The sequence below is a fragment of the Mobula hypostoma genome, chromosome 23 (assembly GCF_963921235.1).
Source record: "Mobula hypostoma chromosome 23, sMobHyp1.1, whole genome shotgun sequence".
NCBI classification, from domain to species: Eukaryota; Metazoa; Chordata; class Chondrichthyes; order Myliobatiformes; family Myliobatidae; genus Mobula; species Mobula hypostoma.
The window spans coordinates 46461848-47038563 of NC_086119.1; the positions used below are offsets into that span (position 1 = coordinate 46461848).

The 576716-nt window shown below is 43.5% G+C and overlaps 6 protein-coding genes across 8 annotated transcripts; 3 read left to right on the plus strand and 3 right to left on the minus strand.

Moving 5' to 3' along the window:
* The first annotated feature begins 67092 nt into the window (after window positions 1–67092).
* orai2 (ORAI calcium release-activated calcium modulator 2) lies at window positions 67093–118654 on the plus strand. The gene is made up of 2 exons (XM_063031425.1): window positions 67093–67418; window positions 114938–118654. The coding sequence occupies exons 1-2, from the start codon at window positions 67194–67196 to the stop codon at window positions 115487–115489; spliced, it is 777 nt and encodes a 258-aa protein (XP_062887495.1). The 5' UTR covers window positions 67093–67193; the 3' UTR covers window positions 115490–118654.
* Window positions 118655–142061: 23407 nt separating this feature from the next.
* Window positions 142062–185235, plus strand: tmem120aa (transmembrane protein 120Aa). 2 transcript variants are annotated; one of them, XM_063031426.1, is made up of 12 exons: window positions 142063–142244; window positions 150314–150432; window positions 151305–151421; window positions 153799–153858; window positions 153943–154038; window positions 155928–156017; window positions 167682–167747; window positions 173171–173232; window positions 174265–174357; window positions 175243–175307; window positions 176325–176393; window positions 184449–185233. In XM_063031426.1, the coding sequence occupies exons 1-12, from the start codon at window positions 142182–142184 to the stop codon at window positions 184563–184565; spliced, it is 1017 nt and encodes a 338-aa protein (XP_062887496.1). In that variant the 5' UTR covers window positions 142063–142181; the 3' UTR covers window positions 184566–185233. The 2 variants fall into 2 exon arrangements, with proteins under 2 accessions (XP_062887497.1, XP_062887496.1); XM_063031427.1 differs by lacking the exon at window positions 176325–176393 and having other exon boundaries at window positions 142062–142244; window positions 184449–185235.
* Window positions 185236–185689: 454 nt separating this feature from the next.
* LOC134336850 (NADPH--cytochrome P450 reductase-like) lies at window positions 185690–287836 on the minus strand. Its single transcript, XM_063031428.1, has 16 exons — window positions 287327–287836; window positions 256845–257049; window positions 240543–240591; window positions 237147–237275; window positions 222443–222592; window positions 221599–221723; window positions 220622–220711; window positions 214606–214704; window positions 206590–206706; window positions 205242–205360; window positions 204334–204515; window positions 203677–203826; window positions 202238–202505; window positions 197670–197815; window positions 192889–192974; window positions 185690–192633 (listed from the first exon to the last, which is right to left on the minus strand). Exons 2-16 carry the CDS (start codon window positions 257036–257038, stop codon window positions 192489–192491), a joined length of 2049 nt encoding a protein of 682 aa, XP_062887498.1. The 5' UTR covers window positions 257039–257049; window positions 287327–287836; the 3' UTR covers window positions 185690–192488.
* A 155-nt stretch (window positions 287837–287991) lies between these two features.
* Window positions 287992–352246, plus strand: LOC134336851 (transmembrane protease serine 6-like). Its single transcript, XM_063031429.1, has 12 exons — window positions 287992–288017; window positions 312995–313054; window positions 319526–319643; window positions 320936–321210; window positions 322823–322890; window positions 325618–325766; window positions 328560–328676; window positions 333337–333480; window positions 334978–335110; window positions 344640–344863; window positions 346125–346201; window positions 350075–352246. The coding sequence occupies exons 2-12, from the start codon at window positions 312995–312997 to the stop codon at window positions 350243–350245; spliced, it is 1536 nt and encodes a 511-aa protein (XP_062887499.1). The 5' UTR covers window positions 287992–288017; the 3' UTR covers window positions 350246–352246.
* Window positions 352247–358977: 6731 nt separating this feature from the next.
* On the minus strand, window positions 358978–398908 carry LOC134336857 (cytochrome P450 2D17-like). The gene is given in 10 exon segments (XM_063031443.1): window positions 358978–359289; window positions 361607–361748; window positions 364649–364747; window positions 364750–364841; window positions 366296–366431; window positions 377278–377451; window positions 379967–380127; window positions 382850–383002; window positions 384793–384961; window positions 397998–398908. Coding segments are annotated over 10 exon segments (1680 nt in total). The 5' UTR covers window positions 398370–398908; the 3' UTR covers window positions 358978–359107.
* A 14090-nt stretch (window positions 398909–412998) lies between these two features.
* Window positions 412999–465660, minus strand: LOC134336858 (cytochrome P450 2D3-like). 2 transcript variants are annotated; one of them, XM_063031444.1, is made up of 9 exons: window positions 465319–465660; window positions 455772–455940; window positions 449181–449333; window positions 446313–446473; window positions 438656–438829; window positions 434192–434333; window positions 433608–433795; window positions 417125–417266; window positions 412999–416716 (listed from the first exon to the last, which is right to left on the minus strand). In XM_063031444.1, exons 1-9 carry the CDS (start codon window positions 465643–465645, stop codon window positions 416535–416537), a joined length of 1638 nt encoding a protein of 545 aa, XP_062887514.1. In that variant the 5' UTR covers window positions 465646–465660; the 3' UTR covers window positions 412999–416534. The 2 variants fall into 2 exon arrangements, with proteins under 2 accessions (XP_062887514.1, XP_062887515.1); XM_063031445.1 differs by lacking the exon at window positions 438656–438829.
* Window positions 465661–576716: the final 111056 nt, after the last annotated feature.

Sequence of the window (576716 nt, forward strand, 5' to 3'; positions counted from 1 at the left end):
TCCACATGTAGGATATGGACTTACCCAAAAAACAGCAGTTTCCAGTGAACTCTCCCCAGTTCCTGCCTAATGCTCTCATAATTTGCCCTGCTCTAATTTAATACTCTCCTGCAAGGCCAATACTTAAACTTCTCTAATAGCTACCTTAAAACTTAAGGAGACATAGTCACTGTTCTTTAACTGTTCACCCACTGAAAGAATAGCCATTAAAAATGTAAACAAAATAGTGCCCAGTACAAAGAGTTAATGTTTGCGAGCTTATTCACTCTGGAAGCATTTCAGCTTAGTGAATTACAACTAATTTATTCTTTCAATTTATTTTTCTTTGAAACTAAAATCTTGGTACCAAAAATCAAACAGAACATCAAAAGCCTTCGTTCTTATCATTGTTCATCTGAAGGCAGAAAATGTCCTCTGTAAGGCAGCCAATATTTATGATCATAGGCCAGTTGCTCCTGAACTATTTTGCAAAAGGTCACTGATTCCCTTAATGCCAATTTATTAATACAGGGGCATCTCGTCCAGATTTATTAATGCAGAGAGTCAGAATCAGGTGGATATCACTGACACATATATTGTGAGATATGTTGCTTGAGGCTACAGTACAGTCACATAACTTACAACATTAGCTTGAAGATTGTGGCTGTAGTCCTTGTTATTTCTGATATTAATGTAAATTGGAAGTGAATAAAACAAAGTAGCCTGAGACTACAGGAAACAGAAAAGGAATAAAAAGAATATGCTCAGGACAAAATAAAATGCACACATTAATTATTATGTTTAATTTCCCTCTTTAGAAACCTTTGCAGATAACATTAAAGCTTAAAAACAGTTTATTTCCACGGTGAATTAAAATTTAAACACTCGTGCCAAAGAACAAAACAACAGAGATAAAGTAGTTGGAGCCTCACGCAGGTCTCACACTCACACAGCTTCTTAAAGGAGCACTGCATCTTAAAATATAAGGCCTTGTGCCTTTATTTTGTATTATGTAACACAGAATCTTTCAATTTGGCACAGCCTATTCCCCAGAACATCGGATTAATCCAAGCATCGTCTCAACATGGCCTTTTCCTTTTCTTCCAATCCTGCTCTCCCTCTCTCCCTTCCCCTTCTTCTGCCTCTCCTGCTCTTACCTCTCCCTCTCTTCTTCTCCCACACTATCCCCTTCCTTTTCTCTTTTGGTGCTCCGTCTCGCTCTCTCCCTTCCTTTCTTTCCCCTGAATCTCCTGAAGCTCTCTCTCACTCACAGGTGAGAAACATTCGAGGAAAGTGGAGGCAAGTGGCAGAGGCAGAGGTGCAGGGAAGGTCTGGCTGAGGGAAGCAAAGGAGGAGGCAGGATTGAAGCAGAGCCAAGGCAGAGTCGTGGCGTCTCCGAGAGAGAGGAAAGTCCTGATGTCTGATCGATTTTAGTGTTGGGTCGAACTGGAAAGTCCAGTACAGGCCAAATAGCAATAGTAGGGCTCAGGCCCCAAAACAGTCCAAGAGCAAGGAACAGCCTGATGTTTCAATGATTTAAGTGACGGGCCAGACTGAAAAGGTCGGAGTGTCAGGACTGAACACAAGGCGAGGGCTGCTTCTGTTCATTGCTCGGTGACGTTTACACAGCTCCGCGCTGAACTGAAGCTGGGCCAGCTCCCGCTGCAGTGATACCTGGCTCTGCGTCTGTGGTCTCGCAAAGTTTACTCAGCTTTGTGACGAACTGAGGCTGTGGTCTGCTACAGCTGCAGTGATACCCGGCTTTGTGTCTTTGTAAAACTTCAGTTTTGGAGCTATTAGATTATTAGATTATGAGGACGCGCAGTCCCCTTTTATTGTCATTTAGTAATGCCTGCATTAAGAAATGATACAATATTCCTCCGGTGTGATATCACAGAAACACAGGGCAATTACTTACTTACTATTTATTACTAAGTTATTTACTTACTTTTATTGTTTACATGGTTTTTTTCTCTCTCTGTGTATTGGGTGTTTGATGGTCCTTTTTAATAGTTTCTTTTGAGGTTTCTTTGTTTTGTAGCTGCCTATAAGGAGAGGTTGTATAATCTATACATACTTTGTTAATAAATATACTTTGAACTTTGAACATTGTGTGAGTAAAAAAAATCTTACAACTTGTGACATTTTATAGCTCAGCAGTACACTAAATCAGCTCAGGAAGTATAGTGAACTGGACAAGATGGGTCAGGAGATATAGTGAACTGGACATGACAACTGAAAACACAATCATGGATTAGTCAATGTGAACACGAGGAAATCTGCAGATGCTGGAATTTCAAGCAACATGCATAAAAGTTGCTGGTGAACGCAGCAAGCCAGGCAGCATCTATAGGGAGAGGTACAGTTGACGTTTCGGGCCGAGACCCTTTGTCAGGACTAACTGAAGCTAGTTAGTCCTGACAAAGGGTCTCGGCCTGAAACGTCGACTGTACCTCTCCCTATAGATGCTGCCTGGCCTGCTGCGTTCACCAGCAACTTTTATGTGTGTTGCATGGATTATTCAAGGAGACTTTGAACTTTACAGCTTTAGAGCAGAAGAATGCTGAACATTATTGATCACATAAACATTAAATATCACCACAGAATCCTGAAAAATACACTCAAATGTTAATTCAGACACTCCTTTAACAGTCTCTGTATTTGCACATTCACATCCTACTGATTTACAACTTTAAAATCACACAGTTAGCATCTTGGTGTACTTTAATGAGATACTATTGATGAGAATAATTAACTCTCCACTGATAATTAAGTGATGATATTCATGTCTGTTGTCTTATTTATGTAGTAATATCTGTTTTCAGTTGTCAGTCAAGTTGGATCAGGGTTAATATATCATATTTTCATATGATAATATGAATTCATAATTTTGTTTTCCTTTCAAGAGCTAATTTAAATTAACTCAGGAGACTTGTTTAGGACCGCTACAAGCCACGATAGAAAAGGAAAGTTAGTTACAAGCACCATGAACTTCTTGAGTAAGTTGCATCCAGTCCCAAGAAGCAATCCTTAAAAACGGCCTGCTGCTCAAAGCCTTGGAGACTCCCTTCTGAGTCAGGGTCCCCAACCTTTATCGCACCACGGACCGGTTTAATATTGACAATATTCTTGTGGACCAGCCAACCGGTGGGGGGGGGGTGTGTTCAAGTAGGGTTGCCAACTTTCTCACTCCCAAATAAGGGACAAAAGTAGCAGTCAAATATGGGACACTTGCGTTTACCCCAAGAAAGACTACCATGACCATGAAGCCTTGCGCGGGCACCCGTGTGCGCATGTGTGACGTGCGCATACGTGACGTGTGCATGTGTGTACGTGACGATTTTTTTCCTACAAATCGGTTTTGGCTTAATCTTTCTGATTCTGTTAAGTGAAACTACACTGTACATACATTATTTCTGCTTTATATAGGCTGTGTATTTATCATATCATTCCTACTTTTACTATATGTTAGTGTTATTTTAGGTTTCATGTGTTATTTGGTATGATTTGGTAGGTTATTTCAAGTTCAACAGTGCGTGACAGGGAATGAGGAAAGGTGCAGCTGACTCATATCGTTTCATATCACTAAATCATATCGTTTTCTCACGGCCTGGTAGCACATGCTTTGCGGCCCGGTGATTGGGGACCACTATTCTGAGTGACAGTGGTATGCATGTCTTTTCCCTCCGCTAACACAGATTCTCTTCCTCATGATCGGGTCTCATGCACTCTCCCCGGTCCCACACTCACCACGTGGTTTCTCTTTGATCTTGTTTTACAACGAGAGGAGTTATGGTGGTGCAGCTGGTAGTGTCCATAGCAGCCCAGGTTTATCCTGACTGCAGGTGCTGTCTGTGTAGAATTTACACCTTCAACCTGTGACTGCACAGGCTGCATCTGGTTTCTATGGTTCCTCCCACACTCACCTTGATCATTTTGTACTTGATTGCTTAATTTCTCAACCTTATTGCATCTTGATATATACTGTTTTTGTTTTATTGCAGTTTTCTTAATTTAACAACCTTTACAATACTGCTCTGTTCTTGCAACATCAAGCCAATAAGACACATCAGGAACATTTTAAAATAGATTTATTTATTATTCTTACAAGGTTGCAGTGTTAGCTGCGAGGTGGACACAGAGAAACCTTTGGAGAAATGGATTGGACATGGCAGACAGAAAGTAATGTGGAATACGTTGAGGTCATCCACGTTGGTTCAAAGGTTCAATTTAATGTCAGAGAAATGTATACAATATACATCCTGAAATGCTTTCTCTTCACAAACATCCACAAAAACAGAGAAGTACCCCAAAGAGTGAGCGACAGTTAAACGTGAGAACCCCAAAGTCCCCTCCCCAGCTCCCCCCTCCCATGCGCAGGCGGCAGCAAGCAACGATCCCCCCTCCCCCACCGGCAAAAATAACCGCATCGGTACTGTCACCGAGTCCAAGCGTGTGCTAAGCAATAGCAAAGACAAAGACCAAAGTTACCCCACATTGGTAGAAAAATAGAGAGACAGATTATTTTTAATGGTGGGAGATTGAAATGTATTGATGATTTGAGCCTGAGGGCCTCTGTCAGTCAGGGTTGACTGTGGATATCGTGTCCTAGCTGTCTAGATACACAAGCCTGGGCAGTACGATATGGAGAACAAGCTGTTGCCCATGTAGCAGCCTCCCACTCTCCACGCAACTGATGAACCCAAAGGAAAGGCAGAGACTGAAACAGTTTGGCACCAGCAGCATCGCGGGAGTTGCCAGTCAGCTTTGAACTCAGTGTAGGACTGCCTCAGGGACTCCAGCTCAGGGTTTTTCGTCAGGGTTTACTCCCAAAACCTTCCCCATGAGTGGGTATAGCCGCAAGGCAGTAGAGGGTTGAGATCAGAGTTTACCTTTTCCTCGATAAGCTGCCAACCACAGCTGATGAGCCCCATCTGCCCAAAGCGACTGGTTTTAAGGCACCGTTAACCCGCCTTTGCCCCTTCTCCTGTCAGTAGAAATGGTTCCGCCGGGCTTAGTAGCTAAACCACACATGAAGACCAGGAGCTGGACTTGGTTGTCAGAGGCAATTGGAAACGCACACTATTGGGAGCATTTAATAGGTAGTAGGGTTTGTCCCCATTACCACCTTGGCTATAACAACCCTAAGGAAAGTGATGATTAGAGATAATATACAAATTATTGAAAGTTATCATTGTAACAACAGTAAGCTATGAGGAAAGCAACTGGTGCAAACTTTTTTGCAAGGCGATTTGAGTGCAAGTGTGGAGATAGCTTACTTTTTAAATAGAGCCTGTGTGAGACCATATCTGGAATAAAATGTACAGATGTGGCCACAAATCCAAGCAAGAATGTATTTGCAGTAGAGGGTGTGCAGTGAAGGTTTGTCATATGGATTGGTAATTGATTTATTTTTGTCAGATGTACTGAGATACATTGAAAAACTTGTTTGCCTGCCATCCACACGTTCATTCCATACGCAAGTGCATTACGTCGAGGTAATGCCAAGGGAAGATGGAATGCAGAATATGGTGTTGCAGATACAGAGAGAGTGTGGTGCAGGGAGACGATACGGTGTAATTGTCATGGTGAAGTAGACTGAGAGATGAAGAGTTCATCTCACGGGCAGAGATCAAGTAGACTAGATCTGTGCCCTCTGCAATTTAGAACAATAAGAGGGTGATCTCATTGAAACAGAGAGAACTCCAGCAGGGCTTCTCATTGTGAAACATCCAGAAGCAGTAATCATGCTCTCAAAATAAGGGATTCGCCATTCAGGACAGAAAGGAGGGGAGATTTCTAACCGAAGGGGAAGAAAACCTTCAGAATCCTCTACACAAGAGGAGTGTAGAGGCTCACTCACTGACTACGTTCAAGCACTGACCTGTAGATTTTTATTTACAAAGAAAATCAAAGGATTTGAATTTACTGTAAGATAATGGTACAGACGTAAATATCAGCCACAATCTCACTGAATATCAGAATAAGCACAGTGAGCCAAGCGGTCCATTACTAACTCTATGTGTGTTTTGAATTTATAAATCCTGGTAAATGTCTATCGATTATCTAGAATCTTGACTTGTATTTCATTACTGCTTTTTGTGACTTAGCAGCTTTCAATTCGATGATTCACCAGTAATTTCGAGATACACAAGAACACCCTGACAGCTTAAAGGCACTTTATAAACAAAGATGGTTCCTTGCTATGTAGAGTGGAAAAATTATTTTAACAATAACAACCTGCATTCATGTGGCATCCTAGAGACTTTCATCAAATGAAGTGTGACTTTGAGTCACAAGGAGGGGCACAGTAGTGTAGTGGTTAGCCCAATGCCTTACAGTACAGGCGACCTGGGTTCAATTCCCGTCACGATCTCTAAGGAGGTTGTGCGTTTTCCCTGTGACCATGTGGGTTTCCTGTGGGTTCCTCCTGCAGTCCAGTTTGTAGGTTAATTGGTCATTGTAAATTGACCTGTGATTAGGCGAGAGTTAAATCGGGATTGCTGGGTGGCGAAGCTCAAAGGGCCTATTCTGCGCTGTATCTCAATAAAAATCTTAAAAAACATAGAGGTACGAGATAAGATGATAAAAAGATTTATCAACATTGTGAAGAACGTAATAAAACCAGAAGTATAGGGAACATTGTGTTTGAGAAAGAGAATTCCAGAGCTCAGAGTTAAGACTGCTGAAAATGTTGGGATAAAGAAAACTGAGGATGTGCAAGGGAGGCCCAAATCCTCAGGGTTGTAAGCCTGGCTGAGATTGCATGGAATTGACAGGAGGAGAATGTGGCTTGGCAAAACTTTCTGATACTGTATCTGGAATATTATATACGGATTGAGCCTCCATACACAAACAAGATAGACCTGCGATTCTTCTCCGTGGATTGTCACCTTGTCATGGTCGAGAAGGTTGCGTGGTCCTCTGATCCTGAGAGCAATGCTGTCTGGAGCTATGCTCCTGGTAGGGTCACCCATGGCAGTAAGGTCGAGGGTGAGGTCCCTGACTAAGAACGATCCAACCAAGACCTCAACGGTGGAACAGGTGGACGAAGTTACTTCCAACTCAACGGCTGTGAAGGCGGATGAAGGCTGCAACAAATCCATCAGCTCCAATCGTCATGGTTTCCATGCCAATGGAATCAGTTGGTTGATTTGTGAAGTATTGTGTGCTTCTTGGAGTGCAACATCAAGTACACATTAAACAAATACACACACAGGTGTCTTCACTCTGTACAGAACAAAGACCATTATCTTCGACCTCGAGGGATAGCCACGACGATGACAAGATCTGCGATAGAGGACATAGTGTGAAGGATCAACATATTGATTTTTAAGATGGTGGATTTGAGTTATGGGGAGAGATTATGTAGGCTGGGTCTGTATTCTCTAAAGTTTAGCAGAATTGGTGGGGGGGGGGTGTGATTGGATTGAAACAGAGAGAACTCCTAAAGAGTGACAGGTTAGATGCAGAATCGAAGCAGAGATTTGGAAGACTTCATATTTCCAGAAGATAGAAGGCTGGTATCATTTTGACACATTGCTGGAGATAGCAAAGGCACAGACAGGGGTCTCAGCGACAGATGTGAGGACCAATAGCATGATGGAGGTGGGAGTAGAGAGTCAAAGGGGAAGCAAAAACTGTCCAGCTGGGATGGTGCTTCAGAACTTGCTCAGCAAAGGGTGGAGTTGTTGATGAGGTAGTGTGACGGGAAACGGGGGGAGTGCAAGGCACTGTGGTTATTAGCATTGGAAAAGGGTTAAAGCAATCAGCAGAGTTCACACTCGGAAGGCAGTTTCATCTGTTTGCAAAAAACAGCAACAAACGACTTCAGGTAATATTTAAAACCCGGTTTAAATTTGGCTACAATTGCACAAAGATCATACTTTGTATTGAAAGGACAGGCAGGAAGGCATAAACAGTGCTGTGTTGGTAAGACAAGGAATTACATCTTTAGAAAGAGGTGACATAGGGTCAGAGAATGTTGAATCTTTGTGGGCGGAGTGAAGAAACGGCAAGAGTAAAAATAAATATTACGGGAATCATATATAGGCCTCCAAATATTAGCCAAGATGTGGAGCTGAGATTGCAAAGGGAGCTGGAAAAGACACGCAGTAAGGGTACTGTCACATTTGTAATGCGGGACATCAATATGCAAGGAGATTGGGGAAATCAGGCTGGTGTGGGATCACAGGAGAGGGTGTTTGTTGAGTGCTTATGAGATGGCTTTTTAGAGCAGCCTGTGTTTCAGCCTACTCGGGAAAAGACTGTCATAGATTGGGTGTTGTGTAATAACGTGGATCTTATCAGGGAGCTCAATGTAAAGGGACCCTTAGGAAGCAGTGATCATAATATGATTGAGTTCGTACTGCAATTTGAGAGGGAGAAGCATAATTCACATGCATCAGTATCACAATGGAATAAAGGGAATTGCAGAGGCATGAGAGAGGAGCTTGCCGAGGTGTATTGGAGGAGGATACTGGCGGGGATGACAGCAGAGCAGAGATGGCTGAAGTTTCTGGGAATAGTTCACAAGGCGCAGGATAGATATGTCCCACAGGAGAAGTAGTTCTCAAATAGTAGGGGTAGGCATTAGGGTACAAGGGAAGATAAGGATTGCATAAGTAGCAAAAGTGAGTGGGAAGCTGGATGATTGGGAAGGTTTTAAAATCCAACAAAAGGCAACGAAAAAAGTTAAAAGAAGGGAAAAGATAAACTATGAGGGCAAACTAGCCAGTAATATAAAACAGGATACTAAAAGTGTTTGCAGTTATATAAAGAGTAAAAGGGACATGAGAGTCAATATTGGACCACTGGAAGATGATACTGGTGAGGTAGTAATGGGAGACAAAGAAATGGCAGATGAATTTACTTTGCATCAGCCTTCACTGTGGAAGACACTGTCGGTGTGCTAGAGGTCCGTGAGTATCAGGGAACAGGAGTGAGTGCCATTGCTATTACAAAGGAAAAAGTGCTAGGCAAACTCAAAGGTCTTAAAATGGATAAGTCACCTGAACCAGATGGATGACATCCCAGAGTCCTGAGAGGGGTTGCTGAAGTGATCACGGATGCATTGGTCATGAACTTTCAAGAATCACTTGTTTCTGGCATGGTCCTGGAGGAATAGAAGATTGCAAGTGTCTCTCCACTCTTTAAGAAGGGAGGAAGGCAAAAGAAAGGAAATTATAGGCCTGTTAGCCTAACCTCAGTGGTTGGGAAAGTGTTGGAGTCTATTATTAAGAATGAGGTTTCAGGATACTTGGAGACTAATGACAAAATAAGTCAAAGTCAGCATGTTTTCTGTACAGGGAAATCTTGCTGGACAAATCTGATAAAGTTCTTCAAAGAAGTAACAAGCAGGGTAGACAATGGAGAGGCAGTGGATGTCATTTACTTGGATTTTCAGAAGGAATTTGATAAGGTGCCACACATGAGGCTTCTTAACAAGCTAAGGTCCTATGGCATTACAGGAAAGATACTGACATGGATAGAGGGAAGGCTGACAGGCAGGAGGCAGTGAATGGGAATGAAGGGGGCCTTTTCTGTTTGGCTGCCGGTGACTCGTGGTGTTCCTCAGGGGTCAGTATTGGGACCACTACTTTTCACATTGTTTGTCAATGATTTGAATAATGGAATTGATGGCTTTGTGGCAAAGTTTGCAGATGATACGAAGATAGGAGGGGTTATTAGTGCCGAAGAAGCAATGTAGCAGGATTTAGACAAATTGGAAGGATGGGCAAAAAAGTGGCAGATGGATACAGTATTGGGAAATGTACAATAATGCATTTTTTGTAAAAGGAACAATAGTACGGACTATCATCTAAATGGGGAGAAGGTTCAAACATCAGCGGTGCGGAGGGACTTAAGAGTCCTTGTGCAATACACCCAGAAGGTTAATTTACAGGTTGAGTCTCTGGTAAAGAAGGCAAATGCAATGTTGGTATTTATTTCAAGGGGAATAGACTATAAAATCAAGGAGATAATGCTGAGCCTTTATAAGACACTAGTCAGGCCACACTTGGAATATTGTCAACAGTTTTGGGCCTCATATCTCAGAAAGGATGTTTTGTCATTGGAGAGAGCCCAGAGGATGTTCACAAGGATGATTCCGGAATGAAGGGGGGATCATTTGGCAGCTTTGAGCCTGTACTCAATGGAATTTAGAAGAATGCAGTGGATCTCATTGAAATCTACCGAATGTTGAAAGGACTAGGTAAAGTGGATGTCGAAAGGATGTTTCCTATGGTGGGGGTATCCAGAACTAGAGGGCACAGCCTCAAAGTTGAGGGGCAACTTTTTAAGAAGAGAGGTAAGGAGAAATTTTTTTTTAGCCAGAGAGTAGTAAATCTGTGGACTGTTCCGCCACAGACTGCAGTGGAGGCCAAGTCTGGGAGTATATTTAAGACATAAGTTGATAGTTTCCTGATCGGTCAGGGCAAGAAGGCAGGATCTGGGATCAGCCGTGATGGAATGGCAAGCAGATTCAAAGGGCTGAATGACCTAATTCTGCTCCTATGTCTTATGGTGTTTACTAGGAGCCAGTCAAACAAACGTAGCAATAAATACTCAAGCTGAATAGTTGCTTTCTTATACACTGCCTGGAAACCTTTCTTTGCATTTTGTGGTGAGAAGTGAGTGGAGGCTGCAGAGGGGTGAGCAGTGGGGAGGGGCAGGTAGCATCAAAGAGGGGAGTTGGAGGTAGGTTCTCCTTTCCCCTGTCCTCAAAGTTTGACCTGAACCCTTTCTAGTGGAGAACTTGTCATGAGCAGCACAACCTAGAATTCTACTCAAGCTGTTTATTTAAATCCAAATAAATAGGACAAATGAGATAAGATAAATAGCACTACAATACATAATATGGCGTTAAGTGTTACATGAAATTACTGAAGATGGTCCAGCATCATGCTCTGCACCATCTGAACTGTAACTCCTCTTTACAGGTAGGTAAATTCCATTTGCAGTTCTGCTTCTTCTTCTTCTTTTTTGTTTTATGGCGGTTGGCACCCAGTTTTCAGTGTATTACCACCACCTGCTAGACTTCTTGTGTTCCAACCAAATGTGTCCTGGAGTTCTCTACTTTAGATAATCTAGTTCAGCCTGCAGTTCTCTATTAGCATCACTCTGTAGTTGCAATTCCTCGTGAATGCTTAATGCGCTCATTAGATAATGCCGCAAATGCTATTCTTCCTTAATTTGGTCACATGTTTTCGTGTAGTTGCATTACCTCAATTACACTGATTTCATCTACATCACTTGTAAGACTAAAATCATCTTGTTAAAGAATAGTAATTATCACACGTTATACTTCTAAAATTGCTGTTTTTCCAAGTCTATCTGTTTTTTCAAGTTTTCCTTTTCTTGGATCGTAGCCTGCAGTTGTTTACTGAGACCTCAGAGTTCTTCTTCATTTGCTTCCATGTTTTCATTTTATAATCTGAATGTAGATAATTCACTTTGCAACAAATTCCTTTTCCTTTTGTATCCTTGTTAATAATTTCCTCCATTTTCCAATCTCTTTCCAACTCACAGTTGTTCTTGTCGGGGACTTCTATTTGTTGTTGGAGTTCTGCACATTTACCCTGGGCTTCAACCATAAAATCTGAGGATTTTCCTTAAGTTCTGAAACATTTCTTAAATTCTTGACCATTTGCGATAAATATACTGCCATTAAGATTCTATCTCCACTGCCTGTGAACTGTTGGATCCTCCATTCAGCGTTTCTTTGACTTCTTCCCACCTAATCCCTTTAATACCAAGATACTTTTCTGCAGACTTAACGATAATTTTAGTTTTCTCAGTTCTTTTGCTTGTTTGCGCTGAACAATTAATTGCATCCACCATAAAACGCACAAAATCCTTTCTACTCTTTGAGTATCCTTATTTTTCATATTACAGCTCCCACAATTCACCAGTTTATTATTCCCTGTATTTGTTTGCTTGACAGCCTTTTTTTCATCAGATTCTTTCACTGACTCTACATAACTGATTCTTTGAGTTACTTTTACATAATGTATCTCAGCCGCCTTCTTGCTATAAATGCACCCTCGATAAGCTGCACTGTGTTCCTCGCCACAACTGCGGCATTTCAGCCCAGCTCCCGCTTCACATTTCCCATATTCATGTTCTCCAGCGCATCTCCCACATCTTTGTTTTCCTCTGCAGAATGCCGCAATGTGCCCGAATTTCTGACATTTATAGCATCTTAAAGGGGTGGTATATATATTCTAACCGCATAACACATATATCCTAAGTAAACGTTAGTCGGCAATCTCTCTTCATCAAAGTTAATCATTACCAATAAACTATCACGCTTTTTCCTGTTTCTTGTAACTTTCAAACATTTGGCCTCAATAATTTTTGCTCCTTTTATGTTCTGTTTAATCTCATCCATAGTAACTTTTGTTGGTATCCCCGAAATAACTCCTCTAGTCCACTTTCTATTGTTGGGTACTGAGCATTGTACTTCTTTGCCGTCTATTTTACATAATCTTATCACTTTGCCTTGCTGAGTACTATCCCGACAAATCACTAATAGTGATCTATTTCGTAAAAGCTTTGCTCCTGTAATCTCGCCTATAATTCTGTTGAGCATCGGGTTCCAATCACCAAATGATACCCCGTCTTCACTTAGTTTTATAATTGCTTTAATCTCATCTTCTTTCCATTGTTTTGCTGTCCTGTTTTGATCATTCGCCGACTCCTCAGAGTTTGATAACCCATACCTCTGCTTTCTTTTCTTCCTTTTTCCATTCCGTTCCTCTTTCCCACCGACCTCCATCTCCAGTTCACTTCCACTCTCGCCAAAAACTTCCTTCAACAGCTTGGCTCTTTCCTTGATATTCTCTCTCTCTGCAGTTTCCAGTCAGCCGTCTCAACCCACTGCTTCCAACACACACTCAATCTCCTTCGACTCCTAACTCCCCTTAGGCAGTGAGCAGCACCTCTAGATGCCCAGTTTGCAGTTCCCTAACAAACTATCCTTTTAACGCTAAGCAACGCTTAGTCTTTAACTCTAATTAATTTTAGATTGAACTCATCCGTGTGCTCATTCACGTTGTTCTATCTACCAGTTTCTGCAAATTGACCTCTTTCTCTCTGATCCCTCTTCTTGCATAACCCATGACAATTTGGGTAATGGAACCTACCTCTCCAATTGCATAATTTTTATCCAATTTGCCTAATACAAGAGCATTTAGTCTCCAACCGTTCATGCAACAGTGGTGCTTTAGTGGAGACGTGTGAGTGTACTAGCAGTCCAAAACAGAACAAATATTTCCCCAGATTATTTACAGTTCTGGCTGCCTGTTGAGAACAGAGTCTTCTTGTCTATATACGTGATGACTTGTTATTTAGTTATGTTACAGTGCAGGGTCGAGCAAGAACAGCTTAACTTTGCATAAACAAATACTTTGGGATTTCCTCTCCAGTTTTCAGCCAATTTGAGAAGTTCAGCACTGAGGCTGGTTCCCCAATAAGCCATGGGAAAGGAAATGCAGTCAATTTCTTGGTCCGTCTTTGTTTCACCATGAGTTATTCATTCTTTCTTGAAGACATTTGGCACCAGGAGTCCATTCCTCAGTGACTACTGTTGTGACCCAGCTGGCTTTCCCTGTTCTTTCTGAGTCAGGACATGACAATTCCTATGCCTGTCTTTTCTCCTTCACTGCTCAAAGTAAATTGGTAAATTGGCTTCGTGTTGTCACATGCAGAAGGTACAGTGGAAAATCCTGTTTTGTATGCAATCCACACAGATCATTTCATCACCTCAGTACATTGAGAAAGCAGAATAAAGTGTTCCTGTTATAAAATGCAGTGCAGGCAGATAATAAGTTGCAAGGCCATGATGAGCTAGATTATGAGTTCAAGATCAAATCTTTTCATACAAGAAGCCTGTTCAATAGTCTTATAATAGCAAGATAGAAGCTGTCCTTGAGATTGGCGCTACATGCTTTCAGGCTTTTGTATCTTCTGCCCAATGGGAAGAGAAAGAACAGGAAATATCCTGAGTGGAAGGAGTCTTTGATTATGTAGGCTGCTTTACCGAGGCAGCGAGAAGTATAGAAAGAGTCCACGGATGTACTGAGCTGTGTCCGCAACTCTCTGTGGTTTCTTGTGGTTTTTGGCAGAGCAGTTGCCATGCAAAATCATAATGAATAATAATTTTAATGCATGATAGGGTGCTTTCTGAAGTGCTAAATGAAACATTGTACCCTACAGATAACAATGATTACAACAAATATATGGTTTCTGATTAATAACACTGGAGAACAATTTTTTTTTCCGAAATCGTTGCTTCCTCAGATGTTTTTTGTTTTATGATAGACTGCTTGAAACTGAACACAAACATAATTTCAGACAATTTGTATCACGTAGGAATTTGGAGAAACAATAAATTAACTATTATTGAATATAATGCATTTAATTGCATAACAGTGCAGACGACTTGCAATAGTTCCATTAAGCTAAAATGTTTTACTGATGACTTTCATTTGTACTCAGTGTCTAAGGCTTCTCACTCAAGTATTCAACAGTAATCAGCTAGAACTGATGGATTCCAGTTGCCCTGGTACCATTTCTCCATAGCTGCGAATCCTGATGAAAATATTCACCATGCTCGTCACTGATAGCGCCAAGATTTGCAGGGAAGAAGTCTAAATGAGAATGCAGAAAATGGATCTTCAGTGACATGTTGCACTTCATGGTTATGTGTGCTTGTCACCCAGTTGTACATAGATTGGTGCTCTGTAGTTGCCAAGAAAAATTTCAACAACATCCATGAATGCCTTCCATGCGATTTTCTCCAGTCCCACTAGAAGTTCTGTATTGATGACCTGTTTGATTTGTGGACCAACGAAAATACCTTCCTTAATCCTGGCATCAGTTATTCTGACTTGAAGTATGAATTTAAATAATAAATATAGGTAATTTCAAAAAAACAGTGCATCATAGGGAATTTTCAAGGTGACTTTCATGATCAGCAGCCCAAAGTCCATAAGCTACACCCAAAAAAAACAAAATCTTTGTTGTCCGGTGTAACTGATAAGTTATCTCAATATTTGCTTCCATCCCACCCCCATGTCAGCAATCCATACTGGATGCCACCCAAAGTGATTCTAATGGTTCATCCATCTCATAGCACTTCAGTTTGCCTTTGTATCAATTCCCACAATACACAACTTCAAGATCATTTAGGAGTTTGGTTATTTTAGTCCGGGCTTCAGGTTCAAGCAAGTCAATATCATATTTAAATATATTAAACATATTCCTCCAGGTTTAAATGGAGGGTTATGTGGGAGGGAAGGGTTAGATTGATCTTGGAGTAGGTTAACAGGCCCTCTATTCCATCATCTGAATCATTTATATACAGCATAAAAAGAAGCAGTCCCAGCACCAACCAATGTGGAACATCACTAATCACTGGCAGCCAACCAGAAAAGGATCCTTTTATTCCCACTCACTGCCTCCTACCAATCAGCCAATGCTCTAACCATTTTGTAACTTTCCTGTAACACCATGGGCTCTTAACTTGGTAAGCAGCCTTATGTGTGGCACTTTGTCAAAGGCCTTCTGAAAGTCCAGATATACAACATTTACTACATCCTCTATCTATCCTACTTGTAATCTCCTCAAAGAATTCCAATGTGTTCAACAGGCAGGATTTTCCCTGAAGGAAACTATGCTGACTTTGTACTATCTCATCCTGTGTCACCAAGTACTCCATCACCTCATCCTTAACAATTGACTCTAACATCTTCCCAACCACAGAGATCAGGCTAACTGGTGTATAATTTCCTTCCTGCTGCCTTCCTCCTTTCTTAAAGAGTGGAGTAACGTTTTCAATTTTCCAGTCCTCTGGCACTATGCCAGAGTCCAATGATTTTTGAAAGATCATTTCTAATGCCACCACAGTTTCTAACACTACCTCTTTCAAAACCCTTGGGTGCAGTTCATCTGGTCTGGGTGACTTATGTACCTTTAGGTCTTTCAGCTTTTTGAGCACCTTCTCTCTTGTAACAGTAACTGCACCCACTTCTCTTCCTTCGCACACTACAACATCAGGCATACTGCTAGTGTCTTCCACAGTGAAGACTGATGCAAAATACTTATTCAGTTCATCAGCCATATCTTTCTACCCCATCATTATTTCTCCTGCCTCATTTTCTAGCGGTCCTATATCCATTCTCATTTCTCTTTTATTTTTAACATACTTGAAAAAGCTTTTACTATCCACCTTAAAATTATTTGCTAGCTTGCTTTCATAGTTCATCTTTTCCTTTCTAATGATTTTTTAGTTGCTGTCTGTAGGTTTTTAAAAACTTCCCAATGCTCTATCTTCCCACTAATTTTTGCTTTGTTGTATGCCCTTTCTTTTGCTTTTACAATAGCTTTGACTTCCATTGTCAGCCACAGTTGTAATATTTTACCATTTCAGTATTTTTTTCTTTTTTGGAATACACATGTCCTGCACCTTCCTCATTTTTCCCGGAAACACACGCCATTGCTGCTCTGCTGACATCCCTGCCAGCAGCTCCTTCCAATTTACTTTGGCCAGCTCCTCTCTCATACCACTGTAATTTAACCTTTCTCCACTGAAATGCTGCTATATCAGGTTTTACTTTCTCCCTGTCAAATTTCAAGTTGAACACAATCACATTATGATCACTGGTTCCTAAGGGTTCTTTTACCTTAAGCTCCCTAATCGCCTCCGGTTCCTAACATAACACCTGGAGTACCCGGAAAGGCTCTGAAAACCTGTGCCAACCAACTAGCGGGAGTATTCAAAGACATTTTCAACCTCTCACTGCTACTGGCGGAAGTTCCCACTTCCTTCAAAAAGGCAACAATTATACCAGTGCCCAAGAAGAATAATGTGGGCTGCCTTAATGACTATCGCCCGGTCGCACTCACATCTACAGTAATGAAATGCTTTGAGAGGTTGGTCATGACTGGACCGAACTCCTGCCTCAGCAAGGACCAGGACCCATTGCAATTTGCCTATCACCACAATAAGTCAACAGCAGATGCGATCTCAATGGCTCTCCACACGGCTTTAGACCACCTGTACAACACAAACACCTATGCCAGGATGCTGTTCATCGACTATAGCATTTAATACCATCATTCCCACAATCCTGATTGAGAATTTGCAGAACCTGGGCTTCTGTACCTCCCTCTGCAATTGGATCCTCAACTTCCTAACCAGAAGACCACAATCTGTGTGGATTGGTGATAACATCTCCTCATTGACGATCAACACTAGTGCATCTCAGAGGTGTGTGCTTAGCTCACTGCTCTACTCTCTATATACACATGACTGTGTTGCTAGGCACAGCTCAAATACCATCTAAACATTTGCTGACTATACAACCATTGTTGGTAGAATCTCAGGTGGCTAGATATGCCAAATAGTGGAATGGTGCCGCAGCAACAACCTGGCACTCAACGTCAGTAAGATGAAAGAGCTGATTGAAGACGAAGGAACACATACCAATCCTCATAGAGGGATCAGAAGTGGAGAGAGTGAGCAGTTTCAAGTTCCTGGGCGTCAAGATCTCTGAGGATCTAACCTGGTCGCAACATATCGATGTAGTTATAATGTAGGTAAGACAGAGGCTATACTTTATTAGGAGTTTGAAGAGATTTGGCATATCAACAAATATACTCAAAAATTTCTATTGATGTACCATGGAGAGCATTCTGACAGGCTGCATCACTGTCTGGTATGGAGGGGCTACCGCACAGGACGGAAAGAAGCTGCAGAAGGTTGTAAATCTAGTCAGCTCCATTTGGGCTCTAGACTACAAAGTACCCGGGATTTCTTCAGGGAGCAGTGTCTCAGAAAGGCAATGTCCATTATTAAGGACCTCCAGCACCCAGGGCATGCCCTTTTCTCACTGTTATCATCAGGTAGGAGGTACAGAAGCCTGAAGGCACACACTCAGCGATTCAGGAACAGCTTCTTCCCCCGCCATCCAATTCCTAAATGCACGTTGAATCTTTGGACTCTACCACACTTTTTTAAAAAATATACAGTATTTCTGTTTTTGCACATTTTTAAAAATTTATTCTGTATATAAATACTGTAATTGATTTACTTGTTTACTTATTACTATATTTTTTCTCTCTGAAGATTATGTATTGCATTGAACTGCTGCTAAGTTAACAAATCTCACATCACATGCCAGTGATAATAAACTTGATTCTGATTTACTATTTAGATCTCAGTCTGATGCCCATTTCTAGGCATCACACTGTAGAAGGGAATATGAGGCCAAGGAATACGGACGAGGGAATTTGGTCACGTGAAGACATCAGAATAGATGGAACCATATTTTCAAAGTAGAAAAGCTTAAGGGGAGATTTGAAAGACTTGGCCAAAATGACAAGGGGGAGACAGGAAACATCGTTTCCACCAACATGAAACCAAAGCTAGAAGGGAGGAGAAGAGAGTTTTTATAAAATAAACTTCCCTGAAAGCATAGTAAAACATTTCAAATAATAACTTGCAAGAATGCAAAGGAAATGCTTGTCAGAAATGACAGTGGGAGTGCGATTCGTCCTCCTCCCCCCCAGCATGGCTACTCCTCTCACTTAATTCAAAAGGATGATTCTGATCTGTAACCTCAGTGCTACATTCCTGAACTAATCCCTGTTATATGCAAAACCTTCCAAGGGAAATATCATCCCTGCATCAACATATAAAGGTAAGAATTTTTTTAGAGCTTGGTGAGATCATCTTTCATTTTTCTCAACCGATACGAAGTTAACTTCTCCTCACAGACTCCACCTAACCTCTCAGGAACCAGTCTGATGAATTTCCTTGCATTTGCTCTATTGTTACATATTCTTCCAAGGTGGGGGAGGATAAATGTGGAGAATTCCAGGTGGAAACTCACCAGGGCTTTACACAATCAAAGACCACCCCCCTCCCAACCCCAGAAATCCTCTCCACTTCTCTCTCCCATCAGGCAGACGATACCAGAGCCCAAAGGCACACTCTCCCATGCTCAAGGACAGCTTCTACCCTGCTGTTATAAGACTACTGAACGGTTCCCAAGTACAATGAAATGGACACTTGATCTCACAATCTACTACCTCGTTATGACCTTGTACCTTATTGTCTATCTGCACTGCACTTTCTCTGTAACTGTAACACTCCATTCTGCATCCTGCTATTGATTTACCTTGTACTACCTCAATGAACTGTTTTAATGATTTGATTTGTATGGATGGTATACAAAACAAGATTTTCACTGTACTTTGGTACATGTGATATTAGTAAAGTAATTTCCCATTTACTATAATTGCAAAACCTCTTGCAATAAAGCCTCACCTGCTGCTTGGCTTCCTAATTGGTTGTCATACCTGTACGTTAACTTTCAATGATTCAAGCCCTTCTGAACACCAACACTTTCTAATCTTGAAGAAGTAAATAATTACATTGCTGTGGTAAAACAGCAGGGAAATGGCTTTCACTGGCAGTACCAGCTGTCACAGGGATGAAGATCTGAATGTTTTTCTTCTCTGCTGTGTAGCTGTATCATTCTGTGCAACTGTGTTAGCTCTTTGATCGTGTATTTTAGAGCAGCACAGTGGTACGGCCAGTAGATCCAATGCCTCACGGCGCCAGAGACACTCACGTTCAATCTTGACCCCCCCCCCCCCGTGCTGTCTGGGGGGAGTTTGCATCTCCTCTCTGTGGGAGGAGACGGGAGGTCCTCCGAGAGTTCCTGACTCCTCCCACACCCCAGAGGCGTGCAGGTTGATAGGTGAACGGGCCACTGCAAACTGTACGTGGTGTGTAGGTGAGGTTAGAATTGGGGGGGGGATTTGATGGGAATTCAGGTAGAAATGAGAAAGCGATAAGGGTAGGATAGGATCAGGAAATGGGTGATTAATAGTCAGTACAATCTCGATGGGCTGAAGGATCTATTTCTAAGCTCTCATTCTTTCTGCCTCAATGCTATATCTTCACAATCACACAGGCAGAAGTTCCCACATGCTACAAAAAGGCAATAATGTGGGCTGCCTTAATGACTATCGCCCGGTAGCACTCACATCGACAGTGATGAAATGCTTTGAGAGGCTGGTCATGGCTAGACTGAACTCCTGCCTCAGCAAGGACCTGGACCCATTGAAATTTGCCTATCGCCACAATAGGTCAATGGCAGACGTAATCTCAATGGCTCTCCACACGGCTTTAGACCACCTGGACAACACAAACACCCACAACAGGATGCTGTTCATCGACTATAGCTCTCAGTATTAAACACCATTATTCCCACAATCCTGATTGAGAAGTTGCAGAACCTGGCCCTCTGCGCCTCTCTCGGCAATTGGATCCTCGCCTTCCTAACCAGAAGACCACAATCTGTGCGGATTGGTGATAACATATCCTCCTCGCTAACGATCAACACTGGTGCACCTCAGGGTGTGTGCTTTGCCCACTGCTCTACCCTCTGTATACACATGACTGTGTGGCTAGGCATAGCTCAAATACCATCTACAAATTTGCTGATGATACAACCATTGTTGGTAGAATCTCAGGTGGTGATGAGAGGGCGTACAGGAGTGAGATATGCCAACTAGTGGAGTGGTGCTGCAGCAACAACCTGGCACTCAACGTCAGTAAGACGAAAGAGCTGATTGTGGACTTCAGGAAGGGTAAGACGAAGGAACACATACCAATCCTCATAGACGGATCAGAAGTGGAGAGAGTGAGCAGTTTCAACTTCCTGGGTGTCAAGATCTCTGAGGATCTAACCTGGTCCCAACATATTGATATATCATAAAGAAGGCAAGACAGTGGCTATACCTTATTAGGAGTTTGAAGAGATTTGGCATTTCAACAAATACACACAAAAATTTCTATAGATATACCATGGAGAGCATTCTGACAGGCTGCGTCACTGTCTGGTATGGAGGAGCTACTGCACAGGACCGAAAGAAGCTGCAGAAGGTTGTAAATCTAGTCAGCTCCATCTTGGGCAGTATTTCTGTTTTTGCACATTTTAAAAAATCTATTCAATATACGTGATTGATTTACTTTTCTATTTATTATTATGTTTTATTTAATTTATTATTGTTATTGTTTTTCTCTCTCCACTAGATTATGTATTGCATTGAAGTGCTGCTGCTAAGTTAACAAATTTCACGTCATATGCCGATGATAACAAACCTGATTCTGAATCTGATTCAATCCGGTATAGCTGATCCCCTAGTAGGCTCAATGACAAACTGCTCTAAAAAGCTATCTCTTCAGTATTCAACAAACTCACTCTCCTGAGATCAATTACCAACCTGATTTTGCCAATCAACCTGCATGTTAATACCTCCCATGACTACCATAACATATCCCTTTTGACTCGCCTTTTCTATTTCCTGTTGTAACCCGTGGTCCACCTCCCAGCCACTGTTGGGAGGCCTGTATATAACTGCCATCAACGTCCTTTTACCCTTGCAATTTCTTAACTTAACCCACAAGGATTCAACATCTTCCGATCCTATGTCACATCCTTCTACTGATTTGATACCATTTTTTACCACTCCCTCTGCCGACCTTCCTATCCCCCCGATATAATGTGTAACCTTGGATATTCAGCTCCCAACTACAACCATCCTTCAGCCACGATTCAGTGATGGCCACAACCTCATATCTGGGAACCTGTAATATTGCAACAAGATCATCCACCTTATTTTTTATACTACACGCATTTAGATACAACACCTTGCGTACCGTACTTGCTATCCTTTCTGATTTTGCATCCCTAAAGACTTGATACTCAGCCTGTTGGCTATAACTAAGTCCCATCACCTGCCTGTCCTTCCTGACAGTCTGACTGCATGCTATCTTTACTCTTTTACCATCCATCCTACCCTGAGTCCCTTCACTCTGGTTCCTACCTCCCTGAAAAGTTAGTTTAAACCCTCCCCAACAGCTCTAACAAACCCACCCGCGAAAATATTGGTCCCCCTCGGGTTCAGGTGCAACCCATTACTTTTGAACAGGTCATACTTTCCCCAATTATCCAAGAACCTGAAGCCCTGCCCCCTGCACCAGCTTCTCAACCATGCATTTATCTGCCAAATCATCCTGTCTCTACCCTCACTGGTGCGTGGCACAGGCAGCAATCCAGAACTTACTACCCGGTAGGTCCTGCTTCTTGGCCTCCTACCTAGCTCTCTAAATTCTCTTTTCAGGACCTCATTGCTTTTCCTTCCTATGTCATTGGTACCAATATGAACCAAGACCTCTGGCTGCTTCCCCCCCCCTCCAAAATGTTGTGGACGTGATCTGACACATCCCTGACCCTGGCACCTGGGAGGCAACATACCATCCGGATGTCTGGTTCACTTCCACAGAATCTCCTGTCAGTTCCTCTCACTATTGAGTCCCCTGTCACTACTGCTCCCTTCTTCTCCCTCTTTCCCTTCTGCACCACGGACCCAAGGTCAGTACCTGTAATCCGGTCACTGTGGCATTCCCCCGGGAGGTCACCCTCCACAACAGTATTGAAAGCGGTATATTTGTTTTTGAGGGGAATGGCCACTTCTGCACTGGTCCCAGGACAGATTCTCTGAAATGATAATGTCAAGGAATTTAAAGTTACTGACCTTCTCCACCTCCGATCCCCTGATGAACCTCCAGCTTCCGCCTCCTGTAGACAATAATTAGCTCTTCGGTCTTGCGGACTTTCAGTGAGAGGTTCCTGTTGTGGTGCCATTTAGCCAAATTTTCAATCTCTCTCCTATATGCCTATTTGTCATCACCTTTGATTTGGCCAACAATATTGGTGTCATCAGCAAACTTGAGCATGACATTGGAGCTGTACTTAATCTCATAGTCATGGGTATAAAGCGAGTAGTGCAGGGGGCTAAACACAGGGTCTGTGGTGCACCTCTGCTGATGGTGATTGTTGAGGAGATGTTGTTCCTAATCCGAACCTACTGGGGTCTGCAAGTGGGAAAGTCAAAGAATCATTTGCACAAGGTGGTCTTGATGTTTATTGATTAGATTCAGGAATGAGAGTGTGGAATGCAGAACTGTAGTCAATTGAGAGCATGCTGATGTATGCATCTTCACTGTCCAGATGTTCCAGGGCTGAATCTCATAGAGGAACATTAGTACAAAAATTTCTGATGAGATGACAGGACAATCTAAGGGTGCTTGTTTACAAAGGTATACTTCCTAACTAAGTGGCTTTTATTCCCTATATTCCAAGGAAGTTGTTCCAGCATCAAAGTCCAGACACATGATGAGAATCCATGAGGTACCTTCATCTGAAATGTATAGAACAAGTGGCTTTGCTATCACTTTTTCCAGTTGTGATGTAGGCACTGAGGTTACATAACACCCACTATTCATGTTTCAGATATGTTGTCACATACCCCGTGACGGGTTAAAGAACCAGCAGAAATGGAAAACAGTTTGGAGTCTGGTATTACTATTAACTAATATTATTTATTAGTAACTATGCAATACAGTAATATAAATTCAGATATATCAAACAGGTTAGCAATGGTTGTATATATATAAGTGTGGAAATATAAAATCCAAGCTTCTTCAAGCCTAGGGGTAAATGGATACAGTCTTACGGTGATGAGTAAAGTTCAGTTCAGTTTGTGGTATTCAGTTGAGTAGTGATGGAGAGAGAGAGGTGTTTAGTTCTTCAGGTGAGCTGATGCTGTCGATCTTCCCGTTGTCCTCCGAAACTTCCAAGTTAGCCAAACTTGACCAACTTAAGAGCACCGTCTTCAAGTGATAGTCTACCAACACAGGTGAGGGGTAGACACACTAGTAGACTCCACAAGGTCACTCTTCCATGCACTAATAATCACAGATCGATACCTCATAATCGATCCTCAGTCCCACACTCGTGGGCACCTGGACAGGATAGTGGTAACTTCACCACACCCTTGTGTGTCTGCGTGTCCCCTTGAAACAAGCAATTACGCTGGTTTAAATACTGTTGTGCTGAACACCAGCTGTCCATCAAGTAGCTCCTCCCATCTCTCTCTGTAGGAAGTTAGAAGCTGCCAGCGTCCTTGCAAAAGTGTAAACACGCTGCAGAGAAACCGTAAGACCATCTCAAAGCAGTCTTCGCCTCTCTCTCTCTTAATAACAAGGTGCCTGTGTTGAACAACTCCCTCTCTCTCTCTCTCTCTCTCTCTCTCTCTCTTTTTAAAAGCACAGTTCATAGGGATAATTCAGGATCCCGTCACAATGTAAGTACCTATAAGCACCAATTATGGATGGGATATGATGTGAGAGAATAGGACCAATCAAGTGTGACATTGGAAAACTGTGTATGGAACTGGAGGAGATAGTATAGATACTTAATGAATACTTTGCTTCAGTGTTCACTACGGAAAAGGATCTTGGAGATTGTAGGAATGACTTACAGGGGACTGAATGGCTTGAGCATATGGACATTAAGAAAGAGGATGTGCTGGAGCTTTTGGAAAGCAACAAATTGGATAAGTCTCCGGGACCGGATGAGATGTACCCCAGGCTACTGTGGGAGGGAGATAGAGGCTGAGCCTCTGGTGATGATCTTTGCAGCATCAATGAGGATGGGAGAGGTTCTGGAGGATTGGAGGGTTGACGATGTTGTTCCCTTATTCAAGAAAGGGAGTAGAGATAGCCCAGAAATTATAGAGTCTTACTTCAGTGGTTGGTAAGTTGATGGAAAAGATCCTGAGAGGCAGGGTTTATGAACATTTGGAGAGGCAAAATATGATTAGGAATAGTCAGCATGGCTTTGTCAAAGGCAGATCGTGCCTTCCGAGCCTGATAAAATTTTTTGAGGATGTGACTAAACACATTGATGAAGGTAGAGCAGTAGATGTAGTGTATATGGATTTCAGCAAGGCATTTGATAAGGTACCCCATGCAAGGCTTGTTGAGAAAGTAAGGGGGCATGGGATCCAAGGGGACCTTGCTTTGTGGATCCAGAATTGGCTTGCCCACAGAAGGCAGAGAGTGGTTATAGATGAGTCATATTCTGTATGGAGGTCGGTGACCAGTGATGTGCTTCACGGATCTGTTCTGGGACCCCTGCTCTTCGTGATTTTTATAAGTGACCTGGATGAGGAAGTGGAGGGATGGGTTAGTAAGTTTGCTGATGACACAAAGGTTGGGGGTGTTGTAGATAGTGTGGAGGGCTGTCAGAGGTTACAATGGGACATTGATAGGATGCAAAACTGGGCTGAGGAGTGGCAGATGGAGTTCAACCCAGATAAGTGTGAGGTGGTTCATTTTGGTAGGTCAAATATGATGACAGAATATAGTATTAATGGTAAGACTCTTGGCAGTGTGGAGGATCAGAGGGATCTTGGGGTCCGAGTCCATAGGATGCTCAAAGCAGCTGTGCAGGTTGACGCTGTGGTTAAGATGGCATATGGTGTATTGGCCTTCATCAATCATGGAATTGAATTTAGGAGCCAAGAGGAAATGTTGCAGCTATATAGGAACCTGGTCAGACCCCACTGTGCTCAGTTCTGGTTACCTCACTACAGGAAGGATGTGGAAACTATAGAAAGGGTGCAGAGGAGAGTTACTAGGATAATGCTTGGATTGGGGAGCATGACTTACGAGAATAGGTTGAGTGAACTTGGCCTTTTCTCCTTGGAGCGACGGAGGATGAGAGGTGACCTGATAGAGGTGTATAAGATGATGAGAGGCATTGATTGGGTGGATAGTCAGAGGCTTTTTCTCAGGGCTGAAATGCCTAACACGAGAAGGCACAGTTTTAAGGTGCTTGGAAGTAGATACAGAGATGTCAGGGGTAAGTTTTTTATGCAGAGAGTGGTGAGTGCATGGAATGGGCTGCCGGCGGTGGTGGTGGAGGCGGATACAATAGCGTCTTTTAAGAGACTCCTGGGTAGGTACATGGAGCTTAGAAAACTAGAGGGCTATGGGTAACCCTAGGCAATTTCTAAAGTAAGTACATGTTTGGCACAGCATTGTGGGCCGAAGGGCTTGTATTGTTCTGTAGGTTTTCTACATTTCTATGTTTCTATGGATTCAAGTTTTGTAATTGCAGCATGCAACTAAACTCTGAGCCCCAGAAACTCTTGTAATTCTCTCGTCCTCACTTCGGACTAAAGTGCTGATTATTCTCAATTTACAAACAAAAAACTCAACTAAAACTGCTCTTGTGGTAAATTTTCCAGTTTGGACAAATGAGAACTTATTTGCATTTTATAAAACAAATGTTGTTCTGTCACATTTCACATTTGTGCTTGAGGAACAAGACAGATCGTAATCCTGGCTGCTTATTTGCATCTTACAAGTGAAGTGAAACAAATTTTTCAAAAGGATTCCAAAATTTCAGAATTAGGATGTCTCACAAAAGTCCTGATCAATATCAACTCTGAGCTTTTGAGTAAAAAAAATACTCTTATTAAGAAATTAATATCTGAGATTTCCTCAGCTGGCCCAAGCTATCTTATCAATGCCTGTGCTTTGCTGCTTTTGGCAGACAGTTACAGAGATGTACAATGTAGAAACAGGGCCTTAACCATGCCAACTGTTTTACCCCATGTCTCTAGTTACATTTGTCACCACCAGTCTTCTTTCTGTGCCTTGCCCATTGTGTATTCACATTTGAGTAATATTTGAGTAACCTTGTATATTTTGGTTGATTGAGCACTCTTGTTCATTAAATAATTCATTGCATTATTAATACGCAAATTGCATATGTCATGATACTACCTCGTGATACATGCGCACCCCACATAAAGTAAACATGAAGTTCGACTCCTGGTTCGGACTCCTGTGTCTTCCTGTAAATTAGTTTAATATTTTGAAGTTACAAAACATAACATTGCCAGTTTAAGTGTCTCCCTAAATGCCTCTTAAATGTAATGGTGTTTCTGATTCCGCAAGCTCCTCTGGCACCTCTTTCCAGATCTCAACCATGCTATGGAAAGAAAATTACCCCTCACTTCCCCTCAAATCTCCTATCGCTCATCTTAAAATTTTGTTCTCTTTGTTTTGACACCCCAGCCACGGGAAATGTATTCTGACTATTTACGCCATCTATGGGTATGCAGTGAGTCTGCGGAGAAATATTGATAGGTTAAGTGAATGGGCAAGGGTCTAGCAGATGGAACACAAAACTGCAAATGCAAGGTCATCCACCTTGGAAGGAAAGATGGAAGATCAGGTTATTATTTAAATGGTGAAAGATCGCTGTGTGCCATTGTGCAGAGGGACTTGGGAGAGCTTGTGCGTGATTTGCAAGAGCTTGGTTTTCAGGTGCAACAGGTGACGAAGAAGGCAAATGAAATGTTCGCCTTCATAGCTAGACGGATTGACTTTAAGAGCAGGGAAGTTATGCTGCAACTGTACAGGTTACCACTGAGGGCACGCGTGAAGTACTGTATGCAATTCTGGTCTCCTTACTTGAGGAAAGATAGACTGGATTTGGAGGCAGATGAGAGGAAGTGTAGCAGATTGACTCTGGAGATAAAGGCGTTAGCCTGCAAGGAGTGATTGAGTCACCTGGGACTATACTCACTAGAATTCAGAACAATGAAAGGGGATCTCATAGAAACATAAAGTTATGAAAAGGGTAGATAACCTTGAGGCAGGATGGTTGTTTCCAATGTAAGTGAAACTAAACCAAGTGAATTTGGGGGAATAGATTTAGGTCAGAGCTGAGGAGAAACTGCTTTTCCCAGAGAGGAGTAAATCTGTGGAATTTTCTGCCCAGGGAAGTGGTAGAGGCTATCTCATTAAATACATACAGTGGCCACTTTATTAGGTGCACTTGCATACCTGCAAATATTTAATGACCAATCATGTGGCAACAGCTCAATGAATAAAAGCATGCAGGCATGATCAAGAGGTTCAGTTATTGTTCAAAACAAACATCAGAGTGGGGAACAAATGTGATCTAAGTGACTTTGACCACAGAATGATTGTTGGTGGTTTGAGTATCTCAGAAACTGCTAATCTCCTGGATTTTCACACACAACAGCCTCTAGGGTTTACAGAAGACGATGCAAAAAAAAAATCCAGTGAGTGGCAGTTCTGCGGACGAAAGCACCCTGTTAATGAGAGAGGACAATGGCCTGGTTGGTTCAAGCTGACAGGAAGGTGACAGTAACTCAAATAAGCATGCATTAAAGCAGTGGTTTGTAGATGAGCATCTCTGAATGCACAACCTGTTGAACCTTGGGCTACAGCAGCAGAAGACCTCGAACATACACTCAGTTGCCACTTTATTAGGTACAGGAGGTACTTAATAAAATGGCCGTTCAGTGTATATTTTCTGGAGATCCACTTCTTGGGGAAAGAGAAATTAGGCAAAGCAGTGAATGAAAACTATCCATTCTTGCTACCTAACTTGAAAAGCATTGTGAAGTTCAGTGAGTGTGAGAGCAAACATGTTACAAAATGGGATCAAGTCAACAAAGTCCTGTATACTTACAGAAGAGAATAGTGTGTAGATGACATCTCTGAAAGCACAATTCACTGAACCTTGAAATATTTTGGCAACAACAGCAGAAGAGCATGAACATACACTCAGTGGCCACTTTATTAGATAACTCCTGTAAGTAATAAAGTGGCCACTGTGCAGATATTTAAGAGACAGCTAGACATATTTTTGCTTTGCAGGGGAATTAAGGGTTATGGGGAAAGGGCAGGCAGGTAGATCTGAGACCAAAGGCAGATCATCCATGATCTTATTGAACGGTGGAACAGGCTCAATGAGCTAAATGGCCGACTTCTGCTCCAATTTCTTATAATCCCATAATCTGCTATACCTTTAGCTTGTCATTCCTTCTCCTCCATTGCTCCAAAGAAAGCAAGCCTAATATATTCAACCTCTTCTCATAACTAAAGTCCTTCAATCCAGGCAATGTTCTGGTGAACCTTCTCTGCACTCTCTCCAGCAATCAGAACTTTACACGCTACTCCGATGTAGCCTAACCACTACTGAGAAAGAAACAGAGCAAACGTTTCAGAGCAATGATCTTCCAAGGTTCCATGCTTTGTTTTATTCCACATTCACATACCATTTCAGTATCATAATAATTGCATTAAAATGCAGTAAGCACCCTTGCTGTTGTGTGGTTATAGAGCACAGAAACAGCCGCCTTTGCCTACCAACTCTGAACAAACTACCGAACACCCATTTACACCAATGCTTCTCTACCATTCCCAGTTTATTCTCCCCACATTACCAGTTACTTCCCCCCAGATTCTGCCATTCATCAATATTCTGGGGAAAACTTACAACAGCCAATTAACCTCAATCTGTATGATGTGGGAGGGAACCAGAACATTCTAGATGTCTTTGCTGACAGCTGTATCATCAATAACATCAGGATCATGGGCTGAATGGCCGAATTCTGCTCCTATGTCTTATAGTTTTATGGACCATTGTCTTCCTAACATTTGGACTGAACTTCTGCCTCTCCTGACAAAGCTGTCTCAAGCACGTTCTGCATGATAACAAATGAGGTGCCATGTGTACAGTTTGTCCTGCTGCTGCCTCACATCTCTAGTGATCCTGGTTCAGTCCTGACCTTGTGTGCTGTCTGTGTGGAGTTTGCACGTTCTCCCTGCGACTGCACGGGTTACCTCTGGGTGCTCCGGTTTCCTGGCATGTTCCAACGACGGGTGTGTTTGTGTGCATGGTTTATATTATTCAGAGTGCGGTAACTGGTAGAATTCGTGGGAGAAGGAGGGGCAGGAGGCGGTGGTGGTGGAGGGGCAATTCATAGGAGGATGAGCAGTAGGAAATGAAATTAGTGTATGATTGGTGTAAATCTGAATCAGAACCAGATTTATTATCACTGGCATGTGAGATGAAATTTGTTAACTTAGCAGCAGCAGTTCAATGCAATACATAATCTAGCACAGAGAGGAAGAAAAAAATAATAAATAACAAGTAAATCAATTATGGACATTTAATAGATTAAAAATGTGCAGAAATACTGAAATACTTAAATACTGAAATGCTATTCTTATACAGAAATGCTGTCATGCTATTCTTATACAGAAATACTGTATATTTAAAAAAAAGTGAGATAGTGTCCAAAGATTCAATGTCCATTTAGGAATCGGGTGGCAGAGAGGAAGAAGCTGTTCCTGAATCACTGAGTGTGTGCCTTCAGGCTTCTGTACCTCCTACCTGCTGGTAAGAGTGAGAACAGGGCATGCCCTGGGTGCTGGAGGTCCTTAATAATGGACACTGCCTTTCTGAGACATCGCTCCCAAAAGATGTCCTGGGTAGGCTAGTGCCCAAGATGGAGTTGACTAGATTTACAACCTTCTGCAGCTTCTTTCAGTCCTGTGCAATAGCCCCTCCATTCCAGACAGTGATGATTAGTTAGTACAGATTTAACAGGCTCAAGGGTCTGCTTCTGTGCTCTGTGGCTCTAGTGACAGATCAAAAGGAGATGTTGGCAAAGTGGACCTGGATGGAATATCATACACAGAGCGTGAATTTTCAGATAATCATCGAGAAGGTAAATGAGAAAAGATAGGGCAAGGGATGGTTCCTTGCAGGACTTAAGGTAACGGTTCAGGTGTAGAGTTCATTAACTGCATGAGATGCGCTGGTTGTGACGGGATAGAAAGGAAATATCCAACAGAGGGAGAAACACCAGCAGACTTTATGTGGTCAGCTCTGTTAATGGCTGCAGGCAATCTGAATCGGGTGAGGAGGAATAGTTCTCCATGGTTCTAATCCTACACAATGCTGTGGCTCTGACAACAGAAAGAGCTTGTAAGGGATTTGAACCTGAACTTGTGGGAATGGTGGGCAGAGCGCAGATCCCAAGAGATAAATGCCAGACAGTCATGTAAGATATCCACGTTATTTATACTTGCAGAGGATTTAGTTTCACATCATCTGATTACAGTTTCAATTAAACTGTGCTCATTTCTCAGATACCTCGGGGTTTGATTTGCCGGTGTATAACTCACCCAGTGTTGTGGTTTGGGTGTTGCTGAAGTTACGGGATGCACGATTTGATGATCTTCAGACCTGCACTTGGCAACAGATGGGACAGACAGTTTTGAGGTAAGAGAGGCAATGAGAATTGAGTGGAAGCAATTAGCATCTGCTGTGTTAAAGGAGATATTTCATTTCAAGTATCACATTGTGAGCAGTACATCATGACACAATTGATTATTAGAGATAGCACTAATGGGGACCAGGTTAGAAATATCTTCCCCAAGACCATGCTGACCACCACAACCGGCTTATATTCGAAGCTAAATTGCCACTAACATCACCTCCCCCTGATTCCACCACTCGTCCACACGTTACCCACCAGCTGCACACCTTGGCGATGTGGGAGGAGTCAGAAGCCGCTGGAGGAAGGCCACACAGTCACAGGGGGAATGTGCAAACACCACACAGACAGCACTGGAGGTCTGAGACACATGCTCCACCGGCTGTGAGGCTGTGCTGCCAAAACAAATTTTATTGCTTTTTATTTGGAGATACAGCAGGGTAACAAGCCCTTGCAGCCAACCAGCCTGCACTGCTCAATTACACCCACGTGATCAATTAACCCACTGGCCTGTACATCTTTGAAATGTGGGAGGAAATCAGAGGGAGAATGTACAATATCCTCACAGACAGTTGCAGAATTGGCACTGCAACAGTATTGTGCTAACCATTACATTAACGTGCCACCCTAAAGGAGTAAAGAACAGTGGAGAGATGGAGAACTTTCAGAGACCCAGCTTGGATTTCATTTCTTTAATTTCCCTCGAAGTTAAATAAGAGAGTGTTGGGCCAGAAGTGGGAATATGAAAGTTGCCTGTCTACCAGCGAAAAACCACTGGATAATTGTTTGGGGCTATTGGTGTATATTTTCTGCTTTAAAAAAAGTCCAAGGATATATTTGTCTCTCTTTGGTTGTGATAAACATGTTCAAAGGTATCACATCACCAATGAGAAAATCTGCAGATGCTGAAAATCAGAGCAACCCACACAAAATGCTGGAGGAACTTGGCAGGCCAGGCAGCATCTTTGGAAAAGAGTACAGACAAAGTTTCAGTCCTGCCGAAGATAAAGATTTGGCACAATCCTCACAGTCTATGAAGCAGCGTTGATCTTTCCTTTCCAAGATGTTTCTGAGACCTAGAATACCTGTAACTGACATTTCAAGGCACTGGAGAAGTGCTATGAATTATTTCTGTGAGAGTCTGCCAAAGTCTTTGAAAGAAAAACAAACCAATTGCATCTCCTCCCAGGCTAATTTTCCCAGTCCTCTGCCCCCTGTTACTTTCAGATTACAAGTTATATTGTTCATACTCCTGACACCAAGCACACTGTTCCAAGCTCTGTCATGAAAAGAGATTACCAGGTGGACAGAGATATAAATTCAGAGATGTGCTCAAACCTTTCTTGAAGAAATGGAACATCAGTACCAGCTCCAGTTCCGTGACCACTCAAAGTGGGGGAATTCAGGATGGTGCTGAGAACTTGAGGCCATGAATCGCATGCATGTAGGTTTTTGCAAATAAAATGACATAAGACATTTTATGTTTAAGAAAAAAAGTACAACTCATATATTGAACTCCAAAAAACTTTTCACACAGTGCAGTAAAAACCCTTTACGACATCACATCCAACCAGCCTCTGAAGTGAAACCCCAACTCCATGTTGGTGGTTGCAAATTATGTTCTGTACCTTTTCACCAACTACACGGCCCTACAAGCACCCAGAAGCTCTGTGTAGGTGGTGTTAAGGAGTGGATGACCTCTCATCCGGCCCAGCTGTGGAATAGATTGTGATTCCAACATTGGTTTCATTAACTACTTCAGACCCTACAAAACAAGCCCCTATCCAGTCCCTGAAAAAAGACAAAAATGGATGGTTCCTTCAGCCTCCTCTCCCAACCAACCCAACTCACCCCTGCCAAAGTCTTCATTATTAATTGCTTTAGTAATAAGGCATTTCAGAATATGGGAATAAAGAGCATTCTTTGTTCAAATGCAAACGCAGATCATAAGTATACCGTGACAAGGCATGAAGCCCAGTGTTTTAAGGCAGAACAAGCTCAGCAAAGCAGTCCAATGTGGGGACCATAAACACAAGATGCTTGAAATCTTGAAGGACGCACACAAAGTACTAGAGGAACCCAGCAAGTCGGGAAGCATCTGTGGAGGGGAATTAACAGTCAACGTTTCAAACCTGGACCCTTCATCAGGACTGGGAACAAAGGGGGCTGAAGCCAGAATAAGAAGGTGGAAGGAGTACAAGTTGGGGCGGGGTGTGAGAGATGAAGAAAGAAGCTGGGAAGGAATAGGTGGAAGAGATAAAGGCCTGAAGAAAATGCTGCCTGACTCGTTGACTACCTCCAGCATTTTGTGTGCAGTGCGTTGCCAAAGTGAGAATTGGTGGTTAAACTGCCTGAAGGGTTTGAGGCCACCTGTCTGAGTAATGACGAATAAACTCAAAATTGAGCCTGTAACCATCTAAACCACACTACGGCTTTGACTTGTTTTACAGAACTCTGACTAAATCAAATCCAGAAACCTCATTTTAACAAAGGTAAACACTGAGGTTGTAATTTGTTCACAGGTGCTTTAGGTTTTGCAAGTTTCTCTATTACTGTTGCCTTTAGCTTTAGTTGTAACTTTTGAGAATGATAACATACTGTTTACTTGACTAGAGACCTGGAGTGGTGAGCTTGTGATACAAATTAAAGTTCTATCACACAAGTGGTAAAGTTACACAAGTGTCATACAACATGGAGGCAAGACCTTCAGCCCACTAAGTCTGCACAATCATTGGACAAGCAAATACACGAATCCCATTTCTCTTATATTCTCCACGCTTCCATCAACTTTCCCCAGTTTCTAAACGTCGTAGGGCCAATCTACAACAGCCAGTAACCTCCCTGCCTGCACATCTTTGGGATGTAGGAGGAAACCCAGGTGACAGAGAGAACGTTCCATTGCCACACTGACAGTAGCAGAGGTCAGAATGGAACCCCGAGACAGCAACACCACCACCCGTGTCATTGTGCCTTTCCTTAAACCTAATACTTCAAGTCATCAAAAATAAGAAAAGTTAGTATCAGCAAAACCATGCTTGTTTCGGCAATGTTCTTAGAGGAAGGAAGTCCTTCACTAACATTGGTCTGACCAACATGTGACTCTCGACCCACAGCACTGTAGCTGATGTTTCACCACCCTCAGTAACAGTCCAGAAAGCCACTCCACTGCACTAAAGTGTGACAGTAGTGGGTAGCAGCACTACACTACAAGTCAAAAAGGAAATAGGAATGGACAATTAATGCATCTCTGGTCAGTCGCATCTTCACCCCTCAAATAAAGACAAATCCTCAAACGTTATCTTTCCCTTCTCAAGTATCTTTTAATGGACATTGCTTCAAATGTAAATTGGCAGAACTCAGACACAGAAATACAATTTCATAGAGACAATAGACATTCAGATATGAATATGAATAGAAACCATAGAAAAACTACAGCACAGAAACAGGCCTTTTGGCCCTTCTTGGCTGTGCCGAACCATTTTCTGCCTAGTCCCACTGACCTGCACACGGACCATATCCCTCCATACACCTCCCATCCATGTATCTGTCCAATTTATTCTTAAATGTTAAAAAAGAACCCGCATTTACCACCTTGTCTGGCAGCTCATTCCACACTCAATGTGAGGAAGATGGAGGGATAAAGACATTATGTAGGTAGGAGGGATTAGTTTTTGGGGGAGTTGATTTACTTTTTAGTTGGTCTGGCCCAATACTGTGGGCCAAAATGCCTGTTCCTATACTGCTCTATGGTCTGTGCTCTAATATCTAGAGTGGAGCTACACAGGGGGAAGAGTGCCAACTTGTTTGAGTGCCATACATAGGGGATGATAAGATTATACCCTGTCGTTTCTTTATGAGCTTTAGATACAATAAACAGTGAAAGTACCACTACCCTTTGATAATGAGCAAGTTTCAAACTGCGGAAAGACACCAAGAGTATGAATGATAGATGTTAATGGGCACCATTTCAAGTAGATCATGTATAATAAGCACTTGTAAATATATAAACAACAGTAAGCATTACATTTCTCTGGGTAAGTCAGTTCAGACATGTGTGTATTGGAGGCCAGTTTAATATTTCATTTCCATCTTGAGTGCAGAAAGTGGGAGCAGTTATTCAATTTTCATCGGGCTGTTTTAACCCACAGAGATATCTGCTCCTGAGATGAGATAGAAACTGCTGACTCCGTTGGGAGTGAAAATGAATGGATCCTGAGCATTGGCATTGTGATTGTGAGGCACTGGTAACACGCACCTTTGAATCAAACCCAGAAACAGCACCAACTTCTTGCTGCTGTTCATTGCCATGGTTCTTGCCTGCGGCCAACATTAACCACAGAGTCATACAGTCATACAGCAGGGAAACAGGCCCTCCGGGTCAACTGACCAAGATTCCCATCTAAGCCAGTCACATCTGCTTGCATTTGGCCCTTATCCCTTAAATCTTTCCTATCCTCATACTTGACCAAGTACCTTCTAAATGTTGTGTAACACCCTCACCGGGCTCACTATGCAAACTTGGCTTGAGATCTAACTCTGCTAACAGCCACATGACTTAGCAGTGAGAAGGCCACCTTTCATAAGCAATATATGTCTACGGTCAGTATGATTTGGGGTTCAACCAAACAGAAACGTCGTGATGTTCCGAATAAGGAAACCTCGATTTGAGCAAATGCTGTGTAAGTACTGCCCATACATAGTATCAGTCGGCAAGAAATAGGAGATTGTACGCCGCATAGAATTATAAAGAAAGTATACTTACTAATTTCAGCTCTATCAAACAGTTAGTAAGAGAAAGATAATAAAGAAAAAATAAGAGGGCCCCTTACAGTTAAACCTGTCCGAATATGCACATGACCATTGGAGCTCGTCTATTCCAAACGATGAGTATAGCCGTCACTCAGGGCGCTGAACCCATGGTTTGCGTGAAAGCATCAGCCACGTTCCAAACTTATATATATACAGCATTCTGCAGCATCTTACCTCCTGTCCCGCTCCGCGGCTCCACCCAGAAGACCCCAAATTAGACTACAATTTATCACAAATCTCTCTCTGCCCCCCGCTCTCTAGAACTTAATCCAGATCCCACCATTCTGACTGGCTGACACAATATTCCTAATTTGAACAGAGGGCTTCTCACCTTAGCCAAAACCAAAACGTTCTACCAGCAGGACATACTATTTCTGCAAAAAAAAAACTTCTAAAAATGCAATACTGACAGCATACAGCATAAATCTTAACCAGGGCATTACAGTTCCAGTACTTGCCTCAACCATTTCCTTCATTCCACATAAACATCACCCTTTATGCAAAAAATGTTGCCCTCAATCTCCTCTTCAATTTTTCCCCTCTCACCTTAAACCCACATCCTCTAGATCTCAATTTCCCCAGCGCTGGAAAAATACTGTGTGCGCATTCACCCTGTCTATGCCCTTCCTAATTTTATACACCTCTTCTATGCTCCTGCTAAAGCTCTTTCCATGACTCAGTCCCTCAAGTCCTGACAACATCCTTGTAAATCTCCAAAGCACCTTTTCCACATTGAAGGAACTTTTCTTATAGTAGGGTGACTCAGAACTGAACACAATATTCCAAATGACTAACGCCTGTACAGCTGCCAACAGCGGGGAACGGTTCCTGGTTGCATCTTTGGACCAAGCATAGGCTACACAGAACTCAGTTTCATTTGCTTCTCGTGCTACGTAGAACACAAAATACTGGGAATTCTCAGCAGATCAGACAGCATCTGTGAAGAAATATTGTATTCAACAGCATCCTGTTCGTGCTCTGCATCCCTCACATGCTCTTTGCATGTATTCTCTATTAGAGGTAATGAACCATAGAAAGTTTTATCATCCTCTCAGTGTTTACGGACCAATTGTTGTTACTTATTTCACCAGAAATGATTAAGACAGAGAAAGATAGACGTAAGCCCAGTTCCATAGCCTCCCTTCAGTCACAGGCAGTTCTGCTCCAGCTCTGAAGTCAAGGCTAGATGTCAGATTTCAGTGACAATCCCCTGTCAAGCGTTGGTCATCACTGGCTTCCAAGTACAATCTGAAGGTTATAGTTTCAGTCTGAGTTTGACCACAGCTCCCACCTCCTTTCCTCGTCCCCACTAGCCTATTCTGCCTCCTCAGCCTCAACTGACCTACTGGTCCGTTCCTGCTGGGAATGACTGCTCTTGGCCCAAGCCTTCAGGTGAGAAGAAAAAAAGGCTGTCATGACATTTCTCGTTGTCAACTGAAACTTGAACCAAGTGCAAGTTACAACAAAAGCCTGACAAAATAAGTAGCAACTAAACTACAAATCTTTGGTGATCCTTTTATGCAGCATTCGGTTAAGTGGAGGATGAACTCATTTGGCTTGTGATGATTCTTGTTGCTGTTTCGTGGTATGGTTAGGACATTACTGGAGTGTCACACCAATACTGCAGTTTGTTCATTATGTGCCATTTTGCACGACGTGGGTGATCATGGTCTTTCCATGACCCTGATAATTGTTGGCAGCTTTTTCTCCAGAAGTGATTTTTCATTGCCTTCTTCTGGGCAGTGTCTTTTCAAGACAGGTGACCCCAGCAATTATCAATACTCTTCAGAGATTGTCCGCCTGGCATCAGTGGTGGCATAACCAGGACTTGGGATGTGCACCAGCTGCTCATAGGACCATCAACCACCCCCCCCCCACTCCAAAGGCTTCACCTGACCCTGATTGAGGGGTTAAGGACCTTGCCCAGGGGTGGTCTGCAGGCTAGAGGAGGGAAGGAGCACCTTAAACTTTCTATGGTGGAGATGCATCTCCACCCTGCCAGCCGGAATACTGGAGTACAGCGTGCAATTCTGGTTGCCCCATTACAGGGAGGGTGTGGAGTCTTTGGACAGCGTGCAGAAGAGGTTTACTAGGATGCTTCATCGATTAGAGGATATTAGCTACAAGGAAAGATTGTACAAACTTGGGTTGCCTTCTCTGGAGTATCAGAGGCCAAGGGGAGACTTGACAGAAGTTTATAAAATTATGAAAGGCATGGAAATGTAGACAATCAGAATCTCCTCCCCAGGGTAGGAACAACTAATTCTAAAGGACATAGAGGTAAATGGAGAGGGGAAATATTTAAAGTTTTATATGCAGGGAAGGACTTTTTTTAAACACACAGAGTGTGGTAGGTGTCTGGAAGGGCCTGATAGGGTTAGTGGAGGAAGCAGATATGATAGTGACATCAAAGATGTTTCTAGATAGGTAAACAAATATGCAGGAAAATGAGAGATTTGGATCACGTGCAGGAGGAAAAGGTTTAATTTAATTTGGTATCATGTTCAGCGCACACATTGTGGGCTTAAGGGCCTTTTATGTGCGGTACTGTGCTAAGCTCTACGCCTACGTTCTTAATTCAAGGTCCCATGCTCTGGGATGTGGAAGTACCAGTATGAATGACTGACTAGTGCATTAATTTACAAGGCACAAGCCTTCAGCTCAGCAGAAGAAAAAACTACCATGCCATTCCTGTTATCAACTGAAACTTGTACTGACTATAGACAATCTGGTACTATTATACCCGAGAGCAGGCATTCCTAGTCACATCACAATCACATGAGGGTGGTTAAGGGTCATAGAGGTAATGAGATGGTCATTAGTTGTATCTCATTACCTCTATGACTCTTAATGACCCTCATGTAATTGCTATACTTTAAACAACTCAGAGTTTATAAGCCAGAAAACTACCCACCATGGCTCAGAACTGAAGATGCTTCTCGGATGAGTGGTGAAATGGCTTGTAGACAACACAGCAAGTCCAGTTGCCTTGATTTACTACTGCTTGATAGACAATGACCTAGATGACTGAGAACCTTCATAGAAATATTCCTATTTTATTTTACTCCACACTTCCAGATTCTACCACTCACTTACCTACACACAAGGGGCAGCTTCCAGGATCTGATTAACCTGACAACCAGTATGTCTTTGAGACGTGGGAGGAAACCCGAGTACCTGGAGGAAACCCATATGGCCACAGGGAGAATGTGCAAACTCCACACAGACAGAGCCGGAGGTCTGGTTTGAACCTGGGTCTTTGGAGATGCTAGGCAGCAGCACCGACAACGGTATCACTTTCCCGGGTAGTGTAATCCAGCCAAGATGGAGAGACTAGCACAACTTAGTTTTCACACTACAACTAATATCTTGTGGTCCTCTTGGGGGATACAACCTTGTCATGATTTGGAAGGCCTCAATAACCTGGAGAGTTATGGTTGCTGGAGTCAGGACTTCATGCTTTCATTCTTGGTAGGATCACCCATACCAATCAGGTCAAAGGGTAGAGGTCAGGTTAAGAGTGGTTCACTGGTCCTCCAGGTTCGGGGTTCAGCTCAGGGCTAGCAACCCTGAGTGGTAAAACACAATCGTTGCAGAAACAGCAATGAAGAATTCACCTACATCTGAGCGTGGAGGTGTTCCTGAGGCTCCAGCTGGGACTTGCATGATTGACAGGAGTGAAAACTGAGAGGAAGCTGCTGACACAATGAATGATGCTCTGAACACCACTCAAGATGGGGAGCCTTTATTGCTGCCCTATACACCAGTGGCCTAACAGGCAGTAAGTAAGTAATATGTTGTATATTACTGTAAATAATAAAGTTTTATAGGAACTATAAGAGAATTATACACCATATGATAGGCAATATGACAAATTATAATGTGCGCCATGCACAGTTGCGTCCTTTGCAAGCAATTCAGAAGTTCTCACTAATTAGACTTGATGTCCTCAATAGCTGTTGGTAGCTCTTCCCATGTAACATCGCCCCTCTTCAGAGAAGTGACAAATAACTCCATTTATAGAATAAAAATATTTCATATAGAAACCATCAGCAGGTGGAGCCCCACTTGTAGAGGGAGAAACTGCATGAATGTTTCAGATCAGTACCATTTCATCAGAGCAGATGTTTGGTTCCAATGTAAGATAATCGATCTGAAATAGTAACTCTAATACTGAAACAGAAACAGAAAGTGCTGGAAACATTCAGTAGGCCAGGCAACATCAGCAGAAACAGAGCTAATATTTCAGGATAAAGATCCTTTAGATGTTCATGAAAGGCTCAGCTCTATTTTCTACCCCCGGCCTGTCGAGTAATTAAAGCATTTTCTGTTTGTATTTCAAATTTGCAGCTTCTGCAGTAATTTTTGTTTTGAAAGTTCCAGTTGCAGTATTTCCTATGAAACTTCACTATCTCCATTGCAGCACGTAGCTTACACATTGTTCATATGGTGTCAGCCTGCACCCAGTGGAAAAGGAGGAAATCAGATATACGGTGGTGGAGGATAAGAAGCTTTTCCTAACACGTTGAGTGTGGGTCTTCAGGCTCCTGTATCTCCTCCTTGATGGTAGTAATGAGACGAGGACATGACTCAGAAGGCGAGGGTCCTTAATAATAGATTCACCTTCTTTAGGTACTGTTTCCTGAATGTGTCCTTAATGGTGGGGATGCAGCCAGTCAGAGTCTGCAAAGCTCTTCGACGACATGACAAATAATCTCAAACTTCTAATGAAGGAGATTATTAATTGTGGAGATTATGTAACTGGGCCCATTGAAACCTTCATGATGAGACCAGGGAAGTAATTAATTGGCCATATCCTGTGTTAAATTATTTCTGAAGGCATATCCCTGCTACTGATTTGATAATTAATTGTCTGGCTGTTTACCTATTCAGGGAAATATCCCTCAGCACTGTAACACAAGTGGGTGTCTAAAGTTTTACTCAGAAACTCTTCCATATTTGAATATCCAAAAGAGGTTTGCATTTGGATATGTGCCTGTGGTAAATATGCAATTCTGCAAAATGTACTTGTCAAAACTTCAAAAGGTTAAAGTAGTTAACGAAAGCATGGTTAACCATTTATTGTTGCCTTCATATTTAAAATGTATCTCTGTACTTTTCAGTGTGAGAAGAGGAGAAATAGATTCTCTAGAAGACCTGTTTGTGGTAAATGAAGATCTTTTATATTTACCTGTTACATTACTCATTTGAGGATTGACAGCAGAAGCGAATAGATGCTGGTGGTGTCAGTTCAAGCTCCCTGTGGAAAATGTACCCAGAAATGGCATTGTCAGCTGGTGAAGCAGCTGCTTCATAATTCTCTGCTCACCAGTGCTGTTCAAGCAAAGACTAGAGGTCTGTGGCTGTGTTGAGGTAACCTGACAGAGCCCAATTTTAAATATTGCTCTGAGCAAATTCTTACAGCTTAGAACAAAGGTCAGAGGCCAAGAAAGCTCCATCCAGAGCCCAGAAATTCAAGAGTAGATACCTGGGGCCTTGGGAGGCAGCAAGATATTGGGAAGGCAGAAGGTACTGGAAACACTAGCATATCAGGCAGCATTTGTGGAAAGAGGAACAGGGAACAGCAAGTGAGACAAGGTGACATTTCTAGAACGTCATCCCTGCTCCTTGTTCCACAGATGCTGCCCGACCAACTGAGTGTTTCCAGCAGTTTTTGCTTTATTTCACATTCACAGCATCTGTGGATTTTAAAAAAAAATCCTGATAGTAAGAGAGCTTACTGGATTGGAGTGCAAGCAGGAGGTTGGTCAGTCAGGGGACTGGAGGAAGGTCAGCAAATGGGTTAAGGGATCAGGAGAGTCAATGCCTTTGAGGGAGTGGGGGCCAAAAAAATAGATGGTACAGTAAATATGGCACTGCAGATTTACCTTGTAAGCTTAAATGATGCTATGTGCTGCCACAAGTAAGTTTTTCATTGTACCTGTGCATATATCTACTTATGCACATGACAGTAAACTTGACTTTGACTCCCCGTAGTCTTGCTGGAATGACTCAGTGGGTTGAGCATCTGCTGTGAGGGGACAAGAAATGTCAACATTTCAGGTTGACACCTTAATATGGTGTTTTGATCTGAAACGCTGACAGTTCCTTTCCTCCCACTGTCAAATGCTCGGTTATGGTTTAGGTGCAGAGAGACGGAGAAACTGAAGCGAGTTGACAGTTCACTGGTTTTAATGAGAACTGTTGCAGAATTTAAAGGAAAAGAAAAACAATAAACGTAAGACCAACGCAGCTGTTAACTAAAACTCTCAAACTGAAAGTTAAATGTCAACACTGCAGCTAGAAGCAATAACTAAATTCCAAATGAGTTCCGCTGCTTTATAGCATCAATCGAAATGGTAGTCTTCTTTCCCAGACAAGGACAAGGGTAAGGAGGTGGTGTAAACATTGCTGTGTTTTTGGTCCACTCTTGTCAAGACTAGAACAACAAGAAGGGAGTTAAACACCAGCATACTGAAAGAGCAATTAGCTGGAACTTGCATGCTCTACGAGCTCAATTGCCAAATCTGTTCCGCAGCCCACCTGAATAAAGACTCAGTTGTCCTCGGAGTTGCCAACTTTGGTTGTTCCAGCACATCGTGGTGCCATTTTTCCTACAATATTTCAAATGCCAGTGTGGCATGGGGAATAATGTATTTTGATGCGCATCTAAGATGGCAATCAAAACAATCTAATTTCCAATCATAATATTAGTAATATATTGTAGAAGTTTACTGTCTGGGTCTAGTTAATTTCACTAACATTCTGAATGATGGAAGTGTGAAATATTTGCACTGGAAGTTGACAGTGTCTACAGTGCAGGGCAAATTTTATCCAAAGGTGTTTGATTTTATGCTTCATGCACTGAATATGTCCCAATGAAGGGTCTCGGCCCAAAATGTCGACTCTTTATTCATTCCATAGATGCTGCCTGACCTGATGAGTTTTGTGCGTGTTGCTATGACATTTAGAGTCTGTGCAAATGGAGGGAAGAGTGCACCACCTCCCCATCTAACCACTCATCTGTCAGCACCTCCAACCCCATCTCCCATCGAACTCATCAGCCACCTCAGAAGCAAGTCAACTCCCGCTCCAAGGGACTGCCTGAGAAGAAAGGAAAACAATGCGATGTGAAATTTGATCCAAACCAATTGTACTTTGACCTTAATAAGAATTGGTGAGATAAATTATCTCAGACAAACATGGTGTGTTAAGTGCAAAAGCTCAGTGGCTGATGGCATCTATGGAGGGAAATGGAGAGTTGATGGTTTAGATCACTGCCCTTCCAGTTATGGAGGGGAGATCTCCAGAGGGGATGTGACCACGAAGTCAGAGTCAAGTTTATTGTCACATGCACCAGTATGTTTATGGGTAGATACAATGAAAAGATTATCCACAGTAGCGTCACAGGCACATAGCATCATATAGCAGTATTAACAAGAAAAAAAACATAAATTAAGCATAAGTTTTACCCACTTTTTACAATAAAGAACACAGAACAAAAAAAAACAACGTCCATTTTAGTGCAAGTTATGAAAATAGTCATAGTGTTTCCATGATAAAAGTTGCTGGTGAACGCAGCAGACCAGGCAGCATTTCTAGGAAGAGGTGCAGTCGACGTTTCAGGCCGAGACCCTTCGTCAGGACCCCTCGTCTAGTCCTGACGAAGGGTCTCGGCCTGAAACGTCGACTGTACCTCTTCCTAGAGATGCTGCCTGTCCTGCTGCGTTCACCAGCAACTTTTATGTGTGTTGCTTGAATTTCCAGCATCTGCAGAATTCCTGTTGTTATAGTGTTTCCATACTGAGGTGATGATTTGAGTTATATAGTTTGGTTCAGGAACCGAATGGTTAAAGAGAAATAACTGTTCTTGAACCTGGTGTTGTGGGACTACTGTGCGGAGTAGTGCGGAGAAAGCATGGCCTGGATTTTGAGGATCTTTGACGACGGATGCTTTCATTTTGTTATGATTTCTGAGACCATAAGGGCCACAAGACATAGAAGCAGGATTAGTCCATTTGGCCCATTGAGTCTACTCCACCATTTCACCATGGCTGATTTATTATCCCTCTCAACCCCATTCCCCCACCTTCTTCTCTTACTAATCAAGAACCTATTGCCCTCTACTTGAAATAAACCCAATGACTTGGTCTCCACAGCTGTCTGTGACAATGAATTCCACAGATTCACCACTGTATGGCTAAAGAAATTCCTCCTTATCCCTGTTCTAAAGGCACATCCCTCTACTCTGAAGCTGTGCCCTCAGGTCCTAGAATCCCCAACTAACGGAAAGATCCTCTTTACAACCACTCTATCTAGCCCTTTCAATATTTGATAGATTTCAATGTGCCCTCCATTCTTCTAAACTCCAGCAAGTAAAAGCCCAGATCCATCAAATGCTTCTTGCATGTTAACCCTTGTTAACACCCCCACCCTCTCCAACACCAGCACATCTTTTCTTAGGTAAGAGACCCAAAACTGCTCAAAGTACCCCAAGTGTGGTTCTGACCAATGCCTTATGAAACTTCAGCAATACATCTTTGTTTTTATATTCCAGTCCTTTTGAAATGAATGCTAACATTGCATTTACCTTCCTCACCACTGACTCAACCTGCCAAGTTAACCTTTAGGGAATCCTGCACATGGACCCTCAAGTCCCTTTGCACCTCTGATTTCCAAATTTTCCACCCATTTAGAGTCATTCCTGCCTGTGGCCATCAAACTTTACAACTCCTCCCTTGGAGGGTCAGACACCCTGTGCCGATAGGCTGGTCCTGGATTTATTTTATAATTTACTGGCATAATTTACATATTACTATTTAACTACTTATGGTTCTATTACTATTTATTATTTATGGTGCAACTGTAATGAAAACCAATTTCCCCCAGGATCAATAAAGTATGACTATGACTATGACTATGACTACATCTTAACTCCTTCTACCAGAGTGCATGACCATACACTTCTCTACACGATAATCTATCTGCCACTTTTTCACCCATTCTTCTAATCTGTCATAGTCCTTCTGCAGATTCCCCGCTTCCAAAGCACTTCCTCCACCTACCTTTGTATTATCCACAAACTTGGCCAAAACTTCATCAACAGAGACTGTGGCCTGCTGATCTGTGGTGTGGTCATGGAATACACCAAAAGTCCATAACCAAAGATCCTCAAAATCCAGGCCATGCTGCCTCCTCACAACTACCATCAGGCAAGATGTACAGAAGCCTGTCGTCCCAGGTTCAAGAACAGCGACTTGCCTTTAACCATTTGTGTGGTAGGTAAGAGGAAGTTTCCAAGAGCTGCCTCCTGGCCTCTGAAAGGCAGAGGCCAGTCCGCCGGACTACAGCAGCACCACCTCCTGGGAGTTTGATGGGGAGATTGGGATTGGTACAGAGTGCACGATGAAGAGTGTGTTTTTATAAGGGGCGAGGATGAAGTGGCTGAGGGAAGTGGGGAAGTTAAGATGGTTGATGTCCGCTCAGCGATTGGAAATAAAAAGGATGTCAGTGGTGATGTTGAAATCAAGGCAGAGGTCTGAGCTGGGGCCAGGTGTTGGGGGGGAGGGGAGCTGTAGTTATCAAAGAATAGTTCTAGAGTAGTCCAGCATCTAGAGTATCCTGTGTCACCCTAGTGTGTTTAGTACTGGGTGTAAAACTGGGAACACTGCTTTAGGGTTGTAATATAGAACAGTGCTTCATATAGTCAACAACTGCCAATGTTGTAACGCTTGCTTGTGAATACCTGCCAAACCAGTTTGGACAGACTATTAAAATAAACAGGCCTGTTTTAATAAGCTGCATGTTCAGTACTTCAACCACCAAGTCACGCAAAGAACAGATACAATGGCAAAAAAAAAAATTTCTGGAAGGGGTAGCCAGTACGTGACAACTAACGTGGCATTAAATTTCAGTATTATTCCAGTATGATTGACTGGGATTTACAGAAAACAGTTGGGTTAAAGCCCAATAATCAGAAAATGTGGGAAAAATTGAGTGGCAGCAACTGTGTAAAGAGAAAGCAGAGTTTGAGGAGATTTGGTATGTCACCAAAGACTAACAAGTTTCTACACTTGCTCTGTCTGGTTGCGTCACAAAAAGTGAGAAGGCGTACAGTATTTTTGAACACCTAATAGTGAGTTGCATTGGTGATTCTGGTTGAAGCAGAAATATTGGGAGCATGTTTGGAATATCACCTTATGGACCTTTTTTGTAAATGTATTTTTTTCTTGGATATGGACATCACTGACAAGTCCAGTTTTTATTGCCCTTAATCTTTAATTACCTTTGAGAAGGTGGGGGTGAGGTGCCTTTTTGAACCACTGCAGAACCTCTGGCAAAGGTGCTCCCACAGTGCTGCTGGGGAGGAAGTTCCAGGAATTTACACTCAGTCATACTGAAGGATTGGTGATGCGTTTCTAAGTCAGATTGGTATGCTGCTTGAAGAAGAAATGCTGGTGGTGGCTTCCCTATATTTCAAACCCATGTCCTACCTGTGGTGGAGAGTGTGGCTTTGGGAGGGTTTGCTGAAGTAGCGTAAGCAAATAACTACAGTGCATTTTCTAGATAATCCACACAGCAGCTGCTGTGTACTGCTGGAAGTTATGTTTCGGCTGGTAACTCAAGTACAATTCAAACGGACTGCATTGTCCTGGATGATGTGGAGTTTCTTGATGTTGCTGGAGCTACACTTATTCAGGTAAACTAGAATAATCCAACACATACCTGACATCTGTCTTCTAAATGGTGCAAAGGCTTTGTAATTCACAGAGCAGCCAGCTCTGACCCATTCTTATAGTCAAACTAATGGTATGACTGGACCATTTAAGTCTCTGGTCAGTGGTGACTTCTGCAAGATGATGGTGAGGAATGGCAAAGCACAGGAACACAAGAGGCTGCAGAGAGTCATGGACAAAGTCCAGTCCATCGCAGGCACTGCCCTCCCCATCATTGACAGTATCTACAGGAGAAACTACCACCTCAAGAAGGCAAACAACAGGAATTCTGCAGATGCTGGAAATTCAAGCAACACACATCAAAGTTTCTGGTGAACGCAGCAGGCCAGGCAGCATCTCTAGGAAGAGGTACAGTCGACGTTTCAGGCCGAGACCCTTCGTCAGGACTAACTGAAGGAAGAGTGAGTAAGGGATTTGAAAGTTGGAGGGGGAAGGGGAGATCCAAAATGATAGGAGAAGACAGGAGGGGGAGGGATAGAGCCAAGAGCTGGACAGGTGATTGACAAAAGGGATATGAGAGGATCATGGGACAGGAGGTCCGGGAAGAAAGACGGGGGGGGGCGGACCCAGAGGATGGGCAAGGGGTATATTCAGAGGGACAGAGGGAGAAAAAGGAGAGAGAGAGAAAGAATGTGTGTATAAAAATAAATAACTGATGGGGTATGAGGGGGAGGTGGGGCATTAGCGGAAGTTAGAGAAGTTGATGTTCATGCCATCAGGTTGGAGGCTACCCAGACGGAATATAAGGTGTTGTTCCTCCAACCTGAGTGTGGCTTCATCTTTACAGTAAAGGAGGCCGTGCATAGACATGTCAGAATGGGAATGGGATGTGGAATTAAAATGTGTGGCCGCTGGGAGATCCTGCTTTCTCTGGCGGACAGAGCGTAGGTGTTCAGCAAAACGATCTCCCAGTCTGTGTCGGGTCTCGCCAATATATAAAAGGCCACATTGGGAGCACCGGACGCAGTATATCACCCCAGCTGACTCACAGGTGAAGTGTTGCCTCACCTGGAGGGACTGTCTGGGGCCCTGAATGGTGGTAAGGGAGGAAGTGTAAGGGCATGTGTAGCACTTGTTCCGCTTACACGAATAAGTGCCAGGAGGGAGATCAGTGGGGAGGGATGGGGGGGACGAATGGACAAGGGAGTCGGTAGGGAGCGATCCCTATGGAAAGCAGACGGGGGGGGAGGGAAAGATGTGTTTAGTGGTGGGATCCCGTTGGAGGTGGCGGAAGTTACGGAGAATAAGATGTTGGACCCGGAGGCTGGTGGGGTGGTAGGTGAGGACCAGGGGAACCCTATTCCTAATGGGGTGGCGGGAGGATGGAGTGAGAGCAGATGTACGTGAAATGGGGGAGATGCGTTTAAGAGCAGAGTTGATAGTGGAGGAAGGGAAGCCCCTTTCTTTAAAAAAGGAGGACATCTCCCTCGTCCTAGAATGAAAAGCCTTATCCTGAGAGCAGATGCTGCAGAGACGGAGGAATTACGAGAAGGGGATGGCGTTTTTGCAAGAGACAGGGTAAGAAGAGGAATAGTCCAGATAGCTGTGAGAGTCAGTAGGCTTATAGTAGACATCAGTGGATAAGCTATCTCCAGAGACAGAGACAGAAAGATCTAGAAAGGGGAGGGAAGTGTCGGAAATAGACCAGGTAAACTTGAGGGCAGGGTGAAAGTTGGAGGCAAAGTAAATAAAGTCAACGAGCTCTGCATGCGTGCAGGAAGCAGCGCCAATGCAGTCGTCGATGTAGCGAAGGAAAAGTAGGGGACAGATACGAGAATAGGCACGGAACATAGATTGTTCCACAAAGCCAACAAAAAGGCAGGCATAGCTGGGACCCATACGGGTGCCCATAGCTACACCTTTAGTTTGGAGGAAGTGGGAGGAGCCAAAGGAGAAATTATTAAGAGTAAGGACTAATTCCGCTAGACGGAGCAGAGTGGTGGTAGAGGGGAACTGATTAGGTCTGGAATCCAAAAAGAAGCGTAAAGCTTTGAGACCTTCCTGATGGGGGATCGAAGTATATAGGGACTGGACATCCATGGTGAAAATAAAGCAGTGGGGGCCAGGGAACTTAAAATCATCGAAAAGTTTAAGAGCATGAGAAGTGTCACGAACATAGGTAGGAAGGGATTGATCAAGGGGGATAAAATCGTGTCGAGGTATGCAGAAACGAATTTGTTGGGGCAGGAGCGAGCTGAGACAATAGGTCGGCCGGGACAGGCAGGTTTGTGGATCTTGGGTAGGAGGTAGAAACGGGAAGTGCGAGGTGTGGGAACTATAAGGTTGGTAGCAGTGGATGGGAGATCCCCTGAGCGGATAAAGTCGGTGATGGTGTGGGAGACAATGGCCTGGTGCTCCTTAGTGGGGTCACGATCGAGGGGTAAATAAGAGGAGGTATCCGCGAGCTGTCGCTGTGCCTCGGCAAGGCAGAGGTCAGTACGCCAGACTACAACAGCACCCCCCTTATCAGCGGGTTTAATAATAAGGTTAGGATTAGTGCGGAGGGAGTGGAGAGCAGAGCGTTCAGAAGGAGTGAGGTTGGAATGGGGACAAGGTGCGGTGAAGTCTAGACGGTTGATGTCCCGTCGGCAGTTAGCGATAAAGAGATCCAGAGCAGGCAGAAGACCAGAGCGGGGTGTCCATGAAGAAGAGGAGGGTTGAAGACAGGAGAAGGGGTCATCGGTGGGGGTGGAAGAGTCCTTGCTGAAGAAGTAGGCTCGGAGACGGAGACGGCGGAAGAAGAGTTCCGCATCATGGCGAATGAGGAACTCGCTGAGGTGTGGGCGAAGGGGGACAAAGGTGAGGCCCTTAATGAGGACAGAGCGTTCTGCCTCAAGAAGGCAGCATTTCTCATCGATGATCCCTATCATCTGGGTCATGCTCTCTTCTTGTTGCTACGTCAGGCATGAGTTGCAGAAGCCTGAATTTCCACAGCACCAGGTTCAGGAACAGCTACCTCCTACAACCATCAGGTTCTTGAACTGACCTGCACAGCCCTAATCCTATCTCAGCAATGGAACACTATGGACCTCCCCTTCTATTGCCATGGACTTATCTCTGACTGTGCCTTTTTTCAAGTAATGTCTTGTTTACACACAAGACATTTTTGCTTTTCACTGTCGTGTATAATTTATATTCCATGTGAGGTCTGAATGTATGCACCTCTGACACTGCTTCAAGGAGGATTTCCATTATACCTGTACCTCACCGGACCTGTGTACATGACAATAAATTCAACTTGACTTGAATGGAATTGAACGTGTGTAATCATCATTGAATGTTCCCACATCTGGCCATATTATGGAATAAAAGATACCCGTTGAAGTGGCTGAAGACAGTTGCTTCAGAGACACAGAAAAAATAGGAGCCACTCAGCCCTTTCAGTCTGCTTATTATTCATTACAATTATGACCAATCATCGATCTCGATAACGTATTCCCACACTCTCACTATACCTATTGATGCCCTTTTGTGTCTAGAAAGCTATTTACCTCTTCCTTAAATACATCCAGCAATTTGGCCTCTCACCACTTCCTGAGGGAAGCCATTTCTCCTCATCTCGGTACAAAATGTCTTACACTGTATCCAGAGCTTGTGACCTCCCAGTCAGGACTTCCCAAACAGGGGAAACGTCCTCACTACAACCAATCTGTCTAGCCCCGTCAGAACCTTGTATATCTTGTTGTTCTAAGCCTGAGTAAATAAAGGCCCTAATCTCTAAATAAGCAGCAGTGCTGCCATTTCACGAATCAGCCTGTAGAAATTTTGCTGAACTCCCTCTACGACAAGTATACCTTTTCTCAGATACAGAGACCAAACCTGCACAAAAGCCAGGAAACTACAGGCTGGTGAGCCCAATGTCAGTAGTACGAAAGTCACCAAAAGAGATTGTGAGGGACAGGATCTACCAGCATTTGGAAAGGCAGGGACTGATAAAGAATAGTCAGTATGTCTTTAGGTGTGGAAAATGATACCTCACAAATTTGCTTGAGCTTTTTGAAGAAGTAACGAAGAACATTGACGAGAGTGGTAGGCATAGTCAACATCGACCTTAGGAAGGCCTTCAACAAGATCTCACATGGTAGGCTGGTCTGGAGATGAGATCACACAGGATCCAAGGTGAGCTAGCCAGTTGGGTACAAAATTGCACACACAAAATGTTGGAGGAACTCAGCAGGCCAGGCAGCTTCTATGGAAAAGAGTACAGGCGACGTTTCGGGCCAAGACCCTTCATGAGCCCTGAAGAAGGGTCTTGGCCTGAAATGTCGACAGTTTACTCTTTTCCTTACAGCAGATGCTGCCTGGGCAGCTGAGTTCCTCCAGCTTTTTGTGTGTGTTACTTGGATTTCCAGCACCTGCAGATTTTTCTCTTGTTTGTGACTGGATACAAAATTGGCTTGCTGGAAGGAGACAGAGGGTGGCAGTGGAGAGTTGTTATTCAGATGAGAGGCCTGTGACCAGTGGTGTTCCATTGGGATTGGTGCTGGTTCCACTGTAGTTCTGTCATCTGCATCCACAGTTTTAATGGCAATGGTTAGTAAATTGGAGGGTGACATCACATTTGGTGGTGTAGTGAAGAGGGGAGAAGGTTATCTAGAATTACAACAGGACCCTGATGAACCAGGGAAGTGGGGCAAGGAAGGACAGATGGAATTTGGTTCAGACAAAGGCAAAGTGCTGCATCTTGTTTGGTGAAACCAGGGCAAAACTTACACAGTAGAGGTAAGGCCCTGGAGTACGCTGTTGAATAGAGAATCTCAGGTACCTAAGGTTACAGGGACACACCGTAGTTCCCTGAAAGTGTGGACACAGGTAGACAGAGTGGTGATTAAGGTGCTTGCTACACTTACCTTCATCGGTCAGGGCACGTGTCATTGGTGAAATCGCACGTGAGTAGTGTGCATAGATCTGGTTGCCCAGCTTAAGAAAGGATGTCATTTAGCTTGAAAGGAAGCAGAAAAGATTCACAAAGTTGTTACTGGAACTGGAGGTCTTAAGTTATAAAGAAAGGCTGGATAGGCCAGGATATTTTCCCTGGGGTGTGGGGGGAGACACTAATATAGGGACATAGATAAAGTGGATGGTCACAGCTTTTGGCCCTGGGTAGGAGTTCTAAGACTAAAAGATGTGGAGGTAAGGTGAGATAAGTTGTGCACTATCTGAAATTCTGCTAACAGTAGGTGTGTCATCAGCAAATTTATAGATAGCATTTGAGCTGTCCCTAGCCACACAGTCGTCAGTGTAGAGGGAGTAGAGCAGTGGGCTAAACACGCATACTTGAGGTGCGCCAGTGTTGATTGTCAGCGATGTCAGCAATGCAGAAGTCAAGGATCCATTTGCGGAGGGAGGTACAGAGGCCCAGGTTGCTTACTGAAATACCCATGGCTGCGACTGTGGATTTCAACCGTAGAGGTATCTTGTTGTACGCAGTAGTCCTGAATCATATGATGATTCCATCAGAACTGCACAGAAAGTATTGCCCCTTATCAGCACCATCTTGATGACGAACAGTACATCCAGTGTTTCCAATGGTTTCTTCTTTTAGTACTCTGGGATCTAATGCCATGGGGATGTATCAGATTTCAATGCTATTAATTTGTCCAGAAATGTTTTTGCACCAGTTCTATTTTATTTTCTCATTATAGTTTTGATTCCCTTGCATTTCTGGGAAGTTATTTGAGTTCGCCTGCAGGGTCAGAACTAAAGTACTTTTTTTTTACTCTGCCATTTCTTGTTCCTCATTTGTAAGGTCATCCACTTTGACTGCAAGGGACCTACATTTGGCTTTAGAAATCTTTGTCCTTTCATTCAAGATGCCTCTCATGCTCTAATTTCTCTTTTCCAACTCAAGCTCTTGCTTCTGCCTCATTGATTTTAGAAGTGCTCCCAGTCCTCAAGTATGCTCCATATTTTGTCAATTTTATATGCCATTTCTTTGGATTTAATATCATTAAATTCTTTTGATATCCACAGTCGGATCACTTCACTATTTGAGGTTTTGTTCCCGAAACAAATGTAAAACTGTTGCAGTTCCTGCATTTGGTCCTAATGCTGTTCCACTGCTGCGCCTTTTAATGAAGCTCCCAGGTCATTTCACTTTTTTGTTGCTTCCTTTATTTAAACTTAAGATCTTAATTTTGGATTGAAGAAATTCAGCGACATAGAGATGCTGGTCACCTGCCACTACTTGTAACATCCTAATGTTCTTACATAATGACCCCTCCTCCCCCCTTCCTCCATTCACCCAGACCAGCAGCTTTCAGTTCTCACCCTTTATTGCTGTGGAACATCTGTGGGTTTTGCCTGTATGGAGCTCTTTTGCTTTGTCTTTTTTCTATGGTCTCTTGTATTACCACCAGTTATAGAAACAATGCCATCAAATCGTCCTCTGTGGTTACACTATTCTTCATATAGATTAGTTAATGTTCCAATTATAAATGTGACAGTCGATATTTTCTTTCAGTTAGAGTGGCAGTTTGTTAGTTCATACTGGAGAATTGTTGACACTCTGCTTGTTCAATCTTGTTCTCTTCAAGATAAAAGAGAGACTCATTTATCAGGTCAATAACCTAAAATATCTGCTCTGTTTCTCCCTCCCGAGATGCTGCTTGATGTGACCAGTTCCAGAATGTGTATATTTCGTTTTCGCTCCAGCTTCTGTATGACCCAAAGGGTTTGACAGCAATTAAAGTTCTTTAGAGTGTAACTGATCTTGAACTGTATGAAAAGCAACCATCTGCATACAACAAGATACTGTGCACCATCTAAGGATTACATATTACCAAGGACACGAAAAGGGTGGAAAAAAATAGCAGACTTGGGAAATCTGAAGTAAAAACAGAAAGTGCTGGGAACTCTCAGCAGGTCGGGCAGCATCTGTGGAACAAGGAACTGACTTAATATTTCATGTAGAAGACTCTTCATTAGAATCAGTGGGCATAAGTACACTATTCAATATATTGCATGAGGTTATTTACATGGTTCTGAAAAGTGACACCTTCCTCTCGCCCCTACAAAATACAATGCTCTTCCAGCAGAGATTTGGGTTTGGTGAAGTCTCAGGAGTAGCACTTGAACCTACATTCTTCTCAGACAGTGAGGTGATCACTGATCTTTAATCTACAGTGGACATGTGGTGGAATGGATGGGACTTCAACCTCTGGCCAAAATCCACCCCATGTCTATATCATAAAACCACAACCATAGGAGCAGAAATAGGCCATTTGGCCCATCGAGTCTGTTCCACCACTTCATCAAGGTTGACTATTATCCCTCTCAATTCCATTCTCTTGGCATCTCCCTGTAACCTTTGATGCCCATACTAATCAAGAACCTATCAACTTCCACTTTAAATATACCCAATGATGTGGTCTTTACAGCTGTCGGTGGCAATGAATTCCACAGATTCACCACTCTCTGGCTAAAGAAATTCTTCCTCATCTCTGTTTTATAGGAATGTTTTTCTATTCGGAGGCTGTGCCCTCTGGTCTTAGACTCCCCCGCTTTAAAAAACATCCTCTCCACATCCACTGTCTCTAGGCCTTTCAATATTTCATAGGTTTCAATGAGATCCCCCCCCTCATTCTTCTAAACTCCAGCAAGTACAGGCCAAAAGCCATCAAATGTTCCTCACGTGTTAACCCTTTCATTCCTGGCATCATCCTCGTGAACATCTTCTGGACCCTCTCCTATGCCAACACATCCTTTCTTAGATATCTTCTGATGTCAGCTTGGTATCTCTTGCAGGCCCTGGCCAATCCCTTGTCTGTCTGTCTGTCTGTCTGTCTCTCTGTCTAGCTCTCTGTCTCTCTCTCTGTCTCTGTCTGTCTCTCTCTCTCTCCCTCTCTCTCCCTCTCTCCTTCTCTCTCTCCCTCTCTCCTCTCTCTCTCTCTCTCTCCCTCCCTTGTGCTCACTGCTCACCTCCAGCCACAGGGGAACAAGAGACCTTTGAATTCCTGTATAATATGTATAATATCTTATAAGTCCTGTATGAGACCAGGCTGGTAGTTGGGAAGATGCATGACATTCTGTTGGACTGTGATCGTAGAGGATGAATAAATAGGGAGATGACACAATGCACAGGGAGTAAACAATGGGAGATTTTCATATGATTGGTAATTGTTTTCTATTGTCATATATACTGAGATAAATGAGCAGCTTCATTTGCATGTCATCCAGAAGTACATCAAGATAGCAAAAAAAGAAAAAAACAATTAACAAAGTGCAGAATAGAGTGTTAACAGTTATAGAGAAAGTGCACTGCAGCTAAGGAAGTCAAATGTAGGGGCCATGACAAGATAGACTGAGAGATCACAAGTTCTTTATCCTACAAGATTGCTTCAAGATGGCGCCAGTGAACAACGCGATTAACTGTGATGTCCTGCAGACACAGCATGAAACTACTTCTCTTACTACCTTCTTCTTTCAAATATGATTCCCACTACTAAGCTGTGTGCCATTGGATCCTGACGTTTACTCTTTGGTCGTGCGTTTTGGGACAGATCGAGTGATCTGGGACTTTGCAGTATCCAGGAAAGTTCGATGAGGTTTGGTGTGGGGAGTGTGCACCCTGGAGGCCTGGAGCCTGGAGATGGGACGCAAGCCCATGATTGACTCCATTGCTTCTCTCCAGTTGAGGTACCGATCAAAGTTGAATTTGGCAAAGACAAGAGCGATGGACCGGCGGGTGTGGGGCGCTGACTGCCTGTGTCTGATCAGTCTTCCTCTCTGTTGGAGAAAAGTGCAGGAGTCTTGGAATCCACGTTACCATGATTGACCGGCGAGGCTGTGGATTCATTTTGAGGGACTTTGAGGTTCATGTTGCATGTGTTCCTGGATTCTGGTTACTTCTTCTTTTTGTTTGAGCAGCTTGATCAAGGTGGTTGATGTGGGCTGGGTGCAGGAATGGCTCTGTGGCATTGGCTAGCAGCACGGCGCTGAACTGAACTGAAGTAAAGTGAATACAACTGGTTTGATGTTTGATGTTCTAAGTGTTGCTCACTCGCTTTTTGCCATTGGCACAATTTGTTCTTTTTTTTCTTGAACAGGTTCCATGGTGTTTCTTTGTTTCATAGCTGCCTGCGGGAGGGCGAATCCCAGAGTTGTATTCAGTATACATACTTCGATAATAAATGCACTTTGAGGTTCTGATAACAGGACAGAGGCAGTTCATGAGTCTGATGGTAAATCGTCTCAAGCTTCTGTGTCTTCTGCCCAATGGAAGGGGTGGGAGGGGTCTTTGATTACGTTGGCTGCTTTCTCAAGGCCTTAGGAAGAGTAGAGAGACTCAGTGCAAGAGGCTAGATTTCATGGTAGACTGTGCTGTGTTTACAAGTTACTGCAACATGTTGTGGTCTTGGGCAGGACGTTTGCCACACCAAACTGGTTGCATTTGGATATGTTGCTTTCTACGGTGCATCTGCCAAAATAGTTGTCAATCAAAGAGGACACGTCAAATTTCCTTAGTCTTCTGAGGAAGTAAAGGTACTGGTGTGTTTTCTTGGCCATTGTATCTACATGGCTGGATCAGGACAAGCTATTGATGATGTTACTCATTTTTATGCACACATTCTTTCTCTCACTCTCCTTTTTCTCCCTCTGTCCCTCTGAATATACCTCTTGCCCATCCTCTGGGTCACCCCCCCCCGTCTTTCTCCCTAGGCCTCCTGTCCCATGATCCTCTCGTATCCCCTTTTGCCTATCACCTGTCCAGCTCTCGGCTCTATCCCTCCCCCTCCTGTCTTCTCCTATCATTTTGCATCTCCCCCTCCCCCTCCAGCTTTCAAATCCCTTATTCACTCTTCCTTCAGTTAGTCCTGACGAAGGGTCTCGGCCTGAAACGTCGACTGCACCTCTTCCTATAGATGCTGCCTGGCCTGCTGCGTTCACCAGCAACTTTGATGTATGTTGCTTGAATTTCCAGCATCTGCAGAATTCCTGTTGTTTGATGATATTTAAAGCTCATTTAGGAACTTGAATCTCCATCTCATCGTCGCTGATACATATAGAGACATGAACTAGCCTGCTTCCTGACCCAGGTGGAGGCAGAGTTCATCTGCAAAAACAGCTTAATTTCTACCTTTGATATCTCTCTTTTTCCTTCTAAGGGCGGCTGGGGTTCTGTTGAAGACCCTGACCTGGAGTTACACTCTGACTTCGGCTCTTTGCGGTGGTGGGACCCGCTCCTGTGGGTTCATGACCAGCTGCATTTCGAAATCTCAAGGACTGGACTATATTCAGGAATTCATCTTTGTGCCTACGAGTGTGTGCCTATGAGAACATACTATACATACCCAACTCGTAGTCTGCTGAGGGCTAGAGGTTAGAGGTGGAATCTGGTGCATGTCGACTCTGGCAGGGTTTCTAGGTCATTACTTCCTACAAAACAAAACCTAACTTCATGAGTGATGTTTCACTCCCTGATGAGCTCATCATTTATTATACTCACTTTGAAAGCGAGAATAAATTTACAGCTATCAGGATCCCTGCAGCATCCAGTGGCCTCTGCGTCAGATGCTGACATCAGAATGTCTTTCGAGAGGGTGAACCCTCGCAAGGCGATAGGCCCCAAACTGTGTACCTGGCAGGGCTCTGAAAACCTGTGCCAAGCAGCTGGCGGGCTTGTTGAAAGATATTTTCAATCTCTCATTGCTGCAGTTAGAAGTTCCCACCTGCTTTAAAAGTGCATCAATCATACCAGTGCCCAAGAAGAGCAGAGTGAACAGCCTGAACCACTATTGTGCAGTGGTACTGATATCTGCTGTGCTATAGTGCTTTGAGAGGTTGGATATGGCTACAATCAACTCTTGCCTAAGCAAGGACCTGGACCCACTGCAATTTGCCTATTGCCACAATAGGTCTATGGCAGATGCAAACTCATTGACTCTTTACGTGGCCTTGGATCATCTGGACAATACTAATACCTATGTTGGGATGCTGTTTATTGACTACAGCTCAGCGTTTAACATAAACATTCCTGCAGTTCTGATTCAAAACCTCCAAACCTGGAACTCTGTACCTCACTTTGCAACTGGATCCTCGACTTCCTCAATGGAAGACCACAATCGGTGCAGATTGGAAATAACATCTACACCTCACTGACAATCAACACCGCTGCACCTCAAGGACGCGTGCTTAGTCCACTTCTCAACGCTCTATACCCATGACTGTGCGGCTAAGTTCAGTTCAAATGTCATCTATAAAGTTGCTGATGACACAACTATTATTGGCAGAATTTCAGATGGTGATGAGGAGGTGCACTCAATGTCAGTAAGATCAAAGAATTGATTGTGGGTGGACTTCAGGTAGGGGAAGTCGAGGGAACACACACCCATCCTCATTGAGGGATCAGAAATGGAAAAGGTGAACAATTTCAAGTTCTTGGGTGTCAACCTTTCTGAGGTCTATTCTATGCCCAACATATCGATGTAGCTACGAAGAAATCACGACAGTGGCTATGTTTCATTAGGAGTTTGAGGTGATTTTGTCTGTCAGCAAAGACTCTTGCAAATTTCTACAGATGTGCAATGGAGAGCACTCTAACTGGCTGCATCATTGTCTAGTATGGCGGGGGGGGGGGTGGCAAGGCACAGGATCAAGATAAACTGCAGAGAGTTGTGAACTCAGACAGCTCCATCAGGGGCACTAGCCTCCCCAATACCCAGCACCTTTAAAAAAAGTGATGCCCCAAAAACCTGGCAACCATCAGCGAAGATTCCCATCACCCAGGACATGCTCTCTTCTCATTACTACCATCAGGGAGGAGGTACAGGAGCCTGAAGGTACACACTCAATGATTCAAAACAGCTTCTTCCCCTCCGCCATCTGATTTCTGAATGGACGTCGAACCCGTGAATACCACCTCACTACATTTTTTTCTTCGTTTGCAGTACTTATTTAATTTAACTTTTTAATTATATATGTATATTTACTGTAATTTACAGCTTTTATTATTATGTATTGCACTGTACTGCTGCTACATAGCAACAAATTTCATGACTTATGCTGGTGATATTAAACCAGATTCTAATTCTGATTCAATGATCGACTGTAGGACATATATAACAGGATGTGGGTGTACTTGTATCTATATTCATCTTTCTTAACCTAGTCAGAGCCTTCAGCTAAACCACTGTTGCCTTCAGCAGTATATCTGACCATAATATAAATGACATGTCCTACTTTCCTCTGCAGGGAGGGAATGCCAAGACTGGGTTTGCTCCTTGTAAAACGAAAAGGTCTATGTCCATAGGCAGTTCCTCTTTGGGGCACAAGTCAATGTCATGAAAGGATAAAGCAATAACTTAGTTTCTTTCTCATTAGTCCTTTAGCATTTCCCCTATATTAAAGTGTCAACCTTCTTTCCTTTTCAACAGTTCTTTTCTGTCAGTCTGTTTCCATCATTTCACACAGAGGAAATTCCATAGCATGTGAATACTCTGCTCAGGAATGGGTATCTTCACCTTCTCCCTTCTTCCTGCACAAGTGCATCTTAAGGTTCCGTGCTTTGCCCCTGCTCTACTCCCTACAACACACAGCGGTGCAGCTAAGCACGGCTCCGATACCATATACAAATTCACTGATGATACCGGAGTTGTTGGACGAATCACACTAACGAGATAGGATGCCTGATTGAGTGGTGCCACATCAACAGCCTCACGTTCAATATCAGCAAAACTAAAGAGCTGGTTGTTGGCGTCAGGAAGGGGGAAGAAAGTAAAATATACACCATGTTATGTTTTATAACTTCAAAACATAAAATGAATCGAAAGAAAAACATGGAGACAGGAATAACATGTCTCAGGTTCATTTCACTTCAAGCAAGACACACACTTATGATGTGATGGCACAATAACATATGCCATTCATGTACTTTTACATATAACCTAATGAAATATTTAAATGAATGTAGAATGCTTATTCAAACAATATATTTACAATATTACTGAAATATTATATACACTGCTTACCTATAAATTCCAACTTAATATGGAATGCATTTCAACCTATATTTATTCATTCATTCATCCTCTCCCCTCTCCCCAATCCCTACTCCCCATTTCCCTCACCCCTCACCCCTCTCTCTGACCCTTCTCTCTCCCCACTGTCTCCCAATCCCTCTCCCCATCTCCCCCTCCCTCTTTACACCCCCTCCCTCTCTACACCCCTCCTCACTACCCCCTTCCTCTCTACCCCCTCCCTTTCTACCCCCTCTCTCTCCTCTCTCCCCCTCCCTCTCTATCCCCTCGCTCTTTCCCTCTCCCTCCTTCCCCTTCTCTCTCCCCCACCCCACCCTCTCTCCCCACCCCCTTATCTTCCCCTCCCCTCCCACCTTCTCGTCCCCTCCCCTCCCCTCCTCCTTCCCCTTCCCCTCCCCTTCTCCTCCCTCTCCCCCTCCCTCCTCCACCTCTCCGCCACCCCCTCCACCGCCCCCCTCCACCTCTCCCTCTCCCTCTCTGCACCTCTCCCTCTCCCTCTTCCATCTCTCCCTCTCTCCACCTCTCCCTCTCCTCCTCCACCTCTCCCCTCCCCCTCTCCAGCTCTCCCTCTCCACCTTTCCCTCTCCCCCCTCCACCTCTCTCTTCCTCCAGTATATATACAGTATGTTGTTGTGGAGTTCCATCAAGTCATTGTAGAGTCATGGCAACCTATGGATAGTGTAGTTGTCTATAGGGTTTTTGTGGCAAGATACAGAAGATTCTTGACCTTTTATCTTTAACTCTTCCCTGTGCAGTCCATTAATTTTGTCTGCCCCACTTCTCCTACTTTGTTGCATTTTTTTGCAAGTCTCTCCTTTAAAACTGCTTTTCTCTGGTGTATGTGAACCTGTGCCACAATGGTAACAAATTTGTTTGGCTAAGAAGGTTACTGTTCAGACCAGGGGTTTGCAGCCTTTTTAATGCCATGACCCCTACCATTAACTGAGGGATCCATGGAACCCAGATTGGGAACCCCTGGTTTAGATCTTGCAATTCTGTTCACGTTCACTTTCATTCCTGACTGCAACTCAATTGCCTGTCTAGCTGCTGTTTCCATTGATACACTGATTTCAACTGCTCTTTTAAATATGAGGTAAGCTTCGGTTAAGAGCCATTTTTGAATCCTTTCTTGTAAGATTCCACAAACTAAATGATCTCTCAGTGCATCATTAAGCCTATGACTGAACTAACAGCTCTCAAACAATTTTTTTTCAAGCAATGTAAGCTGAAATGAACTCCCCTTCCTGCAATCATCAATGGTTTTGGTTCTAAATGTTCCTGCATTATGTTCATGATATCATCACAGCTTATTTTGGCTGGAGAAGTTGAACTTCTAAGCAAACTACATACTTCTCCACCCATTGCACTCAGCAACATTGGCACTTGTCTTTTATTGGCTATTTCATTTACTTCAAAATACTGTTCAATTTTTTCAGTGTACATCTTCCAATTATCTATTGTGCAATCGAATGTGTCTATCTTTCTGATGTTGCCAGCTATTTCTGATTTTTAAAAAAATATCATTATTATCACACACTACTCACTGTTTGGGTGGTGGGGTGGAGATATGTCTCTACAAAAGGAGGTATAAGACACTTCTCTCTGCTAGCCTGCAGGTCACCCTTGGGCAGGGTGTAGCACTTGTTTAGCCCTCCGATCAGGTCACGTGAAGGCATGAGAGAGATGTTAGATGGTCATATAAGTGGCTAGTGCACATCACAAGTCCTGGTTTTGTGACCACTGACACCAGGCAGACAATCTCTGGAGAGTATTGATAATGGCTGGGGTCACCCGTCTTGTAAAGACCCAGCCCAGAAGAAGGCAATGGCAAACCCCTTCAGTAGAAAAATATGTCAAGAACCATCATGATAATGGAAAGACCTTGACCGCCTATCTCATACGACACAACACATAGCAAACAAACAAATTCACTGATTATGAACCATGGTCATTCTCGTTGCTTATTAATTTTTCCCATTTTCTACCTTTTTTTAACTCGAATGCCTCTCTGTCCTTCGGAAGAAAAATGTGCTGTGCTTCAAGGTTTGTTTTAAAGCTTCTTCATAGCCTCTGTTATGTTCTGTAACTCACCAACTAATTGAAAGGAAAACACAAAAGTCAGGATAATTGCCTACTTAGTGTTTCTTCCTTTTTTTTTGGTGAGGCCACTCACATATGATGTGGTGATATAATAATGTATGCCATTCACATGCTTCTAACATATAATGCATAATCAAAATGTAAACAAAGAAAGGATACTTAATCAAACAATATATTTACAGTATTACTCAAGTGTTATTGAGATATTGAATACAGTATACAGTCAATCACAGTTAATACAAGAAACACAATAGAATCAATGAAAGACTACACCCAACAGGTTGGACAAACAGTCAATGTGCAAAAGACAACAAACTGTGCAAATACAAAAAGAAAGAAAAAAAATCTTAATCGTAAGAAATATATGAGCAGAAAATATTGAGAACATGAGATGAAGAGTCCTTGAAAGTGGGTCCATAGATTGGGAGAATAAATCAGTGATGGGGCAAGTGAAGTTATCCCCTCTAGTTCAATGGTCTGACGGTTGACGGGCAATAATAGTTCCTGAGCCTGGAGAAGTGAGTCCTGTTAGCAGCAGTGAGAAGTGAGCATGGCCTGGATAGTGGGGGTTCTTGATGATGGACACTGCTTTTCGTATAGTGTTTTGACAGTGTTTCGTATAGATATGCTCAGTGGTGGGGAAGGCTATATCAGACGTGTGGTGATACTTGTGGGCTTCTCCCAGCACAGTCCTCAGACTATGCTGGCCATCGAGGCAAACAATGAATTTCACTTTATGCTTTGCTGTTTCAATGCATATGTAAGAAATAAAAGTCTGTGTGCCTGTAATGCTGCTGTAAGTTTTACATTTTACCTGTGCATTTGACAATAACCAAGACACTGACTTCGACTTCTTTTATCACATCTGTCAAATTTCAGTTTAACCTTCCCTGCTAGTTTCTTATCATTAAAGGACAACACCTGTGTGTGCAGTAACTGGACTATGCTGCCAATCCATTTGTTTCTGAAGGAGATAACATAACAAACATAGTACAATATATAGGAAGTTTTGTATTGTATTGTATTTGAGATATAGCATGGAGTCAGCCCTTCGATCTGCACTGCCCAGCAACACTCAATTTAACCCTAGCCTAATTACAATGACCAATTAACCTGCCATCCAGGGGGTCAGTGTGGACATGGTGGAGGATTACAAATACCTGGGGATACGAATTGACAATAAACTGGACTGGTCAAAGAACACTTAGGCTGTCTACAAGAAGGATCAGAGCCGTCTCTATTTCCTGAGGAGACTGAGGTCCTTTAACATCTGTCGGACGATGCTGAGGATGTTCCACGAGTCTGTGGTGGCCAGTGCGATCATGTTTGCTGTTGTGCGCTGGGGCAGCAGTCTGAGGGTAGCAGACACCAACAGAATCAACAAACTCATTCGTAAGGCCAGTGATGTTGTGAGGATGGAACTGGACTCTCTGACGGTGGTGTCTGAAAAGAGGATGCTGTCTAATTTGCATGCCATCTTGGTCAATGTCTCCCATCCACTACATAATGTACTGGGTGGGCACAGGAGTACATTCAGCCAGAGACTCATTCCACCGAGATGCAACACTGAGCGTCATAGGAATTCATTCCTGCCTGTGGCCGTCAAACTTTACAACTCCTCCCTTGGAGGGTCAGACACCCTGAGCCAATAGGCTGGTCCTGGACTTATTTCCTGGCATAATTTACATATTACTATTTAATTATTTATGGTTTTATATTGCTATATTTATACTCTATTCTTGGTTGGTGCAACTGTAATGAAAACCAATTTCCCTCGGGATCAATAAAGTATGACTATGACCATGACTATGACAATCGGTATACCTTTGAACTGTGGGAGGAAACTGGAGCACCCGGAGGAAACCCAAATAGTTATGGGGGGAATGCACAAACTCCTTGCAGACAGTGGCAGGAATTCTCTAATTGTCTTATACTTCAGGTTGAAATTCGGTTGGAATAATTCCTCTTTTAATTCAATAAAACTCACTGAACATTCCATAGTTTGGCTGACTTCTACATAAAAATTGCAAGCATACTCAGAAGCTGAGTCTATTGAAGTAGCTGATAATTAGAATCTTCTGAATATGATCTTTAACTAGTTAAGTGGCAGTTTATTGAACAAGGCATCATTATATAATAAACAATGGACACAACACATCAAAAAAGCCTTCATTTTGGTACTGAGGAGGCATAGTATTTGAAATGAAACCTTAAGCAAAGGTCAGGTCTTCCCGTAAAACAACTTTAGTTTGTATTTCTCAGAAAAGTCCTAGTGCAAGGAACGACCCAAGGTTTGGATGATTTAAATGACAGGCCAGGCGGATTGAGAAGGCCGGGTGTCAGGACAAGAGGCAAGGGTCAGGACAGTTCTGCTGGCTCCTCTGTGACTTTTACTCGGTTCTGCGCTGAACTGAGGTTCAGGCTGTGGCCTGCTCCAGCTGCTCCAGATCAGTGATATTTACTCGGCTCTGCACTGAACTGAGGTTCAGGCTGCAGCCTGCTCCAGGCTTTGTGTCTGAAGGCTCCATGATGTTTTCTCAGCTCTGCGTTAAACTGTGGCTGAGGTTGTAGCTTATTCCGGCTGCACCAGGCTTCATATCTACGGAACACACATAAAAGTTGCTGGTGAACGCAGCATTTCTAGGAAGAGGTACAGTCAACGTTTCGAGCCGAGACCCTTTGTCAGGACTAACTTTTGTTCTGAATGCTATTTGCTTACTTTTATTGTTTGCACAACTTGTCTTTTTTTTCTCTCTGCACATTGGGTGTTTGTCAATATTTTTAAGGGTTCTTATTTTTTGTTTTATAACTGCCTATAAGGAGACAAATCTCAGGGTTGTACAACGTATATATACTTTGATAATGAATATACTTTGAACTTTAAACTTTAAAAGAACTTGAAAAATAAAATTGTAACATTGAGCAACAATTCATCAATACCACTGAAGCAAGTATTCATATTTTGTTACATCATAGAATAAGGCTATTCAGCCCATATATCCATGCTGACTCACAAGACAATCCCCATTCCCTACAAATTTCCCCAGTAACCTAATTGCCCTGTTTTCTCAGCACTCCTTGGATTCTATTGCTCATCTACACAAAAGGCTGATTAACCTAACCATCTTTGGGTTACGGGAGCAAACCTCTTGGGAAAAGGCCACATGTTCACAGGGAGAACATGCAAACTCCACACGGACAGCTCCTAGGACCAGGACTGAACCCAGGTCACCAGAACTTCGAAGAGCTGTTGCCCAAAGGTTGGCCCAGAAAATCAATAAACTGGAGGCTGTTTTATTTCAGAGTTACATGCAGAAGTATCAATGTTTCCAGTACACAATGTGTCAGTGATAAATTCTGGCAAATCAATTCGTTCATAAATACTCTAGAGAACAAATTGTCCTAACTAAAGTGTGGCTATGTAGATCATCTACTCTTTGCAAAGGAAATTTTATTGGTGTTGTTTCCGTGTAAGAGTGTTGCTGGCAGAAATGAGAAATTTTAGTTCCTAGCATGTCTGTCATTGGGCAATCATGGTCCAATCAGGTTTAATAGGGCTGCTCATTTGGTTTAAACAGGGCCTTTCTAAATAAGAATCCAGCTCATTAGAAGCACTGTAAGTTACTGAACTGCCTCCTCTATATTTGACCTTCATACTAACTACCAATGAAAAATCTTAATATGTTGACATTAGAATTGGTTTATTGTTGTCACATGTACAGAGATACAGTGAAAACCTTCATTTTGCAGGTCATCCTCTGAAAACATAAGTACACTTCATTGAAGGTTCATTAGATTAACGGCTCAAATGGCCAGATTGTCTCAGATGTGGAGGTTGGGCATATATCCACTGCAATAAGTGGGCCTTGATTGAAATTTTAAGATCCTGAGGGATTATGATAAAGTGAATTGAGAAAGATATTTCCTTGTGAGAAAAACTAAAACTGAGGGTTACTGTTGAGCGTACTCACCAACTGCATCTCAGTGTGGTATGACAATTGTCCTGTATCGGATTGCAAAGCACTCCAGCATGTGGTGAAAACTGCCCAGCGGATTATCGGCACCCAATTGCCCACCATTGAGAACATCTACCATAAATGTTGCCTGGGCAGGGCGAAAAGCATTATCAGGGATGCATCTCACCCTAACCATGGACTTCTTACTCTCCTCCCATCCGGTAGGCGCTACAGGAGCCTCCGCTCCCGCACCAGCAGGCACAGGAAGAGCTTCTTCCCTGAGGCTGAACCTCTCATCACAGCGTTAAGCAGTATTGCATCCGTATTGTACGAATGCGAATAACTATGCGAATAAAAAAATAACTTTTTTTATTCGCAGCTATTTTGTAAATAACACAATTCTTTGCATTTCTGGTCAGATGCTAAATGCATTTCATTGGCTTTGTATCTGTACTTGGCACAATGACAATAAAATTGAATCTAATCTAATCTAATCTAAAAGGGGATCGTTAATTTACAGGTGAGGCAAAACACTTCCTCTCAGAGACATGTGAAGCTGCCTTCCACAAGGAGAGGAGGGCACAGAACATCTGTATATTTAATAAGGTGGGAGTAGTGATACTTAATAACCAAGGGATGAAAGGTTGAGAAAAATAGGCATGTGCAAGTTAAGGGAACAATCCTATTAAATGGCAAAGCAGGCTTGAGAGGTCTAGATTGTACCTTCTTGTCTTCTACTGTCACCATTGTGAGATACTTGCGAAACTAGTTCCTAGGTCCTGATGATGTAATAATCCCAACCCTTCCCAACAGACTAGACACTTGTTGATCATCATATTGATCCCTGCCACCAATCAATGGTCTCTAACTTGTTACTTAACCCTCACTCCAACCCAAACCACAATGCAACCCAACATCCCAGCCCCAGATGGTGACAGTGATTGACTGGGTACTCTCCCTAGTGAAGTCGTGATTGGCCAAGTGGCAACCACATCCTCCCTGCTGTGAAACATTGATTGGTTGCCTCTCCACCTTAATGAAGCACAATTAGCTGACTACCTAGTGAAGCATCGTATGGTTGAATGCCCTGCAACTCCCTTATAAAGCAGTGATTGGCTGAATGCCATGCCCGGTTTCCCTTTCAAGCAGTGATTAGCAGAATATTCTGCTCCCAATGAAGAATGAGAGCCCCTACCCCCACCTCCAATGAAACAGTGATTGGTTTAATGCCTTCTGGTGAAGTGGCTGAAATCCTGCTCTTCCGATGATTAGTAGAACACTACCCTCCTGGTGATTGGTTGAAACCCTCACTCCCGGCGATTCTTTCCTCTCTATTATTGGTTGAATCCAGGCTCTCGCTCCCAGCAATTGGTCTCCCAGTGATGGGCGGAATCCCTTCTCTCGCAGTGATTGGGTGAACTGCTGCCCTCTCTCCCGGGGATTGGTTGAATCCCCAGCCCGTGCAGCGGCTGAGCAGCCTCCCCAGGTGGAGCCCGGGGACGGAGGAGCAGCTCCCTCTGGCGGCCGCGGGTCACACATAAACGGTCCGCGGGCTCGGTGGCGGTCAGTGTGAGGCGAGCTCTCGCTCCGGTGTGGCGATGAGCTCCGAGCGGTCAGCGCCGGCTGGCTCCCCTGCTCCTCCTTGCTCGGAGCCCGAAGGAGGGGCGGCTGACTACCGCGACTGGGTGCGGCGGAGCTACCTGGAGCTGGTGTCCTCCAACCATCACTCGGTGCAGGCGCTATCCTGGAGGAAGCTCTACCTCAGCCGGGCCAAGCTTAAGGCGTCGAGCCGGACCTCAGCGCTGCTGTCCGGCTTCGCCATGGTGAGTGAGTGAGTGATCGATCGTGGACCAGCTCCATCCAGCCAGACCGTCTCCCTGCCCGGATCATCCACGGATGCCACCGGAACTTGCTCAGACTGGACCAGGGCTCCGGCTCGGGGAGGAAACTGAGGAGGGGCAGGCTACAGTTGGAGGGGGGAGATGATGATGGGAAGGGGTTGAGGGGGGCAGACGATTGTGGGGAGGGGTTGAGGGTGGCAGACGATAGCCGAGAACATTTGAGACTGAAGTGAAATCTTTACTGGACATTCTGGGGTGAAAGGAAGATGGGGTTGGGAAGATACTTCGAAGATTAGACAGTTATGACTTGTAGGGAGACGGGATCACCCCGTGCAGGGATGAAGAGCAATTGCGGATATTTGTAGAGCATGAGGGTGTGATGTGGGAGCAGTCATATTGTGATGAGGGAAGGTGTGTTACCAGAGGGATGAGTAAGTATTGGAAGGCAGAACGTGTGGTATATGTTTACATTGTTTGTGACGGGCTTTGTTTACCATGTGAATGTTGTTTACTGGCAGTTGGATGATGTGTTAAAATGCTCTTTCTCGGCAGTGAGCCCTCTAGAAATTCTGCCTTAAAATATGAGTGGAAATACTTTATTTAGAAGAGCATAAATGTGCATTAAAAGTGTCGGTATCAATAATCTAGCCAGAGATAACTTTTTCCTCGTCTAGTCAGATAAACCCTGTGTAAAGAATGATTTTATCTGATGTGTTGTAGCACAATTATAGGTCAATAATTTTTAGCCTTATTCCATTTGCAATAGTATCTCTCATGTTGGCTGATGACAATAACATTTCAAACTTTATTAAAAACCAAACTGTTAATCTGTTTTTTCTTTTAAATGAGTTAAAGTCTGCAGCCTCTCAAGTGGTTCTGTCTTAATGGTAATGAGATTTATTCTTGCCTTTTGACAACTGGGACCTGAGAGAAATGTAGTGTGTTCCGAGCTGTGGTTAATTCACATATACAGAAGGAATTTATCCATGTTGATCCTCCACTTTGATGAAAGTGATGAAACTGATGAAAGTTGCTTTGATCTTGATGTTCTTGATCAATCTCATGACTCTAGCCTTGTAAGGGAACTATGATACATTTTCACTTTGGTCAGTCTGAAGAAGCAGGAAACTTGCTCCAAGTTCAAAGTAAATTTATTACCGAAGTACATATATGTCACCATATACAACCCTGAGATTCATTTTCATGTGGGAATACTCAATAAATCCAGTAACTAGAATAGAATCAATGAAAGACTGCACCAATTGGCCATGCAACCAATGTGCAAAAGACAATAATCTGTGCAAATACGAAAAGAGATAGTAATAATAAATTAACAGTATCACCAAGACAGTCAAATAAGCCGTTGAAAGTGAGCCCATAGGTTGTGGACAACAGGAAATCTGCAGATGCTGGAAATTCAAGCAACACACATCAAAGTTGCTGGTGAACACAGCAGGCCAGGCAGCATCTCTAGGAAGAGGTGCAGTCGACGTTTCAGGCCGAGTCCTGACGAAGGGTCTCGGCCTGAAATGTCGACTGCACCTCTTCCTAGAGATGCTGCCTGGCCTGCTGCGTTCACCAGCAACTTCCATAGGTTGTGGGGTCATTTGAGGATAGCGCAACTGAAGTTATCCCCTTCGGCTCAGAAGCCTGATGGTTGAGGGTAATAATCGTTACTGAACCTGGTGGTGTGAGTCCTGAGGCTCCTGTACCACCCTCCTCATAGCAGCAGTGAGAAGAGAGCATGACCTGTGTGGTGGGGGTCCCTGATGATGGATGTGGCTTTCTTGTTAAACAATCCGTATAGATATGCTCAGTGTTGGGAAGGGCTTTGCTTATGATGGACTAGGCCGTACCCACTACTTTTTGTAGGATTTTTTCCCTGTTCAAGGGCATTGGTGTTTCCATACCAGGCTGAGATGCAGCCAATCAATATCCTCTCCACTACGTATCTATAGAAGTTTGTCAAATTTTTAGCTCTTATGCTGAATCTTTGTAAACTCCTAAAGAAGTAGAGGCACTGCTGTGCTTTCTTCATAATTGCACTTGTGTGCTGGGCCCAGGGCAGGTCCTCTGAAATAATAACACCAAGGTATTTAAAGTTGCTGACCCTCTCTGTCTCTGATTCACCAATGAGGACTGGCTCATGGACCTCTGGTTTCCTCCTCCTGAAGTCAATAGTCAGCACCATTTCAGCACTGACAGGAAGACTAGCATGCTTTCTCCCAACTTCCCCTTCTTGAAGTCCACAATCGATTCCTTGCTTTTGCTGACATTGACAGCGAGGTTGTTGTTATGACACCCACTCAGCCAGCTGACCTACCTCACTTCTGTACGCCTTGTTGCCATCTGAGATTCTGTCAAGAACAGTGACGTCATCAATGAATTTATAGATGGTGTTTGAGCTGTGCCTACCCACACGGTCCTGAGTATAGAGAGAGTAGAGCAGCGCTCTAAGCAAGCATTTTTGAGTTGTGCTTGTGTTGATTGTTAGCAAGAAGATATTATCACCGACTCGCATTGACTGTGATCTCCTGATAAGGAAATTGAGAATCCTGTCACACAGGGGAGGGAGCAAGGCCCAGGTTTTGAAGCTTGATGAGTAGGATTGAGGGGATAATGGTGTGGAACACCAAGCTGTAATAGATGAACAACAGCCTGACATGTGTTTTGCTGTTATCTGAGTGCTCCAAAGCTGAATGGAGAGCCAGTGAGACCTGCTGTAGACTTGTCAACGTGGTAACCAAATTGCAGATAGTCTAAGACTTGCTCAGGTGTAGAAGGTTATGAAAAATTACAGGGGGTCGTGATCAACTTGGTATGTGGGCTGAGGATTGGAAAGTGGATTTCAATACAGATAAATGTGAGGTATTGCATCAATGGTAAAACCAGGGTCGGACTTGAGCAGTGAATGGTAAGCCCTGGGGAGCCAGAGACCGAGGAGTGTAAGTGCATATTTTGCTGAAAGTGGTGTCACATGTAGATAGGATGGTGAAGAAATCAGTTGGCAAGCTAGACTTTGTCAGTCAGGGCATTAAGTATAGGAGTGGCATGTTATGTTGCAGTTCTATAAGATGTTGGTGAGGCTGCACTTCAAATTTCAAAGTAAAATTTATTATCAGAGTACATGCATGTCACCACGTACAACCCTGAGATTCTTTCTCTGCGGGCATACTTAGCAAATCTATAGAGCAGTAACTGTAAACAGGATCAATGGACAACAAGCTTGCAAATATAAATAGTAATAAATAATGAGCATGAAATAACGAGGTAAGAGTCCTTAAATGTGTATAGTTATCCTCTTTTGTTCAAGAGCCTGATGGTTGAAGGGTAGTAACTGTTCTTGAACCTGGTGGTGCGAGTCCTCAGGCTCTTGTACATTCTACCTAAGGGCAGTAGTGAGAAAAGAGCATGGCCTGGGTGGTGAGGATCTTTGATGGACACATGAGATCTATATATTGGCGAGACCCGATGCAGACTGGGACACCGCTTTGCTGAACACCTACGCTCTGTCTGCCAGAGAAAGCAGGATCTCCCAGTGGCCACACATTTTAATTCCACATCCCATTCCCATTCTGACATGTCTATCCATGGCCTCCTCTACTGTAAAGATGAATCCACACTCAGGTTGGAGGAACAACATCTTATATTCCGTCTGGGTAGCCTCCAAGCTGATGGCATGACCATCAACTTCTCTAACTTCCGCTAATGCCCCACCTCCCCCTCGTACCCCATCTGTTATTTATTTTTATACACACATTCTTTCTCTCACTCTCCTTTTTCTCCCTCTGCCCCTCTGAATATACCCCTTGCCCATCCTCTGGGTCCCCCGCCCCTTGTCTTTCTTCCCGGACCTTCTGTCCCATGATCCTCTCATATCCCCTTTGCCAATCACCTGTCCAGCTCTTGGCTCCATCTCTCCCCCTCCTGTCTTCTCCTATCATTTTGGATCTCCCCCTCCCCCTCTCACTTTCAAATCTCTTACTAACTCTTCCTTCAGTTAGTCCTGACGAAGGGTCTCGGCCTGAAATGTCGACTGTACCTCTTCCTAGAGATGCTGCCTGGCCTGCTGCGTTCGCCAGCAACTTTGATGTGAGGTGAAAGCATATTGTCTTTTTCAGGGAGGGGAGCTAAAAGCAAGAAGGCATGGGTTTAAGATCAGAGGTGAGACTTTTAATAGAGACACCAGGGGCGATGGCTTCACACAAAGAATGGTGTGTATTTGGAATGAGCTATCAGAAATGATGCCGCATTAGCAGTATTTACAAGTTATTTGGATGATTATGTGGTTAGGAGGGTTTCGAGGGCAATGGGACTAGCTGTCTGAGCAACACAGTTACTCTTGACCTGTTGAACGGAAGGGCCTATGTGGGTACTGAATGCACAAATACGCCTGCAGGTATTTGGTGCAGTGAAAGGCTTACTTGCAGCAACACTGCAGGCACATAGCATCATTAGAATTAGTATTCCCAAGGAAAAAAACATAAATTATACCGTTTTAATGAGAGAACAAAATATGCTAATCCCATTTTTCTTGATTACTGTTGATATCTAAAAATCAATCAGTTCCTGCTTTGAACATAGCAACAGCCTTCCAGGCCTGAAGTGAAAAAATTCAGTGATGAAATGCCTTCTGGGGGTGGGGGTGTGTGTGTGTGTGTGTGTGTGTGTGTATGTGTATGTATCCTTAATGGTTGACCTCTAATTTTGTTATTGTGACCAACCGAACCGGGAAAATATCATCCCTGTATTTCTCCTGCCAAGCCCTGTTGTAAGAATGCTGTTGTTTCATGAGATCACTTCTCATGTTGCTTGCTTTCGTAGCATATGGGCCCAGCCTGCTACATTTCTCCACATAACAAACCTGCCATCCCAACTAACAGCTTGCTAAACCTTTGTATGCCCTTTATTGTAAGTATATCTTCAGTTACAGCACCTCCTGTTGGATCCTCAATCCCTGTGTCCTCATCTTGTGATGAAAACCAACACACTTAAATTCCAGCTGCTGCCTGTAAGGAGTTTGTACGTTCTCCGTCTGACCGTGTGGGTTTCCTCCGGGTGCTCTGGTTTCCTCCGATTGGTAGGTTAATCGGTCATTGTAAGTTGTCCTGTGATTATGTGAGGGTTAAATCGGGATTGCTGGGTGGCATGGCTCAAAGGACCGGAAGGGCCTATTCTGTGCTGTAGCTCAATAAACAAATAGTTAATTTCATTGATTTCTGTACAAAGACACCCAGATCACCAGAACCATTCAGTATTCATCATTTAACAAAAAAATACAATGCACCACTACAATTTGTCATATTCTATAAACCATGACCCATCCATTCACTTAACCCGTCTAAATCATTATCGATGCAGCTTTAATCCCTCCGTGTGACCACATAAGGTGTGACCTTGGACTAGTAATGTTAACTCCCATTGGCCCCTCACTGAGTAGGCTTAATCAGTCAGAAGCCAATGAAACTATCCGGTTGCATCCAGCATGCCACATCATCGTCTTTGTTGCCAGAAATTCTGTATTGTTTTTCATGCAGTTAGTCTGGCTGCAACTCAACCCACAGCCCACCTCACTTCTGTCATTTATAATCTGAGAGTAATGTGTGAAATTAAGCTTTCATCTGTTTTAATCTAGTGTGTGCTTCAGATACAAGGGAATTTGGCAAGTGAACCATTAATTTGTGGAATTTTCAGTAACCACTACATTAAAAAATCCAGCTTGTACAGCTTGAATATCGAACAATTTCTGTCCTTTTATTAGCCTGGCAAAGTTTAACACAGGTAGAAAAAATATTGATTTTGTTGTACAAGTTCTTGCAATTAGTGTCTGTTGAGCAAAAAAGGTTTGCTCAAATTCTGAGGTAACCTAAAATGCTTTACAACCTGTTCATCACTTTTAAAATGTACTTATTTCTATAATGAGTTAATTAATGCACAATGTGGTTTTTACAAATGATAATGAAGAATAAATCTTTTCCAGGGTGCTGGGTGAACTCTGTTCACATACTTCTTGCATCCAAGAGTGGTCTTTTTTTTTTGACATTTCATCCAAAATCTACTTGGCAGTAGTAATTTAATCTGAAAAGGTCAATCCATCTCCTAGCAGCCAATGATTTCTAGATATTGATATCAGGTGATTAATCATGATTCCTTTTGAGAGAGAGAGAGAGAGAGAGAGAGAGATGCAAAGAATTGCTAAGAAGTTTAGCTCTCCCTAAAGATGTGGTGGAGTAGTGTTAATCATCAACTTGTGGCGCATTAGCTAAGAGAGATCGTAGTGGAGCAGTGTCTCGAAGGTCATTGCCTAACTACATTAAAAATCTTCTGCTACAGAAACCTTGGTTGCCACCAACAGTGTCACTTGTGAAAATGTGGCCTCTAGACCTGTTTGGAAATGTTATGTCTTTATGATTTTCTTGAACCATAAACAGTGAAGACTTTATCAATGGAATTGTACCATGTGGAGGAGAATTTAAAGCAATTTATTTTTTTGTGGAAAATACTTACAAATAATAATATTTAAATATGATCAATGATGAATTTGCACACTGTCCATTGTACTTGGTTCTCAATGTCCAAATTGAGTTTATTGTCATGCACAAGTACATGAAAACTTTTCTGCAGCGGCATTACATGCAGATAACATCGACTGAGCAGCATTCACAAAAAAAAATCATAAATTAAACAAAATATACACGGAAAAAAAGGGTCAGAGAGGGCTCTTGAGAGTTGTAAGAGAGCTAGGAAGGAGTTTAAGAAGGGACTTAGGAGAGCTGGAAGGGGACTTGAGATGTATGTGAAGAACAGGAGGATGAGTAGGGTGATGGTAAGAGCAATCAGGGATAAAGGAAGAAACACATGCCTGGAGTCAGAGGAGGCAGGGAGATCTTTAGTGAGTACTTTGCTTTAGTATTCACAAGTAAGAGTGACCTTGATGAATGCGAGGACAGTGTAGAACAGGCCAATATGCTGGGACATGTTATGTTCAGCAAGAGGATGTGCTGCAGCTTCTGAAAAATAATAGGGTAGTTAGGTCCCTGGGGCTAGCTGGGGTATGATACAGGAAGAGACTGCTATGCCTTCCCTGGCATTGATCTTTGTGTGCTCACTGGTCACAGGAGTAGTACCAGATGATTGGAGAGTGGCAAATGTTGTTCCTTTGTTAAAGAAAAGTTAATTAAAATAATCTGGGAATTACAGTCTGGTGAGTCTCATGTCAGTGGTGGGCAAACTATTGGAGACAATTCTTAGAGACAGGATTTATAAGCATTTGAAGATATATAATCAAATTAAGTATTATCAATATTGTGTTGTGAGGGGCAGCTCATGCCCCAAGAGCCTGATTGAATTCTTTGTGGAAGTGACAAAACAAATTGATGAAAGTAGAGCAGTAGATGTGGTCTTCAGTAATGTGTCAACAAAATTCCTCGTGGTAGGTCCATTCAGAAAGTCGGGAGGCATGGGATCCAGGAAAATTTGACTGTGTGGATTTAGAATTAGCTTGCCCACAGAAGGCAAAGGGTGGTAGTATATGTAGTGGTTTCTGCCTGGGGGTCAAAGACCACTGGTAGTCTATAGGGATCTGTTCTGGGACTCCTGGTCTTTGTGATTTTTATAAATGACTTGGATGAGGAAGTGGAAGGGTGGGTTACTGAGTATACAGATAACATGAAGATTGATTATGTAAATTGTGTAGAAGGTTGCCGTAAGTTACAAGAGACATTGATGGGATACAGAGCTGGGCTGAGAAGTGGGCAGCTGGAGTTCAATCCAGATAAGTATGATATGAATCGTTTTATTTAACTTATTTAGAGATACAGCATGGAACAGGTCCTTCTGGTGCAATGAGCCGCACCCCTAGCACCCCCCCATTTAACACCCCTAGCACCCGTCCTATTTAACACCCCTAGCACCTCTCCTATTTAACACCCCCCCATTTAACACCCCTAGCACCCCCCCTATTTAACACCCCTAGCACCCCCCCTATTTAACACCCCTAGCACCCCCCATTTAACACCCCCCCTATTTAACACCCCTAGCACCCCCCCCTATTTAACACCCCTAGCACCCCCCCTATTTAACACCCCTAGCACCCCCCCCATTTAACACCCCTAGCACCCGTCCTATTTAACACCCCTAGCACCTCTCCTATTTAACACCCCCTCCCCCCCCAGCAGCATCACAGGACAATTTACAAAGACCAATTAACTTACTAGCTGGTATGTGTTTGGACTGCGGGAGGAAGCTGGAGCACTCATTGGGAATGACAATCCAACTTTGACAGACGGTATCGAAATGGAACTCCAGTGCCCTGGGCTATTATTGTGCTAACTGGTTTGCTACAGTGGCCTCCTTTTGGAAGCTGAAACTTGAAGGCAGTTTATAGGGTTATCGGCAGGATTTTTAGCAGTGTAGAGGAACAGAAGGGTCTTGGGGTCCTTGTCCATAGATTCCTGAAACTTGAGGTGCAAGTTAATGGGGTGTTTAATAAAGTATATGGTATGTTGCCATTTATTAGTCAGAGGATTAAGTCCAAGAGCCACAAAGTACTGTTGTAGCTCAATAAAAGCCTGGTTGGACCACAATATTGTCTTCAGTTCTGGTTGCCTCATAACAGGTGGATGTGGATGTTTTAGAGAGGATGCAGAGGAGATTGGATTAGAGCACATTTTATGAGAAAAGGCTGAGCGAGCTAGGGCTCTTTTTGGAGTGAAGGAGGGTGAGAGATGATTTGGTAGATGATGTCTTTCTCAGGTGGAAATGACTAATAAGAGAGGACATAATTTTAGAATGATTGAAAGAAAGTATGGGGGGAAAGTCAGAGGTAGGTTTTTGAACACTGCTGGGCATGTGGAATGCACTGCTGACGCTGGTAGTCAAGGCAGATGCATTAGGGTCACTTCAGAGAGTAAGCACATGGCTTAATGATAAACAGAGGGCTTTGTGGGAGTGAAGGGTTAGATCTTGGAGTTGGTTAAAAGGTCAGCATGTCATTGGCCAAAGGCCCTGTACTGTGCTGTGCTGTTCTGTGTTTACAAGAAAGAACACAATTAGAACAAAAACAAACTCTGTTGTGGTGTAAAGTCAAAGTGGTCATAGTGTTGCTATTACTGTGATAGTGATTAAGGTTGTGCCACTAGAATGGTTGAAGGGAAGTAGCTGATTTTGAAACTGGGACTTCAGACTTCTGTCTCTGCTGCCTAATGGTAGCTGTGAGAATGTGGCATGGCCCAGATGGTGGGGTCTTTGATAGATCTTTGGTCAAACACAAAGCAGCCATTTGTTCTTGCAAACTGCCACTTAAAGGAGGTTCAGTTGAGCTACCTTTGTAATCTCAAACTTAAAGCAAAAGTCAGGTATTTGAATAAAAGGGATTGTAAAAAGAAGATCCAAAGAGTACAAGTGATGTAAGAAATCGAGTTTGCACTATTACTACCTCCAGAAGGGAAAAGAGCAGTGAGGAAGGTCATTTTCAGAAGGTGAGAGAGAGAGAGAGATGGGAATTTTGGTTATGTAATTTCAGCTTCCTCTTAACATAAGCTTGTACCCGTACACAAATTGAATTAGGCAAGCTGTGGAAGCTGGCCCAGTGTTGTGTAATGGCTGCCAAAGGCCTTGCCATTTGCAAAGGAATGGCTAGCACATCTCCCATCTCTTCACCTTTAACAGAAGTGCACCAAGATCGTTTTCCTTACATTTCTCCAAACTGACATCTAAACAGATATTCTGCTTATTAAGCTTATTAACAGAAATTCTGCTTATTATCTGGCAATTTAGTCTGGTGCCCCAGCTTTCTCCCCCTAATCCTGCAATCTACTTCAGGTCTTCTCTAGAGTAATGTACAGCCCGTACGTAGGAACAAGCATTTGAAAGACCACTGGATGGATTTGCCAGCTGCCGTGGGTTGCAAGTATCTTTTCTTGCATGGGAACTTGATTTGAAGTGTATTTCTGACCTGCGAGCTGTACAGGTTACTGACACCTCACAGGAACGGAACTCTGCTATAACCTATTAAGTATTGCTAAGTATCCTGGAAATGCATGTGGACAGTTGTTCTAATTTAAACCTACTGCATAAAATGGCTTGTTAGAAGTTGATTGGGCTTTTACAAGCCAATTTGTTGGTATATGCAACTTGTCAGTGATTTGGCTGGTACCTTACTCCTTTCTTTCCAGTGCTGATGAAGGTTTTCAGCCCAAAATGTAGACTGTTTATTTATTTCTAGATGCTCCTGACCTGCAGAGCTCTTCCAGTGTTTTGTGTGTTGTTCTGGAAGCAGGAGTCATTTCTTTCAGTTTGAAAGAAAGTATGTGGCACAAAGTAGTTAGCAAAATATGATCAAATGCAATATGGCTCAGTCAGTAATTGAAGGTGAGGGGGAAAAAAGAAATGTTTTTGATTCCAGAAGATTTAGTAAGCTGTGAGAATGTTTGAATGGCATATTTGCCTCTTTCTTCCCACCCCACCTTTTCTAAGTATTCATTACACTGCTGTGTATGTGGTTATTCCCAGCAGATTTGGTCTTGTAGCTGATGGAACCAATATTATTTCACCACTTTTCCCGTTTCCTGAAAATGTTGACTCGTGCTTCCAGCACTTAACTGGGAGTGCACCTGTTGCAACTTGTCTTTAGTTCCTCTAGGGAGGAACATGTAGGAGATTCCCCTTTGTTTCTTTCCCCCATGTCCACCCCCCAGGTTTTCCCTTTATCACATTAGTCCCTTTGCTATTTCATTTTCTTCTACCTGTCCATCACTCACTCCTTCCTCCCCCCGGTTTCCCACCTCCTTGTCTTTATTCCTTGGTCTACTATCTTCTCCTATTAGATTCCATCTTTTTCAGCCCTTTGCCTCTTCCACCTATCACCCCTCAGCTTCTCACATAATTCTCACTCCCCCCACCCCCCCAAAAAAAATCTGGATTCACCTGTCGCCCACTAGCTTGTGCTTCTCCCCTTCACTCACCCCTTTATTCCAGCTTCTGCCCCTTTGTTTCCAGTCCTTACGAGAGATCTCAACCCTATGCATTGACTGTTCCTTTCCCTCCTGTGTGTGTGTGTCTAAGGTGAAAGAGGTGCTGTTGTGCTTTATTTTCCACCAGACAGCCAGCATGCACAGACCGTGAGATCCTTGGTGATGTATATACCAAGAAACTTGAAGCTGTTCACCCTCTCACCCCACATTCAGTGATGTCTATAGGGGTGAGCCTGTCTCTGTTCCTTCTGTAGTCCACAACCAGCTCCTTTGTTTTTGCAACATTGAAGGAAAGGTTGTTTCCTTGACACCACTGTGTCAGGGTGATGACTTCTTCTCTGTAGGCTGCCTTGTTATTTTTTGAGATGAGGCCAATCAATGTAGTATCACCTGCAAATTTTATTAGCAGATTGGAGCTGTGGGTGGTGACAGTCATGGGTGCACAGAGAGTAAAGGAGGGGGCTTAGGACACAGCACTGGGGGCCTCCTGTGTTGAGGGGCAGAGGTGAGGGAGCCCATTCTTACCTCCTGCTGGCAATCTGACAAGAAGTCCAGGATCCAGCTGCACAAGGCAGGGTGAAGGCCGAGGTCTCTGAGCTTCACAGCATTCTCACATAAGCATCCCTCTTCGGGTGTGTAAGGATGGTGTGTAGAGCTGTGGCTATTACGTCATCTGTCATCATGAATGACTCCATATGAATAGATCATGAAATGGTGGATCAAACGCGATGGCCTAATTCTGCTCCTATATTGTATAGTCTTGTGGTCTGGTGATTAAAGTCTACTGTGCCCGACAACATTGCAATAATGCTCCTTTGCTTAATTTGTGAACTAGGCTGTTAAACATGTATTTGTCATGATTGGTCACTGAAGACCCTTTGGATGTGAAATGTTGTGAAGGTTAGGATCCCTGAAAATGAAGTGCTCAACTAACATGGTTTTCATTATGTAACCATGTTTGCCTTGTTTTTTTTTAAATCTCAAAATGCTCTCCAGACACCACCCAAGTTTAGTAAAGGGTAAGGTCTATGTTCGTTTTAAGGAAGGTTTCATTGTTTGTGGATATTGCATGTAAACCCGTTAGATTCCTTAAGATTTCTTGATAGAAACTAGACAGATTGTGGAGCCTATCCAGAATACAGTGAATAAGTGAGATGTAAACACTACATATTTCTGAAGCAGACAGCCAATATAATTGAGAAGCATCAAATATAGTTGTTGCTAAGAGATGTGCAGAAATGAGGTCAGTTGTGAGCTGTTGTGGTGGTAATTTGCACTAAGTAGCCAGGTCAGTCTTCAGCATTGAGGGCTTCCTGTGATGGGCATTAGGAGTCTTAAACTTCCCCTCTACAAGAATCTGACAGCAGATCTTAGACACGTTGACATTCAAGAGCATCCAGAAACCAATTTAGAATTAAAATAATACAATGTGCGATCTACTCAACAGGTTGGGCAGGTTTGCTGACTTGGGTGTGGCTATCACAGACTTTAGTAGGAAACCTACAGTCAATCATGCACATTGTAGGCTAAAGATACTTGTGCTTATTTAGTTAACAAGTTTAAGTTAATCATAATGGAATTGAGCATAATTGTACAATATGCTTTTTCTATGAATTTTTCAAATATGTACAATGAATCAACCCGATGTGTTCCCAAGAATTTCAAAACCACTACGGTTAAAAATTCTTTCCTATTTAGATGCCAGATAACATTATCCTAGAACAAAGAGCTTGAACTTTAAATTGGACAAAGAGTTGATCTTACAGCTTGATGACCTTTCATTAAAAAATGTTAACTCTTTTTGTTTCAGTCTCTAGAAATGCTACCATACCTACTGAGTATTTGCACCCCTTTCAATTTTGTTTTAAGATTTTCAGGTTCAGTATTTTGCTTTGGTGGCAAATCTGTAACTTTGTGGTCCAGTTCTGACTGCAAATGTCTAATTCTGGAGTCAGTTTGTAAAAAAAGTCACAAGTGGCTAACAGTAACTTTACAATTTCCTCATTTGAAGCTGGCAGTCTTCACAAAGTTTGAGACGAGGTGATTTTTATTAGAATTCAGTTTTTAGTGTAATTGTAAAGATGCAATTAGCATACTGCTGTGTAATGAAATTCTACTTTTTTGGTTTAGCTGTAGTTTAAGTCACTCTTAACAAAAATGTTATTTTTAGTGCGAGATAATTCAGAGGTACAAGCCAACAGTCAAAATACAGGACAAACCCTATTTGCTTAAATTTGTAGCTTTAGTTCATAAGCGTACTTTATTCATGATACCAGGGCAGGTCTTTCAGTACATTCATTTAACCATCAGATCATTGTATTCTCTTGCAAAGCATTGATGCCACTCATACTTCCTCCTCAAGCAATACATTCTTGAAACATTCGAGAGGCTGCTAGGCAGGGCCCAGCCCCTCAGTGTCTAGTGGCAGCCGGGTCTTCGACTGTGGTACATCCCCACTAAGCCTTTGTGGTGTCTACACCAAGCTTCTGTGCATCTCTCAGCATGTGCAACATGTGCCAGCTTGCTGCATTCATCTGTGGACATCTTCCACAGCAAAACTTACAAGGTTGGGCAGACCAAAGTTAATCTTTTATCAAGTTGATGGTCTTCCTGCAGCAGTTGATGTTTGTGTGAATGTGCATCAGTCCTGGAGCAGCAATTAGATTAGAGTCCTCTGTAACACAACTGCTTCGGGTGAACCTTGTCAAGGGCCACTGCATCTTTTTTTGTTTCAGGCTTTGACAAACACATAGTCCTGGATGACTGGCCCTGTCATCGCCACAGATACCTTGTAGGCAGCATGTGGTGAGCGAGAGATTCTGACTACACAGGAAGAATTTGACAAGGAGGGCTCCGTCTCACTGCCAGCCAAGAGAGGTCTTTGTGCTTATCTGAGAGTTCTGGCAACAAGGCATCCTGCTTGGGAAAGCATCTCATAGAATTGATTGTGTCCATCTCCTGCAGAGCATTTTAAGCTAACTACTGCCTGATGGATTTGTGGTTAAAGGTTTTTTTTTGTTGAAAGTTTTTCTGAGGGACAGGCGATGTAGCAAGGTTCACCTGAATGGAATATGGTGTAGTAAGGCGAGGCCCAATTTTCAAATCCAGGGATAGGTAGAACATTAGTGCCATTGGATGTTTGAGTACCTTGGTTCTTCACATAGCTCGATGCAGCCATGTAAAAAGGAAGTGAGCCCAGCTGGGTATGTTTTCCCCCACCCTTTCTTTGAAGGGTTGTTCATTATAACCCAACAGATGTATTGCACTCTGGATTTCCAGATGAGATTAAAGATGGCTTGGCACAGAAGCAGGTGTAGGCCAGACCCACACCTTGCACCTGGTGACCAGGTTCTTGCCTCCTATTGAAAGAATAGTAATCCCTTGTTCCCACTTTATTTAATCTTGTCTATCCATTTCTAGCCATGTGTCCTGATTCCTCTAAGCCCAATTTATTTATTTTTCTTCTTCTCCACCCACCCCCCCCTCACATGTTCAGGTAGTTGGACCTCGCGCTGAAAGTCACAGAGGATCAATTGGGCCACAACGTAGCCTCACTCATAGTGCAAGTGACTCTGGCCCCTTGGGTCAGTTCATGTGGACTGCAGATGCTGATCAATCTCCAGACTGATCGTGGGTCTGAGCAGAACACTCTGGTGTGAGTGTCACTGCTGTCTTGAACTGTTAATGCCCCTCACACCCAGGTTCGTCCTGATCGGTTTGGCAAAGTGTTCAGTGCAACAGGTAAACAAGGAGAGTGGGCAGCATTGCCTATTTCCAGACTTGAGAATCAGAGTCCAGTTTATTATCACTGATGTATTGTGAAATTTGTTTTGTGACAGCAGTACAGCAAGAAAAATAACTAAGTTGTATTTAAAAATAGCGCAGAAGAGAAATAGCTATATAGTGTTTATGGCCTCATGGACTGTTCAGAAATCTGATGGCTGAGAGGAAGAAGTGCTTTCTTAAATTGAGCGCGTGTCTTCAGGCTCCTGTACCACCTCCCTGATGGTAGTAATGAGAAGAATGCATGTCCTGGATGTCAAACCTTGCCCCAGACCCAAGCCTCCAGCACCTTCCCCCAGCAGCAGCAAGGGAGAGGGAGACTAGTCAACACAGGCAGACAGCACTGAACACTTGCTTTTTTTAGATTATGAGAACACTCAGTCCTCTTTTATTGTCATTTAGAAATGCATACATGCATTAAGAAATGATACAATGTTTCTCCGGAGTGATATCACAGAAAACAAGACAGACCAAAGACTAACACTGACAAAACCACACAATTATAACATATAGTTACAGCAGTGCAAGCAATACCATAATTTGATGAAGAACAGTCCATAGGCACAGTAAAATATTGTCATTTAGAAATGCATACATGCATTAAGAAATGATACAATGTTTCTCCGGAGTGATATCACAGAAAACAAGACAGACCAAAGACTAACACTGACAAAACCACACAATTATAACATATAGTTACAGCAGTGCAAGCAATACCATAATTTGATGAAGAACAGTCCATAGGCACAGTAAAAAAAAAGTCTCGAAGTCCCCAAGTCAATCAACTCCTGAGTCCCCGATAGCGGCGGCAAAAGGGAGAAACTCCCTGCCATAAACCTCCAGGCACCGTCAACTTGCCGATACCTTGGAAGCAGCCGACCACAGCCGACCCTGAGTCCATTCGTCCAAAAACTCCGAGCTTCCGAGCAGCCTCTCCGATACAGCCTCCTGAGCGCCTTCGACCTCTCCCCGGCCGCTGAAACACACAAAGCCGAGGATTTCGAGGCCTACAGCTCCAGAGATTCCCGTTACCACACAGTAGCAGTGGTAGCAAAGCAGTCATTTCAGAAGTTTTCCAGATGTTCTGCTATGCACTCACGTCTGTCTCCATCAAATCAGAATTGTGCACGGTCCCCTACTTGACCAATAACAGATATTCATCACCAGAGAGGCCGCGCACGCTGCCGTCGCGCCACCATCTTCTCGCTTGCCTACTGCTCTCATCCTTGTTGATTTGTCTCGCTCAACACTGTAATCGGCAAGATCGTCGAGAGATGGAGTCGATCATGGGCTCCAACCCTCTTGGCTTCCAGGCCATGCACCCTGCTCCAAACCTCAACAAACTCCCTCAGAGACAGCAAAGCACCAGATAGCTCAATCGGTCCAAAAACACACCATCAAAATGTAAATCACAGGTTCCAGTCGCACACAGCTCAGTAATAGAATCATATTTGAAAGAAGTAGTTTTGTGAACTGTCTGAAGGACATCTCCATTGATTGCATTGTTCACTGGCGCTGTCTTGACAGTTAATACTTTGTGATATCATCAAGTTCGCTGATGACAGAACCGTGGTGGGTCTCATCAGCAAGAACGATGAGTCATAAGTGCAGCGGCTAACGGACTGGTGCAGAGCCAACAACCTGTCTCTGAGTGTGAACAAAACAGAAGAGATGGTTGTTGACTTCAAGAGGACACGGAACGACCACTCTCCGTTGAACATTGACTCCTCCGTGGAGATCGTTAAGAGCACCAAATTTCTTGGTGTTCACCTGGCAGAGAATCTCACCTAGTCCCTCAACACCAGCTCCATAGCAAAGAAAGCCCAGCAGCGTCTCTACTTTCTGTGAAGACTGAGTAAAGTCCATCTCCACCCCCCCCCCCCCATTCTCACCACATTCTGCAGAGGCTGTATCGAGAGCATCCTGAGCAGCTGCATCACTGTCTGGTTCGGGAATTGCACCATCTTGGATCGCAGGACCCTGCAGTGGATAGTGAGGTCAGCTGAGAAGATCATCAGGGTCTCTCTTCCTGCCATTACAGACATTTACACCACACGCTGCATCCGTAAAGCAAACAGCGTTGTGAAGGACCCCACACACCCCTCATACAAACTCTTCTCCCTCCTGCCATCTGGCAAAAGGCACCAAAGTATTCGGGCTCTCACGACCAGACTATGTAACAGTTTCTTCCCCCAAGCCATCAGACTCCTCAATACCCAGCGCCTGGACTGCCACCAACCTACTGCCCTCTACTGTGCCTGTTGACTTGTTTATTATTTATTGTAATGCCTGCACTGTTTTGTGCACTTTATGCAGTCCTGGGTAGGTCTGTAGTCCAGTATAGTTTTGTGTTGTTTTACGTAGTTCAGTTCAGTATTTGTATTGTTCATGTAGCATCAGGGTCCTGAAAAACATTGTCTCGTTTTTACTGTGTACTGTACCAGCAGTTATGGTTGAAATGACAATAAAAAGTGACGACTTAAAAAGTCACTAGTGTTTCCTCTAAGTACTTCACCCATAATGCTTTTGAGAGGATGTTACACGGGACCTAGTCACTTGGTGTCCAGTGTATATACATTTGTGTCATCCAATTAACCCATTCTAGGTACAAAGCACCAGTGCCACTCATGAGGCCTCTTTGGACAATGTGTACTTCAAATGTTTACGGTACCATTACACAGAGGACCTGTGTAGTGGTGTTGGGACCCTGGATTGCAATCCCTCCCTATTCCAATCAAAGTGCTTCTTTCATCCGGTTGATATCCCAGCAACGTTTGATATGTGTCACAGTGAGCAGACCAGAGTCCTCTGTTACCCAGCTGCTCAGGGTGACCCCTGATAAGAATTCTTGCATTTTACACTTGCAAACAGCCACTTGGCAGCAACATGGGTGACAAGCTGAGATGGTATCACTGTTATAATAGTAAATGACAGCAGCAGACTTTTTAAAAAAAAACACGAATTTAAAATAATTTAGTTGATGCAATTGTTCTCGCTTGTGGCTCCAATTGTGGATTTAATTATGCCTTTTCAAAAAAAAATTGGACATCTGCACCTCTGAGACAGATGACTGACAGCAAAGGGCATTGGGTGGTTTAAGTATTATTTCAGATACTATTCCTGACTCAACACCTTAAAGCCATCTGTCTAGTTATTACCACACAGATGGGTCCAAATTGGCTATGTTTTCTATATTAAAACAGTGATTTTCATTACTTAAATGTCTATAAATCATTTTGAGGGGGTGGGGGCAGGGAAGGAGGGATTTGGAAAGGGTACCAAAATGCAGATTTGATCTTTATTTTAATAATGTGTTTTCCTTCAAGATTTTAAAACAGTTGGGAAACCTATGAGGCTTGAAATCTTGCAGCTGCAATATTTCCTGTCAGTTGCCTTCCTTTTTTCAGTCAATAATTGTCAGAAACTAATTTTTCTTCTGATGCAAGTTGCGTTTATTAACATTTCAATCCAGCTGCTTCCTTGAGAAAGATTGTCTATTCAGAAATGTTGCCTTACTTCATCCTGAGTGAGTGTAGCTACTTCATGCTCATCCTTTACAGTACTTCAAACAATAAACCACTGAAATATAAGTTATTAATGGAAATAACTTTGTGATAAGTATTTTAATATTTCATTGCACTTCACTGCTGCAATTTTAATTTCAGTTGGATTTATGTTTGAGCCTTGTCATTCACCTTAATTATGTTTATTGTAGCAACCTAGAATTGCTGATTTTATTTTATTTATTAATACAGCTCCGTACGGGTCCTTCCAGCCCAAAAGGCTGCACCTCCAACTGCCCACCTATCCAGTACTAGCCTAATATCAGCACAATTTACAATAACTGTTTAACCTACAAACCAGTACACCTTTGGATTGTGGGAGGAAACCAGAGCACCCAGAGGAAACCCATGTGGTCACGGGGAGAATGTGCAAATTCCTACAGATGTCACCGGAATTAAATTCCTGTACATCCCAAGCAGTAATAGCATCACACGAACCGATATCTAAGAAAGGATGTTCTGGCATTGAGAGAATCCTGAGGAGATTTATGAGAATGATCCCACTAATGAAAGGGTTAACATATGAAGAGTATTTGGCTCTGGGCCCGTACTTGCTGGAGTTCTGAAGAATTTTGGGGGGGTAGGGGGATCTCGTTGAAACCTAATGAATATTGAAAGCCCTAGACAGAGCGGATGTGGAAAAGATGTTTCCAATAGTGGGAGAGTCAAAGACCAGAGGGCCTTCTCGGGATAGAAGGGCATCCTTTTAGAACAGAGATGAGGAATTTCTTTAGCCAGAGGATGGTGAATCTGTGGAATTCATTGCTACAGAAGGACGTAGAGGCTAAGTCATTGGGTATATTTAAAGCAGAGATTGATGGGTTCATAATTTGTAAAGACATAAAAGGTTATGGGGAGGCAAGAGAATGGGGTTAAGAGGAAAAATAAGTCAGCCAAGATGGAATAGCTGAGCAGACTCAATGGGCCAAATGGCTTAATTCTCCTATGCCTTATGGTCAAATGCAGAAGCCCAGGAGATCTGAGCGAGAGTGGTAAATTGAATGCAAACTGGATTCTGTAGCAAGAAGTAGAGTAATAAATGACAGAAAATGAGATGGTGCTTTGGGAAAGTATAAAAAGACATGGAATGATAAACAAATGGGAAAATGCTGACAAATATGGAGGAACAGAAAGACCTTAAGTATTCATTCAGAAATATTTAGTAGATACAGTATGTACAGAAAGAGGTTGAAGAAGCATACAGAGAAACTGCCCTAGCAAGGTAAGGCGTAGAAATCAAGAGCAAGAAGTTTATTTTGGAAATAGAGCATTAGAATGTTTTTGACAAGAACAGGCTATTTGGCCCGACAAAGCTTGCCAAATTCCTATTCACATAGTGTGTTGAAACAACTATCGAGTTTAGATTTGAAAGTCTCTAAGGTTCTACTCTCAACTACACAACTATGTAGTTTGTTCCATATGTCCACAACTCACTGTGTAAAGAAATCTTCCTGATGTTAGTCTGAAATCTCCCCTTAACCAGTCTCCAGCTATGGCCCCATGTTCATAATGATAGCTTAATTTTGAAGTAGCAGCTTAAAAGTAAACAACTATTTATAATATTCCTACCTTGTATTTCTTCCGTTTGCTTGAGTACAGGTCAAGACATTACATGAAAGATGATAGCAGTGGAGTAAAAATTTTGATCAATGAAGTGTTACCACCTTTGGGGAAAAACGTTAGCTCTGAAGTAAGACTGGGATTATATTATTGGGAACTGAGGAGGTTGATGCAATATTATATCATACTGTTGACCAAGAGAAAGCAGAATTTCTCTAAACAGAGGAATCAAGAGTCAACACCAAACCTTGACTCTTACTGCCTGAAGGTGGTAAGAGAGACATAACTAAGAAGTGCTCGATCGTATACTAGCAGAACCCTGAAGTGCAGATCAAGCAATGGAGGGTTGAATTAGGGCAGGTAGCTCATTTTCGACCAGTACAGATGAGATGAGCTGAGTGACCACCTGAGGGGTGGCATAGTACCGTAGCACTATTACAGTGCCAAGGACCTGGATTCAGTCCCTGCTGCTCTCTGTAAGGAGTTTGTACGTTCTCCCTGTTAGCTGGTGGGTTTTCTCTGGGTGCTCCAGTTCCTCCAACAGTCCAAAGATGTACTGGTTAATTGGTCATTGTAAATGATCCTGTGATTAGGCGAGGGTTAAATTGGTGGGTGGTGCGGCTCACTGGGCCAGAAGGTCCCGTTCCATGCTATATTTCTAAATAAAACTGCTCATTATATTCCAGATTTGACCTCTGTACTTCCCTCTGCAATTAGATCCTTGACTTCCTAACCGGAAGACCACAATCTGTGCGGATTTGAAATAAAATCTCCACATTGTTGACAATCAACACTGATACACCAGGGGGATGTGTGTTTAGCCCACTGCTCTATTCTCTCTATACCCATGACTGTGGGGCTAATATAGCTCAAATGCCATCTATAAATTTGCTGATAATATAACATTGTTGGCAGAACCTTGAATGGAGATGAGAGGGCGTACAGGAGTGAGATATACCAGCAAGTTGAGTGGTGTCACAGCAACAACCTTGTACTCAACATCAGTAAGACCAAAGAGCTGTTTGTGGACTTCAGGAAGGATAGAATGAAGGAACACGAACCAATCTTTGTAGAGAAATCAGAAGTGGAGAGAGTGGGCAATTTCAAGTTCCTGGGTGTCAAGATCTCTGAGGATCTAATCTGGTCCTGATTTATCGATGCAGTTATAAAGAAGGCAAGACAGCAGCTATATTTCATTAGGAGTTTGAGGAGGTTTGGTTTGGCACCTGAAACACTCAAGCTTTACAGATGTACTGTGGAGAACATTCTGACAGGCTGCATCACTGTCTGGTATTGGAGGCTACTGGGATAGATCCTATCTGGGCCTGGGGATTTATTCATCCTAATGTGTGTTGATTTCCCTAGTTAGTCTCTTGCTCTTAATGTATAATTGCAAGAAAAGATTTGTGAACCTTTGCAATTACCTGGTTTTCGGCATTAATTATTCATAAAATGTGGTCTGATCTTCAGCTAAGTCACAATAATATATACACAACTTTCAGAGGACCTTGGAAGAATTGTAGAGAAGCATGAAGTTGGAAATGGCTACAAAAGCTTTTCTAAGACCTGAGTGTTCAGCATACACAGCAAGAGAAATTTTCTACAAATTCAGTACGACCATAAGATATAGGAGCAGAAGTTTTTAAAAGCTTCCCAGTCCTGTCTTTTCACTAGCTTTGGCTTCCTTTTACTTTGCTTTTACTTTGGCTCTGACTTCACTTGTCAGCCATGGTAGTGTCCTACTTCCATTCAAAAATTTCTTCTTATTTAGAATATATCTGTCTTGCACTTCCCTCACTTTTTGCAGTAAATTCAGTACTGTTGCTACTCTCCATAAAAGTTGGTATTCTTGCAAAGATCACACCAAGAGCACAACGTGGATTGCTGAAGGTAGTGAAAAAGAACCCAAGGGTAACAGCAAAAGACCTGCAGAAATCTCTAAAACTTGGTAAAGTCTCTGTTCACGTGTCCACCAGAAGAAAAACACTGACCAAGAATGGTGTTCATGGAAGGACACCACAGAAACCACTGCTCTCCAAAAAAAACATTGCTGCATATCTCAAGTTTGCAAAAAGCCACAATGCTTCTGAGACCGTGTTCTGTGGACAGATGAAATAAATTTGAATTTTTTGGCAGAAATGCACGCCACTATGTTTGGACGACAAAGGGCAATACATACCAACACCAAAACCTCATCCCAACTGTGAAGAATGGTGGAAGGAGCATCATGGTTTGGGGCTGCTTTGCTGCCCCAGGGCCTGGACAGTTTACAATCATTGAGGGAACAATAAATTCAAAATTCGATCAAAACATTTTACAGCAGAATGTCAGCATAGCAGACCATCAGCTGAAGCTTAATAGAAGATGGATGATGCAATAAGACAGTGATCTGAAACACAAGAGTAAATCACCAACAGAACAGTTTAAAAAGAAGAAAATTCATGTTTTGGAATGGCCAAGTCAGAGTCCAGACCTTACCCCAATTGAGATGCTTTGGCATGACTGAAGAGGGCTGTTCATGCAAGGTATCCCAGAAATATTGATGAACTGGAATAGTTTTGTATGGAGGAATGGTCTAAAATTTCTCCTCACGGTTGTGTAAGTCTAGTAGCTACAGGAAATGTTTGGTGGAACTTATTACTGGTAAAGGAGGCCCTACCAGTTATTAAATATAAGGGTTCACTTACTTTTTCCAGCCTGACTGTGATTTAAACAATGTGTTCAATAAAGACAAGAAAAGTACAATTGTTTGTGTGTTATTAGTTTAGGTATATTGTGTTTGTCTATTATTGTGATTTAGATGAAGATCAGACCACATTTTATGAGTAATGCAGAAAACCAGGTAATTGCAAAGGGTTCACAAACTTTGGCTTATAACTATTCTTAGGGAATAAAAGTTTTTGGATTCTCCTTAATCTTGCTTGCCAATGAGATTTGCAGGAACACGTTTCCTGCTTGGCATTGCTGCCTGCCGCACCTCCGACATTGTCCTTGGGTCAACTGCGGGGTCATCAGCTGGGGACCACTGCTCATTGATGTTTTGCTCCCTTAACCCTGATATATCTGGTGGCAAAGCAGTGGCAGGGACATCTCCCTGCCACCTCCTGCAGCTTTCATTGGAGTTAGTCATTCCCTCAATTCCTGTCCTTCCTCCTCAGCCACAACAAAAGGCTGCCCTTTCTGCCTCTTCAGCCAACTCTCTGGTGGGCCCGAGACTGACTTCAGTCACTGCCATATCATGGAGTAACCTTGTCTTCGATGCTCCAACAATGCCCTGGCATCCTCCCTCCACAGGGTAGGTGATGATCCTCCAGCCAGCTTCCTTGCACTCAGCTGCCAGGTTTGAGTACTTCACCCTTTTCTGCTCATGGGCAACCTTCACTCCTTCCTCCTGCGAGATTGTTAACTCAATAATGAGGACTGTCTTGGCGGCAGTGAACCCGGTACTATGTCTGAGTGGAGATGGTTGCTGGTGATTTCCATGGGGAAATATAGCTTCTGCTGAGATTTGCCCTTGTGTTCCACTCCTTACCTATGGAGAGGTGCCCTGAAGAAGCTCTTGGGTGGGTACAATAAGCTCCTTTATGATCTGGTTGTGTTGCCATCTGTAACACCCTTGGGACAGCGCAGTCATGCATCCTGCCTGGATGTATTGGAGGTTGGCATTGGTATCACATCGAGGGCTGAACAACTGGTGAAGATTTTGGGGGCATGGTAAGGGGTCATAGGTTGCCCTGATGAGGAAACGGAGTCTGGCTCGTGGGAGCTTCCACAGGTCAGATCAGCTGAATGACCTCTTGATGGTGCCCTCCTATGTTGTCCAGCTTCCCTGGCAGCCCTGTGCCACTGCCTTCACCCTGTAACGTGCCTGCTCTGTCCTTGTCTCCTCCTCTACCACCGTGGCTTTTCTTTTTCCCTGCACGTCCAGCCCAGACTCTGCTGACAACCTCTTGGTGCTGCAGCCTGCTGATAGCCTGGTCTACTTCAGCTTGAGCTGTCCATTTGCAGCTGGTATGGATCGGGGCATTGGCACTCCTCACCAGTGGGTCGGTGAACTCACTCAGCTCAGTGATCATTCGGCTTTTCTCCTGCCTGTACTCCAGGCTGATATATCTCAGTGGCAGCTGCAACATGTTCCTGAAGAGGCCAGTGTCTGAGAAACACTGAGGCAGCCCCAGCCATTTCCAGATGCACAATGTGGCTATCCCATCCAACCTACTAGCTGTTGATGAGGGAATTTTACACTTTTTCAGGAGCCACATTGCCGTTTGGTACAGTGTGAACTGGTAGCACCACACTTTATACTTTCAAGGTAGTTGGTTCTGGTCAGGCCATCTGTGAGCTCTTTCTGTGCTACTTTTCCCATCTGCCTCTCAGAGAGCTCTGTGATCTACTGCCTCCCAAGGCTTTGGATGGGCTACCTGACCAACAATGGGATTTCCTCTCACCCTACAACAAAAATGATGTCACTTCCGACCCCTTTTCAGAGGGATTGGCTTTATGCCTTGGAGGGCTTGATCTTCATCGTTGCCGGTATCACTACCTCATCTAGCCTCTTCAGCAGCCATCTTGTGCATGTAGCTACCTGAAGAATGCTTGTGACATCATCCATGTAGCTTCTTAGTGGAGGAATCCTCTATTCTGACTGTAGGCTTATCCCTCCAACACCTGCCTTGCTCCAGTAAGGGTTATCTCGAAGGCTGCCACAAACAGGATGAGAGAAAGCAACGCTGACTTTGAGCTGCTGCCACCCTGCTGTAAAGTCTCAAAGAGAAGCCCACCTGGAGGTCGCTGAAGTAATTGGAAAACAGGCCTCTAATGCAGTCAGGAATGTAAAAGAACTCCATCACAAAGTTGATGAACTGGTGAGGCATAGATCCATTGGCATTCACAAGATCCAGCCACATGACATTGTAGGTCCCTTTTCTCAAGCTTGGCTCGTTGGATCTGGTCCCATATCAATGATGCATGCTTCACAGATCCTGGGAAGCCTGTAATTCCTGTTTTCTGGCAGCTGGTGTCAATGTATCCATTGCACGTCAGGTAGTTTGTCATTCTCTTAGCCACAACAGAGAAGATTTTCCCCTTTGACATTCAGCAATGTTACGCTCCTGAAGCGGTTGATGGAACTGGAGTTCTGCTCTTTGGGGATGAATACTGCCATAGTTCTTTGCCACTCTGGGATGCACTCATTTTTCCACGCAGTTCTCAGCTTCCACAGGATCTTTAACACGAGGGCAGTTTTTGTAGAACTTGTAAGGAATTCCGTTCAGACCTGACATTGCTTTTTTGATGACTTCTCTGACTTAGCTTTGGGGTAAAGGGAGGTGTCAAACTAGACATCCACTGATTCTCCTTTGTCTATCCTGTTCGTTATTTCTTCAAAGAATTCCAACATATGTGCCAGGCAAGGTTTTCCCTTGAGGAAACTATACTGACTTTAGTCTATTTTGTCATGTGGCTCCAAGTACCCCAAAACTACTACTTTAACAACTGACTCCAACATCATCTCACCCATTGAGGTCAGGCTAACTGGCCTATAATTTCCTTTCATATGCCTCCATCCCTTCTTGGAGTAACATTTGCAATTTTCCAGTCGTCTGGAACCATGCCAGAGTCTATTGATTCTTGAAAGATCATTACGAATACCTGCACAGTCATTTCAGCTACCTCCTTTAGAACACTGGGAACACCATCCCTCAGTAATGGCAACTGCACTCCTTTAAGAAAGGATGTGGTTGGTATTGGAGTGGGTTCAGAGGAGGTTCACAAGAATGATTCTGGGAATGAAAGGGTTATCATTTGAGGAGTGTTTGAAGGCATACAGCCTGTGCTCACTGGATTTTGAAGAATAGGGGGAGGGGTTCTCTTTGAAACATAACATGTTGAAAGCCCTGAACACAGTGGAAGTAAAGAGGCTATTTCCTTTGGTAGGGGAGTCTAAGAGCAGAGGGCCCAGCCTCAAAATGTCCACTTAAAACAGTTGAGGAATTTCTTTAGACAAGGGGTGGTGAAAATATGAAATTTGTTACCACAGGCGGTTGTGGAGGCCAAGTCACTGGGTGCATTTAAGGCAGGTTGATAAATTCTTGATTGCTCAGGGTGTGAAAGGTTATGGGGAGAAAGCAGGAGAATGGGGTTGAGAGGGAAATGCATAAGCTGTGAGATGGCAGAGCAGGCTCAGTGGGCTGAATGGCCTAATTCTATTGCTATCTTTTATGATCTTATCATTGTAGAATGCTTTAGGTTTCATAAGTAGAATCAAAAGGAAGGGGAGGCCTTTACAGCTTATGTGGCTGAATCGAAGAAAATGTCTTAGCATTGCCATTTCAGTGGTGGGCTCAAGGTTGCACTGAGATCGTTAAGTTTGTGGAATCTTACAAGAAAGCATCAAAGATGACTCCAAACTAAAGGACAATTCTCATTTAAAAGAACAGTTGAAATCACTGTATCAATGGAAACGGAAGACCGACGTAACTGAGAGTTGCAATCAAGAACGAAAGAAAGAGTGAACAAAATTGCAGCATCTAAACAGAAACCAGCCTGGTGAACAAACTGTGTTATTGTTGTGGAAGGGGCTTACACGCACCAGACCAATTCAGGTTTAAAGACAAAACTTGCAGAAAATGCAACAAAGTAGGTCATATACAAAGAGCATGTCTGGCAGACAAAAATAGATGGACTGCACAGGGAACAGAAAAAGATATATATTAAAAAAAAAGTCAAGTTGAGCACTAAGAGAGCACTAATCTGCATGCTGTAGATGAAAAATTGACATTCAGAGTGACACAGGACTGAGTAGCCTTGAGATTTACAAGATGAAAAATAACAATAGACGTGCAATATGGCTAACACCAGAAGTAAACTGTAAATTAGTTAAAAAGGAATTGGACAATGTCTCAGCTATTTCAGTCCTTCCACAAAATGAGTTTGAATGGTGTTTCAAATATTTTGAAGTGAAGCCTGCAGATATTAAACTAAGAACTTGTACTGAAGAAAAGATGACTCCAATAGGTATGACATTCGCAACAGTGAAATACAACAACCAACGGGCCACATTGGGTATGTATGTGGTAAGAACAGGAAGGGCGGCATTGTGGGGCCTTGAGTGGCTGAGATAATTACAACTTGAGTGGAGATCCATCCACAACTTGCATGCCACATCCCCTGCAGTTGAAAGTGATTTGAGGAAGGTACTGGATGATACCACAGCAGTGCTCAAAGGTGGCATTGGAAATTTCTACACCCAAAATTGAAATGCTGCGCCGAAGTTTTGCAAAGCCCATCTGACTTGTTGTACCGATAAAGTAGCCAATGAGCTAGTTTGCATGGAGTCTGAAGGAATTCTTTCTAAGGTTGGTTGGAGCCCATGGACAATGCCAGTGGTCTCGGTAGCCAAGAAGGATAGGGTCTGTCAGGATCTGCGATGAATGTTAAGGTCACCATCAACCCGGTACTGAAAATAGATCAATATCCTCTATCCTGGATAGAGGGTAATTTAGCAAACATTTCTGGAGGAAAACTCCAGCACAGGGGACTTAGCTGCGGCTACCTATGGATGGGGATGGAAGATGAGTCCAAAGTACTTCTCACCAGAAACACTTACAAGTGGCTTTATCACTATAATATTTATTTTTGGAGTAGCATCTAGACCTGCACTCTGACAGAAAGCTATGGACTAGATGCTGCAATACTGTCCAGGTACTCAGTGTTGCCTGGAAGACCTCATTGTTACTAGCGAGGATGACAAGGAACATCTCCAAAATCTCAAAGCAGTGTTAAAACGATTAAAAGGTTATGGGCTCAGCATGACGCAACAAGTGTGAATTCTTTAAGCATCACTTCTGTGGTCATGCCATTGACGCACAAAGGTTACACAAGTGTTCTGTTGAAGTTGCGCTGGACAGAGGTTGTGTTATGTGGGGATTGAGAGTTGTTGTACCATCCAAGCTGAGATCGAAAGTGTTGGAGCTACTGTACCTCCAGGTATCTAGGTGTGGTCAAAAGCTGTCTGGTGGCCTGTGATAGATAGCAGATTAAGCAGCTTGCTATGCATTGTTTGGAATGCCTACACTTCCAGAAGATGCCAAGAGCAGCGTCTCTCCATCCTTGGAATGGCCTGCATTGCCCTGGTAGGGTATTAATGTGGATGTTGCAGAACCATTCATCGGGGACATATTTCTTGGTCATAGTGGATGGAGCTGCAAAGTGACTAGAAGTGTTTCCGATGGCCTCCACTACACCTTGCACACTGGTGTTAAGAAGCCTCTTCTCAAGGACCGGTGTTCCAGAATACTTAGCCAGTGACAATGGATCACAGTTTGTTGTGGAATAGTTTGTCATTCCTGAAAATGAATGGAATAAGACATATTACATCTGCACCATACCATCCAGTTACAAATAGCTTGACAGAAATGTTTGTCCCAAGGTAGAGGAAAGTATAAAAGAGTCAGTGAAGTGCAGGGGTGACTGTTTATTTGGTGATGGACTGGGCTGTGTTCACATGTCTCTGCAAGTTTTTGCAGTCTTGTGCAGAACAGTTGCCATGTGAAACTGATGCATCCAGATAAAATACTGTCTATAGTGTATCTGTAAAACTCTTGGAGCTGTTAGGGAACTGCTGAATTTCCTTAGCCTTCTGGGAAAGTCGAAGTGCTAGTGTGCTTTCTTTTCATAACACCAGAGCAAGCTGTTGGTGCTATTTGCACTGAGGAACTTGCAACTCTCAGCCATAACCAATGGTAAATCCGCATAGTCCTGATGCTTAGTGGCATGTCAGAATATAGTGGGACATGGTTAGAGAATCCTTTGACACAGGGTTGGCTCATATGTATGTTGAGGACTGTAGCTCGGGTAAATTAGATGTAATATGACTGCTTCTTAGTTATAAGATGTGCCTTTGTTCATTAAGGTACAAAGACCAACATTGTTCACTGAAAATCCTACAAGTTTTTCTCCACCCAGTGTTGCTCAGTATTTTCTCACCTCTTTTTTTCCATTTCCTAGTCTTCCTTAAGGAAGATGTGTAATACAACCTTCAGGTACCTGTGAAGAGTTTGCAATCTGTCACGAAAACTGGAAATGACAAATGAATCCCTAGTTAATACTTCACCTAAGCTTTTGATCCTCAGCACATCATTTAACATTGTTTAAATCGTGGAAATGCTGATTTATGTTCTGCCCTGCCATCTCTGCATGCTTTCTGGTTGCTATTATGTTGCATGTAATAACGTCCTTCCTGGTAGTCTCATTGGCTTTCACTATAATTACATGCTTGTTCTGGTCAGAAACTATTGGAAGCAAAACGATATCCATTGTGCAAAACAACCTGTAGTGCAGCTGAATCTTGCAGGCATTGTTTTTACTGAATTTTTAGGCCTTCCAGCCATTAATATTTACATTTTTGTCTGGCACAGATTGAATCAAATCAAGCAAATTGCAAAGTAGTGTAATAGTACACTAGAAATTGGAGATAAAAGCAATGTTCTGGAAAAACAACCTGTCATGCAGTTGAAAGATTAATCTTTTGTCCCTCTTCAAGTGAGTCTTCCCAGAATTTTCTGTTTATATTTCAGGTCAAACAGACTATTGTTCAGATGTAAGAGAATTTCCTTCTTTGTATACAAGATATATAAATAACGGTAAATAAGGTCTGTATCCACATGATTGTATGGTTAGCATATTCTATGGAAATGTATTCATTTTTTCTGAAAAGGGAAATTCCACTGAGATATGGTGATCACAGGCTTGGGGATCCTCTGTTTCCAACTCCACAAATAAAGTAACTCTGAATTTCCAATATTTTCCTTTCTTCCCCCATCTTAGCCTTTTTGTGACTATTTTGTTGGTATTATCAGCACCCATTATTTTCACACTTTGCGATGTGGAAATACACTGGCATTCCATAGGTCATTTAAAAAAAAAATAGACTTTCGGCCTTTCAAGATCTTGATCTTTGGCTTCATTGTGCCTTTACCCCGTGTTTTTCATTGGCCTGAAGGACTTCACCATCTTTGAAACTAAAGCTCAAATCTATGCCATTCACTCTCCTCATTCGCTAGCAGCTTTTGAGCCTTAAGTTTTGCATCATCTATCATAATTATTTTTTAAATGTTTTGACTGGACTTGTTGCTTCATTTAATCCATTGTAATTTGTGTTGGTATAACTTCCAGTTGAAAGAACTTGAAATCCTTTGGAGCTAAAACAATTTGGGATATATTTTTTTTAATATCTGGTAGGATGGTTAATGACAATCCTCGTCAGTTGTTTCTTTCAGTTTTCAGCATCTGTTATTACCATTTGAACGAATGACTGGAATTTGAATATTTTTGAGCTAGTTTGTCATAAAACTAGAGATACTTCTACAATAAAGTCCACTGTAAACATGACGATTTGTGGATTTGATGCAAGCCATAAACACTGTAGTTCAACTTTTCTGTGGGTTATAATTTTCAAGTGTGTTGTGGTCAGGAGGATGTAATGTCTTTTTATGAGCAGTAGAGCCTTACTTTACAGACACTTTTGACAAAATGTGGGATAGTTTTTTGAAATGGTATACAATTTGGTAAAAAAGAATCCTTAGTTTAGCAATATAGATTTATGGAAGTTATATCTGCAGCTGAGTATCAAAACTAAAAAAATCATAATTTGAACTGACTTTATTGAATTGAAGCCTACCTCAACTGATCATAAAAGAGGACATTTCTACCTTTCAGTTTTCTCTCCTTGTTTAATACATGGTTTCCCACACTCCCGTCAATCTTAATAGGTAGGTTTCAATAGGTACATTTAATGTCAGAGAAATGTTTATGATATACATCCTGAAATTCTTTTTCTTTGCAAACACCCACGAAAACAGAAGAGTGCCCCACAGAATGAATGTCAGTTAAATGAATGACCCCCAAAGCCCCCCACACACACAAGCAGCAGCAAGGCAACAACAAGGTAACTCATTCACAAGTCCACCTTTTTTCCCCAAGTATGGTTAAACAAGTGGATATGTGCCAGTTGTGTATTAAATATTGCAGTAATATTTGAGTAATCTTGGCAATGTTGCTGAATAAGCATTCTTTGTTTAAATAATTCATTACCAGTTATATGTTTTAAAGAAAAATGAATTGCATATATTATGATGCTACCATATTGTGTGCCTTGCTTAAAGGAAACATGAACTAAAACTTGCATCTCTTAGCACTCTAGTTTTCCTTTTTAAATTAGTTTAATGTTTTGAAGTTACAAAACATAAGTGGCAAGAAGGTAATTTTAAAACAAACCTGCGATGGCTTCCGACCTGTTGAAGTGTATTGAGATGTTAGTTTTCTTAAAAAAAAAGCACAGTGAGGAATGGCTGAGTTTAAAAAAAAAAGTGTAGCATATGCAGAGACAGTCATATTTTTTGAGGGGGTGGTGAGCTGCCAGCGCAAGTGATGAATGCAGGTTCAATATTATCACTTTAGTGAAATTTGGATGGTTACATGGATGGGAGGGCTATGGTCTGGGTACAGTTCGATGGGACTAGGCAGATCAATGGTTCAGCATGGACTAGATGGGCTGAAGGGCCTGTTGCTGTGCTGTAGTGTTTTATGACTCTGGCTCTCGTCAGGGATGAGCAACAAGTTTAGTCATGTTAAGTTTATTGTCATATGGACAGGAACAAGTGAGGTAAAAGTACAATGAAAAACCTGTCTGCATGTTAGCATGTATGGTAGATTCACGTATCACACAGAATATAAATTAAACCATACAGCGGAAAAAGAAATGTGCAAGGCAATACCTTTGTGCAAAAAGAAAACACCGAGACAAGTTTATGGTAATTCAAGAAATGGTTGTTGGAATACTGTGTTCAGTTCTGATCGTCTGATTACAGGAAAAATGAGGAAGCTTTAGAGAGGGTCAGAGGAGACTTACCAGGATACTGCCTGAATTAGAGAGCCTGTCTTACGAAGATAGTTTGAGTGAGCTGTTTACCACCCCCCCCCCGAGTGAGTGAGGATGAGGAGTGACGTGATAGAGCTGTACAAGATGATGAGAGGCATAGATAGTGGACTGCCAGAGATTTTTTTTTCCCCAGAATGGAAGTAGTTGAGATGAGAGTGCATAATTTTAATATGATTGGAAGAAAGTATAGAGGGGATGTAAGAGCTAAGTTTTATACCCAGAGAGTGGTAAGTGTGTGGAACTTACAGGGGTTGTGGTAGAGGCAGATTCATTAGGGGCATTTAAGAGACTCTTACATTGGCACATGGATGTTGGAAAATTGAAGGTTAGATTGATTTTAGAGTAGGTTAAAAGGTCAGTACAACATCATGGGCCGAAGGGCCTGTACTGTGCTGTAATGTTCTGTGCTCTAGTGCAGGAATACTTGGAACCAAAACCATTACTGATTGCTGATTGCATTAGTTTCGTAAGTGGAACCAAAAGGAAGCAGAGTCCATTTCAGTATACATGGCTGAGCTGAAGAACTGTTCAGTTCAATGATGGGCTAACTGATGCACAACTCACATTGAAAGGCAGTTGAAATCGCTGTATTAATGGAAACAGTAGCCAGAGACTCAATTGAGTTGCAGTCAGGAATGAAGGTGAGCGTGAGCAAAATATCAACATCTAAGCAGAAACCAGCCTGGCTGAACAAATTGTGCCACTGTTGTGGCAGGAGCTCACAAACACTAGCCTGATGTAGGTTTAATGATGAAACTGGCAGAAAATGCAACAAAGTGGGACGCATACACAGATCATGTCTAGAGGGCAATAAATCGACTGCACAGAAGAAAAAATGATAAAGTGAAGTTGCAATTTCAAAAGGAGCACTAATCTGCATGCTGTTGATGAAAAATTTGATGATGACATAGGTCGCAGTAGCCTTGAGATTTACAATGTCAAAGCTATCAACAGGCAATCAATGAGTTTCACCACAAGTGAATGGCAAATTAATTAAAATAGAATCTTGACTGGTATTTCAAAGATGCTGAACTGAAGCCTGCAGATATCCAACCTATTACTGAAGAAAAGATAACTCCTGTGGGAATAGCATTGGCAACAGTGAAATACAACAACCAACAAGCCACATTAGACTCGCAAGTGGTAAAAATAGAAGGGCTAGCATTGTGGGCTTGTGAGTGGCTTCAGTGGAGATCTACCTGCAATTTGCATGCTACATCTTCTGTAATAGTCAGTTTGGAAGCAAATTAAGAAAGGTACTGGATGGTGCCTCAGCAGTGTTCAAGGATTGTATTGGGAAACTCAAGGGATCATTGTGCTAAATAAAAATGCCACACCCAGGTTTTATAAAGTCTTTGGTTCCTTATACCATTCATGATAAATAGCCAGTGAGCTAGATTTCATGGAGGCTGAAGGACTTCTTTTGAAGGTTGAGTGGAGACAATGGGCAACACCAGTGGTCCCAGTAGTCAGGGAGGATGGGCCTGTACCCTCTGCACAGGATAAAGGATATCTTTGCAAACCTTTCTGGAGGGAAACACTGCAGCAAAGTGGACTTGGCTGAGGCCTACCTACAAATGGAGATGGAAGAAGACTCCAAAGTGTTTCCCGTGATAAACACTTACAAAGGGCTTTAAATACTATAGTAAGTTATATTTGGAGTAGCATCTCCAAAATATCAAAAGTATTAAAAAAGATTAGAAGATTACAGACTCAGAACACAGCACAACAGTGTGAATTAAACCAAGCATCACTTACTGTAGTCACCCCATTGACACACAAGAATTACACAAGTATGCTGCGAAAATCCTAGCGGTTGGATGCCCCAAGGCCAAAGGACGTGTCAGAGTAACGGTCCTTTTTAGTATTTGTCAATTACAGATTCCTGCCTAACCTGGGTACTGTGCTCCACCCCTTGAACGCATTACTACAGATTAGGAAGAAATAGCAATGGACAAAGCTGTGTGATGTGACCTTCCAGAAGGCAATGGAAATCGTGATGTCGGACACTGTACTCACACATTATGATCCACATCATCCAGTGAAGCTTGCCTGTGAAGCCTCACTTTATGTTATAGCTAGTCATGTCACATGTAATGAGTGATGGAAGTGAACTCTCCAAGCCTTGCATTACTGTCCCTTATCGCTGCAGAGAAAAGTTACGCACAGATTGACGAAGGGGCCTGGAGTCTGGTGTGCTGTGTAAAACGTTTCACCCAGTACTTGTCTGGGAGAGAGTCTATCCTCATTACTGATCGTGAGCCACTAGTGTGCGTTTCAAACCACAGAGTGGTATTTCACTGACAGCTGAATGCAGAGGTGGGCTGTGTTCCTTGAAGGACACAATTAGAAGATTGAATTTAAGAGGACAACTAATCATAGACATCCTGATGAATTCTCCCATTTAACCTTGGAAAAGGAAATTTACAAAGCAGGACACTCCTCTTGACATCTTCCTAATGCAAATCAAAAATCTCTGAAACAGCAGAGATGGTGTTAAAGGGAAACCGGAAAAGACCCCACACTGTCTAAGGTCTGCACGGCCATCAAAAATGGCTGGAATGTGCAACAGAAATTCCAGTTCCAATTTTTATCAGTAATGGATGAACTTGCTCTTGATGGTGGTTGTTGAATGTGGGGATTGAGAACTGTTGGCAGATAATGGGTGAATGCATGTAATGGCAGGAAATGGGTAGATAGTAGGGGGGAAGGTTGGAAGTGGGAATGATGTGAGAAGCTGTAAGGTGATGGATAGAAGAAGCAAAGGGATGAACAAGATGGAATCTGACAGACAACTTTCCTGTTTACTCATGCTTCTCCCCTCCTCCTACCTTCCGCTTCCTTCTTTCCAGCCCTGATGAGTCTGATAAATGTTTATTTCTCTCCATAAATGCTGCCTGACCTGGGTTCCTCCAGCATTTTTGTCTGTTGTTCCAGATTTATAGCATCTGCAGTCTCTTCTATATTATTAAAACCTTTTACATCTGCAGCATTTAAAAAAAAAATTTGATGTAAGGTTCAATTCTGTTTCTGTCTCCACATTTCCCACATGACCTGATGCTTCAGAAATGTTATGTTAATATTTAAAATTTCCAGTAATACCAATGTTTCCCCTTTACATACAAGGTATCAGTATTTTTTCATGGTTCAAAGTTCTGTAAAGGTTAAAATCAGCTATAAAATGTTAAACTCTTCTTCTTCTGATCAATTTTAATTTTTATTGAGCATTTCATTTTTGTGATCACTTCTTCCAAAACCAATTAAATTTGGGTCCATGATGTCTGTTTGGATGCTACAGGTACCAGTTTGGATTGAATTTGCTTAATTATGGATTATGACACAGAAGGGAGACATTTGATTCATTGCTGGATCCTGGCAGATTAATCCCACCTCACATCAACTCCACTGTGATTCTTTTGCCACGTGTCTACACTCTTACAAAATTTATAAGAACAGTACATAACTGCTGGGTGATGCATGTCCATGTGACTTTGTAGCACATTCTTTTGTTGTCTGTCATATTGTGAAGGATGGCAGCATGGCAGGTATATTGCAGTATCAGCCGCTGTAAGACAGCACAGGCCATGCCAGAGTAGCAAATGGGTTCTGTTTTAACATTGGGCCATATGTTGATTGTGTAAGTCGAAAAAGTCACTCCGTGGAAACCATACCTCCACAGTACTATAATGAATGGCACAGAAATCAAAAGACTGATAAACAATTAGTAAAAATGGAGAGAGAGGAAAAAACAGTTCTGTCATATGTACGAACAAATATATGTATGTTTGTCAGACTTTTGAATTTAATATCATAGAAGCTCTTGGATACTTGTATCCCGGGGTGGCCTGTATTGTTGTAGCACTGGTAATTTGAACTTCAAAGATGCTTTTAAATCCTGGATCACCAGTTATTAAATATGCACTATGGATCCAATATTCAGCAACAAGAAGGTTCTAAACCTGTTCAATTTAAAGAAGCCATTAGGCTAGTGGAGTAATTTGTTTAGTTTTTGGTTTTGAATGATGCCCTAATATAAGACATAGGAGCAGAATTAGGCCATCCGGCCCATTGAGTCTGCTCTGCCATTCAATCATGGCTGATCCTTCTTTTCTATTTCCTCAATCCCAGTTCCCAGCCTTCTCCCTGTAACCTTTGATGCCATGTCCAATCAAGAACCTATCAATCTCTGCCTTAAATGCACTCAACGACCTGGCCTCCACGACTACATGTGGCAACAAATTCCACAAATTCATCACCCCTTGGCTAAAGAACTTTTTCTGCATCTGTGTTTTGGAAGGGCACCCCTCTATCCTGAGGCTGTGCCTGCTTGTCCGAGACTCTCCCACCATGGGCATCATCCTTTCCACATCTACTTTGTCTAGGCTTTTCATCATTCAAAAGGTTTCAATCAGTTCCCCCACCCCCCCCCACCTTCCTTCTGAATTCCAGTGAGTACAGACCCAGCGCCATCAAACATTCCTCATATCATAACCCTTTCATTCCTGGAATCATCCTTGTGAACCTCCTCTGGACCTTCTCCAATGCCAACACATCTTTTCCAAGATGAGGGGCCCAAAACTGTTCACAATACTCAAGGTGAGGCCTCACCTGTGCCTTATGGTTTGGAAAATGTTGGAAAGTGTATGGTCATGCACTTTGGTGGAAGAAATCAATGGGCAGACTATTATTTAGATGGGGGAAAATTCAAAATGCAGAGATGTAAAGGGACTTGGGAATTCTTGTGCAAGATACCCTAAAGGTTAACTTGCAGGTTGAGTCGGTTGTGAAGAAGGCGAATGCAATGTTGGCATTCATTTCTAGAGGTATAGAATATAAGAGCAGGGATGTGATGTTGAGGCTCTATAAGGCACTCGTGAGACCACATTTGGAGTACTGTGTGCAGGTCTGGGCTCCTTATTTTGGAAAGGATATATTGACATTGGAGAGGGTTCGGAGAAGATTCACAAGGATGATTCCAGGAAAGAAAGGGTTACAGTATGAGGAACATCTGGCAGCTCTTGGTCTGTATTCTCTGGAGTTCAGGAGAATGAGGGGGTTCTCATAGAAACACTCTGAATGTTAAAAGGCCTGAACAGATTAGATCTGGCAAAGTTATTTCCCATGGTAGGGGATTCTAGGATAAGAGGGCATGACTTCAGGATTGAAGGATGTCCTTTTAGAACTGAGGTGTGGAGAAATTACTTTAGTCAGAGGGTGGTAAATCTGTGGAATTTGTTGCCACGTGTAACTTTGGAGGCCAAGTCATTGAGTGTCTTTGAGGCAGAGATAGGTTATTGGTTAGCCAGGGCATCAAAGGGTGTGGGGTGAAGGCAGGGGAATGGGAATGACTGGAAGATTTGGATCAGCCCATGATTGAATGGCGGAGCAGACTCGATGGGCCGAATGGCCTACTTCTGCTCCTATATCTTGTGGTCTTAGGGTCTTTTAAAGCCTCAGCATCACATCCTTGTCTTGCTCACAAAAATCATCCAAGTCTTGTTGCTCACAAAAATTGGAGCTTTGGTGACCAAAGAATGCTGAATGTCAGGAAGAATGCAAAGAAAGTACACTGGCTGCAAACTCTATCTCACACATACACATAGGATAAAGAATTCCAGTGATAGACTCCTCTGGATGGAAAAACCAAAATTTCTCGTCTAAATCCTAAATGGCTAACCCCTCTTTGAGACTGTGACTTCTGGTACCAGCCACTCCTGTCAACAAAGGAAACAGTATCCTTGTTGTCCTGTCAAGCCCTGACTGAGTGAGTATTGTGTTTCAATCAGCTCACCCTCTTTGGAATTCTACTAGAGTATAGGTCCAGTCTGCTTAATCTTTCCTCTTATGACAAGCCCAGCTCAATCTGTCGAAACTTCACTGCACTCCCTCTTTTACAAGTATATCCTTCTCTAAGTAGGGAAACCAGACTTAAACAGTATTCCAAGTGAAATCTTAGTTTGGCTCTAAGTTCTAAGATATTTCTCCCACTCAGATATTTCTCCCAACGTTCCTGTCCTAATTGGTTGCGGTACCGCCACGTTAAGCTTGTGATTTCTGTAAGGGACCTCCATCTCCCTGTGAACACACAATTTTAAATTTTTCAGTATTTAAAAAAACTTCTCTGCTTTTCCCCCCCCCCAAAATGGGTTGCCTCATTTTTTGATGATGTTCCATCTGTGGTATTTAGCCAAATCATTTATTGTTTAGCCTGTCTGCATTCCTTGTGTGTTGAATGTTTGCTGCAAGAAGGTGAGGAGGTGATAAGGCATTTGATTGTTGGGTCCACATCCTAACTGATGGAGATGGTTAGGGGGTGAGTAATATAGGTATGCTTCATTGAACAGTGTTTAATGTATCAATAAAGGAGATGTGATCTGTAAATGTATTTGTTGAGACACAACTGCAAAAGCTGGAATTTTGAGCAACAAGCAATCTGCTGGAAGAATTCAACAGGTCGAGCAGCATCTGTGGTAGAGAAGGAATTGTCAGCGTTAGACTGTTCCTCACTTGCAGACCCCATTCGGTTCAAATGGGCAGCAACATCTGTTCCAAACTCACCTCCAGCACAGGTTCACCACAAATCTACATACTACATACTTAGCCCCGTGCTCCACACTCTTTATACTTATGACTATGTAAGTACAGCTCCAATACCATATTTAAGCTTGCTGATGACACCACTGCTGTGGGCCGAAACAAGGGTGGTGATGGATCAGCATGTAGAAGGGAGATCAAAAATCTGGCTGAATGGTGCCAACAACAGCAGCCCCTCACTCAATATCAGGCAAACCAAAGAGCTGATTATTGACGACAAGAGGAGGAAACCAGAGTTCCATGAACTTGTCCTCACCAGAGGGTCAGTAACTTTAAATTCCTCAGCGATGTCATTTCAGAGGATCTGTCCTGGGTCAGCACTTAAGTGCTATTACAAAAGGGCATGGCAAAAAGCCTCTACTTTCTTAGAAGTTTGCAAAGATTCGGCATGTCATCTAAAACTTTGACAAAATGTTATAGGTGGAGAGTATATCGACTGGGTGTTGTAAGGACTAGGCCTCAAGCTGGCATGTTGCCTGTTTGCTCCATCAAGAAGAGAGATGTTAGAGTCACTGCTGGAGGCAGTGTGGCGTGGCATTCATGCTGGCAGCTTTGGTGCTGCCCTCCAGTGTTTGCTTAGTAGAAAACGAGGTGTATTGTGTTTGACCGCAGACTGCTCCAATATTCACGGACTTAGACTTGAATTTTTTTGTGTTATGGCTATCTTATGTGCTATGTGCTGTGTATGACTGTTGGTACTGTGTTTTGCATCTTCACCCTGGAGTAACATGGTTTCGTTTGGCTATACTCATGGGCATTCATGTATGGTTGAATGATAGTTAAACTTGACTTGAACTTGTTTACGTCATGGACTGGTATGGAAACTCTATTGTCCATGAATGGAACAGTCAATAAAAGGAGTGGACAGAGCTCAGTCCATCACAGGTGAAGCCCTCCTCTCTACTGAGCACACCTACAAGGAGCACTGCCACAAGAAAGCAGCATCCACCGTTCAGGACATGCTCTCTCCTCACGGCTGCCATCAGGAAGGAAGTACAGGAACTTCACCATTGTTCAGGGACAGTTATAACCTCTCAACCATCAAACTTCTGAACCAGACCAGATAATTTTACTCACCCCAACATTGAACTCTTTCCACAACCTTTCAACGACTCTACCGATTATGTTCTCAATATTATTTATTATCGTTTTGGTTTTATTTTTGAATTTGCACAATTTGTTGTCTTTTGCACTTTGGTTATTTGTCCGTCTTTGTGAGTAGTTTTATGTTGATTCTATTGTGATTCTTTGTTTCTACTGTGAATGCCTGCAAGGAAACGAATCACAGGGTAGTAGATAGTGACATATATGTACTTTGATAATAGATTTGCTTTGAACTTTGTTTATTTGTTGACCTTGACCATATATGTAAGGACTTTGACTATCTTCTTCCACGGCCACATTAGCATCACCCTGGAGGACTTCCTGTACATGTGGAGCTGGAGGAACCCTCTCCTTCTCTCTACTTCATCTGTCCAGCTGTCCACTGAAGCATCTGATAGACTAGCTGATGGCTGTAGCCATACTTGGCCATAGTTTCAACAAGTTTCAAGATCTCCACAATGACTTCCAACTCTAGTTTTCAACAAAGCACTTCCTTTTTCCTTTACTCAGCTTGTTAGCTTGAACTGGTGCCAGCCACTCTCAAAGCTGAGCCCCATGGACTAAGGCATTAAACATGATTAAACTAGATTGTCATTTAAATAATGACAAATGGTTGGTTTGCTGTACAGTTCAGTGAGTGAGGATTAATTGCCGTCCATGACCCTGTTGCTATTTTCAGCCGTTAGTCATTTAGTCAGTTTGTTTACATCACTTAAGCTACTAATGCGAGGGAAAATTTCCTCTGAGCTGTGTGGTTAGTGAAAATGTAAGCAATTCCTCTGTATGCTTTTCTTTTATTTGTGTATGGCAGCCTTGTGTGTAAATTTCGACAGTGTCAGCCCAAGCTGTTTATCATGTGACTAGAGTTGAACCTGATAATGTTCACGCCATAATATCCCCACACATAATTTAGAGCTGGAAGCAGTGGTAAGAGGAATCCAAATAAGGTTCCATTTCCTGAGGTAGATGATTGTTGTCCCTGAGTTATCTAGCCACTGGGTCAGTTACTGTATTCATTCAACATCAGTTAACCCAGCACAGTCTGAGAATTAAACAGGGGTATTAATTCTGTGGTAGATTCCCTGACCTGTGCTTAATGACGTTCAAAGATCTAACGGGACTAAACAGACTATGTTTGATGGGGTTAGAATACAGGGACTTTGTTTAAGGAATGATTCCTCTACTTAATGGTGAACCTCCAGAATCCTTGCCCATACAGGACAATAGAGACAAGTCACTGAATATTTTTTATAAGGACATAAGTGGAAATGGGGAGAGAATGAAAAAAAATGACCAGCAACATGAAGGGCTGAATGGTTTACTCCTTAATTTCTATACTAGTCAGTACAATTACTGACTTTCGCAGATGCTCTCTCCACCATGCATGCGCACACCTCCTCTTGCACACGTGCACCTTCTCGTCCACTCCATGCATGCACATGCAGATACATTTCTTTATCATGCTTTGCTCAAAGGTGCATGCCACACTGATTACCCATAGAAGCGTTCTCATTAATGAATGGATCCATGTTATAGCAAAGCATTTTATGGAGTACTATCTTCAAAAGGACCCTTTGATAAAGTGGTGACTCACATTGTAATCCAATGTCAGCTGATATTTTGCATTGGTTATTGTATGTGGCAATATTGCCTGATATATATTGTAATACCTCCCCAGAATGAGATATCTGTAGCCATTTTCTTGTTGACACATCAGTGGTTATGAGCTGCGCTGGAACTTGAATTTACTGTAATCTAAACTGCAGACATTAACATTAATTACAATTTTTGATGGAGCAGTGCAGATTTATTTTTGATGTGACACTTGAATGTGTGAAGAGCAATGTGAACGGTAGAATGTGAATTTAATTTTGTTTTGCTTTAGATGGTGTTTAATTATTTCACAGCATCTACCTTCACAAACTCCAAGTCTCCTATAATTTTACCTTTCAAGCCAGAACTGTTTATTCTGGCAAGGTTACAGATATATAAAGTGCTGACATTATTAAAATTGACCTATGTATTTTGTACACGAGAATGGTACATAGGTTAGCATGGAATAGCAGATCCTCAGTTCAAAGAAAAAATTTATTAACCGAGTACATATTTGTCACGACATACAACCCTGAGATTTTATTCCTGCAGGCACACTTGCAAATTTACAGAACAGTAACTTTAAACACCAGGAACTGTTAGCTGTAAACAAATTGTGCAAATGCAGATATAAATAGCAATATATACAGTGCCTGTAAAAAGTATTCACCCTGCCCCCCTTGGAAGTTTTCATGTTTTATTGTTTTACAACATTTAATCACGGTGGATTTAATTTGGCTTTTTTGACATTGATCAACAGAAAAGACTCTTTATGGTGAAAGTAAAAACAAATTTCTACAAATTGTCCCAAATTTATTACAATAATTGAACACAAAATAATTGATTGCGTAGTTACTCACCCTCTTCAAGCCAGTATTTAGTAGATGTTCCTTTGGTAGCAATTATCATAGTGAAGCAGTGTGTTGGGACCTCTGGTGCAACAGGTTGTGTGCTGGTGATAATTGGACACGGTTTTCTTCAAATGGTTAAAGTGGTCGACTAATTAAAGTGGTTAAAGTGGTCGACTAATTTGAAATGCACTGGGATGGGCTGTTTCTTGTTTACAGATAGCATTGTGCAATTTCACAAGTGCTTGCTTATAAACGGCTGCTGCCGGTAGATAAACTGCGATCAGATGAGAACTCTCAAGGCTAATAGAATAGTTTACATTTAATCGTTAGTTGCTTTAATCGGGAACAAGAAGTCAACATAACCCCAATGTCCATTGGTATCATTCCCTGTAGTTGAATCCTATATCAGTTTGTACAGTTGAACATTTTTGGTGACACTTTTAAATAGATATTAATGTGGATTAAGTCACCAACAAGAAGGAAGATGTGCCCTTGAAAGAGTGCAGCAGAAAGATGTGTCACCATCCAAAGGGCATTCAGAGATGAGCAAAAACACTGGCCTTGTGCACGAAACACATAGCCCAGCAGTGAACCAAAAAGGGATAAGCAATATTTTCTGGAAACTATTAAATGAAGACACTGTGCAATTAAAGATTTACAAGATGCGTGGAACCAGGAAACGTAGGGAAGTGCCATTGTCCTGTAAATATCAGGATGTTTGGTTTGCCTTGCCAGCTGGGTAAATTTCCAGCTATGCTCCGGCAGTCATTCCTTGGATTTATCGAGTGGCAGAGCACAAAGGACTGGTGCAATTACGCTGCACTTGTACCAAGTCCGACCTGACACAGGCTTATTAGGAATGCAACTTGTGAAAAGGACATGTCTGCAAAGGGATGTTGGATAGCTCGAGCAGATTGATTATAATGTGAAATATGATTATAATTTTTAGTGTACATAAAATGTTTTAATTGGGACATGATGTGACTATTCTCATACATGAAGCAAAGTGCAATAGGGAAGCAAATGAAAAGTTGACCTTTAGTGTAAAAGGAATAGTGTAGAAAAGTAGTGAAGTCCCATTACAGTTCAGTATATCCATGAGATCATATTTGGCATACCTGGTATAGTATTGGTTGTACTATATTAGGTGAGATTTGCTTATATTGTAGGCAGTTCTGAGCAGGCTCATTGAAAGGGTTAGCACAACACCTCACAGGCTGCCTGTAAGGAGTTTGTACAATCTCCCCATGATCGTATGGATTTCCTGTGGGTGTTCCAGTTTCCTTCCACAGTCCAAAGACTTGCCAGTTGGTAGGTTAGTTGGTCATTGTGAATTGTCCCCTGATTAGGCTGGGATTAAGTCGGGGGCTGCTGGCGGCGTGGATCGAAGGGCCTATTACGTACTGCATCTCAATAAATAAATAATTAATGTTGAGCAGGTTGGAACTATGCACATTAGAAGTTAGGAAAAATTAAAGCTATCTTGTTAAAGCTCAAGATTCTGAAGGGATCTGAGAGGGCAATCTTTGTGCAGAAATTTAAAATAAGGAGGTATTTTTTTCAGAAGAAGCAATCTTCTTAAGATGAAAGAGATTGAGTAGTTCTACAGAACTGTGAACTCCGTATTGATGAGAGGACCCGAAGCCGAATAGACTTTGGGCCTTTAGAGAAGCTGAGAGTTGTGGAGACCAGACACAAGTACTAGGGCTAATGACCATCCCCAGCGGATCAACATCAGACTAGCAACCAGCAGAGCAGGTTTGATGGGTCAAATGGCCTACAACTGTTTCCCATGTTCATGTTCTCTTGAATAGAGAGGAACAGCAGTCAAGGAGGAAAATAGGTAGAAGTGGTTTACATTTTTGAGTTATGTTTATATTTTGTAAGTATTTTAAAGTGATTTTATTTTTTTAAATTATGTCTAATACTAATTGAGTTCATTCATTTGAATTTTCTCAATGTCAAAGTCCAAAGTGAATTTATTATCAACGTACATATTTAGATTATGAGGTCACGCAGTCCTCTTTTATTGTCATTTAGTAATGCATGCATTAAGAAATGATACAATTTGTTCCTCCAGAATGATATCACAGAAACACAAGCCAAACCAAGACTAAAAAAAAAACTGACAAAGACCACATAATTATAACATATAGTTACAACAGTGCAAAGCAATACCGTAATTTGATGAAGAACAGACCATGGGCACGGTAAAAAAAAAGTCTCAAAGTCTCTCGAAAGTCCCATCATCTCACGCAGGCGGTTGAAGGGAGAAACTCTCCCTGCCATGAGCTTCCAGCTCCGCAAACTTGCCGATGAAGCACCCGACCACACCCGACTCTGAGTCCGTCCAAAAACTTCGAGCCTTCGACCAGCCCTCCGGCACCGAGCACCATTTCTGCCAAGCGCTTCGACCCTGGACCCGGCAATAGGCAAAGCCGAGGATTTGGGGCCTACCCCTCCGGAGACTCTCGATCGCACAGTAGCAGCAGCAGCGAAGCGGGCATTTCAGAAGTTTCTCCAGATGTTCCTCCGTGCTTCTCACGTCCGTCTCCATCAAATCAGGATTGTGCAAGGCCCCTATTTAACAAATACGATATGAATTCGGAGTGGCCGCGCGTGCTGTGTTGCGCCACCATCTTCTCCTCCCCTCCATATGTCACAATATACAACCCTGAGATACCTATTCTTGCAGAAAATCACAGTAACTACAAGAAACACAATAGAGTCAATGAAAGACCACACCCAGCAGGACAGGCAATGACCAACAGTGCAAATCCAAAAGAAAGGGGGGAAAGTAATAAATATCAAGAACATAAGATGGGAGTCCTTCAAAGTGAGTCCTGTTCAGTGATGGGGTAAGTGAAGTTATCCCCACTGGTTAGATGGTAATAATCATTCTTGAACCTGGAGATGCAGGTCCTGAGGCTCCTGTACCACCTTTCTGATGGCAGTAGTGAGAAATGAGCAAGGCCTGGATGGTGGCGTTCCTTGATAATGGATGCTGCTTTCCTGTGACAGTGCTCTAGGTAGATATGCTGAATGGCTTTGCCTGTGATGGACTGAGCCATACCCACTACTTTTTGTAGGCTTATCCATACAAGGGTATTGGTGTTTCATGTCAGGGCTTTGCAGAAGTAACCATATCAGGAGGTTTGACTTGGCTACTGTGTTTAGTTCACATGTCGTGTTCTTCCTTCTGCCCTGTGCCCTACCCCCCCCTCCCATCCCCACGAACACCAGTCTGCCCTATCCCAAAAAATAACAGCAGGAGCCTACCACTTGGAATCATGACAATACTAAGACATCAATGTAAGATCCAGAAAATGTCAACAATGACTGCCAATAGCATACCATTTGTACCAATTTTTGGCCATTATGTTTGAAATTATCTTTGTAATAAGAACAGAATTTCACTGTGGGTCATTTCTTGATCCAAGTGCCTTTGGAGTGGGTGAAAATAGAATTGTCCTAAAATAGGATTAACCAGTGGTAATTTACATGAAGAGCCTACAGAAAATAAACTCTCATTACTAATTAAACTTTGCTTTTAAAAGGTGTAAATAAGGTTGCATTATCTTCTGAAATAGAGGGCTATGGGTAACCCTAGGTAATTTCTCAGGTAAGGACATGTTCGGCACAGCTTTGTGGGCCGAAGGGCCTGTATTGTGCTGTAGGTTTTCTATGTTTCTATGAAATAGTAAATTAGTCTTTAAACCAGGAACAATAAATCCATTTTTGCCCCTGGTCCTTCCAGCACTCAAGTTTTGTATATTCATCTACATTGGAGTCTCAGTTTGTTGTGTCAGTATATGCTTGATTTTTGTTAGATTTATCTAAATTTTTGTCCCTGGAAGGAATTGTTTCGAGTTTCTCTAATATATCAACTCATCAATATTAGGGCAATTTTCCATGGATTGAGTAAGGCCACTAATTTAGGGTGAACCACACTAGACATGTTTCTCCTGTCTAATCATATTGGCCTCTTTCAGTACTAAGTATTTTCTTTCTGTGTTTTTCACCCATTCTTTTTTGTTGATTGGTGGGCTGGGGGTTTGGGGTTTGATGTTCTTTTTGTCGTTTCTCCGTGTGGATGATATATTAGTTTTTTGTGTGAGGGAGGCAGTTGGGGGTTTGTGGCCTGATGTTGCTGTTTTCTGTGTGGGCAAACTGTTAGCTTTTGTGCGAGGGAGGGTTGGAGGTTTGGGGTTTGCGAGTTTTTGTTTTTGTTGGGGGGGTGATGTCTTTCAATGACTTCAGTGGGTTTTCTGTATCTCATGGCTATCTGGAGAAGACGAATCTCAGGGTTGTATTCTGCATACATACATTGATATTAAAATGAACCTTTGATAATAGGCAATCTGTCTAATTCTTCTAGAGATACAAACCTGAACAATTGCTTTAAAAAACTGGTGTAAATCTCTCACTAATCAAACTGATTAGCTTTATCACACAGACATTATATATCGCCATTTGAGCATCGATTCTGCACCTAGCTGTAAATTCCTTCACCTTTTTATTATAGTTTTTAAACTTGGTTCTTTTGGCCTGATCCTGCCATAGAGTTGCCAGGGAATAATTCCATGAAAAATACTATTGTGTATTTCTCCCTTTAGTTTTGTTTTTTAAAGGAGAATATTGAACTCTCTAGTGGACCATGCCAAAAAATGAGCACGTCAGTAATTTATTCTCATAAAAATATTGGAGTTAATCCGCATCTAGATAGCATAGGTCTTATTCAGAGTTTTATTAGCATCTTTAATTTTAGCTCTAGAATTTTGCTGACAAAAATGAGCCAAAATAAACCAGACCCTGTAATATTATCTCAATAAGAATACTGTACAGTGAAGGGACCAGCTTGGCAAAGTTAAAATTATAGCAGTAGATCCTGTTACGTTACTCTGAAATCACAATTTCGTGAAAGGTTTAACATCTTAGCCTTTTGCAAAGCTATTTTCGGTTGCTGAGCAGCAGTGTAAATAGCTGTGCAACACACACAAAATGCTGGAGGAGCTCAGCAGGCCAGGCAGCACCTATGGAAAAGAGTATAGTCGACATTTTGGGCCGAAACCCTTTGGCAATCCTGAAACATCAACTGCACTCTTTTCCATAGATGCTGCCTGGCCTGCTGATTTCCTCCAGCGTTCTATGTGTATTGCTTTGGATCTCCAGCATCTGTACATTTTCTCTTGTTTGTGAGTAAATAACTGTAGCACGTTGGCCTGTTGCTGGTTTTAATTATGTCGGTAGCACACCTAATGTTCAGTCATATTTGAGACAGCAATCTGTTCTTTAGGAACCCTGCTCCTTCTGTCCATAAGCTTTGTTAATAAGGGAGCATTCATTGATCTTCCTGTTTTCAGTAAGCAGAAGTCTTCATTTTGCTGTGAATACAGTAGGCTCCATTCGTATCCAAAAACATCCTGTCACACTGCCCCAGCACAAACAATCACTCCGACACACTAACATGATATTATCCATAGTAATCATGTGATTTTCATGTGAGAATTTAATTAAAGTTATTTAACTTTATTTCTTACAGGTGGCCATGGTTGAAGTTCAGCTGGAGATGGACTATACCTATCCCAAGTTCCTGCTCATTGCCTTCAGTGCCTGCACAACAGTGTTGGTTGCTGTCCACCTCTTCGCTCTCTTGATCAGCACTTGTATTCTCCCTAATGTTGAAGCAGTCAGCAACATACACAATCTCAACTCTGTCAATGAGTCACCCCACGAGCGTATGCATTACTATATCGAGCTGGCCTGGGGCTTCTCAACAGCTCTAGGCATCATCCTCTTCCTCATGGAGGTGGTGCTGCTTTGTTGGATTAAGTTCCTCCCGGTTGACAGTAATCGGAGGAAGAACGAGAAGAATTCTGACGCCAATTCTGAAGAAAGACACACCGGACGAGATGCAGCTTTGACATCCACTATTATCATGGCACCAGTGGGCCTTATTTTTGTGATATTTACCATCCATTTTTACCGATCACTGGTAGGGCACAAAACGGAGCGTCACAATCAGGAAATTGAGGAACTGCACAAATTGAAAGTGCAGTTAGACGGGCATGACCGGGCCCTGCAAGTGGTTTGAAAAATTAAGAAGGAAGAAAAGAAGTTAATTGGTCAGAATCATTCTGAAATTCCAAGCTTCTGCAGCTTATTACAAATATCAAAATGGGCTTTCCTGTCATTTCCAGGAATTCAAGTTTACAAATATGGCTTTTACGTGGCTTTGTGATTTTACAGTACTTTCTTGCATTGTCTTAAAAGAAAACAGTCATTCTGTTTGATACAGAATCCAGGTGTAGGCTGGAAATCGTGTGGATATTGTAAACTGGTTCAGGTTGCACTGATGCCATACCAGCGAGCAGCAAATGGTCACTAACGACAGTTTATCGCAGGGTTAAACTCTTTAGAGGCACCTGTCCAGATTAAACTGGACAACCAGAGCATAAATGAATTCCAATTTTTGTCCAGTTACTTTGTTGTACAGTGCAGATATAACCGTTTGCTTAACCTGCTGGTACAAAGAGTGAAAGGCTGATCAGACCAATATTGAAAAGCTATAATGGATCAGAAGATAGAAATTGTTGAATTTAAGCAGGATTGGTGTTTGGTATAGTTCTGGGTGGTCACAGTTTACTTTAGATCCCTCCATTCGTTATTGTTGCTGACCAACAGCTTATTGTCCTACCAGATCCAAATTGGAGTTATCCCTGCGCCCATTTATTATGAAAGTATAATAGTCTTCAAAACGTGAAGTGTTGCTGTTCTGGGATGATCCCACGTGTGGCATTTCATTCTGTATTGTCACATTGACACTCCAGTACAAGTACTGTCATACTAATAATAAGAGATTGGAATCCTGATCTGTGTAACCCCATTTAATGTAATGCAATGAGTATTGTACAATTTATTTTGACCTCAGCTGATGTTGCTTTAAACAGGTTTGATGTACTCTGCAGTCAGTTTTTCAGACTTGTAAAGGGGAACTTGTGCAAAGAGGAAGAGAAATTTTTATAAATTTCAAACCATGCCTTTGTTCTCGACAGCATGATTTATCATATCCTCAATTCAGTTTTTAACCACAGACGTGTCCTGCTCTGGAATTGGCCGCCTTCTGTTACAGTTTCAGTATTTTAATTTACCAAATCTTAATAGTGGAACAATCATTTGTCAGAATGTCAATAAGATGCTAAATTTCAGCTAGCTCTTCAAATGTCAGATATATATATATATAAATAAAAAAATAAAAAACCTTTTTGCATGGGATCTGGAGCAAACAAGCGATCTTAACTGAGCCAATTCTGATAATGAAATACAAAACATGGCATTTTGGACCCTGTTTTATTACCAGACTCTGGAAAGGAACGGCGGAGAGTGGTGTTTTAATACCTAATTATGTTCAGCTTTGTGTTTTGGAGAACCCTGAGTTTAAAATGTGTAATTCCTGATGAAGTTCTTTTAGGTTTGAGAATGGTATTCCTCCTGCGTTGCCTTCAGATATTTATTTGTGTAGAGGAGACTCTGCTATATTGCAACCATAAATAGCGAGGGGACTAAGAAAGTGAACAGACTGGTTTCAGAATTTATAAAATACAGATTTCGAGGGCTGCCAATTTAGTCAAGTTTACATCTGCTACACAGTGACAGTAACAGCAAGACCTGATCCTAACAAGTCCAGCACAGATGGAAGCTCAGTGTCAGGCTGGACTCGAGCACGGTTGTGTCATTGCACCAACACTCTTAATCTTCCTCATGACAATAGAGCATCTCTCCTTTAACAAGCTTTACACTGGAGTGGAATGAATGAATGCCTTCAGAACCTGTAGCATCCCAACTGCAGTCATCTGTTTACACTATACAGGCAGCATTGCATACATGCACACTCAGAAACTGCTATCCAAGGCTTGGCTGACTGATGAAGTCCCTGTATATATGAAAGAATGGGTCTTATACTGACCGACTAGAAGACAAAGGTCGTCTAGCAACCTGCACTATTTTGCTCCCAACATTCAGACTCCACTGTAGGATCTGGAAAACATGGATCATGCTTGTCTTATCCTGGAGATGGAGCTTCTGCTCAATCAAATCCCTCTCTTTGTTTTGGAGACATGAAAAACTGCAAAGCATAGGAAAATTTCCATCTGTACCACAGTATTTCGGTGTCGGGCATGAGAGAGCACACTGACATTGTTAACTTACCTTGTCAATGGATTTTGCAGCCAGAGCAAATCATTGTCAGCACCCTCTCCCAAACAACCCAGTTACGAAACTTTGATCATGTGCCCCATTTCTTCTGCATTCCATAGTATCTGCTTGCCTGATACCAGACTCCTGAAAGAAGCACCCGACTCCACAATCTGTCACAAGACATTTTCAGGAGTTCAGAGAAACTCTTCAGAGGCACTCTTGAAGCCTCTTGGGAGGAGTGTAACATTGTCAGTGAGTCATTGTAATCCCTAGCCCAATACTGCTCAGATCGGGGGAGGAGAATTGGGAAAGCTGTCTGTGTGACAAGGGCATGTGAGCACCATGCACTTATAGCAGAATAAGCGTCCTTAATACCCATCCATCTTCCCCGCCATCATGCCTGTTCCACATGGCAGAGCTTGCAGATACCCCATCAGACTCTTCAGCCACATCAGAACTTGAGAAGGACTGAGTCATCCTTGAGGGACTGCTTAAGAAGTTTGCACACACCAAATTACCAGTGCAGATGTCGCATGTTTTGACTTGTGTGATTGTGGCCTTGCTACTGAAACCAATGACCTACAATAGTTTCAGTGTACAATTACAGGTGTCTCCTTTACATTATTGTCCGATTGTACTTGAATCAGGCAAAGTGTAGTCTTAAGCTTTCTCGTGTATGGTATATGCCAGCCTATTATGTTTTCTATTTAAACACTTAATTGTCTTAATCTTTGAATTTGTACACTTCTGTGGCTTGATACCAAGATGTGGTATTTATTCTCTGTGCAGCATTACAAACCTACTGCTACAGTAACTTGAAAAAGAGACAACAATTGCTATATTATCTTCAGCTTTGTAAATCAAAGCTCTGGGTTATTAAGCTGTGGCTGTTTTTTGAAATGTAAAATCTTTACTGGTACTTTGATCAGTATTTTCTGCTTGTGACTCCTGTAAGTACAGCAAACTGTGTATAGCACCGTTTAATATTTTATTAATTGTGTAACTGTTGAAGTGTAGGTTGCATTTGAAATAAAGTATTGTCAAACATATTTTGTAATATCAGAAGCTTGTTAACTATGCTTCCTGAATGCTGAGCTTTTGCACTGCAATATTTCATAAGGTGATCCTATGTCTGAATTATTCTGTGCCATTAATGCAGCTTTGCTAAGACAATGTTTTTAAGGTTTTGCCCAGCCTGTTACCAGACACCAAATTAGCTCCCACTTCCCACAGAACACAAAGGCCTACTTTCCAACCCAATGTCTGATGCTGAATTCTTCACTTCACTTGTGTGGGGGACACTGGTGCCCCAAGCCAGAAACACCTTGATAATATTAGGATAAAAGTTGTTTTTGTTTTGCATTGTGAATTCAGTTTGCTGCTTCACAACCAAATGGTCCAGACAGCTGGATGCTAATAATGTCACCTTACTTGGAAACAAAGTTCATGTGAGAAATGGGAATTAGAATATTTTCAGATTAGTATAATGGCAAATGCTGCACTTTGGCCATGGGTTGGTCGATGAAGGAATGAGAATCTGCCAATTTTAAGAATGTTATGCAGATCATGAAACAATCAAAGATCTATCACGAGAATCTGAAAATTGAAGGTAATTGTGAATATTCGGCAGGCTGGTTACAGAATTTTAAGAAAAGGTACTGCATTAAGTTTTTAAAGCCTCTGCTGATGATGAAAATCTAGCACCAGAACAAGACTACAAAGTTGATAGTTTTTGTGCCTTACATAAAAGCTTTAAAAAAGGGAAATTACAAATACAGTATGCTGTGACTTTTCAATCAAAACATGGCATCGTAGGTGGAGACTTGAGAGCCTGCCGTTGTTTGTTATTCTCCTGATGCTGCTATTGCTACCCTGCACATATTATATTTTCTTTATATTAATGGTATGTAATAATTCTTACTGTTTGTGATGAACAAGTGAAAGACAAAGACTGCTTACTGGTAGCACAAATTCAGTCAGAAACGATGGAGAGCCCAAGCATTTCGGATGAGGGATACTCAACCTGTATGGGGCAAGGTGGCCGATACATGATTGTAAATATCTGAGCAACTATTGAGGACCCTTTAGTCATGAATACCAAAAGTCAGACCTAGTTAAATTGCATCTAAGAAGGTTGATTTTAATAGAAAAAGGAGACAAGCGTCATTCAATCATTCAATTTAAATGAAAATTGTCATTCCTGGAAAAAAAACAAAGGGACAGTTTGTTCCATTGTTCACTCTGATTTGTATTTCCAGTGAAGCCTTTTTAGAAGAAAATAATGGTGTTTCCCACCACACCTCTCCCCGCTTCCCCCTCACTTTAAACTCAAAACCAGATAAAATTCAGTTTTAATTTGAAATATTGTGTGTGCTAATCCCTAAACCACCTGTACTTAAAGGGGATGTAATTCTTGATCAGATAACAGAAAAGAGCAAATGTATTACTAAATGCCAAGTTTAGTATTTAAATGGACAATGAGTTGAACAACTGATTTCAGAACAAAATGGTGAAAAGCAAAAAAGTACAGTATTATTTGAAAGACAATTGAACAGCCATTGCCACAAAGCAGTTATTGAGAAATTCTTAGAATTGCCTAGATGCTCAGCTTTTTCCTGTTTCCTTTGTTGATGTCTGTGGCCAAATGCATTTATTCTGCTTAAGTTCTAGAATGGTCAGCAGAGAAAGCGGATTAATTACTAGCATACTGTAAATGCATTATTTGTAACTTGTTATACTTCATTATTACAAGGATTGAGACCTAATTTGCCAGCTCAAGTGATGCTGTCACCAAAGATTAAAGTAAATGTTATCCTCGGCTGCTAGTCTCCTGTACCGAACCGCATAAGATGCAGAATGCAGTTGCCACTGCCCTGGCAGCCTTGTAATCAGGTATTGTCCTTCGGTTGCAACAGGGTTTCAGTTCCAACTTTGGAATAAGATTTCAAGTTAATACCAAAGTGAGGGTATTTTAACTAGGAGCTGATTTGAATTTTACTAAGATTGGTTGAACAGAAGTTTAAGTGCTGACATCTTTCCTTGTGATGGCCTTTCCAATTTTTAAAATTCTTTAACTTGTTGGATCCAGAATATTATCTGATTTTTTTTTTAACTTTCCCATTCGCTTAGTATGCCTGACAGGGAAAAGACTGAAATCTATATTTAAGAGCAATTAGAGAGCAGAGTGATAACTGGCTGAGGCAACACGATCTATGTTCAACAAATCTAACAAAGGTACTGAGGTTGGAGTTAGCAGAAGAGCTAAAAGGGAACCAGTTAATGTACTGTACTTCCCGGTGAATCAAGATCAGATATATTAACACTGTCTTGTATATACCACATGAAGTTTGTTGTACAACAGCAGTACAATACAAAAGACAAAAAAAATATAAATTCCAAGGTAAATTATTCCTTTGTCTTTGCACAATGAGGTGGTGTCTATGGACCAAATCAGAAATCTGATGGTGGAGGAGAAGCTATTTCTGTTTCATGTAGTCACAGTGCTACAGAAACGATTAAACAAAATTAATCTGCACAGTATTGGATTGAGAATGGGTTAACAAATAGAAAGCAGAATAAGAATACGTGGATAATTTTCACATTGGGAATGTGTAGCCACAGGTTTCGGTGCCAGGGCCCCTGCTGTTCACTCTGTAGTTACACAAGTTTGCTGATGCCACAAAGCTACTAAGTGGCAGTCCTGATTGTAAGTAACATAATGCAAGCTATACTCAGCTTAGGTGAATGGCAACGACATGGTAGACAGAATATAATCATGGAAAGGATCTGAAGTGATCTACTTTGCTGATTAAAAATAGAAAAGCCTAATATTTTTATATTTTAAGAAATTGAATGGTGTTGATGTTCATTACCATTACTGGGTGTCCTTATAAATGGAGCACTGAGAATTAACATGCAGGCATAGCAAGTAACTGGAAGACAAATATTAACCTTTATTTCAAGAGATTTTTGAATTGAAAAGTGACATCTTACTAAAATTATTTAGGCCCTTGGTGAGATTGTACTTGGAATGTACTGCATAGTCAAGTCTGCATACCCAAGGAAGATACACTTGTGGCAGAGGGGTCTGGCAAAGATTCATCTGATACCTGGGATGGTAGGTTTTTTTTTGCACAATGAGAAATGAGGTAGATTCACCTACACTGTCATGATGCATGGCCTCAATGAAATATTAAAAATTGTGTATCCAGGAGAGTTTAATTACTGTGTATTCAAAACAGCAGTAGATCTTTCTGAGAGGTTTTCCATGAAGACCAGCACAAAATCTTTATTTACCTGCCATTGACCTGTCCCTCCCTGCAGTTTCCTCCATCTTAGCCCATTGAGAACTCATGTTAACTCATACTGCAAACGTGAGGCAATCTGCAGATGCTGGAATTTCAAGTAACACACATTAAAAAATGCTGGTGAACGCATTTGGCCCAAAACGTCAACTGTACCTCTTCCTATAGATGTTGCCTGGCCTGCTGCGTTCACCAGCATTTTTTATTTGTGTTAACTCATACTGATTTGTTTTTACATTTCTGAACTTTTGTAGTCCAAATAAAATAGATAAACAAGCAAACAGAAAAATGGTGCATATACATGCAATACCTACATCTACTTACCTAAAAAAGGTACCCTCCGCCCCCCCCCCCAAGACATTTGATTTCTCTAAACCAGGGACTTTGACAGATGCTTTGGGAGATTTAGGGTTTCCAGGTAATCTCAGGTAGGTGTCAAAAGAACACCTAGTAAGCATACTGCATGGGTGACAAAGCAGATGACCTCATGGGTGGATTATGGTGATCAAAAAGAGGAGTACAAAACAGTGATGACAGATTCAAAGAATATTTCATAGGAAGGTGAAATGTGATACATGAGAGGGTGAAATTCAGAAAGCAGGAACCAGATGAAGTGTAAATGACTTGCCAACTATGCATATGGAAATCTGAAAGATGAGCTCATTCGGGACAGAATTGTTGTCGTGATTCTGGACACCAAATTATCAGTGTGACTTCAGTTGCTGGCAAATCTCACACTAGAGAAAGCTATTACTATGATCAGACAGAGTGAGAATATTCGTCAGCAACAGACGTCAGGTGTGAAAATTATGCTGAGTTAAAGCTAGAAGCTGCACAAAATGAAGGGTTAAGATCAAGGTGCAGTCAGAAAGACTTTAGAAAGATGACTGTAGAGCTCAGTTCATAACAAAATAGACAGGTGAAACAGAGCAGGTAAAATGTCCGACTGCAGGAGCTGCAGAAAGTCTCCATTCCACGTCAAAGAGTTCGATCCAGCAAAAGAAGTGAAATATCGCCAATGCAATAGTGATGCCATTGTACAAGTCTGTGTCACTCAAAAACAGTTCTTCAGTTGGTCAAAGAAGACCATGATTCAGATGAAGAGGAAGCTTTCCTTGGGGTTCTAGTTTCAAATAGATAAGGCTGGTGTACTATGCTTCGGTTGCAAAATGAAGCAGTGCTGTTCATCTGACACTGGGACAGAAGTCACAGCCATTCCCAAATGTCGTTCACAAAAGTGGCAAAGGAAATAGGCATTACGCTAAACCCAACAAAGGAAGTGCTCATGGGGGCCAGGGAAACATAAACTCACAGTGAAAGGAATGTTTACTAGTTCCATCTATAAAAATGAGAAGCAGTTAAAAGAGGATGTATAAGTTGTTCAAAATCTCTTCTACCACTATTGGGATGGCGTGCCTTTGAACCTCATTTCAAGGTTGAGTTCACTAAACAGTGTTCAGTGGCAGGAGAAGTATCTGGAGTTGTTCACAGGCCTGGGGGTACTGAAAGAATATTACCAAATGAGGCCAGGAGTGATATCTTACCCTCTAACCACATGGAGTCGTATACCAATTCCATTGATGAACAAAATCAAAGCTGAACTTCAGAGAATGGAGGCACTTGACATCATAGCCAAAGCGAATGGGTCTACTGACTGGTGTGTGGGCATTGCTCCTGTTCCAAAGCTAGATGGCACAGTGAGGATCTGTGTTGATCTAACAAAATTGAATAATGCAGTGAGGCAGAAGTTTATTCTGCCCACTACTGAGCATACATTGGGTATGCTGGTGGAGCAAAGTTCTTCCCCAGACTAGATGCTAATTCAGGGTTCTGGCACGTCTGTTTAGCTCCTGAGTCACAGAAATTCACAACCTTTATCACATCATATGGACACTATGCCTTCAAGAGACTCCCTTTTGGCATCTCATCAGTCCCTGAACTCTTTCAGGTGAGGATGAACCTAATTTTGGGTGGAATATAAGGAGTAGTCTGCCACATGGATGATGTGCTGATTTTTGGAGGCTCAAGTGAGGAACATGATGAAAGAGTGGAAGTTGCCTTGGAGAAACTGAAACTGGCTGGAATCACCCTGAGCAGAAAGAAGTGCAAATTTGCAAAGTTGGAGGTGAAGTTATTGGGCCACCAACTGTACTGAGAGGGGGTGTACAAACCAACTTCAGACAAATAGGCAGGCGTTTAGAACATGGAACAACCTATGAATGTATCAGAGATCTGCAATTTCCTTGGCATGGTAAACCAGCTGGGAAAGGTCATTTCCGATTTGGCGGAGAAAACAAAGCCACCATGACACCACCTCGCTCAGAGAAACACATGAACTTGAGATGCACCAGAGGATTATCATCACTTAAAGTAGAGCTTACCTCTCTGCCAACATTGGCATTCTTTGATCCAAACAAAGCAACCAAGGTTCTGCAGACATCTCTGCCTTTGGCCTAGGGGGAGTGCTCATGCAAAATTGCAGTGGCGTATGGAAACCTGTGGCATATGCACCAAGATAACTGACTCCTACTGATCAGCATTACGCTCAAATCAAAACAGAGACGCTGGCTCACGTGTGAGCTTGTGAACATTTCAGCTGCTACTTGATAGCACTAAGTTCCTACTTGAAACAGACCACAAGCCACTTGTCACCTCCACATCTGCAACGATTCAGAATGAGACTTATGTGATACTGTTATGCCATTGAACATTTCCCCGGCAGATCTTTCACAACACCCGATACTCTGTTGAGAAAACCATGCAAAAGGGAATGGATGGAAGCTGACTCCATCCTCATGGAAGACACCAACATCTATTTAGCTCATAAACATGAGGAATTCTGCAGATGCAGAAAATTCAAGCAATACACATCAAAGTTGCTGGTGAACACAGCAGGCCAGGCAGCATCTTCAGGAAGAGGTACAGTCGACATTTTGGGCCGAGACCCTTCATCAGGACTAACCTGACGAAGGGTCTCGGCCCGAAACGTCAACTGTACCGCTTCCTGGAGATGCTGCCTGGCCTGCTGTGTTCACCAGCAGCTTTGATGTGTGTTGCATCTATTTAGCTCAGGTATGTGAGAGCTTTCCTGCATCACAGAGTGAACTGGATTGAATTCACACTGAGTTGAAAAAGGACCAAATCTGCAGCAAGGATGGCCAGCTGTTCCAAAAGGAGCTCAAGAACTCAGACCCTACTGACCTGAAAGAGACACACTCTCCATTCTTCATTGTTTGCTGCTAAAGGGCTCCACACTGAATCGCTCAATTTCAGTGACTGTAATTTGAATGCAGTACAGGAAGTACATACCTCGTCTTTCTTTTCCAAGAAATGGAGATGTGGTAGTTAAGGGTTAATCCTATGCCATGGTTAGCCGCTCCCATGTGGGAGGAGTTTACATACTGTACGAGCAGCATTATCAATAAAGTTCAGTTGAACGTCCTCCATGCTGGGGGCCTTGTGTGCTTTCTATACTCTCCCTCAATATTGAGCACAACAGTTTCAGATTGAAGTAAATCTCTTCTGATATTAATATAATCTGCTATCATACTATAATTACCTTACTTAAAGGTCTCTCAACTACAAAGTTATTAACTAGCTCTTTTTTTGCATAATGCTATATGTAAAAAAAAAGCCTATTTGCTCCTCAACACACAAATTGAGATTCATCCTTCATATATGTAGTTTAAAGTTCCACAAAAATTCTTACCCTTGCTACACAAATTTCTACAAACATTTACTCATTCATCATACTGTCTTACGCTACCATTAAGTGTTTTTGTAAACACCCATCAATATTTTCTGCATTTCTGTCTTGGTTCCAACCAAGCTCATGATGCATTTCACTATTGCATCGTCCTTTCTTCAATGGAACTGCCCCTCACTCTATTTAATTTTAAACCTTATTTATATTGCTAGCTACTCTATGTGATAGGATACTACTTCCCCTGCTTCATTTAACTGAGTCTGTCTAAATTGAACAGCTCCCTCTTTCCCCAAGAAGTACTTCATGAATGGAAACTTACCTTTCCTCACAGCTGTCTTTGAGCCACATATTCAACCTTCTCATACCATTGACTGCATACTAATTTGTACGTGCCTCAGGCATTTGTTGTCTTTTCATTCTACTTTTTAAATTAACCCTGAGCTGCCCAACAATTTCTTTCCTGTCCCATTCCCAAGTTCCTAACCTTGGCAATGAACAGCCAACCTGGCCTTTCAGGACTCTTGATTGCAGCTGCAGAATATCTCGTTTCCCTAACTATATATTCATCTACTGCTCCTTTCCTCGTGCCCCAGTGTGGTGTTAACTTTACTCACCTTGCACTCTTTGCCCTGTGCTAGGACTCTTAGACAGAGTATCCATCAGGAATTATTTGAATAGCAGCCATTAATACAAACAAAAACCAGTCCACAAAAAATAAAAGCCAATGGGGCTATGTTAATTGGCTTACATCAAACAGGCATCAGACACCTTCAGCTAAGATATTTTACACCATTATGGTAAGATTAATTGTCTTGTCATTTAGCACATCTAACTTAGGGGTGAACACAGAGAGTTGCAGAGTGCCACAGAACAGAAATAAGCCATTTGATCATCTAGTCCATGCCAAAATGTTATCCTACCTAGTCCCATCGACTTGCACCTGGATCTTTCTGTTGTTAATCAATTACTGGCCTATACCCAGAGAGTCAGCCCTTGCAACACTAAAATGAGTGTTTGGGTTTTCTGTCCTCAGAAGTTTTTAGACCATTCATGTGAATTACTTTGTTGTAGCAGAACTGTTTGAATATTCAAAGATGTCTTGAGTGTCGAGATGTGTTCCCATTATAAAAATATAATTCAATGGAACCATCTATCTACACCTAAAATATTGAAACTATGATATTATATCTATTGAAATTATATTCAAATGCCTGCTTATTTTTTGTTCTTGATGTACTTTGAATGCTATCAAAAGCCTTTTCAAAGACCATGAAATTCACATATAGTTGTCTCTGCCAGCCTGTGCACTGTTCTATGATGTTGCACAGTGTGAAGATCTGGATAACACAGCCTCTGTTCTTCTGAAGCCAGCTTGCTCCTTCCTCAAGCCCACATTGACAGCATTTGTAATCTGTAGGACAATGACTTTGGCACATGGCATTGAGTTACCCAGCACCAGCAGATTCACCGACCTGGACAGCATCATTAGGCAGGATGGTGGGACCAAGGAAGACTCAGCAAAGATAGAACTGTCTTCGGATCAATGAGCAACATATAAGGATCAACCGGGTAGAGCATCCACACCAAGGTGAAGCTGTACCGGAGCTGTGTTCTGTCCATACACTCGTACGGTTCAGAATGCTGGTACGTGACAGAGGATAACCTGGCCAGGCTGTCGTCATTACACACCATGAGCCTCCGAAAGTTCCTCCATGCTTCCTGGCCGGAAAAGATCTCCAAGCACATCCTTCTCCTTCAGTGTCATCAAGAGGACACGGCCACAATCATAATGAGGAAATGTTGGAGATGGATTGGGCATGTGATGAGAAGCGAGGCCAACTCCATCATCAAGACAGCACTTCATTGGCCCACTGGAGGACGGTGGAAACATGGGAGACCAAAGGCAACTCGGCGCCGTACAATAGAGGCAGAATGAGAACCCTGATCCACACCTGGGACACAATAGAGAAGGTGGCCAAGAACTGACAGAGATGGAGGACCTTCATTGCTGCCCTTAGTGTCAGTGCTGTAACAGACAGTTAGTACTCCGTGTGCTTTGGAGTTCAGTGAAGTCTGCTTAGTGTGCTAACCTGTACTCCAGTCTCCATGTGGTTCGTTCAAAGTCACAACAGCTCCAAAAATGTTGTACAGTTGAAAGGACTGAAACCTTGCTGAGTTGAGAGCTGGCCCATAGACCAGTCTGCAACAGCCAAACAGGAGTGGCAGGGTTGTATTGCAGTTAGCCCAATCACTCTACAGCAGCAGCAATTACTGATCAGGGTGCAATTCCCACCGCTGTCTCTAACGAGTTTGTCTGTTCTCCCTGTGACCACTTGGGTTCCTTCCAGATGCTCCTGTTTCCTCGAAAGTGGCATGGTTAAGGTTATTAATGCTATGTTGGTGCTGAAAGTACGGTGACACTCAGTCTAGCTGTCCCCAGCACAATCATCGTTGGATTGATTGAGTGCAAATGACGCATTTTATGTAATTTTCAGTGCTTCAACATTACATGTGACAAATAAAACTACTATAGTATAATCTTTATATTAAATGCAGATCTGCTCAGAACTGTACCTACAAATAATATGCCAACCTCATCCATTGTAGTTCCTGGGTATCTCCCATTCCACAAGCCAATCAGACTTGATGAACAGGCAGGAGGTAGTAGAATTGAGAGTTTTAAATATAAGCTCAGGACTTCACAAGATTTCATACTATGAGTCCTATAAATTCCATGTAAGAACATGGAAACTTTATTACCACTTTCTATCAACCTTTAGCTGAAGAATTAATGCTCTTTCAATAACACTTGGAGAAGCACCTAAAGTACTGAGGGCAGGGAATGTATTCTGGAAAAGTTCATCACCTAGAGTAATCTGGTAATACCACTGTGAGAAATTGCCCAGGAATGTCCTGTCCACAGACAGCAGAACAAAGCCAGTTTGGCTAATTATTGCCCAAACTCATGCATCAACGAAGTGATAAAAGGTATCCTCTTGTGCCAAGCAGCATTTGCCAATGCCCAGTTTGCGCCCTGCGAGGACTACTTGGCTCCAGACCTCATCATAGCTTGATTCCATGCATGGTCCAAAGAGGAGAGTTCCAGAAGTGCTGTGTGAGTGACCACCTTTGATACCCAGGCAGAATTTGATTCATCACGACATGAATTTGTGATTAAAGCTTATCAATGAGCATCAAGGAGAAAACTCTACTTTGACTGGAGGAAGACCTTCAAGCAAGGAATGTGGTTGTGGTTGTTGGTTGTCAATTATTCTGGGCCCAGGAGAGAATGCTGGCCACTGGAATTCCTTATGGCAGCATCCTACGGTTGCTTAATGAATATGCTTCTATCATAAGCTTGGAAGTGGAGATGGAGATGTTCTGAAATAATTGTATGATGTTCATGTCCATTCACTGCTGCTCAGTAAATGAACCTGTGCATCCATAGTCATAGGAAGACCTTGAGAACAATTAACAACGGACTAACAATAACAAGTAATGTTCGTGTTGAAGGAGTACTGAACCATGACTATCTCCCACAAGGAATATCTAACCACTTAGTCCTGACATTCATTGCTCAAGACCCCAGCACCACAAACCAGGAATTAAAAACTGCAGCTAGAACATAAGAAATAGGAGCAGGAGTAGGCCATCTGGCCCATCAATCCTGCTCTGCCATTCAATAAGATCATGGCTGATCTAACCATGGACTCATCTCCACCTACCTGCTGTTTCTCCATAACCTGTAATTCTCCTACGATGCAAAAATCTATCCAACCTTGTCTTAAATATATTTAATGAGGTAGCCTCCACTGCTTCATTGGACAGAGAAATCCACAGATTCACCACTCTTTAAGAAAAGCAGTTCCACCTCATCTCCGTCCTAAAAATTTACTCCCCCCAAAGAGTAAGCTCACTTTCCTACGGTGACTCTCTCACTTTCTGATGTCCTAAAACATCTCCACCATCTTCAGGTCCATAGGTCAATGTGTGGTAGATTGTTTTCTACTTGCCTGGATGAGTTCAGTTTCACTCAAGGATCAAAAACAGAGTTGTGGTGAATGGCTCATTTTTACTCTTAACTGCTGCATTTTTGACATATCTTAATGAGTACTCCAAGAGGATCACAACCCTGTCACAGGGTTTGGAGGCTTGTGTGCCTGAAAGACCCAGAAAGCTATGTTGACTGGAGTCAGGGCCTCACCATTCGCCATGATGCGGATCTCTTCTTCCGCCGTCTCCGTCTCCGAGCCTACTTCTTTGGCAAGGACTCTTCCACCCCCACCGATGACCCCTTCTCCCGTCTTCAACCCTCCTCTTCATGGACACCCCACTCTGGTCTTCTGTCTGCTCTGGATCTCTTTATCGCTAACTGCCGACGGGACATCAATCGTCTCGACTTCACCGCACCTTGTCCCCATTCCAACCTCACTCCTTTGGAACGCTCTGCTCTTCACTCCCTCCACACTAATCTTAACCTTATTATTAAACCCGCCGATAAGGGGTGTGCTGTTGTAGTCTGGCGTACTGACCTCTACCTTGCCGAGGCACAGCGACAACTCGCGGATACCTCCTCTTATTTACCCCTCGATCGTGACCCCACTAAGGAGCACCAGGCCATTGTCTCCCACACCATCACCGACTTTATCCGCTCAGGGGATCTCCCATCCACTGCTACCAACCTTATAGTTCCCACACCTCGCACTTCCCATTTCTACCTCCTACCCAAGATCCACAAACCTGCCTGTCCTGGCTGACCTATTGTCTCAGCTTGCTCCTGCCCCACTGAACTCGTTTCTGCATACCTCGACACGGTTTTATCCCCCTTTGTTCAATCCCTTCCTACCTATGTTTGTGACACTTCTCACGCTCTTAAACTTTTCGATGATTTTAAGTTCCCTGGCCCCCACTGCTTTATTTTCACCATGGATGTCCAGTCCCTATATACTTCCATCCCCCATCAGGAAGGTCTCAAAGCTTTACGCTTCTTTTTGGATTCCAGACCTAATCAGTTCCCCTCTACCACCACTCTGCTCCATCTAGCGGAATTAGTCCTTACTCTTGATAATTTCTCCTTTGGCTCCTCCCACTTCCTCCAAACTAAAGGTGTAGCTATGGGCACCCGTATGGGTCCTAGCTATGCCTGCCTTTTTGTTGGCTTTGTGGAACAATCTATGTTCCGTGCCTATTCTGGTATCTGCCCCCACTTTTCCTTCACTACATCGACGACTGTATTGGCGCTGCTTCCTGCACGCATGCAGAGCTCGTTGACTTTATTAACTTTGCCTCCAACTTTCACCCTGCCCTCAAGTTTATCTGGTCCATTTCCGACACCTCCCTCCCCTTTCTAGATCTTTCTGTCTCTGTCTCTGGAGACAGCTTATCCACTGATGTCTACTATAAGCCTACTGACTCTCACAGCTATCTGGACTATTCCTCTTCTCACCCTGTCTCTTGCAAAAACGCCATCCCCTTCTCGCAATTCCTCCGTCTCCGCTGCATCTGCTGTCAGGATGAGGCTTTTCATTCTAGGATGAGGGAGATGTCCTCCTTTTTTAAAGAAAGGAGCTTCCCTTCCTCCACTATCAACTCTGCTCTTAAACGCATCTCCCCCATTTCACGTACATCTGCTCTCACTCCATCCTCCCGCCACACCACTAGGAATAGGGTTCCCCTGGTCCTCACCTACCACCCCACCAGCCTCCGGGTCCAACATATTATTCTCCGTAACTTCCGCCACCTCCAACGGGATCCCACCACTAAGCACATCTTTCCCTCCACCCCTCTCTCTGCTTTCCACAGGGATCGCTCCCTACGCGACTCCCTTGTCCATTCGTCGCCCCCATCCCTCCCCACTGATCTCCCTCCTGGCACTTAGCCGTGTAAGTGGAACAAGTGCTACACATGCCCTTACACTTCCTCGCTTACCACCATTCAGGGCTCCAGACAGTCCTTCCAGGTGAGGCAACACTTCACCTGTGAGTCGGCTGGGGTGATATATTGCGTCCGGTGCTCCCGATGTGGCCTTTTATATATTGGTGAGACCCGACGCAGACTGGGAGACCGCTTTGCTGAACACCTACGCTCTGTCCGCCAGAGAAAGCAGGATCTCCCAGTGGCCACACATTTTAATTCCACATCCCATTCCCATTCTGACATGTCTATCCACGGCCTCCTCTACTGTAAAGATGAAGCCACACTCAGGTTGGAGGAACAACACCTTATATTCCGTCTGGGTAGCCTCCAACCTGATGGCATGAACATCGACTTCTCTAACTTCCGCTAATGCCCCACCCCCCCCGTACCCCATCTGTTATTTATTTTTATACACACATTTTTTCTCCCCCCCCCCGGGTCTTTCTTCCTGGACCTCCTGTCCCATGATCCTCTCGTATCCCTTTTGCCAATCACCTGTCCAGCTCTTGGCTCCATCCAACCCCCTCCTGTCTTCTCCTATCATTTTGGATCTCCCCCTCCCCCTCCAACTTTCAAATCTCTTACTCACTCTTCCTTCAGTTAGTCCTGACGAAGGGTCTCGGCCTGAAACGTCGACTGTATCTCTTCCCAGAGATGCTGCCTGGCCTGCTGCGTTCACCAGCAACTTTGATGTGTGTTGCTTGAATTTCCAGCATCTGCAAAATTCCTGTTGTTTGTGTTCCCATGCTTTGGCCCTTGGTAGGGTCACCCATGCCAAACAGGTCAAAGGGTAGAGGCCAGACTCGGAGTGGTCCATCTGTCCTCCAGGTTCAGAGGTTCAGCACTGGGTTTACAACCCGGGCCGGTCAAAAAGTAGTTACAGACACAGCAATGAAGAATGCTTCGAAACGACAGAGATGAGGACCTTCATTGCTGCCCCAAACCCAGTGGCGTAACAGGCAGTAAGTAAGTAATGAGATTTGACGTTTGCAGATGACATGGGAGACTTAGTCTTCATGGATGTGACATACAATGTCAAATCAGATGCATTTGTTTTTTTTCTGACTATTTTGCCTTCTCAGAATTAAATGCTCTTAAGTTTCAGTACACATGTACTGAAGTCCTGAACTGCCGTGCCTGGCCAGTGATTATCCTAGTATGCATCAGTACTCCCTAGCAATGGAGCAGGAACTTGAATCCCTGACACATTATCAGATTGACTGGACAGTATTGACTGCACTGGACTGGCCTTATCTCAAACAATAACCAGGTGGCCTACAGGGAAGAAGTCATCTCTCTGACAGTGGTGTCAAGAAAACAACCTCTCCCTCAATGTTGCAGAAACAAAGGAGCTGGTTGTGAATTACTGGAGGAATGGAGACGAGCTAACCCCTATTGACATCAGTGGGTCTGGGGTTGAGAGGGTAAACAGCTTCAAGTTCCTCGGAATCCACATCACCGAGGGCCTCATGTGGTCTGTACCAGCAGTGTACAAAAAGGCACAACCTCTTTCACCTCAGACAGTCGAGGAAGTTTGGTATGAGCCCCCAAATCCTAAGAACTTTCAACAGGGGCACAACTGAGAGCATCCTGACTGGCTGCATCACTGCCTGGTATGGGAACTGTATCTCCCTTAATCACAGGACTCTGCAGAGAGTGGTGTGGACAGCCCAGTGCATCTGTAGTTGTTAACTTCCCATGATTCAGGACATTTACAACGGCAGGTGTGTAAGAAGGGCCCGAAGGATCACTGGGGACTCAAGCCATCCCAACCACAATCTATTCCAGCTGTTACCATCCAGGAAATGGTACCGTATGGACCAAGTATGTCCAGAGGGGCAGATTGTCAGATGGCGTATACATCTTTTGCAAACCCTTCAGTAGTTGCATAGACACCTGAAGAGCAGACTATCTGTTGGATGGAAGTGACCAACAACTCTGATGGAGCCAGATGTCAAGTTTTTAAGCTCACCAGTGCTGGCCCACCACTGATGAGTCTTGATCATAAGCAGACTGAAACTCCTGAAGACAGGTGGCAGATCAACTGATGATCCCACTGGTGATAGCACAGGACAGTTAACATCTTCCTCCGCTCCTTCCGCCAACACAGGATCTCCCAGTAGCCACCCACTTCAACTCTGCTTCCCACTCCCATTCAGATATGTCCATACATGGCCTCCGCTACTACCATGATGAGGCTAAACTCAGGTTGGAGGAGCAACACCTCATATACCGTCTATGTAGTCTCCAGCCCGTTGGTATGAACATTGAATTCTCCAACTTCTGGTAATTCCCTCCCCCTATCCGTATGTCACTCTGCCCCCTCCCCCAGCTGCCTACCACCTCCCTCTTGGTTCTGCCTCCTTCAGTAGTAGTGAGGTCGGAGATGGTATTAAACAGGAAATTAGAAATGTGTGCAATAAAGGAACAGCAGTTATAATGGGTGACTTCAATCTACATGTAGATTGGGTGAACCAAATTGGTAAAGGTGCTGAGGAAGAGGATTTCTTGGAATGTATGTGGGATGGTTTTTTGAACCAACATGTCGAGGAACTAACTAGAGAGCAGGCTATTCTGGACTGGGTTTTGAGCAATGAGGAAGGGTTAATTAGCGATCTTGTCGTGTGAGGCCCCTTGGGTAAGAGTGACCATAATATGGTGGAATTCTTCATTAAGATGGAGAGTGACATAGTTAATTCAGAAACAAAGGTTCTGAACTTAAAAAGGGGTAACTTTGAAGGTATGAGACGTGAATTAGCTAAGGTAGACTGGCAAATGACACTTAAAGGATTGACGGTGGATATGCAATGGCAAGCATTTAAAGGTTGCATGGATGAACTACAACAATTGTTCATCGCAGTTTGGCAAAAGAATAAATCAAGGAAGGTAGTGCACCCGTGGCTGACAAGAGAAAATAGGGATAGTATCAGTTCCAAAGAAGAAGCATACAAATTAGCCAGAAAAAGTGGCTCACCTGAGGACTGGGAGAAATTCAGAGTTCAGCAGAGGAGGACAAAGGGCTTAATTAGGAAGGGGAAAAAAGATTATGAGAGAAAACTGGCAGGGAACATAAAAATGGACTGTAAAAGCTTTTATAGATATGTAAAAAGGAAAAGACTGGTAAAGACAAATGTAGGTCCCCTGCAGACAGAAACAGGTGAATTGATTATGGGGAGCAAGGACATGGCAGACCAATTGAATAATTACTTTGGTTCTGTCTTCACTAAGGAGGACATAAATAATCTTCCAGAAATAGTAGGGGACAGAGGGTCCAGTGAGATGGAGGAACTGAGCGAAATACATGTTAGTAGGGAAGTGGTGTTAGGTAAATTGAAGGGATTGAAGGCAGATAAATCCCCAGGGCCAGATGGTCTGCATCCTAGAGTGCTTAAAGAAGTAGCCCAAGAAATAGTGGATGCATTAGTGATAACTTTTCAAAACTTGTTAGATTCTGGACTAGTTCCTGAGGATTGGAGGGTGGCTAATGTAACTCCACTTTTTAAAAAAGGAGGGAGAGAGAAACCGGGGAATTATAGACCGGTTAGCCTAACGTCGGTGGTGGGGAAACTGCTGGAGTCAGTTATCAAGGATGTGATAACAGCACATTTGGAAAGCGGTGAAATGTTCGGACAAAGTCAGCATGGATTTGTGAAAGGAAAATCATGTCTGACGAATCTCATAGAATTTTTTGAGGATGTAACTAGTAGAGTGGATAGAGGAGAACCAGTGGATGTGGTATATTTGGATTTTCAAAAGGCTTTTGACAAGGTCCCACACAGGAGATTAGTGTGCAAACTTAAAGCACACGATATTGGGGGTAAGGTATTGGTGTGGGTGGAGAATTGGTTAGCAGACAGGAAGCAAAGAGTGGGAATAAACGGGACCTTTTCAGAATGGCAGGCGGTGACTAGTGGGGTACCGCAAGGCTCAGTGCTGGGACCCCAGTTGTTTACAATATATATTAATGACTTGGATGAGGAAATTAAATGCAGCGTCTCCAAGTTTGCGGATGACACGAAGCTGGGTGGCAGTGTTAGCTGTGAGGAGGATGCTAAGAGGATGCAGGGTGACTTGGATAGGTTGGGTGAGTGGGCAAATTCATGGCAGATGCAATTTAATGTGGATAAATGTGAAGTTATCCACTTTGGTGGCAAAAATAGGAAAACAGATTATTATCTGAATGGTGGCCGATTAGGAAAAGGGGAGGTGCAACGAGACCTGGGTGTCATTATACACCAGTTATTGAAAGTGGGCATGCAGGTACAGCAGGCGGTGAAAAAGGCGAATGGTATGCTGGCATTTATAGCAAGAGGATTCGAGTACAGGAGCAGGGAGGTACTACTGCAGTTGTACAAGGCCTTGGTGAGACCACACCTGGAGTATTGTGTGCAGTTTTGGTCCCCTAATCTGAGGAAAGACATCCTTGCCATAGAGGGAGTACAAAGAAGGTTCACCAGATTGATTCCTGGGATGGCAGGACTTTCATATGAAGAAAGACTGGATGAACTGGGCTTGTACTCGTTGGAATTTAGAAGATTGAGGGGGGATCTGATTGAAACGTATAAGATCCTAAAGGGATTGGACAGGCTAGATGCAGGAAGATTGTTCCCGATGTTGGGGAAGTCCAGAATGAGGGGCCACAGTTTGAGGATAGAGGGGAAGCCTTTTAGGACCGAGATTAGAAAAAACTTCTTCACACAGAGAGTGGTGAATCTGTGGAATTCTCTGCCACAGGAAACAGTTGAGGCCAGTTCATTGGCTATATTTAAGAGGGAGTTAGATATGGCCCTTGTGGCTACAGGGGTCAGGGGGTATGGAGGGAAGGCTGGGGCGGGGTTCTGAGTTGGAGGATCAGCCATGATCATAATAAATGGCGGTGCAGGCTCGAAGGGCCGAATGGCCTACTCCTGCACTATTTTCTATGTTTCTATGTTTCTACTACCCATTGTGTTTTCCCCTATTCCTTCTTCACCTTTCCTGCCTATCACCTCCCCTCCCCCACCCCTTTATCTTTCCCCTTACTGGTTTTTCACCTGGAACCTACCAGCCTTCTCCTTCCCACCCTCCCCCCACCTTCTTTATAGGGCCTCTGCCCCCTCCCCTCTACAGTCCTGACAAAGGGTTCCGGCCCGAAACGTCGACCGATCTTTTCCACGGATGCTGCCCGGCCTGCTGAGTTCCTCCAGTGTGTTGTGAGTGTTGCTTGGGACAGCTTCTTCCACTGGGCCATCAGACTGATGAACTCACACTGATTTGAGTGTACTCTATGTTACATTGACTGTTCCATTTATTATAAATTACTATGATTGCACATTGCACATTTAGATGGAGATGTAATGTAAAGATGTTTACTTCTCATGCATGTGAAGGATGAAAGAACTAAATTCTGTTCTATTCTCATGAGTCCCAGCACAGCAACCACAGTTCCCACGCATTTGGCTGGAGAATATAAGATGACAAGGAAGAAAGATAAATTTAAAAAGTTATATTTTTATCAGCTTATTTTGGTTTAATGTTCTAATTATTTTAATAAAAAGATTATTTAATTTCTTTGAGTTATAGCGACATAAACACAATGGACCCACTTGCTTCCAACCATTGAGTCCACGCCAACCATCAAACACCCAATTACTCTAGCTCTACGGTTCTATTAACCACATCCCACCAACTTACACCATTAAAGTAGTTAACTAACCTACCAATCTGCACATCTTTAGTCTGTGGGAGGAAATCGGAGCATCCAAAGAAACCCATGTGGTCACAGGAATATTGTGCAAACTCCACACAGAGAATACAGTCCGGGATTGAAACTGAGTCAGTGGCGCTGTGAGACAGCAGCTCTGCTAGCTGTGCTATTATGTCACCAGTTAATATGAACGTACAAATTAGGACCAGGATTAGGCCTCTCTGCCCTTTGATCCTGCTCCATCGTTTAACTGGATCATGCCTAATCTCAACTTCACATTCTCAGCTACCCACAGTAGCCTTTCACCCCTTTGTTAATCAAGCATCTGTCCACTTCTGCCTTAAAGACCATCCAAAGATTCTGCTCCCACTGGAGGAAGTTCATGAACTCAAACCCATCCGTGAAAAAAACAAAATACTCCTCATCTCTTCCATAAATGGGTGACCCGTTATTTTTAAACAGTGACTGTCATTTCTAGATTTTCCCACGATAGGAAACATCCTCTCTGCATCTGCCTTGTCAAGACCCCTTGGGATCTTAAGTGTTTCACATAAGTCACCTTACATTTTTTAAATTCCATTGGATTCAACCCTAGTTGCTCCAACATTCCTCATAAAATGAATCACCAATTGCAAAAATCAGTCCAGTTAACATTCTCAAAGCTGTTTCCAACGAATTAAAACCCTTCCTTAAGAAGACCATCACTATACGGAGTACTAAAATTTGTCTTGTTAAATCCCTTTACAACTGATGCATAACAACCACACTTTTGATTTAAACCAGCCTTTCAATAAATGATAATATTTTGTTTGCTTAGTATGAATCATGCACTAGGATACCAGATTTCTCTCTATTTCAAAGCTCTCAGTCTCTCACCTTTTTTAATAGTAGCCTTTTCACTTTTCCAACCAAGATGGATATTTCATATTTCCCACATTATATCTCAGTTTCGGATCTTGGCCCATTCCCCTAACCTACCTATATCTGTCTGTTGCATCCTTACCTTAATGAAGCACATGGAATCCTGGGTTTTATAAATGGAGACAAAGACCTCCCAAGTCAAGATGTTCTACTAAACCTATACAGGACACGAAGATGGCTCTGGTGGAATATTGTGGCCAGTTGTATGTGCCCCATCCAGAGAACTACAGAAAGACTAGAGAAGTATAGAGTTTGAACAGGATACAGAAGAAATTTACTGAAATTATTCCAACCAAAAGAGATTAGATATGTGGATAGGCTGGAAAAGCTGGAACATTTTTCCTTAGCATGAAGAACTTTCACGGAGTTATCAAAATGTTACAGGGTTTAGAGATAGAATCTCCTTCTAATGATTGGAGAAGGCATAGTTTTGTAGTGATTCACAAAAGAATTTGAACTAAAATAAGGAAAATAATTTGCATACAAGTGGTTTGAATTCAAATTGATCAGCAGTCCTTGGAAAGAAATTGGATCAAAACTTGGAGGGAAAATTGAAACTGAACTCCAATATGTGGGATAGTTTGGATTGTCTGATGCAGATGTAATGGACTGAATAGCCTCTTCTTGTGTTGTACTGATCTGTGATTGAGTCCTTTTGCATGGTGAATAATTAATCTCTACCCTTTCACTCATTAACTATCTTAAAGCCATGCCCTTTGACAAGATGAATCACTCTCTGACTTTGCACAAATGGTGTCTGTACTAGCTGGAGGCTTGTAAAGTAATATAAAAATTAATATTCAAGAATTTATGAGTGGTGTGATTAGGTCACTTCCTAATAATGCCTGTTGCTGTAATCTTTCAGTTTTGGGGTTCACAGGATACTAATTGCTTTAGAAAAGGCTCAGTGAAGTTCAGTAGGATGCTACTGATACAAAAAAAAGTAATTCAATTATTGAAAACATCTTTTCAGTTCAGTACAGTACACCCAATTGGATAGATATAATACATGTTTTTAACAGATTAAAGGATGATTGGCTATAGAAGGATCAAATTATTTCCAGGAGTTGATAGACAAGATGCCAATCCAAATGTCAAGTGAGCTAGAATGCAGGGTTGGAGGACCTCATTTATGCAGAAAGTTATGAGGCTGCACATTAATTTCTAGTTTGTTCATAAGGCAAACTAGGAAAATGACAAGAAGTGCATTGAAATTAATGGTTAAAACAAATTAGAGCCATTTACTCACTACTTAATAACAGGATCTAAAGCATGCATTTCTATGCATTTATATAAAAGAACACCAGTAATAGACATCTTCTTTCACAGCTTCATGGCTTTCTTTTTATTGCAAATATATACTTGCTGGAGTGTAATCACTTTTGAATGCAGGGAACACAGCAGCCACATAATAGAGTGCAAAGTGCTTAAACATCTGTCTTACATGTGTTGGCATAGGGACAAACCACAGAGACTGGTCCAAATCCCCTCCTTTGAGCAATGCCTCAGGATCTTTTATGCTTCTTGATTCATTTGCACACACAGAAAATAGCCCCAGACAGCCCAGCCAGAATATGTTTACAAATCTCGTGTGAGATAGGCTACTTGGATGTAACCCTGGTTCCATAGCTAGTGGAAATGTTGCACAAACATGAGTAAACGCCCAAAGCAACGCAAGGGATTCAGCAGGTCAGGCAGCAGTTACGGGAAAGAGTAAACACCCGACATTCTCCAGCCAAGACCCTTCATTAGGAGGGGGAGGATGCCAGAATAAGAAGGTGGGGTGAGAGGAAAGAGGCTGGCTGATAGATCATAGGTGTAACGGGGTGGGTGGGAAAGGTCAAGAGCAAGGTGAGATGGAGGAATCTGATATGAGAGGAGAGTGGACAATAGGAGAAGAGGAAGGAGGAGGGGACCCGGGGGGTAATAAGGAGGTGAGAAGAGGTAAAAGGTCAGAGTGGGAAATAGAGGAAGGGAAGGGTGGAACTTGTTCACTGGAAGGAGATTTTGATATTCATACCATCAGGGTGGAGGGTACCCAGGTGTTGCTCCTACACCCTGAGGGTGGCCTCATCTTGGCACAAGAGGAGCGTTGGAATGGGAATGGGAATCTGAATTAAAACGTTTGGCCACTGGGAATTCTTTCTTTAATGCTTCCATATTGATTTGAATACAATATCTTATCTGAAAGTGCAACTCTAACACAGGGGGATAAGCCCAGCTCTCTGAACTTGAGTCTCAGGATTAATTTATGAGCAGTGAGGGAGCTGAAACGCAGAAAGACAAATAGGGAAGTTTGTGCCTTATCATGCAGTTCTCATATGTTTCTTCTTCCTTCTAAGACCAATGATAGGGTTTACCCATCACCCAATACCAGACCACAGGCTGCCACATTCAGCGATGTAGCCCCAGGTGTTCTCGTCCAGATAAACAACTGTGGTGTTTTTATCAAGAGGACTTAGCAGCCATTACAGAATGGCAGGGGCTGGGGTAGGATGGGAGGGGGTGAAGAGAAAGGAAAAGGTGGAAGGCTGAAGGTTGCTTTCGGTGGCATATGGCAAACTGGTACGGTGGGTTGCTTCGTCCCTTATGGTGTTACACTTCTGTGTGTTGATGGTCCAACACTCACCTAGACAAGTGGAAAGTATTCCACCACAGGGATACAATGCTCTCCACTTGTCCATATGGTTGACTGGTGGAAGGCAGGAGGATATCAAAGGACTAAATTTAATTTCAAAAATTTTACTATCTATAAAAATTTTACACTTGGCACATGGCCAAGTGGTTAAGGCGTTCGTCTAGTGATTTGAAGGTCACTAGTTTGAGCCTTGGCTGAGGCAGTGTGTGTGTCCTTGAGCAAGGCACTTAACCACACATTGCTCTACGACGACACCGGTGCCAAGCTGTATGGGTCCTAATGCTCTTCCCATTGTCAACATCGGTGGCGTGGAGAGGGGAGATGCAGCATGGGCAACTACCGGTCTTCCACACAACCTTGCCCAGGCCTGCGCCCTGGAAACCTTCCAAGGCGCAAATCCATGGTCTCATGAGACTAACGGATGCCTGTATAATATAAATTATCTATACAAACTTTAAAAATATTCCCAGCAAAAGACATTCCACTTACTTTATATCAATCTTCCTGAAGCAAGTACTACAAAGTTTTCTTGCCCCTCAATGTCCAACGGAGGGAGACCCTTAAGACAGTGACCTTTCCATTTACAGCCTCTGTGGCTGCACCAAGCAATCGTGTGCTCTTTAGCACGTGGACCGGGGCAATTCAATGTGCCAGGGCATTCAGCCACAGATGGCCCCTTGAGCTGAGAGCTTGGGATACCAGGCCTCCAGCTGCGGTGCTTATGTGGCTGGTGCAGTGGAGTTTTGCGGTCAGTGAAGATCCACAGGGGTTTTGATAATGGTTGTACGCCGCTGTGCACTGCTGTACATATTACAGTATTATAGCACAATTTGCTGTGTCCAAATTTCTTGGGTTCCCTACAACTCTATATTTTTTAAAAAATTCAATTTAAGAAACTGAAAATGCTGTAAACACCCCAGCATGTCAGCTTACAGATGTAGAAGTGTCAGGCAACGTAATCAGTTTCTCTTTTGTCCGACCTGTTGAATATTTTCAACATCTTTTAAAATTCCTGTAAAAATACTTATTTATCTGCCAATCCTTTTGAAGCACCCCGGTGTTAGGCAAATTACATCCGATGTAACCACAAAGCGCAGCGTCTGCGGAGGTCTGGGGGAGAGCAGTCATCCCAACCATTGCGATGTCCGGACTTGCGGCCCCGAACCCAGCGAAGCCCCGCCCCTGACACTGACACACCGCTCTTGCAGCCCATTGGCCAAAGGCCTGCACGTGCATTCGGCGGCGATTGTTCCCTTTGCGATTCCATTGGGCAGAGGAAAAGAGGGCGGGCACTGCGACAGTGATTGGTCACAGCATCCTTACCCGGAAGCGTGCGGCCTATTTTGTTTTGATGTAGCGCGACTTGTGGAGAAGACGCACCCGGATCCAAGTCCGGGAGGGGGATCCGGCGGGAGCAGGATGGCTTTCCAGGAGTGTTGGGAGGAATGGGAACTTCTGGACAAGGATTACCAGATGTTGCAGGTGAGGACGATCCGTCTCCTTCCAGGGCCGTAGATCTCGACTTGAGATTCAAGAGTCACTGACATAGACCCCGCCCTCTGCCTGTCTCCTATTGGTGAATTTCTTGAGTCCCTTCCTTCCGATTGGCCACGATGCCATCTGTCTAGCTCTCTGCTCCTGATGTCCAAAGGCCAGAGTTTATAAAGTCCAGTTTTAGAACTGCAACGTGTCTCATCTCCGGGGAGAACAGCTTCTCAAATACTTCCTCTCCACAATATATCTTATCTGTCCAATTCAGTTATAGAAAGGACGTTAATTCAGCATAACTAGCAATAACCAACATTACTGTTAAATTGCATCCTTTGAATGAGAGCTGTTTGCAACCATCTTAATATACTTTTAAATCTTTATATTTTCCTTTCTTTGTGCAGTGATTTATTTCTGGCTGAGCTATAGACGGGCTGGGAGTGTGACTGAAGTGATTGACTATGTCAGTGCTTAATATATACCTTTGATATTTAGCACGTATGATTTACAGTATGTTAATAACAAAATTGTCAGAAAAGTTGAGTAAAAACCTGTAAAGGAGAAAAGATGGATAGTTTATTTTATTAAGTATCAACATAAATTTATTTGTTATCTTAATTGCCCAAAGTGCCATTTATATACAGTGTATTCTGGTTAATTGCGACACATAGGGTACATTTTGTCCCAGATTAAGTGGCTGTCCCAATTAGCCAAAGATTCATAGAAATAGTTAAAAAATATAAAACAGACAAACTGTCGTTTAATTGAGTAACAATTTATGTATTCAAATGAAATACAGAACAATTTAGAACACTACTAATACCTCTACAGTACTATAAAGCTGTGTATTATTTCCTAATAGTTATTGACAGAGGAATTCATCTGCCATGTTCTTTTAATTGACTCTACATGAACAAAATCAACGCAGATACCTAGTGCAGATAATGGACTGCCTTCATACAATGTTTTAGACACTTACACCCTCCAAATCTGCGTTTTCATTGTAACATTGTCACATTGTCGCATTGTCAATGCATTTAAATTCTTTGTAATTCATATCTTGTTGAAGTAGTGGGATCATTTAATTTTTACTCCCAACCGTTTCTAGCATCGCCAAGCCTGAATGCTTGGAACCGCAGTGAGCAAAACAGTTCTGATTTGTCTTACTGTTTATTTCTTGCCAACTATCAGTGACAAAAATCACTGCTTTTTGAATACAAACACACACACAACTGACGCTATTTTAAAACTGATCACTGAGAGTATGGTATAGTGACTAATGATCACGCAACTGATGTTAGTTAGAAACCGTTCGGCAACAGTCTCCTGCCCCAATTAAACAAAGGGAACCCTGACTATTTTCTGGATTTCGTTTTTCTTCTTTAAGAGTGCATCACATAGGCAGCTACCCCAATTAACTGGTGGCCCAATTAACCGGGATCCACAGTATATGAATACTGTACATTTCAAGTGCTTTGATTACGTAGATCAAGCAGATTAAAATTTGTTTTAATTAAACAATCCAGGTCTTCTGGTGGTATTAATTGTCAGGGGCAAAAAGAGCTTGCTTTTCTACTTTTACTGCCGTGACAGTTTATTCAAATCAATGGCCATTATGTGGGAATGTGGGTTAAGTGAACTCGGCCTTTTCTCCTTGGAGCGACGGAGGATGCGAGGTGACCTGAGAGGTGATGAGAGGCATTGATCGCGTGGATAGTCAGAGGCTTTTTCCCAGGGCTGAAATGGCTAGCACGAGAGGGCACAGTTTTAAGGTGCTTGGCAGTAGGTACAGAGGAGATGCAGGGGTAAGTTTTTTACGCAGAGAGTGGTGAGTGCGTGGAATGGGCTGCCAGCGATGGTGGTGGAGGTGGATACGATAGGGTCTTTAAGAGACTCCTGGACGGGTGCATGGAGCTCAGAAAAATAGAGGGCTATTCCAAACTCCTTGCTCATTGTTCGTGGTGATTTTAACAGAGCAAACCTTGGCCACGAATTGCCAAAATTTAGACAACATATTAAGTGTCCCACCAGGGACACTAATGTACTAGACCACTGGTACACGACAATAAGGGATGCATATCGCTCTGTTACACGGGCAGCCTTGGGACTCTCCGACTACTGCCTGGTTCTTCTCCCGACATACAGGCAGAAACTAAGAGTGGTTAAGCCTGGTGTCAGGACGGTCAGGAGATGGACCAACAAGTCAAAGCTGGAGCTTCAGGCCTGTTTCGATTGCACGGATTGGAGTGTCTTTGAGGCTACAGCTACAGATCTTCATGATCTGTCTGACATCGTGACCTCATACATCAGTTTTTGTGAAGACGTGTGCATTCCAACAAAAACCTTCTGCACATTCAACAACAAGCCCTGGTTCACGTCACAACTCGGGCAGCTTCGTCGGGAGGAGGCGTACAGAAGAGGGGACAGGATTCTGTGCAAACGAGCCAGGAACACACTGACAAGGGAGAATCATGCAGCGAAGAAGTGCTACGTTGGAAAACTGCAAAACAGGTTTTCAGACAACGACTCAGTGTCAGTGTGGAAGGGACTCCGAGAGATCACCAACTACAAGAAACCATTCCCCCAGGCTGTGGAGAACCATCAACTGGCTGACAATCTGAACAAGTTTTATTGTAGATTCGACACCTTCATTCCCTCCAGCCAAAACACAGACCTACCGCAACACCCATCATCCATCACCCCGACATCTCAGTATCCGCTTTCTCACCCCACATTACAAAAACTGCTCCCCCATACCCGCCTTCACTTCAACCCTCTTGTACCTGCACTCAGGATCTGTGAGAGGGAGGTGAGTCAGCTGATCCGGAGGCAGAAGACCAGGAAAGTGCCAGGCCCAGACGGCGTGTCGCCCTCCTGCCTGAGGACCTGCGCTGATAAGCTGGCCCCCATCTACACACGGATCTTCAATAGATCACTGGAGCTGTGTGAAGTCCCTCACTGCTTCAAGTGCTCCGTTATCATTGCAGTCCCTAAGAAGCCCACTATCAACGGACTAAATGACTACACACATCAAAGTTGCTGGTGATCGCAGCAGGCCATGGAGCATCTCTAGGAAGAGGTGCAGTCGACGTTTCAAGCCGAGACCCTTCGTCAGGACTAACTGAAGGAAAACTAAATGACTACAGGCCTGTTGCCTTGACATCTGTGGTTATGAAGTCCTTTGAGAAACTAGTGCTGGCTCACCTGAAGGATATCACAGGCCCCCTGCTGGACCCCCTGCAGTTTGCTTATCGGGCAAATAGGTCAGTGGATGATGCAGTCAACATGGGACTGCATTATATACTACAGCACCTGGACAACCCAGGAACTTCTGCGAGGGTCCTGTTTGTTGACTTCAGCTTGGCGTTCAACACCATAGTCCCAGAAATCCTCCACTCCAAACTCACCCAGCTCACTGTCTCCCCCGCCATCTGTCAGTGGATCACAAGCTTCCTGACTGACAGGGTGCAGCAAGTGAAGCTGGGGAGCATCATTTCTAGCACCCGGACAATCAGTACCGGTGCCTCCCAGGAATGTGTGCTCTCCCACTGCTCTTCTCCCTTTACACTAATGACTGCACCTCACAGGGTCCGTCTGTTAAACTCCTGAAGTTTGCAGATAACACAACAGTCATTGGCCTTATCCGAGACGGTGATGAGTCTGCATACAGATGGGTGGTGGAACGGCTGGCCCTCTGGTGTGGTCAGAACAATCTGGAGCTAAATACGCTCAAGACTGTGGAGATGACAGTGGACTTCAGGAGGAGCCCCCCAATACTCCCCCCACTCACTATACTCAACACTATTGTGTCTGCTGTGGAGACCTTCATGTTTCTGGGTGTCACTCCCAGGACCTGAAGTGGACACCCAACGCAGACACTCTTATCAAAAAGGCTCAGCAGAGGTTGTATTTCCTACGTCAACTCAGGAAGTACTACCTGCCTCAGGAGCTGCTGATTCAATTCTATTCAGGAGTAATCCAGTCTGTTCCCTGTTCGTCCATCACTGTCTGGTTTGGATCAGCTGCCAAACAAGACAAGAATAGACTCCAAAGAACCGTCAGGGCTGCGGAAAGGATTATTGGTGTGAAGCTGCCCTCGATCCAGGACTTATATGAATCTAAAGTCAGGAAGCGAGCAAGCAACATCATTGTAGATCCATCACACCCTGGACATCACCTGTTCCAACTCCTCCTTTCTGGTAGGCGCTTTAGATCACTGTATGCCAGGACAAATAGGTACAAGAACAGTTTCTTTCCATATGCCATCAGTCTTATGAACACTTGAATTTTAGTCTATTATAAACCAAGTCCACCTGTACATACACAGGTATACCTCATTGTATATAGTTCACGATTATTTGCACTATTGTTTTGTTTGCTTTTTAATTCTGTACAGCGAGAGCTTAGGGAAATCGGCATCAAATTCCCTGTATATGTCCACATACTTGGCGATAATAAAGGATTCTGATTCTGATTCTATGGGTAACCCTAGGTAATTTCTAAGGTAAGGAAATGTTCAGCACAGCTTTATGGGCCGAAGGGCCTGTATTGTGCTGTAGGTTTTCTATGTTCTATGAATTCATAATTGGTCATGTAGCGGTTAGCGTAACATTATTACAACTTGAAGGCATTGGAGGTTGGAACTTAATCCTGGTCCTTCTGTAAGGAGTTTGCACATCCTACACGTGGAATCCGTGGGTTTTCACCCCCAGTCCAAACACGTACCGGTTAGTAGGTTAATTGTTGTTGTAAATTGTCCCGTGATTAGATTAGAGTTACACAGGTGGGTTGCTCGGTGGCATGGCTCAAAGGGTCAGACGAGCCTGTTCCACACTGTCTCTCTAAGTTAAATAAACAAACAAACAAACATATTCCATTTGCCACATAGTCAACATGGCTTTGTGCCTAGTAGGTCATGTCCAACCAAAAGGTTTTTCAGTAAGTTTACCGGGAAAGTCAGTGGAGGAAAGGCCGTGGACGTGGTCTATAACAAAGGCCCTTGACAAAGTTCTGCATGGGAAGCTGGTTCAGGAGGTTTAGTTGCTTGGCATTCGGGATGAAGCTATATACGCTAACTTAGTGGGAGAAGCCAGAGAGTGGTAGTAGATGGTTGCGTCTCACGCGGTCTGTGGCAAGGGATGTGCTGCAGGGATCAGTGCTGGGCTGGCTGTTGTTAGTCATCTGTATCAACAACCTGGATGATAATATGGTACATTGGACCAGCAAGTTTGCAGATGACCCCAAGATTGAGAGCATAGTGGAAAGCACGGAAGGATATCAAAGTTTGCAGCGGATCCAGATCGGCTGGAAAAGTGGGTTGAGAAATGGCAGATAGGTGTGAGGTGTTGCATTTTCTGAGGACAAACAAGGCTAGGATCTATACAGTGAATAGTAGACACTGAAGAATGCGTTAGAACAAAGGGATCTGGGAATATAGATTTATAATTTCTTGAAAGCGGTGTCATGGGTAGATAGGGTCATTAAGAGAACTTTTGATGTATTGGCCTTCATAAATCACAGTATTGAATACAGGAGTCTGGATGTTATGTTGAAGTTGTATACCACATTGGTGAGGCCAAATTTTGTGTGTTGTATGTGTTCTGGTCACCTACTTGCAGGAAGGATATCAATTATATTTAATTGAATTGGATTGACTTTATTCACATACGTGAGGAGTAAAAATCTCTACGTTACGTCTCCGTGTGAATGTGCAATGTGCAAATTATAGTAATTTGTAATAAATAATATGTACAGTAAGATGTACAACAGGATAGTCAATATTGCTTAGAAATGCAATTGTGTCAGTGTGAATTAATCGGTCTGATGGCCTGGTGGAAGAAGCTGTCCTGGAGCCTGTTGGTCCTGGCTTTTATGCTGCGGTACCGTTTCCCGGATGGTAGCAGCCAGAAGAGATTGTGGTTGGGGGGACTCGGGTCCCAATGATCCTTTGGACCCTTTTTACGCATCTGCTGCTGTAAATGACCCGAGTTATGGGGAAGGGTTGAATAGATTAGGACTTTGTTCCCTGGAGCGTAGGAGAATGAGGGGAGATTTGAAAGAGGTATACAAATTCATGAGGGGTATAAACAGTATGAATGGAAGCAGGTTTTTTTTCATTGAGGTTGGGTGAGATTAACACTAGAGGTCATAGTTGAAGGGAGAAAGCTAAAATATTTAAGGGGAACCTGAGAGGGAACTTCTTCACTCAGAGGGTGGTGGGAAGGTAGAATGAGTTGCCAATGGATACAGCATTTAAAAGCAGTTGGCATAGGTACGTGAATGGGAAGAGTGTGGAAGGCTATGGTCTGTGTGCAGGATGATGGGACTAGGCCAATGAATAGTTCAGCATGGACTAGATGGGCTGAAGGGCCTGTTTCTGTGCTGTAGTGTTCCATGACTCTAAATCTGTTATTCTGGTTGCCCCACATGTCTTCCTCATTCCTTCCTGCATTGTGTATTTTCCTGAGAGACATTAAATGATTTTGCCTCTATTTGACTGTCTGGGAATGAGGTGAGTTACAACCACACTTCGATAATAAAATACTGGATTATGGCTTCTACACTCTTCCTTTCCAGTCCTGATAAAGGGTCTCGGCCTGAAACAATGACTGTTTATTCCCCTCCATAGATGCTGCCCGACCTACTGAGTTCTTCCAGCATTTTGTGAAAGGCAACTTTGTTGATAGTAGTCTCCAGGATGAACCTGCTTGCATTCATATTGCAGTTGGCAATATATTTTGAAGGATATACTCAAGGCATCTTGGGCATCAGTAAAGACTGATACGTTACTTATTGAGAACTTCATTGAAGGTGCTGACTTTCATTGAAGAGGAATTTTGGTCATGGCACAAGAAGAGCTTTGGTGGAACAAATCACAAGGCTAGAAGGTGTACCTCTTTTAGAGTAAGTCCCTTTTAGTACTGCACTAAAGTATCAGACTTAATCGTATGCTCATGTCCTGGAAGGTGTCTTGAAGCCATAGACCCCTATGACTGTGATTCTTCTCATTCAGGTCACAAGGGGCTTTCATGTGAAATGCAAAGTATCAGACTTGTGTAATTACAACCATCCTTCTGCAGCAGGACCTCGGAGCAAACCACGGGAGCTTTATGATGCTTCCTTACTCTGTCCAAGGGTACTTAAAGCTTCAGGTCTGAAGTGGGAAATGTTTGCTGCTGTCTACTTGATTTATTTTCTAACGACACAAATATTTTGTAGACAAAGTAGGAAACAGAGAAGGTAGATAGCAGGAAAACGGTCGACAAGAGGTTGAGCTCGCGACAGAGTAGCTGCTAACGTTTTGTATCTGTAAACACTGAGGTGACAGCGGAGCATTGGTGGCTGAAGTGGGAAGCCAGGTATCAGCTAAATATAAAATATAGCTTGATCCTTAGAAGACAACAAACATGAGTTTATTCCAGATTATATTGAATATAAGGATGGACCTTATACAGGTTAAACTCCCAGGTTGTGAAAAATTTTATTTCTTCTATTTTCCTTCCTCTTTATTTCAACACCACAATGAAAAGAAAGCATGCTTTAGATAAAATTATTCTCCCTGATGGAAAATATGATTTTATGATTTTTGTTTAATATTTTTCTTGCCTGTATTCTACGAGTGAAGTATATTGCGTGTGTACCAAGTTAAAGCTGAGGGATCCCAAATCTTTTTCCAACCAATGTAAGCTTGCTTTTATATCTCACCCAAGTTGGAGCAGATTACCTAAAGGCTATGCACAGGAGCCTGCATAAGATGATGTTAGTCCAGCTTAGTACAAAGTGATGCCATTGATATTTTCAAGCGAGAGGAGGGATTGGTAGGAAACATGAGAACATTAGGACATCAGGATACTTGAAGATGAGGTGAAAGAAACTGTGTATGAGATGAGCGTAGGGAAATGGAAATTTATAAATCGAAAAGAAAACTTGCCTTTTCCATTTTGCTGTACCAGTTGTTAATCTGTGGGCTGCAGTTAAGTTGTCAAGCAAAATCAGTGGTGTGAAGAGTTTGCAGCCGGTAAGTTTACAAGGATATTTTCATTTTCCCTGCTTCTGCACCTCAGGAAACACACAAGCTCTACAAGCAGCAGTTAGAAGAGGTCATCAAACTTCAGAATTCATGCCTCAGTTCCATTGAACGCCAGAAGAAGAAATACAAGGTGCTCTCCAATAATCTTGGACGGTAAATAATGTTTTCAGTAGATGGGTCTGCTTAGCTAAATTCTCAAGTGTCCCTGCTCCCCTTTTTGTTTCAAATAATGTTGCTGTCCTCTTCCAGGAGAAAGAAAGGAAACAAAGTTAAGTGGAAACTCTTATATATTGCATTTCACTTTTTAGGTATTCTATTATTCATAATTAAATACTGGTGAATCGTAAACATAGAGTGGAGAAAAGAGATGACAATGTTTGTCAAGGGATAAGTGCTGTCCACAGTACCTTATAATCTTGTACATACTCTCAATCTACCCTCTCAACTCCTCAGCCAACAGACAGCACCTCAGTCGGAAGAGCTGCACTGGATCATGATCTTGGATCTTCTGACTGAGAGGTGACGGGGCAGCTGACTGAGCTAAGAGTTTCTAGTGGCTCTCTAATGCTGCAGTGGGATTATGAAGAGTGTGTCAAGCCTTAGTGGCTCTCACACACTGCAGTGGGATTGGGCAGAGTGTGTTAATCCTCAGTAATTCTCTCACACTGCAGTGGGATTGTGAAGAGCGGTGGTCCCCAACCACCGGGCCGCAAAGCATTCGCTACCGGGCTGCGAGGATTTGGGGATATGAAACGATATGAGTCAGCTGCACCTTTCCTCATTCCCTGTCACGCACTGTTGAACTTGAACACCCCCCCCCCCGCCAGTCGGCCGGTCCGCAAGAATACTGTCAATATTAAACCAGTCCGTGGTGCAAAAAAGGTTGGGGACCCCTAGTGAAGAGTGTGTTAATCCTCAGTGTCTCTCTCACATTGCAGTGGGATTGTGAAGAGTATGTTAATCCTTAGTGTCTCTCTCACACTGCAGTGGGATCGGTCAATCTGATGTAAGATCTCTTCTCACAGATGTGAACCGTTGGAGAATGAAGAGCATACAAGAGACATTGAATTCATCAAGGAGTTGATGAAGGAAAGGCAAAACATCTTCTTTGAAATGGAAGCTTTTCTCCCAAAGAAAAATGGGTAAGCAGTGATTATGGAGAACCTGTCTGTGTGATCCTTTGGGCATCGTAGATGAGTTTGTATCTCCAGAAACACACAAGCTTTACAAGCAGCACTTCACCTCCCCCCCTTCACCTCCCCCCCTTCACCTCCCCCCCTTCACCTCCCCCCCTTCACCTCCCCCCTTCACCTCCCCCCTTCACCTCCCCCCCTTCACCTCCCCCCCTTCACCTCCCCCCTTCACCTCCCCCCCTTCACCTCCCCCCCTTCACCTCCCCCCTTTCACCTCCTCCCCTTCACCTCCCCCCTTCACCTCCCCCTTCACCTCCCCCCTTCACCTCCCCCCTTCACCTCCCCCCTTTCACCTCCCCCCTTTCACCTCCCCCCTTCATCTCCCCTTTCACCTCCCCCCTTTCACCTCCCCCCTTTCACCTCCCCCCTTTCACCTCCCCCCTTCACCTCCCCCCTTCACCTCCCCCTTTCACCTCCCCCCTTTCACCTCCCCCCCTTCACCTCCCCCCCTTCACCTCCCCCCTTTCATCTCCCCCCTTTCATCTCCCCCCCTTTCATCTCCCCCCCTTTCATCTCCCCCCCTTTCATCTCCCCCCCTTTCATCTCCCCCCCTTTCATCTCCCCCCCTTTCACCTCCCCCTTTCACCTCCCCCCTTCACCTCCCCCTTTCACCTCCCCCCTTTCACCTCCCCCCCCACCTGTCACCTTCTAGCTTGTACCCCTTCCACCTTCCTGAATTCTGACTTCTTCCCCTTTCCTGTCCAGTCCTGAAGAAGGGTTTCTGTCCAAAGTGTCAATTGTTTATTCCTTTCTATAGATGCTGCCTGACTTGCTGAGTTTCTCCAGCATTTTGTATGTGTTTGCTTGAAACCAGAGCAGTTGATCTGTTGGAATACCGTATTGGGACGTATTATCAGCAAACAACAACTTTTTAAATTGAAATTTCCACCACTTGTATTGTAGAAGGAAAACGCTGCAGTTAAACCATGCAATAGAGAAGGAAGTACAAATGCATGTGTGTTACAGCTTTACACGCACGTGTCTTCCTTACCCTGGGTTATTGGGAAAGTTTCCTCTTATTACAGATCGTAATGAATTTCCTGACCTTAGATACAAGGGTGATTGGTCAGGAAGGGATCCCATTACTGTCACGTACCCTGTGACGGGTTGAAAAACCGACAGAAATGGAGAACACCTTGGAGTCTGGTACTGCTATTAAATAATGGTACTTATTAGTAACTACGCAATACAGTAGTATAAAATCAGATGTATCAAACAGGTTAGCAATGATTATATATAAGTGTGGAAATATAAAATCCAAGCTTCTTCAAGCCTAGGGGTAAATGGATACAGTTTTACGGTGATGAGTAAAGTTCAGTTCAGTTTGTGGTATTCAGTTGAGTAGTGATGGAGAGAGAGAGGTGTTTAGTTCTTCAGGTGAGCTGATGCTGTCGATCTTCCCGTTGTCCTCCGAAACTTCCAAGTTAGCCAAACTTGACCAACTTAAGAGCACCGTCTTCGAGTGATAGTCTACCAACCCAGGCGAGGGTTAGACACACTAGTAGACTCCACAAGGTCACTCTTTCACGCACTAATAATCACAGATCGATCCCTCACAATCGATTCTCAGTCCCACACTCGTGGGCACCTGAACAGGATAGTGGTAACTTCACCACACCCTTGTGCATCGGCGTGTCCTGTGAAACAAGCAACTACGCTGGTTGAAATACTGTTGTGCTGAACACCAGCTGTCCATCAAGTAGCTCCTCCCTTCTCTCTCTGTAGGAACTCAAAAGCTGGCAGTGTCCTTGCAAAAGTGTAAACACGCTGCAGAGAAACCGTAACACCATCTCAAAGCAGTCTTCGCCTCTCTGTCTCTTAATAACAAGGTGCCTGTGTTGCACATCTCTCTCTCTTTTAATAATAAGGTGCCTGTGTTACACAACTAACTCTCTCTCTCTCTCTCTCTCTCTCTCTCTCTCTCTCTCTCTCACTCTCACTCTCACTCTCACTCTCACTCTCACTCTCACTCTCACTCTCACTCTCTCTCCCTCTCTCTTTTAAAAGCACAGTTCACAGGGATAATTCAGGATCCCGTCACATAACAAATACCACGGCTGGGAATTTGGGTACACTAGGGTTCTGGCCCAGTTATCCTTCTATGCAATGCACTCATTTGTAAGAGAGGAAGATCTGCCATTAGGTCCTGTGCTGTCATTGTCAAAGTGTTGTGGATTGCCTGGAGTCTCTGCAGTTTTGTTTTGAGGGCTGGCACCTGTACCATCAGCATTTCGGCTACGCAGTGCGCCATTGATTGACAGCTGTCTCACTGCTCTGACGACTTCGTGTTTTTCAGCCCTGTACTGATCGTCTCCTCCTCTTGCAGGTTGTACTTAACTCTGGTGCTCGGGAATGTGAATGTGACTCTGCTTAGCAAGCAGGCAAAGTGAGTAACTCCAAGGCTTAGACCTGCATTTCTCTGTCTCCTCTGAACTCGCGCGTGACCATCTGCTCGTTTTCCACACGCCAGGTTTGCCTACAAGGATGAGTATGAGAAGTTCAAGCTGTGTCTCACCATCATCCTTCTCCTCATCTCCTTCAGCTGCAGGTTCCTGCTGAACTCCAGGTGAGGCGTTGCTTGGCGCGTAGCGTTGCTCCAACTAGTGGGGAGGAGGTCACCAACCGCGCACTTGCACTCCAGTCCCTCTCTCTTCCAGCCAAACTCACGACCTCCGACCGGTGAAGGATGATGTTTGGTTGCTCAGGTGTTTCCTTAGAATCTGGGATGTTGAGCAATTGGAAGACAACATTAAAGCAGATCATTTGCCAGAAAGTTTTTTTGGGCAGTAAAGATTGAAATTGTGTATTGCCATGGAGGAGGGGTGAAAGGAAGCTAAATGCCCTTGGGCTACAGTGGGTGCAGGAAAGGTTCTTGTCCCTCTTTACTGCACGCTGAGCTAGAGGAGCTGCAGTTACTGGGCATGGCTCCCCCACTTGGCCATTTGCTCCTTGAGCACAGCTTTCATGTAAGTGGCACAATGGTCTTACAGCTGTGCCAGACCCTGTCCTTGCCCAGCATGGGCACTTGTTCTCTCAATCCTACCCCAGGTAGAAATGCTGGTGATTTCAGCCTTCCTAACACGCTGGTGCTGAGGCCGGTCTTGGGACGGGAAAGGGTCCACGGTGTAACTCGTAGAGCTGCTGCCTCTTGCTACACAGTTCAACTCTGACCCGTGGTGCTGTCTGCGTGGAGCCTACCAGTTTCCCCACCCCGGTGACCAGGTGGATCTCCACCGGGTGCTCCAGATTCCCCCTGCATCCCAAAGTTATCTCAACAATTAACCGACCTCTGTTTGGTACTCTTGGGTATAGATAAGTGGTAAGGAGTGAGAGGGTGGACATGAGACAGGATAAGCTGTAAGGCTGCAGGGAAATAAGGAGCAAATGGATTGGGAGTGATGTAAACAACAGGAATTCTGCAGATGCTGGAAATTCAAGCAACATACATCAAAGTTGCTGGTGAACGCAGCAGGCCAAGCAGCATCTATAGGAAGAGGTGCAGTCGACGTTTCAGGCCGAGACCCTTCGTCAGGACTAACTGAAGGAAGAGTGAGTAAGGGATTTGAAAGTTGGAGGGGGAGGGGGAGATCCAAAATGATAGGAGAAGACAGGAGGGGGAGGGATAGAGCCGAGAGCTGGACAGGTGATAGGCAAAAGGGGATATGAGAGGATCATGGGACAGGAGGTCCGGGAAGAAAGACAAGGGGGGGGTGACCCAGAGGATGGGCAAGAGGTATATTCAGAGGGACAGAGGGAGAAAAAGGAGAGTGAGAGAAAGAATGTGTGCATAAAAATGAGTAACAGATGGGGTACGAGGGGGAGGTGGGGCCTTAGCGGAAGTTAGAGAAGTCGATGTTCATGCCATCAGGTTGGAGGCTACCCAGACAGAATATAAGGTGTTGTTCCTCCAACCTGAGTGTGGCTTCATCTCCACAGTAGAGGCGGCCGTGGACAGACATGTCAGAATGGGAATGGGATGTGGAATTAAAATGTGTGGCCACTGGGAGATCCTGCTTTCTCTGGCGGACAGAGCGTAGATGTTCAGCAAAGCGGTCTCCCAGTCTGCGTCGGGTCTCACCAATATATAAAAGGCCACATCGGGAGCACCGGACGCAGTATATCACCCCAGTCGACTCACAGGTGAAGCCAAATGGCTGGTGTCTTAGTAAGGAATGCCTGCTGTAATAACATCAGAGCTGCACCGCTTTGGTCAGCCCTGTGATCCAGCCAAGGACGTCCTGGCTTGGCAGCTCCCTGCTGAATGTCTGGTATCCAGCAGGCCGCGCGGCCTTGCTGAGAGGTCGTTTGTGTTCTGATACTCCACCGTCCGCGGATGGTCGTTCAGATTTTACACGCCCTTTAATTCTGAGTCTGCGTTCAACCCGATGACTCTGCTGATCAAGGCGTTGTCCACGTGATTTAACTTATTACCCCTTTGGATTTGTTCTTGTGCAGGGTGGCAGATTCAGTGTTCAACTTCCTGTTGGTGTGGTACTACTGCACACTGACAATCAGGGAGAGTATCCTCATTAACAATGGATCCAGGTAAGGGCATCGCCACCCGTCTGAGAACTGCGCAAGGCACTTTTGTACCTTACTTCTGCTCCAATGCCTCGCTCGTACCCTGGGCCATCACTGTCAGGTCATTAAACTTCCCTCTGTAATGGCCCTAAGCTTTGGAAGCAAATCCACAAGCCTTTAATCTTCCTTCCAGTTCCTATAGTGATGCAGTGAAGATTTTCACTGGCTTGGACTACCTGAAGGGCAATGGCATTTGGCGTCATTGCACCATGAAACTGACAACAACTTTGCACATGTCGCGTTTAACATGGGAATCCCAAAGGGTCATAGGGTCATAGAAAAGTACAACACAGAATCAGGCCCTTTGGTTTGTCTAGTCCCTGCCAAATATTTAAACTGCCTACTCCCATCGACCTACACTGGGACCACAGCCCTCTATACCCCTGCCATCCATGTACCTATCCAAACTTCTCTTAAATGTTGAAATCAACTCCACATCCATCACTTGAACTGGCAGCTCGTTCCACACTCTCACCACCCTCTGAGTGAAGAAGTTTCCCCTCCTGTTCCTTTTAAACGTTTCACCTTTCAGTCTGGTTGTAGTCCCACCCAACCTCAGTGAAAAAAGCCTCCTTGTATTTACCCTATCTATACCCCTCAATTTTGTATGCCTCTATCAAATCTCCTCTCAATCCTCTACCTTCCAAGGAATAAAGTCCTAACCTATTCAAACATTCCTCATAACTCTGGTCCTCCAGCCCCAGCAGCATCCTTTTGAATTTTCTCTGCACTCTTTCAACATTATTTACATCTTTCCTGTAGGTAGGTGACCAAAATTGCACAGGATACTCCAAATTAGACCTCTCTAATCTCTTATACAACTCCAGCATTACGTCCCATTTCATGTACTCAATACTTTGATTTAAGAAGGCTAATATGCCAAAAGCTCTCTTTACGAAAGGTTCATGTTAGCCATTTCAACCCTGGGAAAAAGTCTCTGACTATCCACACGATCAATGCCTCTTATCATCTTATACACCTCTATCAGGTCACCTCTCATCCTCTGCCGCTCCAGGGAGAAAAGGCCGAGTTCACTCAACCTATTCTGATAAGCCATGCCCCCCAATCCAGGCAGCATCCTTGTTTATCTCCTCTGCACCCTTTCTATAGCTTCCACATCCTTCCTGTAGTGAGGCAACCAGAACTGAGCACAGTACTACAAGTGGGGTCTGACCAGGGTTCTATATAGGTGTAATATTACCTCTCGGCTCTTAAACTCAATCCCCCGGTCGACGGTGCTATAGCCTTCATATGCCTTCTTAACCATAGAGTCAACCTGTGCAGGAGCTTTGAGTGTCCTATGGACACGGGCCCCAAAATCCCTCTGATCCTCCACACTGCCAAGAGTCTTACTATTAATACTATATTCTGCCATCATATTTGACCTACCAAAATGAACCACCTCACACTTATCTGGGTTGAGCTCCATTTGCCACTTAACAGCCTAGTTTTGCATCCTTTCGATGTCCCGCTGTAACCTCTGGCAGCCCTCCACACTATCCACAGAACCCCCCAACCTTTGTGTCGTCAGCAAATTTACTAACCCATCCCTCCACTTCCTCATCCAGGTCATTTATAAAAATCACAAAGAGAAGGGGTCCCAGAACACCACTGGTCACCAACCTCCATGCAGAATATGACCCATCTACAACCACACTTTGCCTTCTGTGAGCAAGTCAATTCTGGATCCACAAAGCAAGCTCCCGTTGGATCCCATGCCTCCTTACTTTCTCAATATGCCGTGCATGGGGTACCTTATCAAATGCCTTGCTGAAATCCGTATACACTGCATCTACTGCTCAACCTTTATCATTGTGTTTAGTCACATCCTCAGAAAACGTAATCAGGCTCGTAAGGCATGAACTGCCTTTGACAAAGCCATACTGACTATTCCTAATCATATTATGCCTCTCCAAATGTTCATAAATCCTGCCTCTCCGGATCTTTTCCATCAACTTACCAACCACTGAAGTAAGACTCGCTGGTTTATAATTTCCTAGGTTATCTCTACTCCCTTTTTTGAATAACATCTGCAACCCTCCAATCCTCTGGAACCTCTCCAGTCCTCAATGATGATGCAAAGATAATTGCCGGAGGCTCAGCCTCTGCCTCCTTCCCTCGCCTCCCACAGTAGCCTGGGGTATATCTCATCCTGTCCCAGAGATTTACCCAACTTGATGCTTTCCAAAAGCTCCAGCACATCCTCTTTCTAAATATCCATATACTCAAGCTTTTCAATTTGTTGTAAGTCATCTCTACAATCGCCAAGATCCTTTTCCGTAGTGAATACTCAAGCGAAGTATTCAGTAAGTATCTCTGCTATCTCCTCCGGTTCCATACACATTTTACCACTGTCACACTTGATTGGTCCTATTCTCTCACGTCTTATTTTCTTGCTCTTCACATACTTATATAATGCCTTGGGGTTTTCCTTAATCCTGCTCACCAAGGCCTTCTCATGGCTCCTTCTGGCTCTCCTAATTTCATTCTTAAACTCCTTTCTGCTAGCCTTATAATCTTCGAGATCTCTATCGATACCTAGTTTTTTGAACCGTTCGTAAGCTTTTCTTTTCTTCTTGATGACTAGATTTTCAACAGCCTTTGTACACTATGGTTTCTGTACCCTACCATCCTTTCCATCACATTGAAACGTACCTATGCAGAACGCCACGGAAATATTCCCTGAACACTTGCCGCATTTCTGCCATACATTTCCCTGAGAACATCTGTTCCCAATTTATGCATCCAAGTTCCTGCCTGATAGCTTCATATTTCCCCTTATTCCAATTAAATGCTTTCCTGATTTGTCTGTTCCTATCCCTCTCTAATGCTATGGTAAAAGAAATAGTATTGTGGTCACTATCTCCAAAATGCACCCCCACTGAGAGACCTGACACCTGACCTGGTTCATTTCCCAATACCAAATCAAGTACAGCCTCTCCTCTTGTAGGCTTATCTACATATTGTGTCAGGAAACCTTCCTGAACACACCTAACAAACTCCACCCCATCTAAACCCCTTGCTCTAAGGAGATGCCAATTATTACTGGGGAAATTAAAATCTCCCACCATGACGATCCTGTTATTATTACACCTTTCCAGAATCTGTCTGCTTCTCGATGTCCCTGTTACTGTTGGGTGGTCTATAAAAAAATACCCAGTAGAGTTATTGACCTCTTCCTGTTTCTAACTTCCACCCAGAGAGACTCCGTAGACAATCCCTCCATGACTTCCTCCTTTTCTGCAGCCGTGACACTATCTCTGATCAGCAGTGCCACACCCCCACCTCTTTTGCCTCCTTCCCTGTCCTTTCTGAAACATCTAAAGCCCCTGAGCCATCCAAGCCTCTGTAATGGCCACAACATCATAGCTCCAAGTACTGATCCACGCTCTAAGCTCATCCGCTTTGTTTATGATGCCTCTTGCATTAAAATAGACTCATCTCAAACCATCGGTCTGAGCGCATCCCTTCTCTATACCTGCCTATCCTCCCTCTTGCACTGTCTCTAAGCTTTCTCTATTTATGAACCAACTGCCCCTTCCTCCCTTTCTTCTGTTTGGTTTCCACCCCCCAGCAATTCTAGTTTAAACTTTCCCAATAGCCTTAGCAAACCTCCCTGTCAGGATATTGGTCCCCCTCGGATTCAAGTGCAACCTGTCCTTTTTGTACAGGTCACGCCTGCCCCAAAAGAGGTCCCGATGACCCAGAAATCTGAATCCCTGCCCCCTGCTCCAAACCCTCAGCCACACATTTATCCTCCACCTCACTCTATTCCTAAATTCACTGTCGCGTGGCACAGGCAGTAATCCTGAGATTACTACCTTTGAGGTCCTGCTTCTAAACTTTCTTCCTAACTCCCTGTAGTCTGCTTTCAGGACCTCCTCCCTTTTCCTACTGTGTCGTTGGTACCAATATTCACCTTGCCACTTCAAGATATCGAGGACAGCCAGAATAGCTGGGAGCAGGGCTTTGGGTTTCAGATGGAAGTCCTCTTAGTTGTTTGGGCTCGTTGCTGAGGTCCTGGGTACTTTACGCCAGTGCTGTGCCTCTCCAAGTCTCACCAGGGATGCTTGGCTGTTGAGTGATTGTGGGCACTGAATCTCGGCTAGTTGAGCCTGGCCCATTGGATTTTGAAATACAGTAATCTTTTTTTGAAAATATGTTGGCTTCTGAAATAGATATTTTTTTGCAAAGTTTTTAATCATCCAGATAGTTAAAAATGGTGTTTTCCTTCATGGTTTGCTGTCTGTGATTGGCTGATAGATAGATAGAAGCTGTGTTCTGAAGGTTGAGAGTAGGACAGAATCTCCAGGTCATTGTGTCCCAACACCAGACCCCCTTCCCACTTAAGATCTGCTGAGCATTCCAATTATCTTCGAACTTCACTGTTGTGCTGTGTGGTCTTGCGTTCACATTTTTGATTTTTAAATATGCGGAAAAGTAACTGTCGATGTGTCTGTACTTGCACAGACCATTGCCCAGTTTAACCCCTATTGCTGTCTGTTGGAGATCTCAGGAGCACAATTGTCAACCCACTGGGCCGACAGCCAGGACTAACATTTGAGGGATGTGAAGTGATCCTCTGTGCACGTGGGCCCTTGTCTGCCTCTTGGCACCGACAGACCAGTCTACCTGACCTGTTTGCATCCTTTGATAGTCTGGCCCACAGCCACACTTCCAGCACCTTCCAACTGTGACAGAAGGTGCTGTCCCCCTCTGCAAATACATGTCTCCTCTGTAGAGAGAGCCAAGTGCGGCAGATTCCTGATTCCCTCACCTGGTCTCTTCATATCACTTCCCTGGACAAGAAGGCGCAGCAGCACCTCCAATTCCTAAGAAGATCGAGGCAAGCAAGGCCTCTTCTCCCCCCCCCCACCCATCTGAACAGTATTTTACAGGAGCACCATCGAGAGCATCCTGACAAATGCATCTCCATCCGGTATGGGAGCAGCTGAACATCGGACCGGAAGCCCCTACAGAGGACTGTGAGGACAGCTGGGAAGATCCGAGGGCGCTCATCAAGGACATTTTTCAGCACCAGGGCCCTTAGTATTATAAAGGATCCCACCCATCCATCCAGCAATCTCTTTGACTTTCTACCATCAGGCAGTACACCACGATGCATGAAAACAAACAGGGTCAGGATGAGAAACAGTTTCTTCCCTCAGGCCGTTAGTCTTCTGAGCTCCCTGCTGCATTCAAAGGGTCACTGGTTAACCTGTTCCATACCTTGCAATATTTAATTTAGGCACTTTAGTTTGTTAATTATCTGTGATTCATCTATAGATTTTATCTTTGCCTTCATAAGTTATCGTGTGTTATGTGTGCTACTGTGCTTTACACTCTGGTTCGAAGAAACATCTCATTTCTATATACATTATATGGTTATTTATGTTTTTTTACATATTTAAATGACAATAGGCTTGACTTGAAGGTCACCACTAATGGCTCCTCTTCCCCTTCCCCTAGCCTCTGGTGCTTTCCCGTTGTCCCTCTCCTATTTGCTGCCCTTGTGCTGCAACTCAGTAACGTTGTTTGAAAGTCCAGTGATACCCACATTCCTGCTCCACCTCCGCTCTGACACCTCCAGACTGTCAGAGTGCCCTCCTGACAATCAGTGTGAGTGAGTGGAAACCCCCTTCAGCTGGGTACTGGCATGAACAAGTTGTCCACCCTCCCTAACGTCAGCTCCATTCGTTAGCTGCTGCCACCTCCGTTTCCTTCTCCGTGGTTAAATCAAACTGTTGGTGTTTGATCTGAGAGCAGCCTGGGACCAACCATCCATCTATTGCGTGGTTAATCCTCCCCATGGTCTCATTTCTCATTTGCTGCTGGAATTCCTGCCCTGTTCAGACAGGCTTGTTAGCTGTCCTGTCCAGATCTGCTGTCTCATTCTCCCCTGTCCTTAGCTCTGACTGTCCTTCAACTCATTCCTGTTTGTTCATTGGACCTGTGTTCACAGGTCTTGTTTTCAGCTCCCTCTATGGCCCTGCAATTTGTAACCTCCTCCAGCCTTACTGCCCCCAGGATATCTGGGGTTCATTTCCAGCCTCATAGACTATCTCCAAATTTAATCCTTTAGTTTCACTGCCGGAGAAGGCCTGAAATCTAGAATTGCCTCCTCAATCCTTCCAGCTCCCTTTCTCCTTATGAGGTGTTCCTTAGGTCTTGCTACTTTTGGCTCGCCTGCTGAAAGATGTTATTTTGTGTTTCTGTTTAAAGTTCACCCTGAAGCCTCTTGTGGTTAAAGCATTGGTGCTGGTGTTTATTAAGTGTAGAGGCATCACAGCCGAGCCCCAAGGCCAGAGCTTCCCCACTAGGGGTCGGTGTTTTACTGCGTCACAGCCGAGTTGTACTGCACTTGTGCCTGATACACAAGGCACTGCCAGACATCCCACCCTGCAAAAACTCATTTCAGGGAGGTAGCACCATCAGTTTGCAGGAGACTCCCGGAACTTCCTGGAGAGGTGGGATGTCTGCAATAGAGTAGCTCCTTAGCAGCCAGCCAGCTAGTTTAAATAACGTTAGCTATGCTAATGAACGAATGACACCTGTTAAACTCACCTCAACATGTCTTTTACAGTCTTAACCCACCATGGGCAATAGAAAAGTCACTGTTGCAAACAGTGCAGCGAGCAACACTGTCATTATTTTGACCCCAATAAGGCAGGGGTACACTTTAGTGTGGTCTGGGGTGACATACGTTTTATATATTTTTTTGTAACACTCTATCATGGTGCGCTCTCGCTCGCGCTCTCTCTTGTCACTCGTGCGCTCTCAAGCGTTCTCGCTTGCTTTCTCTCTTGCTCTCTCGCGCTCTCTCTCTCACTTGCTTTCTCTCGCTTGCTTGCTTGCTTTCGCTCTCTCTCGCTCGCTCTCAAAAAATTTGATTTCCATGATATTGTATATAATTTGTGGGCATCAGGGAGCCACTATTAATATGTGGGAGGCTCCCGGAACTTCCGGGAGAGGTGGGATGTCTGCACTGCTCACAACTAGTGAATTTAGAAGTGCTCAATCACTTACAATTCTTTCCAAGACAAAGTACAAGGATTCAGAGGAGACACAAGAGACAGCAGATGCTGCAATCTGGAGCAACAGTCTGCTGGGGGATCCTAGTAGGAGGAAAAGCGTTGTCAGTATTTGAGGTCAAACCCTTTCTCAGCTCCTGAGTTCCTTCTGCAGAGTTTTTGTTATGCAAGCACTCACACCCTTGCACAATATATTCCCCGTCATGGCCAAATTCTCTGAGGCCCAGAGGGTGCATGTCCTTCTGAATGTCATTCCAAGGTTCTCACGCCAGGCTCAAGGACTTAGTAAGGAGATGAATCCTGTTTCTCCCTCTTGTCCCTTCTGTTGAGTCGATGCTGCATTGATAGTCAAGTCCTGATCTGACCTACTTCATCCACTTTCATCCCCGTACAACTGGACCATCAGATGTTCCATTACCGTCTTCATTTTCGCTTTCATCATGAATTGCCTTGGTTGTTGGTGGTGGGCCAATCTAGTACACTGAAGGATAAGATTGGTGTCTCCTGACAGTCACACAAGGACTTCACACCTCAAACCCGTTACCTCTTCCCCCTGCTACTGAAGCCATGGATGTGAATATAAGAGAACACAGAACAGCGCAAAACAGGCCATTCGGCCCACAGTGTTGTGCTGGACTAGCTAAAAAGCAAATCGAAAACACCTGTAGTCTCCTGGCCACCCTCAGGGTCGCTCGGCTCGCTGTCGTCTGGGGAAACAGCCCTCGGCCCCGCCAAACTGGGTAAATAGTTTGTGTGGATGCTGTGTGATGTACCCCACCCCGCCCAAATAACAGACAATACACCAGATACGATTAAATGATTTACAGTTTATAGATATTACTGGAACTATATAATTAATAGAGAATAAAATATAAAAGGCGCCACACTTATCAAAGTTCAATCTCTTCGTGCACTAACAGTTGGAGCTCGGGACCCTTCTTCTTCACCCTGTGACTCCTCGGACCACCTCGACCGGCCGCCTGGGACCAACAATGGTGGTCGACCAGACGCTCCACACGAGTCTGTCTCCGTCTCCTCTCCTCGCCGAACGTCCTCCTCGGGGTCCAACCCCGTTAGCGGACTCACAGCACCTGGTCCATTCTCTGTCTCTCTCTCCTGCTTTCTCCCTCCAAAACCCCGCGCATCCAAATCTTCCAGATACACCAAAATCATAACAACTATCCCAATTGGTTCGTAACATCATCTTATCACCCCCTAACCCAAAACAAGCTGACAGCGCAAAACTTTCTCAGCGTTTAACATAACAAAGAAGCATTCCCAAGTATAATGTAACAAATAAGCCATTTTAATTAGCCTACACAGTAAAAGACGAAACCCCCTTACACACCCAAACACTAATTCCTCCTACCTGCACCATGTCCATATCCCTCCATCCTCACAGTTCATGTGCCTATCCAAATGTCTTTTAAAAGCCCCCAATATATTTTCCTCTTCCACATACCAGGCAGATATTTCAGACATCCAAGACTCTTAGAGGACAAAAAATTACCTGTCTCATCCCCTTTGAACCTACCCCCTCTCCCCTTCAATGCATGTCCTCTGATTAGACATTTCAACGCTGGGAAACAGATACTCCCTGTCTATCTATCTATGCCTCTCGTAATCTTGTAAACCTCGATCAGCTCTCCCTCAGCCTCCGGTGCTCCAGCGAAAACAGTCATCAGTGACCACCAGACATAGGAGGAGAATTAGGCCGTTCGGCCCATTTTGTCATGGCTGGTTTATTATCTCCTCTAAACCCCGTTCTCTTGCTTTCTCCCCTTAACCTTTGACACCCTTACTAATCAAGAACCTACCAACCTCCGCTTTAATGCACACATCAGGACGATCTTTATTGACTACAGCTCGGCATTCACTACCATCATCCCCCCAAAACTGATCAGAAAGCTTCAAGACCTTGGCCTCAATACGTCCCCATGCAATTGGATCCTCGATTGCCTTATTTGCACATCCTAGTCAGTTTGGATTGGCAACAGCACCTCCTCCACAATCTCCATCAGCACAGATGCACCTCAAGGCGGTGCGCTCATCTCCCTGCTCTGCTTACTTTGCACTTCAAAGCTCAAATTACACTTATGACCATGTAGCTAAGCACAGCCCCAATGCCATATTGAAGTTTGCTGGCAACACCATTTTGTTTTATATTTCAAAATATACTTTATTCAGAAATAAAATTATATACAATAAACCATTCAATAACTTTCCATCCTTTACATACGTTTCCATTATAGTCAGTACATATGCATACTTATGGCCACCCACGTGGCGGTCCAGTTGTTCACCTTACCACATCATTGTTGGGCGTATACTACCTGCCACCCAACCCCTCCCACTCCCACGGGTGAAGAACCCTAAACTGTGGTCCTTCCCCACCGGGCCCTTGCAGTGGCTGCCCCAAGTTTCAGGGCGTCCCTCAGCACGTACTCCTGCAGCTGAGAATGTGCCAGTCGGCAGCATTCTCCCACAGACATCTCCATGTTGCTGGTAGATCATCAAGTTAGAGCGTCTTTCACCGAGTTGATGATCTGCCAGCAGCACCGGATGTAGGTCTCCGTGTGCGTCCCCGGGAACAGCCCGTAGATCAGATTATGCCTGCATAAGGTGAATCTCATGGTGATTTATATGTACTTTGATAATAAATTTACCTTGAACTTTAAATATACCAAATAACTTGGCCTCCAATGAATTCCACCCTCTGGCTAAAGAAATTCTTCCTCGTCTCTGCCTTAAAGGGATATGTTATGCAGCTGCTGGGGATGAAACGTGACACCAGCCCGTCCATCCTTCTCCACACCCTCTTTGCGAACTGACAGTGTGCGAAGAGCTGGGTCACAGACTCCTCCTCACTGCAGTCCTCCCGTGGGCAGCGGGGTGCAGAGACGACGTTCCGGGCGTACAGGAGGGCTCTGACTGGGAGGGCCCCTCTCACTGCCAGCCAGGCGAGGTCTTGGTGACAACACCATTGTTGTAGGCCAAATCGAAGGTGGTGATGAACCAGCACATAGGAGGGAGATTGAAAATCTGGCTGAGTGGTGCCACAACAATCACCTTGCACTTAATGTCAGCAAGAGCGAAGAGCTGATTGCTGACTCTAGGAGGAGGAAACTAGAGGTCTATGAGCCAGTTGTCAACATGGGATGAGAGGTGGAGAGGGTCAGGAACTTTGAATTCCTCAGTGTTATCATTTCAGAGGACCTGTCCCAGCACTTAAGTGTAATTATGAAAAAAGCACAGCAGCACCTCTACTTCCTGAGGAGTTTTCAAAAATTCGGCCTGGCATCTAAAACTTCGATGATTTTTTTTATAGATGTACTGTATAGCGGAGAGTGTATTTACTGTTTGCATCATGGCCTGGCATGGAAACTCTAATGCCCTTAAATGGAAGTGCCTCCAAAAAGTGGATATGGCTCAGTCCATCACGGGTAAAGCCCTACCCACCATTGAACACATCTACACGGAGTGTTGTCACAGGAAAGCAGCGTCCATTGTCAGCGATCCCCACCACCCAGGTCATGCTCTCTTCTCGCTGAGGAAGAAGTACAGGAGCCTCAAGACTCACGCCACCAAGTTCGGGAACAGTTGTTGCTCCTCTACCATCAGGCTCTTGAACTTCACTTCATTTGCCCCACGGTTCAAATGTTTCCACAACCAATGGGCTCACTTTTAAGGACTCTTCGTCTTATGCTCTCGATATTTTATTGTTTATTTATTATTATTTCTTTCTTTTTGTATTTGAACAGTTTATTGTCTTTTGCACACTGGGATTCTATTCTGGTTATTAGACTCACTGAATATGCCTGCACAAGGTGAATCTCATGGTGACATATATGTACTTTGATAATAAATTTACCTTGAACTTTAAATATACCAAATAACTTGGCCTTCAATCAATTCCACCCTCTGGCTAAAGAAATTCTTCCTCGTCTCTGCCTTAAAGGGATATCCTTCTATTCTGAGGTTGTGCCCTCGAATTCTAGATTCCAGCACTGTAAGACCATCCTCTCCAAGTTTATTCAAGTCAGACCTTTCAGTATTTGTTAGATTCACATGCTCATTTCATTACAGCTGATTTGCCTTTGTAAACATCGCCGTTAACCCCCGGCTGTCCTTTGTCTTGAGCTAGGCTGCAATCGTGTCACGCTCATTCTTTGCTGGCAGGGTGCTTTGTGGACCATTACCCTCATTCTGCCACTGGTTAGCCATCGGATTACCAGGAGGAACCTGGAACGTGTGTGGGAAACCTCAGCTGTCCCAGGGAGAGCGTGCAAACCCCACGCAGACAGTGGCCGAGGTTGGAGTTGAACCCTGAGTCTCCTCGTCTACCAGCCGTACCACTGGAGGTCGGTGGTCAGCGAGCAACAGGACCTCGGCCTTCTGCACAGCCGGGGCCAAGCTGGTAGGAGTTCAGTAACCCTGGCCGCTGCCCCAGACAAGGAAGTGCATCACCTCCTAGTCTGGGATAGCGGACACAAGTGGCCAGAAGCTGATAACTCAGAGTGTCCTTTCTGTGGAGTGGATGTTGTTGCTGAGGTTTGCGCTTGCTCTACTAATCAATCGTGTTTCCACATTCCCCCAGGATTAAAGGCTGGTGGGTGATGCACCACTACGTTTCGGCTTTCCTCTCGGGCGTGATGTTAACCTGGTGAGTGCAGCCCCTGTGGGTGTGCTCAGCTTTCACCATGTCCTGGTGCACCACAAGTGACTGACCTTCACTACAGGGTGTGGCATGGTGGAGTGGGGTGGGGTGGGGAGCTGTTGTCAGTGAAGAGGAGCTGAGGTGTGTGGGAGACTGGGGGAGGATGTTTGGAGCCGAGTGGGGAGGGCATTGGGGGTTGTGAGGGAGGAGGGGTTCGGGGGTGTGAGTGAGGAGGGGGTTTGGGGGTATGAGGGGAGGAGGGGATTCGGGTTGTGTGGGGGTGTGAGTGGGGAGGAGGTGAAGGGGTGGGGGGTGGAGGGGGTTCAGGTTGTGTGGGGAGGAGGTGGAGGGGTGTGGTGGTGAGAGGGTGGGGGTGTGAGTGGGGAGGGGTTTGGGGCTGTGAACGGGAACGGGGTTGGTGTGAGTGAGGAGGAGGTTGGTGTGGGGAGGAGGGGGTTTGGGTTGTGTGGGGAGGGGGTGGAGGGGTGTGGGGGTGAGAGGGTAGGGGTGTGAGTGGGGAGGGGGTTGGGGGATGTGGAGGTGTGAGGAGAGGAGGGGGTTCGGGTTGTGTGGGGGTGTGAGTGGGGAGGAGCTGAAGGGGTGTGGGGGAGGAGGGGTTCAGGTTCTGTGGGGAGGGTTGGAGGGGTGTGGGGGTGTGAGGTGAGGAGAGGGTTTGGGTTGTGTGGGAAGGGGGTGGAGGGGTGTGGTGGTGAGAGGGTGGGGGTGTGAGTGGGGAGGGGTTTGGGGCTGTGAAAGGGAACGGGGTTGGTGTGAGTGAGGAGGAGGTTGGTGTGGGGAGGGGGTGGAGGGGTGTGGGGGTGAGAGGGTGGGGGTGTGAGTGGGGAGGGGGTTGGGGGGTGTGGGGGTGTGAGGGGAGGGGGGGTTCGGGTTGTGTGGGGAGGGGGTTGGGGGGTGTGGGGATGAGAGGGTGGGGGTGTGAGTGGGGAGGGGGTTGGGGGGTGTGGGGGTGTGAGGTGAGGAGAGGGTTCGGGTTGTGTGGGAAGGGGTTGGAGGAGTGTGGGAGTGAGAGGGTAGGGGTGTGAGTGGGGAGGGGGTTGGGGGATGTGGGGGTGTGAGGGGAGGAGGGGGTTCGGGTTGTGTGGGAAGGGGTGGAGGGGTGTGGGGGTGAGAGGGTGGGGGTGTGAGTGGGGAGGGGTTTGGGGCTGTGAAGGGGAACGGGGTTGGTGTGAGTGAGGAGGAGGTTGGTGTGGGGAGGAGGGGGTTCGGGTTGTGTGGGGAGGGGGTGGAGGGGTGTGGGGGTGTGAGTGGGGAGGGGGTTGGGGGGTGTGGGGGTGTGAGGGGAGGGGGGTTCGGGTTGTGTGGTGAGGGGGTGGAGGAGTGTGGGGGTGAGAGGGTAGGGGTGTGAGTGGGGAGGGGGTTGGGGGATGTGGGGGTGTGAGGAGAGGAGGGGGTTCGGGTTGTGTGGGGGTGTGAGTGGGGAGGAGCTGAAGGGGTGTGGGGGAGGAGGGGTTCAGGTTCTGTGGGGAGGGTTGGAGGGGTGTGGGGGTGTGAGGTGAGGAGAGGGTTTGGGTTGTGTGGGAAGGGGGTGGAGGGGTGTGGTGGTGAGAGGGTGGGGGTGTGAGTGGGGAGGGGTTTGGGGCTGTGAGGGGAGGGGGGGTTCGGGTTGTGTGGGGAGGGGGTGGAGGAGTGTGGGGTGAGAGGGTAGGGGTGTGAGTGGGGAGGGGGTTGGGGGATGTGGAGGTGTGAGGAGAGGAGGGGGTTCGGGTTGTGTGGGGGTGTGAGTGGGGAGGAGCTGAAGGGGTGTGGGGGAGGAGGGGTTCAGGTTCTGTGGGGAGGGTTGGAGGGGTGTGGGAGTGTGAGGTGAGGAGAGGGTTTGGGTTGTGTGGGAAGGGGGTGGAGGGGTGTGGTGGTGAGAGGGTGGGGGTGTGAGTGGGGAGGGGTTTGGGGCTGTGAAAGGGAACGGGGTTGGTGTGAGTGAGGAGGAGGTTGGTGTGGGGAGGAGGGGGTTCAGGTTGTGTGGGGAGGGGGTGGAGGGGTGTGGGGGTGAGAGGGTGGGGGTGTGAGTGGGGAGGGGGTTGGGGGGTGTGGGGGTGTGAGGTGAGGAGAGGGTTCGGGTTGTGTGGGAAGGGGTTGGAGGAGTGTGGGAGTGAGAGGGTAGGGGTGTGAGTGGGGAGGGGGTTGGGGGATGTGGGGGTGTGAGGGGAGGAGGGGGTTCGGGTTGTGTGGGAAGGGGTGGAGGGGTGTGGGGGTGAGAGGGTGGGGGTGTGAGTGGGGAGGGGTTTGGGGCTGTGAAGGGGAACGGGGTTGGTGTGAGTGAGGAGGAGGTTGGTGTGGGGAGGAGGGGGTTCGGGTTGTGTGGGGAGGGGGTGGAGGGGTGTGGGGTTGTGAGTGGGGAGGGGGTTGGGGGGTGTGAGGGGAGGGGGGTTCGGGTTGTGTGGTGAGGGGGTGGAGGAGTGTGGGGGTGAGAGGGTAGGGGTGTGAGTGGGGAGGGGGTTGGGGGATGTGGGGGTGTGAGGAGAGGAGGGGGTTCGGGTTGTGTGGGGGTGTGAGTGGGGAGGAGCTGAAGGGGTGTGGGGGGAGGAGGGGTTCAGGTTCTGTGGGGAGGGTTGGAGGGGTGTGGGGGTGTGAGGTGAGGAGAGGGTTCGGGTTGTGTGGGAAGGGGGTGGCGGGATGTGGTGGTGAGAGGGTGGGGGTGTGAGTGGGGAGGGGGTGAGGGGTGTGGAGGTGTGAGGGGAGGAAAGGGTTTGGGTTGTATGGGAAGGGGGTGGAGGGGGTGTGGGGGTGAGAGGGTGGGGGTGTGAGTGGGGAGGGGTTTGGGGCTGTGAAGGGGAACGGGGTTGGTGTGAGTGAGGAGGAGGTTGGTGTGGGGAGGAAGGGGTTCAGGTTGTGTGGGGAGGGGGTGGAGGGGTGTGGGGGTGAGAGGGTGGGGGTGTGAGTGGGGAGGGGGTTGGGGGGTGTGGGGGTGTGAGGGGAGGGGGTGGAGGAGTGTGGGGGTGAGAGGGTGGGGGTGTGAGTGGGGAGGGGGTTGGGGGGTGTGGGGGTGTGAGGGGAGGTGGGTTCGGGTTGTGTGGTGAGGGGGTGGAGGAGTGTGTGGGTGAGAGGGTAGGGGTGTGAGTGGGGAGGGGGTTGGGGGATGTGGGGGTGTGAGGAGAGGAGGGGGTTCGGGTTGTGTGGGGGTGTGAGTGGGGAGGAGCTGAAGGGGTGTGGGGGGAGGAGGGGTTCAGGTTCTGTGGGGAGGGTTGGAGGGGTGTGGGGGTATGAGGTGAGGAGAGGGTTCGGGTTGTGTGGGAAGGGGGTGGCGGGGTGTGGTGGTGAGAGGGTGGGGGTGTGAGTGGGGAGGGGGTGAGGGGTGTGGAGGTGTGAGGGGAGGAGAGGGTTCGGGTTGTATGGGAAGGGGGTGGAGGGGTGTGGGGGTGAGCGGGTGGGGGTGTGAGTGGGGAGGGGTTTGGGGCTGTGAAGGGGAACGGGGTTGGTGTGAGTGAGGAGGAGGTTGGTGTGGGGAGGAAGGGGTTCAGGTTGTGTGGGGAGGGGGTGGAGGGGTGTGGGGGTGAGAGGGTGGGGGTGTGAGTGGGGAGGGGGTTGGGGGGTGTGGGGGTGTGAGGGGAGGGGGTGGAGGAGTGTGGGGGTGAGAGGGTGGGGGTGTGAGTGGGGAGGGGGTTGGGGGATGTGGGGGTGTGAGGGGAGGAGGGGGTTCCGGTTGTGTGGGAAGGGGGTGGAGGGGTGTGGGGGTGTGAGTGGGGAGGGGGGAATGGGTTTGTAAGTGTGTTTTCCCCACTATATTTCAGTTAGAATGAACCTCCCAGGAACAGTCTGATTAAACCCGCTTTAAATTTCGTTTCACTCTCTCCATATCACTGTCATTTTCTTTTCCCTTCTTCCGTTTCCACTTCTGAGTCTGACTCGTGTATCTCATTTACGGGTCATTTCTCGCTCTGTCCTGATGCAGGGTTTTGGCAGTTCCTTTCCTCCTGCAGATGTTGAGTGCCTCCAGCAGATGAGGTGTTGCTGCACCCCTGAAATCACCTTGTCGATTTCCTGCACCATCTAACTTTGCAACTGTAATGCTGACAACAGACAGCTGTCCAGACGAGTGGATTTTGGACAATCCTTCCATGACCTTGGGGGGTTGACAACGTTTCTGTAGTGGGCACTAGATTCATACACTCCATTGTCCACTATGCTGATCTGATTGAACACGGAGCTTCAGCAGGTCCTGCTGGAAAGGTCTTGAAATTTGTTTGATCCATAAATCACAGGCAAAATCTTCACTGCCTGTTACCCATCGAATAGGCCATTCGGTCCACAATGACTATGACGTTAGTTTAGATTGGTCTCATATTTGTTTAGTTGTTTAGTCAAGCCTGACTCTTTGTGACATTGACCACAGGGTCCATAGGGTTTTCATGGCAAGATATGGAAGCAGATTGCGCAGATACTGCTGCTGCCCAGGTTGGGACCCGGCTGGGTTTGAACTCAGAACCATCTGCCCTGAAGTCCAGTGCTGATGCCACTATGCCACCAGCCAGCCCTTAATCTCATGTACCTGCACATAAACCATAAGATATAGGAGCAGAGTTAGGCCATTCAGCCCATCGTGAATGCTCTGCCATTTCATCATGGCTGATCCATTTTTCCTCTCAACCCCATTTTCCTGCCTTCTCCCCATAACCTTTCCACACCTTCCAAGCTGCGGCTTGACTTGGCCTCCACAGCTGCCTGTGGCAACGAATTCCGCAGACCAACCACCCTCTAGCTAAAGAAATCCCTCCTCATCTCCATTCTCAATGGACGTCCCTCTTGTCTGAGGCTGTGTCCTTTGGTCCTAAACTCCTCCATAACGGGAAACATCCCCTCTATTTAGGCCTTTCAACATTTGATAGGTTTCAATGAGATTTTCCCGCTTCCCTCAGCAGTGTGTTCCAGGCACATACTCTATGTACTTCTGAGAAACAATTGCATCACAAATCTTCTTTAAACATTCCCTCTCTCACCTTAAGCTTGTGCCCTCTCATATTTGATACTGGGAAAGGGACAAACTAGTTAACCCCTCATAATTTTATATGTGGCAACACAAAAGGTTCTGGAGGAACTCAGTGAGCCAGGAAGGGAAGTAGATAATCGGTGTTTCAGATCAAGTCCTTTCCCCTTTCCCTCCATAGATACTTCCTGACCTTCTGATTTCCTCCAACGCCTTTTGTATTGCTCCAGGTTCCACCATCTGCAATCTCTTGTATCTCCATGATTTTCTGTACCTTTATCAATAGATGTAGGGGTGTCAGGGACTATGGGGTTGTGCAGGAAGGTGCAGCAAGATCACCTGTGATCTTATTGGGTCTAATAGTTTCCTGCTGCTTCAATTTCTTGTCCGATTGTGTTACCGAGCTTTCAGTAAAAACCCTGGAATCCTGACAGAGGTTACATTTTTCATGTGGTGGGCAAAGTCACAAGTGTAGCTCTGTTGTCTCTAGGCCCGACTCGAAGATGTACCAGCTGTTTCGTAACCAGTTCCTCTCGTTCTCCATGTACCAGAGTAAGTAGACCATTGTTGCACGCCACCCCTCCCTCACCGGGCGCTGCAAGGTGTGCAGTGTCTCCAGTCGGCATGGCTCTTCTTGGCATGTCCAAGTCAGTGTGTGCTAAAATTGAGTTCTGGGTGCTCCCTGATGCAGTGTTTAACTCCTGGGACATTGATGGAGTCGTATTCGGAGCTGTATGGTTCACCCTGTGGCATAGTAAAAAGCTAAATAATCTAGCTGAAGTCAACTAATTCATCCCTGGAAAACTGATTCTTCTTTAGAAACTCTTTGTTCTGTCTCTGAAACTACCAGGCAGTTAACCTGTATCTTCAAAGCTCCTCGTAATCCAGTCATTCAAAGCATATGGATCAACATATCAATCAGTGGCCTACTGGAGTTTGCGTCACCATTCACTAAGATCGTAGCTGAGCTGATGGTTACATTTCACGTGCTTGCCAACACCCCCTCCCGGCAGTAACTTCTCTTTCTACCCATTGACCACCCTCGGGCTCCTTTCCCCGTGCTAGAGCTGTGGCGGGCTCTGTGTAAGTGTGCTTTCTTCGACTTCATCTTGGTGAACCTCACATTTCTGGGTAATGCTTCCCAAGGAATGGGACAAGGCAGTGCGGAAAGTCTGAGCCATGACGTGAGTTCATGACTGTGGTCTGGCGCCCACAAGTCCCCCAGAGCAGAGGTGACAACTCTTTCGGGACATGTAGCACTTTCATGACGCCAAATACATGGATCCTCTCCTGGTGGCTGGTGTAGCAGGATCATTAACTGTCCAGGACTGGGTATGTGAAAACTGTCAGCCGAGTTTCCTGAATTGGAATAGTATTGTGTCTGTGACTGATCATTTTATCTGTTATAACATTAAAGCCTGGCATCAAGCTCCCCGTGTGAAAGGGGGCTCGAGGACCCTCTCCCCCATGGTACAGGGGTACAATAGGACCTTTTAAACCATATCCTTTGCAGTGATAGATGCAGAAGGGCTGTTATTTCTTGGCTGTTGGGGTCCTGACCCACGGTCTGCTTGTGTCGTGCAGGCTTTGTGCAGTTTCTGCAGTACTACTATCAGAGCGGCTGTCTGTACCGACTCCGAGCCTTGGGAGAGAGGCACAACATGGACTTGACCGTAGGTAAGTCCACTCAACACCAGCTCACGTCAAGGAGCGGGAGGATCAGGACAGCGCCAACAAGCTGGATGCTGCTTGCTTGAAGTCAGTCGTTCCTGTGCATTAACATTCAAGATTAATTTACAAGTTTTAGTATTGAATAATCTTTTGTGTGTATAGACAAGGGTAATAAACGGGTGATGATTTCTCCGACCTTGGACTTGCCCAGTGACTTAATGAATACCCTTACATTTCTGCCTAGTCCCTTTAGATAACGTGACGTTATGAATGAGTTGGATATCAAGGCATAGGAGCAGTGTGAGGCCATTTGGTTCATCATGTCTGCTCCACCATTCGATCACGGCTGACTGACTCCCCGTCTCAACCCCATACTCCTGCCTCCCCCCCCCCCCCCGGCCCCGTAACACTGAAGTCCTTACTAATCAAGAAGCGATCGGCCTGCACTTTAAGTATACCGTAAGTGGTGATTCTGGGTGCCGTATCATTTCGTATACAATCCTGGAGTCAAACAGCATAGAAAGGGGCCTTTCCGTTCACACGAGCCATTTACTCTGAGAGTCTGCAGTTGCGTACCGAGTGAGCCTTTAGAATTTGCTGTCACGGCTGCCCGCCAACCTTTCTCCCACTTCCCCAGAGGATGTCACTGTTGCACGTTGTAAGAACGATGGTGCTGAGGTAGAAGACCCAAAGTAAGTCTTTGGTATGATAGCGGGGATTACACACTTCCTCTATTCCTGTTACATGAGGACAGCTCAGTAAATTCGACGTTTTATAGATCAGAGACGACGTAAAAGCTAAACTTTCAAAGTTTAAAGACAGTCTGACATCAAATGTTTGGGTTCTTGGGAAGAGTTGACCCCGAAATGGCTCTGGGATTTGTCTTTACAGAAGGATTCCAGTCATGGATGTGGAGAGGCCTCACCTTTCTCCTCCCGTTCCTGTTCTTCGGTCACGTGAGTCATTTTGAAATAATTGCTGTTGTCAAATTGAGGTCCCAAGTGTAGTCCGTGATCGGCCTTGAACCAGCTGTGTTGGCTGTGGGAGCAGGGACATTAATTTGAGCTTTGGACTCGGGCTGAAGTGCCCCGTCTGGTGGCCAGTGCTGGGAAGTGTGCTCAGTGGCTGAGTTAGGATTGGGCACATGACTGCATGGCCTTGTGACAGCCAAAGTCTATGTCCTGGTGTTGTGCACAGCGAATAGCCACTGACATGAGATTACAGAGGGTTATCAGAAATGTATCCCAGTGCAAGTCAATAGCTCGCAAGAGGAGCCGGGATACACAGTGAGAAACAATCTGGGGGTGGGGGGGGGGGGAATCTCGGCAGGCTGAGCAGCATCTGTGGGAGGAATGGTATTGTCAACATTTGGGATTGAAACCTTCCATCAGGTGATGGATCTCGATCCAAAATTTCCATTGTCCATTTCCCTGAACAGATCCTGCCTGTCCACTAACTTCCTCCAGCACCTTGTTTTCTCACTCCTCCCGCAGGCGGGTTGTTGTGCCAGGTTCCAGCGACTGCTGCCTCTGGCGTCTCCAACGCAGCGAGAAATTGGATGCGGAATTCAGGCCCAGAGCCAGGTCCTGGACCTGTGGGTTAATATTCCTGCAGCTCAGCTGTGTGTAGAGGAGAAGTGTGCGTTCCACATGTCCAAAAGGGGGAGGTGTCCCTTCATATCAAAGTTCAAAGAAAAGTAAATCAAAGTACATATGTCACGATATACATCCTAGAGATTCATTGTCTTGTGGCATACTCAGTAAATCTGTAATGGAATAGTAACCATAATATAATCCGTGAAAGACTGCACCAACTTGGGCGTTCATTCAGTATGCAACAGACAACAAGCTGTGTGAATGCAAATGGGTACCTAGGCACGGTGTGCACTCCCTCTCAACAGGGAAGGGACGTAGACAACCCCAGAGCACTGACAATAGGCTGTTGGCTAACCTGATGCTCATCTTGCTTTGCAGTTCTGGCAATTATTTAACGCAATCACCCTGTTCAAACTAACAGAGCACCCAGAGTGTAAAGAATGGCAGGTAAGCCCAGCATGAGTGAGATTTATCCATGTATTGTATCAGGGAGCTTTCGCTTTACAACCTGGGCTCTCTGCAAAGACTTCCTTAATGCACACTTTAGGACAGTGCTATAGGGAAGTCCTTTACTGATAAGCGGGAGGTCGGGCACCGGGTCAGTCGAGGAGCAATGCCTGATTGTGGAAGGCCTACTGCTTTACACGAGGGATGGGAATTGAAGCGTTTGGACGCACTTTCAGGTTTGAAACATAGAAACATAGAAAATAGGTGCAGGAGTAGGCCATTCGGCCCTTCGAGCCTGCACTGCCATTTATTATGATCGTGGCTGATCATCCAACTCAGAACCCTGCACCAGCCTTCCCTCCATACCCTCTGATCCCCGTAGCCACATTTTCCTGATTAAGACAGCTCAGTGCAACACTTGAGTGCTGGGTGCCTCCTGTTGTGAGGGCAATGAAGCCAATATAATTTCAATTATGTTTCAATTTCAGTGAAGCCAATATAATTACTGTTGTAAAATCAGTGTTGAAATTATCTCTGTGATTGATTTATCAGACAAAAATTTAATATCATTTCAACCACCTCCATTTCTGCTGAAGTGTCCCAGACCTGAAACACTTAGTTTCTCCTTCTACAGTTACAGCCTGACTCTTTCCAACATTTCTTATTTTTGTCACAACTTTTGAAAATCTTAAAAAAAAGTAGAATACTTAAATGTAAAGCAATACTCTTGAGATTTGATTGTTAATACCACCGCCCCACCCTCCCCCACCCCCAGCATCCCACAAATACTAGCAAGAGTTTTCACACTGTTAGCTCTGCACTGGCTGTAGAATTTAGACCATAAGACATAGGAGCAGAATTAGGCCATCTGGTCCATCGAGTCTGCTCCACCATTCAATCATGGCTGACCCTTATTTTCTATTTCCTCAATCCCAGTTCCTGGCCTTCTCCCTGTAACCTTTGATGCCATGTCCAATCAAGAACCTATCAATCTCTGCCTTAAATACACCCAAAGACCTGGCCTCCACAGCTGCATGTGGCAACAAATTCCACAAATTTACCACCCTTTGGTTAAAGAAATTTCTCCGGATCTCTATTTTGAAAGGGAGGCTGTGCGCTCTTGCCCTAGACTCTCCCACCATGGGAAACATCCTTTCCACATCTACCCTGTCTAGGACTTTCAACATTCAAAAGGCTTCAAAGAGATCCCCCGTCATCCTTCTGAATTCCAGCGAGTGCAAACCCAGAGCCATCAAATGCTCCTCATAAGATAACCCTTTCATTCCTGGAATCATCCTTGTGAACCTCCTCTGGACCCTCTCCAATGCGAGCACATCTTTCCTAAGATGAGGGGCCCAAAACTGTTCACAGTACTCAAGGTGAGGCCTCGCCAGTGCCTTGTAAAGTCTCAGCAACACATCCTTGCTCTTGTATTCTAGGCCTCTTGAAGTGAATGCTAACATGGCATTTGCCTTCCTCACCACCAACTCAACCTGCAAGTTAAACTTCAGGGTGTTCTGCACAAGGACTCCCAAGTCCCTCCGTACCTCAGATTCCTGGATTTTCTCCCCGTTTACAAAATAGTCCGCACATTTATTTCTACTACCAAAGTGCATGACCATGCATTTTCCAACATTGTATTTCATTGGCCACTTTCTTGCCCATTCTCCTAATCTGTCTAAGTCCTTCTGTATCCTACCTGTTTCCTCAACACTACCAGCCCCTCCACCAATCTTCGTATCATCTGCAAACTTGGCAACAAAGCCATCTATTCCATCATCTAAATCATCGATGTGTGGGCACGTGGCCAAGTGGTTAAGGTATTGGACTAACGTCCTGAAGGTCGTGAGTTTGAGCCCCAGCCGAGGGAACGTGTTGTGAATTTGAGCAAGGCACTTAATCACACATTGCTCTGCGACAACACTGGTGCCAAGCTGTATGGGTCCTAATGCCCTTCCCCTGGAGAGGGGAAACTTGCAGCATAGGCAACTGCTGGTCTTCCATACAACCTTGCCCAGGCCTGCGCCCTGGAGGGTGAAGACTTTCCAGGCGCAGATCCATGGTCTTGCAAGACTAACGGATGCCTTTACTAAATCATTGATATATAGCATAAAAAGAAGTGGTCACAACACTGATCGCTGTGGAACACCAATAGTCACTGCCAGCCAATCAGAAAAGCATCCTTTTATTCCCACTCGCTGCCTCTTACTAATAAGCCAATGCTCTAACCATGTAAGTAACTTTCCTGTAATACCATGGGCTCTGAACTTGGTAAACAGCCTCATGTGAGGCACCTTGTCAAAGGCCTTCTGAAAGTCCAAATATACAACATCCACTGCATCTCCTTTATCTATCCTACTTGTAATCTCAAAGAATTTAGAACATAGAACATAGAATAGTACAGCACAGTACAGGCCCTTCGGCCCACAATGTTGTGCCGACCCTCAGACCCTGCCTCCCATATAAGCCCCCACCTTAGATTCCTCCATATACCTGTCTAGTAGTCTCTTAAACTTCACTAGTGTATCTGCCTCCACCACTGACTCAGGCAGTGCATTCCACGCACCAACCACTCTCTGAGTAAAAAACCTTCCTCTAATATCCCCTTGAACTTCCCACCCCTTACCTTAAAGCCATGTCCTCCTGTATTGAGCAGTGGAAGAGGCGCTGGCTATCCACTCTATCTATTCCTCTTATTATCTTGTACACCTCTATCATGTCTCCTCTCATCCTCCTTCTCTCCAAAGAGTAAAGCCCTAGCTCCCTTAATCTCTGATCATAATGCATACTTTCTAAACCAGGCAGCATCCTGGTAAATCTCCTCTGTACCCTTTCCAATGCTTCCACATCCTTCCTATAGTGAGGCAACCAGAACTGAACACAGTACTCCAAGTGTGGCCTAACCAGAGTTTTATAGAGCTGCATCATTACATCGCGACTCTTAAACTCTATCCCTCGACTTATGAAAGCTAACATCCATAAGCTTTCTTAACTACCCTATCCACCTGTGAGGCAACTTTCAGGGATCTGTGGACATGTACCTCGAGATCCCTCTGCTCCTCCACACTACCAAGTATCCTGCCATTTACCTTGTACTCTGCCTTGGAGTTTTTCCTTCCAAAGTGTACCACCTCACACTTCTCCGGGTTGAACTCCATCTGCCACTTCTCAGCCCACTTCTGCATCCTATCAATGTCTCTCTGCAATCTTTGACAATCCTCTACACTATCTACAACACCACCAACCTTTGTGTCATCTGCAAACTTGCCAACCAACCCTTCTACCCCTACATCCAGGTCGTTTAAAAATCACGAAAAGTGGAGGTCCCAGAACAGATCCTTGTGGGACACCAGTAGTCACAATCCTCCAATCTGAATGTACTCCCTCCACCACCACCCTCTGCCTTCTGCAGGCAAGCCAATTCTGAATCCACCTGGCCAAACTTCCCTGGATCCCATGCCTTCTAACTTTCTGAATAAGCCTACCGTGTGGAACCTAGTTAAATGCCTTAGTAAAATCCATATAGATCACATTCACTGCACTACCCTCATCTATATGCCTGGTCACCTCCTCAAAGAACTCTATCAGGCTTGTTAGACACGATCTGCCCGTCACAAAGCCATGCTGACTGTCCCTGATCAGACCATGATTCTCTAAATGCCTATAGATCCTATCTCTAAGAATCTTTTCCAACAGCTTTCCCACCACAGACGTAAGGCTCACTGGTCTATAATTACCCGGACTATCCCTACTACCTTTTTTAAACAAGGGAACAACATTCGCTTCCCTCCAATCCTCCGGTACCATTCCCGTGGACAACGAGGACATAAAGATCCTAGCCAGAGGCTCAGCAATCTCTTCTCTCGCCTCGTGGAGCAGCCTGGAGAATATTCCATCAGGCCCCGGGGACTTATCCGTCCTAATGTATTTTAACAACTCCAACACCTCCTCTCCCTTAATATCAGCATGCTCCAGAACATCAACCTCACTCATATTGTCCTCACCATCATCAAGTTCCCTCTCATTGGTGAATACCAAAGACAAGTATTCATTGAGGACCTCGCTCACTTCCACAGCCTCCAGGCACATCTTCCCACCTTTATCTCTAATCGGTCCTACCTTCACTCCTGTCATCCTTTTTTTCTTCACATAATTGAAGAATGCCTTGGCGTTTTCCTTTACCCTACTCGCCAAGGCCTTCTCATGCCCCCTTCTTGCTCTTCTCAGCCCCTTCTTAAGCTCTTTTCTTGCTTCCCTATATTCCTCACTAGACCCATCTGATCCTTGCTTCCTAAACCTCATGTATGTTGCCTTCTTCCACCTGACTGGATTTTCCACCTCACTTGTCACCCATGGTTCCTTCACCCTACCATTCCTTCCTCACCGGGACAAATTTATCCCTTACGTCCTGCAAGAGATCTCTAAACATCGACCGCATGTCCATAGTACATTTCCCTGCAAAAACATCATCCCAATTCACACCCGCAAGTTCTAGCCTTATAGCCTCATAATTTCCATGATAATTATAAAGGCCAGGGAGCGGTGGTCACTGTCCCCCAGATGCTCACCCACTGAGAGATCTGTGACCTGACCTGGTTCATTACCTAATACTAAATCTAGTATGGCATTCCCCCTGGTCGGCCTGTCCACATACTGTGACAGGAATCCATCCTGGACACACTTAACAAATTCTGCCCCATCTAAACCCTTGGAACTAATCAGGTGCCAATCAATATTAGGGAAGTTAAAGTCACCCATGATAACAACTCTGTTATTTTTGCACCCTTCCAAAATCTGCCTCCCAATCTGCTCCTCTGTATCTCTGCTGCTACCAGGGGGCCTATAGAATACCCCCAGCAGAGTAACTGCTCCCTTCCTGTTCCTGACTTCCACCCATACTGACTCAAAAGAGGATCCTGCTACATTACCCACCTTTTCTGTAGCTGTAATAGTATCCCTGACCAGTAATGCCACCCCTCCTCCCCTTTTTCCGCCCTCTCTATCCCTTTTAAAGCACTGAAATCCAGGAATATTGAGAATCCATTCCCGCCCTGGTGCCAGCCAAGTCTCTGTAATGGCCACTACATCATAATTCCATGTATGTATCCAGGCTCTCAGTTCATCACCTTTGTTCCTGATGCTTCTTGCATTGAGGTACACACATTTCAGCCCTTCTACCTTACTGTCTTTACACCGTTTATTCTGCTTCTCTTTCCTCAAAGCCTCTCTGTATGTTAGATCTGGCTTTACTCCATGCACTTCTTTCACTGCTCTATCGCTCTGGGTCCCATCCCCCTCACAAATTAGTTTAAACCCTCCCGAACCATGCTAGCAAACCTACCTGCAAGGATATTGCTCCCCCTCGAGTTCAGGTGCAACCTTTCCCAGAAGAGATCCCAATGACCTAAAAATCTAAAACCCTGCTCCCGGCACCAACTCCTCAGCCACGCATTCAACTGCCATCTCCTCCAATTCTTACCATCTCTGTCACGTAGCACTGGCAGCAATCCTGAGAATTTCAACAGGTTTGTCAGGCAGGAATTTCCCTGAAGGAAACCATGCTGACTTTATATTATCTTGTCCTGTGTCACCAAGTACTCCATCACCTCATCCTTAACAATTGACTCTAACATCTTCCCAACCACTGAGGTCAGGCTAACTGGTCTATAATTTCCTTTCTGCTGCCTTCCTCCTTTCTTAAAGAGTGGAGTGACATTTGCAATTTTCCAGGTCTTCTGGCCCCATGCCAGAATCCAGTGATTTTTGAAAGATAATTTCTAATGCTACCACAATCACCAACGCTACCTCTTGCAGAAGCCTAGGGTGCAGTCCCTCTGGTCCTGACTTATGTACCTTTAGGTCTTTCAACTTTTTGAGCACCTTCTCTCTTGTAACGGTAACTGCATCCATTTCTCTTCCTTCTCACACTACAACTTCAGGGATACTGCTATTGTCTTGCACAGTGAAGATTGATGCAGTATACTCATTTAGTTTATCAGCTATCTCCTTCTCCCCCGTTATTATTTCTCCTGCCTCATTTTCTAGCAGTCCTATATCCATTCTCATTTCTCCTTTATTTTTAACATACTTGAGAAAACTTTCACTATCCACTTTGATATTATTTGCTAGCTTGCTTTCATATTTCATCTTTTCCCTCCTAATGATTTTTTTTTAGTTGCTCTCTGTAGGTTTTTAAAAACTTCCCAATCCTCTATCTGCCTGCTAATTTTTGCTTTGTTGTAAGCCCTTTCTTTTGCTTTTACAATAGCTTTGACTTCCCTTGTCAGCCACGGTTGTACTATTTTACCATTTCAGTATTTTTTTCATTTTTGGAATACACATGTCCTGCACCTTCCTCATTTTTCCCAGAATCGCATGCCATTGCTGCTCTGCTGACATCCCTGCCAGCAGCTCCTTCCAATTTACTTTGGCTGACTCCTTTCTCATACTACTGTAATTTCCTTTACTCCACTGAAATACTGCTACATCAGACTTTACTTTCTCCCTATCAAATTTCAAGTTGAACACAATCGTATTGCAATCACTGGTTCCTAAGGGTTCTTCTACCTTAAACTCCCTCATCATCTCCAGTTCATTACATATCACCCAATCAGCTATAGCTGATCCCCTAATGACAAACTGCTCTAAAAAGCTATCTCTTAAGCATTTAACTCTCTCTCTCGATCCATTACCAACCTGATTTTCCCAATCGACTTGCATGTTAAAATCTCCCATGACTACTATAATATTGCCCTTTTGACTCACCTTTTCTATTTCCTGTTGTAACCTGTGGTCCACTTCCCAGCCACTGTTCAGAGGCCTGTATATAACTGCCATCAATGTCCTTTTATCCTTGAGTTTCTTAACTCAACCCACAAGGATTTAACATCTTCTGATCCTATGCCACATCTTTCTACTGATTTGATGCCATTCTTTACCAGTAGAGCCACACCACCCCCTCTGCCTACCTTCCTATCCCTCCTATATAACGTGTAACCTTGGACATTCGACTCCCAACTATAGCCATCCTTCAGCCACGATTCAGTGATGGCCACAACATCATACCTGGCAATCTAATATTGTAACAAGATCATCCACCGTATTTCTTATACTACGTGCATTTAGATACAACACTTTGAGTACCGTATTTGCTATCTTTCACACTTTGCATCCCTAATGACTTGATACTCAGCCTGTTGACTGCAAGTAAGTCCCATCACCTGCCCGTCTTTCCTGACAATCTGACTGCACGCTATCCTTACTTTTTTTTAACGATTCGTCCTTTCCTAAGTCCCTTCACTCTGGTTCCCACCCCCCGTGAAGTTAGTTTAAACCCTCCCTAACAACTCTAACACACCAGCCCATGAGAATATTGCCCCCCCCCCCCGTGATTTAGTTCATCACTGGCCACTAACTACAGGGATTGTAGGGATTGTCAGCAGCTTCACCCTGGCAAAGATTCTATGTCAGGGGCACTTAGCCTTGACACATAACAGAAATGGGGGCAATTCACTTGGCAGAAGTCAGGTAAGTAATGGCAGATTTGCAGCTGTCACTAATTCAATAATGGAAGGAACACTTGACTGGTATTCCGCTGATGGTGTTCTGACATCAATGTGGAGTATTGTGTTCAGTACTGGTTCTCTTGCCTAAAAGATAGAAGTGTCACTGAGGGATGCTGTGACAATTCTTTAATAATACGGAGTGGTGAGCTTATGAGACAAGATAATGTCAGAACCAAAATGTGCCCTTCAGCTCACAGTGCCTATGCTGAGCTAATACGATCCTGCCAACAACTTATTCAGATAACTTTAAACCTATTGCTTGTTCTTCCCAATCCCCAACTGCCAGAATTGAGGATAACTTGGCCCTATTTCTGTCAAATCATAAAGATTGATAAATTTAATTAATCCCAAACAGAGTGATGGGAGAATTATTTAAAGGTTAGAGTTATGTTTCTTTCAAGAGGCTAACAGCAGGTGGATTTTTAAAACTCTTGTTCTAGTTTCTCTCAGTTCTCTCCAGTCTAACTTGCTACACTCATCTTTGTTGCAGGTTTCCATGTGTGGGATGACATTTCTTGTTCTCTTCCTTGGAAATTTCCTTACAACAGTCCGTGTTATTTACCAGAAGCAGAAACAGATGGGGGAAAAGGCCAAGAAACAGTTATGAGACGCAAGGAAGACCAAGATCTGGGCTGGTTATTGTCACACCCCAGTGAAATGCAGCAGTTTAAATACACTGTGTTGTGTTGTAGCTTTCTTCTCTTCACTGCCCCTCACCTGTTCTTGCCAGGTCCCACAACAGATGACCAAGTAGGTGTATGCATGCAGAGTATATCAGTTCATGAACTGACACTTAAAATTACCTCCAAATAAAGTTGTACAGGCCCACTCAAGAGCACCACAGAAGTACAGTCTAGTATTTAATAAGACCTATTCTTTATCATTATAGCGGTGGGGAAATGACTAGAGGAGCTACTGTAAGACTAAACTTAACCAGCAATGCATTTTGTCATTACACATCCGGTACAGTTTGGACTTCCACATGTGTACAGAAACATGCATCTGATCAAGTTTACACTGGAATGGTTTTGCTGTCATGGATTAAAAAAACTATTGTACTTGAAAACTAAAGTTTATTTCAAATAGCTTTTAAATGTCTTCAGGGTTATTTAGAAACTGTACAGATGCTCAAACTCTTCTCGGGCTTCAAGCAGGTATAGGTATTGATTATAACCAACATTTTGATGACAAACTGCCATCTTGTTCAGAGATGATGTCTGGTGGTATTTTTACCCCTGTATTCCGTCCCTCCTGATTGGATGAGGACTAACCAATCAGGTTTCTGCTCTCCCACCTAGTTTACAATCCAATTCCAGTTCTTAATTAGAATGAGACCTTTGTCTTTGTTAACATTCTTTTCCTCTAGTTTTATTCCAATGGCTTCCTTTACCAGGCGGTCCCAAAAACCACTGGCATGGCACAGCAGACAAAGTCAATCCTAGGGCCATTGCAAATGCAGTGATCTGCTACCGCCAATTTCTCCAGGTAACCCAAATGGATAGGCCTCACATGCGGATTTCAATGTGGATTTCCACTGTGAGAAATTGGCGGTAGCAGATCACTGCATTTGCAATGGCCCTAGGATTGACTTTGTCTGCTGTGCCATGCCAGTGGTTTTTGGGACCGCCTGGTAAAGGAAGCCATTGGAATAAAACTAGAGGAAAAGAATGTTAACAAAGACAAAGGTCTCATTCTAATTAAGAACTGGAATTGGATTGTAAACTAGGTGGGAGAGCAGAAACCTGATTGGTTAGTCCTCATCCAATCAGGAGGGACGAAAACAGGTACAAATGCCACCAGACTAGACTTGCCCAGGTATCATCCCTGAAGATGGCAGAGTTTGTCATCGAAATGTTTGTTGTAATCGATACCTGCACCTGGCTTGAAGCCAGAGAAGAGTTCATCATCATATACATAGGAAAAGCACTAGATCATTTTTGTACAGAAGCTTAATATAGCCCAGGGCAGGTATCCAGTTATGGGCTCTACTCTAAGCACACAAATTTTCAAGACACTGGGTGCTAAAGGTCGGCTTGTACCTTTGTCCCTTTCTAGGTTAGAAGAGACTATGTGGTGAGCCAGCAGTAGCTGTTCCAACAAAATCCACCTCTCCAATGCTGGAAGTCTGACTTAAACAGAAGGAAGGCAGGTGCATCAATGGAAATAGTTAACAAGTCAATGGCCTTCCATCAAAAAAACAATTGGATTAGTGCTTCATACAAGAGGAGAAAAGGGTGTGAGCTAAGGGGAGCTCTCCCCACTGGATCATCAACCTACCCACTTTGGAAAGACTAGCAGACAGATGGATTAGGGTGAGATTGTGGAAAAAGGACAGATTAATTAATTAATTAACCATAAATTGGCTAGCATTTTCAAAAGTAAAAAAACAAACAAAAGACCTGATGTGAAACTTCCTCTCTCTCCAGAGCAGTTGCCTGACCTGCTGAATGTTTTTGTTCACGTTAAGCAGTATTTTTTCAGGCCATGGTCATAGCTCAAGGTCTCATTGATAAGATTCTTAACTGGATAGAATGGTTTTACCTTTTGATAATTTAATCAATGGTCAGCTTCAAACAAATACATTTTTTCCAAAAAAGAATTGCTGGGTTATTGTGACTTGCATTCACACATACAAAAAAACACAAAATACACCTTTCATTGCTGATGTTCTTCGGTAGGTACCCCGATACATCTTTGTCTCTATAAGCAGTTCTGAATTCTCGGAATTTTAACATTTGTTTTTGCCTTTTTGAATGCACCAACTTTCCTGTGCAACCAGTGTTTTGGCACCTTTCACCTTTGGACCTGCCAGCCGCAAAGTAAATTTTATTATCAAAGTACATATGTCACCATATACAACCCTGAAATTCATTTTCTTGTGGGCATACTCAAAGCTCAGAAAAGTATAAAAGAATCAATGAGTGGTCTTTCTGGACATAAGGTGCAATGGATACTACCTTTTGAGTATTCTTAATTGATCACTACCGCCAGTGAGGTAAGTTACAATAGTTTGGGCCCCAAATGGTCAGTCAAGAAATTAGTCCAGGATGTTTGTAAACCTTTTTTAATCATTTAAGACAAATTACGTGATAATAAGTCTACACATACACAAAGCATCATGGAAACATTAGCAACAAAAGTTATAGAGGTGGATAAAGATATTACATTCGGTCAAGGAAAGAGATTAGAAAATGTACAACGGGATGATGTGCTTGCCTGGTATCTAGAAAAATAAATTCACTAGTAATAACGTGGTAAAGGCTTTGCATTAACATGTACTGGCAATTTTGATGGTTTAAAAAGTTAACAACCATGTGTCCAGAATTCTACATTAGCTCTGTAGACAGTGATTTGACAACATGAAAATGTACCCAACTGTCTCAGCATGACTCTGATAACAGGCAAGTTATTTTCTAAGTTAGCATTAAATTGCGATGCAAATGGCCCACAGATGCAACTGGAGTTTTTCCACTGAGCCTCGCCACTCCTTAAAGATTTCCCACAGGTTACATTTCTCATTCAAAATGGGAAAAATTGCAAAGCCCCAACACAGCCGAGCACTCAGATCAGTTCAGTCTAGTGGGCAGCTTTACGTAGCATAGTATGTTAATCAGATGAGCAGCTAACCCTGACTTTTCACAAGGGAACAAATCATCTCCCCACGGTACATGCTGAAAGATAAAACACTATCATATTTATAAGAGATGCATACACTGGCTGTTCTCCAATTTTGAAATAGATGAACTTACGGTTTTCTCAACCTAATTTCATTCATTTGCTGGGCAATGCCATCCTAATCTTCCAACCACAGCTAGAACTAGCTGAGCCAATGCAAGGTCTAATGCTTCTGCTCATCAAGAGATCCACTTGCATTCCTCTACTTCCTGTCAAACATGCTGTCAGGATCTCAAAGTAATGAGGATTTCAGAACTGAATAAAGGATGTGTGCTGTATGTCTCAATAATCACATGTAAAGTTTTCCTGCAAGCTCCCATTCATATTAAATTGAAGAAGCATTTCAGATGTTGTTTTGGATTTGATCTCCAGCTCTTTACAACCTACAGATCCATAAAAATCAAACAAGTCAAACTAGTACAGAACCTCCTGGGCCAAATTTCTAGTGTGTATATCACTGAACCCTAATACAAATTAATCAGCTGGACATTGTAAAGCTATTAATATTCAATTTTGGGTTTTTCATCAATTAGAAAGGGCTCAATTTTTTATTTGGTTAGAATATAGCTGCAAGGTACTGGACAAAATTCTACTCATTAAAATACAAAATGAAAAATCTAACAACTCATAAACCACTGATGAGATTTTAAACTCTCAAAATAATTTTTTTCTTCAAAAAAAGAAAGTGCTGGAATTCAATTGAGATTTTTTAAAAACGTTTAAGGTAGATACCAAAACAAGGCTGCTATAAATGCAAATTACAAGAGATTGAGGAGAAATTTTATTCAGACTAGTGAGAATGTGGACTATGTGGATGTGATGCAAATGGGCACCAATATATAGGAGAGTTATGGAAATGTGTTGGTTGGTTGAAAGGCCAGCTGCTGACACAATCACTGAACAGACAATGTAATTACTGTATTACAGTGCAATGCAATTTAAGCACACTTCCCAAATGACAAGTAAGGTACAACTAAGCCAGTCTGTCCATCCTACTGGCTGTGCATATCAGATAGAAGGAATTTTAACAAGACTAACGCAACATTTAATATCAATTACATTCTGCTCAAGAGTCATTAGCAATTGTAGAGCTGCTTGTCACAATGTTGTTAAGTGTATTGTGTCCCTGTCACAATCCATTTCTACCCTAAACAGTTAACAACAGAAGTCCTCCCAGTTGTTTTGGCACTAGGCAACACTTCTCATCTATACTCATGGTGACCATTACACAGACAGAAGGCATCACCCCTTCCCTTACACTTTCAACAGTGAACAGCCCAAAGTAACAACCCTTCCTGATGTATTCCTGCCCTTTATTAGTTTCCTCCTCCTCAATCCACTTCTCATCTCCGGCACTGCTGTAATTTGACTCTCTGTTGATTTCTGGTCCTTTCAAAAACATTTGTTTGTGCATGTTCAATGTAGTGAAAGTGGTTAACACAGTTGTTACCCTGGGAACACTGCCTATTTTCAGTCCAATTTCCTAAATTGTTGAAAATTGCAATTAGAAAGACTTCAGCACAGCTATCAATAGAGCACACTATAATGGCTGCATAAATTCTACTCTCATTGGGGTCCTACCCAATCAGACATGGCATTCAATTAACTAAGCCTGATCTAAACAAGGGCATTCAATTTGCCCAGTAATAGTTTTTGTTCAAAAATAAACACTACAGAACTCAGTTACATCTTTTGCTTCTGGTCAGTTACTGAATTCATTTTTTTTCTACCAGAGATTGCATCGATCAACTTTTTCTCTCCATGTTCTGGAGAAGTTGACCACTGTCTTCATTAAAGTAAAACTGGAAAATTTAACATTCCTCTCCTGGTGATGCGCAAGAAGCTGAAACAGTGGACAATGACAGATCAGCCAAGGAGAGTATGCCTAATGCGTGACTATGAACAACAGGAATTGAAGCAGTATGAAAGACCATGGTAGAGTTCGCTAAGTTCAACAAAATTCTTACTACACATAAAAGGTTCAATAGACTTGCCAGCCTATGGAAGCATAAATAGATATGATTACATTTTTCTACACACAGGAAGGCTATTCACTCTAGTTCATCAACACATTCCATATTTAAAAGGCTTATCTACAATAAACAGATGATTGCACAGGGTCCTCCACCGAGAGAGGCCTGCACGTTGTTGTGGTTTGAAGGCTGGAGTCAGGGATTTATGCTTTGGCTCTTGGTAAGGTCAACCATGCCAAATAGATCAAAGCTTAGCAGCCAGGTTAAGAGTGGACCACTGGTCCTCCAGGTTCAGGGATTTAGCTCAGGGCTAACAACCCTGAGTGGCAAAACAAAATTGTTACGGAAATAGCAATGAAGAATCTTTCTACATGAGTGTGAGGGTATTCCTGAGTCTCCTCCTGGAACTGGCACGACTGACAACAGTGAAAACTGAGCTACTGACATGATGAAGAAAAACCTGAACACCGCTAGAGATAGAGGACTTTCATTGCTGCACTAAATGCCACCAACGTAACTGGCAGTAGAGTACAGAGGTACAAGGCACTCATATGGACTTCAACTGCTTAGTGAATTATCCTAACTTACAAAGCAAGTGTTTGTTCTGAGTCACAAAGCTATATTACTGAATCTGCAGGCATGTTTCTGTTGAGACATTGTTGCAGGCAAGTAATACTAAAGTGCTTTAGAACACACAGTTTAGAGGGTTAAAAATCAGGTGTTCTTCAGTTGAAGTACTGCAAGTCCGAAGTTATACTGTTAAAAGTTGCAAACAACAATTTCAATCTGAGAAAGCTTGGAATGTTTTTAAACATTGAAAGATTGAGTAACGACAAACCATTATATGTTTTGGACCAAGAATCCCAATTAAAATAGCAAATACTGCCACAAAATTTCTACAATTATGAGTAGAGCACGCTTACGGTAACCTTTCCCCATCCCAATAATTTCATTACTTGTCTGTTAAAGAACTATGAATGATCTCAAAAATGAGTGCCAATCAAGTCCACTCTTAGTTTCAGAAATAGTCCATAGTCAGTAATATTGTCCCTTCAGAACATCATTATGCCCAAAAGGGGCATAAGCATTTAAAAAAGACAGAACCCATGAAAAATAACAAAAATTGGAGACTGAGCAGAGGGATGTTGGTGTTGAGAACTTGAAGGCAATGAAAGAATGAGAAATGGCCAGAACTTCCCTTGAATAACTTGCACACAAAGGCAAGTTATTTAAGGACAAGACTTGGGTTCCTAGCAGCCACCTCTCAATAGAATTGGCATGTTACTGATTAAAGGAGGAAATCTGTAAAGTCAATTTGAAAGTGAGCCAAAACAACCATTGAAGCTTTTGCAATCAAATTTTACAAATGAAATTGTTTCTCATTTGATAAGTATTCAAAACTTGATCTCATAAAAATTAATGCTTCTTAAGTTATTCACCAGCAAAAGATTACACATGCAACAGCAGATTTGAACTGTGACAAACAATTTTGCTTTTTTTTTAAAAAAAAAGCTTGCTCATTGCATCCAAGATTTTTTTTATATAAAATCGAATAAATGTCTGCCAAAGGCAATGAACTAAATCTTGACCTGCTTTCTGACATTTGCCAAGTTTCACCTTCTCTAAGAATCAGAGAGTCAATAATTTAATGTTTCATAGCCAAAACTCATTTTACATCATAACAGAAAAAAGTGGGAAATGCACTAGAGGCCAGTGTGTGTAAAGGTCAGCCTTTGGGCAATAATCTTCATTCAGATAGTGCCTGCAATTTCATTTGTTGTTGCATCACTCCAGCATTTCCACACTTCTATTTTATCTCCTTTTAATGCAAGAAATGGACTTCAGACTGAGGGGCTCGTCAGAAGCCATGAAGATCTCAGGTTTGCTCTGTTGCACAGACATCAGCTATGGAAGTACTGCAGCACTGCAGAATGGAAGAAGACCCTAACATGTTCCATTAGCTTACATGTTTTAAGCATGAAAAGGGGGGTTCCAGGTTGAAGCTTCTGTTGGATATTGTGTTTGCTAGACTTCTGCTATTTTCCAATTGTCAATAGTGCCTAAAAATTTTCCAAAGTAAGGATCACAATTATATGAATCTACTTACGATAAAAGGAAACAGTACATTAGAGACAACCATTCTGTTTCAATCTGAAGATCAAGAGCTCAATTATTCTTCTAAGATCAAGTATACTGTAAATCAGCATAATTTAGTAATATTTCTATTTAGTTATAGGATATTAGATAAAAATTTGCAGGCTATGCCAAATTGAAAGGATGAAGAAAGCTCAGGGAGTAATGCAGTCCGATGACCTCACCCACCACCAGCTTTTCTCTCAAAAACAAAATAAAAACAACAGAAGGATATATAACTGATAACTGTGTAAATGTAATGGCCTGCTCAATGTATGCAAACTGATTCTTCTTATTGAAAATCTGCTGCTATTTTCAATGTTACTAGTTGTGTTTTCCCTACAATATCATTCAATTATTTTATTTGAAACATTAAAAAAAATACAAGACCAATACAGAGGAAATTAACCTTAGGAGTTACACTCTGTCGTGTGTGGCAGCAGACCAACTTAAACAATTCTTATTAAAAACAGTTTGCCAGAATTTGAGTCTTTGTAATTCAGAATAACTTTTAAAAGTCAGTTACGGAAAGTATCTCATGATAAATTTTGGTATCAATTCTGATGGAGCACAGCACTGACTGTAGCACAAAGCTTTTCCTCCACAGATTCTACATTATGTTAAAATTATCACCTCATTCTTTAGTTTTAATGATCTTTGCATTGATTATTGTAGGTCACCAGCTGTGAACTACTGATGTCCTGTTCATTTGTACAATGCAGCAAAGGCTTACTGCCCCAATTTCCACCTTAGCTCCACACATCCGAAGAATAACGGCCTTTTGTCATCAGTTTCTTAATGTAATCAACGGCCTGCTCGTGCTTCATATTTCCAAGCTCAGCGGCAATTTCATAGAATGTGTTCTGGACATCTCTTGCCATGTTCTTTGCATCACTGAAATAAAAATAGAAAGTCTTGCATTTACATTGTATTTTTTCCAGCCTCAGTTGATCCTAAATCACACTAGTCATTTAAATACTTTAAAAACATATATACACTCAGAGGTTACTTTATTAGGTATGTGTCCTGATACATGCTGTATATTCTATGCAGTTCATATCTCCCCCCTCTTAAAACAGAAATGTATCTAGAATTTCCCTTGATCCAGTGCAAGTGTGGAACTACATGCATCTCACACACTCCACTTACCCACAGATGTAAATATGCCCATTTTCCTTGTGGATCAGATCCCACACATTTTCTTTATTTTTCTTCAATAAATGTTGGACATAAACCTAAAGTTTTTTTTTGAAGGAATCATTGAGAAGGGGGGAAGAACAGAGAGTTAAAATGAATCATCCAAGACCACACAATATACAAATGGACATCGCCACTGGCTCACTTTTCTCAAACCTCATGAAAGATTTAACTATTCTGTTTCAATGCCTTATCTAAAAGCTAATTGTAACAATAACTGACATTTATGTAGAACACAAAACACTTAAAAAAAACCTCAAAGATACATCACTGGGCCATTACTAAAAATCTAATACTGACCTGAAGGAGGTAATATATTGGGAAAGGTGATTGAACATCTGGTCAAGGAACTAAAGATTGCTAAGGATTAGAGGTGGATATATTTAGAGCTGCCAATCATAGTAAGTGAAATTACATTTTCCAAAATTGTCCCAATTTTGCTTTCAACTAACTTCTGCCTCTCAAATTTTCAAATTTTAGTCTGTAGTTAACTAAGAGATTAAGCTTTCAATTACCCTTTTCTATTCAAGCTAGTTTTCAAAGTCCCCAAACTTCTTGTGGAGTCTCCAGAACCAAATACAATTCTCAAGATGCAGTCCAAGATGTAAGCACCCAACTTCAGCAGCAAGGCAACTGACATACTGTACTGATTTGCTAATCTCAGTGATATTTTCATTTTCTAGTTCACAGCAGGGATAAATTTGGGTTTTACTCTCAGATCACAGATTCCATTAGTTAAATACTTGCACCATCGAATTTTTTAAAAGAAGTCTATTATTTATCTTATTTCAACCGTCATGATTCCTTCCAAATACAATCCGTACCAGTCATGCTTGTCCACACTTTTAACAGCAGTGCTCCGGAAGCAGTTGTCACCCTCATCCCTTTCATGAAACTCCAGGGACTGATGCTGAAACCCTACTTCCTGCATTCAGAGCCCAAAATAAACTGCTCAATCTTGTGGATGGAATCAGACAAACATTACCAAAAAAAAAAGGGTAATCTATTCTTGGCTCTTTCAAAAAGCCCATTATTCCCCTCCAAATTTTACTTCAGGGTATTCAACAACTCAAGCCTTTCATATAAAAATTTTATTTTCAGTGGATACATATATTTCTTGGCAAAGCATGATCAATAGATTTAAAAATAGAACTGCAGATATCAGCAACAGAAAGAATACTTGATTTTCAAATATAACAGAGTTGCTTTTGAAATTCCAAATGTAGCTTCTTTAAAAACTCAACTACGTTGGAGTCAGAAACCAGTAGATTTCCTTCCCCGGAGGACAGTCCTGTAGTTTTTTTAAAATGTCAATTATCACTGTAACATATCACATTTATTTACAACTTGGATTTAAATAAACACTCACAACACGCTGGAGGAACTCAGCAGGTCGGGCAGCAAACGATCAGTCGACGTTTCGGGCCGGAACCCTTCGTCAGGACTGTAGGGGGAAGGGGCAGAGGCCCCATAAAGAAGGTGGGGGGAGGGTAGGAAGGAGAAGGCTGGTAGGTTCCAGGTGAAAAACCAATAAGGGGAAAGATAAAGGGGTGGGGGAGGGGAAGCAGGGAGGTGATAGGCAGGAAAACAATGGGTAGTAGAAGGAGGTGGAACCAAGAGGGAGATGGTAGGCAGCTGGTGGAGGGGGTAGAGTGAAATAGGGATAGAGGAACAGAGGGGGAGGGAATTACTGGAAGTTGGAGAATTCTATGTTCATACCAAGGGGCTGGAGACTACCTAGACGGTATATGAGGTGTTGCTCCAACCTGAATTTAGCCTCCCCGCGCTCCTACTGCCCATCTTATTCTCCCACCACCCTCTTTCCTCCCTGCAACTCCCAACCTTCCCTCTGCCCCTCATCGCCTCCCCATTCCTCTGATCCCTCATCCTCCCCTAACCCCACTCTCCCTGAACATCCCAACCCCCCTCTCCCTCCTGAGATCTCCCACTCTTCACCCTCCTCCAACCCCAGCCCCAACCCTTGCCGTGTCTTCACCATCCCCTCTGACCTTCCCCTCTGAGGCAGAATGTTCCATCCTTAGCAAGGACCTCACTTTTGTCCCCCTCCATCCACACCTCAGTGAATTCCGTGCCCGCCATGACACTGAACTCTTCTTCCGTTGCCTACATCTCCGAACCTATTTCTTTGGCAAGGATTCCCCTCCCCCTACAGATGACCCCTTCTCCTGTTCAACCCCCCTCCTCCTCCTGGACACCCCGCCCGGGCCCTTTACCTGCACTCGATCTCTTCATCTCCAATTGTCGCCGAGATATCAACCGTCTCAACTTCACCACTCCTCTCTCCTGTTCCAACCTCACTCCCTCTGAACGCACTGCCCTCCACTCTCTCCGCACTAATCCCAACCTCACCATCAAACCTGCTGACAAAGGTGGTGCCGTAGTAGTCTGGCGGACGGACCTCTACCTCACTGACGCCAAACTGCAGCTCTCTGACACCTCCTCTTACTTACCCCTGGAACAGGACCCCACCAAAAAACATCAAACCATTGTCTCCCGCACCATCACCGCCCTTATCAACTCCGGAGACCTTCCATCCTCAGCCACAAAACTCATAATTCCCACACCCCGTACCGCTCGGTCTTACCTCCTCCCCAGGATCCGCAAGCCTGACTGTCCCGGTAGACCCATAGTTTCTGCCTGCTCCTGTCCCACTGAACTTGTATCTGCCTACCTGGACTCCATTTTGTCACCCATAGTTCAGTCCCTCCCCACCTACATCCGGGATACATCCCATGCCCTCCACCTCTTCAATAACTTCCAGTTCCCCGGTCCCGACCACTTCATTTTCACTATGGATATCCAATCCTTATACACCTCCATTCCCCATCAAGAAGGCCTCAAAGCCCTCCGCTACTTTCTGGATAACAGACCACTACCCTCCTCTGGCTGGCGGAACTGGTTCTCACACTTAATAACTTCTCTTTCGGCTCTTCCCACTTTCTTCAGACTAAGGGTGCAGCTATGGGAACTCGCATGGACCCCAGCTATGCCTGCATCTTTGTTGGTTATGTGGAACAGTCTATACTCCAAACCTATTCTGGTACTGCTCCCCAGCTTTTCCTTCGGTACACTGACGACCACATTGGTGCTGCTTCCTGCACCCATGCTGAGCTCGTCAATTTCATCGACTTTGCTTCTAACTTCCACCCAGCCCTCAAATTCACTTGGTCTATCTCGGACACTTCTCCCCTTTCTCAATCTCTCGGTCTCCATCTCTGGAGACAGACATCTTCTATAAGCCCACTGACTCATAACTACCTCGACTATACCTCTTCCCACCCCGCCACATGCAAAAATGCCATTCCCTATTCCCAGTTCCTCTGCCTCCACCGCATCTGCTCCCAGGATGAGGCTTTCCATTCCAGGACATCTCAAATGTCCTCTTTCTTTAAGGATCACGGTTTCCCTTCTACCGTCATCAATGATGCCCTCACCCGCATCTCCTCCATTTCCCGCACTTCGGCCCTCACCCCATCCTCCCGCCACCACAACAGGGACAGAGTTCCCCTTGTCCTCACCTACCACCCCCACCAGCCTCCGCATCCAGCACATTATCCTCCACAACTTCCGCCACCTTCAACAGGACCCCACCACAAAGCACATCTTTCCCTCTCCACCCCTCTCCGCAGGGATCGGTCCCTCCACGACTCCCTTATCCACACGTCCTTCCCCACGGATCTCTCACCCAGCACTTAACCCTGTAAGCTTAAGTGCTGCACCTGTCCCTACACCTCCTCTCTTGCCACCATTCAGGGCCCCAAAGAGTCCTTCCAAGTGAGGCAACACTTCACTTGTGAGTCTGTTGGGGTCATCTATTGCATCCGGTGCTCCCGATGCGGCCTCCTCTACATCGGTGAAACCCGACGCAGATTGGGGGACCGCTTCTTCGAGCACTTCCACTCCGTCCGCCACAACAGACAGGATCTCCCAGTAGCCACCCACTTCAACTCTGTTTCCCATTCCCATTCAGATATGTCCCTACATGGCCTCCTCTACTGCCATGATGAGGCTAAACTCAGGTCGGAGGAGAAACATCTCATATACCGTCCAGGTAGTCTCCAGCCCCTTGGTATGAACACAGAATTCTCCAACTTCCAGTAATTCCCTCCCCCTCCCTTCCTCTATCCCTATTTCACTCTGCCCCCTCCCCCAGCTGTCTATCACCTCCCTCATGGTTCTGCCTCCTTCTACTACCCATTGTGTTTTCCCCTATTCCTTCTTCACCTTTCCTGCCTATCACCTCCCTGCCTCCCCTCCCCCACTCCTTTGTCTTTCCCTTTTTCACCTGGAACCTACCAGCCTTCTCCTTCCCACCCTCCCCCCACCTTCTTTATAGGGCCTCTGCCCCTTCCCCCTTACAGTCCTGACGAAGAGTTCCGGCCCAAAACGTTGACTGATCATTTCCACGGCTGCTGCCCAACCTGCTGAGTTCCTCCAGCGAGTTGTGAGTGTTGCTTTGATCCCAGCATCTGCAGATTATTTTGTGTTTTGAATTTAAATACCCTTATTACTACAACATTATGCCCTTGGATCAAAAGTCTAGAAATCAGGCTGCTTGCCCATGTCACCTGACTTTACATGGGCAACCAATCCCACAACTGTTAGGAGTAAAATGACACCAGCTGCAAACCCTGGGAGATAGCATTTTCAAAACACATGGGAGGCCAGAAACAGGAACAGAGTATAGATTACATGTTTTCAGTTCAATTTACCTTCTCTGCCTGGTCCCTGGAGAATGCTACATGAAGTTGAGTGAGAACACCATCCTTCTGGAAGCCCTCCAGTTCTTTTTGATACAGATAGTCTTCATTCTCATGTCGGCAGCCATAGTACAGAACAGTCTCACCAACCTCCTTCCCTGTAAAACCAGATGGACAGACCTGTCATCACCAATTCCTTCCATAATCAGATACAGAGACCCAAAAATGCTTGATGACTAACAAAAAGGAAGCAAAATAGCAAGCAATGAAAGCAGACTCAGTGACAGCTGACAGGGATGTCAAATCAGCAAGAAGCCTGATAGAATGGCAAGTGATGAATAGAACAAATTGCAGATAGCCAGCTGAATTTTTAGCTGAGATATTTAAAACTTGTTTTAGATTGGGTTTGTGCTTATTTGTTACATTATTGCAATCTTTTCAAGGAGCCCAGTCACCATGGTGACTCATGAATCTATTATATCTGATCTAGAAATGCAAGAGATGATGCATGGCAACATTTAAATGGAGTAAATATGGTACAAATATGGAAAAAAGTGAGAACGGTTTCAATGGAGAGAACAGCACACAATGAGCATTTGAATGAAGAGTATGTTATTAGGTCCTATTGCAAAGCTCTCAATTTACACATTGATTGCTACTAGATTCAGTTACTTTATTTATCGAAACACAGTGGGAATAGGTCTTTCTGGGCATTAGAGCCACGCTGCCCAGTAACCCCCAATTTAACCCTAGTCTGATCATGGGAGAACGTACAATGACCAATTAACCTGCTAACAGGTACGTCTTTGGACTGGGGGAGGAAACAAGAACACCCAGAGAAAATCCAGACACAGGGAGGACACACAGATAATAGAAACATAGAAATCTGCAGCACATCACAGGCCCTTCAGCCCACAATGTTGTGCCGACCATGTAACCTACTCTAGAAACTGCTTAGAATTTCTCTACCGCATAGCCCTCTATTTCTTTAAGCTCCATGTACCGTGAGGCGATTCAGGAGTGCCTCTATAAACTGATTGAAGACAGAGAGAGACATTTATCATTGATAGTTTGTTTGGAAAGGAGAGAGAGACAGAGTTATTTACCACCGATATGTTGCTTTTGAAAAGAGAGAGACAAAGATTAATGGTTGGACTGTCACTTTAAGGTATTGGAAGTAACTTTGGACCTTTACTGAGTTTGGAGCTGGAGACGGCACCCAGCAGTTCGTAAGTTGCTATGGTGACCGAAGGCGGTGTTATTTAATGGACACTCGGTGTTATGATTTTCAGCAGGTTGTTGATGTTCCTTCAAGGACTTGTTGCCTGCTTGTGCATTTCTTCACAGACAAAGGAAGGAGGGACTCTTTGAATGACAGGTGATGCTCAGCCTGGTGAAATAACTGGGAGGTCAGATGATACAGACGTCAGGACACATGATCTGGACACTGAATGAGCATTGTTGTGCCCGCAGAGAAAGTGGGTTTTGGAGGATCGATCAGGCGGATCGATCCAAATTGCTATTCCAACGTAGGAGAAGAGGTTGACTGGTGCGGAGTTGTCTATGTGTCCACCCTTGCCGGGGTGATAGCTCCACCACAGGAAAACTGGTCCCCCTGGTTAAAGTCACAGTCGGTGACTTGTGAAGGATTTCGGAGGACAACGAGAAGATCGACGGCATCAGCTCACCTGAGGACTCAACTCACTCTCTCTCTCTCTCTCTCTCCATCACTACTCAACTAAATACCACGAACTGAACTGAACTTTACTCAACATCGTAAGACTGTATCTTTTTACCCCTAGACTTAAAGAAGCTTGGTTTTCATACATATATATTCCACACTTACTTTTATATATAATCATTGCTAACCTGTTTGATTTATGTACATTCATATTACTGTATTGCGTAGTTACTAATAAATATTAGTAGTTTATAGCAATACTGGACTCCAAAGTGGTTTTTATTTCCACTGGTTTCATTAGCCCCGTCACAGGGTATGTGACAGTACCCATCGAAGAATCTCTTAAAAGACCCTATTGTATCTGCCTCCACCATGCATCAACCACTCTTGTGTGTGAAAAACTTACCTCTGACATTCCCTTGTACCTACTTCCAAGCACCTTAAAACTATGTCCTTCATGTTAGCCATTTCAGCCCTGGGAAATAAAACCACACGAACAATGCCTCTCATCATCTTATACACCTCTGTCAGGTCACCTCTCATTCTCCATTGCTCCAAGGAATAAAGGCCAAGTTCACTCAATCTGTTCTCATAAGACATGCTCTCCAATCCAGGCAACATCCTTGTAAATCTCCTCTGCACTCTCTCTATAGTATCCACATCTAAGGTATTGTCAGAATTGAACTTTAAACTCTGATGCCCCAAGCTGCAATAGCATCAATGACTTCATACTGTATTGCACAGTCTCCAAGAATCAACTTAATATCACAAAAAACAAATTGTCCCAATTCACGTCACAGAGCAACCACACTGCATTACAACAAGGTACCACAAAGGATGGAACAAGTACTCCTACTGACAGTACTGATCAGCAGAAAAAATTGCTGGCAATGACACAGGAGCACTTGTGGTTAATGTGTGTCATTGGCAGACTGGAATAAGAGAAACAGCATGTATATTTATTTATTTATTGACATACAGAGTGGAATAGGCCCTTCTGGTCCTTCGAGCTGTGCTGCCCAGCGATCCCCAATTTAACCCTAGCCTAATCACAATGACCAATTAACCTACCAACTGGTACTTCTTCGGACTTTGGGAGGAAACCAGATGCCCGGAGAAAACCCACACAGTTACAGGGAGAACACACAAACTCCTTACAGACAGCAACAGCAATTGAACCCAGGCCACTGGTACTGTAAGCGTTGTTCTAACCACTATGCTACTGTGCCATCCAATAAGGAAATAGCAGAAACAAAATATTTCTCTATCTTCAGGAAAGACAACACAGAAAACCTCCTGGAAACAGTGGTCCACAGGAATTGGGAAATTGTATCCTAGGGCTCTGCAGATTGCAGATCTGGAGGAAGTGGATGTTCGTATTCCCATCTTCCCAAAGTTTCACTAGTTCCAGAATGGTTCACATTGATTGCAAGGCAGCAAATATAACCCCACCACCCAAGAGAGCAGAAAGAACACAAGAAAACTGTAGACCAATTAGCCTAACAGTTTAACAGTAGCAAAATATTTTAATAAGTACCACTAAAAAATTAGACCTGGGTAGTAGCGACACTGCACTGATTTACGAAAAGGAAATCATGAATGACAAACCTGTTATAATTCGAAGTTGGTGCAAAACAGGTTGATGTATTTGGATGAGGTGCCACCTCAGATCATCCAACAAAAGCCAGAGCACACAGTACTGAGGGCAATACATCAACACAGATGGAGAATTGGTGAAGAGGAAAACTTTAAGGAACAGGACAGTTTCAGATTTGGTGGACTGTGGGGATCAGTGGAGAGGTCTCATTAAGATATAATGAACAATTTGAATGAGGGGACAAAGTGTAACATTGTATAACTAAGTTTACCAAAGATACAAGCTGGAAGGAAGTGCAAGCTGTGAAGAAGTTGCAGAAAGGCTTCAGGGCACACAGACAATCTATGACTGGACTAGGATGAAATTTAATGTGGAGTGCAAAGTCACTTACATTGGAGGAAAAAATTGAAAGTTGTGTTATTTACAAGTGGCAAGCTGGCAGTCAAAGTAATTTGACGTCTTTGCATAAAAACACTGGAAGTTAACATGCTGTACAGTATGCTTAAAGGGCTTCATGTGGTAGATGTAGAGAAGTTAATTTCAAATTGGGCATCCAGAATAAGGACCTGGTCAGAATAAAATATTCACCCAGATGATGGTGAATCTTTGGAATTATCTAAATGAGCTGTGAAGACTCATGCTGAGTGTATTAATAAAGGGATCAATTTTTAAATTTTTTTCCCCCGATCTTAAGATTGTTAGTTAATGCAGGAAAGTGTTGCCGAGATTAAAAAAAAAATCAGTTGTGATTGCACTGAATGATGGAGCGAGCAGAAAGGATAAACAGCTGTCTCCTGCTTTTATTTGCTGGGCTTGGGCTGCATTCTGACCAGCAGTGGCTGTGGGTCATTTCTGATAACACTGTGTCCAGACCTTACGGTCACATTATATAATCCCAGATCCCACAGCTCAGAATCGTAGCCATACCAGTCCTCAGAGGCAGCCTCTGCACGTTACCTTGCAACTCATATCAAGGCCTGCAGCGGTGAGATTAGGTTAACTATCTCGGTGTGGTGGGAGCTCCTGTGCAGGCATCAGTATGCAACAGTGGGGCGGAAAGGTTCCCTGCACAGTCCAAGAACCCAAATAAAATATAATGGCCTCTATTGTCACAGACTGCACTAGCATTCTTATTCCTTGCACTAAACAAGGCAGGCAGTAGTATGCAGGAGTGGGCATGTATTAGGAATCATCTCAAAAGGAGCTAAAAAGAGTACAAGGAATGTCATAATCAGCACGACACTTACAGTGCAAAAGGAACAGTGGTCTGCAAACATTAGAAGTATGATTTTCATCCTGTACCTTGTTGCTTCAGCCAGGCTCGTTCTTGAATAAAACCAACGAAGGGAGCAATGCCTGTGCCAGGTCCGATCATAAGGATGGGGGTGCTAGGTTTGTAAGGTAGCCGGAACTGAGATTTCCTTACATACATTGGGACAGTGGGCTTGTGGCCGTTATCTGTTGGCACTTTGTTGCGTAGCCAGGTTGTTGCAACACCTCTGTTGGTACGCCCTGTTTTCGATACATATTCCACCACAACCGCACAGATATGAATTGAACTGGAGTGAACCTAAAGCAAACATTTTAAAACCATTTAAAATATGACATTAAAGAATACAAACTCATTAACAAATAGAAAATTAATTTACAAACGTACTAAATAAGGTGATGTTGGTTGATTAAGGGATAAGTAACTTCAGTTACTGTGTGGGTGCCCAGATTTCTTCCCAGAAACTCAGGATGCCTGGATTGGTAGATTAACTGGCTACAGCAAGTTACCAGCTATTGTCGGTGGATGGGGAGTTGATGGATACAAGTACATGTTCGTGTGATAATGGAGTGGCTCAGAGTTGGTATAGACCCTTTGGGTCACAAGTCTTTCTGCTGTGAACACAAGGTATATTGAATAACAAGGATTTGAGTTTCCCTGACCAAAGTAATGCTGCAACATCTGTTCAACTATCAGACAAGGTTGTGATTTTATACCATAAAGGTACTGCAAAGTAAATCATTCCCTAAATAGTGCATTACAGGGCAAAATTTAGTCATTTTATCATGTGTCTGCTGTGATGCTTGAACCGTCAAGTAGGAAGTGTTGTTTTGAGTAGACTGCAGGTAGAAACACCGGCCTTAACTCCAATCACCTCTCTTCAAGCCACAGCGGGAAATTAAGGCAATCAGGTGTTCCCTCTGATGTCCAGTTTCAAATGGGTTTTCCCAAGCAAACTTCATTAATCATTCAGCTTCTAGTCCTGCAGAATAATGTCAATGAGCTGCAAGGTCAGCAGTGTATTAGTCCTAGGATACATGCAGCGCCAATCATTGGACTAAATTAACTCAACTTAAAGAATCCATATTCAAACAAAACGGCTTTTACAAAAGACCATTGTTTATTTTTACTATTCTATACAAGAAAACATGCAATGAAGAAAATGGTTTATCGGTGTAATGGGGCAAACACTATACACAAACTCTGTGCTCTTAAATGGTCCTGAAAGTGAGCTGACAGTTGCAAGCAGCCATATGAAAAACAGCACATCCCACTGTCTATTCACCATAAAGCACGAATCCAGCTCAATTTAAATGCAGTTGATCAGATAAATTTAAAATTATTCATCCATGCATTTTTAAAATGAAATTTTAAAATTGATTTACTGTACAACTTCATGTTATAAATGGCTTCCATGAATTACTATTTTTCTATAAAATCAATAATCATTTGACAGAACTTCTCAGCTCACCTTTGAAGATGAAGCAATAGAGTAGTAGCGGGCCTGTAATCGGGGCAACAGCTCACAGAGGTGATCAATGGGAGGGCGGAGAGACTTCAAGTCTTCCAGGATGGCCAGAATGTTCCTTCTATCTTCTACCACCCACTTCAAGTATTGGGACTGAAAGACAACACAGTCACTTCAAAGCTGGCTCAATGGAAGCCTTCCATGCTGCCATTTTTTTTCAAATCGAGCCAACCATTCATGAAAATACATTAGCCTACTGTATACAGATAGCATCAACTCAAATAACCATAGGACATACATTTATTAACGCAAGCCATATTCAAGCAGATAAACAGAATAGTTTATTCTGTTATAGTCACTGCATTGTGACTATTTTATAGCACCGTTATCATCTTACAATTTTTCAAGGCAGTTACTACTGACTCAAACCACACATTAGGATAGGTAAATAAAAATTAAAACAGGTTGGTCTGTTTAAAGGAGTCTTAATTAGGGACAGGAATTGAAAGGTTTGAGAGAGAAACTGTAAAGTTTAAAAGGTAGAGTATTGAGAATAGATCATTGAAGGCAAATGCTGTAACTAATGATTGAAAAAGTTCACTAGATACCCAAAAAAACATTTGCCTAACAAGGTTCTTTGTAATTACTGACACACTTTACCTTGCCTTCTGGGGAGGAAGAAGCCATTTTCCGCAGGAAATCTTGCTCTTTGGGGTCCGATGCATACTGTGCCAGCTCATACAGGACGTTAGTACGTGGAGGATTGGTGATATCCAGATAATGCGACAGTGCTGTCCGGTATGTGGTTGGGCATGGGAATGGATGACTTTTATTGGACTCCTCTAGAACCATACAACCACAAACGAATAATTAACAACACACTCATAGTCACAGTAGAACATTCATTGCAATGAGGATTAATAAAGATGTGCATTCAGAACATTCAGAAAAACTGATTTCAAGCAAAACAAGGTGAAGCTTAAGGTTTTAAAAGTTCTTAGAAAGGAAAGTGAATTCCACTTCTTTTGAATAGATTCACTGCAGATTACATGTCTTACGCACAACATACCTTAATTAAGTTAATTTTAAAGTGCAGAAAGAAATAAAAAGGTTGGAAATGTAAAATAGATTGATTGATTGATTGATTGATTTATTTATTTATTTATTTATTTATTTTAAAAGTGTCACTGTGTTGGAAAAGTACTGCAGTTAGCTATAGTTCTATTGAAAACTCCAGGTGTATACTCACTGATTTTGAATTATTTTCCCAATCCCTCACATTGTGATCAGGTCAGAAATTTCATGATCAAATCACAATGAACTCAGTGCTTACAGAGCCAGTGGCTTTTACTGTGCCATGTTTTGGTTACATTAAACATTACAATATTAACAGTTTCAATTGGTTATACTACGTTTTAGGTAAATTGTCCCTTTCACTCACAAATTAACCAATTTTTCAATTTGAATAGGAGCCATTTATATACTGTCACTCAACATTTAGTCATTTTTTCCTCCTACTTTTCCTTTTCTTACGACTTACCTAATTATGAAGCTTACTTTACACTTACCATCAAGATTCTTTAAAGAAAATACTACATCCAATTCTGAGTTCAGCACTTTGCCAATTTCAGTGACAATTGTTGAATCATTCATGGGGAACACTGCCACGTGATCACCACTCTCATATCTACAACAGGAAGGAAAGCAACCATAAAAAAGTAAGAAACACAAGTGTAAATAACCACATACCTACTTAGCTGGTCTTAAAGGTCATGCTGGAACTAAACACAGATTGTTATTACATGGGTATCACGTTGAGTTAAAGTAAATGAAAAAAAGATTAAAGGAAATATGAAGATAGATCTAGAATGTCATCGGGTTTGAAAAGAACTCCCTGAATGCATGGTACAGACAGAAACCCTTACCACAATTAACAAGTGGCAAGTCATAACTCTGGGTGGTTCACTGTGAAGGATTAAATGCGGCAAGACAGAAACAGTTTGGGCAACTCTTTTGATTAGCAATGACAACAGTTACAATGGCCTTGTCTGTGTGATAAGTTTCTATAGTTTCTTAGCACAAGACAAATTATGTAAAATGGCACGACAAACTATTTAAAAGGAATGTTTGGCAGGAAAAAATCATTATTTCTATGCTGTGGGGCTTTAAACATCCTCCTCCACAACACAATTGCTGTACTCACATAAACACTGATCAAGTAAAGTGAATGTTGAATCTTATTGTAAGAAGGTTAAAGAGCAGAACTATGAAGTCTTGCAACACACATGCAAGGCTTTGGTGAGACATTAGAACTACAAGTTAATCTCTTACTAGCTCTTCTTTCAGTTAGTCCTGACGAAGGGTCTCGGCCCGAAACGTCGATTGTACCTCTTCCTAGAGATGCTGCCTGGCCTGCTGCGTTCACCAGCAACTTTTATGAGCACAGTTTTGATTTGTTTTAAGGAATAACATACTTGGAGAAGGTGCAAGTTACACTAGATAGATTCCAAGGATGAGGGCTTTGTATTACGAGGAAAGATCAATTTGAATAGGTCTTTACTCTGAGATTTAGATGAATGATCCAAGGGGAAAATGCTTCACTGGTGAAATGGCTATAACTAGGACACACAGAATAAAGGCACTTGCAATACTTGGCACGTAAAACTTAGACATAGGCTCAAGCTTGTGAATCTTTAGAATTCTCTTCTTCATTGGGTTGTTGAATAGTCAAAATTTCAGACTGCAGCTAAATCCAACATTAGAGAATGAGGTAGAAAAGCGTTAACAAGGATGAGATTAAAATGATTGTATGGAAGACCATATCTGGCTTGTGGAGCCAAAGAGACTCCTCCTATTATAGTTCTTGTTTCATACAAAAGCAAAAGGGCACTCACATTCTTGAAGTTGTCACATTACCTTATCTTTGAACCACTGATGTCCAGCTCCAGGTGCATGAGGTGCCGTTCTCCTCCTTTATTCAGTTTTCGATTCAGTGTCACAGGTGCCAAAAATGGGTTCTTTGCATCAAAAGGCCTAGGGTGGACATGAAAACATTGATGAAAAACTTGGTCTAAGAAGAACTTCATTCAGATTAATTGGAGAAGAAAGGAAGCCAGGAAAATTGAATTTTCTAAATGTAACAGTCTGGCTACCTTCTGATAAAAGCAATAAAGGCTACTCACTCTCTTCTTCCTGCTATCGATAGTCTTAGAATTCACTATGGCCATAAATTTTTAAACTGGCTTAACTTTTCTTACAATCGCCTTAATGCTTTTTCATATGGACCTTATAATCTTGCCTCTTGAAACAAAACAAGGCAAAATTCTACCACATCAACCAGCTTCACTTTACTACCATATCAACCATCTCGATTTTACTACTCCTCTCTCCAATTCTAACCTCACTCCTTCTGAATGCACTGCTCTCCATCAGTTTATCTACTGATATCTTTTATAAACCCACTGATTCTCACAGCTACCTGGACTCTACCTCTTCCGACCCTTCATTTGTAAAAATGCCACTCCTTCGCTCAATTCCTCCATCTCTGCCACACCTGCTTTCAGGATGAGATTCTTCATTCCAGAACTAATGAGATGGTCTCCTTCTTCAAACAAAGGGGCTTTCCTTCCTCCATCGTCAACGTTACCATCACCCATACATTTTCCATTTCGAACATGTCTGTCTTCACCCCATCCAGCCGCAACCCCACCAGAGATAGGGTTCCTCTTGTCCTCACCTACCATCCCACCAGCTCCATGTCCATCACATAGTTCTCGGCAACTTCCGCCATCTCCAGCAGGACCCCACCACCAGGCACATCTTTCCCTCCCCTAACTTTCTACTTTGCCCAGGGGTCGCTCCCCACCCACTGATCTCCCTCCTGGCACATATCCTTGCAAGTAGAACAAGTGCTACACCTGCCACTACACCACCTTCCCTCATTACCATTCAGGGCCCCAAAGAGTCCTTCCAGGTGGGGTGACATTTCACCTGTGAGTCTGTTAAGGTCATCTATGGTATCTGGTGCTCCCAGTGTGGCTTCATGTATAATCAGTGAAACTCGACGTAGATTGGGAGACTGCTTTGCCGAGCACCTATGCTCTGCCCACCCCCTCCAGAAAAAGCTGGATTTCCCAGTGGCCACACCCATTTGAATTCCACTTCCCATTCCGACATGTCAGTCCATGGCCTCCTCTACTAGCGCGATTAGGCCATACTAAGGTTGGAGGAGCAGCACCTTGTGTTCCGTCTAGGTAGCCTCCAACCTGATGGCGTGAACATCAATTTCTCGAGCTGCCGTTAATCACCTCTCCCCCAATTCACCATTCCCCATTCCCTTCTCTCACCATAGCATTACCTGACCGCCACCTCCCTCTGGTGCCCCTCTCTCTTCCTCGGCCTTTTGCCTTCTCCAGCCCTTTATCTCTTTCACCAATCCACTTCACCCTTCCCCCTCTCCTGGTTTCACCTATCAACTACTACCTACTTCCTCCCCTCCCCCCACTTTCTTCCTCTGATTTCTCATCTTTTCTATCCATTCCTGAAGAAGGGTCTCAGCCCAAAACCTTGACTGTTTACACTTTTCCATAGATGCTGCCTGGCCTGCTGAATTCCTCCAGCATATTGTGCGTATTACTTTGATTTCCAGTATCTGCAGATTTTCTCTTTTGTGGGAAAACCAGATTATTCATCTTGCCTGTCCAGATCTGTCCCACTCTCCAGTTCATTGGCTATAGAACCAAAGCTTTCATTTTGTCCCCCTAAACGTGTATCCCACCGCCTTTAGAAAGCCCTTTTAAAAGTGATTCAAATATCTAGTTTTCATTTTGCCATAGAAACCCATTGCAGATTCTGTTATTGCTTTCCTTTGTACTATCTGAATGAAATGATTTGTAGGGATGGCAGACAAAACAGGTTCTCACTGTACTTCCGTACATTTGACAATATAACTCAATTTAATTTACTATCATCCGTCAACATCATTATTTGAAATTCTAGATTGAGGAGCAGAGCATCAGTTGAGATCATGACATAAAACACTGCATTGTTTGACTTGCAGGTTAAGTAACATAATATTTCGTAACGAGTGATGCGTTTATCAGGAATTTGCCAGTGCAATTCAATGACAGAGTAAAATAGGTTCTTCATGCCTTCCATTTCAGCATCAAGATTTTCAACACTACAAGACATCAGAGAACAGGGGGAGACCAGATGGAAGTTTATATAATTATGAGAGGCATAGATAGGGTAGACAATCAGAATCTTCTTCCCAGGGTAAAAATTTCAAATACTAGAGGGCATAGCTTTAAAGGTGAGGGTGGGAAAGTTTCAAGGGGATATGCAGGGAAGTTTTTCCTGTTACACAGAGTGCTATAACATGCTGACACGGGTGGTGGTGAAATGACATAAGATAAAGGCATTCTGGAAAGACACATGAATTAGGGGAATATGGATCATGTGCAGGATTAATTTAATTGGCATTGTGCTTGGAGCAGATATCGCGGGCCAAAGGGCCTTCCCTGATGTTGTACTGTTCTGTTCTATGTTCTAATATCCCAGCAAGGGATCTTAATCTACAGTTCACTTGACAGAGACTTGAGGTTTAGCAATTGACAACTTGTATAAGAAAAGCTGAAAGTGACTAAAGTGTGGATGGAGTTACATGTGTTTCCAGTGTGACTAAGATCAAAAGATTGGAAATCCTGATACAAAAACCGCGTACTTCACAATATCAAAAGTTGAGGTAAATCAGACTGAATGTGCATTTTTGTAGAATCTTCAAAAGGTTTGAACAAAATACACCCACAAAAGCATGCTGCAGTTACTCCTGCTATTTTACACATCGTCAAAAAATGTATTCTTACTCCCATTTTGGCTTCTTGACACAATACAAAATTCAATTTGAATCTTAAATAGTCTCAACCTCTGCATCATATTAACTTTCTAAACCATAATAATTTTATGCTAAAAGCAAGAAAAGTAAACACTAACTTAAAAGGACATCAATGATTTTTAGGGCTTAGGGTGCCTCTACATTCATACCCGAACTCGAGGGGGAGCAATATCCTTGCAGGTAGGTTTGCTAGCATGGTTCAGGAGGGTTTAAACTAATTTGTGAGGGGGATGGGACCCAGAGCGATAGAGCAGTGAAAGAAGTGCATGGAGTAAAGCCAGATCTAACATACAGAGAGACTTTGAGGAAAGAGAAGCAGAATAAACGGTGTAAAGACAGTAAGGTAGAAGGGCTGAAATGTGTGCACCTCAATGCAAGAAGCATCAGGAACAAAGGTGATGAACTGAGAGCTTGGATACATACATACATGGAATTATGATGTAGTGGCCATTACAGAGACTTGGCTGGCACCAGGGCAGGAATGGATTCTCAATATTCCTGGATTTCAGTGCTTTAAAAGGGATAGGGAGGATGGAAAAAGGGGAGGAGGGGTGGCATTACTGGTCAGGGATACTATTACAGCTACAGAAAGGGTGGGTAATCTAGTAGGATCCTCTTTTGAGTCAATATGGGTGGAAGTCAGGAACAGGAAGGGAGCAGTTACTCTGCTGGGGGTATTCTATAGGCCCCCTGGTAGCAGCAGAGATACAGAGGAGCAGATTGGGAGGCAGATTTTGGAAAGGTGCAAAAATAACAGGGTTGTTATCATGGGTGACTTTAACTTCCCTAATATTGTTTGGCACCTGATTAGTTCCAAGGGTTTAGATGGGGCAGAATTTGTTAAGTGTGTCCAGGATGGATTCCAGTCACAGTATGCGGACAGGCCGACCAGGGGGAATGCCATACTAGATCTATTACTAGGTAATGAACCGGGTCAGGTCACAGATCTCTCAGTGGGTGAGCATCTGGGGGACAGTGACCACCGCTCCCTGGCCTTTATAATTATCATAGAAAAGGATAGAATCAAAAAGGACAGGTAAATTTTTAATTGGGGAAAGGCAAATTATGAGGCTATAAGGCTAGAACTTGCGGGTGTGAATTGGGATGATGTTTTTGCAGGGAAATGTACTACGGACATGTGGTCGATGTTTAGAGATCTCTTGCAGGATGTATGGGATAAATTTGTCCCGGTGAGGAAGATAAAGAATGGTAGGGTGAAGGAACCATGGGTGACAAGTGAGGTGGAAAATCTAGTCAGGTGGAAGAAGGCAGCATACATGAGGTTTAGGAAGCAAGGATCAGATGGCTCTATTGAGGAATATCGGGAAGCAAGAAAGGAGCTTAAGAAGGGGCTGAGAAGAGCAAGAAGGGGGCATGAGAAGGCCTTGGCGAGTAGGGTAAAGGAAAACCCCAAGGCATTCTTCAATTATGTGAAGAAAAAAAGGATGACAGGAGTGAAGGTAGGACCGATTAGAGATAAAGGTGGGAAGATGTGCCTGGAGGCTGTGGAAGTGAGCGAGGTCCTAAATGAATACTTCTCTTCGGTATTCACCAATGAGAGGGAACTTGATGATGGTGAGGACAATATGAGTGAGGTTGATGTTCTGGAGCATGTTGATATTAAGGGAGAGGAGGTGTTGGAGTTGTTAAAATACATTAGGACAGATAAGTCCCCGGGGCCTGACGGAATATTGCCCAGGCTGCTCCACGAGGCGAAGGAAGAGATTGCTGAACCTCTGGCTAGGATCTTTATGTCCTCGTTGTCCACGGGAATGGTACCGGAGGATTGGAGGGAGGCGAATGTTGTTCCCTTGTTCAAAAAAGGTAATAGGGATAGTCCGGGTAATTATAGACCAGTGAGCCTTACGTCTGTGGTGGGAAAGCTGTTGGAAAAGATTCTTAGAGATGGGATCTATAGGCATTTAGAGAATCATGGTCTGATCAGGGACAGTCAGCATGGCTTTGTGAAGGGCAGATCGTGTCTAACAAGCCTGATAGAGTTCTTTGAGGAGGTGACCAGGCATATAGATGAGGGTAGTGCAGTGGATGTGATCTATATGGATTTTAGTAAGGCATTTAACAAGGTTCCACACGGTAGGCTTATTCAGAGAGTTAGAAGGCATGGGATCCAGGGAAGTTTGGCCAGGTGGATTCAGAATTGGCTTGCCTGCAGAAGGCAGAGGGTAGTGGTGGTGGGAGTACATTCAGATTGGAGGATTATGACTAGTGGTGTCCCACAAGGACCTGTTCTGGGACCTCTACTTTTCGTGATTTTTATTAATGACCTGGACGTAGGGGTAGAAGGGTGGGTTGGCAGACGACACAAAGGTTGGTGGTGTTGTAGATAGTGTAGAGGACTGTCAAAGATTGCAGAGAGACATTGATAGGATGCAGAAGTGGGCTGAGAAGTGGCAGATGGAGTTCAACCCGGAGAAGTGTGAGGTGGTACACTTTGGAAGGACAAACTCCAAGGCAGAGTACAAAGTAAATGGCAGGATACTTGGTAGTGTGGAGGAGCAGAGGGATCTCGGGGTACATGTCCACAGATCCCTGAAAGTTGCCTCACAGGTGGATAGGGTAGTTAAGAAAGCTTATGGGGTGTTAGCTTTCATAAGTCGAGGGATAGAGTTTAAGAGTCGCGATGTAATGATGCAGCTCTATAAAACTCTGGTTAGGCCACACTTGGAGTATTGTGTCCAGTTCTGGTCACCTCACTATAGGAAGGATGTGGAAGCATTGGAAAGGGTACAGAGGAGATTTACCAGGATGCTGCCTGGTTTAGAAAGTATGCATTATGATCAGAGATTAAGGGAGCTAGGGCTTTACTCTTTGGAGAGAAGGGGGATGAGAGGAGACATGATAGAGGTGTAAGATAATAAGAGGAATAGATAGAGTGGATAGCCAGCACCTCTTCCCCAGGGCACCACTGCTCAATACAAGAGGGCATGGCTTTAAGGTAAGGGGTGGGAACTTCAAGGGGGATACTAGGGGAAGGTTTTTTACCCAGAGAGTGGTTGGTGCATGGAATGCACTGCCTGAGTCAGTGGTGGAGGCAGATACACTAGTGAAGTTTAAGAGACTACTAGACAGGTATATGGAAGAATTTAAGGTGGGGGCTTATATGGGAGGCAGGGTTTGAGGGTCGGCACAACATTGTGGGCTGAAGGGCCTGTACTGTGCTGTACTGTTCTATGTTCTATTCATTTGAACAAGGGCTTGGTTTAATTAATTTAGAAGATCATACTGTGTACTGTACTCAGTATTGCATTAAATACTAGTATAGCTCATGTGTTCATCAAATAGGCTTGAACTAAATGAACCAAGTCAATGGGCCCAAGATTAGTAGTTTTGGTTTTATGACTAAGACATGCCTTCCATGAACTTTATTCAGTTAAGCAAGGTGATCAGCTATCCACATTCCACAAACAGCTTCACTCAGTTTTCATGCTTCCAATTCAATAACTAACCATGTGTCTAGCCATCAACTTGCCCTTCAGAAACTATAGGAAGCAACATTTCCACCATAATTACCTTTAACGCTGATGCTCAAGAGACTGCATCTTCAGAGCCCCTACCCCAATCCCTATATATTCACAACTGCGTGGCCAGATTCTGCTCCACATTCCATCTACAAGTCTGCAGGTGACATCACTGTGGTGGACAGAATCTCAAACAACGATGAGTACAGGAAGGGGAAACAGTCAGCAAAATTAATGAGTTGGTCATTGAATTCAGAGAGAGGGGCATTGCTCATGTTCCCGCTTACATCAATGATGTGAAGTCAAGAAGGTTCCTAAGAGTGAACGTCACCAGTAGTCTGTCTTGGTGGATGCTATGGCCAAGAAAGCGCAGCCTCCATAATGATGCCCAACTCCTTACTTTGAAACTTTAAGACTCCTGGTTTCAGTACCCCAGCCAACGGAACTATCACTCCCACACCCACCCTATCAAACCCCAAGAATTTTCTAGATTCCAGTGAGATCATCTCTTATTTTCTGAGCAGGAGTATAGGACCACTCCTTTTAAACTCTTGTTATATGATAAACCATCTTCAGAATCGATCCAGAGAGCCTTCACGGCTCCCTTAATTGCCAGGAAGTGAAACCAAATCTGTGTACAATCCTTCAAATGTGGTCTCAGCAGGGCCCTACCTAAATAGAGCAAGACACTCAGATTCTCTTAAAATAATTATCATTGTTTCAATGAATCAAGCAGTACCATGGTTCCTCTGAACACCAATACTTTTCAATCTTCCTACATGGAAAACGCACATTTTCAAAGTGAATCACATTGAATTCCATCTGCCATGTCCTAACCCGTTTACTTCACCTATCTACACTGCCCTGAAGCCACTATGCACCACACTCAGTCCATAGCTTTGAATCAGCAGCAAATCTGGAACTCCTCAAATTCCTGACAGGTTCTCAGCAGTCTAGATTTTTCTACGAAATAAATATTGAGCAGATTTTTCTCAAAGAAAAGGCAGCTTTGGGCATGAAGCAACACCTGAAAAGTAAAGTTGACCTCATAAGTTGTGCACAAAGAATAGGAAGTGATAGTAAGGCAGAAGGGTGAATCAACCAGATTTCAATACTTACAAAACCCAGCCACATAAACATGAGTTCTGTTCATGGGATGAAAACAGTTTATGATCTTTATAACCATAAAATTATTGTGTAATCACTTCTGTTGCAAGCTACAATCCAATATTTCCATGACATGTATCAAATTAAGTAAGGTAACAACTGATGGACATAAGCAGGATTCATTGGGTACATTTAAAGTGGAGTTCATACGTTCATAGAAACGGTGTCAAAGTTTACAGGGAAGGAAGGAAAATAAGGGTTGAGAGGGAAAATAAAATCAACCATGATCAAAAGGTGGAGCAGATATGTTGGGCTAAATGACCTAATTCTGCTCCTATGTCTTATGTTCTTAAATCAACCAGTCCTATTGTTTGTACTGAAGATAGGATTACTGCTTGTTCAGTGATTTTAGCAAAAGCAGAAATCATGAAGGTAATTGTCAAGAACACTCACGGGTTCTGAATTTTATAAGATTTGAGACGTCCCATTTCTCCAGTGTAGACTGCATTCATGTTGATGTCATTATGCAGCACCAACTCGTATTGACGAATACTGCAAAAAAAAAGTGAGGTGATTTTATTAAACATTGCTTATTGCAGCAAAATTAAATGGACTACTCATACGTGGACAGAGTACAGTAAAGATACCTGTGCTTTAGCAGTTCTCCGTATATCTTAAGATATACTTTATAGTCCGGGCACTACTTCAGTTCAAAAAAAGAATCCGTAAGTACATTACAGCTTGGTGTCAAGGATATAAGGACTTGCATGAAGGAAATAGAACACCTCAGGCAAGGCATATTCTCTGACAGCACTGATGATCACAGCAGCAACTGAGGCAGTGTTGCTTAATACAACTGCAGCTGACTTTAAGTAACCACCAGAAAACACAGAGTCAGGAGTCCCAAGCCAATTCTGCAGAAAGGGAAAGGGATGGCAAGAGACTTATGGGTAATTACTTAGGGCAAGAACCAGCAATTCTTGTACGAAGAATGAGACTATGCACATACTGTGCAAAATAGACTACTGAGACTTAAGCTCACTACATAGGTGTACAATTTTGTATGTGTGAATATTTCAGATGACATGGAAATATAATATAGGAACAGTGAAAATTGATGGCAATGGTGAAATGGTAAAACATTCACAAAAATGCAATGCAGGCGTCGACAAAGCAATTTAATTGGAAAAAGTGTTCAAAAAAAAAACAGATTATCAAATCCTCCCAGGGAAGATGATTTGTTTAGTGGCATGCAAAACTTGCAGATTATTTTAATCAACAGCCCTCAAATTATAGAGTACAGATCTGCAACAAGAATTCAAAAAGATGAGACAATCAGCTAGTGTATTGTCTGAGCAATACTAATGGTAGTATTAATAACACAAATATGTCACTTTATGAGAATACACATGGCATGGAAAACTTCTTTAAAATAGTTCAACCAATAAACAAATTTGATCATAGTTACTGAATGCATAGAATCAGAGTCCCACATTTGACCATGCCTAACACATTTTGTCCAGTATAGTTCACAAATATGATAGTGCTTAAAACAACAACAAAGCTGCAGGCTTAAAAGCAGAACACAAAGTCCTTGGTCAAGATTGTTCGATATACAGGTCATCCTAAGACAAGGACATCTGCTCCTGAACTATTCACAACCCATGCTATCTACAAAGTGTGAATGCAGCCATGAACCACGTTCACAGGTGGCAGTACAGTGGTGCGCAAATCCAAACTGCTGGTCCCAAATGCCTATACAGTATGTATGGGCTGTACACAAGTTGGGCATTTGTAACCTGGGGTGGACTTACAGCAGGAGCTTTCTACATTTGTCAATTCAAAATGGTGAAATACTTTATCAGAAGAGAGGGCACTTCTGCACAAGCTTAGAACAAAAATACCTTGCCAAAGTTATGGTGGTGCACTTCCTACACAAAATAAGTGTTTGCAATAAAGTTATATTGTACTGAAGCTAGTGAGAACAATGGTGCTTCTGACAAAGTTGAGAAACAGAACTTGGCAACAAATAATCAGAAATAAATAGTATAGTGAACTTGAAGTTCATTTGGATGCTGAAAACTTGATAGATGAGACTTTTACTGAGGTGCTACTGCCCAGAGTGCAGTAGATGGGCGACCAGCAGAAGTAAATAGGGGTGTGGTAAGAGTTAGTGCAGGGTCCCCTGTGGCCATTCCCCTCAGCAACAAGTATACCCTTATGGATACTGCTGGGGAGAAGACCTATCAGGGCACATCAGCAGCAGCCAGGCCAGTGGCACTGTGGTCGGAATCAGAATCAGGTTTATCACCACCGGCATGTGATGTGAAATTTGTCAGTTCTGAGAGTCAGCAGGGAAGGGAAAAGTCAGGCGGAGCAATAGAGATAGGAGACTCAATAGTTAGGATGAACAGCAGAGTCTGGCTAGAGGATGGCGTGTTGCCTCCCAGGTGACAGGTTCCAGGAAGTCTCAGAGCAGATGCAGAAGATTTTCAAGAGGGAGGGTGAGCAGCCAGAGACTGTGGTACACATTGACATAGGCAGAAAGAGAGAAGAGATTCTGCACAGTGAGTGTAGGGAAGAGGGTGAAAAGCAGGACAAGATAGTTATCTCTGGATTAATCCCAATAACACATGCTAGTTAGGACAGGAATAGGGTGATATTACAAAATGAGTTGCTACAGAAATGGTGCAGGGGGAAGGATCACTGGAATCTCTTCTGGAGAAGGTATGACCTGTACAAAAAGGATAGGTTACACCTAAACAACAGGAAGACCAATATCCTTGCAGACAGATTTGCTTGAGAAATTGGGGAGGGTTGAAACTAAATTTGCGTGGGGATGGAAACTAGAGTGATAGAACTGAGAATTGGTTTACAAGTCAATGTAGTGTGTAGTGACACTGAGGAAGGAGAGGGATATGATGGGGCAAAATTTCAGTCAATAGGATGAGATGAAGTGTAATATTGGGGCAAATTCATAAAGGGTGATGAATACAGGACTGAAGGTGTTATATTTGAATGCAAGCAATACAAGGAATAAGGTAGATAATCTTATAGCACAGTAAGAAATGAGCAGGTATGACTTTGTAGGCATCACTGAGTCATGACTGAAAGATGATCATAGTTGGGAGCAGAACCTTCAAGGATACACCTTGTATCAAAGGACCAGGTAGGTAGGCAGAAGGGATGGTGCATCGGTTGAATAAAAGATGAATTCAAATCCTTAGAATAAGATGACATAGGATTGGAAGATGTAGAATTGTTGTGGGTAGGGTGAAGAAACAGCAAGGGTAAAAAGACCCTGATGGGAGTTATCTACAGGCCCCTGAACCGTAGCCAGGATGTTGGACATATATTTCCAAAGGGAAATAGAAAAGATTTGTAATAAGAGCAATGTTACGATAGTGATGGGGGTTTTAAGGTAAAGGAAACCACAGGAGGCAGTGATCATAATATGATATAATTCACCCTGAAGTATGAGAAGGAGAAAGGGATGATGAGGCTGACAAGATCAGTCAAAGACAGGTTAAAAGCCAAAGGAAGTGCATATAATATAGCAAAAATTAGCAGCCTCATGTGCGGCACCTTGTCATAGGCCTTCTGAAAATCCAATTACACAACATCCACTGACTCTCCTTTGTCTATCCAGCCTGTTATTTCCTCAAAGAATTCCAACAGATCTGTAAGACAAGATTTTCCCTCAAGGAAACCATGCTGACTTTGGCCTATTTTATCAAATGCCATGAAGTAATCTGAACTTCATCCTTAACAATTGACTGCAACATCTTCCCGACTACTGAGGTCAGACTAGCTGGCCTACAATTTCCTTTCTTCTACCTGCCTCCCTTCATGAAAAGTGAAGCGGTATTTGTGAATTTTCCAGACCTCCAGAACCAGGCCAGAATCTATTAATTCTCGAAAGATCACAATCACTTCAGCTACCTTTTTCACAACCCTAGTGCCTATACAATCTGGTCCAGGTGGCTTATCTATCTTCAGAAATTTCAGTTTCTTCAAGCACCATCTCCCTAGTAAGAGCAACTGGACTCACTTCTGCCCGCATCCTGGCTACTGTTCAGAGGACAGTATATAACTCCCATAAAGGTTTTTTTAAAACTCTACCCTCAAGGATTCTGTATCTTCCAATCCTATGTCACCTCGTTCTAAGGATCCAATTTCATTTGTTACCAACAGAGCCACCTCATCCCCTCGGCCTACTTGCCTGGTCTTTCGAAACAAGGTGTACTCTTGGACATTAAACTCCCAGCTATAATCTTCTTTCAGCCATGACTCAACGATGCCACAATGTCTTACCTGCCAATCTCTAACTGAAATACAAAATCATCTATCTTATTTTGCACTGTGTGCATTCAAATATAACACCTTCAGTCCCTGTATTTGTCTCCCTTTTTGATTTTGTTCCGTTATACTGCAACTCTTCACATTGACTGCAATTTTGCCCTATCATCTGCCTGTCCTTCTTCACAGTTTCACTGCCTATGCTTGTTTACCAGCTGTCCCATCCTCAGCCTTAGCACCTAGATTCCCACTCCTCTGCCAAATTAGTGTAAACCATTCCCAACAGTTTCAGCAAACCTGCCTGCAAGGATATTGATCCCCTTGAGTTAAGGTGTAACCCATTGCTTTTGTACACGTCATGCCTTCCCCAGAGATATCAATCTGATGCCCTGCTCCCTGCACCAGTTCCTTAGCCACAAATTCATCTTCCAAATCATCCTAAACAATCATACACTTGTACAGAAATTATTTTCATCTTGGGCTTAAGAGTAAATGTGAATGGATGAAAACCAATTAAGGAAGTAAAACCAAATGCAAGGCAAATAAAAACCTCAACAACCCTGTAGGTCATATGGCATTAGATCAGATGGCACAGCACAGAGCAATGAAATTGCTAAAATAGGGCCTGTGAAACAATTATTGGAATTGTGCAAGTTTACAACAATATATTGATTAACAAACCTTTGTCATCTACGGAACAATGCTACATTCCACACAGGCTAAATTTCTGCTATGTTACTACTGAAGAGAAGACACAATTGAGCTTACTTCAGACAATTCTTGAGGGAAGAGTGTAAGAGAAACAAAACTGTTTTAAGCCACAGAGAATTATTTAAAAAATGAAAGTCTTACATTCAGAAATGGGATATTGAATTAACAGGTGTGGCATACAAAGTTCCAACAAGAAAAGTAATTTGCACATAGATCACAACTGCAGTGAAAGATATGTTACTTAATGAGTGCATACCAGATTGATCCCTTACAGATCCCAGAAATGATAAAATATTCCACTGAACTGAATCAAGTGACATCATCCTGAACTTTGTGATAAATTCCTTTACCACAGACTCAGCAAATCTGCAGAGGTTAGCTCTGAATATGTGAATCAACGTTTCAGAAAGCAGTATAGTTCAAATGTAAGGCCACGTAATATCAGACATCCCGCCCTGCAAAAACCGATTTCAGGGAGGTAGCACCATCAATTTGCGGGAGACTTCCGGGAGAGGTGGGATGTCTGCAATAGAGTAGCTCCTTAGCAGCTGGCCAGCTAGTTTAAATAACGTTAGCTATGTTAATGAACGAATGACACTTGTTAAACTCACCTCAACATGCCTTTTACAGTCTTAACCCACCATGGGCAATAGAAAAGTCATTGTTGCAGACAGTGCAGCGAGCAACACTGTCATTATTTTTGACTCCTATTAGGCAGGGGTACACTTTAGTGTAGTCTGGGGTGACGTACATTTTATATTTTCTTTTTTTTTGGAACACTCTGCCATGGCGCGTTCTCGCTCTCTCTCTCCCTTGCTTTCTCTCTCCCGCTTGCTTGCTCTCTCATGCTCTCTCTCTCTCTCACGCTCTCTCGCTCTCAAAAAATTGATTTCCGTAATATTGTATATAATTTGCGGGCATCAGGGAGCCACTATTCATATGCGGGAGACTCCAGGAACTTCCGGGAGAGGTGGGATGTCTGTAATATGCACAAGTGCACATACAAATGGAGATTACATGCTATCCCCTGTATCTCTTGGTGATTCATACACTGTAGACTTCATATGCATTTAGAGTGACTGATACACAGCAATACACAATCATGAATGCAGCTGATAATTTTACATCACATTATTCATACCTATTACCAGTGATTATGGTAGAGTGCACACAAGTTATCATCTTGTAAAACCAATGTCAGTATTTAGTGACCACAAAGGTTCATGTAGATCATATTAATGGTCACCAGCAAGAACCATCATTAGAATAAACAACAGTTCGACAAGATGAATAGCCTGAAGCAAAAGAGCTGCATAGGTTCACAGATTGTTCAGGACACAGGTGTAAATCCCTTAAATTTGTTGATTAGTTTTATTCTGTTCTCCATGGTCCAAGTTCTTTCTAGAAAAATCAGTAACATTAAGAATTGGCCCAATAAAATGCTTAGTTGGAGACTCACCTGGAATCATCGCCAGTGGCTTCCACTCCAAAGTGCTCACACACCGCTGGCCAGAACTGTTCACGCCACATGATGAAATCCTCCTCCAGGCTAAGAGATTTCAAAATAAATCCCAGATATATTACAAATCAAAGTCAAAGTTCAATTAAAACTTTAGAATTTAGACAAGATGACATCGTATGTCTCAAATAAATGCCATGCTGTATAATACATTATAGTTTTGCAGGTATCCAGTAGTGGGAAGAATACAAAAGCAAAGAATGGCAGATGCCTGAATTTCAGAGCACGAACCTTACTATCCTCTCTTTGGTATTCAAGAATGAAGTATTAAATCCCTGTACCTTTATTTGCATTCTAATCAAGTTTTTCAGCCAAATTTGATAAGTCAATGTTTGCATCTGAGAAGTCAGCTTCATTCACTGTTTTTGAATAGAAATGGAATCAAGCCAAGTGTGAAATAGTAAGAATGAAAATACTACACAATAGGGAGGAAGAAACTGTGCTAGCTGGACCTCGTTTTTGCTCACGATTCAACAAGCCACAAAAGATCATAGCAGAAGGAAGTCATTTGAAGTAACTTCTGTATCAACATTAAAGGTCTGTTTGCTCAAAAGAATCAACCGCTCAGCTACTTAGACTTCATTGCTTAGTCTCTGCTCAAGGACTTATCACTGCCTTACCAAAAGGAACAAATTAACACAATTGCATAAGCCTTACAAGTTCAAAACATTGGATTTGGCCTTGTAAGAGTTTTTCCATGCTGCGAGCTTTTTAAAAATAACAACACCTAAAATGTTAAGAGTTCCTGTCTCCAAACGTATACAGTAGCATTCAATGATTAAAATCTTGAATTATGGAGCAATACCATAAACAAGTGACCGTATGTTCAACTGAGCCAATCAAATGTGCTACTCTTAAAGAAGAGCATCGTCTGTGAACGTCAAGTCATAAAAAGCTTCTTGTGCAATTACACTCACTTGCCATCATCATCTCCCAGACCGAGCTCGAAGATCCTTTCTGCTCCCAACTGCTCCATTCTTTTGTTTACATACTGTCCCATTGCATTAAAGTGTTCATAAGTTTTATTTCCAAGCCCAAAGACCTTTGAGAAAAACAAATTTAATTTTTTTTCCATCCAGATAACTCTGAATATCCAATTCAATAATATACATTGACAACAGATCATTGAAAAAATACGTTTTAAAGAGCACATTATCAATTTACTTATGAATCTGTCTGCTTCTGGAGCAACAGATACGTATAAATTATGAAGATAAAAGTAACTTTAACCACTAATCACTATGACTAAGAAGGCAATTAACCTCAATTCAATATTTGAATTTAATCTAAATCAAATATTCTTTAACCATCATTGTTACTGACTCAAAAGTTTAATTGTAAGACACAACTTTCTCATAAAAGACAACTCTCCTTAATAAATTATTTTAAATGATGGCTTAATCCATACCACATAATTACTATCAATACTTTGCCCAGTACTACAATTGAACAATCTGGCCACAAATTAAATTTATTTTTTCCTCTTTTTTTTTTATAAACAGTAGTGAAACATTAGTAGTCTTCTAATCTCCCAGCACCTAGTTTCAGAGCCTCACACCACCTTTCTATGTTCCTTTTTCTCCCCCACAGGCAAAGTTATTTAATTGAACCAATTAATTTATCCATTAAATAGCCTTAAGATTTCATGCCTTTTTATTCAATATTGTTTAAACACATAGACAATACACTAAAATCATCCGATTAGGGCATGATAGAAACCTTTATAAAATCCCAAATAACTTCCTACCCCATGATACGTACTGCATATTTTACACCAGAGAGATCTGTGTCAGTTTCCTGCAACCAGTCATAGAAGTCTTGTGCATTGTCAGTGGGATCTCCTTCTCCATACGTAGCCAAACAGAAGATTGCCAAGGAGTTTTCTAGTTCAGTAAGTCGACTTAATTCAGACTGAAAGGAACAGAAAATTTAATCCCAACATCAATTGTAGAATACAAACAATTGCAAGTGCATCCTTAATAAATTCAGGACTATATAACACTATTTTATAACCACTAGATTACAACTGAAGAACTACTCCTGCTATAATTGATAAGAGGCAAGGTCTCACAAGCACCAAATAACCACACTATCTTTGAATGGACTAAATGAGCTCAAAATGCAGTTAACTTTCCTTCCATAATATATTGTGAATTTTCCCCATTACCTGAATACATCATAACAAAGGAAAATAATTATTCATTAAATCACAATCTAAAAGACATAGTTTGTGGATTTTGCTACTTAGAAATTGCCTATCATATTTCTTACAATGACATAACTTCAGAAATATTCATTTGTTATTGGCCGCTATTTCTTTTTGAATTCCAGCTTTGAAAACATCTTTGAACCGCAATGAATTTCTTTTTATCCTGATGTGATTGCACCTCTACACACAATATGCCTAATGTACTAGACTGTGAAGCATTAGTCAAGTGTCCTGGAAAGGGACTTGGACCCACACTTAAAAAGCTGTTAACATGGCTTATCCCTCTTGAGTAAGTTCAAGTTTTCACAATCTGAATAAAGCCCAATCTTGCTGCATACTAGTTTGCCCTCTTTAGCTTTTACGTATTGAATAGTTTGAAGAGGGGCTTTGTTTAAATAATGAGTTCACTTAAGAAGAGAGTGAGGATTTGAGGGGAAAGATTTTCTTGAGAGTGGGTGATATCTGTAACGAGAAGTAACCACTATGTTTAAGAGCCATTTAGAAAGGCATTCAAGTAAGCAAGGCATACAGTATACAGTCCTAATGCAGACTGATGGGATTAGTGTAGATGGGCATGAAGGTCATCATGGATATGGTAGTCTAAAGGGCATGTCACTGCACTGCACGGCTCTGTGACAGCTTCTTAAATCAGACTGTGGAAGTTAGGCTGAAATCAGTGTGACATTTAGTGGTTAAACAAACTGAAAAGAACAAAAATAACAAAATGCACCATGCAAACACGAAGAAATCTGCAGATTCTGGAAATTCAAGCAACACACACAAAAAATGCTGGTGAACGCAGCAGGCCAGGCAGCATCTATAGGAAGAGGTACAGTCGACATTTCGGGCCAAGACCCTTCATCAGGACTAACTGAAGGAAGAGCTAGTAAGAGATTTGAAAGTGGGAGGGGGAGGGGGAGATCCAAAATGATAGGAGAAGACAGGAGGGGGAGGGATGCATCTAAGAGCTGGGATGTTGATTGGCAAAAGGGATACGAGGCTGGAGAAGGGAGAGGATCATGGGACGGGAGGCCTAGGGAGAAAGAAAGGGGGAAACCCAGAGGATGGGCAAGGAGTTATAGTGAGAGGAACAGAGGAAGAAAAAAAAAAGAAAAAAAAAAGGGGAAAGAAAAGCGTAGGTGTTCAGCGAAATGGTCTCCCAGCCTGCGTCGCCAATATATAGAAGGCCGCATGGGGAGCACCGGACGCAGTATATCACCCCAGCCAACTTACAGGTAAAGTGTCGCCTCACCTGGAAGGGCTGTGTCTAGATAAAGCCACACTCAGGTTGGAGGAACAACACCTTATATTCCGTCTGGGTAGCTTCCAACCTGATGGCATGAACATTGACTTCTCTAACTTCCATTAATGCCCCAGCTCCCCTTTGTACCCCATCCCTTATTTTATTGCTTCATTATTTCTTTCCCCTTTTTTTTCCTCTCTTCTTTTCTCCCCGTCCCTCTCACTATAACTCCTTGCCCATCCTCTGGGTTTTTCCCTCCTCCCCCTTTCTTTCTCCCTAGGCCTCCCGTCCCATGATCCTCTCCCTTCTCCAGCCTCGTATCCCTTTTGCCAATCAACATTCCAGCTCTTAGCTCCATCCCTCCCCCTCCTGTCTTCTCCTATCATTTCGGATCTCTCCCTCCCCCTCCCACTTTCAAATCTCTTACTGTCTCTTCTTTCAGTTAGCCCTGATGAAGGGTCTCGGCCCGAAATGTCGACTGTACCTCTTCCTATAGATGCTGCCTGGCCTGCTGCGTTCACCAGCATTTTTTGTGTGAAAATGCAACATGTATGCCAGTTCAAAACACTAAATATTTTAATTTCTACATTTCACTATGGTGCACCAATTAGTCAGTGTACCTACAAAATTATAGAGACAGAGTCTGGGATGAGCAAATCCCAATCTCTTAAAGAAATCATTCGTAGTATGGCTGGCCTGTTACTGGTTGCCCTTTTACTGGCTAACTTAGCCATTTCAGGTGACTGTTAAAAACCATACTGCTGATTGTTTTGGATCACAAATAGGCCAGACAATCCTTTTCTCTGAAAGTCAGTATACTAGATGGATTAGTCACTACTGCCAATGCTAGCTTTTTATTCCCGATTTATCCAATTATTTAAAATTTCCTATCTACCCTGGTAAATCTGACTTCTCAGGGCTCAAAATTATTATTGAACATTCTATCTGTTGATAATTATTGTTATGTTGCCAGTTTGCTTACGAATTCCTGTTTATTTCAGTAGAGTCACATAGCAATAATGCAGCCATAATTGTCCAGGAACCCACATTATTTAAGTTATCAGGCAATCACAGCAGATCTTCTTTATCTATTCAGTCTGCTCTCCCACACACCTGCTCTATGTTGTAGCTGGTGCACTGTAGATCTAGCCCCATTACTCTTTGCATCAGGGTTATAAGCACATTTCATTGTGGGTGGAAACAAGAGGCAAACCAGTGGAAGATAAGCAGATTGAGGAGACAACTTGAATCTCTGATTCTACATTCGTAATCAGAATGTGTGCATTGGGAATGGATTATTTTTTGCACAGCACTCCCAGGATGGTCAACTTCTTACTACTATTCCCCAACTCAAATCCATCTCCTTGCCACAATCCTGATTTCAGTACAATCCTAAAATTTCAGCTCTCCTTTTGTGCCATGCTGGCTAATATTGCACATAGTTGCTTATCTAAATATTTTCCTAAACTCTATGATGCAATTTGTTCTCTCTAAACGTTTGTAGGAGAAAAGAAATAGACCTGTGTTCTATTTACGCCACTTTCAAAATGGAGGTTTGCAGCCAAATATTTCTGAAATACCAGCACCACTGCAATGCAAGAAATGCAGCTGGCAATCTGTGCTCATTGTGACCCTGTAAATTATCATGAGACAATGATCAAACTTAAGAAATGATAGCTCAGGAAATAAATATTAATCAAGATGCAAGGGGAATTCTCGACCCTGGTTATAATCAAACAGCATAGTGCAGGTAGGGCTTAATCTATTGCTCCATTCTATAGATGGCACCTCCAACCATACAGTTCCCTTTGCAGAATGTTATAGAAACAGGCCGTTCAACCCAATCAGCCTGTGGTGTTAATGTTACACGAAAGTGTTCCATCATCTTTACACTCCTGTCTGTTCATATCTTCATCCATTTTACTCTTGAGTCATCTCCTCTAACCACCAGCAACACACCAAGTGTTGGAGGAACTCGGGGGGGGGGGTGCGTCAGGCAGTCTATGGAGGGAAATGGACAATCAATGTTTTGTGTCGGGGACCCTCATTCAGCTAACCACCAAGTTTTTTTTGTATTGAGTGCTCTATTCTAGCAATTCTTGGTTCTCAAAGAGTGATATTCTTATAAATAAATAATGCAAGGTTAAAAACAGGAAATTATTTCCACTGGGACAGATAAACAGGACAACTAGGGTATTTCAGCAGACAAAAAGGTAGTTGGAAATTCAAGTATTCTGGAAAAAGTCTCTGAAATCATTAAAAAGAATCAATCAATGACTATTTTTGTTATGTCAATGGTAATGACATCAAGGTAAAAGGTTGATTGACTTGTAATCAAACTCTACTATTATGAACTGTGAAGCCAACAGAAAAGGATGAATGGTCTATACTCCTGTTGCTATGTTTTCCTGTTGTTCTCCAACACAACGCACTAATCAAGTTTGTATAATGAACTAGGGTTCCACCAGTTGCCATGCTAATACAAAAAAGCCTGCTATAAGAACTAGGCTCCACCCAAGTTATTCTTCTCTCCCTTGTCCACATAATGGGTGGACTTGTACCCAGAACTTGCCATTCTGATTTCTTTCTACAAAGAAACGAAACTATTGCTGAAGACTCTGAAGTTGAGGCAAGTTTTTTTTTTAAACCCAGAGTGGTAGAATTTAGTAGCCTTTTAAATCAGAATCAGATTTATTATCACCAGCATTTGTCATGTAATTTGTTAACTTAGCAGCAGCAGTTCAATGCAATAATATAAAAGAAAAAAATAATAAGTAAATCAATTACTGTATACATATATTGAGTTGATTAAAAATCATGCAAAAGCAGATATATTTTTAAAAAGTGAGGTAGTGTCTAAGGGTTTAATGTCCATTTAGAAATCGGATGGCAGAGGGGAAGAAGCTGTTCCTGAATCGCTGAGTGTGTGCCTTCAGGCTTCTGTACATCCAACCCGATGGTAACAGTGAGCAAAGGGCACGCCCTGGGTGGTGGAGGTCATTAATAATGGACGCTGCCTTTCTAAGACACTGCTCCTTGAAGATGTCCTGGGTACTTTGTAGGCAAGTATCCAAGATGGAGCCAACTAAATTTACAACCCTCTGCAGCTTCTTTCCGTCAAATGTAAGAATGGTGCCAATGACAATACAGCCAATACCTTCGAATTTCACTTACACTATTTTCCATACACATTTCAAATTCAATTGAACAAAGGCAAACTCATCTGTTCACAATCTTAAATTTATTTAACCTCAAGCAGAACTTGATTATTGACTCCCACCTCTTATTTAGCTGCCATATTCTTACCCCTTATAACGGTTCCACTTAGCTGCCAAATTCCGCAATCCTACATAAGTCACATTCAAATATCCTATTACTGTTGTCTCCCTGAACAAAGAAAATCTTGTAATTTACAGAAAACATAGGCATCCTCAATCTCCAGGCTTAAAAAACCTTCCCTCCACACTTCCTTAATCCTGTCTGTAAATATTAACTTCCAAGTTAGAGAGTGCCATGGCAATAGAAATAGGGCAAAGAAAATCCAGACAATCTCAATTTCTATAGCCCGAGCCTTAGCCCTTGCAATCATTCCCAGCAGCAGAGTACTGCGTACATCTTGCAGATAAAAGGTCACCACGAGCTCTTTCCATAGCCCTGAACCTAAAGAATACTTCACTGTTTTCAGTGCAGATAACCAGTTAAATAATACAAGCATGAACATACAGTATATAATTCGTAATTCGTAAGGCCAGTGATGTTGTGGGGATGGAACTGGACTCTCTCACGGTGGTGTCTGAAAAGAGGATGCTGTCTAATTTGCATGCCATCTTGGTCAATGTCTCCCATCCACTACATAATGTACTGGGTGGGCACAGGAGTACATTCAGCCAGAGACTCATTCCACCGAGATGCAACACAGAGCATCATAGGAAGTCATTCCTGCCTGTGGCCATCAAACTTTACAACTCCTCCCTTGGAGGGTCAGACACCCTGAGCCAATAGGCTGGTCCTGGACTTATTTCATAATTTACTGGCATAATTTACATATTACTATTTAACTATTTATGGTTCTATTACTGTTTATTATTTATAGTGCAACTGTAACAAAAACCAATTTCTCCCGGGATCAATAAAGTATGACTATGAACTATAACGTAAGAAATAGGAAGAATAGGCCTGCTCCGCTGTTCGTAGCTGATCTGGCCGTGGACTCAACTCCACCTACCTGCCAGAACCTTTAATTCCTCTTCTATGCAAAAAGGTATCTAACCATGTCTTAAATATACTTAATGAGGTTGCCTCTTCTGCTTCCCTGGAACTCTTTATTCAATTAGAGGATGGAATGCTCTTTGGCCCAACTTATCCATACCAACCAAGATGTCCATCTTAGCTTGTTTATTTACCACCATCCCTCTATATCTAAACCATGTACCTAAACCTCTGAAATGTTCCTCTGGCCTATTGAGACAAGTTAGAACAAGAATAAACTGTTCCTCCGTAATCAGGCTGGCCCACGTTATCATCCAGGACAGGAAAAGTCTGGGAAGCTGTGTTTTCTGTAAACTTTCTGTCGTACAGACCAGCATACATGGATCTGCAGGATGTTAGTATATCTCTGGGGTGGAGGCAGCTCTGGATAGAGGTAGTAATGTACCTTTGATGTCTGGCAGCTGCACTCTACCTTGTATGGTGGACAGGCATCACTGGTCCTCATCCATCTCCTAAATCTCTCACGTCTGCCTCCAAGTGGCACACCCCAGTACAGCACTTCAGCCGGCAGGCTAAATGATGTGTGGGGGTGGTGGTAACAAGGCACCAATTGGCAAAGGATCTCGTCGACGAAGTCACCAGCCAGGACGAATGAGCCCCCCGAAGGACCACAATGACCACGTGTTTAAGACCAGGGTAAGCCACCGAGTTGGAGGACATCTGCTGTGGTCTGCCCTCGAGAGGGATGGGCACGGCCAGGCCTCACTAGTTCAAGACATGCTAAAGCGTCCCTACGACTCATAGGTAAGTTGAGGGATCCCAATCAAACTGAAGTGTGTCTGTCTGTGAGCATATTACCAAGCCACCCTCTTTCTTAAGGTTGTGGATCATAGAGCTCCCCCATGAACCTTTTGGAAGAAGACGGAGCACATTTCAATCCACTCCACGGTGTGGACCCTGGGCTGGAAGCTGCCCTTGGAGGATTCAGAGGCAGAGAGCGCTGCTTCTCACTTCCTCACCTCTTAGGGTTCCTCTCACTTCCACACCCAACAACTTTATAGATAGCATTTGAGCTATGCCTAGCCACACAGTCATGGGTATAGAGAGGGTAGAGCAATGGGCTAAGCACACATCCCTGAGGAGTGCCAGTGTTGATTGTTAATTCCACGTGTCCCCCCTCCCATCCCCCCCATGACATCTCCTCCGTGCTGACAATGAACACTGGCATACTTCAAGGATACATACTTAGCCAGCTGCTCTACTCTACACCCACAACTATGTTGCTAGGCACAGCTCAAATGCCATCAATAAATTTGCTGATGACACAACCATTGTTGGTAGAATTTCAAATGGTGACGAGAAGACGTACAAGAGTGAGATAGGTCAGCTGTTTTCTCAGACTTCTAATGAAATATAGCCATTGTCATGTAACTACATCAATATGTTGGGCTCAGGATAGATTTTCAGAGATGTTGACACCCGGGAACTTGAAACTACTCACCCTTTCCACTTCTGATCCTATGATGAGGACGAGTGTGTGTTCCCTTAACTTCCCCTTCCTTAAATCCACAATCAATTCCTTGATCTTCCTGACAATGAGTGCAAGGTTGCACTGTGACCACCTCTAAAGGCAGGTGTGGCAACTCATACTCCTGTAGAAAAGCCACATCTACCCTTGATCGTGACAAGGTATTGCAAGGCGTTAACACAACACACAATACTCTTCACACTGCTCATGTTTAGAGATGCCAGTTTTCTCCCTATCGTTATTGGAGTTCAGGGTTCGTAACTATAGCCCATTCTCAATCAGCCTGTGCCCTGGTAAACTACTGTTTTCTCTAGGGTATGCTGGTAGTGTCAATGGGGGAGATCAACCCAAGCTCACTCGTTTCAAAAGCAAATTCAGAATAAGGACTACATGCAACAATCACTGCTATGGCTTTCCATTCCTGTTCCTTGTATTTGGTCACACACAGAAATTGCTTTATGTCTGCCTCCACCACATTTGCAGTCAGCACATTCCAACCCATCTTTCTATCCCACCCCCAGAAGTTTTGTCCACCATTCAATCCTCTTCAATTTTGTGTTATACCTACGACCTCTGGTCCTCAGCTGTTCTACTAAGGAGCAGCCTGTTACCATGTACTCTGTTTTGATTGATTTGATTTTTTTAATACTTTCTATCAAACTTCCTCAGCCTTTTTCAAGAGTTATTTTCAAAGTTCTCTTAAAAAAGTTACCTTTTCCAAGTTGGCAATATTCTTTGAAATTTTCTCTATACCTCATTGACCACATCTTTCCTGTTGTACCATTACACCTGTTACACAGTTCAGGTATGATCTTCCTATTCAACATCTTGGCTAAAAAAGGAAACATGCAACAATCTTTGGTAACTACCTCTTTGCCATGGCCTGCTATCTTTAGCATCCGATTATTTTCTCTACATTTTTCAGAATCCTTCAACTGGATGTACATTCCTCTGTATTGTTTGATGTCTACAAACACAATATCGTACTTCTCCAGACTGAATTGCATTTGGCAGTTTTCAGCCTACCTCATCAGTTTATCAATATCCTCCCGCAGTCTATCACTTTCTCCCACACATCTTTTGCAGCAGCTTCAAGAAGATTTTTTAAGCCATGACCCCTACAATTGTGTAATACATGAAAAACTGAACCTGGCACTGAGCACAAGGACAAATGGTTGTAATTATTTTCCCAGTCACATGCTCTACAGGGAAATGTCAAGTTCCATCCTCAATAACACAGCCAAATGCAAAACTACTCAAAGTAATTAAACTAAATGAAGAATGTAGACAATGAATTTATTTTTAAAATTACAGATATTCACGCTGCTATAGGAGGATCCAATCCCTAAGAGCCTGATGACAGATTCAAAGCTTGTCAGGTTATGTTTTAAATTGCTAGCTAATGAAACTTGGGTAATGTTTCAGGTGGAATAATGTTTAAATGTTAAAAATCTCAAATAATTGCAGTCCTGATTGTTTTTTTCTTTGATAGCAATCACAGTAAACTATTTCTAATTACAGTGGATTCCAGTTAATTGGGGCAGCTGCTTATTTGGGACAACTACTAAAGAACAAAAACTAATTGAGAAAATAGCCCGAATTAACTTCATTTATTTAAGACACTATGCTGCTTAATTGGGGCAGGAGACTGTTGTTGAACAGTATCCAACTAGTGTCAGACTCATACACTTGTGTGGCCATTAGACACTACACTGTGCTTAAAGCAAACAGTTTTTAAAATAGTGTAGTTGTGTGTGCTTGTGTTCAAAAAGCAGTGTTTTTTGCCACTAATATGTCGCAAGACAATTCAGAACTGTTATACTCACTGTGGAGAAACATTCACACTTGGAGATGCCAGAAATGGCTGGCAGTGAAAATGAAACAACCTAATTGCTCCAAGTTAGGAATTCAAAGAATTTGAAGATATCGACAATCATCTTGAATGTTACAGTGCAAATGAAGACTTGGAGAACAATCTTTGATAACATTGTACAAAGGCAGTCTATTTTCTACACTAGGTGTCCGAGCTGATCGTGTTAATTTACAGTCAATTAAAAGAACGCAGCAGCATTGATAACTATTAGGAACTAATAGTTTTATAGTACTGCAGTAGTATTGACAGTATTCTAATTTGTTCTGTATTTCATCAAATATATAATTTGTTACTCAGTTAAATAGTGGTTTGTCTCTTTTTTAATGCATTGTTAAACTATTTCAATATATTCAACTAATTGGGTAGCTGCTTAATTGGGAATGAATAAATGAATGAATGAATGAAATTTATTTCGGTCAGTACAAACAGAACAAAAAGCATCATTTTCAACGATGATTTCGTAGGACAAAATTAAAACAAAAAAGGTAGATATTCTTTAAAACAGACCGAAAGGGTGTAGGCTGAAGCTACAGCTTATTACGCCTACTCTTCTTACTTATACAACAACATATTTGGCATCATCACACCAAAACAAAAAATTTCATAATCTTTTAACACAAAACCCAATTCCAATTCCAAATTTACATTACTCCCATTCATTTTAAATCACGTATTTTATATTTGTTCATTAAATTTTTAAATAATTTTTTAAACTCGTTAAGTGTGGTACATCTTTTTAAATTCTCACAACTATTCCATAGATTCACCCCTCTGACTGAAATACAATGATTTTATGCATTTGTTCTTATCCTTTGTTTTTGAATACATGTTCCTCTCAAATCAGGCCAACTTTCTCTCATTTTAAACAACCTTTGGATACTTTATGGTAGCTGTCAATTTTTTACTTTATACATAATTTGTATTATTTTAAAATCTATGAAATCTCTGAATTTTAAAAGTGTTTAGTTGAATAAATAGTGGATTGGTTGGCTCATAATAACTTGTCTTATTTACAATTCGTATGACTTTCTTTTGGAGTAGAAAGATTAAGTTTGTATTTATTTCCCCATAACTCTACACAGTAAGTCATGTATGGGACTATAAGTGAACAGTATAATGTATACAAAGATTCCTGATTTTAAAAATCTTGCGCTTTGTACAGCATTGCAATAGGTTTTGACATTTTTGCTTTGACATAATTTATATGTGATTTCCAGCTTAATTTATTATCTATTACCACTCCTAAAAATTTTGTTTCAGATACTTGGGTGACTGTCAGGAGAGGGAAGGAAAATGCCCCGATAGTGGAGAGCACCCCTGTGGCTGTCCCCCTCAGCAATAAATATCTTGTCCTGGATGCTGTTGAGGGGGATGACCTGACAGGGGACGCCCACGGTGACCGGATCTCTGGCACTGAGCCTGGCGCTGTTGTGCAGGAGGGAAGGAGGGAGAAGAGGAATGCGGTAGTCATAGGGGATTCCATATTCAGGGGAACAGACAGCGATTCTGTGAGCCTGAGAGAGATACCCGCATGGTGTGTTGCCTCCCAGGTGCCAGGGTACGGGATGTCTCGGATCAGGTCCAGAATATTCTGAAGGGAGAGGGCGAGCAGCCAGTTGTCTTGGTACATGTTGGTACCAATGACATAGATAGGAGAAGGGAGGAAGTCCTGAAGAGAGATTTCCAGGAGTTAGGAAGGAAGCTGAGAAGCAGGACCTCCAGGGTAGCAATCTCGCGAATGCTACCTGTGCTATGTGCTAGTGAGGGCAAGAAGAGTAGGATCAGGCAGATGAATGCGTGGCTGAGAGACTGGTGCAGGGGGCAGGGCTTCGGATTCTTGGATCATTGGGATCTCTTCTGGGGGAATTATGACCTGTTCAAAATGGACAGGTTACACCTGAACCTGAAGGGGACCAATATCGAGGCGGGAAGGTTTAACAGAGCTGTTAGGGAGGGTTTAAACTAATTTGGCAGGGGGATGAGAACTGGAATGATAGAGCAGAGGAAGGGGAAAACAGAAATAAATCTAAGATGGTGAGCAGTAAAGATGTCAGGAAAGACAGGCAGATGATGGGGTAAATTTGTAGCCATTGGGATGAGTTGCAGTGCAATCAAAGCGAACAGTACCAAATACTGGTCTTAAGGTGTTATACTTAAATGCACGCAGCATAAGGAATAAGGTGATGATCTTGTCGTACAGCTACAGATTGGCAGGTATGATATTGTGGCCATCACTGAGACGTGGCTAAAGGATGCATGTCTCTGAGAGCTGAACGTCCAAGGATACACGGTGCATCGGAAGGATAGGAAGGTAGGAAGAGGGGGAGGCGTGGCTTTATTGGTAAATGATATCAAATCATTAGAAAGAGGTGACATAGGATCAGAAGGTGCAGAATCTTTACGGGTTGAGCTAAGAAATCACAGGGGTAAAAGGACCCTGATGGCAGTTATATACAGGCCTCCAAACAGCTGCAGTGATGTGGACTACAAATTACAATAGGAAATAGAAAAGTCTTGTCAGAAGGGCAGTATTATGATAATTATGAGGGATTTTAACATGCAAGTGGATTGGGAAAATAAGGTCGGCACTGGATCTCAAGAGAGAGAATTTGTAGAATGTCTGCGAGATGGCTTTTTAGAACAGCTTGTTGTTGAGCCCACCAGGGGATCGGCTGTACTGGATTGGGTATTGTGTAATGAACCAGAGGTGATTAGAGAGATTGAGGTGAAGGAACTCTTAGGAGACAATCATCATAACATGATTGAGTTCACTGTGAAATTTGAAAAAGAGAAGCTGAAACCTGATGTGTCGGTATTTCAGTGGAGTAAAGGAAATTATAGTGGCATGAGAGGGGAACTGGCCAAAGTTGACTGGAAAGGGACACTGGTGGGAAGGACACAGAGCAGCAGTGGCTGGAGTTTATGCGAGAAGTGAGGAAGGTGCAAGACAGGTATATTCCAAAAAAGAAGAAATTTTCGAATGGAAAAAGGATGCGACCATGGCTGACAAGAGAAGTCAAAGCCAAAGTTAAAGCAAAGGAGAGGGCATACAAGGAAGCAAAAATTAGTGGGAAGACAGAGGATTGGGAAGTTTTTAAAAGCTTACAAAAGGAAACTAAGAAGGTCATTAAGAGGGAAAAGATGAACTATGAAAGGAAGCTAGCAAATAATTTCAAAGAGGATACTAAAAGCTTTTTCAAGTATATAAAGAGTAAAAGACAGGTGAGAGTAGATATAGGACTGATAGAAAATGATGCTTGAGAAATTGTAAATGGGAGAGAAGGAGATGGCGGAGGAACTGAACGAGTATTTTGCATCAGTCTTCATTGAGGAAGACATCAGCAGTATACCGGACACTCAAGGGTGGCAGGGAAGAGAAGTGTGCACAGTCACAATTATGACAGAGAAAGTACTCAGGAAGCTGAATAGTCTAAAGGTCGATAAATCTCCCGGACCAGATGGAATGCACCTTCGTGTTCTGCAGGAAGTAGCCATGGAGATTGCGGAGGCATTAGCGATGATCTTTCAAAAGTTGATAGATTCTGGAATGGTTGCGGACGACTGGAAGATTGCAAATGTCACTCTGCTATTTAAGAAGGGGGCAAGGAAGCAAAAAGGAAATTATAGACCTGTTAGCTTGACATCGGTGGTTGGGAAATTGTTGGAGTCGATTGTCAAAGATGAGGTTACGGAGTACCTGGAGGCATATGACTAGATAGGCAGAACTCAGCATGGTTTTCTTAAAGGAAAATCCTGCCTGACAAACTTATTACAATTTTTTGAGGAAATTACAAGTAGGCTAGACAAGGGAGATGCAGTGGATGTTGTATATTTGGATTTTCAGAAGGCCTTTGACAAGGTGCCACACATGAGGCTACCTAACAAGATAAGAGCTCATGGAATTATGGGGAAGTTACATACGTGGATAGGGTGTTGGCTGATTGGCAGGAAACAGAGAGTGGGAATAAAGGGATCCTATTCTGGTTGGCTGCCAGTTACCAGTGGTGTTCCACAGGGGTCTGTGTTGGGGCCGCTTCTTTTTACGTTGTACATCAACGATTTGGATTATGGAATAGATGGCTTTGTGGCTAAGTTTGCTGACGATACGAAGATAGGTGGAGGGGCCGGTAGTGCTGAGGAAACAGAGAGTCTGCAGAGAGACTTGGATAGATTGGAAGAATGGGCAAAGAAGTGGCAAATGAAATACAATGTTGGAAAGTGTATGGTTATGCACTTTGCCAGAAGAAATAAATGGGCAGACTATTATTTAAATGGGGAGAGAATTCAAAGTTCTGAGATGCAACGGGACTTGGGAGTCCTCGTACAGGATTCCCTTAAAGTTAACCTCCAGGTTGAGTCGGTGGTAAAGAAGGCGAATTCAATGTTGGCATTCATTTCCAGAGGAATAGAGTATAGGAGCAGGGATGTGATATTGAGGCTCTATAAGGCGCTGGTGAGACCTCACTTGGAGTACTGTGGGCCGTTTTGGTCTCCTTATTTAAGAAAGGATGTGCTGACATTGGAGAGGGTACAGAGAAGATTCACTAGAATGATTCCGGGAATGAGAGGGTTAACATATGAGGAACGTTTGTCCACTCTTGGACTGTATTCCTTGGAGTTTAGAAGAATGAGGGGGGACCTCATAGAAACATTTCGAATGTTGAAAGGGATGGAAAGAGTGGATGTGGCAAAGTTGTTTCCCATGATGAGGGAGTCTAGTACGAGAGGGCATGACTTGAGGATTGAAGGGTGCCCATTCAGAACAGAGATGCTAAGAAATTTTTTTAGCCAGAGGGTGGTGAATCTATGGAATTTGTTGCCATGGGTGGCAGTGGAGGCCAAGTCATTGGGTGTATTTAAGGCAAGATTGATAGGTATCTGAGTAGCCAGGGCATCAAAGGTTATGGTGAGAAGGCGGGGGAGTGGGACTAAATGGGAGAATGGATCAGCTCATGATAAAATGGCGGAGCAGACTCGATGGGCCGAATGGCCAACTTCTGCTCTTTTGTCTGATGGTTATGACCTTATCAATTTCAACATCATTTACTCTAAGTTTACTATATGAGTTTGGTACACTGGGACAAAAATGTACTGGTCCCAATGTCTCCCAATTAACCAGAATCCACTGTATTTGCATTTGTTCAATTTAAAACTGCTCAACATTGATGATTTTTACTTTGGATATTGATGAAGATTTTGTCAGGGCAAATCTTGCAATGTTTTCTATCCTTTTTTTTTGCCGCTACTTTGTTCCTTTCTGCCTGCCTCTTTGCAAGGGGGTCCAATATTGCAAATATGGAAGTCCCTCCCTTTCCAAAAGGTTGACTAGTTGGCAAATATACTTTGGTTTCCTCAGTTTAGAGTTAGGGTTTCCCATCGTTGGCCAGAAAACTTTGTACTAACCATATCGTACTCCTCTGGATCAGTGGCCATCCCCCGCATTCCATAACGTTGAGCATCTTTAGCAAGTCGGTTGGCAAACTCTTCTGCTGTTCCTGTTTGAGAGCCATAAAATACAACCATGCTTTTTCCCTGCAGAGAAGAGTAGAATACAGGCAAAAGAAGAATATGTTTAAGAGGTATTTGACATATGAAGCCTCTAGGATAGTCTTCACATAAACATATAAACAGACTTAAAGTATTCAGCTCCCCACAACTATTTACACATTTTATTGTCTCTTTTTAAATTTAAAATATATTGAAGGAGGATTTTTTGAGCTAATCTACAAAACTGTGTACATCATGTTAAATGAAAATAAAAACTCCAAACCCTGTAAAACAATTTACTAAAAATGAGAAACCAAAATTGTGAGGCTGGAAACGTCCAACAGTATGGTAGATTTTCAACAGACAAAATTAAAATGAAGACAAAAGAACATTCAAGTCTGGGAGATGATTATAGAGAAGCAAAGATTTGGGGAAGAGTACAAGACCATCTCAAAAGCACTGAACACACCGCAGAGCTCGGTGCAGTCCTTCATGAAAAAGTGGAAAAAATATGAAACCACAGTCACACTGACTAGCTTAGGCCACTCTTTTAAGCTTAGTCGCCGGAGAAGAAAGGCACTTATAAGTTACTATTGACATCAACAGTCACTCTGAACGAGCTGCAGCAGTTCCTGGCTCAAAAAATAAAATTCTTGCCCATAAACACTTTGCAAAGCATCACTTAGAAGATACTGTAATGATGTGGAAGGAGGTATTGTGGTCAGATGAGACTAAAGTGAAACCTTTTGGCTTCAACATTAAGCAGTGTGTGTGGCATAAATCTAATGCTGACCTTCAGCCAAGTAACACCATCCCTACTGTAAAGTATGATGGAGGTAGCATCACTCTATGGGGATGCTTTTCAGCAACAGAGACTGGAAATCTAGTCAGGATTGATGGTAAGATGAATGCTGCTAAATGCAGACAGATCCTGGATAAAAATTTGCTAGCCTCTATTAGAAAGCTTAAACTGGTAAGGAAGCTTGTTTTTCAGCAGGGCAATGATCCAAACACACTCCCAGAGCAACCATGGAGTGGCTTCATATGAAGAAAATTGACGTCCTTGAGTGGCCCAGAGTTCTGAGCTTAAACCGATCAAACATATCTGACAAGACCTCAAGACTGCTGTCCACTGCCACTCCCCAACTAACCTGACACAGATTGAGCAATTTTACAAGGAGGAATGGGCAAATCTTCAATGGTTCAATGGCTCCATTTAATATCAGAGAACCCAAAATTCTTGCTCTTCGCAGACATCCACAAAAACAGAAGAGAACCCCAAAGAATGACAGTAAAATGTTAAATCTTGCTCCATCACATTCTGCATAACTAATACAGACTGAGAGGTGGTTCATCTAAGTACTGAGCAAAGGGGAATGAATATTTTTGAACCACTGACATTTCAGTGTTTGAATATTTACTTTTTCATGCTTTACAATTTTCCCTGTTTTTTGGGCTCTACTGTGAAAAGGATTCACAAATAAAAATTTGTAGTTAAATTGATCAAAATCTTTGGTGTAATATTCATTTATGTGAACAAAGGGTAGCTGTGGCTGACTATTTGCACAAGGAACTATAGAGTACTGCAGTTATACTGCCAGATGTGAAGGAATAAGAAGCAGTCATTCACTACTCTAAGTTTTAGCTAGATTACTGCAGACAGCATTAAAATATGCTAAGAATAAAACTGATAGAGCATATTGCACAGTTTGCTATAGTCATCAATGAGGAAAGTTGGCTCAGACTTTTGTTTGGTCAGTATATTGAAATCTCAACTAGACAAGAGGCTGTGATTTAGATGAAATCGAGAACCGCAGGAGCTTAAAAAATGCTGAATTCTCATGTGGAGATTTGGCTATTAATTAAAACTCCATTAATCCAACATGCTTCGGACCTCGGTGGAGCCCTGCTTACAGATTTTCTGGACTTTAGTATGCTTTATTCCAATACCCCAAAACAGTTAATTTACTTCTATTTTAAGATACTGCACAGTAAAAAAAGATGAGCGACGTAGTGAACCCAGCCAGTGAGAAGAGTGCACGGTGACTATCACCTGAACAGCCAGATGCCGAACCTTAAGAATTTCCAAACAGTTAAATAGCTGATTATTTGAGGTTTATTGTGCAAGCTTGTTGGACAGGTTAAACAGTGTCCTACTCAAATGTAAAGGTTATGAACACAAGATTAATGCCAGTGGTGGGGAAATGAATGAGAGCCATCATGAACAAAATTGGAAAGTCACACAGAATGTTCAAGGAGACCCTCCTTGGCTTTATAACAGTGAACTGTTGGTAACGTAACACAGACAATTCATCAATCTGTGCGATGTGTGTACTGTATATGGACTTATGGGAAAAAAATTAAACTAAGTAGTAACTAAAATGATCAAAGCCCATGAAGTTAATCAGAAAGTGGCAGCTTGCTTACAGAATTGGCTCAGTGGTGTAATAATAATGTTTTCCACCCGGGGAAGCAAATGACTTTGCCAGGACTCATTTGAGATATTAAGTCTTTTCATTAAAAATATCCTTGATGACCAAAACTGCAATATAAACTTACAAAAATGGCAGAAAGGAGTAATGAATATAGCTTAAAGCTTCAGAATGACTTAACTCCCTAACACATTTTAAACGATGTAAACACACACCAGCTATGGAGGTCCAATATGGAAAGAGGTATATTACTAACCTGTCTCAGCTGAATGTGGCCAATTCTGAACTTACTTCAGGAGAATTATTAAAAGGAAAGATTATCCAAGTTTTTCAGAGATAAAGGCTTTTAATTCACAAGAAGAGGATGGAACATGTAGTACTGTTCTCCTTGGAACAATGAGGGTCAAGACTAAGTACATCTTTACAAGAATGTATGCCTCAGAGGAAGAAAATAAAAGACTAATGCATAATGTCACAAGGCTGCCTAATGTCAAGAAACTAAACTTGTTTTTAAGATGGCCATGGTATCTGAAAGAGGTTCTTAAGGAGCTGATGGAACAGAAACGAGTGGAGAAGATAAATCTGGAGCACAACATGATTAAACCACAACTGTTGTGAAAATCCAAAATAGTGAAAAGTAAATTAGAATTAATCTCAGCAAATAGTTTACCAAGATGATCAAAATAAAGTGGACTCTGCACAGAGGAAGTAAAGTAGGAAGCTTGTGAAGTGCAATTTAGTTCTACTTGGTATATAGAGAAACCTATTAGAAAACTACAAAATTGGTAGAAAGGAAACCAGTTCAATACTGTCTGCTCCATATAATGACTGACTGCATTAATCTCCCACAATATATATCAACAGTGAAAAATGCACTTACTGTTTTCTTCATTTTTTCAATGAAGCTGGTTTCTCGTACTGCTGGTGTTCTGAAAAGATAAATTGAGTCCTTAGACACAGGATCTGAACAAGAACCTTGATAGCTGTTGAAGGATTTCTTTATGACAGCCAAGTCTTAATAGTACCTGTGCAGTGACTGACAAGATCTAGCTAATCATTTTGTTATCACCCATACTACCAAAGGAAAATGCAAGACACACATTTATTTTATCTTGTCCTAAGACATGCTATCAGATGATTCGATCAACAACCTTAATTACCCCATCTATTAACTATTTGCTGTCAAGGTGGGCAATTCTAGTCAACTCAACCCAACCTACACCTTGTTTAGTGCGACCCAATACAGAGTTAATTTGTTACAACTCTTCTGCCCTCCAATCTGACCACTCGCAAGATCGCACAGCTATATGCTTAAAAACAAATTTGCACTGGGCTGCATATTACTGTGCTGGGAGCTGGTGAAAATCCTTGTCCTCCATTTCCACTGCTTCACTTTGCAAAACTGTGGAGGCTGGTATAGGGCTGGCCCAGGTGCACAGTGTGGCGTTCAGTGCCAAGCTATGAGGTTCAGAGCAAAAAGGCAAAAAGGCAAAAATCTGTGAACCTTTTTGTAAATCATTAGTCCTTGTGAGATGGCCTTCCCTACTTCTCTGAATTACTGAACGTCAAAATATAAGTTCTACATCATTGTTCACAATCATTCACCAGTGAAAAATAAATGTCTACCAATTCCATACAAAATGCTAAAAATTTCACATCACTACTATCCTTCCACATTATACTTTAAGGAAAATGAGTTTATATTGTGCAAATAAATCAAAATCATAACAGCACAGATGGTGGCTCAGCCCACCAAGTTGCCTTGAATTATTTGTTGCAAAGAGCCAATTAAAACCACATGCCTGCTCTTGCCCTTGCTTTGCCTATTGTCAATTATCCCTACTTATTTCATCTTTTTTCAAAGTTTTCCACAATTCTTTCAGCTATTTCTAAATCAACTTGCCAAATTAAAATGCAACTCATTCCAGTTCTTTTGCTAGTTACCTAAAACATCAATAATGCACTAAATTAATATTTAAAAATTTCAAGCTTTTGGCATCTGGCTCAACAGATGATTTACCGCCCTCCCATCACATATTAGGGGTCCATTTGCTGTTTTCCCATTAAACTCATATGGTAAGTGTCTTTAAACTTCCCTTATTCGCAAGAAAATTTATTACTCTACTGTACCATATTTGAAAAAGTGAATTAAATGCAATGGAGCATCAATATTATAACAGCGCATGGTCAGAAATCAGACTTGCAACTCTCAAATGTGAGCCAAATCATTCTGAGAACAAGCGAACAATGTGTGTATTGTAAACAATTCTGAAGTCCTGTGTAATTAACTCAAACAGTGTCTTTTTGATAGATAATGAAAACATGACTGAATAACCTTACCAGTGCCGTAGATTTTTCAGATTTGGCAAAATAAGCTATTCAGCCCAACTATTCAGTACTGAGTTAGGGTTAGGATCTCTTCTCATCCCATATGCAAATGTCAGGTTTCCAGCACATCTTTCATGTAGTTGTCCAATTTTATAGGCATCTACATTATCTTTACCAAGGTAGCAAGTATTACATTCTAAGAACTACATCTGTAATGTGCAAAATAATTCTAATTCTAGTTTTTGATTGTCTATGGATCATGGTCTCTGGGGACTTGCTATTGCTTGGTGGGTAGTGGGGGCTGACGCTTTCTGCTTGAACAAGTTGGGAAGGCGGAGGAATGATGCCTTGCTACTTCCTGTGTGTGGGAGGGAGGATGTGGGCTTTGGGGTTCTAATGTTTTTCTGTCATTCATTCTTTGGGGTTTTTTCTCCTGGTTTCATGAATGTCAGCGAAAAGCAAGGATCTCAGGTTGTATACTGTATACCATCTCTGACATTAAAATGAACCATTGAGCGTTTCAGGCCAAAGCTTGGTTAAGAGTAGCAGCTTGTTAAACTACAGGAAGAATGGGGAGAAGGCCGTCTCTGATGGGTAAAGCCAGGGTAACCATGGGGATAAGCTGCAAACAAAGTTATCTGCACAATGAATAAATTGGAGCAGTTAGAGAGCAAGAACACAGACAAAAGAATAATAAGAGTGAAATGCTGAACAGGAAATAATTCCCTTCCTTCCAAAGGGAAAAAGCTTAGCCACTTAAACATTTCAAACCACATTGCACAGAATTTCAAACAAGAGAAAATTTGCAGATGCCAGAAATCAAAATAGCACACACAGAAAGCTGGAGGAACCTTCATGAGGCCTAGACAGAATTTGTTCGGTGAGAATGTCAGGACGTAAAAAACTAAGGTAGTACGAATCACCTATAACCTCACTGAATAGCAACAAATCTTAGCCTTCTCCTGTTCCTGCATTTTGCTGTTAAAGTTAAATAAAGTACTGATTAGTTACTTAATGAACAGGAATTACTCTAGATAACTAACAAATCATGTTAACACTAAATCTGCAGTAAAAGCAGAGTTGCGTACAGCCATTTCCCAGTGGCCTTCCAAATGAAATCTGACACCCAAACAATGGATCAGTTCCAGCTTCGTGTTAGCATCTACAAGGAAACATCAGATGCCTCTCTTCATTCTGACCTTGTGGACAACCTGCTCAGGTGTACTAACCCATTAACGCAATGCCCACACACCTAATCCTGTACCTGAATCCAATGCAGCTACAGGAACATGGTGAAATGAATGTAATGGGTAGAATTCCACTAGCTGCAACGGGATCCCACCACCAAGCACATCCTTCCCTACCCCCGCCCCCACACCTTTCTGCTTTCTGCAGGGATCATTCCCTCTGTGACTCCCTTATCCATTTGTCCCTCCCCACTGATCTCCCTCCTGGCATTTATCCTTGCAAACAGAACAAGTGCTACACATACTCCTACAATTACTCTCTTACTAGCATTCAGGGCCCCAAACAGTCCTTCCGGGTGAGGCGACACTTCACCTGTGAGTCTGTTGGGTTCCTACACTGTGTCTGGAGCTCCCGATGTGGCCTCCTGCATATCAGTGAGACCCGACGTAGACTGGGAGACTGCTTCGCTGAGTGCTGTCTGCTAGAAAAATCAGAATCTCCCAGTGGCCACTTCCCATTCAGATATGTTTATCAATAACCTCCCCCGCTGTTGTGCTGAGGCCACACTTAGGTTGGAGGGACAACACCTCATATTCCATCTGTGTATTTAGACTCTGGGTGAAAACATTTGTCTCCTTCCAGCAATTGCTTAAAACCTATGATTGCTTGCTTTTGGTCTCTGTAATAAGAGAAAAGCCTATTTATTGCCTGGGATCCTTAGATTTATTAACCTCACTTAAATCATACCTTGTCTTTCTGATTTATGTCTTTTCACTGTATTGCAGTTTGAAAAAAACAAATTTCATGACATACCAGTCAATAGTAACAAACCTGATTCTGATCCAAAAAAAACTCCAGCTTATCTGACCTTTTTTCAAGATATAGTTTGCCAGTCCTGCCAACGTCATCATATGTTTGCATGGTCTCTATTGCAATTAATCACTCCTGTACCATCATAACCGGAGCAGAACACAGTACAAGGTTTATACTGTCTCGTACAATGGATTATAACAATGTCATTGAAGCTAAATTAGTTCATTACATGGTTTGCCCATTCTGTTTTAAAGGTCAACAGCACTCCCACATTCTGCCATTAACTCTTGCAGCCAGAGCCTCCACAATTTTTTCTTTTTTAAAAAAAATACTCTAATATAGTCCCTCCTGGTGTAGCAATTAATTTTCATCTCCACTTACATTGCATATTGCATCCAATATTTCACCCATACAGCTTAATCTCAACATCAACATCACACACTTTTGTGGAGAGTTGCAAGTTATTCAAGGACCTTACTCATGTCATCTGCCTATACGCAGAGGCTACCACTTTAAACCACATTAGACCTTACTAGTCTACTAGTTATCCTTTGGCTCTCTCTGAACACGAAACAGGATTTTTAATTTTCTGGATATTACTTGCCTATAACATTGGAAACCATCTCATTTCTTAATTTCCTTTCCAATTTCACCCATGCATTTTGCATTGTCTTCTTGGTTTTCTGCTGCATCTGTGTTTTTTTAAATTTAAGCATGTTTAATTTGTAATATTTTATCTTCAACAGATTCAATACTTTGGAAAATGTCCCTTCTACTTATGAAGGGACTTCCTGCTACATCAAATATCCTAGTATTCTCCAAGAGAGAAATACATTGTAATGAAATACCTACAATGTACTGTACTAAATCTTTCAGTTTTATGAAATTTTGCTCAATTAGACAATTTTCAGGAAAGCTTCTCTTTGGGAAATCAACTAATAGCTGTATTCAGCTCCTGGTGTCTAACAGATTTCGTTTTTGTACTACCCATCTAAGCATCTAATAATCCAGGGGGCTCTAGGCTTGACAATCCTCACACAAAATGCTAGAGAAACTCAGCAGGCCAGGCATCTATGGAAAACAGTACTGTCGACATTTCGAGCCAAGACCCTTCTCAGCTCGAAATGACGACTGTACTCTTTTCCATAGATGTTGCCTTGGCCTGCAGAGTTCCTCCAGCATTGCGTGTGTTGCTTGGATTTCCAGCATCTGCAATTTTCTCTTGTTTTTGACAATCCTACAATTTTGACAACTTTGTTTTTTGTGTGAGAACATTTACCCCAAACTAACTGGGCAGACTTAAGATGGCACCAAGTGGCTGCCTCTTCGAGCTCAACTGCAGAAACAGCTTAAATTTCTCTCTTTGATGTCTCTTTTTTCCCCTTTTTCAAGGTGGTTAGGGTTCTTTCAAGGTCATGATCTGCAAATACACTCAAACTAAGGTTTTCTTTTTAAAAAAAAACAGCGGATGAGTTCCCATTCCTAGAGCTTGCTGGCCAACTGTTTTCTGACATTCTTCAGATGGGGCTTGGAAAATGGTGCCTCTGGTTGAGGCCCTGTGGACAACCAATTCCAGGCTGGCGTGGGCAACTGATTCCAGGCTGGTGTTGCCAACTGAGGCGTCGTGGGGAAAGGAACATCAGGATTTTGCTGTGATGAATGTATGGACAGAGGTCTCTGTAGTTGAGCAGTCACACACCCTCTCTCTCTCTCGATGGTGGGGGGCGGGGGGGTGAGAGTTTGCTGCCGATTCTCAAGTCAGAGAATCTCGGAATAAAAAGCAACCCGGCAGACTAATATCGTTCTGTCCCTTGTAAATGAGAGAAAGAACCTGTTTTTGTGACTGCAGTTCATGGTCTCTCTTTGCATGCTTTGCTATTGCTTGGTGGGTGGTGGGTATTGACACTTTTGCTATAATGGATGGGGGAGAGGGGGCTTTGGGGTTCTAATGTTTTTCTGTTGTTCATTCTTTTGGGTTCTTCTGTTTTTCATGGATGTCTGCGAAGACATGTATTGCAGGTTGTATACTGTATACATTCTCTGATAATGAACAGAACCATTTGAATCATCTCAATGCCTTCCATTGTTGCGAAACCCATTTATCCTCAAGCAGTCATTTCTGGTCACTGTGGCTAAAATCACTTAATTTGCAAAATTGGTATAAATGCAATGAAAAACCTTTACTCCCACTTTATCTTTGTCCTTTTCCTTTAATTACGTTCAATCGAACTGAAGCAGGACCACTGTCCCAAGAGTGCTTTCTCCTTGATTGCCTCTAACAAAATCCAGAACTCTCACCTTTTTAACACTTCAGATTTTTTGTGCGACATAGGAGGCTGCTATTTGGCCCATCATGTGAATGCTGGCCCTCAGAATATTCCCATCAGTCTTTTTCTCCATTTTCATGTAACCTATACATTTATATGATCATCTACTCTTTCCCCACCTACCAATTCTTCTAACACCCACTTACTTGAGGGAAAATCCACACTGGCAGAATCTGAAAGAAATCCAAGAGAATCAGAGTATATACAGAAAGATTTCACACTCTATAGGGACAGCAAAGATTAGGATTGAATAGGGGTCTTGGGATCTATACAACACTTTTCAAAATTGTTCATGGCTACACTACAGTTTATTAACTTCCAATGTCATAGTTAAAAAACTTCTCAACTTCGAATACCTCATCTATATTTACAAATCACTTATTTCTGGTCCCACTCCTTACTCTAGTATGGCATCCACATTGACTTTTATCAACCATTCCCCTGTGCCTCTCTTCTCTCCTCCCTGCCCCACATCCACTCATTTTCCCTTTCCCTTCTGACCCCATTATCTTTTCCCTTTCCCTCTCCCACTCTCACAACCCACACCTTCTCTGGTCTTTCATCTTCCTTTTATTCCATTCAAGGTCCATGGTGCTCCCCTATCAGATTCCATATTTTTCAGCCTTTTGCAACTTCAATCCTTTATCTCTCAGCTTATTCGCATCATTCCCACTCCCTCCCTCAGCTACCTATTTACCCCCTCCCACCTAGATTCACTTATCACTGCCAGACTTGTGCTTCTCCCACCATTTCATCCTGGCCTCCACTTCCTTCTTTTTATTCCTGAAGAAGTGTCTTGGCCCAAAACGTCAACTGTTCTTTTTCTCTATAGATGCTGTCTGACCTGCTGAGTTTATCCAGTATTATGTGTTGATTCATTTTGTGTCCCCAGTAGTCCTGCAACTTAGTTTCTCATACATACCTACCAACTCCCTTTTATTAACCTACACCAAGGAGTCAACTATAGTAGCCAATTAAATCATAGTGTATCTTTGTGATGTGGGAAGAAACTAGAGCAACCCAAGGAAATCCATGCAGTCAAAAAGAGAACAAAAATCAACAGGCATCTCCATGGGGCAGAATCAAATCTGGTCCTTGCAGGTATGGCTGAACTTGTAATTTTCAGAAAAAGACAGGGCACCGATCAACCACTCTAAATATTCATTCCTTACAAGACCAGCACACAATGGGTACTAATGTGTACTTTTAAAAAATCAACCATCTTTCCAACAGAAATCACAAAACACATTCGAAGAAAAGCAAAGATGAACCTGGTATGACTTGTTCGGAGACAAAGGAATCTTCAAAGATACTGACAAAGAAAAGATTAGCTTAGACCTCATTGGAGGCAGTCTTATTTATTCCAAAGTGTTTAATTATAATTTAAAATCAATTTGTTTCAGCATAAAAGGGTGCACCAAATACAAAAGTAAGTGGATGCTGACTTAACCTGGTGCTGCTTTGCATGATGAGGTCTTACAGAGACAAAGCTCTTGAAGCCCTATTGGAACTTTAACAACCCACTTTGCAGGTGTCTTTTAAGTAAATGAAACTACACACCTTGTGGGAAATGAGCAATTTATTTAACGTTGCTTTGAAGCTTTATCCAGTAGCATCAAATCATGAAATATATTAACTGAAACGTCAAACTAAAACAAAATACCCTTTAATCCTCATCTCAGGTGCCAAGAGATGAACTTCAAAACAGCAGCTGGTGGGGTACTTAGACTTGTTTCCCTACACTAAATGACATTGCTAGACAAGATAGCAGTCCATCCAATGTTGTGCAAGCATAATGCAGTTCCTATTCATAGAACAGGCACTCCAATGAAAATTCATTGCTCAAGTGCTGTTTCTCTCCTGCCTGACCTAATGATTATTTTAAATATAAAGAAAATGCCGGAACTAATATCCCTGAAAATTTTTTGAACAGAGAATATCTTGCAAGTCATCTCAATTTTGTGACTGCTCTTTGCTCAAGGTAGTGCAGCTACAAACTTACATTTGATATGAAGATGGAGAAAGCCTCTACCATCATTAATGGCAACATTAAAGTTACATCATTTCCAGAGGGCATCAGCTCCTCCAGATGCTGCCCTAACACTCAAGTATATCGAGCATTCTCAATTTCCGACTTCCATTAACTCAATTTCAGGCATTTTTTTTCCCTCTTTTCTGTCATTCTTTTATGTGCAATTAACAAACTTTCAGCACACCCTCTCAGCTAGCAGCATCATTTTCATCAGCCTCTCTTAGTTTCCATTTATCAAACATTCTTTTATTATTTTCAGGTTCTGACAAGACTAATTCCCACCGCTGACTTTAAGGAGTTCGTACATTCTCCCAGTGACCTCATGGGTTTCTTCCACAGTCCACAGATGTACCAATTAGTAAGTCAATTGCTCATTGGAAATTGTCATGTGCTTAGACTGGGATCAAATCAAGGGATTGCTGGGCAGTGTAGCTCAAAGGACCTATTCTGCACTGAATCTTATTAAATGAAAATAAATAAACTTATTACTCAAGATGGTAGTAAATACTGTATAGTCCTCCTGGTGAAAGTACTCCCAAGATGCTCTTAGGTAGAGAATTCTGTAAGTTAGACCCAGTGACAAAGATCCAATGACACATTTCCAAGTCAGAAAGTATATGATTGAGAGAGGAACAAACATGGGTGGGGCTCCCATTCATCTGCTGCTCGCTTTCTTGATTTAAGGGTCTCAGGCTTGGGAGTTATCCAGCTAGCCCAGGGAAGTAACTGTACCCCCATGTGCTGATGGTATAAGGAATAAATGAGCATTCAGAGTACCAATCAACTTTATCCTAGATAGTGTTGAACTTCTGAGTTGTTGGTAATGCACTTAGCCAGACCAGAGGTAGCACAAAACATGGTTGTTCCCACCTCTCCTGATGAAAGGCCATTGGCCCAAAATGTGAACAACTTCCCTCATAGTCTGATGTGCTGAGCACTTCCAGTCCTTTGATTTGTATTTTAAACATGTGCAATTCTTTTATGACTCATTTCTTACCAGTCTTCCAATACAGTAACATCAAAGGAGATCCTAGCAACAACTAGGAAATACTGCCTTCTGGAGACAGCCTCCACTTTCGATGTAACACAAGTCAAACCTAAAGCATTCAATATATTAGCACAGAATACGCAAGCATAATTCAACAACATTAATTAGTAAACACCAACCTGCTTAGATCTGTATCCTGCTGGCGAACAGAGTACATGCAGCCCATATTTCCAGTTGCAAGTTTCCCAGCTTATCATGGAAACAGACAAATTCAGCAGAATTCCCTTGCATTTATGCCACCTTTATCTTTGACTGTCCCGAGTGAACTATTCACTCTTGTCAGCAATCCACAATCAACATCTTTGAGTACAACGATAAAGTATAGCCTCACAATTCTTCAGTGGAAATCTCAGCTGATGTAAATTTGCACTGTCACTATACCCATACTATCATTTGCTGGCCTTTGAGCACTTAGATTAAAATTCAATTTTCTAGTTGTTTCTTCTGTATAGGGAATCTTTTTGCAATCTGCTTCTCTTTTCCACTGGTGTTTCCCTTGGCAACAGCAGCATCACATTCAATACCCTCTTGAAGAGACTAGCCGAGCTTAAAGGCAGCTGTTTCAGGGCTGAACTGAGGTAGTCTGCTGCTATGGTTACATAACCCATCATAAAAGATCAGTACTCACGACATATCCCGTTCTTTTCACTTCAAATGAATGATGTATTACATCAAACAATTACAGAAAGCAAAAAAAAATACTAGGTAACAATCAACATTCGTGCTTGCTAATTACAATGCAAAATTAAAACAAAAATTGATTTTTATCAATAGCACTTACCAAGTTAATTGTGAGACAGTGAACACTTGCAGAAAATGTGCATAAATTCTCATCAAATATCAGCTAACTCACAGCCACACATGAAGAAGCCATAGCTCCCCTTTCACATTCACTTTTAATCATTTCCAAACCACCATCCCTGACAATCTGAAGGATGGTTGCAAGTCTGTTTTCATTCAGAGGAAAAGAAATTGCAATAGAATAATTTGAGCCAGAATCACAACATTGAACTTGGATTTTTCATTGAAATTCAAGTTGTTTCAAAATTTAATTTTGTCTAACATCATCTCAAATCTACTTGGCAACCTTGAGTCCTGATGAAAGGTGTTGGCCCAAAACGTCAACTTTAACACTTTTTTCCATGGAAGTTTCCTGGCCTATTGAGTTCCTCCAGCATTTTGTATGTGTTGCTTTGGATCTCCAGCATCTACAGATTTTCTCGAGCTTTTGGTTCTAATATGCTAGTTATTCTTATGTAACAAGAATACACAATAGTAGTTTGGACTTTCTTCATTGGAGCACAGGAGAATAAGAGATGATCTTACAATGATGTACAAAATTATGGGGGTGTAGCCAGAGTGATGCACATAGTACAGGGTTTCCCAACCAGGAGTCCACGGACCCCCTCAGTTAATAGTAAGGTTCCATGGCTTAAAAAAATTGGGAAGTCCTGGCATAGTGTTTTTCCCACAGTTGGGGAAATCAAGAACAAAAAGGGCATCACCTTAAAGTGAGAGAAGAGTGATTCAATACGAAGCCATAACCAATGTAGTGCTATAACCACTTGCTTTGGCAGCACATTCCCACATTTTAAACAGCCTCTGGGTGAAAAAGTTGCCTTTCCAGTTCCTATTAAATCTCTCCGGATGCCCTCTAGTGCTTAAGAGCATAGGACTATGAGACTTGGAAACAGAATTAGGCCATTTGGCCACATCAAGTCTGCTCCAACATTTCATCATGCTCCATCTATTATCCCACTCAAACTCCATTCTCCTGCCTTTTTCCCATAACCTTTGACACTCTTACTAATTAAGAACCTATCAACCTCCACTTTAAATATACCCAATGACAGTCTTCACAGCCATCCACGGCAATGACTTTCACAGAGTTACCACACTCTAGTTAAAGAAATTCCTCATCTCTGTTCTAAAGAGATATTTCTTATATCCTGAGGCTGTGCCCTCTGGTCCTAGACTTCTCAACTATAGGTAATATCTTCTCCACATCCACTCTATCTAGGCCTTTCATTATTCAATAAGCTTCTTCTGAACTCCAGAGAGTACAGACCAGTACCATCAAACGCACCTCATACATTAATCCTTTCATTCCCGTGATCATTCTTGTGAACCTCCTCTCGACCCTCCTCTAGGCACAACATTATTCACAATACTCCAAGTGCGTTCCGATCAATGTCTTAAAGCCTCAGCATCACGTCCTTGCTTTTATATTCAAGTCTTCTCGAAATGAATGTTAACATTGTATTTGCCTTCCTTACCACCAACTCAACCTGCAAGTTCACCTTTAAGGAATCCTGCATGTGGGCTCCCAAGTCCCTTTGCACCTCTGATGGCTAATGCACTCTCCATTTAGAAAATAATCTACACCTTTATTCCTTCTGACAAAATGCATGACCGTACACTTCTCTACACTGTATTCCATCTGCCACCTCTTTGCCCATTCACCAAATCCAAGTCCTTCTGCAGATTCCTTGCTTCCTCAACACTACTTGCCTCTCCAACTATCTTTACATTGTCCACAACCTTGGCTACCAGGCCATTAATTCCAAGATTTCCCCTTAAGGCAACCATGTTGACGTTGGCCCATTTTATCATGTGCTTCCAAGTACCCCAAAAATTCATCCATAAGTAATTGTCTCCAATATCTTCCCAACCACTGAAGTCAGGCTAACTAGCCTATAATTCCTTGCCTCCATCCCTTTTTGAAGAGTGTAGTGACATTTACAATTTTCCAATAACCATTCCAGAATATAGTGATTCTTAGAAGATAATTAATAATGCTTCGGGAATCTTTTCAACTATCTCTTTCAAAGCCCTGCGGTGTAGTCCATCTGTTCCACATTACTTATCTACTTTTAGCTTCCCAGACACCTTCTCCTTAGTAAAAGGGACTACACTAACTTCTACCCCCTGACAATCTCAAATTTCTGGCACTTGGCAAAAGTCCTCCACAATGAAGATCAATGCAAAATACCTAAGTTTATCCGCCATTTCTTTGTCTCCTATTACTACCTCTCCAGTATCATTTTCCAGTGGTCCAATATCCACTCTCGCCTCTTTTTACTCTTTACATATCTTTAGAAACTTTTATTATCTCTTTCATATTGTTGGCTAGCTTATATTTATACTTCACCCTTTCTCACCTTTTTTTTTGTAAGTTTACTTCCGTTTTAAAATTTTTACTTTTTTTTTAAAGTTTACTTTTTTAAAAGCTTCCCACTAATTTTGCTATATTATATGCCCTTTCTTTTGCTTTTATGCTGTCTTTGACTTCCCTTGTCAGCCATAATTGCCTCATTTTCCCTTTAGAATATTATTACTTCTTTGGGATAGTTCTACACTGTGGCTTCTGAAATGCTCCCAGAAACTCCAGAGATATCCCTGCTAGTGTCCCCTTCCAATCAACTTTGGCCAGGTCCTCTTCCAGGCCTCTGTAATTCCCCTTCCTCCACCGTAGTAATGATACATCTGACTTTAGCTTCTCCCTCTCAAACTGCAGGGTGACTTCCATCATATTATGATTATTGCACCCAAGGATTCCTTAATCTTAAACTCACGAATCAAATCTGGTTCATTGCAGAAGACCCCATCCAAAATGGCTTTTCCCCAGTGGGCTCATCCACAAGCTACTCTAAAAAACCATAATGAAAGCATTCTACAAATTTCTTCTACTGAGATTAAGCACCAAGCTGATTTTTTAAATCTACCTACATATTGAAATCCCCTATGACTATTATAACATTGCCCTTTTGACACACCTGTTCTATCTCCTGTTGTAACTTGTAGCCCACTCCCGATACTGTTCGAGGGTGTGTATATAACTCCCATCAAGGTCTTTACACCCTTGCAGTTCCTTAACTCTACCCACAACAATTACATATCTTTTGATCCTATGTCACATCTTTAAGGATTTGATATCACTTTTTTTAAACGCCGACCACCCCCTCTGCCTACTGGCCTCTCCTTTCGATACAATGCATGTCCTTGGACTTAAGCTCCTTAATTATGATGATCTTCCAGTCATTACTCAGTAATGCCCACATCATACCTTCCAATCTCTAACTGCGCAACAAGATCATTAATCCTATTGCGTATACTGTGTGCATTCTTGATTCCCCAACTCTAGGAAAAAGACTGCGCATGAATCCTATCCATGCCCCTCATGATTTCATACACCTTCAAGTCACTCCTCATTCTCTTAAGCTCCAATGAAAGGAAGTCACAACCCATGCACCCTCTCTCCATAACACAGTCCCTCGAATCATAGCACCATCTTCATAGATCTCCTCTGACCTCTTAAGCTTAATGGTATCTTTCCTATTACTGGATAACCAAAACTGAATATAATGTGGCAAATGGGATGTCACCAACATCTTGTACCACTTCAATAACACCCCAACCTCCATACTCAATTCACTGACAGATGAAGGTCAGTGTGCCAAAATCCACCTTCAACACCACTTTCAGAAAACTACGTACTTGTACTCCTAGGTCCCTTTGTTCTACCCACTCCCTGGGTTTTACAATTCACTGGGAAAGTGCCATCCTCATTTGTCTTCCCAAAATGCCACACCTCACATTTATCAGAATTAAACTCCATTTGCCATCCCTTGACATATTTACCCAGCTGATCAAGGCTCCAAGTTCTGATAACCATCTTTACTATCACTAGCACCAGCTATTTAAATGTTATGTATAAATTTACTGACCATTTCTAAATATAATTTATTTGAATAATAAACATCTTCAAAAAATGTGAACTTTTAACTTCCATCTTAATCATAAGACCGTAAGACATAGGAGCAGAATTAGGCCGTTCGTCCCATCACACCTGCTCTGCCAACCGATCATGGCTGATTTATTTTCCCATCTCAATCTCATTTTCTCTTGCTTTCTCCCCACAATCATTGACAATCTTACTTAACAAAAGCCTATCAACCTCTGCTTTAAACAAACCCAATGATTTAGCCTCAATTCCACACATTGACTACACCCTGGCTGAAGAAATTCCTCTTCATTCCTATTCTAAATACACGTGCATGTTTTGATCTTTATTTCACTCCCCCTCTCTAAAACGCCAGTTTACACTTCCAGTTTGCTGTCTAAGACAATCCTTCATTGTGACTGGCCGCAAACTCTGATCAATAAGTTGGTCTTCCTGAAAGCTGGTCTACCTGAACAGACACTGGTGACCTTTTACCGCTGCACCATAGACAGCATCTTAACATACTGCATCTCTGTGTGGTATCTCAGTTGTACAGCAGCTGATAGGAAAGCACTTCAGCGGGTCCTCTCTAGTGCACAGAACATCATCGGGATACAGCTCCCAGCCCTGGAGGACACCTACAGCTCTCGTTGCCTAAGGAAAGCTACAAGCATCTGTAAGGACAATACACACCCATGCAATCATCTGTTTGAACTTCTTCCATCTGGCAGACGTTATAAGATTTTCTAAACACAAAATAATCTGCAGATGCTGTAAAAGATCAAAGCAACACTTTCAGTATGCTGGATGAACTCAGCAGGTCGGGCAGCATCAGTCAGAAACAATGAGTTGACGTTTCAGGCCGGAACCCTTCGTCAGGACTGAAGAATGAAAGATGGGGAAGGATTTGAAGAATGCTTGTAGTGTCAGTTGATAGACCAGTAATTTGAAAGACAAAGGGGCGGGGGAGTGGAAGCATTGATGTCATAGCCCTGAAAACAATGGGTGGTAGAAGGAGGAGGTGGAACCATGAGGGAGCTGGGGGAAGGGGTAGAGTGAAATAGGGATAGAGGAAGGGAGGGGGAGGGAATTATCGGAAGTTGGAGAATTCTATGTTCATACCAAGGGGCTGGAGACTACCTAGACGGTATATGAGGTGTTGCTCCTCCAACCTGTGTTTAGCCTCATCATGGCAGTAGAGGAGGCCATGTATGGGCAAATCTGAATGGGAATGGGAAGCAGTGTTGAAGTGGGTGGCTACCAGGAGATCCTGTCTGTTGTGGCAGACAGAGTGGAGGTGCTCGACGAAGCGGTCCTCCAATCTCCCAGTAGCCACCCACTTCAACTCTGCTTCCCATTCCCATTCAGATATGTCTATACATGGCCTCCTCTACTGCCATGATGAGGCTAAACTCGGGTTGGAGGAGCAACACCTCATATACCGTCTAGGTAGTCTCCAGCCCCTTGGTATGAACATAGAATTCTCCAACTTCCGGTAATTCCCTCCCCCTCCCTTCCTCTATCCCTATTTCACTCTACCCCCTCCCCCAGCTCCCTCACGGTTCCACCTCCTTCTTCTACCACCCATTGTTTTCAGGGCTATAACGTCAATGCTCCCCCTCCCCCACCCCTTTGTCTTTCAAATTACTGGCCTATCAACTGACGCTACAAGCATTCTTCAAATCCTTCCCCATCTTTCATTCTTCACTCCTGACGAAGGGTTCCGGCCCAAAACGTCGACTCATCGTTTCTGACTGATGCTGCCCGACCTGCTGAGTTCACCCAGCATAAGATTTTCTATGCCCGCACTTCCAGACTGAAAAATAGCTTTTTCCCCAGAGCTATAATTGCTCTGAACCAATCGATCAAGCATCACCCATAAATTTGTTATATTGCTACTTTAATACTGGTTTTATGGTCGTCATGCATCTGAGTTGTGCTTTTGTACTGCTGGATATTGCTTGTACTGGCTGGTTACTTGATTTTATTTATTGTTTGTTTATTTTATTTGTTGTTTTATAGCTTTGAGTATGAGAGTTGCAAACTCATTTTCGCTGTATTGGTGCATGACAAATTGTACTATGCAATGACAATAAAGATATTTCATTTCATAAGTTTAGTAGACCCCCAACAGCAACCAGTATTAGTACTGGAGAAAGTGATGGCAGAGGTTGCTAGTTGCATCCTTTCTTTTTCATGAGACATTCTCCCACTTCCTAAACAAAAAATCAGATTGCAAGTGGCTCAGTGACAGTATCCACAACTGAAGCAAATGGGATAATTGTTGTTCGGCTAAAAGATCTACATGAGTGCAGTAGGATGAAAGCCCTGTTTCTGTGCTGTATAACTATGACTGTGTGACACTCAGCAATGCCAGAATAGATTTACTCTGAACAAAACTGCACTCAGGAATTTTTTGTTTTTTCTTGTTAGGGGAGGAAAAAAAAACACTTGTTTTAATATCTAGTAAAAATAATCCTTTCATTCCAAATCTAACTAGAGGTAGAGTCTAGAAACATGAGAGAAATACATAGGCTGGTGACAGCATTAAGGTGAAATTAAACTGAAGGATAAAATATGATAACCATTCTTACAAACAGCCCAGAAAATTTCAAAGAATGACTATCACTGTTTGCCAACCTCAGGATACTCCCCAACTACCCACAGAGAACACAAATCAATTAATTTAATGTCTTTATCAGATCTCTTATTTAAACACTTACAGTTGCTGTATTGTTTTGTAGTCAGCGACTTCAATTTTTTTCTTTCTGAAGACAAACCAATAGATTGCAAACCCAGCAAGAAGGGAGAATAGAAAGATGTCCAACGTACTGAAGAATGATCCTTCCACTAGCTCAGCAGTACTGTCTGCTGTGGATGCAATATTCTCTGCTTCAGCAGAATCCATGTTTCTCATTAACGAGGATTCTGAAAAAAAGGATAGATTATTGGTCTTAGAAAAATTAAATCAGAGTTTCCCCACACTAAAATATATCAAATATACAAATATCTTTTTCCCAGTAATGGGTTTGTTAGACGGGAAATATATTAGAGATACAAGCTGTTCAGGATCTAAACACTTACTTCAAAAGTGATACAATGAGGTGCAGCAAAGGGGAAAAAAAGATTCCAATCACAGCGTGCTCTCTTGTGAGGATGACTATTTCTCACAGTTATTGAATATTAAGCTGCTAATGTGTCCCTGGAAGTAGGTAGTCAGTAGAATTTATTGCGAGCAACATCTAGGAAGGACGAAGGATGTTTTCAGGTATTTGAAGCAGGGTGGGAAGACACATTTGTGTTAAAACTGCTGAATAAAATCATCCCATTTCCAGAACTTGAGTTTTATTGATAGCCAAATATACTTATTTTTGTGTCACTCTTACAATTTTCCAAGTTCCAAATTCTAGAGATGAAAATATCTCCATCACAATGACACCAAGCTTACAAGTGACTGGTAAAAGTCCTTTGTTGAATTCAGGTGTGGAATGGAAGATTAATCCACCCAAAGGCAACAGTTGAAAGCTTAATGACATTAAATATGAGGAGGCCATTCAAACAATTGAACACATTCCACCATTTAATGCAGTTAATCCTGATCTTCTTACTCCTCACAGCCCTTGTGATATCGGGTCCAGAAATCTACATAGATACATTAACATACAGTACTTGGCCTTCCATACTAGATAATTCCAGAGATAAACCCATTCAGTGAAAACATTTCTCCTATACTCCAGAAACATTCTCTTGACATCCAGTCTGCCTAGATTTTGTATGTTCCAGGGAGCTTCCTCTCATTCTTCTAAACTCAAGTGAATAATGTTCAAGTTAACCTATCATTCATATGAAAAGCCTGCCACCCCAAGGAATCAGACTGATGAACTGTTACTACATTTCCTCTAGGGAAGGGATTCCCAAGCTGGGGTCTTTGGACCCCTCAGTTAATGGTAGGGATCCAAGCATAAAAAGGTTGGGAACTCCTGCTCTAGGGAAATTACATCCCTTCTTCGGCAAGTAAACCAGAACTACTCCAGGCATGAAGAGCCTCAACCCAAAATACTGACTGCTTACTCCTCTTCATATATGCTGCCCGACCTGCTGAATTCCTAGAGCTCTGTGTGTGAGGCTTATCTCAGTATTTTTTTAGTGTAAATTGAGATAGAGCTATTTCTCTTAAATCCAAAACAACAAGTGTTTAGTGGACCCATTATTCCCTAATATTTTACAGTCATTCATAAACCACTGTTTTCACATGGGTGAAAAGTGCTTTCAACATACGCAAGTAAATTTAGGCCCAGTACACAACAAACAAAAATGCCACCTGGCTTTTGAGTACAGTTGAACTTGATGATCATTGCAAACAACTTCGCATTTTTGTACCCAAGCTGCAGCACTGTTTTCTTTGATTCATTCACCACGTATGTTGGCGTAGAGAGCAGAGGAAGCACTTAATCTCCAAATGGTCCTTGAGCATTATATTGTCAGCTGCCACCTTGAACCACTGTAGTTCTTCAAGACGGAGCACTGAGGCACTGGTTAATAAGCTCCAGCAATTGAGTACAATAACCCAGGGAAACTTGCAAACATTAACAGTTGTGTTTTTGCACTTGCTGCACTTTTTCTTCCAAATGTGAGCCCGGGAAAGGTTATAAGCAACTTATTGTCATACAATATCGTTTACATATTGTAAACAATATGCACTCAGCCACTATACTTCAGTGAAGGAGAGAATTAAGAGGGTACATAGGAGGCTAATAAATAGGATAGCTTCGCCTTCATTCTCATCACCACCACAATCATTATAGTTTGCACCATCTACAACATGCACTGCGGTTAGTCACCAAGATACTCTGACAGCACCTCCTAAGTTTGCAACTGCTACCTCCAAACCAAGGACTTTAGTCTCCAACAGTGCTCAGCACCAGAAGGACAACAGCTGTTCAAGATAGGGACTCACCACCAGCTTCAAGAGAATTAAGGGTGCACAATAAATGCTAGCATTGCCAGTGATGTCCAGATACTGCAAAATTTACCAAAGAAAATAAAGCTGTCATTTCTAACATAATTTAAAGTGACATGGTGCACAGTTGTTCCAAATCTTAAAAGATAGTGGATAGGCTGACACAAGAGCAACATCTGTTCTCAAGGGGGAGAAAAGTTGCGTTATAGTGTATAAGAGAAAAAACAGGAGAGAATGCAGCTAAATCTTTGCCAAAATATGACTCACAAATCCAGTTTCTGAATATGCTTTATATTTAAAATAAACCAGCCAAAGCATGCAAAGCGAGCTTCCGGATGCAGTTGTGTAATAATGACAGTGCACATGTTTGTTTTTGCGATAGAAAGAAATATTGTTCAGGACATAATGTTAGAACTCCTGCTCATCCAGAGTAGTTCTCAGTATCATGTCTTCCCAGCTAAGCGACCATAGTTCAGACATTTCTGCAGCACCTGCCTAGATTAGATGCTCAAGCTTCTGGACTTCAAACTATGATCTGATTTTCAGATTCAGAAATATGTGCCCAATATATACATCGAGAAACATGGAAAAACTGACATAAAACCAGAAGGTACAAGGAGTTTGGGAAGAGGAAAATATACCCGTGGTATGTACCAAGATATTCATGAAAGCCATCTGAAAGTTACTGTGATTATAGTACTAGCAATAATTTCTTGTTACGTTAAACCTGCAACAACTTCAAGAAATCTGTTTAACTATAGGATCAACACAAACATTATGATTAAGTTAACACTTAAACTGATAATTTAAAAGGCTTTTTCCAAAATAACTTCATTAGTCTTTATAATTTAAGTCAGTGTCATAGCTTTAAGCTGCAAAATTGGAATCACTACTCATTCCAACAATCAAATCACCAAATCTCATATCCTAATAGAAAATATGAGCTTGTAGTCACATCATACTGATCTGCCAGGATCACAAAAGTCAACAGTCCAGCAGTTATAATCAGTCACTTCAATCTACATATAGATTGGGTGAACCAAATTGGTAAGGGTGCTGAGGAAGAGGATTTCTTGGAATGTATGCGGGATGGTTTTTTGAACCAACATGTCGAGGAACCAACTAGGGAGCAGGGCATTCTAGATTGGGTATTGAGCAATGAGGAAGGGTATATTAGCAATCTTATCGTGAGAGGCCCCTTGGGTAAGAGTGACCACAATATGGTGGAATTCTTCATTAAGATGGAGAGTGACATAGTTAATTCAGAAACAAAGGCTCTGAACTTAAAGAAGGGTAACTTTGAAGGTATGAGACGTGAATTAGCTAAGATAGACTGGCAAATGATACTTAAAGGTTTGACGGTGGATATGCAATGGCAAGCATTTAAAGATTGCATGGATGAACTACAACAATTGTTCATCCCAGTTTGGCAAAAGAATAAATCAGGGAAGGTAGTGCACCCGTGGCTGACAAGGAAAATTAGGGATAGTATCAATTCCAAAGAAGAAACATACAAATTAGCCAGAAAAAGCGGCTCACCTGAGGACTGGGAGAAAATCAGAGTCCAGCAGAGGAGGACAAAGGGCTTAATTAGGAAAGGGAAAAGAGATTATAAGAGAAAACTGGCAGGTAACATAAAAACTGACTGTAAAAGCTTTTATAGATATGTGAAAAGAAAAAGATTGGTTAAGACAAATGTAGGTCCCTTACAAACAGAAACAGGTGAATTGATTATGGGGAACAAGGACATGGCAGACCAATTGAATAACTACTTTGGTTCTGTCTTCACGAAAGAGGACATAAATAATCTTCCAGAAATAGTAGGGGACAGAGGGTCTAGTGAGATGGAGGAACTGAGGGAAATACATGTTAGTAGGGAAGTGGTGTTAGGTAAATTGAAGGGATTAAAGGCAGATAAATCCCCAGGGCCAGATGGTCTGCATCCCAGAGTGCTTAAGGAAGTAGCCCAAGAAATAGTGGATGCTTTAGTGATAATTTTTCAAAACTCTTTAGATTCTGGACTAGTTCCTGAGGATTGGAGGGTGGCTAATGTAACCCCACTTTTTAAAAAAGGAGGGAGAGAGAAACCGAGGAATTATAGACCGGTTAGCCTAACATCGGTGGTGGGGAAAATGCTAGAGTCAGTTATCAAAGATGTGATAACAGCACATTTGGAAAGCGGTGAAATCATCGGACAAAGTCAGCATGGATTTGTGAAAGGAAAATCATGTCTGACGAATCTCATAGAATTTTTTGAGGATGTAACTAGTAGAGTGGACAGGGGAGAACCAGTGGATGTGGTATATTTGGATTTTCAAAAGGCTTTTGACAAGGTCCCACACAGGAGATTAGTGTGCAAACTTAAAGCACACGGTATTGGGGGTATGGTATTGATGTGGATAGAGAACTGGTTGGCAGACAGGAATAAATCGGACCTTTCCAGAATGGCAGGCAGTGACTAGTGGGGTACCACAAGGCTCAGTGCTGGGAAGTCCTGACGAAGGGTCTCGGCCTGAAACGTCGACTGCGCCTCTTCCTATAGATGCTGCCTGGCCTGCTGCATTCACCAGCAACTTTGATATATGGTGCTGGGACCCCAGTTGTTTACAATATATATTAATGACTCAGACAAGGGAATTAAATGTAGCATCTCCAAGTTTGCGGATGACACAAAGCTGGGCGGCAGTGTTAACTGTGAGGAGGATGCTAAGAGGATGCAGGGTAGGTTAGGTGAGTGGGCAAATTCATGGCAGATGCAAGTTAATGTGGATAAATGTGAGGTTATCCACTTTCGTGGCAAGAACAGGAAAACAGATTATTATCTGAATGGCGGCCGATTAGGAAAAGGGGAGGTGCAACGAGACCTGGGTGTCATTATACACCAGTCATTGAAAGTGGGCATGCAGGTACAGCAGGTGGTGAAAAAGGCAAATGGTATGCTGGCACTCGTAGCAAGAGGATTCGAGTACAGGAGCAGGGAGGTACTACTGCAGTTGTACAAGACCTTGGTGCGACCACACCTGGAGAATTGTGTCCAGTTTTGGTCCCCTAATCTGAGGAAAGACATTCTTGCCATAGGGGGAGTACAAAGAAGGTTCGCTAGATTGATTCCTGGAATGGCAGGACTTTCATATGATGAAAGACTGGATCGGCTAGGCTTATACTCATTGGAATTTAGAAGATTGAGGGGGGATCTTATTGAAACGTATAAAATCCTGAAGGGATTGGGCAGGCTAGATGCAGGAAGATTGTTCTCGATGTTGGGGAAGTCCAGAACAAGGGGTTACAGTTTGAGGATAAAGGGGAAGCCTTCTAGGACCGAGATGAGGAAAAACTTCTTCACACAGGGAGTGGTGAATCTGTGGAATTCTCTGCCACAGGAAATAGTTGAGGCCAGTTCATTGGCTATATTTAAGAGGGAGTTAGATATGGCCCTTGTGGCTAAAGGGATCAGGGGGTATGGAGAGAAGGCAGGTATAGGGTTCTGAGTTGGATGATCAGCCATGATCATACTGAATGGCGGTGCAAGCTCGAAGGGCTGAATGGCCTACTCCTGCACCTATTTTCTATGTTTCTATGTTTCTATGAAGGGTCTCGGCCTGAACTGCCAACTGTTTATTCATTTCCATAGATGCTGCCTGACCTGCGAGTTCCTTCAGCATTCTGTGTGTTGCTTTGGACTTCCAGCATATGAAGAATATCCTGTGTTTACAGCCTGGAAGATGCACCTTCATTAGGTCTATTCTTCAAATCATGTAAGATAATACTAGATCTGTTGGAATGAGCAATGAGTTCTGGACACTTGGATTGACCAATATTCGGAATAATACATTAAGGATCAAAACATCAAATTGATCAAAATTATCCACACACAAGATTCTGCAGATACTGGAAATCTTGAGCAACACAAAATGCTGAAGAGGCTTGGTGAGTCAAGTACTATCTATAGAGGGTATTAATAGTTAATGTATTGAGCCTTCATCACAACTGGAAAGGACACCTGCCAACTTGTACTCCTATCCCCACTCTCTTACTCCGGCTTACCACCAATGTTCCCTCTAATTTTTAGTAGTCAGTGTGCGCAAAAATATTATGTTGTGTAAATTTTTTTCCTGTGACAAAGTATGTGTGCACTGAATGCACACATGGTACAGTTTATGTAGGTTTACAAAATATTTGACATAAAACTGCACAGAATAACAACAAAATAACATACATATTTAAGTCACTCAGTTATTTTTTCTCTCTCTCGTCTTTGGCTTTACCCATTCTTTGTAAACTCTATCTAGACTAATAGAACTTCCATCCAATTGATAGCTTTTTAACATATCCAAATGACATTCATCTAATTGGTTTCTCAGCTTGTTTTTGAGTTGATTCATTAGGCTAAAACTTCACTCACAGTCCGCACTAGACGCAAGAAAGGTTCCCCCAATGTCCATCAACTGTGCAAGGTCACAAAACTGCTCATTTTGAAGTACAAATGTCACCATTTGAGCAAAGTTTGAAATCAATTTGGATTTAATTTTTCTTGCATGGAAAATTTGAAATCATTAAACTGTCTAACTATTACAGTATTTTCAGCTAGAAAATCATGATATTTTAGACATAAGGCATTAACTTGTTCATCGCCAAATGTGAAGTCACAATCTGCAATTGCAGAGGAATCAAAAGCTGACGATTCTTGTACCTCATCTTCATCAACTGCTAACGTGTGAAAATCTGCTGATGCTATTTCTTCAAACATGTCTTTCTGAACAATATAGCTGATAGTCTCCAGAAATTCGAACGCAAAATTTTCACTTTGCCAGCTGTCTGGGAGTTGAACATACTTTTTCATACGTTCATTAATGTGTTGAACAGAATGTAAAGGGTTATTCATTTTAACAGCTAACAACACACTGTCGATAAGAACTTTGATCTCCTCTAGGTTTGATCATTTTCACTCTTGCTCATCTGCACTCAACCATAACATGCATAGCACTCCTGTAACGGGTAAAGACAGGTTCTGTTGCCCGAGCTTTTGTACACCGCACAAATATGATTTACTTGCCAAATGTCGCTTCAAAGAGTCAAGTTTTCAAATATCATCCCACTTCTTTCCACTAGCAAATTCTCCAGCAACTTTCGCACCACAACAATACAAACAGATAACTCCAGTTTTCGAATCATACATAAATATTTCTCGTAGCTGAATGTTCATGACCTCATGAGCTTTTGGTGTAACAGTTACTACTATTTTGTTAAGCCATTCAACTTTAAACAAATTTGCAGTTCTTTTGCGCTTCACGCCCTTCGCTTCTTTTGAATTCGACATAGTGAATCAATATGTTTTTCAATAAAAACTTAGTAAGCTATCTACAGGATTTGAAACAGATCTTTGTAAACCTTACAATATTAACACTGTCCGCCAAAGATGGCTGCCGCCGTGATGCAGCTGTACAAACCGGAACAAAAGGTGAGGTGACATAAATTAGTAACGTGCATTGTGGTATTTGAAAAACCGACTAACTAGTTAACAGAAACATTTAGCTAAAAGATTATTTTCAATAAGTATAATTATTAATTACTGCATTATTTTATGTAACTAACCTTCCGTGCGCTCATTAATTTCCTTTCTGCGCTGGTTGAAAAACGTGTGCGCGCACACAGCTTAGAGGGAACATAGCTTACCACCCCACCCCCTTCCCCAACCCAATATTATTTTAAGCGCGATTCAACACTGTACAAAGTAACAGATTAAAAGCTTAAAACAAAAGTTAATAAATCATTCTAATATAAAGAGTCGAAGTAAAATTTGACAGCCCATCATCTACATTAGTATTCAGAATCTGCCTACTTCAACCAATTGGGCTTCACACACCTGGGAAAAAAATTCATTTCCTTGTTCATATTGAACTCTGCCAAAAGGATTCAGTTGACCACTAATGCATTCAAAATTGAAATGGAATTTCATTACTTTAATTGGCTGGTGTGGTTATTAATATTTGCTGCATCTCTTGGGCAAATGCACAGGATAGTACTTCGTGAAATGGCTGTACAGTGAATTGGCTTAGATACTCACTAGCAGGTTCACCTGCGGCTATTGATAGTTGAAGGCATCAGATGGTATCTATCAAATTCATATTTTTAGGGCACGCTAGTGTTTGAGGATTATGAAGGAAGAGCTCATGGAAAATAACCTGTAAACAATGGAGCCAGACTAGTCAATACACTTTTACCTATTAGTCTTAATTCTATTCCAAAAAACTATCCCAGCATTCAAATCAATTTCCACAAATATCTGACTGGCATGACCAATTGTACTTATGTTTCCACTTTTTTAAATCATTAAAAAAAAGCTTTATCATATACATCCAATAATAAATCATTTTGCAATATTTATAGATCATCTAGAATGTCATATTGTTTATTCCCAGCCCTGCCTTTGTATCCACAATTTTCATATAAGCTACCTTTGTATATGCCACCTGAAAGTACAGAACATGACACCCTTTCCCTTAACACCCAATCTACTTAAATTAAAGTAGATTGGGTATTAAGGAAAAGGTTGTCATGTTCAAAGTACAAAGTAACATGTCATGGCTGTTAAAATGAAATACAACCAACCCGCTGGCTCCAGAAGGAAGCATATTCTCTGATGACATAGGCTTATTCTTCGACAGTCTTTCACAGGAGGGCACATAGACACAAATTGGTCGGCATTTGTTTAGGTAGGAGAACAAGAGGAAAATCTGCAGATGCTGGAAATGCAAGCAACACACACAAAATGCTGAAGGAACTCAGTGGCAACTCAGGTTGATAACGACTAGGCCTCATTATTTACATGAAATAAAATGCAGCCATTACAGAAGTCAAAGCAATGAATGGAACAGAGCTTTCAAGCATCTATAGAGACTGGAATTAAAAGGGGTAGAAGTAGTATCATAGCTGTACTTAAGACCATAAAACATAGGAGCAGTATTAGGCTACTCTGCCTATTCTATGACCGATTTCTTTTCTCACTCAATCCCACTCTCCTGCTTTCTCCCCATCATCTTTGATGCCCTCACTAATCAAGAACCTATCAACTTCTGATTTTAATATACCCAATGACTTGGTCTCCTTAGCCGTCTGGCAATTTATTTCACGGATTCACCACCTGGCTCAAGTAATCCCTCCTCATCTCTGTTGTAAAGGAATGCACTGGTGTTTGGAGTCTGTGCCCTCTGGACCTAGATTCCCCCACTATAGGAAATGTAGTCACTGTCTTCACTCTAGTAAGGTCTTTCAATATTTGATAGGTTTCAATAAGTTCTTCCCCACTTCTAACCTCCAGCAAGTACAGGCCCAGAGCCATCAAAAGCTAGTCATATGTTGACCCTTTCATTCTTGCATTAATTCTCATGAACCTCCTCTGGACCCTCTCCAATGCCAGCAAATTTTTTCTTAGGTAAGGGGCTCAAAACTGCTCACAATATGCCAAGTGCAGTCTGACCAATGCTATATAAAGCCACAGCATTACATCCTTCAATTTGCACTTGCTGACAACTGACTCAACCTGCAAGTACTACTGACCCAACCTGCAAGTTAATCTTCAGGTTTAGGGAATCTTGTGCAGAGACAAGTCCCTCTGCACCTCAGATTTCTGAATTTGCTCCCGATTTAGAAAATAGGACACACCCTTATTCCTTCTACCAAAATGCACGAGTATGCACTTCCTTACACTGTATTCCATCTGCTACCGCTTTGCCCATTCTCCCAATCTGCAGACTTGACCACAAAGTGATCAATTCTATCATCCAAATCATGGGGGAAAAAATCACATGAAAAGCACCCCAATACTGACCCCTGCAGAACACCACTAGTCATTGGCAGCCAACCAGAAGAGGCCGCCTTTATTCCCACACTTTGCCTCCAAAGATAGAAGCCAATCTTCTATCCATGCTAGTATCTTTTCTGTAACACCATGGGCCCTCATCTTGTTCAGCAGCCTCATATGCGGCAACTTGTCAAAGGTCTTCTGAAAATCCACATAAACAACATCCACTGACTCTGCTTTGTTTATTCTGTCAGTTATTTCCCCAAAGAATTCCAAATGATATGACGGGCAAGATTTCCCCATAAGGAAAGCATGCTAACATTGGCCTATTTTATCATATGCTTTCACATATACTGAAACCTCATCTTTAATAATACTCACCTCTTGCCAACCACTCAGATCCAGCTAAATGGCCTATAATTTCCTGTCTTTTGCCTCCCTCCCTTCTTAAAAGGTGTAATGATATTTGCATTTTCCAGTCCTCCATAACTATTCCAGAATCTAATGATCTTGATAGTACTGATTAGATCTCCTCCAAGTACAGGAGCATCATACCTCAAGGATACACTGGCTTTGGAACAAATGATTTTAGATTTATCAAAACAATATCTGGACTCCACTACAAAGAAGTCTTACAAAAATCATTACAGGGCTGCAATCCATATTATTTATTTATTCATTTATTTTTGGCGTGTGCGTGCGTGATGTTGGTGGGACAATGTCTTTTCCATGCCTTTCACAAGGCGCAGAGCGAGAGAGAGAGACTGTGTGGCGCGCCACTCCTCACACAGACACTTTGCAGTATTTTTCCCTTTATTTTACGAGGTTGAGTTGCGATCTCGACACTCAACCCGGGACGGATGGAAAGCGTACTCGGGAGCGGACCCGACTGGGTTTGAACCTGGGAACCTCCATTCCAGAGTCTGGCGTTGATGTCATTGCGCAACAAGCCGGCCTACAATCCATATAATTTAAGCAATTAATTTATAAATCAGAACCTTAACCTTTTTTATCAGATAAAGGACAACCACTCTGGTTGAAATTGCTAAATTGCTAGGCCAAGGTGCAATGGTCTAAAAATTAAATTCCAGTGCCAACCTAAGAAATATCAACAAAAGGCAATAATAGGATTTTGTTTCTGTATACATCAATTATTGAGTTAATTATTGTGACAAGAATACACATAGATGTTAGCTGTCCTGTGAGATCAGCAGTTGGTCTGCCACCTGTCTTCAGGAGAGAGAGAGAGAGATAAGGAAGACAATGGAGCAGCATTTGGAGATATGTAATGAAGGGACGGGAGAGAAAGCTGTCTAGAGCGGCTCCCCCTTTGAACCCTGAACTGTTTGAAGTGATGGACAGGCGATACCCCAGCAGGGGGATAAAAAGGGACAGGTTCGCTAAGGCAAGACACACACGACACCCGAAGTAACGAGACCCTGAAAACAGTGCCCCCCCGCAAGTCGGCGGGAGTCGTTTTGGAAGGCTGGTTGCGGAACCAAGCCATAGACGCACAGGGTGGAAAGGTACGATCAGCGGTGTTACGTACCCCGTAACCGGGTTGCCAAACCAGCAGAAATGGATCACTCAGTTGGAGTCTGGATTACTAGAACTAAGAAAGTTTTATTAAAGAAACAAGCAACACAGTAATCGAAAGGATAATAAATGCAACAGTTCAGCGATGATAAACACAGATGTGCACAGAATTAAGATAACAGCATCAATCAAGCTCTATCGTTGTCTAGGGGTAAAATGACCAAATTTCAAAGTGACTCAAAGTTCAGTCCAGTTTAGTAGTTCAGTTCGCAGTAATCGTTGCCATGGCGATGGACAATGTGGGGGGAGGGAGAGAGAGAGAACGGGAACAACTGATCATTCCAACACGGCTTCACTCACAGACCGACGATAAGGCTCACAAGCAGCTTTTGGGCGGGTCCTTGGTGATGTCACCTGAGGTCACCGACTGTGACCCCTCCTCCAGATGCGGTCGATCCTCTGCAGTGAACCCGGCACCCAGGCAAGGGCGGACACACACCGGGTTCCCGCTGATCGTACCTTTCCACCCTGGCCGTTGGCTGGTACTTCCCACCGACTCGTGAGAAGCGTACCGCTTCCAGGGTCTTGTTACCTCGGGTGGCGTGTGTGTTGCCTTAGCGAACCGGTCCCTTTTTATCCCCCTGCTGGGGTATCGCCTGTCCATCACTTCAAACAGTTCAAGGTTCAAAGGGGGGAGCCACTCCAGACAGCTCTCTCTCCCCCGTCCCTTCATTACACATCTCCAGACGCTGCTCCATTGTTCCTTATCTCTCCTTCCCCTGAGGGCAGGTGGCAGACCACTTGCTGATGTCACTGATGCTAACCCAGGCCAGCAAACATCTTAATTTTATGTGTATTCTCGTCACAGCGGGAACCCGGTGTGTGTCCACCCTTGCTTGGGTGCCAGGTTCACTGCAGAGGATCGACCGCATCTGGAGGAGGGGTCACAGTCGGTGACCTCAGGTGACATCACAAAGGACTCGCCCGAAAGCTGCTTGTGAGCAATATCGCAGGTCTGTGAGTGGAAGCCGTTTCTGAATGATCAGTCGTTCTTGTTCTCTCTCTCCTTCCCCCCACATTGTCCATCGCCATGGCAACGATTACTGCGAACTGAACTAAATTGAACTGGACTTTGTGTCACTTTGAAATTGGTCATTTACCCCTAGACAACGATAGAGCTTGATTGATGCTGTTAACTTAATTCTGTGTACATGTGTGTTTATCATCACTGAACTGTTGCATTTATTATCCTTTCGATTACTGTGTTGCTTGTTTCTTTAATAAAACTTTCTTAGATCTAGTAATCCAGACTCCAACTGAGTGATCCATTTCTGCTGGTTTGGCAACCCAGTTACGGGGTACGTAACATTATCAATCAACCCCGGCTTATGAACCTTTAACAATTCATATACACAAACAAGTGCTTGGGAGACCAGCAGGATGGACTTGCCAGTTGCTGCTGACATCTGCCACATGAAAACTTAGGGTTCACAAAACTTTTTTTAAGATGGTGCTGGTGAATCTCTAACTTCTGGCTGGTGGCATTGAAATAATGAAAACAATTAAATACTTTGTTAATCACCTTTTCTGATAAATGATCATTGCAAACAATATCATCTAACTTCTCTTTGAACTTGGAGGCAGTTTGATGTGGCAGAACAGAGGCAAGGTGAAGATGAGAGCAAGGAAGACCCAAGGTTCAATCAGGTCAAATCAGAAAGTGCGGTACAGGCCGAATCAAGGCAGTGGGGTCCAGGACCCAGAGTGTATCAAAGAGACTGAACGATTTAAGTGCCAGGCCAGATTGAAAGGGTCAGGGTGTCAGGGCCCAAGGCAAGGCAGTGCTACTCAACTCTGTGCTGAATTAAGGGTCTGTGTACGGATTCCCTTTGTGGACCAGTTCAGAACGCTATTAACTTGCATTCATTGTCTGCATGTATTTTTTTTCGTCTGCACATTGGGCATTTGGTGGTCTTTTTAAAAAAAGTTTTGGGTTTCTTTGTTTCATGGTTGCATGTTAGAAGAATCTCAAGGTTGTATAACATATATACAAACTGATAATAAATGTAATTTGAACTTTGTGTTTCCAATTTGTGAACTGTTTGGGGTACAAAGAGTTCTCAAGAACAGAGCCCTGTCGTAACCTAGGAAGGACACGTACGGAGGGTACAGGACCAAGTCAAATATTGCACAAAGCCATAAATCAGACTTGACGCAACCTTAAATAAACCCCAAGAAAGAATCTCTATGGGTTAAAATAATTTAAGTGGCCATTATAAGAGACTGATATAAAATTGCATCTGAGAGTAGACTGACCAGAACCATGTTTGACTTTTTATTCCCCCTCAATTTATACGACACAAGTGCCAATGATATCTACTTGCCCATCCCTATTTACCCTTAGAAAAAGTAATGAACTATCTTTAACAGTTAATTTGTCTGATGTAAACGCTCAAACATTACTGTCAGCCAATGTGTTGAACTATTTAAATCAATCAGCACAGAAATGCCAATATGTTTCCAGCAACACACACAAAAAATGCTGGTGAATGCAGCAGGCCAGGCAGCATCTATAGAAGAGGTACGTAGAGTTGACGTTTCGGGCCGAAACCCGTCGTCAGGTTTCCAGGTTAGGTGATGCGTAAGCAGTACAAGAACATACTGCGCAGTTACATTCCTGTGCACCTGTTGCCCTTACCCCTTCAGGTAGTGAAGATTGTAGATTGAGAGATGCTGCACAAGACCTCAGGAAGGTTTATTTATCTATCTATCGAGTTAGAGTATGGAGTAGACCTTTCCAGCCTCCAAGCCGCGCAGCTCAGCAACCCTGCTGATTTAACCCTAGTCTAATCACAAGACAATTTACAATGACCAACTAACCTACAACCAGTAGGTCTTTGGGTTGTGGGAAGAAACTGGAGCACCCCGAGGAAACCTACATGGTCACAGGTGAAACGCAGCAACTCCTTACAGGCAGCAGTGGGAATTGAACCTTGGTTGCTTGTACTGTAAAGCATTGTGCTAACCACTACGCTACCATGCCTCTCCTTCAAAGTATATTCCACAAGCTACTTATTTCAGCTACAGTGCATCCATGGTTACAGAAGTAAATGCTCATTCTGGTAGATAAGACCATAAGACATAGGAGCAGAATCAGGCCATCTGGCCCATCGAGTCTGCCCCGCTATTCAATCATGGCTGATCCTTTTTTTTTCTCCTCTACTCCGGTTCCCGGCCTTCTCCCCACAATCTTTGATGCCATGTCCAATCAAGAACCTAGTTAATGTACTAGTTAAGTGAGTTATCTTGAACTGGATAGAATTAACCAGAGACATGAACGTCATCACCCTTGGGCTAAACTCTGGCTTGGATATCCAACTGTGCAGACAAGCCTCCCCAGAAAACAGCAGGGTTCTACTCCTGTGAAATTCGTAAGTCTGACAATTCACAAGTTAGAAGTGTGGCCACAAGCAGTATTCCCAGCCAGCAGCCAGCAAATCCATACTGCTGATCGCAAAAACGGTCATTTGTATGTACGAGCTACGCAGAAGTTAGTGTTCATAATCTGGGAAGGACCTGTACTGCACTATGATGGGAGGCACTGAAAGAAGTATTGAAGACACACGGTTAATTAAGATGTAGTGCAGAACAGGTCCTTCCAGCCCCTCGAGCCATGACACCCAGCAATCCACTGACTTAATCCTAGCCTAATCGCAGGACAATTTACAATGATGAACTGGTAGGTTTTTGGACTGTGGGACGAAACTGGAGCAAACCCACTCAGTCACAGGGAGAACGTACAAAGCCAACACACGCAGCAACAAGAATTGAACCTGTGTCACCTGTATCGTGAAGCATTGTGCTAACCACTAAGCTGCCGTGCTGCTTCAGCTGGGTTGGGGATGTGGTAGGAAGAAGAGAAAACAATTAAAAACATGGTATGTTTCAGACAAAATGTACCAACAAGAATCAGAAAATCCTTATTTTTCCAAGCCACTTTTCCCAAAAGGACTAAGAGATAACTTATGAATACCATTGCAAGCTGTACTAGTACCTCAATTTCACATTTCCAGCATTCACAGAACTTTTTATGCAAGTAGTTAATGTTTTGAAATATCAGGTACAATGCACACTTGGATCAATGCAACAACTGAGGTAGCACAATTTAATGGTTCTACTTCAGCTAAGAGCAAAGTAAAACAAAAATATTATCTGAGCAGACAACATAGAACAGTTGGTAGAAACAGCGACTTTGGGTACAATATCTTTTTTTTAAAATCAGAATCAGGTTTATCATCAACGGCATGTGTTGTGAAATTTAGCAGTAGCAGTTCAATGCAAAACACAATATAGAAGAAAAAAATAAATAACAGTGTACAGATATTGAATAGATTAAAAATCGAGCAAAAAACAGAATGTATATTTAAAAAGTGAGGTAGTGTTCAAGGGTTCAATGTCCATTTAATTATCAGATGACAGAGGGGAAGAAGCTGTTCCTGAATCGCTGAGTGTGTGCCTTCAGGCTTCTGTACCTCCTACTTGATGGTAACAGTGGGAAAAGAGCATCACTATCGCAAAACCTGCTGTCAAGGATACCCAGGGTTAATAAGGTAAACAGGATTTTTTTTCTATACAAAATGAAACATGCATCAACTGGTAAAATACACTGAAAAGTTCCACTGCTCCAAGCTGAAGAGGCAGGACTGAGTTAGTTATAATTGGAATTTGTTTACACAGACAACTGTAGGCACATTATGGTTTGTCAGAGACCAAAAGAGGTGCGGACTTTGTATCTTTTTAGGAAAAAAGAATCTTAGAAAGCAGAGAATAACTGCAGGATCAATTTACCATTACTCTAGCAAGACCAGAATAGATAATGGGCCTAAATGTTTCTTTCTACAGTATTATGTAAAAAAGAAAGTAAACAGCAGAGAAACTCCTCTCCACTTCCAGAAATTTGCCTCAAGCATATTATGCAACATTTTGCCCTGACAAGCCAGCACTAGTTCCTCAATGACTGGTTGACTATTTCAATTGGGAAGTTAGGAACTGATGAAAAATCACAATGCTCATATTGGTAAAGATCTGTTAGCTTCCTTAATTATGCACATTCAATACAGGTATATTAAGAGCAAAAGGATTGTAAGGGATAAAATTGGTCCTCTTGAAGATCAGAGTGGTCGGCTATGTGCGGAACCAAAAGAAATGGGGGAGATCTTAAATAGGTTTTTTGTGGCTGTATTTACTAAGGAAGCTGGCATGAAGTCTATGGAATTGAGGGAATCAAGTAGTGAGATCATGGAAACTGTACAGATTGAAAAGGAGGAGGTGCTTGCTGTCTTGAGGAAAATTAAAGTGGATAAATCCCCGGGACCTGACAGGGTGTTCCCTCGGACCTTGAAGGAGACTAGTGTTGAAATTGCAGGGGCCCTGGCAGAAATATTTAAAATGTCGCTGTCTACAGGTGAGGTGCCGGAGGATTGGAGAGTGGCTCATGTTGTTCTGTTGTTTAAAAAAGGATCGAAAAGTAATCCGGGAAATTATAGGCCGGTAAGTTCAACGTCGGTAGTAGGTAAGTTATTGGATGGAGTACTAAGAGACAGAATCTACAAGCATTTGGATAGACAGGGACTTATAAGGGAGAGTCAACATGGCTTTGTGCGTGGTAGGTCATGTTTGACCAATCTATTGGAGTTTTTCGAGGAGGTTACCAGGAAAGTGGATGAAGGGAAGGCAGTGGATATTGTCTACATGGACTTCAGTAAGGCCTTTGACAAGGTCCCACATGGGAGGTTAGTTAGGAAAATTCAGTCGCTAGGTATACATGGAGAGGTGGTAAATTGGATTAGACATTGGCTCAATGGAAGAAGCCAAAGAGTGGTAGTAGAGAATTGCTTCTCCGAGTGGAGGCCTGTGACTAGTGGTGTGCCACAGGGATCAGTGCTGGGTCCATTGTTATTTGTCATCTATATCAATGATCTGGATGATAATGTGGTAAGTTGGATCAGCAAATTTGCTGATGATACAAAGATTGGAGGTGTAGTAGACAGTGAGGAAGGTTTTCAGAGCCTGCAGAGGGACTTGGACCAGCTGGAAAAATGGGCTGAAAAATGGCAGATGGAGTTTAATACAGACAAATGTGAGGTATTGCATGTTGGAAGGACAAACCAAGGTAGAACATACAGGGTTAATGGTAAGGCACTAAGGAGTGCAGTAGAACAGAGGGATCTGGGAATACAGATACAAAATTCCCTAAAAGTGGCGTCACAGGTAGATAGGGTCGTAAAGAGAGCTTTTGGTACACTGGCCTTTATTAATCAAAGTATTGAGTATAAGAGCTGGAATGTTATGATGAGGTTGTATAAGGCATTGGTGAGGCCGAATCTGGAGTATTGTGCTCAGTTTTGGTCACCAAATTACAGGAAGGTTATAAATAAGGTTGAAAGAGTGCAGAGAAGGTTTACAAGGATGTTGTTGGGACTTGAGAAACTCAGTTACAGAGAAAGGTTGAATAGGTTAGGACTTTATTCCCTGGAGCGTAGAAGAATGAGGGGAGATTTGATAGTGGTATATAAAATTATGATGGGTATAGATAGAGTGAATGCAAGCAGGCTTTTTCCACTGAGGCAAGGGGAGAAAAAAACCAGAGGACATGGGTTAAAGGTGAGGGGGGAAAAGTTTAAAGGGAACATTAGAGGGGGCTTCTTCACACAGAGAGTGGTGGGAGTATGGAATGAGCTGCCAGACAAGGTGGTAAATGCGGGTTCTTTTTTAACATTTAAGAATAAATTGGACAGATACATGGATGGGAGGTGTATGGAGGAATATGGTCCGTGTGCAGGTCAGTGGGACTAGGCAGAAAATGGTTCGGCACAGCCAGGAAGGGCCAAAAGGCCTGTTTCTGGGCTGTAGTTTTTCTATGTTTTTTTTAATGCAGGATCACATCTGAAAACAGAATAGGACATGCTGCACTCAAAGGGTAGTTTGCATTATCATCTACATTTCAGATTCATATAGCAGATCACACACTCAACCTACCACTGGAAATTCACCTTTAGCTTCAAGCTACATAGGAAGTGAGCCTGTGTACATATATCTATTGATGCTTCTGGACACATCTTCAGTAATGTTCCTGGAATCATCGGGTGTTTCGGGTCTTTCAACATCATACAACCTCCTCCAGGTGACCCAGCCGGGGCTGATCAGACCCCAGCTTGTGTCTAGATGGCTAGCTACTTATGACTCCATGGCTCCCCTCTTTTGAGCCACAGCCATCTTGAGGCCCTCTCTGCCACATTGGTGGTACTGCGGATAGCTCTCCTCTTCCTCTCTCCCTCGATGCCCAAAATGCTGAAGGCTCTAACTAAAGAATGGGCTACAAATCCCCTACAACCAACCTCCACTGGGAGACACCTCGCTCTCCATCCAGCCTGCTGACAGTTGCTGACCAGTCCTGCATACTTAGAGAGCTTCCTTTCAAAGGCTTCTTCTAAGCTATCTTCCCATGGGACTGTCAGCTCCAGCAGCACCACTTGCTTAGTCGACTCAGACACTAGGACAATGTCTGGTCGCAGGGTGGTGGCTGCGATATGGTTGGGGAACTTCAGCTGCCCTTCGAGGTCCACCAACAGCTGCCAGTCCCTTGCAGAGGTCAGAATGCCTGCAGATGTTCTTTTGGCAGGCATTGGCTGCTCCCCAGCTCTGACTAAAGGCAATGGTCTGCTTGGAGGGTCGGGAACCAATAAAGCAAAGTGCAACTTTCAAGGTGAACCCTGAAGTGGCACATATTACGTGAGTTTCTTTGCTATCTTCCTTTTTGAAGAAGTTTTAGATTAAATGATTTATATTTTCAACTGTGACTCAGGTCATATTTTGTTTGGCAAAAACCTTGTCTTTGTCTTTGGAAGTTTCACATTAAAAGGCACTAAACAAAAGCAAGCTGATACCCTAGTGATTGAGCTTGAAAATGTAACACTGCTGCATTTCACTTGTACCCAATAATTCATTCTGTGCAAACCATTCGCGAGCCCACTGCTCATTCATATGGAAAGAGAATTGTACTTTATGCATGAACTTCATCCAAACGCTGACAACGTGATCAACTTTGCTGACCATCCAAATTCATCCCATCCTTAACTGACATCCACAAAAGCACACTTTCCAACAGAAAAACCCCTTTCAGACTTCTTCCTAGAACAGTCCCAGGGATTAATAGCAATATTAATTTCATGACGTTACATACAACTTGTATCAAAATAGTGCCTTTGAAGAAACAAAAATTCCCAGAGCACTTTTTTTTTCCCATAAAAATAAGGACAATATTAGGAACCAATTCATCAAATTTTCAACAAAAACCTTAAGAACTAGGTTTAGCAAGTCCCTTAATAAAAAGATATAAAGTCAGAAAAACAATAAGGAAACACCTAATAAATTAGAGGTGATCCCAGGACCCGAATTAGAGTAATCCAGATGCAGAGTCTGAAACAACTGCCAAGTTATGAATGCCAAAGCTCTGTCAAGAGAGACCAAAAATGAAAGTGTTTCACAAAATGCAACACTAATAGATGTCAGAATCAATAAAGCATTATTAGAATGAAATGCAGAAGTTAATACTGTGGATGTGGCAAACCTGAAATAATAAGAGAATGCTGGAAGTAGTAGGCTACATCCATTGAGAGAGAACAGGTTTACATTAAAAAAAAATTAAATCATTAAAAGTAGTGAGATATTGGCAAAGGGTACAACATCTTTCCATCGATGTGAGTTCAACATGCCATTAGAAAATGGTCACACTGGATTCTTGTTCAAGCTGGGTGAACAAAATTCCACTGCAAACAAATCTCAGAGCAATATCTTATTTTTATTTCAATTTATCAAACTATATAATTAGAAATGAACCCCCTCAGCTTCTGTGTTATTTACATTACCTTCCCAGTGCACATTTGCTATTTCATGGTGTAGAAAATATGCAACAGAACCTCCCAACTTCAGTGAATGTAGCTAGGCAAGCTTCAGGGTTACTGGCTTTCATTGGTCAAGGCATTGACTATAGTAGCAAGGTTATGCTTTAATTTTATAAAACCCTGGTCAAACCTCAGCTGGAGCACTACCAGCAGTTCTGTCACAAAGATATGGGAAGAATGCAATAGAGCAGAGGGTTGAAGAAGGCACCCTCTCGGAATTGTCTAGAAAGGAGCGGCTCAGTTACGAGTCTGATTTTCAAGTTTATTGTCATCTGACTGTACATACATACAATCAAACAAAACAACATTCCTCCGGATCATGGTGCACCTACAATACATACATCACACAAAACATAAAACTAAATATTACCACAAATAAGTCAATAAACCATAATTTAAAATGCACGTGAAATGTGCAGCATAGATGTACAGTAAACAGCTCACTAGTGATGCAGCCTTGGTGGCATGATATTCATTAGTTTCAAAGCCTGGGAGAGAAAGATGTTACCCAGTCCTAGTCCTGATACTCTTGTACTTTCTTCCTGACAGTAGTGGGTCAAAGAGTTTGTGGGATGAATGATCAGAGGTATGTTTTGTAACTTCAAAACATTAAACTAACTCAAAGATACAGGAATCTGAAATGAGAGTCGAACTTCATTTTTACTTTACACAAGGCCCGCACATATCATATGATTGTGTCACGACGTTTGCAATTCATGTATTATTACATATAACCATAATGAATTAAATAAACAAAGAATGCTTAATCATACAATATATACACAAGATTACTCAAAAATTAAAATATTAAATATACAACACTCCTCTCTGCTTAGCTATAAATTCCAACTCAATAGAGAATGCATCTCAACTATATACAAAGTATAACATGTAATACAACTACTATATAGACATCCACAGTATAGCCATTTTTATATTGTCCCATTAAGGGCCTAAAGATTTAATCGCTGTTGAGGCTTCTTACTCTTGTGTGTGATAAAGTCTTTCCTGACAAGGGGATTCCTTCTGTTTGGCAGGTGAGTCTTGTGGCTAAAAAAACAATGTCAGGTCCTGGGTGTCCCTCCGTTGTGGTTGCAGGAGTTGACCCAAACTGCAGGAAGTGGTTCTGACAGCAGTAGCCACACACCTTCTTGATCTTGGGAAGGTTCATTTAGTTCACTGGAGTATTCGCTTATTAATCCTTCTATTGCTCCCTTTTGGTTTGTCCTCTTGATTTCCTCATCCACAACATCATCTGATGAAGTCTCTGTTTTCGTATCGCCATTGATTCTTTTTCGACCTTCCATTCATCCAGCTAAGCTTTATTCTTTGCATCTGCTTTTACAAGCAGCATTTTCCCTCCCCTCACACTTGTAGAAACCTTAATACATGCAGAATAGATTCTGGTTCTTCGAACTCAAAAGCTTACAACTTTCCTGAAGCTCCTCGAACACTCTTCCAGCTTAAAACCAAGCTACATTTTGCAAGTAATTGCCTGATTTATCACCTGGTACTTACTATTTTCAGACTTTTGGAAAAAAAAACTCAGTCGAGTCTTTCCTTCTGAAGAACACATGACGTGTTGCTTTTTTAAAAAAAAACTCCACTGTCTCTGAACATGCTGCACTGTTTTTTATACTCGCCATTCCTTACTGTGCTTCCACAGGTCAGTATTCATATCAGGTTTGTTTTAAAAATGTCTCGTCACCACTGTTATGTTTTGCAATGTCAAAACACTTAACTAATTCAAAGACATGGGAGCCCAAAATGTGAGTCTAACTTTGTGGTTACTTTAAGCAAGGCACACACATATCACTCGGTAGTGTCATGATGTATGGAATTCAAGTACTTTTGCGTATAACCAAAATGAATTATATAAACAAAGGATGCTTAGTCACAGAATATATTTACAAGATTACTCAAATATTACTGAAATATTAAATGCACAACAGTAGGGATCCTCAACAATGCTTTTGGGCCCTGCATATACTACACTCTCTGTAAATGTCACAAATAAGTTGGAAGGAGACCCCAGTGATCTGGCAGTTTTTACCATCCTCTGAAGGGTCTAGCAGTATGATGCCTTGCAGTTTCGAAACTACACAATGATGCAGCCAGACAGGCCACTTTTGATGGTGCTCTTGCAGCAAGTTGTTAGAATGGACAGGGGAAGCCTTGCACACTTCAATCTCCTCAGAAAGTGTAGCTAGAGAACTTTCACCTAGAGAACAGTAGGTACTTGGAAAGCACTGTTTGAGAGAGTGATTGAACCTGAGTCAATGACAGCATTTAAGAAGGGTCCACATCAGTATATGAATCATTTAATACAGAGGGCTGCCACATGCAAGCATGGACCAATCAGGCCAAATGGCCTTTGTCATAAACAGAAATGGACTACCTGGTCCACATTTGTGCTAGTATTACATCAACTTTGAACCACCACATCTAATCTTACTTTCCTGCATGCGACGTATATCAGAAGCAACATATTCTTACACCTTCCTGATAAAAAGCTGCTTGTTTCAAATCCTACTTTCATACCTCTGCTCCTACCAGTTTTAAAATCCCCCCTATACATCATATTCAACTTAATAACAAAGATTTGGAAATTCAGGCAAGCAAGATATAGTAATGATTACAGGCTAGCGACAAGGTTCAGTAAAACTTGACTATATAAATTCTGTGGAATGTACTGCAGAGCATCAACCATTTTCTTCACAATCTCAATGGTCAGCAGTACTGTGAACAGATTTTTTGAATTGGTTAGTAATGTGTTTTTTTAATTCACCCATGCCACTACCATAGGAAATATATTGCAACAATTTCTCTTTTGGATCCTTCCACTTTCCCCAAATTCAAGATGTAGCCACAGGCACCCACAAAGGCCCCAGCTACTACACAGTGGCATGCAAAAGTTTGGGCACCCCGGTCAAAATTTCTGTTGCTGTGAATAGCTAAGCGAGTAAGAGATTAACTTTATGCCTTTTGGAAATCAGTTCAAGATGACACATTTCTTTAATATTTTAAGTTCAATTTTAACTTCATCAGTCCACAGGACTTGTTTCCGAAATGCATCAGGCTTGTTTCGATGTTCGTTTGAAACTTTTGAATAAAACTTTTTGACTGCAATGAGCAAAGGTATGTTTGGAGAAAAAAGGGTGCAGAATTTCATGAAAAGAACACCTCTCCAACTGTTAAGCACGGGGGTGGATCGATCATGCTTTGGGCTTGTGTTGCAGCCAGTGGCACGGGAAACATTTACTGGTGGAGGGAAGAATTAATTCAGTTAAATACCAGCAAATTCTGGAAGCAAACATCACACTGTCTGTAAAAAAGCCAAAGATGAAATGAGGATGGCTTCTACAATAGGATAATGATCCTAAACTCACCTCAAAATCTACAATGTACCTCAAGAGGCGCAAGCTGAAGGTTTTGCCATGGCCCTCACAGTCCTCCGACCTAAACATCATCGAGAATCTGTGGATAGACCTTAAAAGAGCAGTGCATGCAAGAGGGCCCAAGAATCTCACAGAACTAGAAGCCTTTTGCAAGGAAGAATGGGCAAAAATCTCCCAAACAAGAATTGAAAGACTCTTAGCTGGCTACAGAAAGCGTCTACAAGCTGTGATACTTGCCAAAGGGGGTGTTACAGAATACTGACCATGCAGGGTGCCCAAACTTTTGCTTCCGGCCCTTTTTCTTTTTTGTTATTTTGATGGAAATAAAGAAGTTTTCTTGCTTAAAATATTCAAGAAATGTGTCATCTTTAACTTTATGCCTTTCGGAAATCAGTTCATTTTTTACTCACTTAGCTATTCACAGTAACAGAAATTTTGACCGGGCTGCCCAAACTTTTGCATGCCACTGTATGCCTGCCTTTTTGTTGGCTACGTGGAACACTCAATGTTGCAAACCTTCCCTGGCAATGCTCCTCAACTACATTGACGACTGCATTGGTGCTGTTTCATCCATCCATGCTGAGCTCATCAATCTAAACAACTTTGCCTCCAGCTTCATCCCTGCCCTTAAATTCACTTGGTCCATTTCTGATACCTCTCTCCCCTTTCTCAATCTGTATCTCCATCTCTGGAGACAAGCTGTCTGCTGATACCTTTTATAAACCAAACGACTCCCATGGCTATCTTGCCTATATCCTCAACCATCAGGCTCTTGAATCAAGGGGGATAACTTCACTCCACTTCATAATTAAAATATTCCTATAACTTATGGACTCCCTTTCAAGGACTCCTCATCACCTGTTCTTGATATTTATTGCTTACCTATTTATTACTATTATTTCTTTCTTCTTGTATTTGCCAAGTTAGTGACTTTCCTGCAGACTGGTTGAACGCCCAAGTTGATGGGTTTCTTTCATCAATTTTATTATAGTTATTATTCTATTAAAGAGTTATTAAGTATGCCTACAAGAAGCTGCAAGTTGTATATAATGATATATTTACTTTAATAATAAATTTACTTGAACTTTGAATTTTTTTGGACTTCTCAACCTGTCTCCTGTAAAAACGCCATTTCCCTTTCTCAGTTCCTTTGTCTCCACATCTGTTTCCAAGATGACACTTGCCTTTCCAGGACATCAGGGATGTCATTCTTCTTCAAAGAATAGGGTTTCCCTTCCTCAACAATTGATGCTCCATTTGCCTGAATATCTGTCCTCATCCAATCTTCCCACCATCTTAATAAGGATAGAGATCCTCTTGGCCTCACCTAGCGCCCAATGAGTCTTCACATCCAACACATTATTCTCCACAACTGCCACCTTCTTCAATGGGATCCTACTTCCAAACACATCTTTACCTTCCTCCGCTCTCCGCTTTCTGCAGGGATCACTCCTTCCATGATTCCCTTGTCCGTTCATTCATTCATCCCCATTAATCTCCCCCCGGCATTTATTCTTGTAAGTGGCAAAATTGCTACACCTGCCCATTCATCTCATCCCTCACATCCATTCAGGGCCCCAAACAGTCCTTCCAGGTGAGGTAACACTTCACCAGCGAATCATTTGGGGTCATCCAGATGTGGCCTTCTCTATATTGGTGAAACTCGAATTAGGCTCCACAGGGGACTGTCTTGTCTCCCTTTCTCTTCACCATTTACACCTTGGACTTCAACTACTGCACGGAGTCTTGTCATCTTCAGAAGTTTTCTGATGACTCTGCCATAGTTGGATGCATCAGCAAGGGAGATGAGGCTGAGTACAGGGCTACAGTAGGAAACTTTGTCACATGGTGTGAGAAGAATTATCTGCAGCTTAATATGAAAAAGACTAAGGAGCTGGTGGTAGACCTGAGGAGAGCTAAGGTACCGGTGACCCCTGTTTCCATCCAGGGGGTCAGTGTGGACATGGTGGAGGATTACAAATACCTGGGGATACGAATTGACAATAAACTGGACTGGTCAAAGAACTCTGAGGCTGTCTACAAGAAGGGTCAGAGCCATCTCTATTTCCTGAGGAGACTAAGGTCCTTCAACATCTGCCGGATGATGCTGAGGATGTTCTACGAGTCTGCGGTGGCCAGTGAGATCATGTTTGCTGTGGTGTGCTGGGGCAGCAGGCTGAGGGTAGCAGATACCAACAGAATCAACAAACTCATTCATAAGGCCAGTGATGTTGTGGGGATGGAACTGGACTCTCTCACGGTGGTGTCTGAAAAGAGGATGCTGTCCAAGTTGCATGCCATCTTGGACAATGTTTCCCATCCACTACATAATGTACTGGTTGGGCACAGGAGTACCTTCAGCCAGAGACTCATTCCACCGAGATGCAACACAGAGCGTCATAGGAAGTCATTCCTGCCTGTGGCCATCAAACTTTACAACTCCTCCCTTGGAGGGTCAGACATTCTGAGCCAATAGGCTGGTCCTGGACTTATTTCCTGGCATAATTTACATATTACTATTTAGTCATTTATGGTTTTATTACTATTTAATTATTTATGGTGCAACTGTAACGAAAACCAATTTCCCCCAAGATCAATAAAGTATGACTATGACTATGAGATGGGGAAGTCACTTTGTTAAGCACATTCGCTCCACTTGCAAAAACCTGGATTGCTCAGTGGCAACCATTTTAATTCCAAATCCTATTCTGAAATATTGGCTCCTCTTTTGCCATGATGAGGACACTGTTAGGGTGGAGGAGCAATGCTTCATATTCCACCTGAGTAGCCTCCAACCTGATGGCATTAACACTGATTTCTCTAACCTCTGGAAATTCCTCCCCTTTCCCTCTTCTTCAGTTGCACACTCTGGCTCCTCTTCTTACCTCTCCTCTTCTCCTCATCTGCCCATCACCTCCCCCTGGTGCTCCTCCTACATCTTTCTCCCATGGTCCACTCTCCTCTTCTATCCGATTCCTTCTTCTCCAGTTCTTCAGTTTTTCCACCCATCACCTAACATCCTCCATCCCCTCTCCCCTTCTTATTCTAGCTGTCACGTGACCGGCAACAATGAATATAGAATTGAGTCAGGTTTTATAAAAACAATCAAACATTTATTAAACTCTGCTCAATATTAAAAAAAATAAACAAACGGAAATCTTAACCGGAAGTAAACTGCTATGCGGCCATTTAACAAACCGCCACTCAGTACTAGTTCTTAAAGCCATAAATGCGAAAATAGCTCTTAAAGTGTTAAATTCAAACACAGTTCTTAGAATGGTAAATTCGAAAGTCCAAGAGATTTATACAGTCAATTAGGAGACTTTCCTGAAGTAAAGAATTCCTCAAAGACATGACGTCACTCCCAATCCCAGCCGGATCCTGCCTTTTCCGCAGGATTCACGACGACGGAAATAAAACGGTTTAAAGGCACTGACCTTTCCCTCTGGATACTAGATACTGTACAACCTTTCTGCTACTTTTAGCAGAGGCTATCTCATGCAGCTCACTCTTCCTTGAACGAATTTAATAATGGTCGATCCTTTCAACCATTGGAACAACTCCTTCAGGGTCCCGTCTTCACTCTCCAATACTACTGAAAAGAGACATCAACAAATCTGGCAGCTATTGGTTAAACTGCTGACCCAACGCTTTTGTACCTTACAATAGAATGTAAAACTCTGTTTTAAATCAAAACTGTGTCATAAGGCAAATATGCAGCAGAGCTGAGTATCTGGCTAACGTTCTAACTGGAAAACTAACTGCGTCACCAGGGGTCTACACTTATATACCTGATGAGAACAGGTCATCGGGTGACTTCACATCGGTGGGAAAATTACATCAGGTGACCTCCAAAAGACCATTACATCATCCTTACAAGACAGTAACAAGATATCCATGAGGTATGTAACATAGCTTCTTCCTCTTCCTTTCCAGTCCTGATGAAGGGTCACAGCCTGAAATATGGACTGTTTCTTTATTTCCATAGATGCTGCCTGACCTGCTGAGTTCCTCCAACATTTTGTGCCTATTGCTTTGAATTTCCAGCACCTGCAGAATCTCGTGTCACATCTGTATAGCTAATGTCTCTTGACTATAATTCTCTGAATCTATGTACTGTGATGAAAAGATAATAGTCTTGGCAACCTCAGCTAAGCTGCAAGGTCCAGAACTGTGTATTTATTTCCTGGAACCATTTGTATATGATGTAATCCATTTCCATACCCACAGGAAAAATTACAAACCCATTGCTTAAAAAAGATAGATGTATGTTGATTGTTTTTCAGTTTTCAAGTTCTTTCACATTTCAGTTTCAAATATTTACAATACTAAAAAATTTAAGTACAAACAGTCTGCTCGAGAAACTCAAGAGTCAAGCATCAACCCTGCAAGACAAAGGATTATTGATGCTATGGGTTGAAACCCTACATCAGGGCTGAGAGTAGAGAGGTGAGATGGTCAATATTAAGTGGAACAGGACAGTGAACAGAAATATTTCATCTCACCGCTCCACTCTCAGTCTTAATGTAAGATTTTGACCTGAAACATCAACAATTCATTTCCTCCCCCAGATGTTGCTTGTCCACTGAGTTCTCCAGCAGATTGTTTGCTGTTGAGATTTCAGCAGCTGCAGGCCCTCGTATTTTCAACTACCAGAACAACCCAGCCAGTCAAACAGTACATAGAGAGAAAAATAAAGCCACTTAACATTTTGGCTACCTCAAAATAGTGGGTAAAGAATGGACAGGTCTCAGTTCTAACAATACAGCTGGGTGTTGCAAAGAAGGTGGTTAACAGGTTTGTTGAGACAGGGACACTTAAAATGAATAAGCACATTAACCATTTACAAACAGTAAAACATTCAAATATGTTGTCACCTTAAGTTACAGAAACTACAACACTAAATACTCAGCAACACTTCAAACTCAACAGGTACTTTACCAAGTCTCCCCAAGTTACACAACTACAAAATTACGCTTTCAAGTATGTGTATGGCCCTTCTATACCTGCAGTACACTTTCCCAATGGTTCTTCAGCAATACGGCGGCCTCAGTGTGAAGATGAGCTACTGGAGACAAAGGAAAGCTAGCCAGTTTCTTGCACAATCTATTCTTATACCGCCGAGATGTCTAAAACTGGACACTGGTGCCGTAGCACACAAGGCAAGCAATAGGAAAGAGCTGCTGCAGCCTTCAAGCAGGCTAATTGACAACTGGTACAGCAGAAGTGGCTTTTGACCAACAAGTAAACAGTCTTGTGCAGTGGCCCCTTCATATCAGATAGTGATGCAGCCTATCAGAATGTTCTCCACAATCCATCTATAGAAGTTTGAGTGTTTTAGTTAACAAACCAAATCTCTTCAAACTCCCAACGAAATATAGCCACTGCCTTGCCTTCTTTACAGCTGCATGGATATTCTGGGTCCAGATAGATCCTCAAAGATCTTGACACCCAAGAACTTGAAATCTCTCCACTTCTAATTCCTCTATGATGATTGGTTCGTGTTCCCTTGTCTCACCTTTCCTGAAATCCATAATTAACTCTTTCATCTTACTGATGTTGAGTGTAAGGTAGTTACTGTGACACTACTCAACTAGCTGGTATATCTCACTCCTGTTCACCTTCTCATCTCCATCTGAGATTCTACCTACAACGGTTATTTCATCAGCAAATTTATAGATGGTGCTTGAGCCATGCCCAGCCACACAGTCATGGGTATAGAGGGAGTAGAGCAGTGGGCTAAGCACACACCCCTGAGGTACACCACTAATATGACCAATCACACAGATTGGGGTCTTCCGGTTAGGAAGTTGAGGATCCGACTGCAGAGGCCCAAGTTCTGTAGCTTATCTATCAGGACTGTGGGAATGGTGGTGCTAAATATTGAGCTATAGTCAACGAAAATCATCCTGACATAGATGTTTGTATTATTTGTAAATGACGGTAGGGTAAACGGGAAACTTATTTTCAAAAATCTGACGGAGTGAGAGAGAACAACAATCAGAGTTGTGGCAGTACCCAGCAGAATTTCTTAGGTAAAGATGGGCTGAAATTTCAAACACCAAACTAAAACAATTGATAAAACACCAAAATCAAATACTTATTTGCAGTTAAGGAGAACAAAATTATGACAGAATAGAGTCAATCTACATTTCAGTAATCTTATTGAAAAGTAGATCTAGCATGGCAAACTGATTGGCTTATACCGGTATAATACTGAATAAACACTTGACACTCCATTTTGAATATAGTAGAATCCTGCATTACAAGGGGTTACATTTCCAGGAACATTCCACTCCCTCCCTCTTTCCCCTTCCTCACTGCCTCCCCCATTCCTCACTCCCTCAATCCCACCCCCTTCCACTTCCTCACTACCGCCTTCCTCACCGTCCCCTTCCCACCCACCCCTCCCTCCCCAAACTTCTCCCCCCCACCTTTCCCCTCACTCACTCCCTTCCCCTTTCCCCTCACTCACTCCCTTCCCCTTTCCCCTCACTCACTCCCTTCCCCTCATTCGCTCCCCCCAGACAGGTGTCTCTGCACTTACGGTCCGTGTCAGTTCGGCGGCCACGGCCGGGTGTCGGCTCGACCTCGGCCGGGTGTCTCGGCGCTCACGGCCCGGTGCCGGCCGGGTGTCTCGGCGCTCACGGCCCGGTGCCGGCTGGGTGTCTCGGCGCTCACGGCCCGGTGTCGGACGGGTGTCTCGGCGCTCACGGCCCGGTGTCGGCCGGGTGTCTCGGCGCTCACGGCCCGGTGTCGGCCGGGTGTCTCGGCGCTCACGGCCCGGTGTCGGACGGGTGTCTCGGCGCTCACGGCCCGGTGTCGGACGGGTGTCTCGGCGCTCACGGCCCGGTGTCGGACGGGTGTCTCGGCGCTCACGGCCCGGTGTCCGTTCGACCTCGACCGGCAACAGGACGAGTGAGCGATTTCTCGTCGCTCCGGCCCACCGTCAACACCTCGGCAGCCGCCAGGGGAGCAGAGAGACACACACACACATCCACCCCCTTCCTGAACAAGGCATTCATTCCTTAAAGTACAAACACGTTGAATTAGTTCCTTTGCTTCGGAAACCTAAGGACTATGCACATAATTCTGTGCGATTGCCTAAATAATTATTATTCTTAAACGGGGATCTTCCCTCTGCAACATTGTGGTACATTCCAATCACGGTCCTGGCCCCGCCCCCTGGTGGCGGACCGAGCAGATGGGCGGCCGATTGGAAGCGCCTCAGAAACAGGGTAAAAACATAATTATTGCCTTGGAAGAAAACTGTTTTCAAACTGACGTCGGGCTATGGAGCGCGAGTGACATGAATTGGGGTGCTGCGACGTTAGAGCGAAGCGCTGATTAATGCTGAGTATGCCAACTTCCAGTGCTGCACTCTGCTGGCACTTGGCACAATGTCAGACGTGTAGGACTTAAGGTATTCAAATATTTAGTTTCTGGTTTGAGTAGTTTAGCCCTGGGTGTAGTCGCACGCAAGCATCAGTGTGTCTGCTGCTTCTGGGTGACTGTAGGTTCAAATTCCGGAAAACAGCGCCAGTTTTTAGATTCAGATTCATTATTTAATCACATTTACATCGGAATATACAGTGAAAGGCGGCCACTTGCGTTAAACCCTCAACGCAACCTAAGGACGTGCTGCCAGCAGCCTGCAAGTATTGCTTCACATTCCGGTGCTAATGTTGCGTGCCCACCAAGCTGAACAGAACAAGACAAGCGCATTCAACCCTTGGACAGCCCTCCGATCACCAGAGCCTGGACTGGACTTTGCTTCTAAATCTGATGGCAGAGGGGAAGAAGCTGTTCTTAAAGCTTGAGTGAGAGTATTCAGGCTCCTGTACCTCCTTGATGGGAAGAGTGTTTGTCGTGAATAGTGGGGGTCCTTAATGATGGATGCTGCCTTTTGAAAAATTTCCTTGATGGTGGGGAAGATAGTGCTCGTGATTGAGTTGGCTGAGTTTTCAGGTTTTTCTGATCCCGTGCATTGGCCTCGTCCGTACCAGACAGTGGTGCAACCAGTGCAACCATGCTCTCCGCGGTACATAAAACATAGGAACAGAATTAGGCCGTTCGGCCCATTGAGTCTGCTGCGCCATTCCATCAGGGCTGATTCCCAATCCCACTAAACCCCATACAGCTGCCTTCTCACCACAACCCCTGATCCCCCAACCGATCAGGAAACCATCAGCTTCCGCATTAAGTATACCCACAGACCTGGCCCCCACTGCAGTTTGTGGCAGAGCATTCCACAAGTTCACCACCCCCTGGCCAAAAACATTCCTCCCTGCCTCCGCTCCAAAAGGTCACCCCTCAACTCTGATGCTGCCCCCCAACCCCGGATATCCACACCCCAAGAGACATCCTCTCCACATCCACCACATCCAGTGCCCCCAACACCTGGTAGGCCTCAATGAGATCTTCCAGTACCCCTCCAAACTCCAGTGAGCACAGGCCAAACGCTCCCCACATGTTAACCCCCTCACTCCCAGAATCTTCGCTGCAAACCTGTCCTGGACTCTCCCCAGCAACAACACATCCCCTCCTAGAATTGAGTACCCCTCCAAACTCCAGTGAGCACAGGCCCAAAGCTGCCAAACAATCCCCACATGTTAACCCCCCCCACTTCTGGAATCAACCCCGCGAACCTCCCCAGACACTCCCCAACAATGACACATTCCCTCCTAGATTTGGATCCAAAACTGTCGCCAATACTCCAAGTGTGGCCCAACCACAAAGCCTCAACACCACCTCCCTGCCTCTACATTCTACTCTCCCTGAAACAAATGCAAACATTGCACCCGCTCCCTCCCCCCAACCAACCACCACAGACCCAACCCTCCGGGAGTCACGCACAGGGACTCCCAAGTCCTTCTGCACCTCTGATGTTTGAACCTTCTCAAATGGACCAGGATAGACAGAGGAGATGTGATGTACTTGGATTTCATAAGGCCTTTCACAAGGTGCCACACATGAAAGCTGCTGAAGAAGCTAAGAGCCCATAGTTTAACTCGAGTGAGTGGAAGATTGGCTGATCAGCACAAGGCAAAGCAAATAAAGGGAGCCTGTTTTGGTTAGCTGCTGGTGGTGTTCCAGAGGGGCTAGTATTGGGACTGTTTCTTTTCACGTTGTATTGCAACGATTTGGTTGATGGACTTGATGGCTTTGTGGCCAAGTTTGCAGGCAATGATGCAAAGACTGGTGGAGGGGCAGGTAGTGTTATGTCTGTATAACTACACATCAATTAAAATAAAAGCACACGTGGATGGCTTTAACTGGTGTACTGTATTCACATTGCAAGGAGAGAGAGAGACAGAGATCAATGCAATACGTAGACAGCAGATCAATGCGCTTGGGTAAGTTATCAGTCCAGACGCAGTGTTAAGGGGAGTCATTGCTCTACAAGAATGTGAACCATACATTACACTTCCTCCCCTTTTAGATTAATGTAACAATAAACTGTATATATGACAAAACATTCAATTTCCCTTCAACAAACCATATTCAAATAAACATGCTTTCACAATAACAGTCCATAACTAACTTCACTATACCAGAGAGTCGGTCTTTTGGGTGACGCTGGGTTTCTTTCAGGATAGCACCTTTGGACTGGTGGAGTGACTTCAGGTATGGTCACTTCCTCTGTTTCAGGCATCACATTGTTGTTAGTGACATGATCGTTACTGAGAGGTAAGTCTGGTGGGTGTAATGTGTCCATCTTGTTGGATGCAGCCAACTCGGGTGTGTTCTTCGGCTGAGCATCCAGTACCTGGTCCACATGACGTCCCCGTGTATGATCGCCAACATCCACTGTGTACATCAGTGGTCCAGATCTTGTGCTTTCCCACCGGGTGTCCACTTGTCTTCTTGGTAATCACGCGCTAGGACTTCCTGCCCAACCTTGAAGCTCCTTGCTGATTCACTTGGCATCTGGCTGAACTGTTGATTTGGCATCTATTGAAATTGACTGCAGTCTTTGTTGACGTGCCAAATCTCAACTAATCCCAGCTTCCTCATTCCTTATGTGGATGCTGCACGTACTGATGTGAGTGGTCTTGGATTCCATTTTCATCTGGGTTTTGCTGTTAAGACTGTTCCCATGTCTAACTCTCTAAAACTTTGCAGCTTATTGCTCTACTTGACTTTTTGGCAGCACTCCATGTTCCCATAAAGCTTGTTCGGAAGCTTGATATTTGATATCTGTAAATGTGAGAAACAAAATTACAGTAATAGAGCTCTAAACCACAGGATCAGGCCCTCTGCCCCATCTAGTCTGTATCAGACTGGTCTTCTGCCTTGTTGCAAATCCTGCAACTGAACCATTTGCATTCGATACCTCTCTTACCCACGTACACATCCAAATTATCCTATCCTAACCTATTTAACCTTTCCTTACAACTCAGTTCCTCGAGTCCCAGCAATATACTTCCACATTTTCTCTGCACTCTTTCAATCTAACTGATACCTTTCTTGTAGGTACGTAACCAGAAATGCACACACTACTCTAAATTTGGCCTCACAAATCTCTTATAAAACTTCAACATAAATCCCAACTTCTGAACTCAAAGTCATGATTTTTGAAGACCAATGTGCCAAAAGCTTTCTTTATGACCCCATCATGACACCACTTTCCACAAATTATGGATCTGCATTTCCAGGGCTCTCTGTTCTATTGCTTAACTCAGTGCCCTACCATTAACTGTATTACCCTGGTTTGTCCTGCCAAGGTACAACACCTCACACTTGTCTGCATTGAATTTCATCTCCTATTTTCAGCCCTTTTTCCATTTAATCCAAATCGCTTTGTAAGCTTTGATGACCTTCCTCATTGTCTACTACACTCCCAGTCTTGGTGTCACCTGCAAACTTGCTGTCCAGTTTACCACATTATTGTCTAAGTCGCTAATGTAGATGATAACATCGGACCCAGTACAGATCCCTGTAGCACACATTTAGTCACAGGTCTCAAGTTGGAGAGATAACCACCCTCTGGATTCATACATAGAACAATACAGTACAGGAACAGGCCATTCAGCCCACAGTGTTGTGGTGAACCAGCTAAAAAGCAGATCAAAAACACCCAAACACTAATCCCTCCTACCTACTCCATGTCCATATCCCTCCATCTTCCTTATATCCATGTGCCTATCCAAATGTCACTTAAAAGCCTCTAATGTATTTCCCTCTACCATCATACCAGGCAGCGCATTCTATGCATCCATCATTATTGGATGTCAATATTGAATCCATTTGACTATTTCATTCTGAATGCCATGTGACTTAGCCATCTGAACCAGCGTCCCATGCAGGATTGTCAAATGCCTTGCTAAATTCCATGTAGATAATGTCCACCACTTTTTCTCATCATCCTCCATGATAAACTCTGTGAGATTTGTTAGATGTGACCTGCACTGCACAAAGCATACTCTATACTTTATACTTTATTGTTGCCAAACAATTGATACTAGAATGTACAATCATCACAGCGATAATTGATTCTGCGCTTCCCACTCCCTGGATTACAAATATTAAATATTAAAAATAGTAAAAATGAGTAAATATTAAAAATTTAAATTATAAATCATAAATAGAAAATAGAAAAATGGAAAATAAGGTAGTGTAAAAAAACCGAGAGGCAGGTCCGGATATTTGGAGGGTACAGCCCAGATCCGGGTCAGGATCCATTCAGCAGTCTTATCACAGTTGGAAAGAAGCTGTTCCCAAATCTGGCCATACAAGTCTTCAAGCTCCTGAGCCTTCTCCCAGAGGGAACAGGGATGAAAAGTGTATTGGCTGGGTGGGTTGTGTCCTTGGTTACTATCTTATATATTCTTTTCTTTGGAATATCTTCCAATAATTTAACTACAACTGACATCAGGCTCTCTAGTTTATCATTTTTCTATTTATTCTTAGTGCTTTTCTTAAACAGTGGAACATTTGCTATCCTCCTGTCCTCTGGCTAAGGACATTTCCTCCTGTGGCTAAGGACATTTTAAATATTTTGCCAAACTCCTGCAATTTCTGAACACAAAATACTCTGCAGATGCTGGGGTCAAAGCAACACGCACAACACAATGGAGGAACTCAGCAGATTGGACAGCACCCTTGGAAACGAACAGTCAACTTTTCTGGCCAAGACCCTTCGTCAGAACTGAAGAGGGAAGGGGCAGGGCCCTATAAGGAAAGTAGGGGAGGGTGGGAAGGAGAAGGCTGGTAGGTCCAGGTGAAAAACCAGTAAGGGGAAAGATCAAGGGGTGGGAGAGGGGAAGCAGGGAGATGATAGGCAGGAAAGATGAAGAAGGAATAGGGGAAAACACAATGGGTAGTAGAAGGAGGCAGAACCATGAGGGAGGTGATAGGCAGCTGGGGGAGGGGGCAGAGTGAAACTGGGATGGGGGAAGGGAGGGGAAGGGGATTACCGGAAGTTGGAGAATTCAATGTTCATGCCAACGGGCTGGAGACTACCCGGACGGTATATGAGGTGTTGCTCCTCCAACCTGAGTTTAGCCTCATCATGGCAGTAGAGGAGGCCATGTATGGACATATCCGAATGGGAATGGGAAGCAGAGTGAAGTGGGTGGCTACCGGGAGATCCTGTCTGTTGTGGCGGACGGAGTGGAGGTGCTCGACGAAGCAGTCCCCCAATCTGTGTCGGGTTTCACCGATGTAGAGGAGGCCGCACCGGGAGCACCGGATGCAATAGATGACCCCAACAGACTCACAAGTGAAGTGTCGCCTCACCTGAAAGGACTGTTTGGGGCCCTGAATGGTGGTGAGAGAGGAGGTGTAGGGACAGGTGTAGCACTTACGCTTACAGGGATAAGTGCCGGGTGGGAGATCCGTGGGGAGGGACGTGTGGACCAGGGAGTTGCGGAGGGAACGATCCCTGTGGAAAGCAGAGAGGGGTGGAGAGGGAACGATATGCTTAGTAGTGGGGTCCTGTTGAAGGTGGTGGAAGTTGTGGAGGATAATGTGCTGGATCTGGAGACTGGTGGGGTGATAGGTGAGGACAAGGGGAACTCTGTCCCTGTTGTGGTGACGGGAGGATGGGGTGAGGGGCAAAGTGCGGGAAATGGAGGAGATGCGGGTGAGGGCATCATTGATGACGGCAGAAAAGAAACCATGATCTTTAAAGAAAGAGGACATTTGAGATGTCCTGGAACAGAAAGCCTCATCCTGGGAGCAGATACGGCAGAGACGGAGGAACTGGAAATAGAGAATAGCATTTTTGCATGTGGCAGGGTGGGAAGAGGTATAATCGAGGTAGTTATGAGAGTCAGTGGGCTTGTAGAAGATGTCAGTGGACAGTCTGTCTCCAGAGATGGAGACTGAGAGATCGAGAAAGGGGAGAGAAGTGTCCGAGATGGACCAAGTGAATTTGAGGGCTGGGTGGAAGTTAGAAGCAAAGTCGATGAAATTGACGAGCTCAGCATGGGTGCAGGAAGCAGCACCAATGTGGTTGCCAATGTTGCGAAGGAAAAGTTGGGGAGCAGTACCAGTATCATTTGGAGTATAGACTGTTCCACATAACCAACAAAGAGGCAGACATAGTTGGGGCCCATGCGAGTGCCCACAGCTACACCCTTGGTCTGAAGAAAGTGGGAAGAGCCAAAAGAAAAGTTATTAAGTGTGAGTACCAGTTCCGCCAACCGGAGGAGGGTGGTGGTGTTGGGGAACTGGTGAGGTCTATTGTCCAGAAAGTAGCGGAGGGCTTTGAGGCCTTCTTGATGGGGAATGGAAGTGTATAAGGATTGGACGTCCATAGTGAAAATGAAGCAGTCGGGACCGGGGAACTGGAAGTTATTGAAGAGGTGGAGGGCATGGGATGTATCCCGGATGTAGGTGGGGAGGGACTGAAGTATGGGTGTCAAAATGGAGTCTAAGTAGGCAGATACAAGTTCGGTGGGGCAGAAGCAGGCAGAAACTATTGGTCTACCGGGACAGTCAGGCTTATGGATCTTGGAGATGAGGTAAAATCGAGCAGTGCGGTGTGTGGGAATTATGAGTTTTGTGGCTGAGGATGGAAGGTCTCTGGAGTTGATAAGGGCAGTGATGGTACGGGAGACAATGGTTTGATGTTTTTTGGTGGGGTCCTGTTCCAGGGGTAAGTAAGAGGAGGTGTCAGAGAGCTGTCGTTTGGCCTCAGTGAGGTAGAGGTCCATCCACCAGACTACTACAGCACCACCTTTGCAGATTTGATGGTGAGGTTGGGATGAGTGCGGAGAGAGTGGAGGGCAGTGTGTTCAGAGGGAGTGAGGTATGACTGGTGGAATTTTCAGAGTCAAACGATGCAGTTGGACACTGACAGAATTTTTCAGTTACGTTCAGGAAAGTTTTCTTTATCAATATACAGTATATAGGTCTTAACTAGAGAGAGAGAGCAATATCGGATGTCCAATTAGTGGACGAGATAGGCAAGGTGACAGAAATGTATGTAGGGGAATACTTTGGATCCAGTGATCGTAATTCCACTAGATTCAAGATAATTATGGAGAAGGATAGGACTAGTCCTCAGGTTGAGATTCTAAATTGGAGAAAGGTATCAGAAAGGACCTGGTAGGCATGGATTGGATATGTTGTTTTCTGGCAAAGGGATGTCTGGTAAGTGGGAGACCTTCAAAAGTGAAGTTTCGAGTGCAGAGTCTGTATGTTCGAATAAAAGGCAAGATTAAAAGGTTTAAGGAACCTTGGTTTTTGAGGGATATTGAGGCCCTAGTTAACAAGAAGAAGAAGGTGCATAGCAGGAATGAGCAGCAAAGGAACAATTTAGGCTTTAGAGGAGTATAAGAAATGCGAGCGGGAAATCAGGAGGGCTAAAAGAAGGCATGAGGTTGTTCTGACAGACAAGGTGAAGGAGAATTCCGAGGGCTTCTGCAGATATATTAGGAGCAAAAGGATAGTAAGGGATAAAATTGATTCACATAAACATAAGTGTGGTCATTGATGCATGGAATAGAAAGAAATCCGGAAATCTTAAATGGATTGTTTGTATCTGTATTTACTTAGGCAATGGACACAGAGTCTACGGAAATGAGGCAAAGCAGCAGCAGGAGAGATTGCGCAAACAACAACTGTTGCCCAGTACTTCACCAGTTGCAGCTTTATGAGAGAGAGGCAAAGAGAACGCCACTGTTGAAAAAAAACTCACCCATGAAATCTTGGCTGGAAAAAGGTTCTATGGTCTGATGAAACCAAAGTTGAGCTTTTTGGCCATCAGACTAAACACTATGTTTGGTGTGAAGGCAGAGGGTAAAATGAATACAGCAAAATACAGGGAAATCCTGGAGGAAATCCTGATGCAGTCAGCAAGAGAATTGCGACTTGGGAGAAGATTTGTTTTCCAGCAAGACAATGACCCCAAGCGCAAAGCCAAAGCTATACAAGAATGGCTTAAAAACAACAAAGTTAATGTCCTGGAGTGACCAAGTCAGAGTCCAGACCTCAATCCAATTGAGAATTTGTGATTGGACTTGAAAAGAGTTGTTCACTCACGATCCCCGTGCAATCTAACAGAGCTTGAGCGGTTTTGTACGGAAGAATGGGGGAAAATTGCAGTGTTCAGATATGCAAAGCTGGTAGAGACCTATTCCCACGGACTCAAGGCTGTAATTGCTGTCAAAGGTGCACCTACTAAATACTGACTTAAGGGGGGTGAGTAATTATGCAATCAATTATTTTGTGTTTCATAATTGTAATAAGTTTAGATCAATTTGTGGAAATTTGTTTTCACTTTGATGTGAAAGAGTCTTTTCTGCTGATCAGTGTCAAAAAAGAAAAATCCACTGTGATTCAGTGTTGTAAAACAATGAAACATGAAAACTTTCAAAGGGGGTGAATACTTATTATAGGCACTGTATATACATATATTATGTTAAAATGGTTGTGGTGATGGTAGTGTAGTGGGTAGTTGTTGTCCCTCTCACTTTCAGCTTCCACCGCTAGCTAGCAGTCTTGTGAAAAGGAGAGTCTCTCCCAGCCAGCACATAGCCTCTCCAACAGCAAGCCTCTTGACATGTCTCCTCGCTGGCAACACACAGAAACTGAGCTCCTTTTGGACTCAGGTTGAACTACAGGGGACGGGGAGGAGGTCTGGCCCTTTTGCACGTATCATGCTGGCCACCGGTGTGTGAACACACCCCGGTGCTTATGAACCAGATCCCCAGCTATGGGTAAATAGACCGACTGCCTTGTGGGCAGCCTCGGGAGAGACAAAGGCTACGGGAGTAAACCCAGACAGCAAACCTGGAGTGGAGCCCCTAAGGCGGCTGGATGCCATTGAACATCCTTCCAGCAGCTCCTGCAGCTAAGCTGGTGCCAAACATATTGCTTCATAAGCTTTCCTTTGGACTACAGGGGTGAGGCCGAGAGGGAGATCTTGACAAATGGGCATCTCAGGATCTCTGTACCTTCCACCCAGGCCTGTAATAATGATCATCATGACCCATTGTCCTTTGATACAGATGGATGCCAACCAACCATATGTATATACATTAAATAGTTAAATTAATAGGTAGTGCAAAAATAAAAATAAAGAAGTAGTGAAGTATGTTTCACAGGTTTAATGCCCATTCAGAAAGCTGATACTGAACTGTTGAGTGTGTACCTTCCAGCTTCTGTACCTCCTTCCTAATGGTAGCAAAGAAAACAAGGCATGTCCTGGGTGATGGGGGTTATTAATGATGGATGCCATTTTTTTGAGGTGTCGCTCCTGGATACTACGGAGGCCAGTGGCCATGATGGAGCCAACTAAGTTTACAGCTCTCTGCAGCTTATTTCAATCCTCTACCATAGCCTACCGCATGCACCCCCCCCCCCCCATGCCAGACGGTGATGCAGCCAGTTAGAATACTCTCTATGGTACATCTACAGAAGTTTGCAAGTGTTTTTGGTAACATACCAAATCTCCTCAAACACCTGATGAAATAAAGCCACTGTCTTGCCTCCTTTGCTGCTGCATCAACATGTTGGGTCCAGGTTAGATCTTCAGAGATACTGGCACTCAGGAGCTTGAAATAACACACTCTTTCCACATCTGACCCCTCTCTGAGGACTGGAGTGTGTTCCCTCATCTTACCCTTTCTGAAGTCCACAATGAGTTCTTTAATCTTGCTGACTTCGAGTGCGAAGGTGGTGTGTACTTCTCATATGAGACCACTGATAACAGTAAGTTCCACTGAAACTGCATTGATAACATTTATCAATGAAATAACCAGGTTCAAGCCACTGAAACCAAGAAGTTTCCAGAATAATATAGAAGCAACTGGAACCACTGAAAAACTCACTCAGCAATTACATGTGATTATATAAAAATGTAAGTATCTCAATGTGTACTTAAGAATGTATAAAAAATTGTAGTTTTATACATATAAAAAAATGGAAAAGGTTATATGTGTGAAAAAAGTACATGATAATTGTGAATTCCTTATCCAAATAAAAATAAAATTAAAAAAAAATGTAAGTAAGCATAAGAAAGCTAAACTGCAAGAAAAATAATAGATCTACAGCCCAACCTAACCCTGTTCTTTTAGTCCGGATGCGGAAACCCAAAATGTCAACTCTCCATTTCCCTCCACAGATGCTGCATTTTCATTAATAAGTTTTTGGATTAATAACATTTAAATTATCGTGAGTAATTTCCGGTATCATGAGGACGAGAGAGGTGCTTTAGTCTCTCCCTAGCTTATTTTATTTAGGCTGGCCGGCGTTGTAGTGGCATCCGCAAAGAACTTTGAGGCAAGTGGTCTCAGGTTTGAATCTGACGGGCTCCTTGCACGCTTCCATCCGTGCTGGGCTGAGCATTGAGCTAGTAACTTGGCCTTATTAAAAAACAGACAGAAGTGCAAGGCTGCTGCCTGAAGAACCGCAAGGTGTGGAAAGGAACAAAACAACTTATTTTACTTCGGGTGAACAGTAATGTATTCAGTGGTGTGCCTTTAATTTGTAAATATTCTAATACTCGTTCCTGATGTCACCATTTTCTCTGTGGCATTTGCTTAATTCTGTGTTTATTCTCTTATAATCATGTTTCTTTTTTAAGAACATAAAGCATAGAACAGTACTGCACCATACAGGCCCTTCAGCCCACAATGTTGTGCCGACTTTATAACCTACTGTAAGATCAATTTAACTTTTCTCACCTACGTAACCCTTTATTTTTTCTCACAACACGCTGGAGGAACTCAGCAGGCCGGGCAGCATCCGTGGAAACGATCAGTCAACGTTTCGGGCTGGAACCCTTCGTCAGGACTGTAGAGGGGAGGGGGCAGAGGCCCTATAAAGAAGGTGGGGGTGAGTGGGAAGGAGAAGGCTGGTAGGTTCCAGGTGAAGAACCAGTAACGGGAAAGATAAAGGGGTAGGGGAGGGGAAGCGGGGAGGTGATAGGCAGGAAAGGTGAAGAAGGAATAGGGGAAAACACAATGGGTAGTAGAAGGAGGCGGAACGAAGAGGGAAGTGATAGGCAGCTGGGGGAGGGGGCAGAGTGACATGGGGATAGGGGAAGGGAGGGGGAGGGAATTACCAGAAGTTGGATAATTCTGTGTTAACTACCTTTATTTTTTCTATCATCAACTACCTGTGGCAGAGCATTCTATGCTCTCACCAATCTCCCTGTACAAAACATACCTCTAACATCCCCCGTATACTTTCCTCCAATCACTTTATAAACATGCCCCCTAATATTAGTGACTTCCACCCTGGGAATGAAGTCTCTGGCTATCTATGCCCCTTATCATCTTGCACACCTCTGTCAGGTCAGCTCTCATCTTCCTTCGCTCCAAACAGACAATCTCTAGTTTGCCTAGGCTACCCTCATAAGGCATGCTCTCTAATCCAGACAGCATCCTCTGCGCACTCTCTAAGGCTTCTTCATCTTCCCTATACTGAGGTGGCCAAATATGAACACAATACTGCAAGTGTGGTCTAGCCAGTGTCTTATAGAGCTGCAGTATTACTTCACAGCTCCGGAGCTCAGTTCTCCTATTTAGCTGTTCCATTTCTTTTTAGTTATAAGGCTGAGTAAGTGTGAGCATTTTCACCCAGGTTATTTGTGAATCCTCTGGCCAGACTGAAACCAGCTTTTATCCCACAGTTATCAGACCCTTGAATGGACCTCTCATATGCGAAAGACCGAACCTTTATCTCCCAATTTACTATGCTGTGGCCTTGCACTTTTCCTTTACCCTCACTACACTTTATTTATAACTACAACATTGTAGTCTACATTCTGTCTTTCTTTTTTTCTTATGTATGGCATGATCTGATTGGATGGCATACAAACAAAAACTTTTCACCATATCTTGGTACAAGTGACAATAATATAGAAATACCATTAGATTTCCGGTGGAAGTTTCATCTATATTAGCTTATGTTTGCCATGTTTGTAATATACTGTGCTGCTGCTGATAAAAAATGCTCATTTCCATAGTATTATTGACTACGTACGTATCCCTATGACGACAATATACTTGAACTTGAATTTGACAATATGCAGGATGAACCAGTATTGGAGTAGGAAAAAGTACCAGCTCATGTACAATTCTGGCATATAGTTGAAGTATTTTGTACCTTGCTGTGCAATACCAACCCTAGAGATTATACTGCTCCCTCCCAGGCAATAACTTGGCTTGTACTTCCTGAGGGAAGGCAGTGGAAAGATGATTCCGTCGACATGTTTGAACTTACTGCCTGTTATGCTACTGACGTTTAGGGCAGCAATGAAAGTTCTCCATCTCTGGCAGTGTTCAGGGTTTCCTTCATCGTGTCAGCAGCTTCCTCTCGGCTTTCACTACTGTCAGGTCCCGGGTGGAGACTCAGGAATACCATTGCATTTAGATGTAGAAGGACTCTTCATTGCTGTTTCCATAACAATTTTGTTTTATAGTCAGGTTTGTTGGCCCTGAGCTGAACCCCTGAACCTGGAGGACCGGTGGACCACTCTTAATCTATCCTCTACACTTTGATCTGTTTGGCATGGGTGATCCTACCAAGAGCCAAAGCATAAAGCCCAGACTCCAGCCAACATCGCTCTCTGGGTCACTGAGGCACGCAAGTCTCCAAACCACAACAAGGTTGTGGTCCTCTTGGAGGTGATGTATTTGAAGCACGGCTTGGAATGGCAGCATAGCAGTTAGCATAACGCTTTACAGCCCCAGTGACCCAGGTTCAAATCCCACTGCTGTCTATGAGGAGTGTCTACTTTCTCCTTTCTCCATGTGTTTCCTCCTGAATTCCAAAGATGTATAGGTGAGTAACTCGCGGGCATGCGATGTGGGCACTGAAGCATGGGGACGCTTGTGAGCTGCCTCCAGCACATCCTTGGACAGTGTTAGCCATGGACGCGAATGAAGCACCTCACTGTATGTTTCGATGTACATGTGACAGACAAAACTTATCTTTATCTTTAAGCATCTGATAGTTTAGCTGGAAAGAAAATGGCTCCTTTCCAGGGCAAAAGAAAAAGAAAGCCGGGAGAACTCAGTGGGTCAAACAAAATCAGCGGAGGTAAAACATGCAAGTCAAAGTTTCGGGTTGAGACCCTGCATCAGGACTGAAAGGGAAGAGGAAGGATTGCCAGTAGCTAGCAGTACAATGGAGATGGGATAGGGGATAGGTGGAATGAGATGGGGAGGGGACTATAGGCAGTTAGAACCAGGTGAGGGGAGAGGATTCGGAAGGGGAGATGGTCAGATAGGTGAAGAGAGAGAATAAAATGAAGTAGACAGCGCAACATGACCCACCCAGCCAACACACTTTTCGTCCCTCTTCCCTCCGGGAGAAGGCTCAGGAGCTTGAAGACTCGTACGGCCAGATTTCCCAGCTTCTTTCCAACTGTGATAAGACTGCTGAATGGATCCTGATCTGGATCTGGGCCGGACCCTCCAAATATCCGGACCTGCATCTCGGTTTTTTTTGCACTACCTTACTTTCCATTTTTCTATTTTCTATTTATGATACATAATTTAAATTTTTAATATTTACTATTGATTTGTAATCCAGGGAGTGGGAAGTGCAGAATCAAATATCGCTATGATGATTGTACATTCTAGTATCAATTGTTTGGCGACAATAAAGTATAAAGTATGTGTGAGAGAAGAGCCCCAAAGCTGCAAATGGAAAAGAGGGCTTTATTATAAATGGTAGTGCAAGGCAGGAAGTTAGGAAGCAGTTTCCCACGCAAAAAAAATAGCACTTTCTGCCTGAAAACAGAGGGAACACTGAAGCTTTCAAGACTGAGATCAACATGTTTTTGTTGGGTAGCCATGGAGAGGATAAGGAACAGCTGTGGCAAAATATAGTTTTCAAAATATTTTTATTAGAATAACACATTTAATGGCAGTGCTACCAAATAAAGTTTGACAATGTGCTACAGATTAAGGGACTGCTAATAGTAAAGCTCAAAGAGGTAGATCTCATGGAGTGAAAGCCACTGTGGCGGGGGCTCTGTAACACAGCTCCTAGGCTGCAGATAATGGACCAACTAAAGTCAGAATCCCTCAATGTGCAGGAACTCGAGAAGGATTGTAGAACTAGAGCATATTATCGCCACAGGTGCATTTGGAAACATAGGTGGAAACTTTAAAATTGGGGCATTGTTTAACAGAAAGCTAGAGTAGGCCAGTGAGCAGAGTAATTTTTTTATTATTGTCAAATGTATCAAGGCACTGTGTAAAACTTGCCTTACATACTGTTCACACAGAATATTTAATTACAACAGTGCATTGAGGTAGTGCAAGGTAAAGCAGCAATGGAGTGCAGAATAAAGCGTTACAGAGAAATTGCACTGCAGGTAGATCATAAAGTGCAAGGTCATAATGAGGAAGACTGTGAGATCAAGTGTCTATCTTATTGTAAACGGGAATTGTTCAATAGCCTTATAACAGCTGAATAGTGTCGAGTATTTAATATTTCAGTAATATTTGAGTAATCTTGTAAATGTAAGCATTCTTTGTTTAAGTAATTCATTATGGGTTACAATATATGTAAAAGTAAGTGAATTGCGTACACCATGACACTACCATATTATATGTGCGCGCCTCACCTAAAGTAAAAACGAAGAACCATGACTTATCTCCCAAATCACTTGTTTTCCTTTTAATTAGGTTTCATGTTTTGAAGTTACAAAACATAACAGTGGCGATGAGGTATTTTTAAAATGAACCCGATACGATTACCTACCTGTGGAAGTTCAGCGAAATATTTGTGCTTTAAAAAAAAGCAGCAGCACAGCATGTGTTCTTTGGAAGATAAGACAGAATCGAGTTTTTTTTTAATTCAGAAAACTGATGAGTTCACGTGCTAATAAACAGTGAGTACTGGGTGATAATAATTATTAAAAAAAAAGCTGACTATATTGGGAAGATTGATGCATTTGATCACACAGCAGATAACTGGATTTTGTATGCTGTACCAATTCTGTTGTGTGCATTGGGTTTAAAGTTGGTTTGCTGAAATGTTTGACTGCTCCAATCAAACCAGCAGAAATGAGCTTTGCTGCTATTGTGAAAGTAATGCAGGAACATTTAGAACCAAAACTATTGTTGATTGCAGAACAGTTTAGGTTTCATAAGCTGAAACAAAAGGAAGGGGAGTCCATTCTATCTTATGTGGCTGAATTGAAGAGATTGTCTGAGCATTGTCAGTTCAGTGATGGGCTTAATGTTGCACTGAGAGATCATTTAGTCTGTGGAATCTTACAAGAAATCATTCAAAAATGGCTTCTAACTGAAACACAAATATTTGAAAGAGCATTTGAATAGCTGTATTAATGGAAACAGCAGATGGAGATGCAATTGAATTGTTTTCAGTTATGAAAGTGAGCATGAACAAAATTGCAGAGTCTAGACCAAGGGTTCCCAAGCTTTTATTATGCCATGGACTCCTACCATCGACGCCAGGTTGGGAACCCCTTGTCTAGATGGTGGCCTGTGTGGCCAAACAAATTGTGCTACTGTTGTGCCAGAGGCTCACATACACCAGAACAATATAAATTTAAAGGCCAAATTTGCAGAAAATGCAACAAGGCAGGACACATACAAAGAGCATGTCAGGCAGACAAATATAAATGGACTGCACAGTGAAGAGATAAAGATAAAAAGTCAAGTTGAAGTTTCAAAAAGAACACTAATCTGAATGCTGTTGTAGAAGCTTCTGATAATGATGAGAGTGTTACAGGACTGTGTAGCCTTGAGAACTACAATGTGAAAACTAACAAAAAATGAGAAATGTGGCTTACACCAGAAATGAATGGCAAATTAATTAAAATAGAATCGGATACTGGCTCAGCTGTTTCAGTCATTCCACAACATGAGTTTGAATATTTCAAAGATACTGAACGGAAACCCTCAGATATCCAACCAAGAACTTATACTGGAGACAAGTTAATTCTGGTGGAAATTACATTTGTAGCAGTGAAATATAATAACCACCAGGTCACATTGGGCTTGTATGCGGTTAAAAACAGTACGGACATTGTTGTGGGGACTACTGAGACTACTACAACTTGATTGGCGATCCGTCCTCCATTTGCATGCCATTTTCGCGAGAGTCAACTGAAGGCAAGTTAAGAAAGATACTGGATGATGCCACAACTGTCATCATGCTGCACACCATGAACCATTGCCTAACAGAGGGCAAATGGGTGTTGACGCCAACCTCTGTGCCTCTGGTTGGAAAACATATTGGACTAAAGAAGGACTATTTTGCTCATAGGAATCATGAAAGTAATGAAAGCAGGGGCCCAACTACAACTGTTTTTGCCAGTAACGTATCTGAGAAAGCCTCTGTATGTTAATCAGGTAGTTGCATGTGACATGTGGCTTGGTTTTAAGCTGGAAGAGAGTTCAAGGAGCTTCAAAAAAGTTGCAAGCATTCGGCTTTTGTGAGCTTAAAGAGCTCAGAATTTGCTCTGCGTGCATTATGGTTATTGCATGAACTTCAAGTGGGAGACAAAAAGATGCTGGTAAAAGTAGATGCAAAGACCGAACCCAGCTGGGTGAATGGAAGGCCAAGAGAACTGTGTCAGTGGATATATGAAAACTGAGGAATCATCAGGTGATATTGTGGATGAGGAAATTTAGAGGAGAGATCAGTTCGTAAAGGGAGTATAAAAGAAGGATTAATAGACAATACCTCAGTGCACCTTCCCAAGATCAAGATACACATTCTAAAAAGAAGAAAAAGAGCAGGAAAAAGAGAGAAAGAAGTAGTGACTGGGAGAAGCAAGGATTGAAGTAGATTCAGAGAGAAAAACTGAGAAAAAAGGAAGAAAGCTGCTCAGAGCTCTCTTGGACCGCTTCCTGCAGTCTCGGAATGTGTACAACCACCATAGAGGAGGGCCTAGAATCTGAGACTGTTTCCACAGCCACAGGTCTCACCTGCCAAGCAGAGTGACCTCCCTTGTCAAGAAAGACAGTATCCCACAAGGGCAAGGAATCCTTCACAACGATTAAATCTTTAGGCCTGAATAGGACAATTTAAAATTTGACTATGCTGTAGATGTCTATATATAGTTGTATTATATGGTATACTGTATATAGAGTTTAGATATATTCTCTATTGACTTCGAGCTGATAGCTAAGCAGGGAGGAGTGTTGTGTATTTAATATTTCAGTAATATTTGAGTAACCTTGTAAATATGTTGTCGATTAAGCATTCTTTATTTACATAACTTGTTATGGATTATATGTAAAAATAAGTGAATTGCTACATGTGTGCCTCGCTTAAAATAAAAGCAAAGTGCATGAATTATCTTCCGACTCTTGCTTTGATTTCAATTAGTTTTAATGTATTGAAGTTACAAAATATAACAGATGGAAGCTGTCCTTGAGCCTGGTGGTATCTGCTTTCAGACTTTTGTATCTTCTGTCCAATGGAAGAGGGGAGAGGAGAGAATGTCCAGAGTGGGTGGGTCTTTGATTATGCTGGCTACTTTACTGAGCAGTGAGAAAAATAGGTAGAGTTCACGGAGGGGAGGTTGACTTCTGTGATGTACCTATCACCACAAGAGAGCCACAGTGAACGCAACTTCATTGGCTCGCCACTCAGCCCTGAACCACCTGGACAATAGCAATAACCGCATCAGGCCGCTGTTTATTAATGACAGCTCACATTCAGCTCCATCATACCCTCCATACTAATCAACAGTTCAAAAATCTGGGCCTTTGTACCTCCCTCTTAACGTCCTTAACCAACGTAACGTCATCATCAGGAGACCACAGTCAGTGCAGATTGAAATAACATCTCCTCCTCTTGGACAGTTAACACTGGTGCACTTGAAGAATGCATGCTTAGCCCACCGGTCACTCCTTCTCTCTACATCCATGACTGTGTGGTTAGGCACAGCGCAATTGCCACATATAAATTCACCAATGACAACTATAGTTGGCAGGATTTAGGATGGTGATGAGGAGGCGTACCAAAATGGGATGGATCAGCTGGTTGAGTGGTGTCTCAGTACCAATCTTGCACTGAATGTCAGTAAAACCAAGCAATTGATTGTGGACTTCAGGAAGGGAAAGTCGAGGGAACACACTCCAGTCCTCTTCGAGGGATCAGCAGTGGAAAGGGTGAGCAGATTCAAGTTCCCGAGTGTCAACATCTCCGAAGATCTATCCTGGGCCCAACGTATTGATGCAATCACGAAGAAGGCACAGCAATGGCTATATTTCATTAGGAGTTTGAGGAGATTTGGTATGTCACCAAAGACTCTAGCAAATTTCTACAGAGGTACGGTTCTGTGGAGAGCATTCTAACTGGTTGCATCACCTTCTGGTATGGAGGGGCCACAGCACAGGATCAGAAAAAGCTGCAGCAAGTTGCAAATTCAGCCAGCTCCACCATGGGTACTAGCATCCCCACCATCGACGACACCTTCAAAAGGCGATGACTCAAAAATGCGGCATCCATCATTAAGGACCGCCGTTACCCATGACGCGCCCTCTTTGCATTGCCACCATCAAGAAGCAGGTACAGGAGCCTGAAGAAACACACTCAATGCTTAAGAACAGCTTCTTCCCCTCCACCATCAGATTTCTGAACGGACAGTAAACCCAGGTCTGGTGAGCGTCCTTAGCTATAGCATCAACGTGGTTGGACCAGGAAAGGCTTTTAGTAAAGGTCACTCCCAGGAATTGGAAGCTCTTAACGTTTTCGGCCTCAGCACTGTTGACATAAACAGGAGCATGAACACCACCTCCCTTCCTGAAGTTGCTTTTGTTTTGCTGACAATGAGGGAACGGTTATTGTCATGACACCATGTTACTAACCTCTCTATTTCCTTCCTGTACCTTGACTCATTGTTATTTGAGATACGGCCCACTATGGTGACATCATCTGCAAGCTTGTGGATGGAGCTGGCTCTGGCCATGCAGTCGTGAGTGCATGGGGAGTGGGGGGGGGGCTAACGACAGAAGCTCGTGCTGAGAATAATTGTGGAGCTGTTGCTACCTATCCCTGTTGATTACAGTCTGTTGGTCAGGAAGTCAAGAATCCAGTTGCAAGGGGCAGTGTTGAGTCTCGGCTCTCAGAGTTTGGAGATGAGTTTGATTATAGTATTGAAGGCAGAGTTGTAGTCAATAAACAATAGTCTAATGTAAGGTTAATGGAGGAATGTAATTTCATCATAACATCATCAGTAGGATGAACTAAGCATGTGTATAAACTGTACAATGTTTATATTCACTGTTACTGGCCCAGCATATGCAAGCTATGTAAATGACTCATTTGTGTCATAGAGTCATTCAGCACGGAAGCAGACTTTCAGCCCACTATGACCATGCCAGCCACCAAGTGCCTATCTCTGCTGATCCCATCTTCCAGAACTCGGCTCACAACTCTGGCTCGGCATTTCAAGTAATCATATAAATTCCTCATAAATGTTGTGAGAATACCTGCCTCCTCTGCTCCCTCAGGCAGTGCATGAGAATTGTGTTATAGAAACATAGAAACATAGAAAATAGGTGCAGGAGTAGGCCATTCGGCCCTTCGAGCCTGCACCGCCATTTATTATGATCATGGCTGATCATCCAACTCAGAACCCAGCCTTCCCTCCATACCCCCTGACCCCTGTAGCCACAAGGGCCATATCTAACTTCCTTTTAAACATAGCTAATGAACTGGCCTCAACAGTTTGCTGTGGCAGAGAATTCCACAGATTCACCACTCTCTGTGTGAAGAAGTTTTTCCTAACCTTGGTCCTAAAAGGCTTCCCCTCTATCCTCAAACTGTGACCCCTCGTTCTAGACCTCCCCAACATCGGGAACAATCTTCCCGCATCTAGCCTGTCCAATCCCTTTAGGATCTTATACGTTTCAATCAGATCCCCCCTCAATCTTCTAAATTCCAACGAGTACAAGCCCAGTTCATCCAGTCTTTCTTCATATGAAAGACCTGCCATCCCAGGAATCAATCTGGTGAACCTTCTTTGTACTCCCTCTATGGCAAAGATGTCTTTCCTCAGATTAGGGGACCAAAACTGCACACAATACTCCAGGTGTGGTCTCACCAAGGCCTTGTACAACTGCAGTAGTACCTCCCTGCTCCTGTACTCGAATCCTCTCGCTATAAATGCCAGCATACCGTTCGCCTTTTTCACCGCCTGCTGTACCTGCATGCCCACTTTCAATGACTGGTGTATAATGACACCCAGGTCTCGTTGCACCTCCCCTTTTCCTAATCGGCCACCATTCAGATAATAATCTGTTTTCCTATTTTTGCCACCAAAGTGGATAACTTCACATTTATCCACATTAAATTGCATCTGCCATGAGTTTGCCCACTCACCCAACCTATCCAAGTCACCCTGCATCCTCTTAGCATCCTCCTCACTGCTAACGCTGCCACCCAGCTTTGTGTCATCCGCAAACTTGGAGATGCTGCATTTAATTCCCTCATCCAAGTCATTAATATATATTGTAAACAACTGGGGTCCCAGCACTGAGCCTTGCGGTACCCCACTAGTCAACGCCTGCCATTCTGAAAAGGTCCCGTTTATTCCCACTCTTTGCTTCCTGTCTGCTAACCAATTCTCCACCCACACCAATACCTTACCCCCAATACCGTGTGCTTTAAGTTTGCACACTAATCTCCTGTGTGGGACCTTGTCAAAAGCCTTTTGAAAATCCAAATATACCACATCCACTGGTTCTCCCCTATCCAGTCTACTAGTTACATCCTCAAAAAATTCTATGAGATTCATCAGACATGATTTTCCTTTCACAAATCCATGCTGACTTTGTCCGATCATTTCACCGCTTTCCAAATGTGCTGTTATCACATCCTTGATAACTGACTCCAGCAGTTTCCCCACCACCGACGTTAGGCTAACCGGCCTATAATTCCCCGGTTTCTCTCTCCCTCCTTTTTTAAAAAGTGGGGTTACATTAGCCACCCTCCAATCCTCAGGAACTAGTCCAGAATCTAACGAGTTTTGAAAAATTATCACTAATGCATCCACTATTTCTTGGGCCACTTCCTTAAGCACTCTGGGATGCAGACCATCTGGCCCTGGGGATTTATCTGCCTTCAATCCCTTCAATTTACCTAACACCACTTCCCTACTAACATGTATTTCGCTCAGTTCCTCCATCTCACTGGACCCTCTGTCCCTTACTATTTCTGGAAGATTATTTATGTCCTCCTTAGTGAAGACAGAACCAAAGTAATATTATATTGGGATAGTCCCAAATCATATGCTACCTTTCCAAACAGAGGGGCACAATGAGTTTCAGGACTGTGGTAAGAATACAAGAAGATGGGAGCAGGAGCATTTGGTCCCACAGATCTGATCTGTTATTCAACGCAATCATGGTAGATCATCTGCTCTGTGCCTGTTTCAAATAGCCTGCAATTTGCATCTTAATGTATGAAAGGTGCTATGTAAGTAAAGTTATTATTATTAATTCCCTGATCTTTTAGATAGAGATCTGCTTCCTCTTATGTTACTCTAATGATCTAGAATTCTCAATTCTCTAGAATAGAGAATTCCCAAGATTTACCGATTTCTATAAGAACGTGGGTTTCTAGAGTTCTGGCAGTAATGCAGCCTTACTGCGAGGTATGACAAGGAATTGTGTTTGACCAACTGGGCGAACAAGGAACTCGGGCAGCAGCATATCAGAATTGAAACAAATCAGAAAAAGCTGGAAACACTCAGCAGGTCAGTCAGCATCTGCAGTGAGAGAAACAGAATAAATATTTCAGGATCAAACCCGGGTCTTGTGCGGCATTAGCACTTACTGCTGCTCCTCCATTGCCACCCAGTATTTACAAAGAGAAGATGTATGTTTGGATGCACAAGTTTGCAAGTGCTGGAATCTGGAGCAACAAACAAGATGCTGGAGGGAAAACTACAGAGAAGCATCTGTGCAGGAAATGGACAGCTGACATTTCAGGCCAAGACCTTTCAGCGGAGTTGAAAGACAGAGGGGAGGTAGCCAGATTTACCTTTACCTGTTTTACATCTGCATGAGCTGTGCTACTTGTGAACTCATGGGACAACAGTCCTAAGTTTGTATCATTTCTTTCAAATGGAAGGCTGCAGGCCTGTTAGTGGGCCAGTTTTACCATAATGCCCATCCTCACTGGGGCTCCCCTTGCAGGACTTCATGTCCCTTACCCAGGAGACTATTGAATTGGTTCAGTTAAACACTTAGTAAACCAAAACAAACCTAATGAGTTGTTATTTTAAGAGGTCATCCAACTGGATTTACATCAGAATCAAGTTTATTATCTCTGACATATGTCACAAAATCTGTTGTTTTCTGGCACCAGTACAGTGCATGAGAAAAACATTGTTATAAGTTAGAATAAATGAATAGTGTGAAAGAGGAATAGTGAGCTAGGGTTCAGGGGATCATGGACCATTCAGAGATCTGATGACTGAGGGGAAGAAGCTATTCCTTAAGCATTGGGCACGGGTCTTTAGGCTCCCTGATAGTATTAATGAGAAGACGATATATCCCGGATCCTTGATGATGGATTCCACTATTTGAAGATGTCCTTGACGTAGGCAACGGTTGTGTTCATGATGGGACTGGCTAAGTGTACAGTTTCAATCCTGCACATTGGAGTCTAATACCGAGCAATAATGCAACCAGTCAGAATGCTCTCCACCATACATCTGCTAGTCATTGGTGACACGCCAGATTTCCTCAACTTCAGACCGTTCAGCAATAATTGTGAGGTTGCCGTGCATCATAATACAGTGCTGGGAGAATGTAATCAGACATGGCATGGATCTCTGAATCTCTGCAATATGGCTTAACATAACCAATTATGCATGGCTGGTAAAGGCTCCACAGAGCTTTAATTGGAAAACCACCAACTATTTATGTTCAATGAGGCTTCACACATTCATTGCTAATGGTCCTCCTCTATTTGTACGGTTTCAATTGCCTGGTTGTCCTTTTCAAAATCAAACACAGATTAGTTTGTGAGTTGACTGCCCTTAGGGTTGTTCACTTTTTCTCCGATCTGCAGAAGCTGGGGATCATTAAGAGTGTTTCTGAGCTTGGATTTTCTCCAAAGACAGGCTACTTGCATGGTAATGTCATTACTAAGATTTTGCTGGTGTCTGATTAAAATATGGTTGAAATGTGGAGAGCTATGAAATAATATATCTAGCACAGCTGTTTATCTAAATGTGCCACTAATGTAACCTGAACATTGCCTAAGTAAGTTGAAACAACTGAACATCTTCAAGATTTATCAATATATTGCATATTTTCACAGTTTACTTAAGTATTAACAAGATCTGTTGAACCAGCTTGTTTGTTAATGGAAGTATTTGCATTTTGAATAAAAGTATTAGACAAATATGTTATTAACATGTTAAAGGCAAGCATGTAAGATATTTGCTAAGTTGATTGAGGTATTAACTAGGTTAAATGAAATGCATGTAAAATGTTTAAGTTGTGTATCTTGATTACCAGAGGCTTCTTAAAACAACAGGTACAGCTGCCCAACACTGTGCATTCTGTGTCCTGATTTGCACCATCTCATTGACCACTGCTCCTGTCCACAGTGACCTACAGCAGGTTCAGTAGCAATACTTTTATTTAGAAATTCTCCTCCTTGGATTAGATTTCCCTCATTACCTGTTCCTTTCCTATGTAAACTCCTTCAATCCTAGAACTTGCTGAAATTAAGTCTTCCTGCTCTTTCTTGGACCACATCAGCCAAGAAGCTTCCAGCTTTGGAATTGCCTCTCAAAATCTGCATCTTCTGAGAATGGCATCTTTATCCTACAATTGTGCATGACTTTGGTCAAGTATTTCCTGATGTCAATGGCAGTCACTCTTAGCACTGGAGTTTAGCTTTTTGATCCATGGTGTGGCAGTGTCTAGAGCTGAGTGGTCCTGGCATAATCTAAATTGAACGCACTGTTATTGACACCTTTCCTTACCCGGTTGAGGAGTTAGAGTAGAAATGTGGTGGGACAGACCAGATTGGTTTTGACCCACTTTCAGTGACTTGGGTTAATTCCTGACTTTGTGTGGGTTTCCGCCGGTTCCTACAACATTGCAAAAAAAACTGTCAGTACTCCTTTAAACTCTGTGTGTGTGTGTGTGTGTGTGTGTGTGTGTGTGTGTAATACGTAGCTTCCGCACTTACTTAGAATGTATAGTTCCAAATCAGGATGTTGTGTGCGAACTGTAGGGAAACCTGCCATCTTTATTGGTGGTAGAAGTTGCTGATTTGGAAGAAGATGTTGTAGTAGCTTGGGCAAGCAACTGCATTGGATTTTGTGAATGGTATGCATAACAGACTAGGTACAGCAGTGGCAGTAGGAGTGAACATTTAGGGTGGTGGACTAGGAGTCATTCAGATGAATTGCTTAATCCTGGATAATGATGAACATATTGAGTTATTGGAATTGTGGCCATGAAGGTAAATGGAGAGTACTCAAATCAGATTCCTGACTTATGCCATGTAGATGGTTGGAAAGAATTTGGGATGCCAGGGAATGACCCATGCTTCAGAGTCTAACCTCTAACATGCTCCAGTACTTAAGTGGCAGGTCTAGCTGAGTTTCTGGTCGAGTATGATACCCAGGATGTCGATGGTGTTGGAGCTGCTGATGGTAAAGCTGACAGCTGATGTTCAATTCTTTCCCACTGGAGATGGTCTTTGTGTGGCTCTGTTTGAATTTGTCATTAAGGACTGGATGTTTTACAGGATCTACCACTTACTGCCATCTTTTCCCCCTGAAACTTTACAGATGAAAAACACTCAAGGTAGAAAGACTCCAAGAAATAAGGGAAGTCGTCAATCTGCTAAGGTAAATTTCTTACTTACCAATACTCCCAGGTTCTGTTTGTGTCAAAGTTACAATGAATTTGCAGTGAATGTATTCTGTCTGTTTCCCATGTACTGTTCCCTAAGTGCTGAAAGAGTGCGATAATAATTCCCTTGCATCTCCTTGATAATAATTTGAATTAGTAATACTCCATTTGCTCCAGGGTCTCCCAGCATCCAGTATTGAAAGTCAGGAAAACTTTTTATCTCATCCTGAAAGGCAAACTTAAGAGTAAAAATCAGAATCATATTCAGCTATATTGTCACTGACATATGTCATTAAATTAAAGCAACACACATCAAAGTTGCTGGTGAACGCAGCAGGCCAGGCAGCATCTGTAGGAAGAGGTGCAGTCGACGTTTCAGGCTGAGACCCTTCGTCAGGACTAACTGAAGGAAGAGTGAGTAAGGGATTTGAAAGTTGGGGGCGGGGGGCAGATCCAAAATGATAGGAGAAGACAGGAGGGGGAGGGATGGAGCCAAGAGCTGGACAGGTGATAGGCAAAAGGGATACGAGAGGATCATGGGACAGAAGGTCCGGGAAGAAAGACAAGGAGGCGGGGGGGGGGGACCCAGAGGATGGGCAAGGGGTATATTCAGAGGGACAGAGGGAGAAAAAGGAGAGTGAGAGAAAGAATGTGTGTATAAAAATAAGTAACAGATGGGGTACGAGGGGGAGGGGGGCCTTAGCGGAAGTTAGAGAAGTCGATGTTCATGCCATCAGGTTGGAGGCTACCCAGACGGAATATACGGTGTTGTTCCTCCAACCTGAGTGTGGCTTCATCTTTACAGTAGAGGAGGCCGTGGATAGACATGTCAGAATGGGAATGGGATGGGGAATTAAAATGTGTGGCCATTGGGAGATCTTGCTTTCTCTGTCGGACAGAGCGTAGATGTTCAGCAAAGCGGTCTCCCAGTCTGCGTCGGGTCTCGCCAACATATAAAAGGCCACATCGGGAGCACCGGACGCAGTATATCAAGCTGAACATCTACGCTCTGTCCGCCAGAGAAGGCAGGGCTGAACATCTATGCTCTGTCCGCCAGAGAAAGCAGGGCTGAACGTCTACGCTCTGTCCACCAGAGAAAGCAGGGCTGAACATCTACGCTCTGTCCGCCAGAGAAAGCAGGGCTGAACATCTACGCTCTGTCCACCAGAGAAAGCAGGATCTCCCAGTGGCCACACATTTTAATTCCACATCCCATTCCCATTCTGACATGTCTATCCACGGCCTCCTCTACTGTAAAGATGAAGCCACACTCAGGTTGGAGGAACAACACCTTATATTCCATCTGGGTAGCCTCCAACCTGATGGCATGAACATCGACTTCTCTAACTTCCGCTAAGGCCCCCCTCCCCCTCATACCCCATCTGTTACTTATTTTTATACACACATTCTTTCTCTCACTCTCCTTTTTCTCCCTCTGTCCCTCTGAATATACCCCTTGCCCATCCTCTGGGTCCCCCCGCCCCCTTGTCTTTCTTCCCGGACCTCCTGTCCCATGATCTTCTCGTATCCCTTTTGCCTATCACCTGTCCAGCTCTTGGCTCCATCCCTCCCCCTCCTGTCTTCTCCTATCATTTTGGATCTCCCCTCCCCCTCCAACTTTCAAATCCCTTACTCACTCTTCCTTCAGTTAGTCCTGACGAAGGGTCTCAGCCTGAAACGTCGACTGCACCTGTTCCTACAGATGCTGCCTGGCCTGCTGCGTTCACCAGCAACTTTGATGTCTGTTGCTTGAATTTCCAGCATCTGCAGAATTCCTGTTGTTTACGTCATTAAATTTGTTGTTTCACAAGGAATTCGAGTAGGAGGTCCACTGAAGTGCTGGTTACTAAAGTGTACTAGTTAGTAAAGAGCTGCATAACCAGACTTTTACTGTCCGGCTAAAAGTAAATAAGAGCACAGCTCTTGTGCCTGATGTGGTCCATATGTTTGGATGAATGCCTAATGCTCCCCTCTACCAGTTGGGAAGTAGTTAGTTGGGCAGATACATTGGGGATATTTAAGAAACTCCTAGATAGGCACATGGATAAAATAAAAATGCAGGGTGATAGGATGCGTAGGAGGGAGGGGATTGATCGTGGGGTAGGTTAAGAGGTCGGCACGACATCATAGGCTTAAGGGCCTGTACTGTGCTGTATTATTCTATGTCTATGTTCTAATTGTGATATTGATTGAGGGAAACTAGAGTGGGGCTGTGTTTAGAACAGCATCATGTTTCAGAATGTAAATAAGATGATCCGGGTCTGCCACCCAGGCAAATGAGGTCACTTTTTCTCAGTTGCCTCTAATCTCCTTTGTGTCACCAGACCGCGGCCTCAACTCCCACCCCAGAGGCTGATCCAAGACTTCTGCTAAGTGTAAAAATGCCCACAGTCCCTGTTACAGAAGGAGACTGCTTTGACAAAATTCTTCTCTCAGTCAGAAACCAATCACTGTGAAAGGTTCATAACATTTATTATATACAGTAAATAAATGGTAATTGCTTCTTCGCTTTACGACATTTCGGCTTACGAACCGTTTCATAGGAACGCTCTACCTTTGGATGGCAGGGGAAACCTGTAAACATTTTTCCAAATTATCCATGTGTGGTCCGAAACAGGTATTGATTACATATGACATTTAACAAGTTCAATTTACACAAGGCAGCAATCATCAAAAAGCCGTTCAAGATGGCACCCATAAATGACACGACCAACGGCAACGTTTTCCAGACAGTCCATGAAACCATTTCTTTTACCTCTTTTATTTCTGCTACTGAGCTGCAGATGATTGCAACCAGTGGTTTATATTTTGATGGTGTATTTTGGGGCCAATTGAGTGATCTGGCACTTTGATGTCTCTAAGGGAGCTCAGTGAGGTTGGCAGCAGAGTGTGAAGTCTGGCAGCCTGTAAGCCTGGACATGGGGCATGAGCCCATGATTGACTCCATTGCTTCCCTCTGATTTGAGGTGTCGAGTTGGCGAAGACAAGAGCGGAGTGCGGGTGGGTGCTTTGCGCCATCTGTCTGTTTTTGATCAGTCTTCCTCTCCCTCTCACTAGCTGCTGTTGGAGGAAAGTGCAGGAGTCCTGCCTTCCACGTAGCGGGGATTGATCTGCGAGGCTTGTGGACTTGTTTTGGGGGAACGTTGAGGTTCATGTTGCATGTACTTCTGGATTCTGGTTGGCGAAGACTGGTTCTAGAGCCTGCAGTCAGCTAGCAGTGTGGAGCTTAACTGAACTAAACAAAATACTTATGGTTTGATGTTGATATTCTATGTGTTGTTCACTCACTATCTGCTGTTTGTGCAATTTGTTCTTTTAGTGCACGTAAGGTGTTGGATGTTTCCTCTGAATGGGTTCCATGGTGTTTCTTCATTTTGTGGCTGCATGAGGGAGGGCTAATCTCAAAGTTGCATTCTGTATACATACTTTGGTTAAAAAATGTACTTTGAATCTTTTGAACCAAGTTAATCGAATTTTTAAAGCATCATGTTTTGGTTCTGTCCAACCCAAAAGCATCCTGTTTTGCATAGACATTACAGAGTCAAATAAAGTGTCTATTGCTCGAGTCGCGTGGATACCTATGGAATGCTTCTTTTTTATTGTGAGCAATTTTGGGCTTCTTATCTAAGAAAGGATGTGCTAACATTGTAGAGAGTTCAAAGGGGCTTCACAAAAATGATTTCTGGATTAAAAGGCTTGTCATATGAAGAGCGTTAGATGGCTCTCGGCCTGTGCTCACTGGACTTCAGAAGAATGAGGGTTAACCTCATTGAAACCTATCGAATGTTGAAAAGACTGAATAGGGTGGATGTGGAAAGGATGCTTCCTATGGTGTGGGAGTCTAACACCATAGGACACAGCCTCAGAATAGATGGGTGTTCTTTTAGAATGGAGATGTGGAGAAATTTCTTAGCCTGAGAGTGGTAAATCTGTGGAATTCATTGCCACAAGCGGCTGTGGAGGCCAAGTCTATGTATATTTAAGGCAAAGGTTGATAGATTCTTGATTAGTCAGGGATACGGGGAGAAGGCAGGAGATTGGTGCTGAGAGGGAAAAATGGATCAGCCATGATGAAATGGTGGAGCAGACTCAATGGGCCAAATGGCCTAATTCTCTTCCTATATCTTATGGTCCTATTAGTGAATCGGTTCTGTTGTTACATCAGTGTAATAACTTCATGCATATCATGACTGAAGCCGGTTCTTTCCTTAAGGATGTGTAGAAACTGAATTGCAGTGTTTAAACACATATGGTAGGATTTTAGATTCCAAATCAGATGGATATTAGATCTTCTGGATTATGGATTTAGCAATATCACCACCAGATTTCCAATAATGTACCTACAGCAGGTTTTGGGAGAAATCGGAACTATAACATTGTACACTCCCTGAGCCTTCACATGGGATTCAGCCTTCACAATAAAACAGAAAGATGATCATAAAAAGGAAGTATAAAATGGTGGTGGTGCACATTTATCCCAGATGCTGAAATTAATTCACGTCTTTTGTTGGTCATCTTATATTTCAAATTAATAAAGCATCCGTGTCAACAAGGTGGGTGTAGGTGTGAGGTGATGACTTTGCCTATTCATTACCAGGTATTAAATATTACAGCTACCTCCCTTTTCATTAAAGACTTGATATGTAATTTTATCCAGGGTGAAACTTATGACAATGGCTGGCTCCACAATCAAAACTGACATCGTTCCTGATTCTTTATTCAAAAACAAATATTTGTAGAAAGATGCCCTGTTTGACTGGCTCCCCACCAATCACACTAAATGCTCATTCCCTCCAGCTTTGGCTCACATTGACTGCAGTGTGTATCATTTACACCAGGGGCTCCAAACCTTTTTTAAGCCATGGACCCCTACCAAAGGGTCCGTGGACCCCCGTTTGGGAACCTCTGATCTACAGAAGACACTGCAGTTACTGAAATCACAGTTCCTCTGACAGCACCTCATAAGTCACACCACCTTCACCAGCAAGAAGGACAAGGGCAGCAATGCACAGGAGCACCACTACCTGCAAGTTGCCCTCCAAGTCTTACACCATCCTGACTTATTGCTGGTTCTTCCTGTCCTGGAACTGCCTCCCCTACAGCGCGGTAGAAGAGCTGCTGCATTGCAGCATCAGAGGCTAGGTTCAATCCTGACTGACCCTGTACCGCTTTCTCCGCATTCTAAAGAATCGGAGGTGGATAGGTCAATCGTCCGCTGCAAGTTGCCACCCGTGCATGGATGGGTACTAGAGAACGGGGGCAATTGATGGGAATATGGGGAGGACAGAAGTTAAAGGAATTAACATAGAATTAGTGTAAGTGGGTGGTTGCTGGTCTGTGTGGACTTGATAGGGTGAAGATACGGCATCTCTAAACTCAATAACTCTAGCATTGGAAGAAAACCTTCATCTGAAACAGTTCAAGAAGGTGACCCATTATCACCTCCTCAATTAGGGATGGGAAGTGATGCCCAGTTTCCAAAATAAATTTTTTAAATATTCTTTCCCTTCTTTGAAGACCAAGCATGGCATAATCCCATCTCTTTATCTCCCCTCCTAACACCCCGTAATACAGTTGATGAAGCCAGTCATCCCTCATTTTCTCTCCAATCATTCTACATGATCGCATTAGACTCTGCGCCTTCTCCTTTTGTCAGGCTTAATATCAGGTTTCTATTGAGAAGGGGCAAGGAAAACTATTTAGAATTTGGAGTGAATCCATTAACCTTTGACTCCATGTTACCTCTTTGTCTCTATAGGTAGTGGGACAACCAGGTGACTTTCCCCTGATACTCCATCTCATGAGGCCAAGTTGTGGACATTTCCAACTGGGATGTCTTTAGCGACTCCCAGCTCTGGGATCTGGGAAGCTACATGTGGCTAGCAGTAGGAATAACACCTGGCATTTCTGTGCTCATGTGTGAACGTCTAAGTATCTCTAAATGAAGGTGTCCAGTGAAGTGTGAGATCTCTTCATTCTCCACTTCCCTACCTTACACTGCTGTTTAATTGCTTTCATGCGAGCCTTAAGAAATAAGAGGCCTTTCCTCACTGATCCTGTTTAGGTCCCGGGTACCTGCTGCACCATGTGTAACCCACACACATAAACAACCAAAGCAGCAGTGTGTGCTGGGGTGTTATGACACAATAATTCACTTAACCATCACATTGAGCCGACGAGGGATTTGAACTCATGAACACTGTTTCCATGCAGTGGTGCCACAGGGTAAGGGTGATAGCAAGCAGTTATAGGAAAGTAAGCAATGCTACTGAGGTGCATGCAGCTCGAAGTACCTGCTGGGAGAAAATAAACAGGTCACAGAGGTGACAGAGGGAGAAACAATTGTTGCCCATTCAGGTTGCTGTTGAATGAGCCAAGGTAAACCAATCTGAAACTTGCAATGGCTAATACAAGAAACTTCCTCATGTACATCCCAATGTAATAATGAAATCATTATGTATCTGCAGGAGAAGGCAGCCAAGAGAAAATGTCCCAGTTGTTGCTTCAAATGTCTTCCGATCATCAGTGGATTAATTCTCTTCATATTGATAGCAGGATCCATTACACTGATTCGTGGTGTTCTTGGTGAGAAAGCAATTCAATTCATAGAACTTACATGTCAACATAATTGTATGCTTGATGTTGAGATAGCTCGCCGTTCCAATGATCAATTCTGAAACAGTCTCACAACAAACTTAGTTCCTGATAACTTCACAACAAGGGTCTCAAGTACAAAAAGAATGGATAACTGGACTCTGAGCATAACTTGGTGCTGTCCACGTGGATGTCTCTAATGCTGGGAGCAGCACCTGGACTGCAAGGTCAATACCGGGACTAAGAAGCCTCTTTGCACTCCAGTGCAGAATTTCACACATTGGGAGCTCTAACCTGGTGCATGTTTGGGAGAAGGTGGCTGGGTCCTTTAAAATAAATTGATTTCTGGTTCTTGGTTTTAGTGATGGAGCTGATTGATTGATAACTTGTAATTTTCCAGGCTGAATTGGTCCTTAAAACATTTCAATGACCTGTAGCTGAATCCATCCCTGATTTAACATGGATTGGATAAGTTTCCTGGGCCTCAGGAAATCCAGCTGCTGAAGGGAGGCATTGGATCAAACTGCTAGGGGAAGCTTCAAACATCTGAGCATCAAACCTTGAGGCAGAGTGGGGGAGAGTTTGGTTGCTTTCCCATGACCTCAGGCTCTAGCCCCCACCATTGAGCATATTCTCAACAATCCGATTCACTCTAAGATTGGCCCATGCCATTGGCTCTGAATTTTTCTACTGAATCTATGTACCACCTCTTATGTGGGAATCTGAAATAAAAACAGACCAAAAGCACTCCATGAGCCAGGCACCATCTGGGGAAGAGCAGCAGAATTAATGCTTCAGGTTTAAGAATGCAAACATTTTCTTGCCATCTTCTGCAAAGGAATCCGGGGTCCTAGTACATGAAACAAAATGTTAGCATTCAGTTACTACAAGTAATTGCGAAGGGAAATGACCATATTGCCAGAGCCATGAGGATTAAAAGTAGGAAGTTTTGCTGCAGCTCTACAAGGCATCGGGGAAAAGGCACCTGGAGTGCTGTGCACAGCTTTGATCATATTATGAAGGCGGATAGACTTGCGCTGGTGTCAGTGCAGTGAAGGAGCTGTAGTTTGATTCCTGAAGTGAAGTGTTCGATGTATGTTTGAGCTGGTTGGACAACTGATCTGCAATACCTTTCACCAAGTGCCCCCTGATCTCCTGAGTGTTTCACCTTTCTGGTTCCTGCTGATTTAATGAAGCTTCTTCCCTCAAATGAGGAGTATCAATCACTTTCTATCAAACCAACACGAGACATGACCTAACTAAGGAGCTGTGCTTTCTTTCAGAGGTCCCAGTGATCATCAATGGCTTTGCTCCCAATCGCCGTTTGAGTACAGTAGCCACAACGATCCTGAGCAGCACCAGCCAAACACTCAACTTCTCCACCAGTGCCAGTAATGACACAAGTGCAACAAACACATCTGATTCAAATAACTACAGCCCAAATGCCAGATGCTACTTTGTGGGAGAGATGGAGGTAAAAGAGAATATCTCCATTGAACTCAACAGTGATCCCAGCTCAGAAGAATATTTGAGGATTACAGAAGGTGTAGAGAAGATGGTAAGTCTTTTAGGCATTTTAAAACTGAAAGCAGTTTTTAAAATTATTTATTGACATACAGCATGGAGTAGGCCTTCCTGGCCCTTTGAGCCGTGCTGCCCAGCAATCCCCAAATTATTCCTCGCCTAATCACAGGGCAATTTACAATGACTAATTAACCTACCAGCCAGTAGATCTTTGGACTATGGGAGGAAACTGGAGCACCCAGAGGAAATCCACACAGTCACGGGGTGAACATACAAACTCCTTACAGGCTGCAGCGGGAATTGAACCTGGGTTGCTGGTATTCTACTGTTTTCTAATCGGCATACTTTTTCTGTTGCCTGTACTGCACTACTGTGCTACCTTAAAAGAAGCTGCTGAGATTAAAAAAATCATTTTATTAGCAATAATTTTTTAAATTTCTATCTTTGAATTAAAATGTATATGGAATAGATAATGTAGTGTTATCCCCAAGTGAAATACAAAATGCTGAGCAACCTTGGCAAGATGGATGTGGAGAGAATGTTTCCTCTTGTGGGAGAGTCCAGGTCACTGTTCAAGAATAACCATTACCCATTTAAGGTCAAGACAGGGTGACTTTTTTTTTAGTCTCAGAGGATGCTGAGTCTCTGGAACTCTTTGCTCAAAGGCCGATGGAAAGAAATTCTTCTTTGAAGGAGATTATTGAAAAAACAAGGGAGAGTAAATTTACCACAAGCTGGAGAAGTTCAGAATGCAGGGTTGAATCTGTAGTCAGGTTAACCAGGATCTTATTGAATGATGGAGCAGGGAAGTGGGGGTGAGTGATCTACTCTTGCTCCTGATTGATACTGTCAAGTTAGCAGTGGGGGAGGTGAGAGGCAGGGTTGTCACTAGTGTTTGGCAGTGCTGAATCATAGCTTGTTGGCACTTGGGACAGTGATGGTGAGAGAATATTTCATTTGATAAAGCTTGCTATGGCAGAGATCTGCATCTTCTGGAATGGTCACATATAATGTTTTTCACCATACTGCATTGGGATTGTTGTTTTTGAAGCTGGCTTTCACTTTTCAGTGTGGAAGAATGTCACAGAGCACGTTTGAGTAGTGATCTGTTTTGAGTACTGTCGTGTCAGCAACTTCCTATTCCTCCTTTGGTTTCTCAAGTTCAAGTTCAAGATTAATTGTCATTCAACCATACATGAATTTCTATGAATACAGCCAAACAAAACAGTGTTACTCCAGGGCCAAGATGCAAAACACAATACCAACAAATATTCACAGCACAAAGCACACATGGCATATAAGCCAGCAATAAACTACAGTCACACACAAAAATACTCTTAATACTCAAAATGGACTTCAATTCTTTCAGAGAAATTAACATTAAATCCAAGGGTTAAGGTTTAAGGGTAATTTTACAGACTTTTGCTTGGTAAACATTTTGCCTAGGAGAAACAATTATCAAGGTGAGCATTTCCAACATATGCATTGATTTGGCGTTAAAGGTTTACAGTCCCCAAGGAACTTTCCCTCCAGTAACTAACTTCCTAAAATGACCTGCACTGTGCTCGTTGGTTGATTTGCTTCATCTTGCTAATTATTTTTATGAGAAATTTGTGAATAATCTATTCCATTTTTTTTCTTGTCAGATAAATGGTACATACAAAACTTCAGCATTCAACACGGTGTATATAACTACTAAAGTCATTGGAATAAGGTGAGAAGTAGACTCGTGAAAGTTCCCACAGTGTAATTGTAGTGACGTGAATCAAACTCCATCATTAGAAGGTGGACAAAGTACTTCTGGAGACAAGAGCTTGTGGCTGACTACACAGAGAAATTAAAGATGTGCACTTGAAGGATCATCCAAAACATCAATAACCTTCCTTCTAACACTACCTCTGACAAGCCTCCACTGAAACACATACAACATAGACCTTAAAACAATTAAACAATAGTCACAGTGGCTCCAAATAGCAATGACAATGGTGCAGACATTAAGGCATGTTCAATTTGGGTAGATTCCCTTTGTGAGAATGGATGCAGAGAGCGTGACACTATAGGGAACTGGGGATTGACTGATTTATTATCCCTCTGCATCCCGTTCTCCCACTTTCTCCCTGTAACCCTTGACTCCCTTACTAATCAAGAACAAATCAATCTCCATTTTAAATGTACTCAATGCCTCCACAGCTGTCTGTGGCAATGAATTCCATAGATTCAACACCCTCTGGCTAAAGAAATTCCTCCTCATCTCTGTTCCAAAGGGATGTTCTTCTATTCTACGGCAGTTCCCTCTGCTTCTAGACTCCCCCGCTATAGGAAACATCGTCTCCATGTCCACTCCGTCTAGGCCTTTCAACATTCGATAAGGTTCAATGAGATCCCCATTTCCCCTCCCCAATTCTTCTGAACTCCAGAGAGTACAGATTGAGAGCCATCAAACACTCCTCATATATTAACCCTTTTGTTCCTGAGATCATTCTCTTGAACTTCCATTGGCTCTCTCCAAGCCAGCACATCCTTTCTTAGATAAGAGGCCCAAAACTGCTCACATTACTCCAAGGACGGTCTGACCAATGCCTCATAAAGCTTCAGTATTACATCCTTACTTTTATATTCTAGTCCTCTCAAAGTGAATGCTAACATTGCATTTGCTTTCCTTACCATTTGGTGCTCCACAGGTGGGCAGTGTTGGGATCGCTTCTTTTCATGTTATATGTCAATTATTTGGATGATGGAATTGATGGCTTTGAAGTCAAGTTTGTGGAGGATATGAAGATAGGTGGAGGGGCAGGAAGTGTTGATGAAGCAGGGAGTCTGCAGAAGAACAGACATATTAAGAGAATGGGCAAAGAAGTGGTAGATGGAATATAGTGTAGGGAAGTGTATGGTCATGCACTTTGGTAGAAGGAATAAAGGCATAGACTATTTTCTAAATGGAGAAAATTCAGAAATCAGAGGTGCAAAGGGACTTGTGAGTCCTTGTGCAGGATTCCCTAAAGGTTAAGTCACTAGTCACCCATGGCCAACCAGAAGACCCCCGCCCCCCCCCCGGCCCTTATTCCCTCTCTTTGTCTCCTGCCAGTCAGCCAGCCTTCTTGGTGGTATTAAAATTTTTCCCTGAAAAAAATATGAGTTTCTGTGTGTGTGTGTTTCCAGCAAAGACTGGCACTATTGTACTCTCCTCTCACGAAAATATATCACAGAAGATTTAATTAGTGAGAGGGTCAGATATCATTTAACGAGATAAGGAGAAATGGAAAAATTAGTCGAAATCAAGGAGAGGGCTATTTAGTTGAAGTGATATTTGACCCCTTTAGGAATCCGTAGTTAGACATCAGATTAGAAAGTGGGGCTGAATAAATATTGTTAACAAGCTGAATCAATGTGATGGTATAATGATATTTCAAGTGACAGTCTTTCTACTTTGTTTCTTCGTATGTTGGGCAAATTTAGCTGGGTGAGATCAGGTAATGGGTTAGATAATGGTTTAATGGGTGTGTAAAACCTTGAATAGGCCTGGTCTGCTGAATGGGTATTAGCTGGTGGAGGCTCTAGATGACAATTTATAGGAGTAATGTACAAGCGCAGAGGTTCCCAACCTTTTTTATGCCATGGACCCTTACCATTAACCGAGGTGTCTGTGGACACCAGGTTGGGAACCCTGGTCCTAGAGGGTGCACAAATGTTACTGAGGCCAGATGGCATCTTTAACATCATCATCATCATTATCTGCTGTGTCATATGATGTGGGTGAACATGGCCATGACCATGATTGTTCTTGATAATTTTTTCTACGGAAGTGGTTTGCCATTGTCTTCTTCTGGGCAGTGTCTTTACAAGGTGGGTGAGCCCAGCCATTATCAATACTCTTCAGAGATTGTCTGCCTGGAATCAGTGGTCGCATAACAAGGACTTCTGATGCGTACCGGCTGCTCGTACGACCATCCGCCACCTGCTCCCATGGCTTCACGTGATCCTGATCGGGGGCTAAGCAGGTGCCCAAGGGTGACCTGCAGGATAGCGGAGGGAAAGAGTGCTTTATACCTCCTTTGGTAGGGATGGATCTCCAACATGCCACCTGTCTTTAATAGCACCCTCTTAATCCCTCCATCCTAGGTTCAAAGCTGTGGCCAAACATCAGCCAATGTCAAAGTGCAACACACAAAACACTGGAAGAACTCAGCGGATCAGGCGTTATGTATGAAGAAGAAATAAGCGGTCAATATCCTTCATCTGGACTGCTCAGGTGAAGGATGCCAACCTGAAACATCAATAGTCCATCTCTCACCATGGATGCTGCAATGATCTGCTGAGTTCCTCTAGTGTCTTGTATGTTGCTCTAGGTTCCAACGTTAGCAGTTTCTTGTGTCTCCAATGTCAAAATGGCTAGGGGTCAGTTGGACAGATGTTGCACAATGTGGTCTCTTTCTCATTACAGTCCTGTCTACTCTGCTATCCGGTTCTGGATGCACCTCGAGTGCAGTGTGAGATTCCGTACAGAGGAAATTACAGCAGTCTTTCAGAAAGCAGAGGGGACCATCAATTTTCCCAACAACCAGCAGCTGAAGGTTCAACTCAACACCATGAGTAAGTCTACTCACCATATGTCTTGACCTGAATAGTTTTCTCAAATACCAGCTGCTGCCATTCCATTGTTGTAAATGCACTGTAAGTTCAGTGGAAGTATTCAGGCAGATATTGTAGATGCTGTGATCCGGTAGAAGCATGGAGGCTCCATTTATTGCAATTTGTTTTAATCATTTGTTTCATTCTCCATCCTAATCCAACAAAGCATTTTCCAAGTTGTTAACCATTTGAGCTTCGCTTTACTGGACAGACTATCTTCCAGGAGTGAAGCTGACTTATATCTTTCAAATGGTCCTCATGAGAAAGACTTTGCTTGCATTGTCTTCCTAGTTATAGCATTGTCACTACTAGAAAATATAGACTACCAGACAACAGAAACACTCACAAATACTGGAGGAACTCAGCAGGTTGGTCAGCATCTATGGAAAAGAGTAAACAGTGGACGTTTAGGGCTGAGACCCTTCATCAGGTCTTAAAATGAAGGGGGAAGATGCCAGCCCCCATCTCTTTATTCTGGCGTCTTCCCCTTTCTGTCTCAGTCCTGAAGAAGCTCTTGGCCTGAAGCATCAACAGTTTACTCCTTTCCATAGATGCTACCTAACCTGCCAAGTTCCTCCTGCATTTTGTGTCTGTTGCTTTGGATTTCCAGCACTTGCAGATGTTCTTGTGTTTATGATAGACTACAGTATATCTTCTAGTAGAGGCAATGCCACAGCTAGCCAGACAATGCAAATGACTGGGTGGTGATAAAAGTGAAAAGGAATTGGGAGATTACATTGCAGTTATATAAGATGTTGGTGAGGCCACACCTACAGTATTGTTAACAGATTTAGTTACTCCATTACGGGAGAGATGTCATTAAACTGGAAAGTATGCAAAGACATTTTGTGAGAATATTAACATGACAAATTCTGCAGATGCTGGAAATTCAAGCAACAAACATAGGGTCTCGGCCTGAAACGTTGACTGTACCTCTTCCTAGAGATGCTGCCTGGCCTGCTGCATTCACCAGCAACTTTGATGTGTGTTGTGAGAACATTGACAGGAATCGAGGGCCTGGTACAGAAAGAGGTTGGGAAGGATAGGACTTGGAACATATGACTGAATTTATAGAGATCGTTAAAATCATGAGGGGTATAGACAAAATAAATGGGCATAGTCTTTTTCCCAAGGAAAGGGAATCAAAAACTCGAGGGCCCAGGTTTAGGGTGAAAGAGGAAATATTTAAAAGAGACCTCTGAGGAAACTTCCTCACACAGAGAGTGGAGGGAATATGGAATGAGTTGCCAGAGGAAGTCATTGAGGCAGGTACAAAAACATTTAAAAGACACTTCTACAGGCACATGGGTAGAAATAGGCCAAACTTGGGCAACCGGGACTAGCTAAGTTGAGCACCTTGGTTTGCATTAATGAGTTGGTCTGAACGACCAGTTTCCATGCTGTTATTATTCTATGACTCTGATTCTGAAAGGACCATCAGGTTTTACTCAAGGTCAGTAAATTCTTGTGATGTTGAACTGGAGGGGGCATATTAAAAAGTGAGTGTGCACTGATTGCAACTTGTCAGTAAGCCAGGAGTGGAGATGGTAAAGGGCTCATATCATAAAGTCTATAAACAACACACACAAGATGCTGGAGGAACTCAGCAGGTCAGATTACATCAATGGAAAAGAGTAAACAGTTGATGTTTCAGGCCCAGACCCTTCATTAGGACTGGAAAGGAAGAGGTTAAAGTAAGAAGGTGGGGGCAGGGGAGGAAAAGTACAAAGTGGTAGGAGATAGGTGAAACCAGGAGAGGAGAAGGGGTGAAGTAAAGAACTTGGAAGTTGATTGCTGAAAGAGATCAAGGACTGGAGAAGGGGGACTCTGATATGAGAGAACAGAAGATCATGGAAGAAAGGGAAGGGGAGGAGCACCAGAGGGAAGTGATGGGCGGGTAACGAGATAAGGTGAGAGAAGGAAATGGGGATGGTCAAGGAGAGCAGGAGGTGGAATTACCTGAAGTTTGAGAAATCGATGTTCATGCCATCAGGTAGGAAGCTAGCTGGAAATCTCAAACTTCCAGCTGGATAAAAATAGAGATACTGTACATGGGTTCATTGTCCGTTGAGAAAATTTAGTGATTAATGCCACCTTTTTTGAGGCATCGTCTTTTGAAGATGTCCTTGATGCTAGGGGGCTGGTGCCCATGATGGAGCTGGATGAGTTTGCAACTTTCTGCAGATTTTCCTGGTCCTGTGCTGTGGCCCCTCCATACCGGACAGTGATGCAACCAGTCAGAATGCTCTCCACAGTGCATCTGTAGAAATTGGCAAGAGTCTTTGGAGAAATTCCAAGTCTCCTCACACTCCTAATGAAATATAACCACTGTTGTGCCTTCTTTGTAATTGCATCAATATGTTGGGCTCCGGATAGATCTTCAGAGATGTTGACACCTGGGAATTTGAAGCTGTTCATCCTTTCCACTACTGATCCCTCGATAAGGACTGATGTGTGTTCCCTCAACTTCCCTTTCCTGAAGTCCATAATGAATTCCTTGGGCTTACTGACATTGAGCGTAAGGGTTTTGTTGCGACATCACTCAACCAGCTGATCTATCTCACTCCCGTATGACCTGTCACTTGAGTTTCGAGTAGTCTGCTATAACACACTCACTAACCAAATATGTGCTAATTATGTGCAGCTGTGGAGTAGATCTGTAAAAAGAATTCCAGGGAAGGCATTGCAAAGTCAAAAGGTCTTGCACTACAACCAGCACTATTTAACTTGCTGAACCAATTTGCTTTTTTTCAGTTATATGGTGTGAGAACAGCATGCCAAGATGTTCCAGTGGATACTGCATTAATAAAAACAATGGATTTTGTGATGGCATTGAAGATTGCTGGAATGGAGAAGATGAAGCAGTTTGTGGTCAGTTGGCTTGCAAAATGACCCCATGCTATCTATCATTCCACAGTGCAGTGGGGGTAAATTTGACATGGTGACAGGGGCTCCCACTGATCTACTGTAACATTCACCAAACAGATGCAGTATGCCTCTCCTCCATCTCTCCCCACCCAAACAAAATCTCAACATAAACAGCACACAAGCCATTCGCACTGAGATCTCAGCACCTCTTCCAACCAGTGACCCTGAACCCGACCCCATGTAGGGTCTTCAATGTATGTTGTCCAGTTTGTTACTTATGCTTCACTCAAGCCTCTTCCCTTGTCCACCCGCTAGCCATTTGTGCAAAACCTTCACTTTGAGTCTGCGGAGTCATATAGAACAGAACAAAGACATTCTACTTAATTATTTATTTAGAGATACAGCACGGAGCAAACCCTTCTGGCCTAACGAGTCGTGCCGCCAAGCAGCCCGCCTACTTAACACTAGCCTAGTCACAGGACAATTAACAATGACCAATTAACCTACTAACCAGTACGTCTTCGGACTGGGGGGTGGGGGGAAACCGGAGTAAGCGGAGGAATCACACGCGGTCACAGCAGGAATGCACCAACTCCTTACAGACATTGCCAGAATTAAACTCCAAAGTCTGACAACCGAGCTTTAGCAGCATTGCGCTAACCGCTATGCTACCGTAGTGCCCAAATTGCTAACCATCAAGGGTCTACCTGCAGTAATCCCACTTACCGGCATCTGCTGCCTAGACTACCATGCCTTGGTAATTCAAAGAGCTTCTTAAGTGTTGTGGGAGTGTCTGCCTCTGTCGCCCCCTGTTACGTTTCAGACCTCAACCACCATCTGAATGAAAAACATTCTTCCTTGCATTCACTCTAATCCTTTTCCCCCTTCCCTTAAATCTATGGCCTCTTGTTTTTGACACCTCTTCTCTAGCAAAGGGTTCTGTAGTATCTACCCTGCCTATGCATCTCATAATATTCTACACTATTGGATCACCCCTAGCTTGTCTGCTCCAGAGAAAACAAAGCCAGCCCACCTGTCTCTCCTCAGAACTAAAATCTTTCATGGGTGTTGGTATTGATTTATTATTGTCACACCTACTGAAATACAGTGGACACCTTGTCTTACAGATTAAATCATTACATAAAAACAGATCACAAATCATTGCAGAGAAACAAGGTACAACAATAACAATGCAGAATAAAGTGCAACAGGGAGAGTGCAGTGCAGGTCCTCAATAAAGTGCAAGATTACACTGGGGTAGATTGTGAGGTCAAAAGTTGATCTTACTGTAATAGGGAACCATTGATTAGTCTTATTACAGCAGGGTAGATGCTGTCCTTGAGCCTTCTGGTAAGTGCTTTTATATCTTCCACCTGATGGAAAAGGTGAGAAGAGAGAATGCCTGGGAAGGGTGGGGTCTTTGATTACGTTGACTAGAGGGGAGCTGGTTTCCATGATGTGCAAAGCTGTGTCCACAACCCCCTGCAGTTCCTTCCGGTCAATAAAAATTGGTGAGGGTTGACCGTGACATGCTAACTTTCTTTATCCCAGGTAACATCCTGGTGAATCTCCACTGCACCATCTCCAGAGGATTCACATCCTCCCCATAGTGTGACATCTTGAACTACACATAATATTCGATCTGTGACCCAATGACAGTTTTATAAAGTTGTAACAAGACCTCCCTACAGTTATATTTTACGGTAGGGCCAATGAAGGCAAGTATCCTGTATGTCTTTTTTGCCAATCTGTCTATGTGTGCTGCCACCTTTAAGGATCGTTGGCCTTATACACCAAGACCGCTTTGTTCCTCAGTATTCCCCAGGGCCCTTCCATTAATTCTAAATACCCTATGCGTATTAAACCCACTCCCCAAAAATAATTCACCTTACACTTAACAGGATTAAGTTCCATCTGCCCAATGTACCACCTGATTACTATCACTCTCTAGCATTAAACTAGGGTAATTAAGTCATAGAAAACACAGCACAGAAACAGGCCCTTTGGCCCATCTAGTCCATGCTGAACCATTTAGACTGTTTACTCTCATTGACCTGCACCAGGACCATAGCCCTCCATACCTCTACCGTCCGTGTACCTATTCAAATTTCTCTTAAATGTTGGAATTGAGCTTGCATACACCATTTGCGCTGGTAGCTCATTTCACATTCTCACAAAACTCTGAGTGAAAAAGTTTCCACTCATGTTCCTGTTAAACTTTTCGCCTTTTACCCATTACCCAGGACATCTAGCGGTAGTCCCACCAACCTCAGTGGAAAAAGCCTGCTTGCATTTATCCTAACTATACGCCTCAATATTTTGTATACTTCCATCTAATCTCCTTTTAATCTTCTATATTCCAAGGAATAAAGTCCTAACATATTCAATCTTTCCTTGAAATTCAGATCCTCCAGTCCCGACAACATCCTTGTAATTTTTCTCTATACTCTTTCAACTTTATTTACATCTTTCCTATAGGTGGGTGACCAAAACTGTACACAGTACTACAAATTAGGCCTCACCAATGCCTTATACAACTTTAATCTAACATCCCATCTCTTGTCCTCAATACTTTGATTATGTAGGCCATTTTTACGACTCTATCCACCTGTGATGCTACTTTCAATGAATTATGAACTTGTATTCCCAGGTCCCTTTGTTCTACTGCAATCCTCAGTGCCCTACCGTTCACTATGTAAAACCTACCCTAGTTGGTCCTCCTGAAGTTCAACACCTCGCACTTGTCTGCATTAAATTCCATCTGCCACTTTTCAGCCCATTTTTCCAGCTGTCCCAGATCCCACTGCAAGCCATGATGGAGAAGACTAGCCTCTTCACTTTTGAAGACATCACCAATTCTTGAGCTATTTGCAACCTCACTAATCACACTCCCTACATTCACATCTATGTACTTATTGTGTATAATGTATGGGTGCCACAGCAATGTAGCAGTTAGTATAACTGTATTTCAGCTCAGGACATCAGAGTTTGGAGTTTGCTTCTGACTTTATCTGTAAGGAGTTTGTATGTCATGGTATGCACTGGTTTCTTCCCAGTGCTCTGGTTTCGTCTTACAATTCAAAGGTGTATCAGTTGGTAGGTTAATTGGTCATTGTAAATTTCCCATGATTAGCCTAGGATTAGTCGGTGGGTTATTGTCGGGACTGTCGCAACCACAGATTCGGCAGCAAGTAGATACGGCAATTGCGCTCGTGAATATGCATATGTCAGCTAAGTATTATTTCATTGTGATAGTATTTAACTCCTTTCATTCCGTTGAGTATTTGTCGAGACTTGGACACAGCAACACTTCGCTGCCTGTTTGCATTCTGCCTTGCTTGAGGAATTGGACTGTCGAGTCAACGGACTCTGAAGACTAGCAGTATTCATTTTATTCTTAGCTGTTCTTTTCAGTTGCAGTGTAGGCTTCGTTTTCCTTTTGAGAGTTTTAGTTAATGGCCTTGTTTGGCCTAGCACTTATTGTTTTCTTTTCCCTTTAACACCGTTCGCATTAAAGTCAGCGAACTATCGAACTTCTTCAGTGTCTATCACTCCGCACTTGGGCCACGTCTGCATCGGGTGACAGGGACGGCTTGAAGGGCCGGAAGGGACTATTCCACACTCTATCTCTCAACTAATAAGTAAATAAAATAACAGGCAAAAAGGGTCCCAGCTCCACTCCCTGTGGTACACTGTTCATCACAGGCTTCCATTTACAAAATCACCCCACCACCATCAATCCTTTTCTTATTACCAAATCAATTTTGGACCCAGGATCCTCACAGACTCTAACCTTTTTGATCAGCCTTCTGTGTGGATTCTTCTCAAAAGTCTTACTGGTGTCCAAGAAAACCATAGAGACCACATTGCCCTCAGTAAATATATTAAGTTACCTTGTCATATAAACTCAACAAAATTAATCTGCCTGTTATTTAGTTGTTTATTTAGAGATCCAGTGTGGAATAATCCCTACTGGCCCTTTGAGCTGTCTGGAACATTAGCCAAGTGCTAGTTCTGTTTGTACTGTCCTGTCATTCAGCACACAAATTCTCCTCTCCTAACCTTTGCCTCTTTGGCTTCTGTGAAGTCAAACTGTGCACCGACTGACTTCTGTCATTATACACTTATATTACACAGAAGGCAAACGGTATATGGATCAAGCTGCCAGAAGAAGGGGCGTTTAAAACATATTTAGACATACTCAAGAAGAGGAAAAGTTTAGAGTGATATGGGCCAAACACAGGCATGTAAGACTAACTCTGAAAGACAACTTGGTGGGTATGGACAAGTTGCGACGAAGGTCCTGTTTTCGTGCTGTGTACCAAAATGACTACAATTCTTGGACCTTGTTGTTTGTGAGAAATGTACAAAATGGTAAATCTCTCTTCATTTTATGGGAAAATTCATGGCGGAGAGAAGAATCCTTTCAGCCCATTGTACTTGTGGTGGTCTTTGAAAAACAACACCCAGTTTATTCCATTGTCCTCTCTCCTCTCCAAAAATGTCTCTGTCATTGTCCCTTTGAAAGTTACCATCAGCTTCCACACCTGTGTTGCTGTTCCTTTGGGTTTACAATAACTCACTGCATAACTAATATTTGCTTTGATTCTCCTCTGATTATTTTGCCCCCGCCTTAATTATGTGTCATATTTGCTCAACACAGAAGGCCATTCAACCACCCTGAACACACATCAGCAGTGTACAGCGGGCATGATGGTATGTGCAGATGACAACTGTTTAAATAAAGACAGCGGCTTCTGCGATGGTGATTCTGATTGTTCTGATGGAAGTGACGAATGGAATTGTGGTGAGTTGCCTCATTATCTATTATTTTATTATTTTACTTTGAACTTTAAATATGACTAGATGTTTCTTTGTAGTTCGATATGCTACTGCTCTCTGTCCCGGGTTGTGGTTCCAGAGGGTATGTCTCTACCTGAAGCACAAACAGTATCTAGTGGCGGGAACCAGCTGGGTTTTTCTCTCAACAGCCCTCGCTGTGTCCTACCAGTTTGCAAGATCTCTGTGCAGGGGGGATGTGAAGAGGGCATTTCTTCTTGTGGCAGAGCACGGAACCAGCAGGGAATGTTTATAAAATAGGAGACGCTGGAGATGTGTACCCATGGCAAGGCATTTTCTAGGCAACCGGATTGTGAAGCCTTCGCAAGCCTCTTCCTCAAAGAGTGGTGGAAGCCAAGTTTGAACATTCTCCACATGGGCTTTCTTTGAGTGCTCGGCTTTCCTCCCGCATCTCAAAGGGGCGTAGGTTGAAAGATTAATTGGCCATTGTAAATGGTGGGTAGGTGAGTGGGGTTGGTTGATGAGATAATGGAAAGAATAATAAATGGGGATTCGTGTAGGTTTTGTGGAAATGGGAGACCATGGGCTTAAGGCCGTGTTCCCCTACTGCATGTCTCGATGACTTGCCTCATCCTGTTGCCTACAGTGGGTGAGTAGAACTGTAACTATTTGCTGGAACCCCAGCAGTCCCTTATAAAGGAGCCCAATTTAAGACCCATTGGCTGCTTTAGAAGCTCTCTAAGATTATGCTGATTCAGGCAACACTGGATCTTCAAACAGTTTCAGGCAGTTTGAGGCTGTTTCATCCTGAAGCATTAATTCTGTTTCTGTCTCCACAACTGCCTTCTTTCCAACATTTTCAGTTTTAATTTCAAACAGCTGTTGGCCATGAACACAAGTGCTCTAACCTACTAACAAATGATGGTTATTTCATTATTTCCTTTCACTATCCCTTTAGAATACATGGTAAACTGAGCTAAAACCTCACACGCCCATTACAAATCAAAAATTTAAAAATCTACACATGCTGGAAATTGGAAGTATAAACGGAATGTGTTGGAAATATTCAACAGGCAGCATCTGAGAGTATTGACATGGTCAACATTTCAGGTCAGTGACCCTTCACCAGTTCTGAGAACTGGTCACTGACGTGAAATAGTAAGTGCGTGAGTCTCTCTCTCTCTCTCTCTCTCTGCAGATTTGCTGAGTATTGATATTTATTTTATTTAAAACCATTTGTGCTTATTCTACCTTGCCTGCATCAGATTGCGGAGCAATGCGATCTGGACTATTGCTCTCAACCACCTTGACATGAAACCATGTGTTCTGATACGGTGGTCAGTAGAGTGTTCTGTTGCCTTCTCCCTGGAAACATTGAGAACTTCACCTCCAGTGTATGTCTCTCGTTCCTGAAATCCCAGCCTGTCCTCTTGTAGATATCAATACATTTCCAGGTTATTTCTACCATGTAATGAGATGTTTATCTTGTTTTAATTTGAACCAGATTGTGAAATATCCCGTGCAACTGATTGCTCGTCAGTAGTGACCCTCACCGGAAGAAAGTATAGAAATCCTTGCCAAGGCTCTCTTATCTCCAACAAGTGGGTGCTGACCACTGAAAGCTGTGCTGAAGACAGGTATAAAGACCATTCTTTTTCCTTCAATAACAGGTTGAGACAGTGTGCTCACTGCCAGAAGCATACTTACTCATGCAGCAAGACTGAGATGCCCAGGCAAAGGGAGATGAAAGGGTAATAGCACGAAAACTGTGACATTGATCATTTATTCCAGATGATCAATTACATTGTGATATCATTACATACCCTTTAAGTGAAAAGGGAGGCTGATGGATGAATGAATAAGTAAAAATACATACATATAAAGAACGTAAAACTGCACAGTGTAAAGTAACAAACTATCTGCTGCGGGAACTCGGGATCAGCAGCATCTGTGACTAGAAAGGACCTGTTGATACTTCAGGTTGAAACCCTGCATCGGTTTTTCTTTCCCAAATGGACAACCCTTCCAGCACCTCAAGAAATTTGCCACAACTCTGAATTTCCAAGTCCTCCATCATCAACGTCTTGGTGTCACCTTCAAGTAGAAACTCAGCTGGACCAGCCACATGAACGTTAGAGGCTGAGGATTGTGAAGCAAGTGACTCATGAAATTGGCTGTCACATCTCTGCATTACAATAATATTTCATTGGTTAGGGATTTTCTGAGATTGTGTAAAAAGTCTTAATTTTTAAACTCATTTTCATTTGCTTTCGATTCTAAAATGTGACAGGCTAAATGAAAGAATGCTGCTGACCCTTTGGGATACTTGCCCATATTTCTTTGTTATACAGAAGGCCATTGGGCCCATTGAGTATATGCCAGCTTCCACAATCCCATTCACCTCACTCCCTCAACTATTTCCCTGTAACCTATTTCCCAGTTATAACCCTCCTTCTCCTATCACTCACCCATACACTAGGGGCAATGGAAAGTAGACAATTAACCAAACAATGCCCATATCTTTGGGATGAGAGAGGAAACCACAAGGTCACCGGGCAAACGTGCAAACTCCACACAGACAATAACATATCGTTATAGAACAAGACCTAGATCCATAGTCAGGCTTAACCAGGGTCTTCAGAGCTGCAAAATGGAAACTCTACCTACAGCACCACTTTATATCATGCCAACACACACGTCCTAATCCATAGTTGCAGCAAATTTCTTGAGGAGCTGGAAGGGTTGTCACTTTGCCCATTAGGAACAAACTGATGCAGGGTTTCAACCTGAAACATCAGCAGATCCTTTCCTGCTGCAGGTGCTGCTCAACCCTCCTGAGTTCCCGCAGCAGACTGTTACTTCATACAGTACAGCTTCACATTTTTTGTATGTATTTAACGGTATATTTACTCATTCATTCATCCATCAGCCTCCCTTTTCATTTAAACGGTCTCTATAGATATCACACTTTCTGTTATTTTTATTCAGTTAAAGGACATGGGCCTTGCAGGCTGAGACAGTATTTAATTCTTCTTCTTCAGCCTATCACCCCCACAAGCGCATAGGTAGCTCGCTACAGTCCTCTATCCTGGGTGAGTCTTTCAAGTTGTAGCCAGGTGTGGCCCATCTTCTTGGCATATCCTCCCTCTCCCAGGGATGAGGTCTTTGGAGCCTCTTTTGGCATCTCTGCAGCACTGGGTGTTTACGGAATGGGGATGCCACCCCACGCCCGTCCCTCCTTTCACAGCCAGACTTGGGACCGCGCATGGTGGAGTTACAGCATTTCATTACCTATCCATAATTGTCCTCGAAGGCAGCGGTGAGCTACCTTCTTGAACCACTCCCGTCCTTGTGGAATGGGAACATCCACAATCCCAGTAGGGAAGGAGTTCCCGTTATGACACGTACCCAAACATGCCAGCTTCTGGGGTATAGAAGCTCTAACTCTCTGGAATATGGATAGCTGGCACAGATTCAGGACCATTCCGCTAATTGGCAGTCATGTTTTGGATGCCAAAAATTGAGTATTTAAAAAGCAGCTGAATGGAGCCTCAGTTAAATTGTAAGCCCAACCAGAGATATCGTCTAGCGTTTTGTTTTGTGCTCAGTTCTCCATCCAGTTTTATTCCATGTCCCGATCCTAGCCTCAGATACTCCAGCATTTGAGTCCAAACCATCCTCGTCCCCGTATGATTGAGCCAGCAAGGACCCAAAGGGGTAGCAGTGTCTTTTGTCCACATTTGATCAGACACAGCAAGAAGATTTCCAGACAGAGCCTGGAGATATGCCATCTCCAGGTAGCCATTTGTCAACTTTCACCAGGAGGAAGCCAGAGTCGCTCGGGAGAGCCAGCACATCTTGCAGCCCTGGAGAGATTCAATAGTGACACGGGCTCTTGCTGTGGCTTCCTCATCCAGTGCTCATTAGTGTTCAAACTCCAGCCGTCCCAGTTCCCTTCAAAGTGTAGAAAGGTGCCTTCATTATCTCTCTTCTGACTGGAAGAGCCCTGGCCTGGGCCACTGTGCATTGGGAATGAAGGTCGGAGGTTTTCTTGGATTCGGAGAAATCCATGGCCGCCATCAGGAAGGTGTTCCAGCACCCTGCTGGAGCCAGCCACCCAGTCTGATGAAGATTCAACAGGTCAGACGGTCAGCGGCCAACTACACTATCAAGTTTTAGACCTTAGCCCAAGAGAGAGGCTGGAACGGGGTGGGGGCGGGGGCCTTGGCCACTATAACACCATGGACTGTGAGATGAACTGAAGGAAGCCCTTGCCTTGGGAGAGCCACCAGAGGACTTGGAGGTTCTGATTGACAAATCTATTCGTCTTGATAAGTGTAAGTAGAACTACATCAAGAGGTCAAATAAGGCTAGCCTGAGCCTGGTCTCAAGGCATTGAAGTTCCACCCCACAATCTCAGATAATGACCATCCCATCTCCTGGTCAGGATACTGTCGAGCCCATGCAAATTGGCCGCATAGGAATCTCCGCCAATAAGAGGTTCCAGCGTCGGAGTCAAGGTTGTTGCTATTACTGCGGGAAAGCAGGTAACCAGTGGGCTGAATGTCCGAAGCTGCAGCCGTTGGAAGAACTGTTAAGACCATCCAGTATTGGGAGGACTGTGACGGTAGCGGCCACTACTCCCAACCTCACGGATTTTGGTGTCACGCTGAGGGCGGAGATCTCCTGGGCTGGGGTATGAACTGACTCGAGATGAATGCTTTTTTGGACTCTGGGGCAGCTGGAAATTCCCTGGACATGGGGACCAAGCATCGGCTGAACATGTCACTGCAGAAGTTGGGCCAGCCCATGTTCCCAACTGTCTTGGACAGCTGCCGCTTGGTTCCGGGCAGATCCGGCAGCGGGCATTGGTCTTGCAGATGGGGATAGTAGATCATGTGGAGGACGTTAGTTTTTATAGCATTGACTCCTTACATACCCCTGATCTTCGGCCACCTTGGCCCTCCCAGCGTCGCCCTTCCGTCAACTGCATGGTCCAGTCACTGCAAGAAGGTAAGTTTTCGGCCTGGTGTTCTCACCCCCAGACTCCCCTGAGACCAGTGCCCATTAAGGGAGCAGACTTCTATTCAGGGTAACCTGGAGCCTTCAGGAAACACAGTCCTGCCTTCAAGGGTAGATAACACAGCTCCAGCAACAGGCCCGTGCGAGTCCCGGCCCTGTCCAGTCAGGGGTGTGCTGGAACTAGATCTTTATTCAGGAACAAGTCAAGCAGGCATCCAAGAGGTCTGGAACTCTAGCAGCTAATCTAAAGGGCTCCAGTTGACAGATCCCATCTAAGGGGAAGACTCCAAGATGGAGTTCTTTAAAACCTAGTCCCAGGAGCTCGAGGACCCCAGGCCTTACTGCCGATATCTGAGGATACGGACGAGGATTTGGACTGTGACTTGGCCTCTGCTTTCACCAAAGACACTTGTGAACCTATGGAGAAGATCCTGGGGCTTGCTGAATCACCCCTGCTACTCAGAGAGCCTCAGGAGTTGTTCTCAAAGGAAGGTTCAGGGCTAATTCCAGCATCCAGGCCAGCCGAAATCCCTTCTGCTTACACAGATTTGGAGGAGGCCTTCATCAAGGGAAAGTCCTCAACTCTTCCACTGCACCGACCCTATAATGTGCTACAGATCTACTGCCAGGGACCTGCCCTCTGTAGGGTCAATTGTAAGCAATCTCAGGCCTGGAAAGAAGCACTGTGGAGGAGTATGTTAAGAAGGCTCTTGCCCTGGGATTCATTCAGCCCTCTACCCCACCTGCGAGTGCTGGCTTCTTCTTTGTACGGAAAAAGGACAGGAGCCTGCGGCCATGTATTGATTATAGAGGGATGAATCGCATAATGGCCACCGGAAGTTTGAGAAATTAATGTTCATGCCATTAGGTTCGAGGTACCCAGACAGAATATAAGGTTTTGCTCCTCCAACCTGAGTGTGGTCTCATCGCAACAGTAGCGGAGGCCATGGACTGACATGTCAGAATGGGAAGTGGAATTAAAATGGGTGGCCGCTGGGAAATCCGGCTTTTCGTCCAGCAGATGGATCACAGATGCTGGCAAAGCTGTCTCTCAGTCTACATTGGATCTCACTGATATACAGGAGGCCACACTGGGAGCACCAGATACAGTAGATGACCCCCAACAGACTCGCAGGTGAAGTGTAGCCTCACCTGGAAGGACTGTTTGGGGCTCTGAACGGTAATGAAGGAGGTGGAGTATGGGCTGTTGTAGTACTTGTTTCACTTGCAAGAATAAGTGCCAGGATGGAGCTCAGTGGGGAGGGACGAATGGACAAGGGACGTAGGAAATGATTCCTGGGGAAAGCAGAAAGCAAGAGGGAGGGAAAGATGTGCTTGGTGGTGGGGTCCTATTGGAGATGGCGGAAGTTACGGAGAATTATGTGCTGAAATTGGAGGCTGGTGGGGTGGTAGGTGAGGACAAGAGGAACTCTATCCATGGTGGGGTGGTGGGAGGATGGGGTGAGGGCAGATGGAAGAGATGCGGTTGAGGGGAGCATTGATGGTGCAGGAAGGGAAACCCCTTTCTTTGATGGAAGAGGACATCTCCTTAGTTCTGGAATGGAAAGCCTCATCCTGAGAACAGATGTGGCAGAGACGGAGGGAATGAGAGATGACATTTTTACAAGAAAGAAGGTGGGAAGAGGTATAGTCCAGGTAGCCGTGAGAATCAGTGGGTTTATAAAAGATATCAGTGGATTAGCTGTCTCCAGAGATAGAGACAGACAGATCGAGAAAGGAGAGGGAGGTGTCAGAAATGGACCAGGTAAATTTGAGGGCAGGGTGGAAGTTGAAGGCAAAGTTGATGAAGTCGACAGCTCACACCAATACAGTTGATGTAGTGTAGGAAAAGTTGGGGAGTGATACGGTGTAGGCTTGGAACATAGACTGTTCCATGTAGCCGACAAATAGGCAGGTATAACTGAGACCCATGTGAGTGCCCATGGCTACACCTTTTGTTTGAAGGAAAAGGGAAGAGCCAAAGGAGAAATTATTCAGTGAGGACAAGTTCCACCAGATGGAGGAGAGTGTTGGTGGGTCTGGTGTCTAGAAAGAAACGGAGAACTTTGAGGACTTCCTGGTGGGGGATGGAGGTGTATAGAGACTGGACATTCATGGGGAAAATTAGACGATCGAGTAGTCTTAGATAATTATGGATCGTTTTTGAATGCCTGCAAATTCATTGCCTTGGACAGACTACTGTCTGTGGTGGAGACAGCCGAAATAGTCCTGCAGTAGCTCTTCAGGATCCATGGTTTTCCAGTGGACATTGTGTCAGATCGCAGTCCACAATTCGCGTCACGTTTTAGGAGGGTGTTCTTTAAGCCGATTGGGGCAACAGCAGATCTTTCCTCTGGGTTTCACCCACAGTCCAACAGCCAGATGAAGCAGGTGAACCGAGCTTTGGAATGAACCCTATGATGCCTCTCCTGCAGCAGGCCTTCAGGATCCATGGTTTTCCTGTGAATATTGTGTCGGACTGCAGTCCGCAATTCGCATCACATTTCTGGAGGGTATTTTCCAAACTGATTAAGGCAACAGTGAGTCTTTCTTCTGAGTTTCACCTGCACGGGAGAACTAGGATATACAATAGAATGTACCCTCAGATGCCTGGCCTCTGAAAGACCATATGAGTGGTTCTACTGTTTGATGAGGGCAGTGGTCGCCCACAACACTTTATGGCATTTGGTGCATGGTACGTCCCCTTTCAAATGCCAATTTGGGTATTCTCCACCACTCTTCCCTGAGCAGGAAGCCAAAGTTTGGGTTCTTGTGGCCAAAGATCTTGTCCGATGCCACAGAGCAAAATGCACTTGGGCAAGGGAGATTTTGCTAGCTTCTACTCAGAACGCTGAAATAAAGGCTAACTGCAAGAAAAGAAGGGGACCAGATTTGCAGCCTGGCCAGCAGGTCTGGCTGTCAACCCAGGAATAGCCTTTCTGAGTGGAATCCAGGAAATTGGTGCCCAAGTTCATTGGACCCTTCAAGATTCTCAGGAAAGCAAACCCAAAGGCTTACACCTTGCAACTCCCCAAGACCCTCAGGTCAATCCAACTTTCCACATTTCCAAATTAAAACCTATGAACACCAGCCCTTTAGCCCCTCCACCACTCGTCCCACAGCTGCCCAAGTTTGTCGATGGGGAACAGGTCTTCACTGGGAGAAGAATTTTGGATTCATGAACTGTTCAGGGTGTTCGGAGGTTCCTCAAGGACTGAGAAGGATTCCGACCCGAGAAATGGCGATGGGTTCCTGAAAGGGACATCTTGGATCTGGCTCTCATCCATGACTACCATCATCATCTCACCAAGCCGCCAGGGCCGCCAGGAGTCAACCTTAGGGGAGGGGGTCTTGTTACAACATGTACCCAAATGCGCCAGCTTACAGGGTTTAGATGCTCTAACTCACCGGAGTATGGGTAGCTGGCACAGCCCCTTGAAAGATTCAGGACTGTCCTGCTAATTGGCAGTCATGTTTGGGGCACTGAGAATTAAGTATTTAAAGAGCACCTGAACCCAGCCACAATTCTTAATCGTAAGCCCAACCTGAGATATCGTCTAGCGCAGGGGTCTCCAACCCTTTTTGCACTGCGGACTGGTTTCATATTGACAATATTCTTGCGGACCAGCCAACCCGGGGGCGCGGGTAGGGTTGCCAACGGACAAAAGTAGCAGTCAAATACGTTGTTTACCGCGAGACTACAATGACCATGAAGCCTTGCGCGGCACAAGTGCACATGCGTTTACGTACCGATTTTTTCTATAAATCGTTTTTGGCGATTCTGTTCGGGGGAGGGGAGGGTGGTGTTAATCACGACGGGAATATCGGTGATAAGTGGCTAATATACTCAATTTCGTTTCTAAAAGGGATTATCTAATGAATTTAATATTAAACACACAGCGCATATTTTCCTCGCATGAATATAGCGATAAGTCTATTATCAGGGGAGCTTGAAGTAAGTGTTGAACAAACTTCCAGTAGAAGTGGTAGAAGCAGGTTCGACATTATCATTTAAAGAAAAATTGGATAGGTATATGGACAGGAAAGGAATGGAGGGTTATGGGCTGAGTGCAGGTCGGTGGGACTAGTTGAGAGTAGCGTTCGGCACGGACTAGAAGGGCCGAGATGGCCTGTTTCCTTGCTGTAATTTTTATATGGTCATATAAGTAAGTCAATAGCATCGTAACATTTTAAGTACCATTTGGATATTAAACACACAGCACATATTTTCCCCGTATGAACATATAAAATCATTACAACACACCAATATCGCTGGATCAGTGGGAGCCCTGGGCTGAATACTTGTTCCCTGCAACAAGACGGTCCCATCGAGGGGTGGTGGGAGACAGCGATACTCGAAGGGGGTTCCTCATGTCCGGTCTATTCTGCAATTTGGTTTTTGTTGCATTCATTGCAGAAATATGTTGGAAATGGAAGCAACGTTTTCAGTGCTTTCCCGTCTATCTCAGGATATTTAGCCTTGACTTTGATCCAGAACGCCGGCAGAGATGTTGTGTCAAACATACTTCTCAGCCCGCCGTCATTTGCAAGCTCGAGGAGTTGATCTTCTTCCCGCGCTGACATGGAAGACACGCGGGTAATGACCTCGCATGTGTCATGGCTCAACAGTGGGTGTGGCAGGGAATGAGGAAAGGTGCAGCTGACTCATATCGCCAAATCATATCTTTTCCTCACGGCCCGGTAGTGCATGCTTTGCGGCCCGGTGGTTGGGGACCGCTGGTCTAGCGTTTTGTTTTGTGCTCAGTTCCCGATCCAGTTTGATACCGTGCCTTGATCCTAGCCTCAGATACTCCAGCATCTGGGTCCACAGCATCCTTGTGAAGGGCTCTCATCACAGTTCCAGGATTTTGTCCTGACGATGGTAAAGGAATGGTGATGTATTTCCAAGTTATGAAGGCATGTGCCTTTGTTAGGAGGAAGCAGGTTCACAGGTTTGGTAAATGAGACAGAAGGCACTGATTACAAATCAACACAATAACCATTTATTTACAGGCAAACAGTAAAACATTCAATCAAACATCTAAGTCACCCTACATTACAGAAACTACAACACTAACCATTCACTAACACTTCAAACTCAACAGGTACTTCATTAAGTCTCCCCAAGTTACACAACTACAAAACTAAACATTCAACAGATACCTACCTAAGTGTGCACGTGGCCCTCCTATATCTGCAGCAAACTTTCCCAATGGTTCTTCAGCACTGGTTGAGACCAAAATGTGAAGATGAGCCCCTGGAGACAGAGGAAGGCCTATGAGTCTCTTGCACGTGCTGTCCCTAAACCCTTCAGGTGCCTGGAAACTGACACTGGTGTTGTGGTGAGCAAGGTGACCAATGGGAAGGAGGTGGTACATCCCTCAAAAGGCTCAGTCAACAACTGGCACAGTGGAAGGGGCTTTCGACTGGCAAATAAACTAACCCTTCACATTACAGGCTTGGAGGGCAACTTCCAAGTGGCGGTGTTCCCAAGCTTTTGGTGTCTTTGTCCTTGCTGGTGGACGTCAAGTGTTTGGAGGGAGTCTTGACGAGTTGTCTGATAACAATGCAGAGAAATTACATCAGCACTCAGGTCAATGTCCCATTTAACACCAGAGACTCTTTACTCAGAAAAGAGAGCTAATACCTGAAACTACGACAACTTTACTCAATAGACATAGGTAATTCCTCCAGGAAAATTCAGTGAATGGAGGAAAGCTCCATTGAAGTCATTCACATGTTATACAATTAACCCCAGTCATTTATGTGGTGGGGGTCACTGAGCTTGAGTGACAGGAAGTTTAACCAATCATCCTACTGACTGTGAATAATATTGTCACCATTTATGAAAGTTGCTGGTGAACGAAGCAGGCCAGGCAGCATCTCTAGGAAGAGGTACAGTCGATGTTTCGGGCCAAGACCCTTCGTCACCTCTTCCTAGAGATGCTGCCTGACCTGCTGCGTTCACCAGCAACTTTTATGTTTGTTGCTTGAAATTCCAGCATCTGCAGATTTCCTCGTGTTTGCATTGTCACCATTTCCCAGTTTTCAAAGTACATCAATATTTTTCCTGCATTTCTTCTGCAAAAATGTATTCTTTATGGTTAAAAGTGATTTTAGCTTTGCTCATGATGTCTGTTCCAGTTCCTTCCAGTATATTTGTGCTGGCTCTCCCAAGCTGACAAAATACAGGATTGAATCACGTTACACTCTGGACAGTACAGGTGAAGGTATTGCTCTCCTGCTTCTGGACTCCCCGGTGGCATTCAACGGCTTTCAGCCAATTCCTCTGCCCAGCCCTATGAATCAAACGGAAACAGCTCAAACCAGCTGCAAAGTCACAGGCCTGTGGAACACCACACGTCAAGGTAAGATAAGCTGCCATTTAGCATGCAGATACATGTTGTCTCGTGGAACAGTGCAGAACAGAAGGATTATATACAAAATAAAAGCAACATGTCAGAGTGTTGCAACGTTTAGCCCTGCAGCCACACAGCTTTAGGCAATCAAGTTCGACCCAGACTCTGTTGCTCACCGGGACTTGACAGGCTGAATGGCCTCCTTTAGAACCAACATAAGGAAGTGTTGGAATTACTCAAAAGGTGAGACAGCATCTGTGGACAAAAGGGGAGGGTTACCTTATGAGGGTTCATTGTCCTGAAACATTAACTCTACTGCTCTCTCCACAGATGCTGCCTGACCTGCCACTTATTTCTGGTTTCCAGTATCTGCAGTTACCCTTCAACTTAAAGCTCCTTAGTGTCCTATTGCAAATACTGAGCGTGGTCGGCAAATGAAGTGGGGTTCAAACACGGGATAATTGGACCAAGGCACCCAATATTCAATCCCCCTTCTACATCCTGCTCTCAGTTCACTTCTGGGAAGTAAATACACAGGAACTTCCGTACAGCACAGACTGAATCCCTAAAAGCCAAGAGCAGGGATACCACTCCGGGAAGTGGGCATCAGTGCAGCCGGATACTTAAAGTACATGCGAGGCTTCCAGCTGCATATTGGATACAGAACATAGAACAGTAAAACTCAGCAAGAGGCCCCGCAGCTCACGTTGTATGACGCAAATTAAACTAAACCGTTTTGCTTGCACATAATCTAAATCGTTCCATTCCCTGCACTTTCATGTCAGTGTCTAAGAGCCTCTTAGATGCCTCTTTCTTATCTGCTTCCACCACCCTGGCAATGTGTTCCAGACGTCTTTTACACTCTACGTTAAAAAAAATGCTTTGCACATCTTCCTTAAACTTCCTCAATCTCACCTTAAAGGCATACCCTCTAATATTTGACTCTCCTGGAAAACAAAAGACTAATCTATCCTATCTGTGCCCCTCATTGTTTTATAAACTTCTATCAGGTCCCCCCCTCAGCTCCCAACTCTTCAGAGAAAACAATCCAAGATGGAAATATATAGTGAGAAGGGAATAAAAAAGGTATCACAATAACAGAAATGAAGAAAATAGGTCTAAAATGTTTGCAAAAATGATGTTATAGTCAGTGATTGGCATCTATATCCTTTCAATCTAAACTTTAATCCAATTAGCTTGTAAACCGTTTGTTCCTGGGGTCAGTTAGGTACCTGAATCGCAATCATCGACCTTCTGTTTCTTCCAACAGGTGAATGGTATGTGATTGCTTCTGATGAACAACGGATCGTAGTACATGAAGTTTTTCAACATCTCAGAAACTGTCAGGTACGTCTATACACTGCTGAATTTGTGTTTAGCAGAGGCAACATGCCTGTGCATTCATTCTGCAGATGCTAACAATGAGTTTCAAGGCACATCCAATCGACATGCAGCACCTGTGTTTGCAATGTAACTCCTGACTCCTGTCCTGTCTGAGCTAAATTCTGGACCGTAAGGATTCCTGATCAGAAACCAGATTCTGACAGATAGGAGTGGGGGAAGATTTAAAGGGGACTTAAGGAGCACAAAGGGTGGTGGGTATATGGAATGAGAGGAGGAGGTATAATGAGTACAATTACAACATTTAGAACGTTTTTGGGACAGGTTCATGGAAAGGAACGGCATGGGGGTTTATAGACCAAAGGCAGGCAAATGGGATCATCTTAGACAGGAATTTTAGCTAGGCCGCTGTGGTAGCGGAGAATTTAGTGCAATATTATTACATCTCAGGGCTTCGGAGTCAGAGATCAATCCCAGCGTCTTCAGTAAGGGGTTTGTAAGTTCTCTCTGTGGAGTGCGTGGGTTTTCTATAGGTCCTCCAAATTCCTCCCACAATCCAAAGATGTACCGGGTAGATTAACTAGTCATTATCATCATAGCTTGTCACACCAGACAGCCAGCCACTATAGTGTTGTTTGGTTGATGTTGAGCAGGTCAGTGTCAGCTAAATCAGGTGAGAGTGGGCAGTTGCGCAGAACGTGTTCAATGTTCTGCACCCTTTCGCCACACTCACAGGATTGGCTGGTCTTTCAACCCCACTTCACCATATTGTCTCCCGTCCTACAAACTTCCGCTCTCGCTCTGTTGAGAGTGCACGACTTCTGTCTGTCAAGCAGTGCCTCGTCTGGCAACATTTTTGTGAGGTCTTGCACTGTGTTGTTTGGTGGGGTTCTGGCTTCTGTTTGTTGCCAGAGGTCAATCCTGTATGTTTGGGGGGGTATGTTCCGTGCGGTAGTTCCTCCACTGGAGCAAAGCTTTTCCACGACTTTAGGTGGTTAGAAACTGGCACATGATGGTATAGTGGGTGCCGTGGATCCAAGTTCTGTTTACCTTTTTCAATTTTTGTTGTAGTGTGTCTTTGGATTTACAATGACCAATAAATCTTTTTTTTTGGTAAAAGGGAAAAAGATTAATTGGTCATTGTAAATTGACCCATGATTAGGGGTTGTCAGGGGATGTGGACCGGTGCCCCTCAAAAGGCCAGAAGGGTCCATTCCACGCAGTATCTCTAGATAAATCTTAGTCAGCATGGATGAATTGGGCAGAGGGGCTTGTTTCCACACTGTATAAGGTATTAGCTATTCAGTATGCTGGTTACTACTACAAGATGAGGACTCAAATTATTGAAGATAATATCCTGGGCTATCGAACAAAGAACAGAACAGCTACATTGTCCGCTACATTTGCCTTTTTTTTTAACTTTTCCTGTCAGCCATGGTTAGTCCTCCTAGCTTTAGAATACCTGTTCTTCTTTGGGATGTATCTATCCTGTGCCTTCTGAATTTCTCCCAGAAACTGCAGCAATTACTGTTCTGCCATCATCCCTGCTAGTGTGCCCTTCTGATCAACTTTGGCTAGCTCCTCTCACATGCCTTTGTAATCCCTTTACTCCACTGTAATACTGATATATCTGACTTCGGGTTCTCCCTCTCAATTTGCAGGGTGAAGTCAGTGATATTATGATCACTGTCTGCTAAGTGTCCCTTTACCGTAAGCTCCCTAATAAAATCCTGTTCATTATACAACACCCAATCCAGAATTTCCTTTTCCCTAGTAGGTTCAAATACAATCTGCCCTAAAAAGCCATCTCATAGGCATTATACAACTTCTCTCTCGGGATCCAGCACCAATCTGATGTTCCCAATCTACCTGCATATTGAAATCCTGCATGACTATCAAAACATTGCCCTTTTGACATGTGTTTTCTATCTCCCATTGTAATTTGAAGCACACATTCTGGCTACTGTTCAGGATTCTGTATATAACTCCCATCATGGTCTTTTTACCCTTGCAGTTTCTTAACTCTACCCACAAGGATTCTACATCTTCTAATCCTATGTCACCTCTTTCTAAGGACTTGGTTTATTTTTTTTTACCAATAGAGCCATTCCAACCCTCTGCCTACCTGCCTGTCCTTTCAATATAATGTGTACCCTTGGATGTTAAGCTCCCAACTATGATCTTTAAACCATGACTCAGTAATGCCCACAACATCATACTAACTGATATCTAACAACGTCAATGTCTAACTGATCATCTACCTTATTTCATATACTGCATGGATTCAAATATAACATCTTCAGTCCTGTACTCACCACCCTTTTGGATTTTGTCCCCCACTTACACTGCAATTTTGCTCGATCATCTGCCTGTACCTCCTGACAGTCTTAAAGCACACTGTATACCAACTGTCCCATCATGATCAGCCCTAAAACTGGTTTCCCATCCCCCTGCCAATTTAGTTTAAACCCTCCCCAATAGCTCTAGCAAACTTGTCCGCAAGGGTATTGGCCCTTCTCGGGTTCAGGTATAACCTATCTCTTTTGTACACATTCTACCTCCCCCAGAAGAGATCCCAGTGTTCCAGAGATCTGAAGACCTACCCCCTGCACTAGTTTTCAGCCATCTGCCAAATCATCTCATTCTTACCCTCAATGGTGCAAGTTATTGGAAAAAATTAGAAGGCAAGTAGAATATTGAACTTTGTTGTTAAGAGATTGGGGTACACATCTAGGAAAGATTTCCTGCAGATGTGCAGGACGTTTGTGAAGCCACAGCTGGAGCTTGGCGTACAGTTCTGGCCTCTTGGTGGCTGGATTCCTGGAGCAAGGGGGCTGTCCTATGAGTAGAATAGGCCTAGCCTCTGGGGTTTGGAAGAAAGGAGGTGATCACAGTGCAACATATAATAAACCAAGGAGACTTGTCCGGGTAGAGCTAGGAGAATTTTTCCACATTGCGGAAGATCAAGATAAGGGACTGGATGCTTAAGAGCGAAATGATGAGGACCTTCTTCAAAGAGTGCTCATGAATCTTTGAATTCCCTACCCTAGAGAATTATGCTGCTGAGTCATTAAATGATTAGAATACTTAGTCTGACTTTGGGGTAATCAAAGGTCTGGGCATGGAAATGTCTCAACCCTGGATAGATCAGATCGACTATGCCATGTAAACCTTACTTCTATTTATTTTCATTTTCTCATAAAGTAAAAACCAAATACAGCATATCGTACTTATATTCAGTCTCTTTCGGGACTTCCAATCCATGGGAGTTCTTATCTTCCGAGTCCTTCCTCCATGTAATCTATTTTATTCAAAAACAGAAATGCTGGAAGAATTCAGCCAGTCAAACAACATCTGTGGGAACAGAAACCAGTTAATAGTTCAGGTCAGAAATGGAGAGGAAGAGTTACAGTTTCCCACACAGAGCTGAGACAGGAGTGCAAGCTCAAAGCTGGTTTGGTTAAGAAAGTGTTCTGCCAGCATTTTAGTTAGATTTTACTTCAGATTTCAGCATCTGCGATGTTATTTGCTTTCCATTACTATTGGAGTTTGGATGTCATCTCTCTGATGATTTGAGTTTATTGTTGTGTGCACAAGTATGGTGTGGTAAAAGTACAATGAAAAACGTGTTTCCACCAACAGCGTCACAGTCACACAGATTCAGAAGCACACAGGGCATACAATTGTACACAAACTGTACACAAAGTATACAAGAGAGAAGAAAAAGACTGGAAAACAAGACATTAGTGCAAGAACACAACTGGAAATGAGTGCACAGTAGTGTAAAAGTTGGTTAGGGTGGGACTCCTCCTTCCCTGAGTCCAAAGGCCTGGTATAGTCCACTGGATTTAATCACCTTGTGTTTGTGGTTTGTTGCAGGTCCAAAGAGGCAGCCCTTTAGTGTGTCTTGAAGCAAATGAGACCTGGGTCCTCACAGCAGTCAGAGGTGGATGTTCGAGACTTCAGAACAATTATAGAAGAATCAATGATGTCTTGTCAAAAATAAAAGAAAAAATTGATCCCCCTCCTGCTGTAGATAATGACAAATGACTGTGCATCTGTGCATATGTTGTCACACCCTCACCATATAGACACATTCCAAGGCTCCTGGATTACTGGTCCAGTAACTTAGCCACAGCTTGTCACTGGGCTAGCAATCCAGAGTTTGTCTCCTGCCCTGGGATTCAATAAGCACTAATTCTATACTGTTCCAGTTCTATTCCACATCCCACGCAATATCTACATATTGTATCTGAGTGCTTGTATCTGTGTGTAAGTATGGTTACATCAGTGTCTGGGTAATGTTGCTAAGGAGAGCAGTGAACTGTAGTTTTTCACACTGGATGGAAGTGTTCCTTGGAGTAGGGAAGAACTCAATGCAAATTTGTAATCTGGATTTGTTGGTTTGAAGCATAGCATCAAAGTTTTCAGAAAGCATAAATTTTGTAAATGTAAGAAGTGACAAGGAGGATGGACACGTGTGACAGATGAAACTGTAAGCAGAAAAGTGCGAGTGATTGTCCTAATGTACCATACCTTTCTATCTGTCAGTTCTCTATGTGTGCATATGTGGATAATGCACAAAGGAGACAGTCTGTGAGAGCAAATAATCGAATCCATCAAATCAGTTGGAAAAGGAGGAAAACTGTCATAAAAACAATTTGTAGCAAGTACGTTATATGTTGATTGCACTTCCCATTCTAACAGGAAGTGGTACACCACACTTCCTATTACACTTATTTATTCTTAATAAACTTGGATGTAATTCTTAAGTTATTCTTTATCAATTTTATGCTGTTGATAAGGCATTGCTAACACTGCAGAGGTTGTAAATTAAAAGTAAATCTTGTGAAGACATGAATGTGATAGGGGAAATCTACTTTAACAGCTCTGTGCATGCCAGGAGCATTGGGAAGGCTGTAAAATCTCATCCCACCAACGCAAGTTGGGAAAGCCCCATCCCAACAACTGGAATTTGCAATATCAGAATCAGAATCAGGTTTATTATCACCGGCATGTGACGTGAAATTTGTTAACTTAGCAGCAGCAGTTCAATGCAATATAGAAGGAAAAAAAAACAAAAACAAAGAAAAACAATAAAATAATAAGTAAATCAATTACAGTATACATATATTGAATAGATTAAAAATTGTACAAAAAAACAGAAATAATATATATTTTAAAAATGTGGTATTGTCCAAGGGTTCAATGTCTATTTAGGAATCGGATGGCAGAGGGAAAGGAGCTGTTCCTGAATTGCTGAGTGTGTGCCTTCAGGCTTCTGTACCTCCTACCTGATGGTAACAGTGAGAAAAGTGCATGCCCTGGGAGCTGGAGGTCCTTAATAATGGATGCTGCCTTTCTGAGACGCCACTCATAGAAACATAGAAAACCTACAGCACAATACAGGTCCTTTGGCCCTCAAAGCTGTGCCAAACATGTCCTTACCTGAGAAATTACCTGGGGTTACCCATAGCCCTCTATTTTTCTCAGCTCCATATACCTGTCCAGGAGTCTCTTAAAAGACCCTATTGTATCCGCCTCCACCACCGTCGCCGGCAGCCCTTTCCACACACTCACCATTCTGCATAGAAAACTTACCTCTGATATCTCCTTGAAGATGTCCTAGGTATGCTGTGGGCCAGTACCCAAGATGGAACCGACTAAATCCACAACCCCTCCTGGTCCTGGCCCCCCCCCCCCATACCAGACAGCCCATCAGAATGCTCTCCACGGCACTTCCAAAAGCATATACCATGCAGTCAGGGAGAACACGAGGAAATATCCCTTTATATCCTGAGGATTTGCATCAATATTCATTTGTAAATTAAGTTTTGTTAAAAGATTGAACCCAGTTTAAAAACAGATAATGAGATTGCACACTCAAATCTTTTCTGTGTGTACTGTATGATGGGGTGGGTGTAACATTTTCAACATGAATAAGCAAAACTAGCTATAACAGATCAATGCTTATGTCACAGTGCTGCACTTGATGTTTTTGCTTCTGCAATGACTGCGTACAAAATGGTAGAGCTGTGTGATATTTATTAAAAGAACACTTTATACATTAATGAATAGCTTTGACTCTCTGTGCCGTCCAGATTTTGATATTTTCTTGTCGCTGTAGAACCAGAATCAAACACGAGTGTAGAAATGTCCAGTCATCTATCTATCTGCCTGCCTACTATGTGCATGGGCACCATTCCCTCATACAAATAAACAGGGACGTCAGCATGCATGCATTCAGGATTGTACCTTGGCTGTAACATTGATTAAAGGAACTGCAGCAATGTACTGGTGCTCTCCACCACCCAAGGTCAATGGTCTACCCTACCTGCAGGTTCCTCAGCAAGTCACACGTCATCCTGGCATAGATACATATTCCCTTTCATTTGTATCTGTTGGATCAAAGCCTTGCAGCTCTCTACCTTACAGTATTGTGTGATCACCTTCAACATAAACATGCAGTTCTAGCTGCTCAGATACAGGAAGGGTGTGGAGGGTTTGCAGAGGAGGTTCACCAGGATGCTGCCCGGATTACAAGCTATTGGCTATAATGGGAAGTTGGACAAACTTTGACTGTTTTGACTGGAGTATTGGGTGGTGACCTGACAGAAATGTATAAAATTATGGTGGCGGGGGCGGGGTGGGGGAACGCTGAGATAGTCAGAACCTTTCACCCCAGGACAGAAATGTTGAATACCAGAGGGCACAGCATTAAGGTGAGAGGGGGAAAAGATTAAAGGGAATGTGCAGATCATGTTTATTTTATACAAAGGTGTTAGCACCACGCTGGCACTACATTTAGTGAAAGTAAATATAATAGCAGCATATAAGATGTTTTTAAATACACACATGACAATGCTGGGAATGGAGGAGAATGAACCATGAACAGCCAGAAGGTATTAAATTTGGTATCCTATTTGGCACAGACATCATGAGCCAAAGGGCTGTACTTTTCTATGTTTTGTGTATGAGCTTGTAGCCGCTTTTATTGCTCACTGGCTCTTGAAGACTTTTGGGAATTGGATGTTATTGAGAAGGCCACATTCATTCTCCATCTTTATTTCCTTTCGAGCCATCTTCTTGAAAAAATGCAGTCCTTTCGGTGCAGTACTGTTTAAGTGTGGCTTTCCACGGTTCAGCCTCTGTGACGCTGAGGGAACAGGGATAAGCAGATGGAATACAACATTGGTAAATGCCAGATCATCCACTTTGGAAGGAGTAATAGAAGAGCAGATTATTATCTAAATGGTGAAAGACTGCAGCATGCTGTTGTGCAGAGGAAGTTGGGAGTGCTTGTGCATGAATCGCAAAAAGTTGGCTTGCAGGTACAACAGGTTATTAAGAAGGCAAATGGAATGTTGGCCTTCATTGCTAGAGGGATTGAATTCAAGAGCAGGGAGGTCATGCTGCAACTATACAGGGTACTGGTGAGGCCGCACCTGGAGTACTGTCTGCAGTTCTGGCCTCCATACTTGAGGAAGGATATACTTGCTTTGGAGGCAGTGCAGAGGAGGTTCACCAGGTTGATTCCAGGGATGAAGGGGTTAACCTATGAGGAGACTGGGACTATACTCTCTAGAATTCAGAAGAATGAGAGGGGATCTTATAGAAACATACAAAATTTTGAAAGGGATAGGTAAGATAGAAGTACGAAAGTTTTTTCCAGTGGTAGGTTAGACTAGAACTAGGGGACATTGCCTCAAGGTTCAGGGGAGAAGATTTAGGATGGAGATGAGGAGAAACTGTTTTTCCCAGAGAGTGGTGAATCTGTGGAATTCTCTGCCTAGGGAAGCAGTTGAAGCTTCCTCACTAAATATATTTAAGAAACAGTTAGATAGGTTTTTACATAGTAAGGGAATTAAGGGTTATGGGGAAAAGGCAGGTAGATGGAGCTGAGTTTATGGACAGATCAGCCATGATCTTATTGAATAGCGGGGCAGGCTCGATAGGCTGAATAGCTCCCATTTCTTATGTTCTTATATTTTTCCAGGTCACGAAGGTGGGGAACCTGTACCAATGGTGTGATGAAGTCTGAAACTGAGTGGACTTGGCAAAGGGTATGTTAACTATGTCAGCTTTGTTAAATACAGCCAGCAGTAGGTCAAGAATAATGCTTCCTCCCACTTCTTGAAGCCAATCAGCAAATATCAGAGAAATCCAGATCTTTAAGATCCTAAAATAACAAGGAATAATTCCCCTGGATTTTTGACTGTGCAGTTATAAGCATAAGGCACTTTAAAATGGTGGGTGAAGAGGGCAGTAAATAAAGTGAAAGCAATGTCAATGTCACAGCAATCTTTGTGTTTCATCATTTTACCAGGAAACGAAGTAAAAGTGCTCATTAAATGCATTGTTAAAATAGCAATTAAAACAAATGGAATATTACACAGTCTTGGGGAGAAGAAAGAGTGTGTTTGATTATCAGTGGTCAATTATGGTTTATGAACCCAGGGCATTGAATGTGGCTTTGCAGCTTTGACAACATATCTGAGACACCGGTCTCTCAAAAAGTGTTTGTATTGGATCTTTGTCATTCAGACCATCCATGGGTATGGAATGGGTTCCATTCTTACATACATCCATAAAATGATTTTGTCAATAAATTAGAAAATACTGAAAATCACTTATTATTATAATCACATCTCCACAATATTGTAAAAATCATACAAGACTGATAAGAAAGAACAATTATGGAAAGTGGAGAAAGGAAACTAGTTCTGCCATTTGCAGGAACAAATGTACGTATGTAAGTCAGACTTGTGAATTTAATTATATGAGGGGAGCTCCCTGATGTGGAGGGGTTTCTTTAAGTCGGGTTTTTATAACACATGGGGCGTACATTTGGTCTGGGATGGACAAAGACTGAGTCCTTCACTAAAATTGACACAGCACCTCAATATACCTCCTCCTGAAACAAACTCCAATATTTCTCACTTTGCAATGACATAAAGGCCATTCAACCCATGGAGTCAGTGCTGGCTCACACAGAGCAATCCCTAGTTAGAGATCTGTAAATTAATACTTTCTTACATGCCATTAAAACCCACTAATTTTTTCCACTCATTTACACATTCAGAGTAATTTACAGTGACCAACCCACCTGCCAACTACAGGTATTTAGGTTGTGGGAGGAAATCAGAGCACGCAGGGAAACCCATACGATCAGAGAGAGAGAGCAGGCAAATTCCACACAGATAGCATCAAGCTCAGGTGCTGGGGAGAGTCACAAAGACATTTAATACCTTCCCTCGGTTTAGTCTTTAGACGGTCTCAGTGATCAGTCTCACCCTCTGGTCTCAATGTTAAGATACCCATTGAGTATAGAACCTGGGATGTTATGTTGCAGTTGCACAAGACATTGGTGAGGCCACATCTGGAATATCATGTTCCATTTTAGTCACCCTGCTACAGGAAAGATGCTGGAAACAATTCAGAAAAGATCCACAAGGATGTGAGGGACTGAATTATAGACAGAGATTGAGTAGGGAAGAACCTTACTGCCTTGGAACGTAGGAGACTGAGGGGAAACCTAATGGAGGTGTATAAAAATCATGACGGGCACAGATCTAGTGAATGCACAATGTCTTTTTTTATGAGTTAGGGAACCAACAACCAGAACAGGTGTAAGGTGACAGGAGAGAGATTTAATGGGAACCTGAGGGGGAACATTTTCAGTCAGAAGGTAGACCATATATGGAGTGAGCTTCCAATGGAAGTGAATGAGGCAGATACAGTAACAACATTTAAACGGCACTTGGACAGGTAATTAGATAGGAAAAGTTTGGAGAAGTGTTCCCAAAACCTTTTTCGTTTACCATGCCCTTTGCTCCCAGATCACATCCTCAACACGTCCTTTTCTATTTCTGGCCATTGCATAAAAACTATAAAGAACTTTGATTTACAATGCATAGTAAAAAAAAAATAGAAACTGCAAACGCAAAGCAGAGACAATTGGTTGCAAGAAATATTCAAATCTATTTAAAGCTATAGATAAAACTATTTATTTAATTACAGGAAAAACAATTTTCATCAAGAATTTTAGAGCATACATTATCAGACCAACTATTCAGCACTTCTTTGCTTTTTCACTGTTCAATAAGAATCATGCGCTTGGTACAGTGATATCAGCTTCTCAGAAGGATGAACGTCACTCAGAAGGTGTCTCATATCCCCACATTCAGCAATTTGCAGTCTGTTTTGTTGCTTTGAAAGAAGTTGGGTGACTGCACTGAATATTATGTTGGAAAGGCAATAAAGAATATTTTGATCTTTTTCCACATTGCAGGATAGCGAGGATAGTGTTCAGAGATTTCCTTCTACAACCAAAAGTCTTGGTGTGATATTTTGAACCTTGGCTTCAGCTCAAAGTCATTTTGTAGCAAGATCAGTTCTTCCTCCATCCTTCCTGTTAATTGCTCACTGCAATTGTTCAGGAATGGATTGATTATCCAATCTGGAATTAGGACTGACAGAAGATCCCGAAATCTCTCTGAAATGTCTTTATGCAGCTCACCTAGGTGGGAAGAATATACAGTACCTCCCTTACTGCTGGAAAAATCAGTTCTTCTCTAATTGTATGGGGCTTTCCAGATTTAGCAATGAGCAATGGAATGTTGTATGTGGTATGCAAACCATCACTATTTTGTTGTGAAGTACTGGAAACATGTTTAGAAGTGTTTCACATTTCTGAAAGTTTTCACAAAGTGACTGAAAATGAATCAAGTTCTTGTTTGCTTTATCAGAGTGTATTCTCTTAAATGTTCAAGGAGCCTGGACAGTTTAATTGCCTCATTTGAAAAAAACTCACACATCAGACTCATTGGCTCTAAGGTTGCTTAATGCTGGTATAAATCCATATTTCAGATACTCCACACTACACTATCTACACTTCCTTTTTGTTTGGTCTGTTTCTGCCATTATCATTCTGGATTTGTGGCCACTGTCAATTGCCTATTGTCCAAGTCCAATGTAAAGTGCTGCGATCCATAAAGGAGAAAGTTATGACATCATCATAGCTCATGCAAAACCTGATTCTCTGTCTATAGAGCAGCAGTTGGGTTGTGGGCCGGAGAAATGCGATCAAGACCATTTGAGAGGGCTGATTCTGCACTTTACCCGATTGAATGCCATACCCTAATGCACAGGAACTGCGTGATTAGAGTATGGGAATCGTACTCACTAACACTTACTACAGTAGAGAACAGCAATAATGTGTGGGCCAGGTCCAGAAATAACAGGATTTCTTGCTTTCAGATTCCTCATGATATGCCAGATACACAAGCATCACATTGCTTTTCAACAACTATAGCACGCGATGAGCAAAGTCTAACTGAACAGTGGGTTAGCAAGACATGAGTGATTACATGATCATTATAATCAACTATGAGACACTTAAGATCAAATGCTTATAATTAATTCATTTCTTAAATTAACCTTTAATCTCCCAGCTGCCCCATTGATACCAAGCACCCCCAACTACCTGCTTTATCTTTATTGCTCCCTTATAAACTCCCACCACCCCTGGGGTGGCAATATCACCCACTCTAGGAATCACTGGTATAGAGGGTTACGAGCCAAATGCTGGCAGATGTGACTACCTCAGATGGACATCCTGGCTGACAGGGACCAGTTGGGCTGAAAGGCCTGTTTCTATGCTGTATGACCCTGTCACAAGTCCAAACCTGAACTTGGGGGACAGAAGGAGTGAAGAGTAAGTCAAGTTCAGATGGGAGCCAGATGTGTTTAGTCAGTGTGAGGTGGATGTGATGGACCTCTGATCCTACTGGACACCAGAAGGAGATGATGTTTGTAATCACCAAAATACAAGAGAGAATGATTATGTTTATAATTTGCAAAATGCAATATAGAATAGTTTTCCAATGATTTAAGAACGTTATTTTCTGATTCAGACACATGATATTAATGTCGATGCTAAACACAAGAGATTCTGCAGATGCTGGAAAACCAGAGCAACACAAACAATTGTTGGAAGATCTCAGCAGTTCAGGCAGCATCTATGGAAATAAACTAACAGTGAATGTTTCGGGCCGAGACCCTTCTTCAGGACTGGAAAAGGAGGGTGAAGACAGTGAACAAAATGGTGGGGGGTGGGAGGGGGAGAAATACTAGCTAGAAGATGATAGGTGAAGCCAGGTGGGTGGGAAAAGTAAAGGGCTGGAGAAGAAGAAATCTGATAGGAGAGGAGGGAGAACCAGAGGGAAGGAGAGACACCAGAGGGAGGTGATAGACAGGTGAGGAGAAGAGGTAAGAGGCCAGAGTGCGGAATGGAAGAAGAGGGAAGAAAAGTTACCGGAAGGAGAAACTGATGTTCATGCCATCAAGTTGGAGGCTACCTAAACGGAATATGAGATGTTGCTCCTCCACTGTGAGAGTGGCCTCATCATGGACCAACATGTCAGAACAGGAACAGGGATAGGAATTGAAACGTTTGGCCACTGGGAAATTCCACTTTAGGTGGATGGAGTGGAGGTGCTCAACGAAGCAGTCCCCCAATTTACATCGGGTTTCATCAACTAAGAGGAGGCTAGATCATGAGATGAACAGTCAGCAGGTGAAGGACAGAGCCTGCCCAACAGAGCCATGTGGGTGCAACTGGGGATCAGTACAGGGGTGAGGGACTGGAAGACATGTTGCCTTTGGTTCCCTTGTCCTTGCAGAGATTTTCTGGGTATAATCTCATTTCCAGTGGCAGGAGGGTTGGGTGTCAAATACTGATGTTCCTTACATTATTCTTCCGCAGCTTTGTACTGTCTTGGGATATTTTCAAATTATGTCTTCATGTTTTTTCTGTAAATGTATAAATTAAATCATTTCAAACTACAGTATGCCATGGAATATGGACAAAACCCAGGCAGGGAAATTCCTGGGAAAAGTCCCGCACACATCTTATCTGACTTTAACACAGAGCCAATAGGGGGCTGGACTGAGGGTAATTCCGAATTGAGCATCCCTGTAGTTTGGCTTTGGCTCATTTTCTGGGAGAAAGAACGTAAATCTTTGGAGCATGTATGTGAAGAAGATGAAGAGTTCTGCCTTTGCCAGCTGCTCCCCCAAACACACACGATGACCTGTAGGGGCAAGAGGCAAGAGAGGTCAGTGTCCCAGAACAGTGACAGGCAGGCTCCAGTTAAGCAATCAATTCCCACATCTGCTTCTGCTACTGTTGTACCACTGTGGTGATTCTGAAACCACGGATTTTGTGAAGCAACCCTGCCAATTCCAACTCTTGCTCAGAAATTCACAAATCTGTTCCTAATTTAACCAGCAGGAATTTTAGCAGCTTCGGCAATATACTTGTGTTAGCACACAAAGGAATGCAAAGAGTTTTTTGTTTTTTTTAAAACATAACTCTGGACATGAAACTGTCAGAATTTCCAATGCACTGGCAACATTGAAAGAAGAAATAATAAAGCCATCCATCCTTTCACAAACTAAATATGACTTTCTTTTCCACTTGCCTGAAATTCGGCATAAATGGTCATTACAACAAAATCCTGAGAAATCATAAAATCTAAAAAACTTAAAATGTTGGAAACACTCAGCAAGTCAGGCTGCTACAGTGAACTTCTCAGGTCTATGATGCTACATCAGAACTGGGAAAGGGGGTAAGCAGATTCTTACACAGATATTTTGTTTTGTCTTAAATTCAACATAAGGTAATGATGCAGGAGCAGAAGCCCCATGGACTCCCCAGTACACCACCCAAAATTTAAAAACACCCCCTCTTTTCTAAATGGTTTTCATAACCAACCACCACTACACACCTCCCATCCACACACACTACTTCCAGAGTTTTCCCAAACTGAAATGTTGACTGTACATTCCCCTCCATAGATGCTGCCTGAGCCGCTGAGTTCTCCCAGCTTTCTGGTAAATAAAATTGGTTTATTAATGTTACACGTATGGAGGCATAGTGAAAATCTTTGTTTTGCATCCCATCCATACAGATCATTTAATCACATCAGTGCATTGACATAGGACAAGGAAAAACAATAATAGTGTTACAGTTACAGAGAAAGCGCAGTGCAGGGAGACAACAAGTTTGAAGGCCATAATGACGTAGATTGTGAGGTCAAGAGTCCAATTATTATTCAATTGTCTTATAATGCTGGGAAAGAAGCTGTCCTTAAACCTGCTGCTACCTGCTAACAGGCTTTTATACCCTCTGCCCAATGGGTGGAGAGGAGAAGCCGGAATGTCCAGAATGGGTGAGATCTTTGATTAACTACAGCTCTTTACCGAGACAGCAAGGAGTGCAGACGGCAACTGTGTGTTGCTCCAGATTCCAGCATCTGCATTCTCTTGTGTCTCCCTTGTTTCCCTACTTGGGTCTCCCCAGCTTATGTATAAAACCCTCCGAGCGGGGCTCGTGTACAAACTTGGCTCATTAGCTAACTCTGCTAATGGCCACGTGAATCAGTGGTGAGAAGGTAACCTTCATAAACGATATACTTTGGGGGCTGGTGTGATTTGGGGTTCAACCAAACAGGAAAGTTGGGATATTCTGACTAAGGAACATTGATTGTAGTGATTGCTGAATAAAAATTGCTCATACACAATCATCGGTCGCCAAGAAATGACAGATTGTACACCGGTGTAAAATTATAAAGAAAGTATATTTACTAATTTTTTACTTTATCAAACAGTTAAAAGGAAGAGGAAAGAAATAGAAAAGGGCCCATTACAGTTATAATGTGCACATAAACGTTGGAGCTCATTTCTGAACTAGTTGTGTGTACCGCTATACTCACATACTCACACGCTGAACCCATGTACTGTGTGAAAGAGAGCAGCCACCGTCCAGCCTTCCCTCGAAGACCATATCGAACGAACTGGCTTCCTCCTTGGAAATACTCATCAGCACAAAGTTCTTCTTACAATGGGACTCTCCTTCGAAAGGCATTCTGATGCATCTTCCCTTCTGCCCCACTTCGCAGCCCCCGCCAAAAAGACCCCAAACTGGACCACTGTCCTTCAGAAATTTGCTCCCATCCTGCACTCTTGCATGTTTCACTGGGCAGAAAGTTACAGCATGTACCAAGACAACCCTGACTGGCTGACACCACTTTCCTGAGTTGGACAACATGGCTCCTTATCTTTAGCCGAAGCCAGAACACTGTTACCAGCAAGACACACTGCTTTCACAGAAATTTGCTAAAATAAAAATACTTCACAGTAAAGCAGTAAAAATCGTACCCAGGGCATTACATGTAAATAAATCCATACTATGTATCTTCTTGTCCCAGGAGCTTGAGACCTGACAGAGAGCCTTGACAAGATGTGACCGGAAACGAACACATTCCTTATCTCACCTCCTCCATCTAAAAATGGGTGGGGACTGGACCACCTTTTGGCAAGTTGAACAATCCCTGAATCCCACATTACCTGCAGAGAATGGGATGAAGGCTTCTGGCTTCACAAACTTGCCCTCTGTGTTGAGGAAGTGTCCCGGATTGAACTGATATGGAGTCGATCACGAGTCTTTGTCAAACAAGGCTGAGGTAAGGTTTGGAATAATCAGCTTTCCCTAAAGAAGACACATTAGTCAGAGCAATAAGGAGTTGCCTTCTGAATGTGAATTACTGTATGGAACATAATGAACAGTCCACATACACATTTCTCCCCCATTGTGGTCTAACGGTATTGAAGTCACACTATACAAGATTGGGGCTTATTGATCCACCATAGATGTCTGGGTCCTGTGTGTTCTTGGCTTATAAGATCAGAAGAACGTGCAGACGCTCTCACTATGTAAGACCTATCGGTACTCCTAACGGACTGCAGGGACTGCTTGCTGACTGATGCGCAATCAAACTCCCAAGGTTCCCATGAGGAGTTTGGGGAGTTTTGGGCTGGGCTGCCGGTTGCAGAATGTGGGGCTGGGAGAGTAATCACACTTCGGAGAGCAGCCCTGCAGAGGCAGAGATGTGGAGACAGGCAGAGGCACCAGCTGGGAAGTCAGTGAATGGAAGGGAGAGGGACCAAGAGTAGGTGGAGTTTGGAGGGTACAGTTAGGGAAGACTTGGGAAGGGTAGTCGGTCCGAATGAGGGAGTTTTGTGTTTGTGTATACTTGTGTGTGCGCACACGTAAGTGTTTGTTTCTGTGTATATCAATGCTGTTTGTGTGTGTGTGTGTGAGAGAGAGAGCTAGCACGTGCATGTTTGTGCATAAGCATGTGTGTATTTGTGTACTTAATTGTGCACATACCTGTGAGCGAATGTGTGTGTGTGTGTGTGTTTGCATGCACACCTGTGACTGTGTACGATGACGGCTTATCTCCAGTCACTTGGACCTCTTGCCATTGGCCCAGGACCTCTCTTTGTTCAGCCTGTATATGCTAGTAACCCCACCATTAAATCATCTACACACAAACACCTTAAAACTGGACTGGAGACGAGTCACCCTATCCCGATGGATTACCGAAGATAACATCAAAAACTCAGCACTTCCCCTAATAATTAAAATGCATCAGAAATTCTGCACAAAAAATTCCATAGATCCTAGAAACCTTGAGGAACACACACAAAATGCTCGGAGAAGTCAGCAGGCAAGGAGGCGTTTATGGAAGAAAATAAAGAGTCAATGTTTCAAGCTGGTGCCCTTGATCAGCACTGCCTGACTTGCTGAGCTCCCCCAACATTCTGTCTGTGTTGCTGATGTGGCAAAATGTAAGTTACAGCAGAAGCCTTGGCAGGAAGAATATACAGTCCTTTGGAAAAGTATTCAACCCCCAAACATTTGTTCACAGAACTGATTTTTACAACCAGGGATTTTAATCAATTTAACTGAGATTTTTTATTTGTGAATCTCATGCTCCTCTTTTCCACAGCACAGCCCCCCCCCCCCAAAAAAATGGGGAAAATTGTAAAGCATGAAAAACTAAAAATTCAAAATTTGAACTGTCAGCAGTTGAAAAGTATTTATCCCCCTTTACTCAGTATTTAGTTGAACGGCCTCTCATAGCTATTACGGCCAGCAGGCTTTCCAGTCTCTATGAGCTTTCCACAATGCAATGGAGCAATATTTGCCCATTCCTCCTTTGCAAAATTGCTCAAGCGATGCCGGGTTATTTGGAGAGTGGCAGTGGACAGCAATCTTGAGATCTTGCCAGAGATGTTTGATTGGGGTAAGGTTAGGACTCTAACTGGGCCATTTAAAGACGTCAATTTTCTTCATTTGAAGCCACTCATGTTTGCTCTGGCAGTGTGCTTTGGGTCACTGTCCTGCTGAAAGACTAACTTCCCTCCCCCAGTTTAAACTTTCAGCAGAGGCGAGCAGATTTTTATCCAGGATCTCTCTGTATTTAACAGCATTCATCATCCCATCACTCTTGACCAGATTTCCAGTCCCTGCTGCTGAGAAGTATCCCCATAACATGACGCTACCTCCACCATACTTTCCAGTAAGGAGCGTGTTAACTGGCTGATTCACAGTGTTAGATATAGACCACACATACTGCTAAAGAAGCATACCTTTGCCCATAAAGACTTTGCAATGCGTCAGTTAGAAGATAACGTAAAGATGTGGAAGAAGGTGTTGTGGTCGGATGAGACTAAAGTGGAAGCTTTTGGCCTCAATACTAAGTGGTACATCTGACTCTACTGTTAAAAAAAGAGCACGTGATTCACAATTAAAAATTCTCAGTTAAATTGATCAAAATCACTGGTTGTAATACTCATTTATGTGAACAAAGGGTTGGGGGCTGAATATTTTTCCAAGGCACTGTAAGTAAGGAGTGAGGACAGAATACAGTGGTTGGGGATATGAAACTGTCCTTGTTCTTAATGTACAGATTTGTCATACAGGTACAGCAGGTGGTTCAGAAGGCAAATGATACATTGGCCCTCATTACACAAGGAGGGGTGGAGCATAATAGCTGGTACGATTATTGACAAGACCACACATTATGTGCTGTATATAATTATTGTCTCCTTTTACAGAATGGATATAGTTTATTGGAAGTGGTTCAAAGAAGGTTCATCATGTTACTTTCTAAGTGGAAGAACTTGTTATAAAGAATGATTGAGCACATTGGACCGAGTCATTGAAGTTAAGAAGAACAAGAGATGATCACTTTGGAACACATTTCTCATGTGGCTTAGTGTTGTAGATGCCAAAAGGATGATTCTCCCTTGAGGAAGAATCACCTTCTTAAGACAGAAATGATGAGAACTTTCTTATCTCACAGAGTTGTCTCGATGCCAGAGTTGCTGAAAGTATCCTAAACCAAGATGGAGCCATTTTCCATCTGCAGGCAAGTCAGTGTTGAGGGAAACAGGCTAGAGAGTGCAACTGATGACAAGATGAGAGTAGCCCTGATCATGCTGAATGACAGAGAAGACCCAGGAGGTCACAAGGCTTACTTCTAATCCTGTTTCTTATGTAGAGGAGATGGCCTCATACCCAAGTTTAATTCTAGATTGTACCTTAGGGATGGTGTAACCCATAATTGTGGTATCTCTGTACGTTTGATGGGGCAGTGAGACTGGAACAATATTCCCTAAGTGTTGTGTTTCATGAATGGCATTTCAGCGTTCGTGAATGGCATTTCCTCCTGGTCTTCCAACTTTGGCCTTCGATCCTTCCCAATCACTCTGTCAATCTCCTCGTGAACCCGAGCTGCAGGAACAAAACAGGAAGTAAGTTTTCTTTCTTTCTCCATTGGTGCAGCCTGAACTGCTGAGTATTTCTAGCATGTTGAGTGTCAATAAGTAGGGCAACTTTACAACCAGAAAAAATAAGTTTTTGAAATGTAGTCTCTATTAGAAAGTCCAAATCAGAAGTTCTCATGAACAGTACAGTGAATTGAGGGATAAATCCCAAATCTTCTTTGAAAGAAAAGAGAAGAAGGTTTCAGTGTGATACCTCATCCAAATGACCACACAGCTGTCCCAAAGCTAACCAGAATTATGTCCACAATCTTTGGAGTGGGTCTTGGATCCAAAACAGAAGGGATATAAATATATTGATGGGCTGTTTCCACTGTGTCAAACTGGGAGTTTAAAGCTTGCAAACATCTTAGAAAGAGAGATCTGTGTAACCCCTATTTTAGAACTGACTGAATGAAAGCCACATGAAAGTGTGTTTAAATATCACTGAGGGTATTGGCACAAATGTCCCATTACTAAGTGCACCTACAACATGTGTATAATCCTCTGAGGTCAGTGCCCTTTCCCTGAGGAAGCAATGGTGAAGGAGTATTGTGCAGACATTTATGGAATCATCCTTCAGTTCTGTAATAAACATACAACTTAGATTGCATAATTTTTACAGATAATCTCTCCAACAACACAGTGTGAGTGAGTGTCTGAACATTCTATCACCAAGTACATCAACGTGCCAAGCTTCAGGAATTGTTTCCAGCATTGGCCTGTGTTCCGCTGTCAACACCCTCACTCTAAGGAATGCTGACCCAGAAACTGGTCAGACCCCAAACCCCAGCAATATTTCAGGATATGTGGGCAGCCATCTCCTTTGTGTGCTTTGGGGACCCTGGTCCTTACATCTCCATTCACACTGTTACACAGCCAGTGCAATCGGGATTTACAGAAAGTTGTACAGTTCACATTTTTGGTTTTTCACACACTATTTTCAGTCCTGTGGTAGTACAGATGGTAAGGTCGCTGCGTGACAGTTCCTGAAACCTGGGTTTAACCCTGATCTCGGGTGCTCTCTGTGTGGAGTTTGCACGTTCTTCTGTGCCTGTATAGGTTTCCCTGGGTGCGCCGGTTTCCTCCCGTATCCCAAACACAGACAGGTTGGTGGGTAAATTGGACACTGTAAATAAACTCCTGTGCGTGGATGAGTTTAGAATCTGAGGGGGAAGCTGATAGGAATGTGGGGAGAATGAAATGAGATTAGTGTAGCACTCTTGTAAATGGGTGGTCGACAGTTAGCATGGGGTCAGTGGGCCGAAGGGCCTGTTGCCATGCTGTGTGACTTTGCAACTACAATAGAAGGCAGTCTGCTTGTGACAACCAGGTCGAGACTGGGATCGGAGATTTGACTCTGTGATCTGTGGCCTCATCTAATTGGAGAGTTGACTCAGGCACAGAAGCCCCGGTGTCACTTACACTGTACGTCTGGATGGAGCATCATGAAGAGCAAACCCCAGCGTAGGGTGGTCGAGGTTGTCTCCGTACCAGCAGCAAAAATGTGAAAGGCTGTACCGATCAGATTTGATCCCTGGAAACTTGTCCCCGGATTATCCTTTTGCCAAATGCAGAAATAAAATCACATTGAAATTGTCAGCAAGTGTAATATATCCTGAAAGAAATATCCAGAGTGCAAGTGGTTTCCCACCAACTGGAGTCAATGGAGTCCTTCTCTTTGCAATTACATCTAATGTCACAGCAGTCAGCAAGTCCTAGCGTCTGCTGCAAAGACAAGGAAGATCTCCCACATATCTGCGCAACCAGTTCTTTATTGTCTCAGCTGTTGCATTGCCTTTCTCTGGGAATTTTCAGAGTTTAACCTGTGGCTCTAGGTGAAGAAGTCTATCAGGCAGGAGGTACAGAAGTCTTGAGCCCCAATATTACCAGGTTCAGCAACAGCTACTTCCCTTCAGCCATTGAGATCCTGAACAACCTTCACAGCCCTAATCGATACCTCAGTATAACAACAGGACAACTGTTTTAACCTCTTTATACTACAATGTTTCTTTTGTTCTCGTTGTGTTCTTTCTCGCAAACATTGTGCATAATTTATGTTTAATTTATATTTTCTGATTGTTGTGTATCTGATGCAATGTGTCTGTGGGGCTGCTGCAAGTACATTTTCAATTCAGCTGCGCATTCATATACTTGACCATTCAGTTGAGATGGCGCGGGAGAGTGGCAGCTCTTTGTGTGCACTCCGAAGGAATCATCAAATATTCCCATTTAGGTCTACAGCAGCTCAAATCCACAGGCAGAGTCATAGGTACTTCAGTAAGGAATATAGTTTTAGGATGCTTAAAAATTGCACCGATCCTCAAAATCAGCAGACTCCTTCGGTAGTGAGTGCAGATTTCCTATAAGAAAATCTGAACAACACACTGGACTGCAGGCAAAACTGAAATGCAAGGCACTGAGGCCCCATTTTCCTACCAAATGTATGTCTCTGGAGAATAAAATGAAAGACCACAGAGCAAGATTGCAGTACCAGAGGGCACTCAGGGACTGCTACATACTCTGCTTCACAGAGACATGGCTCACCCTTAGCACTCCGGACAAAGGACTACAGTTCAAGGCTTCACCTTCCACTATATGGACCAGAGAGCGCCATCAGGTAAAGGCAGAGACGAGTGTTTGCTCCATCATTGTGATGCACAGAGATAGCAGTTGTGTTTCAGTCCCGCTCGGTCAATCCGGAATATCTCGCGTACAAGTGTCATCCATTTTATCTGCCGGCAAACTGTCTGTTGTCATCCTGGTTACAGTGTACATTCTGCCGCTGACCAATACAAAGCTGATACTGAAGGAGCTGAGCACTGTGATGAAGTCACAACACAGCACCCCCTGATGCCTTCCTGATCCTAGTGGAGTCTTCAAGCAGGCCAGCTTGGAGAAGTCTCTGACCAACTACCACCAACATATCAAAAACAGAAACAGAGGAGCCAACACACATGACCACTGTTACACCAGCACAAAGAACACTTAACATGCCATCCCACACCCGTACTTTGGCAAGTCCTTGTAGCTCTTTAGCTGCACTTCTACTCCTGGTGTACAAGCAGAGACTGAGCACCACTGCACCAGTGGGGAATACCGTGTTGATACGGTCAAGGCAGGACAGGTTTGAATCTGTGGATGGGACCATATTCAGGATTCATCTTCAAATAGGAATAAATTTGGCACAGTTGTCACCGACATCATCAGGACCTGAGACTATAAAGAAAATGGCTGTATGCCTGTTAATGTTTGTATGTGTGTGTTGGGGATGTGTGTATGTGTATGTGTAAATACATACTCGTATAACTACTGAGGATTAGTGTGCTTTGAGAACATACTGGACATCCTGAAACCAAAAGCCTTGCATGAACCATGAAAATCGCTGTCTGCTGAGGGCTAGTTCTGTATCATTCAGGACTGGTGATCCGGAAATCTACAGGAAGTCCAAGTATAACCTTCAGAGCCTACCTTGAGAGCAAAAAAGCGATTCTGCACGGAATCAGTTTCATATCAGCTCTGGCTGGCTTTGCAGGCAACCTAACATCATAAATGGCTGTGAAGCTTCACTCCCAGATGAACTAAGCACATTTTATGCATGCTTTGAAAAGGAGAATAAAGCTATAACTGTGCGAATTCCTGCAACAATGGCCAACCCTGTGATAACTGTCTCAGAGGACAATGTCAGAACTTCTCTCAAGAGGCTGAACCCTAGCAAGGCATGAGGCCCTGATAGTACCTGGTAAGGCTCTGAAAATCTGTGCCAAACAACTGGCAGGACTGTTCAAGCACATCTTCCGTCTCTCACTGCTGCAGTCGGAGGTTCCCACCTGCTTTAAAAGGACATCAATCATCCCAGTACCCAAGAGCAGGGTGAACTGTCTCAACGACTATCGCCCAGTTGCACACATATCTAATGTGATGAAGTTCTTTGAGAGACGAGATTGATCATGGCTAGAATTAACTCTGCCGAAGCGAACTCTGATCTGGACCTGCTGCAGTCTGCCTACTGCCACAATGGGTCTACAGTGGATGTAATCTCACCAGCTCTCCACTTGGCCTTGGACCATCTGGACAACATAAATACCTACATCAGGTTGCAGTCTATTCATTACAGCTCAGCATTCAATCCCATCATCCCCTAAGTATTAATCAATAAGCTTCATCTTGAGAGCATCACTGAGTCATGGCTGAAAAAGATCACAGTTGGGAGCTTAACAACCAACAATACACGTTGTTTAAATTAAATTGTATAAATTGGCTAGATCAGAGGCATTTAAGTTTGGTAACCAAGAAAGCGAAAAGAGGTCCAGAAAAAAATCTCTGGAAAGCCATCTCATGGGCGAATGAGCATTCCCGGACTAAACATAAATCAATGAAGGATATTCAACAGTTGTAGCAGAGATTGAATGGGATCACCCACATCAAGTAAAATCAAGCTCCATAAGCAACAACAGGACTTCACTTCCAGATGAGCTCAATGCCTTCCATGCTCCCTTTCACCTTGAACAGGACTTCACTTCCAGATGAGCTCAATGCCTTCCTTGCTCACTTTGACCTTTAAGACATGGAGGAACGATTATGAACTCCCACAACTCCTGTGTGATAAAAGTCCCTGAGGCCGATGTGGGAGTATCCTTCAGGATGGTGAACCCATGGAAAGAATCTGACCCGGATGGGCTACCTGGCCACGTACTAAAGACCTGTGCTGATCAAATATCTGGAGTGTTTACTGAGATCTTTAACCTTTGGCTTCCGCAGTCTGAGGTACCCACTTGCTTCAAGAAGGCTTCAACTCTAGAGATGCCTAAGAAGAACATGGTAATCTGCCTCAATGACTACTGTCAAGAAGCACTTATATCCACTGTTGTGGAGCACTTTGAAAGATTGGTGATGAAACAGATCAACTCCCGACTGAGAAGTGACTTGGCTCCAATTTGCCTACTAGCACAACAGATCCACAGCAGATACCATCTCATTATCTCTTCACTCAAACCTGGAATATTTGGACGGCAAAGATACAAACGTCAGGATGCTCTTTATCGACATCAGCTCAATATTCAATACTATCGTTTCCTCAAAACTAATGAATAAGATTCAAGATTTTGGCCGCAATACCTCCCTGTGCAATTGGATCTTTGATTTCCTCACTTACAGACCTAAGTCAGTTTCGATTAGCATCAACATCTGCTCCAGAATCCATCAGCACAGGCTGTGTTCTTAGCCCCCTGTTCTGCTTGCTTTACACTGATGACAGTGTGACTAAGCATAGACCCAATGCCATATTCATATTTGCTGATGACACCACTGTCATAGGCTGAATCAATGGTGGTAAGAAATCAACATATAGTATAGTAAAGTGTATGCTCATGCACTTTGGTAGAAAGAATAAAGGCAAATTGGGAGCAAATTCAGAAATCAGAGATGCAAAGGGACTTGGGAGTCCCTGCGCAGAATTCCCTAAACGCTAACATGCAGGCTGAGTCAGTGGTGAGGAAGGCCAATGGAATATTAGCATTCATTTCGATAACTAGAATATAAAAGCAAGGATGGAATACTGAGGCTTTATTTACCATTGGTCAGACCACATTTGCAGTATTGTTAGCAGTTTGGGGCCCTTATCTAAGAAAGAATGTGCTGGTATTAGAGAGGGCCCAGAGGAAGTACATGAGAATGATCCCAGGATTGAAAGGGTATGAGGGGAGTTTGATAGCTCTGGGCCATTTTTTGCTGGAGTCTAGAAGAATGAGGGTTGGATCTCATTGAAAACTTTCAGGTATTGAAAGACCTAGAGTAGATGTGATTAAGACCAGTGGCCAAAGCCTCAGAATAGAAGTATGTCCCTCTAGAATAGACATCAGGAGGAACTCCTTTAGCCAGAGGCATTTGATAAGGTACCCCATGCAAGGCTTATTAAGAAAGTAAGGAGGCATGGGATCCAAGGTGAAATTGCTTTGTGGATCCATTACTGGCTTGCTCACAGAAGGCAAAGAGTGGTTGTAGATGGGTCATATTCCGCATGGAGGTTGGTGACCAGTGGTGTGCCTCAGGGATCTATTCTGGGACCCCTACGCTTCATGACTTTTATAAATGACCTGGATGAGGAAGTGGAGGGATGGGTTAGTAAATTTGCTGATGACACAAAGGTTGGGAGTGTTGTGGATAGTGTAGAGGGCTGTCAGAGGTTACAGCGGACATTGATAGGATGCAAAACTGGGCTGAGAAGTGGCAGATGGAGTTCAACACAGATAAGTGTGAGGTGATTGATTTTGGTAGGTCAAATATGATGGCAGAATATAGTATTAATGGTAAGACTCTCGGCAGTGTGGAGAATCAGAGGGATCTTGGGGTCCGAGCCAAAGGACACTCAAAGCTACTGCACAGGTTGACTCTGTGGTTAAGAAGGCATACAGTGTATTGGCCTTTATCAATTGTGGGATTGAGTTTAGGAGCTGAGAGGTAATGTTACAGCTGTATTGGACCCTGGTCAGACCCCATTTGGAGTACCGTGCTCAGTTCTGGTCACCCCACTACAGGAAGGACGTGGAAACCACAGAAAGGGTGCAGAGGAGATTTACAAGGATGTTGCCCAGATTGGGGAGCATGCCTTATGATAGTAGATTGAGTGAACTTGGCCTTTTCTCCTTGGAGCGACAGAGGACGGCAGGTGATCTGACAGAGGTGTACAAGATAATGAGAGGCATTGATCATGTGGATAGTCAAAGGTTTTTTCCCAGGGCTGAAAAGGTTGCCACAAGATGGCATAGTTTTAAGGTGCTTGGAGCTAGGTACAGAGGAGATATCAGGGGTAAGTTTTTTTACGCAGAGAGTGGTGAGTGTGTGGAATGGGCGGCCAGCGACGGTGGTGGAGGCAGAAATGATAGGGTCTTTTAAGAGACTCCTGGATGGGTGCACGGAGCTTAGAAGAGTAGAGGGCTATGGGTAAGCCTAGGTAGTTCTAAGGTAAAGACATGTTTGGCACAGCTTTGTGGGCTGAAGGGCCTGTATCGTGCTGTAGGTTTTCTATGTTTCCACTATGGAAAGAAGGCAGGAGAATGGGGTTAAGAGTGAAAATAAATCAGCCATTATCTCAGCAGACTCAATGGGCCAAATGGTCTAATTCTCCTCCTATGTTATATGGTTTTATGGTCTAAAAACTGGGCCTCTGTATCTCCCTCTGCAACTATATCCTTGTCTTCCTCATTGGGAGACCACAATCAGCACAGATTGAAATAATATCTCCTCTTCACTGACGATTAACAACAGCCTACATCAAGGGTACATGGTTCGCCTACAACTCTACTCTGTCCACATTCATGAATCCACGGCTAGACCCAGCACAAACGCCATCCATAAATTTACTGATGACACAACTGCTGTTGGCAGAATCTGAGATGGTGATGAGGAGGGCTAAAGGAGCGAGACAGATTATCCGGTTCGGTGGGGACGCAACAGCAAACTCACTCTCAACATCAGTAACACCAAGAAACTGACTGTGGACTTTAGGATGTGGAAGTTGATGGAACACACACTAGTCCTCATCGAGAGGCTAGCAGTGGAATGGGTAAGCATTTTCATGTTCCTGTATGTTAACATCTCTGAAGATCGATGTTGGGCCCAACATACTGATACAATTACCAGCGCCTATATTTCATTGAGGAGATTTGATATGTCACCAAAGACTAGCAAATTTCTACAGATGTACTGTGGTGAGCCTTTTGGAGGGGCCACTGCACAGGATCGGGAAAAAAGCTTGTAGAAAGTTGTAAGCTCAGCCAGCTCGATCATGGACATCTTCAAAATCCAATGCCTCAAAAAGGCCGCTTGCATCATTCTGGGCACTCACCACCCAGAAGGTATCTTCTCATTATTACCATCAAAGACAATGTACAAGAGTCTAAAGTCACACATTCACTGTTTTAGGAACAGCTTCTTCACTCCCAGCATCAGATATATGAATAGCCCATGAATCCTTAAACACTGTCTCATGATTTTTGCTTTCTTTTTGCACTACTTACTTTTAAGAGATACATTTTTTTATTAAATATTTTATGTATTGCACTACTCTGCTGCTGCAGAATGACAAATTCCATGACATATTTCAGTGGTAATAAACCCGATTCTGATACATTGATTCTCAGATGACAATAAACTCAAAAAGGGACCTTGACTTGGCTTGGTTGGTCGCTCCCCCGGTGACTCGGTACATTACTGTCATAGTCATCAGGGACCAGAGACAACACAGATTCAATTTCTAATCATGTCCAGTCACTATTTGTCAGCCAGGAAAGAAATCTGGCAGAGCAAAATCAAGCAAGACACCCAATGCTGATCGCCATCTGACCACTGATGATCTAACAGAAGATGGTCGCAATCGTTGAGTCTCTAGCAATGAGTATACCTCTGTGACTCAGAAGGGAAGGGGGGACAAGAGGCATGCTGTGGTAATAGGGGATTCGTTAGGGAAATGGACAGGAGGCTCTATGAGCGGAAACGAGATCCCAGGTTGATATGTTGCCTCCCGGATGCTAGGGTCCAAGCTATCTCAGACTGAGTCCTCAGCATTCTTAAGTGAGAGGGTGAACAGCCAAAAGATGTGGTCCACGTAGGTACTAATGAAATGGGTAGGATGAATGACGAGGTTCTGCACAGGGAGTTCAAGAAGTTAGGTGCCAGGTTAAAGGGCAGGACCTCTAGGGTTGTGATCTCAAGAATGTTATCCGTGCCACGTGCTAGTGAGGCCAGAACTAGAAAAACTATACAGTTTAGTACGTGGCTAAGGAGTTGGTGTAGGGTGGAATGCAGAAGATTTTTGGATCATTGGGCTCTCTTCTAGGGAAGGTGGGAACTGAACTGAAGGGAGACTAATATCCTAGCAGGAAGGTTTGTTAATGCTGCACGGTGAAGTTCAAACTAGAGGTGCAGGGGGATGGGAACAAGAGTGCCACAACAGTTAGTGGAGAGGTTGGGGAGACAGATGCTGGTAAAACCTCAGACAAAGTTAGGAATCAAAATGTTGAGCACGGTGCAATTAGTATCCAGGGCTGTGTATATTTCCATGCAAGAGGTATCATAGGAAAGGCGGATCATAGAGCTGAAAGTGAGGTAGCTGGTTTACAAAGTGAAGCAACGTGTAGTGAGGAAAGGCTGTTGATAGGGCAAAACTGCAGTCAACAAGATGACTTGCAACATAAAAGGTGGACAAAATTGAAAGGGTGAAAAGGATTGTAAACAGTCCCCCAAACTGGAGTAAGGACGGGGCCTATAAATTACAACAGGAGATAGAAAATGCATGCCAAAAGGGCAATGAAGGTGTTGTGTTTGTAGGCGTGCAGTACACAGAATAAGGTAGATGAACTTGCAGCACAGTTGCAGATTGGCAGGTATGATGTCCTAGGCATCACTGAATCATGGCTGAAAGAAGATTATAGCTGGAGCTTAATATCCAAGGATATACATCGTTTTGAAAGGATAGACAGGAAGGCAGAGAGGGCAGCATTGCTCTGTTGGTAAAAAATGAAATCAAATCATTCGGAAGAGGTCACGTAAGGTTGGAAGGTGTTGAATCATTGTGGATTGAGCTAAGGAACTGCAAAGGTAAGAATACCCTGTTGGGAGTTGTATACAGACCCCCAAACACTATTAAGGATGATCCCTACAAATTACAATGGGAGATAGAAAATACTTGCCAAAAGGGCATGGTTACAATAGTCATAGCGGACTTCATTGGGAAAATCAGTTTGGTGTTGGATTACAAGAGGGGGAAATTTCTAGAGTGCCTACGAGATGGCTTTTTAGAGCAGCTGGTGGATGAACCTACGAGAGGATCAGCTATTCTGGATTGGGTGTTGTGCAGTGAACCAGAATTGATTAGCGATCTTAAGGTAAAATAACCCTTAGGGGCAAGTGATCATAAGATGATCAAATTCACCTTGAAATTTGAAACAAAGAAGCTAAAGTCAGATGTATCAGTATTACAGTGGAGTAAAGGTAATTACTGGGGTATGAGAGAGCATCTGACCAGAATTGATTGAAAAAGAACACTGGCAAGGATGATGGCAGAGCAGGAGTAGCTGGAATTTCTGGAAGCAATTCAGAAGGCACAGGATATAAACATCCCAAAGAGGAAGAAGTATCCTAATGGAAAGGTGACACAATCGTGGCTAACAAGAAAAGTCAAAGAAAACATAAAAGCCAAAGAGAAGGCATATAATACAGCAAAGATTAGTGGGAAGTTAGAGGATCGAGAAGCTTTTAAAAAAACAATGGAAGGCAACTAAAAGAGTCATTAGGAAGGTAAAGATGGAACATGAAAGTAAGTGAGCGAATAATACTAAAGGAAATACCAAAATTTTCTTCAGATACAAAAAGTGTAAAAGAGAGGTGAGAGTAAATATCAGGCCAATGGAAAACGATGCTGGAGAGGTAGTAATGGGAAGCAACAAAATAGCAGACAAACTGAATAAGTATTTTAGATCAGTCTTCATGGTGGAAGACACCAGCCGTATGGTGAAAGTTCCAGGTGTCAAGGGTCATGAAGTGTGTGAAGTTACCACAACTAGAGAGAAGGTTCTTAGGAAACTGAAAGGTCTGAAGATAGATAAGTCACCTGGACCAGATGGTGTACACCTCAGAGATCTGAAAGAGGTGGCTGAAGAGATCATGGAGGCATTAGTAATGATCTTCCAAGAAACACTAGATTCTGGAATGGTTTTGTAAGACTGGAAAATTGCAAATGTCAGTCCACTTTTCAAGTGGAGAGGTAGAAGACAGGAAACTACAGGCCAGTTAGTATGACCTCAGTGGTTGGGAAGCTGTTGGGGTTGATTATAAACGATGAGGTCTCAGGATAGTTGGAGGCCTATGGCAAAATAGGCTGCAGTCAGCATGGTTTTCTCAAGGGAAAATCTTGCCTGACAAATCTGTTGGAATTCTTTGAAGAAATAACAAGCAGGGCAGACAGAGGAGAATCGGTTGATGTTGTGTACTTGGATTTTCTGAAGGCCTTTGACAAGATGCCACACATGAGACTGCTCAACAAGCTACGAGCCCATGGTATTACAGGAAAGATTCTAGGATGGATAAAGCAGTGGCTGAATGGCAGGAGGCAAAGAGTGGGAATAAAGGGAGCCTTTTCGGGCTGGCTGGCTGGCTGACAGTAATTAGTAGTGTTCCATCGGGGTCTCTGTTGGGACTGATTCTTTTTACATTATATGTCAGTGATTAGGATGATGGAATTGATGGCTTTGTTGCAAAGTTTGAAGACAATATGAAGATAGGTGGAGACACAGGTAGTCTTGAGAAAGTAGAGAGGCTACAGAAGGATGTTGACAGATTGGGAGAATGGGCAAAGAAATGGCAGATGGAATACTGTCTCAGGAAGTGTATGTTCATGCACTTTCGTAGAAGATATGAAAGGGTTGACTATTTTCTAAATGGAGAGAAAATACAAAAAACTGAGAAGCAAAGGGGTTGGGAGTCCTTGTGCAGAATTCCCTTAAGGTTACTTTGCAAGTTGAGTCTATATTGAGAAAGACAAATGAAATGTTAGCATTCATTTCAAGAAGACTAGAATATAAAAGCAAGGATGTAATGCTGAGATTTTGTAAAGCATGGTGAGGCCTTACTTGGAGTATTATGAGTAATTTTGGATACCCTTATCTTAGAAAGGATGTGCTAAAACTGGAGAGGGTTCAAAAGAGGGTCATGAAAATGATTCCAGGATTGAATGGCTTGTCATATTAAGAGTGTTTGATGCCTCTGGGCCTGTATTCACTGTAATTCAGAAGTATGAACGGTGACCTCATTGAAACCTATTGAATGGTGAAAGGCCTTGATAGAGTGGATGTGGAGAGGATGTTTCCTCTGGTGGGAGAGCCCAAAACCAGAGGACACAGCCTCAGAATAGGGGGGCATCCTTTTAGAATAGAGATGAGGAGGAATTTCTTCAGTCAGAGAGTGGTGAATCTCTGGAATTCTTTGCCAGAGGGTGAGGAGTCCAAGTCTTTATTTATATTTAAGGTAGAGAATGACAGATTCTTCATTGGTCAGGGCATGAAGGGAGACGAGAGAAGGCAGGAGACAGGGGTGAAGAGGAAAATTGGATCAGCCATGATGAAATGGTGCAGCAGAATCAATGGGCCAAATTACCTAATTCTGCTCCTATATCTTATGGTTTTATTCCAACCCATGCATAACTGTAGTTTGTCAGCAGGCACTCAGTGTTACGGAACTTTGAAGCTTATAAAGAAAATCAAAATAAAAACTGCACATGCTGTAAATCTGTAATAAAAAAGCAGAAAATGTTGGAAACACTCAGGAGGTCAGGCAGCATCTGTGGAGAGAAAAACAGAATTAATGTTTCGGATGAGAGTCACTTTGAAACATGTAACTTTTCCATTACATACCTTCTCCTGCTCGGCTAAGAAAGCCTCAATGAAGTCCCTAGGTGTGTTTGGATCCCATGATTCTTTATGTGCTGTAACGATTTCTTGTAAAAAGTGAATTACTTTCTCTTGATTTTCAAATATTTTATGCTGCGGCCCCGGGAGACAACGAATAAAGGGAAATGTATTCATCATCTGCAATAGAGACAGGGATTGAAATATAACTTCACAACCTATATGTGATTTTCTTGAAAACTCAAAATGTAGAAATTCATTCACTATACCCATCACAGATACACCCACATACAGAATGTGCATTTTCTCTGGTGCTTGCAGAGACAGTCCATGTGTTACCTGTGAATTGTCATCATTGATGCAATGCAGGGAATCACAGGAGATAATCACACAGAGTTGTATCCATGAAACAAATCACCACATAACAGGCATTTTGTGGGGCTATTGAGCAACTAAAAGAACTAATCATGATTAATTTTGCAATTAAGGTAATTAATCATGTTGACTGTGGTTTCAGTCACACTGCTGAACACCATCATTCTGAATGCTGCACTGATAAATTGTCCACGTTGAAACCCCTCTCTGTATTTGCCAGCCATACTCATACAATCCATAAATCTCTGCATTCCCTCAAATTCCTGGTTTTCTTTTCTCCATCACTGGTGAATGTGAGGATTTAAGCTCATTTAAACAATGCTAAGCTTACATATGAAGAATAATTTTATTTGAGTTGGATATTAGAGAGAGCAATGAGAAGTCCAGGAGAGGAGAAAAGAGCTTGGTATATGGGTTGGAATTTTGCTGCCCTCATTTTCCATTTCCTTTGATTATGAGTTGGAAAGGATTGAAAACATTACTGTTACTCTCAGATTCTGAAGCTCAAACATTCTCTTTTTGATGAAATCTCATCTTGGTTGCTCTTTCCACTGTCCAGTCTGCTGTATATTTCTAACTTTTACTGGTTTTATTTCAGATTTGCTTTTCTCTTCCGCCTTTGAGGTGAGTAACCTATTGAAAATACCGATAAGCCTGGGGTACTAACATCTCCTCCAGGAGATCCAAACCACGAGCTGTGTGGGCTTGTATCACATCCACAGGCAGCTCCCAATTTGTGAAGCACAGGACAAGCCAGGGCCTTGTGGACTTAACAGTGACAAAAATCTAACAATTCAGATCTACATGAGGGGGTAACATGTAAATGGCTGGTAACTGAAGCAAAAACTGATGCAGGAGATCTGCTATAAAAACAGGAAATGCTAGAAATATTCAGTAACACTAGATACATCAGGGGAGAGAGATAAAGGATTAATGTTTCGGGCCTGGAGAAATGTATCTTAAGTTACAAAGAGAGGGAGGGATGGAGAGAAAAAAAGGAATGCCTATAGTCGGGTGGGGACCAAGGCCATCCCGGCGACATAATGCTTCCAGACACAGGTGTACAGATACTAAGCAAAATACGAGGAAAGGTGGACCTCATTGTCCAGTCAGGCAGCTCATCCAAAGCAGAGGACAACAAGGTTAAAGAGCTTGGACAATTAAGGCTGCAGTGGAAGAAGTTTTGAACTACTCAGTTAACTTGAGGTAGACTGGTGGCCTGAGCTGACAATCTGATGAAACTCTGTAAGACTCTGGTTAAGTGGGTCATCTTTTGTTGTTTCAAGTGGATTGGAACTCATTTAAGTCATATGTAAGAACTGTAGGAGCATCAATAAAATCTGTTGTAAGTTTGGTACAGTTTGATAAGTCTATTAAAGCTCCCGTCAATGGTCTTGATGCAAAACACAAAGCTGAAGGAACAAAAAGGTTGGTAAAATGATTCTTATGTAGAATGTCTACAGCCCAGGGATATAAACGTAACAGAAAGTCTCAACGATAAACTTAAAAGACATGTGGATGGGTTTTGCGGGAAAAGTGTATGAGTCAAGAGGAATGCTTCAATCTGACCAGAAAATGGTCAGTGTGTTTTACTGATGTTGGACAGATGTTCTTGGATAGCTCTGGCAGGAGCACTTGTCGCATCACACTTGAACCAAAAATACATCAAATATTTGACTGGCTGAATGTGCAAACTATAAGGTGTCAATCCAGCCATTCCCTCTCTCTCATTTTAAATGATTTCCAAGGATTTTTCCAATGTGTTAAGTGGGTGGAGGTAAAATTGATTGCATATTAAGAAATGAAGAAGACTTATAGTGGAAAAAGATTGGTCTTTTCACCTTCACGGTGTCTGAAATATTCTCGGTATTTCCTCCAAACAACACAACATAAGTAAATAGGAGATACAAGGAGTGCAGATGCCAGGATCTGGAGCAACAAACATTCTGCTTGAGGAACTCAGCAACTGCAGGGGTAAAGGAATCATTGATGGTTTAAGGCAAAACCCTACAATAGGTCTGAGAGTCACTCATGCCAGAACAACCTTAGTCCCCATCCTACTGTAGACATTCTCCTGTCCCCTCTCCATCCCTTCCTCTCTCTGAAAATTAAAATACACTTTTCTCACTTCTCCAATCCTGATCATTAACTCTGTTTTTCTCCTGATGTTTCAAGTAGATGTTTCCACCCCCTTGTCTTGTAGTCACGTCCTTTTCTTCGAGTCTCTCCCACAAGTGACATTGTAAACACCTACTAGCTCAAGCCCTAACCTCGTATTGACTGAGTTCTCTGATATCTACAAACTCTGAGTCCAACCCACCTGACCCCAAAATCCTCCCTCCAAGAGGAAAACTTCTTCAATGACGTGGAGAAATTGAAGGAATTTTTTATCTTGATAATCAAAGCGATATCCAAAGACAATTGAGCAGATGATATTTGAGACGGCATTGTTTATCTTGAAATGTGGATCAAACGCAAGTCCTGGAACAATAACGACAAACTGTGAGTGTTCCAGTGTAGGGATGTAAGTAAAAGCTGTTTGTTAAATATATCAATGGTATTAAGAGATTCAGTAACTGATGTCTGGAACATAAGACATAGGAGGAGAATTAGTCCAGTTGGCCCATTGAGTCTGCCGCACCATTCAATCTGGACTGATTTGTTTTCCCTTAACCTTACTCACCTGACTTCTCCCCATAACCTTTGACGCCTTCACTAATTAAGTAACTAATCAAACTCCATTTTAAATATATCCAATGGCTTGGCCAATGAATTCCGCAGATTGGCTGTGTTCTCGCTACAGAAATTCTTCCTCATCTCCATTTTAAGTGGACATCCTTCTATTTTATAATTGTACCCTCTGGACTTGGACTTCCCATTGTTGGAAAAATCCTCTGCTAATCCATACAATATAGGCCTTTATACTAGGATGCTTGGTAGGTTTCAATGAGACCCTCTCTCCTCATTCTTCTAAATTCCAGCAAGTACAGGTCCATAGCTATCTAAGGTCTCATTGTTAACCCTTTCATTTCCAGGATCATTCTGATAAACTTCCTCTAGACCCTCTCCAATTCTAGCAGATCCTTTCTCAGATAAGGGGCCCAAAATTGCTCACAATACCCTAACTGTGGTCTAATCAATGCCTTATAAAGCCTCAGCATTATTCCTTGCTTTTATATTTTGGTCAATGGAAATGTGTGTTAACATTACATTTGCCTTCCTTGCCACTGATTCAGAGTGCAAGTTAACCTTTAAGGAACCTTGTATGAGGAGCCCCCAGTCCCTTGGCACCTCTGATTTCTGAATGCGTGCTCCGTTTACAAAATAGTCCACACCTTCATTCCATCGACCAAAGTGCATGAACACAGACTTTGCTCCATTGCTCCATCTGCACTTTCTAGCTGTTCCCCTCATCTGTGCAAGTCTTTCTGAACACTCCCTGCTTCAACATGGGCTGCCCCTCCACATATCATTGGGTCACCTGTGAACATGCCACAAATCCAGCAACGCTATCATCCAGATCACAAGTGTACAACATGAAAAATAGTGGACCCAACACCACCCCCGCCCCCCCCCCGTGGAACGCCGCTAATCCACAGGCAGCCGGTCAGAAAATGCCCTCGTTATTCCCACTGTTTTCCTTCTGCCAGTCAGGCAAGATTTCGCCTGACTTTTATGTGTCAAAGGTCACTTCCCTGCTGTCTAATGACCATTTTCTCAGGACCATCACATCTGACAACAGTGCATTCCAGATTCCAAGTACCTGCTCCATGTGATAGACTTTCCTCAAGTCAGTCTTAGTTCCTTTCCTTTTTGTTTTGTACCTGTGACCTTTCACTGCCCAGACTTTTCAGCATTTTATAGAAGTCTACCAAATCTCCCCAGCTTTCTCTGAAGAAACTGCCCGCCTGTCTCTCGTCTATCCTTGTAAAGTTAGTTTCTTATCCCAGGAACTATTCTCATCAATATTTTCTGGAACCCTCTGTAATGGCATCAGATCCTTCTTATATCGAGGTGACTCCAGCTGAAAACAATGGCTCAGCTGAAGCCAGGCCAGAATGTTATAAAGGTCCAGCATGAATTTGCTACTTTTATACATTCTGCTTCTACTGCTGAAGTTCAACATTGTTTATGTCATACTAATCATTTTCTCAACCTACACTACCACTTTCAATGGCATGCACCCATAAACCCAGGCCCCCCCCCACTTCCTGTTGCCCTTTCAGAACGGAGTTCAGAATATCACTAAAGACTCTCTGGCACAGGGCCCAAGAGGCAGCAAATGGTCATTTTCTCATCCAGCTCCATCAAAGGTACAGCTTCTCCCCCCCACCCCCCCCATCAAGAACTTCTTCAAGAGGTAAGGCCTTATAAAGGGGGCATCCATCAGTAAAACCCCTCACCATCCAGGAAATGCCCTCTTCTTGTTACTACCAAGGTGGAGGAGGTACAGAACCTGAAGTCCCACACTCAATGATTCAGAAACCATTTAAGTTCATGATCGTAAGTCTGATTCTGATTGTGATTCTTTATTCAATGAAAATCTTAGGCACCCTGAGCTTCCTGTTGCCTGGAACTTTAATTCTTCATTCCATTCCCACTCGGACTTGCTGCATGGTTTCAACAGTGAGAAATATCACCTAATTTTCTGTTTCAGCATAATGCAGCCTTCTAACTTCAATATCACTTTCTCCAGCTTCAGCGATCTCACCCTTTCTTTCTGTCTGTACCAGAAATAGCCATTTCTGCCAGTCAGTGTTTGGGCCCAGTCATTTGTATTTGAATACGTGGCCTTTCTGGGCATGTCCCCCAGCCCCACATGGACACAAATCCAAACCAATGTTACTTTAACTAATTTGGTCTCGCCCTTTCAGGGATGGTCCCTCTGTTCCACCTATTCCCCCCTCAGCTTCTGCAATAGAGAAAACTAACATATTTTCTCTCTTCCCCAGTTCTGATGAAGAGTTTCAGAGATTAAATATCAAATGTTTCTCTTCCTGCACATGTTCCTTGACTTGCTGTGCATTTTCGATATTTCCTGTTTTCCCACATACTTTATTCTACTTTGGTTTTCTCCATTCTTCCTACCAGATTGACAAACCTTCCAAATTCTTCGTGGATTTCAGTGTTGGCATAAATAAATAGTTTACATTTCCACAGCAGTCAAGGCATCTCTTGGTTCTTTAGAAAGTTGCTTTGTTACCTTTCTCCTCTTCAAATGCTTTACTCAAAAGTTCTGCTTCCTCCACAATTTGCAACTCCAGCGACTTCTTCCCAAGCCCAAGGTTTCTCAGTGTGGAAAGTGAGAATCTTCTCAGTTCTCTCCACCAGTTCCCATACTTTGCAAAGACGATACCTGCAGGAACAGTGGGAATTATCAGGGGCTAAGACAGCAGATGGTAAGAAACATTTCCCCATGGTAGAGAAGTCAAAAACTAGAGGGCAGGAGTTTAAAGTTTATAGTGAAGGGGTAGGAAGTTTAGATGGGATCTGAGGCAAAGCTTCTCAGACAGATGATGTTTGGAACCTGAAACGCCCTGCCTGATAGAGTGGTGGAAATAAGTTCCCAAGACATTTAAGAATTATCTACCTGAACACTTGATTCACCGAAGCATGGGAGGTGATAGATTAGATGCTGGTAAATGGGATTGGTACAGACGGGTATTTGATGATCAGCATGGTCATGATGGGCTGAAGGGCCTGTTTCTGTGCTGTTTGACTCCACGAGTTTTGACTTTGGGGTGTGATTGTGAAACAGACAACATTAACTGAAATGCCAGCAGCAGAGAACAAAATGGACAATGGAAAACCCACACAGTGTTACATTCATCTTACACTGCAGATGCTGGAATCTGGAGCAACACACAATCTGCTGCAGGAACTCAGCATCTTGAGCAGCATCTGGGGGTGGGGGAGGGAGGAATAGTCAATGTTGTGGGCCCTGATCGCAGATTTTCAAACCAAAACATCGACAATTCCTCCACCTCCACCTCCCGAGATGCTGCTTGATCTGTTACATTGCTCTATCAGATTGTTTCTTGTTTCCATTCAGCTTTATTTTCTACAATGCTCATTCAGAAATATTTATGAATATCGTGAACTGGCAAAATAACCAAAATCAGGTGAGTCCAGCGTCCCATTGTCTCAATAACTCATTCATAATTAACAAGGCTGAATCATCCCAGAATCACATTATTTCACCTCAGTCAGGACTACAAACTGTCAGTGGTAGAAGACAAATAATCTCTTCTCCAGCTTCCAGCCGGGTACAAGTATCGATTATACCTGACGTTTCAATGACAAACTTTGCCATCTTCTTCAGGGATGATATCTAGACTGGTGGTATTTATCCCATAAGACATAGGAGCAGAATTAGGCCATTTGGCCCCTTGAATCTGCTCCACTATTCAATCATGGCTGATCCTTTTCTCCCCCTCCTCAACCCCATTCCCCGGCGTTCTCCCCGTAATCTTTAATGCCATGTCCAATCAAGAGCCTATCAAACTCTGCCTTAAGTATACCCAATGACCTGGACTCCACAGCTGTCTGTGGTAACAAATTCCACAAATTCACCACTCTCTGGCTGAAGGATGCCCTTCTATCCTGAGGCTGCGCCCTCTTGTCCTAGACTCCCTCACCATGGAAACATCCTTTCCACGTCTACTCCGTCTAGGCCTTTCAACATTCGAAAGATTTCAAGGAGCTCCACGTCATCCCTTTAAGTTCCAGTGAGTACAGACTCAGAGGCATCAAACGTTCCTCGTATGATAACCCTTTCATTCCCAGAATCATCCTTGTCAACTGCCTCTGGACCCTTGCTGAGGAAGGGAATATATAACGAAATAAAAGATAAAATAGTGTCTTAGGAGGCACTTCAGTACCATGCAGAACATTAAATCGTCAAGACAACCCAGTGAGACTCCTTTTGTCTGTACATATTAAGATGCAGTTACAGAGATCTTGGTCTCCAGTATTTCTGGATATTTTTGACCTAATTTCTTTGGACATGATGATCTCTCACCCTCCTCCCCAGTCTGGTGTTCGGGTTCCCAGTGCAATGATCATTCACAGAAACCTGATGTCCAACGATCCCCAATCCCTCCCACCGGTGCCCAGGACATTCCCTGGTGCCCAGTTCATACTCACCCTCCCCGACCCGCTGAAAGAACTTCTCATAAATCGGAAAGGATGGCTGGTCTGCAAAATCTTCCGATTTCTTCACCAGAGCCTCTTTCAGGGTCTTGAAGCCACTCAGCACCACCAGGTTTGTCCATCCAAACTCTAAACTCACCACATCGCCGTACTTCTTCCACAACTGAAAGAGAAAGCACCAGGACGTTACTGCAGTATCGAATAGAGGCAGCTCTATCACTCAGCTCTCTGTCAGACCCAGCACCTGTTTATTCTGCATCCCTGTGGCTGTTGGTGCCGGGCCCCAGGGAGCTTGTCTCTCTGGCCCCTGTAACATTGAATGCAACAGGGGATTCCTCTCACCATTGTTTCCCCACTGATACATTCACATATCCACCCCAGGATGGACAGATGCCAGTGCCCCAGTAGTAAACAGAGAAGAGTACAGCCCAGGAACAATTCCCCATTCCACACTGACCATGCCAAATAATGAAACCAAATCTCCTCTGTCATGATCCCTATTCCACCCCACCCCATTCCCTACATATTCATGTGTCTAACAGCCCGGTAAACACCAATATCATCTTTGCTCCCACCTCTAACACTGGCAGACCAACCCATGCACTTACCACTCTGTGTAAAAAACACCTACCTGCACATCTCCTTTAAACTTTCCCCCTCTCATGTTAATTTTATGCCCCTTAACATTTATCACGTCTACCCTGGGAGAAAAATTCTGACTGACTACCCTATCTATGCCTCTTAAATTTATGAACTTCTATCATCTCTCCAACACTCCAGAGAAATTAACCCTTCATATGTCAATTGTAACTAAGAGCCTGGATAAATTTGGTGGGTTGAGCAGCACCTGTGGGAAGAAAGGAATTGCTAGATTTCAGGTAGACCTCGCGTCACCGCTTGCTGGTTTAGTGTTGTGAAATGCTGGTTCTGAGGAACCAACTGCATTGGGAAGATGGCCAAGAGAATCTGCAGTCCCACAGGTCAGCATCCAAAGATGTCCTTTTGTTAGTGGGCCCCAGCTCTTCACGTCCCACTTGTATGCTGCAGTCCCCACCTTCTGGTTCTGCATTGGCGTGTTTTCACTCAACCCTCCATATCTGCTTGCAGGCACCTCTGGAGTGAGTGCACACTGTTGTTCACCACTGCCTGAGCAAATGCTGCAAAGCGGCCTTAACCATGTCCTCTGCAACTGCAGCTGAGAAATGCATTATAGCATCTTGCAGCTGAATGTCCCTTGTATGTTTGAAACTCTGGGTTTTATGCTAACAGGAAGTCCAAAGTGGTGAATCTGATACTGAAAAGGAAGTTAATGGAATAGAGTAAAAGATGATACTGAATTTGGAAGGTGCCCAGGGATATCCTGTTCACATAAAACAGGACATCGTCAATCTGCCTGATACCACCGAATCAGTCTACTGTCAGTCAACAAAGCCAGTAACAAGGCCCTGGTGGACTGAGGTGTATAATTGTTAGTTTTATTCTTTAACTTTATTATGTTTGTTTGTATTGTATATAATCACCTGAATACATGTGAGTGAGTTCAGTGAGTTTTCCGGTAGTTACAGTTGCCTCAATATTTTTCTGGAAACTTTCTGGTTTCAGTAGCAGCTAGCCTATTGCCTGAATCTAGCTATCTTATTGGTTAATTGTTATTAATGGAATGGCTGTTAGTTCTAGTCTGCTATAAGAAAATCACATTACTGTTTAGTCGCTCTCTTTTGTCCCTTGCCATACATCTTCCTTTCTGTTCTTTCCTCTTGTTTCATGAAACGATCATAAGCAACAAGTTTTATGGCTCATTCTTAACTTCTGAATAACATTTGGATCCCAAAAGCATCAGGATTCAACAGCTTGGCATAGTCGGCAGGATGGCTGTGAATATTTAAGGACATGGAAGAATCCCAAGTGAAAGGGTAAGTTTTAGCGCACACATTTAATAGGATGTAAGACCATGCTCCTTATGTTCCAAACAGTCAGAGAATTCACCTAGTCCTTGCCTTAATACACTACCTAAAGGAAGTTTAATAGTGAAGGAAAATTCTATTAACTTTATGTTGCTCTATTACACTTATAAAGTTGCAATTTGGTGATAAAAAAGCAAGCACAAATTAATGTGTTATGTGTAACAACAACTGTTACAGGGCAGCAGAGCATCAATAAAATTAAAATTATTACAAACTGATGGTGTGGCAATCTAATTTTCATTTGATCATCCAATTTGTTCACAAAAGCAAGCACAAATCAAGTGTTCTACATGACAAAATTAAGAAAATGGTCAAAGTTGTGAAACCCAGTACAGAAAAAGGGAGATTGAACCTTCAGTTCTAAGGTGTGAACAGATAACTGAGGGTTTCAGTTCTGATCTGAACTATGTATTTAACTTTAATAAGATTAATGTAGAAATCAGGATGAAATTTGGCTGCCAGATGATATTGAAAAGGAATGAGGTAAACTCCAGAGAATGCCTGAGGGAAAGAAATTAAACTGAATGGAGATGGCAGTTTTATCGCAGTTAAGGAAATGTGAACATGCTGAGTTGTAAGATTGAATATGCGGCTTTAAACGTGCCATGTGCTGAGCCAGGAAACCAAGTATGTGAGTTAACAGTACAAGCAAAAAAGTTAAGTTTAAAGAGCAAATCCTTGTATTAACTGAATGTGTGAAAAAAACATAACAAGTACAATCAAATCGAAGTGCAGAATCAGAATCAGGTTTATTATCACCGGCATGTATCGTGAAATTTGTTAACTTAGCAGCAACAGTTCAATGCAATACTTAATATAGAAGAGAAAAAAAATATATAAAAATAATAAATAAGTAAATCAATTACAGTTTACATATATTGAATAGATTAAAAACAGTGCAATAAACAGAAATAATATATACTTCAAAAGTGAGGTAGTGTTCAAGGGTTCAATGTCCATTTAGGAAACAGATGGCAGGGGGGAGAAGTTGTTCCTGACTCACTGAGTATGTGTCGTCAGGCTTCTGTACCTCCTACCTGATGGTAACAGTAACAGTGAGAAAAGGACAACTCTCTGCAGCTTCTTTTCATCCAATGCAGTAACCCCTCCCCCGATGCAGCCCGCCAGAATTTGCACAAAGCTTCAAAACAAAAACTGAAGCAGTATCAGAAAACCCAGCAAAGTTTTCAAATAGACAATGGTGCTCCTCTTTGGAAAATGACCCTTACATTGGTCAATCCTCTGAGGCAGTGTCACCATCTGAACTTGGAGGAATTATGGGATCGACATGATATGGATTCTACAGCGACCTCTAATGACTCAGGTGAGGATGACAATGATGAAATAATAGGGTTTACAGCCATGTCCCAACTTCCCCAGTAAAGGCCACGAAAGTGAAGATATGCAGAACTGGAGATGGAACCCATGAAGGAACACAGATGGCTCTTCATCAGTCACCTGAACCAGAAAAGATTGATAAATAGTCAAAAGAAATTTAACATCCTAAAGAAGAAAGTTTAAAGATTTGGGCTGAACAAAGTATTAAGAATATGTACGAATTATATGCAAGTGATGGCATTCAAATTCTGGAAATATGTTGTCTTCTCAGCAAATCAGATAGTTGACTTGTAGAGCTGACAGCAATATAGGAGATGATAATCAAAATGTACAAAGTGCTTGGGATGTTGTTGAGAGGTGATTGGGAAAAACAGACTGATCGAAGGAAAGTGGCTGATGCAAGCAAATGATACCTGAGGATCTTTCTGAATATGAGGATCACCGCAGGAATGTGCAGATAACTTTACTCAGGAGTTCTGGGAGTAAATGAAGATGGCAGAGGAATCTACAGTAGATACCGTCGCTTGAAGTAAACTTTTATAGATTGCCTGAAACCAGATATTGCCAAACTGGCGAAGCTGACAAAATAAAAGAGGAGTGAAGTCAGCATTGCATATAGTGAGCATGTGCAAGCCGTCAAGCAAGTAGGTCACTATATAGAAGTCCAAGTGAGATTATTACATCATCAGCCACAGGTTCTGCAGATGTAGCTGTGTAGCCAACACCAGTTAAGAAACAGTATTGGAATCCAATGCAATCTTGGTCTGAACCACACTGCCAAGACCCACCCTGAAACAAAATGTCAATATTGGGGTAAAGAGGACATTGGGCTAAAAATTGTTGGCATAGAAAACAAGATGGACAACAAAGACAAGCTTCACTATGGGTTTAACTATCTACCTGAGAAGCATCGGGAGATCCTGAGCTGACATATTGTTGACAAGTAGATTGCATACCTTCGCTGAAGCATTATGGATACTCGAACATACTGGTAGTAGGGGACAATTTTTCAAGATAGGTGGAACCTACTCCAGAAAGGAAAGTCACGGCCACACATACAGCAAAAACTCTGACCAAAGACTGTATTCCTAGATGGGGATTGCCACGTCACGTCGACTTCCACCAAGGAACGCATTTCACTGGGAGTGTTTGTCAGAAATTATGCCGATTGATAAACATTCAAGGTAGCAACAGGGTGATCCATGTCACCTCCAAGAGTGCTTGACCTCATATACATCTTACGAGAGATAGTTTATTGAGTATTGTGTGAAATTATCACAAAGTGTACAGTGTGCTTCTCAACAGGAGTGATCCAACAGAAGGAGGACCCACCTTGATTCCTGGCATACTAAGTGGGTCCTGAACAAAAACCGACTGATCAAAAACTAACTCGTCTGTGAAAGTCCTTTATTGTTTATTTTCCCTTTAACACTTCGCATTGAAGTTTGTGGACTGCGCTTGTCAGCACCTGGTTATCTGCCTCATTGCCTCCATAACTTCACCGAGAACGGATTCCATTGCCTATAGCTTGTCTCCTACCTGACCAATGAATCTCACGGCCAAGGTCAGCTGCTCTCTCTCTCTCTCTCTCTGCTAGGTCCATCTTTGTGTGGTCGAGACTTGCTGTTACCCAGTTCGGATATGGCCCAAGACATGCCCTGTTCTCATCAGGAAGGATGTACAAGTACCTAAAGGAACACACTCAACTATTGAGGAACAGCTTCTTCCTTTCTGCCATCAGATTTATGAAAGGATATTGAAACCATAAACATGAACTCATTTTCCCCCATCTTTCTGCACTATTTATTTACCTTCTCTGATCCAATTCCTCAGCGACTATCTCAGGCTAACAAACTCTTCCTTTCTAAGTACCTGTGCCAATGCACGTTAACCTTCAGAGATTTGTGTGGGGGACACCAAAATCTAATCTGTCACCATTTAAAGTTAGACCAACTTTTTATTTTTTTTTACCACTATTACAATGAGGCAGGAGTGGGAATCTGGGGTCAGAATTACAAGGCTTGCACTTAGAAAATTAACACCAAAGCAAACCACACTGACCAAATGAGGTCTAACTGCAGTAGGATGCTAATAAAAATGATGGATGTTGTTATGTTACTTCTGTTTAAATGTACCATGGATTAATAGTAAAGAATTATGTTCTGGACGAATTAGAGAACTTCTATTTACAGTAATAAACAAACACGTCTTAACCCAGCCACGTGCTGGAGCATTCTGCCAATCCCGCGCATGCTCAGTGCTCTGTCCAATCATGTACTGGCACATCATTGCACGTGATAACACATCTTCCTTTCCATAAAAAGAAACACAATTAACAACGTTAATCAAAGCAAATACATAATTCAACAAGTCTCTATCAGTCTCTCTGTGGGTTTACAAACACGAGTGGACCTCCTACGTGGTACACATAGATCTTGTGTTTCCTTGTTATTATTTACATGTTTTGTTTCGTCTGCATCCGTTAGGTGAATCTCTGAAGTTGGCTCTTTCTTGCAGTCTTGGTGATTTCTTCTTACCACTGCTCCCTCCTCTGTTTGGACCATGTATGATCTGGGTTACTTCTTCAAGTACTGCAGCTTTCTGTGTCCATGTGTTCATTTTGTCTTGAATTCTTACTTGATGCAGTTCAGGTAATGGATGAGAACATCTATCAAAGTACAGTAGCTTGCAAAAGCTTAGGCACCCCTGCTCAAAATTTCTGTTACTGTGAATAGCTAAGTGAGTAGAAGATGACCTGATCTCCAAAAGTCATAAAGTTAAAGATGAAACGTTCTTTTCAACATGTTAAGCAAGATTAGTGTATTATTTTTGTTTTGTACAATTTTATAGTGAAAAAAAGAAAAGGAGCACTATGCAAAAGTTTGGGCACCCCAAGAGATTTGAGCTCTCTGATAACTTTTACCAAGGTCTCAGACCTTAATTAGCTTGTTAGGGCTATGGCTTGTTCATAGTCATCGTTAGGAAACACCAGGTGATGCAAATTTCAAAGTTTTATAAATACCCTGACTCCTCAAACTTTGTCCCAACAATCAGCAGCCATGGGCTCCTCTAAGCAGCTGCTTAGCACTCTGAAAATTAAAATAAATGACACCCACAAAGCAGGAGAAGGCTATAAGAAGATAGCAAAGCATTTTCAGGTAGCCGTTTCCTCAGTTCATAATGTAATTAAGAAATGGCAGTTAACAGGAACAGTGGAGGTCAAGTTGAGGTCTGGAAGACCAAGAAAACTTTCCCAGAGAACTGCTCATAGGATTGCTAAAAAGGCAAATCAAAATCCCCGTTTAACTGCAAAAGACCTTCAGGAAGATTTAGCAGACTCTGGAGTGGTGGTGCACTGTTCTACTGTGCAGCGACACCTGCACAAATATGACCTTCATGGAAGAGTCATCAGAAGAAAACCTTTCCTGTGTCCTCACCACAAAATTCAGCATCAGAAGTTTGCAAAGGAACATCTAAACAAGCCTGAAAATTTTTAGAAACAAGTCCTGTGGACTGATGAAGTTAAAATAGAATTTTCTGGCTGCAATGAGCAAAGGTATGTTTGGAGAAAAAAGGGTGCAGAATTTCATGAAAAGAACACCTCTCCAACTGTTAAGCACAGGGGTGGATCCACTATACCTTGGGCTTCCGTTGCAGCCAGTGGCATGGGGAACGTTTCACTGGTAGAGGGAAGAATGAATTCAATTAAATACCAGCAAATTTTGGAAGCACACATCACACCATCTGTAAAAAAGCTGAAGATGAAAAGAGGATGGCTGCTACAACAGGCCAATGATCCTAAACACACCTTCAATTCCACAATGGACTACCTCAAGAGGCACAAGCTGAAGGTTTTGCCATGCCCTTCACAGTCCCCTGACCTAAACATCATTGAAGATCTGTGGATAGACCTCAAAAGAGTAGTGCATGCAAGACGGCCCACGAATCTCACAGAACTAGAAGCCCTTTTCAAGGAAGAATGGGCGAAAATCCCCCAAATAAGAATTGAAAGATGCTTAGCTGGCTACACAAAGCGTTTACAAGCTGCGATAGTTGCCAAAGGGGGTGTTACTAAGTACTGACTATGTAGGGTGCCCAAACTTTTGCTTCAACCCTTTTCCTTTTTTGTTATTTTGAAATTGTAAAAGATGGAAATAAAAATGCAATCTTGCTTAAAATATTAACGAAATGTATCATCTTTAACTTTATGCCTTTTGGAAATCTTTTACCCGCTCAGCTATTCACAGTAACAGAAATATTGACTGGGGTGCCCAAACCTTTGCATGTCACTGTACATCTTCTGCTTTGCTTTGTGTTCATCTTTCCATCTTTTCACTTGTTCACCTTCCTCTCTTCTCAGAAGGCTCTCATCCATTGGCAGATTAGGTCTCAATCATCGTCCCATCAAGAGCTGAGCAGGCAAAAATCCACATTCAAGTGCAGTACTTCAGTAGGCTAACAAAGCTTTATAAAAATCACTTCCACTACCTTTTGCTTTGTGCATCAGTTTCTTGACAATTCCTACCGATTTCTCAACTAATCCTTCAGACTGAGGGAAAAATGGACTAGACGTTGTATGAACAAAGCCCCATTCACGAGCAAAATGTTTCATGCATTCACTACTGAATTGTGGACCATTGTCTGTTAAAACTTCATCTGGTACACCATGTCTTGAAAAAAACTACTTCATGCCTGTAAATTACATTTTCTGCAGTCATTCTGCCCAGACAACACACTTCAGGATACAATGAGTAGTAATCTGCTATTAATAGATAGTCTTTCTTGTTACAGTATTAATAAAAAGATAAACACCTACTTCTGATAAGGTCTCTGAGGATTCGGGTGTGGATACAGTGGCTCCTTAGGGTTGCTAGGTTGGTGCTTAAGGTATATTTGACAAGAAGACAACAATCCTGCAACCTCTTGATTCATCCTGGGCCAAAACATCACTTCCCGTGCCCTTCTCTTACATTTTTCAATGCCTAGGTGGCCTTCATGAATTTTATCAAGCATTTCTTTATGGAGACTTTTAGGTATAACAATTCTACTACCTTTGTACAATATCCCATCCACAACAGACAGTTCTGATCTGTGGTTCCAATAAACTTGTACTACTGAGTCATAGCTATTACCTGGCCATCCATCCAACACCACTTGTATTACCTGACTGGGAATTTTGTCCTTCTCTGTCTCAAGACGCAGCAGTTCCACCTTTTTGGGAACAATAGGTACAGTTTCTATGACCATATCAATGAATACCTGAACATCAATAACATTCCTGTGACTGTCTTTTGTTGTTGGATCCACAGCTCTGGAAAGTGCGTCAGCTGTGTACATGAATTTTCCAGGTGTGCATGACACATTCAATGCATATCTTTGCAATTTGATCATCATTCGCTGAATTCGCAAAGGCCAGTCCTTTAAAGGTTTGTTAAACAATGCAATCAACAGCTCACATCAATAGATTGCTCTGACACAAACTGATGAAATATCTCACAAGCAAACATAATGCTGAGCAATTCTTTTTCAATTTGGGCATCCCTTGTTTCTGGATCAGATAATGAATGAGATGCCATTTCTGATCATGTTTTTGGAGTAATACTGCCCCTAAGCCTGCTTGAGATGCATCACATGAGATTTTGATGGGTCTCTCAGCATCATAAAATTTCAACGCAGGTTCTTTGGTGAGTACTGTCTTGAGATTTTGCCATGCCTTCTCCTGTTCATGGTTCCAGCTTCATTCATTTCTCTTTTCCGTTAGCTGCCTCAGTGGAGCAAGCTGTTCCGAAAGATTGGGTATAAATTTTCCGATATAGTTAACCATTCCCATAAACCTCTGAACATCCTTTTTACACTGCGGTCTTGGCATGTTCTCAATAGCAGAAACCTTCAGTGGATCAGGACGCACACCCTCTTCGCTAATGATATCACCCACAAATGTAAGTGCAGTCACTCCTAGCTGACATTTGTCTTTATTCAATTTCAGGTTGGCCTTGCATGTTGCCTCAAAGACTTGTCTGAGCCTGGCGTCATGCTCTTGTTTAGTCGCACCCCAAATAATAATATCATCCATGGATGTATCTATGCCCTCAATGTGCTCATATAACATGTGAATGGTTTTATGGTACACTTCAGGAGTTCATGCAATTCCAAAAGGAATCCAAGAGAACAGTATCTGGCAAAAGGAGTGTTAAAGGTACACAATTTTGAACTCGGTTCATCTAATTTGAGTTGCCAGAATCCGGAGGATGCATCGAATTTATTAAAATACTTTGCATTAGCAAACTGTGACATAATTTCTTCACGAGTAGGCAATTTGAAATTTAATGGCGCGATTCAAGTCTCTTGGATCTAAACAAATCCTCAGTTTTCCATTTTTCTTATCAACAATGACAAGCGAATTGACCCATTCAGTTGGTTCATCATTTTTTTTTTATTCCTAGCCTTTCCATTCTGTCTAGCTCCGTTTTAAGTAACGCAAAAGGTACTTTTCTGCACGGATGTATTATGGGTTGCACTGTGTTGTCAATTTTTAACCAAGTGCTCTCCTAGAAGTCAACCAAGCCCTTTAAACAAGTCTTCATACTCCTTCATCGAGTCACTGTATTCTGACTTTGTGTCACTATCCAAAACTAAAATGCTTTTCACCAAATTAAGTCTTTCACAGGCAGATAAACCCAGAATTGACTGTACATTTTTTGGCACAACCACAAATGAAAGTGTGTGCACAATATTTTTGTGTGATACCTTTGCTGCACATGTTCCTTTAACTGGGATGTCTGCACCTGAATACCCAGTCACTTTTATATTTGTCTGATGTAACTTCGGTCTTGGCTTTAAAGCATTAAACTCAGATTCTGCAAGAACATTTACTTACGCTCCAGTATCACGTTTAAACAGAATATTGTTTTGATTCACTTCCAACTGTCACAAGTGCGGAGCACGGGTGGACCCAAACGCAGGACACAAAAATATTTTGTAGCATTAACAAAAGTAAAGTTTATTAATAGTTACTAGAAAAGAAGGGAAGCAAGGATTGTACAGAAAGACATCAAGGAGTGAATGAAGCGGAAGCGGGAATATGTGTGGCTGGAGTTGGGCTCGGACCCTGGACTTAAGACGGGGACTCAAGGCCTAGGCTTGGCCTGGGATTCGGGACCCGGACTTCGACTCGGGCTTGGCCTGGGAACTCGGGACCCGGACATGGACTTGGAACTCGAAACATCAGGACATAGAGCTGGGACTCTTCCTTGGACGCAGGACACAGAGCCGGGACTCTTTCTTCGACACAGGACACAGAGCACAAAGAGACAGTTCCCCACTCAGGGTAGCAGCAAACGGCCAGACCTACCCAGTGGAGGCAAGGACACAAGGAGACAGTTCCCAACTCAGGGTAGCGGCAAACGGCCGGACCTACCCAGTGGAGGCGAGGACATGAAGAGACAAAACCACACATCGGTAGACAGTTCTTTATCTCGGCACGAAGTGGCTCCAAGTAGTGGTGAGCTCTTGACTTGGCCCTGGAACTACAGACATCGGCTCTTGACTCACTATGGCGAAGTAGCACAGCGGGCTCGCTCAGGCGCGGTAACTTGACAGGCTGGCTCCGGTGAGGAGAGGCGACTTACTAGCACTTGCTTCGGGGAGAAGACTTGACTTGATATGGCGATGTGACTTGGCTCACTCTGGCAAGGTAAAGCTAACTTGCTCACACTTGTTTCAGTGACGTCTGGTGACAGTCTAGCGCTGAATAGCTGTAAGCCGGACACTAAATACTGCTCGTTCAGCTGAGAATCAAGTGCCTTTAATTACAGAGCCCAAGAAACACAGGGAAACAATGAATTAAAGGAAAACAAGGAGTCAACGGTCCCCATCATGACACAAAGGACATTTAAAGGGAACCAGTAAATAACTGGTCAGGACCGTGACAGCAACGGAATAGTCCAGTCATTCTTACTTTATTTTCACAAAGCACATCCACATAAAATTCTTCACGTTCATCTTCAAGCACAGCATTTACTTGCTTCATTTTATTTTCCCTCTTTCTACTTCTACAACAGCGTGAAAAATGATTAATCTTACCGCAGCCATTGCAAATTTTGCCATATGTGAGACACTGATTTGGACGATGTTTCTGCACACAGCGATCACATAACTTTTTTCTTTCCAATGCCTTCTTGCTCTTTGTTGGTTTCATCGACGTATTATTATATTTCTTGATGAATTCGCGCTTTTTTACAGTGTTTACATTGCAGTTTTTGACAAAAAGCTCTTCAGCCTGCAATATATCACGGTCTCAGAAGCTTTGTCAAGAGGCAAAGCTTTTTCAAAATTTAAATCTTGCTCTCTCAACATCCTTTCTCTCAGAGCATTATCTCGAATGCCACAGTCTACCTTCAATGTGAGCTATCCAAACTCACATGTTCTACTACGCTTTCTTAACTCAGTAACATACTGATCAATTGTTTCAGCAGCTCTCTGCGCACATGTGAAGAATTTATATAGCTCATACATTAATTATGCTTAGGTATACAAAATACTTCAAATCTGTCCATTATCAACTTTAAATTGAAATTATCTCCATCTTCAAAGACAAAATTACTATATACCTCTACTGTGTCATTCCCGATTACATGGAGCAAAAGCGCAGCTTTGGTTTTTTCCGATCTTTCTTCATAATCGATCGCCGATAAGTACAGTTCAAACTGTTGTTTGAAGATCCTTCAATTCTCAGCTACATTGCCAGTCAGTTGAAGTTTTGGTTGGGGTTGTAAACCTTCCATTTTACCATTTACAGTTCGAACTTTTTTCTTCTTTTTTTTTCTGATTATCTTCGATTCACGATTCTCCCGTATTATTCTTCCAGAACCACTCTGACACCATGTTATGTTACTTCTGTTTAAGTGTACCGTGGGTTAGCAGTAAAGAATTATATTCTGTAAGAATTAGAGGACTTTTATTTACAGTAATAAACAAACACGTCCTAATCCAGCCACGTGCCAGAACATTCGGCAATCCCGCGCATGCTCAGTGCTCTGTCCAATCATGTACTGGCACATCATTGCACGTAATATCACCACAGATGTGACTCCATGACTTAAGGTAATGTCACTTCTATATTTGACATTAATACATTAGGAATTATCATCCACTTACAAACTTGACTAACTCATGGAGTTGTAATAGAACTTTTAACTAATTTATGTACAATATTGGGACGACCTGCATGGTTATCCTTTCCCACAGCACTGCACGTTCTGCACACCAGTCCCTCTGTGCTGCTGGTAAGGTGGCTGGCTGTACTACTTCCAGCCAGTGAGCAGATTTTCCTATTTCTAGAATTCTCTCTCAATCAATATGACAGCTACAAACACATGCTTCATTTACTCAAAAAGAAAGATAAAGACAGAAAGGAGTTGTTAATAAAAGGGGGAGCAGAGGGAGGTCTGCAAATGCTGATAACCTGTTTTTGTGTGTTTTGCTATCTATAAAAGGGGTAGCTATAAAAATGCGGGAGATGCATCTAATAGGACTGAAGTGTGGATGTTAAAGCCATTCAAGAACAGTAGAGAAATTAAAATGACACTAATCTCTCCAGCGTTCTGTTTTTTTATCGGGGAACCAACGCCAGTAGTTTTTTACATCCTCGTTTTACTTCAGATTCTATCCCATCCAGGAAGAAGAAATAGAGAATTGAAAACAAGTATGAAAGGAAATCGGGAGCAAAGGAAAACTGAAGGATAAAAGGGAACAGGGTGCAATGGAGGCACAATTGACAGGGCGGCAGCGTGGAAGTGAAGGCCATTCAAGAGCAGACGAGAAACTGAAGGGTTAAAGGTGTCCCGGAGTGTGGGGGGCCACTTCCTTCACACGGTCTCACTGTCTCTCAGCCTTTACCTTTGCGAATGACAGGTGAGGGTTGCTCAGATCCACCTGCAGGATGTTCCCGACGAAAGGGAACCCCCGGGGCCCGGGAGGGTAGTTCCCACACGTCTTCCGCCTCTTCATGAAGTCAAAGACCAGGCAAAAGATGGTGCGGAATAAGGCCAGCACCGTGAGCCTGTCGAAGAGTTTGAACAAGAGCAGGGGGAAAGCCGAGAACTCCATGTTCTCCAGAGCGAACGGGCAGTAAGTAAAATGCGCGCAGTCAGTAAAAGGCAATGAGACGCCAGCATTGACCTCTGCTCGCAAACAAACCCCAGTATGCTGGCACGAAGATTGCTCAACCAATTCCGGCTGAACAGAAAGAAATAGTTCTACTTCAATCATTCCTTTGCGTTTTAAATCTTCTCCAAGGTATGGAAGACATCAGTTCATTAAGTTTTTCGCCTTTTGAAACCGGCGGCAGGTCGCGGGATGAGGTGAGACAGGAGGAAACAACAATCGAAATGTTTTGAACTCCTTCGATTCAGGCACAGACATTCAGATTAGTTTACTGACTTTATACAGCAGGCTGCAGTGAAATTCTTTGCTCGTGTGAGACGCGAGTACATGGTTAATAATAAATAATGAATAAACGGTAAATAGGACGTCGAACGCAAAACAGCAGAATGCCGCGAAGGTTGTTGTGCAGTCTGAAGTGGCGCACAGAGAAATGTTGAATTTCAAAGAGGGGCAAAGAGTTTCAGAACATGGCGACACCGCGCTATGAATTAGATACAACTTCGGTAAAACTCCATGAACTATTTACTTTGAGCTTTTCACTGACAGCGAGTAACACGGCACTGAAACAGGCTCTTTGGCCCAAATGGTGCAGGCTGACCACAGCACTCTCCCTGCTTGTCCTAGTTGCCCGTGTTCAGCCCGTGACCGACCGAGCCCTTCACTATTTTGGGACATGCGCCAGGAGTAAGAAAAGAATAAACATATGTATAATTAGCTATTCACATGAATGAAATAATATATTCTACCAAACCCTGCATTTAGCTGTACTTAATATCCTCAAATTATTCACTATTATTTCTAGTGGATTATTTTGGTTTGAAACTCATTTGCTCTCACATTCTGTTTCTCAGATCTATTTGATTGCCTATTCTGAATACTATTTGTTAACATAAAACACAGCCCAGTAACTCTTAACAACCATTTTGTATTTATTACAATATCGGATATCAAGACCTTCAATCACAATCACTTCTGCTTTGGCTTTTCCATAAGTCCACAAGACGTAGGAGTGGAATTAGGCTGTTTTGCCCATGGAGTCTGCTCTGCCATTCAATCATAGCTGACCCTTCTTTTTCTCCCTGCTCAGCCCCACTCTCCGGCCTTCTCCCCGTAACCGATGATGCCATGTCCAATCAAGAACCTATCAAGCTCTGCCTTAAATACACCCAACAACCTGGCCTCCACAGCTGCCTGTAGGAACAAATTCCACAGACTTACTGCCCTCTGGCTCAAGAAATTTCTCCACATCTCTGTTTCAAATGGACGCCCCTCTATCCTAAAGCTGTGCCCTCTCGTCCTGGGCTCGTCCTCCATGGGAAACATCCTTTCCACAACTACCATGTCTAGGCCTTTCAACACTCAGAAGGTTTCAATGAGAACCCTCCCCCCCATCCTTCTAAATTCCAGTGAGTACAGACCCAGAGCTATCAAATGTTCCTCATATGATAACCCTTTCATTCCTGGAATCATCCTTCTGAACCCTTTTCAACGCTAGCGCATCTTTTCTTAGATGAGGAGCCCAAAACTGTTCACAATACTCAAGGCTTTCTACCTCAGTGCTCTGATTTCTCACCATTCTGCCTCCCATGCTGACATCCTGTATAGGCCTCCATCTCAGTCCTCCGGGAGGCCTGAGGCAGCAATGATGAACTCACTTCTGGTCAACACATGCTGAAGCTATCTGAAGCTGCAGGGTAAGAGATATCACCATATCACAGGGACTGTGTGTAGACACTGCAACACCTTTCCAAAACCACATGCTCTGTTAGCACTTGAAATATAAAATATAGGCACTAATAGATTTTCTCTGATCCAATTTTTCAGCAACCAACTCTTTGACGTCTCGTAAGGTTATCTTTCGACTATTGCAAGTGGATGTTGTCAAAATACACATAGGACCCCAGAGGTGGTCCCAGCAAAGCTCTGTAGAACTGCAGCAGTATGTCACTACAGGCTAACAATCGGTTCCTTTCTACTTAACTTGCTTCATTGCATGATAACTTTTAGTGATCGTATACAGGGGCCTCAAAGGGTCCTTTGAACACCAAGGTTTGCTAATTTGTCACCACCTAAAAATAGATGATCTTTCTAACGATATTATAATGAGGCAGGAATGGGAATCTGGGAACAAAGCTACAAATGCATGTCAGCTTTAGGAGGGTGAGTGTGTCATGATTTCCTGTAGTGTGAAGCCCAACAGCATAACTGGGTGTGATGGGTCACTCCTTAGTGAGTTCAAGATCTGGTACGCAGGCTTTGAATGTCACAGTGGTGGGAGCATTGGGAGCAAGGGCGGACCCAAATGCAAGACACATTTTGTGAGGTTACTTAGATTTAGTTTATTGTTCAATACCAGGAGAGCAAGGCAGGAGCAGGAGTAGCGATCTGGACAAGGACTCAGGACTACGACTAGGCTGGGACCAGGGGTCTGGGCTAGGACTGGGAATTGGACCCCAGAACTAGAGGAGACTTGAAGAGGCTAGGTTATGGACTCCGAGCCAGAGACTGGGCAAGGACCCAGTACCTGGGTCTTGCCTCTGGCTTGGACCCCAGAAGGACAAGGACATGACATGGGCTAGGGAGAGGAGGAACATGGGAACACAGAGCCTTGGTCTCGGGAGAGCAGGTACATGTAACCATGGACACATACACAGAACACAAAGCCGGGACCCCTCTTTGGGAACAGGACATAAGGCTGGGACTCGCACACAGAACAGAGAGCCGGGACCCCTCCTTGGATACAGGACATAGGGCTGGGACTCATGACCCCCGCAGGGCAACAGCAAGACAGCCTGACTTACTCCACGGAGGCGAGGACAAGACAAGACAAACACCAAAGAACAACACAGTTCCTATCTAGCTCCAGTGATAGAACTAGACCGAAGTGCAGGCGAGGGCTACAGACGAGGGCTAGAGGCGAGAGTAGCAGAGAAGGGACTCAGACAGGGGGTAGAACAGGAATCACAGACCGCCAGGGCCAGGACTTGACTTGGTACTCGGGTGCTGCCAGGGCCAGGACTTGGACTTGGATGTGGTACTTAGATGCCGCCGGAGCCAGGACGTGGTACTGGGAACCTCCGGGTAGTGGCGAGCTCTAGACTCAGCCCAAGAACAGTAGACAGTGGCTCCTGATTCTCTCTGGTGGGTTAGCTGACGGACCGACCTTGATGAGGAAACTTTGCAGGCTCGCTTCAGTGAGGTAACTGGACAGGATTGCTCCGGTGAGGAAGGGCGAATTACCGGCATTCGCTTTGGCAGAGTCTAGGCTTGCTCCGGCCAGATGACATTGGCACACCGTGCCTTTGATGACTTTGCAGACGCTCCCATGCCGAGCGGCTGAAGGCCGGAGACTATAAACTACTGGTTCAGCCGAGCGTTAATTGCCTCTAATCACCAAAGCCGAGGGACACGGGAAAACAGGGAATCAATGGTGCGGATCGTAACATAAGGTAAATTTAAAGGGACCCCGATCCGGACCATGACATTGAAAGGGAGAATAGATCTAGAGCAACACACAAATAATTGCTGGAAGAACTCAGCTACAGGCCGCATCTATGGTAATCAATAAATAATCAATGTTTGGGGCTGAGTCTCTTCTTCAGGACAGGAAAGGAAGGAGTAAGACGTCAGAATAAAAAGGTAGGAGGAGGGTAAGGTGATAGTTGAAGTCAAGTGGATGTGAAAGGTAAAGGGCAGGAGAAGACAGAATCTGATAGGAGAGGAGAGTGGACCGTGGGAGAAAGGGAAAAAAGAAGTGATGGGCAGATGAGGAGAGGTTTGAAGCCAGAGAGGGGAATAGAAGAAGATGAACGTGGGAAGAAAAGAAATCCTGAAGGAGAAGTTAATGTTCATGCCATCAAATTGGAGGCTACTTAGTCAGAATATGAGGTGTTGCTCCTTCATCCTGAGAGTAGCCTCATGGTGGCAAACGAAGAGGCTGTGAACTGATATGTTGGAACAGGAATGCGGATAGGAATTAAAATGGTCAACCTCAGAAAATTCCGCTTATGGCAGACGGAGTGGAGATGCGTCACAAAATGGTCACAACAGGATAGGAATTAAAAGGGTTGGCTACCAGAAATTTCTGCTTAGGCCAGCTGGAGTGGAGGTGCTTGACAAAGTGGTCCCCCAATTCATGGTGAGTCTCAGCAATGTAGAGGGGGCCGCATCAGGGGCACCGGATTACAAAAGATGACCTCAACAAGTGAAGTCTTTCCTCATCTGGAAGGACAGTCTGGGGCCCTGAATGGAGGTAAGAGAGGAGGTGAATGAATGGCTGTACCATTTCTGCCACTTGCAGGAATATGTGCCAGGAGAGAGGTTAGTGGGAATGGATGAACATAGAAGGAAATCAGAGTGAGCGATCCCTGTGTAAAGTGCGGGGGGCGGGTGTTGGTGTGGAGGTGAAGATGTGTTTGGTGGTAGGGTCCCTGCAGAAAGCAAACAATGTGGGGGAGGGGGTAAATCCCTGTGGTGAGTCGGGGGGGGGGAGGAAGGATTCCCTCCCCCTTCCCTCTTCTATTCCCCACTGTGGCCTCCTCCTTCTTCCCTTTCTCCCATGGTCCAGTTTCTTCTCCTATCAGATTCTTTCTTTTCCAGCCCTTTACCTTTCCCACCCACCTGGCTTCACCTACCACCTTCTAGCTATCCTCCTTCCCCTCCTTACTTACTGCCTGTTATGTCGCTGGAAAATGGAGGGTAACATAGGAGGGAAGGGATTGGTTGATGTTTGGGTAGCTTAAAAGGTTGGCACAACATTGTGGGCCACAGAGCCTGTACTGTGTTGTAATGTTCTATGTTTTACAACACTGAGTGTAAAACTACAGAGTGGTGGAAAGATTGTGATGCAATCTGCAACAATGCAAAGAGAAATGTTCAAATGTTCATTCTATGATCAAAGTAACAACTCTGAAATTCTTTTTTTTTGTAATTTATTTTTTATTGAAGCTCATCATCAAACAAAACTTTCCATAAGATGTATTTCAGATACTGTACATATATCATATAGTCATATTTGTCACAAATCTCCACATAATATTTATCTGAGGTATACACTTATAGACTTCTCTGTTGATTGTCACCTTGTTGTGGTGGAGAAGCTTGTGTGGTCCTGAGATCCCGAGAGCGATGCCGTCTGGAGCTATGCTCCTGGTAGGGTCACCCATGGCGGTAAGGTCGAGGGTGAGGTCCCTGACAAAGAACAATCCAACCAAGACCTCAACGGTGGAACAGGCGGACGAAGTTACTTCGAACTCAACGGCTGTGAAGGCGGATGAAGGCTGCAACAAATCCATCAGCTCCAATCGTCGTGGTTTCCATGCCATTGGAATCAGTTGGATGATTTGTGAAGTATCGTGTGCTTCTTGGAGTGCAACATCAAGTACACATTTAACAAATACACGCACAGGCGTCTTCGCTCTGTGGGCCACTTTTTCAGAACGAAGACCATCATCCTGAACCTCCAGGGATAGCCACGACAATGACGATACTTATAGAAAAGAGAGGAAATAAAGAACAATCAAAAGAAGAAAACAATGTACAAAGTAGGGAGTGATCTTTTTTTGTACAACATATTCATTGACTTGTGAGAATAAAATCAGGCTTATGAGCTGTTATTTAGTTAAACCATTTTTCCCAGTATGAATCAAATTGTTCCAACTTATGATTAATGCTGTTATCTTCTCCATTTTGTAAATGTCCATTGTAATTTCTATCCATACATTTAAAGTTGGGCTCTCCTGTGATAACCATTTCCTAGTAAGGGTCTTTTTACCAGCCACCAGCAGTACATTCATTAAATATTTATCTCTTTTCAACCATTCTTAAGGTATATACCCAAAATATATGGTCTTACTCTCTCAGGGTATTTCACATTTAAAGATGTCTTGTAAGGTATTGTGTGTCCCACTCCAATAGTCTTTGATAACGGAGCATTCCCAGAAAATATGATAATGGTTTGCATTTTGATTTCCACAATTTCTCCAGCAAACAGAGAGGTTACTATCATAATGGGATTTCTGAGAGGGTGTAATAAAATATCTTATCAAGTTTTTCCACCCAAACTCCTTCCATTTCTGTGAACTGGTACACTTCCATTGATCCCTCCATATTATTGTCCAGTCTTCCTCAGATATTATTATCCCTCCTTCCTTCTCCCATTTTGTTTTAATGTATGAAGTCAAATGTGTTTTAAGATTTGACAAACCCTTATACACGCTTGAAATAATTCTACTACCGTTGTCTGCATTATGCTTTTCTAAATAGCGCTATCAGACATGTACTTGCCTTGGTTACATTTTTAACTGTCCAATTAACATACTGTCACATCTGTAAATACCGGTAAAAGTCTTGTTTTTCTAATAAGTGTTTCTCTTCGAGCATTTCAAAACCGAACAGTGTTCCTTCTTTCATTATATTGCAAATAGCTGTTATTCCTTTAGCTGTCCAGCCCTTAAATCTAGCATCCAATTTGTTTGGCGTAAAATACGAGTCATATGCACACCATTTAAGAATTGCAATCTCTCTCTAGTTTATATTCATTTATAATAGTTTTCCATATTTTAAGAGTCCATTTCACCCATGAGTTATCAATAGTATTTATGTAACTTTGTAGGTTGTTATCAGCCAAAATTGCCTGTATGGGGATGGAAGGTATGCTCTCCTCAATGTTTTTCCATTGAGCGCCATATGATGGGTTGCACCAGCATATCACAGCTCTCAATTGTGCCGCAAAATAGTAATCTCTAAGAGAAGATAGGCCCCATTCCTCCCCCCCTCCATTTCCTTGTCTAATTGCAAGGTTTTGAGATGGACTCTAGGCCTTTTACCTTGCCATATATATCTTGATAGCATCTTGTTCCATTCATTGAATTGATTTTGTTTAATCTCTATTGGTGGGGTCTGAAGGAGATATAGTAGTCTAGGCAGTATGTTCATTTTAATAGATTCAATCCTTGAACTGAGGCCAAGAAAAGGAATTAGGTTCCACCTTGTTATGTCTTCCTTAATTTTTTTATATATATAGGCTGATAATTGCATTCTGATAATTTTGCCAAATGTTTTGGCATAGTGATACCCAAATATTTGACAGACTCTGTTTGCCATGCCCAAGGATATCTACTTTCAATTTCTCGTGGTGGGCTATAGTTACAGGAAAGTACTATAGTTACAGGAAAGTAGTTAGGTTTTGTTTATGTTGATCTTGTATCCTGATAATTGGCCATATTGTTCAAAGGATTGCATCAATTTAGGTATAGAGTATGTTGGTTGCCCAAGATAGATCAAAATGTCATCCGCATAACAGGCCAATTTATGCTCTGTCCCTTTAATAGTAATTCCCCTGATATCTTCATTTTGTCTGATGTATTGAGCTAATGGTTCCAGATATAATGCGAAGAGTAGCGGTGACCATGCACAACCCTGTCTCGTGCCCCTTTCTATTTGATAAATATCCATTGATTTTAATCCTGGCAGTAGGATTGTCGTACAGTGCCTGTATAGTTTTAATAATTGTGTCATGTAGACCAAATCTATGTAGAACTCCATAGAGAGAATTCCAATTAACCGAATCAAATGCCTTTTCAGCATCCACGCTTATCACTATTGCTTCAATTTAATTTTTTTAAAAATATGATCCATAATATGAAGTGCCCTTTGTATATTGTCTTGTGTTTGGCGTTGTTGTATAAAACCTGCCTGATCATTATGTATCTGTGTGGGTAGAAACTCTTCTAATCGTTTGGCCATCATGGAGGTAAATATTCTATAATCCACATTATGAACAAATATTAGTCTAAATGACCCACATTCCATTTTATCCTTGTCTTCTTTCGGTATAGCTGAGATTATCGCCTCCTTCCAGCTGGGTGGCGTTTGCGCCTTTCTTAGAGCCCAGTTCAGTGTGGGGAGTAAAGCAGGAATTAACTCACTTCTAAATTCCTTAAACCACTCTGCCATATATCCATCTGATCCTGGTGAGTTGCTTAATTTAAGCCTACTAATTGCAGTTTTTAGTTCAGCTTCAGTTATGTCAGCAGTCATCGTTCTATTTTGTTCTTTGCTTAAAGTAGGTAACTCTAAAGAATTCAGGAAGGTGTGAATCTGGGCTATGCTTTCCCCTAGAGCTTTGGAATATAGAGTTTTGTAAAACATTTCAAAAGCCTCTTGAATTTCACTTGGCTTATTTTTTTTTATCACTTTTGTTCTTGGATCCCTAATTCTATGAATTGTATTTTCTGCTATCTTTTTTTTCAATTTCCACGCCAGTATTTTCATAGATTTAGATCCACTTTCATAGTGTCTCTGTTTCAGAAACATAAAATATTTTCTAATTTCTTGTGTAGCCAAACTATTAATTTCATTCCTAATTTTTTTAATTTCCTCTAGTGTATCCTGTGCCAAACTCAATTTGTATTTTTTTTCTAGTTCTTTCAGCTATTTTGTAATTCCTTTAATGTTTTATTCCTTATTTTTTTCTTATATTAAGATATTGCTATAATTTTCCTTCTTAAGACAGCCTTCAGAGCATCCCATAGAATGGGAGGTGAAACTTCTCCATTATCATTGAATTCTAAGTAAAGACCAATTTCTTTTTTAATTTGTTCCTTAAAATAGGAATCATTGAGTGGACTTGAATTTAACTTCCAAATAGTATTCTTTAGTTGTAGGTCAAAATCAACAGATAAATATATAGGTGCATGGTCACTTACATCTATTGTCCCAATTCCACAAGTGTTTATTTTGTCTTTATCTTTTCCAAATGTTATGAAATAGTCTATTCTTGTATATATTGAATGGGGGGGGGGGCAGAAAAATGAGTGTAATCCCTCCATGCATCAATTAGTCCAACATCCTCAAGAAGAGTGTTAACTTTCTTATGCAAGGACTTTGTTTCATAAGTTTTTCTATTGGAATAGTCTAATTTTGGTTGTAATTGTAAATTTAAGTCTCCCCCACATATCAAGAGACCTTCTGTTTCTATTACCATAATATTAGTAATTTTCTGGAAGAAACTAATATCACTTCCTGGGGGTGCGTATATATTCAATAAGGTAACTGGATTTCCATCTATATTCCCCCTTACCAGAACATATCTGCCCTCCTTATCTCTCATTTCGAATACCTTTTCAAAATTTAGCTTGCTTGAGATGAGAATAGCAACTCCTCTTCTATGTCCTGATTTATATGAGAAAAACAAATTAGTGAAGCCCATTCTCTTTAATTTTCCATGCTCATTAGCACTTAAGTGAGTTTCCTTTAAATATACTACATGGGCTTGTTCTTTTCTCATTTTTGATAGAATTTTACTTCGTTTGATTGGATTTAACAGCCCATTGACATTAAAAGAAATGAATTTTACTTTGTCCTTAGCCATGTGTATTCATCTGTTAGTATATCATTGAAATTTGCAGAATATAACTTAATTGATCTACTTCCCGAACAAATAAGAACCAAGAAACACGAATAATAATAAAAAAGGTAAGGAAGGTGTGGTTCCAAGGCTGGGGTCTCTAGTTGAGCTGGAGGAAACGTCTAGGCATGGGGGATAGCCCCTCCTACCTGTGAGTTGAGGGCCCCCACTGGGGTACCTATGAAAGTAAGTAAAAAAAATCTATGTCCATTACACAGAAATGATTTCCCTGTGTATTCCTCCCATATAAAAATATTCTCATTTAGGTGGGGAAAAAGGAGTGAATGAATGAATAAAAAAATTGAGTAATATGTAATCCACATTATAATATGTATTTCTTGAGATCGGTATATCACCGTCTATTTTTGCTTCCGTTTAGTTTATCAGCACTTTTAAAGTTAGCCAAACCTTATGGCTGTTCTGGAGGAGGTGAGGGCTGTCTTCAGAGAACCCACAGTCTCTTTCTAATATACTTCTCTCGTCCTCCTCCCGTCCCCTGCTTTCTCGGTTCTCTTACTATTTCCCCAGCAGATCAGAATAACTGCTCAGCCAGACTTTCCCTTGGTTTGACCACGCTAACGGGCAGTTCTCTGTTGTTGATGTCTGTAGTTGCCTCTTCCACTGTCTGATATAGCTTTATCTCTCCTTTGTAAAATACTCTCAGTTTAGCAGGGTACGGGGTTTGGAATTTAATCTTTTCTTGCTTTAATATTTGTTTCGCTCCAAATATTCCTTCCGTTTTCGTAGGACCACCGAGGGGTTGGGCGCGTAATTATGATTGAAATATATTAACTTCCCGTTCCAAAACACCCTCTTCTTAAACTCTTCGTAGAATCTCCGCCTTGCTCTTGAATCGAAGGAATCTAATTACTTTTGAGCGCGGCTAACTTTCTCGGAGTCTGGGCACACGATGCGCCCTTTCAATTTCAATCTCCATAGTCGGGGGAAACTCCAGCGCTTCCTGCAGCAACTTTTCTACAAACTCCGTCGTCGACAATCCCTCTGCTCCTTCAGGAACATTGTAATTCCTGATATTTTTCCATCGCGATCTTCCCTCCTGGTCAAGCAATTTACTTTCCTGTTGATTTAATATTTTTATCGTCTTATTTAGTATCTGTTCCACGTTTTGCACGTGATCTTCCACCTTCTCAATTCACGTCTCTGCCACCGTTATTTTCTGATTGACGTTAGCGAGCTCTGACTTTATATCATTTAGTTGCTGTTTTATACCTTTTTGGACTTCCCTTATCTCTTCCAAAATCCTTATATTTGCCGCTTTGCCTGAACAAGGCCCCGCGTCAGCCTGGCCAACACGCACACGTGTAGGAGAGCTGTGCGTTGCACCTCTTTCCTCCCTAGGCTCCACAGTGATGCTTTTTTTATCTCCATTCTTTTTCCCCATTCTTGCCTCCCTTATCAATTCAGATATTTTCAAAATATCTTTTATTTGATGGATTAACGGGGCAAAATATGCGTTTTTCCGGAGGAGCTGTTGATTTAAGCTGCCATTCTGGACGTTGACATCACCGGAACCCCACAACTCTGAAATTCGACAGTTTTCCGGGTAGCCATGAAACCAAGAAAGAAAAAGAAAAGCCATGCGGTCCCCGTAAAAAAAAAGAACAAAATTGGAACAAGCACATCAACCCCAAATCCCTCCTCCTGCACAAAATAAAAAATGGACAAAGCAGATCAGTCACATCGACCCCTAGATCCCGATTCCCGCACAAAATCCGAACAAAACAGACCAGGCTCTTCGATCCCCCAAATCCCCCCTCCCACACGAAAACCAAGCAAACAAATCAGTGATAACCCAGAGAGGTAGGTTTTGAATTCCTGAACATGGGAGCACAATGTTAAAAATTAGTTAAATGCTTTATTAAAACTCCAGAAACTATTTACTTCAAGTTTTGAAATAGAATGATAACTACTTAATGTGAAGCAAAGGAATGACACCACCCAGGTGTGGTAAACCATATATATATGCTTTACCACATTCACCCCTCCTTTTTTTACAAAGAGTCCGCAGGGTGAAGTGACTGACAATATTTAAAACAGGTATATTTACAGGTCAAGTCTATCAGGCGGTCGAGTCCGTCACTGTGATCTACGTAGCACCGGTGGAGATTGCATCAGCGATGGTGGTTGTGCTAGCTCCAGCCTGACTTGAAGTGTCAGCAGATTGGGCGTCGGTAATCCCTCATGCGTGTGCGTCGCGCCCGGTATGTGAGTGTCGTGTGGTGTCTGTGTAGGGCTTGAGTGCGTGGTGTCTGGTGGGTATATATGATCGGTGGATACGGGGTCAATAGTCAGCATGGAATGTTCAGGGGAGAATGCCACGGTGTGGAAGGCCACACTCTTAGCCCTCAGGTCAAAAGGACTGCCGGTCTCCCGCTGGCAGGAGGTCCTTCCCGAGGCACTCCACTCCATCCGCTCCCTGTTATGCACAGCCACCAATGCCACCCCTTATGAGCGGCTCTTTTCTTTTCCCAGAAAGTCGACCACTGGGACTACCCTACCAATTTGGCTGACGTCCCCGGGGCCATTGCTGCTCCAGAAACATGCGAGGAGCAATAAATACTCCCCGATGGTCGGGAGGGTTCACTTACTTCATGCGAACCCCCGGTATGCCTATGTGGTTTTACCTGATGGGCGGGAGGACACGGTCTCCATCCGCGACCTGGCACCCGCAGGAGCACCGGGCCCCTACCGTGAACGCTCCATGGTGACTATTAACCCCATACCCACTGATATATATACCCACGAGACACCGTGCACTCCAAGCCCTACACAGACACCACACGACACTCCCATACCAGGCGCAACGCACACGCATGAGGGATTACCGACGACTAACGTGCTGACACCTCAAGTCAGGCTGGAGCCAGCACAACCACCATCGCTGGTGCAATCTCCACTGGTGCTACGTAGATCACAGCGACGGACTCGACCGCCTGATAGACTTGATCTGTAAATATACTTGTTTAAATATTGTCAGTCACTTCACCCCGCGGGACTCTTTTTTAAAAAAGGAGGGGTGAATGTGGTAAACCATATATATGTTGTAACTGGGTTACCTGTCTGGACACACCCCTCTGCTGACTGCCCCGCTCCTCCCACAGACCCCTGAATAAAGGCGATTGTGCCATTGCTCCTCCTCTCAGTCCAGGCAGATACTCAGCATGGTAGAGGTCACATTTTACTGCTAATAAAAAGCTTCCAGTATTTACTCTACTTCCAGTCTTTTGGAGTTATTGATGGTGCATCACCAGGACTTCATTCCCTGGAATTTAGGAGTTTGGGGGCTAAGCTGATTAATGTATGCAAGACCAAGAGTGGCATAGACAGGGTGAATGCATTCTCTTTTTTCAGGGAGGGGAAGCTAACAATGTGAAACATAGGCTTAATATCATAGGTGAGATGTTAAAAAGGGATGTCAGGGGCAGCTCCTTCACATAAAAGATGGGTCCTTCAGCAGGATTTTGGCTTGAAATGTTGACTGTACTCTTTTCCATAGAAGCCACCTGGCCTGTTGAGTTCCTCCAGCATAAATGTGTCGAGTTAGCACTGACACATTTACATTAATCCTACTGTTTTTTTATTCTCCCCACATTCCCATCAACTCCTCCCAGATTCTTACCAATCCCCTCCACCCCAGGGACAATTTACAGTGACCAATTATCCTAAACTCACCCGGTATTTGGGTTGTGGCAGGAAACTGATGCTTGTGGGGAACGTGCAAACTCCCCACAGACAGCGCCAGAGGTCAGGATTGAACCCGAGACTCTGGAGCCGCGGGGGGGGGGGGGGTGCAGCAGCTCTCCCTCCTGCACCACAGTACTGGCCAGTAAAGCAACTGCCCGGGGAAGCAGTTCTGCCATGGAGGTGAGAGAGATCGCAGTGGGTAGAGAGAGATATACAGAAAGGGAAATTGATTTGTTCACCGGTCACATACATGCAGGTAAGACAGAAACCCATGAGAAGGAATTCTCTCCTTCAGGAAAGAGAATCCCTGTAGCATTAGACAATCCTTTCAGGAATTCTGTTATCTCCCCAGGGATGCCAAGGTGAGATACACACCAATAGAAATTTTCCTGCCTCACACACACTTACTTGCATCAAGTGTTAATCACACAAATTGTGATTCCAGCCACACCATCCAATGCCCCTTTTCTTCTCACCGATGGTCTTCTCTCACTCCCCTCCACAAGACGATGCATCCTGCAAAGATCATTCAGAGCCCTTCACCTTCTCCACATACGATAAAGCAGTGGAAGCTAGAAGGGAGGCTACTCCAGTGGGAGGGGTTCTCCCCAGGCTGCAGGAGGCATGGGTGGGGGCACTGAGGCACAAACTTCATCTGGAGCAAAGTCACCATGAAAAATCCCATCAGCACTACATCATTGTGGCTACAATATCCTCCTATCGATGAACAGCACACATCGTCACTACCCTGTGCACTGCTGCATCACCATAGGCGGTGGTTTGGGTGAAGTTTATGTGCGTAGCTGCCTGTTGTTTTGTTTTTGCAGGGAATGAGGAGAGGCTCCCCATTTCCTACTCGATGGAAAAGCAGGACAGGCGGGATGAGATGCTGTCAGATAAGGAGCAGGAGGGAGAGAAATGACAGTGATGAAGTGATATTGAAGCCGGCACTGTACAGCCTGCAGGGAGTGAGGTGGAGTCGGCCCCATTCTCTCACAGGGGGTTGTGCTGAAGTGGGAGACCAAGACCTCCACTCCAGATCTGATTGTACTTGTCTACAAGGGCTTGATGACAACCCACCACACGGCATCTCAACGTCTGTCAGGGGCCAGATTGTACTGTCAGGACACTGAAGCAGGGACCCAATCGTAGACCAAGTATGTGTGCACTGCGATATTTCTTGAGTAGCAAATCCAGAGAGGCAACAAAGTCGGCATCGAAGTTCAGGCAGCAATCAAAAGTTCCAGAGAAATCGAAAAACCCCAATCGGGAAACAGGCAGAGTCGATATTCAGACAGACAGAGTACAGATACAAATGCTGGAAAGGTTCAGGAAAATTCACTGGCCCAATCTGACAACAAACAGGTGAAAACATAGGACTGAAATACACTGAGCAATAGACAGAGAGGCAGATGATAGGTGGAGCACAATGAGACACAGGTGGCAGGAGTACAGGTAATAATGAGAAACAGATGAGAGACAGAGTACTCAGTAATGCAGGGGCCGGAGTGGAGCAGGAGCGGGGACAGGAGCACATGATAATACAAAACCACAGACTGACAGCTAGGGGGAAACACACAAAAAGACAAGAGTTCAACTGAAGGTATTGACATAGTCCAAAACAAGTTTATTGTCAAATACGCAAGTACACATCTGCACAGGTGCAAAGAAAAACTTAGTTGCAGCTGCATCATAGTTATGTAGTATCATATAAGCCACATTTATCAGAAAAACATAAACACAACTCTCAATGTTTACAAGAAAGGACACAGGTAGAACAGAAAAACAATGTCTATTTTAGTGCACAGTGATTGAAGTCATTGAAGTGTCTTGGCCCGAAATGCTAACTGTTCAATCTCCTCCACAGAAGCTGGATGGCCGCCTGAGTTTTTCTAGTTTTAGAGTCATAGAAAAATAGAGCACAGAAACAGCATACAAGCTTTGTACTTTAAAAAGTTTCACTTTTGAAGGCCTCCCACTTACCAAGTACACCTTTGCTAGGCAACATCTTGCCCCAATCCAAACTTGCCAGATCCTTTCTGACACCAACAAAATTGGCCTTTTCCCAACTTAGAATCTCAATCTGGCAGACCAGACGTATCTTTCTCCATATTTACTTCAAAACTAGTGGCATTAAATCACTAGATGCAAAAGTGTTCCCTACAGGAATTTCTGTCACCTCTCCTGTCTCATTCCTTGATAGGAGATCAAGTATTGTACACGCTGCCATTGGGATTTCAATGTACTGACTAAAGAAACGTTCCTGAATACATTTGACAAATTCTGTCCCATCTATTCCTTTTATAGTATGGGTGTCTGTTTATATGTGGAAAGTTAAAATCACCTACGAAAGGAACCTTATGTTTCTTGCAACTGTCTGTGATCACTCTACAAATTTGTTCCTCTAAATCCCACAGACATTGGGTGGTCTATAACATAGCCCCATTAACGTGGACATACTTTTCTTATTCTTCAGTTCCACCCATAAAGCCTACCTAGATGAGTTCTCCAGTCTGTCCTGACTGGGCACTGCACGACATTTTCCCTAACAGGTAATGCCACCCCCCCACTCATTTTAATCCCTCCCACTCTGCTGTGTCTATAGTAACAGAACCCCAGAATATTAACTCAACAGTCCTGCTCCACCTACAACTAAGTCTCACTAATGGCTACAATATTATAATTCCAAGTGTTGATCCATACCCTGACCTCATCTGCCTTTCCTGCAATACTACTTGCATTGAACTATACGCAGCTCAGAACATTAGTCGCACCATGCTCAATTTTCTGATCTCTGCCTTTGTCCAAGGTCTTAACAACATTTGCCTCCACAACCTCTCTACTTATCTGTTCTGGCGCTCTGGTTCTTAACCCGCTGCATCTCTTTGTGTGTGTTGACCCAAATTTCCAGCACCTGCAGTCTCTCTTGCATCTCTGCAATATCACAGAGAGCTAGCTGATACAGAAAAATCAACTTACCTGAAATCATAGAATTGAATACAGAAAACTACAAGGTGCTCCCCCAGTGTTCCTACTCTGAAAGTTGTTCCACTTGGCACTTTCCTCTTTGGTCTAACCAAATGCTGATCACAGAATCATAGATGAGAAACTCTTCCCATAGCTCCAACGTTATTCTAATCCATACTGTGGGAGCTGAGGACCCTCAGTATCACAGATCCTTACGATCTGGTAATGTCCTTGCAGGGTTCCTCCTTTCTCCCACTCAATCTGTGGTGGCCTCAGGAACCTCCCCAGTCATTTATTACCTCATTCACATTTAAGCAATGGTTTCACTTGTTTATCTCTTAAAGAGATTCTATCTCTGCATTATGTACATTTTCCTGAATCAGCACTGTCACCTGACACTTCTTTCCTGATCAAGAGTATTAAGTGATCATTCCTGTACTTTTGGAGCTGTGTTTGAATTATTACACTGCATCATAAACCCACAGAACCCTTGTGTGCACGCAGCTCATCAGTTCTTTTGCTACACTTTATATATGTGTCTTTTAAACCTAACTGTGTCCTCCCTGCAGTCTCGTCACCATCCACCAGTATCCTAAGCTCTTCACATGAAAGTGTGTTACTCATTGACCTGTTGTCCGTTAACTTCCCATCATCCAAAACAAGGTATAGTCCAGTTGCAACTTTCAACCAAAACCTCTTGCACACTTGTGCCATCAAAATGTTCCCATCTATCATAGCAGTAACAAGATGTTACATGTAGGGTCACTCATTAGCATTAGGAGAACAGTGCTCTTTGATTTTATCACTATGAACTCTGCTGTAAATTAGTGTTGTTCGGCAGTCAGCAGAACCTACAATTGTAATCAAATCAAATTCAGACTTTATTCTTTCTTCAGGCAGTTTGGCCAAGCTCAGGAGCTCATTCTTCCATTCCTTCTCGGACATAATCAAAGACCCTCCCACTCCAAACATTCTCCCCTCCCATCGGGCAGAAGATATGAAAGCCTGAAAGTGTGTTCCACAGACTTCTATCATGCTTTTAGAAATTGAAATAATGTGCACTAGTAAGATTTTCATTCTTGAAAAAAAAGGGCCAATCAATTGTTACATTCATCACCGTCAATTTAGAGTTTGGGATGGCATGGTAGTGTAGTAGTTAGCGTAACGCTATTACAGTGCCAGTGATCAGGGTTCAATTCCACCAATATCTGAAAGGGGTTTGTATGCTGTCCCCGTGATTGTGCAGGTTTCCTTCCACATTCCAAATATGTGTGAGTTAGTACATTAATTAGTCACATGGTGTATTTAGGATTGGGTTAAATAGCTGGGCAAGCAGGGCCTGTTACTGTTCTGTTACCGCTAACTGAAAGATAATATATCAACAATCTCTAGAGCCCTAAACTGAAGTTAAGTCCTGTAGGTGTACACAAGACCTTTATACATAGGGACAGAAGTCGGCCACATGGTCCAACAACTCCATTCTGCAAATATGCACCCTCACTTTACGGAGATTACACTGTATCATCCTAGAATGCAAAGACCAGTTAGATATCTTATCTATTTTCTGAAGGAGTTTAACTGTCAATAGTCACTCTTTCAAGCAGTGATTCCTCCCTCCCAACCAAGGAGGAGATGCATCCAGCTAATCAAACAGATTAAATAAGTGGAGCACATTTATATTGAGGAGTAATTCTAATAGAGATTATAGATCTATAAATGATATCCAAACATATGTCCAATTCTTACTAACTAGATGAGTTGCAGACAAATAAGTTGCAACACAGTAAGACTGGTCTGGGAAGAGAGCCTTCTCAGATCAAGGCTGAGGATTGAGATCCATGTCATGTTTGTAACTCCGCACTTTTACTGCCTTTAAGAGTTTATATAACTTTTTCTTACAAGTCATCTAGTGTTGCCCTCATCTGCATGTGGTAATTTCACAACTGAATTGATCAGGTCAGACTGCAGCAGACTTAGTTTAACTCAAACAACATTGTTTCTTCTGATTAGGTCGTAGTCCCAATTAAGTTAATGATGTTTCCTAATCTTGGACATGATTGTTTCTCAAGAGGACTGATAAATTAGTACTAGTTAAAGATTAACAATAAATGCCTTGAATAAAAAAAATCAGCATTTTGAATCTGAGTTTAGCAAAAAGCCTCCTGAGCCCAGATAGTGAATATCTGTCCCTATATGGCTTTAACACAGAGCCGATAGGGCAGTGGGCGGAGGGTAATTCCGAATCGAGCTTCCTTGTAGCTTGGTCTTGCCTCATTTTCCGGGACAAACAACGTGAATCTTTGGAGCATGGACGTGAAGAAGATGAAGAGCTTCGTCTTTGCCAGCTGCTCCCCCAAACACACACGATGACCTGTAGGATGAAGGGCAAGAGAGGTTAGTATCACAGAAAAAAGACTGAGAAACACTGCAGGGTCACACAGTGACTACCTATATAGTCTTGAAGTCCTAATATAATTCTCCCTTATCCAACCCCATCTCATCTCTGAGAGAGGTAGCACACTTCCAGACTTTATCAAAGTTAAACAAATGTTTATTCCATTCATTGTAATTAGTTAATGCATTAAGTTCTCTTTTAGCACTGGGGTGGTGGGAAAGTGTTTTGGGAGTTAATTTAAATTTTGAAGTTAATGAAGCGAATGCTACAATTGCAGGAGTCAGCCAGCAGCGTCCCTCTCCAGAGCCGGGAGATGAAGCTTGGATATCCACAACCACAGCTCTAAACTTTGGTACATTTAATGATCCACAAACCCTATATTACCTGCCGAGAATGGGATGAAGGCTTCTGGCTTCACAAACTTCCCGTTGGAATCGAGGAAGTGTCCTGGATTAAACTGATGTGGAGTCAACCAAATATCTTCATCAAGCAAGGCAGAGGAAATGTTTGGAATGATAATTGTTCCCTAAATAGTAATCAAAGAGATACATTAGGGAAATATTAGTAACAGACCCACAGAGCAATGAAGAGAACTATATTGTGGTCTTTGGACTGAGAGTTAAGACTTGTAGCCCAATGATTGCAAGTCATCATGTACAGAAGATATTCAATCTAATTCTGCAATATGCTTCACCTTCACTGCTACCACAAACGTAGGGTGCATTAGCAATGCTTTGAGAGGTTTTGTTGACTCAAGGTGAATAAAGCAATCTTCACTCAGAGTGTCATAAAGCACAGAAATGGGCCCTTTGGCCCAAATGGCCTGTGCTAACCAAGATTCTCATCTGAACTAGTCCCATTCATCCACATTTGGCCCAAATCCCTCTGAACCTTTTTCCTATCCATGTACCTCTCCAAGTGCCAGTCATCTATACATCAAAGTGATCTGCATTACAGTTTAATTTCTCTAGTAATGAGGATAATTTCCAAGCAAATGCACTGATTTCATCATCACCTGCCCAGTGACTTCTTCAGGACTGGCACCTTGTTGGTCTATGAGAACATTAGTCTGTCAAGAGCCTGGTCCTGCTGTTGCAGATAGCGAGCCTGGACCAAGTGGCCAGCAAGGTCACTTTGGACAGAGGAGGTATGAAGGTCCAAGAGGTTTCCCTGGTTCACCTGGTCCAGTTAATCTCCAGGTGAGTATCTGATGTGGAATAATGAGACAGAGTTGAGTGATGACATGCCTGGGGTTGGGGTGATGGAATGGGATTGTTCTGGAGTTGGGGTGTAATGGAGATCGAAAGTGAGTAGGTGGGGGTTCAATGTAGGCACCTGGCAGAGCAGTAATCTTTACAGGAGATGAGGAGGGTGTTATTGCAAACTGGGTGAAGCAGAAGGCGAATGAAGATGGACTCCAAGGATGATTGAGGAAACACCTGGAGGAGAAGTGGGATTCCCAACTAGACTGAGCAGGAGAAATGAGACCAATACACCAGCTGGGGAAGTTGTACGTAATCCAACAGAGGGAGTAAATGGAAGCAAGTGGAAGATCCAGAATAAAATATGGAATAAAGATAGTTATCGATGAATGTAAGAAAATAGGAGTTGGAGTAGGCTACTCAGCCACTCATGACTGCCCTACCATTCAGTCTGATCATGACTGATCTACCCTAGGTCTTATAGACTCATAGAAAAATACAGGCCAGAAACAGACTCTTCAGCCCATCTAACCCATGCTAAACCATTTAAACTGCCTACTCCCATCTGGTGGTGCAGTGACATCAGCGCTGGACTCTGGAGCGAAGGTTCCCAAGTTCAATCCCAGTCCGGCTGCTCCCGGGCACGCTTTCCATCCGTGCCGGGTTGAGTGTCGAGCTCGCAACTCGGTCTCGTAAAAAAAAAAAGACTGTGCTGTGAGAAGGATGTGGGGGACCACTCACAGAATCTTTCCTCCAAGACAACCACTTGAAAAAGTGGTCGCCGAGGCTCTGACAGAGTATGGCACACAAAAAAACTCCCATCAACCTGCACCAAGGCCATAGCCCTCCATACCCCTACCATTGATGTGCTTCATCAAACTTTTTTAAATGATAAAATTGAGCTTGCATGCAGCATTTGCACTGGCCGGTTATTCCACACACTGACAACCCTCTGAGTAAAGTTGTTTCCCCTTACTTTCCCCATAAACTTTCCAAATTTGATCCTTAACCCATGACCTCCAGTTGGAGTCCATCCAACCTCACTGGAAAAAGCCTGCTTGCATTTATCCTATCTATACCCCTCATAATTTTGTATACCTCTATTAAATCTCCCCTCAATCTTCCATATTCTAGGAAATAAATTTCTAACCTATTCAATCTTTTCTCGTAACTCAGGTCCTTCAGACCCAGCAACATCCTTGTAAATTTTCTGTGTATTCTTTCAACCTAATTTACATCTTTCCTGTAGGTAGGTGACCAAACTACTACTACTACGTCAACTCAGGCCTTGGGGGCCGGCGTCGGGCACAATGACAGACTCTCCACTTCTCCCTCTCCCTCATCAGTGTGCTCAGTTCATCTACATTAGCTACACCACTGTCTTCTAGGAGCGTGTTGACCATAGTCTTGGGAGGGTGCCCAGGGTTCATCCTCCCGTGCTTGGGCTCCCATATGATGACTAGGCTGGCAGGTATCTTGGGGTGGCGTAGACAGTGCCCTGCTAGTTGCAGCCTTCTCGCCTCGACCAAAACTGCATACAATACTCCAGATTTGGCCTCAACAATGTATTTTACAACTTCAACATAACATCTCATCTCTTGTACTCAATACAACAGACACAAAATGCTGGAGGGACTCAGCAGGTCAAACAGCATCTATGAAAATGAACAAACAATCGACATTTCGGTCCAAGACCCTTTATTTCCAGCATCTCCAGAATCTGTTGTTCTCATGTTTATGATATCCTATATTCAATACTTTGATTTAGGAGGCAAATGTGCTAAAAGCTTTCTTTACGAGCCTTTCTACCTGTGACATCACTTTCAATCAATTATGGACCTGTATTCCCAGATCCCTTTGTTCTCAGTTCACTGTGCAAGACTTACCTTAGTTGGTCCTGAAGTGCAACACCTCACATTTGTCTGCTTTAAATTCCTTCTGCTATTTTTCATCCGGTCCAGTTCCTGCTGCAAGCTTCAATCGTCTTCCTCACTGATCCAGTTAACTACGGTATTATCCAGATCATTGATATACATGACAAATAAAAAATGACTCAGCACTGATCCCTGCAGCACTCCACTAGTCTCAGGTCTCCAATCAGACGGGCAAATATCTACTACCCCTCTCTGAATTCTCCCACAAAGCCAATGTCTAATCCAATTTACTACCTCATTTTGACCAACCTCCCCTATGGGACCTTGTAAAATGCATTCATTGTAGACAACAGCCACTCCCTTGTGTTTATAAACTTTCCTGGTAACTTCCTCAAAAAACTGTCTAAGATTGGATAGACATGAGCCACCATGCACAAAGCCATGCTGACTATCCCTTATCAGTCCATGTCTATCCAAATACTCAAACAGTGTATCCAGTCCCTCAGAATGGTTTCCAATAACTTCCCCACGAATGATGTCAGGCTCACTGGCCTATAGTTTCCTAGTTAATGTTAGAGCCTTTCTTCAACAGTGGAAGAACATTAGCTATGCTCCAGTCCTCCGATACTTCACCTGTCACAAAGGATGATTTAAATATCGCCGCTCGGGCCCTGTAATTTCTGTACTTGCCTCCCACAGGGTCCGATGGAACACCTTGTCAGGCCTTGGGGATTTACCCACCCTAATTTTCCTCAAGACAGCAAACACCTCCTGCACTGTAATCTGTATAGGGTCCATTACCTTGTTGCTGCTTTGCCTCATTTCTATAGACTCTGTGTACATCTCCCGAATAAATACGGATACAGGAAATCCACTGAAGATCTCCCACATCTCTTGGGGCTCCACGCATAGATTACCATTCTGATCTTCCAGAGGACTAATTTTGTCCATTGCAATTTTTTACTCTTAACATATCTAGAATCTCTTGGGATTCTCCTTCACCTTGTCTGCTAGGGCTACATCATGCCTTCTTTCAGCCCTCCTGATTCTTTTCTTAAGTGTTCTCTTCCATTTCTTAAATTCCATAAGTACATTTTCCTACTTGCCAATACCTGCTATGCTTCTCCTTTTTATGTTTTAACCAGGGTCTCAATATCTCTAGAAAACCAAAGTTCTCTAAACCTGTTATCTTTACTTTTATTCTGACAGACGCATACAAGCTTTGTACCCTCAAAATGTCACCTTTGAAGGCTTCACAATTACCAGTTCTACTTCTGTCAGGAAGCAGCCTGTCCAAATCCACACTTGCCAGATCCTTTCTGATACCATCAAAATTGGACTTTTTCTAATTTAGAATCTGAAACTGTGGACCTGACCTATCTTAGAAACATAGAAAACATACAGCACAATGCAGGCCCTTCGGCCCACAAAGTTGTGCCAAACATGTCCCTACCTTAGAACTACCTAGGCTTACCCATAGCCCTCTATTTTTCTAAGCTCCATGTAACCATCCAGGAGTCTCTTAAAAGACCCTATTGTTTCCGCCTCCACCGCCGCCAGCAGCCCATTCCACACACTCACCACTCCCTGCGTAAAAAACTTACCCCTGACATCTCCTCTGTACCTACTTCCAAGCACCTTAAAAATATGCCCTCTTGTGCTAGTCAATTCAGCCCTGGGGAAAAGCCTCTGACTATCCACATGATCAATGCCTCTCATTATCTTGTACACCTCTATCAAGTCACCTGTCATCCTCTGTCACTCCAAGGAGAAAAGGCCGAGTTCACTCAACCTGTTCTCATAAGGCACGCTCCCCAATCCAGACAACATCCTTGTAAATCTCCTCTGCACCTTTTCTATGATTTCCACGTTCTTCCTATAGTGTGGCAACCAGAATTGAGCACAGTACTCCAAGTGGGGTCTGACCAGGGTCCTATATAGCTGCAACATTACCTCTCAGCTCTTAAACTCAATTCCACGATTGATGAAGGCCAATGAACCGTATGCCTTCTTAACCACAGAGTCAACCTACATAGCAGCTTTGAGTGTCCTATCGACTCGGACCCCAAGATCCCTCTGATAATCCACGCTGCTAAGAGTCTTACCATTAATACTATATTCTGCCATCATATTTGACCTACCAAAATGAGCAACCTCACACTTATCTGGGTTGAACTCCATCTGCCCCTTCTCAGCCCAGTTTTACATCCTATCAATGTCCTGTTGTAACTTCTGGCAGCCCTCCACACTATCCACAACACACCCAACCTTTGTGTCATCAGCAAATTTACTAAGTATCTTTTTCTATACTTACTTTGAAACTGTTGGTATTAGGATTACTAGATTCAAAGCGTTCCCCTACACAAACTTCTGTCACCTGCCCTGCCTATTAGCAGATCATATATTGCACTCTCGTTGGACCTTCTATATACTGATTAAGGAAACTTTCCTGAACGTATTTGACAACTTCTATCCCATCTAGTCCTTTTACAGTATTGTAGTCCCTTTCAATATATGGACAATTAAAATCACCTACTATAACAACCTTATGTTTCTTGCAACAGTCTGCAATCTCACAGACTGTTAGGTGGTCTATTAACATGGTCATACCTTCCTTATTCCTCATATCCATCCATAAAGCCTCAAGGGATGAGTTTTCCCAGTCTGTCCTGACAGAACACTGCTGTGACATTTTCTCTGACTAGTAACACTATACCTCCCCGTTTAATCCCTCCCGCTCTGTCACATCCAAAACAGCCAAACCCCGGAATATTGAGCTGCCAGTCCTGCCCATCCTGCAACCAAGTCTCACTAATGGCTACAGTATCACAATTCCATGTGTTGATCCATGCCCTGAGCTCATCTACCTTTCCCACAATACTTCTTGCATTGGAATATACACAGCTCAGAACATTAATCACACCATGCTAAGACTTTCGATTCTGCCTCCACAACCTCTCCACTATCTGTTCTGTGTTATCTCCTCTTCTTCACTATTTCCTTAATTCTCTAGCCTCTCCAATATTTATCTATCCCCAACTGGAAGTGAAGACCAAATCTGCCTAAAACTGTACTGGAATCTTTTCTGTTCTCCAAAAATCAATTTATGGGGATTAAGTTCCATCTGCCATTCTTTGCCCACCTTAGCAACTCATCAGCCTCATGCGGTGGCCTGTGATGCTGCTGTAAGGTGAGAGGGAGGGGGGTTAAAGGGGATCTGCAGGGGACATTTATCACCCTGTAGTTATTATCTGTCAGAGCAGGTGGTGGAGGCAGGAACTGAGAGACACTTTGCCAGGTACTTGAATGGAAAGGATTAGAGGGGTATGGCATTAATATTAGTAGCTATCATGCTGACAAAGAGTTGGTGGACCAAAAAGCCTGTTTCTATGTTGAACAACTCTCTGAATCTACCCACGGGAGCTCTCAGCCGCACAAACACGTCGAGCTGATGGCAAGTTGCTGTTCTGTCAGAGCTGCAGGCTGCACCCAGGCAGCAGGGATCAGGGTCCCAGCTGGATCAGGGCAGGACCAAATAGGTGCTTTCAGAGTCCATGCAGTTTCCACCTGGGCCTCTGTTGCAGCCGTCGCTCGCTCCAGTTGGTGACGTGTGAGAGAGTCGATGTTGGCTTCTTGCACAGGAGTGCTCACAGTCTCTCCAGAGGCTCCACACCACCTGCGGTGGGAATGGTTCTCCGTGCATCTGGCTCAGCAGACCTGGCAATGCATTTGAACCCTCTGCACACATCAGCCTTGGAAAGAAGGCATCTCGCGCTGGATATCTGATCACTCGAGGCAGTAAGAGATGCTCAAACTACTCTGAAGCAGCACTTCACCCAAATCCTTTTCCTCCTGTCAGACCACAGGCCCACTGGTGTCTATAAAACACGTCTCTCTGAACCGACAGCGAGAGACAGCGGGAGGTTGATGGTGCCAACCTCTCGGGTATCAGGCACAATGATGCAGTGTGCAAAGCTTCATCATTCTCCTTGTGTTTGCCCCTAAATGTCCTCCTTTCACCCCTGTGCCCCTTCACTGATGCCTCTTAAATGGGAAGGCAGAGGGCTATTGATGTTATTCCGTTTTAACCCCGGAGTGGGGCCTGTGAGTGCTGTCATGTAAATGACAGTGGGGGAGCAGGTGGAGATGTAGGAGACTGAATGACCAAATGCGGATGTAGGTGAAGCCCCATTGTTTGTGCATGACAGAGAAACAGGATCAAGATGAGGAGTACCTTTCCATTGCCTTACATGGCTTATTTTCTGCTCAAATCATGAAAATTTACAACATCTAGTAACAGTACTGTATGATAAAAAGATTGTTGCAGTCACCAACACTCCTGGCTTCCTACTGGCACCATCCAGCAGAGGGCCTCTGTGTACATCGAGCAGAGTAAATATAAGTCAAAATTCAAAGGAAATTTATTATCGAAGTATGTATATATATGTCACCATATACTACCCTGAGCATCATTTCCTTGTGGGCATTCACAGTAAATAAAAAAAAAAGAATCAATAAAAACTGCAAATTCAAGCAAACAATGTGCAAAAGATAACAAATTGTGCAAATACTAAAAAATACAAAATAATAACAAATACGTAAGTAATAAATAATATTGAGAACATGAGTTGTTGAGTCCGTAAAGCAAGTCCATAGATTGTGGAATCAGTTCATAAGACCATAAGATATAGGAGCAGAATTAGGCCATTTGGCCCATCGAGTCTCTTCCACCATTTGACATTGGCAGATCCAATTTTCCTCTCAGTCCCAGTCTCCTGCCTTCTCCCTGTATCCCTTCATGCCCTGAACAATAAAAAATCTATCACGCTCTACCTTAAATATACACAATGACTTGACCCTCACAGCTGCCTCTGGCAAAGAATTCCACAGATTCACCAGTCTCTGGCTAAATAAATTCCTCCTCAATGTTTATCGTTGGGGGCGAGTGAAGTTATCCACTCTGGTTCAGGAGCCTGATGGTTGAGGGGTAATAACTGTTCCAAAACTTGTGGGCATGGGACTTGAGTCTCTTGTCCATCCTTCCTGATGGCAGCAGTAAGAAAAGAGCATGGCCTTGATGATAGGGGGTCCTCGATAATGGATGCTGCTCTTTCTCGTATAGGTATACAGGCTGATTGAGTGAGGTTGTCACAACTTTCCTCTTAACATTAGCAAGACCAGGATGTGCTGGAGCTTTTGGAAAGCATCAAGTTGGATAAGTCGCCAGGACTGGATGAGATGCACCCCAGGCTCCTGTGGGAGGCGAGGGGGGAGATTGCTGAACCTCTGGCGATGATCTTTGAATCATCAATGGGGACGGGAGAGGTTCTGGAGGATTGGAGGGTTGCGGATGTTGTTCCTTTAATCAAGAAAGGGAGTAGAGATAGCTCAGGAAATTATAGACCAGTGAGTCTGACTTCAGTGGTTGGTAAGTTGATGGAGAAGATTCTCAGAGGCAGGATTTATGAACATTTGGTATAATATGATTAGGAATAGTCAGCATGGCTTTGTCAAGGGCAGGTCATGTCTTACGAGCCTGATTGAATTTTTTGAGGATGTGACTACACACATTAATGAAGAGCAGTAGATGTAGTGTATATGGATTTCAGCAAGGCATTTGATAAGGTACCCCATGCAAGGCTTATTGAGAAAGTAAGGAGGCATGGGATCCAAGGGGACATTGCTTTGTGGATCCAGAACTGGCTTGCCCACAGAAGGCAAGGTTGTAGATGGGTCATATTCTGCATGGAGGTTGGTGACCAGCAGTGTGCCTCAGGGATTTGTTCTGGGACCCTTACTCTTCGTGATTTTTATAAATGACCTGGATGAGAAAGTGGAGGGATGGGTTAGTAAGTCTGCTGATGACACAAAGGTTGGAGGTGTTGTGGATAGTGTGGAGGGCTGTCAGAGGTTACAGCGGGACATGCAAAACTGGGCTGAGAAGTGGCAGGTGGAGTTCAACCCAGATAAGTGTGAAGTGGTTCTTTTTGGTAGGTCAGATATGATGGCAGAATATAGTATTAATGGTAAGACTCTTGGCAGTGTGGAGGATCAGAGGGATCTTGGGGTCCAAGTCCATTGGACGCTCGAAGCAGCTACGCAGGTTGACGCTGTGGTTTAGAAGGCTGTGGTAAACCATGTATATAGATTGTAACTGGGTTACCTGTCTGGACATGCCTGGACACACCCCTCTGCTGACTGCTCCTGTGGCTCCGCCCACAGACCCCTGAATAAAGGCAATTGTGTCACTGCTCCGCCCTCAGTCCAGGGCAGATACTCAGCATTGCTAGTCCATTTTATTGTTAATAAAAGCCTTTCGGTATTTACTCTACTTCCAGTCTTTTGGAGTAATTGATAGTGCATCATTTTATTAACAGTAATTTTAAGGTATGGAACACGTCCTGAGACCCGACAAGTTAGACCTCGATCCGCAAACACCTGAAGCCGGAAACGCTTTCGAACTCTGGCTGGCCGGCTTTGAATCATACCTGGAGGAGATTGAAGTGACCGAGTTCTCCTCTCCAGGGTCGGTTCACGGTTCCTCTGAAAGATTAGAGACCAGCCGAGCTACGACAGAGTGATGAGCACCCTCAGAAGACAATACCTGCAGCCGGTAAACACAGTCTATGCGCGACATCGCTTAGCGACACGGCAGCAGCGGCCCGAAGAGTGGAGCTCTGAGTTCATCTGGGCCCTACAGATACTCATGCGGGCCTGCGATTGCCGGGAGCTGATGGTTGAACAGCATGCAGAGCTCCCAGTAAGAGACGCCTTCGTCACGGGGACCACGTCAGTGTATGTGCGCCAGCGGCTGCTGGAACACACCGATCTTACCTTATGTTCAGCGATTGAGCTGGCCGACATGTTGGAGGCTGCTCTGCACAACTGTGATGTTCTCCAGGCATGCGATCTCCCGACGGCCTCATGGACGCCACAGACCCCGCAAACCACCGGCGAATCGACCACGGCTACTGCCAGTCGCGAGTCCGTGAAGTGATACTTCTGCAGAATTGAGAAGCACTCCCGGAAATGCTGCCCGGCCCAAGAAACTACCTGCTCCAGCTGTGGAAAGAAGGGCCACTTCACCAAGGCCTGTAAGTCCAAACCGCGAGCGGGATCGAGCAGCGCCATGTGCGAGGCATGGGGGTCGCTATCTTGCCTGCACGCCGCCACCATATGCGAGACATGGGGGTGGCCATCTTGGTCGGTGCCACGTCACACCACCTACGACCCAATGGTGCTCTCCAGGTATCCCACTGCACCGGACCAAGACAGCGACTCAACTCTGGCCTCCATGACCCTCGACCAAAGCGCTCCCCACCAGCTCGCAAGGTCAATGATGGACATCCTGGTGGAGGGGTGCAGGACAAGCTGCCTGTTTGACACAGGCAGCACGGAGAGTTTTATCCACCCGGCCACGGTGCAGCATTGTGGACTCATGATACGGCCAGTAAGTCAGAGGGTCACCATGGCCTCCGGGTCGCATACAACAGACATCTGGGGGCGTTGTGTAGCGACGCTAGTAGTGCAGGGCACAGAATATCGAGACTTTACATTACTGGTCATGCCTCAACTGTGTGCCCCTGTGCTATTGGGGCTCAACTTCCAGAGCCACCTGAAAAGTGTGACAATGGAGTATAATGGGTCCCTCCAACCAATCACTGTTGTAAAACCCCAGTTTTGTAGAGATATGTCACGTACCCCACTACTGACCACCCCCACACACCAACCCGCATATCCCACCCAACACCATGCCAACAGCCGCACTATGGACACCACTTGCGGCCTCTCCACCCTCAAGATCCCTCCCCCACCGCTGTTCACCAACCTGACCCCCAACTGTAAACCTGTGGCAACTAAAAGCAGGAGGTACAGCACGGGGGATAGACCCTTCATTAAGTTGGAGGTGCAGTGGCTGCTCAGGGAGGGGATCATTGAGGCAAGCACAAGTCCTTGGAGGGCCCAGGTGATTGTTGTTCGGAACGGGGAGGAGAATGGGATGGTCGTGGATATAGTCAGACCATCAATAGGTTCACACAGCTCGACGCGTACCCTCTGCCCTGGATCGCGGATATGGTCAATCAGATAGCACAGTACAAGGTGTACTCAACCATAGACCTAAAATCCGCTTACCATCAGCTCCCCATCCACCGGGAGGACCGCCCTTACACTGCCTTCGAGGCGGACGGCAGGCTTTATCACTTCCTGCGCGTCCCCTTCGGTGTCACGAATGGTGTATCTGTCTTCCAGAGGGCAATGGACCGGATAGTGGACCAGTGCCAACTGAAGGTCACATTCCCATATCTGGATAACATCACCATCTGCGGTCACGACTGGCAGGATCACGACAACAACCTTCGAAAATTTCTCCAAGCGGCCAAAGCTTTCAATCTCACCTGTAACAAGGACAAAAGTGTGTTTGGAACCACCCGACTTGATATCCTTGGGTGTGTCGTGGAGAACGGAGTGATTGGCCATGACCCCGACCATATGCGCCCCCTGTTGGAACTCTCTCTTCCCAACACCCTCAGAGCACTCAAAAGGTGCCTGGGCTTCTTTTCATATTACGCCCAATGGGTCTCTAACTACGCAGACAAGACCCGCCCTCTGGTCAAGTCCACCACATTTCCCCTCTCAGCCGAGGGCCGCATGGCCTTCAGCCGCATTAAAGGGGACATTGCCAAAGCAGCAAGGCATGCAGTGGATGAGGCCATTCCCTTCCAAGTAGACAGTGACGCCTCTGACTTCGCACTGGCTGCTACCCTCAACTAGGCAGAAAGACCGGCGGCGTTCTTCTCCCGTACCCTTCAAGGCCCTGAAATTTGGCACTCCGCGGTAGAGAAAGAGGCCCAGGCCATAGTGGAAGCTATAAGGCACTGGAGGCACTATCTCGCTGGCAAAAAATTCACGCTGCTGACTGACCAGCACTCAGTCACATTCATGTTTAGCAACCAACAGCGGGGCAAAATCAAAAATGATAAAATTTTGAGGTGGAGAATCGAACTCTCCACCTACAACTATGACATCATGTACAGGCCTGGGAAGCTCAACGAGCCCTCCGATGCCCTATCCTGGGGAACGTGCGCCAGCATGCAGATCGACCGGCTATACGCCCTACATGTAGATCTTTGCCACCCAGGGGTCACCCGGCTTTTCCACTTAGTGAAAGCCCGGAACCTGCATTACTCCCTTGAGGAGATCAGGACAATGACCAGGGACTGCCAAGTCTGCGCAGAGTGCAAACTGCACTTCTACCGACCCGAAAAGGCACCACTCATCAAGGCCACCCGCCCCTTCCAGCAACTGAGTGTCAACCTTAAGGGCCCCCTTCCCTCCACCGATCGCAATGTGTACTTTCTTAACGTAATTGACGAGTACTCGCGGTTCCCCTTCGCCATCCCCTGCCCCGACACCACTACCACGTCAGTTATAAAAGCCCTGCGCAAGCTCTTCACTCTGTTCGGATACCCATGCTATATCCACAGTGACAGAGGGTCCTCGTTTATGAGTGATTAGCTGCGCCAATACCTGCTGGCTAGGGGTATTGCAACCAGTAGGACCACGAGCTATAATCCCTGGGGGAATGGACAGGTGGAGAAGGGGAATGCCAAGGTGTGGAAGGCACACTCTTAGTCCTCAGGTCAAAGGGACTGCTGGTCTCCCGCTGGCAGGAGGTCCTTCCCGAGGCACTCCACTCCATCCGCTCCCTGTTATGCACGTCCACCAATGCCACCCCTCATGAGCAACTCTTTTCTTTTCCCAGGAAGTTGACCACCGGGACCACCCTACCAACTTGACTGACGTCCCCGGGGCCAGTGGTGCTCTGGAAACATGCGAGGAGCAATAACTACTCCCCGATGGTTGAGAGGGTTCACTTACTTCATGCGAACCCCCAATATGCCTACATGGTTTTATCTGATGGGCAGGAGGACACAGTCTCCATCCGTGACCTGGCGCCCACAGGAGCACCGGGCCCCTACCCTGAACACTCCATGGTGACTATTAACCCCATACCCACTGATATATATATATACAAGTGTGCCCCGCTTTTCGAACGTTCGCTTTACAAAACCTCACTGTTATGAAAGACCTACATTAGTACCCTGTTTTCGCTAACAGAAGGTGTTTTCACTGTTATGAAGAAAGGCAGTGCGCGAAAAAAAATCAGCGTGTGATAAAAGGCAGCACGCGCCCCGAACAGCCTCTCTCCGCCGGATTCGGAACGGTATTCTCGCCGGCATTGCTTAAACACGTGCCTATGAGCATCCGTTAGCAAGATGAGTTCTAAGGTGTCAGAAAAACCTAAAAGAGCTCGTAAGGGTGTTACACTTAATGTAAAACTAGACATAATTAAGCGATTCGATAGTGGTGAACAAAGTAAGGACAAAGTGGGTTTGGCTTGTGGAAGTTGACGAAGATGATGTTGAAGAGGTTTTGGCATCCCATGACCAAGAACTGATAGATGAAGAGCTGATGCAATTGGAAGAGGAAAGGATAACAATCGAAACCGAATGCGGTAGCGGACTGAACGTGAAGCAACTGCATGTGATTTTTGCTGCAATAATGAAGTACGACTTTAATTTTGAAAGGATACGTAGGTTTAGGGGATATTTGCAAGATGGTTTGAGTCCTTACAAAGAACTGTATGATAGAAAAATGCGCGAGGCTCAGCAGTCAAGCAAGCCTTCTACATCAGCCACAGCAGATGACGAACCTCGACCTTTGACATCGAGGCAGGCAGTCATAGGAGAAGATGAGCTAACGATTCGTGGAGAATGCAGCAGTAGCCTGGAGACACACAGCACATCTTTAAGAAAAGAGCCGAAATAAACATGCTAATTCATTAGGTGCCGCCCGACACATAATTGTCGGCCCAGATCAGAGACGACACAATCAGAAATCGGCACTGATCTGGGCGGAAAATTACGTGCCAGGCGGCACCTAATTAGCATGTTTATTTCAGCTTTTTTCTTAAAGATGTGCAGTGTGCCTCCTGGCTACTGCTGCACCCCTGCATGCTTCGCGGTTCGGTATCGGTTGGCGGCCTGGAGGGTGGGGACCACTGTATCACCCAACCTGCGACGACTCAGTCTAACACACCATCATCAGTGTGCTCGGCGCTGTCTTCCCAATTCCCGTAAGTGATACTACACTGTACATACATTATTTCTACTTTATATCGGCTGTGTATTTTTACGTGTTATTTGGTATGATTTGGCAGCTTCATAGCTTAAAGGTTACTGGATAGCACTTGCGCCGTGTTTTTGCCAACAGCGCTTGTGTGGGATTTTCTGCCGATGGCGCTTGCGTGAGATTTTCGCTACAGAGAACAGTGCAGTAATGATTGTGGAAAAGTATTTCTACTTTATATAGGCTGTGTATTTATCATATCATTCCTGCTTTTACTATATGTTACTGTTATTTTAGGTTTTATGTGTTATTTGGCATGATTTGGTAGGTTATATTTTGGGTCTGCGAATGCTCACAAAATTTTCCCATATAAATAAATAGTAATTGCTTCTTTGCTTTATTACATTTTGCCTTATGAACCGTTTCATAGGAACGCTCTACCTTCGAATGGCGGGGGAAACCTGTACCCACGAGACACCGCACACTCCAAGCCCTACACAGACACCACACGACACTCCCATACCAGGCGCGACACACACGCACGAGGGATTACCGATGCCTAACGTGCTGACACCTCAAGTCAGGCTGGAGCCAGTACAACCACCGGTGCTACGTAGATCACAGCGACAGAGTCGACCGCCTGATAGACTTGACCTGTAAATATACTTGTTTTAAATATTGTCAGTCACTTCACCCTGCGGGACTCTCTTCTTTTTATAAAGGAGGGGTGAATGTGGTAAACCATGTATATAGGTTGTAACTGGGTTACCTGTCTGGACATGCCTGGAAACGCCCCTCTGCTGACTGCTCCTGTGGCTCCTCCCACAGACTCCTGCATAAAGGCGATTGTATCACTGCTCTTCCCTCAGTCCAGGACAGATGCTCAGCATGGACGTGGATCCATTTTACTGTTAATAAAAGCCTTTCAGTATTTACTCTACTTCCAGTCTTTTGGAGTAATTGATAGTGCATCAAAGGCATATGGTGTATTGGCCTTCATTAATCATGGAATTGAATTTAGGAGCTGAGAGGTAATGTTGCAGCTATATGGGACCCTGTTTAGACCCCACTTGGAGTACTGTGCTCAGTTCTGGTCGCCTCACTACAGGAAGGATGTGGAAGTCATAGAAAGGGTGCAGAGGAGAGTTACAAGGGTGATGCCTGGATTGGGGAGCATGCCTTATGAAAACAAGTTGAGTGAACTCGGCCTTTTCTCCTTGGAACGACGGAGGACGAGAGGTGACCTGATAGAAGTGTATAAGAAGATGAGAGGCATTGACCGTGTGGATAGTCAGAGGCTTTTTCCCAGGGTTGAAATGGTTGCCACAAGAGGACACAGGTTTAAGGTGCTGGGGAGTAGGTACAGAGGTGATGTCAGGGGTAAGTTTTTTCACTCAGAGAGTGGTGAGTGCATGGAATGGGTTGCCGGCAACGGTGGTAGAGGCGGATATGATACGGTCCTTTAAGAGACTTTTGGATAGGTACCTGGAGCTTCGAAAAATAGATGGCTATGGGAAAGTCTAGTAATTTCTAAGGTAGGGACATGTTCGGCACAACTTTGTGGGCCAAAGGGCCTGTATTGTGCTGTAGGTTTTCTATGTTTCTAAATCAGAAGGGGAAGTTAGAAGAGCACACACTAGTCCTCTTTGAGGGGTTATCTGTGGAAAGAGTGAGCAGCTTCAAGCTTCTCGGGCATCAATATCTCAGAGGATCTATCCTTGGCCCAACATATTGATCTAATCATGAATAAGGCATGCCAGAAAACCTAATTCATTTGGAGTTTAAGGAGGTTTAGTATGACACCAAAGAATCTTGAAAATTTCTACAGAGGTACGGTGGACAGCACTCTGACTGGGTGCCTCGCAACCTATCATGGAGGCTCCAATGCACAGTATTGCAATAACCCGCAGAGGATTGTGGACACAGCTAGTTTCATCACAGGTACAACCCTTGCTGCCATCAAGGACTTCTTCAAAAGGTGATAACTCAAGAAGGCAGTATCCATCATTAAAGACTCTCACTATTCATGACATGCCCTCTTCATAATATTATCTGAGAGATACAAGAGGCTAAAGAATCACACTCAATGCTCTAAGAACAACTGCTCCTCTTCAACCATCAGCTTTTTGAATGGTCCATGAACTTTTGAATACTCTCTCATTATTTTCTTTTGCACTTATATATTTTTTAAGTTGTAGTATCTTTTATGTCTTGCAGTGCCACAAAACAACAAATTTCACAGCATATGTCAGTGATTAAAGACCTTAAACTGAAATACCTCTCCCACACGGCTGACCCTTCCCGTCACTATGTATGGCTGTTGTGTCTGCTTACTGGGAAAGTGTCTTTGAGGGCTGATATCCTCCTGGGGTTGATGTATAGCAGAGTGGATATCATTCCTCTTAGTGCGTTGTGTGCCTTGTGAAATAGTTCACATTTTACTGCACAGTTCTGGGTGAACCACACACAGATACTTTTCAGGTACTTCACAATTGTTTGTAGAAACTCCTGCTGACATTATTTCCACTTAGCACACCAAAAACAACTGAAGCCCAATTTTTGGGTAACTGCTTTCAGATCATTCAGAGTATTGAAGGTCAGAAAGGGAACAATTGAGATTAACTCTCATTGTACTCTCATTAAGATTAACGAAGATTGTACCTTCGGGATGGTGTATCCCATGACCGTGGTATCTCTGTATGTTTGATGAGGCAGTGAGATTGGAAGAATATTCCCTAAGCGTTGTGTTTCATGAATAACAGCATTTGTGAATGGCATTTTCTCCCGGTCCTCCAATCTTGGCCTTCTACCCTTCCCAATCACTCTGTCAATCTCCTCGTGAACCCGAGCTGCAGGAACAAAACAAGAACAGATTTCAAGCTTTGACTGAAAGGAGGAACTCATGTTTTATTCGTATCTTTCATCCACTTAAAAATCCCAATGTGTTTTATTACTAAAGGAAACCTTGGCAATGTAGTAACTGTTGTATGTCAGGAAGTACAGCAACTAATCGAATAATAGCAAAGTCCTAGAAACACTAGGCTGATAGTGCTTAAACAAGGGGTTTCATTAACTTAGGGATTCAAATCCTGTTGCTAATATTTGGATCTTTAGCCTGAAAATTAATAGTTTTCCTAATAGCATTCTTCAGCCTCTCCCGATACTGTTACACTCATTCTCCACACCTTCCATTCACACCAATGTACAGCTGGTGAAGGGCCTGGCAGAGACATTGTTATACTTACACTGCACATCTGGATGTAACACCATGAAGAGCAAGCCCCAGCTTAGGGTGGTGGACGTGGTCTCTGTACCTGCAGCAAAGAGGCTAGCCACTGTCATAATCATCTTGGTCTCCACGAAACTTGTGTTCGGATCATTCTTTGCCTAAGATTCAGTTAAGAAGTCCACTGTTAATATGTAGAAGTGAAAATTTATCACAGGAATATTTGGGGAAGCATGATAGCGATACACTGTAACAGGGCCACTAGTCCTGGTTCAATTCCGCCATTGTCTGTTAAGAGTTGACATATTCTCTCCAGGACACCATGGTTTCCTCTGGGTGCTTCTGTTCCCTTCCAAATGATGAAGACATAAGGGTTAGTAGGTTAACTGGTTATATGGGTGTAGTTAGACGACACAGGCTCATTGAGCTGGGAGGGCGCATTACTGCACTGTACCTTTGAATATAAGTGAGGAAAGAAAGAACAGTGCTGAAGTCAGTCAGCCTGTTTTACACAGTGTAACATACTGGTGAGAGGATAAATGAGCATTCAGTTCTGACTAGGGCATCTAGGAAAGGAAGGCCAGAGTTACAAGGAGAGATTGTTAGGTTTGGACTCTTCTCCTGGGAGAACAGGAGTCTGAGGAATAATATTGTGGAGGTTTATGAGGGACTTAAATAAGGAGGATAGTTCCAGTTCAACCGCCTCCCCCCCCCCCCAAAGTAGGGAGCCTAAAACTAGAGGACACTGGTTTATGGTGAGAAGATCTGACAGGCATGTTTTCTACACAGAGTTTGATGTGAGTTTGGGACAAGCTGCCAGAAGGTAGTAGAGGTGGGTACAATTACAACGCTATCTGGAAAGGAAAGAAATAGAGGGATTGAGATTAGTAGAGATAGGCATCTGGGTCAGAGTGGGTGAGTTGAGCCAAAGGGTTTGCTTCTATCCTGTCAGTCTATGTGACTCTGTGAAAGGTGCCAAGGTCCTGCGAGCTTACAAGAAGGACTTACCATGGGATTTCAGCCACGAGGTTACACAATGAGAACCCGAGGAAGGTTGAGAGGGGACGTGATGGAGATGTACTTAAAACAGGGTAAATGAAGAGACATTATTCCCATTAGCAGCTGAGTCAAAGATCAAAGCACTCAGGTTCAAAGTGAAGGGCAAGTGAAAGAGAGGAGAATCTGATAAAATCAGCTGCTGATAATCTAAATTTCCTGCCCTGTAAGATTGACGGAAACAAGTAATCAGGGATTTTAAAATTGGATATGTGCTTAAGGAAAAATAATAGAGCAACAGCAAATGAGGGGAATTGTTTTATAACATTCTGTATAGACCCACTGTGGAGATGTCTTCTTGTGGACCAGAATGACTGAAACATCTAACTAGTCCAATCCTGGTTCCGGTGAAAGGCCGTCCCACACAAAGGGCCCGCGCCGCGATGCATTGGCTAGCAGAACACCGGAAATAGGACTTGCAGATTTGGACATTGACAAGAAAATAAATCTCAGTTTTGTTTATGGCATCATACATGTACTTTGATAATAAATTCATTTTAAACTTTGATGAAAGATTTTCTGGCTCTGAGAAATGAGCGAGTCCCATTCTCTCGTTCTTTTCTCAGAGTCTGAAAAGTCTTTCACCAAACCTGCTTTCAGTATTCTACCATCCAATGCATCACAGGCTACTATCATTTAATGCATTAAGGAATGCCTTTGCCCTTTTTGCCAAACAGCTGATATCTGCTCCAGTCCTTCCTTTGTGGAAAAATAGTTCCTTTTAATATTTTCCATCAAGGCTTCTGATCACTTAAGGCACTTTGATTCAATATCTTCTCAACTGCTCTGTTTTCAGGAGAAAAATTCCAGCTTTCTGTCACCAGGCTCAAGGACGGTCTTAACCCCAATGAAATAAGGCTATTAAATGGTAAGATGGGCTCTTGACTTCACAATCTACCTATGATCTTGCACACCGCACTGCACTTTCTCTGTAACTGTTACACTTTATTCTGCATTGTTAGTGTTTAACCTTGTTCTGTCTGAATGCACTGTTGAATGATTTCATCTGTATGAACAGTATACAAGTTTTTCACTGTATCAGGGTACTTGATAAACCAATTACAATGGAAGTCTTCTTGCTCACATTACTGAAGATCAACAGGGCACGTCACAGTGCCAGCAGTGAAAATGATAAGAGTAGCTGCATCCTTTCCTCTGTGTGGAAAAGTTGCCCCTCAGATCCCTTTTAACATTTCCTTCAATGCAGTCTAGTTTTAGGCTCCCCTACCCTGGGAAAAAGATCTATGCCCCTCATGATTTCATACACCTCTGTCGTCATTGGTCAGCCTCACACATTCCAGGAAAGACTAACACCGTCTGAAGTGAATGGATGCAACATGATAAGAAAATACCATTTTGATAACTAAATAGAAAGGCAGAGCATTCTTAGATATTCTGTTTGGTTGAACCCAAATCATACCGACCCCAGGCGTGTGTTGCTTATTGAAGATTGCTTAGTCATGTGGCTGTCAGCAAAGTTAGCTAACATGCCTAGTTTGTTACGAGCCACAGTGAGAGAGTTACTAGGAGATTCCTCGAAGTCATTGTGCAAGTTGATAGGGTGGTGAAAGATGCATATGGTGCCTTGGCCTTCAGTAGTTGGGGGTGTCATGTGTGACGCCCAGCAGAACTACCGGACGGATGATGCTAATGAGAGAGATAAGAAAGACAATGGAGAAACATTCAAAATGCTAATAAGAGAGAAGAGAAGGATTAATGGGAAAGAAACACAATTCAGATATTGACAGATCGCTTGCTTCGAACCTGAATCATTTGAAGTTTGATGGACAAGTGATAAAAGGGGGATAAAAGGAGCAGGTTTGCTAAGGCACGCGACACACCATGAGACCCTGGAAAGAGCAGTGTGCCCCCACAAGTTGGTGAGAGTTTGGAGGACCGGTTCGCGGGAACCGATCAGAGGCTCACAGGGTGTAAAGGTACGATCGGTGGGAACCTGGGGTGTGTGTCCGCCCTTGCCTGGGTGCCGGGTTCACCGCGGAAGAACGATCGTATCCGGAATGGAGGGGTCACAGTCGGTGACCACAGCGGGATTAGAAGACATCAAAAGGTCTGCCCGAAACCAACTGCGAAGACATCAAAAGGTCTGCCTGAAACCAAATTGCATCTCTCTCTCTCTCTCTCCAATGGTATGACAACAGCGATTATTGTGAACTGCACTAAACTGAACTGAACTCTGCTTCACTTAAGACTGATCATTTTACCCCTAGACTGCGATAGAGCTTGGTTGATTCCTATTACCCTAGTTCTGTGTATATGTGTGTATTATCATTGGTAACCTGTTACATTTATATCCTTACGATTAGTGTACTGTATTACTTATTTCTTTAATAAAACTTTATTAGTTCCTAGTAACGCAGACTCCAACGAGCGTCCCATTTCTGCTGGTTTGGCAACCCAGTTACGGGGTACATAACAGGGGACTGAGGTTAAGAGCTATGCGGAAAGGTCTCAGCTCTGTAAAACCCTGGTTAGATGGCACAGAAGTAGTGCATTCAGATCTGGTTGCCTCACTATTGGAAGGTGGCGGAGCTTAAGAGAGGGTGCATAGGAGCTTTACCAGGATACTAACTGCATGGATCAGAATCAGAATCAGGTTTATTATCACCGGCATGTGACGTGAAATTTGTTAACTTAGCAGCAGCAGGTCAATGCACAACATAATCCACCAGAGAGAAATAATAATAATAACGATAACAATAAATAAAATAAAACATAATAATAAACAAGTAAATCAATTACATATATTGAATAGACTAAAAAAACATGCAAAAACAGAATTACTGTATATTAAAAAAAATGAGGTAGTGTCCAAAGCTTCAATGTCCATTTAGGAATCAGATGGCAGAGGGGAAGAAGCTGTTCCTGAATCACTGAGTGTGTGCCTTCAGGTTTCTGTATCTCCGACCTGATGGTAACAGTGAGAAAAGGGCATGCCCTGGGTGGTGGAGGTCCTTAATAATGGAGAGTACATGTCTTGTGAGAATAAGTTAAATGAGTTAGGGCTTTTCTCTTTGGAGCGAAGGAGGATGAGTGGTGACTTGATAGAACTATATAAGATGATAAGAGACATAGATAGAGTGGACAGCCAGAACATTTTCTCCCCAGGGCCCAAATGGCTAATACAAGAGGGAACAACTTTAATGTGATTGGAGGAAAGTATAGGGAGGCTGTTAGAGGTAGGTTTTCCACAGAGTATTAAGTGTATGAAACACACTTCCAGGGTTGGTGGTAGAGGCAAAAACATTAGAGACATTTAAGAGACTCTTAGATAGACTGATAGATGAAAGAAAATGGAAGGCTATGTAGCAGTGAGGAGTTAGATTGATCTTGGAGTAGGTTCACAAGTCAGCACAATGAAGGGCGTGTACTGTACTGTTCAATATTCTAAGTTTCAATCATCACCTACCTTCTCCTGTTGTGTTAATAAAGCATCAATAAAGTCCCTGGTATAATTTGGATCCCATGTTTCCTTATGGCTCATGATTACATCTTGAAAAAACCGTATAATTTTGTCCTGATTTTGAAATATTTTGTTTTGCGGTCCTGGGAGGTAATACAGGAAGGGGAACACATTCACTAGCTGCAAGAGAGACAGGGTTAGATATTAAATACATCCTCTTCAATTCTTTGACTTTTCTTAAAATGATAAAGGGGAAGGTTCAGAATCAGGTACAGAATCAAGGCAGGGTAAGATAGGCAGAGTTGGTGAAACTGGATCCAATAATCTGGTATCCATCTGTACTCGTAAACACAATGGCTTAGGCTCTGGCTCACCAGGTACTGATTCCCACAGTCCCTTTACAATCCCTGGGCCTCAGTTCTCAGCACCCCTCTAATACACTGGAGCCCTGGTTTCACAGTTCCTTCCACTCACAGGAGCTCCAAGCTCCCCCATGTCTGTTAAACTCTCTGGAGCCCAGATTCCTTCACTCCCTTGAAAGCCAAATCACAAGAAACGGCAGATTCTGGAATCTGGAATGAAGAACAAACTGCTGGGGAGCTCAATGTGTTATATGGCATCTATGGAGGGAAATAGACAATCAAGATTTGCAGTCAAGACTTTCACTAGATTGTTAGTCAGTGGGTTCGTAGCAAATATCAGTGGATAGTTTGTCTCCCGAAATGGAGACAGAGATCAGGAACAGATAGAGAGGTGTAGGAAATAGTCCAAGTTAATTTGAGGGTAGGGTGATAGAGAAGTTGTTGAAGTTGACAAGTTTTGTATGGGTGCAGGAAATAAACTGAAGCAGTTGTCAATATAGCGGCAAAGGAGTTGGAGAAAGGTACCAGGTGTGGTACTTTGACCTGACACAACAACTTCCCATTTCCCTCCACAGATGCTGTCTGACCTACAGGGTTCCTCCAACAGCATTTTGTTCCCATGAAACTCTTCTGAATTCACTTCCTGCACTCCCTTTAAACTTCACTGGACAAGTTATTGTGTCAAATGTACTTTTTTTTAAATCTCTCATGGCTGGGAAAACCAATTAATCTGGCACCAAAGTCCCAAGTGTGAGAGAATAAGGGGGCTTTCTAAAAGTGCAGCATCTAACCATCTGTGCTTGCGTGGCAATATTTGTTGTATCCGAGCCAGGACAGGACAAACTTTGAGCAACTGGTCCAAAGTTGGTGGTGAACAGCAGCTGACCTAGAGGTTGAACAAGTAGGTGGAAAGAAAACTGCAGTTTTTAACCTTCACAGTTTGGACATTAAACTGAAATCTTCCACAACATTTGTGTCAATCAGTCGGCAAAGGAGAGGGCTCATGCGGCAACTGGCTGTCAGTAAGACTACGTCCGCACTAGACCGGATAATTTTGAAAATGCCGGTTTCGCGTAAAAACGATAGGCGTCCACAGTAGGTGTTTCTAAAAGTACCTCCATCCACATTAGAACGGATATTTGGGTGAATCTCCTCCTACTGGGCATGCGCAGGACACACAGAAAACAAGCAAAGAGGAAACGGTATACTTGGTGTGCATTTGTCCAGTTACTGACTAGAAAAACTTAAAAGGAAATTGCCAAACGAAAGACTTGGTGCGCGTTTGTCCAGAAACATTTCCTACAGCCATAGTCTCTTCACCAATGAAAGGGACGACAGCTACAACTAAATGCAATAAGGCTTGTTACTGGGCAAAAGTGAAATTTGCTGTTACCTCATTTGTTTGCCTTTACTTTTGCCATGTCTTTGTGTATTATTTTGCTGTATTTAACATGTGCAATAAAACGAGTTACTGGGCAAAAGTGACAATTGCATCTATTGAACGTTTGCATAAGCAATACATTAATAAAGCACATGTTAAATGTACAAAACATGTCTGCATCAGTGTTATCTTGTATTTCCATACAATGTTACATTAGGCTGTTACACATCTATTGTCAGATATTATTCTGGTGTTGGAGGCTGCATTCAAGAAAACAATGAGATGCCGTGCTGCCGCCACCATTTGTTCCGGCACATCATGACAGCGGTTTTAAAAATAGCTGGTTACCCCGTACACACTACGCCGGATATTAGGTGTTTTCAGATTTATTCACTCTGGAGAGCGTTTCTGAAAATCTCCATTTTCGGGGGAGGAAAACGCCGTTTCAGTGTGGACGGAGGGTCAAAATGAAGAGAAAAAGCTTCAGTTATGGATTTATCTGGTCTAGTGTGGATGTAGCCTAAGTGAGTACAGTCTTACCATGGCAGTTTGGTGTTTCCTAGCAAAGGAAGCTGCCCCTGGAGGGAGTATCATTCTCTGAGTGATTGTTGACATGTTTAAATATTTAAAAAATTCCTCCCACAGTGCAAAGACATACCGGTTAGTAAACAAAAGGTTAATTTTGACAGAGGTACAGAATCAAGGCAGGGTAAGATAGACAGAGTTGCCTATTGTAAATTGTCCTGTAATTAGGTTAGGATTAAATCAGGATTGCTGGGCAGCATGACATGAAGGGCTGGAAGGCCCTATTCTATGCTGTATCTCAATAAATAAGCAAATAAATTCAATCCACATGGAAAATGTCATAATATCTGCCCTAGTGATTGGAGTCTGACACAGATAAACACAGCTAAAAATCAAGAAATGGAAGGGAGTAGCTGGGACCTGTCAGTCAGTCCATTTTAGGGAGAAATCCAGAGTAGATAAGGCACCTATGTCTCCAGTTTGTGGACAAAATGAAGTCTCAGTTGACAGACTGAAACAACTGCAAAGTTGAGAGAAGGATATCACGCATGTGTGTGCTTTAATATTAAGACCCTTCATCTGGATTGAAAGATAGCTGGTAAAGGAGGTGAAGTGATGGGGTGGAGCAAGAACTGGGTCCAGGTGAGGGATGGGGAAGGTGCTGAGGCAGATGGAGGAGAGGCAGAATGAGGAGGGGAGAGGAGAAATAGCATCCTTTCACATTGTTTCCTACACTTAGTTCCCTGCTACACTTGACTCTCCCATCAGATTCAATCATCTGTCACCTCCACTTATCACCTCCCAGCCTCTGTCGCTTTTCATACTCTTCTCTCCTCCATCTGCCTATCATCCCTCCTTACCAAACAACAGGAATTCTGCAGATGCTGGAAATTCAAGCAACATACATCAAAGTTGCTGGTGAATGCAGCAGGCCAGGCAGCATCTCTAGGAAGAGGTACAGTCGACGTTTCAGGCCGAGACCCTTCGTCAGGACTAACTGAAGGAAGAGTTAGTAAGAGATTTGAAAGTGGGAGGGGGAGGGGGAGATCCAAAATGATAGGAGAAGACAGGAGGGGGAGGGATAGAGCCAAGAGCTGGACAGGTGATTGGCAAAAGGGATATGAGAGGATCATGGGACAGGAGGTCCGGGGAGAAAGACAAGGGGGGGAACCCAGAGGATGGGCAAGGAGTATAGTCAGAGGGACAGAGGGAGAAAAAGGAGAGTGAGAGAAAGAATGTGTGTATAATGTTACGAGAATACACATAAAATTAAGATGTTTGCTGGCCTGGGTTAGCATCAGTGACATCAGCAGTTGGTCTGCCACCTGCCCTCAGGGGAAGGAGAGATAAGGAACAATGGAGCAGCGTCTGGAGATGTGTAATGAAGGGATGGGAGAGAGAGAGCTGTCTGGAGTGGCTCCCCCCTTTGAACCTTGAACTGTTTGAAGTGATGGACAGGCGATACCCCAGCAGGGGGATAAAAAGGGACCGGTTCGCTAAGGCTGGACACACGCCACCCGAGGTAACGAGACCCTGGAAGCGGTGCGCCTCTCACGAGTGGGTGAGAAGTACCAGACAACGCCCGGGGTGGAAAGGTACGATCAGCGGGAACCCGGTGTGTGTCCGCCCTTGCCTGGGTGCCGGGTTCACTGCAGAGGATCGACTGCATCTGGAGGAGGGGTCACAGTCGGTGACCTCAGGTGACATCACCAAGGACCCGCCCAAAAGTTGCTTGTGAGCCATCTCGCAGGTCTGTGAGTGAAGCAGTGTTCTGAATGATCAGTTGTTCCTATTCTATCTCTCTCTTCCCCCACGTTGTCCATCGCCATGGCAATGATTACTGCGAACTGAACTGGACTGAACTTTGAGTCGTTTTGAAATTTGGTCATTTACCCCTAGACAACGATACAGCTTGATTGATGCTGTTATCTTAATTCTGTGCACATGTGTGTTTATCATCGCTGAACTGTTGCATTTATTATCCTTTCGATTACTGTGTTGCTTGTTTCTTTAATAAAACTTTCTTAGTTCTAGTAATCCAGACTCCAACTGAGTGATCCATTTCTGCTGGTTTGGCAACCCAGTTACGGGGTACGTAACAATAAAAATAAATAACGGATGGGGTATGAGGGGAAGATGGGGCATTAGCGGAAGTTAGAGAAGTCGATGTTCATGCCACCAGGTTGGAGGCTACCCAGACGGAATATAAGGTGTTGTTCCTCCAACCTGAGTGTGGCTTCATCTTGACAGTAGAGGAGGCCGTGGATAGACATGTCAGAATGGGAATGGGACGTGGAATTAAAATATGTGGCCATTGGGAGATCCTGCTTTTTCTGGCAGACAGAGCGTAGGTGTTCAGTGAAGCGGTCTCCCAGCCTGTGTCGGGTCTCGCCAATATATAGAAGGCCACATCAGGAGCACCGAACGCAGTATATCACCCCAGCCGACTCACAAATGAAGTGTCGCCTCACCTGGAAGGACTGTCTGGGGTCCTGAATGGTGGTGAGGGAGAAAGTGTAAGGGTATGTGTAGCACTTGTTCCACTTACAAGGATAAGTGCCAGGAGGGAGATCGGTGGGAAGGGATGGGGAGGACGAATGGACAAGGGAGTCGTGTAGGGAGCGATCCCTGTGGAAAGCAGAAAGGGGGGGAGGGAAAGATGTGCTTGGTGGTGGGATCCCGTTGGAAGTTGTGGAGAATTATATGTTGGACTCAGAGGCTGGTGGGGTAGTAGATGAGGACAAGGGGAACCCTATTCCTAGTGGGGTGGCAGGAGGATGGGGTGAGAGCAGATGTGTGTGAAATGGGAGAGATGCGTTTGAGAGCACAGTTGATGGTGGAGGAAGGGAAGCCCCTTTCTTTAACAAAAGGAAGATAACTCCTTCCTGCTGGAATGAAAAGCCTCATCTTGAGAACAGATGCAGAGGAGATGGAGGAATTGCGAGAAGGGGATGACATTTTTGCAAGAGATAGGGTGGGAAGAGGAATAGTCCAGGTAGCTGTGAGAATCGGTAGGCTTATAGTAGACATCAGTAGATAAGCTGTCTCCAGAGATAGAGACAGAAAGAAAAAGAAAGGGGAGGGAGGTGTCGGAAATGGATCAGGTAAACTTGAGGGCAGGGTGAAAGTTGGAGCAAAGTTAATGAAGTCATCGAGCTCAGCGTGCATGCAGGAAGCAGCACCAATGCAGTCGTCGATGTAGCAAAGGAAAAGTGGGGTACAGATACCAGTATAGGCTTGGAACATGGATTGTTCCACAAAGCCAACAAAAAGGCAGGTATAGCTGGGACCCAAACAGGTGCCCATGGCTACACTTTAGTTTGGAGGAAGTGGGAGGAGCCAAAGCAGAAATAATTAAGAGTAAGGACTAATTCCACTAGATGGAGGAGAGTGGTGGTAGAGGGGAACTGGTTAGGTCTGGAATCCAAAAAGAAGTGGAGAGCATTGAGACCTTCCTGGTGGGGGATGGAGGTATATAGGGACTGAACATCCATGGTGAAAATAAAGCGGTGGGGGCCAGGGAACTTAAAATCATCGAAAAGTTTAAGAGTGTGAGAAGTGTCACAAACATAGGTAGGAAGGGATTGAACCGGGGGGGATAAAACCGTGTCAAGGTATGCAGAAATGAGTTCGGTGGGGCAGGAGCAAGCTGGGACAATAGGTCTACCAGGACAGGCAGGTTTGTGGATCTTGGGTAGGAGGTAGAAACGGGAAGTGCGGGGTGTGGGAACTATAAGGTTGGTAGCAGTGGATGGGAGATCCCCTGAGCTGATAAAGTTGGTGATGGTGTGGGAGACAATGGCCTGGTGCTCCTTAGTGGGCCCCGATTGAGGCAAATAAGAGGAGGTATCCCGAGTTGTCGCTGTGCCTTGGCAAGGTAGAGGTCAGTACGCCAGACTACAACAGCACTACCCTTATCGGCAGGTTTATAGTAAGGTTAGGGTTAGTGCGGGGGGAGTGGAGAGCAGAGCGTTCGGAAGGAGTGAGGTTGGAATGGGAACAAGGTGCGGTGAAGTCGAGACGGTTGATGTCCCGTCGGCAGTTAGCAATAAAGAGATCCAGAGCAGGCAGAAGACCAGAGCGGGGTGTCCATGAAGAGGAGGAGGGTTGAAGATGGGAGAAGGGGTCATCGGTGGGGGTGCAAGATTCCTTGCCGAAGAAGTGTTGATGGTGGGATCTGAGGGAGACAGGGTTGCAGAGATTATTTTCAGATACCAAGCTTTACGGCCTTTTTGAGAATATATGTATTAACTCGCCAACTTGGTTGAACTTATAACACAGGTCACTGATTGCCCCATTAGAATTACAAAAGCAGAATTTTAAATGATCTTTTCAATATCTTTACTTGGAATAAATACGAATATTGTTCTAAATATTATCAAGATTCACAGGATTGATACAATAATTCCCCAGATTGTGATACTTTTCTAACACTTTCACATATTTGGGTTCCAATATATCAGATAGTTTTGGATGTGAACAACCTGGTGTGAACAACCAAAGATTGAGGGGAATGAGGGCCTACAACTAAGATTATTGTACAATAGCAGCAGCTGCCCTTTCTTCTGCCATCTTCCTTCATATGGGGCAGGATTATCACGAGGGACTGGATTATAGGTTTGTACTTATTTGGAAGAGAGCCTGCCTGCTTGTAATGCAGGCAATGCTGAGCCTGATGGGAACCCACACCAGAATAACTTGTGTTACCACTCACCTCCCACCCCACCGACACATGGTGCAATTCTTCATTGTGAGCAGCACAATCTCAAGTTCTGACAGTCTACTCAGATTCCAACCACGCTGTCATTCATTTAAGCAATTCTTTGCTGACACTTGCTAATATTTCACAAGACATCCAACCACAAATTTTGAAAAATCAAAAACCCACAATGCTGGAAATCTGAAGTAAAAACAGAGAATGCAGAAACAATCAGGACCCACGGTAAGAAAGGCAGACTTTGTGCTGGATGTCCAGAAGACTTCAGAGCTGAGAAAGAGCGAAAATAGGGGCAGGCAGAGAATGTGAAATGCAGAGTTGCAAGAAAAGCGCAGCTGATCAGGCGGTATTAGTGGAGTTAGAACAAAATAATGCTTAGGCCCCCACACTCAACTATTTATCTGTGGCTTCCAGCACGGTCGTAATGGGGTCCACCATCAGCTTAAGAAATAACATCTTCCATCCAGCCTGTTCCAACCTTCTGGACCCAACATCCAAATACAACAGTTTCAGATAACTTGCTTCTTAAGTTCCTATCAGAACGGGTAGGATCAGCTGCAGGTTGTCCACCTCAGTTCTTCTCTTTCCACTACCACCATTTGGACATTTGAGGCTGACTAATAAGGCAGAAGCCCACAACGCCCACAAGTGCATTATTGAATGAACAGTCTTACTTACCTGACCCCAAAATCCACCTTCCAACACAAAGCTTTCTTCAAGCATGTGCAAAAGTCGAAGGAACTTTTCATCACTGTAGTCAAAGCGTTTGCCAAGGACAATTGAGCAGATAATACTGGAGGTCGCATAAGTTAAATGGAAATGTGGATCAAAAGGACGACCTAAATAAATGTTTAAAAAAAAGTTATTTCAATATCACAAACAGATTTTGAAACTGTAAGGAAACAGACTACTTAAAGAGATTTGTCAGCTGACAGAAAACTAGAACTTTGCAATTGAAACATTTTCCATGAAGGCCTGCACTAGCTGATCTTTGCTATCTCATTGGGAAGCTCCCATTTCCAGTCATTTTGGGACACTGTGTAAGGAGAGGGTTAAAACAGGTATTTTCACTTGGAATGGAGCAATCTGTTCACACTACTCGTAATGAACAAGCCTGTCCTTTGGAAAGGTAAGTACGGTATAAGGTCTTGATTCATCCATGGGGCCTTGGAATATACAATCGTAAACCATTAAGGGAATGTGATAACTTGATTTCTTTCTCAGGGATGAGCACTTTAGTTGGCAAAATAAAGTCTTTACTGATAAAATTTTTGGAAACAACTGACATTTGTTCAGTGGGAATGTAGAATTCTCCCTATGTAGTGATCATTAAGAACAAATAATTTTAGAATTGTAGCTGTCTGGTATGCTTAGGTTTAAAAAGTGTGGGCTTTCTAGATTATATAAGTGTGCAAATTCATCGGAAATTTGTCCTTGGACCTGAATGGCAATCGGTGCAAAGGGCCTCTAATAGTCTCCAGGCTAGTCGTCATAAATTGGAGTCCTCGGTGAGCAGAAGGGTGTGAGACTTGCTACTGTTTTAATTATTCTGTACTCTGTTGTTTTGTTAATCCATTGCATCACTTAGTAGAAGGGCGTGGAACTTGTTTTTATCAATTATTTTACACATTGTTTTAGACTTAGTGTTTTATACTGTATGTCTTTACACTTATTTTTTGCTTATCACTTATTATACTCTAATATAATACCCAGCAGCAACTTTGGAGTGTTGCTTCTTCCTCCTTGATCTGAATCCTTGAAACCTGTTTCTCATTCCCTTACTTATTGCTTAAATATACAAAAGAATATCAGTTACACATCCCTCGCTGTACAACAGCCTCCGAGCCAGCCTCAGATATACCATCTAACTCATTCAAAACTGTTGCCAAAATCCTTCATGCATACTAAGCCCATTCAGTCACAATCCTGTTCTCGCAACACACATCAAAGTTGCTGGTGAATGCAGCAGGCCAGGCAGCATCTCTAGGAAGAGCTACAGTCGACGTTTCAGGCCAAGACCCTTCGTCAGGACTAACAGAAGGAAGAGTTAGTAAGAGATTTGAAAGTGGGAGGAGGAGGGGGAGATCCAAAATGATAGGAGAAGACAGGAGGGGGAGGGATGGAGCCAAGAGCTGGACAGGTGATTGGCAAAGAGGATATGAGAGGATCATGGGACAGGAGGCCCAGGGAGAAGGAAAAGGGGGAGGGGGACCCAGAGGATGGACAACCCTGTTCTCTACTGGATTCAGATCTACCAGAAGCTCACTCTTAAATAAGTTGAATAACTGCCTGGCATTTCTTCCAATCTCTGCAACCTTCCCTCTGGGAACTCTCCATCTACCTATACCTCTGAAATCAGCATGGTTTCCTCAAAAGTCTTGCCTGCTAAATCCGTGGAAATCTTTGGCAAAATAACAGGAAGGCTGACAGAGCAGTCAATGGATGTTGGTTGGCTAGTGGTGAATACTTGTGTTCCACAGGGATCAGTGTTAGGACTGCTTCTTTTCGCATTATATGTCAATGATTTGGATGATGGAATTGATGGCTTAGTGGCCAAGTTCGTGGATGATACAAAGATAAGATAGAGGGGCAAATAGTGTTGAGGAAGCAGAGAGTCTGCAAAGGGACTTTGCCAGTTTATAAGAATGGGCAAAGAAGTGACAGAAGTGTAGAGAAGTGTAAATTGCACTTTGGAAGAACAAATAAAGGCATAGACAATTTTCTAAACAGGGAGTGAATTCAAAAATTTGAAAAGGGACTTAGGAGTCCTAGTGCAGGATTTGAACTTGCAGATTAAGTTAGTGGTAAAGAAGGCAAATGCAATGTTAACATTCATTTTGGGACAACTTGAATATAAAATTTTAAAAAATGTACTGCTGAGGCTTTATAAGACATTGGTCAAGCAGCACTTGGACTTTTGAGAGTAGCTTTGGGTCAATTATCTAAGAAAGAATGTGCTGACATTTGAGGAGGTTCATGAGAATGATCCCAGGAATGAAAAGGTTAATGTATGAGGAGCACTTGATGGCTCTAGGCTTGTGCTTGCTGAAGTTTAGAAGAATGAAGGTGGATCTCATTGGCACCTATTGAATACTGAAAGGCCAGACAGAGAGAATGCGGAGAGTCCAGGACCAGAGAGCCCAGCCCAGGAATACAAGGACGCTGCTTTAGAACAGAGACAAGGAGGAATGTTTTTAGCCAGGGTGTGATGAATCTGTAGAGTGCATTGCCACAGATGGCTGTGTCAGTGAGTATATTTAAAATGAACGTTGATAGATTCTTGAAAACAAGGACATCAAAAGTTGCAGGGTGAAGCCAAAGTTGAAATCAAGCATGATGGAGGGATACTTCTGTTCCTTCTCTGCACATTTACTCACCCAGGTTGCTTCTTGCTCTGAACCTCTGGAAACCTTTGACCTAGTGTTCAGTCACATGCCCTAATGTATCTCTGCTGTCCTTCTGTGACGCACTGGGTTTACCAAGGTGCCAGACCACCAACCATAGCACAAGACCAAAGAACAGCAGTTGTTCCTCAGAATCACCCACCTTGTTCACTTTCAAAACCTTCAATTAAAAATTCAGCCTCTTCCACAATTTGCAATTCGAGGGACTTCTTTCCGAGCCCAAAGTTCTTCAGGTTCAAGAGTGAAAATTTCCTTTGCTGTTTCCACCAGTCTCCGTACTTTGCAAACACGATACCTGGATGGGTGTAGCAGGAATGTCGTTTCATTCATCTTCATTTTCAACCAGTCCTTCAACAAGTATCTAAATGAGCAGTTGAAATAGCAAGATAGAGAAAGCTACAGTCTAAGTACTGGGAAATGGGTTAGCATTGATTATCACCATGGAGATGATGGGCTGAAGAGCCTGTTTCTGTATTCATTGATTTCTAAGATTTATTCATTTTAATTTACAATTAGATATTCACCCGGATCCTAAAGAATCAGCATGATATTTTAAGCAGAGTGGAGTAACAAGACTGGATTAACATGCAAAGGTGGATTACCCAGATCATTCCTACCTGCAATCTAGTGTAATATATCATCAACAGAAACAAACTCTTGCCCCTTCTGGGCCATACTGTTTTGTGTGTTCTGGGAGATGGGAGCCAGTGTGTCCAGGGGAACTTCAACCAGAAAACCAGGGACCACAGTATACACTTTGGTACTGAATGTTGAGTTCTGTTCATGTAGTCTATGTAAGTATTTAGCATGCATGCACACTCTCTCTGTGTGCACGCGTGGAGGGAAGGGAATTATGGGGTGTAAAGTTGGCAGTCCTCTGATATTGAAGGGTGACGTTGAAAGTAAAGTTGTTTAAACAAAAGAAAAATGTGTCCTTGTTGTTTGGGCATTAACAGTGCTAGCAAAGGGTGGTTTTCAATAATAGGATCCCACCCAGCATTTGATGAGACTGAGTCTTACGAAAGCTGGAAAAATGAAATTGGAATATGGACTCGTGTTATGGAACTAGAGAAGACGAAGCAAGCCTTGGCTGTTGCGTTGTCGCTTTCGGGAAGAGCGGGAGAAACCGTGATGGGTATATGCTACTAAATACACTTAACTCTTGTTTTTTGAGGATAGCAAAGGATCGGATTTATGAGGCATATTCAGACTTTGACAATATAGAAATAATTCTAAAAATACGGCTGATTATATTATTGACTTTGACAAAGTGCACTTTCATGCGTAAATACAAAACGGAATTTCCTGGTGCTGTATTAGCTTTTAAATTATTAGACACTGTGTGTCTAAGCATAAAGGACAGACAGCTAGAGTTATCTGCATGCACAGAACTTACATTTGCATCTATGAAATCAACACCGAAGAGGACTTTTGGTGAAAAGGCCACTAAGACAACAGTCGGAATTAGTTTGAGTCAGGAAATGGCATTCTTCACTGACCTCAGAGAGACCAGGCAAGGATACCATCACCTGGCACAAATCCAATAAACAAGTATGATAGGAGATCGAAATGTGTGGAATGTCGAAGTATTTACCACTGGGCAAGGAAGTGTCCACACAGAACCAAACAAGTTAGGCTAACTGAAGAAATAACAGATCTGAAGATGTAGAAGAGTGCCATATCACCGTTGGTGAAGGAATCACTTACTAATGATTGGACGTGGCATCAAAGGTTACAGGGAGAATGCCAGGAAATGGGGTTGAGGAGGAGAAAAACAGGATCAGCTATGACTGAATGGCGGAGCAGACTCGATGGGCCAAAAGCCTAATTCTGCTCCTGTGTCTTATGGACTAATGCGGAGACCTCTGAGGCGGAGATTTTGATGGTAGAATCTCTAGGATCTGCTGCTATTGATACAGCATGCACACACACACACATTGTGCGGAGAAAAATAGCTTGAAATCTACGTAAGTGAACTAAACCAGAATGAAGTGCAGAAACCGGTGAACACAGATACACCCAGTAACAAAGCATTCAAATTTGGAGATGGAAAGATCGTACATTCCACCAAAAGAGTGAAAATTCCTGCAAAAATAGGGCTGAAATAAGGTTACATTGAAACGAAGGTGCTGCTATTGAACATTCCGTTACTCTTGAGTAAATCTTCCCTAACAAAAGCAAGAGCGTTACTGGATATGGAGAATGACCAGGCAATGATGTTTTAACAGCCAGTGTCTCTTGAGCTCAGCAGCTCTGGGCATTACTGTGTGAACATTCTAGATAAAGACACTATTGAGAATCAATGTGAGAATGAAGTAATAAATGTCACACACAACATGACCAGAGATGAGAAATGCAAGGTGTTGCTCAAACTTCACAAGCAGTTCGGACACGCTTCAATTGATGGACTTCAGAAACGGCTCAGGAAACAAAGATGCAGATTATTTTTCCATTCTAAAGCAGATAATTGACAGCTGCGAGATTGCCCAAGCCCAAGCCTGTAGCTGGTCTGAATACAATGAAACAGCAGCCATAAACCTACATGAACTGGAGTAAGGAGTGTGGTATCTCCACATCACTGATGAGTTCACACGTTTCAGTGCTGGTAGCATTGTATACACAAAGAGACCCTCAGAGATAGTAAAAAACTTCATCCATTCCTGGATAAGTGTGCACGGTCCACCTTGGAAAGTATTCAGTGATAATGGTGGTGAATTTAATAATGATGAATTCAGAGATATGGCAGAGTACTTTAACATTGAAACAAAGAGAACAACGGTATATAGTCCTTGGAGTAACGGACTTCTAGAGCAACACAATCGAACACTTACTGAAATAATGCCGAAGGCAAAGAAAAGCAATGGCTGTGATTGGAACACAGCCCTGGACTGAGCGCTCATGGTGAAGAGTACATGCACAATATTCATGGCTGTAGCCTGTATCAATTGGTGTCCGGCCAGAATCCAATCCATCCCTCTGTACTGGTTGACAGACCACTTGCACTACAAGCAGTCAATGGGTTGGGAAACATATTTCCCCACTGCACGCATCAAGGAGGGCTTTCACTGAAGCAGAGTGTTCAGAGACAATTCAAAGAGCACTGAGGGCACAGATCCATCTGACAAATGGAAAATATGACACAGGGGACAATGTGTATTACAAAAGATCAAACTGTACAGAACGGAAAGTTCCTGGAGTTGTCATTGGTCAGGATGGAGTTGTGGTATTTGGGAGACATGGAGATACATACAGTTTGTGAAAGTACAGCATTTCAGACTATGTCAAGCACAAACTGAAGACCATCAAAACTCTATGGAGAATGACACAGAAAATGAAAAGCACTTACCTGGTACACTGTCACATAGCACAGACAAGGATGAGGAGAGTGCAGATAGGGACCCAACAGAGTTGCTCAATGGTGGCACAGACAGTGCAGGAGAGAGTGCAGCTGGGGACTCAATAGAGTTGTTCAACGGTGGCACATTAAGTGTGGAAGAGAGTGCAGTTAGGGACTCAACAGAGTTGCTCAATGGGGGCACAGACAGTGCGGAAAAGTGTGCAGTTGAGAATTCAACAGATTTGCCTGAACAGAAATTATGACAAGTGCAAAGATAACATGGAAATTTCATTTTTAAAACAGTACACACTGTGAAATTAGCAGACCAAAACACTGGCATCTCATACAAATCTGAAATCTTAGTACAAGCAGGCAAAGCCACTGGGAGTGACAAAAGTTGGCACAACTTGAATTACCTAGAACCAGTCACAGTTGCTGGCACTGCAGGGTCAGTCAACACGTCATGTGTAGACAGACTTCATATTGAATCAGGCTGGGCCATCTGAGAAATATCAAGATGAAGATGTCTGAGTAACTAAAGAGGTGTCGTTTGAATCCACAAATTAAGATGAAATCAGAAATTGGAGAAATAATATAGTGTTTGAGGAAGCTATAGACATTGGCCAAAAGACAATGCCTACAAGATGTGTGTGCACCCTGAAAGAAATCATGATGGGAATTTTACCAACATCTGGTTGCTAAAGGTTTTGAGGAGCCGTACATAGAAGAACTCCAAAAAAACTCGCCAGCATGTGCATCAGAGTCTCTCCGACTACTTCTATCAGTGATATGTTCAAAGTATTGGCAATCCCACTGCATGGATATAAAATCCACATTCTTACAGGGAATAGAGCTGTCATTTGATGTTTACATTAAACTCCCCCCACCCTGAAGGCAGAAGCAAAGGAATACCCGGCAAACTCAAAAAGTGTGTGTATGGTCTGGCAGACGCATCACTCTACTGGTATAAAAAGGTCAAGGAAATAATGTTGAAAACGGGTGGAAAGATGTCACAAGAACATCCTAAAGGTTAACTTGCAGGTAGAGTTGGTGGTGAGGAAGCAAAGTACAATGTTAGCCTTCATTTTAAGATGTCTAGAATACAAGAGCAGGATGTGATGCTGAGGCTTTATAAGGCACTGATGAGGACTCACCTTGAGTATTGTGAACAGTTTTGGGCTCCTGATCTAAGAAAAGATGTGCTGGCCCAGAGACGGTCCAGAAGAGGTTCACAAGGATGATTCTCAGAATGAAAGGGTTACCATTTGATAGCTCTGGGTCTGTACTTTTTGGAATTTAGAAGGATGAGAGGGTATCTTATTAAAACCTTTCAAATGTTGAAAGACACAGACAGAGTAGATGTGGAAAGGATATTTCCCAGGGTGGGAGAGTCTAAGACAAGAGGGCACAGCCTCAGGATAGAGGGATGTCCATTTAAAACAGAGATACAGAGAAATTTTTTTAGCCAGAGGACGGTGAATTTGTGGAATTTGTTACCACAGGCAGCTGTGGAGGCCAGGTCGTTGGGTGTATTTAAGGCAGAGCTTGTTAGGTTCTTGATTAGACATGGCATCACAGGTTATGGGGAACACAAACAAGAGAAAATCTGCAGATGCTGGAAATACGAGCAACGCACAAAAAATGCTGGAGGAACTCAACAAGTCAGGCAGCCTCTGCAGAAAAAAGCAGAGTCAACATTTTGGGCCGAAACCCTTCAGCAGGACTGCCAAAGGGTTTTGGTCTGAAATGTCAGCTGTGCTTTTCTCTATAGATCTGGCCTGGCCTGCTGAGAGATTATGGGGAGAAGGCCTGGGAGTGTGGCTAAGAAGGGGAACGAAGGGTCAGTCATGATTAAATGGCTGAGCGAACTCAACAGGCCAAACAGCCTAATTCCACCGCCATGTCTTATGGCCTTATGGTCTATGTGGATCCAGCTGTTTTTTACTGGCAAGATTCAGGATATCATGTGATTGGAAAAATTGCCTGTCATGTAGATGACTTCATAAGGGAAGACTGATAAAACTTAGCCACAACAGTTATCTTTCAGCTAAATTCAGCCTTTCAAGTTAGACGGTAGGAACATGACAGATTCTATATAGGGATAGACATCCTTTCTGTTGATGGAACAGTAAAACTGCACCAAGAAAGCTACATCGGGAATCTTCAGGCAATCTGCTTGGAATCCTCACATGCCACACAACGGTATTCGCCCCGCAGTGAAGCTGAAGCGGGGCAACTTGAGTCAAAGATAGGTCAGATTCTATGGGTGGCACGTCAGAGCAAACCTGACATCATGTTTGATACCTGAAGCTTGGCATCCAGCAAAGAAAAATGCCACAGTACAAACTTTACATGTGGCAAACAAGTTATAGTGCGCAGAATTCAATCTGAAAAAGTAGTCTTGAAGTTTTCACAGCTTGGAAAAGATAGCTTACCGAGGCTCGTTGGCTTCAGTGGTGCCTCAGTTGGAAATCTCCCTGATGGTGGAACTCAAGGGGGATATTTTATTGTACTGATGGGAGAAGATGGAAGATTTTCACAATGCTGTTTGTCTGGCCACAATTTATTCTGAGCTTTCTCATGGTGACCCAAAGGAGGATAATGTACATATAACTTGTGTTAGAGACAGTGACTCTTTGGTTGACGCCATCAAATCCACCAAGTCAGTTACAGAGAAGAGGCTTCGCATAGAGATAAACAGCTCCAAGGAACTCGTCCAAGCACAGAAAATTCATCACGTGTTATGATCAACTACAAAGGAACAACTAGTCTCACAAAAAAGGGAGGTCCAGCTCTTGTGCTGTTAAAGCACTTAGTGAAGGCATTTGGTACCTTAAGAATTGTATTAACTTCAAGGATTAGAACTAATTCCCATATCCTAATGGACATTGGAGTTGTCTTTAAATTTGTTTTCAAGTTTGCTTTTTTAATATATACATAAAAAGGATGGGAGATTGTTCAGTTCTGTTCTTTTGGAGTATGTAACAACTTTGTATGCGTACACACTCTCCCTGGGAGAGCGATTATGGGATGTAAAGGTGGGGGCCATTAGGTATTGAAGGGAGATGTTGAAAATAAAGTTGTTTAAACAAGTGAAAAATGTGTGCTTGTTGTTTGGCCGTTAACAGTGAACTCACTGTTTCTGGTGACTAGTGTGTCTGATGGGGGGAGACAACATTCCCCAACCCATCCCCACTTAAATGATATTTCACCTTCCTGAGGAAGTGGTTGCTAAACCTCTTGAGGTGCACTGGATACAACGAACCCCCCCCCCCCCCCGCTCCAAAGCTCTAGTGGTGGGGTTTAGGTCTTCTACCAAAACATGTGAAGTCCAATTATTCCCGATCCCTCCCACCTGATGCACAGGTCAGTCTCCGGATCCTGGTTCATACTCACCTTCCCCATGCTGCTCAAAGAACTTCTCATAGATTGGAAAGTTGGGCCGATCTGCAAAGTCTTCCGATTTCTTCACCAGAGCCTCTTTCAGGGTCTTGTAGCCACTCAGCACCACCAGGTTTGTCCATCCAAACTCTAAACTCACCACATCGCCGTACTTCTTCCACAGCTGAAAGAGAAAGCACCAGGACGTTACCGTAACTCTCAGAGACCAAACACAGAAAAGAACAGAGACTGCACCATCGCTGAGTTCTCAGTCAGAGCCAGCACCTATTTACTCTGCTCCACTGCTGCTGTTGACTCTTCATCCTTTGTACCATTGAAAAAAGTGGGCTGGAGCCCTTGTGCCATTGTTTCCCCACTCATTATCCATCCCCGGATGGGCAAACACCAGCCCTGCCACAAAAGCACTGCTTCAAAATCAAAATGAAGCATATTGTCATGTATATAGGTAAACATATGCACAAGTGCAATGAAAATCTTACTCGTAACAACATCATAGACATGTATCAGTGGGGAAACAACATTCACAAATAAAACATAAGTTATATAAAATTATACAAGAAATAGCAGAATTATAACAAAGAGCAAAGTCCATCTAGTGACGTATAAAAATGGTTACAGTTTTGCTGTACTGAAGTAATGCTTTGGGCTGTGCCGGTTGGACCAAGAACTGAATAGTGAAAGGGAAGCAACTATTATTGAACCTCGTGGTGTGGGACTTCAGGCTTCTGTATCTCCTGCCTAATTGTAGTTGCAAAACAGGTGGCGCACTCTGGGTGGTGAGGATCTTTGATGATAGAGATTGACTTTTTGAGGCAGGGCCTCACTGCGCAGGGTCACTACTCACGGCAGCTTCTTACATCCTAGCACATTCAAATTGCTGTAGCAGACCATGATGCCACCATTCAGAGCAGATTCAAAAGTGTTTCTGTAGAAGCTTGTTGGAGTGTTTGGACACTTACCGAACCTCTTTAACATTATGAGAAAGTAAAGATGCTGCAGAAACATTGGAGACATATAAGAGTTATGTAGAAATGCAAGCCAGAATCTTACTTTATTTTCAATGGATACCCTTCTGTATTAAAGCATTGTTTCAATATTGATCTCATCGAAGGACTACTCCACTCCCTATCTGATGCAAAGAAACCAGTTATGTAACTACCATGCTTTCTTTTTGCTTTACCCATGGGATCCACCATGTAGAGAAATGTTTTTTTTTAAACCAACACATGGCCTCAAGCTGGAACAGGCTAAAAAAGGAATCTAAAACCAGGCTGGTATTTGGCACATATTTACATCACAGTTTGATGCTACCAGATTTAAAGTATAGTGAACTATGAATACACCTGGTACACAGCACTTATAGAACAAGATGATCCAGAAGTTAAAGGTGAGGTGATGCTAAAGGGTAAATTCACATTTTCATGGCCCACTGAGCATTGCACAGGATTGCAAGCAGAATCTTCAGCCCACCACCTGGACTACTTGTCAAAACCATTGTTGTACTTTGACAGCTGAGCACGTGATTAACCTTTACTTCATTGACTTCAGGAAGTAGGGCGAAGCACACACCTCTGTCAGTATTAAAGGTGTTGAGAGGGAGATGGTTGAGAACTTCAAGTTCCTAGTTGTAAAAATGACTGGCAAGCTGTCCTGATTCTGCCACGTGAATGCCGCAGTCAAGGAAGCATGTCAGTGCCTCTACTTCTTCAGAAGGCCAAGAAAATCCAGCAGATCAGCAAAGACCCTCACCAATTTTTACAGATGCATCATTCCAGATGGATCACAGCTGGGTATAACAATCATACACATAAGAACATAAGACAGTGAAGAGTTTTGGGTACGCCGCCGTTTATTGTTTAAACCAGCCTCACATCTAGTGATTGTGTCTGCACTTCCCTACTGCCTCGGGGAAGCACATACAGTAACACAATCTCAGGCCCCTCCCGCCGCATTCATTCTCGCTTCTCCCCTCTCTCATCGGGCAGAAGACACAAAAGCTTGAGAATAGCCAGACTCTATGACAGCTTCTATCCCAGTGTTATTAGACTTTAGAACAGGGGTAGGCAACCTTCGGCCCGCGAGCAAATATTGGGATACTATGCTTATCCGGCCCGTGAGCGATTTTTCCTTATTCTGAGTGTTTCACACGACCATGGTGTCTTGTTACACTGGCCCCAGGTTCCGTTTTGTTCCAAACCAAACACTGGTATATACAAATGACAGGAAGGCAGACTACCCTATTAATATGTATTAGATACTCTCCGTGCACACACAGGTTTTCAGATGGGATCGTTCAAATTTGTGAACAGAAACAGCATCACTGTGTTTTAACAAGAAATCCACGCTAAATATCCAGATATTTACATGTGCTACGATACTTGTTGAATAACTCGCGTTTTGAAATAAAATCAAAGAAAACAATTCCAATGGCAGTGAATGCAAAACGCAGGAAGGTAGACGCTGAGTGCCAAAAAAGCAGTGAAAATGAAGGAAATACCTGTGCCAGCCACGAAGTCTCAAAGCATATTGCAGAAAAGATGAAGCCTTTTACAAATGGAGAGTTTGTCAAAGAATGTTTACTGACAGTGGTGGATATTGTTTGTCCTGAAAAGAAATCTTTATTTGCATCTATCAGCCTGTCAGCAAGAATGATCACACAGCGAGTTGAAGAAATGTCAGCTGATGTTAAAAGTTGTTTAAGGGATGCCTGCGAAGAATTGCATTTTTTTCTCAATTGTGCTTGATGAGAGTACAGACTTGAGAGACACTGCTCAACTTGCAGTGTTTGTGCGAGGAGTGACCTCAACTTCTCAAATTTTTGAAGGGTTTATTCAATTAATTCCTATGAAGGACACGGTTACTGGGGCAGACATTTTTGAAGCCTTGCTGAAAATGATGTCAGAAATGAAACTTAATGTTTCGAAGCTAATTGGCATCACAACTGATGGGGCACCAGCAATGGTGGGACAGAAAAACTAAACTGAGTTCTTTGATTACTAATTGGCACCTTTGGTTAAACACAAATGATTTTCTAGCATGTGTTATTCATTAATTTGAGGCAAAACATAACTAGATGTATTTTAAATAGATAATTCCCATATTTCAAGTTTTTATGGCATTTATCTGGCCCACCGTCTGCTCATTAATACATGATCCAGCCCACAGAGGCAAAAAGGTTGCCAACCCCTGCTCTAGAACAGGGGTCCCCAACCTTTATTGCACTGCGGACCGATTTAATATCGACAATATTCTTGTGGACCGGCTGACCCGGGGCGGGGGGTGGGGGGGTGGAGGGGGGTAAGGCTGCCAACGGACAAGAGTAGCAGTCAAATACGTTGTGTTTACCCAGGGAAAGACTACAATGACCATGAAGCATGAAGCCTTGCGTGGGCACCAGTGCGCATGCGTGACATGCGCATGCGTGTTACCAGCCAATTTTTTTTGCTGCAAATCATTTTTGGCCATTCTGTATGGCGGGAGGGGGGGGGTGTTAATCATGACCAGAATATAGGTGATAAGTGGCTAATACACTCACTTTTGTTTCTAAAAGGGTTTATCTAACGAATTTAATATTAAACACTCAGCGCATATTTTCCTCGCATGAATATAGTGATAAGCCAATTATCAGGGGAGGACAGGGGAGTTTGAAGTAAGTGTTGAATGAACTTCCAGTAGAAGTAACAGAATCAGGTTCGATATTATCATTTAAAGAAAAATTGGATAGGTATATGGACAGGAAAGGAATGGAGGGTTATGGTCTGAGTGCAGGTCAGTGGGAGTAGGTAAGAGTAGCGTTTGGCACGGACTAGAAGGGGTGAGATTGCCTGTTTCTGTGCTGTAATTGTTATATGGTTATACAAGTAAGTCAATAGCATCATAACATTTTAAGTACCGTTTGGATATTTAACACACAGCACATATTTTCCCCATATGAACATATAAAATCATTGCAACACACCAATATCGCTGAATCAGTGGGAGCCCTGGGCTTGTTTTCCTGCAACAAGACGATCCTATCGAGGGGTGAAGGGAGACAGCGATACTCGAATGGGTTCCTTATGTCCACTCTATTCCGCAATGTAGTTTGCGTTGCATTCATTGCAGAAAAGCCCACTTCGCAGCGATATGATGTTGGAAATGGAAGCGACGTTTTCAGTGCTTTTGTGACTATCTCAGGATATTCAGCCTTGACTTTGATCCAGAATGCCGGCAGAGATGTTGTGTCAAACATACTTTTCAGCCCGTCGTCATTTGCAAGCTCGAGGAGTTGATCTTCCCGCGCTGACATGGATGACGCGCGCGTAATGACATCGCGTGCGTTCAAGCTCAACAGGGCGTGACAGGGAATGAGGAAAGGTGCAGCTGACTCATATCGCCAAATTATATTGTTTCCTCGCGGCCCGGTTGTTGGGGACCACTGCTCTAGAATGACGCTCTTATACACTGAATGATGAATACTGGAATGCCAATATACCTCACATTTTATGTTTCCCTACACGGCACTTGCCTAAGGCTATACTCAATTTTCTTTTTTTTCTGTAATCAATTTTTTTTATTGAAGTTCATCGTCAAACAAACATTTCCATAAAATGTATTTCGGATACTGTACATATATATCATAAAGTCATATTTGTCACAAATCTCCATATAATATTTAGATAGAGTTATATACTTATAGAAAGGAGAGGAAAGAAGGTACGGAGTGATTTTTTTTACAACATAGTCATTGACTTGTGAGAATAAAATCAGACCTATGAGGTGTTATGTAGTTAAACCATTTTTCCCAGTATGAATCAAATTGTTCCAACTTATGATTAACAGATGCTGTTATCTTCTCCGTTTTGTAAGTGTCCATTGTAATTTCTATCCATATATTTGAAGTTGGGCTCTCCTGTGATAACCATTTCCTGGTAAGGGTCTTTTTACCAGCCACCAGCAGCATATTCATTAAATATTTGTCTCTTTTCAACCATTCTTGAGGTATGTACCCAAAATATACGGTCTTACTTTCTAGGGGTATTTCACATTTAAAGATGTCTTGTAGGGCATTGTGTATCCCACTCCAATAGTCTTTGGTAACGGGGCATTCCCAGAAAATATGATAATAGTTTGCATTTTGACTTCCACAATTTCTCCAGCAAACAGGGAGGTTTCTATCATAATGGGATTTCTGAGAGGGTGTAATAAAATATCTTATCAAGTTTTTCCACCCAAACTCCTTCTATTTCTGTGAACTGGTACATTTCCATTGATATCTCCATATTATTGTCCATTCTTCCTCAGGTATTATTATCCCTCCTTCCTTCTCCCATTTTGTTTTAATGTATGGAGTCGAATGTGTTTTAAGATTTGACAAACCCTTATACATGCTTGAAATTATTCTACTACAGTTGTCTGAATTATATGCTTTTCTAAATAGCTCTATCAAACATGTACTTGCCATGGTTACATTTTTACCCATCCTATTAACATACTGTTGCATCTGTAAATATCTATAAAAGTTTTGGTTTTCTAATAAGTGTTTCTGTTCGAGCATTTCAAAACTGAACAGTGTGCCTTCTTTCATTATATTGCAAATAGCTGTTATTCCTTTAGCTGTCCAGTCCTTAAATCTAGCATCCAGTTTGTTCGGTGTAAAATCTGAGTCATATGCACACCATTTAAGAATTGCAATGTCTCCCTCTAGTTTATATTCCTTTATAATAGTTTTCCATATTTTAAGAGTCCATTTCACCCATGGGTTATCAATAGTATCTATGTAACTTTGTAGGTTGTTATCAGCCAAAATTGTCTGTTTGGGGATGGAAAGTATCCTCTTTTCAGTGTTTTTCCATTGAGCATCATATGATGGGTTGCACCAGCATATCACAGCTCTCAACTGTGCTGCAAAATAGTAATCTCTAAGAGAATGTAGGCCCCATCCCCCCTTTTCCTTGGCTAATTGCGAAGTTTTGTGATGAACCCTAGGCCTTTTACCTTGCCATATATATCTTAATAGCATCTTGTTCCATTCATTGAATTGATTTTGGTTAATCTCTGTTGGCAGGGTCTGAAAGAGATATAGTAGTTTGGGCAGTATATTCATTTTAATAGATTCAATACTTGAACTGAGACCAAGTAAAGGAATTAGGTTCCATCTTGTTATATCTTCCTTAATTTTTTTATATATAGGGTGATAATTGCATTCTGATAATTTTGCCAGATCTTTTGGCATAATGATGCCCAAATATTTGACAAACTCTGTTTGCCATGCCCAAGGATATCTACTTTCAATTTCTCATGGTGGGCTATAGTTATATGAAAGCTGTTGGGTTTTATCTATGTTGCTCTTGTATCCTGATAATTGGCCATATTGTTCAAAGGATTGCATCAATTTAGGTAAAGAGTATGTTGGTTGCCCTAGATAGATCAAAATGTCATCCACGTAACAGGCCAATTTATGTTCTATCCCTTTAATAGTAATTCCCCTGATATCTTCATTTTGTCTGATGTATTGAGCTAATGGCTCCAGACATAATGCAAAGAGTAGCAGTGATCATGTACAACCCTGTCTCTTGCCCCTTTCTAGGGTAAAATTATTAGATAAATATCCATTGATTTTAATCCTAGCAGTAGGATTGTCATATAGTGCCTGTATAGTTTTAATACTTATGTCATGTAGACCAAATCTATGTAAAACTCTGTAAAGAAAAATCCAATTAATCCAATCAAATGCCTTTTCAGTGTCCACGCTTATCACTATTGCTTCAATTTCATTTTTTTGTATGATCCATAATCTGAAGTGTCCTTTGTATATTGTCTTGTGTTTGGTGTTGTTGTATAAAACCTGTCTGATCATTATGTATCTGTGTGGGTAGAAACACATCGAATTGTTTGGCCATGATGGAGGTAAATAATCTATAATCCATATTAAGAACAGGTATTGGTCTAAATGACCAACATTCCATTTTAGGCGTGAATTTACGTTTCAGGCCGAGACCCTTCATCAGGACTAACTGAAGGAAGAGTGAGTAGGGATTTGAAAGTTGGAGGGGGAGGGGGAGATCCTGACGAAGGGTCGACTACACCTCTTCCTACAGATGCTGCCTGGCCTGCTGCGTTCACCAGCAACTTTGATGTGTGTTGCTTAACATTCCATTTTATCCTTGCCTTCTTTCAGTATAGCTGAGATTATCGCCTCCTTCCAGCTGAGTGGCATTTGCGTCTTTCTTAGAGCCCAGTTCAGTGTGGGGAGCAAAACAGGAAATAACTCATTTCTAAATTCCTTATACCACCCTGCTGTATATCCGTCTGATCCTGGTGACTTGCTTAATTTGAGCCTACTAATTGCAGCTTTTAGTTCAGCTTCAGTTATGTTAGCAAGCATCATTATATTTTGTTCTTTGCTTGAAGTGGGTAACTCTAAAGAATTCAGGAAGTTGTCAATCTGGGCCATGCTTCCCCCTAGAGTTTTGTAAAACATTTCAAAAGCTTCTCGAATTTCACTTAGTTTATTTTTTTTATCACTTTTGTTCTTGGATCCCTAATTCCATTAGATGGATTAACGGGGCAAAATATGCATTTTTCTGGAGGATCCGTTGATTTCAGCTGCCATGCTGGACGATGACATCACTGGAACCCTCTATATTCTATTTTCTATTTGCCTTTTTACTACCCTGATGTAGTTGTGATTTGTCAGCATGCTACACAGACAACTTTTTTCATTGTATCTTGGTACACATGACAATAATGAACAATACCAATATTACATGGCAGAATCACAAAGATAAACCTGGCTAAGCATGGTTGTATACTTTTGAAATGAACAGCGGTAATTTTCTTCCATTTAAATTAATAAAATGAACTTTGGGCAAGTTCTTTATTTGCCAATGCCAATCCTGATGAAGACTCTCTGGAATGCCCCCTCCATAGATGTTGCCTGACTTTCTGAGTTTGTCAAGCATTTTGTGTTTTGCTCTGGATTTCAAACATCTACAGAATCTTATCAACACACACAATGCTAGAGGAACTCTTGTGTTTGTGTCCCTATGTAATTTATCTCAGTACAATTAACCAAGCACTGTTTATATAGTATCTGTGGGTTTGGGGATTCTAAATCAAACTTTCTGGAGCACACTATGGAACTTTTTATGATGAATCGACGCTGTCGATCTGCCTCTCTACCAGAGGCCTTTAGGTTCAGACTCAGGGAATAACTGTCAAACACAGTTTACCTAGAAGTACATGCTGTTTATTAGTAAGCTTGCATCTCAGTTGCCAACACAGAGGCTCTGCTCACCAAGCTTGAGAAAATCTGCAGCCAAGTGAGCCCAGAATACGGTTTGGAGCTGCTGATATAAATTGCTATCACGTATTTTGATAAGGGTAGACCAAGAAGCTTCTTACGGAACAAACACTTCTTTGTTCATAGGAGCTGCCAATAAGTCAGATAGATTTTAGCCCTTTAATTCTGCATATAATTCCTCAACACCAGAGAGAGATTGTGCATCTTTATTCAGATTAGTCAAGACAAAGAATGTAGATTGCTGGAATCAAATGGAGGACAATGCTGCTGAGGTTAAAGATCCACCATTAATGAATGGTGCAGCAGGTATGAGGGACACAATGACCGACTCCTGCCTTTAATTGACACTTTTGGATAATCTGACAGGAAGCAAAGCGAAGCCTCGGGTCTTCAGCCCAAGTCGCTTTAAGGACTGGGTGGTGATATTTTCCTCCTTTGTTCTCGGCAATCAAAACATTTAGAAAAACATTTAGAAATATATAGGAATTTAAAAAATAAGTCTAAGCCATTAATTTACTCAAAATACAATTGTTACAAATTAAAACAACCCGACAAGAAAACAGAACAATTTACAGTATTGAAGACTGTGACTTAGCTACAAATTGTCTTCATCCACGCCGAATCCCGTCTGCACTCGAATCTGGGGTTAAACGGATTCCCTCCCCCACCCCACCCCGCTTTTCGGTGTGCACGGAGACCCAGCTGATGGTCCAGTGATGGAGATCTTTGCAATTATTCATGCCTCCTGCATGCAGACGAAATCCTGAACTCACTGGCATTAAAATTTGCAAAACTGCCTACCCATCCCCAGAAACTGGACGTTCGGATAGCTTCGCGGCATTTACGCAATGTAGAGAAAGGAAAAGGTGTAATGAAAAAAATGGAAAAGGAGAAGGCAACCTGGATAACAATCGGAATAGGGGGAAAAAAACAGAATTGATTGACTGAATTAGAGATAACCAACGGAGAGTAGATTCTACTGAAAAATCATATCCTCCTCCTTCCCCTCCCTGTCCTGCTGAATATTTCCTGCGTTCTCTTTTCTCCGCGTTCCAGGTTCTCCAAGTTTTTAACTTCCTGTTACCTCACATTCCGTCACATTACCTCACAGAGAACTAAAAACTCGTATATTGAAGTGAAATAGAGTGGAAAAAAAACTGCTGGACACAAGGGGAAATGGGGTAAAGGAGGAACTCAACAACATACGAGAAACTGAAAGGGTTAAAGTGTTCTCTCTCTCTCCCCCCCCCCCCTTACCTTTGCGAATGACAGGTGAGGGTTGCTCAGATCCACCTGCAGGATGTTCCCGACGAAAGGGAACCCCCGGGGCCCGGGAGGGTAGTTCCCACACGTCTTCCGCCTCTTCATGAAGTCAAAGACCAGACAAAAGACGGTGCAGAACATGGCCAGCACCGTGAACCTGTCGAAGAGATTGAGCAGGAGCTGCGGGAAAGCCAAGATGTCCATGTTCTCCAGAGCGAACGGGCAGTAAACAAAATGCGCGCAGTCCGTGAGGGAAGGGTGCGGAGGAAAGGGCGCGGTATCCTGGCGCTCCACGCACACACTCTCATGTAACACTTGCATCACAGAGCCAAGGAACTGTCATTGCTGGAATATGGATCAGGAGCAAAGCAACATCAGGGAAGTCAGCAGGCCAGGGAGCAGTTTTGGGGGCAAATGGACAATCCCTTAAAGCGAAACGAAAGAAATGATCACATCCGAGGCGCCATCGAGAAGGCGACTCCCGCGTGCAGCCCCGATGGAAATAATCAAATATTCCCGTTTCAGGTTGCTACAGCTGAAATCCACAGCCACAGCCATGGACAAGACAGTAAGCAACTTCGTTTAGAGGCGATTAAAATATCTGTCACTACTCAGAGAAAGCGAATAAACAGAGTAAACACTGCTCTGCTCTTTCTATCCCCATGACTGTGTGGCTAGGCACAGCTCAAATACCGTTCATAAATTTGCTGACGATACAACCATTGTTGGTAGAATCTCAGGTGGTGATGAGAGGGCGTACAGGAGTGAGATATGCCAACTAGTGGAGTGGTGCTGCAGCAACAACCTGGCACTCAACGTCAGTAAGACGAAAGAGCTGATTGTGGACTTCAGGAAGGGTAGGACAAAGGAACACATACCAATCCTCAAAGAGGGATCACAAGTGGCGAGAGTGAGTGGTTTTAAGTTCCTGGGTGTCGAGATCTCTGAGGATCTAACCGGGTCCCAACATATCGATTTAGTTATAAAGAAGGCAAAACAGCGGCTATTCTTCATTAGGAGTTTGAAGAGATTTGGCATGTCAACAAATACACTAATGGACTTCTATAGATGTACTGTGGAGAGCATTCTGACAGGCTGCATCACTGTCTGGTATGGAGGGGCCACTGCACAGGACAGAAAGAAGCTGCAGAGGGTTGTAAATCTAGTCAGCTCCATCTTGGGTACAAGCCTACAAAGTACCCAGGACATCTTCAGGGAGCAGTGTCTCAGAAAGGCAGCTCCGTAATAAAGACCTCCAGCACCCAGGGCATGCCCTTTTCTCACTGTTACCATCAGGTAGGAGGTACAGAATCCTGAAGGCAAACACTCAGCAATTCAGGATCAGCTTCTTCCCCTCTGCCATCTGATCCCTAAATGGACAGTGTACCCTTGGACACTACCTCACTTTTTTAATATTCAGTATTTCTATTTTTTGCACGTTTTTTCATCTATTCAATACCTGTATACTGTAATTGATTTACTTACTTATTTAGTATTATTATTATTATGGTTGTGACAAGAATACACATAGATTAAGATGTAGCTGGCCTGGGCTGGCACCAGTGGAATCAGCAGTTGGTCTGCCACCTGTCTTCAGGAGAGAGAGAGATAAGGAAAACAATGGAGCAGCTTTGGAGATGTTAATGAAGGAAGGAGAGCTGTCAAGATTGGCTCCCCCTTTGAACCCTGAATGTTTGAAGTGATGGACAAGCAATACCCCAGCAGGGGGATAAAAAGGGACAGGTTCGCTAAGGCAGGACACACGACACCCAAGATAACAAGACCCTGGAAGCGGTGCGTCTCTCACAAGTCGGTGGGAAGTATCGGGCCATAGACGCACAGGGTGGAAAGGCACGATCGGCGGGAACCTGGTGTGTGTCCACCCTTGCCTAGGTGCCAGGTTCACCGCAGGGAAACGATCGTATCTGGAAACGGAGGGGTCACGGTCGGTGACCTCAGATGACATCACAAAGGACTCGCCCGAAAGCTGACTGCGAAGGTCTGTGTGGAAGCCTTGAATATTCATTTGTTTTTGCTCTCTCTCTCCTTCCCCTCCACTGTCCATCTCCACGGCAGCGATTACTGCGAACTGAACTGAACTAAATTGAACTGAACTTTGCGTCACTTTGAAACTGGTCATTTACCCCTAGACAACGACAGAGCTTGACTGATCCTGTTATCTTAATTCTGTGTACATGTATGTTTATTATTGCTGAACTGTTGCATTCATTATCCTTTTGATTAGAGTACTGTGTTGCTTGTTTCTTTAATAAAACTTTCTTAGTTCTAGTAATCCAGACTCCAACTGAGTGATCCATTTTTGCTGGTTTGGCAACCCAGTTACGGGGTACGTAACATGGTTATTTTACTTTTTTTTCTCTTCTATATTATGTATTGCATTGAACTGCTGCTGCTAAGTTAACACATTTCACATCACATGCCGGTGATAATAAATGTGATTCTGATTCTGATACGGATCTCGGACGGTCTTAGGTGTGCTTCCCTTTCAGATAGTGGAAGAGTGGATGTTTAAGGATGTTCCCAACCTTTTGGTCATGCCTTGGACCAATACCATTAAGCAATGTGTCTTAGGGCTCCTGATTGGGTACCTCAGGTTCTGGCTGGCAATGCCAACTATCTTGCTGGCAAGCGTATTGTCTCTGGTAAATAAAATCGATTATCGTAGATGACTGTACCAGAGGATCATTAGGAACAGGTGTGTTTTTTATTTGCTTCTCGGATTCTTGGATATCACCCACCATCCCGGTCGCAGCGATACAGCTTGCTGGCTTCACAATACACCAACAAGATTAGGACTGTTGAGTCTTTCAAAGGCAGAGGAGGTGGAGTATGCTTTACGATGAACTCCTTGTGGCATACAAACGTGGCGGTGCTGTCCCAGTTCTGCTCGCCTGACCTGGAACAACCCGTGATCTAGTGTTGTTCATTTTATCTGCTGTGGGAGTTTTCAGCTCTCACAGGCAGACATCCCACCTCTGGCAGTGTCAAGCCGACTCTGGACATGAGCAATGTAATCCACAGGCATGAAACAGCGCATCCTGATGCCATTTTGGGGAGATTGTAGCCACGCCAGCTTGAAAAAGTCTTTAAATAATTACAGTATTACCAGCATATCACTTGCCGAACCAGAGGAGCCAATACACTGGACCACAGTTATACAACCATCCAGAGTGCTTACTGTGCCTTCCCACACCCACATTCTGGAAAGTCTGATAACCTGGCTAACTCCCTGAGTATAGGTAGAGACTGAAGACTGCAGCACCAGTGATAAGGACCAAGAAGGAATGGACAAGGGAGGCCCAGGAGGGCTTATAGGACAGCTTTGAGTCGGTGGACTGGACTGAATTCAGAGATTCATCGTCAAGTCTGAATGAGTATGCCACAGTTATCACTGACTTCATTAAAACCTGTGTGGATGAGTGTGTGCCTATGAGAACATACTGTACATACTCGAATCAAAAGCTGTGGATGAACCAGATCTGTAGTCTGATGAGGGCTGATCTGTGACATTAAAGTCTGGCAACCCAGATCTGTAAAAGAAGGCCAAGTATGATTTACTGAGCAAAAGAACAATCTCAAGAGCAAAACAACAATTTCAAATGAGGTTAGAGTCCTCATTCAACTCTGGCAAGGTTTGCACCCCATTACTTCCGACAAAGTGAAATCTAACATCATGAATGGGTGTGATGCTCACTCCCAGATGAGCTCAACGCTTTTTATGCTCGCGTTGAAAGGGAGAATAAAACTACAGCTATGTGGATCCCTGCAGCACAAGGTGACCTTGTGATGTCTGCCTCAGAGGCCGACATTAGAACGTCTTTCAAGAGGGTAAACCCTCGCAAGGTGATAGGCCCCGCTGGGGTACATGGCAGGGCTCTGAAAACCTGAGCCAACCAGCGGGTGGGTGTGTTCAAAGACATTTTCAGTCTCTCATTGCTACATTCAGAAGTTCCCACCTGTGTCAAAAGAGCAACAATCAGACCAGTGCCCAGGATGAGCAGGGTGACCAACCTTCATGGCTATTGTGAAGTAGCGCTCACATCCATGGTGATGAAGTGCTTTGAGAAGTTGGTTATTGCTGAAATCAATTCCTGCAAGGGTTTGGACCCACTGCAATTCGCCTATTGGCACAATGGGTCTACGGCAGATGTGATCTCATGCGCTCTTCACGTGGCCTTGGATCACCTGAACAATACTAATACTTACGTCAGGTCTCGGCCCAAAACGTTAACTGTATTTTTTCCCATAGGTGCTGCCTGGCCTGCTGACTTCCTCCGCCATTTTGTGTGTGTTGCTTAGGTTTCCAACACCTGCTGATTTTCTCTTACTTATGTCAAGCCACAGCTTATTGACTATAGCTTAGTGTTTAATCCAATCTTTCCTACAAGTCTGATCAAAAAGCTCCAAAACCTGGACCTCTGTACCTCCATCTGCAACTGGATCCTTGACTTCCTCAGCAGAAGACCACACTCTGTGCGGATCGGAAATAACCTCTCTACCTCACTAATAATCAACACTGGCACACCTCAGGGGCATGTGCTCAGCCCACCGCTCCACTCTGTCTGTACCCACGATCATGTGGCTAGGCACAGTTGAAATGCCATCAATAAATTTGCTCCTGACACAATTATTGTTGGCAGAATTTCAGATGATGATGAGAAGGCATACAGCAGCGTGATATGTCAACTCGTTCCGTGGTGTTGCAGCAAAAACCTTGCATTGAGTGTCCGGAAGACCAAAGAATTGACAGTGGATTTCAGAAAGGGTAAGATGAGGGAAGACACACCAGTCGTCTTAGTGGGATCAGAAGTGGAGAGTGTGAGCAATTTCAGGTTCCTAGGTGTCAACATCTCTGAGGATCTGTCCTGGACCCAACATACTGATGCAATTACAAAGAAGGCACAACAGTGGTTATGTTTCCTTAGGAGCTTCAGGAGATTTGGTATGTCACCAAATACACTTGGAAATTTCTACAGATGTACCATGGAGAGCATTCTAACTGGCTGCGTTACTGTCTAGTATTATGAGGGGCTTTGCGCAGGATCAGAGTGAGCTGCAGAACGTTGTAAACTCAGCAAGGTCCATCATGGGCACTTGCCTCCCCAGCATCTAGGGCATCTTCAAGGAGAGATGCCTCAGAAAGGTGGCATCCATAATCAATTACCCTCATCACCCTGGATATGTCCTCTTCTCATTGCTACCATCAGGGAAGAGGTTCAGGAGCGTGAAGGCATGCACTCAACATTTCATGAACAAAATTTCCCCTCTGCATTGGATTTCTGAGTGGGTATTAGACCCATGAACACTACCTCACTACTTTCTTTTTTGCACTACTTATATACTTCAACTTTTTATTATTCTGTATTGCATTGTACTGCTGTCAACAAATTTCATGACATATGATAGTGATATTAAACCTGATTCTGATCTCCAATGTAAACGTGTGTAAGGATGGTGAAGTAAGAGCTGGCAAGTGATAGGTCAATCCAGGTGAGAAGGAGTGATCTGCAGACGGAGATTTAAGGATTAAAATTCAGGGTTGTTTATTGTCATTCTTCAGTAGGCAAGTGTAAAGGAGAACAAAATGATTGTTTTTTCAGATCTGATGCAGAATATAAATACACAATAAGCATAAAGAACATAATAAGAAAACCAAAATAAATATAAAAACATAAGATTAGCTTATATAAATAAACTGATTATATGTACACACATAAAGTGAAGCGAGGTACGGGAGTGTCTGTACATAAAGAGTCTCTGACAGGAAACAATAAAGTAGTGGTGGTGGGGTTTGTGGTGGAGTGGATAATTGGATGGAGGCATTGACCAGCCAAATCTTTCAGAGGAAGTAACTTGGTTTGAGTTTGGTGGTCCTAGCATGGATACTCTGCAGCTTCTTCCCTGATGAGAGTGGAACAGTCTATGAATATTGATGTTAGGATGCTCTGAACTATAAGAAGGTCATGAGTATTGATGTGCATAATCCAGCTCTCTTCAGCCTCCTCAGAAAGTAGAAGTGTTGGTGACCTTTCTTGGGTATAGAAACATAGAAACATAGAAAATAGGTGCAGGAGTAGGCCATTCAGCCCTTCGAGCCTGAACCGCCATTTATTATGATCATGGCTGATCATCCAACTCAGAACCCCGCCCCAGCCTTCCCTCCATACCCCCTGACCCCCGTAGCCACAAGGGCCATATCTAACTCCCTCTTAAATATGGCCAATGAACTGGCCTCAACTGTTTCCTGTGGCAGAGAATTCCACAGATTCACCACTCTCTGCGTGAAGAAGTTTTTCCTAATCTCGGTCCTAAAAGGCTTCCCCTCTATCCTCAAACTGTGGCCCCTCGTTCTGGACTTCTCCAACATCGGGAACAATCTTCCTGCATCTAGCCTGTCCAATCCCTTTAGGATTTTATACGTTTCAATCAGATCCCCCCTCAATCTTCTAAATTCCAACGAGTACAAGCCCAGTTCATCCAGTCTTTCTTCATATGAATGTACTGCCATCCCAGGAATCAATCTGGTGAACCTTCTTTGTACTCCCTCTATGGCAAGGATGTCTTTCCTCAGATTAGGGGACCAAAACTGCACACAATACTCCAGGTATGGTCTCACCAAGGCCTTGTACAACTGCAGTAGTACCTCCCTGCTCCTGTACTCGAATCCTCTCGCTATAAATGCCAGCATACCATTTGCCTTTTTCACCGCCTGCTGTACCTGCATGCCCACTTTCAATGACTGGTGTATAATGACACCCAGGTCTCGTTGCACCTCCCCTTTTCCTAATCGGCCACCATTCAGATAATAATCTGTTTTCCTATTTTTGCCACCAAAGTGGATAACTTCACATTTATCCACATTAAATTGCATCTGCCATGAATTTGCCCACTCACCCAACCTATCCAAGTCACCCTGCATCCTCTTATCATCCTCCTCACAGCTAGCACTGCCACCCAGCTACGTGTCATCCGCAAACTTGGAGATGCTGCATTTAATTCCCTCATCCAAGTCATTAATATATATTGTAAACAACTGGGGTCCCAGCACTGAGCCTTGCGGTACCCCACTAGTCACCGCCTACCATTCTGAAAAGGTCCCGTTTATTCCCACACTTTGCTTCCTGTCTGCTAACCAATTCTCCACCCACTCAATACCTTACCCCCAATACCGTGTGCTTTAAGTTTGCACACTAATCTCCTGTGTGGGACCTTGTCAAAAGCCTTTTGAAAATCCAAATATACCACATCCACTGGTTCTCCCCTATCCACTCTACTAGTTACATCCTCAAAAAACTCTATGAGATTCGTCAGACATGATTTTCCTTTCACAAATCCATGCTGACTTTGTCCGATGATTTCACCGCTTTCCAAATGTGCTGTTATCACATCCTTGATAACTGACTCCAGCAGTTTCCCCACCACCGACGTTAGGCTAACCGGTCTATAATTCCCCAGTTTCTCTCTCCCTCCTTTTTTAAAAAGTGGAGTTACATTAGCCACCCTCCAATCCTCAGGAACTAGTCCAGAATCTAACGAGTTTTGAAAAATTATCACTAATGCATCCACTATTTCTTGGGCTACTTCCTTAAGCACTCTAGGATGCAGACCATCTGGCCCTGGGGATTTATCTGCCTTCAATCCCTTCAATTTACCTAACACCACTTCCCTACTAACATGTATTTCGCTCAGTTCCTCCATCTCACTGGACCCTCTGTCCCCTACTATTTCTGGAAGATTATTTATGTCCTCCTTAGTGAAGACAGAACCAAAGTAATTATTCAATTGGTCTGCCATGTCCTTGCTCCCCATAATCAATTCACCTGTTTCTGTCTGCAGGGGACCTACATTTGTCTTTACCAGTCTTTTCCTTTTTACATACCTATAAAAGCTTTTACAGTCCGTTTTTATGTTCCCTGCCAGTTTTCTCTCATAATCTTTTTTCCCCTTCCTAATTAAGCCCTTTGTCCTCCTCTGCTGAACTCTGAATTTCTCCCAGTCCTCAGGTGAGCCACTTTCTCTGGCTAATTTGTATGCTTCTTCTTTGGAATTGATACTATCCCTAATTTCTCTTGTCAGCCACGGGTGCACTACCTTCCTTGATTTATTCTTTTGCCAAACTGGGATGAACAATTGTTGTAGTTCATCCATGCAACCTTTAAATGCTTGCCATTGCATATCCACCGTCAATCCTTTAAGTGTCATTTGCCAGTCTATCTTAGCTAGTTCACGTCTCATACCTTCAAAGTTACCCCTCTTTAAGTTCAGAGCCTTTGTTTCTGAATTAACTATGTCACTGAATTAAGTTCAGAACCTTTGTTTCTGAATTAACTATGGAGGATATGTTCGAGGACTAGGAGAGGTTGTGTGAGATGTGCACCCCATGGAGCTTGAAACTGCTCACAGTTTCTACTGCTGTGCCACCGAAGTGAAGGAAGGTGTGAGTGGTGTCAGTTTTGCTAAAGTCGATAACCATCTGCTTTGTCTTGTTGACATTGAGGAAGAGGAATTCGCCTGGCTCCAGGCCTCGAGCTCTTCCTCCTCCTCTTAGTCGGCCGTCTCATCATTGATGTCGTTAAGCCCAACCACTGCCATGTTTCTGGTGAAACTGTCAATGTGATAGCTTGGATCCTTAGCAATGCAATTGTGTCTGAGCAGAGGGTACAGCAGTTGAGGGGAGGGAAGAGTGGAGATAGCAACAGAGGCTGATAGGTGGGTATAAGAGAGAGCTGCCAATGGTGCACCTGTTAGGAGAGGAAGGTTCAGCATGGGACCAAATAAGGGAGGTGGACAGATGGGAATAGTGGGAGGAGTGTGTGTGAGTGATGTGCATTTTCAGTGGATGGAGGAGGGAAGAAAACTGAGTAACAAAGGTCTAGGGGTGTAGGAGGAACTGGGCTGAGCGGGAGCCATTAGAAACAATGTCTCGTTGGGAGTCTGCTGTACTTTGAAGTAGCAAGAGAGAGAGAGAGAGAGCAAAATCTGTGCTAAGTGAGAGCCATTAAAAGCAACAAAGTTTTGTTGGGAGTGAGCCAATTAAAAGAAGTGAGGTTTAAGCAGAGTGGCCATTGTTGGTGTGGGCAGTGTTAAAGTGAAGAACAGAGGCTTTGGTCGAGATTTTTCAGCAAGAAGGGGCAGAAGCACAGGTGAGTAGCAGGTAAAATCAGGTGAAGGTTTTTCATGATATGTAGTATTAGTTTTAAGTAACTAATAAGACCACGGCAACCTCCCTGGTAGTTTCAGTTGCCAGTTAGAAGTCCCATCACATCACCAGACTATTACAGGTGGATATTGTCGAAGTACACATAGGACCCCAGATGTCATGATTCCTTAAAAAGATGGCATCCATCATTAGGGACCCCCACCACCCAGGACATGCCCCGTTCTCATTGCTATCATCAGTAAAGACATACAGGAGCCTGAAGACACACACTCAATGATTCAGGAACAGCTTCTGTCCCCTCTTCCATCAAATTTCTGAAGGGACAGTGAACCATGAACACGAACTCACTTTCCTCCCATCTTTCTGCACTATTTATTTACCTTCTCTGATCCAATTCCTCAGCAACTATCTCAGGCTAACAAACTTCCTTTCTAAGTACTTTTGCCAATGCATATTAACCTTCAGTGATTTGTCAGGGGGACACCAACATCTAATCTGTCACCATTTAAAATTAGACCAACTTTTTATTTTTTTCTACCAATATTACAATGAATTAGGTGTGAGAATCTGGCGTCAGAATTACAAAGTTTACACTTAGAAAATTAACAGCAAGGCAAACCAGACTGGCCAAAGGAGGTCTAACTGGGGCTGCGGAGGCCAAGTCATTGGGTGCATTTAAGGCAAAGATGGATAGGTGAGTGGGGAGGACTGCAAGAATTGGATCAGCCCATGATTGAATAGCAGAGCAGACTCGATGGGCCGAATGGCCTACTTCTGCTCCTATATCTTATGGTTTATGGGATGCTAATAAAAAATGATGGAGCTGACTGCAGATGCTGATGACCTGTTTTTGTGTGTTTTGCTGTCTATAAAAGGGGCAACTATAAAAATGCAAGAGATGCATCCAATAGGACTGAAGTGTGGATGTTAAAGCTATTCCAGAACAGTAGAGAGATTAAAACTCCACCCTCCAGCGTTCTGTTTTTTTTTCGGATATCCAACATCAATAGTTTTTTACATCTTCGCTTTACTCCATCCCATCCCAGAGGAAGAAATAGAGAACTAAAAACAGGTATGAAAGGAAATCGGGAGCAAAGGAAAATTGGAGGATAAAAGGGAACAGGGTGCAATGGAGACACAACTAACAGGGCGGCAGCGTGGAAGTGAAGGCCATTAAAGAGCAGACGAGAAACTGAAGGGTTAAAGGTGTCCCGGAGTGTATTGAAGATATCAATAAGAAAGGACAGGGAGGGGGAGGGGGAGGCAAAAGAGGTGGGTGCGTGGCACTTCTTTTATAAATCAAAATTTTATTATTATTTATTCTTATTTTACAAAGCAGCACAGCATATCACAGAGCAGATACAGTACAGCATATTTACACAGCCATCCCATGACAGGAAAACAAATAAAACATAGAGACAGAAAGAAGTTCTGATTTAAGTTTAAATTAACATACAACCAAAATTGATCCCACGCCTCTTGCACTTTCCCCTCACTGTTAATTCTTCCCAACATTTGTTCATATGATGCAATCTTAATCAATTCCTCAGTCCATTCCTTCTCAGTGGGACATTTGTTTTTTTTTCCAGTTTTGCAATATAATTCTTGCAACAGTGATGAGACCCACCTTTAAAATAGTAAATTTGTTATTGTTTTCATTAGGTATAATTTTCTATCACCCAGGAGACAAAGCCGTGGGCACAAGGGATCAACGATATTAATGCTTCATTAAATGTATTAGGTAAAAATTCCAAATTAAATGCTTCTGAATAGATTTTTGTTAGAATAGAAGCCAATATGTCCAGAAATTTTTATAATATTCAACTGGGAAGCCATACATACCTGGAGATTTCCCCATTTTCATGCTGCAATAGCCTACCTGACCCCATCCTCAGTAATTGGGGCATCCAAGGACTCAGCTTGTTGTGGGGATAATGTAAGCAATTTTATGTTAGCAAAAAACTGATTCAGCTCCTCCTGGTCCTCCTGTTGATGTGAGATACTGTCACGGTTGCAGAGTGTCAACACCCACCATATGACAGAACGAACCAACCATACATGGACAAACAACAGGAATTCTGCAGATGCTGGAAATTCAAGCAACATACATCAAAGTTGCTGGTGAACGCAGCAGGCCAGGCAGCATCTATAGGAAGAGGCGCAGTCGACGTTTCAGGCCGAGACCCTTCGTCAGGACTAACTGAAGGAAGAGTGAGTAAGGGATTTGAAAGCTGGAGGGGGAGGGGGAGATGCAAAATGATAGGAGAAGACAGGAGGGGGAGGGATGGAGCCGAGAGCTGGACAGGTGATAGGCAGAAGGGGATACGAGAGGATCATGGGACAGGAGGTCCGGGAAGAAAGACGGGGGGGGGTGACCCAGAGGATGGGCAAGAGGTATATTCAGAGGGACAGAGGGAGAAAAAGGAGAGTGAGAGAAAGAATGTGTGCATTAAAAAGAGTAACAGATGGGGTACGAGGGGGAGGTGGGGCCTAGCGGAAGTTAGAGAAGTCAATGTTCATGCCATCAGGTTGGAGGCTACCCAGACGGAATATAAGGTGTTGTTCCTCCAACCTGAGTGCGGCTTCATCTTTACAGTAGAGGAGGCCGTGGATAGACATGTCAGAATGGGAATGGGATGTGGAATTAAAATGTGTGGCCACTGGGAGATCCTGCTTTCTCTGGCGGACAGAGCGTAGATGTTCAGCAAAGCGGTCTCCCAGTCTGCGTCGGGTCTCACCAATATATAAAAGGCCACATCGGGAGCACCGGACGCAGTATATCACCCCAGTCGACTCACAGGTGAAGTGATGCCTCACCTGGAAGGACTGTTTGGGGCCCTGAATGGTGGTAAGGGAGGAAGTGTAAGGGCATGTGTAGCACTTGTTCCGCTTACACGGATAAGTGCCAGGAGGGAGATCAGTGGGGAGGGATGGGGGGGACGAATGGACAAGGGAGTTGTGTAGGGAGCGATCCCTGCGGAATGCAGAGAGAGGCGGGGAGGGAAAGATATGCTTAGTGGTGGGATCCCGTTGGAGGTGGCGGAAGTTACGGAGAATAATATGTTGGACCCGGAGGCTGGTGGGGTGGTAGGTGAGGACCAGGGGAACCCTATTCCTAGTGGGGTGGTGGGAGGATGGAGTGAGAGCAGATGTACGTGAAATGGGGGAGATGCGTTTAAGAGCAGAGTTGATAGTGGAGGAAGGGAAGCCCCTTTCTTTAAAAAATGAAGACATCTCCCTCGTCCTAGAATGAAAAGCCTCATCCTGAGAGCAGATGCGGCGGAGACGGAGGAATTGCGAGAAGGGGATGGCGTTTTTGCAAGAGACAGGGTGAGAAGAGGAATAGTCCAGATAGTTGTGAGAGTCAGTAGGCTTATAGTAGACATCAGTGGATAAGCTGTCTCCAGAGACAGAGACAGAAAGATCTCGAAAGAAAAACCATACATAGACCCGAGTCTCGCCTAGTCCTGTAGCCAAGCCTCGAAGAACCCGAGCCTCGCCTAGTCCTGTAGCCAAGCCTCGAAGAACCCGAACCATGTCCAGTCCTGTAGCCACATCATTGTCATGGTCCCTTCTGGCAATCCCCTAACCTTGCCATTTGCCTCAAGATTTGGGCCTCAATCACCTCATTTAGATTCCAATCATTCCCAAGTACAACTAACTACACGCACCTGCTTCCCATCAAACGGCAGGATAAAGACCCTGAGACCTCAGCAAGCAGCCGCCAGTTCGTTGGTCGACTCTTGTGAGAGTAAACCTTGTTTCCTATTCCTGGGACCTGTTCGTTCTAAGCTTCGCAGCGTCCCCTGGATATTAGCTCCCCGTTCGCGGAGGTACTACGCCTAACGACTCTGCCTCAGCATCTGTGTCTTGCACTTGGGTTCGTCCCCAGCCACGTCCTTGCAACAGAACGAACTGGCCAACATGAATCCTCTGCAACAAGCCCTCGCCAGCTAAGGCTCCCTATTGAGCTTGCACGATCAGCTGCTCCGGGAAGTCATGGAAAACCTCCGTTGCCTGTCAGTAGACGTAAGAAAGGTCAGTGAACAGGTCGACCGAGTATCCACCCATCTTACCCCGTCGACTCCGGGAACTCCGTCTGACCAGCCCAGACAGTCAGTAGTGGCGATGCCCGACGCGTCAACAACACGTCGCTAAGAGAGTCACACGTCCCTGAACCAGAACCCTACGCCGGAGATCTGAGGAAGTGCCGGGCTTTTCTGCTACAATGCTCCCTGGTGTTCGAGTGGCAGGCATCCATGTACGCCACGAACAGATCTAAAATGGCTTACATTATGGGGTTATTACGAGGAAATGCCTTGGTGTTGGCCACCCCGATTTGGGATAGTCAGCCAGAGACCTACTCTTCCTTCCCCACCTTTCATCTCGGAAATAAGGAAGATTTTTGACCATCCCGTCTGCGGTAAAGATGCCACTAAGCGGCTACTCACCCTCCATCAAGGCTCACGTAGTGTTGCAGAATACTCGGTGGGGTGCCGGACGCTAGCGGCCGACTCGGGCTGGAATGATGAGGCACTCCAGGAGGTATTCCGGCAAGGCCTCTGCGACAAGGTAAAGGACGAGTTGGCAGCTAGGGATGACACTAACAGCCTGGATTCAGTGATCTCCCTCGCCACCAGGCTGGACAACCGACTCCGAGAACGACAGAGGGAGAGAACTGGTCGTCCTTTGGCCACCCCGCGGCATGCTTTAACATCTACTCCTAGCCCTAACCCCTCTCCTCCTCCCACTCCTAGAATGGTATCCGGCCCGGCCGTTTCCACTACCCCGGGAGAGGAACCAATGCAGCTGGGACGGAGCCGTCTTTCTCCCTCCGAGCGGCTCTGGAGATGAAGAGCAGGGGATTGTTTTTATTGCGGTCAGTCTGGCCATTTTCGTGACACCTGTTCCCTTCGGCCAAAAGGGAGGGCTCAGCAGTAGAAAGGGGGACCCTGGTGAGCCAGCCCACATTCCCTTCAGTCCCCCAATGCCGGATGCAAGTCCAAGCCACTATAAGCTACAACCAACAGTCCCTGTCCTTGTCTGCCCTGATAGACTCCGGTGCTGAGGTGAATCTGTTGGATGAAGATATAGCAACCCAGGCCGGAATTCCTCGAGAGCCGTTGACTACCCCTCTGGAAGCCCGGGCACTGGACGGAAGACTTCTGGCCCGAATCACTCACTGTACCCCACCACTGTCTTTGATTCTCTCGGGGAACCATCGGGAACAGGTACAATTTAACTTTATCTCCTCCCCTCAAGCCCCATTAGTTCTTGGGTACCCATGGTTTAGCCGCCACTGCCCTTGCAATGATTGGTCCACCGGGAGGATAGCCAGCTGGAGTCCGTTTTGTCACGCCACCTGTCTGCAGTCGGTCCTTTCCCCCGTGAAAACCACCTCGACCTCACCTGCAGTTGAACCTCTGACTTGTCCAGGGTTCCAGCGGAGTACCACGACCTGGGACACGTGTTTAGTAAGCAACGCGCCCTTTCCCTGCCTCCACACCAACCATACGATTGTGCTATCGACCTTCTCCCCGGAGTTCCTCTGCCCACCAGTCGGCTGTATAACTTGTCCCGGCCAGAGAGGGAAGCAATGGAGGGTTACATCAGTGAATCTGTCGCGGCGGGCATCATCCGACCCTCATCCTCCCCGGTGGGCGCAGGGTTCTTCGTGGGGAAGAAGGATGGTTCCCTACGTCCCTTCATCGACTACCGAGGCCTAAATCATATAACCATAACGAACAAGTACCCACTGCCTCTGATAAGTTCTGCGTTCGAACCACTTCACGGAGCCACCAACTTCTCGAAGTTGGGCCTACGAAGCGCCTGCCATCTGGTCCGAATAAGGGAGGGCGACGAGTGGAAGACGGCATTCAATACCCCTTTAGGCCACTTCGAGTACTTGGTCATGCCTTTTTGGCCTCACCAATGCCCTGCAGTCTTTCAAGCCTTGATTAACGATGTACTGAGAGACTTATTAACCGCTTTGTGTTTGTCTATCTGGATGACATCCTAATCTTTTCCAGCAGTCCCCAGCAACACGTTCTTCATGTCCGTCAAGTCCTGCAGAGACTTGGGAAGAATAAGTTATTCGTAAAGGCGAAGTGCGAATTCCACGTCCCCTCGGTCAGCTTCCTAGGTTATATCATCGAGAGCGGACAGGTGAGAGCTGATCCCGAGAAGATCTGGGCGGTGACGGAGTGGCCCAAACCCACGGACCGCAAGCAACTCCAACAGGTCCTGGGGTTTGTGAACTTTTATCGCCGGTTCATCAGAAACTACAGTCAGGTGGCGGCTCCTCTGACCCAACTTGCCTCACTTGTCACACCTTTCCTTTGGAACTCCGAGGCGGACTTGGCATTCGCGGAACTAAAGAGGCGCTTCACGTCTGCTCCCGTTCTGATTCAACCGGACCCCTCCTGTCAATTCATTGTGGAGGTTGACGCCGCCGACTCCGGGGTGGGAGCGGTACTGTCCCAACGTTCGGGCCCTGATCAGAAACTACATCCCTGTGCCGCCTTCTCTCGCCGACTGTCTTCCGCTGAACGAAATTACGACGTGGGGAACCGGGAGCTACTGGCGGTCAGACTGGCGTTGGAAGAATGGAGACACTGGTTGGAGGGGGCGGAACATCCGTTCATCGTCTGGACAGACCATAAGAACCTTGAATATATCCAGACCGCCAAACGCCTGAATTCTCGCCAGGCCCGTTGGGCATTATTCTTTGGCCGGTTCAGGTTTACCCTCACGTACCGTCCAGGATCCAAGACCGGGAAGCCGGACGCACGGTCCCGCCAGCATAACTCCAAGGATGACAACTCCAGTCCCGAGACTATCTTCCACCCTCCCGCGTGGTTGCCACCCTCACTTGGGCGATCGAGGCTAAAGTAAAGGAAGCCCAGCGGGACAACCCCGACCCGGGCAATGGACCTGGCGATCGCCTGTGCGTGCCCGCCTCCGTCAGGTCCCAGGTTCTCCAATGGGGGCACACATCCCAGTTCGCCTGCCACCCCGGGAGTGATCGGACCCTGGCTCTCCTGACGAAGCACTTTTGGTGGCCGTCCATGGAGGGGGACACCCGTTCTTATGTCTCAGCTTGTTCCATCTGTGCCCGGGGAAGGCATCGACCACCTGCGGGCTACTTCGTCCTGTACCTGTCCCTGGTCACCCCTCGTCACACATCGCCTTAGACTTCGTCACCAGTCTACCCACTTCTCGCGGAAACACCCCAGTCCTCACCGTGGTAGACCGATTCTCTAAGGCGGTGCACTTTGTGGTCCTCCCTAAACCTCCTCCCTCGCGGACATCGTCTCCGATCGAGGTCCCCAGTTTGTCTCACAAGTATGGAAGGCCTTCTGCCACGCCTTGGGCGCATCGGTCAGCCTATCATCCGGCTTCCACCCCCAGACGAACGGACAAACCAACACCTGGAGGCGACGCTTCGTTGCGTAACGGCAAACAACCCATCGACCTGGAGCGACCACCTCCCGTGGGTTGAGTACGCCCACAACTCTGGTGAGCTCTGCCATTGGGAGCTCTCCGTTCAAGTGCTCCCTTGGGTACCAACCCCCGCTGTTTCCCGCGCAAGAAGAGATTGCAGTACCGTCGGTTCAGGACCATATTAATCGGTGCCTCAAGATTTGGGAGGAGACGCGCACAGCCCTACTCAAATCAACAAATCGAAATAAGACCGACACCGCATCCCGGCGCCGGAGTACTAACCTGGGCAGATGGTGTGACTGGCCTCCAAGGACATCCCGGTTCAAGAACGAACATAGAAAACTCGCCCCTCGCTTCCTGGGACCATTCAAGGTTGAAAGGGTAATCAATCCCACAGTGGTCCGCCTAAAGCTGCCTAGATCCATGCGCATCCACCCAACCTTTCATGTGTCTCAGTTAAAGCCAGTTTCCATCAGCCCTCTGTGTCCCCCTGCCGAGACTCCCCCACCTGCCCGTATCATCGACAACCAACCGGCATACACCGTCCGATAACTACAAGATGTGCGCCGTCGGGGCAGGAGTCTCCAATATCTGGTGGACTGGGAAGGGTACGGTCCAGAAGAGCGTTCCTGGGTCCCCCGCTCCTTCATCCTAGACCCTTCCCTCATCCAGGAATTTCACCGGGCTATCCGGACAGTCCGGAAGGATTGCTTAGAGGCTGCCATTGAGTGTGGGGGGAGGGGGTACTGTCATGGTCCCTTCTGGCAATCCCCCACCTTGCCATTTGCCTCAAGATTTGGGCCTCGATCACCTCATTTAGATTCCAATCATTCCCAAGTTCCACTAACTGCTTCCCATCAAACGGCAGGATAACGACCCTGAGACCACAGCAAGAAGCCGCCAGTTCGTTGGTCGACTCTTGTGAGAGTAAACCTTGTTTCCTATTCCTGACACCTGCTAGTTCTAAGCTTCGCAGCGTCCCCTGGATATTGGCTCCCCGTTCGCGGAGATGCTACGCCTAAAGACTCTGCCTCAGCATCTGTGTCCTGCACTTGGGTTCGTCCCCAGCCACGTCTTGCAACAGAGGAAGGCTGCTCTTGGCATTGATAAACTGCCAGCGGCATTCGATGACATCACCAGTTGCCTGCTTTGCTATCAGGTTATCAGTTAATGACATGTGGAGGTCAGAGGTCAAGTCTTCTACTGTGCACAAAAGTGATGGAATACTCTCTAAATGCCTGGATGATTACAGCTCTTATAACACTGAGTAACGGATCTTTTGAAAGCTGGAAGCTGATTACAAAATATAATTTCAGACTACTTGTAGCACAAGAATTTGGAGAAACAAGAAATTAACTTTTATTGAAGATAATGCATTTAATTGCATAATGGTGCTGATGTTTTGCTACAGTTCAACTAAGCTAAAAATTTTGATGATTTTCATTTGTACTCAGTGTCTGAGGCTTCTTGTTTATGCGTCCAACAACAATCAGCCAGCGTTGATGAATTCCAGTTGCCCTGTTGCTGTTTATCCATGACCACACTGTCCTTGTGAATACTTTCACCACATTCATCACTGACAGTGCCAAGATTTGCAGGGAAGCAGTCTATATGGCAATGGAGAAAATGAGTCTTCGATGACATGTTGGATTTCATGGTTTTGTGTACTTGAAGCATGCTGTCAATCAGCTGCACATAGATTGATGCTCTGTAGTTGCCAAGAAAATTTTCAACAGCATCCTTGAATGCCTTCCACATGATTTTCTCTGGTCCCACGAAAAGTTCTTCAAATTGCCTGTCATTGATGATCTGTTTGATTTGTGGACCAACAAAAACATCTTCCTTCATCTTGACATCAGTTATTCTGACTTGAATTATTAATTGAAATAACAAATGTAGGCAATATTTATATAAAAAAGACAGGGAAATTTCATGGCCATCTTAATGATCAGTGTCACAAAATCCATAAGCGACACCCAAAAAATTCAAGAAGCAAAAATATTTGTTGTCCAGTGCAACTTGTTATACCATTCAGGACAAAGCAGTTCCTTTGACTGGTGCCCCAACCACCAGCTGACACACTCATTCCCTCCAGCACTATTGCACAGTGGTTATACTCTAGATAATCTACCACAACACATTAGAGGAACTCAACAGAACTGGCTGCATCTGTGGAGAGGAATGACCAGGAAACCTTCAGCAAGACTAGCAGGGAATGGGAAAGAAGCCAGAATAAGGTGATGGAAGGAGGGTTGGGAATAGAAGCTGGAAGGTGATAGGTGAAATCAGGAGGGGGGGGGAGAATTAGATGGGTGGAGGTGGAGGTGGAAGGCTGGGAGGGAATAGGTGGAGGAGGTAAAGGGCTGAAGAAGGTAACTGTTAGGAGAGGTCAGTGGACCATGGGAGAAAGGGCACCAGTGTGAGGTAATGGAAAGCTAAGCGAAGGGGTAAGTGTGGAGTCAGAATGGAGAATAGAAAGAGGAGTAATTACAGGAAATTAGACAAATTGATGTTTGTGCCATCAGGTTGGAGTCTACCCAGACAAAATAGGAGGTGGTGCTCCTCCACCCTGAGGGTGGCCTCATCATGGCAGGAGAGGAGGGTAATGACTAACATGTTGGAATGGGAAATGAAATTGAAGTTCATGGGTACCAGGAAATCCTGCCTTTTGTGATGGGTGGAGTAATGGTGTTTAAGAAAGCAGTCCCTCAATGTATTTTGGGTCTCAGTGCTGCAGAGGAGGTTGCACTGGGAGCACAGGATGACCCCAACAGACTTGCAACTTAAGTGCAACATCGCCTGGGAGGACTTTTTGGATCTTTCCATAGATACCTGATCTGTTGAGTTTGTCAGCATTTTGTGTGCGCATCTGCAGGACATCTTCCTTTTGTACACTCAGTTGCCACTTTATTAGGTACACCAGCATACCTACTCATTAACACGAGGATATCATCAGCCAATCATGTGGCAGAATTCAATGCATAAAAGCATGCAGCCGTGGCCAGCAGGGTTCACCCATTGCTCAGAGCAAATATCAGAATGGGGCAGGAATGTGAGCCAAGTGATTTTGACCATGGATTCGTTGTCAGTGCCAGATGAGCTGGTTTAAAAACTGCTGATCTCCTGGGATTTTCACACACAATAGTCTCTAGAGTTTACAGAGAATGTGAAAAAATAAACATCCAGTGAGTAATAGAGTGTGAAAATACCTTGTTAATGAGATAGGTCAGAGATGGCCAGAACTAGTTCAATTTGACAGGAAGGCAATGTTAATTCAAATAAACACGTCTTACAACAGTGGTATGCAGAAGAGTATCTTCACTATACAAGAAGCTGAATCTTGGAGTGGGTTGGCTACAGCAACAGAAGACCTGGGATGTACACTCATGGCCACTTTATTAAAAACAGGGGGCAACTAATAAATTGGCCACTGATTGTACAATCTTCACAATGCACAGTGGCTACTCACCTCAAATATTCCATCAACTTCTCCTAAATCTGCCACTTCTACCATCAAGGAAGAGAAATGGATGTGCTGTCACCACCTACAGGTTCCCCTCTAATTCACACACCATCCAACTGGAAAAGTACTGCTTTTCATTCATTGTTTCTGGATCCAAATCTAAATCCAGGCCAACAACGCTGGGGAGCATCTTCACTAGAAGGACTGCCGTAGTTCACAGAAGCAGCGCTTCACCACTGCTCAAGGACAATTTTGAATGGGGAATAAATGCTGCCCATGTTACAGCTGTCCAAGTTTCTGAAATGATTTGTAAATTTTGTTTCCAAATATATATTTACATTTCTATGCACTACACTGCACCACCTTTTGAATTTTCAACCATTTTCAAACAAAGACTACTCCTAACACAGTTATTCTCTCTTCACCACACCTGCAAGTCCATGGTGTAGAAGATACAGAAGATTGAGAGCATGCATCAGCAGGCTCATAGCAGCTCCTCTCCCACTGCTATGAGACACTTGAATGGACCCATGTTGAAGGTGATCCTTGACCTCACAGCCTTGCTGGTCATGGCCTTTGAACTTTTTCTCTACCCTCACTGCACTTCCTCTATCTGTAACACTACATTTTGCATTCTGGGTTTGTTTTTCCTCTTGGCTTCCTCACTGCATGCAACGATTTGTCTGGATGGCAGGCACACAAAAGCTTTTCACCGTCATCGAGTAACACTGCACTGAATTGGGCCCTTTGTCCAATTGGTCCAGGCCAACCACAGCAACCTCCCTGGTAGTTTCAGTTGCCTGTGTTCAGCCTGTGACCATCTGAGCCCTTCACTGTATCTTGGTACATGCGCCACAAATAGGGAAAGAATAAACCAATGTATAATTAGCTATTCACATTATTGAAATAATATATTCTACCAAACCCTTCATTTAGTTGTACTTAATATCCTCAAATTATTCACTATTATTTCTAGTGGATTATTTTACAAATTGGTTTCAAACACATTTGGTCTCACATATTTCTCGAATGTATTTGATTACCTATTCTAAATGCCATTTGTTGACATAAAACATAGGTGAGTAACTCTTAACAACCATTTTGTATTTATTACAATATTGGATACCAAGACCTTAATCACAATCACTTCTGCTCTGGCTTTTTCCTAAGGCTTCCTTCCTCTCTCCTTTGATTTCACACTGTCTTCCCTCCTCCGACTGTGCCATCCCATATAGGCCTCCATCTGTGCCTTCCATAAGCCACGTGCTCTATTAACAAAAAATATAAGCACTAATGGATTTTCTCTGACCTGATTTCTCAGCAATCATCTCTTAGAAGTCTCCTTAAGTTATCTTCAGACTATTGCAGGTGGATGTCGTCAAAGTACACATAGGACCCCAGATGTGGTCCAAACACAGCTCTGTATAACTGCAGCAATATGTCACCAGAGGCTAACAATCTTTTCCTTTCTAATTACTTGCTTCATTGCATGTAAACATTTAGTAATTGTATACAGGGACACCAAAGAGTTCTTTGAACACCAAGGTCTGCTAATTTGTCACTAATTAAAAAATAGATCACTTTTCTATTTCTTTCTAACAATGTCATAATGAGGCAGGAGTGGGAACCTGGGAACAAAACTACAAATGCATGTCAGCTTTAGGAGGGAGTGTGTGCCACGACTTCCTATAGTGTGAAACCAAACGGCATAACTGGGTGTGATGGGTCACTCCTTAGGCAGCTCAGGCTGAGTTCCTTCTTCACAACAAAAAATGGAAGGGGGAAGACATCAGAATAAAAAGGTGGGGGAAGGGAAAGGAGGACTAGCTAGCCTATCTGCCTATCATCTCCCACTGGTACCCCTCCTTCCCATTCTCTCATGGACCACTGTCAATTTCCTAATGCTCCAGCCATTTACCTTTCCCACCTACCTGGCTTCATCTGTCACCTTCTAACTAGTCCTCCTTCCCACCTTTTCATTCAGGCATCTTCCCCCCTTCCTTTCCAGTCCTGAAAAATGGTCTTGGCCTGAAACATCGACGGTTTATTCATTTCCATAGATGCTGCTTTGACCTGCTGAGTTCCTCCAGCATTTTGTGTGTGTTGCTCTGGATTTGGAGCATCTGCAGAATCTCTTGTGTTTGGAATAAAGCTACACCAACGTAAATCCACACAGCATCCGGCAGCCCTGTGATATTTGTATTCGCAACCAACATCAGAACATCTTTCTAGAGGGATCAGGCCTCAATAATGTACCTGGTAGGGCACTGAAAACCTGCACCAATCAATTGGCTGGCATATTCAAAGACTTCTTCAGTCTCTCACTGCTGTAGTCAGAGATCCCATAGGCACAACGTGTTGTTCCTTGATCTTGTTTAGAGTTAATGTTCTATAGATTTCTTAAGTTTGTCAGCAGGAAAAAGAAACTCAAGTTTGTATGTGATGATATATATGCACTCTGAATAAATTTTACTTTGAACTTTGAATTTGAGCTTCAATTGAACATCAAGTTGCCCAAGAAGAGTAGGACAAGTTGCCTCAATGCCTATTGCCCAGTTGCATTCACATCTACTGTGATGAATAGCTTCAAGAGATTGGTCATGGGTAGAATTAACTCAAGCTGGAGCAGGAACCTGGACAGGCTGTAATTTGCCTACCGTCACTACAAGTCTACAGCAGACACAATGTCACTGGCCTTGGATTACCTTGGCTGCAACAATCCCTTCATCAGGCTGCTGTTTACCAATCATAGTGCAGTATTCCATCTGCAGATTTCCTCATGGTTATGTCAGTATTCAACATCAGCATCCCCTCAGAATTAATCAACAAGATTCAAAATCTGGGTCCTTCCATCTCCCACTGCAACTGGATCCTTAACTTCCTCATTGGGAGTCCACAGTCCGTGCAGATTGGTAATAAGATCTCCTCCTCGCTGACAATTCACACAAGTGTGATTAACCCACTGCTCTACTCTCTCTACACTCATGACTGTGGCTAGGCCCAAAACAAATGTCATCTATAAATTTTCCAGTGACGCAGCCGTTGTTGGCAGGATACAGATGAGATAGATTGACTGTTTGGGTGGTGCCGCAGCAATAATCTTTCGTTCAACGTCAGCAAGAGAAAACACGCATCAGACCTCAGTGAGGCATCAGCAGTGGAAAGGGAGAGCAGGTTCGAGTCCCGGGAGTCAACATCTCAGATGATCCATCCTGGACTCATTAATCACAAAGAAGGCACACCAGTGGCTATACTTTGTTCGGAGCTTGAGAAGATTTGCTGTCCCAGCAAAGACTCGAGAATTTCTCGGCAGCATCCTGGGGAGCATTCTGATTGGTTCATCATTACCTGATATGGAGGCCCCGGTGCACAAGATTGAAAGAAACTACCGAAGATTGCAGAATCAGTCAACTCCACCATGGGGACAGCCCTCAGTACCATTGAGGGCATCTTCAAAAGGCGATGGCTCAAGGAGGCAGCATCCATAATTAGGAACCCTCGCCATCTGAAACACCCGCTTCTCATTTCTACCGTCAGGGAGAAAGTACTAAGATGCACGCTCTGTTTTAGAAACAGCTTCGCCTCTGCCTTTAGATTTCTGAATGGTCGATGAACCCACGAACACTACCTCACTATTCCACTGTGCACTATTTATTTAATTTCTTATCCGGAGCGTAGCGTAGTTCTCACACGCCTTCTGCCTCTTCGTGAAGTCAAAAAGCGGTGCAGAACACGGCCAGCACCATGAACCTGTCGAAGAGCTTGAGCAGGAGCTGGGGAGAGCTGAGAGCTCCATGTTCTCCAGAGCGAACGGGCAGTAAACAAACTGCGTGCCGTCCATGAAGGGCGGGTGTGGGGGGGCTGTTGGAGACACCTACACTGACCCTCTCTCTCATGCACGTACATGAAGCTCAGTACACAGCCACCAGATGGCGGATGCTGCCCGCCCACTTCTACCTCTCCTGTCGAACCTTTGTAACTAAGAAAATAGTTACCATAAATACCAGTGTATAAGCCGAGAACGTGGCCCTAATTTTTGGTCCTAAAATGAGAGGGCCCGCTTGTACAGAGGGTGCCAACTTTGGAAAAACAAAAACACGGAAGACAGGTGTATTTATTGGCTGTTTTGAGTCAAATTTGTTTCATTGTCGACGCATGGATTCTTTGAATGGTTTGTTTAAACTTGCATCTTGTGGCTGGAGCACGGACATCAAACCACCAGGGATAACTGCAATGTCCGTATTTTCAGCTTTCATTGCTGCTTTTGTCTCACCTGACAAGTGCGCTTTGAACATGTCCCAGACAAGCAGCGACTTTTCCTTCCTGAAACCTTCGGGACGTCGACGCCACACCTCTTTAACCCACTTCAAGCAACCCGCTTTGTCCATCCAGCAGCGTTTTTGGGCGTAAACACCCCGCGGGAATTTTCTGAGCAATCTTTGTTTTTTGTCTCAACACAAGACCACGACTATTCCTAAATCGGATGCACCAACTTTGCGTAGCTTTGAAAGTTTCGCTAACCTCATGGTTTTTCTCATCCCATTTCAACGCTTGAACTCCAATCATTTCTCTGGTAACAATATACACCCTAACAGGAATTCTGCAGATGCTGGAAATTCAAGCAACACACATCAAAGTTGCTGGTGAACGCAGCAGGCCAGGCAGCATCTGTAGGAAGAGGTGCAGTCGACGTTTCAGGCCGAGAAGGCCTAAAATGATATACACCCTAACCTTGTTTTATGCGTCTTCAGACTATGCGGATGCACAGTAATGCGAGGAACCTATTTCTACCAACGTCTCGTTATATGCGTCCAAAGTTCAGTTATGCGAGGAGCATTGCCTTCCCGCCAATACAAGTCAGGTGCGCGCGCCTCAATTTCTCTCCCGCCAGTCTCGCATTGGTTTTGGCAAGGTGTGGGTACGCGATCTTAAACTTTTGTTGGTTTTACCTACGATGCAGTGATTTTGCGCTTGAAATATTTAACTATGCCTCCTAAGCGTCCGATGTCATGTCTTGGCCCGTCAGCTGAGCGGCAGAGAACCGCTTTAACACTTGAAAAAAGTTGGAAATTATAAACAGCGCAGCATCAGCTGAAGGTAACACAGCTGTGGGACGCTACTGCCAGGAACAGAATCTTGCCTTTAAAGTTCTTTTGTTGCTTGACAATGCGCCAGCCCATCCTAAACATTTGGACAGCATTCATCCTAACATAACTGTTTCCTGCCGCTTAACGCAACATCGCTGGTTCAACCCCTCGACCAAGGTGTAATCCACATTCAAGGCGTGCGTATCTTTTTTTACGGCAAACTATCTCTCAGATGCTGCCAACAACAGACGATTTTGAAAATCCCGGGAGTTTACCAACGGTGAGGGAATGGTGGAAGTCGGAACACTTGGCACAAATGCATAGGCAGCCTTAGCTATGTTTCACCCGTTTCAACTGAAACGGGCGCCGTCCTCCCAAGGGCCCCCGACTGACATGCAAAAATTTAATGCACAGCTCCCAGACGCCACAATATTCTCCTGCTATTGCCAGCCGAACCACCAGTGGACGCTCCCTGACTGACATCTGAGAACATAACATTAAAATATTTACTTCACTTGTAAACATTGCTCCTAGCAAAGAAGGCTACTTTTCAATGAGAGGAAAATGAAACGCTCCTATCCTAGTGGTGATGAAAAACGGAAAATATTAGACAACAAAACAAAACGTCTAAATAGTCTCCCAAAAGTTACATCTTTCTTTGGTGCAGCATCTGTAAAAGGCCCGCCGACTGCAGTTGCTGTTGCATCATTGTCACAGCATGGGGCTGCAGTGCCAAGTGACAGTGTAAGTGGTACAGGAGATGTTGATAATCGGAGCAATGAAAATGAGATGAACAATTCTACTCAAACAGATGGTGATAATGATGACCAAACTTTGTTTGATGAACAAGCACCACAGCATGATGACAGTCCTACAACTGAGACAGGTGAGGGAGATGCCGCCACCAGCACACCAGACAGAGAGAAAGCCCCACTAACATTCACAGAGACCGATCCGGCACGTTGGCCAACGCACATTACCAGTGACCAACGGATCGACATTGTTAGGAGAGGTCCCGTTCAGTTAGAGGACATTAACTCTCCACAGAGCCAATCATGCCGTCGTTTTACCAAGGACAGATATCTTATGAAGATGAAAAATGGGGAAACCATTCTTAGGTCATGGTTAGTGTACTCAGAATCATCTGATTTAATCTTCTGTTTCTGCTGTACCCTATTTGGCAAGCGAAATCACAGTCTCACTTGCGGAGGTTTCAGAGTGTGGGAGCGACTCTCTCACACTCCAGGATCATGAGAAGTGAAATGCGCACCGTGCCAACATGGATAGCTGGCGTGAGCTGGAAACGCGCTTAAGAACGCATAGTGCCATTGACAGCACGTACTAAGAAATGCAAATACTGGAAAAAAAAAACACTGGAATGATGTCATGAAGAGGTTCATTGCCATAGTCTGTCACTTTGTAGTACGAAACCTTGCTTTCCGTGGCCACACTTTCACCCTACATGAACCAAATAATGGGAACTTTCTAGGTCTGGTGGAGTGGCTTGCCGAGTTCGACCCAGTGATGAGCGAACATGTCAGACGAGAAAAAAAAAAGATTGCTGACCACTACGTGGGGAAAACCATACAAAATGAGTTAATCACGCTTATTGGAGACAAGACACTGGAAGCGATAACAGAGTAAAACAATCACGTTACTACTCGGCGATAATGGACTGCACCACTGACGCTGCACACAGCAGCTCTCAGTGACACTGCGCATTGTCACATGCCAAGTGTCGGAGTTACTGTCAGTGTTGCACGGGCTTCGCCCTGGAGCACAGATAACAATTTTGTCTCTCCATCATTCCTGCTATGTATTGTGCCCATTGGTACCACTGGCTGGTACGTGCATGTTGCCACTGCAGAGGTAACTGTTGCGCTCCGCTTACTCCTTTCTTTTAAGGTTTGCGGAGTCCTAACATTCCTATGCCATATCGGCCAAATTAATGATTTCCAAGTCCGTACAGGGGTTTATGGGTGTATCATCCCAAGGGGCAAGACTGGTCGCTCCCAAGTCATCCTCACTGTCTGAAGGAATACTACTATCCACAACCCCACCTTTAGGGTCATCAGACCTGTTCTCAAAACCAAAAACTTCCCGTATCGTCTGATCACACTCCTGTGGTACAGTGACAACTTGTTCTTCTTGTCTGTCCCCTATCCGTTCCTCTTCACCACTTACCTCGGGCTCCACACCTGACTGTACCTGCGGAACTGCTCCGGTGCGGTGACTGAGATGGTACCAGGTGGAGCGTCCCTCTACTTGAACTGCGGTGGGTGACGCCTCGGTTACCGTAAAAAGGCCCTTCCCTTCTTGGTTCGTTCCACTTTCTTCGAAAAACTTGCACATAGACCTGATCTCCTGGCTTGATTGGTCCTTCCCTTTGCACGATCTCCGACTCTTCCCGTTTTTCCTGTGCATAGATAGACTTATGTATCATGGTTAGTTGCTGCATATATTGTTTTTGTTCTACTTCCAATTGTTCCAAGCTAGGCCCTTTGTATGGTCCTCTCCACTGGGGCACTGGCATGGGACTTCCGGTTAGCATTTCATGCGGTACTAGACACGTCACTCGATTAGTTTGCATGCGGTAACTCATTAACGCTAACGGCAGCGCGTCGATTCAGTTGAGTTTAGTACCCGCACAAATTTTATTCAGTTTGGTTTTGAGTCCCATTAATTCTTTCCACCATGCCCTGCGACTGAGGGTGATACACGCATCCAAACCTCTGCTTTATTCTTAGTGCTTGCAGTACTAATTTGACCACCTTTTGGATAAACGCCGAACCATTGTCTGAGCTGACTTCTGTAGGTATTCCGAATCTTGGGATCACTTCGTTTGTCAGGAATTTTACCAGTGTTCCTGCCCCTTGATCTTTCGAGGGTACCGCTTCTACCCATCTACTGAATCTGTCAATTACTACTAACATGCATCTTTTCCTTCTTACTGTCCTTGTCATGTCTACGGAGGCAATCACTAAATGTTTAAATGGCCCTTCAGGCACGGGTATATGACCTATTGGGGTTGTAATTCCTTTCCGAACATTATTCTGTGGACATACCTCGCACTGCGACAGCACATGATCTCCTGAAGCCTGTAAATAAGGCAACCAAAAACTGTCTTTTATTTTCCCTATCACTTCCCCCCCCCCCCTTGCACAATGACCCATCCCATGCGCTTCTGAAATCAGGATAGTCAACAACGGGGTGGGTGCTACCAATAAACCGTCCTCCGTGCTCCACAGGCCGTCTGGGCTCTGCTTGCCCCCCCCCCCTTCGTCTCCACATTGTCTGCAGGCCCTCTACCATAGGTTCCGGCTCCAAGCTTACCTGGGGCGCAATGAAGACCGACATACATCCAGATGCTTTCCGGGCTGCTTCGTCTGCAGCTGCATTTCCCTTGGTTATTACATCATTTCCTTTATGTGCTACAGCCAGCGCTTTGGGTTTCATCGTCGCTGTTATTAAATCTAAAATTTGCTGACAGTGCTGTATGGGATCTCCATTACTCTTCTTAAATCCTCTGTTTCCACACTGCCTAAACAAATGACACACTCCATGCGCATATGCCGAGTCAGTATAAATGTCTACTTTCTCACCTTCCATCATTTCGCACGCTGCTGTCAGGGCTTTGATTTCTGCTAATTGGGCGGAACACGGTTGGGGGAAAACTTCCATTCTAATAGTCTTAAAGTTTATCTGATCCTGCCGCATTACTGAGAAACCTGCATGATTTCCATCATAATCCCTAAACAGGAGCCATCTACAAACAAAACCTTTTTATCTTCATCTTCTAGCAGTTCTGATCGTAAATCTGCTCTTAATTTGGCAAATGACATTGTTTCCCTTACACAGTCGTGGGGTTGTCCTTCATGACCCAAGGGGACATAATCAGCTATGTTATGGTAGTACATCTCTGTATAGTTATATCTGGAAATATCAGTAACATCTGACATGCTGTTATTCTGGCTGGTGTCAACACGAACTTACCTCTTTCCAGTAATTCTGTTACCTTGTGGTGTGTGTACAGGATCACAGGGTAGCCCGTGGTCACGGATGATGCCTTTTCATAGGCATAGTATAATGCTGCTAGTCCCTGATAACAGGGTGGGTACCCCTGAGCCACTTCGTCCAATTTCGCACTATAGTATGCTGTTAGTTGTTTTGCTTTTCCTATGCCCGTCTCTTGTGTTAGAACCGCTGCAACATAGCCTTCCTGCCAATTGGATACATACAAATGAAAGTCCTTCTCATAGTCAGGCAAAGCTAACGCTGGGGCTGACTGCAATTACCGTTTAATAGTATTAAACGCTATTTCCGCCTCCCTTGTTATCACTGGGTAACGTCCCTTCCCACCTGGGTTATCTGGGCACCCCTAGCATCACGGGTCCGCCTGAACCTGTGGGGCCCGATCCTTGGCTAACCTTCGGTTCCCCCTCTCATCGGTACCGGCTGGTACGTGACGGGCCATGACCTGGGTGGATAGTCTTTTCTCATGTGTCCTGGCTGGTTACACCCCCAGCACAGTCTCTCTATCTCTCTCTCCCCTTGTCTCCTCACTGGCCCTCTTTGTCCATAACCTCTGTCCTCCTGCTTGGGATTTCCAGTCCTGTCTGGGCTGCTGTTTAAATTTACTGTTCCTGATGGGGCATTCGTGGGAATGCTCCTCCAAAGACGTTTATTATTGGCATGGGGTTTTCTGGCCCCTGTCTGACAGTGCAACCAGTTCCTCCATACAGTGGTGTTTCATTCATTTCAATGGTTGCACTCAAATTGAATACTACTGGCAGCATCTTTTTTCCCTGTTTCCTTCTTTTTGAGTTCTTCAAGCTGCATTTGCATTAACTTTCTTTGCACCTCTTCCTGCTGCTCAATCAGCTTCCGTTTGTCGTTCCGATATTTCTCAATCGCATGGACTACGTGGTCTCTAAATTCTTGTGAGTTCATTGACATCAGTCCAACCACTTCATCCAGTTTAGATTTAACTTGCGGAGGCATTGCGTCCAAAACGCGGTTCGGAACAGCGTGGTCATAAACGAGTTGTCTTCCACTTCTTGCTCAGTCTCCAGTCTCCACCTTTTCAACTGATTCTCTACATAGGCTGCTGGTTTCTCAGTGTCCCCCAGTGGATCCCCTTTCAAAGCTTTGGGGTCCACTTTGGGTGGGTAAAGCTTCCTGAGGGCCTGCCATACCCTCTGCCTCACTTGGTCAAGGCTGGTCCCGTCAGTCAGTGGGCTGAACGCATTTAGTAGTCCGTCGTTTCCATCAGCTCTTAATTTGGAGGTTCCCATCAACCTTATCAGCAGTGCCTTCAGATCCCCCATAGCCAATAACTGCCACGTAGTTTCTTCTTCAAAGGCACTAATCCACTTCCCTGCTTCTTCATGTAAGCTAGGCAGGGTGTTATTCAGCCCTTCCAGGTTCTGGGAGCCCCAAGGAACATACTGTACTTGTCCGACCCTTTTATTAACAACTGCATCACTTTCTTTCTCTCCCGGTATTCTGATTTTCCTCCTCGCCCAACTTCTCATCCCCTTCTGACCTCGTCCTTATTGGATGCCACACAAATCTCTGGGGTTTGCTCTCTCCCTTGTTTTCCTATTTTCTCTTGACATCTCCTTGGAGTCCTCTTTCTGATTCGGGCTAGCATTTACTCAGGTCCTCATGAATTCCTCAAATTGTTAGAAACCCAGTGGGAAACCCAATTCCCAATGTAATCTCCTATACTCTTTCTCCACTTCTCTTATCTCCCTTTCCACTCTTTTTCCCCTTCAAGGATCTCTTCTATCCCATCTACACTCTTATACCCTCATACACATTACTTGACTCTTGCTCTTCTGATAAGTCATCTTCTCTTCCCGCCTGTTCAGTGTCGTGTTCCTGTAACAGGAATTCCTCCTGACTTTTCCCTCAGTCTCAATTCCCGCAACTCTTTGATACGTTCTCTTATTATCTTACTTTCTCATTCTACTTTTTTGTCTTCCTACATCTCCTTCCAGAGTGCCTCTCTCCTCATTTTCTTCTTTCCTCCTTGGTCTCCCAGACTTTAAACTTTCCCCCCAGTTCTAGTTCTCCTGCTATATCAGGGCACTGTTTAAGAGTCTCCTTCTCATAATAAGGGGGAGGGGTTTCTGCTAGATTCTTTGATCGGAGAGACCCTTCGGCAGTTGTTTCACACTTCTGAGTCCCCGAGATCTCCCCAAAAACCAATAGAATTCTTAGTCCAAATTGTCACTAAAAAGCACTTACCCTTGTTTGGGTGTATGCTGAATTCTGTTAGCTCTGTGGAAGTCCCCCGGGGACCGGGAAGTGCCCTCAATCTGCTGTTTCCTTCTTCCACAGGTCTTTTCCTGATCCTTCCTGACTACACCAGTTTTGTCATGGTTCTACAAATAACAAAGGAGATGCCGAAGATTCTCCAAGAAATCTTAAACTTTAATTTGCAAATCAAAGCTGAGACAGACAGTGGGCTAGCCTTTGTATGCCTGCCTCACACAGCATTTTTATAGCCCCCCTTCTGGGTTAACTGCCATAGTATATCACTGCAAGTTTTACTCTTATCTCTCTTGGCTACATTCCTTTCTCATGGGGTTAAAAGTATACAGGTTTCATTCTAACTAATGAATCAATGGTTACATAGCAAAATACCATAGGAATCCCTACACACTCAATAACAGACAATGCATAGTAAACACCTGAATAAACACTTGATGCGCAATAAAAGCACACTAAAATAAACACTTAGAAAACAGAGTTATAGTGTTTTCCAATACAGGACCATCACAGCTTGGGTCCTCAGAGCTCAGAGACAGACTGGGAACTAAACATCAACATAGAGCCAGGACTTACCCTTCGACAAACCAGGTCTCATCTTTAACACAACACTAACATGAGACAGGACAGAATATAGACATAGAGCCAGGACTTATCCTAAGACAAGCCAGGACTCAACTTCTCCATACCAAGGTGGGACAGGTCCACCTGTTGGGTAACAGCAGGACAGCCAGACTTACCCAACAGTGGCAAAGACAAGACATGACCCCCCACAGGACAACAGCTAAACAGCCTGACTTACCCCAGAGGCAAGGACAAGACAAGAGAAGCCATGACCCCCTGCAGTGCAACAGCAAGACAGCCTGACTTTCCCCACAAGGGCAGAGGGGAACAAGACAAGACATGACCCCCTGCAGTGCAACAGCAAGACAGCCTGACTTTCCCCACAAGGGCAGAGGGGAACAAGACAAGACATGACCCCCTGCAGGGCAACAGCAAGACAGCCTGACTTACCCCACAGAGGCAAGGACAAGCCAAGACAAAACATGACCCCCCCCACAGGGCAACAGCAAGATAGCCTGACTTACCCCAAAGGGGCAAGGACAAGAAGAGACAAACACCAAAGAACAACAGACAGTTCCATCTCTGCTTTGGGGGTAGCTCCAAGTCTCAGTTCAGCCAGCAACCTCAGCTGGCTACAGAAACAGCCAGATCCCTACCTAGCTCAGAGTGGCTAGCAGCCACTCAGCTGGCCCAGGAAACAGCCAAATCCATGCCACAAAGACTACTTCAACAGTGGCAACAAGGCTCCATGAAGCAGTGGTCCTCCAACCAGCTCTAGAGATCACAAATAATTTCATCAGCAGACTGCAGCAAGGGGGACTGACCAGACAAACCAGCCACCCACACTCAATCCCAAGGCTACTTATATTCCAAGCCTTAAAGATGGGAATCAGGTGCCTATGATTAACTCAAACAAGGGACTGCTGGAAGACCCGGAGTCCTGAGTCCACGGACCGGACCGTGAACTGGATTGCGGACCTCACGGACCAGACCATGAGAGGAGACCATGAGCAACACACACAAAATACTGAAGGAACTCAGCAGGGCATTCAGTATCTATGGAGGGAAATGAATAGTCGATGTTTTGGGCTGAGACTCTTCATTAGGACTGATGTGGCTCAAATGTCTTCATATTCTTTGTAGCAGAACAGAGGTAAGGGTTTCTGCATGTCATGCACCTCCTGAGTTCTTTGCAGAGAGACAGAGGGCTGAGATTGGAACAGGGAGGGAACAGGCAGGGACCAGTTTCCTCAGATTCTGGATCTAGCAGTGTCTCAGCCCAGGTCTGAAAATTGAAATAATGGCGGGGCAGTTGCAGTGCCCAAAAATTGTGGCACTATTGTCCAGCACACCCTCGAGAGATCACCTGGTGTAGAGGTTCATTATATTGATGCTCCCCATTTCACTACCACACGTCCTCTGAGGCAGTGCGCCTCCCTGTACCCGCAGATGGCCAGCTCAAAGTAATGGTTCTGGGTGATGGATTCTTCTGGGTAACTATGGACCCCAATGTGTGGATTCAAAGTGAAAGGGAGATTGCAGACACACAACAAACACTGTGATGTGGTGCGAGGATATCAGTGCACTGTGATATGTACGCGCCTCGCTTAAAGTAAAGATGAAGGTACACCTGTATTTCCATCTCCCTGAGTCTTTCTCTGCATTAGTTTAAAGATGAAGGTACAGCTGTATTTCTGTCTTCCTCTGAATTAAGTTAAGGGGAGGAAAGATGAGCGAGTGTGGCCATCAGGGGCCCATTGGTGATGTAGGATTGAACACTCAGATGACGTCTCACACAGAGATTCCACATTCAGATTGTGCTGAGAGAGTAAAGCAAGCAGGTGCTGTTCCCAGTTTTGTTTGGTGTGCTGTGGTGGATACTGTATTCTCGATTATATCAAAACAGGGTGTGGAAATGACAGAGAGAGGAATGCAATGCAATGTCACAGCAATCTTTGTGTTTCATTATTTTACCAGGAAATGAAGTAAAAGTGCTCATTAAATGCATTGTTAAAATAGCAATTAAAACAAATGAAATATTACACAGCCTTGGGAAGAAGAAAGATTATGTTTGATTTCTAGTGGTCGATTATGGTTTATGAACCCAGGGCATTGAATGTGGTTTTGCAGCTTTGACAACACACCTGGAGAAGCTTGTCTCTCAGAAAGTCTTTGTATTGGATCTTTGCCATTCAGACCATCCATGGGTATGGAATGGATTCCATTTTTACATACATCTATAAAATGATTTTGTCAATAAGTTAGAAAATACAGTAAGTCACTTATTATTATAATCACATCTCCACAATATTGTAAAAAATCATACAAGACTGATAAGAAAGAACAATTATGGAAAGTGGAGAAAGGAAACTAGTTCTGCCATTTGCAGGAACAAATGTATGTATGTAAGTCAGACTTGTGAATTTAATGATATGAGGGGAGCTCCCTGATGTGGAGGGGTTTATAACACATGGGGCGTACATTTCGTCGGGGATGGACAAAGACTGAGCCTTTCACTAAAATTGACACAGCACCTCAATATACCTCCTTCTGAAACAAATTCCAATATTTCTCACTTCGCAATGACATAAAGGCCATTCAACCCATGGAGTCAGTGCTGGCTCACAAAGCAATCCCTAGTTAGAGATCTGTAAATTAATACTTTCTTACATGCCAATAATTCCCACAATTTTTTTCACTCATTTACACATTCAGAATATTTACGGTGACCAACCCACCTGCCAACTACAGGTATTTGGGTTATGAGAGGAATTCAGAGCACGCGGGGAAATCCACACAATCAGAGAGAGAGAGCACACAAATTCCACACAGATAGCATCAAGCTCAGGTGCTGGGGAGAGTCAGAAAGGCATTTAATATCTTCCCTCAGTTTAGTCTTTAGACAGTCTCAGTGCCCAGTCTCACCCTCTGGTCTCAATGTTAAAATAGGCATTGAGTATAGAACCTGGGATGTTATGTTGCAGTTGCACAAGACATTGGTGAGGCCACATCTGGAATATTGTGTTCTGTTTTAGTCACCCTGCTACAGGAAAGGTGCTGGAAACAATTCAGAAAAGATCCAGAAGGATGTGTGGGACTGAATTATAGACAGAGATTGAGTAGGCAAGGACTATAGACCATAAGACCATAAGACTGTAAGACAAAGGAGCAGAAGTTGGCCATTCGGCCCATCGAGTCTGCTCCACCATTTTATCATGAGCTCATCCATTCTCCTATTTAGTCCCACTGCCCCGCCTTCTCACCATAACCTTTGATGCCCTGGCTACTCAGATACCTATCAATCTCTGCCTTAAATACACCCAATGACTTGGTCTCCACTGCTGCCCGTGGCAACAAATTCCATAGATTCACCACCCTCTGACTAAAAAAATTTCTTCGCATTTCTGTTCTGAATGGGCGCCCTTCAATCCTTAAGTCATGCCCTCTCGTACTAGACTCCCCCAACATGGGAAACAACTTTGCCACATCCACTCTGTCCATGCCATTCAACATTCGAAATGTTTCTATGAGGTCTCCCCTCATTCTTCTAAACTCCAAGGATTACAGTCCAAGAGTGGACAAACGTTCCTCATATGTTAACCCTCTCATTCCCGGAATCATTCTAGTGAATCTTCTCTGTACCCTCCCCAACGTCAGCACATCCTTTCTTAAATAAGGAGACCAAAACTGCCCACAGTACTCCAAATGAGGTCTCACCAGTGCCTTATAGAGCCTCAACATCACATCCCTGCTCCTATACTCTATTCCTCTAGAAATGAATGCCAACATTGCATTCGCCTTCTTCACTACTGACTCAACATGGAGGTGAACTTTAAGGGTATCCTGTACGAGGACTCCCAAGTCCCATTGCATCTCAGAACTTTGAATTCTTTCCCTATTTAAATAATAGTCTGCCCGTTTATTTTTTCTGCCAAAGTGCATAACCATACACTTTCCAACATTGTACTTCATTTGCCACTTCTCTGCCCATTCTTCCAATCTATCCAAGTCTCTCTGCAGACTCTCCGTTTCCCCAGCACTACTGGCCCCTCCACCTATCTTCGTATCGTCAGCAAACTTAGCCACAAAGCCATCTATTCCATAATCCAAATCGTTGATGTACAATGTAAAAAGAAACGGCCCCAACACTGACCCCTGTGGAACACCACTGGTAACCGGCAGCCAACCAGAATAGGATCCCTTTATTCCCACTCTCTGTTTCCTGCCAATCAGCTAACACTCTATCCATGTATGTAACTTTCCCGTAATTCCATGGGCTCTTATCTTGTTAAGTAGCCTCATGTGCGGCACCTTGTCAAAGGCCTTCTGAAAATCCAAATATACAATATCCACTACATCTCCCTTGTCTAGCCTACTGGTAATTTCCTCAAAAAATTGTAATAGGTTTGTCAGGCAGGATTTTCCTTTAAGGAATCCATGCTGAATTCTGCCTATCTTGTCATATGCCTCCAGGTATTCTGTAACCTTATCCTTGACAATCGACTCCAACAACTTCCCAAACACCGATGTTAAGCTAACAGGTCTATAATTTCCTTTTTGCTTCCTTGCCCCCTTCTTAAATAGCGGAGTGACTTTTGCAATCTTCCAGTCTTCTGGAACCATGCCTGAATCTATCGACTTTTGAAAGATCATCGCTAATGCCTCCGCAATCTCCACAGCTACTTCCTTCAGAACACAAGGGTGCATTCCATCTGGTCCAGGAGATTTATCTACCTTTAGACTATTCAGCTTCCTGAGTACTTTCTCTGTCGTAATTGTGACTGTGCACACTTCTCTTCCCTGCCACCCTTGAGTGTCTGGTATACTGCTGATGTCTTCCTCAGTGAAGACTGATGCAAAATACTCGTTCAGTTCCTCTGCCATCTCCTTATCTCCCATTACAATTTCTCCAGCATCATTTTCTATCGGTCCTCTCTACTCTCACCTGTCTTTTACTCTTTATATACTTGAAAAAGCTTTTAGTATCCTCTTTGATATTATTTGCTTGCTTCCTTTCATAATTAATCTTTTCTCTCTTAATGACCTTCTTGGCTTCCTTTTGTAAGGTTTTAAAAACTTCCCAATCCTCTGTCTTTCCACTAATTTTTGCTTCCTTGTATGCCCTCTCTTTTGCCTTAACTTTGGCTTTGACTCCTCTTGTCAACCACGGTTGCATCCTTTTCCCACTCGAAAATTTCTTCTTCTTTGGAATATACCTACCTTGCACCTTCCTCATTTCTCGCATAAACTCCAGCCACTGCTGCTCTGCTGTCTTTCCCGCCAGTGTCCCTTTCTAGTCAACTTTGGCAAGTTCCTCTCTCATGCCACTGTAATTTCCTTTACTCCACTGAAATACCGACACATCAGATTTCGGCTTCTCTTTTTCTAATTTCACAGTAAACTCAATCATGTTATGATCACTGCCTCCTAAGGATTCCTTCACCTCAATCTCTCTAATCATCTCCGGTTCGTTACACAATACCCAATCCAGTACAGCCGATCCCCTAGTGAGCTCAACAACAAGCTGTTCTAAAAAGCCATTTCGCAGACATTCTACAAATTCCCTCTCTTGAGATCCAGTGCCGACCTGATTTTCCCAATCCACTCGCATGTTAAAATCCCCCACAATTATCATAACACTGCCCTTCTGACAAGCCTTTTCTATTTCCAGTTGTAATTTGTAGTCCACATCCCTGCAGCTGTTTGGAGTCCTATAAATAACTGCCATCAGGGTTCTTTTACCCCTGCTATTTCTTAGCTCAACCCATAAAGATTCTGCACCTTCCGATCCTATATCACCTCTTTCTAATGATTTAATATCATTTCTTACCATTAAAGCCACGCCTCCCCCTCTGCCTACCTTCCTATCCTTCTGATACACCGTGTATCCTTGGACGTTCAGCTCCCAGAGACATGCATCCTTTAGCCACGTCTCAGTGATGGCCACAATATCATACCTGCCAATCTGTAGCTGTATGACAAGATCATCCACCTTATTCCTTATGCTGCGTGCATTTAAGTACAACACCTTAAGACTATATTTGATACTTTTCGCTTTGATTTCACTGCAACTTTATTGCACAGCAACTCATCCCAATGACTACAAATTTGCCCCATCACCTGCCTGTCTTTCCTGACATCTTTACTGCTCACTATCTTAGATTTATTTCTGTTTTCCCCTTCCTCTGCTCTATCATTCCGGTTCCCATTCCCCTGCCAAATTAGTTTAAACCCTCCCTAGCAGCTCTATTAAACTTTCCCGCCAGGATATTAGTCCCTTTCGGGTTCAGGTGTAACCTATCCTTTTTGAACAGGTCATACTTCCCCCAGAAGAGATCCCAATTATCCAAGAATCTGAAGCCCTGCCCCCTACACCAGTCTCTCAGCCACACATTCATCTGCCTGATCCGACTATTCTTGCCCTCGCTAGCACGTGGCACAGGTAGCAATCCCGAGATTACTACCCTGGAGGTCCTGCTTCTCAGCTTCCTTCTGGAAATCTCTCCTCAGGACCTCCTCCTTTGTCCTATCTATGTCATTGGTACCAACATGTACCAAGACAACTGGCTGCCCACCCTCCCCCTTTAGAATATTCAGGACCCGATCCAAGACATCCCATACCCTGGCACCTGGGAGGCAACACACCATGTGGGTATCTCTGTCAGGCTCACAGAATCTCCTGTCCGTTCCCCTGATTATGGAATCCCCTACGGCTACCACATTTCTCTTCTCCCTCCTCTCCTGCACAACAGCGCCAGGCTCAGTGCCAGAGACCCGGTCACCGTGGGTGTCCCCTGTCAGGTCATCCCCCTCAACAGCATCCACAGCAAGATATTTGTTGCTGAGGGGGACAGCCACAGGTGTGCTCTCCACTATCCGGGCATTTCCCTTCCCTCTCTTGACAGTGACCCAGTTTTCTGACCCCTGTAGCCTCAGGATGACTACCTCCTTGTAGTTCCTGTCTATCACCTCTTCACTTTCCCTGATAAGCAGTAGGTCATCAAGCTGCAGCTCCAGATCCCTAACACGGTCTCTGAGGAGCTGCATCTTGGTGCATCTGGCGCAGATGTACTGCCTTGGAATGTAGGAGACTGAGGGGAGACCTAATGGAGGTGTATAAAAATCATGATGGGCACAGATCTAGTGAATGCACAATGTCTTATTTTATGAGTTAGGGAACCAATATCCAGAACAGGTGCAAGGTGACAGGAGAGAGATTTAATGGCAACCTGAGGGAGAACACTTTCAGTCAGAAGGTAGACCATATATGGAACGAGCTTCCAATGGAAGTGAATGAGGCAGATACATTAACAACATTTAAACGGCACATGGACAGGTAATTAGATAGGAAAGGTTTAGAGAAGTGTTCCCAAAGCTTTTTTGGGTTATCCTGCCCTTGGCTCCCAGATCACATCCCCAACATGCCTGTTTCCCTTTCTGGCCATGGCATAAAAGCTATAAAGAACTTTGATTTACGATGCATAGCAAAAAAAAAAAATAGAAACTGCAAACTGAAAGCAGTGACAAGTCATTACAAAAAAAATTCAAATCTATTTTAAACTACAGATAAAATTATTTCTTTATTTAAACACAGTAAAAACAATTTTCACCAACAATTTTAGAGTGTACGCAAGTAGTCCAATTATTCACTACTTCATTGCTTTTTTACCTTTCTGTGAGATGGATGGGCTTGGTGCAGTGATATCAGCTTCTCAATATCAAACTGAACGTCACACAGAAAGTGTCTCAGATTCCCATATTCAGTAATTTGCAGTCTATTTTGTTGCTTTGAAAGAAGTTGGGTAACTGCACTGAATATTATGTTGGAAAAATGACAAAGAGCATCTTAGTGTAGGATAGTGTTCAGAGATTTCTTTCTACAACCAAAAGTCTTGGTGTGATGTTTTGAACCTTGGCTTCAGCTCGAAGTCATTTTGTAGCAAGATCAATTCTTCCTGTTAATTCCTCACTGCAATTGTTCAGGAATGGATTCATTACCCAATCCGGAATTAGGATTGGGAGATCTTGAAATCTCTCTTATGTATCTTTATGCAACTCACCCAGGTGGGTATAGTTTACTTGAAAATCATCATCTGATATTCTTTCTTTCATTTCCAACTCAAAGAGGCTGGGAAATTGGAAAAGGTCACGACGGCCGATGTTGCACATCATAGGGTTAAATGGACAGAAATGTGAAGATGACTGATTTGACTTTGATAAGATTCACATAATTTCCTTGCAATTGATGACTGATTTTATTAAACTTTGCAAATAATTCTGCCTAATATTCTTGAGTTGAATATTAAATGAAGCATTCGAGTCTTCAAAGAAATTTATCAGTTTCAAAAAGCACATAAAAATATCTCAGGCAATTTCCTATTGAGAGCCATTTGAATTCTGAGTGGAACGGCAAGCATTCACACTGTTCATCATTCCCAGTACAAAGCTCTCAAAATAACAGAGATTTGAGAGCATGGGACAGGATTTTAGTTACCACTGTGAATACAGTATTTCATGATCTGTTCAACTGATCACTTAGGCTTTTTTCAACAATATGTTTTCTGTGAATTACACAGAGTGGTAAATATGTTAGGTACAGTTTCTTTTTCAATTAAATAAGTATGTTCCACAATTTCCCTTCCGCATGCTCAGATATTTCATCTATTCGCCTTTAAACTGAATTGACACTGAGTGGATTCACGTTAATTATTTGGTCTGGTGACTTAAGAAAACCATACTCAGAACCTCCCTTATTGCTGGCAAAATTAGTTCTTCTCTAATTTCCAGATTTAGCAATGAGCAATGGAATGTTATATGAAGCATCACTGTTTTATTGTGAAGTGTGGGAAACTTGTTTAGAGTGTTTTAAGTTTCTGTAAGTTTTCACAAAGTGCCTTAAAATAAGCCAAGTTCTTGCTTGCTTTATCAGAGTGTATTCTCTTCAAACGTTCAAGTAGCCAAGATAGTTTCATCGCCTCATTTAAAAAAAATATTCACACAACAGACACATTGGCTGCAATGTAATGTGCTGCAATCAATAAAGGAGAGAATTATTATTTTTTCTCATTTTAAAAATCTTTTTTATTAATTATTATTGAAGATCAACAAAAAATACATTAAGGTAATCAAGTCAACATGTCAATATGTACAATGAGGAATTAAATTACCAAATAACTGATAAACAAAGCTAAACAATATATCAATAATAATAATAAGGAAAAATAAAGTGTTAGGAAAAGGAGAGAATTATGACGTCACCGTAACTCAGGCAAAACCTGACTCTCCGCCTGAATCATAAAGTGGGGCAGCAATATCTCTGTTGGGCCGTGGGCTGGGGAAATGCGGTCAAGACCATTCAAATGCACAGATTCTGCACTTTACCCCATTGAATGCCATAGCCTTAATCAAAGGAATTGTGCCACTGTGTGATTAGAATATGGGAATCGTGCTGGCAAACACCATACTACAGCAGTGAATGGCAATAATGCGCGGGCCAGGCCTGGAAATAACACAGTTTCTTCAGTCCAGATTTCTCATGATATGCCAAGTACACAAATTGCTTTTCAATGACAATAACATGCTTTGTGCAAAGTCGAAGAAAATGGTGGGTTAGCAAGAGATGAGTGATTACACGATCATCATAATCAACTCTGAGACACTTAGGATCAACTGCTCATAATAAGCAGTTCCTTTCTTAAATTAACTTTTATCTCCCAGCTGTCCCATTGATACCGAGCATCCCCCACTACCTGCTTTATCTTTATTGCTCCCTTATAAACTCCCACTACCCCTGGAGTGGCAATATCACCCACTCTAGGAATCACTGGTGTAGAGGGCTATGAGCCAAATGCTGGCAGATGTGACTAGCTCAGATGGACATCCTGGCTGACAGGGACCAGTTGGGCTGAAGGGCCTGTTTCTACGCTGTATGACTCTGTCACAAGTCCAATCCTGAACTTGGGGGAGAGAGGGAGTGAAGAGTAAGCCGAGTTCAGATGGGAGCCGGATGTGTTTAGTCAGATGTGAAGGACCTTTGATCCTACTGGGCAACAGAAGGAGATGATGTTTGTAATCACCAAAATACAAGAGAGAATGATTATGTTTATAATTTGCAAAATGCAATATAGTTTTCCAATGATTTAAGAACATACATTATTTTCTGATTCAGACACATGATATTAATGTCGATGCTAAACACAAGAGATTCTGCAGATGCTGGAAAACCAGAGCAACACAAACAACTGTTGGAAGATTTCAGCAGTTCAGGCAGCATCTATGGAAATAAACTAACAGTGAATGTTTCAGGCCGAGATCCTTCTTCAGGACTGGAAAAGGAGGGTGAAGACACTGAATAAAATGATGGGGGGTGGTGGGTGGGGGAGAAGTACTAGCTAGAAAGTGATAGCTGAAGCCAGGTGGGTGAGAACAGTAAAGGGCTGGAGAAGAAGAAATCTGATAGGAGAGGAGAGAGGACCAGGGGGAAGAAGGACATACACCAGGGGGAGGTGATAGGCAGGTGAGGAGAAGAGGTAAGAGGCTGAAGTGGGGAATGGAAAAAGAGGGAAGAAAAAATTACCGGAAGGAGAAATTGATGATCATTCCATCAAGTTGGAGGCTAGATAAACAGCGTATGAGGTGTTGCTCCTCCACTATGAGAGTGGCCTCATCATGGAGGAGGCCAAGGATGAACATGTCAGAACAGGAATGGGGATAGGAATCGAAATGTTTGGCCACTGGGAAATTCCACTTTAGGCCGATGGAGTGGAGGTGCTTGACGAAGCAGTCCCCCAATTTACGTTGGGTTTCATCAATGTAGAGGAGGCCGCATTGGAAGCACCAATACAATCAAAGACCCCAACAGATACCTAGGCGAAGAGTTGCCTCACTGGGAAAGACTGTTTGGGGCCCTGACGGGAGATAAGGGAGGAGGCAAATGTCGACATTGCTATTTTGGGTCCAGAAGAACAAACAGTCTGCTACAGGAGCTCAGTGGGTTAAATAGCCGCGGTGGGGGAGAAGGAGTTGTCATTGTTATGGGTTAAATCCCTCCATCAGAACTGAGCGGGGAGGGGAGACAGATCATATAAAGGAAAGACGGGGAGCGGTGAAATAGGAGTCCGAGGTGAGTGGCAGACTGAGGAGGAGTGAAAGTGATTCAGATTCCAGCACCCGCAGCCTCTGGTGTATTGGTTTGGGCTGAGACTCTGCATCAGGGCTCGGATGGAGCACCCAGATCAAGAGACGAAGAGTCAGCAGGTGAGGGACAGAGCCCGAAAAACAGCCATGTGGGTGCAACTGGGGATCAGTGCAGGGGTGAGGGGCTGGAAGACATGTTGCCTTTAGTTCCCTTGTCCTTGCAGAGACTTTCTGGCTGTAATCTCATTTCCAGTGGCAGGAGGGTTGGGTGTCAAATACTGACATGTTCCTTACATTAGTCTTCCACAGCTTTGTACTGTCTTGGGATATTTTCAAATTACGTCTTCATATTTGTTCCTGTAAATTTGTAAATTAAACCATTTCAAATTACAGTATGCCATGGAATATGGACAAATCCCAGGCAGGGAAATTCCTGGGAAAAGTCCAACACACATCTTATCTGACTTTAACACAGAGCCGATAGGGGGCTGGACTGAGGGTAATTCCGAATTGAGTATCCCTGTAGTTTGGTTTTGGCTCATTTTCTGGGAGAAAGAACGTAAATCTTTGGAGCATGTACGTGAAGAAGATGAAGAGCTCTGTCTTTGCCAGCTGCTCCCCCAAACACACACGATGACCTGTAGGGGCAAGGGGCAAGAGAGGTCAGTGTCCCAGAACAGTGACAGGCAGGCTCTAGTTAAGCAATCAATTCCCACATCTGCTTCTGCTACTGTTGTACCACTGTGGTGATTCTGAAACCATGGATTTTGTGAACAGGAAGCTGTCAGAATTTCCAATGCACTGGCAACATTGACAGGAGAAATAATAAAGCCATCCATCCTTTTGCAAACTAAGTATGACTTTCTTTTACATGTTCCCAAAATACAGAGTGAATGGTCATTACAACAAAATCCTGAGAAATCAAAAAATCTAAAATAAAAACTTAAAATGTTGGAAACACTCAGCAAGTCAGGCTGCCGCAGTGAACTTCTCAGGTCTATGATGCTACATCAGAACTGGGAAAGGGGGTAAGCAGATTCTTACACAGATATTTTGTTTTGTCTTAAATTCAACATAAGGTAATGATGCAGGAGCAGAAGCCCCATGGACTCCCCAGTACACCAACCAAAACTTAAAAACACCCCCTCTTTTCTAAATGGTTTTCATAACCAAACTGATCATTTTTATCCCGTTTGCGCAGTGACTCGGCGTGTGTCCAGAAAGGCTGCCGAAGTAAATTTAGCTGAGCCGTTTCTACCAGCCTTGTACCAGGGGGAGGTAGAAAGTGATAAGAAGGAGCGTAGTGAAACAGGAGGAAGTGAGGGAGTTGAGGCAGACTTAGCATTACCAAGGAAGGACTTTGTATAGCCGCAGGAACAAGACGAGGAGCTGCGGGTTTCGGCGGAGACAGCTCTCTCTGGAGCAGAATTTAAAAGGGAGCCAGTAGCCTATTGTGTGGAGGAGGGAGTGCTAAGGAAGAAAGAGAGACCAAGTACTCTGGCCGCAGATGAGAAATGGGGGATGGTGCCAAAAATTTATGGGGATGAGATTCTTAACCTGGCCCACAAGATACCCCTCGGTGGAAAAGATAAGGGGAAAACCCATTTGGAAAAGATAAGTGTGGTGCTGACCAGATGGGAGAACGCTATTGTGTTGGCCAATTTTGCTGTTGAGTTCTCTCCCTTAATCCCCGAACAAAGCGAACCGCTAAAAGAGCTAATTAAACAACACGCCCACGTAGGTCCAGATGTCCCGAGGCGATGCAAGGAGCTGGGACATGGAGCTGTTGCCACATCAGGTCAGCCTAGTGAGCAACATTCCTATAGAATGATCAATTCAGTGACAAACGGGCTAAAGAGCACAGAAGTGTATATTGGCGATGTAGTGGTCTGGAGTGACACGTGGGAGGAGCACATTACGGCGGTAGAGGAGCTGTTTAGATGGTTGTCTGAAGCCAGCCTGACAGTGAACCTCGCAAAAAGTGAGTTCGGCCGGGCGAAGGTCACTTATCTGGGATTTGTAGTAGGACGGGGGCAGCTGGCTCCGATGCAAGCTAAGGTGCGGGCTATCTCTGAAGTCCCCACCCCAACAGACAAGAGAGCCCGGAGAAGGTTCTTGGAGATGGTGGGGTACTATCGGAAGTTTTGCAGAAAAAAAACAACTTTGCGGATAGTACCCACCCTCTTACTAAGCCCTTGCCAAAGAATGCTAAATTGGTATGGGACGACCCGTGTTATCTGTGTCCGGGGCGAAAACCACTGAGAAGTTACACTGATCACAATTCAATAGTGTTTTCGGCCACTATGAAGTTTGTTAAGTTGGAGCCTGGTTTTAGAGGGTTATTAAAATTACACATATAAAACGAACAGAAAATGTGCTTGCTGACTATCTGTCCAGGTGTTGACAGCTTAAAATTCTCCGTATTAGCCAAATAGTTGATGAACATGTATATTTGTGTGTATCTAAGAATGCATTCCTGCCTATTATTTTTACCCCGGTAAAAATCCTTTGAAGGGTAGGGATGTGACAAAAGAACCAGCTATCAGAAGACTGATGCCGATAAGAGGACAATGGGGGAACATGCAAGGTGCTAATAAGAGAGAGACGAGAGAGATTACCGAAAGGAGACACAGTTCCAAGTATTGTCAGAGACCGGTGGCTTTGAACTCTGAACTGTTTGAAGTTTGATGGACAGGCGATACCCCAGCAGGGGGATAAAAAGGGACAGGTTCGCTAAGGCAAGAGACACACGACACCACGAGGTAACGAGACCCTGGAAGCGGTGTGCCCTCGCACAAGTTGGTGGGAGTTTTTGGAGGTCTGGTCGCGGGACCTACCATAGACGCACAGGGTAGAAAGATACGGTCGGGCGGGAACCTGGTGTGTGTGTCCGCCCTTGCCTGGGTGCCGGGTTCACCGCAGAAAAACGGTCGTATCTGGAACGGAGGGATCACAGTCGGTGACCTCAGAAGTCTTTACAAAGGGCTCGCCCGAAAGCTAACTGCGAGGAATATCAAAGGTCTGTTTGGAATCCGATTTGCATATTCATTCGTTCTCTCTCTCTCTCTTCTCCCCGCCCAACGGCACAACAGCGATTACTGCGAACTGAACTGAACTGAACTTTGCGTCACTTGAAACTGATCATTTACCCCTAGACTGCAATAGAGCTTGATTGATCCTATTATCCTAGTTCTGTGTACGTGTGTTTTATCATTGCTAAACTGTTGCATTTATATCCTTTTGATTGGAGTACTGTGTTGCTTATTTCTTTAATAAAACTTTCTTAGTTCCAGTAATCCAGACTCCAAATAAGTGGTCCATTTCTGCTGGTTTGGCAACCCAGTTACGGGGCAAGTAAGAATTAAAGAAATAAGTAACACAGTACTCTAAATGTAAAGATATAAATGCAACGGGTTAGCAATGATAAAACACACATGTATACGGAACGATGATAATAGGATCAATCAAGCTCTATCGCAGTCTAGGGGTAAAATGATCAGTCTCAAATGACAGAATTCAGTTCAATTTAATTCAGTTCGCAGTAATAGCTGTTGTGCCGTTGGGCGGGGAGAAGAGGGAGAGAGAGAACGAATGAATATGCAAATCGGATTCCAAACAGACCTTCGATATTCCTCGCAGTTAGCTTTCGGGCGAGCCCTTTGTAGTGTCTTCTGAGGTCACCGACTGTGATCCCTCCGTTCCAGATACGATCGTTCTTCTGCGGTGAACCCGACACCCAGGAAAGGGCGGACACACGCACCGGGTTCCCGCCCGACCGCACCTTTCCACCCTGTGCGTCTATGGCTGGTCCCGCGATCAGACCTCCAAAACTGTCACCAACTTGTGGGGGCACACCGCTTCCAGGGTCTCGTTACCTCGTGGTGTCGTCTGTGTCTTGCCTTAGCGAACCTGTTCCTTTTATCCCCCTGCTGGGGTATCGCCTGTCCATCAAACTTCAAACAGTTCAGAGTTCAAAGCCACCGGTCTCTGACAATACTCGGAAGTGTGTCTCCTTTCGGTAATCTCTCTCGTCTCTCTCTTATTAGCATTTTGAATGTTCCCCCATTGTCCTCTTATCGGCATCAATCTTCTGATAATTTGGTCTATCCTTCAAGGATTTTTACCGGGGTAAAAATTATAGTCATGAATACACTATTAGATACACACAGATTATACATGTTTATCAGCTATTTGGCTAATACAGAGAATTTTAAGTTGTCAACACCTTGACAGACAGTCAGCAATCAGATTTTCTGTTCCTTTTATATGTGTTATTTTAATAATCCTCTAAAACCAGGCTCCAATTTAGCAAACTTCATAGTGGCCAAAAACACTAATGAATTGTGATCAGTGTAACTTCTCAGTGGTTTTCGCCCCGGACACAGATAACAAGGGTCGTCCCATACCAATTTAGCATTCTTTGGCAAGGGCTTAGTAAGCAGGTGGGTACTATCCGCAAAGTTGTTTTTTTTTCTGCAAAACTTCCAATAGTACCCCACCATCTCCAAGAACCTTCTCAGGGCTCTCTTGTCTGTCGGGGTGGGGACTTCAGAGATAGCCCGCACCTTAGCTTGCATCGGAGCCAGCTGCCCCTGTCCTACCACAAATCCCAGATAAGTGAACTTCGCGCGGCCGAACTCACTTTTTGCGAGGTTCACTATCAGGCTGGCTTCAGACAGCCGTTTAAACAGTGCCACAATGTGCTTTTCCCACGTGTCACTCCAGACCACTACATCGCCAATATACACTTCTGTATTCTTTAGCCCGTTTGTCACTGAATTAATCATCCTATAGGGGTGTTGCTCACTAGGCTGCCCTGATGTGACAACAGCTCCATGTCCCAGCTCTTTGCATCGTCTTGGGACATCTGGACCTACGTGTGCGTGCCATTTAATTAGCTCTCTTAGCGGGTCGCTTTGTTCGGGGATTAAGGTAGAGAACTCATCAGAAAAGTTGGTCAACACAATAGAGTTCTCCCATCTGGTCAGCACCACACTTATCTTTTCAAAATGGGTTTTCCCCTTATCAGGTGGCACCCTAGCCTAATTAATTTTCATGATATCACCAGCTAGATCTGTTTTCTGATCGTGGTGAGATTTTAACATGTTAATATCCTCCAACTGTATTAACTCACGTCTGCAATAGTCAATAACATCCTTCCTCCTGTGCAGCCAGTAAAATTCTTTCATGATTCCGCCGACTGTTTTCCTCCCCCCAACATGTCCACCGAGGGGTATCTTGTGGGCCAGGTTAAGAATCTCATCCCCATAAATTTTTGGCACCATCCCCCATTCCTCATCTGCGGGTACGGTCCTTGGTCTCCCTTTCTTCCTTAGCACTCCCTCCTCCACACAATAGCCTACTGGCTCCCTTTTTAATTCTGCTTCAGACAGAGCTGTCTCCGCCAAAACCCTCAGCTCCTCATCTCGCTCCTGTGCCTGTACAAATTCCTTCCTGGCTAATGCTAAGTCTGCCTCAGCTCGCTCACTTCCTCCTGTTCCACTACGCTCCTTCTTTTCACTTTCTACCTCCCCCTGGTACAAGGCTGGTAGAAACGTCTCAGCTAACTCTATATCAGCTTCGGCAGCCTTTCTGGACATACGCCGAGTCACTGCGCAAACGGGATAAACCTGTGAGTCCATGGGCGGGGCTTCAATGCTGGCAGGCTGACTTGTCAGTTTTACTGCTGAGAACACATTTCCGCCGGCGAGGTCATTACCGAGTAAGACCTCCACGTCTTTCATCGGTAGTTCGGGCCTCACCCCGATCGTGACTGGTCCGGAGACCAAGTCACTTTTTAGGTGTATCTGGTGCAAAGGTACTGCCTCAGTCCCTTTCCCAATGCCTTTTATGACCCTGACTTTCCCAGTCTCGGTCTCTGAACTAAAGTCTAACACACATCTTTAATATCAATGACTGACACGCTCCTGTGTCTCTCCAGATCCGTACTGGAACTGGGTTTAACCCCACCTCCACCGACACCAATCCGGCCGAGATAAACCTCTCGCGCCTTTCCTGAACTTTGTCGGCCCTCTTCTCTCCTAGCGGTTTGCTTACCAGCTCAATACAGCCAGTTGGAACCGCCGCCTTTCCTTTTCCCGTCTCCTTCTTAGGGGCAAAGCACCTGGACGCAAAGTGTCCGGCTTTCCCACAATTATAACATATGACCCCAGGAGACTTCCTACCAAACTGCTCCCCGTCTACCTTATCCTTCTCACTAGTCCCTGGCTTACTTTCTGACTTTTCTGGCGGACTCTCCCCGCCGTCCTGACTACCCTTCTGGTAGCCTTTACTCGGGGCAAACTTCGTTTTATGTGTCAACGCGTACTCATCCGCTAACTTAGCAGTTGCGGCTAAAGTGTCTGCCTCTTTCTCATCTAGGTAGGGTCTCATACCCTTGGGGACACAACCTTTAAACTGCTCAATCAGGATCAGCTGTAGCAGTCTGTCATAATCCCCATTTACCCCCTTCGAGGCACACCAACGCTCACAATATGTCTGCATCTCACGGGCAAACTCTAAATACGTGCGGTCCCACTGCTTCCTCGCATTCTGGAACCTCTGCTGGTATGTCTCCGGGACCAACTCATAAATCCTGAGGATGGCCTCTTTCACCACCTCATACCTCTGGGCATCTTCTGCGGACAAAGCCGAGTAAGCTTGTTGGGCTTTTCCTTTAAGTACACTCTGAAGCAAAATAGTCCACTTATCCCTCGGCCAGTCCTGACTTGCAGCAACTTTTTCGAAATGGAGAAAGTACCGATCCACATCGGTCTCGTCAAATGGGGGAACCAGCCTAACCTCCTGGGTCGCCCTGAACCCTCCACCTTGGTTCGGCATGGGCCCCTGCTCTGCCATCATCTTTAACCTCTCCAGCTCAAATTCCCTTTCCCTCTGTTTCCCGAACTGCCTCTCTTCTCGCTCCAACTGCCTCTCTCTCTCTCCTGCCGTTCTGTTTCTCTTCAGGTTTTAGCTGCCGTACCCGGAACTCGTGCTCGAGTCTCAATTTTTCAATCTGCACCTGTACTGCGTCTCCACCAGGTTTTCCAATAGCCATCACCTCCAGCTCCCCTTGGGGAAACACACCTTTAGACATATAATGCTGTATGATAGCTCTGTGTATCTCCTCTCTCCTCATTGTCAACTTCCCCTTAACAAGATTCAACCGTTTTGCCACAGCTGCCAATTCCGCTTTCCTGGTATCTTCTAATGCCTCCAAGGTCGGCGCCTTTAGAAATTCCTCAATCTCCATTTCTGCTGTTTGCCTTTTCTTTCTTTCGGGAATTTTTAACCCAATCAATTTACCCCGTCCCAAATTTAGCGTTCAAAATCGCGGACGAGAACCCCACTTGTGTTACGTACCCTGTAACTGGGTTGCCAAACCAGCAGAAATGGACCACTTAGTTGGGAGTCTGGATTACTGGAACTAAGGAAGTTTAATTAAAGAAATAAGTAACACAGTACTCTAAATGTAAGGATATAAATGCAACGGGTTAGCAATGATAAAACACACATGTACACGGAACTATGATAATAGGATTAATCAAGCTCTATCGCAGTCTAGGGGTAAAATGATCAATCTCAAGTGACACAGATTTCAGTTCAATTCAGTTCAGTTCACAGTAATCGCTGTTGTGCCATTGGGGAGGGAGAGAGAGAACGAATGAATATGCAAATCGGATTCCAAACAGACCTTTGATATTCCTCGCAGTTAGCTTTCGGGCGAGCCCTTTGTAATGTCTTCTGAGGTCACCGACTGTGAACCCTCCATTCCAGATACGATCGTTCTTCTGCGGTGAACTCGGCACCCAGGAAAGGGCGGACACACGCACCGGATTCCCGCCCGACCGCACCTTTCCACCCTGTGCGTCTATGGCTGGTCCCGCGATCAGACCTCCAAAACTCCCACCAACTTGTGGGGGCACACCGCTTCCAGGGTCTCGTTACCTCGTGGTGTCGTGTGTGTCTTGCCTTAGTGAACCTGTTCCTTTTATCCCCCTGCTGGGGTATCGCCTGTCCATCAAACTTCAAACAGTTCGGGTTCAAAGCAACTGGACTCTGACAATACTCGGAAGTGTGTCTCCTTTCGGTAATCTCTCTCGTCTCTCTCTTATTAGCATTTTGAATGTTCCCCCATTGTCCTCTTATCGGCATCAATCTCCTGATAATTTGGTTTGTTGTCACATTATCTTATACTGAATAAATTTCCCTCTCGCTTCCCTAATATGTCTACCCACATTTGATAAAATATTTGTCCACTCAATGTCTTCAATATTACTTCTAAGATCCTTCTGCCATACTGCTTTGAGATTGTTACATGGTTCACCCACAGAGTGCTTGAACATTTTATAAAACATAGATGCTTTATCAACTTCCCGTGGTAATGTAAAGTATTCAGTTAGAGAGTTACTTTGTGGGTCACCATTCTCTCTTTTTTTAAGTTTTATTTTTATTTGGATAAGGAATTCACAAGTATCATGTACTTTTTCCACACATAAACTTTACCATTTTTTTAATATGTATAAAACTATCATTATTTATACATTCTTAAGTTGAGATGATATAAAAGGAAATTAGACACTTAAATAGATAATTATGTACAGTGGTAATTCTAATCTATTAGGCTAAGTAATGGTATTAGTTGTTAAGAAACATAGTAACAATAGTTTCCATAAATCTCTTCTGGACTATTTCTTCTGGTCCAAAATGTTGTTTGTAAGCCTATGTAACAACCATTGTAGGTGTTTATATCCTAACTTGTTCATGCTTGCTCCTGCCCCCAGACATAATTATCCAATCCCTATGTACTTATTTACTTAATTTTATCACTTTTTATCCCTTTCCCAAATCTTTTCCTTTACTTGTATTAATTCTCTATTTTCCAAAAGAAATCCAAAACAGTAAACATTTAGACTAGGGGTGCTTACGTTAGCAATATTACTGTGTTAATGAGAAGAGCAGTATAAATCATTAGGAGAGTCATCTAAAGTCTGCTCGCATTGGGGTTATATATTCAATCCATTTATTCCAGATTTGATAAAATTTTTCTTTTTGAATTCTCAGGGAGTAAGTCAACTTTTCCATTTTAAATATTTCCAAGGTAATTTCATGCCAATCTTATAATGTAGGTGGTATTGGATTTAGCCACTTTCTAGTGATTGATTTCTTACTTGCCGCTAAGAGGGCCTGCAGCAACTTTATATCTTCCTTCAGTTCAAGAAACAATACATGCCCCAAATAGAGCGTCTCAAAGTTCAGAGGTATCTGGGACCTAAGTACCTTAACTAATGTTCTATGAATACTTTCCCAATATATACTTAATTTAGGGCAATCCCAGAAAATATGAAAATGATTTGCCTCTTTGGAGCCACACCTTCTCCAACACGTCACGTTTGTATCTCTGTATTTTTCCTGATATGGGGTCTTGAAGTATCTTATAATATTTTTCCAACAATGTTCTCTCCAAGTCAAAGAATTAGTCGAGGACCACTGAAAGCTGCATATTTTCCCCCATGCCTCCTCTGAAAGTACCAACCCCGCTTCTTTCTCCCACTTCTCTTTATTATACAATGTGTTTACATTTTTAGCATGGGAGAGTGCATTATATAATCGAGAAACTGATTTACTAGGTAAGCCAAATTCAGGATCTTGAAAAATTCTAATTCTACTGTTGATAGGTCTGTATATCTACAACTCCGGTTAACATAGTTTCATACTTGAAGGTACCTAAAAAAGTCATTGTCTTCTAGGCCATGTTTGTCCTGCAGGATTTGGAAACTTTGTAATACTCTTTTATCTATAAATGAGAGGTAGGTTGTAAGACCTTTCTTTATCCATAATTTAAATCTTTTATCTCCTCTGTTGGGAAGGAATTCGGTATCATATGCACACCATCTGAAGAGTTTTAACATGTTATTAATTCCACACGAATTAATCACCTTCTGCCATACTTTTAATGTAAGATTTATCCAACTGTTTTTAAATTTTTCCAATTGGGCCATCAATCCTTTGTCAGCTATTGAGGCCTGTAGAGGAAAACTGTCAACTAATCCAAATTCTATTTCCTTCCATCTAGCCTTATATTCCCTATTACACCAATATAATAGAGGGATTATCTGTGAGGCATAAAAATAATTTCTCAGGGAAGGAAGAACCATACCTCCTCCTTCCTTCCCTAACTGTAAGGTGTTATATCGAATTCTAGGTTTCTTTCCTTGCCAAATGAAGCGGGAAATCCATTTGTCCCATTCCCTGAATTGATTATCATCCACCTCCACAGGTAAAGTACAGAAAAGATACAGTAACCGAGGAAGAATATTAATTTTTATAGTATTTATCCTTGAATTTAAACTTAAAAAGGGGATAAGATTCCATCTATGCATATCTGCTTTTATCTCTGAGATTAATGGCCCATAATTTACCTGTGACAGCGTTGAAAGATCCTTCGGCAGAGTTATTCCTAAATATTTTAATGATTTAGCTTCCCACTTAAGATCGTATATGTCCTACAATTTTTTTGGATGGTGTATAATTTAGGGACATAACCTGCGTTTTCTTTACATTTATTTTATAACCTGATATTTTCCCAAAGTCATCCAACAGTGTAAACAATCCTATAAATGATTTTTCTGGTTCACTCAGATAGACCAAAACATCATCTGCGAATAACGCCACTTTCTGTTCAATCCCTGCCACCTTGATACCTTTTACGATTTCGCTCTGTCTTATTAGTTGGGCAAGCGGTTCAATATACAGCGTAAAAAGGAGAGGAGAAATTGGGCATCCCTGTCTAGTGCCTTTCTCTAAGATGAAAGAGTCAGAGAGGTCCCCACTTATCTTAATTCGGGCTGTAGGGCTGTCATATAGAGCCTGAATTACTTTAATAAACTTTTCTTGAAAGCCGAATCTTCCTAACACTCTGTATAGGAATGCCCAACTAACCGAATCAAAAGCTTTCTCAGCATCTAATCCTACTACCATTGTCTCTGTCTCGTTCTTATTAACCTGTTCTAATATGTGTAGAGTTCTCCTTATGTTGTCCTGTGTTTGTCTTTGTTGAATAAATCCAGTCTGGTCTAAATGAATTAGGCCAGGTAAAAACTTTTCCAATCTGCGCGCTAATATAGATGTAAATAGTTTGTAATCTAAATTAAGAACACTAATGGGCCGATAATTGCCACATTCTAGTTTATCTTTACCCTCTTTAGGAATAACTGAAATAATCGCTTCTCTCCAGGAAGGTGGAGTTTCTCCTCTCTGCAAGATCCAATTAAAGGTGTTAAGTAGTAATGGGGCTAACTGTGACTTCAGGGACTTGTACCACTCTGAGGTAAACCCATCAGAACCCGGGGACTTTCCAGCCTTTAACCTAAAGATGGCCACGTTCAGTTCTTTGGCAGTTACTGGTTCTAATAAACTTTCATTTTGTAAATCTGTAAGTTTAGGTAGATCTAAAGAATTCAATAAACTGTCTATATAGGGCTCATTGGGGGCCCGGGGTTGGGAGTACAGCTCTTGATAATAAGTTTCAAAACTCTCTTGAATTTTCCCTATTGTACTCTCCACAAGCTTTGTCTTTGGATTCCTTATTTTATGAATTGTATCATCTGCTTGTTGTTTTTGTAACTTATATGCTAATAATCTAGCTGATTTACCTCTTACTTCATAATTCTTTTGTCTCAGGTAAAGAAAATTTCTTTGAGTTTCCAATGTATAAATATCGTCAATTTCACTTTGCAATTTCCTAATTTCCTGTTTTAGATTTGAATTACTTTTGTTGCTATATACAACTTGAAGTTGTTTTAATTTTCCTTGAAGGTCTGCTAATTTTTGTGCATTGATTTTTTTCATGTGAGTGGTAATGGAAATAATTTTCCCTCTTAGTACAGTTTTCAATGTATCCCATAAGATCACTGGTGATGTTTCTCCCATGTCATTAAGGTCTAGATATTCTTTGATTTCTTCCCTTAATCTCTCCATTACTTTTGGGTTATTGAGTATATGTGAGTTTAGCCGCCATAGTGTTTTCCTCATTTTCCTTTCCAGGATTAGAGACATAGAGACTGGGCTATGATCCGACAGATCAATTGTTGCAATATTACAGTTTTTTTATCCTGAGTCTATCTGTATTAAAGATAAAGAAATAGTCTATCCTTGAATAGGCTGAATGAGGGAAAGAGTAATGTGTATAATCTTTACTAGTGGGGTGTAATTCCCTCCACACATCTATAATTCCCAACTCCTCCATCAATAAATTCATTCTCCGAGTCAGAGGTTTATTCTGAGTAACTATTCTTGAAGAATCTAATACAGGATTTAATCTAATATTAAAATCCCCTCCACAAATTACTACCCCTTGAGAACTGACCATTAGGTCAAAATGTGTCTATAAAATGACCATCCACAACCTGGAGGAGCATAAACATTCAGCAGTGTTATTTCTGTACCTTCTATTTTTCCTGTAATTTTTACAAACCGTCCATCTTTGTCTTTAGTCTCTGAAATATGTTCATAATTAAGAGGACTTGATATTAAAGTAGCTACCCTTCTTTTGTGACTCAATTTATATGATGAATAAAATACATGCTTAAAGCCCATTCTTTTTAATTTTCCATGTTCAGATTGGCTCATATGTGTTTCCTGGAGGAAAGCTATTTGTGCCCTCTCTTTTTTCAATTTAGACATAATCTTATTTCTTTTAATTGGATTCAAAACCCCATTAACATTATAGGAAATTATTTTTACCAATTCAGTTTGCATTTTTCTCTAGCAGAAAAAAACTCTCCCTTTCTAACCAAACAGTAAGCAATCCCTTCTCAACAGTAAACCAAGACATATAACCACACCCTAGACATTTTTGAACCTATAACATTTGAAAAATTTTCCCGACTTCCCACAGTGAGGCCTGAGCACCGACCCGCCTCAGTTCAGAGGGATAACCTCTATCTTCACCCTGTGTTAGAGGGCCCTCAGCAGTTTGAATAATCATGGAGAATTTTCTCCTATTTATGTCTCGAACATATTGCTATCATTCAAGTTATTCCGTCTAGTTTATTTTCAGATACCAGCTTTCATTTTACCTTTAAGTCCGAATTGCTCTTTTCAGTCATTTCTCTTAATTAGTCTGTATTCTCTGTACATTCGCGTCTGAATATTTGCAGCTTTTCCTTGTAGTTTGACACTTTGGTTCGAGTGGAGCGTCCTCGCCCCACTAACTGCCACGACTTCTGCCGAACCCTCTCCAGTAGCGACTCCGGTTGGGTGACAACTTTAATAGGTGGTCCCCGGTCCGCCAGGTCCGACGTTGCCTCCTCCACCGTAGCGTAAGTTTTTGTCCCTTCGTCGTAAAAGACTCTCAGCCGAGCTGGAAACAGGGTCTGAAATCTGATGTTGTTTTCCTTCAAGACCCTCCTTGTTTCCGCATATTTCTTCCGCATGGCAAGAATCCCCGGTGCGTAGTCGTGGTCTAAACTGATTTTACAGTTGTTCCACATGAAACCTTTCTTTTGCCATGCCCGTTTAAGCACCTCTTCCTTCGTTGTGTAACTGAGAAATCTGACCAGAATCGATCTGGGCTGGGCGCCTGCTGGAGGCTGTGGTGCCAACGCGCGGTGAGCCCTTTCTATCTGTAGTTCTTTTGCGGCCGGTATATCAAGGTTCTCTCTAAGCAGCTTCTCCACGAAGGGAATCATCAACCCGGGTTTACCTTCAGTTCCTTCGGGAACTCCGTAAATCCTCACATTTTCCCTTCTTGAGCGGCTTTCTTGATCTATTAGTTTCCACTGGAGCTGGTCTTGTAGCTTCAACATTTCTGCTATCACTTCCTCAACGTTTTGTAGCTTCTCTTCAATTCCAACAATCCTCGCTTCGGCTTCATCTATCCGCGAGTTAGTTTTTACTATTTCTCCTTTAATATCTTTCAGCTGTTTGCTGTTATCTTGTCGGAACTCACGAATCTCTTCGAGAATCAAAGACAGAGTCACCGATTCTCCGTCATTCTCTCCGTCCTGGCTTGCCGTGGGGGAGCTAGGCCCGTCGCCTTGCTGCGTCTTTTTGTGTTTATTAGCCTTCGGAGCGGACTTTTTAATCTTGTTCTTAGACATCATCCTTGCCCCTTTTATTAATATAGTTATGCAATATTAAGTATTTGTCTAAATTCGATTTTGGGGCAGTTTACCTTCTTTTTCGTCGAGAGACCTTTTCCTTACGCCGCCATTCCCTTGATGTCGGGGTCACCGTTCTCAAATATGTTACTAATGCAATGTCTTATTTGTAAATATTTCCAAAAATTCCCTTTATCTACAAAGTTATATTTCCTCTGCAAATCCACATATGACATAAAAATCCCATTCTCACAGAGATCACCTATTGTATTTACACCTTTCATCTTCCATTCTTTCCAGTACACAATTCTTTTCCCAATGCGGAGCTCGGGGTTATTCCAGAGCAAGGAGTATAACTAGTTTAAAGGTGACATTCTACAAGCTTTATGAATTGTACTCCACACACTCCTTGAGTGAAATAATATAGGATTTACATTAGTCTTGTTTTCCACATGTTGTGAGAGGATGTTAAGGGGTGAATGTGGTGCAGCCAGGCTCTGTTCTATAATTAACCAATCTAAATCAACATCAGTCCTGTCCCAATGTTTAGCTAATTTGGTCATTTCAAAGGATAATTTATATGCCCTGATGTCTGGTAGACTGAGCCCACCCATGTCCCTGGACATACACATCTTACTCATTTTAATTCTGGGCTTCTTCGTATCCCATAGAAAATCACTGATAATTTTGTTGTATTGCTTGTAGATCAAATCTGATCTATTTAGAGGAAGCATCATAGAAAGGTAGCTAAACTGAGGTGCTATGACCATTTTAACTACATTGACTTTTCCCCAGAGTGACAGTCTCAGTGCCCCCCACTTATCCAGATTATTTCTTATCCTTCTCAGTAATGGATCATAATTTGAAGTGATTATTTCATCCAAATTCTGACTGAGTTTGACCCCTAGATACTTCATTTCAACTGGTACCGATCTGAAATTAAACTGAGATACTGAATTTGAATAACCCAATTTTGACATTGGCATAGCCTCAGATTTATTGCAGTTGATTTTATAACCAGATACCTCAGAATATAATTGAATTGTTTTCATTAGTGAGGGTAAGGAATTAGGAGGGTCACTAATCAGTATTAAAATATCATCAGCATATAGCATCAGCTTATGCTCCTTTCTGCCTCCCTTCACCCCTCTAATATTTGAATCTGCTCTAATCATGATTGCCAACAGTTCCAAAAAATCGTAAATAACAGTGTAGAGAGGGGGCAGCCTTGGCGTGAACCTCTTGAAATGTTGAAAAATGGGGATATGATACCATTTGTAATAACTGCAGCCTTGGGGTTTTTGTACAAAGTTCTAATCCATGATTTAAAGATTGAGCCAAATCCAAAGAATGACAAGGCTGTGGTTATTTGGGTGGATTTTTCCCCACCCAACCCTGTCAAAGGCCTTTACGACATCCAGGGAGATGGCAGTAACTGGGATACTACTTGAGGGGTTCAGCCATATTAAGTGCAATAATCTCCTTAAATTGTCAGTTGGGCATCTGCCTTTAATGAAGTCAACCTGGTCAGTATTAATTATAGATGGCAATACTTTCTCTAATCACGAAGCCAGTACTTTAGTCAGTATCTTACAGTCCACATTAATTAAACTTATAGGCCTATAATTGGAAGGATATATTGCATCCCTGTCTTTTTTTGGGATCAACAATATTAATGCTTCATTAAATGTATTAGGTAAAGATTCCAAATTAAATGCTTCTGAATAGATTTTTGTTAGAATAGGAGCCAATATGTCCAGAAATTTCTTATAATATTCAACTGGGAAGCCATGCATACCTGGAGATTTCCCCATTTTCATAGCCGCAATAGCCCGTCTGACCTCATCCTCAGTAATTGGGGCATCCAAGAACTCAGCTTGTTGTGGGGATAATGTAGGCAATTTTATGTTAGCAAAGAACTGATTCAACTCCTCCTGGTCCTGTTGATCAGAGATAGTGTCACGGCTGCAGAGTATCATGGTCTGGTCTGTGAAGTCCACATTCCGGTTCAGGGTCCGGTCCGTGGACTCCGGACTCCGGGTCTTCCGACTGCCCTTTGTTTTAGTTGGGCTTAATCATAGGCACCTAATGCTCGTCTTGGGGCTGGGAATATAAGTAGCCTGGGATTGAGTGTGGTTGCTGGTTCATCTTGTCAGTATCCCCTTGGAGCAACCCTCTGGTGGAAGGTTACAGCAGCCATTCATGATCTCCAGGCCTGGTTGGAGGACCACCGCTTCATGGAGCCTTGTTGTCTCTAGTCGGAGCAGTCATCGTGGTATGGATTTGGCTGTTTCTGGGGCCAGCTGAGTGGCTGTCTGACACTCTGAGCTATAGATGGATTCAGCTGTTTCCATAGCCAGCCAAGGTTGCTGGCTGCCCCGAGACTCAGAGCCACCCCAGATTGAGCTCCCTTCCTGTCCTTGCCTGTGTGGGGTATGTCAGGCCGTCCTTGCCATTACCCTGCGGTTCAATCTGTCCCTTCCTGTCCTAGCCTCCGTTGGGTAAGCCATGCCTTGTTTGCCATTACCCTGAGGCTGGACTGTTGCCCTCCCCTCTCCATCTGAATCCTGGGCAGTTTCCTCGGTGGTTTACCTCAGCAGTCATCCTAGCCCTGCATCCTAGTAAGCATCCGGGCCCGGTGTCCAAGGAAGGGGCCTGGCCCTGTGTCCTGGGAATGGTCCTGGCCCTGTTCTCTAAGAAGGAGTCCTGACTCCGTGCTCAAGTGCCTAACCCAGCCGAGCCTCAAAGAACCCAAGTCTCATCCAGTCCTGTAGCCACGTCATGTCTTCGCCTAGTTCCGGAGTCCGAGCCTGAGTTAAGACCGAGGTTCTGGGTCCTTGCCCAGTCTCTGGCTCAGAGTCCATACCCAAGCCTTGAAGAACCCGAGCCTCGCCTAGTCCTGTAGCCATCTTATGTCCTTGCCTAGTTCTGGGGTCCGAGCCCGAGTCAAGACCCAGGTTCAGGGTCCTTGTCCAGTCTCTGGCTCGGAGTCCAAAACCAGGCTCCTGATTCCCAGTTCCTTGTCCTGGTCCCGCTTCTCCAGCCAAAGTCCTAGCCCAAGTCTGTGTTCCTGTCCCAGCTCCTAGTCTGTGTCCAGTCCAGTTCCCAGTACTTCAGTGTCTGTGTCTTGCAGTTGGGTCCGCCTTCAACGCCCACTGTATGACACAGAGAAGGTGGACGCCATAGAGGGGTTGTCTACAGCAGGGGTCCCCAACTTTTTTTTTGCACCGCGGACTGGTTTAATATTGACAATATTCTTGCGGACCAGCCGACCCGGGGGTGGGGGGGGTGTGGGTGGTGATAATCACGAACGGAATATAGGTGATAAGTCAACTATAAGTCACTTATAAGTGACTTTTAGAAATTAAATTGAGTGTATCTAATGAATTTAATATTAGACACACAGTGCATATATTCACACGAGGAAAATAGTGATAAGACAATTATCAGTCACTTACAAGACAATAGCATCATAACATTTTAAGTAACATTTGTATATTATACACACAGCGCATATTTTCCTCGTATGAACATATAAAATCATTGCAACACACCAATATCGCTGAATCAGTGGGAACCCTGGGCTTGTTTCCCTGCAACAAGACGGTCCCATCAAGGGGCGATGGGAGACAGCGATACGGAGTCTCTGGGTGGAGGTTAGGAACAGGAAGGGGTCAATAACTCGACTAGGTGTTTTTTATAGACCACCCAACAGTTACAGGGAAATCGAGGAGCAGATAGGGAAACAGATCGTAGAAAGGTGTAAAGCGTTGTCGTGATGGAGATCTTAATTTCCCAAATATCGATCAGCATCCCCCTAGAGCAAGGGGTTTAGATGGGGTGAAGTTTGTTAGGTGTGTTCAGGAAGGTTTCTTGACACAATATGTAGATAAACCTACAAGAGAAGAGACTGTACTTGATCTGGTATTGGGAAATGAACCTGGTCAGATGTCAGATCTCACAGTGGGAGAGCATTTTGGAGATAGTGATCATAATTCTATATCCTCTACAATAGCACTGGAGAGAAAGGTAGGAACAGACAAGTTAGAAAAGTGTTTGATTGGAGTAAGGGGAATTATGAGCCTATCTAGCAGAAGTTGGAAGCTTAAATTGGGAACAGATGTTCTCAGGGAAAGGTACGGAAGAAATGTGGCAAATGTTCAGGGGATATTTGTGTGGAGTTCTGCATAGGTAAGTTCCAATGAGACAGGGAAGTTGTGGTAGGGTACAGGAACTGTGGTGTACAAAGTCTGTAATATATCTCGTCAAGAAGAAAAGAAAAGCTTAAAAAAGGTTCAGAGAGCTAGGTAATGTTAGAGATCTAGAAGATTATAAGGCTAATAGGAAGGAGCTTAAGAAGGAGAGCCAGAAGGGGCCATGAGAAGGCCTTGGCGGGCAGGATTAAAGAAAACCCCAAGGCATTCTACAAGTATGTGAAGAGTAAGAGGATAAGATGTGAAAGAATAAGACCTATCAAGTGTGACAGTGGGAAAGTGTGTATGGAACTGGAGGAAATAGCAGAGGTACTTAATGAATACTTTACTTCAGTATTCACCATGGAAAAGGATCTTTTTGATTGTAGGGATGATTTGCAGTGGACTGAAAAGCATGAGCATGTAGATATTAAGAAAGAGGATGTGCTGGAGCTTTTGGAAATCATCAAGTTAGATAAGTTGCCGGGACCGGATGAGATGTACCCCAGGCTACTGTGGGAGGTGAGGGAGGAGATTGCTGAGCCTCTGGCAATGATCTTTGCATCATCAATGGGGATGGGAGAGGTTCTGGAGGACTGGAGGGTTGCGGGTGTTGTTCCCTTATTCAACAAAAGGAGTAGAGACAGCCCAGAAATTATAGACCAGTGAGTCTTTCTTCAGTAGTTGATAGGTTGATGGGAGAAGATCTGAGAGGCAGGATTTATGAACATTTGGAAAGGTATAATATGATTAGGAATAGTCAGCATGGCTTTGTCAAGGGCAGGTTGTGCCTTACTAGCCTGATTGAATTTTTTGAGGATATGACTGAACACATTGATGAAGGAAGAGCAGTAGATGCAGTGTATATGGATTTCAGCAAGGCATTTGATAAGGTACCCCATGCAAGGCTTATTGAGAAAGTAAGGAGGCATGGGATCCAAGGGGATATTGGTTTATGGATCCAGAACTGGCTTGCCCACAGAAGGCAAAGAGTGGTTGTAGACGGGTCATATTCTGCATGGACGTTGGTGACCAGTAGTGTGCCTCATGGATCTGTTCTGGGACCCTTACTCTTCGTGATTTTTTATAAATAACCTGAATGAGGAAGTGGAGGGATGGGTTAGTGAGTTTGCTGATGACACAAAGGTTGGGGGGTTTGTAGATAGTGTGGAGGGCTTTTAGAGGTTACAGCGGGACATTGATAGGATGCAAAACTGGGCTGAGGAGTGGCAGATGGAGTTCAACCCAGATAAGTGTGAAGTGGTTCATTTTGGTAGGTCAAATATGATGGCAGAATATAGTATTAATGGTAAGACTCTTGGCAGTGTGGAGGATCAGAGGGATCTTGGGGCCCGAGTCCATAGGATATTCAAAGCAGCTGCGCAGGTTGACGCTGTGGTTAACAAGGCATACAGTGTATTGGCCTTCATCGATCATGGAATTGAGTTTAGAAGTCAAGAGGTAATGTTGCAGCTATATAGGATCCTGGTCAGACCCCACTTGGAGTACTGTGCTCAGTTCTAGACGCCTCACTACAGGAAGGATATGGAAACCATAGAAGGGGTGCAGAGGGGATTTACAAGGATGTTGCCTGGATTGGGGAGCATGCCTTATGAAAACAGGTTGAGTGAACTTGGGCTTTTCTCGTTGGGGTGACAGAGGATGAGAAGTGACCTGATAAAGGTGTATAAGATGATGAGAGGCTTTGATCGAGTGGATAGTCAGAAGCGTTTTCCTAGGGCTGAAATGGCTGCCACAAGAGGGCACAGGTTTAAGGTGCTTGGGAGTACGTACAGAGGAGATGTCAGGGGTAAGATTTTTATGCAGAGAGTGATGAGTGCATGGAATGAGCTGCCGGCAACAGTGGTGGAGGTGGATACGCTAGGGTCTTTTAAGATCTTTTGGATAGGTACATGGAGCTTAGAAAAATAGAGGGCTATGGGTAACCCTAGTAATCTCTAAGGTAGGGACAAGTTCAGCACAAATTTGTGAGCTGAAGGGCCTGTATTGTGCTGTAGATTTTCTATGTTTCTATATCAGTTGACTAAGTCTTTCGCTTTTTGAAACCGGGGGACAGGTCACGGGGATGAGGTGAGACAGGAGGAAACAACAATCGAAATGTTTTGAACTCTTTCGATTCAGGCACAGCCATTCAGATTAGTTTACTGACTTTATACAGCAGGCTGCAGTAAAAATTTTTGCTCGTGTGAGAAGCGAGTACATGGTAATAATAAATAATGAATAAACAGTAAATAACGACGTTGAACGCAAAACAGCAGAATGGCATGAAGATTGTTGTGCAGTCTGAAGTGGCGCACAGAGAAATGTTTTTTTTTACTAATTTTTTATTGCAACACCAACAAATTACATTCAATACAACTGATTGCCATTTACATTTTGACTGTTTAACCCAGCCACCCCGCAACAGTCATCACCATCCCCCCTCCACCCCTCTCTCCCCCATCCCTCTCCCCTCCACCAACCAGCTGAATAGTAGTGCATACACAGACAAAGCATTCCTATTTTAACAAAAGATCTTTTAAATTAGATATCAAATTTGTCCACATTAAGATTGTATTTGGTGCACACAAAGAAATGTTGAAGTACAAAGAGAGACAAAGAGTTTCAGAACATGGCGACACCGCGCTATGAGTTAGATACAACTTCGGTAAAACTCCATGAACTGTTTACTTTGAGCTTTTCACTGACAGCGAGTAACACGGCACGGAAACGGGCTCTTTGGCCCAAATGGTGCAGGCTGACCACAGCACTCTCCCTGCGTGTCCCAGTTGCCCGTGTTCAGCCCATGACCGACCGAGCCCTTCACTCTATCTTGGGATATGCGCCAGGAATAAGAAAAGAATAAACATATGTATAATTAGTGTTACATACCTCAAGGAGATCTTGTGGCTTTCTTGTGAGAATGATGTAATGGTCTTTTGGAAGTCACCTGATGTAATTTTCCTGCCAATGTGAGGTCACGTGATGACATGTTCACCACAGGTATAAAAGGGAAGACCTCTGCTGACGCAGTTAGTTTTTCCTGTTAGAACGTTCGTCAGTGTCTCCGTTCCGTTGCCTATTTGTTTTATGACGCAGTTTCATTTTTACAACGGAGTGTTATGTTCTACTGCAAGGTACAATAGTGCTGGACTGGCAATTTCTGCCAGATTTGTTGATGTACCTTTTCAGTAGTATTGGAGAGTGAAGACTTTATCGAAGTACAGGACCTGAAGGACTAAGAGAAGTTGGTAATGTTCAGCAGTTTAATAAAGGATTGACCTTATTGCGTCTTTGTTGAAGAAGTAGCGACCTGCATCGAAGATAACTCCTGCCAAAAGAGCAAGGTAGTTCATGTAGGATTTGCTCTCTAGAATTTCAGGTCAGTTGTTTTAAGCCATTTATTTCCTTCATCGTGAATCCTTTGGACAGAACCAGCAGGAAAGTCGCGTCTATGAAGAAATCCTTCTCTAGAGAAGTCTCTCCCAATTGAATGTATAAATCTGTTGGACTTTCGAATTTACCATTTTAAGAACTGTGTTTGACTTTACCACTTTAAGAACTGTTTTCGCATTTATCGCTTTAAGAACCAGTATCGAGTGACGGTTTTTTGAACGGCCGCATAGCGGTTAACTTCTAGTTAAGGTTTTCGTTTGTTTTTTATTGTTTATCCGTATTTAATAGATGTTTGGTTGTTTTTATATAACCTGACTCGATTGATATTCATTGTTGCCGGTTACGTAACATGAGCTGTTCACATTAATGAAATAATATATTCTACCAAACCCTTCATTTAGCTGTACTTAATATCCTCAAATTATTCACTATTATTTCTCGAGGATTATTTTACAAATTGGTTTCAAATACATTTGGTCTCACATTATATTTCTCCAATATATTCAATTACCTGCACTAAATACCGTTTGCTAACATAAAACAGAGATGAGTAATTCTTAACAACCATGTTCTATTTTTTACAATATTGGATATCAAGACCTCAATCACAATCACTTCTGGTTTGGCTTTTCCTGAGGCTTTCGACCTCAGTGCTTCTGATTTCTCACCATCCTGTCCCCAACATTGGCATCATGTATGTGCCTCCATCTGTGCCTACCCAGTAGCTGTCACCAGAACTAATCAAAGGTAGGGTATCCCTGTCCTAGCAGAGAGATCTGCATCAGCTTTAGAGAGGGTTCTCAGTCTTCTTGCCTTGCTCATCCTCCTGTGAGCAGAGGCAATGGATTCCCCCTCCGTCCCCTTTAAACCCTGCATTTGGTGAGGGAGTTTCCACACTATCTGACCACTCATTTGCAAATGTCTTGCCATTACAATCTCCGTCCTCCTCTGCACCCCCTGGCAAGGATAAGTGGGCATCCCTGATCTCACTTCTGGTGAACACACACTGAAACTATCCTACACTGCAGGGTAAGAGATATCACCATATCATAGGGATTTTATCAGAAACTGTGTAGACACTGCAACGCCTTTCCAAAGCTGTATGCTCTGTTAACACTTGAAATATAGGCACTAATAGATTTTCTCTGATCCAACTTCTCAGCAACCAACTTTTTGACATCCTGTGAAGTTATCTTTACACTATTGCAAATGGATGTTACTTAGAACCATAGAAAACCTACAACAAGAAGCATCATGAGCAAAGCCGGTGAGCTCAGAACTTGGATCAGTACTTGGAGCTATGATGTTGTGGCCATTACAGAGACTTGGATGGCTCAAGGACAGGAATGGTTACTTAGAGTGCCAGGCTTTAGATGTTTCAGAAAGGACAGGGAGCGAGACAAAAGAGGTGGGGGTGTGGCACTGTTGATCAGAAATAGTGTCATGGCTGCAGAAAAGGAGGAAGTCATGGAGGGATTGTCTACTGAGTCTCTGGGTGGAAGTTGGAAACAGGAAGGGGTCAGTAACTCTACTGGGTGATTTTTATAGACCACCCAATAGTAACAGGGACATCGAGAAGCAGACAGCGAGACAGATTCTGGAAAGGTGTAATAATAAGTGTTGTCGTGGTGGGAGATTTCAATTTTCTAAATATTGATTGGCATCTTCCTAGAGCAAGTGGTTTAGATGGGGTAGAGTTTGGTAGGTGTGTTCAGGAAGGCTTCCTGACACAATATGTAGATAAGCCTATGAGAGGCTGTACTTGATCTGGTATTGGGAAGTGAACCTGGTCAGGTGTCAGGTCTGTTAGTGGGAGAGCATTTTGGAGATAGTGATCATAATGCTATCTCCTTTACCATAGCATTGGAGAGGTACAGGAACATTTAGTTGCAGTAAGGGAAAATATGAAGCTATCAGGCAGGAACTTGGAGGTATAAATTGGGAACAAATGTTCTCAGGGAAATGCACAGCAGAAATGTGGCAAATGTTCAGGGGATATTTGCATGGCATTCTGTATAGGTACATTCTATTAAGACAGGGAAAAGATGGTAGGGTACAGGAACCGTGGTGTACAATGGCTGTTGAAAATTTAGTCAAGAGGAAAGAAAAGCTTATGAAAGGTTCAAAAAATTAGGTAATCATATAGATCTAGAAAATTACAAGGCTAGCAGGAAGCAGTTTTAAGAATGAAATTAGGAGAGCCAGAAGGGGCCGTGAGAAGGCCTTGGTGGACAGGATTAAGGAAAACCCCAAGGCATTCTATAAGCATGTGAAGAGCAAGAGGATAAGACGTGAGAGAATAGGACCTATCAAGGCCACGCAAGTTGACTCTGTGGTTAAGAAGGCATACGGTGCTTTGGCCTTCATCAGCTGTGGGATTGAGTTTGAGATCGGAGAGGTAATGTTACAGCTTTATAGGACACTGATCAGACCCTGGAGTACTGAGCTCATTTCTGGTCACCTCACTACAGGAAGGATGTGGAAACTATAGAAAGGGTGCAGAAGAGATTTATAAGGATGTTGTCTGGATTGGGAAGCATGCCCTATGAGAATAGGTTGAGTGAACTTGGGCTTTTCTCCTTGAAGCCATGGAGGATGAGAGATGACCTGATAGAGGTGTATAAGATGATGAGATGATATCGTGTGGATAGTCAGTGGCCTTTTTCCAGAGCTGAAATGGCTAACACGAGAGTGCACAGTTTTATGGTGCTTGGAAGTAGGTACAGAGGAGATGTCAGAGGCAAATTTTTACACAGAGGGTGGTAAGTGCTTGGAATGGGCTGCTGGCGACTGGGGTGGAGGCAGAAACGATAGGGTTTTTTAAGAGAGTCCTGGACAGGTACATGGAGCTTAGAAAAATATAGGGCTATGGATAACCCGAAGCAATTTCTAAAGTAAGTACATTTTCGGCACAGCATTATGGGCCGAAGGGCCTGTATTGTGCTAGAAACATAGAAAACCTACAGCACAATAAGCCTTGCATGGGGTACCTGATCAAATGCCTTGCTGAAATCCATATACGCTACATTTACTGCTCTACCTTCATCAATGTGTTTAGTCACATCCTCAAAAAATTCAATCAGGTTCATAAGGCACAACCTGCATTTGACAAAACCATGCTGACTATTACTAATGATATTATGCCTCTCCAAATATTCATAAATCCTGCCCCTCAGGATCTTCTCCATCAACTTACCAACAACTAAAGCAACTCACTGGTCTATAATTTTCTAGGCTATCTCTGCTCCCTTTCTTGAATAAGGGAACAACATCTGCAACCCTCCAATCCTCTGGAACCTCTCCCGTCCCCATTGATGATGCAAAGATCTTTGCCAGAGGATCAGCAATCTCCTCCGTCCCTTCCCACAGCAGCCCGCGGTACATCTCGTCCGGTCACAGTGACTTATCCAACTTGATGCTTTCCAAAAGCTCAAGCACATCCTCTTCCTTAATATCTACATGCTCAAGCTTTTCAGTCTGCTGCAAGTCCTCCCTACAATCACCAAGATCCTCTTCCATAGTGAATACTGAAGCAAGGTATTCATTAAATACTTCTGTTATCTGCTCCAGTTCCATACACACTTTTCCACTGTCACACTTGGTTGGTCCTATTCTCTCACGTCTTACCCGCTGGCTCTTCACATACTTGTACAATGCCTTGGGGTTTTCCTTAATCCTGTCCGCCAAGGCCTTCTCATGGCCCATTCTGGCTCTCCTAATTTCATTCCTAAGCTCCTTCCTACTACTTACAATTTTCTAGATCTCTATCATTACTTAGTTTTTTGAACCTTTTGTAAGCTTGTAGTCGCGCTAATAAGTGACGAGCAAAAAAACACTCCGAATCGAGCAGGGTCTGGTTGAAAACCTTTACTGTTTGAATCGGCGCGCACTTAAGTTACTCCACAGGGTAAGTAACCCGCTCCCAGTGGGAGGAGAAAATGGCGACGCGCCTGCATGTGCGCAGCCCTCCGGTGAAAAATGATATCGTATCTGTTAAATAGGGGCCGTGGACAATTCTGATTTGAAGGAGAGTGGACGTGAAAGCACAGAGGAACATCTGGAGAAATTTCTGAAACGCTCGTTTGCTGCTGTCGTTACTGCGTGGTCGGGAATCTTTCGGAGGGTAGGCCTCAAAATCCCTGCCCTTGCCTGCTTTTGGCGACTGAGAAGGAGGTCGAATCGTTCAGACAGAGATGACGCTCAGTACTCGGTGTCGAAGAGCTGATCAGAGCTCGAAGTTTTCGGATGACTCTGAGTCGGATTGTGGTTGGTATGAGAGGGAGGGTTTTTCTTCCTTCTCCCGTCTGCGTGAGATGTGGGATATTTGAGAGACTTTGAACTTTACTGTGCTCATGGACTTCTACACCAAGTTATGGTATTGTTGCACTGTTGTAACTGTATGTTATAATTATGTGGTTTTGTCAGTTTTTTCAGTCTTGGTCTGTCCTGTGTTTTGTGATATCACACCGGAGGAAATATTGTATCATTTCTTAATGCATGCATTACTAAATGACAATAAAAGAGGACTACGTGTCTTCATAATCTAATTCAATAGCCTTAGCAAACCTCCCTGCCAGTATATTGGTCCCCTTTGGATTCAAGTGCAACCCATCCTTTTTTTACAGATCACGCCTGCCCCAAAAGATGTCCCAGTGATCCAGAAATCTGAATCCCTGCCCCCTGATCCAATCCCTCAGCCACGCATTTATCTTTCACTTCACTCTACTGTATTCCTATACTCACTGTTGCCTGGTACAGGCAGTAATCCTGAGATGGCTACCTTTGTGGTCCTGCTTCTCAACTTCCTTCCTAACTCCCTGTAGTCGGTTCTCAGGACCTCTTCCCCTTTCCTGCCTATGTCATTGGTACCAATATGTACCACGACCTCTGGCCGTTCACCTCCCCACTTCAGGAAATAGTGGACGCCATCAGAAACATCCCAGACCCTGGCACCTGGGAGGCAATGTACCACCCATGTTTCTTTCTTGCATCCACAGAATCACTTGTCTGACTCTCTAACTATAGAGTCCCCTATCACTGCTGCCATCCTCTTCCTTTCCCTACCCTTCTGAGCCGCAGGGCCAGACTCTGTGCCAGAGGCGCGGCCACTGTTGCTTCCCCCAGGTAGGCTGTCTCCCACCCCCCAACAGTACTCAAGCAGGTGTACTTGCTGTTAAGGGGGACAGCCACAGGGGTACTATCTAGTATCTGCTCTTGCCCTTCCCTCTCCTGACTGTACCCACTTAACAGTCTCCTGAGTCCCCGGTGTAACGACCTGCCTATAGCTCCTCTCTATCACCTCCTCACTTTCCCTGACCAGATGAAGGTCATCGAGCTGCATCTCCACTTCCCTAATCCGGTCCCTAAGGAGCTGCAGCTCGATGCACCTGGCGCAGATGTGGCCGTCCGGGAGGCAGGGAGTCTCCCGGACATCCCACATCTGACACCCAGTACAGAACGCTGGCTTCACAAACATACTTCCTATTCCTCACAAATAGCTTACCTCGCCTCAATCCATTGAACCAAAGCACTCCTACTTGGACTCCCTCCACTCCGTCACCCACTCCTCAAAGTGCCCGCTCTATACAGCTGTCTTCTTTTAAATCCTTCCTGCTGGTCTAATTTCTATGCTGTCAAAAAACACATAGGACCCCAGAGGTGGTCCCAGCAAAGTTCTGTAGAACTGCAGCAGTATGTCACTACAGGTTAACAATCAGTTCCTTTCTAATTACTTGCTTCATTATATGTTAACTTTTAGTGATCGTATACAGGGGTGCCAAAGGGTCCTTTGAACACTAAGGTTTGCTAATTTGTCACCACTTAAAAAATAGATGATCTTTCTATTTCTTTCTAACAATATTAAAATAAGACAGGAGTGGGAAGCTGGGAATAAAGCTACAAATGCATGTCAGCTTTAGGAGGGTGAGTGTGTCATGATTTCCTGTAGTGGGAAGCCCAACAGCATAACTGGGTGTGATGGGTCACTCCTTAGTGAGCTCAGGGTCTGGTACGCAGTCATTGAAGGGGAGAATAAATCTAGAGCAACACACAAATAATTGCTGGAGGAACTCAGCTACAGGCAGCATCTATGGTAATCAATAAATAGTCAACGTTTGGGGCCGAGTCTCTTCTTCAGGACAGGAAAGGAAGGAGTAAGACGTCAGAATAAAAAGGCGGGGGAGGGTAAGGTGATAGGTGAAGCCAAGTGGATGTGAAAGGTAAAGGGCAGGAGAAGACAGAATCTGATAGGAGAGGAGAGTGGACCGTGGGAGAAAGGGAAAAAGGAAGTGATGGGCAGGTGAGGAGAAGAGGTTGGAAGCCAGAGAGGGGAATAGAAGAAGATGAAAGTGGGAAGAAAAAAAATTCCTGAAGGAGACATTGGTGTTCATGTCATCAAGTTGGAGGCTACTTAGTCAGAATATAAACTGTTGCTCCTTCATCCTGAGAGTGGCCTCATTGTGGCAAACAAGGAGGCTGTGAACTGACATATCAGAACAGGAATGTGGATAGGAATTAAAATGGTCAGCCTCAGAAAATTCCGCTTATGGCAGACGGAGTGGAGATGCTTCACAAAATGGTCAGAACAGGATAGGAATTAAAAGGGTTGGCCACCAGAAATTTCTGCTTAGGGCAGCTGGAGTGGAGGTGCTTGACAAAAGTGGTCCCCCAGTCCACTCCTGTCTTATTTTAGAAACATAGAAACATAGAAAATAGGTGCAGGAGTAGGCCATTCGGCCCTTCGAGCCTGCACCGCCATTTATTATGATCATGGCTGATCATCCAACTCAGAACCCAGCCTTCCCTCCATACCCCCTGACCCCTGTAGCCACAAGGGCCATATCTAACTTCCTTTTAAACATAGCTAATGAACTGGCCTCAACAGTTTGCTGTGGCAGAGAATTCCACAGATTCACCACTCTCTGTGTGAAGAAGTTTTTCCTAACCTCGGTCCTAAAAGGCTTCCCCTCTATCCTCAAACTGTGACCCCTCGTTCTAGACCTCCCCAACATCGGGAACAATCTTCCCGCATCTAGCCTGTCCAATCCCTTTAGGATCTTATACGTTTCAATCAGATCCCCCCTCAATCTTCTAAATTCCAACGAGTACAAGCCCAGTTCATCCAGTCTTTCTTCATATGAAAGACCTGCCATCCCAGGAATCAATCTGGTGAACCTTCTTTGTACTCCCTCTATGGCAAAGATGTCTTTCCTCAGATTAGGGGACCAAAACTGCACACAATACTCCAGGTGTGGTCTCACCAAGGCCTTGTACAACTGCAGTAGTACCTCCCTGCTCCTGTACTCGAATCCTCTCGCTATAAATGCCAGCATACCGTTCGCCTTTTTCACCGCCTGCTGTACCTGCATGCCCACTTTCAATGACTGGTGTATAATGACACCCAGGTCTCGTTGCACCTCCCCTTTTCCTAATCGGCCACCATTCAGATAATAATCTGTTTTCCTATTTTTGCCACCAAAGTGGATAACTTCACATTTATCCACATTAAATTGCATCTGCCATGAGTTTGCCCACTCACCCAACCTATCCAAGTCACCCTGCATCCTCTTAGCATCCTCCTCACTGCTAACACTGCCACCCAGCTTTGTGTCATCCGCAAACTTGGAGATGCTGCATTTAATTCCCTCATCCAAGTCATTAATATATATTGTAAACAACTGGGGTCCCAGCACTGAGCCTTGCGGTACCCCACTAGTCACCGCCTGCCATTCTGAAAAGGTCCCGTTTATTCCCACTCTTTGCTTCCTGTCTGCTAACCAATTCTCCACCCACACCAATACCTTACCCCCAATACCGTGTGCTTTAAGTTTGCACACTAATCTCCTGTGTGGAACCTTGTCAAAAGCCTTTTGAAAATCCAAATATACCACATCCACTGGTTCTCCCCTATCCACTCTACTAGTTACATCCTCAAAAAATTCTATGAGATTCGTCAGACATGATTTTCCTTTCACAAATCCATGCTGACTTTGTCCGATCATTTCACCGCTTTCCAAATGTGCTGTTATCACATCCTTGATAACTGACTCCAGCAGTTTCCCCACCACCGACGTTAGGCTAACCGGCCTATAATTCCCCGGTTTCTCTCTCCCTCCTTTTTTAAAAAGTGGGGTTACATTAGCCACCCTCCAATCCTCAGGAACTAGTCCAGAATCTAACGAGTTTTGAAAAATTATCACTAATGCATCCACTATTTCTTGGGCCACTTCCTTAAGCACTCTGGGATGCAGACCATCTGGCCCTGGGGATTTATCTGCCTTCAATCCCTTCAATTTACCTAACACCACTTCCCTACTAACATGTATTTCGCTCAGTTCCTCCATCTCACTGGACCCTCTGTCCCTTACTATTTCTGGAAGATTATTTATGTCCTCCTTAGTGAAGACAGAACCAAAGTAATTATTCAATTGGTCTGCCATGTCCTTGCTCCCCATAATCAATTCACCTGTTTCTGGTTGCAGGGGACCTACATTTGTCTTTATCAGTCTTTTCCTTTTTACATATCTATAAAAGCTTTTACAGTCCGTTTTTATGTTCTCTGCCAGTTTTCTCTCATAATCTTTTTTCCCCTTCCTAATTAAGCCCTTTGTCCTCCTCTGCTGAACTCTGAATTTCTCCCAGTCCTCAGGTGAGCCACTTTCTCTGGCTAATTTGTATGCTACTTCTTTGGAATTGATACTATCCCTAATTTCTCTTGTCAGCCACGGGTGCACTACCTTCCTTGATTTATTCTTTTGCCAAACTGGGATGAACAATTGTTGTAGTTCATCCATGCAACCTTTAAATGCCTGCCATTGCATATCCACCGTCAATCCTTGAAGTGTCATTTGCCAGTCTATCTTAGCTAATTCACGTCTCATACCTTCAAAGTTACCCCTCTAAGTTCAGAACCTTTGTTTCTGAATTAACTACGTCACTTTCCATGTTAATGAAGAATTCCACCATATTATGGTCACTCTTACCCAAGGGGCCTCTCACGACAAGATCGCTAATTAACCCTTCCTCATTGCTCAAAACCCAGTCCAGAATAGCCTGCTCTCTAGTCGGTTCCTCGACATGTTGGTTCAAAAAACCATCCCGCATACATTCCAAGAAATCCTCTTCCTCAGCACCTTTACCAATTTGGTTCACCCAGTCTACATGTAGATTGAAGTCACCCATTATAACTGCTGTTCCTTTATTGCACACATTTCTAATTTCCTGTTTAATACCATCTCCGACCTCACTACTACTGTTAGGTGGCCTGTACACAACTCCCACCAGCGTCTTCTGCCCCTTAGTGTTACGCAGCTCTACCCATATCGATTCCACATCTTCCCGGCTTATGTCCTTCCTTTCTATTGCGTTAATCTCTTTTTTAATATTGTTAGAAAGAAATAGAAAGATCATCTATTTTTTAAGTGGTGACAAATTAGCAATGCATCAGGGGCACCAGATTACAATAGACGACCTCAACAAGTGAAGTCTTTCCTCATCTGGAAGGACAGTCTGGGGCCCTGAGTGGAGGTGAATGAATGGCTGTCCCATTTCTGCCACTTGCAGGGATATGTGACAGAAGAGAGATTAGTGGGAATGGATGAACATACAAGGGTATCACGGAGTGGAGGCGGGGAGGGGGGGGTAAAACTGTTCGTTGGAAGGATCCCTTGGAAAGTGGAGAATTGGGGATGGGGGAAGGAAGGATCTCATCCTCCTTCCTTCTTTTGTTCCCACTGTAGCCTCTTACCTCTTCTCCTCACCGGGTTATCAACCTCCCCGATGCCCTTTCTTCTTCCCCTTCTCTTATCAGATCCCTTCTTCTCCAGGCCCTTACCTTTCCCCCCCCCCCCCGCACCTGGCTTCACCTATCATCTTCCAGCTAGCCCTCCTTCCCCTCCTTACTTACTGGCCGTTACACAGCTGGCTTTTAGGGCAGCAATGAAGGTCCGCCATCTTTGTGCAGCAGGATTCTTCGTTGCTGTTTCTGTAACAGTTGTTTTTTGACCAGTCTGGGTTCTTAGCCCTAAGCTAAACCAACAAAGCCATCAGATTTTTAATGAACACTACGTCACCATTCCTCTTTTGCACTATTTAATTACTTCTTATTGGGAGGGTGGCGTAGCTCGCATGCCTTCTGCCTCTTCGTGAAGTCAAAAAGCGGTGCAGAATACGGCCAGCACCATGAACCTGTCGAAGAGCCTGAGCAGGAGCTGGGGAGAGCTGAGATCTCCATGTTCTCCAGAGCGAACGGGCAGTAAACAAACTGCCCACCGTCCATGAAGGGCGGGGGAGGAGAGACGGCTACACTGACCCTCTCTCTCATGCACGTATGGCTACTGAAGCTGAGGAAGGTATCGCTCCAGTAATTGACTCGTTGCAGCAAGGGGTGCTGGAGAAGACACAACGCCTGTGTAACACCCCTATATTACCTATCCCAAAAGCGGGCCGGAGAAATGAGTGCTGTTCTGTGCAGGACCTAAGAGTCATTAATAAGAGAGTCATCCCTATCGCTCCGCTGGTGCCGGATACCAACATTATGCCTACTTCTACACCTGCGGGAGCTCGTACCTTTACTGTAGTCGATCGGTGCTCAGCATTTCTCTCCATACCTGTGCACGAGGATAGCCAGTATTTATTGGCCTTACTTGAAGTGTAACGCTCAGCTATATTGGCTTGTATATTTCTCGGGGAAATGCCGTCCAGGTCCGGTTGTGACGGTTGCTGTACCACTGCCACCGAAATCAGTTTCAAACATCAATCATCAGCCAGCACACACAGTACGTTTTACCAAGTACACTTTATAGATATTACTAAGTCTATGAAATTAATATAAGTTCAATACAGGAAAGGGGAATGGAAAAGGCGCCAGACTTATCAAAGTTCAAGTTCTTCGTGCACAAGTTGAAGTTCAGGAATTTCTTCGGGACCACCCGGACCCCGTCGACTCGCGGCTCGGGACCACCCGGAGCGATCGACCGGAGCCTTCCCGCACGTCCGTCGTCCTCCCGGTCTCTCGTCCGACTGCCCGCCAAAAGCTCCTCGTTCCCGGTCATATGAGACAGCATTATCATCCCAAGAAAGAATAACATGGACACCCACTGGTTAATAGCACCCTGGTATCTGTATTAACCCAAGCAAATTTCTAGCCAGAGACTTTCTCAGCATTTAACGTAACATAGAAACCATTTTAATCCACATACGCAGCAGTTTAGAAGATTAACATAACAAAGAAGCCATTTTAAATTTAACATAACAAAGAAGAAACTCCATACATAAGAATGAGCGATATACGTGGACACGTCTGCCCCAGGGATATACCGAAAGCCCCGCAGTTAATGCTGCAGCAGTTAAAAATGATTTGGCCGAATGCCAACTGTCTGAATATTCCACGCTGATTCAGTATGCAGACAATATCCTGATAGCTTCTGCTACAGGGCCACAATGTCTGACAAATTCTGACAGAAAAGGGCACAGGGTGCCTGTAGAGAAAGTCAGTTTTGCCAAGAGACTGTCCAGTACCTTGGACTCTAGCTCAGTAAAGGCTGGTGAAGTTTGGAAAGGGATCGAATAAAAGCAATAAAGAAGATCCCAGTCCCCAAAACAAACAAAAAAATACATTCTTTCTTTCCTGGGCATGGTACGGCACTGTCGACAGTGGATTTCCAAATACCGGGAGAGGGATGCAGTAATGCAGTCTGCTACATTGAAAACGGAGACCATCACCGTGGAATGGACACCCGAAAGGGAGAAAGCCTTTCCATGACCTAAATTTAATGGTAGAACAATCTTTTCCTATCGTATTGGATCACCCGTGTACTGTGACAGTATCCCATGTCGTAATGCTGCTGTTGAATTCAGCGGCTACTCAGCACTTTACCACGGCCAGAAGGGCAGGTTACGAGGTGATTCTTCTCTCTCGATCCAACTGTACGTACAAAAGATCTCCGGCTATTAATCCAACTACTTTTGTTCCGTTACCATCTGCACAGCAGGATGGGGATGGCCATGACTGTCCGCTCGCAGTGAAAGCCACTACTACTACCCCACCAGATCTGAGAAGCGAACCTATTGATAGCCCTGATTTAATTCTTTTCACAGATGGCTCTTTGCACCGCCCAAGAGATGATCTGTTGCTGGCAGGGTATGCTATAGTTACTCCCCACGAGGGAGTACAAGTTTACGCCTTGACAAGAGGAACATCAGTGCAGGCGGCAGAACTCTGTGCCGTTAGCCGAGCTTGCTTGCATTTTGGCCTAAGGAAAAGCTGCCGATGTTCATTCCGACTCACGTTATGCGTTTGGGATAGCACATGACTTTGGACAATTGTGAAAAAATGGAGAATTTATCACCTCTTCGGGGAAAGCGATTAAACACGCCTCCTTCGTACTGAACCGTTCAGAAGCTATACAGTTGCCACAGACTTTAGTAATAATTAAGTGCAAGGCACACACCTCAGCCGGAAATGAGGTCTCCAAGAGAAATCGGTTTGAAGACATGGTAGCAAAGCAGGTGTCCCTTCAGCGACAACCTGTGCTACAGACTCCTCGGGTTGAATCGGGAGGGAAGGAGCTCCCTGTGTGTATTGACGTTCAGCAGTTGCAGGAAGCCCCAAATCTTGCCTCACAGCAAGAGAAATGTGCCTGGAGCAAATCTGCATATTACCAGAATACCGGGCTATGGCGTCACCCAGATGGCCGAATAATGTGCCCGCATAGTTTATTTTTGCCCCCGGCTCGCCTGGCACATGGCCAGGCTCACATGGGCAAAGGAGGGATGCACCATGCCATCACTCAACAATAGTACGCGTCTGCAAATCGACTTTGTACATATGCCTGTTGAAAGGAGGTTTGTGTATATTGGTAATATTCCACATGTTTTTCAGATGGGTGGAGGCCTATCCAACTAGGAGGAAGGATGCGGAAACTGTGGTGAACATATTGATGAAAGAAATTATACCTAGGTTTGGAATTCCCCTCGGGATAAATAGCGACAGATTTTTTACAAATGAGTTAATACAGGGACTGCAGAAAGCCTTGGCGTTCCAGTAGAAATTGCATATCCCCTACCAGCCTCAGTCCTCGGGTATGGTGGAAAGAGCAAACGGGGAAATAAAAGCGGCTTTGATAAAAGTTTGTCAGCAAAATGGCCTCTGCGAAATCAGAAGAATAGAAATACAGGATATACCCCTCATGAAATTTTGACGGGGCGGCCTATGACAACAGGAGCTAAGCCTCCCATGACCTCAGAAAAGGTAGCGCAAATATGAAGTGATGAGAAGACACTGAAATACGCACAAGCATTGTGTCAGGAGGCAGGGAAACTGTATGAGGGGGTCCGGCAAGCCCACGCACCTTTAACTGAAGGTAACGTGCATCCGTTTAGGCCGGTAGATAGAATATATGTGAGACCAATGAATACAGATTCTTCCTCTCCCAGGTGGAAAGGCCCCTGCCTGGTGCTGCTGACGACCCGTACAGCCGTTAAGGTGAAGGAGAAACCTGACTGAATACATACCATCAGGTGCAAGTTGCACCACGGCGAGGATGAAATAAAACACTGAACAAGTGACATCTTCCCTGAGACAGAGGAACGGCACTGAGGACCAAGAACGAAGTGTTATTGACAGACTGGAAAAGAAATCTATTCTAACCAGCACTTCATATTATATACATAGTGACTGATTATTAACAAAATATATACTCAATAGAGGACTAATATGAAGGAAGTAGTGGTAATAATCATATTGGGGGTGGGATTGAGGGATATTTTCCTGGCTACAGCCCCTCTTTTACGGCCTCATTGCGCTGGTCTGCCTAGCGGTGGTAGTTCATTGTGTCATACAACTATGCATTCGCTGCGTCTGCGCCCGTACACGGTCAGAGTCAGGGGAGACGGTAGCATTGCGCTATGTGCAATCACACATCACAGGAGACGGGTGGAAAGGAGGATAGTTACGATGAAGTACTTATATTCCCGATGCCACTGACCTTAGTCAACACATAAGGGGAAAGATTGACATTAGGAGGATAGGGAAACAGTTTAAGAAATTTGGTTCGGGAACAAATTGGTGGGAAATAATAGAGGGATAGTTTTCTGGCTGGGGAAGCTGGATTACCCACGGAATAATAATAGTGGTAATGATATGTGTTTTAAGGTGTTGCGCATTGTTACGTAACCGGCCACAATGAATATCAATTGAGTCAGATTATATAAAACCAATCAAACATTTATTAAACACGGATAAACAATAAAAAAACAAACAACAACCTTAACGGGAAGTTAACCGCAATGCGGCCATTCAACAAATCGTCACTCGGTACTGGTTCTTAAAGCGATAAATGTGAAAACAGTTCTTAAAGCGGTAAAGTCAAACACAGTTCTTAAAATGGGGAATTAGAAAGTCCAACAGATTTATACATTCAATTGGGAGAGACTTCTCTGGAGAAGGATTTCTTCATAGACGCCACTTTCCTGCTGGTTCTGTCCAAAAGATTCACGACGAAGGAAATAAACAGCTTAAAAGCAACTGACCTTTCTTCTGGGGAGCAAATTCTGCATGAACTACCTTCCTCTTTTGGCAGGAGTTATCAACGATGCAGGTCACTACTTCTTCAATGAAGACTCAATAAGGTCGATTCTTTTTTAAACTGCCAAACGATACCAACTTCTCTTAATCCTTCAGATCCTGTACTTCGATAAAGTCTTCACTCTCCAAGACTACTAAAAACGTACATCAACGTCTGGCAGAAATGGGTAAACTGCCAGTTCAGCACTATTGTACCTTACAATAGAACGTAAAACTCCGTTTTAAAAATGAAACTGCGTCATAAAACAAATACGCAATGGAACGGAGACTCTGACTAATGTTCTGGCTGGAAAACTAACTGCGTCACCAGGGGTCTTCCCTTTTATACCCGTGGTGAACATGTTATCACGTGACCTCACAACGGCAGGAAAATTACATCAGGAGACCTCAAAAGACCATTACATCATTCTCATAAGAAAGTCACAAGATCTCCTTGAGGTATGTAACATCTCCCTTCAAAAAAAACTTCTGTCTCTTAAGGAACAAAATCTTTACAATTAACAATTTACACAAAAAATACAAAGGTATAAAATTTACAACATACACAATATACACAGTATTATCTTTCAGCACTTTACAAAACTAATATACAGTAGGAGTGTTACAAATGTTAAAATACCACTCCATAAAAAAATTTCATTGTACATTTAACATCTAGATAGACAATCAGCAATCACATTATCTTTACCTTTAATATGAGTGATCAAAATATTATACTCCTGTAACATTAAACTCCAAATTAATAATCTTCTATTTTTGTTTTTCACCTTACTCAAAAACACTAATGGATTATGATTGGTATAAACTGTGAGTGGTTTATGAGTAGTACTATCACACACTTCAAAATGTTGTAAAGCCAAAACAAGAGATAATAATTCCTTTTCTATCATTGAAAAATTTCTTTGATGGGCATTAAATTTCTTAGAAAAATAAGCTACCGGACAATCAACTTCATCACCATCATCTCTTTGAAGTAACACTGCTCCTGCAGCTTCATCACTAGCATCTACAGCTAACGAAAATGGTTTTTCAAAGTCAGGAGATTTGAATACAGATTGACCACATATTATAGTTTTCAATTTATCAAATGCTTTCTGACAAGACTCTGTCCAAACAAACTTTTCATTTTTCTTCAAGCGATTAGTTAATGGAAGAGCAATATTCGCAACATTCTTACAAAATTTTCAGTAATACCCTACCATACCCAAGAATCTTCTGAGAGGTTTCTAATCAGTTGGAGTGGGTACTTCTAAAATTGCCTGAACTTTTGCTTGAACAGGAGCTAATTTTCCTTGACCCACAACATAACCAAGGTAAGTCACTGTGGCATGACCAAATTCACTTTTAGCTAAGTTAATAGTTAAGTTAGCTTTTGAAAGTCTCTCAGATAATTTCTCCACCGCAGTAACATGTGCTTTTATTGGAAAATATTGTAGCACTCTGTTTACTAAGTGTTTATTTTAGTGTGCTTTTATTGCGCTTCAAGTGTTTATTCAGGTTTTTACTATGCAATAAGTGTCTGTTACTGAGTGCGTGGGATTATTATGGTATTTCAACTATGTAACCATTGAATGAAACCTGTGTACTTTTAACCCCTCGAGAAAAACGAATGTAGCCAAGTATGAGAGATAAGAGTAATTGATTTATTAGCTAGAGTGAAACTTACAGCATATGCTAATGCTGTTAACCCAGAAGGGGTGCTATAAAGAATGCTGTGTGAAAAAACAGGCAGGCATTCAGTGGTGGGCATTCAAAGGCTAGCCCAATGTCTGTCTCAGCTTTACTTTGCAAATTAAAGTTGAAACATTTCTTGAAGAATCTTCAGCGCTTCCTTGTCATTTGTAAAACCACGACAAAACTGGTGTAGTCGGGCAGGATCGGGAAGAGACCCGTGGAAGAAGAGAAATGGCAGATTGAGGGCGCTTCCCGGTCCCTGGGGGACCTCCACAGAGCTAACAGAATTCAGGGTGCACCAAAACAAAGGTAAGAGCTTTTTAGCGACAATTTGGACTAAGAATTCTGTTGGTTTTTGGGGAGATCTCGGGGACTCAGAAGTGTGAAACAACTGCCGAAGGGTCTCTCCGATTCAAAGAATCTGGCAGAATTGAGGGTTAAAAGGAGGCTCGGAGGATTAATCAAGGACACTGCAGTGAGGGGGATGAGTATGAATAAGGTAACAAGAAGTTAAGTAACAAAAATTCCACATGGTGTTGGTAAGTCCCTGTGGATACCGCTTCGTATGAGATGAAGATCTGAACAGGCAGGGAAAGGAAGAAAATAAGAGAACATCCTCGTGAATACTGCCTTAAGAAGTGTAAGGGTCTGAATAGGCGAGGTGCAAAAAGAAAGTTCTGTGGATACCACCCAAGAACGGTGTCTGCACGGGCAGAACAGAATAGAAGATCAGGATAGCTTAAGTAGATAATTTAGACGCGGGTGAGAGGAAACCATAAGGCTAGATAGAGAAATAGGTTACAGAAAATAGTATTACCGAGGTGTGAGACGTTAAGAATACCTTAAAAAGGGGAAGAACAATATGACAGGGAAAGGAACAGCAGTAGAAATAGAGTAAACTATTCCTGGTGTGTCAAGATAAGATCGCAGAAATTTCAGAAAAATAGGAAAAAAGAACCAAAAATCTGGTCACGAAGTGGCCAAAAGGAAGAACATTTGATGTAAGTTTATGTGAGGAAATGGAGGCGCCAATTAAAAATCGCAAACCAAGAGATAAATCCAAGAAAAGAGAGAAAAAAGAAAACAGGAGATAGAAGTGTTAAAACTCTTTAGGCTGGAGGGAGAAAAATTGAGAAAGAAAGGAAGAATATCAGTAGCAAGTAAAGAAGACACTGAGAAACAAGAAAAGCAGTCTGGTAAACCACAGGAGAAACAGAATAAGGAGCCGACTCTATACCCAGACCTGAGAAATATAGAAACTCCTTCCCCTTATTACGAGAAGGAAACTCTTAAACAGTGCCCTGTATTATCAGGAGAACTAGAACTGGAGGGAAAGTTTAAAGTCTGGGATACCGAGGAGGAAAGAAGAAAATATGAGGAGTCAGGTGAAGAGGAAAATCAAAATACGGGGAAAGAAGGAAAAAGTAATGCCGTTGTTAGTAAAAGGGTCAGGACAAGTACAGTATGTTCCTTGGGGCTCCCAGGACCTGGAAGGGCTGAAAAACACCCTGCCTAGCTTACATGAAGAAGCAGGGAAGTGGATTAGAGCTTTTGAAGAAGAAACTACGGGACGGTTATTGGCTATGGGAAATTTGAAGGCACTGCTGATAGGGTTGATGGGAACCTCCAAATTAAAAGAGCGGCTGGACTACTAAATGCGTTCAGCCCACTGACTGACGGGACCAGCTTTGACCAAGTGAGGCAGAGGGTATGGCAGGCCCTCAGGAAGCTTTACCCACTCAAAGCTTTGAAAGGGGATCCGCTGGGGGATACTGAGAATCCAGCAGCCTATGTAGAAAATCAGTTAAAAAGGTGGAGACTGGAGACTGAGCAAGAAGTGGAAGGTGGGCTACGGAACAGCCAAATCCATATCTCGATGACTACACTAGCCTTCCACTGGTGGGTTGCTCCAAGGGGAGACTGACGAGACAAACCAGCCCCCACACTCGATCCCAGGGCCACTTATATTCCCAGCCCAAAGACAAGCATCAGGTGCTTATGGTTAAGTCCAACCGAAACCAGGGACAGCCGGAAGACCCGGAGTCCAGAGTCCGTGGACTGGACGATGAACAGGAATGCACACTTCGGACTGGGCAATGACACCTTCTTACTAGGAAGAGGAGGGAATACCATATGAGGAATATTGATTTAAAAGATCAACAAGGAGGGAATTGTGGAAGAAAACTTAAAAGTATTATTACCGATTAGCGACCTCAGGGTCAAGCCATTTCTGCCAGGGCAGCAGTACTGTCTGTTCTTGGTAAATTGCCAACTAACTAACCGTACCTAGCTACAAGTAACTGACTCGCATGCTTGCTTGTACTTTGAGAAAGAAGTGGGAATTTGTTTCCCTCAGGAATCATTGTTCCGTAATCTGCCCTAACACAGCAGGCAGAGTGACTTTTAAACTGAGTGGTACTTCGGGTTATCGCCTAGAACACACTGTGAAACTACTCTATTTGTGTGCGAAAGTGTATAGTCATGCACTTTGGCAGAAAGATAAGGGCATAGACTACTTTCTAAATGGAGAGAAAATTCAAAAATCAAGGGTGCAAAGAGATTTGGGAGATCTCGTGCAGGTTAACTTGCAGGTTGAGCTGGTGGTAAAGAAGGTAAATGCAATGTCAACATTCATTTCGAGAGGAGTTGAATATTTAAGCAAGGGTGTAATGTTGATGCTTTATCAGGCATTGGTCAGACCACAAATAGCATATTATGAGCAGTTTTGGGTCACTTATCTAAAAGATGAACTGATATTGGAGAGGATTCAGAGGAGGTATGCAAGAATAATCCCAGGAATGAAAGGGTTAACATATGAGAAGTGTTTGATGGCTCTGGGCCGGTACTCACTGGAGTTCATCAGAATGAGGGGGGAGCTCATTGAAGCCTATCAAATATTGAAAGAGATGGAGTGGATGGGGAGAGGATGTTTCCCATAGTGGGGAAAGTCTTGGACCAGAGGACACAGACTTAGAAAAAAAGGATAGCCATTTAGAACAGAGATGAGGAGAAATTTATTTCTACAGATTATGGTGAACATATGGAATTCATTGCTACAGACAGCTATGTAGGCCAAGTCATTGGGTATACTTTATACTTTATTGTCACCAAACAACTGATGCTAGAATGTACAATCATCACAGCGATATTTGATTCTGTGCTTCGTGCTCCCTGGAGTACAAATGGATAGTAAATATTAAAAATTTAAATTATAAATCCTAAATAGCAAATAGAAAAGGGAAAGTAAGGTAGTGCAAAAAAACTGAGAGGCAGGTCCGGATATTTGGAGGGTACAGCCCAGATCCGGGTCAGGATCCGTTCAGCAGTCTTATCACAGTTGGAAAGAAGCTGTTCCCAAATCTGGCCGTACAAGTCTTCAAGCTCCTGAGCCTTCTCCTGGAGGGAAGAGGGACGAAAAGTGTGTTGGCTAGGTGGGTCGTGTCCTTGATTATCCTGGCAACACTGCTCTGACAGCTGCGGTGTAAAGTGAGTCCAAGGACGGAAGACTGGTTTCTGTGATGTGCTGGGCTGTGTTCATGATCTTCTGCAGCTTCTTCCGGTCTTGGACAGAACAACTTCCATACCAGGTTGTGATGCATCCTATATTTAAGGCAGAAGCTGATAGTTTCTTGATTAATCAGGGCATCAAAGGTTATGGGCAGAATTCAGGAGAATGGGATTGAGAGGGATAATAAATCAGCCAAGGTTGAATGGCAGATAAGACTCAATGGGCTGAATGGCCTAACTCTGCTTCTATGGACGAATGGTATCTCAAAGTCAAGTTTATTGTCAAATGCACAAGTACATTTGTATGTACAGGTGCAATGAAAACCCTACTTGCAGTAGCATCATCGGCACATAGCATCATAGACACTGCATTCACAAGAAAAACGTAAATTAAACTTAAGTTTACTAAAATTTTACAAGAAAAGGCACAAGTAAAACAAAATGAAACAAAGTCCATTTTAGTGCAAAGTGATCGAAGTGGTCAGTGTGGCCAAACTTTCATGAATAGTGTGGTGCTTGTTGGTTCAAGAACCGAATAGTTGAAGTAGACATTTTTGAACCTGATGGTGTGGGAATCCAGGCTTCAGTACCTCCTGCCTGATGGTAGCTGTGAGAAGATGGCATGGCCCAGATGGTGGGGATCTTTGATGAAGGAAGTTAGCTTCCTCAGGCAGCGCCTCCTGTAGATATTACTGATGTCAGGAAGAATGTGCCCAAGATGTATTGGACTGAGTCCACTGCAGGTACTTTTGATAGCTTTATACATTCCTGCACATCCGTTTGGCTCAGTGACATTGATGTGGAGGGACAGACAGAGGCTCCACTCAGTCTTACCCTGCCCCAGCTACAGGTCTTGCCTCTGCCACACTGGAGCAACCTGAAGCTCTAAGTCACCAGGGAGCAGGTTGCTGTCTTAATTGAGCAGAGAGATGCCATTTGTGTGCAGGTTCCTCTCTGCGGATATACTGCTCTCCAGGAGCTGATGACATAATTTAGCTCTACTCCATTGGAAAGATAGATCAGAGAACAGTACAGCCCCTTCAGCCCATGATGTTGTGTCGACATTTCTAACCCTTCACTCCCACATAGCCCTCCATTTCCTTTTATATATCTAAGAGTCTCTGTTACGTAACCGGCAACAATGAATATCAATTGTGACAGTTATATAAAAACAACCAAACATTTATTAAACATGGATAAACAATAAAAAAAACAAACATAAACCTTAACCGGAAGTTAACCACTATGCAGCCGTTTAACAAATTGTCACTCGGCACTGGTTCCTAAAGTGTTAAATGCGAAAACAGTTCTTAAAGAGGTAAAGTCATATATAGTTCTTAAAATGGTAAATTCGGAAGTCCAACAGATTTATACGTTCAATTGGGAGAGACTTCTCTGGAGAAGGATTTCTTCACAGACGCGACTTTCCTGCTGGTTCTGTCCAAAGGATTCACGATGCAGGAAATAAACAGTTTACAACAACTGACCTTAAATTCTAGAGAGCACCTTGCATGAACTCTTTGCTCTTTTGGCAAGAGTTATCTTTCATGCAGGTCACTACTCCTTCAACGAAGACTCAATAAGGTCAATCCTTTGTTAAACAGCCGAACAACACCGACTCCTCTCAATCCTTCGGGCCCTGTACTTCGATAAAGTCTTCACTCTCCCGTGCTACTGCTGGAGTAAGATACATCAACACACCTAGCAAAAATTTCCAGTCCAGCACTATTGTACCTTGCAACAGAACGTAACACTCCTTTTTAAAAATGAATCTGTGTCTTAAAAACACATATGCAACAGAAATGGAGACACATCAATGTTCTAGCTGGAAAACTAAAAACTAAAAAACTAACTGCGTCATCGGAGGCCTTCCCTTATATACCCGTGGTACACGTCATCACATGACCTCATATCGGCGGGAAAATTACATCAGGTGACCTCCAAAAGACCATTACATCATTCTCACAAACAAAAATCACAGATCTCCTTGAGGTATGTAACACCTCCCTCCAAAAAAAAATTTGGTCTCTTAAAGAATAAAATTTTAACAATTAACACAAAAAGACAAAGGTATAAAATTTACAACATACACAATATATACAGTCTTATCTTTCAGCACTTTACAAACTAATATACAGTAGGAGTGTTATAAATGTTAAAATACCACTCCATAAAAACAAATTTTCATTGTACATTTAACATCTAGATAGACAATCAGCGATCACACTATCTTTATCCTTAATATGAGTGATCAAAATATTGTACTCCTGTAACATTAAACTGTATTACTAAATTGGAGTTTAATTTCCTTAACCCTTTTCCTTAATGGTCACAGTGGCATGACCAAATTCACTGCTAGTTAAATTAATAGTTAAGTTAGCTTTTGAAAGTCTCTCAAATAGTTTCTCCACCGCAGTAATATGTGCTTTCCATGTAGTATTTCCTGTAACTAAATCATCAATATAGGCATCTGTATCTTTTAATCCCTGAATCACGCTATTAATCATCCTCTGAAAAGTACCTGGTGCATTCTTCATCCCAAATGTAAGAACATTATATTCATATAACCCAGATGGGGTTACAAATGCTGAAATCTCTCTACCTCTATCCGTCAATGGAACACACCAATAACCTTTAAACAAATCAATTTTTGTAAGGAATTTGGCTTGTCCAACTTTATCCACACAATCATCTACCCTAGGGATTGGATATGTATCAGTTTTTGTCACAGCATTTACCTTCCTGTAATCTGTACAAAACCTAATACTATTGTCTGGCTTAGGCACCATAACACATTAGAATGTCTAATAATATCATTCTCTAAGATATACTTAATTTCTTGTTCAGCAAGTTCACATTTTTCCCTGTTCATTCGATACGGATGCTGTTTTATGGGGTTTGCATCTGCAACATCTACATCATGTGTAGCTATGGTGGTTCTTCTAGGGGCATCTAGAAATAAATCTCTATATTTAAAAATTAACTGGTTCAGCTGCACTCTCTGCTCTGGCTGTAAATGAGCTAATTTTTCATCAATATTTTCTAGAATTTTTGAATTTAGTAACCTGGCTGAAAAAATGTTGGGTTTCAAATGAGTTTCAGATGAATCATCCATGAAGTTTTTAATCAAGATCAGACTCATTACTGATCACATCAGTCATAGTAGCAGCTTCTCTCTCATAATACAGTTTTATCCTATTTATATGACACAGCTGTGTTGTCTTTCTCCAATCTGGGGTTTTTACCATGTAATCTACATCACCTACCTTAGATTTACAATCATAAGGACCATGCCATTTAGCTTGTAATAGGTTCGTTTGCACTGGGAAAAGAACCAACACCTTATCTCCAGGCTTAAATAATCTCATCCTAGCTTCCCTATCATACCAAGTCTTCTTCTCTTGAACTAACTTTAAATTTTCCTTGGCCAAGCTACAAGCTTTATATAATCTTTCTTTAAATTTTAAGACATAATCCAGCAAATTAGTATGTACTTCTTTATTAATCCACTGTTCCTTCAACAAGGCCAAAGGTCCTTGAACTCTATGCCCAAACACAAGTTCAAAAGGACTAAAACCTAATGATTCCTGTACTGCCTCCCTTACTGCAAAAAGTAGTAAATGTATACCTTCATCCCAGTCCCTTTCATTTTCCACACAATATGTCCTAATCATAGTTTTTAATGTAGGATGAAATCTCTCCAAGGCTCCTTGTGATTCTGGATGATAGGCTGATGAAATAATCTGTTTTGTTTCCAGTTTATAAACTATCTGCTGAAACAATCCACACATAATTACTACCTTCATCCGATTGTATTTCGTTAGGCAACCCAAAATAAGTAAAGAATTTCATAAGAACCTTTTTCACAGTTTTGGCTGTTATATTCCTAAGAGGTAATGCCTCTGGAAACCTCGATTCTGTGCACATAATACTTAATAAATATTGCTGCCCAGTTTTAGTTTCTGGCGAAGGACCTACACAGTCTCCAATGATTTTTGAGAACGGCTCACCAAATGCTGGAATTGGTTGCAGTGGGACCACTGGAGTAACCTGCTTAGGTTTACCCACAATTTGACAGGTATGACACGTTCTACAAAATGTTGCCACATCTTGTCTTAAACTAGGCCAATAAAAATGTTTGGAAACTTTGTTCATAGTCTTCTTTACACCTAAATGACCACACAAAGGAATGCTATGAGCCATAGTTAAAATCTCATTTCCATAAACTTTAGGAACTACTACCTTATGATTAACTTCCCATTCCTCACTAGCAGGAATTGCAGGTGATCTCCACTTTCTCATTAATACTCCCTGTTCAAAATAATATCCTACTGGCACTTTTTCAATTTCACGATCTGGAAGAGCTTGTGTCGGGTTTCGGTGGGACTCAAGTGCAGACCAATGAATACTTATTCACCAGGATTTATTAGGGAGCACAAAGGCAACTGTCTTTCAAAAACAAAAGGCAGGCACGAATCCAAAATGGCAGGCAGGGGTCTTACCAGGAAAGGCAGTCAGGCGAGGGCAGACAAACCAGAGCGCACAGGGAAAAATCAGGTCCAAGAACGGGCAAAATCCAAAACACACAATCAGGCAAAAATCGGTTGGCAGAAGTCACAATGACAGGCTAGAACGATACAGGTCAGAACTGGGACAAACTGGCAGAGAATGCTAGTCAAGGCAGGGTTTAAATGGACAGGGTAATGAGTGAAAATTAGAAATAGGTAGGTGCAAATGAGGAGACAAGCAGGTAATTGGAGGAAGTCCAAAAAAGGAAAGGGGCTGGGCCAAAACCCACATGGTCAGGAGAAAGAAAACAGAAATTATAGACTGTCATGATTCAGAGCTACCAGCAGAGGCCCTTCGACCATGTGTTCAGGCCAGATCCTTAGCAGTACATCCCCCCAAACAGGCGTTTCTTGCTGGTACGGGATGGCTCCTATGAAAGTCCTTAATGAGAGAGGGATCCAGGATATCTCCAGCGGGAACCCAACACCTCTCTTCAGGGCCATAGACCTCCCAATCAACGAGGTACTGCAGTCCACGACCTCTGCGTCGAACGTCCAGTAATCAGCGCACAGTGAAGGTCTCTGAGCTGTCGATGAGACGGGGAGGGGGAGGGGGCTTGAGGGGTGGGACAGAGGGGGCTACAGACAAAGGGCTTAATCCTTGAAACATGGAATGTAGAATGGATTCTGCCAAGGGTAGGGGGTAGTTTTAGAGGTACCACCGAAGGGATCATCACCTTGGTGATGGGGAAAGGTCCAATGTAGTGTGGCGCCAGCTTGCGGGAGTTCACCTTCAAAGGGATGTCACGTGAAGATAACCACACCTTCTGACCCTGGCGGTAACGGGGGGCCTCGATGTGGTGACGGTCTGCTTGCTGCTTCATTCTGGCTGTAGATTGAAGCAGCGCCTTTCGGGCTTGTCTCTAGATCCGTGAACTCCTCTAGACAAACCCTTTGGCTGAGGGAACGCCCACTTCCTCCTCCTGAGATGCGAATAAGGGGAGTTGATAGCCAAGACAGCACTGGAATGATGATAAACCTGATGAAGCAGAAGACAAAGAATTAATGGCGTACTCGACCCAGGGAAGTTGCTGACTCCAAGAGGAAGATTCCTGAGACGTCACACAACGGAGCATCACCTCCATCTGCTGATTAGCCTGCTCGGTCTGGCCATTACTCTGTGGATGAAACCCAGATGAGAGGTTAACCCTGATCCCGAGTAGTTTGTAAAAGGCCCTCCAAAGGTGGGAGGTAAATTGCGAACCTCTATCAGATACCACTTCAACGGGGAGACCATGAATACGAAAAAACATGCTGCAAGTCTCCTTGGCAGAGGGCAGCTTGGGAAGGGGAGCTAAGTGGACTATTTTGGAAAAACAATCCACTATGGTAAAAACGGTAGTATTACTGTTGGACGGAGGGAGTCCAGTGAGAAAGTCCAGTGCAATAGGTGACCAGGGCCTTCGAGGAACAGGCAGGGGTTGCAGGATGACCACCAAAATCTTCAACTGATGAAAGTCGTTGTGCGTTTGATGCCAGGGTGACATGCCAGTCTGGAGGTGTGTCCCCACTGGAGAACCTGGGAGCGGACAGACTGGGGAACATACAATAGATTAGCAGGGCAAGCACTGGGAACAGACTCACCCTGCTGGGCAGACTGGACCACAGATTCAATCTCCCACTGTGCTGCAGCGACCAGACATTGCTTGGGGAGAACGGTCGTAACCTTGGGCGCCTCGTCTGTTGGTAGAAACTGCCTGGAGAGCGCGTCAGGCTTGCCATTCTTTGAGCCAGGACAGTAGATCTGGTTGAATCTAAAACGGGCAAAAAACAGGGACCACCGAGCCTGGTGGGAGTTGAGGCGTTTGGCTGAACGGATATATTCCAGGTTCTTGTGATCCGTCCAGACTAGAAAAGGAGTAGTCGTTCCCTCAAGCCAGTGTCACCATTCCTCAAGAGCAAGTTTAACAGCCAATAACTCTGCATTGCCGATATCATAGTTGCGTTCTGTGGGCGAAAATTTGTGGGGAAAAAAGGCGAACAGGTGTAGCTTGTCGTCCTCTTCTGCACGCTGTGACAGTAGAGCCCCTACTCCTACATTGGAGGCGTCAGTCTCTACAATAAACTGCCTTGTAGGATCGGGCTGAAGGAGGATAGGTGCCCTGGTGAAATGAGTCTTTAGATCAGAATTCTCGGCCGCTGGATTCCAGGCGAACTTCGACTTGGAGAAGGTTAGAGCAGTCAGCAGGGCAGCCAGGATGCTGGCAAACCCAAGAAAGCGTTGGACATCACGTCGAGAGGTGGATTGTGGCCACTACTCTACTGCCTTGATCTTCTGAGGGTCCATCTGGATTCCTCCAGCGCTGACCACATATCCCAGAAACGAAATCGAACTCCGGTGAAATTTATCCTTACCGCTTTCACAAATAACTGATTCTCCAGGAGTCGTTGCAGCACCTGACAGACGTGCTGGATGTGTTCAGAGAGGGACCTAGAAAATATCAGAATGTCGTCTAAGTACATAAATACAAATTGATTCAACATATCTCTGAAGACGTCATTCACCAGGGACTGGAACACAGCAGGACCATCAGAAAGTCCGAAAGGCATTACCCAATATTCGTAGTGCCCAGAGGGCATATTGAACACCATCTTCCATTCATCCCCCTCTCTTATGCGGACCAGATGGTAAGCGTTGCGGAGGTCCAGCTTCGAGAAGATACAAGCACCCTGGAGCAATTCAAATGCAGATGACATAAGAGGAAGAGGATAGCGGTTCTTAACAGTGACCTCATTGAGACAGCTTTAACCCACGCAAGGACGCAGGGACCCGTCCTTCTTGGCTACAAAGAAGAAACTTGCGCCTGCTGGGGAGGAAGAGGGACGGATAACTCCTGCAGCCAAGGCCTCCTGGATATACTCGTCCATCGCCCATTTCAGGTGGAGACAGGGAATACAGACGGCCCATAGGTGGCGAAGTACCGGAAGGAGATCTATAGTGCAGTCATAGGGGCAATGTGGGGGTAAGGTGGTGGCCCGAGTCTCGCTGAATACCAGCTTTAGGTCCAGATATTCCAGGGGTACAGAGGACAGATCAGGAAACTCTTCTGTAGGCAGAGGAACCGGACTTTGAGTAGCATGAGCAACACGCAGACAATGATTTAGGCAGAAAGGACTCCAGTTTAACACTGTTATTAGACCAATCAATGTGTGGACCGTGCTGAGCTAGCCATGGGTGGTGTAACACAACTTTAGCTTTGGTGGAATCCATTACACGGAAAGCAATGCTCCCCTGGTGATTGCCAGAAATTAGGAGAATCACCGGAGCTGTAGAGTAGGTAACAATGGCGAGTTTCACTCCAGTTAAGCCGCTGGCCTCCAGAGGTTGCTTCAGACGGGAGAGTGGCATCCCGAGATTGGCCGCAAAACTGGAACTGATAAAGATTCCCTCAGCCCCAGAGTCGATAAAAACTGAAACGGTGCGTCTCCTCCCTTCAGGCAGTATAAAAGCAGGTAGCAGGGTTCGAGTGATGGGGAATCGAGGGAAGAAAGTACTGCTCGCCCGTAGTCCCCTCTTTACGAGCGAGCGTTGGCTTTTATGGGACAGGTAGATACATAGTGACCAGCCTGACCACAATACAAACAGGAGTTGGTACTGACTCTCCTCCTTCTTTCCGAAGGAGACAGATGAGTACGATCAATCTGCATGAGCTCCGTTGGGCTCGATGGGGGTGACTGAGGACTCGGGGAAGGAGATCTGGGTGCTGGCTGGGAAGAGGTCAGACGTCCCCTGGTGGTTCTTCGTGACCCCCGGACATCACGCTCCTGCTGACGCTGTTTTATGCAGCTGTCAATCTTAATGGCCTAATCGACCAGCTCTTGGAAGCCAGAAGGTAGGTAGCGGGTGGCTAGTCCATCCTTAACCTCTTTGCTAAGCCCACAGAGGAGCACGTCAGATTCGGCCGCCGAATTCCAGTTGGTAGTGGCAGCTGGTGTGCAGAACTAAATAGCGTAGTCCGAAGCAGAACAGTTACCCTGACGAACTCACAACATCTCCCTTGCTGCCTCTCGCCTCTGCTGGGATCGGTCAAAGACTCTTCTCATCTCCTCACTAAAGTCCTTAAACGTGTGGCAAAAAGGGGCTCTACTGTCCCACACAGCCGTACCCCACTCTCTTGCTCTTCCTGACAGCAGCGTGATAACATAAGCAATACGGGATCGATCAGTGGGGAAGGTAGTGGGCTGCAGCTCAAAAATCAGCGAGCATTGAGACAGGAAGGATCTGCAGGTACCTGGTTCACCATTGTAAAGTCCAGGTGGAGGTAAACGGGGCTCTCGGGCTGGTAGGGTTGGAGTCTGTGGGGCTGATGGCGCAGCAAGACAAGGTGGGTTAGAGCTCAGGGCCAGCTGAATCTGCTGTAGCTGGGAGGCTATGCTGGTCAGAATGGTGGAGAAGACTTCCATCGACTGGTTGATAGAGGCGAACTGCGTTTCATGTCTCCCTAACAACACACCGTCGTGACGTCACGTACCTGGTTGGGGTCCGCTGAGTCCATTTTGGCCAGTTCGTTCTGTCAGGTTTTGGTGGGACTCAAGTGCAGACCAATGAATACTTATTGACCAGGATTTATTAGGGAGCACAAAGGCAACAGTCTTTCAAAAACAGAAGGCAGGCACGAATCCAAAATGGCAGGCAAAGGTCTTACCAGGAAAGGCAGTCAGGCGAGGGCAGACAATCCAGAGCGCACAGGTAAAAATCAGGTCCAAGAGCAGGCAAAGTAAAGAACACCGAATCAGGCAAAATTGGTTGGCAAAAGTTGCAATGACAGGCTAGAACGACACAGGTCAGAACTGGGATGAACTGGCAGAGAATGCTTGTCAAGGTAGAGTTTAAATGGACAGGGTAATGAGTGAAAATTAGAAACAGGTAGGTGCAAATGAGGAGACAAACAGGTAATTGGAGGAAGTCCAAAAAAAGGAAAGGGGTTGGGCCAAAACCCACATAGCCAGGTGAAAGAAAACAGAAATTATAGATGGTCGTGATTCAGAGCTACCAGCAGAGGCCCTTCGACCATGTGTTCAGGCTGGATCCTTAACAGTACAACCCCCCAAATGGGCGTCAGTAGACGCCCTTCTTGCTGGTACGGGATGGCTCCTATGAAAGTCCTTAATGAGAGAGGGATCCAGGATATCTCCAGCTGGAACCCAACACCTCTCTTCGGGGCCATAGCCCTCCCAATCAACGAGGTATTGCAGTCCATGACCTCTGCGTCGAAGGTCCAGTAATCGGCGCACAGTGAAGGCCTCAGAGCCATCGATGAGATGGGGAGGGGGAGGGGGCTTGGGGGGGTGGGACAGAGGGGGCTACAGACAAAGGGCTTAATCCTTGAAACATGGAATGTAGGATGGATTCTGCGAAGGGTAGGGGGTAGTGTTAGACGTGCCGCCGAAGGGCTGATCACCTTGGTGATGGGGAAAGGTCCAATGTAGCGTGGCACCAGCTTGCGGGAGTTCACCTTCAAAGGGATGTCACGCGAAGATAACCACACCTTCTGACCCTGGCGGTAACGGGGGGCCTCAATGCGGTGACGGTCTGCTTGCTGCTTCATTCTGGCTGTAGATTGAAGCAGCGCCTTTCGGGCTCATCTCCAGATCCGTGAACTCCTCTGGACAAAAGTTTCAGCTGAAGGAATGCCCATTTCCTCCTCCTGAGATGCGAATAAGGGGGGTTGATAGCCAAGACAGCACTGGAATGGTGATAAACATGATGAAGCAGAAGACAAAGAATTATTGGCGTACTCGACCCAGGGAAGTTGCTGACTCCAAGAGGAAGATTCCTGAGACGTCACACAACGGAGCGTCGCCTCCATCTGCTGATTAGCCCACTCGGTCTGGCCATTACTCTGTGGATGAAACCCAGATGAGAGGTTAACCCTGATCCCGAGTAGTTTGCAAAAGGCCCTCCAAAGGTGGGAGGTAAATTGCGAACCTCTATCAGATACCACTTCAACGGGGAGACCATGAATACGAAAAACATGCTGCAAGTCTCCTTGGCAAAGGGCAGCTTGGGAAGGGGAGCTAAGTGGACTATTTTGGAAAAACAATCCACTATGGTAAGAACGGTAGTATTACTGTTGGACGGAGGGAGTCCGGTGACAAAGTCCAGTGCAATAGGTGACCAGGGCCTTCGAGGAAAAGGCAGGGGTTGCAGGAGATCAGTTGGTGGCTGGCTATAGGTCTTCTTCTGTGCACAGACTGGACAGGCAGAAATGAAGCTCTCAACATCCTTCCTTGGGGATGACCGCCAAAACCTTCGACTGATGAAAGCCGTCGTGTATCTGATGCCAGCGTGACATGTCATTCTGGAGGTGTGTCCCCACTGGAGAACCTGGGAGCGGACAGACTGGGGAACCTACAATAGATTAGCAGGGCAAGGACTGAGAACAGACTCACCCTGCTGGGCAGACTGGACCACAGATTCAATCTCTCACTGTGCTGCGGCGACCAGACATTGCTTGGGGAGGATGGTCGTAACTTTGGGCACCTCGTCGGTTGGTGGAAACTGCCTGGAGAGCGTGTCAGGCTTGCTGTTAGAGCCAGGACGGTAGGCCAGGTTGAATCTAAAACATGCAAAAAACAGGGACCACAGAGCCTGGCGGGAGTTGAGGCGTTTGGCTGAATGGATATATTCCAGGTACTTGTGATCCGTCCAGACGAGAAAAGGAGTCGTCATTCCCTCAAGCAAATGCTGCCATTCCTCAAGAGCAAGTTTAACAGCCAATAACTCTGCATTGCCGATGCCATAGTTGCATTCTGCGGGCAAAAATTTGTGGGGAAAAAAGGCGCACAGGTGTAGCTTGTCGTTCTCTTCTGCACGCTGTGACAGTAGAGCCCCTACTCCTACATCGGAGGTGTCAGTCTCTACAATAAACTGCCTTGTAGGATCGGGCTGAAGGAGGATAGGTGCCCTGGTGAAATGAGTCTTTAGATCAGAAACGGCTTTCTCGGCCGCTGGATTCCAGGCGAACTTCGACTTGAGGAGGTTAGAGCAGTCAGCGGGGCAGCCAGGATGCTAGAATTTCGAATGAATCGGCGATAGAAGTTGGCAAACCGAAGAAAGCGTTGGACATCTTGTCGAGAGGCGGGTTGTGGCCACTCCACTACCGCCTTGATCTTCTCAGGGTCCATCTGGATTCCTCCAGCGCTGACCACATATCCCAGAAACAAAGTTGAATTCCGGTGAAATTCACACTTTTCCACCTTCACAAATAACTGATTCTCCAGGAGTCGTTGGAGCACCCGACGGACGTGCTGGATGTGTTCAGAGAGAGACCAAGAAAATATCAGAATGTCATCTACGTACACAAATACAAATTGATTCAACATGTCTCTGAGGACGTCATTCACCAGGGACTGGAACACAGCAGGACCATCAGAAAGTCCGAAAGGCATTACCAAATATCCGTAGTGCCCAGAGGGCGTATTGAACGCGGTCTTCCACTCATCCCCCTCTCTTATGTGGACCAGATGGTAAGCGTTGCGGAAGTCCAGCTTCGAGAAGATAGAAGCACCCTGGAGCAATTCAAATACAGATGACATAAGAGGAAGAGGATAGCGGTTCTTAACGGTGACCTCATTGAGACCTCTATAGTCCACGCAAGGACGCAGGGACCCGTCCTTCTTGGCTACAAAGAAGAACCCTGTGCCTGCTGGGGAGGAAGAGGGACAGATAACTCCTGCAGCCAAGGCCTCCTGGATATACTCGTCCATCACTTCCCTTTCAGGTGGAGACAGGGAATACAGACGGCCCTAGGTGGCGAGGTTTCCAGAAGGAGATCTATAGCACAGTCATAGGGGCGATGTGGGGGTAAGGTGGTGGCCCGAGTCTTGCTGAGTACCAGCCTTAAGTCCAGATAACAGATCAGGAAACTCTTCTGTTGGCAGAGGAACCGGACTTTGAGTAGCATGAGCAACACGGAGAGAATGATTTAGGCAGAAAGGACTCCAGTTTAACAGTCTGTTATTAGACCAATCAATGTGTGGACCGTGCTGAGCTAGCCATGGGTGGCCTAACACAACTTTAGCTTTGGGGGAATCCATTACATGGAAAGCAATGCTCCCCTGGTGATTGCCAGAAATTAGGAGAATCACCGGAGCTGTAGAGTGGGTAACCATGGCGAGTTTCACTCCGGTTAAGCCGCTGGCCTCCAGGGGTTGCTTCAGACAGGAGAGTGGCATCCCGAGATTGGCCGCAAAACTGGAACTGATAAAGATTCCCTCAGCCCCAGAGTCGATAAAAACTGAAACGGTGCGTCTCCTCCCTTCAGCCAGTATAAAAGCAGGTAGCAGGGTTCGAGTGACGGGGAACCGGGGGAAGGAAGTACTGCTCGCCCGTAGTCCCCTCTTTACAAGCGAGCGTTGGCTTTTATGGGACAGGTAGATACATAGTGACCAGCCTGACCACAATACAGAATCAGGCATTGGTACTGATTCTCCTCCTTCTTTCCGAAGGAGACAGACAGGTACGATCAATCTGCATCAGCTCTGTTGGGCTGGATGGGGTTGACTGAGGACTCGGGGAAGGAGATCTGGTTTCTGGCTGGGAAGAGGTCAGACGTCCCCTGGTGGTGCTTCGCGACCGCCGGTCATCAGGCTCCTGCTGACGCTGCTTTATGCAGAGTCAATCTTAATGGCCAAATCGACCAGCTCTTGGAAGCCAGCAGGCAGGTTGCGGGTGGCTAGTTCATCCTTAACTTCTTTGCTAAGCCGACTGAGGAACACGTCAGATTGGGCTGCCGAATTCCAGATGGTAGTGGTGGCTAGTGTGCAGAACTGAATGGCGTAGTCCGAAGCAGAACGGTTACCCTGACAAACTCACAACATCTCCCTTGCTGCCTCTTGACCCTGCTGGGAACGGTCAAAGACTCTTCTCATCTCCTCACAAAAGTCCTTAAACGTGTGGCAAAACGGGGCTCTGCTGTCCCACACAGCTGTACCCGACTCTCTTGCTCTTCCTGACAGCAGTCTGATAATATAAGCAATACGGGATCGATCAGTGGGGAAGGTAGTGGGCTGCAGCTCAAAACTCAGCGAGCATTGAGACAGGAAGGATCTGCAGGTACCTGGTTCACCATTGTAAAGTCCACGTGGAGGTAAACGGGGCACTCGGGCTGGTAGGGTTGGAGTCTGTGGGGCTGATGGCGCAGCAAGACAAGGTGGGTTAGAACTCAGGGCCAGCTGAATCTGCTGTAGCTGGGAGGCTATGCTGGTCAGAATGGTGGAGAAGGCTTCCATCGACTGGTTGATAGAGGCGAACTGCGTTTCATGTCTCCCTAACAACACACCTTGTCGGGACGTCACGTACCTGGTTGGGGTCCGCTGAGTCCATTTTGGCCAGTTCGTTCTGTCGGGTTTTGGTGGGACTCAAGTGCAGACCAATGAATACTTATTGATCAGGATTTATTAGGGAGCACAAAGACAACTGTCTTTCAAAAACAGAAGGCAGGCATGAATCCAAAATGGCAGGCAGAGGTCTTATCAGGACAGGCAGTCAGGCGAGGGCAGACAATCCAGAGAGCACGGGCAAAAATCAGGTCCAAGAGCAGGCAAAGTCCAAAACACAGAATCAGGCAAAATTGGTTGGCAGAAGTCGCAACGACAGGCTAGAACGACACAGGTCAGAACTGGGACGAACTGGCAGGGAATGCTAATCAAGGCGGGGTTTAAATGGACAGGGTGATGAGTGAAAATTAGAAACAGGTAGGTGCAAATGAAGAGACAAGCAGGTAATTGGAGGAAGTCCAAAAAAAGGAAAGGGGCTGGGCCAAAACCCACATGGTCTGGTGAAAGAAAACAGAAATTAAAGACTGTCGTGATCCAGAGCTACCAGCAGAGGCACTTCGACCCTGTGTTCAGGCCAGATCCTTAACACCTTGTCCTTTTAATTTATCTATCTCAGGATCTTTACCCTGCTCTGCTATCATCTCCTTCCGGGATAAAGACAAATCTTCCTGGTCAGACTTAACACTAAAATCCTGATCAAATAAGGTCGGTAAGAAAGTTTCTGATACATCCTCAAAATACGAATCTTGATTTGAACTGTCATGGGTAACAACCTCATCCTTTACATCAGTCTTTTTTAGCCATAGCTCTTGTTACAACACAGGAAGAATCTGTGTTAGAATCCCTCTGTGGTTCCTCAGAACTTGAATTTATTGTCAAATGCACTTCAGGAAAAACTTGTCCACCTGCTAAATCATTCCCTAACAAAAGAGCAACATCATTCACAGGTAAACTGGATTGTAGTCCTACTTTAACAAGCCCTGTAACTAATCTTGACCTTAAATTTACTCTATGTAAATGTACTGGCATAAGGGCACTCCCAACTCCTCTTATATAATTTACCTCACCAATGTCAGTCTGATGACTAAACTTTAGCACACTGTCTAATATTAGTGTTTGAGAAGCTCCAGTATCTCTAAGTATTCTTATTGGTACTGAATTAGATCCTTCTTTCAAGGATACAAATCGTTCTGTTATAAAATTTTCATATCCCCTTTTAACTTGCTCAGACTCTAACACATCTTCATTAATATTTTCTGAACCCTGTGGTTTTACAGGTTTTTCAATATGCTGCACACAAGCATCTGGGACGGCTTCTTTCTCTTTCTTTTTCAATCAAAAGCAATTAGCTACTACATGTCCAGGTTTCTTACAATAATTACAAATAACACCAAAATGTCTTTTCTTCACATGTCTCCCTTCACCCTTACTCTTCTCACTAACTTCAGATTTAATTTCTGGTTTACCTTGACTCTCTACTATTTTTCCTTTTAAAAATTCTACCTGGAGAAAATTTATTCTTGTGAATTAAAACATACTCATCGGCTAATTTAGCAATTTCCTACGATGTAGCAGTGTCCCGTTCATTTAAGTATGTTCTCACTTCAACATGAATGCTTCTTTTAAATTCCTCCTTCAAAATCAACTCTTTTAATTTGTTATACTCCCCATTCACATTTTCAGAGGAAACCCATCTCTCAAAACACACAGATTTCTCATATGTGGAATTTGCCTAAGTTTTTTTCCACTGATTTCTTCAAATTTCTGAACCTTTCTCTATACGCTTCTGGAACCAACTCATATGCCTTTAATATATGCTGTTTAACAATATCATAATCCAGTGTTTGCTCAGCATTTAAAACTGTATAAACTTGTTGTGCTTTGCCTTTAATTACTCTTTGTAACATCACTGGCCATTGCTCTTTTGGCCACTTTAAACTCAGAGCAACTATTTCAAAATGCTGGAAATATTTGTCCACTTCAGCCTCATTAAACGGAGGAGCCAAAATAACCTCACGACTAGCAATAAACTGTTTCATAGAACCAGAAGACTGATTCCCAGACTTTTAATTTCTCCATCTCTAGGTCAAATTTCCTCTGGTTTTCAGCTTCTCTTTCTTTAAATTCCCTTATTTTATTTTGCTCTCTTTCTTCAAATTCCCTTTTTTTATTAGCCTCTCTAGCCTCAAATTCCTTCTATTTACAGCTTCTAACCGACTTCTTTCCAAATCAGCTTCTAATTGCTTTAACTTTATTTGTTCAAGATGTAACTGCATTTCCAGATTACTCATTGGAAACCAATCTAACACCTCATCATCAAACATTTTCAAAGTAATATAATGCTCAGTGATTTTTCTTTGTAGGAAAGCCTTGGTGGAATTCTTTGTAATTCCTTTAATATCCAACCTCCTAGCAATCTCCAATACCTCAGGTTTTCTCGCATTCACTAAAGACCCCGAGTCAGGCGTATCCATAAACTCGTCAATATTCATTGTTGCCAAATACCACTCACACACCAATCAAACTAAAAAAATTGGGCATTTCCCTTTTCCAAATCAAGATGGCAAATTACCAGCACTTAAAACTCAAAATCAGAACATATCTCGGACGAGCCCCCACAGATTATGTTACTTAACCAGCAACAATGAATATCAATCAAGACAGGTTATATAAAACCAACCAAACATTTACTAAACACGGATAAACAATAAAAAAAACCAAATGAAAACCTTAACCGGAAGTTAACCGCTATGCAGCTGTTCAACAAATTGTCACTCGGCACTGGTTCCTAAAGTGTTAAATGCGAAAACAGTTCTTAAAGAGGTAAAGTCATATATAGTTCTTAAAATGGAAAATTCTAAAGTCCAACAGATTTATACGTTCAATTGGGAGAGGATTCTCTAGAGAAGGATTTCTTCATAGACACGACTTTCCTGCTGGTTCTGTCCAAAGGATTCACAATGCAGGAAATAAACAGTTTTAAACAACTGACCTTAAATTCTAGAGAGCACCTTGCATGAACTCTTTGCTCTTTTGGCAAGAGTTATCTCAATGCAGATCACTACTCCTTCAACGAAGACTCAATAAGGTTGATCCTTTGTTAAACTGCTGAACGATACCAACTCCTCTCAATCCTTTGAGTCCTGTACTTTGATAAAGTCTTCACTCTCCCGTACTACTGCTGAAATAAGGTATATCAACACATTAGCAAAAATTTCCATTCCAGCACTATTGTACCTTTGCAACAGAATGCAACACTCCATTTTAAAAATGAAACTGCGTCATAAAAACGAATACGCAACAGAAATGGAGACACATCAATGTTCTAGCTGGAAAACTAAAAACTAACTGCATCATCTGAGGTCTTCCCTTATATAGCCGTGGTACACATGTCATCACGTGACCTCACATCGGCGGGAAAATTACATCAGGTGACCTCCAAAAGACCATTACATCATTCTCACAAAAAATAATCACAGATCTCCTTGAGGTATGTAACAGTCTCTTAAACATCCCTAATGTATCCGCCTCTCCCACTCCCTCTGACAGTACATTCCATTTCCTACCACTCTCTGTGTAAAACACCTATGTACCTCTGACACCCTGCCCCCCACTATACTTTCCTCCAATCACATTAGAAGTACATCCTCTCCTATTAGCCACTTCCGTCATGGGAAAAAAGGTGCTGGCTGTCCTCTCTATCTATGCCTCTTATCATCTAACAAACAACCTCTCATTTTCCATCTCTCCAAAAAGACCTAGCTAAACACAGCACAATCAGAACTAAACACAATACCCCAAGTATGGTCTATTCAGGGCTTTATAGATCTGCAACATTATCTCACAGCTCTTGAGCCGAAACCCCAGATTAATAAAGGCTAGGCTAATGCATCCTATCTTCTTAATCACCCTGTCAACTTGTGCGGTAACACTGATATGATGTGAGGTTTGAGAGAGTCCATCTTCTGCGTGAGCAGAGTTAACGTGAGACACAATAAATTCTGCAGATGCTGGAGATCTTGAGCAGCACAGACAAAATGCTGGAGGAACTCAGCAGGACATGCAGTATCTATGGAAGGAAATGAATGGTCCATGTGTTGGGCTGAGGTCCTTCATCAGAACCGATTGACTTCATCGTTCCTGTGGCAGATCAGAGAGTAGGATTTGTGCAGATCATGCACCCGCTCAGTTCTGTGTGGAGGGAGACAGATGGGTGACTGGGGTGAGGAGGAAGAAGGCAGGGAGCAGGTTGCAAAGATCCGGGGTCTATCAGAGGTTCTGCCCAGGACTGAAGATTAAAATAATGGTGGGGCAGTTGGAGTGCTGGATAATCATGGTACCACTGTCCAGCCAGCCCCCAAGAAATCGCCTGGTGTACAGGTTCAGGACTGGACTGCACATTGATATTCCCCAGTTTATCACCCCAAGCCCTCTCAGGCAGTGTGCCTACCTGTACCCACAGACAGCTGCCTCAAACTAAAAAAAGGAACATCTACAGATGCTGGAAACCAAAGCAACACACACAAACTGCTGAAGGAACTCAGCAGGCCAGGCAGCATCCATGGAAAAGAGTAAACAGTCAATGTTTTGGGCCGAGACCCTTCATCAGGCCTGGAAAAAAGAGAGGAGAAGTCAGAGTTTGAAGGTTTGGGGAGGGGAGGAAGAAGTACAAGGCAGTAGGTGATAGGTGAAACTGGAAGGCAGAGGAGTAAAGTAACGAGCTGGGAAGACAATTGGTGAAAGAGAAGGAGAATCTGATAGGAGAGGACAGAGACCATGGAAGAAGGGGTAGGGGAAGGAGAACAAGAGGGAGGTGATAGGCAGGAAAGGAGATAAGTTGAGAGAGGGAAATGGGAATGGGGAATGCTGAAGGAGAGGTGGGGTGAGGTTGCAATTACCAGAAGTATGAGAAACCATACCATCAGGTTGGAGACTACCCAGATGGAATGTAAGGTGTTGCTCCTCCAACTTGACCTGAGTGTGGCCTCATTGCAGCAGTAGAGGAGGCCATGGAGTGACCTGTTGGAATGGGAATGGGAAGTAGAATTGAATTGGGTGGTCACCTGGAGATCCTGCTTTTTCTGGCAGATGGAATGTTGGTGGTTGGCGAAGCAGTCTCCCAATCTATATTGGGTATGTCTCTGGGTGATGGATTCTTCTGGTCACTATGGACATCAATGTGTGGATTCAAAGTGAAGGGGACACTGTAGACACACAAGTGAGACTGCGACATGGTGTGAGGATATCAATACCCATCTGCCAAATCAGGAAAGGCACTTCAACATGCAATTGTTAATAATGTTTTGATTTGGAGGTGGTGATCTAACTACTAGTTTTGCCAAAACTGATCCCATTTAATGTAATAATATATGTAACTGTGTAGAGATAAATTATAATGGTGTGCTTTTCTCATCATTGGAGCCTCTGGCAGGACTTCGATCTGGGCATTCAGTGAAGTGAAGTCGTCAACAACACAGTTGTGAAATATCTTGGCAACTTTTTCTGAAACAATGTTTGTATGACCCCCCTCCCCCGACCCAAGGTTCAAGAATGTTTGTATTATGCCCAATGTAAAGCTGATAACTATCTTATGATGTATCCCAGGCTCTTTCGGTCCACAGTTGTTCTTGCCAATTGATGGCACCAATGAGATAAACTGATCAGATTACCTTGTTTGCTGCTTTTCCCCGTGGTCACCCCAGTTTTGTGCTACAGTAGTGAGGCACAGAAATATGAGGAGTGTGCACTCTTGGATGAAGTATCGGCTATATAAAACAAAGTTGTCTACTTTCTTGGAAAAACCTAACGTAATGCTTGCGATGTGAGATGTCAATGTTTGATTTAACTGAATACATGGTTGCAAACTATGTTTTGTAAAGCACTGTTGTAAATCACTCTGATGTATCTATTTCACGGTGGAACCTAACCCTGCTTACTTACACACACAACGGTATCACAAAGCTGGGGTAACCATGGGGATAAACTGTAAACTAAGTGATCTGGTCAGTGAGTAATTGGGAGAGTTAGTGAGTGAGAACAAAGAGAAAATAGGTAAGAGTTGTGAAATGTGGACCAGGAAAACAAGCCTAACAGGCCTTGCTGGGTGTGTCCTGCCCTCCCAAAGGGGGAAAAAGAACAAACAGACTGAGACAAAATCGCAAATCAACACACACAGAACGAGGGAGGAACTCGGCAGGTTAGCCAGCAGCTCGGGAGTCCTGATGAAGTCTCTTCACTTGGCCGGAAACATCGACTGTTCAATTCCCTCCAGAGATCCTGCCTGGATTGATGGGTTCCACCAGTTTTGTGTGCATTGATCCAGATTTCTAGCACCTGCAGTCTCTCTTGTGTCCCTGTGATATCACAGATGGTTGGCTGATAAGTTGAGATATCAACTTACCTGAAATTGTAGAATTCAGTATTGACTGCAGAACACTGCAACATGCTCCCCCAGTGTTTTCACTCTGAAAGTTGCTCCGCTCGGCCCTTCCCATTTCCCAGAACAAAACCAAGAAGTGCCTACTTCCTCACTGGTCTAACTAAATGATGATCAGAGAATCATAGATCAGAATCTCTTCCCTCAGCACCAACGTTATTCTAATCCATACTGTGGGAGCTGAGGGCCCTCAGTATCACAGATCCTTACGATCTGGTAATGTCCTTGCAGGGTTCCTCCTTTCTCCCACTCAATCTGTGGTGGCCTCAGGAACCTCCCCAGTCATTTATTACCTCATTCACACTTAAGCAATGGCTTCACTCGTTGATCTCTTAAAGGGATTCAAAGGAGTTTCCTGAATCAGTACTGTCACTTCTCTCTGCCTTATTTATTTCTGTCAAAGTTCAAACTAAATTTGTTTTCAAAGTACATATATGTTACCAGAAATAACCCCGAGATTTGTTTTCTTGTGGGCATACTCAGTAAATCAAATAATCGTAACAGAATCAGTGAAATGCTGCACCCAACAGGGTGGACAAACAGTTTTCAAAAGACAACAAACTGTGCAGATAAAAAAAGACAAAAAGTGAAATTTAAAATTAAGGAATTAAGAAGCAATAAATATTTAGAACATAAGATAAAGAGTCCTTGAAAGTGAATCCATACATTGTGGGAATATTTCAGTGATGGGGCAAGTGAAGTTGAGTGAAGTTAACCACACCAGTTCAAAATCCTCATGTTGGAGGGGTTCCTGAGCCTGATGGTGTGAATCCTGAGGCTCCTATACCTTCTTCTTGATGAAAGCAGTGAGAAGAGTGCATGGCCTGGGTGGTGCACCAGAGGGAGGTGATGAGCGGGCAAGGAGATAAGGTGAGAGAGGGAAAGGGGATGGAGAATGATGAAGGAGAGGGGGTGGGCATGACCGGAAGTTTGAGAAATCGATGTTCAAACCATCAGGTTAGAGGCTACCCAGACATGTTATCATGTGATGTTCCTCCAACCTAAGTGTGGCCTCATCACAACAGTGGAGGAGGTCATGGATAGACATATTGGAATAGGATTGGGAAGTGGAATTAAAATGGGTGGCCACTGGGAGTTCCTGCTTTTTTTGCGGAGAGAGCGTAGGTGATTGGCGAAGCAGTCTCCCAATCTACGTTGGGTCTCACTGATATACCGGACACCGTATATTACCCCAACAATCTCACAGCCTGGAAGGGCTGTTTAGGGCAGAAAGTGTGGGTGGAAGGGGGAAGATGTGCTTGCTGGTGGGATTCCACTGGAGGTCATGGAAATTACGGAGAATTATGGCTAGATGCAGAGTCTACTGGGTGGTAGGTGAGGACAAGAGGAACCCTATCCCTGGTAGGATGGTGGGAGGATGGGGTGAGAGTAGACATGTCTGAAATGGAAGAGATGAGGTTGGACACATCGATTTCTCGAACTTCCCGTAATGCCCACCCCATCTCCTGCACCATTCCCCAAACCCTCTCACCTTATCTGCTTGCCCACCCATCACCTCCCTCTGGTCCTCCTCCCCATTTTCTTTCTTCCATGGCTCTCTGTCCTCTTCTATCAGACCGCCCCTTCTCCAGCCCTCTATCTCTTTCACTAATCAACTTCCCAGCTCTTAACTTCATCCCTCCCTCTTCAGGTTTGACCTATCAACTTGTGTTTCTCTCTCCCCTTCCCCCTACCTTTTAAATCTACTCCTCAGTTTTTTTCCTCCACTCCCACCGAAGGGTCTCAGCCCAAAACGTCGACTGTACTCTTTTCCACAGACACTGCTGGGCCTGCTGATCTCCTCCAGCATTTTGCCTGTAGGTTTGGAGCTGTTTTGAAATTATTACCACTGCATCATAACCTACACAGCTCTTTTGTGCATGCAGCTCATCAGCCCTATTGCTACACTGTGCACACATGCCTTTTAAACCCATCGGTGTCCTCCCTGCACTCTCCTAAGCAACCAATATCTCAAGCTCTTCACATGAAGGACTGCTGCTCATCAGCTTGTTGTCCATTCAATTTCCATCATCCAAAACAGAGTTACAGATTTCAACCAAAAGTTCCTGCACACTGTTGCTTTCTAAAGGCTCCATTTTCCCCATTACTCTAGTGGTTACAAGATGTTACATGTTAGGTCATTCATTAGCATTAGGAGAACAGTACTCTTTGATTTTATCACTTTGAAGTCTGCTGTAAATTAGTGTCGGCAATTGCACTTCAGCTTCAGACTCTGACGGATTTGCTTTACACATCCTTCATTTTATATCTTCAAACAAGTTTGGAAACCAATATTTAAGGTAACAACAATCCATTATATAATTAGGCCATCATTCAGCTATATAACAGAATATGCAAATTAACACAATATTCAGAACGATTGGTCCAAACTAAACAATATGCTAAAAGAATTTGATCAGCTTTCTGGTAAAGTTTGTTCCGCTTGATTGCTGTAAGTTAAAAATCAGTTGATGAATGAATACACTGACAGAATAAATGTCAAGGAACTACTCAGTAATTCTGAAGCGATTACTTACAGAGGAAACCACATGGTTTGGGAGATCCAAAGCATGATTGAAGAACGCGCCCACTGACTGCTCTGAAGTGGTGGAGTTGGTGATGGGGCAAACCAAGTCATTGGGCATGGAACCACCTTCATCCTACCTATGACATTAAGGGATAGAAGCAGAATTAGGCTATTCAGGCCATCAAGTTTTCTCCACCACTTGATTATGGCTGACTTATTGTCTCTCTCAACCCCATTTCACTGCCTTTCCCCTGTAACCATTCAGCTCCTTACTAATCAAGAACCTATCAACCTTTGCTTTAAATACGTCAAATGACTTACTGTATACAGTTGTCTGCAGCAATGAATTCTGGCTAGATTCCTCCTCATCTCTTTTCTAAGGGGATGTCCTTGTATTATGTGCCTGTGCCCACTGGTTCTAGACTCCACCACTATTGGAGAGATCCTCTCGTTATCAATTCTATGTTGGCCTTTCAATATTCGATTAGATCCCCTCATTTCTCTATGACACTGAATTCCACAGATTCACCACCCTCTGGCTAAAAAATTCTCCTCATCTCTGTTGCAATGGGATGTCCTTCTATTCTGAGGCCTTGTCCTCTGGTCCTAGATTTTTCCACTGTTGACTTTCCTTCGTGTCCAACCTATCTGCTCCTTTCAATATTTAGCAGGTTTAAAATGAGATCCCCTTCTCATTCTCATAAAAACTCCAATAGGTAGAGGCCCAGAATCATAAACCTTTGTCATATGTTAATCCTTTCAACCCTGACATTATTCTCCTGAACATCCTCTAGACTCTCTCCGATGCCAGCATATCCTTTCTTCCATTAGGGGTGCAAAACTGCTCATAGTACTCCAAGTGTGGATACACCAATACACGAATGCTTTCACATCCTAGTCCTCTTGAAGTGAATGCTAACATTGCATTTGCTTACCTTACTACCAACTCATCCTGCAAGCTAACTTTTAGAAAATCCTGATGCATAGCAACTAGAACGAATGATCTAGCTAATGATGGCGCCGGTAACTGGCGACCTTGCCCGTGCTCTCCCGAGAGAAATGCCCTCTCCACTCTCCTATACCCGAGAAGCCCTTATAAACCAATTTAGAAAGATAAAGATCAACAACACCCTGGCGAAGGTACTGACCCAGCTGGAGACCACCGCGCCAGAACTGCTTCGTAAACTCCGGACCTCAAATGGACCCGACCAACGAGGAGCACCACGTTCCCGCAGACCCGCGGCCTGCTACTGTGCCGGAGCGCTTGGAGACACGGCCCATACCGACCAGCACCTCTCCGGAGCAGACGACCACACAGAAGTGACGGCGGAGACCGCAAGGTGCCCCAGACGCTTCCCCGGAGCGACCACTGTAAAGCCCCGTTGGTGGCCACCCACAGCTGCCAGAAGCGAGGGCTCCGCCGCCGACCTCGGAAATCGAGCCCGCGGCTCGACTGGAGCGGAGGCCTCCGCAACCGTGACTCGGCTTAAGGACTTGTTTCAGCAAAGATCCCGGCCATCCGGGAATAGGTGTCGGCTTCGGGGCCCGACCCAATCGACAGCCGGGGCCCCCGGCAGCTGGAAGTGGCAGCGGAGCCTCCCCCGTTACTCGGCGCGACCCGGAGCGCACGGACGACGCGATTCCCACGGGAGGCGTCGACCAACATCAAAGAGCTGACACCAACACACTGCATCGATGGAAGCCTGGAAAGATGCACTATTTACCGAGGAAGCGCGGGAAAAGAGCTGGGCTGCTGGTCAGATTGAAGCTGAGGGGCTTCAGGGTCCCTATGCCCAGCATCCTGCTAGCTAATATGCAAGCCATAGAGAACAAGGTGGATGATCTTAAAGGGAGACTCACCTACTCAGGGAGATGCAGAACTGCTGTGTATTCTGTTTCACCGAGACCTGGATCTCCCAGACATCCCACCCTGCAAAAACTCATTTCAGGGAGGTAGCACTCCCACCCCACCGCAACACCATATCCACCCGCCCCCCCGCCGCCCGTCGACATCCAAGGGTGTCTGTAATACTTTGTTTAGTGATTTTGTCTAATCTGTAAACCAAGTTGGGTATATGCAGCAAATGTGACATTAAAATATGTACTTATGTTATATTATATTATCGTGTTTATACTATTACAACTTTAAGTAAGTCTACAGGGAGTTTGGCCTCATCACGTAGGATATCAATAGAGTAGCTCCTTAGCAGCTAGCCAGCTAGTTTAAATAACATTAGCTATGCTGTAATGACAGCTGTTAAACTCACCTCAACATGTCTTTTACATTTTAACCCACCATGGGCAATAGAAAAGTCACTGTTGCAAACAGTGCAGCGAGCAACACTGTCATTATTTTTGAGGTCGACTGTAAAGCCCGCCCACAGAGAAAACTGATAGGTCTGATAGCAGGGGTCCCCAACATTTTTTGCACCGCAGACCGGTTTAATATTGACATTATTCTTGCGGACTGGTCGACCTGGGTGGGGGGTGGGGGGGGTGGTGGGTGTTAATCACGACCGGAATATAGGTGATAAGTCAATAGCATCATAACATCTTAAGTAACGTTTGGATATTAAACACAAAGCGCATATTTTCCCCGTATGAATATATAAAATCATTGCAACACACCCATATCGCTGAATCAGTGCAACAAGACGCTTCCATCGAGGGGTGAGGGGAGACAGCGATAGTCAAAGGGGGTTCCTTATGTCCAGTCTATTCCGCAATTTAGTTTTCATTGCATTCATTGCAGAAAACTCCACTTCGCAGCGATATGATGTTGGAAATGGAAACAACGTTATCAGTGCTTTCGTGGCTATCTCAGGATATTTAGCCTTGACTTTGATCCAGAATGCCAGCAGAGATGTTATGTCAAACATACTTTTCAGCCCGCCATCATTTACAAGCTCGAGGAGTTAATCTTTTTCCCATACTGACATGGATGACACGTGCGTAATGACCTCACGCGCGTTCAAGTTCAACAGTGCGTGACAGGGAATGAGGAAAGGTGCAAATGACTGATATCGTTTCATATCACCAAATCATATTGTTTCCTCATGGCCCGGTGGTTGGGAACCACTCTTAGCATGAAGAGAGACCAATCAGGATGCTCGCTCTCCCTCTCCTTCTCAAAAAAATCTATTTCTGGGATATTGTATATAAATTCCGGGCGTCAGGGAGCCACTATCGATATGCAGGAGACTCCCGGATCTTCCAGGGGAGGTGGGATGTCTGCTGTCCCCTGCCACCCCCGACTGTGCCATCTGACCGGAGGGTTTTTCGATCCATTGGATGTACCTCACGGTGTCTTCGGGCAAGACGAGGGTAGGTGGTGTCTGCCTACTGATCAACACTGAGTGGTGCTCGGACACAGTGGCACTGACAAGATCCTGCAGCCCGGACCTGGAACACCTGTCGGTGAAGTGCCATCCCTACTATCTGCCAGGGGAATTCACCTCGGTCATACTGACAGCGGTCTACAATCCCCCCCAGGCGGATATGGAGTGTGTTCTGAACATACTGTATGCCAACATCAGTGAACTTGAGACCAGGTATCTGGAGGCTTTGCTCATTACAGCCGGGGACTTTAACCAGGCCAACTTCAGAAAGGCACTGCCAAAGTTATATCAACATGTCTCCTGCCCCACTAGGGGCCTGAATATACTTGACCACTGCTACACAGCAGTCAAGGATGCCTACCATTCCGTCCCATGACCTCACTTCGGAAAATCTGACCATCATGCTGTACTCCTCCTCCCGGCTTACAAACAGAAACTGAAGTAGGATGTCACGGTGTCAAAAGTAGTGTCGCGTTGGACGGAGGAAACGGATGAGGTTCTCCGGGACTGCTTTGAATCAGTGGACTGGTTAGTATTCAGGGACTCGGCAGCTAACCTCGATGAGTATGCTTCAGCTGTCACGGACTTTATTTGGAAATGCACGGAGGACTGTGTGTCTCGCAAGATGATCCGGG

Bases quoted from the DNA above. Each gene is read 5' to 3' on its own strand.
- orai2 (XM_063031425.1), top strand. From the start codon at position 67,194: ATGAGCTCCGAGCGGTCAGCGCCGGCTGGCTCCCCTGCTCCTCCTTGC. The intron at 67,419-114,937 runs GTGAGTGAGTGA...TATTTCTTACAG, and splicing joins TGCTGTCCGGCTTCGCCATG to GTGGCCATGGTTGAAGTTCA.
- tmem120aa (XM_063031426.1), top strand. From the start codon at position 142,182: ATGGCTTTCCAGGAGTGTTGGGAGGAATGGGAACTTCTGGACAAGGAT. The intron at 142,245-150,313 runs GTGAGGACGATC...TCTGCACCTCAG, and splicing joins AGGATTACCAGATGTTGCAG to GAAACACACAAGCTCTACAA. The intron at 174,358-175,242 runs GTAAGTCCACTC...TTGTCTTTACAG, and splicing joins CAACATGGACTTGACCGTAG to AAGGATTCCAGTCATGGATG.
- LOC134336850 (XM_063031428.1), bottom strand. From the start codon at position 257,038: ATGAGAAACATGGATTCTGCTGAAGCAGAGAATATTGCATCCACAGCA. The intron at 222,593-237,146 runs GTTAGTACAAAG...TGTTCCTTTCAG, and splicing joins ATCCAGAGGAGTACGATATG to TCTGAATTAAGTCGACTTAC. The intron at 205,361-206,589 runs GTAATGTGACAA...TTCCTGTTGTAG, and splicing joins ATCAGTGGTTCAAAGATAAG to ATATGAGAGTGGTGATCACG.
- LOC134336851 (XM_063031429.1), top strand. From the start codon at position 312,995: ATGAAAAACACTCAAGGTAGAAAGACTCCAAGAAATAAGGGAAGTCGT. The intron at 321,211-322,822 runs GTAAGTCTTTTA...TTTTCTTGTCAG, and splicing joins CAGAAGGTGTAGAGAAGATG to ATAAATGGTACATACAAAAC. The intron at 325,767-328,559 runs GTAAGTCTACTC...GCTTTTTTTCAG, and splicing joins GGTTCAACTCAACACCATGA to TTATATGGTGTGAGAACAGC.
- LOC134336858 (XM_063031444.1), bottom strand. From the start codon at position 465,645: ATGCAAGTGTTACATGAGAGTGTGTGCGTGGAGCGCCAGGATACCGCG. The intron at 455,941-465,318 runs GTAAGGGGGGGG...TTTCTCTTTCAG, and splicing joins CTCACCTGTCATTCGCAAAG to CTGTGGAAGAAGTACGGCGA. The intron at 433,796-434,191 runs GTAAGTATAACA...TTGTTCCTGCAG, and splicing joins GTTACATCCAGATGTGCAGT to CTCGGGTTCACGAGGAGATT.